The sequence below is a fragment of the Mesoplodon mirus genome (genome assembly GCF_964341445.2).
Source record: "Mesoplodon mirus genome assembly, chromosome: 19".
In the NCBI taxonomy this organism is placed as follows: Eukaryota; Metazoa; Chordata; class Mammalia; order Artiodactyla; family Ziphiidae; genus Mesoplodon; species Mesoplodon mirus.
Window position 1 is genome coordinate 26,339,358 of NC_138995.1, and position 445,858 is coordinate 26,785,215.

A 445,858-nucleotide genomic window follows, 5' to 3' on the forward strand; every position below is an offset into this window, starting at 1 on the left:
ATTTTTTTAAGGGAGGTCCTCTAGGGACCAAGGGATGCTACCTTTGAAATAACTAATAATCTCGGCCAGCGCAGGAAGGCTTCTAAGCATATTCTGTGATTATGCATTGCTATTTGACAGGCAAAAGTTAAATTTCAAGAATAATGATTTTCACTTTAAGATAGACTACCTTATTCAGGTTGGCAAAGGGGTGGAAAACAGGTTAAAACAGATTTAACCAAAAGTCAAATGATATGTTGGATGCGGTAAATAATCTGAACATAAATCAGAACACCATACTCCAAACTATTTTTGCAGGAACTACTTAGCGATACCAAGTGGCATTTAAGGTATAGTAAGGCAGCAAGCTACAAAATTAGCAAATATGCATGCAAAAATCCCCTTTTTAAATAATTAGACTTAGTAAGGGTTAGTAAAATAGAAATAATATTAAGAGGTTATCTCTGGGTTTAGAATTATGAGTGACTTTCATTTCCTGCTTTGTGCTCGTTTTGTTTCTCATCAAAAGTTCTATAATGAATATGTATATCTTTGTAATTAGATAGTATAATAAGTGCTACTTTAAAAAAAAACTACCCCTAGAAAAAGTTTACTAAACCTCATAACTACTGACATTGGGGACTGGATAATTCCTTATGGTGAGGGACAGCCTGTGCACTGTGTTTAGCAGCATTTCTGTCCTCTGCTCAGTACAGGTCAATAGAACACTGTCCCACCCACACCTCAACACACACACACAAACACACACACACACACACGTTTGTGACATCCAGAAATGATGCCAAAATTCACCACATGCTCAGTGAGTGGGGCAAAGTGACCCCCAGTTGAGAATCAGTACCTTAAAGTACCCATATATGAATGAAATTGAAAAGTCCTTAAAGGTTGACCCTAAACTATAATAAAGAACAGTTACTAATGATTATATATTTCTGATCTCTCAATTAAAGATAAAGACATTACATTCCGTCTCCTTGATGATTCTGAAAATAAGGCAGTCCTCAATAGGCAGAAACCAGCCTTTGTGGATCTAATTTTCTTCTTCATATGAGTTCACTGTTATACTCCAGAAAGCCCAAATGATGTTGTAAGGTCTTCTGTTGCACACCAAAGATATTCCCACAGAGCAGTGGGGCATGAGGATGTGGGGTTAGAGGCCACAAGTGCATGAACAACTATGCTCTCCTCCTTGGGTATTTATTTAATTACCTATAAAACACAGTTCCTGCATCACAAGGAGATAAGGTTACTTGTCCAAGATTCCACAGCTAGATCTGAATTCTGGTTCTTATCCAAACTATTTAACCACAGAAGGCTGTCTCCTCCACTGCCATCTCCTCATATGAAAAATATGAACATTAATGATGTACTGCCCACCACACATGGGTACTATGAGTTGTACACAAGCATATGCATGGAACCCTTCCTGGCACACTTCAACGCACTAAAGACATATCAGGAAGTACTATGAACGACAGTATTATTTTTACTCTATGATAGAGGCATTTCTGTCTCTAAAGTTAGGAAAATATGCAGAACTTCAATTTGATTGCATATACAGAATTAGGAAATTGGATGTGAAAACAATTTTTAGTGAGGGCCAGTCATTGTTCTGGATAAATCCACATGTTTTGTTTCAAGAAATGTGCAGGTCAAATGTCCAAAATGAACAAACTTTCCTTAGTGGTACTTTGTGCAAATAAATGGGAATGTGGGAAAATGTACAACAGGGACCTGGAAATTGAAAGATGCACAAATCACACTAGTTAACAGATGGTGTAGTGGTGATGGGAGGCTGAGGTTTCTAAACTAAACACCATTATAAGACACTTCCATCATTACCTCGTTTCTGCTCTAGAAATCTAATAACATAATGTGTTCGGCCCATCAAGTTAGTGTTATTATAATAAGGAACCATCAGATCCAATTAAACTATAGTTATAATATCACCTTGCATTTTAAGACTTTAAATCAGTGCTTTATGCCCTTATGGTACTTCTTTATTCTTAAAACAATTCTGTGAAGTACTCAGGGCAATTCAGTTGCCAGCATTTCAGTGCTTATTCGTGATAGACATACATCAATCAGGGGCATACATCTGACATTTACGTCCTTCTGTGCTATACTTCCCTCTCCAATTGCCGTTGGCTGGGCAAGGACACTCAAACACAGGTCTGTAATACCCCAGGGCTTACTACTTACTTAAAGTGATGTTACAAATCTCCCAGCCCAGTAAGTTGCATTCACTTGGCTGCATGTCACTAACAATCTCTCTGGCATTACCTTCACAGACCATGAGGAGATTTTAAGCAAGCTTTCCAGACCTTGATAAATGGAGCAGAATGGTCCTGGGGTGTGGCTCAGTGAAAGGTCATAAAAGGTGTGACAGTAGAAAGCTAGTACTAGATCTGGCTCTGGACCTCTTTTATTTCCTCCAGCAGATAATCCTCACTGTCACCTCCAGGCTTTCACATGTGCTATTCACTCTGTCTGGAGCCCCAAGCAACCCCCACCTCTGCACGCCTTACCTCTACCCACCGTCACCTGAATGACATCGCACATCATCAGGGTTCTACCTTCGAGGCTTTACTGCACATTCCCCAGCTCAGCTCCCAGGCCTGGGTTGGGTGTCCTATCTCTGTATGCTAGTCTCCTCTTTTCAATATATTAACCCTCTAGTGTAACTGCTGGTAATTTCATTTTCCAGAACAAACTGAAGGAATGAGAACTGTCTTGTTCTCCAATATTTTGCACAGTGTCTGTGCAAAGTGATAGACTTTGAATATAGATATTCAAATGACTCCAACACACATCTTAGTCCACTTCATTATCTGGCTTTCTGTATTCATTAGATCTTGCTGTTTAAAATAACGCCCCCAAAATCTAGCGGTTTAAAACAACTATTCACTTAGTTCAGGCTTCTGTGGATCTACTGGTGATCACTCTGGTCTGGGCTGGCTCCATTAATCCCTCCTGGAATCCCTAATAGGTGAGCAGTTGTCTCAGGTTAGCCTGGGATTCTTCCCTAGGTAGTTAGGTACAGGGTTCCCAAGAGCAGCGGAGGAAGGAAGACCTTGACGTACAAGTTCTCACCTGGTCTCTGTTTGCAGCAGAGACATCCCGTTGCCCACAGAGGGTCACATGACCCAGAAAATCCCAGTAGGATTACCCAAGGGTGTGGCAACAGCGGGATGTGGACAAATCAGGTGCCAGCACTGCAGCCTCACTACATGTTTGTTTCTCAATAAATCCTGTAACTGATTGTTACAGATACCCCCATGTCTGCTAACATGAGAACCGTTTTTACTTTATCAAGTGATAAATACAACTATGACTGTGCTCATTAATACAAAGATTTACTCTTGAGAGAAGGAGTGGTGGAGAAGAGGGGAGGAAATAAGATTGTGAGGCTGCTTGCTAAATATATCATGCATCTCCTACTAAGCCATTCTCCAGGAGCAGAGAGAACTCACTTTGCAAGATTTTAAAATAGAGTTGTTTGAGCTATCAAAGAGAAAATATTATGCTACTTGAAATATGTTGATTCACTCATTCCCTTTTACTCGCCTCAGCCTCTTTCCTTAACCCCTGATTACATAAGCTTGTGACAATAAAGTGAGCACTTCCAGCAGCGGCTTCTCAGTCACAAATTCCAAAAACAACTTGTTTGGTAAAGCTGATTAAAAATAAAAGTGTGTTATTTTAACTGGCTTCCTCCCTTTCTCCACACATCCTAAATCCCTTTCATTATCCAGCTTTCCTTTCCCAAGAAGTTACAGGGGGCATTTACAGCCTTAAGTCTCTTAAGCTAACTTCAACTGACCATGTTAGCCTACATTCACAAGCTTATTTCAGAGAAGCCCCTGAAACAGAGAAGGACGTGTTTACTAGAATGTGGCTCCCTGGGGATGAGCCAGGCACATCTGTAATTCTAAGGAGAGTGTAATGAGGAAAAACTGGTGGCATCCTGAATGGTTCACAGCTGTTCTGGAAGCTGATAAATAAGATGCTCAACAGGAGATCCCTAATTGGAGCCAGTTTTTCTTAAGTGGATACACAATATGGTGCAAGACTGGAGAGTTGGAACGCTGATAGTCTTGTTCATGTGTAACTTACTTTGTCTTGTAAACAGTTCCAATTTCAAACAGTATTGCCTTCTTTGTTCAAAAAGGGAAAAAATGTTCACTTTATCAATTTTTTTTCACACTAGTTAGAGGCAAGCTAGCATTACTTTTTCTGGTGTTTTTCTCTACAAAAACTCCCCTAGTTTGTAGCCTGTTTCTTCCTTTCCTTCTTTCTCTTTTTCCTTCTTCCTCTTTCTTCCATCCCTCCCTCCCTTCTTGCCTTCTTTCCTTTTCTTTCTTTCTCCCCCTTGTGTTTTTTTTTCTACTTTCTTCCCTCCTTCTTTCCTTCTTTCAGTCCTTCCTATCTTTGGGGGTACCAGTTCTTCTGTGCTGGGATCAAAAGCATTTAATTCACTTTTCATTTTCAGACTCTGGCCACCCAACCCTAATGCTGGGATTTACTTGCTTGAAGATTGTGGCCTTATGGCCTTCTTAAAACAATATCTGTAATATTTTAATTTTCATCTAAGAAATGGCCAAATAGCTTCTAGAAGAAGGTAAGAGATTTCCTATGCAGGGAGAAACTTTAATGGACTCCTCCTGAAATTGTGTTATCACGAAAGCCACTGGAAGTAGCTTTCCTTTTCTGGGTGATATGCCTCCTTTGCAGTTGAGTAAGAGATGACATTGCCCTCATGAAAATTGCCCTCAGGGTCTACTACCCACCCTGGACCTTGACATTAGCACCATCCTCCAGCAGAGAGCTGTTAGCAAACTGGTTTACAGACTATACATTTAAAATAATAAATAAGCAATGGACCTAGAGATTATCATACAGAGTGAAGTTAAGTCAGAAAGAGAAAAACAAATATTGAATAATATCACTTATATGTGGAACCTAGAGAAATGGTACAGATGAACTTATTTGCAAAGCAGAAATAGACTCACAGATTTAGAGAACAAACTTATGGTTACCAAGGCGGGAAGGGGTGGGGAGTAGGAAGAATTGGGAGATTGGGATTGACCTATATACACTACTATGTATAAAGTAGATAACTAGGACTTCCCTGGTGGCGCAGTGGTTAAGAATCCGCCTGCCAATGCAGGGGACATGGGTTCGAGCCCTGGTCCGGGAAGATCCCACACGCTGCAGAGAAACTAAGCCCACGCATCACAACTACTGTGCCTGTGCTCTAGAGTCCCCAAGCCACAACTACTGAGCCTGTGTGCCACAACTACTGAAGCCCTCACGCCTAGAGAAGCCCACGAGAAGCCACCACAATGAGAAGCCTGCACACTGCAACATAGACCCAACGCAGCCATAAATAACTAACTAACTAAATAAATAAATAAATTTATTTTAATTAAATAGATAACCAATGAGAACCTACTGTATAGCACAGGGAATTCTACTCAATGCTCTGTGGTGACCTAAATGGGAAGGAAATCTAAATAAGAGGGGACGTATGTATATGTATAACTGATGCACTTTGCTGCACAGCAGAAACTAACACAACACTGTAAAGCAACTATAAAAACTCATAAAATAAATAAATGAACAATATATTACACTATGTAGAACTCACTATGCTCTTGCCTCCTGATGTTTAAGGAGTACGGGAAAAGGGGACAAAAAATCCAGAACCTTTCTAACAGAATACATGCTTTCCTTCCACAAATGGAGACTTTTACTCGTTCCCAGTTTCATAAAGTAAGAAATCCCTCCCAGAATACGATGTTTTGCTTTTAGAAATATTAACTGCCACAGCAATACTTTTTGTTTTTCATTATGGGATGGTATCCATCCATTCTATCCAGAGCATTTCAACCCCTCATTCCTGCTAATGAGACACAGACTAAATCCCAGCATTGAAACTCCATGTGATAAGCATAATGATCATATTTTCACACCTTAATGGCCCTCCAGTGCTCCATGATTTGGGTGGGAGTGGGGATTCCATTCTTCTACACATTTAGTGGTTTTTAGAATGTGGAGGCAGAATTAGAGTCTCCAAGAGCAGGTATAACTCTTGAACATAAATGAGGATTCCTGAGAGGTAAGAGTAGCATCCTTCTGACACTGATTCCTTTTTCCCAAGTTCCCATGTGAAATAGTGTATGGAAAGGTAGAGTAAAGTAAGACTATCTTTAAAGCAGCAAGAGAGTCTACAGTGTCCATCCACTCACCAATCATCAAAGCATCATTTGTGGTCCAGGTACCACTAAATGCTAAAGATACAGAGATGAAGAAGATACTGCCTTGCCCTCAAAAGTTCCACAGTCCTGCGAACTACAGCCTGGAAACTAAGGTCAGAGGAGAAAAGAAAATGCCATCAAGTGCAGTTAGATCATCTTAACAGTCCTGCTAAGAGTAGCTCCTTCTGATTTGGGAGATAAGTTCTTTTATGGACAGTCATAAAGTTTAAGCAGGAAGTGCCTGTACCCCTGTTATCATACTTCATCCCCTGGGAACCACGAGACATTTACTTAGATTAATCCATCTTAAATATTTATCCAAACTGATGAGAACTTCTCTCCCACCTGGCTCAGCTCCATGGGAACATATTTATACCCTTATAAGGTCTTGACAGAAGGAAAGACAGAGAGTTCTGGATCCTGATGACTTTGGCATACTATTTTAGAAAAGATCACATTTCCAAGGATCATCGTGGACTGAAGGACATCAAGCTCTAACACTGGCTTAGCTAGAGCCAGTCACCAACCTGCGGATACATGGAGGTTCAGACAGGTCTAGAAAAATGTTTCTGATAAAATAAAGTTGTAGTCATGACAGGCAAGGGATGAAAGAAAAGCCAGAGAGGGAGGGGTGGAGGGGTGGAGGGGTGGTGGGGTGGAGGGGTTCCTCTCCTGTATCAGTCATTAGCCACAAACATAATATTTCCCTCTTCTCTGAAGGCTACAGAATATAGAAAGAGATTTTCCTTGACACATTCTTCCCAACTAAAATATATATATATATTATAGTTGGATTTAGAGGAGCTAGTGCTCTTTGGCAGATTACTTTCAATAAAAACATTGCTTCATCTCTAAAATGAGAAAAAAAATACTAGACTGCTTATCCCAACAATGAGTGAGGCTCAAATAAAATTGTCATCCTAATACATACTTGGTGGCTACATATCAGGTAAACAATTTCTTTTAATACCATCAAGAGATCTATGATAGACACATTATTATTATTCTCATCATAGATGAGGAATCTGAAGCTAGTAGAGAATAACATGCATAAAGTTAACAGCTAATAAGTGGCAATACAGATATTAGAATGCTACGCTTTATAAAGTTGCAGGAATCGGCTACATGAGGGCCACATTCTGCCTTTAATAAAACAATAAAGCAAATGTTGGCTCTACTTTCATTTTAACATCCTGTGATGAGTTAAAATTAAAACATGAACACAAGGGCATTTATTATTAACTGCACATTCATTCATTTTTCATTTAGGTAGACATCATCAAAAGCCAAGTGGTGACTTCCTCGTGCACTCATTTTTTATACTGTGTTTATAACTCCTTTAATAATGCAAATATTTATTATGGGCATCCCTGGAGAATCAAAGGTGCTTGACGAAGGGACTTCTAAATATCACGATCCACTGCCGAGTAAAAACACCAGGATACTTCTACTGTTTAAAGGGTCAGAGTCACAGAGTCTGTCAAAAGGGTCACTCAGCACAAAAACAAGGCAGAAGGTTATCCAGTTTCTGGAATAAAGTAGCAGCAGGTATAATCTTCACCAACAGAGAGAGAGGAGGCATGAGGAGAATTTCTCCAGGGTAAGCAAAACTACATCACAGGCCAGAAATGGCACCAAAGACAATTATTACACAGCGGACATGAACACTATAAAAATTCAGCATTTCAAGTATTATTTTCCATACAAACAAAGTAATTCAATTTTAATAAACATTTGAGGGTTTCCTATATATAAAGCATCCTACTAGGTCCTGGGGACTTTTAAAATGATTAAATAAATATAGTCTTCTGCAAAAATCTTAGTCTAGTAATAGAAGCAAGCAAAGTTCAGTTCATCGAAGGACTTGTGTACTCTGCTAAGGATTTGGGACTTTATCCTGGAAGAAATGTTAGTTAAGCACCCAAAAGGCCATTTTTTTAAAGCATGTAATTATCTGGTACAAAATGAAAACCAGAATGGAGTGTGCCAGACTAGACATATGGAATCCCCTTAGGAGATTGTTGCAATGGCCTGACCAAAACCTCATGAGGACTGCACTGCAGCAGTAGCCACAGGGATGCAAAAAAACACAATGGATTTGAGATACTTTTGAGGTTAAACACGGCTAGAATTCATGGTTGATTGATGTGAGATATAAAACAGAAAAACACATTTAGAATGCCTGTAAGCTTTCTGTTTCAGGTGCCTGGGAAGATGATGTAGAAAAAAGACGGAGGTAAAGAATGGAGAAGAAATAGCAAATGGCTGGTTATTGGGAAAGATGTTGAACTCCACATTGGACTTGACTTCGATGTGTCTTGGGACATCCAAAAAAAAGATATTCTGCAGATATTTTAGTATAACATGTTATCTGTGAATATTTGGATATAACAAGTTATAACTTGTTCCAAAAATCCATTCCTTTAATATTTTTTCTAATTAATTGTTCTAACTTTCATGAGCCTTATTAGCAAGAGGCCCACATCCTATCTCTTGAGCCTACTCTATTTTTTGAATCCTCTAAGAAATTTGAGAACTTAGGCCAAAGGAGATCAGTTACAGTCACACGTGCAGAGTAAAGGATATGGTTAGTTCACTACAGTTTGTTTCTCATAGCTGCATGATTTCCCTTAGTCCCCCTTGACCTGAGAGATATTTTCCCACTGCCATAAAAGAGGTCTCTGAACAAGCCTGCAAGATGATTCCTTTTCCCCAAAGCTAAGCTTGTCAAAGGCTAATGCAGGTTGGGACTTCAAAAAAATAAAGAACTTCGATGTGCTCTGACATTCTCTACTTATTTCTCTCCAAGCCCAGTGGCACCAGGGTGAGTCATTCCCAAAGAAATGATCACATTAGATTCACAATGAGTCAAAACTGCCCTCCTCCAGGACCTCCAGGTGCATGAGCTGTTCCAGGTGATCCAGTCTACATATCCCGTGTTCTCCTGATGTTTCTCTTTTTCCTTGACAATTATGTTGGTTGGGGCTATCCTTATTAACAGAAAAAAAAAACAGCTCACTGTCAAGTTCAGAGAAGAGAGGGTAGCCTTTCAACTGCTTATCTCCCAAAAGTCAGTAAGACTGTTTCACAGCTTTGTATATCTAGGGTGACAGACAGTAACAACCATGATTAATTCAGAAAAATTCCCGATTCAACTGTAATGCCACGACAAGGACTCCTTATATTATTATTTTTATCATGAAGAGAGAGTAGACCTACCCCTAACAGGAAAACAGTATACATTACACCATTGACATAGATCAGATGCTATCTCCCCTCTGAACAGAGGAGAGTTCTGTACAACTAGCTATTTGTTTATTCTCCTACTATTTCTGCCAATGGACTTGCTGGCTAAAGAAGAGTGTAGTTTCCCAGGTATGAGCCTGAAGAGAACATTCACCCCTGCTGCTCCCTTGTAGCCCAGCCCCCTCATCATACAATACATATACTGAATAACTAGAGGAACAAAGACTCTCTTTTAGTGAGCAGCTCTCTTGCTCCGGGCACTGTCCTCAATAGTCTCGAGTTGATGATAAAAGGCTTCCGAGAGATGTTTGTGCTTAAGTAGTAGAAGCTGGCTAGATTAAGAAGGGGGCACACTCTTTATGAAAACTACCTGAATCTTAACAATTAAGGCAGCTCCATTCTTCTTTATATATATATAAATATATTTATTTTAATTTATTTATTTTTTGGCTGCATTGGGTCTTCGCTGCTGCACGCGGGCTTTCTCTACTTGCGGCGAGCGGGGGCTACTCTTCATTGTGGTGCACGGACTTCTCATTGTGGTGGCTTCTCTTGCTGTGGAGCATGGGCTCTAGGCACATGGGTTTCAGTAGTTGTGGCACGCAGGCTCAGTAGTTGTGCGGCTCACAGGCTCTAGAGCACAGGCTCAGTAGTTGTGGCGCATGGGCTTAGTTGCTCTGTGGCATGTGGGATCTTCTCGGACCAGACAGGCAGATTCTTAACCACTGCGCCACCAGGGAAGCCCAAGGCAGCTCCATTCTATCTTTCACGAAAATATCTTCATGGTATAGTAATTCTTCACAGAAAAGGGGAAAATGGGCTTGTTAAATGTACAATGTGTCTTGAAGGGATATTTCTTAGTGAGGCTTTTGGATTCTCAAACTACAGAGAAAAACACTGCAAAATAAAATTTCTAGAAGGGGTTTAGCATACAATATTAATATTTGACATTAATATTTGACATTTAAAGACTAAGACCCTTTCTTTCAGTAAATACTCCATAAATCTCCCCGGCAAATCATCTCCATTTCCTGGACCTTCTTAATTGACGCTTAGCTCTTCTATAAAGCTGTGTTTATGACTGTGGATCATCTGAGAGCATGGGTCTTCCATTCAAGTAATGTATTCTGTGCTGACTCTAATCTATCTTTAACAAAGCAACAGATTCCTATTTAAAACTATTCAGCTAAATACTCCAGAGATCAAATATAATTTCCTTCAGTTGCTCTCACACTGTCACAATTCTAATTATGACACTGTTGGGAATATTCGCTTTCTTAAAAAATGTAAAATGCAGCATAAAAATTTATGAAGAAAATTATTGCAGGCATAACTGTTCAAGGGTGCAGTGGTCTCTTTGTAACTCAGTTTCCTCAACCAGTGCCCTTTTACACTTCATTTTATGGTCAATGTGATGCTTCATTGAAAAAAGAATATTAAAAATAATTTATTAAGATTAATTGCTTCTTCAGAAGGCATGATTTTATCTTTCTCATTTTACAAGAATCCTGTTTTAATTTGCTTCCTATGCCATCCTTAGCATGAATTTAAGGATTTAATGGAGTACAGATTGAAGGCTGATATTGATTAAATGATTAATTTTATATTTGAAGGATTGGTTTGTTTGATTTAGGAGAAAATTTCAATGGCCAATTATCCCTGGACTCTATTTAGTACAAAGTGCTGGCCAAATAGCAATTCTCATTCATCTCTTACCACTGCGAATTGGAAAAGACATCTTTGTGATGACTCTTGATATATTAAAGGTTAAAATTAGATAGAAATACTGTTGCCCATTCCACAAAAACAGATGCTTTCATAACAAAGCTAATTCTTTAAAGTATTAATACCTTCAAATATAGCTCTCTGAGTATGCATAACCATTTTGACCACGTATTCAGTCAACCCTACTTATTGACCATGCCATGTCTTATCTGTTGTCTGCTACTTTCGGAGAACAGTTAGTGTGCTCTGTAATTGACATGCTTTGAGGTCTTTTGTGCATCCAAGTGGCTATATTCAAACACATAGCAACATTAGAACAGGCTTCAGTGCTTGAAATAAAATTTAATGAGATTTTATTTCAGGTCTAACTAAAAATGATTAACAAAATTATCAGAAACAAGGTTAACACAATGAAGGTAGAGTGAATAGTCTGGGCACACAAAGTCATAAGGTTTGTTTGTTTTATTTTGCCTTGACAAGAGCTAAAAGCGTGTGAATAATTTGAGGTCATTTCTAAAGTGACCTATATTCAGAAACAGTAAGGAATATATATACATATATATATATATACACACACATACACACATATATATACATATATATATGTATATATAGATAACTGAATCAGTTTTCTGTACACCTGAAACACTATAAATCAACTATACTTCAATTTTTTAAACAATGGAGACAAAAAAAGAAAGAAAGAAACAGTAAGGGAACCTAATCTAGAAGGATTTAAACAGATGGCCCCTAAATCCCAGGGAGAGCAATGGATGTGTCTAAGGTTATGTAGAAAACAAGTGATAAAACTGGCCCAGAACTCAGATAAACAAAATTTCAATTTAAAGTCCTTCCCAACTCTAGAATTCCATGCCTTCCTTTTATTGAAGAGTGAGTGTTATCACAGGGAAAATAGTTCAGTAAGGAAGGTAAATTAGTTGTGCACATTAGTAGGAATTATTTAATACACATTTGTGATTCAATAGACATGTAGAGAGAGAGAGAGAAGACACAGAGAGAGAGAAACTTTTATATGCCAGGCAATGAGTCATTGCCTTTGAAGAAGCTTACAGTCTATTAGGAGATAAAACAAGAACATATGAATTACAATGCTGTGTCCAAAGTGCTCTGATGGGGAAATTTAGGGTGATACAAGAGCACATGGACGTCTCAACAGACAGCATGATCACAAATAGATCTTAAGAGGAACTTATATCTAAACTCAAACTGGAAGGATGAGTTGGAGTTAACCAGAAAGGGTAAAAGGAGGGAAGAGTGTTTCACACACATGCAAAAGTCAGGGAACAACCATGGATAATGCATCTTTGATAAAGTATGGTACTGTGGATGAATCAGAGAGTGAAGGAAAGACAGGCAAGAGATAAGATCAGAAAAGAAAGAAAGCATTAGATTATGAGACCAGCAAACCATATTCAATAGCTTGGACATTATTCTGAAAGTAAGGGTGGGCCATTCAAAGATTAGAGTACAGCAGGGCATTACCATATTTCATTTTCTGAAGAATTTCCTTGCTGAAATGCGAAGAGTGCATTAGAGGAAACTAGAGGTTGAAGGCAAGTCTTAAAAGATACAAAGATGAATCTGAAGGCTGGTAAAGACATACAGGCATTCTTCTGATGGTGGTCTAGAAGAATCATGTCACTGTGGATATTCAAAAAAGGATTTGAAAATATATAGGAAATAGGATGGACAGAACTCAACAATGTTTGTGGTAAGATGTTAAGAATGAAGTCCAAGATGGTGGAGTAGAAGGACATGCTCTCACTCCCTCTTGTGAGAACACCAGATCACAACTAGCTGCTGGACAATCATCGACAGGAAGACACTGGAACTCACCAAAAAGATACCCAACATCCAAAGACAAAGGAGAAGCCACAATGAGATGGCAGGAGGGGTGCAATCACAGCAAAATCAAATCCCATAACTGCTGGGTGGGTGACTCACAGACTAGAGAACACTTATACCACAGAAGTCCACCCACCAGAGTGAAGGTTCTGAACCCCACGTCAGGCTTCCCAACCTGGGGGTCTGGCAACGGGAGGAGGAATTCCTAGAGAATCAGACTTTGAAGCCCAGTGGAAATTGATTGCACAACTTCAACAGGACTGGGGGAAACAGAGACTCCACTCTCAGAGGGCACACACAAAGTAGTGTGTGTATCAGGACCCAGGGTAAGGAGCAGTGACCCCAGCGTAGACTGAACCAGACCTACCTGCTAGTGTTCGAGGGTCTCCTGCAGAGGTGGGCGGGGTGGGGGGAGCTGTGGCTCACCATGGGGACAAGAACACTGGCAGCAGAAGTTCTAGGAAGTACTCCTGGGCGTGAGCCCTCCCAGAGTCTGTCATTAGCCCCACCAAAGAGCCCAGGTAGGCTCCAATGTTGGGTTGCCACAGGCCAACAACCAACAGAGAGGGAACCCAGCTCCACCCATCAACAGTCAAGCAGATTAAAGTTTTACTGAGCTCTGCCCACCAGAGCAACAGTCAGCGCTACCCACCACCAGTCCCTCCCACCAGGAAACTTCCACAAGCCTCTTCGATAGCCTCATCCACCAGAGGGCAGACAGAAGAAGCAAGAAGAACTACAATACTGCAGCCTGTGGAAAAAAAACCACATTCACAGAAAGGTAGACAAGATGAAAAGGCAGAGGGCTATGTACCAGATGAAGGAACAAGATAAAATCCCAGAAAAACAACTAAATGAAGTGGAGATAATCAACCTTCCAGAAAAGCAATTCAGAATAATGATAGTGAAGATGATCCAGGACCTTGGAAAAAGAATGGAGGCAAAGATCGAGAGGATGCAAGAAATGATTAACAAAGACCTAGAAGAATTAAAGAACAAACAAACAGAGATGAACAATACAATAACTGAAATGAAAACTACACTAGAGGGAATCAACAGCAGAATAACTGAGGCAGAAGAACAGATAAGTGACCTGGAAGACAGAATGGTGGAATTCACTGCCACAGAACAGAATGAAGAAAAAAGAATGAAAAGAAATGAAGACAGCCTAACAGACCTCTGGGACAACATTAAACGCAACAACATTCACATTATAGGGGTCCCAGAAGGAGAAGAGAGAGAGAGAAAGGACCAGAGAAAATACTTGAAGACATTATAGTCGAAAACTTCCCTAACATGGGAAAGGAAATAGCCACCCAAGTCCAGGAAGCACAGCGAGTCCCATACCGGATAAACCCAAGGAGAAACACGCCGAGACACACAGTAATCAAATTGGCAAAAATTGAAGACAAAGAAAAATTACTGAAAGCAGCAAAGTGAAAAACAAAATATAACATACAAGGGAACTCCAGTAAGGTTAACAGCTGATTTCTCAGCAGAAACACTACAAGCCAGAAGGGAGTGGCATGATATACTTAAAGTGATGAAAGGGAAGAAGCTACAACCAATATTACTCTACCCAGCAAGGATCTCATTCACATTCGATGGAGAAATCAAAAGCTTTACAGACAAGCAAAAGCTAAGAGAGTTCAGCCCCACCAAACCAGCTGTACAACAAATGCTAAAGGAACTTCTCTAAGTGGGAAACACAAGAGAAGAAAAGGACCTACAAAAACAAACCCAAAACAATTAAGAAAATGGTCATAGGAACATACATATTGATAATTACCTTAAACGTGAATGGATTAAATGCTCCAACCAGAAGACACAGGTTAGCTGAATGGATACAAAAACAAGACCCATATATATGCTGTCTACAAGAGACCCACTTCAGACCTAGGGTCACACAGAGACTGAAAGTGAGGGGATGGAAAAAGATATTCTTTTTTTTTTTTTTTTTTTTTTTTTTTGCTGTACGCGGGCCTCTCACTGTTGTGGCCTCTCCCCTTGCGGAGCACAGGCTCCGGACGCACAGGCTCAGCGGCCATGGCTCACGGGCCCAGCCGCTCCGCGGCATATGGGATCCTCCCAGACCGGGGCACGAACCCGTATCCCCTGCATCGGCAGGCGGACTCTCAACCACTGCGCCACCAGGGAGGCCCAAAAGATATTCTATGTAAATGGAAATCAAAAGAAAGCTGGAGTAGCTATACTCATATCAGATAAAACAGACTGTAAAATAAAGAATGTTACAAGAGACAAGGAAGGACACTACATAATGATCAAGGGATCAATCCAAGATGAAGATATAACAATTAAAAATATATATGCACCCAACATAGGAGCATCTCAATACATAAGGCAAATGCTAACAGCTCTAAAAGAGGAAATCGACAGTAGCACAGTAATAGTGGGGGACTTTAACATCCCACTTACACCAATGGACAGATCATCCAAACAAAATAAATAAGGAAACACAGCTTTAAATGACACAATAGACCAGATAGATTTAATTGATACTTACAGGACATTCCATCCAAAAACAGCAGATTACACTTTCTTCTCAAGTGCGTACAGAACATTCTCCAGGATAGATCACATCTTGGGTCACAAATCAAGCCTCAGTAAATTTAAGAAAACTGAAATCATATCAAGCATCTTTTCTGACCACAAAGCTATGAGATTAAAAATGAATTACAGGGGAAAAATGTAAAAAACACAAACACAAACAAAAAACACTAAACAATACGTTACTAAACAACCAAGAGATCACTGAAGAAATCAAAGAGGAAATCAAAAAATACCTAGATACAAATGAAAATGAAAACACAATGATCCAATCCTATGGGATGCAGCAAAAGCAGTCCTAAGATGGAAGTTTATAGCTACACAAGCCTAACTCAAGAAACAAGAAAAATCTCAGGTAAACAATCTAACCTTACACCTAAAGGAACTAGAGAAAGAAGAACAAAGAACACCCAAAGTTAGCAGAAGGAAAGATATCATAAAGATCAGAGCAGAAGTAAATGAAATAGAAACAAAGAAAACAATGGCAAAGATCAATAAAACTAAAAGCTGGTTCTTTAAGAAGATAAACCAAATTGATAAACCATTAGCCAGACTCATCAAGAAAAAGAGGGAGAGGACTCAAAGCAATAAAATTAGAAATGAAAAAGGAGAAGTTACAACAGACACCGCAGAAATACAAAGCATCCTAAGAGACTACTACAAGCAAGTCTATGCCAATAAAATGGACAACCTGGAAGAAATGGACAAATTCTTAGAAAGGTATAACCTTCCAAGACCGAACCAGGAAGAAACAGAAAATATGAACAGACCAATCACAAGTAATGAAATTGAAACTGTGATTAAAAATCTTCCAACAAACAGAAGTCCAGGACCAGATGGCTTCACAGATGAATTCTATCAAACAGTTAGAGAAGAGCTAACACCTATCCTTCTCAAACTCTTCCAAAAAATTGCAGAGGAAGGAATACTCCCAAACTCATTCTATGAGGCCACCATCACCCTGATACCAAAACCCGACAAAGATAAGGCAAAAAAAGAAAATTACAGACCAATATCACTGATGAATATAAATGCAAAAATCCTCAACAAAATACTAGCAAACAGAATCCAACAACACATTAAAAGGATCATACACCGTGATCAAGTGGGATTTATCCCAGGGATGCAAGGATTCTTCAATATACACAAATCAATCAATGTGATACACCATATTAACAAACTGAAGAAGAAAAACCATATGATCATCTCAGTAGATGCAAAAAAAGCTTTTGACAAAGTTCAACAACCATTTATGATAAAACTCTCCAGAAAGTGGGCATAGAGGAAACCTACCTCAACATAATAAAGGCCATATATGACAAACCCACAGCAAACATCACTCTCAATGGTGAAAAACTGAAAGCATTTCCTCTAAGATCAGGAACAAGACAAGGATGTCCACTCTCACCTCTATTATTCAACATAGTTTTGGAAGTCCTAGCCACAGCAATCAGAGAAGAAAAAGAAATAAAAGGAATACAAATTGGAAAAGAAGAAGTAAAACTGTCACTGTTTGCAGATGACATGATACTATACGTAGAGGATCCTAAAAATGCCACCAGAAAACTACTAGAGCTAATCAATGAATTAGTAAAGCTGCAGGATACAAAATTAATGCACAGAAGTCTCTTGCATTCCTATACACTAATAATGAAAAATCCGAAAGAGAAAGTATGGAAACACTCCCATTTACCATTGCAACAAAAAGAAAAAAATACCTAGGAATAAACTTACCTAGAGAGACAAAAGACCTGTATGCAGAAAACTATAAGACACTGATGAAAGAAATTAAAGATGATACCAATAGATGGAGAGATATACCATGTTCTTGGATTGGAAGAATCAATATTGTGAAAATGACTGTACTACCCAAAGCAATCTACAGATTCAATGCAATTCCTATCAAATTACCAATGGCAATTTTTATGGAACTAGAACAAATCATCTTAAAATTTGTATGGAGACACAAAAGACCCCGATAGCCAAAGCAGTCTTGAGGGAAGAAAATGGAGTTGGAGGAATCAGACTCCCTGACTTTAGACTATACTACAAAGCTACAGTAATCAAGACATTATGGTACTGGCACAAAAACAGAAACATACATCAATGGAACAAGAGAGAAAGCCCAAAGATAAACCCACGTACCTATGGTCAACTAATCTATGACGAAGGAGGCAAAGATATAAAACGGAGAAAAGACAGTGTCTTCAATAAGTGGTTCTGGGAAAACTGAATAGCTACATGTGAAAGAATGAAATTACAACACTCCCTAACACCATACACAAAAATAAACTCAAAATGGATTCGAGACCTAAATGTAAGACCGGACACCTTAAAACTCTTAGAGGAGGGCTTCCCTGGTGGCACAGTGGTTGAGAGTCTGCCTGCCGATGCAGGGGACACAGGTTCGTGCCCTGGTCCGGGAAGATCCCACATGCCACGGAGTGGCTGGGCCTGTGAGCCATGGCCGCTGAGCCTGCACATCTGGAGCCTGTGCTCCGCAATGGGAGAGGCCACAACAGTGAGAGGACTGTTTACCGCAAAAAAAAAAAAAAAAAAAAAAAAAAAAAAACCTCTTAGAGGCACACATAGGAAGAACACTCTTTGACATAGATCACAGCAAATTCTTTTTTGATCCACCTCCTAGAGTAATGGAAATAAAAACAAAAATAAACAAATGGGACCTAATGAAACTTCAAAGCTTTTGCACAGCAAAGGAAACCATAAACAAGATGAAAAGACAACCCTCAGAATGGGAGAAAATATTTGCAAACGAATCAATGGATAAAGGATTAATCTCCAAAATATATAAACAGCTCATGCAGCTCAATATTAAAGAAACAAACAACCTAATCCAAAAATGGGCAGAAGACCTAAATAGACATTTCTCCAAAGAAGACATACAGATGGCCAAGAAGCACATGAAAAGCTGCTCAACATCACTAATTATTAGAGAAATGCAAATCAGAACTACCATGTGGTATCACCTCACACCAGTTAGAATGGGCATCTTCAGAAAATCTACAAACAACAAATGCTGGAGAGGGTGTGGAGAAAACGGAACCCTCTTGCACTGTTGGTGGGAATGTAAACTGATATAGCCACTATGGAGAACAGTATGGAGGTTCCTTAAAAAACTAGAAATAGAGTTACCATATGATCCAGCAATCCCACTACTGGGCATATACCCAGAGAAAACCATAATTCAAAAAGACGCATGCACCCCAATGTTCATTGCAGCAGTATTTACAATAGCCAAGTCATGGAAGCAACCTAAATGCCCATCGACAGATGAATGGATAAAGAAGATGTGGTACATATATACAATGGAATATTACTCAGCCATAAAAAGGAACGAAATTGAGTCATTTTTTGAGACGTGGATGGACCTAGAGACGGTCATACAGAGTGAAGTAAGTCAGAAAGAGAAAAATAAATATCGTATATTAACACATGTATGTGGAACCTAGAATAATGGTACAGATGAACCAGGTTGCAGGGCAGAAGTTGAGACACAGATGTAGAGAACAAACGTATGGACACCAAGGGGGGAAGACCATGGTGGGGTGGGGATGGTGGGGTACTGATTTGGGCAATAGGGATTGACATGTATACACTGATGTGTATAAAATTGATGACTAATAACCTGCAGTATAAACAAACAAACAAAACAACTAATACTAAACTTTCTTTGGGTTATTAGTATGGAAATATATTAATATAAATGTTTCTGACATTACATGCAATTTCTAAAAATCTTGTATGTTCTGGTATGTTATAAGTCATAATTCTAGTTATTACTTTAAAATGTATATCTCAGAAATAACTAAATTTCCTTGTCAATTGCATTATTATGAACTTTCATCAAACCTTTAACCTTGGTCATTTTTAAGTCTTTTGTCATTTACAGACAGTTCTGGGTGTACTCTGATGCTTTTGCAAAAATGTTCCTATAAAAGGGTTTCATCTTCAAGGAATTCATGGAAAAGACTCTGACAAGTACAAGTTTCTGGTAACTGACTATACTGCTGAACTGAATGAATAAGCATTTTCAGAACTCTAATGGAAAACTGATGAATTCATAAAAGTGCTAACAAAAGATCACGATGAAAATAAATTAATTACATGGGACTGAGTGAACTGATGAGGATGATTATAATTTTTGTGACTTTCTGTTTGAATAAAAAAAATAAATAATTCCACAAGGACTCAGAGGCAAAAAATATACAAATCAATTTTCACTACAAAATAAAGGAGCTGTTACAGTGGAGGATTACTGGACTGAATGTCAATATTATGACACAGTATGAGTGTGTTTCGTGTTTGGTAATTGCAATCATTGTTGCTTTTGTTGCGGTCATCCAAAAAAAAAAAAAAAGAGAGAGAATGGACTTAAGGACACAGGGAGGGGGAAGCATAATCTGGGATGAAGTGAGAGAGTAGCATGGACATATATACACTACCAAATGTGAAACAGATAGCTAGTTGGAAGCAGCCGCATTGCACAGGGCGATCAGTTTGGTGCTCTGCGACCACCTAGAAGGGAGGGATTGGGAGGGTGGAATGGAGACGCAAGAGGGAGGGGATATGGGGGTATATGTATACGTATAGCTGATTCACTTTTATACTCCAATAAAGATGTTAAAAAATGACAAAAAAAAAGAATTAAGTCCAAGTTTGTTGACTGTGCAAATGGAAGATGACCAGACCATCCACTGCATCCAGCATGGCTGAAAGAAGAGCTATTTTCTAGGACAATTAATGTGCTCAGTAATTGACATGTTTTGTTTGCGGTCCTTTGTGCATCCAGGTAGCTCCATATCCAGTGGGCAGCTGGAGGTACACATACAAAACTCATTACAGAGATCTGAGCAGGAAATAATGACTCAGAAATGACCAAAATCAGCGGTCTAGAAAAATCAGAGAGTCTGCAGATTGGGATGAGAAGATAGCTAACAGAAAAGATTCTCTAGACATCAAATCTAAAGATAAATATTCCAGCTCAATTTGCTCATTGGTCTAATTACTGATGCTAAGTCTTGAAAAAAACATCTCTTTTGTGGGGGAAAGGGGTTAAAAACGATGCAGAATGCTGGGATCTAATTTGACGCCCAGATTTAATGTATGTGACAGCTTATAGAAGTTAAATGGCCCTCTTGAGGCTCTGTTGCCTTCTCTATAAAAGAGAATAATAACCCATAATTCAGAAAATGGTTGTGAAGATTAAGTTTTGTTACAACTGGTACAGTTGGAATCACTTCACATAGTATTGATACCTGGAGCATAATAGGAGTTAAATAAATGTTAGTTACCATTCTTTCATTAGCTTATTCAGATGCACCAAATAAATTAGTAAAACATACATAATGGGCAGAACAACCAGAAAGTTATTTATTTTTGTATAAAGAAATAATTTTTAAAATTAGATTCAGTCTTATTTGTTGAATCAGTTTCCCCATATATGAAGAATATTTGCTTTTTACTCTAGCTCCTAAAGAGAAATTGTCTATTTATATTCAGGGTTGACTTGGGTTTCATGAGCCATAATAGAGTCAGTTTTTTTGCAGTTCATTGACTTGGCCATTGGTAAGCCAAATCACCCAGTAAAGTACCATGGTCTGGTATTTAAATTGCACAGATATAGCTCAACTAAAAAAAATGAAATAAAATTGCATTCTGGATTATATAATTGGATTTGGCATTTTACATTTTGATTGTTTTGCTATAGGTTTGAGATTGGTATTGCCAACAAATGAACATAACTGCCATTCAATTTAAAATGCTGAAAATGAAAATATGTTATTTTGTGTGGTCCAGCTTATGCACAGTAAATTCAGGATACTAATTACAAGGCTTTAACAGTAAGAATAACTTGGTTACTAATTCACTGCTTCTCAGTGACCCAAGTCCTGGATTAGAGGAAGCCATTTCCAAAAAGATACTAGTCAGTGATTCTCTAATCTTTCTGTTGATAAAACTACTGGAAATTCTGATGATCTGCAGAACATCATAAATTATAAAATGTTAAACTTAAAAATAATTTAAAACATTATTCTTATTTAATCAGATACTATCCTATATTAGTGGGAGGTGGTACCATGTGGTTAAGGTCACAAGTTCTAAATCAGACTGCATTTTACAAATGGGGAAACTGAAACACAGATAAAATAAGCTCCTTGCCCAAGGTTACACAGTTATGAAATGGCAAAGCCAAAATTCAAGCTCAGTCAATACTAATAGCTACTGTGTCAAAAATTATTTGTAAGATTTAATCATTTAAGTCATGGAAAATGTCTAGCACAGTGCCTGGCTACTGATATATATTGACCATTTACTGACATAGACAAGACATTGTACATACCAATATTTTAACAAATAAAAGAGAAAAATACAAGTGAGGAAATTTCATTCACTGTATTAATTGTCCTGAAATTTTGGAAATGTTTTCTTTTGTTTAATGGCAGAATGGCACTGCTGCTATATTTCATATGTGTTACCAGTGTAGGAAGTTTATGCTGTTTGATGGAGAGAGTGAGTTATAGAGAGAAACTGCCTGAAATCTAATCATAGAACTGACATTTAATAGCTGTGTGACCTTGACAAGTCATATAACCTCTCTGGGCTTCAGTCGTAAAATGGAGATAATTATAATACTAACCTGGAGAGGATTAAATGAGCTAATAGTGTGTACAATAGTTTCTGGAATGAATAGAGACTCAATTAATGCCACCTACTGCTATTATTACTATTTCCAGAGAAGTCCTCACACAGTGAAGAATCACTGTAAATTCAAAGAAACATTTTTCAATACCAATATATAATACATTTACATATAAAATCAGAAAACTAATTTTCTACTGTGAATAAATCACAGAATTTAAAACTCAGGCTATTTTTATATTTTTCAAATTAGAATTTAAAAGAATACACTAACTCTTTTGTGAGGGCAATAATGATAGAGAAAAAAATTCTAAAAGGTGCAAATTATATTATAAAGAAAAAAAATAGAATTGCAAGTACATTCTAACCTGAAAAGACACACACACACACACACACACACACACACACACAAACATTTCTGCATTTTATGTCTCCCTCTCAGGAACTCTTTTCTCCTAATTTTTCATATGTCTGCTTTTCCTCATCCTTCAAGGCTTGCTTGAAAATCACTTTCTCAGAGAGAACATCCCTGACCCCACGTTTAGAGAAAACTTCCCTCTTTAATTCATAATCAAGCTTCCATCCTGTATATTTCCTCCACAACAATATTGTAATAACAATATGTAATTATTTTATTTGTTTTTTCTTATCTCCCTACTAGAATAAAAACTCAAGAGTGAGATTTCTCTACACTGTGTAACTGCTCATTCATTAGCTGCCTAATCTGCTATTTGGTACATACTGGCACTTAAAAAATATTTGTTGACTAAATTAATAAAGGGCATATTATTTTTATATTCCACTGGCATTTGATGCTTTGTCTACAGAAAGATCCAATAATAATTTGGCCCTGAATTCATCAAATACAAACTTTGGATATGTCTGCTTAGCCCCCAGTGGACTTCTTGGCTTGCAGGAAACTCAGGAACTGGGAGGAATGGGATGGGCAGGGACCCACAAGGATAGAGAGAAAAGCCCCCTGCCTTGAGAGAGGTAGTGTGGCCACACAAGGGAGTTCAAATTCTACAGGCACTGGGATAATTAGAGCCTCTATTCGCTCCTGCCTGACCCTGAAATAGACTCTTAAGTGGTCTCTTTGTCTCAACTTCCTCCACATGACTACAGAGAGGTCTTTCTGGAAGAGAAATCTTACCAAGTTTGCTTGGTTAGTGCTCTGCAGAGCCTCCACAAAGCTTTCTGAATAAAGAACAAGCCTTGTGGAAGAAACATCAGGATGAACCTTCTTTGTCAGGTTGCAAATTCTCCAAACATTTCTTTCACAGCTTCTCCAGGGACTCAGAATCAATATGACAGATGCACTGGGTGGAAGGTTTGCAATTCCAAGAACTTCCCTCTCTCTCTCATTTATCCGTGGTTTTGCACTTCTCATTCTTCTGCCTGGAATATTCACCTTTATCTTTCAAAACTTGTTTGAATACTTCAGGTTCCGAACGGAATACTGCACACAGACATCTGTCCTTATGTGTGGCTGCAGATACACTTCCTCTCTTTTCTTCACAGCCATCCTTTGGATATATATCAATTGGATGAAACACACACACATACACAAGGCCCAGACATGTTTATTAAGAACAAGCACTAGGCCTCTGAAAAAAAGAGTCAAAAAATTCATATTCAGAAGTAGAAATATGGTCCTGCCACAACATAATCTGTACTGCTTTCCTGGTTATCAGTTGAGATAGTATTTTACATTACTATGTAGAGGGCTAATTTCCTTTTTTTAAATGTTAGCTTTCCGATTACACCCTGAGGCCCCTCGGGAATTTTCACTGGAGTCATCTATCCCTTGATGGTCACTCCCTAGTTACAATACACAAAAAATGTTAGAAGCTTCAAAATTAGAATGGTTATTGTCATCATTAATTTTGTTGTTTCTTAAATGGGTCCAAATTTTTGGATAGGACAGTCTTCTGTAGTTTCTGCAGATGAAAAAAGCCAGGACAAAGACTTTGCTATGTATTCATATTTCAATATTCAGTTATTGAGGAACCACATATAAGTCACTGTATTGTATATGAACCAGGAAACTGGAGAGGGAGATGGAGGAGGTAGAAGAAATGACCACATGGCAACACATGCGATGTTGTATATGTGCCTGTGAATATTCATAAACTATGTACATGAACTCTGTTAATGCAAAAACTGGACAAAAATTACATATACATATATATAGTTTTATACATATTTATACAGTTTATTCTTGCTATTTGCTGTTTTTTTAGGTTCCTGCGAGCCTCCTGTCACAACGTTTTCATCAACTGATTAATACATAACTTGTTGGATGTGCATTTCTGTTTAAAGATACCTTATTTAATATACATTGTTGATCGATTAACATTGAACACACAGCCAACAGCTCTATAACTCGAGCCTGAATAAAGCATATCTAACACATGTATTTTCTCTGAAAGGCAGATCCCAAACTTCTTGCCTTTGGGAACACTAGACAGCACTTCAGCACTAACCTTGGGGCGATCTTACACAGTGAAATCACCAACAAAAGGCACAAAAATGTGGAAAATGTGGCACTAAACAGACCACAGAAAGGACTTGTTTACAGTAGGAAAGCTGAAACAAGAAGGCAGAGTTGTTGCCTTGTCCAGCCTCAGCTGGGAATGTGCACACTGGGTGACTCAAGGTTCTGTTGCTACTTAGAGCATGTGTATGTCCACAAATGACAGATAAAGCACCTCAAGTGTTGATCTGGGGGTTACAAATATATTTTAATGAGTAAATGAATTCACAAATATGGAATTGTGAATAATGAGAATCGACATATTTGTATGTGTTAATATATAGATCTTCTACATGAATGAAATCTATAGGGTCAATGTTCATCTTGTATACTATTTGCTCGACATATAAGAGGAGCTAATAAGTATTGAAATCAAAAATAGAAATAAACATGTCTTTTCCAGGTAATCTGTTTATTCATGGTCCTTGAAATGGTGGCTAGAGCCTTTTTTTTCAAAGAGATCAGGTTTCTATTACTCTTTTTTTTTAAATGTATAACACCGTTGCTTTTTTTAATGATAAAGATATATATTATCATTAGTAAAATATAGAAAAAAAATTCAAGAAATACAAAGTACAAATCACCAGCCTTCCTATAATGAGATAAAGATCATTAAATATGATGCATTTCTTCTCAGTGTTTTTTTTAATGCAATGAATATATAGGTGTGTAAACACCTTTTAAAATAAAATTGGAATTATACTGTTTTCCAGCCTGCTTTTATTTTTTTAAATTAATGCTATATCAACATCTCCCTCATCACTGTATTTCAGCTTTATATTCCTTCCCGATCTTCCTTTTCAGAAGGATACACCCATCTGAGATTGCTAAATGCACCGTAGGCTCAGTAAGCTGCTGCCTTTGCTGAATAAATGCAGATGATGGCCTCTACTGGGGAGACTTAGAAGAAAAAATATAGAAACTGTAGTGCTTGACTTTTTTCTTTAATTTTTGTATTCCTTGAGAGATTCTCATTTAGCTAAAAAAGGAATCATTTCCAAAGGTGCAAGGAAGCTTACCCTAAAATAGATTACCTATATCATAATTGACCTTTGCATAAATGCACGCATTTCATAGCACTTCAGCGCAATCAAATTTCCTAGGCAGACATATTCACAAAATTTAAACACCAGAGTTAAAGTTTTAAAATGTACATTTTAGTAACTCTCCAAAAGCCAAAATTTTCAATCTCTCATAACATTATTGTTTTCCAATACAATGAGAGTTAATGATGGACTTTCTGTCTTATGAATTACAAAAGGTACTTTGTGCTGGAAGTAAGGAGCAATTCCCATTCTTTTGTTCTCTTAGGTGTTGCATGATTATCTTACAACAGGCAATTACTAAGCAAACTTAATCAACTGTAAAAATATATAAAACTATCATAGCAAAATTCTCAGGCTCAATTGATACTTAAAATTCCCAATTTTTCTTTTCTAATATTTTATTCTTTCCCCTAACAAGAAGAAACCACATAGTTGCAAAACCAAAGAAAACTGAGGTAATTATGAACAATTAAATGAATTGAGTCCATTTCTTTCTTTTTTTTTTTTTTTTTTTTTTGCTATATGCGGGCCTCTCACTGTTGTGGCCTCTCCCGTTGCGGAGCACAGGCTCCGGACGCGCAGGCTCAGCAGCCATGGCTCACGGGCCCAGCCGCTCCGCGGCATGTGGGATCTTCCTGGACCGGGGCACAAACCCGTGTCCCCTGCATCGGCAGACGGACTCTCAACCACTGCGCCACCAGGGAAGCCCGAGTCCATTTCTTAAGATACCATAACACATACATAATTTGTTTATTATGTGAAAGGAATTAACTAACTCAAAAGAAAGTGTTATACAGGGAAAAATTTATGTCATACACTGACATATTCTAGATTCTTTGAATGCCTTTTAAATCACCATGTTGTCATTAGGTAATTGTTGAAATTAAGCTAATTTTAGGCTGTTATTCCCAAAATATATCCAAAAAGTTAATCATTACAAGTTATTTAAATATCAAAATGAATTAAATTAACATGGGAGTCATTTCTATTAACTATATATTAAAATAAATGTTACTGAATATTTCTGGTCTCCCTCCAAAAGTGAAAAACAATACTGTTAATGCATTTAAAAGTATTTAAAATCTTGTTGTAAGTGGCATAGCCCCAGACTTTAGCGCAACAGAACTGGGTTCAAAACCAAACTGGAAACTTCCAATTCAACAAACACTGATTTTCTTTGTTTCTAGAAGCCTTCTTGATTCTCTCAAGACACACTTTCATCATCATTGGCTCTTATAAAAGTTTTTTTACCCACTCAGTGCAAGTATTTGCTCCTTGTCCTGGGGCATTCCTGAATAAAGGATGGTTTTAATCCACAATCTTTCCAAAAAAATCTACAAATCAAACTGACACTAATGGATCCTAAGTCATTATCAGCGTGCTATATACCAAGTGTTGTCTTCACTCCCAGAAGAACAGGAGGCAAAGTGTACCACAAATCATAATATTTAATATTCATTGGGTTTTTATCGAATTTGGAACTTCTCCCTAAGCAGTTTATACACATTGTCTCACTCCATGCTCAAAAAATCCATACAAGATAATTATCAGTAGTGTGCCTCTTTGGGACAGTAACTTAAAACTGCAAACCTTAGTTTTTTCATATATAAAATGGGAGCTAACTAGCAAGTTAGCTGATTAGGTAGTACTAAGTGAGAGAGAGACAGGATTCAAATCCAGGATAGTAGGTTCTACTCCCAAGCTTGAACTCAACCTACCTTAGTCTTTTAACACTTTCAAGTCCTTGGGTTTTGGCAAGTAAGCAACCTGCCAGTTTTCAAATTTATCAAGACATAATGTTAGTGGCTTTACAGGGATACTGACAGGATTAAATTCCATGCAGTGTGTGGATCACAAATCAGTTCATGTGGTACATCTTTGGAGCTTCACAAATGTTAATCCCTTTACATAAAGACTTAGGCTATGAGTATCAAGACTGTAGTTAGCAAACTAACTAGGACATGTGGCATAACAAGTATGTGTGCTCCACATGGTAAAAACACAACCAAATATTTCAGTTCAATAGCACCTTTGCACACTAGGTTATATGTATGTTCAACACAGCTACTGGACAACTATAAAAGGGTTGAAGTGACTGGAAATGGTTGTACGTCACAGAGCATCATGTTGACAGTAGGCAAAAATTGCATCACAGTTGAACAGGCAAGGAAGACTTTAAGGCTATTATAATAAGAGAGAGAAACCAAAGCTCAACTGGAGCTCAACTCCACTGAAACAGAGTGGGAGGATTTTTAAGTGCTAGGTGAGAGGGAGAACCTGGGCCATCTGCGTTTGATAACTGGCTTTACCCAAAAGAAAAGTAGAGATTCTCATCTTTGTGACAGGGAGTAGTTTTACAACTTGGAGTAAGGCATCCACTGAAGTTAGGCTCCCACCCGCTACAGAACTGTCAGATAGGGATGTTATATCCCTTGATGCTTATATTTCAAAGAGATGGTTCGCTGGTCCTTGAGAAAGACATTCTCGGGTTGTAAAACTGGCAAGAGGCTTTTAAAAAGATGTACATGTAGCTCAAAGAGGCAGAGAAAGAACTCAATTACAAGTTTTCCAAAGTAAATGCTCTAAGAAAAGGGAGGTCAGGGCCTAGAGTTAGGAAGAAGACTGTCTAAAGTTCAGTCAAACTAACTATTCTGGCCATCTCGATCAGGATAACACCAGCGAAGGTGGGACGGGTGATGGGCAGCAGCTCCACCTTCTCCCCATAACCCGCAACTTCATGGCACTGCATTTCATGTACCATCTTTTCTACGCTTGTTTCCATATCAGATACTTCTAACAAACAGAGAGAGAATCTAACAAGCAATTTCAGATGAGGAGAAAAATAAACAATCTGAAGAGCCTGATTTACTTACACGGTTACTGAGGCTCCTAAATCAGTTAATTACACAGCAAATTGGCATCAAATTTAGGTTTAGAACATACACTTTCGTGCTTGTTATTCAATACCACAATGACATCCATGAAAATATTCCAAAAAGGCATCAAGAGATAAATGAAGTATGTATCAAACAAGCAATAGAAATAGTTAAGCAAAAGTTTTTTTATGTTTTTCTAAAAAAATCTATACTAAGCGCCTCTCCCACCAGCATGTTAATTTATGGCAATATTTAGTTTGGTGTGTAAGCTTCATCTTATTATATTTCAGTTAAGGAAGAACCTCCTCATTTTCTGAATTGTGTTGACTAGAAGTCTCCTATGGAGTCAGTCTTGACAGTTGGTTTATTAGTTAATTAGTGTCATTTTATACCTTACATTCTAAATTCCAGGCACCCAAAAGAGCTCACCCTAAGATTCTCTTCTCCATCAGGTATCTGCATAATTAGTCTCATTTCAAATACCTATTATTCAAGGCACAATAGAACAGAACAATTAATTTGGACCACATGCAATTATGCTGAAAGGTCAGGTGCTACCCATAATAAAACTCTGTTCAAAAGTGTGTTTGGGGAGAGCATTAACATGGTTATCCAGGAGACTTTAAGAGGCAGAAAATCTCCAAATGCAATTAAATGGGCTGTAAAGTAATCACTTGCAATTTTTCATTTTTAAAGCAGGAGACTTTTTGAATGTTGTGTAAAATGAATACTTCTAAGACCAATCAAACTTGGGAGAATTTACATCAAGAGGTGACAAATTCATACCCTAAAGGAGAAAGCACATTTGGCCTGCAACTTCCTGTGTGAGTTTCAAGTTATAAAGAGCTTTCATGGAGCAGTTATTAAAAATCCCTCAAATATAGTTAATAATGAAAGTGCTGGCTTTATCCATCTTGGGTAATTTGAACTACATAGCCATAAAAGCTACAGTTAGAAGTATGGATGTGTGAGTTATAAAGTATCCCCAGTACCCAAATGTCCATGAATTTATAATTCTGTGTTCTTCAACAATATTATGTTTCCCTGTTAAATATAAATTTCTGAAGTATATTTCACTCCAGAGGACATGGCAAAGATACCTCTGTCACTATTAAAGATATATGTATATTTTACAGCTCTAAGCGGGTCTATAAAAAGATTTTGCTGATAAAAGAGAAAAATGGTGGAGGGACAAAAAGGCAGAAAAAGTACAGTAAGAGTTGAAAACAAAATGCTTTTCTCCACACCAACCAATTATAACATACATCTAGACATAAACAACATTTTGGTTTAAGAATAAATAAGAAGAGGGCTTCCCTGGTGGTGCAGTGGTTGAGAGTCCACCTGCCGATGCAGGGGACGCGGGTTCGTGCCCTGGCCTGGGAAGATCCCACATGCCGCGGAGCGGCTGGGCCCGTGAGCCATGGCCGCTGGGCCTGCGCATCCGGAGCCTGTGCTCCACAACGGGAGAGGCCACAACAGTGAGAGGCCCGTGTACCGCAAAAAAAAAAAAAAGAAGAAATAAGAAGAAATATTTACAACATGAGTGATGGGAGTATTGTTATTTATTTCTTAGCCACAAAAAGACAGTACATCTGGAATTTTATAGCTTTACACTTCAAGAATTGCAAATGCATTAAACATGTATGTATTACGGAATGTATTAGTGGTTGTCTGAGATAAAAGCATGATTAAGGCATAGTCATTACGTCAGTGATTTTCCTTTAGAATGGAAATATTGAGAGTGCATCTGCACCCCTTATAAAGATTTGCACTCTGAAATTAGACAGATCTCAATTTCAATGTTGGTCCAATTTTTTACTAGTTCAATGACTTTGGGCAAGTTCCTTAAGCTCTGTGTGCCTCGATTTTCACAGCTGTAAAATGATAATTTAAATAATACTACCAGGTACTTTCAATTGCTAGTGACAGGATAGTTAGCTCAAACGTGCTGAAGCAAAAGGAACATTTATTTGCTCATATAACCAAAACGCAGAGGGAAGAGTAGAATTGTCCTTGAGAAAGACTAGAACCTAGGACTCAAAATCCTATAAATTTTAGAATTCGGAAGTCCATCCCTTTATTCATAATTACTACATTCTCATCAGGACAATTTGTCTCTTTCTGTTTCTCAACCCTGGTGGTGTTTTTAGAGCTCCTGTTCCACTAAAATAAAGGAATGAACCTGTTTTTTAAAAACAAAATTTGATACCAATGTTAATGTTTATTTAGAAGAGGTCCATGTAAATAACCTGAAAGTTACTCTTCATTAGGCTCATGGTAAATCCGTCTCATACTAAATCATAAGCTCTTTAAGAGCAGAGAATTTTGCTTTTTAACCTATGTAACTCATTTTTTATTTTCTAAGTAAAGTCTAAATAAATGCCTGCAGAGAGAGAGAGAGAGAGAGAGAGTGTGTGTGTGTGTGTGTGTGCGTGCGTGTGTGTGTGTGTGTGTGTGTGTGTGAAGCATCCTGGCCATATCAGTCCCCGGATGAAAACATCTCAGTCATTCTATTTCACAGATTACAAAATCTAATCTCATTAGCACAGCATTCAACGTCTTTTTCAACCTGCCCTAAAGTCTACCTTTTCACCCCTACACCCGCTTCACTCACTGTTCACTTCAGTTGCATCTAATTAACTGACATTTTCAAGGAAGCTAGACCCTTCTCCACCTCCAAACTTATTCTGAGCAGCTCCTTCTCCTTCATGTGATTTCTCCCATTTCTGCATTTCAAAAGTCCTCCCCATCCTCTGGGACCCAGCTCAAATACCATCTCCATCATAAAGTGTTCTCTCTGATCTGCCTATTCATAAGTTATTTGAACAGACATACTTAGTACCTACATTATCCCAAGTGTTTGAGATAAAATGATGAATAAGATACACTTCTTCCTTTGAGGAACTCACAGTTTAATGGGACAGATTTTTCTATTACAATGGGATAGGATCAGATGGAGCTATCTATGGAGTACAAAGGAGCCAACCCAATCAGGACTAGGGAAAGCAAGTCTTGGAAAGGTTTCCTGAAGGCTGTGCTGCCCAGTGTGCAACAGCGGATTTCCTTTTACTACGTTCCCATTAAATTCCATAAAAGAAACCCAGTGAGCGTCTGCAGTGCTGCTAGATGTCCATATGTTTTGCTTTTTAATTAAAATATTAGTAATAACTAATAATAATAACAATAAAAACAAACATGTCAGTTTTGCCAGTCACTGTACAATTGCCTTCTATAGATTAGCTTATTTAATCTTCACAGCTGCATCTCTATGAAGAAATACTAAAGCCATCACTGTAATTTTACCTTACATGTTGGTAGGTACGCTGGTCTTAGAGAAAACAGTCAAGAAGAGACAGTGACTGACTCAGGGAAGGTCACATGAACCGATCTAGACCAATCAGATTTCATCCCTGATGTTTCTGTGGAATTCACAAGCCTCCAAGGCTTTTCTTAGGCTATTTCATCTGCCTGGAAGACCATCTCTGCTTCATCCACTTGGTAAACTCCTGCCCATTTTTCAAAATTTCACTCATGATTTATTCTCAGAGCTTCCCACACACTGTTCATGTCTTCCTTTTTTGACCACTGGTGTTTCTTAAACCCATCTCCACTATGGCACTTCCCATAATGTGTTAGTTGCACAAATACTGTACACTAAAATGTGGTCTACTTGAAGGTAGGGCCCATGGCTTATTTATCTTTTTATGGCCAGTGTTAATTCCAGTGCCTAGCATATATTTATTAAATGAACAAATGAATGGACAGATGAATAAATAAATGACATTTATAAGGTTGGGTTGGATACAATTCCCTATAACATTTATCAGCAATAACTAGGTTCCCAGCTGAATGTTGTCTCCTATTAATTTGACAGGATGCCTTGGGTTATTTTTCTCATTTATTTCCCACATGTTGACTTCTGTGGACTACCCAACACTCATCATTTTTCTATTTGTCTATGTTACATTGTAAAATATCACAATTGTTACACATGATTATATATAAAGTAAATAAACAAGGATCTACTGTATAGCACAGGGAATTATACTCAATATCTTGTAATAACCTATAATGGAAAAGAATCTGAAAAAAATATGCATCACTTCACTGTATACATGAAACTAACGCAACATTGTAAATTAACTATACTTCAATTTTAAAAAGATTAAAAAAATAGAGATATCAAAGTTTGTAATACAAAAAAAAATCACAATCATTGGTATATTCCTGCTGAGGTTTGTCATTAATTCCACCCAATCTGTGAAATAGCTGCATTGAGAAAAGAATAGTGGTCTCATCCTGAGTCACTCCACTAACTTCCTCAGGAAAATATTAGAGACTTTTGGTGCCACTATCTCATCTAACAACAAACTTAGGAGATAAGATGTCAGAATCATGGGCTTTTATCTGTGTCTCATGGTTAGTCCTCCTGAGTGTGGAGGAGAACATTTGGATTATTCTGAATGAAAGACAGTGAAGTAGATGTCTCTGACACTTGAATCCACCGTATCGGAGTCTCTTAGCAATGATAATCCTGTCACAGCTGTTAGAATTTATTCCTTTATCCATGTGACATTTTAACAGGAGACAAACCCAAGTTATTATAAACAGATAAAAACCATTCAATCCAAAACGGCTCGTATTAGCAACTTCATCAAGCTGACAAGCCTTGTTTCTGAAAACCTGTAAATGTTATTCTTGTGCGTTTGATTTTTTTTTCCCTCTACAAAGCCAAACCTGATTCAGGCTTTTGTCCTATGAAACTGCCAGCTTAAAATGTTTATTTAATTACATCCTAGGATGAGAGAGATGGAAATATACATTTAACTAGCTAAGTGACGGAGAAAAAGATTGAGTGACTGTTATTTGCTTGATTTTAGTGTTCTCTCAGTACCAGTGGCCTTAGGATCAAACAGGAGAGGGAGCCATGGAAATTGAGGAATAAATTGAATGGATATTTGGAAAAGGCATTTTAGTGGGAGGAGAATAAGAGATTTCAAGTAAATTACTAGTTTATATATATATTTCCCAGATGACTCTGAATTCTTTATTTGAACTGACATGGGTTGGATAAATATATTGCTATCCTCCTTGCCTGGTACAAAGAAGAAATAGACAGAAAAGGTGTGAAATTTAAACAGTATATGAAGAATAAATGCACGCTAGAGGAAAGCCTGCAGTTCCTAGGTCTACACTGTTGAAGCATCTATAGATACATATTTCCAGCCCTATATTACACTTCCACTGTATTCTTAGTTCTCCTCCCCTGGTGGGTAAGTGCTCAGCTAATGGAACAAAGATGCTTGTTGAATGAATTACAAGGAAAAATTTTTCTCCCCTTTGGATAGGCAGACCAGTTTTCAAACCAAAAGCAGAGCAATAAAAACTACTGTAAAAACAGTACAATAAAATGACATGGCCGGACATCACTAAAAGGAAGAAATGCCCAGTTCGTGGGGAGTTGTCATGGTAGGCATTTATTCCTGGGTACGATTTAGGCTTCCCAGGCAAAATGTGCTTACACTGAAATATAGTCACTTGAGATTTTCTGACTACACTGAGCAGAAGAATGAGTTGAAGTTAAGGCCAATGAGAAAGGTGGTACCAGGTCAGGCAATCATCAATCTGCTTGTTTCCAGGTTGTCCTTTGGAAACAATGGTATCCACCATTCCCTGGCTTAGGACTTTAGTCATATTATGTTTTATGCCAAATCATGGACAGAAAGCAGCTGACTACCAATCTCTCCAAGGAACTATGTAGTGCCCCTGGGCTACCAGAGGCCCTGCAAAGCCAGGTTGGTTCAAAGAGAGTGGTGTCCAGATTAGTTGTGTCAACATTTGATTAAACATGATTTTAAGGGTAAACTGAATACATAAAACATGTAAAGTGAAGACACGGATCTGGTTGATTTTTGAGTTAAAGAGACTAACAATCCATACCTTTACTCCTTCCTTCCTCCCTGAGGGAAGCCATGCAAACATTAGGCATATTTAAACTCCCTAAATTATATCAGCTGTGAAAATTCTACTGTACAAAGGGTCCATATTTATAATGAAGACTAATATAATGAGAGGACAACTGGACTGATAAGAAAGACCAGCGTTGAAGTTCTGGCTCTAACATGAACCCGACAGTACACAGGAACCACTGTAAGAATCCTAGATAAATATATGTAAGACAGCCATGCTCACCTTTATTTTCAGTTTTTCTCTTTCCCACCATAAAATTTACTCTCATTTTCTCAAATGTTGAGTGACTTAGCCAAGATCACAAAACCAGCAAGTGATCCAAACAAGACAACACCCTGATCTTGCCCATGGAAGCCAGATACTCATCACAGAATATCCACCTATATCACAAAATTCATAAATGCTTATTCAACACTTATCTTGGAAGAGAAGAAGACCTTGATTTGGAAGCTTTATTTCATAAAAGAAAGAAAAAGGAAAGAAGGCAGGGAGGGAGGGAGGGAGGAGAAAGAAAAAAGAAAAGAAAAGAAAAGAAAAGAAAGAAAGAAGGAAAGAAAGAAAGAGGAAGGAAGGGAGGGAGGGAGGGAATTAAAAGGGGAGGCAGCCATCAGGGGCTTGAGAAGCTTGTCACATAGTCCAGGTTGACGTGTACACATATAGCAGAGATTGGAGAGGGTCTAATCTACACACATCCCTGGCAAATGGAATCTGGCTGCACAAACAAAGGAGATGCAATAAAGCCCAGTAGAAAGTATAAGGCAGACCAGACTTAAATATGGCCTAATGTTTGAATGTACTCCTGAGCCCACCCACAAATCCACTGCCAGAGAATAAAAGCTTTGCTAGTTCAAATGTTTGAGCACAACCTCTGGCCAATTTTTGACGGCTCACCAAGCTATGCAGACATAGGGGCACCCCCTAGGAATCAAACAAAAATAAAGGCAAGAAAAATAAAAAACTAATCAGAGGCATCAGCGGTCACACATTATAGGAAAGACTTCACAGATTTCATTTAGGCAAGTTACTAAGCAAAGAGCAACAATTCTCAAAGGGAAAAAAGAACGCAGAGTTGTTACAATATATTATCTAAAATGATCAGTATTCAGCAAAAGATTATGAAACATGAAAAGAAATATGTGTGACTCATAAAAAAAAATAAAGCAGTCAATAGAAATTGTCAGTAAGTGTTCTCAGATATTGGATTTAGCAAAGATGTCAGAGAAGTTGTTAAATATGTTCAAACTACATGAAACCATGTTTAAATAATTAAAGGAAAGTATGACAATAACTCAGTAATTAAAGAATCTCAATAAAAAGAGTTAAAATCAGTTAAAAATTGAAATTCTGGAGTTGAAAACTCAATAACATTAACCTACAGATCCAAGAAGTTCAGTGATAAGATAAACATAAAAAGATCCTTACCCAGACATATCATAATCACACAGAGAAAATCTTGAAAGCATTAAAAGAAAATGACTCATCACAGAGCAAAATTTATAGATCTAAATACATATGTAAGAAGAGAATAAAGTTGTCAAATCTTTTAAGGAACTACAAAAACAGAAGCAAATTAAACCCAAAGCAAGTAGAAGAAAGAAAATAATAGATCACAGTAGAAATCAATAAAATAAAATGCAGAAAAACAATAGAGAAAATGAATGAAACCAAAAACTATTTTTTAAAAGATCACTTGACTCAGAAAGAGAAAGACAAACACCGTATGCTAACACATATATATGGAATTTAAGAAAAAAAAATGTCATGAAGAACCTAGGGGTAAAACAGGAATAAAGACACAGACCTACTGAGAATGGACTTGAGGATATGGGAGGGGGAAGGGTAAGCTGTGACAAAGCGAAAGAGAGGCATGGACATATATACACTACCAAACGTAAGGTAGATAAGATAGTGGGAAGCAGCCGCAGAGCACAGGGAGATCAGCTCGGTGCTTTGTGACCACCTGGAGGGGTGGGATAGGGAGGGTGGGAGGGAGGGAGACGCAAGAGGGAAGGGATGTGGGAACAGATGTATATGTATGACTGATTCACTTTGTTATAAAGCAGAAACTAATAAAAAATAAAAAATAAAAATAAAATTAAAAAAAGGAAAAAAAAAGATCACTTGACTTACACAAACTGACCAAGAAAATAAGGGAGAAGACTCAAGTTACCAAATTAGGAATGAATGGAAGAATATCATTAATGAGCCTATAGAAATTAAAAGGTTATAAGGAAATATTATCAACAACTTTATTTCAACAACTTAGACAACTCAGACAAAATAAACAAATTCCTAGAAAGCTTCAAATTACCAAAACTGACTCAAGAAAAAATATACAATTTGAATAAGACAATAATGTATAAATAAATTGAATTAATCATTTAAAAACCTTCCCACAAAGCACAGAAAGTTTCACTGGCAAATTCTATCAAATATTTAAAGATAATAACACAAATTCTTTCAACAAATAGAAAAGACTCATTCATTGGAACTAGTGTTAGCTTTCATTAAAGCCAAACAAATACATCAAAAGAAAATCAGTATTCTTTATGAATGTAAACACAAAAATCCTTAATAGTCCCAAACGGAATTCAACAACATATAAAAACGATGATATACTATGACTGAGACTTACCCCAGAAATATAAGGTTGATTTGATATCCAAATTTTACTTAATGTGTTATACCATATTAATAGAATAATGGACAAAAGTCACATGGTCACCTCAATAGATGCAGGAAAGACATTTGACAAGATTTCTGGGGAATGTTACCTATGAGTTTCTGAGATGATATTGGGGATAGAGGATATCACATCGAATGGCAGACTGACAAACTGGACCTAAAAGGGGTGAAGAGGAAAATATCCTTATATACGGTGACAATGTGCAGTTTTGAAAGGCAGAGGTGAGGTCTACCTCAGAATGGGAGACAGCTGGCTGGGTTACTACCATTCCTGGACGGCACAGTGATGGGAGATGCGGATCCATTAAGCCTAGTCGTGGAAGTCCTTCCTCATTTCACAAGTCTTCACAGCTCCCTACTCACAATTCCATCCCAGAACTGGTCTCAGGTGAGGCTAAGCCAGAATCCCAGACTCTCAAGTATTGGTATTATCCTTTTCTCCCCATTTCTACTTCTGTGACTGCTACACATTTATTTTATTTTTGTCCAGCTTTACTGAGGTATAATGGACAAATAAAAGTGGTACACATTTAGGGTGAACAAGGTGATGACTTACTACACGTGTATGTAATGAGAAATGATGACCACAGTCAAGTTGATTAAGACATCCAACACCTCACATAGTTACCATTCCTTTTTGTTGCTGTTTGTTTGTTTTGTTAACTGCTACCACCAAGTGTAGACTGCAAACAGTCTCTTCTGACTCCTTTTCTTTAGTAAGCATACACTGAAGAATGTATTAGTACCAATTCAAGTTTTCTCATTTACAAAGTATTTAAAATACATACTGTAGATAGCCTCATCCACCTGAGGGCAGAAAGCAGAAGCAAGAAGAACTACACTCCTGCAGCCTGGGGAACAAAAACCACATTCACAGAAAGATAGAAAAGATGAAAAGGCAGAGGGCTATGTACCAGATGAAGGAACAAGATAAAACCCCAGAAAAAAAACTAAATGAAAGGGAGATAGGCAACCTTCCAGAAAAAGAATTCAGAATAATAATAGTGAAGATGATCCAGGACCTTGGAAAAAGAATGGAGGCAAAGATCGAGAGGATGCAAGAAATGATTAACAAAGACCTAGAAGAATTAAAGAACAAACAAACAGAGATGAACATTACAATAACTGAAATGAAAACTACACTAGAAGGAATCAATAGCAGAATAATGGAGGCAGAAGAACAGATAAGCGACCTGGAAGACAGAATGGTGGAATTCACTGCTGTGGAAAAGAATAAAGAAAGAAGAATGAAGAGAAATAAAAACAGCCTAACAAACCTCTGGGACAACTTTAAACGCAACAACATTCGCATTATAGGGGTCCCAGAACGAGAAGAGAGAGAGAAAGGACCCAAGAAAATATTTCAAGAGATTACACACACAAACTTCCCTAACATGGGAAAGGAGATAGCCACCAAAGTCCAGGAAGTGCAGCAAGGCCCATACAAATTAAACCCAAGGAGAAACATGCCGAGACACGTAGTAATCAAATTGGCGAAAATTAAAGACAAAGAAAAATTATTGAAAGCAGCAAGAGAAAAATGACAAATAACATACAAAGGAACTCCCATAAGGTTAACAGCTGATTTCTCAGCAGAAACTCTACAAGCCAGAAGGGAGTGTCATGATATACTTAAAGTGATGAAAGGGAAGAAGCTACAACCAATATTACTCTACCCGGCAAGGATCTCATTCACATTCGAATGAGAAATCAAAAGCTTTACAGACAAGCAAAAGCTAAGAGAATTCAGCACCACCAAACCAGCTCTACAACAAATGCTAAAGGAACTTCTCTAAGTGGGAAACACAAGAGAAGAAAAGGACCTACAAAAACAAACCCAAAACAATTAAGAAAATGGTCATAGGAATGTACATATTGATAATTACCTTAAACGTGAATGGATTAAATGCTCCAACCAAAAGACAAAGGCTCACTGAATGGATACAAAAACAAGACCCATATATATGCTGTCTACAAGAGACCCACTTCAGACCTAGGGACAGACTGAAAGTGAGGGGATGGAAAAAGATATTCCATGCAAATGTAAATCAAAAGAAAGCTGGAGTAGCTATACTCGTATCAGATAAAAAAGACTTTAAAATAAAGAATGTTACAAGAGACAAGGAAGGACACTACATAATGATCAAGGGATCAATCCCAGAAGAAGATATAATAATTATAAATATATACACACCCAACATACACCTCAATACATAAGGTAACTGCTAACAGCTATAAAAGAGGAAATTGACAGTAACAAAATAATAGTGGGTGAATTTAACACCTCACTTACACCAATGGACAGATCATCCAATATGAAAATAAATAAGGAAAGAGAAGCTTTAAATGACAAAATAGACCAGAGAGATTTAACTGATATTTATAGGACATTCCATCCAAAAACAGCAGATTACACTTTCTTCTCAAGTGTGCATGGAACATTCTCCAGGATAGATCACCATCTTGCGTCACAAATCAAGCCACAATATTTTTAAGAAAATTGAAATCATATCAAGCATCTTTTCTGACGACAACACTATGAGATTAGAAATGAATTACAGGGAAAAAAAAAACATAAAAATCACATGGAGGCTAAACAATACGTTACTAAATAACCAAAAGATCACTTAAGAAATCAAAGAGAGGCTCCCCTGGTGGCGCAGTGGTTGAGAGTCCGCCTGCCGATGCAGGGGACATGGGTTCGTGCCCCAGTCTGGGAGGATCCCACATGCCGTGGAGCGGCTGGACGCTGAGCCTGCGCGTCCGGAGCCTGTGCTCCACAGCGGGAGAGGCCACAACAGTGAGAGGCCCGCGTACAGCAAAAAAAAAAAAGAAATCAAAGAGGAAATCAAAAAATACCTGGAGACAAATGACAATGAAAACACGACGATCCAAACCTATGGGATGCAGCAAAAGTAGTTCTAAGAGGGAAGTTTATAACTATACAAGCCTACCGCAAGAAACAAGACAAATCTCAAATAATTAATCTAACCTTATATACCTAAAGGCACTAGAGAAAGAAGAACAAACAAAACCCAAAGTCAGCAGAGGAAAGAAATCATAAAGAACAGAGCAGAAATAAATGAAATAGAAACAAAGAAAACAATGGCAAAGATCAATAAAACTAAAAGCTGGTTCTCTAAGAAGATAAACAAAATTGATAAGCCATTAGCCACACTCATCAAGAAAAAGAGGGAGAGGACTCAAAGCAATAAAATTAGAAATGAAAAAGGAGAAGTTACAACAGAGATCGCAGAAATACAAAGCATCCTAAGAGACTACTACAAGCAAGTCTATGCCAATAAAATGGACAACCTGGAAGAAATGGACAAATTCTTAGAAAGGTATAACCTTCCAAGACTGAACCAGGAAGAAACAGAAAATATGAACAGACCAATCACAAGTAATGAAATTGAAACTGATTAAAAATCTTCCAACAAACAAAAGTTCAGGACCAGATGGCTTCACAGATGAATTCTATCAAACATTTGGAGAACAGCTAACACCCATCATTCTCAAACTCTTCCAAAAAATTGCAGAGGAAGGAATACTCCCAAACTCATTCTATGAGGCCACCATCACCCTGATACCAAAACCCGACAAAGATACTGCAAAAAAAGAAAATTACAGACCAGTAACACTGATGAATATAAATGCAAAAATCCTCAACAAAAGACTAGCAAACAGAATCCAACAACACATTAAAAGGATCATACACCATGATCAAGTGGGATTTAACCCAGGGATGCAAGGATTCTTCAATATACACAAATCAATCAATGTGATACACCATATTAACAAACTGAAGAAGAAAAACCATATGATCATCTCAGTAGATGCAAAAAAAGCTTTTGACAAAGTTCAACAACCATTTATGATAAAACTCTCCAGAAAGTGGGCATAGAGGAAACCTACCTCAACATAATAAAGGCCATATATGACAAACCCACAGCAAACATCACTCTCAATGGTGAAAAACTGAAAGCATTTCCTCTAAGATCAGGAACAAGACAAGGATGTCCACTCTCACCTCTATTATTCAACATAGTTTTGGAAGTCCTAGCCACAGCAATCAGAGAAGAAAAAGAAATAAAAGGAATACAAATTGGAAAAGAAGAAGTAAAACTGTCACTGTTTGCAGATGACATGACACTGTACATAGAGAATCCTAAAAATGCCACCAGAAAACTACTAGAGCTAATCAATGAATTTAGTAAAGCTGCAGGATACAAAATTAATACACAGAAATCTCTTGCATTCCTATACACTAATGATGAAAAATCTGAAAGTGAAATTAAGGAAACACTCCCATTTATCACTGCAAGAACAACAAAAAAAATACCTAGGAACAAACCTACCTAAAGAGACAAAAGACCTGTATGCAGAAAACTGTAAGACACTGATGAAAGAAATTAAAGATGATACCAATAGATGGAGAGATATACCATGTTCTTGGATTGGAAGAATCAATATTGTGAAAATGACTCTACTACCCAAAGCAATCTACAGATTCAATGCAATCCCTATCAAATTACCAATGGCATTTTTTATGGAACTAGAACAAAAAGTCTTAAAATTTGTATGGAGACAGAAAAGACCGTGAATAGCCAAAGCAGTCTTGAGAGAAAAAAATGGAGTGGGAGGAATCAGACTCCCTGACTTCAGACTATACTACAAAGCTACAGTAATCAAGACAATATGGTACTGGCAAAAAAACAGAAACATAGATCTATGGAACAAGACAGGAAGCCCAGAGGTAAACCCACGCACCTATGATCAACTAATCTACGACAAAGGAGGCAAGGATATACAATGGAGAACAGACAGTCTCTTCAATAAGTGTTGCTGGAAAAACTGGACAGCTACATGTAAAAGAATGAAATTAGAACACTACCTAACACCATACACAAAAATAAACTCAAAATGGATTCAAGAGCTAAATGTAAGACCGGACACTATAAAACTCTTAGTGGAAAACATAGGAAGAACACTCTTTGACATAAATCACTTCAAGTTCTTTTTTGATTCACCTCCTACAGTAATGGAAATACAAACAAAAATAAACAAATGGGACCTAATGAATCCTCAAAGTTTTTGCACAGCAAAGGAAACCATAAACAAGACAAAAAGACAACCCTCAAAATGGGAGAAAATATTTGCAAATGAATCAACAGACAAAGGGTTAATCTCCAAGATATACAAACAGTTCATGCAGCTCAATATTAGAAAAACAAACAACCCAATCCAAAAATGGGCAGAAGACCTAAATGGACATTTCTTCAAAGAAGACATACAGATGGCCAAGAAGCACATGAAAAGCTGCTCAACATCACTAATTATCAGAGAAATGCAAATCAAAACTACAATGAGGTATCACCTCACACCAGTTAGAATGGACATCATCAGAAAATCTACAAACAACAAATGCTGGAGAGGGTGTGGAGAAAAGGGAACCCTTTTGCACTGTTGGTGGGAATGTAATTTGATACAGCCACTATGGAGAACAGTATGGAGGTTCCTTAAATAACTAAAAATACAATTATCATATGATCCAGCAATCCCACTACTGGGCATATATATACCCAGAGAAAACCATAATTCAAAAAGACGCATGCACCCCAATGTTCATTGCGGCACTATTTACAATAGCCAGGTCATGGGAGCAACCTAAATGCCCATCGACAGACGAATGGATAAAGAAGTTGTGGTACATATATACAATGGAATATTACCCAACCATAAAAAGGAACGAAATTAGGTCATTTGTAAAGACGTGGATGGACCTAGAGGCTGTCATAGAGTGAAGTAAGTCAGAAAGAAAAAAACAAATATCGTGTATTTACGCATCTATGTGGAACCTAGAAAAATGGTACAGATGAACCAGTTTGCAGGGCAGAAATTGAGACACAGATGTAGAGAACGAACCTATGGACACCAAGGGGGGAAAGCGGCAGGGGCGTCGGGGTGGTGGTGTGACGAATTGGGAAATTGGGATTGACATGTATACACTGATGTGTATAAAACTGATGACTAATGAGGACCTGCTGTGTAAATAAATAAATAAATAAAATCACCAAGAACTTTTTCACTGTCACACCCACAGGCATACATTTCTTTCGCTGGATAACTTTCGCTGGATCTCATATTAGCCTTCATTTCCTAAAGGAATGAGTTGTCCCTCCCACTTCTCACCAAGTCTGGGTCAGATACCACTCCTGTGTGCTCCTGCAACACCCCGAGCCCCCATGTCAGATCCCTAATTCACTGAAATGTATCTTAGGCTCCTGTTGGAAAGTCCATATATTCGTGTTGTATCCCCTGTACTGAGCCCAGTGACTGGCATGGGACAAGTATTCAACTAATGTTTATTGAATGCATGAATGAATTTACTGTATTAATCTTTGAATGTATTACGCTTCCATTTAAATATGCATACATTTATATTTAAATAAATAAATAAAGTACATACTGATGTATGATGCTATGAATTTGACTTATTACCTGTTGTGTGACCTTAAACCCTCTAAGCCTCAGTCTCCATATCTATGAGATGATGTTTATAATAATAGTACCTGCCTGAAAGATCTGTTGGGAAGATTAATTGGAATAATGTATATAAATGCAAAACACGTAATGTGACACTAGTAAGAGTTAAATTAATTTTAGTTATTTTGTTATTAGGTATCATATTAGTCCCTGAATGTTAAAACATTATACATGGTCTTTACGTGCCTTTATATTCTGTTCTGAACCTTTTTTTTCATATCCATCTCTTACTATATATCTACATTCATCCTGAACCCCAGCCTAATTGAACTACTCAATCTTGCTTGGATAGTGTGTAACACAACTGTATGGAAAATACTATGGCATCAATAAAGTTAAACAGTTTCTTACATGTTACTTTGCATTGAGCAAAATGTAATTATTAAAGTGATTTAAAGATACCATGAATTTTTGACAGTTGTCTCCTCAGGGGTCTAGCTTGATGTGATATTAAAATATATTTCATTATATCTAGTGGAAATTCAAGAGGAATGCTCTTTGCAATTCAAAAGGGACAAAAATCTCAGAATAAAAATTCATTTTCAATCCCTGCAGAGTTCATTATGAACAACAGAGTGCTAGAAATTAAAACATTTTAATGAGGTTCTATAATGGAATGACATTTATGTTTAGATAGATTCTCTAGTCTCTCTCCCTCTTTCTCTTTTATCCTTCCAAATTCTATGCTTAGGGAAAAAGTGAACTGCTGATGTGATTTAATTGGTTAATTATGAATAGATTCCCCAGCAAAGTGGAGAGTTAAAGCAATTATCTAGATTATTAAAGTTTAGAAAGCTCTCCCCTCCAATATCTTGATATTCCAGTCAAAGTGGGTTGCGATTTTACATTAATTGAGACCAAACTGTTTCTAGTTGTGGGAAGGTGCATGCCTGGAGAATAAAATTGCAGTATTTTGGCCAGAATTAATTGAATCAGAAGAGGAAATTAAGGCAACTTAGAAAGTTGCTTAAATTTTCAGTATTTTTCATCCCTCCTCATATACTGTACTTTAAACCTAACTATTACTGAAAAAAATACTTTTGTCTAATCATCCATAGAAGTAGTTTAAGGCCATGTGCCAAGACAGCTTATGGTATTTGTTTTGAAATGTTAAAAAAACAAGGTTTTGAAATTTTGTAAGACCTCACTATATATTTAATAGAACTATTATCATCAAACATATACTAGTAAAAAAAAAAAAAAAGCTTCAATATTGACCATACTTCATCCCCAGTGTCTTGGCATAAACGTACAATGGTCAACTTTGGACACAAAATCTTTCTATGCCATATTCCACCTCTGAATTATTTATCTTCATGCAACTGGTGAAATTTAAGCATAAATCTAATCCAATGAATAAGATATAAGTACTTTTATTTCCCTGTCCTACTTTTATTACATATCGTTTGTAGTATTTTTAAACAGAAAAAATAAACTTCAGTAATCAGATTGATTATGATCACTAGAATTTGAAATAATCTACACAAACTCTTTATCCTGGTTAGTTTAAGTCCCCCAAATTATGGTTTAATTAAAGCTAAACTTAGTTTAAAGAAAAAAAAAGAGATTATACACATGCCTGGTAGTTATGATTTGCCAGTTTGTACCTCATGTAACCAAATTTTATTACACACACACACACACACACACACATTCTATTATTGGTCAGTATTCTTAATTGTTGTGAAAAGTTCAGGGACAGATTTTAGGTCAGACTTTTGAATCATAGTCTCACCTAGAATTGTCTTTCTCACTTACCGGCTCTTGACTCTACATTCTACTGTACTAGTTTCACATTCAGACAGGCTGCTACATAATGGTGGGTTCTGGAAACTCTAGGTTTACAAAATTTTATTTCAGTAACCCCTGAGTAAAAACAGTTGCCTAATTTAAATAGCACCAACAGGAGTTCCAATATTAAATCCTGCTGACCTGATTTAGTTTCCAATTTCCAATACAATCTACCACATACTTAGTTAAAGAGTAGGCAAAGCTTCATTCCCCAAGGAGATTTCCAACAGGAAAACAACAGATTTCCACTACAATCATTTACTCTCATAGTTTCAAGCTCCAACTGAACTTTCTATGCAGAGTATCTCTCTATCCCAAGAGACCTAACATTAAGGTCATCTATGTGAAATATTAGTCAGAATGTTGGGCAAACCTTCCAGACTGGATAGGGTGATGTGCAGTAGCATTAAAACATGGGGGGAAAAGATGCACTTTTGAAGTCATTTTCAAGCAAAATGGGGAAGACCCAAAGTGGATAATCGGACAGCAAAACTTAAAAGATGGGCTGAGGGCCTCCCTGGTGGCGCAGTGGTTGAGAGTCCGCCTGCCGATGCAGGGGATACGGGTTCGTGCCCCGGTCTGGGAGGATCCCATATGCCGCGGAGCGGCTGGGCCCGTGAGCCATGGCCGCTGGGCCTGCGCATCGGAGCCTGTGCTCCGCAACGGGAGAGGCCACAACAGTGAGAGGCCCGCATACCGCAAAAAGAAAAAAAAAAAAAAAAAAAAGATGGGCTGAGACAGGGAAAAGATGGGTTGAGACGGCAGAGGTAGACCCGCATGGCTTGATTTAGCAATGGGGGAACAATAAGTGAAAAATGCAAGGTGAAAACAGGAAGAATGGCACATTCAGGACTAAACTCCAAAATTCTGTTAAGTTTTGAAGACTCTTGGCCCATTTTAACACTTCTTTAGGGTAAACTAAACACTATAAAAGCACCATGTTTTCCAGATTCTCTAAAACATTTTCCTTGAACCCAGTGACTACTCTTCTTCTCCATGTATTTGATCTCTAACTAGTTGATCTAACTGATTGGTATCCAAGATCTAATTGGTTTAATGGATCTATGTATCTAATTGATTCAGCTCTGTTTATCACATGCAGTAGAACCTTTTTCATAAATCAGCTGCACCATTGCAAATAAGGCTGCTTCAAGACTCTAATTTTTTCTGTTTTTCTATTTTTTTTAATCCTTGTACCAATACCACACTGTCTTGTTTATTATAGCTAGAAAATTTTTTATCAAAAATGGCACACAGATTAATTTAAGCATTGGTCCAATTCGTTATTCCCACAAAGGGAAATTGCTTATAATTAAAGAACTAAACAGCAGCAGGCATACCATCCATGTATTGCCAAACAAGACACTTATGCCTAACAGCAAAGCTTTTAGGAGGGCAGAAATTTGATTGTGACAGCTCTGCACTTAGAAGTCATAACAATGTGACCACCAAGCTCTAGGGTTACCATGCTAATTTGGTGATGAAAGAAAGCACTCTTAAGGAGAAAAATAGTCTTTCTGTTCTTGCAACTGATTGCTGATGGTGTATACATCAGAAAATAATTAAGACTGGCCAACTTGAAAAGGAAAATTAAAAACAAACAAATTCTTTTCTCAATGGGACCAATAATTAAAGAACCACACAGTTTGCTCTGCTACCTGCATTATCCATATTTCATGGTCAAAACTTCTGAGGGCTTTTAGCACTTTCAGCTGTTTTCCAACTGATCTGATACTTCTAAGGAGTTATATATTTCTGAGATGAATTTTTTATTTGTTTTTGATTGCCAACAGACTGTAAACAATAATACTTTAAAACACCTCAGTCAATTGGAATAGTTCTTTTCAGTGCTTCTCAAACTTTAAAGTGCATATGATTCACCAGAGGATTGTGTCACAATTCAGATTCTGATTCAGTAGGTCCGGAATGGGACCTAAGGTTATGCATTACCTACAAGCTGCTCTGATGTTAATGACTTTCTACACCTTTTGTTTCTAACTCATAATAAGGACTCTCTGAATATCTTTTTAACTGAGTGAATGAATTAAAAATTAAATTCATGTAGCTATATAATGTATTTTTACAAACAGGAGGTGGAATATACAGATAATTCAAGTCTTTCCTTTCTCCACAAACTATTATTTAGAAGAAACTTGGAAGGTCATTTTATTTAGACAGAGTAGAAAGTAAGCAAATACAAACAAAATAGTTACAGAATAAGACAGCACAATGCCAGGGCACATAGTATTGTTCACCTGTGTTGTACTTATTGTTCTTGATTTTATTTAGTCTACAGGCAAAATCTACCCATATTGTCTGTATTTCTAAACTGTCCAAAGTCTTTCTACTATTGCTACATTTTTATTTCTCTTGGACCCTAGTTTTTTAAATTGTTGCATTACCATTTCCTTCCACTGTTCAATAGATAACACTCTATCTTTGAGCAGATGCTTCAAAGGATGGCTCTCTAGTTCGCTTAGAAAGACATACTAAGTCTTTTTTCCAGTTTTATTAGGAAATAAGTGACATTCATCATTGTATATGTTTAAGGTGTACAGCATGATGATTTAAATTACATATATTTTGAAACGATGCCCACAACAGGTTCAGCTAACATCTACCTTCTCATATGGATACAATAAAAAGAAGAAAAGAAAAACTAAAAAATATTTTCTCCTTGTGATGAGAACTCTCAGGGTTTACTCTCTTAACAACTTTCCTGTATAGCACACATCAGTGTTAACTATAGTCATCATGTGGGACAGGACATCCCTAGTACTGGTTTATCTTATAACTGGAAGTCTGTACTTTTTAAACACCTTCCTCTAATTCCTCCCTCCCCTCTGCCTCTTGTAACCACAAGTCTGATATCTTTTTGTATCTTTTCTTTTTGATATCGTTTTTTTTTTAGATTCTATACATAAGTGAGATCATATAGTATTTGTCTTTCTCTGCCTGACATTTCAATTAGCATAATGTCTTCAAGGTCCATTCATGTCATCGCAATTGGTAGAATTTCCTCATTTTTTATGGCTGAATAATATTCCATTGTATACTATACCACAACTTCTTTATTCATTTATCCATCAATGGATACTCTTAGTATATCCCAAATATCACCTGGTTTATAGTCAAATAAACCACTGTTCATCTGAAATTCAGGTTTAACTGGGTGTCTTGTATTTTTATTTGCTAAATCTGGGAAATTCTGAAAGAATGCATCCCTAGCTAATTGTGATGTCTGCTTAACTGTGTGCTGTTTTGATCATTTGTGCAGATCATTCACAGCAATAGAGCATACAAGGGATATCACAAGGTGTGATAGTAAAGTCTATGCTTATCAAGACCAGAAGTCCTCTGACATTTTTTGCAGTCTTCGAAAAGGTCCAGATGGTACAATAAAGAGCTTCAGCAGGATGGAGAAGAAGCCTGGTCTGATAGTCCCACAACAGATGGCCTGCTTACTGCACCAAACTTCCAGGTTGCTGATGCCAGAAAGAACTGGGTTTGATTTCTGTAGCCACAGTTAAAAGCCATGGACCAGTTACTTGATCCCAGTGTTTTACATTGTTTAAGTAGGTTACAAACAGAGACTGTGGAAAGAGACTGGGTACGTTCAAACCCTGACTCTGCCGCTTAATACGTCTAAACCCATAGGCAAATAGTTTGCTTTTTCTGTACCTCAGTTTCCACATCTGTAAAATTATGATAATAATAGTAACAAATAATTTTAGGGGCGATGCAGATTGAAAGCAGTCATGCATGTCAAGTTAGGATGTTGTACCTGGCATGTAAAAGGGAAGGACACTCATTGTGCTTGTTCACAATTAATTGAAGCTGACATGCATCAACTGATGGCAATTTAAGACTCCTGTAGAAAACATCGGCTTTTCTCCATGCTGTTCCCTCCACCACCATGTTACACCCTACCTAACCCACTTCTGACTGATTTCTATTTGTACGGCATGACCTGGTTCAGGTAGGCCTCCTGCAGGAAGCCTTCCTTGATACCTGCGCTTTTGCTACTAGCCCGACAGCCATATGGTTTGGGCATGATAATGTTATCATGCCTCCATCCATAGTTGCAAGCTCCTTGAAGATAGAGATTGTTTTATCAGCTCTCTAATTTCAATGCCTAGGAAATTTCGTGGAATGTCATCATATAATAACAAATGTTTGGTGAATGAATGACACTGACTGTCCCATATATAGGGGTAATTTTAAGTCATAAATAATGATACTAAAGATATTAACAATAACAACTACATCAACTTACATATGCCAGATACTGTACTCAGAGCCTCACATTTAATTCCCGTAAACTAACCCGTGGGACTGCCATTATTATTATCCCATTTTCCAGGTGAAAAAAATGACGCGTTGAAAGGGTAAGTGATTTTTCCAAATTCTCCTAGCTAGAACAATGAAGACCTAATATTAGAATAAACTGAAAAGTCACTACATCCAGGCCTCAAGTGAATAAATTTCCATTTATTGGAATCTCAGCTCTAACAAGCAAGGGAAAGACCAAAAGGAAACCTGGTTGATAAAAGACACTGGATTCCAAACAAACAGAACAAGTCTTTCTTGCTAGAAGTGGAGAATACCACCAATGCCTGTACTGAGGCTACCTGGATTCCAGGTTTGGGGGACTCCAACAGATGGCCTTTCTATTTGCCTTCATATAATCAGGAACCAAGGAAGGGTGGGTTTGCTGAATCCTGCTATCTTCTTACTCTCCTTCAAACACCTACATGTATTTTTTATTTCATCTCTGAGTATATTTGGGCTTCTCTATGTATCTATCAATTTTCAAAAGAAACACTTCCTCGTAAGTAATGCTTACCTATTTAAAAAGGTATTCTTTCTTCTTTCACCTTGAATCTTAGTTTTGTTTCCTTCAAACTCCTTGTGAAGTTCCAAACTCTAAGAAGAAAGCAATATTCCATCTTGCAGCCTCACAGGCACTGTATTATAGATAAATCAATCTGTGCTTATGGGTAGCCTCTCTACTTTTGCCTGCAACTGACAATATTTTACAAAAATTAAATCCCAGTCCTTCCTCCAGTTTTTCCAAATTATTGGTGAAGTGACCTTCAGCCCACTTGAATGATACTACACCATCTCCAAACAAAGACCCATGTGTACACTAAGGGGAACACACACACAGATAAAAACACACACTTCTCTCTTAATCCCCCATCACTGTTTGCCGTGGTAAGAATCATGGCATCTCAAGGTATCTAGTGTTATATATCCCCAAAGTTCCATGGTATGGATTCTAGCACCTGATTTTCTTGCAAGAAAAGCACAGCTTAGGTATAGAATATTATAGGTCTTTTTTTTTTAAGTCAACTGCTGAATTCCCCAATTCCATAGGGAAATAGACCTAGTTAATAGTCAAAAGGAACAAAAGGTGATTCAACAATATTTTTGCCTTTCTATACCTGCCAGAACATTTCCTAATCTCTTTTTTCTTTTTCTTTTTCTGTTTTTTTAGTCACCAACTTTGGTTTATAAATAAATACCATATATTCATTGCTGCTAACTTTATATGATTACAGTGAATACAGTATTCATAATTTAAACTTTCAGGGTTTTGAATGCTTCTCATCTCCAAAGTGTTATTTATTTTTTCCTTAAGACATGCCTCTGCTTGCTCTGATCTGGTGCTGAAACAACTAAATATAGGAGTAGGGAAAGCAGGCAGTGCTTCATTACTATGCTATAGAGCAGGGCTTCTCAATCTCGGCACTGTTGACATTTTGTACTGGATAATTATTTGTTGCGGGGACTGTCTTGTGTATGTAGGATGTTTAGCAGCATCCTTGGCGTCTCTCCACTAAACACCAATAGCATTCCCCCTAGTTGTAACATCCAAAAACTCTCCAGATATTAACAAGTGCCCCCCGAGCCCACCCCGGAGGAGCAAAAATTGCACCTGGTTAAGAATCACTGCTGTGGAGGGAAAAAATTGGGAACCAATGTCTGATGAGCATAAGCATGTACCAAGTACTTTATCTATATTTTATAGTCCTACTCTTCCCAACAACACTCTAAGATAAGCCTAATGTCCCTGCTTTACAGATGGAGAAACTGATATTCCAAGTAATGCAATAATATGCCTACAGGCTCACCATTCAAAACCAACAGAGATGACTGAGTCTGACTAAATCCTCTCCTCTCTGCTACCTAAAAAATTTGCCTACCATCTCCAGAGAGCCACCCACCATCTCAGTGATTCTAAATCCATTTCTCCTGCCAAGATACACCTGGCAAGAAAAACTCCCATCATCACCAGTAAATTTTGCTGTACCTCTACACCTTTCTCCCTTAGTCAAAAGGATGTCTCAGAGTTGCAGTGTTAGAGCACATTTAAAACTCACTATAATAACATCAGCTTCAAATATATAATGTAAATTAATCCTTAACTAAATTTTAATAACCTTTAGTTCAAACAGCGTCTGTGCCCCATCTTAATCTTCTTTTCGAGAATTCTTGGTGATGAAGGATTCATACTTGATACTAAACCAAATGGAAATCAATGTAGGAACTTTATCAATGAAAGGTTTCCTAGAACATTCTATTAAAGGGTGTTTTGAAAATCTGAGGCAGTGGCTTCCTACCTTCTACATCACACAAACTGAAGACTTTGTCAGTCTAAGCAACTGACAAAATATGTTCAACAGAACTCTAGATTGACCCATGAGATATCAATCAATGTTAATTTTTTTTAAATCTCAGATAAGCGTTTTTGGGTAATTATTGAAAACAGCAATAGTAAACATAGTTTATCTTTTTGCGTTATATGTGCATTGAAGAGGAATATATACTGTACTATGTGTCCCAAACTGATTTGACCACAGATTTCCCTTTGCCCATACTCTGAAGGAATTAGTGCTTTGAAGAATACATTTTGCGAAAGATTGTATTGTATTTTCTCTTCTAAAGAGTTTATATTTTGTTCTGAATGCAATCCTCTAGAGCTCTCTGTCCCTAATTTTTCTAGATATTTTATGGCAATTTTATGCACTTATTCTGTTTTATCAAATATTTTAAATAACAGAATATAAGTCACTTTTGGCTTAGCCATAATCTGTGAAACCTTTGAAAAATCAGACATAAAGCATAGTGTATCCTTTTCAGACAAACAGGGTACATAATGTTCAAACTACAGTACCAAGGAAGAAAGCTTACTGTCATCTTTCCCATTTTCAGTTGACAGTTTCTCCAGCAGAAACCCCACCTCCACATACCTACAAGATGTAGGGAGATATAGTACCAGTCAAAACTCATCTTGGCCAGAGCAGATAAGCTATCGTGAAAAGATATGGAGATTAATTCTGTAAACACATTCAAATGGTTTAATACCCATCTCCACTTACATTTTACCTTCACTGACACAAATGAATGATAAGGGCTTATGAAAGCATGAACATAGAATTTACACCTCAACACAGGCATTTCTATTCAAAAAGGGTGCAAGAGGGAAGGGATATGGGAACAGATGTATATGTATAACTGATTCACTTTGTTATAAAGCAGAAACTAACCATTGTGAAGCAATTATACTCCAATAAAGTTGTTAAAAAAAAAAAGGGTACTAAGAGGATAACCACATTTTAGCTGCCCAACCAGTCAGTATTAATCAGCATGAATAAGAGCCACATCAAGTCAACAAATCTTAAGCCCCTATGAATACAGAGCTTCATATTTCGAGAGGTATGTACTTTGTGGTGAGCCCTGAGTCACTCACCTAGGCCTATGGATTCCTCCTCCCTGGTTGAGGCAGGGTACAGAAGGTGATAAATATCATTACTCAGTTCCAGAGAAAGACTTTTCTAATATAACAATAATAGAAACTCAGTTTTGTTTGCCTAGATCTCTATGTCTTTGTTACTGCATCTTACAACTATGGCTGGCTGGATGTTCACTCAATTTGGAAGGGTTTGTCTGCTTAGAATATGAACTATGTGGTATGGCAGGGGATTATTTATTTAGTAAGAATGAATTATGTACTTGAGTAAATTATTACTTGAGACAGTAATAGCATTATGACTAGTACACCCTCAATGTTACTACTATGGAAAGCAATAATGAGTATCAAATGATTTTTTTTTGGTCAGGTGCATTATACTGTGTTTATCACATACACTTAGTCTTTAATCCCCTTATGGTTATGATGATTTAATATGCTAATCCTACTATTTATATGATGAAACTGAAGCATAGAGCAGGTAAGTACTGCCCAAAGTTATATAGTCATTAAGTGTCTGAGATACAGCATAACTTTAGAGCCTGTTTCCTGAATCACAACTTGATCCCAATAATAAGCAGTTAGACATTGTTCATGAATTTAGTGGCCAGAGTAGAATGGCTTCATATTTCTAATGAGCAATTTGTAAAAAGAAATAAAAGAAAATTTAAAAGTCCATTTACAAGAAGAGTAAAACCCTAACACTAGAAAGAGGGAGAGAAGTGATTTGATTAGTAAAACCTTAGCTGATTTTGAAATAAAGATTAAGGATGGGAGGGATTACAGTGAGCACATTAGAAATGGTAGTGTCAGTTCTAGACCTTGCCTGCCTCTATGTGTGTATCTTGGAAGTCACTTCTATACTCTGGCTGCCTACTAGTGATAATAATAATAACAATAATAATAGTAATAATAAATTACTTGTTCAAGAAATATGCCCCTAATTGCTTTCCACAATGTTTTTGGACCTATACTCCTGGAGAAAGAATATGGAAAATATGTCATCATTCAGGAGTGATTTGTAGTGCAATCCCCAAATTCAACTTGCCAAAAACAACACAGAAATCTCTATTTCCATTGCAATTTTAAATTAATCGTAACTTTGGTAAGTCAAGCCTTAATTCAATTCTTCATCTATTCAGGATTCTCTTTCCTGTAACTTCAGATCCACTTTCCATTGTTGTTCCTTCTCATTAGTGATTAAGCCAGTCTCCTTCTCTCATCTATCAGCCTTCTTCCTTGATTCTGATTCTTCCTTTACCATCGCATATTTTCTCTCCTCTCTCACTTGTCCAAACTTCCCAGAAGAATTGTCTACACTCACTGTCCACATGTCCTAAGCCTTCTTGCATCCCTCAAACCTCCATTATCATGTATTTCATTGTTCTAATGAAGCACTTTTTCCAAAGGTCACCAATGGCTTTCTAACTGAAATGCCCAACAGAGTTTTTACTATTCTCACCCTTCTCATCCTTCTTATATTGGGAGACTATTTTTCCTTTCTGTTTTTCACAGTCTCTTCTGTTCCACCATCTCCAAATCACTGAAGTCCTAAGAATATACACACTGAACAGAGCCTCTGGTGAGGGCCTCTGAAATCTATATCCCAGCTCAGACTTCTACCAACTTGCCATGCTTACTCTGCTTGAGTATTTGCTACAGATATGCAAACGGACATTTGCAAAACCTCCCATTTTTTTTCTACACTTTCCTTTAATTTTTGTCAGCTCCATCCCTCTTGTGAATGAAACCAGAAATCCAGTAGTTCCCTGTTGTTGCCTGGCTATTACATTCCCATACTTCAGCTAATAAGTCTTGATTTTATTTCCATCATATTTCTCAAAGCTTTGTCTTCTTTACCATCTTAATTTCCATTGCCTTAGTTCAGGTTAGTCATCATTTTTCCCCTAAACCACAAATTGTTCTGTCTCCAGGCAAGCTCCTCTTTTTCCTCATCAGGGTTTCTAAAACCATCTGTAAGTCTGGAGAAGCAGAGGGAGCTAGAAGCTACTGGGTTTCCATGACACAAGTGTTTGAGAAGGTGATGAAATCTGTGGAAAGGTTTCAAGCATAACAGTCATATGATCACAGTTATCTTTTATTCTCACCACTCTGTGCCTCACACTTCACACTCCGGCAACAGAAAATGCACAGTGATGTTTTCCAACTTCATGGCTGTGCTGGTTATTTTATTTTGGTCCCTCCAGTTTCATTCTTCACCCTTCTCTTGCTTCAGAAGAACTGGGTTCCAGTACCCTTTGGCTTTTTGCTGGACTTCTTCCCATTGGGAATTCCAGATCATCAGAGAGCTGGAGGAGAGGGAAGTCAGGGTATTTATTTCCTTGGCTACTTCCCAACCAGGCCACGGTTTGGCAATGGCTGTGTTTCTCTAATGAAGGGCAATATTTCTCTTTGGAGCCTTGCTCGGTTTAGGTAACTGCTCCTTCCTCTTGTCCTTTCAAACATAAGAGTGGTAACAGCTTCCAGCTTTACTTGACCTGAGTATGCTTCATCATTCCTTATTGATTTTCCTTAACCCTGTATTTAGATTCATAAATAATTCCTTCATTAAAATCTCTTTGATCACCCCTACTGAGTGTGTTGCCTGCTGAGACCCTGACCTTTACAGTGCCTTTATATGGCCTTCTAATATCCACCCTCTGACACTCATCTTAACCTGAGAAATCGCAAAGGTTATCTGGAAGGAAAAATCTTTGAAATAACATGCCAAGTGTCTTCTGATATCTCTATAGTTGTGCTTATCACTTATTACTTTAAGATCTATTTCCTCTACCGGAAGGTGAAATTGTTTAAGTCAAAGTTACAAACAGGTGATACTTCTTTTGTATACTCTGTTTCTAACTCACTGTCTCATGCATAGCAAATTCTGGTTGAATAAATAAATGAGTTATTGACAAATGTTTGGATCAGATTCCCAGGTTGTAATGACCTCAACTGATATTGTCCTCCTGTCATATAATACCTCCTGCTGTTTTATCTCAGGCCTCATTAATTGGACATCTCTGGGAAATTCTCAGTGATAATGGGCACTCATCTTTAAACTGAAACTATTGCTGGACTATTAAGTGGATATTAATCATTTATATATTGGTATGAATTAATTTAATAAAAATTGCTCTGTTAGACTTTAACTTGTATCTGCTCTAATGTTAGAATTAAAAAATCAGTTGGGGCTAGGAAATAATTATTTGGTAAAGCCCATGGAGTATTTAAGTGATGGTCCAACAGTCAACAATGAACCCATATTTCTGAGCACTGGAATAGAAGATCACAGGAAATTGAGCAAGGGGACTAAACTTTGGGAGCTCTGACAGATAATTTAATTTTCATCTACTACAAAATATTTCATATTTGATTTAGGAAAATCAGACCACTTACCTTTTTCTCCTCCTCAACTTGTACTTTTTTTTGTTTTTTGCCTTTATGCCTTTTTGCTTTATTTGTTAGTAGTTAATAAAGTGTGAGGTCTTTGTTCCTCCTATTATAAAGACCGTTTCAAAAACCCAACCCATTTATAAATTGAACTGCTTATAGTTTTACTTGTTAGAGGAGGACAGACAGGAACTACAATATCCTTCTGTCCACTTCCCCAGTGAGGTTTCATATTTTAACCTAAATGTGCCTTTTAGCTTCGTGTAGTATGTGATCCTTCTTTTGGCCTGGGTAGTGAGATGTTGGATATTAAACCAACTCAGTTTAATAAACATTAATCGAGTACATTACACGGTAAGTAACGTGGATACAAAGAGGGAGCTCCACTTGGTGATCTTCTTTTGATATCTAATGCCTAGATACTTTTTTTTTTTTTTTTTTTTTTGCTGCGTTGGGTCTTCATTGCTGTGTGCGGGCTTTCTCTGGTTGCGGCGAGCAGGGGCTACTCTTTTTTTTTTTTTTTTGCGGTACGCGGGCCTCTCACTGCTGTGGCCTCTCCCGTCACGGAGCACAGGCTCTGGACGCGCAGGCCCAGCGGCCACGGCTCACGGGCCCAGCCGCTCCGCGGCACGTGGGATCCTCCCGGACCGAGGCACGAACCCGTGTCCCCTGCATCGGCAGGTGGACTCCCAACCACTGCGCCACCAGGGAAGCCCAAGTGGCTACTCTTCATTGCAGCGCGTGGGCTTCTCACTGCAGTGTCTTCTCTTGTTGCGGAGCATGGGCTCTAGGGCTTCAATAGTTGTGGGCTTCAATAGTTGTGGTGCACAGGCTCCAGTAGTTGTGGCGCACGGGCTCAGTAGTTGTGGCTCATGGGCTCTAGAGCTCAGGCTCAGTAGCTGTGGCGCACAGGCTTAGTTGCTCTGCAGCATGTGGGATCTTCCCGGACCAGGGCTTGAACCCGTGCCCCCTGCACTGGCAGATGGATTCTTAACCACTGCACCACCAGGGAAGCCCCATACTTAATAAAGGTTCAGTGTGTTTTATTGACTTCACCAGAGGAAAAAGTAAAGTAGAAAGGAAAATGTCTAAAGTATCTAGAATCATCTAAGATCTTCAGGAGAGGCGGCCCCCATTGTTAGAGAAACAAATGTCCTTGGGATCCCAGGCTGCCCTCATTAAAAGTAGACAGGAAATTTTATGGAGATTTGGGGGATGCACACCAGGGTTGGATAATTTCCCAGCCTTATGTAACCACATTGTACTCTATAAGCCATTTTGTGGAACTTCTATGAAATCCTTCTATTTCGTCTTGGCATAGCATGTGTGTATTTTACAAAATGGATTTTTTTTTTCATGTAGGATTTGGAATTCATGGCTAGACTACGATAAAGAATATAATGATTCAAGTCAGCTGGACTCTGTGTTATTGTGATATTTGGGTTTGGTCACAGAAAGCTTTGAGCATCTGCATCAATTCGAAGTCTTTCTTTTATGGAGGGAGGTGGTGGGTAGAAGGAATGGGCAGATTATTGCCTACCAGACAATAAAGGCGAAAGAGCCATGCCTTCTAATAGAATCACCAAAACAGCTTTTAGAAAAGATAGTATATTTTTCCCCTGTTGTGCAGACTTTTGAACTTGCTGAGGAGCCCAACTGTTTAGCCTGTGTGGAGGCTGAAATATCAGCAGCTTCGAATGACAATGAAGTCACAATTGGGAAGGGCGTTAAAATAGGAACCACTTGAAGCAAGTGGCAAAAGGAAAGCAATCAGCGTTGTTATTTTTTGCTTCTCCTGGAGAGATAGCAAGGCCATGCATGAAGACAGTGGCAAAAATTTGCCTTTGAAAAATCTCACTATAATTATCTGTCTAATGGCATAGCGTAACTCCCATTCAAGGAAAGGGCAACATCACCTCTGGGTGTCAGGTCCTACATTTCATGATGCCTATTAATCATTATAATGGCTGTAATACCACTGTGCCTCTGTCTTGTGCTTTGGCTTTTACACTGCATTTTTAGACATTACATCATGGAGAAGCAGTGTGACAGAGTGGAAGAAGCATGCGACAGTGTATGGCAGACATTGATTTCAATTCCAACTCTGCTGTGCAAGCCTAGGTAACCCTAAGCAAATTGCCTAACGTCCCTATGGCTCCTTGGCTGGAAAGTGAGGATGACGATGATACTGATTGATCTTAAGGGTCATTGTGAAGGTTATAGATAATGTCTGTAAGGTACTCATAATATATTAAATGCTAAATAAAGAATAACATTATTATTACTAGTATTGTCAGATCCTCAGAGATAACTCTAAACTTAGGGAATATATAAAATATTCAAAAATAAATGAAAAGAACCTGGTTTCTATAGGGTAGCAGTACTTGTCTCAGATAACACAAATGGTTAGTAAAAGTATCAGAATTCTGATATAGAACTTTCATGTCCTAGTTCTGAGTCCTTAGAAAATCAGTATCTTAAATGCCCTTTTCCATTAGGAGAATATTGACAGTAAGAGTAGTTGTTACAAGAGAATGAGAACACAGATAGTTCTTCATCCACCTTTCATTTCTGAATATGTATTTTTTTATGTTATTAGGGTAAACAACCATACCACATATCCCAAAACAGGTCCAATTTCCATGTATTAGTATACCATTTAACCCAACAATGATGTTAGACAAATAAGCTACTGTATCTGTATAAACCATACCAACAAGCACGCACACATACACACACACACTAATTCAGGGAAGCGGGAGTACATTGCGTTTAAGCCCTTTGATTCATCAGGGAGAAATTGTATTTGTTTAGAAAAAATGATCTATAACAAATTACACCCTTTGCTCACCACAGAGTGCTGGGCCAAATTAAGCCATATAGTGTATCTTAGAAATACATGCTATCTTGAGAAGGCAAGTGCCATATGTTGCATTTTCCCTCAGTTAAATAACATTTTTTGGTCTCTAATGATATCAGTAAATTGAATAACTGAAATTGCAAACATAGGCAACAGGGTGGAGTGAGGGGTTGGGAGGAAGCTACTGAGGATCTTGTTAAATTATTGATTTACAAAGTCCATGGATATCAAATCATTATTTTGTTACCTGATGGATCTGCAGGTCTTGCACAACTAAAGATCTTTTAAGCAGCAGGACTGATGCTTTAAGTTGGGAAACAGTACATCAATAAAGGTCATTGAAAAATGGGCAGAAGACCTAAATAGACATTTCTCCAAAGAAGATATACAGATTGCCAACAAACACATGAAAGAATGCTCAACATCATTAATCATTAGAGAAATGCAAATCAAAACTACAATGAGGTATCACCTCACACCAGTCAGAATGGCCATCATGAAAAAATCTAGAAACAATAAATGCTGGAGAGAGTATGGAGAAAAGGGAACACTCTTGCACTGTTGGTGGGAATGTAAATTGATACAGCCACTATGGAGAACAGTATGGAGGTTCCTTAAAAAACTACAAATAGAACTACCATACGACCCAGCAATCCCACTACTGGGCATATACCCTGAGCAAACCATAATTCAAAACGAGTCATGTACCAATATGTTCACTGCAGCTATATTTACATTATCCAGGACATGGAAGCAACGTAAGTGTCCATCAACAGATAAATGGATAAAGAAGATGTGGCACATATATACAATGGGATATTACTCAGCCATAAAAAGAAATGAAACTGAGTTATTTGTAGTGAGGTGGATGGACCTAGAGTCTGTCATACAGAGTGAAGTAAGTCAGAAAGAGAAAAACAAATACCGTATGCTAACACATATATATGGAATCTAAGAAAAAAAAAAAAGTCATGAAGAACCTGGGGTAAGACGTGAATAAAGACACAGACCTACTAGAGAATGGACTTGAGGATGTGGGGGTGGGGGGGAGGGTAAGCTGTGACAACGTGAGAGAGTGGCATGGACATATATACACTGCCAAACATGAAATAGATAGCTAGTGGGAAGCAGCCGCATAGCACAGGGAGATCAGCTCAGTGGTTTGTGACCAACTAGAGGGGTGGGATAGGGAGGGTGGGAGGGAGGGAGACGCAAGAGGGAAGAGATATGGGAACATATGTATATGTATAACTGATTCACTTTGTTATAAAGCGGAAACTAACACACCATTGTAAAGCAATTATACTCCAATAAAGATGTTTAAAAATTTTTTTAATAAAATAAAATAAAATAATAAATAAATAAAGGTCAGTGTGACAATATGATTTATTCAAATACAATGCAAATGCAAGCAGTCAGTTTTTACATTCCAGAATGGCAGGTATTTTTCATTTGTATTTAGGTTCCTCACAGAAACCTTGTTTGAAATGTTTCATTATTTATCGTTGTTTTTTTTTTTTTTTTTTTTTTTTGCTGTACGCGGGCCTCTCACTGTTGTGGCCTCTCCCGTTGTGGAGCACAGGCTCCGGACGCGCAGGCCCAGCGGCCATGGCTCACGGGCCCAGCCGCTCCGCGGCATATGGGATCCTCCCAGACCGGGGCACGAACCTGTATCCCCTGCATCGGCAGGCGGACTCTCAACCACTGCGCCACCAGGGAGGCCCTATCGTTGTTTTTAGAGATGAAAGGAACCAATTTATTTACCTCTCATGATCATTTCTAACTGTAGGGACCTACAGCAAAAATCAATTGGTTAGTAAAATAGTTAATTGACTAAGTGCTTGTTGTGATGGGCCGAAAGCACAGACAGTGCACAACCAAAGTATGGGCGCTTAATTAAAATGGGGCTGGTTGTCCTTAATGAAATTCTGCTGTGTAGATAGGAATTAACGCTGGAAAGACATCTGCATGTATTATTATATTGCAGAGTGGAAGCAAATTAAAGTAGACCAATTAGGCCTTTGTCTTAATGTTCTCCACATATGGGCACTTGTGGTAGCATAGCAGTTACAAGAAATTCTAAAAATCATTGTTTCTTAAAATGTGAGAACTGGGCTTCCCTGGTGGCGCAGTGGTTGAGAGTCCACCTGCCGATGCAGGGGACACGGGTTCATGCCCCGGTCCGGGAAGATCCCACATGCCACGGAGAGGCTGGGCCCGTGAGCCATGGCCACTGGGCCTGCGCGTCCGGAGCCTGTGCTCCGCAATGGGAGAGGCCACAACAGTGAGAGGCCCGTGTACCGCAAAAAAAAAAAAAAAACAACAACAACAAAAAAAAATGTGAGAACTGATTAGTTATACATTTTACATTCTAATATGGTATATGAAATATAAACTGGGACAAATTAGCTAACATTCTAATTTTTAAATGATTTTATAAATGATGTTTTTGTTACAGATAGATGGAGATGAGGTGTTAGACCTGGTGTGGCAAAACTTGTGTGTATGAAAGATTTTGCAAATTTACTGTTTTCAATAAAATAGGAGAACATCCGCAAATGACAACCATCCTTGCCTCTTTCTTCATACATTATCAGCCATATTATGGCAATATGAGTGATTTTTCCCTACAAATGGAAAAAATCTGATTTATTGGAGGAAACAGGAATTCTTTCTGGGTTTTTTTTTTTACCATGTCTGTAACTTTTAAATTTTTAAAATCAGTTTTGTTATGGTAAAATTTACATATGATAAGTTTCACCAATTATGGTGTTCAACACCAGTTTTTTTAGCAGCATTTTTGAGGTATAATTGACATACAATTAGCTCTGCACATATTTAAAACGTACATTTGGATAAGTACACATCTCTGAAGCCATTACCACAATCAAGATAAATATATCAATCACAAACAAAAATTTCTTATCCGTTTTGTAATCACATCTCCGAGCCCTCACCCCACCCCACCACATTCTCAGTCCACCACCAATATACTTCCTATCACTGTAGATGGGTTTGTACAGGCATACCTTGGAGGAATTGCAGGTTCAGTTCCACATCACTGCAGTAATGCGAGTATCTCAATAAAGCAAGTCACATGAATTTTGGGGGTTTCCCAGTGCATATAAAGGTTATGTTTACACTACACTGTAGTCTATTAAGTGTGCAATAGCATTATATCTAAAAAAAATGTACATACCTTAATTTAAAAATTGCCCCAAAATGCTAACTATTATCTGACAACGGAGGGTTGCCACAAATCTTCAATTTATAAAAAATGCACTACCTGCAAAACACAATAAAGCAAAGCACAATAAAACAAGGTATGTTTATATTTTTAGAATTTGAAGTGATTGAAATCATATGGTATGTAGTCTTTGTTTGGCTTCTTTCACAACATAATTATTTTTAGATTCACCCATGTTGTTGCATGCATCATTAGTTCATTTCTTTTCATTGCTGCATAGTTTCTCATTTTATGGACCACATTTTTCATCCATTCACCTGAATGGGATTTTGGTCTGTTTTGTTTTTAAGACTTTGACTACTACAGGTGAAACTGCTATGAACATTTGAGAGTAAGTCTTTATATGGATACATGCTTTCATTTCTCTTGAGTAAATATCTAGGAACGAAATGTCTGAGTCATGTGGAAGGTGCATGTTTAATAATTTTAAAAGCTGTCAAACTGTTTTCCAATGTGGTTGTACCACTTTAACTTTACATTCCCACTACTGTCTATAAGAAATCCAGTTGCCCACCTTCTTCCCAATATTTGTGCAGTAGCATCTCATTGTGATTGTTGTTCCCTAATAATTAATATTGAGCATGTTTTCATGTAATTATTTGATATATGTATACTTCCTTTGGTGAAGAACCTGTTCAATTTTTCTCATTTTTATTGGGTTGTTTGTTTTGATATTACTGGGTTTTTGAGAGTTTTTATATATTCTGGATACAAGTGCTTTTTTCAGATATGAGATTTTCTAGTACTTTCCCTCTGTCTGGATTACCTTTTCATTCTCTTAATAATAGTATCTTTCAAACCAAAAGTTTTTAATTTTAATAAAGTCTAAATTATCATTTTTAAAAATTTTTATGGATCGTAATTTTGGTATTGCATCCAGTAAATCTTTTCCTGACCCAAGGTCACAAGATTTCCTATCTTTTTTTTTCTAGAAGTTCTATAGTTTTCAAGTTTTCACTTAAATCTATGATCCATTTGTTAAACTTTTGTATTTGGTGCAATGTGTATGGACCGTTGTCAAAAATAAATTGACCATATGTGTAAGGGTCTATTTCTGGACTCTATTCTACTCAGTTGATCTATTTGTCTATTATAATGGCAGTGCCATGCTGTCTTCATTATTGTATCTTTATAATAAATGTTAAACCCAGGAAGCAAAAAGTCTCCCAACATCATTTTTCTTCAAAATTCCTTCAAAGAATTTTCAACATTTTCATTTAAATTTTAGAATATGTATATCAATTTCTACCAAAAAAAGACTTCTGGGATTTTTATTAAGATTGCAATGAAGGTAGATCAGTTTGGGAAAATTGTCATCATAACTATATTGCGTTTCCAGTCCATTTATTTAGTTCATTTTTAGTTTATCTCAGCAATGTTTTTTGTAGTTTTCAGTGTACAGATCTTTAATATCTCTTGTCAGACTTACTCTAAGTATTTAATATTTCTGAAACTATTTTAAGTGGTTTTGGTTTTTTATCTCAATTTCTGATTCATTGCTAATACATAAAAATACAACTGATTTTTGTACATTGATCCTCTATCCTGCATCTTTGTTAAATTCAATTGTTAGTACTGTAGGTTTTTTACATTTTCCATTCCATTTTCTACATAGATTACAACATCTTCTACAACAAAAGACAGTTTCACCTCTTCTTTTCCAATATGGATGGCTTTCCAAATTTCTTGCCTTGTTGCACTGGCTAGATCCTCCAAATATATAACGTTGAATGCAAGTGGTGAGAGCAAATATTCTTGCTTTGTTCCTGATTAAAGGGGAAAGTATTCAATCTTTCACCATTAAGTATTATAGAACTGCAGGGTTTTGGTAGAGGCCCTTTATCAAGTTAAGGATGTTCCAATTGATTTCAAGTTTACTTAGAGTTTTTAACAGGAATGGATGTTGGCTTACTTCAAATATTATTTGCATGTATTGAGATGATCATGTTCTTTTCTTTTTTCATTTGTTAAAAAGGTAACTTACATTGATTTTTAAATATTAATGTAAGCATGTACTCCTGGAATAAACTCCACTTTGGTCATAATGTATTATACTTTTATACACTGTTGGATTCAATTTGCTAAATTTTTAAGAATTTTTAATTCTATATTCATGAAGTAGATTGCTTTGTAGCTTTCTTTTCTTACAATGGATTTTTCTGGGTTTGTTATGAGGGTAATGCTGACCTCATAGAATGTGTTGGAACATTTTCCTTCTTCAAATTTCCGGAAGAGCTTGTGTAGAATCATTATTAATTCTTCCTCCCTAGTGAAGCCATCTGGGCCTTGAAGTGATCTTTGTAAAAAAATTTCTTCTACAAATTCAATTTCTTTTACAGATATAGGCTTATTCATGTTATTTATTTCTTCTTGAATTAACTTTGGTAGGTTGTGTCTTTTAAGGGATTTACTCATTTCATTTACATTGTCAAATTTATAGTCATAAAGGTGGTCATAATACTCCCTTATTATCCCTTCAACATTTGTAGTAATATCTGTAGTGATACTATTCTCTTATTCTCGCCTTTGGTGACTTTGCTTGCCTTGTTCTCAAGAAATCCACTTCCACCCTTACTTTCATTTCTATATATATAATTTTTCTTTTAAGATTCTTCCCTGGGCTTCCCTGGTGGCACAGTGGTTGAGAGTCCACCTGCCGATGCAGGGGACACGGGTTCGTGCCCCAGTCCGGGAAGATCCCACATGCCGCGGAGCGGCTGGGCCCGTGAGCCATGGCCACTGAGCCTGCATGTCCAGAGCCTGTGCTCCACAAAGGGAGAGGCCACAGCAGTGAGAGGCCCACGTACTGCAAAAAAAAAAAAAAAAAAAAAAAAAAGATTCTTCCCTTTATCACTGGTTTTAAGCAACTTGATTATCATGTGCGTTGGTATAATACTCTTCATGTTTCTTGTGTTTGGGGTTCATTGAGCTTCTTGGTATTATGGCTTTAGAATTTGTATATATTATGTATTATATATTTAGAACTTATATACATTTGGAGTCCCAGAAAGTGAGGAGGTATAGAAAATTATTTGAAGAAACAGTGGGAACAGTTTTCTTTCTAGTTTGATAGAAATTCTAAATATAGAATTTTTTGTATAGATATGTATATACATACACACACACACACACACACACACGTATATCTCCTTGAAATTTTCCCAGAGCTTACTGAGGCATTGTTTCTTTTTTTAGCCTTTTCTTCTATGTTTCATTTTACATAGTTTGCATTACTATATCTTTGAATACACTAATATTTTCTTTCACAATTTCTAACCTGCTATTGCTTCCATCCATTTATTTCAGACAGTAATTTTTATCTGTTTTATTTCAATTTTTGTATCTTCCACATCTTTACTAATATGCTCAACCTTTCCTCTAGTTCCTTGAACATTTGGAATTCAGTTATGCTGTTTTAATGTCTTTGTCTGCCACTAATTATGGGTAGATTTTTTTTTGCATGCCTGGTAAATTTTAATTGGATGCCAAACATTGTGAATTTTACCTTGTTTGTGCTGAATAGTTTTTGTATTCCTATAAACATATTAAAGCTTTGTTCTGATACGTAGATAAATTACTTGGAAACAGTCTCATACTTTTGGGTCTTGCTCCACTACATATATTATTATGTTAGTAAAAAGAGTTGAATAAGAGTGTCTATCAAGTTGGAAAACTTGGCAAGTCTTATGTGCTCTAGAGGGGGAAGATAAACCATACAAAGTTTCAAGGCTTTGCCACCTGAGTAAAGTGTTAGGAACCCAGTGGTCAGGAGCATTCTGGGATATCCCCTCCAAAGGATTAAATGTTACACCTGGTACCTTACTCCATAAAAAAGAAACACAACACCTAGTGGACTTCTTTGGGTTCTAGAGACAACATGTTCATTATTTGGGACTACTCTTATCCATATACCAAGTGTTGCAAAAGGCTGTCATCTTTGAATAGGGACCAGAGCATGAAAGGACTGTGCAGGAAGCTGAGGATGCAGTGCAAAAAGCTCTGCCCCTTGGGATATTTAAGCCAGGAGAATATATGGTTTTAGAGGCACTGGTGAAAAAGATGCTGTGGGGGTTTATGACAAGCCCCAAAGTGAAAAATCACAATGAAGACCCCTAAGTTTCTGGAGTAGGGCCATGCCAACTGAAGAAAAGAATTGCATAACTTTTTGAAGGAAAAAACTCTGGCATGCTTCTAGGCCCTGGTAGAGATTAAAAAATGCTTGATGATGGTGTAACATTGTCTGTACAGTCAGAATGTCCATCATGAGCTAGGTTCTGTCAGACCCACAAAGTATTAAGATAAGACAGGCTAAGCAAAAATACATTGTGATATTGAAATGATACATTCAGGACTGAGTACAAACTAAACCAGAGCGCATAAACAAGCTACCCATCTGTCAACCCAGATCTAGGATCTACCAGAGCTCAAGTTCCTGACCAATAGCCATATGGGGGTTTCCATTAAGACGAGTTGCATCTTATAATGAACAAAGTTTAAAAGAGATAAAATTAGAGAATTGTCAATGGCAATCAAATTATAGAAAGTTTTAAAAAGATGTATAAGTGTGATTTTGATTATTTGAAAAGAGGATTCTATGAAAATAACTGAATCAATGCTCACAATAAGTTAATTTAAGCTTTTTGACAAAGATTTCAGTGGAAAGGGAAAGGTTCTAACATTCCAGATTCATGATGAAGCACCAATTATGTGCCAGAACCTATGCTAGGCATCTGGTATCTCCTATCTCACTGAATCCATAAAACTAATCCTAAGAGACAACTATCATTACCACTCATTTGAAGATAAGTTGATTTTCAAAAAATAAGCAACCCATCTATTGGGTGGGCCAAAAAGAGCCTTCAGTATTTAAATAAAAATAAAAGACACATTTTTCATTTTCACCAAGAATTTTATTGAACAATGTATTCACCCTTTTGTTCCACTACCTTCTGCCATTTTTCAGGCAATTTCATAATTCCATCTTTCCAAAACTTTTTATCTTTTTGAGCAAAGAATTGTTCCAGGTGCCTTTTACAGTCTTCCAGGGAATTGAAATTTTTTCCATTAAGAGAATTTTGTAAAGACTGAAATAAATGGAAATCTGAAGGTGCAATGTCTGGTGGATATGGCGGAACTTCCTTGCCAAACTGTAACAGTTTTTGCCTGGTCATCAAAGAAACATGCGGTCTTGTGTTATCCTGATGGACTACTGTACAATTTCTGTTGACTAATTCCAGACGCTCTTCAAGGAATGCTGCTTTCAGCTGGTCTAATTGGGAGTAGTACCTGTTGGAATTAATCGTTTGGTTTTCCAGAAGGAGTTCATAATAGAGGACTCCCTTCCAATCCCACCATATACACAACATCACTTTCTTTGCATGAAGACCGGACTTTGGTGTGGTTGCTGGTGGTCCATTTCACTTGCCCCATGATCTCTTCTATTCCACATTGTTGTACAGTATCCACTTTTCATAGCCTGTCACAATTTGTTTTAAAAATGGAATGTTTTCTTTACGTTTCAGTAGAGAATCACATGTAGAAACACAGTCAAGCAGGTTTCTTTCGCTTAACTTATGTGGAACCCAAACATCAAAGCAATGAACATAACCAAGCTGGTGTAAATGATTTTCAACACTTGATTTGGATATTTTGAGTATGTCAGATATCTCCCGTGTAGTATAATGTTCATGGTTCTCAATTATTGTTTCGATTTGATCGTTATCAACTTCAACTGGTCTACCTGACCATGGGGCATCGTCCAGCAAGAAATCTCCAGCACGAAACTCTGCAAACCACTTTTGACATGTTTGATCAGTCACTGCACCTTCTCCATACACTGCACAAATCTTTTTGTGCATTCCAGATGCGGTTTTACCTTTCTTGAAATAATAAAGTATAATAAGCCAAAATGTTGCTTTTTTCCTTCCATCTTCAAAAATGGCTACACAAAATTCACCAATTTTGATGTCTTTTTTTAAAAATGCACACTGATATGACAGCTGTCACATACAATCTAACAAAACTGTTTCAAATGAAGTTAAAGACAACTAAGTGCTACTAGAGCCATCTTACAGAAAAAAACGAATGAACCTTTTGGCCAACCCAATAAATATACAGAGAACATTGTTAAATTAGGAGGAAAACTCTGACTTCAAAATAAAATTTTCCTGTACACCATTCAAGCTAGCAGTGCAAGAATAGTTAACATATAGTATCATATGTAGAGAATGCTCTACAACAGCAAGTAGAGAATTTGTTGCCAGGATTCAGAGACCAGGATTTCCTAAGGAATTTCCCCTAAGACTGAGTCTCCAACTCACTAGTAACCATTGACTCAGGCACTGAACCTGATACCAACAGAAAAGAACCCTTCAGTCATCAAACAATAGGGCCAGCCATCCTTAGACTCCTGATCACACACAGCCAAGATTGTGACTGCATTGTGGTTCTTAAGAATTCTGCCAGGTGAAAGCATGTCTAATGCATGTGTCTTCTGGTATCTCATTACAATATAGCTCTCTGCCAATCTTTTGTGGTCTAGTCTCAGTTTGCAGGCCCTACCTCTGCCTCGGGAGAAACTGGATGAGAATCAGCAAGTTCACTGGGAGGAAGAAAGTTTATAGTAGCAGAAGATAAACAAAACAGATGAGGAAAAGGGGAGGGGAAAGGTTTTCTGCATGTATTATACATATAGTATTCTCTTTACTAGTTGAATTCTGTTCACTTAATAAATTATATATATAATAATATAAATTACACACACATACATACACACATACACATGCAAGTACAAAGTTTAATTGGGAATGAGATATTTCATTGCATTCTAAGGCTTTCCCATTGTTATCCCAGCCTGCATTCTTCTCCTCCAATCATCCTAATAACTACTATAGATTAATCTTCAATAGATTATTAATTATCTTAGGATAAATTCTTTATTTGTGTATTTCCCATAGAACGTAGAGCTCTGTCATGTGTGATTTGTTTAATGCATGTTTTTAGAACAAAATTAAAGGTTCTAGAAAATGAAGTCATCATATCTACATTATTGTGGAATTTGAAAGTTGAGAACTTCCTTATAGACTTTTTAGTACAAATTTTCATACTTTATGATGGTGGAGAATTGGGACTTAATTGATTTGCACAAGATCACAGAACCAGGTATCAGCAAAACCAATTCTGTTAGCAAATATTAAGCAAGTACCTACTACGTAATAAGGCCTGGGATTATAATGAAGGTCTTCCATTACCTAATTTAGTACTCTTTCCAAAATACCTAGGAACTAGTTTTCATTTACTCTTAATATAAGCTCCAAAGGAGGGGTTTTGTTCTGTTCACTTCTGTATATCACCAGCAAATTGAGCAGTGCCTGGCATTTGAATATTTAATGAGTATTTGAAGAATAAGTTGATGAACCATCAATTTTCAGACTACGTAAATATCTTTTGATGATCTACAAGTTACTGAAGAATCTTATCAGTTCATATCTGGAAATGTCAGTGATTACCATACAATTCAAAGATTGTAGAATTCTGATCAAGTGTGTTTCTCTTTCTCATAAAAAGTGCCATATGTACGGGAAGAAGAGTTTCAGCTATGTGTGCTTTGTGATTGCATTCAATATAAGCAAGAGTTTATTCTTTCTTTTTCAAAAAATGTTCATGTTTGGGTTGAATTTTTTGTTTCCTTCCCTTTTTTGGGCATAGTGTAAACACAGCTAGAATCTATAATTGGCCATGCTATCGCTGAGCCCTTATTTACCCAATGGAACATCAGCTTTATGAAAGTAGGTTTGCTTTCCATGTTCACAGTAGTGTGTTGAGTTTTCTAAAATGAGGCTCTTGCAAGCCATTATCGATGAGAAATAGTAAAAGGCTAATGGGGACCAGGTTTGTATTGCTTCTTTTTAAGGCTTTTTACAAAGGTATACTTGGGAATGCTGTTTTTCAAAATCCTGTCCTGACAAGTTAAGTACTAGCAGTTCTTTGTTGAAAGATCTTTCATCTTTTTTTTTTCTTTCCTTTTCTATTTAGAAAAGTTTCCTTCCTCTGAGATAGCCTCCTTTGGTATGTAATATGCCTATTAGATGGCAGGCAGAAATTCACATATTCACTCTCCACCACCCTCCTTTATTCTGAACACAGGAAAATTGTTAGCTATACATACTGCTTGAGTCTGAAGACATGCCACATTCTTCATGTTTCAGTAATTTGATTCATCATTCACAAACATTTCCTGAGTACCTAACATATGCAAAGGGACGACATAGGAGGCTGCAGAGAGGAATCAACCCTTAAAATCCTGGTATATGTACAGTAGAAATGATTTTTACTGCCTGCCTTCTATATTCCAAACACTGAGTGAACCTCTGACATTATATAATTTAATATTTTTTAAAAAACATAAAGTAGGCACGAAGATTGTTATTCTTAAAAAGAGATAAGTGAGCCTTGATAAGATTAAATAGCTTTCCAGGGAATTCCCTGGCGTTTCAGTGGTTATGATTCCGTGCTTCCACTGCAGGGGGCATGGGTTCAATCCCCGGTCAGGGAACAAAGATCCTGCAAGCTGGGCAACACAGCCAAAAAAAAAAAAAAAAGCTTTCCAAAGGTCACACACAGATAGAAGACAGTATACTCTGATTTCAAACTGGTCTTCTTGCCCATAATCTTCATGCTCTTCCTACTCTAAAAAACTTTAAACTCTTTAAAACTTCACAAATCAAATTTAGGAAATAAATCAAATGTACAACTAAAATAAAATATAAAATTAAATTATTAAAATAATTAATTTTAATTTATAAATTATACATTTATGAATTATTATGATGAAAATTGTTTAATTGATCCTAATAATTAAAACCCCATGGCTTTGGGGGCTTATAAAGCTACTTATAAAGGTTAGACTAGGCAAGATTTTGGACACACTGATGAGAAAGAGAACACTGCCTGGGAATTACATCCAAGCAACCTTCAGGCCCCAGTCTTTGGTAAAGTGAAGAAGTATATTCTACTAGAGGTTTTCAAACTGGGCACCTCAGAGCACTCCTTTCTACAGAGGGGTCTCAGGGGCCCAGAAGGAAACCAACTGATATAATACTCTGAGCCCTCCCATTCTCGTCCATCCACCCCCAGAACACACCTCCAAATGGAACAGCTGCACTTTTATCAGTCTAATGTATTGGATTTCCATTCAAGATTATCTTTAAAGAAAATATTCAACTTCTAACAAATAGCCACTTGAGTCTAAGTTTTAGCATCTAAGGCCTCTTCAGATTCTGTGATTCTAAGGCCAAGATAAGTAGTAAAATATGTCTAGAGCAGCAATGACAAATTCATATTTCATCAGGGGCCAGGCAGGACCAATAAACTTGGAGGAGAAAAAAAAAAAAAAACCTGGTTAGAGATCATACAGGTAATGCTATTCTGCAGAAACCTGAAAGTGTATGCCCTACTTTAAAATTTTTGAACTTTTAAGGTTTTTTTTTTTTGTCTTTAACACTGTGCTGACAAACAAGTCTATATTTCTAACATGTGACTCCCAGTCTAGAAATCTCTAGAATGAGAAACTCTGTCCGAGAAGAACTCTGAATTATAGAAACTGTGAAGGGGAGGGTTATGTTCATGTCGACCACCTAGGTTTGAATGAGCACCATTATTATTTCATTCAAGAAGAATCTAATGATGACTTAAAATGCAACTGTGGTGTGTGAAACTTGTACCCAGATGTCCACATTGCAGAAAGCTGAGAAAATGGATCAAAAACAAACAAAAGCAAAACTATGACCATTCATTTGCCCTCAATTTCCTCATATATAAAATAGACTCTAAGTATGCCAAGCTGTTCCACTACGACTGTCCGGCTTATGGGATCTCTCTCCTCAGTTGTGATCCTGGGTGGGTTATTTTCAAATAATAGGTCATAGACTTTCCACACTGTCTTTTGCTAAGGATGAAGAGTGTGCATGTGACACACACACACACACACACACACACACACACACACACACACACACAGGCATGAGGTGGATATGGTAAGACTTAATCCCTGCTGTTCATTGTTCACTGCATCAAAAGGGAGCCTGCCAGCCACTTCTCTGTGAATGCACTAGTCTCAGAGCAGGGTCAAGAAGAGCCTTCTTCCTCTGGCTCCCAGCATTAGCTGTCTTATGTTTGACACTTCGTGCTGAGAGGCCTTACTTGGCTGGAAGCTCTGTACTAACTCAGCTCAGTCTGATGAGCCACTTGGAAGAACCAAGCTGAAGCTGTCTTGAAACTGCAAAAAGAGCCAGAGGGTCAGTGTAGTCAGTTTGTAAAGAATCAACCTGGTTAATGAAGGGGCCAGGAAAATCTAACTCACTAATGTAAGGCTGTCTTTTGATCCTGCAGGAGAAAGGAATTAATGCTTTTATTTTACAGTAAATGTGCTTAGTAACACTGAATCTAATCCTCTGTTCCATTTTATTCCACCTTGGAATAGAAGTTTGCACAGAGCTCCAAAGGATGGGTAGGGTTATCCCGAGATAATAAAGCAGAATAGTCTCAGAGGGATAGGGAAACTGTGAGCAAAGTTCTGAGGAGAGTCAAAAGTATGTTTGGGAAGTGTTTAGGTGGGAAGGGTCAGAAAATGCATCACTTACCATTGCTTACTCCGACAGCATAATGAGACTCACAACACAGAGTTATTGTTGAGAAAATTAGATACAGCAAGGAAAGGGTTCACAGTGTTCTTGGTTCATACTAAGTGCTTAGTAAATATTGGTTATAATTTCTTGCAATATTATTATTATTTGAAAGAAAAGCTTTAACAACACACTAACAATATTAAGCTTTTATAAAGCTTATGAGGTAAGAGTGCTTTATATATACTAATTTATTTACTCTACATACAACCATGCAAGATAGATGCTATTACTATGTCAGATGAGGAAACCAAGGTAGAGAGAGGTGAAACAATATACCCAAGATTACTCAACGGGTAAGCAGGTAGTCAGAATTCAAACCAAGGCAATATGCTACTGAATCCATGTTTTGATCACCATGCCTTACTGTTTCTTCACATCTTTTTTTTTATTATTAGTTTCTGCCTTATAACAAAGTGAATCAGTCATACATATACATCTGTTCCCCCATCCCTTCCCTCTTGCGTCTCCCTCCCTCCCACCCTCCCTATCCCACCCCTCCAGGCGGTCACAAAGCACCAAGCTGATCTCCCTGTGCTATGCGGCTGCCTCCCACTATCTATCTACCTTACGTTTGGTACTGTATATATGTCCATGCCTCTCTTTTGCTTTGTCACAGCTTACCCTTCCCCCTCCCCATATCCTCAAGTCCATTCTCAAGTAGGTGTGTCTTTATTCCTGTTTTACCCCTAGGTTCTTCATGACATTTTTTTTCTTAAATTCCATATATATGTGTTAGCATATGGTATTTGTCTTTCTCTTTCTGACTTACTTCACTCTGTATGACAGACTCTAGTCTATCCACCTCATTACAAATAGCTCAGTTTCGTTTCTTTTTATGGCTGAGTAATATTCCATTGTATATATGTGCCACATCTTCTTTATCCATTCATCCAATGATGGACACTTAGGTTGTTTCCATCTCCGGGCTATTGTGAATAGAGCTGCAATAAACATTTTGGTACATGTCTCTTTTTGAATTATGGTTTTCTCAGGGTATATGCCTAGTAGTGGGATTGCTGGGTCATATGGTAGCTCTATTTTTAGTTTTTTAAGGAACCTCCATACTGTTCTCCATAGTGGCTGTACCAATTCACATTCCCACCAGCAGTGCAAGAGTGTTCCCTTTTCTCCACACCCTCTCCAGCATTTATTGTTTCTAGATTTCTTGATGATCTTCACATCTTGAATGGCCAGGAATGTCATGTTAGGAATATTCATTTCATTCTTTCATTTTTTAATTTAATTTTATTTATTTTTTATACAGCAGGCTCTTATTAGTTACCTATTTTATACATATTAGTGTATATATGTCAATCCCAATCTCCCAATTCATACCACCACCACCCCACGCCTGCTTTCCCCCCCTTGGTGTCCATACATTTGTTCTCTACATCTGTGTCTCTATTTCTGCCTTGCAAACTACTTCATCTGCACCATTTTTCTACATTCCACATATATGTGTTAATACACAATATTTGTTTTTCTCTTTCTGACTTACTTCACTCTTTATGACAGTCTCTAGGTCAATCCATGTCTCTACAAATTATCCAATTTTGTTCCTTTATATAGCTGAGTAATATTCCATTGAATATATGTACCACATCTTCTTTATCCATTCATCTGTCGATGGGCATTTAGGTTGCTTCCATGACCTGGCTATTGAAAACAGTGCTGCAATGAACATTGGGGTGCATGTGTCTTTTTGAATTATGGTTTTCTCTGGGTATATGCCCAGTAATGGGATTGCTGGATCATATGGTAACTCTATTTTTAGTTTTTTAAGGAACCTCCATACTGTTCTCCATAGTGGCTGAATCAATTTACATTCCCACCAACGGTGCAAGAGGGATTCCTTTTCTCCACATCCTCTCCAGCATTTGTTGTTTATAGATTTTCTGCTGATGCCCATTCTAACTGGTGTAACATGATACCTCACTCTAGTTTTGATTTGCATTTCTCTAATAACTAGTGATGTTGAGCAGCTTTTCATGTGCTTCTTGGCCATCTGTATGTCTTCTATGGAAAAATGTCTGTTTAGGTCTTCTGCCCATTTTTGGATTGGCTTTTTTTTCTAATATTGAGCTGCTTATGTATTTTGGAGATTAATCCTTTGTCCGTTGATTCGTTTGCAAATATTTTCTCCCATTCTGAGGGTTGTCTTTTTGTCTTGTTTATGCTTTCCTTTGCTGTGAAAAAGCTTTTAAGTTTCATTAGGTCCCATTTGTTAATTTTTGTATTTCCATTACTCTGAGAGGTGGATCAAAAAAGATCTTGCTGTGATTTATGTCAAAGAGTGTTCTTCCTATGTTTTCCTCTACTGGTTTTAGTGTCCAGTCTTACATTTAGGTCTCTAATCTATTTTGAGTTTATTTTTCTGTATGGTGTTAGGGAGTGTTCTAATTTCATTCTTTTACATGTAGCTGTCCAGTTTTCCCAGCACCACTTATTGAAGAGACTGTCTTTATTCCATTGTATATCCTTGCCTTCTTTGTCCTGGATTAGCTGACCATAGGTGTGTGGGTTTATCTCTAGGCTTTCTATCTTGTTCCATTGATCTATATTTCTGTTTTTGTGCCAGTACCATACTGTCTTGATTACTGCAGCACTATAGGATAGTCTGAAGTCAGGGAGCCTGATTCCTCCAGCTCCATTTTTCTTACTCAAGACTGCTTTGGCTATTTAGGGTCTTTCGTGTTTCCATACAAATTGTGAAATTTTTTGTTCTAGTTCTTTGAAAAATGCCATTGGTAGTTTGATAGTGATTGCACTGAATCTGTAGATTGCTTTGGGTAGTATAGTCATTTTCACAATACTGACTCTTTCAATCCAAGAACATGGTATATCTCTCCATCTGTTTATGCCATCTTTGATTTCTTTCACCAGTGTCTTAGAGTTTTCTGAGTACAAGTCTTTTACCTACTTAGGTAGGTTTATTCCTAGGTATTTTATTCTTTTTGTTGCAATGGTAAATGGGAGTGTTTTCTTAATTTCACTTTCAGATTTTTCATCATTAGCGTATAGGAATGCAAGAGATTTCTGTGCATTAATTTTGTATCCTGCAACTTTACAAAATTCATCAATTAGCTCTAATAGTTTTCTGGTGGCATCTTTAGGATTCTCTGTGTATAGTATCATGCCATCTGCCAACAGTGAGTTTTACTTCTTCTTTTGCAATTTGTATTCCTTTTATTTTTTTTTCTTCTCTGATTGTCATGGCTAGCACTTCCAAAACTATGCTGAATTAACAGTGGTGAGAGTGGACATCCTTGTCATGTTCCTGATCTTATAGGAAATGCTTTCAGTTTTTCACCATTGAGAATGATGTTTGCTATGGGTTTGTCGTATATCGCCTTTATTAGTTGAGGAAGGTACCCTTTATGCCCACTTTCTGGAGAGTTTTTATCATAAATCGGTGTTGAATTTTTTCAAAAGCTTTTTCTGCATCTATTGAGATGATCATATGGTTTTTATTCTTCAACTTGTTAATGTGGTGTATCACATTGATTGATTTGCGTATATTGAAGAATCCTTGCATCCCTGAGATAAATCCCACTTGATCACATACTTCTAATGTGTTGTTGGATTCTGTTTGCTAGTCTTTTGTTGAGGATTTTTGCATCTATATTCATCAGTGATATTGGTCTGTAATTTTCTTTTTTTGTAGTATCTTTGTCTGGTTTTGGTATCAGGGTGATGGTGGCCTCATAGAATGAGTTTGGGAGTGTTTCTTCCTCTGCAATTTTTTAGAAGAGTTTGAGAAGGATGGGTGTTAGCTCTTCTCTAAATGTTTGACAGAATTCACCTGTGAAGCCATCTGGTTCTGGACTTTTTGTTTGTTGGAAGATTTTTAATCACAGTTTCAATTTCATTACTTGTGATTGGTCTGTTCATATTTTCTATTTCTTCCTGGTTCAGTCTTGAAAGGTTATTCCTTTCTAAGAATTTGTCCTTTTCTTCCAGGTTGTTTATTTTATTGGCATAGAATTGCTTGTAGTAATCTCTTATGATGTTTAGTATTTCTGCAGTGTCCGTTGTAACATCTCCTTTTTCATTTCTAATTTTGTTGATTTGAGTCCTCTCCCTCTTTTTCTTGATGAGTCTGGCTAATCGTTTATCAATTTTGTTTATCTTCTCAAAGAATCAGCTTTTAGTTTTATTGATCTTTGCTATTGTTTTCTTTATTTCTATTTCATTTATTTCTGCTCTGATCTTTATGATCTCTTTCCTTCTACTAACTTTGGGTTTGGTTTGCTCTTCTTCCTCTAGTTCCTTTAGGTGTAAGGGTAGGTAGTTTATTCAAGATTTTTCTTGTTTCTTGAGGTAGGACTGTATTGCTATAAACTTCCTTCTTAGAACTGCTTTTGCCGCATCCGATAGGTTTTGGATCGTCATGTTTTTGTTGTCATTTGTCTCTAGGTATTTTTTGATTACTTCAGTGATCTCTCGATTATTTAGTAACATATTGTTTAGCCTCCATACATTTGTGTTTTTTAAGTTTTTTCCCCTGTAATTGATTTCTAATCTCATAGCGTTGTGGTCGGAAATGATGTTTGATGTGATTTCAATTTTCTTATATTTACCAAGGCTTGATTGGTGACCCAAGATGTCATCTATCCTGGAGAATGTTCCAATTGCGCCTAAGAAGAAAGTGCATTCTGCTATTTTCGGATGGAATGTCCCATAAATATCAATTAAATCAATCTGGTCTATTTTATCATTTAAACCTTGTGTTTCCTTATTAACTTTGTCTGGATGATCTGTCCGTTGGTGTAAGTGAGGTGTTAAAGTCCCCCACTATTATTGTTACTGTTGGTTTCCTCTTTTATAGCTGTTAGCATTTGCCTTATGTATTGTGGTGCTCCTATGTTGGGTGCATATATATTTATAGTTGTTATATCTTCTTGGACTGATCCCTTGATCATTATGAAGTGTCCTTCCTTGTCTCATTACATTCTTTATTTTAAAGTCTATTTTATCTGATATGAGTAGTGCTACTCCAGCTTTCTTTTTATTTCCATTTGCATGGAGTATCTTTTTCCATCCCCTCACTTTCAGTCTGTATGTGACCCTAGGTCTGAAGTGGGTCTCTTGTAGACAGCATATATATGGGTCTTGTTTTTGTATCTGTTCAGCAAGCCTGTGTCTTTTGGTTGGAGCATTTAATCCATTCACATTTAAGGTAATTATTTATATGTATGTTCCTATTACCATTTTCTTAAATGTTTTGGTTTGTTTTTTGTAGGTCCTTTTCTTCTCTTGTGTTTCCCACTTAGAGAAGTTCCTTTAGCATTTGTTGTAGAGCTGATTTGGTGGTGCTGAATTCTCTTAGCTTTTGCTTGTCTGTAAAGTTTTTGATTTCTCCGTCGAATCTGAATGAGATCCTTGCCAGGTAGAGTAATCTTGGTTGTAGGTTCTTCCCTTTCATCACTTTAAGTATATCATGCCACTCCCTTCTGGCTTGTAAAGTTTCTGCTGAGAAATCAGCTGTTAACCTTATTGGAGTTCCCTTGTATGTTATGTCATTTTTCCCTTGTTGCTTTAATAATTTTTGTCTTTAATTTTTGTCAATTTGATTACTATGTTTCTCAGCATGTTTCTCCATGGGTTTATCATCCTGGGACTCTCTGTGCTTCCTGGACTTGGGTGGCTATTTCCTTTCCCATGTTAGGGAAGTTTTCGACTATAATCTCTTCAAATATTTTCTCGGGTTTTTTCTCTCTCTCTTCTCCTTCTGGGACCCCTATAATGTGAATGTTGGTCTATTTAATGTTTTCCCAGAGGTCTGTTAGGCTGTCTTCATTTCTTTTCATTCTTCTTTCTTTATTCTGTTCTATGGCAGTGAATTCCACCATTCTGTCTTCCAGGTCACTTATCCATTATTCTGCCTTCTAGTGTAGTTTTCATTTCACTTATTGTACTGTTCATCTCTGTTTGTTTGTTCTTTAATTCTTCTAGGTCTTTGTTAAACATTTCTTGCATCTTCTCAATGTTTGCCTCCATTCTTTTTCCAAGGTCCTGGATCATCTTCACTCTCATTATTCTGAACTCTTTTTCTGGAAGGCTGCCTATCTCTGCTTCATTTAATTGTTTTTCTGGGATTTTATCTTGTTCCTTCATCTTGTACATAGTCCTCTGCCTTTTCATTTTGTCTATCTTTCTGTGTATGTGGTTTTCGTTCCACAGGCTGCAGAATTGTAGTTCTTCTTGCTTCTGCTGTCTGCCCTCCGGTGGATGAGGCTATCTAAGAGGCATGTGCAAGCTTCCTGATGGGAGGAACTGGTGGTGGGTAGAGCTGGGTGTTGCTCTGGTGGGCAGAGCTCAGTAAAACTATAATGTGCTTGTCTGCTGACGGGTGGGGCTGAGTTCCCTCCCTGTTGGTTGTTTGGCCTGAGGCGACCCAGCACTGGAGCCTACAGTCTCTTTGTTGGGGCTAATGGCGGACTCCGGGAGTGCTCATGCCAAGGAGTACTTCCCAGAACTTCTGCTGCCAGTGTCCTTGTCCTCGCAGTGAGCCACAGCCATCCCTCTACCTCTGCAGGAGACCCCCCAACACTAGCAGGTAGGTCTGGTTCTGTCTCCTATGGAGTCAATGCTCCTTCCCCCTGGGTCCTGATGTGCACACTACTTTGTGTGTGCCCTCCAAGAGTGGAGTCTCAGTTTCCCCCAGTGCTGTCCAGGTTCGGTAATCAAATCCTGCTAGCTTTCAAAGTCTGATTCTCTAGGAATTCCTCCTCCCGTTGCCAGACCCCCAGGTTGGGAAGCCTGACATGGAGCTCAGAACCTTCACCCCAGTGGGTGGACTTCTGTGGTATAACTGTTCTCCAGTTTGTGAGTCAACCACCCAGCAGTTATGGGATTTGATGTTATTGTGATTATGCCTCCCCTACCATCTCATTGCAGCTTCTCCTTTGTCTTTGGATATGGGGTATCTTTTTTGGTAAGTTCCAGTGTCTTCCTGTCGATGATTGTTCTGCAGTTAGTTGTGATTCCAGTGCTCTCGCAAGAGGGTATGAGTGCACATCCTTCTACTCTGCCATCTTCTCATTCTTTCTTCAAGGAGAAGCTCTTTATGGTTTTTGAGGGAACTGAAATAGCCAAACCATGCCAAAGGAGGAATCACTAGAGAGAGAGAGACTACAGATATCAGAATCTCTTAGGAGATTGTTGAAAGGCAAGAGAAGGCACTGATCGAAGGCAGTGATGAGATGGAAGCAGAAAGAAGGAAACATAACAGAACGAATGCAACTGACGTGAGGTGTGAGAGACACAGGAGAATCTCAGAGAGCTCTGAAGCTTGAGTTGGGCAAAGAAAAGGAGTGTCTCCCCAAAATATATGTCCAAGTCCTAACTCTGTGAATATGATCTTATTTGGAAAAAGGGCTTTTGAAGTGGTAATTAAGAATCTTGAGATAAGATCATCCTGGATATAGGATCCAGATCCAAAATCCCATACTGGATCTAGTAACCAATGTCCATATGAGAGAAAGGAGAGGGAGATTTGAGACAAAGAGACACAAGGGGAAAGGCCAGGTTAAGATTCATAAGAAGATGGAGGTAGAGAATGGTTTCATGTAGCCCCAAGTCAAGGAATGCCTCTAGCCACCAGAAACTGGATGAGGCAAGGAAGGAACCTCCCCTAGAGCCTCCAGAGGGAGCTCAGCCCTGCTGATACTTTGATTACAGAGGTCTGGACTTACAACTCCAGGAGAATAAAATTCTGTTGTTTTAAGCCACCAAGTTTGTGTGATTTGTTACTAGGAGACTAATACAACACACAATTTGCAAAGGACTTGCATCCAAAGTACATGTTCTTTTAGCTGTATCATTAAGAGACAAACAACCAATGGAAACATTGGCAAAATACTTGAAAAAGAAATCCACAGGGTGGGAGGGAGATACAAGAGGGAGGCAATATGGGGATATATGTATAAGTATAGCTGATTCACTTTGTTATAAAGCAGAAACTAACATACCATTGCAAAGCAATTATACTCCAATAAAGATGTTAAAAAAAAAAAGAAATCCACATAACATGGTACACAGGTGACCAGTAGATACATGAAAAGATGCTCAACTTCTTTTGTCATCAGGAAAATTAAAATTAAAATCAAATAGGATGAAACTATACTATACCAGACTGGCACAAATTTAAAAAAAGGCAGGCAACACTAATGCTGAATATATACTCTATCACTCAGCAATTCCACTCTCCTAAGCGTTTTACATCAGTTCTCAGTCTATTCTCGCAGTAATCCTATGAGGTATATATAACCATTTTATAGGCGAGGATAAAGGGGGTTCAGAGAAGGTAAAACAATTTTCCCCAAGTCTTTCCATCTTGCCGTAATGTCTCTGTATTATGCACAAGGTTATTTATTGAAGAACACGAGACATTTGGGTACAGATCTGTAGAAAACAAAAAGCCCCAGAGTAAGAAGAGGTAAAGCAAGAAAAATGCAGCGTATGAAGCGAGAATAAAAAGTATAAATTCTTTTTACTGGAGAAAATCTCTAGAATCACATTGTCCCCTACCCCCACTCCTTCACAAAACAAACATCATCAACCACATGGCCAACTAGCAGAGAGCTAGGTTAAGTTCCAGATCTTCTGGTTTCCAGCTCCATATATTTGCTTTTGCCCTATACAATCTTTCAATCCCAGTTCTTCCAACATACAAACCTTGATTAGTACCTAGTCAGATAGAATTATCATAGAAGTTTCTCCATGTCAGGATGGACAAAGCAAGCAAACTTACAGAAAACTAGTGTAGTATTCTAATTCCATAAGCCACTCTAAAGATCAAATTTGATAGACTATATTTGGAGGTGATTGCTTGTTAACCAGTAGTTGTTATGAGTATATTAAAACAATTCAATCCGACCAAAGGGCCTTATTCTTCCTTACTCTGGATGCCTCTATCTGTTGCACATGTTTTCTCGTAACAAGTTATATCTCTGGATCTCAGAGTGCTTTTAAAACATCACACTTCCACTCCGAGGCATTTTCACTGCATTTCTGTGGACTATTTAAATCCGAGGCATTTTCATTGCATTTCTGTGGACTATTTAAATCTCTTCTATGTTTGTCGTAAATTGAGGTGATCCAACAGTTCCAACTAGAAGGATAAAGTTTAGCCCAGTGGGGGAGGTATTAAACCTCCTTGCAAGTCAGCAAAAGCAAAAGTGACAGCCTGGTAGCAATTTAAAATTACTCTGAGGCCACAACTGCCAATTAAAATAGACTTTCATGGTAACAGATGAACATCTGCTATCTTCCATTTGTAAAGAAAAATTAAAAAGAGTTTACATTTCTTAGTAATGAAAAACTTAGATATAAGCTTGCAATGTTTTTAGTTTGGGCTCTGCTAAAATTACATATTCTTTCATTATGCCTTCCAACAGTATGATGTTGCCTTTTTTGTTTTTTTTTTTTTAATAGTCACAAAATGTTCATAACAAAACAAACTAAGCAAAAGTCAGAATCCATGATTCATTCACAGTCATTCTAAAAGCTGCACATGATCCTCCTCTCATCTCCTGCAAAAATAGATTTGGAGGAGATTATCCTAAAGATGCTATTTTGATGAAGTGTATGCGATCTGAATTCTGCAAAAGCGTTCCTGGAAAAGGACGCTCAGATCTCAGTTGGAGAGAGGAAGGAAGGGATGGTGGGAGGAAGGAACAGATACACACACATACCCCCAACACACAATCTAGACTCCTAGTAATTAAAGCTTGATTCTTACTCTACTTTTTACTGAGAACCCCCCAAATAAAATCAAGTTTTTGAACATGTGGATTCCTTAATAAGCTGTGCTTGATTAGAGGAAACCCCACAAAGTATTATCTTACCTTTTAAGATACGGATTCCAGGATAACTAATAATCCATTTAGAGAGGTACGTCTTACATTCAAATGTTACATCTTTTGAGAAATCTGCTCTTACTACTCAATTCATCCATTACATCTTCCTGCAATACATGCCTCCAATATAGTAATTAGCATTGAATCATATTTATTGTCATGTCTTTTTTTTTTTTTTTGCGACGCCACGCAGCTTGTGGAATCTTAGTTCCCTGACTGGGGGTCGAACCCAGGCCTCCTGCAGTGGAAACTCAGCGTCCTAACTACTGGATCACCAGGGAATTCCCTATTGTCATGTCTTACTGTCATGTGTTCCTAAATAAACTTTGACATATTTCTTTCTACTTCTTATCCAAGACCCAAACCTAACACAGAAATGACATTAAATAAACTTTGATGAGTAAATGCTATCATAAGAATCCAGTAAAAAAAATTATCCTCAAGTGAACCTCAATCATTTCTGCTATGAATTACTAGTCAACCTCTTTAATTTCACATGCAAACCTCAAGTTCCCCTCATGCTCAAAAACTATTTTCTATTTTTCCATTTTTTAACAATGTGTGACCTAGATAAGTTCATTGGTATTAACAGGAAGCATCTTCCACACTTATCTGTCACATACGGACATGCACAACGTGCTCCTCTAGAAAAGCTCAACTTTACCCACCTTAGTTACAGAGCATCCATTTCCCCCACATCTTTTGCTCACCATCTGGTAAAAAACCGTTTCTGATGTCATTTCCTTCTCAGACACGCAATACATCTGTCTTTGTTTACTCAGTAAATTCAACCTTTCTTCACACTGCTTCTCAAGCTGGTATCAAGATGAGGAGACATGGGCTATGAACCAAAAGAAGGAGAAGCACCAAAGAGAAAAGCAAAACACTTGTGTGATGTGTGACTCCTTGTGACTTGCACTGTGTGTCCAGTCTATGAGGTAAATTATATCACCCCTACCTCTGCATATGGTAATATTAAAATGTAGAGAGAGGGCTTCCCTGGTGGCGCAGTGGTTCAGAGTCCGACTGCCGATGCAGGGGACACAGGTTTGTGCCCCGGTCCGGGAAGATCCCACATGCCGCGGAGTGGCTGGGCCCATGAACCATGGCCGCTGAGCCTGCGCGTCCAGAGCCTGTGCTCCGCAACGGGAGAGGCCACAACAGTGAGAGGCCCGCGTAATGCAAAAAAAAAAAAAAAAAAAAAAAAAAAATGTAGAGAGAGTAGGTGATTTTTCTACACATGAAAGTCTCAAAGATCTGTCTTTTAGTTCAGAGAAAGTAAGTATGAAAACTTATTTTCCTCTATTAGACCTTAAACTCCTTGAATACAGGGGTTATGTCTTTTTCTTTAATGATCTCATTTATTTTTAAAAAAAATTTTAGTGGAGTATAGCTGATTTACAATGTTGTGTTAGTTTCTGCTGTACCATCTCGGTATAGAATCACATCAGTTAGTCCATTCATGATCGTTAAATGAATGGCAAAATGTGCCCAGCATAGGACTTTCCTAGGCTGTCCCACCTAAAAACTTTACCCTCCCATCACCTCCTTCAAGGAAAATGAAGAATTATGATGCCTAAAGTAATGGTCATATATTATCGATTTCTCCATTTTCAGGCAAAAAAATAAAATAAAATAAAAAGCTGAAGACCAGAGAATTTAAGCAACTTACCTAGTATCACACAGTTAGTGAATCACAAAGACAAGATTCAAACACCAGTTCTATCTAAATTCCATAATGCACGCTCTAACCATTATGTATTTTTCCGTTTATTTTCTGAACTACTCATGCAAGACACTTATATTGCCTAAAATTGCACACCAAGACACAGGTGGAGTCTAACCGTAGAGATATACCTTATTAATCAATGTAAAAGCACACATAGTTAAAAGTTGACTCATTATACCCTACTTATTGGTGGGTATCCAACAGAACACTGGAGAAAAATTAGTCTAATCTCTTTGTTTTACACAGATGGAAATAAGGTTCCTGAGCAAGCAAGTGATTTCCTCAAGTGTCTCCAGCAAGTGATGCCAAGAAAAAAGTAGATCCTAGTGTCTGTTCACAAATCTAGTCCTCATGCTGCCACACTACTCTGCCTCTCTTAATTAACTGCTGCTTCTATGATGATCAGAATGGCCTTGATTTAATAATTCAACAAAGCTTTTATAGCAGCTTATGTGCCAGGCATTGGGATTGCTTTTAGGGGAAGCTGTGATAAGACACGTTCCCATTTCATATTGAACAAGCCCCTTGAAATGGAAAAGAGGACAGTCTTTGTGAGTTACACAACACACACACACACACACAAACACACACACACAATTCTCACTCCTTGATATTTAATGGAAACTTCCATTATCTTTATGTTGCTTGCCCATGCCCATTGCTTTCCTCTTTATTCTCTCTGGCCAGAGTGATTAGTTTATGAAGCTGAGCTAATCCTGTTAGTGCCGGGATGACTTTTCTCACACTTGTGTGTCTCATAGCTCTTAGAAAGCCAGAAGGAGTTACTGGACATTGAATTCACCTTGCCAGAAAAATGACAAACGGGGGGAGGGAGGGAAAGGGAGCGTGGATGCCCACCTGACCTGTTCTTTAACCTTTCCCTCTGGAAGCCATTCTTCCCTCTGTGGGTGTCGGTGCAGGCCAGAGGCATGGATAACTCTGCCCTTGAGATACAAAGAGAGCAAAGATGATGTCAGCTGTTTCTTCCTGAGCAAACATTCCAGTAATTCCACGCCAGACAGCTTGCAAAATTGCCTTTGTAGGACTGCTGAGGTCTCCTTTCCCGTCAAGTTCACTTTGTATTTATTCAGCAAAGATGCACCTACCACAGAGTGCACCAGGAGACATGGTGTCAGAGTCGCAGCGAGCCCACTTCATGGATGATTAGCATTCTCTGACCCGGTCACCATTTTCAGTCACTTGCACCTGTAGACTTCTGGCTGCAGCAATTACTTCTATCCTTTGAAACCTTTTCCTCCTCAACAACGTCAGAATAAGTTTGTTAAAGCACTCTGCTTTAAGTGGTGCCTTGCTTGGAGCAGCACTCTGATACCAAATCTATATCAAAATACACATATTCTGGGGCTTCACTGGTGGCGCAGTGGTTGAGAGTCCGCCTGCCGATGCAGGGGACACGGGTTTGTGCCCTGGTCTGGGAAGATCCCACATGCCGCGGAGCGGCTGGGCCCGTGAGCCATGGCCGCTGAGCCTGCGCGTCCGGAGCCTGTGCTCCACAACGGGAGAGGCCACAACAGTGAGAGGCCCGCGTACCGCAAAAAGATAAAATAAAATAATACACATATTCTGAACACACACCCCAGAAATTTTAATTCTGTAAATCCCATACATCTCCCCCATTAAGAATCACTGAATGAGATGAGTGGCCATGTGTCTATTTGATTCTTAATCTAAAGCAGAGTTCCTAAAATTAATTCATTTGATTTTCACTGAGCACCTACCATGTCCTAGGCATTGTACTAGACTCAAGGCTCCTAAAAGTGTGAGCTTCAGACTGGCAGTAACAGCAGTACCTAAGACTTGCTAGAAATGCAAATTCTTGGGCACCACCCCAGACCTACTGAACTAGAATCTCCCATGGCAGGGATCCAGAATTCTGGATCTCTGGGTGAATCATATAGGGTTTGAGAAGCCTATAGTTAGTGGTAAACTGTATGTAGCTAAAATGTCAGTGGGAAGGCTATGTGGCCCGAGATTAAAATAGAATTGTTGGAACCTGGAGTCCATGGCTTGGGTGAATTAGTTTGCAGGGGCTGCCATAACAAAATACCTCAGACTGGGCGGCTTAAACAACCCAGAAATTTGTCTCACAGTTCTGGAGGCTGGGAGTCCAAGATCAGGGTGTCAGCAGGGTTGATTCCTTCTGAGGACTGTGAGAGAAGGATCTATTCCAGGCCCCTCTCCTTGACATATAGATGACTATCTTCTCCCTGTGTTTCTTTAAATCATCTTCCCTCTATGTATATCACTATACAAATTTCCCCTTTCCATAAGAACACTGGTCATATTGTATTAGGATCCATCCACCCCAATGACCTCATTTTTACTTGATTACCTCTGTAAAGACCCTATCTCCAGGGCTTCCCTGGTGGTGCAGTGGTTAAGAATCCACCTGCCAGTGCAGGATACACGGGTTGGAGCCCTGGTCCGGGAAGATCCCACATACTGCAGAGCAACTAAGCCCATGAGCCACAGCTGCTGAGCCTGCGCTCTAGAGCCCATAAGACACAACTACTGAGCCTGCGTGCTGCAACTACTGAAGCCCACGCACCTAGAGCCCATGCTCCGCAATAAGAGAAGCCACCGCAATGGGAAGCCCGCGCACTGCAACGAAGTGTAGACCCCGCTCGCCACAACTAGAGAAAGCCTGTGCACAGCAACGAAGACCCAACACAGCCATAAATAAATAAATAAATAAATAATTTTAAAAACACCCTATCTCCAAATACAGTCACATTCTAAAATACTGGAGGTATAGGACTTCAACGTATTAATTTGGGGGTGGGGGAGCACAATTCGACACATAAACACTGAGGAATTTCCTAAGTCTAAGTATGATTTTACAAATATGAAACATTGGGCTAACACTATGGCTTTTGCTATCATACTCACACTGGCATCACCCTGGGTATGATGCTAATTGCTTTCTTTGGTTCCCATGTGAACTCTAACAATGCCAAGTTTTCCATGAATTTTGGTAGATTTTATTGTATCTTCAAGGTGAGTGTCACAGGGAGAGGAGTGTTGCTTATGGTTTAGCATCTGCCCCTTACTCTCCTCTCTCCCTCTTCCATTCTCTACCTACTTTTTTAAGCACAAACTTTTTGCCAGCAGCTGTGCTAACTATCAGTGATTCAAAGATGGAAGGGACACCGCCATGATCCCTCTCATGTACATTAAAAGGCTGTTCTTTCATATTATCACCCCTGATTTATGATAACGTGGTTAAAATGGGTGGCCATGCAACACGTGCTTCTGAGTTACTTTAAAATTCTTGATGCAGACATTGTTCATTATGCCACTCATTTCAAAAATCACATTCTTCCTGATGCAAATGGTTTGTGAGCTTCTGACTTCCAGATGCTCAAATGTGAATGGTCACGAATTTCTTTCTAAGTGGCTGAAATATAAATCACATATTCCATCACAGCTCTATTAATCTTTATCGTTAGGGTGCTTACTTTCTGCCTCCTTCAATGGATGTTAATCTTTTATTACTAGTTCAATAGATGCCTTGTCAAGGTTAATATCAATGAAAACCTCCTCAACTTTTTGGGGGCAGGGACTGTGGTCTAAATAAATCCCACAGGGTATATAAAACACTTATTCATGTAATAATCAAGCAGCATCCCCTAGCAACCATAATACCTTAAAGTGCCCCAACAGAACTCTTGCTGTCACCCCTTCAAACCTCCCTCCTCCTTGCCTTTCCCAGGAAATGGCACCACCATCCTCCAGGCATTAGCACCAACTTCTCACCTTTTCTTCACTTTCCACATCCAATCCATCAGCAAATGCGTCTGATATTACCTCAAAAATAGGTCCTAAACTGCGTCACTTCTCTCCGCCTCCATTTTTACGTAGTCCTGGCCACCACATTTGTTGAGTGGATGCCTGAAACAGCCTCCTGGCTGTTCCATTGCACCTCTCAATCCCAATCTTTCCGTTAACTCACTACTGCCAAAGTTATCTTTTAAAAACCTAAAACATACCAATACTTCTCTAGTTAAAACCCTTCAACTCTGTACTCTGATTTACAAAACCATGCACAGCATTTCTCTTTCTGACTTTAACTCATACAGCACTCATTAGGCCCGAAATGGTGCTAAATACCCAGCAAGGAACATCTTTTTAAATCATCACTGCAATGCTTCAATAGAGTAGCTGTTGGAGAGAATACTAGAGATGAGGATTTAAGAAGGTGAAAGAACTTGCCCAAGTGCACAGCGCCAGCAATTTCTGCAACTGAGATTAATACCCAGTGTTTAACAACAACTAGTTAGTACATGCTATGTGCCAGACACTGGGCTAAGTCCTTTATACATATTTACTCATTTAATACTTATATCAGCTCTGTGAGTCAAGTATTATTACCACCTTCATTTTATAGATAAGGTGACTGAGACTCAAAGAGGTTTAATAACCAGTTTATGGTCGTATCAGTACCAGCCAATTAACAGCAGCATTGGGATTTGAACCCAGGCAGGCAGCTCCTAGTTTCATGCTGTTAATACTAGGTGCATTGCTACTACCACTTAAATTCTCTACACTTCAGCTTCCTCATCTTTAAAATGCAATTAGGCTACCTACCTTGCAAGGTTGTTTAAGGATTAAAACGACAATGCATACTTGAAATTAGGAAAAAAAAAAAGTTCCATTTAATCACTACAGTAAGAAGGAGATGACCCAGGGCTTAAGTTTGTGAGATAAAATAAGAAATATAAGCTTCCATACTTGACAGTAGATTAAGGAAGGGTAAAAGAAATAGAAATATCATCTAGGTGGTGTGCTGACTTGGGAGATTGGGATTGACATGTATACACTGATGTGTATAAAACTGATGACTAATGAGAACCTGCTGTATAAAAAAATAAATTAAATAAAATTCAAAAATTAAAGAAAAAAACCTAATACTAAACTTTCTTTGGGTTATTTGTATGGAAATATGTTAATATAAATGTTTCAGACATTACATGAAATTCCTAAAAATCTTATATGTTCTGGTATAATGTTATACATCATAATTCTAGTTATTACTTTAAAATGTATATCTCAGAAATAACTAAATTTCCTTGTCAATTGCATTATTATGAACTTTCATCAAATCTTTAACCGTGGTCATTTTTAAGTCTTTTGTCATTTACAGACAGTTCTGGGTGTACTCTGATGCTTTTGCAAAAATGTTCCTATAAAAGGGTTTCATCCTCAAGGAATTCATGGAAAAGACTCTGACAAGTACAGGTTTCTGGTAACTGACTATACTGCTGAACTGAATGAATAAGCATTTTCAGAACTCTAATGGAAAACTGATGAATTCAAAAAAGTGCTAACAAAAGATCAAGATGAAAAAAAATTAATTACACGGGACTGAGTGAACGGATGAGGATGATTATAATTTTTGTGACTTTCTGTTTGAATAAAAAAAAAAGAGGGAGGGGATATGGGGACATATGTATGCATATGGCTGATTCACTTTGGTGTACCACAGAAACTAACACAACATTGTGAAGCAATTATACTCCAATAAAGATCTATTTTTTTAAAAAAAAGGAGAAAAATCTTTCAGGCAAAGAAGATGATATTTAATGGAATGAAACACAACAAAAAAGGAATAAGAAAATAAAACCAACACCAACAAACAAACAAACAAACAAAAAACCAACACCAACTGCTGCTGCCACCAGGATTCCAGAACACAGATAATAGAACAGCTTTTGCCTTATCCTTGTAGTGGGGTTAAAATAATCAGCCTGAAGGATTCAGGGGGGATTCTGGATCAATTTCCCAAGATTACATGGAGCAAGAGGAAAACAGGGTGGTTTTGTGATGGCAACAATGTTTTCTGGGAGCCTATAGGCTCTGGTCTTTTTCACCCTCTTATCCATTCCATCACCTCCACCAAGTGACTGAACATCACATATGGCAGACAGCCTACTAGGGTGGCCCCCATGACCTCTGCCTCCTTGTGTTCATGCCCTTTAGTGATCCCCTGACCTTGAGTATCTGCTGGCCTAGTAATTTACTTCTAGCTTTATAGAATATGGCAAAGTGACAGGATGTGCATGATTATGGATGTATACTTGATTACATAAGATTATAATACCCATATTTTAAGGCAACTCTCTCTTTTGCTATAAAGAAGTAAGAGGTCATGTTGGGAGGCCCATGTGTCAAAGGAGTTAAGCGCAGCTTCTAGGAGCTGAAGGTCGCCTCCGCCAATAGCCAACAAGAAGACTTCAGGCCTACAACCACAAGGAACTGAGTGTTACCAACAACCATGTGAGTTTAGAAGCAGATTCTTCCCCCAATCAAACCTCAGGTGAGACCACAGCCCTGGCCAACATCTTGATTATAGCCTTGTGAGACCCACAAGTAGAAGACAAGCTTAGGCATCCCTGACTCCTGACCCACAAAAACTGTGTGATAATAAACGTGTGCTGTTTTAAGCTGCTAAATCTGTGGTAACATTGTTATAGGTAACTAATGTATCACATTTGCTTCCATTTCTCCATCTGAATCAAGGGGAGAGATCATATAAAGCTCATTCTCACCAGTGATGAGAGAGCAAAAATCTATAGCAGCAGTGGGCCACCAGGTCTATATGATGATGCCTAAATTGAAATGGGCCTTATTCCAAAAATTGGTGCTATATTTTGTGTTTCTTTCTTCATTGATTTTTCCTTTTTGTTTGCAGTGAGAGAGAACGACATACCTTTGACATATAATAGAACTCCATGAGCAGATGATCTTCCTGGGACATTTCCCTGACTTCCTAATTGATTTACCAGGTTCCAGGCCCTGACTTCATTAAGCCACTCTCTCAGTTCTTGACCTTCCAAAAAGGCCATTCCAACCACATCACATTCCTTTTCCAAAACCTCCACTTCCTGGAGAATCAAAGCCAAAATCTTTAGCAAGGCCCCAAGGCCAGGTTTGTTGAGTGAATAAAGAAATGAGTAGTCAGAATGGCCATCATCAAGAAATCTAGAAACAATAAATGCTGGAGAGGGTGTGGAGAAAAGGGAACACTCTTGCACTGCTGGTGGGAATGTGAATTGGTACAGCCACTATGGAGAACAGTATGGAGGTTCCTTAAAAAACTACAAATAGAACTACCATATGACCCAGCAATCCCACTACTAGGCATATACCCTGAGAAAACCATAATTCAAAAAGAGACATGTACCAAAATGTTCATTGCAGCTCTATTCACAATAGCCTGGAGCTGGAAACAACCTAAGTGTCCATCATTGGATGAATGGATAAAGAAGATGTGGCACATATATACAATGGAATATTACTCAGCCATAAAAAGAAACGAAACTGAGCTATTTGTAATGAGGTGGATAGACCTAGAGTCTGTCATACAGAGTGAAGTAAGTCAGAAAGAGAAAGACAAATACCATATGCTAACACACATATATGGAATTAAAAAAAAAATGTCATGAAGAACCTAGGGGTAAAACGGGAATAAAGACACAGACCTACTTGAGAATGGACTTGAGGATATGGGGAGGGGGAAGGGTAAGCTGTGACAAAGCGAAAGAGAGGCATGGACATATATACACTACCAAACGTAAGGTAGATAGATAGTGGGAAGCAGCCGCAGAGCACAGGGAGATCAGCTCGGTGCTCTGTGACCGCCTGGAGGGGTGGGATGGGGAGGGTGGGAGGGAGGGAGATGCATGAGGGAAGGGATGTGGGAACAGACGTATATGTATGACTGATTCACTTTGTTATAAAGCAGAAACTAATTTAAAAAAATAAATGAGTAAAGGCATGTGGTAGAACACTTAAAAAAAAAAAGAAATATCATCTAGAAGATACACACAGATTCATGAAAATGTATTTTTCATATGAAAGGCCCTGGGGATAAGGGTGGTCAAACTAAAGATATAGATGGTCTAAAGTCCAATTTCTTAAATACACTAAGCCCATAGCAATTTGGTTGAAGTGAGATCATAATTCCACAATGTTCATTTTCTCCTCTTCTGTGTCCTCTCCCACTCCACTAAATACCCAGCCTTCCTGAGGCAAACCTAGCGGCCAGAAGAGTGGTGTGACCCCTGGAGGAAGCCACTTGGCCTCTGAATCTGACATGGTGCAAAGTCCATGTCCTGCTGTCTTTCACAGTTTTATTTGAAGATGATTCAGAGCGTGGCTCCCGTTGTTCCTGGTACAGGCAGGCGACACAAGTGCAGCAATTTGACTTGCACGAAAAATTAATTTTTCTAAGTTGGCAACGACCATGACCAGTTGGGAAGCTCCCTTCCTTAGCTGTATTCCATGAACTACAATACAAAGAGGAAAAGACAGAACTATCTTTGCAATCTCTCTGTATATCCCCTAAAAGTTATTGCAGCAGGCGTTAGTAGCAAAAATGAATGAATCATCCATATTGAAGGTTTTGTAGTTGCCAGTGCAGTCCCTCTCTTGGTCTCCTCCTGCCACTCTGCCTGAGCTATTCAGACCACCGGTCTTCTGATTCTCTAACTCCCCAACCTCCATTCTAGCTCAGGGACTTGAACATGTGGTCTTCTGCCTGGAACAAACACTATTGGTGCAACTTGTTATGAGTTAAATTGTGCCCACCCCCCCCCCAAAAAGTATGGTGAAGTCCAAACATCAGTATCTCAGAATATGACCTTATTTGGAAATAGGATCTTTACAGAGACAATCAAGCGAAAATCAGGTCATTCAGTGGGCCCTAATCCAATATGACTAATGTCCTTATAAAAAAAGGAAATTTGGACACAGAGACAGACACACACAGAAAGAATGATGTGAAGAGACAGAGAGAAGACTGTGCTTTACAAGCCAAGGAATGCCTGAGGAAGCTAGGAAGCCTGAAACAAATCCTTCCCCAATGCCTTCAGAGGCCCAACATCTTGATTTTAGACTTCTGGAATTCAGGATTGTGAAACAATAAGTTTCTATTGTTCTAAGCCACCCAGTTTGTGGTACTTTGTTACAGCAGTCCTAGCTGATGAACATACTGACCTCTGTATAGCTGTCTTCTTTTTATTCTTCAGGCTCAGCTTGGCATCCTCCAACATCCTAACTAAAGTACCTCTTTGACATAGACACACTACTATATACAAAATAGATAACTAATAAGGACCTACTGTATAGCACAGGGAACTCTACTCAGTACTCTGCAATGGCCTATATGGGAAAAGGATCTAAAAAAAGAGTGAATATAAGTATATGTACAACTGATTTACTTTGCTATACAGCAGGAGCTACCACAACATTGTAAATCAACTATACTCCAATAAAATTTTTTAAAATAAATAAACAGTAATCTCCCCCCCACCAAAAAGTACCTCTCAAGAGGATGTAATGTACAGCATGGTGGCTATAGTTAATAATACTGTATTGCATATTTGTAAGTTGCTAAGAGAGTAGATCTTCAAAGTCCTCATCACGAGAAAAAAAATTTTTTTTAGCTATGTATGATGATTGATATTAACTAGATCATTTTGCACTATACAGTTGACCCTTCAACAACTTGGAGGTTAGAGGCACCAAACCCCCCTCACAGTAAAAAATCCACATATAACTTTACAGTTGGTCGTCTGTATCCTCAGTTCCATACCCATGGATTCAACCAACCTCAGATCATGCAATACTGTATTTACTGAAAAAAATCTGATTATAAATTAACCCATGCAGTTCAAACCCATGTTGTTCAAAGGTCAACTGTACACAAATATTGAATCATTATATTGTACACCTGAAACCAACATATTATGTCACTTGTACCTCGGTTTTTAAAAATTTCAGAATATTCTGATTGAAGAGCCCCACTGAGTGTCAAGAATGGTGAATAAGGAATGACCCATTAAAAAAATACAGGTAGGCAAAAAACAAAAATAAAAAAGGAAGAAAGAAAAGAAAATTTAGGAATCTATCACCCAAAGACAACCACAATCTTCTGGTCTTCTTTTCAATGATATACATTTTTGTCTACAAAAATAGGATCATGATTTTTGTGTCTTTATCACATACACTAGAACTATGCTAAATTCACTTATCTAAAGTTTCTTTTGTAAATATTGGGTTGGCCAAAAAGTGCCTTTGGTTTTTAAGTAAAAATAAAAGACACATTTTTCTTTGTCACCAAGAACTTTACTGAACAATGTATCCACCCTTGTGTTCCACTGTTTTCTGCCATTTTCCAGGCAACTTCATAATTCTATCTTCCCAAAACTTTTTATCTTTTTGAGCAAAGAACCGTTCCAGTTGCCTTTTACAGTCTTCCAGGGAATAGAAATTTTTTCCTTAAGAGAATTTTGTAAAGACCAAAATAAGTGGAAATCCAATGTCTGGCGAATAGGGAGGATGAATCAGAAGTTCCCAGCCAAGCTGTAACAGTTTTTGCCTGGTCATCAAAGAAACATGAGGTCTTGTGTTATCCTGGTGGAAGATTATGCGTTTTCTGTTGACTAATTCCAGACGCTTTTCATCGAGTGCTGCTTTCAGATGGTCTAATTGGCAGCAGTTCTTGTTGGAATTAATCGTTTGGTTTTCCAGAAGGAGCTCATAATAGAGGACTCCCTTCCAATCCTACCATATACACAACATCACCTTCTTTGGATGAAGACCGGCCTTTGGTGTGGTTGGTGATGGTTCATTTCCCTTGCCCCACGATCTCTTCTGTTCCACATTATTGTACAGTACACACTTTTCATAGCACGCCACAATTTATTTTAAAACTGGAATGTTTTCATTACTTTTAAGTAGAGAATCGTATGCAGAAATACGGTCAAGAAGGTTTTTGTCGCTTAACTTATATGGAACCCAAACATCAAAGCAATTCACATAGCCAAGCTGGTGCAAATGATTTTCAATGCTTGATTTGGATATTTTGAGTATGTCAGCTATCTCCTTCGTGGTATAACGTTGATTGTTCTCAATTAATGTCTCGATTTGATCGCTATCAACTTCAACTGGTCTACCCAACCATGGAGTGTCGTCCAGCAAGAAATCTCCAGCACGAAACTTCACAAATGGCTTTTGACATGTTCGACCAGAGAAGGCACCTTCTCCATACGTGGCACAAATCTTGCTTTGCGTTTCAGTTGCATTTTTACCTTTCTTGAAATAATAAAGCATAATATGCCAAAATGTTGCTTTTTTTCTTCCATCTTCAATATTAAAATGGCTACACAAAAATTCACCAATTTTGATAAGTCTTTTTTAAAATGCACACTGATATGACAGCTGTCACATACAATCTAACAAAATTGTTTTGAATGAAGTTAAAGAAAACTAAGTGCTACTAGAACCATCTTACGGAAAAAACCGAATGAACCTTTTGGCCAACCCAGTACCATGGGCTTTTCTACATAAGCAATCACATCAATTGCTAATACAGTTTTACTGTTTCGCAAGAGGAAGGAAGGAACAGAGGAAAGGAGGGAGGGCCTCTGAATATTCTTATGTCTGCACCTTTTTCTTCCTTCAAAGTAGTAAGCACAATCAGTACCTATTCAAGCTCTCTCACTTGTCTCACTTGCTCTCGGCCTCTCTCATATTGTGTGTGTGTGTGTGTGTGTGTGTGTGTGTGCGCGCACGCACGCACGTGCGCATAATGTAACTTTCATCAGAGAAGGAACCATGGCTTTCCTATTCATGTTTATATTCTAAGCATCTGGCATGGCTTCTGGCACATAATAGCTGCTCAAGAAATAAACATATCTAATGACTCAAGAAGGACCTAAAAACAAAAACTGAATGATTTTAAAAACAACAGCAGCAAATGAATAAGTGTAAATATTACCTTCTGTGACATGTCCTGGAAATTTGGTGAGTTTGTCCCACCAGAACGCAATTTAAAAATGTGGCCCCAATGAAAATCTGCCCCAAACCCTTGATGAGATCCTTCTCTTTCTCTTGTTATCAAGCATCTCAGAACTTTTTGACTCATGTTACATTTTACCAGACCAGTGAGTTTGTAGGGAGCCATTCAATATTCATTTGGAGCCTCTGGGAAGTCTTGCTGAGGCAGGCTCTGTAGGTTTCTTCCTTACTAGGTGGGAAAAAATTGATCAAACAAGAGAGTGCTTCACGAGATGTCAGGGAGAGTGAAGGGAATAGGAGAAAAGCTTGGTTGTTATTTACCAGCTCCTGCTGGCACCTTCATGCCTAGAAAATCAGCATTAGGGAATGGAGACTTTAAAAAAGCTGCCTCTCATTGCCCACAGCTCAAAGGTCAGAAATGAATAAATGCTAACACTGCACAGAAAATTACCTCTGAAAAGTTCCTCTCTCCTTAGATCTATATCCAACATGCAAATGTAGCAATGTCTTATTTTTTCTTCTTAACCCCTGAGGGATGTAGATGTCTCACTTTCATACCAACAATGATGATAATTTTTTAAATTAAACCAGGAAACATTTATTGAACATATACTATGAGTCAGCACCAGTTAAGGTACTGACAATAGACCACTGAACAAAACATCCAAAGTCCCTGCTGTCATGGAAATGACATTCTAATGGGTGAGATGAATAATAAACAAACAAAAAATATATGTCAGATGGTGAGTCATCATGCAATTTTAATTTTCCAGACCTCTTCTCTTTTGAATGTAAAAAGGGGCACTTTTTATAATTATTCTGGAACAACAGGTGTAAAGTAAGACTGTCCTAAGCAAAAGTAGGCATCTGGTCACCCTAGGAATGAAGAAAAATAAAACCAGTATGCTCACAGAATATGGTGACACATAAGCAAGAATCAGGAGACCTGGATTCTTGATCTGAATTGTTTTCCCATGTTACCTTTGGCTAGTCCCCTCAATTTCTATGAGCCATTTTCCTCTAATCATTAACTAGTTATCAGCAATCTGCCACCTGTATCACCTGGGGAATTCAAGGAGTTCTGTCGTCAAAGTATACTGACTCTCTAGGGGAATGATACATGGTCTAGAAACTCGAGTTCCACTCGTTGGGGCTCAGAGCAGTCTGCCCCCAAATATGCAAAAGTAGCATACTGATCATTCTGAATTAGTTACTTAAGAAATGGCCAATGCAGGAGGGATAGTTTGTCCCTCCCCTCTGTCTCCCTGAAAGCAGGAAATAAATCTCCTATGTGAAAGCTACCCTCCCTGCATCTGGAGGAAGAAGGACACCCTTATCGCCAGAAAGAGGGAATTCAGGCCAAGAAGCCTATATAAACAAACCCTGTTACTTCTTTAATTTACTATCCCAAGCCCAAACTCTTTTTAGATTCTTCACTGGTTAAACACCCAAGCTTACATTTCTTTGTCCTGTCAACCCCTCACAAATTTATCGTTTCTTTGGCTAACAAGTATAAAGGCTGCCAGCTTTGGCCACTGTTTGGCCCCTCAGGATGATGCTTTTTCATTTATTGGGAGGTGGTAATGTATTCCACGTATGAAATTCTTACCATTTGTGTTTGGCCTCCTTTGCGATTCTATGGGTTGTGAGGGGCAGCACTTTAAAATGAACTTGCTGGGTGTTCTATCCGTGAGAACCGGGAGGCGGCAAACCTGGTCTGAGTACTTTTCAGACACATGCCACCTACCTGCCAGAGCGAGGTCAAGGAGGACTTGCTGTAAGTCCTTCAGACTCATCTGTAGGGGGTTCAAAATGCTGGCCAAGAAGCTAGACGAGATGAGTTTTGTTCTTTGTTTTTTGACCATTTTCCTCCCAATATCATTCTGTCTTTTTTCTTTTTAACTTTTTTATTTTATATTGGAGTATAGCCGATTAACAGTGTTGTGACAGTTTCAGGTGCACAGCAAAGCGACTCAGCCATACATATACATGTACTATTCTCCCCCAGACTCCCCTCCCATCCAGGCTGCCACATAATATTGAGCAGAGTTCCCTGTGCTATATAGTAGGTCACTGTTGGTTATCCTTTTAAATACAGCAGTGTGTACATGTCAATCCCCAACTCCCTAACTATCCCTCCCCTCCCTGGTCACCAGAAGATCATTCTCTCAGTCTGTGAGTCTGTTTCTGTTTTGTAAATATGTTCATTTGTATCATTTCTTTTTAGATTCCACATATAAGCGAGATCATACAATATTTCTCTTTCTCTGTCTGACTTACCTCACTCAGTATGACAATCTCTAGGTCTATCCATGTTGCTGCAAATGGCATTATTTCATTCTTTTTTATGGCTGAGTAACATTCCATTGTATATATGTACCACATTTTCTTTATCCATTCTTCTGTTGATAGACATTTAGGTTGCTTCCATGTCTTGGCTATTGTAAACAGTGCTGCAATGAACACTGGGGTGCATGTATCCTTTTGGATCATGTTTTTCTCCAGATATATGCCAAGGAGTGGGATTGCAGGGTCATACGGTAGCTCTATTTTTAGTTTTATAAGGAACCTCCATACTGTTCTCCACAATGGCTGTACCAGTTTACATTCCCACCCACGGTGCAAGAGGGTTCCCTTCTCTCCATACGAGATGAGGTTTTTTAAATTAGAAAAATGGCTCTGGAGGTTACTGGAAATCACTCTGAAGAAGGAAGGGCATCACTACTGCAGGGGTGGGAGTGGACTCAAAGTGGAAAGAGCATGGAGATTGTTGTGTGTTGGGCTTGGGTGGGCTTGTTTTGATTTGACAGTGGTGTGGCCTGGACAGGGGAGAAAGCTTCCTCCCTGGTGATGGATGAGACAGAACCAGCCTCAGCTTGGATAATCCCACAGGAAGTTCGTCTGTGGGATGCGATGCTGAGCCACAGAAGACCAGCATCTGGGTTATAAGTCTGGATACAGACTAAAAATGACTAAGGAGCTGGATGAGGTCGGGGCAGGATGAGATGGGCAGCTGAATTCCTGGCACTTAGGTTAACTTGCTACAGGCTGAAAGCAGCTTAAGGCAAAAGCTGTTACCTACACTATAGTCTTCAAAATTCACCCGAAGAGTTCTGAACCTGGGGCTTAAAGCCACTTGAGATCCATTTTTGAGGAAAGGGAAACAACAAAATTGCATTTAAATTTTTCCCAGTGGAAAAAAATGGCATCTGCTCAAAACAAAATAACCAGCAATCACACATTTTCTTTTTAGTATGAAAATATTATTAGCATAATTGGTTTCTGCAGCGCTGCCATTGGGGACAACTGGGCAGGGGAAGTTGTGTGCCTTATCCCAGCTTCAGCTTGTTATTTCATGGCAATATAAAGAATGACAATTTTCACCGAAATGGGTCAAGATAAATGGTCCCCTCTCTGCCTAGGGCTTTCTGAAAGGGAGTCCCTGTTGCTACCCAGATTTCTGGATACTTGGTCTCCAAGAGATCACATTTTTGAGGCTGAGGTTTTTTAGGGTTATTATCAAGGGACCAAGGACCAAAAGCCAACCTGGGAGTAGGTGTCCAACAATGGTAAGTATTTTCATCTTGAACTCCAGTTCTGGATCTCACCATTTAAAAGGCACACGACCGAAACAAGACAAAACCAGAGGAAAGTCACAGGTAAGGTTATAGAAACAAAGGTAGAAGGAGAATGTAAAACCATGGAACACCATGGTGACTAAAGGACCAAGAGATATTTATCCTGGAAAGTAAAATGCATTATGATCTGTGGGTTTCTGGAGGAAAGAAGTAAAGCCAGTGAGTATGATATTAGATTGAACAGGACTTTGGCTCAACTTGTAGAACTTTCTAAATTCTAAAAAGATCTTATATTGAGATGCCCTCTCTTAGAAGCAGTTGAGATGCCTGGGTAAGAACAGGCCACTCCCTGGCCTATTCTAGGGTGGAGACTTGTAGAGGAGTTGGACTGGGCAGTCTAAAGCCCCTTCAACCCTGAGAGTGAGTGACTTTATAAAACTTGCCCCAAGTTCCAGCCTGTCTCACTTAACCAGTTTGCTTCAGAGATAACATTTGGAACTTCTAATTTGTAGAATCCCAAAGATGTCTACCTGTACTGGTGAAGGAAATTCAAGGGCTGGGCACCTCTGTTCTTTTTACGTTAAGATTCCCTTGCCCCAAAGGCTCATCATTTGGCATAAAGAAGTAGTAGCTGCTCTGTCAAATTTTTCTTTGTTTCTCCTCTAATGTACTAATTGTCTAGTCAGCCTATAAGGCTCCAGGCAATTTAGAGTCATCCTTTCTCTGACTTCTTATCATCTGCAGGGTAAAGCCCAAAGTTGGTCCATGAAATCTTCCATGGTCTGGCATCTGCCTCTCTCTTCAGGCTCATTTGCTTTTCTCTCCCCCCTCTCAACATACTCCTATTACAACTCTGTCAAGAGCTTCTGAGCACTTCTGAAGAAGTCCCTCCCCTGAGATTCTTGTACAATACACAGATTTGTATAATAAACATGTTTCCATAATTATACTTATCACACCATACTCTGAATACCCTATTCCACTGTGTGCTCCTTGGGAGAAGGGCTTGAAGTATTCACATCTAAATGTCCCATTACCTAATATATCACTATGTACAGAGTAGACCTTCAATAAATACTTTAAATGAATCATATATAACCACAGTAGCATGAAATTGAATATATAGCTTTTAAAGCCAGAGACAACAGCCTTTTTTATTGATTCTAGTAAAATACACAGAGTAGTTTTTTTTAAATACTGTTGGCAATTCAGTAAAAGGATACATTGTCTCTGGCATAAATTCTTTATTCTTCTCAAATTATATTAAATGCACTTAACTGGAACAATACTGTTCATTTGACAATATCAATATTTTTGGTCACATATTTTGTCTTCCAGCTTTTCTTCTCTCCTCTCTGTAATTTTTGCTCTTTCTTCCATCCTTCATTTTCAACCTATTGCCCACCTCTGGTAACTAAGCTAAGATGCTCTTCATCTCCCCTTGAAGTCTTCCTTTCTCTTCTTTTTTTTTTTTTTTTTTTTTTTGTGGTACGCAGGTCTCTCACTGTTGTGGCCTCTCCCGTTGCAGAGCACAGGCTCCGGACGTGCAGGCTCAGCAGCCATGGCTCACGGGCCCAGCCGCTCCGCGGCATGTGGGATCTTCCCGGACCAGGACACGAACCCGTGTGCCCTGCATCGGCAGGCGGACTCTCAACCACTGCGCCACCAGGGAAGCCCTTCCCTTTCTCTTCTTCTAAAACATTTTTCATTACATATTAGATGCCAGAAGTAGTAAGTTTTGTACTGAAGACACAGAAATTAAGGGAACATGTTTTTCATTTAATGACCTCATAATCTAGTGGAGAGAACAGAGAAGAGAAACAAAACTAAAGTATGGTAAGTGTGGGAATAGGGAGTGGTAAGGATAGAGAGTTATAGGAAAACAGAGATGAGCCACCCACCTTAATGGGGATAGCTTGGAATGCTTTCCAAAGGAGGTGATGCTCCATTCCATTTTAATATCCTACCATAAATTGACTTGCCCAAACCCCATAACTGGAATCAACATATTCTATAAGTGGAAAAGTCAACTTCTATGTCCAGAATGAAAAAATTCCCAGGCTTCCCTGGTGGCGCAGTGGTTGAGAGTCTGCCTGCCGATGCAGAGGGCACGGGTTCGTGCCCCGGTCTGGGAGGATCCCACATGCCATGGAGCGGCTAGGCCCGTGAGCCATGGCCACTGAGCCTGTGCATCCGGAGCCTGTGCTCCACAACGGAAGAGGTCACAACAGCGAGAGGCCCGCGTACCGCAAAAAAAAAAAATTCCCAAAACACTGGTTATGGGAGTCATAAGCATCATCTATTCCTGTAGAAGCCTATAATAGCTGTGTCTCTTCATTCTAGTCACCTTCACCATGGGTACTAATTGCTGAAGGGCTATATTGATCTTCTAGTAATTCACATCAGCTGTTAGGAATGGCTAGAGAATGAGTAAGAGTAGATATGAACACAGACTGGTTTCCATAACTTAAATATTCAATAATGGAAAAAAAACTGACTAAAGAGCAATGTATCCATAAGATGAAATATTTGAAATTCAATAAAAATAATGGCATAGATCTACATTTATTGACTAGGAAACATGCCCACGACATGATTTTGAGTGGAAAGGCAGTTTACAGCACAGCATAGACAGTACTGCTTCACTTAGGTGAAATATACACAATCAGTGATGTGCATAAGAAGACACAGAAAGGTATCTGAGCAGGATATTAATCAAAATGCACCATTTTTTTGCATGCCCTAGATGGAAAATTTGTGTTGAATTTATCTTTCTTCTTTGTATGATTGTGGGTTTATTTGATTTTTTTAAATTAGTATGTCAATGGAAGAGCAGCAGTAACATTTAAGAGCAGCGCTCCAGAATCTGTTAAATTCAAGTTCTTTCATCTACTGACTTAAAGACCAGAGGCAAGTAGCCAATCCTGTTTCTGCTTCAATTCTTCATCTGTGAAATAGCAGTAACAGTACCTAACTCAAATAGGTGGTCTGAGGATTGAAAAATAGGCACAGTATGCTTAGAATGGTCCCTAGAACGTAAATGTTTAATGAATTTTAATAATTGGTACAAAGATTATTTAACAAAAGCAATAAAAATATAATTTAAATTATATGACTTACTCCTTTACCCTCTTCAAATCTTGAGTCAAGTTTCACCTCCTAGAGCATTTCGCTGACCAACCTAAAATTGCAAACAACTGTCCCACCCTCACCAGCGTAAGCTCTCTCTCTCCCCTCTTTTTTTTTCCTCCATAATGCCTTTCCCTACTTTATTTTTCTCCTTACCACTCACCAAAATCTAACACAGTATGTTATTTGTTTTTTAATTTATTTATTCATTTATTCATTCATTCTGTTTACTGTTGGTCTCTGCCCAATAGAATCTCAGAAGCACAAAAAGAAAGATTCTTGTCTATTTTATTTATTGATGTATCCTCAGCACCTTCAGCAATGTTGACACATGGTACACACTCAATAAATATCTGCTGAATGAATGAATGCTAATAAAGAGTTTGCAATTATCTGATAAATGCTATATATTGTACATATCCATTCAACTTGTCCTTTTAGTAGAAAGTGCCTTGGCCGAAAATACTCACTTAATGAAACCACATCAGTCTATTTGAACTAGAGATGGAGCTTGATCCAAGGAGGCGGGGGGGTGGGGTGGGGGATGAATAGCTAGGGTTCGACACACAAGTGGTCTCTCTCTTTCTTACTCTGTGAGGGCAATGGTAAATAACTATGCCAACCAGACTGGCTTCTTCTGAAGCTTTTTCTAGAGACCATCACGAGGATGAGCCAGGTGATGGAGGCAAAAGAGAAGATTCACAGAAGAAGGAGAGAGGGCATAGAACAACGTCCAGAGGGAGAGAGAAAAACTGACTAGTGCCTCCTCGACCTCTAACAGCTCTCAGTTCCAAATCCAAGTCAGAGCTGCCATTCAAGAATGCACAGGCTCCTCTGTTGTTTTCTGTTGGTTGGCTTGTTTCCTTTAAGTGAACTGAATTCATTTCTCATTCTTAGAATCCAAAGAACTAAGTTAACAACTGAAAACTGGTTAACTAGAATAAGTAGTATACAATATTGTACTAATCACAGTTATTGTTATTATTACTACTTTTAATATGCTTGAAAAGAAAAGACTAGAAGAAAATGATCCATCATGTCATGGCACAAATGGTTTCTTCTGAATAGCAAACTAGGTTATGATTATTTTTCTTTTGTAATATATTTTAATATTTATCTTCCAAATTTGCCATGATGAGTATGCTAAGAGTAAACATTTTAGGCACTTAAATACCACTATGTAGTAAGTACTCAATACTTATTGTTTGTTCATTTATTTATCAAAAACTCAAATGAAGCTCCTACCATTTACCACCTGTCTCTACAGAACAGTAAGTAAGATGATGTCATTAGTAAGTTTCAAGAGTTATTTAGAATCATTGGCCAGAATATCCTTAAAAATTAATATTATATTTTAAAACTACTGTGAATTCTAATAATACTATCTTATGTGAAAATTAATTGCTTTTGAGAAGGACAAGGTACAGAAAAGCCTTTTTCAGCTCTACCCTCAGGAATGATGGTCAGATTTTGATGTTTTTACCTGTAGAAGAAGATGAAGTTCTAAGTGTTAATTCCACTATCATTAATATTATGATTCTAATTATTCTCATTATACATTTTTATAGCACCTTTCATCTTACAATCTTGCAGTAACTAACTGCTTTGTCTAGGAACTGAATAACTCTGCACTGAGTCTGATGAAAAATAAATTAGATTGTCATAATGGGGTTCACATACCTGCCGATGAAGTGGAATGAAACTAACGTGGTTGGTTTCACCTTCTTTTAAATTTGATATAATCTGAGCTGAACAGAGACTGACTGCAAAGTCCTGAAATCATCTCCCCCAGAATGTGAAGAGTGACAGTATCTGATCCAGCGGTTCCAGCGAGTGCATTCAATTTTGAAAGGCCAGTTACATAAAGGAATATAGGCACAACTCTCCAGATATCTACTGCCCAATTAAAAATGTCATTTTCTGTTTTTCTAAGTGAGGACTGGGAAACTTGTCTTGGCATTACCAGCCTCTGCTTGGAGCTTATACTTTTCACAGATGGTGACTGCTCCAATTCCACAGCTTTGGAAAAATGTGGGGAGAGGTCATGGAAGATGATGGGGAGAATAAGGATAATAATACAGAACGGCAAAGGCTGCTTTGTCAGGCTCCCCCGCACCTTGGGAACACCTGGCCCCACCATGACCGTGCCCTGGCTAACTTCAGATACTCAGACTCCACCTTTACTTTCACCTATGTTGGTGGCCCCAAAAGATGGGCATGTCTAAAACATTGTGAGGAGGACCTTCAAGATGGTGGAGGAGTAAGACGTGGAGATCACCTTCCTCCCCACACATACCTCAAAAATACATCTACATGTGGAACAACTCCTACAGAACACCTACTGAATGCTGAAAGAAGACCTCAGACTTCCCAAAATCCGTGTGGTTGACAGGGTCTTGGTGCTCCAGCCGGGTGTCAGGCCTGAGCCTCTGAGATGGGAGAGCTGAGTTTAGGACACTGGACCACCAGAGACCTCCCAGCTCCACATGCTAGCGATCCGCAAGAGCTCTCCCAGAGATCTCCATCTCAACACCAACACCCAGCTCCACTCAACGACCAGCAAGCTACAGTGCTGGACACCCTATGCCAAACAACTAGCAAGACAGGAACACAACCCCACCCATTAGCAGAGAGGCTGCCTAAAATCATAATAAGTTCACAGACACCCCAAAACACACCACCGGACGTGGTCCTGACCACCAAAAAGACAAATTACAACCTCATCCACCAGAACACAGGCACCAATCCCCGCCACCAGGAAACCTACACAACCCACTGTACCAACCTAACCCGCGGGGTGGAGACAACAAAAACAACTACAAACCTGCAGCCTGCGAAAAAGAGATCCCAAACACAGTAAGTTAAACAAAATGAGAAGACAGAGAAATACGCAGCAGATGAAGGAGCAAAGTAAAAACCCACCAGACCAAACAAATGAGGAGGAAATAGGCAGTCTACCTGAAAGAGAATTCAGAGTGATGATAGTAAAGATGATCCAACATCTTGGAAATAGAATGGAGAAATTAAAAGAAACGTCTAACAAGGACCTAGAAGAACTAAAGAGCAAACAATGATGACCACCACAATAAATGAAATTAAAAATTCTCTAAAGAAATCAATAGCAGAATAACTGAGGCAGAAAAATGGATAACTGACCGGGAAGATAAAATAGTGGAAATAACTACCGCAGAGCAGAATAAAGAAAAAAGAATGAAAAGAATTGAGGACAGTCTCAGAGACATCTGGGACAACATTAAACGCACCAACATTCAAATTATAGGGGTCCCAGAGGAAGAAGAGAAAAAGAAAGGGACTGAGAAAATATTTGAAGAGATTATAGTTGAAAACTTCCCTAATATGGGAAAGGAAATAGTTAATCAAGTCCAGGAAGCACAGAGGGTCCCATACAGGATAAATCCAAGGAGAAATACGCCAAGACACATATTAATCAAACTGTCAAAAATTAAATACAAAGAAAACATATTAAAAGCAGCAAGGGAAAAACAACAAATAACACACAAGGGAATCCCCATAAGGTTAACAGCTGATCTTTCAGCAGAAACTCTGCAAGCCAGAAGGGAGTGTCAGGACATATCTAAAGTGATGAAGGAGAAAAACCTGCAACCAAGATTGCTCTACCCAGCAAGGATCTCATTCAGATTTGATGGAGAAATTAAAACATTTACAGACAAGCAAAAGCTGAGAGAGTTCAGCACCACCAAACCAGCTTTACAACAAATGCTAAAGGAACTTCTCTACACAAGAAACACAACAGAAGGAAAAGACCTACAATAACAAACCCAAAACAATTAAGAAAATGGGAATAGGAACATACATATCGATAATTACCTTAAATGTAAATGGACTAAATGCTCCCACCAAAAGACACAGATTGGCTGAATGGATACAAAAACAAGACCCATATATATGCTGTCTACAAGAAACCCACTTCACACGTAGAGACACATACAGACTGAAAGTAAGGGGATGGAAAAAGATATTCCATGCAAATGGAAACCAAAAGAAAGCTGGAGTAGCAATTCTCATATCAGACATAAGAGACTATAAAATAAAGGCTATTAGAAGAGACAAAGAAGGACACCACATAATGATCAAGGGATCGATCCATGAAGAAGATATAACAATTGTAAATATTTATGCACCCAACATAGGAGCACCTCAATACATAAGGCAAATACTAACAGCCATAAAAGGGGAAATCGACAGTAACACATTCATAGTAGGGGACTTCAACACCCCACTTTCACCAATGGACAGATCATCCAAAATGAAAATAAATAAGGAAACACAAGCTTTAAATGATACATTAAACAAGATGGACTTAATTGATATTTATAGGACATTCCATCCAAAAACAACAGAATACACATTTTTCTCAAGTGCTCATGGAACATTCTCCAGGATAGATCATATCTTGGGTCACAAATCAAGCCTTGGTAAATTTAAGAAAATTGAAATCGTATCAAGTATCTTTTCCGACCACAACGCTATGAGACTAGATATCAATTACAGAGAAAGATCTGTAAAAAATACAAACACATGGAGGCTAAACAATACACTACTTAATAATGAAGTGATCACTGAAGAAATCAAAGAGGAAATCAAAAAATACCTAGAAACAAATGACAATGGAGACAAGACGACGCAAAACCTATGGGATGCAGCAAAAGCAGTTCTAAGAGGGAAGTTTATAGCAATACAATCCCACCTTAAGAAACAGGAAACATCTCGAATAAACAACCTAACCTTGCAACTAAAATAATTAGAGAAAGAAGAACAAAAACACCCCAAAGTTAGCAGAAGGAAAGAAATCATAAAAATCAGATCAGAAATAAATGAAAAAGAAGAAAAGGAAATGATAGCAAAGATCAATAAAACTAAAAGCTGGTTCTTTGAGAAGATAAATAAAATTGACAAACCATTAGCCAGACTCATCAAGAAAAAAAGGGAGAAGACTCAGATCAATAGAATTAGAAATGAAAAAGGAGAATTAACAACTGACACTGCAGAAATACAAAAGATCAAGAAAGATTACTACAAGCAACTCTATGCCAATAAAATGGACAACCTGGAAGAAATGGACAAGTTCTTCGAAATACACAATCTGCCAAGACTGAATCAGGAAGAAATAGAAAATATGAACAGACCAATCACAAGCACTGAAATTGAAACTGTGATAAAAATCTTCCAACAAACAAAAGCCCAGGACCAGATGGCTTCACAGGCAAATTCTATCAAACATTTAGAGAAGAGCTAACACCTATCCTTCTCAAACTCTTCCAAAATATAGCAGAGTGGGGAACGCTCCCAAACTCATTCTATAAGGCCACCATCACCTTGATACCAAAACCAGACAAGGATGTCACAAAGAAAGAACACTACAGGCCAAGATCACTGATGAACATAGATGTAAAAATCCTTAACAAAATACTAGCAAACAGAATTCAACAGCACATTAAAAGGATCATACACCATGGTCAAATGGGGTTTATTCCAGGAACGCAAGGATTCTTCAATATACACAAATCAATCAACGTGATACACTATATTAACAAATTGAAGGAGAAAAACCATATGATCATCTCAATACATGCAGAGAAAGCTTTCGACAAAATTCAACACCCATTTATGATAAAAACCCTCCAGAAAGTAGGCATAGAGGGAACTTTCCTCAACATAATAAAGGCCATATATGACAAACCCACAGCCTACATCGGCCTCAATGGTGAAAAACTGAAAACATTTCCTCTAAGATTAGGAACAACACAAGGTTGCACACTCTCACCACGATTATTCAAAAGAGTTTTGTAAGTTTTAGCCACAGCAATCAGAGAAGAAAAGGAAATAAAAGGAATCCAAATCGGAAAAGAAGAAGTAAAGCTGTCACTGTTTGCAGATGACATGATACTATACATAGGTAATCCTAAAGATGCTACCAGAAAACTACTAGAGCTAATCAATGAATTTCGTAAAGTAGCAGGATACAAAATTAATGCACAGAAATCTCTGGCATTCTTATATACTAATGATGAAAAATCTGAAAATGAAATCAAGAAAACACTCCCATTTACCACTGCGACAAAAAGAATAAAATAGCTAGGAATAAACCTACCTAAGGAGACAAAAGACCTGTATGCAGAAAATTATAAGACACTGATGAAAGAAATTAAAGATGATACAAATAGATGGAGAGATATACCATGCTCCTGGATTGGAAGAATCAATATTGTGAAAATGACTCTAGTACCCAAAGCAATCTACAGATTCAATGCAATCCCTATCAAACTACCACTGGCATTTTTCACAGAACTAGAACAAAAATTTTCACAATTTGTATGGAAACACAAAAGACCCCTAATAGCCAAAGCAATCTTGAGAATGAAAAATGGAGCTGGAGGAATCAGGCTCCCTGACTTCAGACTATACTACAAATCTACAGTAATCAAGAGAGTATGGTACTGGCACAAAAACAGAAAGATAGATCAATGGAGCAGGATAGAAAGCCCAGAGGTAAACCCACGCACATATGGTCACCTTACCTTTGATAAAGGAGGCAGGAATGTACAGTGGAGAAAGGACAGCCTCTTCAATAAGTGGTGCTGGGAAAACTGGACAGGGACATGTAAAAGTATGAGATTAGATCACTCCCTAACACCATACACAAAAATAATCTCCAAATGGATTAAAGACCTAAATGTAAGGCCAGAAACTATCAAACTCTTAGATGAAAACATAGGCAGAACACTCTATGACATAAATCACAGCAAGATCCTTTTGGACCCACCTCCTAGAGAAATGGAAATAAAGACAAAAATAAACACATGGGACCTAATGAAACTTAAAAGCTTTTGCACAGCAAAGGAAACCATAAACAAGACCAAAAGACAACCCTCAGAATGGGAGAAAATATTTGCAAATGAAGCAACTGACAAAGGATTAATCTCCAAAATTTACAAGCAATGTTACTGCTCAATGTTATAAGCTCAATGTTATTGCTCAATGTTATTGAGCTCATGCAGCTCAATAACAAAAAAACAAACAACCCAATCCAAAAATGGGCAGAAGACCTAAACAGACATTTCTCCACAGAAGATATACAGACTGCCAACAAACACATGAAAGAATGCTCAACATCATTAATCATTAGAGAAATGCAAATCAAAACTACAATGAGAGATCATCTCACACCAGTCAGAATGGCCATCATCAAAAAATCTAGAAACAATAAATGCTGGAGAGGGTGTGGAAAAAAGGGAACACTCTTGCACTGCTGGTGGGAATGTGAATTGGTACAGCCACTATGGAGAACAGTATGGAGGTTCCTTAAAAAACTACAAATAGAACTACCATACGACCCAGCAATCCCACTACTGGGCATATACCCTGAGAAAACCATAATTCAAAAAGAGACATGTACCAAAATGTTCATTGCAGCTCTACTTACAATAGTCAGGACATGGAAACAACCTAAGTGTCCATCATCGGATGAATGGATAAAGAAGATGTGGCACATATATACAATGGAATATTACTCAGCCATAAAAAGAAACGAAATTGAGCTATTTGTAATGAGGTGGATGGACCTAGAGTCTGTCATACAGAGTGAAGTAAGTCAGAAAGAGAAAGACAAATACCATATGCTAACACATATATATGGAATTTAAGAAAAAAATGTCATGAAGAACCTAGGGGTAAGACAGGAATAAAGACACAGACCTACTAGAGAATGGACTTGAGGATATGGGGAGGGGGAAGGGTAAGCTGTGACAAAGCGAAAGAGAGGCATGGACATATATACACTACCAAACGTAAGGTAGATAGCTAGTGCGAAGCAGCCGCATAGCACAGGGAGATCAGCTTGGTGCTTTGTGACTGCCTGGAGGGGTGGGATAGGGAGGGTGGGAGGGAGACGCAAGAGGGAGGGGATATGGGAACATATGTATATGTATAACTGATTCACTTTGTTATAAAGCAGAAACTAACACACCATTGTTAAGCAATTATACTCCAATAAAGATGAAAAAAAAAAGAATAGTAATGAGTTCCTAATGTAGAGTATATAAGAAAATTATCTCAATGAAAAAAATCAAGACAAGGGAATAGTATTAATCTACAGTGGTTTATTCTGGCCTGCAGATGAAAACATTATCTGAAATCCCAATGATCCACCCTCTTGCTATACCAATCAGTAGTTCAGACAGCAGCCTACCTCAAAGCTTACCAGTCATTTGAATTCTAGCCAATAGTCTACTTTTTCACCCCCTCTTTTCTTGAGAGCTATTGGAGGAACAATTCCACTTCATGCCTGTTCTGATCTATGAGACCACAGCCAGGGGCCATTTTTGGTGACACGGTTTTTCTATTCTATAATAAGACTCTAACAAAGAAACCATTGGAGTGTCCAATGTCAGAAACTTTGACATCAATTTTCATGTAACTATCACACACCAGCCACTGAGCCTACTTTTGGCTCTTTCAAGAAGGTTGGATGCTGAACCATCAATAACTGACAACAGTGACAAGAAGATAGAGCTATCTGATGATAACCTGATGGAACCTGTCACAAGAAAGAGCTCATCTTTGCTGAACACATGCCGTGCTTCTCCTGTAAAATATGCCTTGAGTGAAAAGTTATCATGTGCACGTGTTTAATTGATGGAGAGACCATGTATTCAAATTTTATCTGGACAAACCTAGAAAAAGGAATAGACATTGTCTGTGCTTGTACGGCAATGGGTGTTGGAGGGTGAATATCTCCAATATCAAACAGACTGAATTCTTTGGAGCCAGACAAAAGTAAGTTGAGGAGGCATTTAGAGACTTGCCAAAAAAAAATATTCAGAACAGCTTTATATATAATAGCTAAGAAGCAGAGGCAACCCAAATGTTCATCTACAGGAGAATGGCATATTCACACGTGTATATACACTGTATGAATTACTGACTGATTCATACATTGATTTACATTGTATGAATGGTATATTCACACCATTTGATATATTGTTGTTTATTAATACAATGGAACACTATTTTGCAATTTTAAAAAGTAGCAAACTATTGATACATCAGCAATGCAGATGAATCTCAAAATTTCATTCTGAGAAAAAAGGAGACAAAGGAGAACATACTCTATGATTCTATTTATATGGAACTCTAAGAACAGGCAAAATGAATGCAATAAATTATTGAATAGTGAACCTACTTGGGACACAAATAGCTGTACCCTTAACTCTACACATAATGAAAACTGAAGCTGCTGAAACAGATTGGCAAGGTTACAAGAATAATTAGCAACAAAACTGAGATATGAATTCCCAGACATAGGCTGTCTCCTCTTGGCTCTTATTTATTCAGTCAGCACATGTTTATAGAGCCTACTCTTTGTTCCAGGTGCTGTGCTAGGCATGAAAATCAAATGATAAAAGTAAACTTGTCCTATGCCCTAACTGACAATAAAGCATAGAGGGCAAGTATATATTTATTGCAAACCAAATGTACTGGATTCACAGTGTGTAGAATAAAACTTCTTAATAAGGTATAGGGAGGGTACTCATCTCACACCTTTAAGAGCTCACTTTAACGCTACTCAGGAATATACTTAGCAAAAACTTCAGTCCTTGGGTCATAATTTTTTTAAAGAAGGGTACAGAGGCTGAAGGTCTGTCCTTAAATGCAGCCATGTGAAAGGAGGCTGCTGTTTTCTGCCACATTTCCAAATCCCTCCTCCATTCCACAAAGTAAAGTCTCCCCTACTGTGGGAAATCTAAGAATTCATTTCTTCTCTCTTTATGAAAGCTATAGTTGTCATTAGCTTGTTATTCCAAGCTATGGTTGTTTTTGCAACTACTTATTTCCCGCACAATGTCATGAACTCCTTGAAGGCAGAGTATTATTTCATTCATCTCAGTATCGACTGAACATACATCCCCAAGTGCCTATTGCCTGAACACTACCCTCTGCCTGGTAATCTGGACCCTTTCCATCATCCACTGCTATATTCTTACTTGAGCACATATGGAACTGTCTAATATATAGGTTCTATAGCCCTATATATCGTATGTTCTGAAGGAATAATGGCCCCAATGAAGGCTTAGACCTAACATAAGACATGTGTACATTGATCTTGAATTAGACCAGAGTCCCCAAACTTCAGATTTTCTCCATGACCTCAGAATCACCCATTCTAGTTCGTCATCATCCCTACCTCATCGACCTAGATATCAGGTCAAACCTCAGGCTCTTGAAAGAGGGAGATAATGTGGGAAGAATAAAACTTTATCTGATTCAGCACTTTGCCCTTGGCCTCCTGGAACCAGTCACCTGAATAAACAGGGAAGCAAATATCCCTCAGGGCTAAATTTGAAAGTTCTCATGTGAAGTTACAAAATACAGGAGTAAAAATGGAAGATCATTCTTGGAAGCTGTATCTTGGAAGATAATTATCTCAGAAGGTAATGCTCATATAAGATACCAAGTATTGCATACACTGTGACAAAATAGCCACTGAAAAAATAAACTCAAACTGACTATTTGCTGTCAGAAAGACAAAGAAAAGCCTGAAATTTTATCCTTTGTTTTTCTGTTCAACAATGTTGAATGTGTAAACAATAGTTCAGACAGAAATGATGCATGTGTCGATCCAGCATCACCAACTCAATGTGATGGAAAAGAGTATCTACCAAGTTGCTAGTGGCCCAATCACTGATTGGAGACCCTCCTCCCATCACTCTTCTACCATTATTTAACCAAAAAGTTACATTGGCACCTCAGGCATGATAAAATAAAGACGGTTTTAATATTTTCCTGCTATTGTTCTTTGTTTTTTGTTTGTACTTTTTTCAAAAGCATAACATAGTGTTGAGAACATATTTGAATTTCAGCCTAACAGTTGAAACAAACTTTTAAACCCAGATATATTATTACTCTTTTGCCATGAGCATGTGTTCAGCTTAAGAATATTTATTCAGGAACCAAGAAATAGCTCTAGGCTCTGCTTTTTTTTTCAAGTTCAGTCACTTTGTAACTGAACTTTTTTTCAAGTTCAGTTACAAAGAACCTTCATTATGAAAATTTAATCGAGCCACGTGGTTTTGTGTCAATATGCACTGTGAAATATTTTGCTTCTACCAGTTGGAAAGATATTATCCTCAGTTAGGTTTATAAAAATCCTACAACTTTAATTCTTCTCTACCATTCTGAAATATCTCTGGTTTCTGGCAAATTGAGTCAGTAAGTAGAATTTATTTTTTTCCTTGTAATTGTTTTATTTTCCTAAAAAATATGTGCAACATGGGAAATGAAGCAGGACTGGAATAAATGGCTGCCAAATCAACAAACCTTAAGTAAATTTTATGCCTGGTACTGCCATTGGCATTCAATATCACTAGATATTTTACCTTGAATAATCACTGATGGACATTGATTTTGCCTTTGTTCTTCACAACACAGCAAAATTAATGTGAAAGTCAGACTCAAATGAGTCCCAATGGTGTCCTCCGATCTCTGCTGAGAAGCACATTTCAAATACAGAAGAAATGGCAACCAGCTGAGAGCCAGTGTACCTTGTATTGTAACAATTAATGGATATGAATAGGCCTCACAGGAGAGCTCAGGTTACCTTTATATCAACTTTGGAGGTGAGAGCCTGAAACAGTTCATTGAGGTTAATATGTAGTGGATTTATGATTTGATTAATCCCCACCAATTAAAACAATGATGTTTCTCTTTTTTCACATTATATTTTTGTAATTATTCTTTTGGGTATGTGGATGTTAACAGTGAAATGTCAACAAGGGTGCAATAATTGCAGAGGAGTTTAAAGTCAGGGAAAAACATGTTTTCCTGAATGTATTTTTTTTTTTTAAAGAGAAAGATAGAATGTAATGCAGTGTTTAATGGGAAAGTATCAATAGCAGTAGGTCTTTACCCTTGATTGAAGAAGGTATGTTGGTGATGTGTCATACTGACACTGCCTAAAACTCTACCCTACCAATTATTTGGTTCAGAGTAATTCAGATCATGTGATAGAAGACTTAAGGAAACATGAGCGACCATTCTAGGTGAGCTTTGGACTACTAAAGATGGTGATTCTTTATAGATAGGGAATGTTTCTTCTTTGTTTTTACATCTCCCAGCACCTACTAACTCAGCTCACTGGGCACAGGAGGTGGGTAGGTGTTTAGTAAAATCTGAAGTGTAACAAATTAAAGCCTTACTAGACATTACCTCTGTGTAAGGAGAGTAACAATACCTAACCTTCAGATGTAGTTGGTGCCCCACTCCTAAGCCCTTGGATCTCACTTCTCAGCTTCTTACTTACCAATGGCGTTTTACGGCAAACACATGCAACTCTCTGCCTAAAGATTTTTCTCATCACACAAACATTCTTAGTCCACACAAGCAACCCATCAGTGCTATGTATTTAATATCACTAGAAACAGCTCTAGATGAATGACAGCAGGATTTGGCGGAAAATAACTTAGTATTCTCAGATCTTGTGGGGGACAGCTTTGAGGGATACTCAGCAATGTCACCCAGAGTTTCTTGGTGAGATTAATCCCAGGGCTCACAGCAGTAATGATCTGACTTATGCACCCTATATTTTCTCCCTTCTCTTCCATGTCTCACTTTTGCACTTCCCTACTGGTGCCTACTGGAATCACCTTCCAGGTGCTTTGTCTTGTCTTAGGTCTGCTTCTAGGGTAACCCAAATTAAGACACATTGTTTGGCAACATTCCTCAGGATGCTAAAAAAAAAAAAAAAAAAAAATGGTACATGGCATTCTTTGCCACACCATGTTTTAAAATGCAATGCAAATAAGCAGCTGTGATGCTCATTCCCAGTATCTACAGCCTAACACCTTTTCATTACAGCAACATGTTTCAAGCATGTATGTTAACTGCACATCTCCTGTAGGTGTTTGTATTGTATTTATAGCACCTGCTCTGTGACTAACCCAGTGATCACAAAATCAAAAATGTTCTACACCGTTAATCAGACTGCTTCATGGACAGGGAAAAAAAACCAAATCCAATCATTTATTTTCAATGTTTTACTTGTCCAGTCTTATCCCATGAGCTGTCTGTGCAGCATACACTGAAGAGATTTGGCAATTTATTTGGTATAATTTAATCAAAATTGATGGCAAATCAAATAATGCAAGGCATCAAGTTACGTGGAGACCAAATTTCTTCTGTGTTGATGCTACAAATGCCAAATTATCACTTTAATCTCTCCTGAATCTTTACCTCTCTTAGTTGAACCAGTTGCAATCTCATTGGAATTTTGTTTTACCATTTTCACATTCAACAAAGTTTTGATCAGTTGAATTGATTCTCTCATCCTCAGTCCATCTCAGTGCTTTTGAAATATGTTACGTCAAGTATTAAGACGATATTACCTCTATTTTTAAAATAGATGTTCCCATTAATAACCACTGACGTAAAGGATCCTTGAAGCTACATACTGCTAGCTAAACTTATTACCAATTGTGTGACCTTGAACAAAATCCTTGATCCCCCTAGGTCATTTATTATCTATATGATGAGAATAACAATACCTAATTTTCAGGAGCTTTATGAAAATTATCAAAAATATATTTAATGTTGCTAGCACATTGCAAGTGCTCAGAGTTGTAATTTTTGTTTTGGTATTGCTCAATCTTCCCAGGCTAATTTCTAGTCCAATTGTATTAATTGCCTCTGAAATTGATTATGCTTCTTTGGAAAGCTTTGCATTCCATGTTTCTCTCAATTCACATAGGACCAGTTTTAGCCAAGGCATTCATATGCTTACAATTTCCATCAAGTCAACAACTAAAACTTTGCATGGACAACTCATGAGGTAGAATGGAGGTGCCTGTTTCTCTAAGTGAAATGGTTTCCATGGAAAGGAAATATAATTTTAAGATAAACTTAACAATTTAATTAAGTGTAATGTATCACTAATCTAGGAAGAAAAGTGAATCTGAAATTATTACTTTGGAGTTTATGTTTTAGAATTTAGCCTACTAAATTGTCAGCTATAAAAATTGTTATTATACTAATGCAAAGATTAAATGAGATAACGTAATTAAACCACCTAGCACAATAGCTGGCAGAAAAGGCATTCAGATAAGTATGACAACTTCTTAAGAAAAATATGAAATTACATTACCATTCTTTCTATATCATGGTACAAGATAATTTGGATTGACATATACTATTTTATCCTGATATTATACATCACAGACATTAAATATGTAACCTATTCTTATTCATTTAAGACCTAGAGACATCATTCATAAGGAAACAGAATTTTAAATGCCTTCTTCACTTTTTTGCCCATAAACTGCATTTCCTTTCTGTCTTGAAACTAAACAGCTGGAAAATATTCCCAACCAACCTCTCATTCTCAGTGATTTAAATTTAAGATTTTTGTTTTAGGGAGAATAAAATAAAATATCTTATCAGGGTAGGATATATCGCATGGCACACAGCCCAATTTGTAGAAATGATCCAGGTTCATTCTTTCCAGAAAGCATCCCTAAACTTTCCATTTGGGATTTGAATTCCCAGAAGGCATGTAATGCAACATAGATAAGAGATCTCTTCTATCCTATATTAAATGTCCAAAAGATCATGACATTTTAGATCTATGCCACAACAATGCAATTTGTACACATACACACAAACGAACAAACAGGCACAAGATTACAGCTGGCACTTTTATTTAAGACACCTTTCATTTCATTTTAATTTTCAAACTTTCTACCAAGCAACTCATTGGTTAGTTAGTGATATGTGCAAAGAACCTTTCTTTCTTTCTCTTTTTATTTTTTTGGGGGAGTAGAACATATTCATCTTTATTTTGATCCTTTCAGACATGCTTTCACTACTTGTAAAACTTAACAAAAAATTGGGCACAGTGTGATGGCATCTCTAAATTCTAATTTCTATAAACATACATCAGCTACAAAGGGACCAACTCAGTCAGAACTATAGGTTAAAACTTTAGCTCCCCCCTTCCCACTTTATTCAGATGAATCCTGCCAGTTTTATAAAGTGAGGTCCTAAAATTCAGTTACTTGATAAGCTGTGGAAAAAGTTTCAGTATGTTGATAGCTCAATGGGAAAAGTTTCCTGAATATCTCCATATGTGCATGGTTTCTTTAAAAACTGACACACACTGTTATTTTACAAAAACACAGTTTTCTTTTATTCAGGTCTCCTCCCCTTTTTTTTTTAAAGTTTTAGGCGTTTTTTGTTTGTTTGTTTTGTTGTTGTTATTTATTTATTCATTTATTTAGGCTGTACTGGGTCTTAGTTGCAGCACACAGGATCTTCGTTGCGTCATGCAGACTTCTTAGTTGTGGCATGCAGGGTTCCTAGCTGTGGCATGCAAACTCTTAGCTGCTGCATGCATGTGGGATCTAGTTCCCTGACCAGAGATCGAACCCAGGCCCCCTGCATTGGGAGTGCGGAGTCTTACCCACTGGACCACCAAGGAAGTCACAGGCCTCCTCCCTTTAGAGTCATTACAGCTTGACAGTGATGAGTATTCTAATAATATAATACAATAAACAGTGATCCCTTCCTGCTACCCACTGTTGATAATAGTAAAGAATCTTTATATGAAGAACCTTCTATTTTCAGTTAGGCATGTCTATTAGACAAATAAATGTGAAGGTTTGGGTCCTCCCTACCTTCAAATTAGCAGGCATGTTAACTAAATTTGGATGGTAAGCCATTTAATAATTCATAATAAATTAAATATGACATAAAAGACCATTGCAAATTAGTACTGTTTTGCCTTCCTCTTAATAATAACTGAAGAAGAGAGTTGGCCCTGTGTGTTGCTAATTGAGGTGGAAATGGGAATGGGGAGCTCATTTCTGAAAGCACAATCCCTGGGCTTGGTCAGCTTGAATTTCAACACTCAAAATGAATCCAGCAATCATGATCCCAAACCATAAATGCTCCATCTTGGACCCAGGATGGGAGTCAGGACTCCTTTCCCATTTCAATAATAACCTATTGCCTGGCACATATCAATAGGTACCAAAGCCAAGTTCTTTGCAAGAAAATGAATATTAGGTCTTACTGCTTGAATAATAATTAAATTTGGATGGTTAACTACACTAGATATGACAGTCTCTTAGGGAATGTTCCATTAGAGAATTGAAGTATTTGGATATATTACAGTCACCGTAATATACTCAAGTCAATGGATTTGAAGGCCTTTTCAGTATGAAAATGCAGATATAATCTCAGAATTATCTTTGCAGAGACATGCATTTATAGACATGTCAAAAGGTCTAAAATATCTGCAGATAAACTAGATTTGGGGATGCCAAATAACTATATAAGATGTCAAACTTATAAGAGTAAAATGTTTAGCAAACATGTACCTATCTATCTGATTCTCATTAAATTCCCTACGAGTTATCACAAGTTTTAGGGATGAGGGAATTAAGGCTCCAAGTGTGTCAGTAACTTAATAAAAGTCACATGATACAGCAGATGGCATTTTCCAAAGACAGTCACACCAATACCTCCACATGCTCTTCTACAATGCAGCCTTGAGGTGAAGTCTATACCCTCTCTCCATTTTTCTGGGAAATCTCGTATCCACTCTAACCAACATAGTATGGCAGAAGTGATGCTATGTGACTTCCAAGGCTAGGTTACAAAAGACCATGCAGCTCCTGCCTCATTCTCTTTGGATGAAATCTAGGTACCACATAAGAATTCCAACTACCCTGAGACTACCACATTGAACTGGTCACATGTAGGTGCCATAGCTTTAGCTGAGCTTCCGGGCAACAGCCAGCATCACTTGCCAGTCATGTAAGTGTGCCTTTTTGGACATCCAGCCCAGTTGAGCCTTCAGATGACTGGAACTCCAGCCACCATCTAACTGCAACTGCATGAGAGACCTCAAGTGAGAACTTCCCAGCCAGGCCCTACTTAAATTTCTAACCCACAAAAACATGAGCAAAATAAAATAGTTTATTTTAAAGCACTAAGGTTTTTGGGCAATAATAACTGAGAAGCACAGCTAGTAAATCATAAGCTAGGATTTGGAGCTCGTTGCATCTGATCCAGGGGTATTATTTTTCCCAATTATATATTCCCTGGGGTATATAATTCTCATTATTTTTCACATTCTGGATGTGGGATTTCAGTGGAGAGAACATACAGCTTTGAAATCACCTTTCCTTTAGTGAACTGAGTGGTCAGATAGGTAGGTCCAATGAATACTAACGTGCAGCAAAGGTAAAAGAAAATACGAGGTAGAATGCTGAGACACGACATTTACTAAACCGTTAAGCTGAACCAAAAGTATAAAAGCGAGCTTTAAGGCACTGGAATCTAACTCAGTTCTTACGATTTAATGGTTAGTTAAGAGAGAAAAGTGTACCAGAATAAAGGTCCTTACATTCTCCCCACTCCCTCAAAATATCGTCTGCTACATCTTCCAGAAATCAAATGTGGCAAGTAATTGAAAAATAGACAGCTATTTAGATGTTAGCTTCAACACAGCTCACAGATGGGAGGGGACGGTTAATGGATGCAGAATTCTAGTGGAGGCAAGCATCCTTCATAAAGGTGAAGCAGAGTAATTGAATTTGTTCTTGTCAGTCATCATCACACAAGATACATTGAGTATCCACAGTGTACACAGAATCCTGAGGTAGAAAAAGAAAAAAGTAACAGAACATAATTTCTATCCCCAGAGACCTCTGGCAAGCTCTCTAGGGATAAGACAAGCATATGTGAAGTGATGACACAATTTACTCACTTTTTGCTTAAAAACATGTACTTTCCCCAAAGGACCAAAGGACATCATGAAAACAAGGAGAGAAGAATTCTGATATGAGAGACATAATCCAACATTTGAAGGGCCAAAGAAGACACTGTATTTACACAAAACTGTAAGATAAATTCTTTCTTTTTCTCACTTGCAAATAAAAAGGCACGATTAAACAGGTTAGGTGACTTGCTCAAAGTCACCCGACAGAGTTGAGGTTTTTTTGCAGCCTATCAATTTAGAATCACACTTTCTATTCATTGTGCAATGAAGGTGAAGATGGACAAAGAAGAATAGTGGACACTGAGCACTGGGCTCAGGACTGCTCTTGAAATGCAGAATTAAAAAGAATTAATAACAAACAAACAAACAAGAGGAGTGCATCAGCGTTCATCCACCTCCGTGTTCCCTGCATCCCTTGATTTTCTGTATCCTTTACTTTTTTTTCCTGCCCTTGAGTTAAGCTAGAATTCCTGCTTACCCTGCTAATACCTGAGAGTATCTTTAGACATGCTACCTTTTTGGCCTCTAATGTGCCTCCAAGCCACATATGTATAACCAAGTTAAGTGCATTTTTAAAAACTTCTTTTATGAATTTGTCTTAGTTCCTTGATAAGAGCTAAGCCTGAACAGTCTACTTCATATTCACATTCATCTATGCTTCACAACTGTTCCCTACGCCCCACCTCCTCATTAGAAGTACTCATTTGATTGTTAAGAAATCTACACAATCATACTGAGTTTAAAGAGAAAACTGTGCCTGCACCTGAACTTGTCAGGGATGGTTTTTGTGACTAAGCAGGGCTTGAGCGTGACATTAAAAATGGTGGAGTGAAAAATATGCAATAAATATGGAGAGGCTAGTGTAAGGGAAAGTACCTAGGTGTGGGCTGGTGGAGGAAGATAATTAAGTCATATAACATGTTATATTTGTTTCTAGTAATTTTTTTTAAATGATGGAATGATAGATCAGCAGGAAAGGTGGGAAAAATATAATTTCAGAGGGGGGTTGAGGATACAAATATCACAACGTTTGATCATTTTGTCTTTCAGTAAAGTGCTGTTTTTCCTAAAATTTAAAATAAAAGATGAACGTATCAGGTACCTATTTTGACACAAGCATTCTGCTGTGTACTTGTATGTTATTCACATTGATAATTAATAGGGTTTGCATAGAAATCCTAATTAAAAGATGGAGACTCCACTGTGGGCTTAATTTCATGGCAGGTTTAATCCTATCTTTGCAGCTTGGAGGCTTTTCCCAACACAAGACAGATGATGTAAACCCAGCAGAGAAGTCTTGAAAAGACAGTTGTGTATTGAAGATATTCTCTCAGATGCAAATTGATATCTGGGGCAGTTACCTTAATGGCCCCCTCCACTCCCACGGAGCACTTAGTGCTTTCTGGAAAGGTTTTCTTCCCTTTTAAAAATAACATTATTGGATCTTTATTTTAACTATCTTTCAGAGGCATGGAAGAAAGGTCCTAGATGTTTGTGACTTTTAACTTATTTTTTAAGGGAAATACTCTCTAGCTGTGTTGATTGTAAGGTGTCTTTTTTTTTTTGCTTTTCAATTCTCCATTCTAGTTTACCCTTTGGTATCAAATTGATGGTCAACATTACTTAAGCAAAAATCTGTCCTATTTTCCCACAATTGCCTTTTCAGCAAATTTCACTACCTGAAAGTCATTTATATAGAAAAACAGCATAAAAGCATGGCTCTGGAACCAAACTGCCTGAGTTAACTTCTCAGCTGTGTCACTTATTTCATCTCAATAGCTCTATGGACACAGTGCGTAGTCTCTGTGCTTCAGTTTCCTAACTTACAAAAATAGTGATAATTAAAATCTCTCATAGGGTCATTCAAATGATTAAATAGGGTAATATTTATAAAGTGCTTTGGGAAATTCCTGGCACAGAATAAGTTCTTTACACATGTTAGCGATTTTAAGTATTAGGATATAAGATCCAAGAGGGCAGGAATTTTTATCTGTATTGTTCACTATTGCATCTTCAGTAACTAAATAGTACCTACCACATAACAGATGTTCAATACATAATCGCTGAATAAGTATATCATTTCATTTGCCTATTTTCTTTCTTTTTTTTTTTTTTGCGGTATGTGGGCTTCTCACTGTTGTGGCCTCTTCTGTTGCGGAGCACAGGCTCCGGACGCGCAGGCTCAGCGGCCATGGCTCACGGGCCCAGCCGCTCCGCGGCATGTGGGATCTTCCCAGACTGGGGCACGAACCCATGTCCTCTGCATTGGCAGGCAGACTCTCAACCACTGCGCCACCAGGGAAGCCCCATTTGCCTATTTTCATAATAGCAAGGGAGACTCTTCTAGGATTCTGTTATTCCAGAAAAATATAAATAAAAATTTAACTGAAGAGAAAATAAATTCTGCCGCTGATTGAAAAACTAGACTCAGACTTAATCTTACCAGTGAAGTGGCTCTAATAGCCCAGAGAATTTCAGGGTGAGTTGCAGTAATATATGCAGTTGTAGTAAATATTTATTAAGCATTTACTATAAACTAGGTACTTGATATGCAATACCTTATTGAATGTTAGCATGTCCTTATGGGGTGAGTGGATTTTTTTAGTATTTTTTTAATTAATTTATTTTATTTTATTTTTGGCTGTGTTGGGTTTCGGCAGGTGGGATCTTCGTTGCAGCATGAGGGATCTTTCGTTGTGGCGCGCAACCTCCTCTCTAGTTGTGGTGCGCGGGCTCCAAAGTGCGTGGGCTCTGTAGTTTGTGGCACAAGGGCTCTCTAATTGAGGCCCGCAGGCTTAGTAGCTGTAGCCTGCAGGCTTAGCTGCCCCACGGCATGTGGGATCTTAGTTCCCTGACCAGGAATCGAACCAGCGTCCCCTGCATTGGAAGGTGGACTCTTAACCACTGGACCACCAGGGAAGTCCCAAGTAAGTTGATTTTTATCCTGATTTTACAGATGAGGATTTTGAAGCTCATAAAGGCTAACTAACTTGCCCAAGGTTACAAAGCTAACAAGTGGTAGAGTCTGGTATGGAACCCAAAGATTTCAGACTTCAGACAACAAGTTTTTAACTACTTCACTATGTTCTATTATATTTATTCAACAAGCAATGCATGGGGAGTCTAAAATATCTCAGGCTCTATTTTGAGTACTCTGCAGAGGAAAATGTGGTGGAGGAACAGTTCCAAGGTAAAAAGGGCAGAGTTGCAACGGGACAATTAAAGGAGAACGTGAGCACTTTAGTAACTAATATAAAGGGATGTCTATTCTAAACAGAATGATGAATATTGAGATATTTCCACAAAAGCTGGATTATAAAGCCAGTGACTGGAGAGAAAGGAAGAAAGCAGTCAGTTATAGGTCTGAGAACAAACAGAAAGGTGACCCTGAATGAATCTTGTGACCTGCCTCTGGCTTTTTCCTTTTCCCTCTGACTTGGTATCTATGAAAGGATGACAGGAACCCATATGATGCTAGACCTCCCTCTACACAGAGCATACTCTCTATTCATGACTCCTAACCCTGCCCCTACTGTAGTCCCTTACTGTGATACATCATTGCAGTGTATTTAAAAGTTCCTATCTCTCCCTAAATATCACCACTTCGTGGGCAAGGAACATGTCTTTATTAACTGTAGTATATCACCTTCTCACCTTCCTCAGTCGTGTGGCACAGCTGACACAGTACACATACAAAACACAACTGAATGAAACAAAACTTCCTTATTACAAGTTCAGAGAACTCTAGAAAGTAGAGCCATCAACCCAAGAAGATGTGGGATACGGTTTGGGATTGAGACAGCACCCTAGCAAAGAAAAGCAATCATGAAAGCCCTCAACCTTTGGAAAAGCTTATGTGGGTGCTGCAAAACCAGACAGATGGATCAAGGCAAGTTATACCTATGGCAGCTGAGGTAAGAAAATGCTTGTGGCTTTTGAGGACATTTTCCCTGGGGTGATTCAGCACTCCTTATATGAGCATTTACATAGTGTACTCCTATTAGAGTTTAGGCCTGGCAACATGAACTCTGACACATTTCAGAGGTATGCAACCACTGATTCCCTTTTCACATTGTCTTCCAGGAAGCTCAAACTATAATTATCCATCTCAGCCTCAGCTGCAATAAATATGTTTAAATTGAATTTCTATTATAATTTTCTTTTCTTCTCCACTGTCCATCTTAGCTACTTATCTCTTCACTCTCAATTACCCTATGGAGAAAAAAATGTATTTGTAGTTTGCTTAAGATTAGCATATCCCTCTATTTTATTAAAAATATAATAAATATTGTTCTTGGATGGGCACAAGTGCTATGAAAGAAATAAGAAAATTCCTTAAGTATATCCAAGACTACATCAAAATTAATGCCATTAGCTCTTGATCTATGTTGAAAAGCTTGACTCTTTCAACCCTACTAAAACACAAAACTACATGCTACAACAGAGATGAACCTTGAAAACATTATGGTAAGTAAAAGAAACCAGACACAAAAGGCCACATATTATATGACTCCATTTACATGAATAGTCCAGAAGAGGCAAATTCATAGAGACAGAAAGCAAATAGGTGGTTTCAAGGGGCTGTGGCAGAGGGGGAAATGGGGAATGGGTACGGGGTTTCTTTCTTGGTTGAGGAAAATGTTCTGGGATTAAGTGGTGATGATGGTTGAACAACATTTTAAATGTGCTAAGAGCCAATAAACTGTACACTTTAAAATGGTTAATATGGTGAATTTTATGTTATGTGAATTTTACCTCAATTTTTAAAAAACATAAAAATACTAATAACAGGATCTTTGGCCCACAGAAGGTCTTTTTAACTTTAATTCCAAAGCCTCTGGATATTCATCTGAAATCAAACCACTCTGAAAGTTGCCAACATTTACTCTTATAGAGATCAAGAAATGGAAGTAGAGAAAACTGAACAGTTTGCTTCTAAAATAAGAGGTCAACCTCTTCCGATAAAACAATTACAATAAAGAAAAAAAACCTGGGCTACTTTTTCCCAAATTGCTTCCAGCAGAACTGCTGGACACGTGGCATGTCTTCATTTTCAAAATAAAATCTTGAAAAATACTTTAAGGAGACTAATTTTAGATGGCACAATATTGTTTTAAATTTCTGATTAATTATTAAGGCCCAGAAAACAGCCAATATTTATTTACAGCAAATAAACCAAGGAAAGGAATTCATTACTTAACATACTTTTTTAAAAAATTATCATTATTTACTCACTGCAAATAGTTGGTCTTCCCACTACTACTAAATAAATCGAGTTCTTGCCAAGTTTTTCTAACTCTGCCTCCATCCATCCATCCACAGTGTTTCGATCCTTTACAGGACTCTGCAATGTCCTCCCCTTACACTGAGTACCCAAGTGCTCCTTCCCTGGCAAAGAAAAGGTGAAGCTCATAGAGAAAAGAGAGACAAGGTAAGGGATAGGAAATGCGTTGGAGATTATGAGGCTAAGAGTTTAGAGCTTGTTGGCTAAAGAAAACCAGTTGTGCAGCATTGTTAGTCATTGTTGATACACAGGCTGCCATTCCAGAGTGAGGTCAAGGTGTAGGTTAAGGTGATAAGCTTGGGTTCCGGCACCCTGGGTTTGAATCCAATTTTTTAGGAGTATGGTCAAGTTTTTATCTACGTCTCAGTTGACTCATATGTAAAATGGGATTAGTATTATCTATTTCCCAAAATTATCATGATAATTAATTAAGATTATGTTAGCAAATCACTTCCACAGAGTTCAAACTAAACCTTGGGCATGACCAAGAAAGCGAACACCACTTTGCTACTATCAACATTACAGACCTTACTAATCTATGAACATGGTCTAAGGACATATTAGACTGTTTGGCTTTTATATTAATATTTATTATATTGAGCATTCAACAAGCATTCCAATGGCTTTTTTTTTTTTTTTTTTTTTGCAGTATGCGGGCCTCTCACTGCTGTGGCCTCTCCCATTGCAGAGCACAGGCTCCGGACGCGCAGGCTCAGCGGCCGTGGCCCACGGGCCCAGCAGCTCCGCGGCATGTGGGATCTTCCCGGACCGGGGCACGAACCCGCGTCCCCTGCATCGGCAGGCGGACTCCCAACCACCGCGCCACCAGGGAAGCCCGCAATGGCTTTTTTGACCATTTAAAAATGTTATCTCCCCCCATCTTAATCATTCACTTTTTACTTACTTAAAGGACTTTTACGTTTATCCCCTCTCCCTCTTGTATAGCATCATTCCTTCTCCCTTTTTGTGACATTCCAATATCCTACCCTTTGTCTTTAAGCAGACTGATTTCAGCTACTTGGTTGTTGCACTGCAATTCCAAATGATATTAATGAGCCAAATATTAGTCAACTGAATAACTGAAGAGGACAGTCCTTCCACTTCCATTTGCCTGTTAGTAAAGACTAATAAGTTGATTCACAGTCCATGGCTCAGGGATGAACCTGAAGAGTCTGTTCCCAGCAGGCAGGGCATATGCCTTCTGTGTAAAAGCTCTTTGTTCTATAACTTCAAGCACAGTATTGTGCTAAAACAGCGAGTAATGTAATAAAAATGGGACAATTCAGCTTCTCCTCTGTGCACTGGGGCATGTGAATAGGAAAAATAAAGAAAAAAAATCTAATTTTTTCATCACTGAAATGGAGGCATTGCCCAAAAAACAGCTGGGGTAGAGGAAAGGTCTGGAAGATGATCTTTCCATTTCTCCTTTGCTAAAGAGAAACCCCAGTTATTCTCTGGCTTGCCTTCTGATGTCTTGCCAGTACCATCATATTCTCTGAAATGAAGCAAAGAGATACTGACAGCTGTGCCCAGCATGGAAACCGCCAAAATGCAGAAAACTTTATAGCCTATCACGTGGCATCAAGCCAAAGGAAGATATCAATAAGATCCCAAAACAGCTCACACGTATCAGAGTATTTAAGAGAAACAGAGGGCAGGGCCTTTGGAAGCACCATGGCCTCTATGATATATTTCTTTTCTCCAAAACATGAGAATGACAGGATTTCCATGAATGTGCTAGGTAAATGGACCCAGTAAAAAAGCGTATCACTATGCATGGTATCAGATGAAGTTCCGGGGAAAAAAGAAAATAATACTTTTTAGGTAATCGCAATGCCATGCTACTCCACATATGTCATTCAAATGATCTTCATGCTAACCTTCTGAATTAGGGAGAACTTTTTAGTTGATAGGAACCAATTTCAAACTAGCTTACACAGTAAAGAGAATTTATTAGCTGGTCTGGATTCATGAATATTAGATACCCTAGTGGACACTCCTGTCAAATTTACATGATTTTCTCCTTAGATGGAATTTCTCCTCTTAGATGGTGAAGTTGATTAAAAGAGAAGGAAAGTATTGAGCTTTCTCCATCATCAATTCCTTTCAGTCAATGTTTGAAAGTAAACAATCACCATTTCTCCCATGTGCTCTCAAGATTTCCTATCTGCACACTGCTAACCATGTATCAAAGATCCTTGCTGAAAGGGAAGGAGGCAAGAACAATGGAGGAGAAACAAGGAGAAATGACGGAAAGGTTATAGAAGAAAGAGGAGACTATCGATGGATGAGAAAATAAATGAACGTTCTAGCGTGCTCCACTTTCCCTCTAAACATAACAATAGATTAGGATTTCATTACTCTAACGATATGTTCATCTGTACTGTTTAATATGGTAGCCACCAGCTACATGTGCTTACTTCAATTTAAATTAATTAAAATTAAGCAAAATTTAAAATTCAGTTCCTCAGTTACACAAACCACGTTTCAAGTGCACAACAGTCACATGTGGCTAATGGCTACCATAATAGGCAGCATGAATACAGACTATTTCCACCATCACAGAAGGTTCTATTGAATAGCACTTATATTTTTAAGCCTTAATTTGGCAAGCAAAATAATGAGAAACACAATGCATACCGGAAGAAATACAGAATTCAGAAGTGAAAAGCAAAAGGAGAAAATAAATTTCTGATGGGAAAGGGTAGTGAATATTGCATCTACAGGGTCTTAAGGACAAAACAGTCAGAAAACCAGTTGAGAGGAAACATATCAGCCTTTAATGGATAAATCTTTCTATACTAGAAAGAAGTAAGAGGTAAGGTTAGAGCTGGAAAGTGAGAAAATGTGATCTGTAATATGGGACCCAGGGGACATATAGAGTCAAAGTTTAATCTCAAACTTGGGGATCAGAGATATGCCACTCAAGGTGAGGGATTTTCATCTGCCTAAAAAATGTATTTTTTTTTAATGGAACTGAAATAAAATATACTATAAATTGGCTAATCAATCAGGTTGCTCTATTATCTTCATTTCTTAAGGCAAACACTAGAGATTGCAAATTTTATTATGAACTAAGTGCTGAATAATACATTTTCTCTTAACTGTCTTAATTTCAGTAGGCAGATAATTCACAGATACAAATAGCCATGATCTTAAAGTGGAAATGATAAAATATTTTTTATACCCTAGATTTAGCATGAAATGTGACACCAGATGTCACTAAGTGTACATAATCTGAAATTCTTGTAAATCTAAACCTGTGTGATATGAAGCAAAATTTTTTCTCCAACCTTTCAGATAGATTAGTACATTGACCATGGTATCAGAAAGTCCTATGATTCTTGATATACCAACTAAAAATGAGGATGAAAGTCAATATTTTCACTTTTTTTGTGACTATGGACTGACTTATAAAAGAAAGTAGTGGATTTTTAACTTAAAAAATAAAAATATGTTTCCAATGTCCTTGACAGACATCTTTAAATGTGTTTAAAATAAATACAATTATTATTTCTATGATAATATACTCATTACAGAGAAAGATAAAATATAGAAGAAAGGTAGAATTAGGATTAAACATTCAAACATATTTGTACAACTTAAATACAATCCCTAGAGACATTTTGATGTTTTGGGGTTTTCGGGGGTTTTTTGTTTGTTTGGTTTTTGTTTTTTGCTATTTGTAGCTGAAACAAATGTGTTTTTATCATACATTTAGATTTAGGATTATTTTTTAAAGCTGTCAATATAAATTGTTTATATCATTTTATGTAATATAATTTACCTAGCCATTCTCCTTATATTGTTTTTAACTTTGGGATCATCATAAATACAAAGGCAACAAATATTTTAGGAGACCGACATTACACAGAGCGTTGAGGTTTTAGTGATTTTGTCTTCAAGCACTAATGTTAGATCCCCTGGGTTGAAGACCTGACTCTACCGTTTCCTACCTGTGAGATCTGAGAAAGCAGCTAAAACACTCCACGCCTCAGTTTCCACATTTGTAAGACTGAATTCATTCTGTTTTAAGAATTAAAAAGAGATGACAGCGCCAGGCATAAAAAAATAGCCCATTCTCTTGATAAATAATAGTATTGCCATAATGGATTTCCAGAACTGAAATTACTGGATCAAAGCTATAAAAGGCTTTAAGTCTATAATGAAATCTTGCCAAGTACACTTTTTTAAAGGTTGTGTCAATGGTTATGCCAGCAGTCATTTTTGAGCATGCCCATTCACTATTCAGTCACCAGCACTGTTCCTAACTGATTTCTAATTTTAAGCAAGTAATTGTACAAACAACAGCCTTTTCCAGCCAAAACAGAAAATAAAGTTCTACCAAAAAGAAAAAAGTCAAAGTTAGCATCTTGCTCTAAAACACCTGGAAGGAAATAATCAGGGCATCTATTTTTTAATATTTAGCACTCCTTTCTCAGAGGCCTTTATTTTTAATGACATTCTCAGTGGGGAAAACAGTGTCCTGCCAGCAAATGGAATATTGCTATTTATAAGTAAAAGTAACAGTATTCAGGGGACTTAGAAGGGATGAATGGAAATGATAAACATCAAATGATAATAAGAGCTTCATCTTTCTCCTGTGTTACAGCTAAATAAAGCTTTACAGTAGATCCCAGTTGAGGAAATCTGCTGGCAGGTTTTGACTACCCAGAATTTCTATCACATTTCCCAAGGTTAAATACGTTGCCTTGAGGCAGCTGCTCAAAATGATAAAGGGGACACTGTAGGACAGTGGTGCTCTTTGTAATGTTAATAACCCTTGATTCTGATGTCTGATGCAACTCTGGGGAAATCTGCCAGTTCCAGACGTTTTAAAATCTAACTCAGTTAAGTGCACATTACTGCCAAAAAAAAAAGTTTTTTTTTTTAATTTGGCAGGAGCAGGAAGATAATTTGAGTATTCCACATATTTACTTTAAGTACCTTATTTACATCACTGAATTGTATTTCCACAGGACAACATGTTGTGATATAAAATTAACGTGTTTTTTTCCTACAAAAGCAGATGGTATTATATTTCAGAATTCACATATATTTATCCGCTTACTGGATTCATTTTTATGGTATAAGCTAACCAGGGTAGTGATCTTTTAACATACTTTTTACTTACTTATTTATTTATTTATTTATTCAAGATTTATGCCCCATCTGGCTTCATAGGGGCATGAGACTGTCTGCAGATGAATGCATAGGTAAAGTGAGACCTAAACCCATCATAAGTTTAATCAAAAAGAGCAGAAGGAATGAGCACATTCAGAACCAGAATTAATGCAGGTACTGCTTTGGGTAAAAATCGAGTCCTCCATATTTCCTAATTGCTAATTTTCTAAAATGTATATATGTATATATACATATAGAATCCACATAATAAATCTCCACCCATCCCCCTGGTTTTAAATAGGAAGGATAATATAATCCATCTAAAGAAGAAATGAATGTGATGGAGATGTGGGGTGTCATAGGAGCCAAGAAGAAGGGAGGCAAAGAAAAGGAGAAAGATACCACAAGGGAAGGCTCTAAAGGAATGTGCCTTTCATGGGTATGACCTGCACTGTGGCTGGTTTAAGGAAGGCGATAATGAATACACTGAAGTCGCTCTCATGGAACAAGTTTTGGCAAATAGTAACTATTTAGCAAATGTTGAAAGCAAATGAAAGTGGGTACTTTCACATGTTATCGTCTTTACTTAACACGATGATTGACTTGAACTTCCTTTTGAAGACACTAAGTTAACCAAGTAATAATATACTTAACCACCATTTTACAGAAGGCATTTTCACATTATTCAATTCACTGTCACATTAACTCAATAAATGCTGAAGACGAAAGGAACATTATAATTTGTATTCTGATGGTCCAACTTTTAGGATAGAGTTTGGAAAAAACGGGAGCAACTGATAAAGAAATAACAATATTGACTTTCTCAAATATCAACTCCCTTATAAACAGAATATTTTTTTCCTTAAGACAATACTGCCACATACCAGGGCTCATTCATTCACTTATTAATTAATGGAAAGTATTTCTCTATTCTGTGTACATGCTTAGTCATGACTGTCATCTAGCTGTCACCTCATCACTTGTGCATATGGCAGTGTTAACTTTTTATTTGTAAACTACAGTGATTATAGCCATTTGTTATGTTTCCAGTAGTCAAATAAAATGACATCAAAAGATTTCAAGCATAAATCGCTACTGAAGCAGAAAGAAAGATGTTAGAACTAGAATAACCTGTGATCCAGCAAGAGCAAAATTACAGGTCACATTTTAAAAGTAAGTCAGAGCTAGTAGATAACGTGAAGTTAATCTGGTTGCGTTCACCCCTCTTCCAGAGGTCATTGGAACAGGAGAGTGACTTGCTGAAGGTCAGGAAACAATAAAAGAGAAATGCTGGATTTACAACTGAGTTAGGCATCCCATCTGCCCATAATCCTGACCTTTGGGTTCTGCCTTTCCCCAACTCTAGGATTCTTTGGGAGCTAAAACGAGACACACTACTGCTAGACACAGAGATGTGCAGCTAGATCAGTCTCCCCTTCTGGAGTATGACTCTTTATTGAGGGCTCAGAGACACAAATAGTTGCCTCTGAGGCATCTCACTGTGATACTTTAAAGTGATGTGTCATAAATTTCTGCTGATGTGCCAAGAATTCTTCAGGCTGGTCTCCTTCCTGAGATGAAAATTGTAGCATTGTCGCACCTTCTTTTCTATAAATTCCCTCTGGGCTTCGGATAGCCAGAGTTACATCTGGCAAAACAAACAAAAAAAACCCTGTGATATAAGGTCTAGATTTACTGGGCAAGTCCACTCTATCTAGTATTTTGAATGAATCTAAGGACTTCTTTCTTAGCTTCAACAGTAGACTCTGGGAAAGGAACTTGTTGTGCACAAGTGGCTTATTTTGGAAGTGATCATGGGAAGCAGGCATCAGGACTAGAAAGAATGAAATAAAGGAGAAAGGAAAACAAAGAAAAAAAATGCATTATCCAGTTGGTTCTGATGATACCACTGGACCCTTTGGAGAGTGTGTAGAATTATTCCCTGTAGGAATGAAAGGAAAAGCTATCCATTGACTCCTGTTCCACTCTTATTTTGGGTCATCTATGGGCATTTAGTACTTTTCCACAATTCCACGTCTGCCCCACAGTCTCCTACAGGTATCCTCTGCTATGGAAAGGCACTGGGAGAAAATAATAGCTAAGAACTAAAGAACTAAATAATAAAGGGAATTAATTAACTAGGATAGAGATATACAGAAAAATATTTTGGACTTATACATTGCCTAACTTAACACTCAGGTATATATCATTTCAATTTACTGACGAAATAACTCACATCTGGAAAGTTTAAAGGATTTTCTCTTGACCACAAGGTCAAGAGGTGATGAAGTAATGATTTTATTATTAAGTTGGGAAAGTCAATGATGAGTTTCCTCATTGACTCATGAAAAATATTTTTAAAGCTTAAACACACATTCTCCACGTTTCCCACCTAGTGGTCTTATTGATATTTATATGTAGTATTATTTTTTTTTCCCCAGAGTCTTTAGGCAAGCATTCTTGTTTTATTTAACATAGCTTTTCTCATTCTATTAGCTGGGGCGGGGGGGGGGGGGGGAAGGGGCAAATAATAATAATAATAATAATTAACTGAGCTTTTATTAGATCTAGACAGTGTTCTAATCTAAGCTATTTACATGCATTGACTGACATCATTTTTTATTTTAATTTTCACTGCAACTCTATGTCATAGCTCCATTATAACATTTATTTTATATATTAGAAAAATGAGGCACAGAGGAGTTAAGTGATCTGCCCAAGATTACCCAAGAAGTCTCATTTTAAAGTAGTGACTTAATCTCTGCCCTGTCCTGCCTCATATTATGCATGTGTCTGTACCATTCAAAGCAGTCCAGTCATGAGAAGTTCACTCAGAGATTGAGGGAAACCTAGGCTGTTTTCTGTCTGAGTTCATTTCCAAAACTATTTAATTCTTACCTCTGCATGATTACACAATAAATTAATACTGGAAACAGAAATCAGCACTATTTTTGAGCTCTTGTTATTTGCTAAATGTTTTAATACAATACCTTGTTTCATCTTCTCAGCAGTCTTGGCAGGTAGGACTTAGGAGATAAAGTCTAGGGCTCAGAGACATTCAGTAACCTACCAAAGATCACACAGTTGCAGTGATAGACATAAGTAAATTAGAATTCTGGCTGAGAGTTCAAAGCCCATGCTTTTCACACAATTCAGTCACGTCCTCTGTAGTCTAAATATGTACGGATATTTGTGGGAAGGATGGCTTTATTCAAACATCAAATGTGGAACTGCATTCTGCAAAGTACAATGGTTTACTTTTTTTTTTTTTTGTCTTTCCAATCTTATCTAGCAGTACTAATAGGACCTTTTTTTTACAGTGACAGCTTTTTTTTTTTTTTCTGCGATACGTGGGTCTCTCACTGTTGTGGCCTCTCCCGTTGCGGAGCACAGGCTCAGGACATGCAGGCTCAGCGGCCATGGCTCACGGGCCCAGCCGCTCCGCAGCATGTGGGATCTTCTCAGATCGGGGCACGAACCCGTGTCCCCTGCATCAGCAGGCGGACTCTCAACCACTGTGCCACCAGGGAAGCCCACAGTGACAGCTTTTGAACAAATGCTAACTATATATCAAATCATTATGTTGTACACTTAAAACTAATACAATGTTGTATGTCAATTATATCTCAATTTTTAAAGCTACCTGTATAAATATGTGCAATGGTATTTATATAATTTTATTCAATTTTTAATTAATTTAAATACCACCACCACTCCCTCACAAGGTGTTTCCATTTGTTTCCTGGCCAATCTACGTATCAAGAAGATCTTCCTAGTGTTCCCACTGAAGGCTGAGGAAGGCAATATCCAAGGACAGAAGGAAAGTTTCCAGGAGAGACAGACAGAAATTAAATTGATATTGGTAAGAGCAGGAGTCAAGTGGAATAGGGAAAAAGGGTGGGAGAGGTTAACAAGAACAAAAGTATAGGAAGGAGTCTGTGGAACTGCACATGAAAAATTGGAATATCAATACTACTTATATCATAGGTTCACTGTGAAAATTAAATAAGCCACACAGCACTTACATCAACACATGCTCTATAAATTTTAAAGTTCTTTAACCTCTGTCACATCACCACCATCAGTACTGTCATCATCATCATCATCATCATCACCATCACCTTTACCATAATTAGGCCCCTGCCTACCTTCCAAAACCTCACTTTCCATGGCCCCAGAATTTTCCATAGTCTTATAATGTGACATTTCTACTATGAGCAAAAATTGGTGGAAATATCATAAACTCTGCAGACCTTAGTAAAGTTACATAGATTCTAATGATGAAATTATTATTTCTTAACAGATTTATTAAAAGGGGAAATCTGCAAAGTACTTGTACTGGCTGACAGAGTAAATGTGCAATAAATTGTTGCTCAAGGTAACATAATGATACAAGATGGTATGGAGTCTCTCAAGTGGGGTTCCAGCTGAAAACATGTGGCACTTTGAAATTAGGATAATTTGAGGAGAGTTTAATAAATACGCTATTTTAAAAGGTGAGAAAAAGGATATAGAACCCATGGAAGATATTACAATACCTTAGAGTTAAAATACAGTGGGTAAAAAGGGTCAGTTTTGCTCAAAATGGACAAGGTTGTGTGCTGAGAGCCATTCTAGGCAGCTGAGAACTTTCAGTTAATAGAGAGAACAAGCCTACAGCGAGCCACAGTGAGGATCTGGGGGATTAAACCCCCCAAGCTCACTCTCCACCCTCCCTCTTTCCATGTATATAGTCTATACAGGTCAGCCTCTCATGGCACAAGACAAGAAGGAAAAAAGTAGAAAGTGGATCTGGAGAGGCAAGCAGAATATGTTCCACTGAGGGTATATTTAAGTATATATATATATATATATATATATATATATATATATATATATATTAAGCCTCTGTATATATGTATGGAAACATATAAATACACATATGTTCACTAGTGAATTAGGCATAAAGTTTTATTCTGTTTCATCAAATGTGACAACAGGTTTCCTTTAGCTTAACAGTCAAATAATGAGTTCATATATTTATTTTTCTTATTGTTAATACCTTGACGGCAAGGACTGAATTCCTTTTTGTATCTCAGTCCTCAATGCCATTTGATACGTACTAGTTAGGTATAGTTACCATGAATGTTTATTGTATTGAATTGAGTTAAATGTTTGTTGAAGGCCACCCTTTCATTAAATAAGGAATCTCACTTACATAGGATTTTGACTTTACATCTGAAAATAATTTTGTAGGAAAGGTTAAGCGTTTTAGCCAAGGTCACAGAGCTGATGAGCCATAATATTGGGTAAGAGCCAGGGTCCCAATTTTTGATCCTGTCCTTTTCTAATATGCCATTCTCGACATACAAATTCTCTTTACACATGCACTTGACAACTCCATCCATTCAGGACCCTGGACAGTGCTTGGCACGTGGGAAACAGAACCATTTTTGTTCATTTGCTTTGCCTTTCACAGTCGTGTTCCCTGATCCTAGAACAGTACTAGGAATATGGCAGGTGTTCTATAACGGTTTATTGAAGAAGTAAAAGAATGAGAAGAAGAAGAAGGAAGAAGGTTGTTCCAAGCAAACAGTATGTTATTTCTTCCTATTTATGAGTCTTTCCCCTTAGATACATTTTTGGGGCACCCTGCACATATATGCTGATTAAGTTCATTGCATTAGCAACTATGTATTCGGGCAACATTAATTGTTAGGGATATTCTTCATCAGCTGATTTCTTGGCCATGGAAAACCAAAGGAGATCACAAGCAGAATTTTCTGTAAAGAGACCAGTCATTTTTCTATGTTCTCTTTCACAGCATTAAAATACTATTCCCTATTTAAATACCAAAAAAAGTATTTCATGTAAGAGCTCATTCTGGGCTCAATCTCCCAATCTATGGGTGGAATGACTGAATCTGGTTTTTCTCTCAATGAAAAATTATTAATGGGAGAGCTTTAGAAATCATTTCCTTGTGAAATATAAATCTGTCTCTTTGAATAAAGCATTCTGACAGGCAGCCTAGAAAGTACTAATACAAGGTAACAGTCTATCTATACTTCTGAACTTTATTTGACTGCGAGGAAAACAGTAAAAGTTCTATTATGGCACATCAGAAAAGCCTGGCTCTACCCAGGCCTATGTATTTCTTTTACAAAAATACTCGTAAATCATTTAAAATCATTGACCATATCTTACACCTCTCTTTCAGCCACAGTTCAGATGGAAGCTGTTATACTCTAAATGACTTTGCTTCTCAGATGTAAAACAGAATTTATGTTTACTCTTCCTCAGACACCCACACTTTCCTTCTGCAAGATAAACCTTATAACTGCTTAAAATCATCTCTTTTCTTTATGTGATTACTGAAAGAATGGCAGATTTACAGGCATAAGACCATCTGTACGAAGAAAAGAAGATGATTTTTTTTCTTAATAGAAAACATGGCATGTTTTATTATCACTTTTATAATCTTGCTTATCTGCACACAAGAATCCTCCATGTTTGACCTATAGGTATCTCCTCTATGAAGCCAATGAAACACACCCACCTTTATGTTAAACCAAGGCTTCTCAGCCTCCCAGCACTACTGACATTTGAGTGATGAATAATTTGATAATTCTTTGTTGGGGAGTGGGGAGGGGGGATGGCCTGTGCAATGTAGGATGTTTAGCAGCATCCCTGGCTTTTACCCACTAGATGTCAGTAGCACACCCCACCCCCCCACGACGTGACAATAGAAACGCCAAATGCCATATTGCAAAATCACCCCCAGGTTGAGAACCACTGTGAACACATTCCACACCTGCTTAGTAAACTACAGGAAAAAAGTTAGAGTTAAGGTACACCTACTAAGGACCCGAGAGAATTCATACATCCATTCGCACACCCGTTCATTCATGCATCAACTCTTTCTTTCCTTCAGTCACTTTTTCCTGACCATTTGGAGGTTCAGCAAATCTTGCCCTATAGTAAATAACATTCTCATGTAGACCTGGTTCTAGTTATTTAAAGGGTGTAATTATGCACTAAGTCCTAGAAAGGAAAGTCTAGGAAGGAATGAAAAATTGAATAAATCTGACTCTTGACTTGGAACTCACGAATTACGGAAAAAGGAGTCACAGCACTTATAGTCACCAAGATTTTATTTTGCGAATTGCAGTTAGAAGAAGACATAATGCAACACTGAGATTTAGAGTGCTGATACCTCATAAGATATCTTATACTTCAAATGCCAACTCTCCAAAAAAAAACCACTACATTTTATTAAACATAAGAGACAGACGAGCATATTTTTTGAGACATTTGGAGTAAATCATTTAGTGAATATACAAAAAAACCTGGATTAGAGGGTTTTTTTCATTTGCTTGATACTTTATAATTTCAAGTTTTTCTACACGTGTGCATTTCTTTTATTATTAGAAAAAATCAGTAAGCTTTATAAAGTTCATTAAAAATTCTGGCTCCTGTACATTTGAAGTTAGGCCCAGTGCAGTGAACACTTTACAGTAATTTTCAGCCTCAGATAGGATTATTTATGGGCAACCACAGAGTACCCCTAGAGAGCGGGGAAATAAAGTTGACATGTGGCATATTCCAAATTGCTTCTGAACACACAAAACAGCAGCAGGTCTTTGAAGATCAGGCCTGCAGTCTCTGCCCAGGGAACAATGGCCCATGTAACAAAGTCATCTCTCTCTCCAGTCTTCCTAACTCTTGCCCAAGTGATTTCTGCTGCAGCACCTAAAGCCTCTAACCCTCCACACCCAGGCCTCTAGAAGGTCACATCTGCATTGGCTAGAAGGTCAATCCAGGTGGTACTGCCCATGGATACTGTATGTTATTGCTCGTTGGCTGATACTGTATGTTATTGCTCATTGGCTTAATTACAGATTCTTCCCTTGCCAGCCTTTCCTTCCGGATCACCTTCTGCTGTGTGCTGCTTGGACATTTAGCTAGAAATAGCAGGAAAGGAAGTAGAAAGCAGAGGATCGAGCTATGGATCTGTGAGGAAGACAGTCTACAGGTCCATGCAAGTTGCTTGCAGGATACAAATGAGGGGAATAAAAGTCTCTCAGAGAAAAATTACTTCCTTGAGAACACAAATAAAATCTCTGCTGAGGCTGTGAGGAGAAATGGCTTGGATACCATGTTGACCTGGGGTCCAGTCCCAGCTCTGTCTGCATTAGCTGTGCCACCTCAGGGGATCCCGCTAAGTGCTCTAAATCCAGTTTTTCCCTTCTGAAAAATGGACTTTATAATACCTATCACAATCTGCAAACTAAATGATAACTACTATAGACAATATTTAGGGTACTTAAGTCATCCATTTATTCATTCAAACAATTAACTGAGTGCATAATTTGTGACAGAAACTCTGCTACACGTTGAATAAAACATGGTCAACAAAAGTAGATACAGTGCTTCCCCTCAGGGAAGCATCCAGTCTAATTAGAAATCTGTATACTTAAGAAATAAACACATAAGTATATGATTAATCGTGCTACTTACAACAAAGCAGAAGTTTGTGGAGGCCATTTGAGGGTTGGGAAGGCTGTGCTGAGGATCATCAACTTGAATCTGGAAGACAGAAAATTTACCAGGTGAAGGAAAGAAAAGCATTCCATATGGACTGAACAACACAAAAAAGTATGTTATGTTATTATGGAACATAGGAGGCCCAAAAAGCCATGTTCTTTGTGTATTCAGTACATAGCACAGTGCCTAGCATATAGAGGTCAATAAGTATTTGTTGAATGAATAAATGAAATTTCTAAGAAGTATTCTGTGAGTGTTGATTCAGTTACTTGCTAAAGGTACATTCTTTGGCAAATGAATTACTTGTCTAAGCCTTAGTTTCCTTATTTGTCGGCTACTATTATTTGTAATACTGACATCTCTAGATTATGTTTAGGATTACATGAAAAAGTGGACATGAAAGGACTTAAGAGCTGCACAAACATTAGTTAAGTCTCTCATAAATAGGAGTTTTCCTCCATAAATATCACTAAGATGACAAGTTCCCTGAGCACAGGAGCCAAATTTATTTAGTTCACCCCTACATTCATAGCATCCATTGAAGTACCTGGACTAAAGCACTCACTCAATAAACACCTGATGATGAAATACCCATTGATACTGATTATGCTTTTATTTTTCAGTGTGTATACAGCTATGTGTGCACATATATCTCTTTGATTTAGGTTCCTGTGTTGTTTCTGTCTAAGGCATCAAGACACAAGCATATTAAACCAAATATGATTACACAGTCTCCCTCTTGTGCTCCCTGCACTATTCACCAAATCTATGCCTATTAACCAGCCTGAAAAGGTCCTGAAATATTTCTAAGCAGAGCTGGTGCCTTTACTAATTGAGCCTTTCCCTTTATTCTCTAACTCAATTTGCTTCTAAAAAACAGGAGTGGGGCACAAGAAGGAGTGGTAAATTTATTTTATAATTTATTGGAAGACTAATATGGCCACCTCAAAGTGTGAAAAGCAATAGAGCACAGAAGTGTTGAGAGGCACCATTTGCCATAGACCTCGAGCATCCCAGCACATATTTGCCGGGTATGCCAAGAATGCAAGATCTTGAGCTTTCTTTACCTGGACCATTTCTCAGGACTCTATTAGCAGAAAGCAACCTTGAGGAGGAATGAGATAATGTCTCTACGCCCTCCAGTCCCCTAGCAGAAACTACTTCCACTTACTATGACACTGGTGAATCCTATAATCCAGAGTTTCTCTCCTGTAATGCACACCCTTAGACTTGGTGAAGGGAGAAGGTGGGGGAACCAAAACAAATGATCGTAAAGCTCTGGTTTCTGCTTTTGTTGTGAGGAAAAACATTCTGTTCTCTGAACCAAGAGTCTCATGTCTTCAGTCAGTCCGTTATACTGAAGCAGACTAACTTGTTAGCCTTTAAGTAGAGTAAAATCACAACCTTTTCACTGTTCTGGACATTTGGTAATAATTTTGGCGTTAGAATCTAGGTCTATTTTTCCATTTAACATTTTTTGAGCTTCGGTTTTTGTCTTTTGAATGCTAAGATCATACCCACAACCACAAGTGCTGAGCCAGAATTACATTTTTTCATTTGCAATCAAATAAGTCTAAATACTGCATTGTGCTAACAACAAAACAATACAAAAGTAAACAACCACAAGCTTCCTGGTCGCAGGAGAGTCAGAAATGGAATACTTCTGGGTGCTGTCTCAGACATGGGAATTCCCAGGCCATCATCGCTAGGGTTATTTTGAATGATATAACTCCAATTACCTTCTATCTTTAAGTTCAAGATTCTAATTCCTAGGGCTTCCTGGTGGCACAGTGGTTAAGAATCCGCCTGCCAATGCAGGGGACACAGGTTCGAGCCCTGGTCCGGGAAGATCCCACATGCTGTGGAGCAACTAAGCCCGTGTGCCACAACTACTGAGCCTGTGCTCTAGAGCCCACAAGCCACAACTACTGAGCCTGTGTACCACAACTACTAAAGCCCACACACCTAGAGCCCATGCTCCACAACAAAAAGTAGCCCACGCTTGCTGCAACTAGAGAAAGCCCGCACGCAGCAACGAAGACCCAACCCAGCGAAAAATAAATAAATAAAATCAATTAAAAAAAAAGATTCTAATTCCTAGGACAGGAATATTGATTAGTTGAGCTTGGGTCATGTCTTTTCCCTTTGACCAAGGTAATGTGATAGGGAGAGAAGAGGGACAGGCATTTTACTTTATTTTTTTAACATCTTTATTGGAGTACAATTGCTTTACAATGGTGTGTTAGTTCTGCTTTATAACAAAGTGAATCAGTTATACATATACATATGTTCCCATAGCTCTTCCCTCTTGCATCTCCCTCCCTCCCACACAACCTATCCCACCCCTCTAGGTGGTCACAAAGCACAGAGCTGATCTCCCTGTGCTATGCGGCTGCTTCGCACTAAGCTAGCTATTTTACGTTTTGTAGTGTATATATGTCCATGCCACAATCTCACTTTGTCACACCTTACCCTTCCCGTTCCCCATATCCTCAAGTCATTCTCTAGTAGGTGTCTTTGTTCCCATCTTGCCCATAGGTTCTTCAGGATGATTTTTTTTTTTTTTAGATTTCATATATATGGGTTAGCATACGGTATTTTTCTCTCTGACTTATTTCACTCTGTATGACAGACTCTAGGTCCATCCACCTCACTACAAATAACTCAATTTCATTTCTTTTTATGGCTGAGTAATATTCCATTGTATATCTGTGCCACATCTTGTTATCCATTCATCTGTTGATGGACACTTCGGTTGCTTCCATGTCCTGGCTATTGTAAATAGAGCTGCAATGAATATTTTGGTACATGATTCTTTTTGAATTATGGTTACCTCAGGGTATATGCCCATTAGTGGGATTGCTGGATCATATGGTAGCTCTATTTTTAGTTTTTTAAGGAACCTCCATACTGTTCTCCATAGTGGCTGTATCAATTTACCTTCCCAACAACAGTGCAAGAGGGTTCCCTTTTCTCCACACCCTCTCCAGCATTTACTGTTTGTAGATTTTTTGATGATGGCCATTCTGACTGGTGTGAGATGCTAGCTCATGGTAGTTTAGATTTGCTTTTCTCTAATGATTAACCATGCTGAGCATTCTTTCATGTGTTTGTTGGCAATGTGTATATCTTTGGAGAAATGTCTATTTATGTCTTCTGCCCATTTTTGGATTGGGTTGTTTGTTTTTTTGATACTGAGCTGCTTGTAAATTTTGGAGATTAATCCTTTGGAGCTGATTGCTCCAGCTCCGTTTTTCTTTCTCAAGATTGCTTTGGCTATTCGGGGTCTTTTGTGTTTCCATACAAATTGTGAAACTTTTTGTTCTAGTTCTGTGAAAAATGTCATTGGTAGTTTGATAGGGATTGCATTGAATCTGTAGATTGCTTTGGGTAGTAGAGTCATTTTCACAATATTGATGCTTCCAATCCAAGAACATGGTATATCTCTCCATCTATTTGTATCATCTTTAATTCCTTTCATCAGTGTCTTATAATTTTCTGCATACAGGTCTTTTGTCTCCTTAAGAAGGTTTATTCCTAGATATTTTATTCTTTGTGTTGCAACGGTAAATGGGAGTGTTTTCTTAATTTCACTTTCAGATTTTTCATCATTAGTGTATAGGAATGCTAGAGATTTCTGTGCATTAATTTTGTATCCTGCTACTTTACCAAATTAATTGATTAGCTCTAGTAGTTTTCTGGTAGCATCTTTACGATTCTCTATGTATAGTATCATGTCACCTGCAAACAGTGACAGCTTTACTTCTTCTTTTCCGATTTGGATTCCTTTTATTTCTTTTTTTTCTCTGATTGCTGTGGCTAAAACTTCCAAAACTATGTTGAATAAGAGTGGTGAGAGTGGGCAACCTTGTCTTCTTCCTGATCTTACTGGAAATGGTTTCAGTTTTTCACCATTGAGGATGATGTTGGCTGTGGGTTTGTCATACATGGCCTTTATTATGTTGAGGAAAGTTGCCTCTATTCTTACTTTCTGGAGGGTTTTAATCATAAATCGGTGTTGAATTTTGTCGAAAGCATTCACTGCATCTATTGAGATGATCATATGGTTTTTCTCCTTCAATTTGTTAATATGGTGTATCACGTTGATTGATTTGCATATATTGAAGGATAAACGACACTCGATCATGGTGTATGATTCTTTTAATGTGCTGTTGGATTCTGTTTGCTAGTATTTTGTTGAGGATTTTTGCATCTATGTTGATCAGTGATATTGGCCTGTAGTTTTCTTTGTGACATCTTTGTCTTGTTTTGGTATCATGGTGATGGTGGCCTCCCAGAATGAGCTTGGGAGTGTTCCTCCCTCTGCTATATTTTGGAAGAATTTGAGAAGAATCGGTGTTAGCTCTTCTCCAAATGTTTAATAGAATTCGCCTGTGAAGCCATCTGGTCCTGGGCTTTTGTTTGTTGGAAGACTTTTAATCACAGTTTCAATTTCAGTGCTTGTGATTGGTCTGTTCATATTTTCTATTTCTTCCTGATTCAGTCTTGGCAGGTTGTGCATTTCTAAGAATTTGTCCATTTCTTCCAGGTTGTCCATTTTATTGGCATAGAGTTGCTTGTAGTAATCTTTCATGATCCTTTGTATTTCTGCAGTGTCAGTTGTTACTTCTCCTTTTTCATTTCTAATTCTATTGATTTGAGTCTTCTCCCTTTTTTCTTGATGAGTCTGGCTAATGGTTTATCAATTTTGTTTATCTTCTCAAAGAACCAGCTTTTAGTTTTATTGATCTTTGCTATCATTCCTTCATTTCTTTTTCATTAATTTCTGATCTTTATGATTTCTTTCCTTCTGCTAACTTTGGGGTTTTTTTGTTCTTCTTTCTTTAATTGCTTTAGGTGTAAGGTTAGGTTGTTTATCGGAGTAGTTTCTTGTTTCTTAAGGTAGGATTGTGTTGCTATCAACTTCCCTCTTACAACTGCTTTTGCTGCATCCCATAGGTTGTGGGTCGTTGTGTTTTCATTGTCACTTGTTTCCAGGTATTTTTCGATTTCCTCTTTGATTTCTTCAGTGATCTCTTGGTTATTAAGAAGTGTATTGTTTAGCCTCCATGTGTTTGTATTTTTTACAGTTTTATCCTGTAATTGATATCTAGTCTACTAGCATTGTGGTCAGAAAAGATACTTGATACAATTTCAATTTTCTTAAATTTACCAAGGCTTGATTTGTGACCCAAGATATGATCTATCCTGGAGAATGTTCCATGAGCACTTGAGAAAAAAGTGTACTCTGTTGTTTTTGGATGGAATGTACTATAAATATCAAGTCCATCTTCTTTAATGTATCATTTTAAGCTTGCGTTTCCTTATTTATTTTCATTTTGGATGATCTGTCCACTGGTGAAAGTGGGGTGTTAAAGTCCCCTACTATGACTGTGTTACTGTCGATTTCCCCTTTTATGGCTGTTAGTATTTGCCTTATGTATTGAGTTGCTCCTATGCAGGTGCATAAATATTTACAATTGTTATATCTTCTTCTTGGACCGATCCATTGATCATTTTTTTTATTAGTTTCTGCTTTATAACTAAGTGAATCAGTCATACATATACATCTGTTCCCACATCCCTTCCCTCATGCATCTCCCTCCCTCCCACCATCCCCATCCCACCCCTCCAGGCAGTCACAAAGCACCGAGCTGATCTCCCTGTGCTCTGCGGCTGCTTCCCACTATCTATCTACCTTACGTTTGGTAGTGTATATATGTCCATGCCTCTCTTTTGCTTTGTCACAGCTTACCCTTCCCCCTCCCCATATCCTCAAGTCCATTCTCAAGTAGGTCTGTGTCTTTATTCCTGTTTTACCCCTAGGTTCTTCATGACATTTTTTTTAAATTCCATATATATGTTAGCATACAGTATTTGTCTTTCTCTTTCTGACTTACTTCACTCTGTATGACAGACTCTAGGTCTATCCACCTCATTACAAATAGCTAAGTTTCTTTCTTTTTATGGCTGAGTAATATTCCATTGTATATATGTGCCACATCTTCTTTATCCATTTATCCGATGATGGACACTTAGGTTGTTTCCATCTCCAGGCTATTGAGAATAGAGCTGCAATGAACATTTTGGTACATGTCCCTTTTTGAATTATGGTTTTCTCAGGGTATATGCCTAGTAGTGGGATTGCTGGGTCATATGGTAGTTCTATTTTTAGTTTTTTAAGGAACCTCCATACTGTTCTCCATAGTGGCTGTACCAATTCACATTCCCACCAGCAGTGCAAGAGTGTTCCCTTTTCTCCACACCCTCTCCAGCATTTATTGTTTCTAGATTTTTTGATGATGGCCATTCTGACTAGTGTGAGATGATATCTCATTGTAGTTTTGATTTGCATTTCTCTAATGATTAATGATGTTGAGCATTCTTTCATGTGTTTGTTGGCAGTCTGTATATCTTCTGTGGAGAAATGCCTATTTATGTCTTCTGCCCATTTTTGGATTGGGTTGTTTTTTTTTTTGCTATTGAGCTGCATGAGCTGCTTATAAATTGTGGAGATTAATCCTTTATCAGTTGCTTCATTTGCAAATATTTTCTCCCATTCTGAGGGTTGTCTTTTGGTCTTGTTTATGGTTTCCTTTGCTGTGCAAAACCTTTGAAGTTTCATTAGGTCCCATTTGTTTACCTTTGTTTTTATTTCCATTTCTCTGGGAGGTGGGTCCAAAAGGATCTTGCTGTGATTTGTGTCATAGAGTGTTCTGCCTATGTTTTCCTCTAAGAGTTTGATAGTTTTTGGCCTTACATTTAGGTCTTTAATCCATTTTGAGCTTATTTTTGTGTATGGTGTTAGGGAATGATCTAATCTCATACTTTTACATGTCCCTGTCCAGTTTTCCCAGCACCACTTATTGAAGAGGCTGTCCTTTCTCCACTGTACATTCCTGCCTCCTTTAACAAAGATAAGTTGACCATATGTGCATGGGTTTATCTCTGGGCTTTCTATCCTGTTCCACTGATCTATCCTTCTGTTTTTGTGCCAGTACCACACTATCTTGATTACTGTAGCTTTGTAGTATAGTCTGAAGTCAGGGAGCCTGATTCCTCCAGCTCCATTTTTCATTCTCAAGATTGCTTTGGATATTCGGGGTCTTTTGTTTTTCCAAACAAATTTTGAAATTTTTTGTTCTAGTTCTGTGAAAAATGCCAGTGGTAGTTTGATAGGGATTGCATTGAATCTGTAGATTGCTTTGGGTAGTAGAGTCATTTTCACAATATTGATTCTTCCAATCCAGGAGCATGGTATATCTCTCCATCTATTTGTATCATCTTTAATTTCTTTCATCAGTGTCTTATAATTTTCTGCATAGAGGTCTTTTGTCTCCTTAGGTAGGTTTATTCCTAGATATTTTATTCTTTTTGTTGAAATGGTAAATGGGAATGTTTTCTTGATTTCACTTTCAGATTTTTCATCATTAGTGTACAGGAATGCCAGAGATTTCTGTGCATTAATTTTGTATCCTGCTACTTTACCAAATTCATTAATTAGCTCTAGTAGTTTTCTGGTAGCATCTTTAGGATTCTCTATGTATAGTATCATGTCATCTGCAAACAGTGACAGCTTTACTTCTTCTTTTCCGATTTGGATTCCTTTTATTTCCTTTTCTTCTCTGATTGCTGTGGCTAAAACTTCCAAAACTAAGTTGAATAAGAGTGGTGAGAGTGGGCAGCCTTGTCTTGTTCCTGATCTTAGTGGAAATGGTTTCAGTTTTTCACCATTGAGGACAATGTTGGCTGTGGGTTTGTCATATATGGCCTTTATTATGTTGAGGAAAGTTCCCTCTTTGCCTACTTTCTGCAGGGTTTTTATCATAAATGGGTGTTGAATTTTGTCGAAAGCTTTCTCTGCATCTATTGAGATGATCATATGGTTTTTCTCCTTCAATTTGTTAATATGGTGTATCACATTGATTGATTTGCGTATATTGAAGAATCCTTGCATTCCTGGAATAAACCCCACTTGATCATGGTGTATGATCCTTTTAATGTGCTGTTGGATTCTGTTTGCTAGTATTTTGTTGAGGATTTTTGCATCTATGTTCATCAGTGATATTGGCCTGTAGTTTTCTTTCTTTGTGACATCCTTGTCTGGTTTTGGTATCAAGGTGATGGTGGCCTCGTAGAATGAGTTTAGAAGTGCTCCTCCCTCTGCTCTATTTTGGAAGAGTTTGAGAAGGATAGGTGTTAGCTCTTCTCTAAATGTTTGATAGAATTAGCCTGTGAAGCCATCTGGTCCTGGGCTTTTGTTTGTTGGAAGATTTTTTATCACAGTTTCAATTTCAGTGCTTGTGATTGGTCTGTTCATATTTTCTATTTCTTCCTGATTCAGTCTTGGCAGGTTGTGCATTTCTAAGAATTTGTCCATTTCTTCCAGGTTGTCCATTTTATTGGCATAGAGTTGCTTGTAGTAATCTCTCATGATCTTTTGTATTTCTGCAGTGTCAGTTGTTACTTCTCCTTTTTCATTTCTAATTCTATTGATTTGAGTCTTCTCCCTTTTTTTCTTGATGAGTCTGGATAATGGTTTGTCAATTTTGTTTATCTTCTCAAAGAACCAGCTTTTAGTTTTATTGATCTTTGCTATCGTTTCCTTCATTTCTTTTTCATTTATTTCTGACCTGATCTTTATGATTTCTTTCCTTCTGCTAACTTTGGGTTTTTTTGTTCTTCTTTCTCTAATTGCTTTAGGTGCAGGGTCAGGTTGTTTACTCGAGATGTTTCCTGTTTCTTAAGGTGGGATTGTATTGCTATAAACTTCCCCCTTAGAACTGCTTTTGCTGCACCCCATAGGTTTTGGGTCGTCGTGTCTCCACTGTCATTTGTTTCTAGGTATTTTTTTATTCTCTTTGATTTCTTCAGTGATCACTTCATTATTGAGTAGTGTATTGTTTAGCTTCCATGTGTTTGTATTTTTTACAGATCTTTTCCTGTAATTGATGTCTAATCTCATAGCATTGTGGTCGGAAAAGATACTTGATACGATTTCAATTTTCTTAAATTTACCAAGGCTTGATTTGTGACCCAAGATATGATCTATCCTGGAGAATGTTCCATGAGCACTTGAGAAAAATGTGTATTCTGTTCTTTTTGGATGGAATGTCCTATAAATATCAATTAAGTCCATCTTGTTTAATGTATCATTTAAAGCTTGTGTTTCCTTATTTATTTTCATTTTGGATGATCTGTCCATTGGTGAAAGTGGGGTGTTGAAGTCCCCTCCTATGAGTGTGTTACTGTCAATTTCCCATTTTATGGCTGTTAGTATTTGCCTTATGTATTGAGGTGCTCCTATGTTGGGTGCATAAATATTTACAATTGTTATATCTTCTTCTTGGATCGATCCCTTGATCATTATGTAGTGTCCTTCTTTGTCTCTTCTAATAGCCTTTATTTTAAAGTCGATTTTGTCTGATATAAGAATTGCTACTCCAGCTTTCTTTTGGTTTCTATTTGCATGGAATATCTTTTTCCATCCCCTTACTTTCAATCTGTATGTGTCTCTAGGTCTGAAGTGGGTCTCTTGTAGACAGCATATATATGGGTCTTGTTTTTGTATCCATTCAGCCAATCTGTGTCTTTTGGTGGGAGCATTTAGTCCATTTACATTTAAGGTAATTATCGATATGTATGTTCCTATTCCCATTTTCTTAATTGTTTTGGGTTTGTTATTGTAGGTCTTTTCCTTCTGTTGTGTTTCTTGTGTAGAGAAGTTCCTTTAGCATTTGTTGTAAAGCTGGTTTGGTGGTGCTGAACTCTCTCAGCTTTTGCTTGTCTGTAAAGTTTTTAATTTCTCCATCAAATCTGAATAAGATCCTTGCTGGGTAGAGTAATCTTGGTTGCAGGTTTTTCTCCTTCATCACTTTAATTATGTCCTGCCACTCCCTTCTGGCTTGTAGAGTTTCTGCTGAGAAATCAGCTGTTAACCTGATGGGGATTCCCTTTGTGTGTTATTTGTTGTTTTTGCCTTGCTGCTTTTAATATGATTTCTTTGTGTTTAATTTTTGACAGTTTGATTAATATGTGTCTTGGCATATTTCTACTTGGATTTATTCTGTATGGGACTCTCTGTGCCTCCTGGACTTGATTAACTATTTCCTTTCCCATATTAGGGAAGTTTTCAACTATAATCTCTTCAAATATTTTCTCAGTCCCTTTCTTTTTCTCTTCTTCTTCTGGAACCCCTATAATTCGAATGTTGGTGCGTTTAATGTTGTCCCAGAGGTCTCTGAGACTGTCCTCTGTTCTTTTCATTCTTTTTTCTTTAGTTTGCTCTGCAGCAGTTATTTCCACTATTTTATCTTCCACCTCACTTATCCGTTCTTCTGCCTCAGTTATTCTGCTGTTGATCCCATCTAGAGTATTTTTTATTTCATTCATTGTGTTTTTAATCGATGCTTGATTCATCTTTAGTTCTTCTAGGTGCTTGTTAACTGTTTCTTGCATTTTGTCTATTCTATTTCCAAGATTTTGGATCATGGAAATAGAATCTTGGATCATCTTTACTATCATCATTCTGAATTCTTTTTCAGGTAGACTGCCTATTGCCTCTTCATTTGTTAGGTCTGGTAGGTTTTTATCTTGCTCCTTCACCTGCTGTGTGTTTTTCTGTCTTCTCATTTTGCTTAACTTACTGTGCTTGTTGTTTCCTTTTAGCAGGCTGCAGGTTCAGAGTTTCCGTTGTTTTTGCTGTCTGTCCCCAGTGGCTAAGGTTGGTTCAGTGGGTTGTGTAAGCTTCCTGGTGGAGGGTACTAGTGCCTGTGTTCTGTCGGATGAGGCTGGATCTTGTCCTTCTGGTGGGCAGGTCCATGTCTGGTGGTGTGTTTTGGGGTGTCTGTGGCCTTATTATTATTTTAGGCAGCCTGTCTGCTAATGGGTGGGGTTGTGTTCCTGTCTTGATAGTTTTTTGGCATAGGGTGTCCAGCACTGTAGCTTGCTGGTCGTTGAGTGAAGCTGGGTCTTGGCATTGAGATGGAGATCTCTGGGGGATTTTCACCATTTGATATTACGTGGAGCTGGGAGGTCTCTTGTGGACCATTGTCCTGAACGTTGCTCTCCCACCTCAGAAGCACAGCCCTGACACCTGGCTGGAGTACCAAGAGCCTTTCATCCACACGGTTCAGAATAAAAGGGAGAAAAAAAAAGAAAGAAGGCAAGAAAGAAGATAAAATAAAATAAAAATGAAGTAAAATAAAATAATTTATTAAAATAAAAAATATTAAGAAAAAAAATTTTTAAGTAATTAAAAAAATAGACAGAACCCTAGGACAAATGGTAGAAGCAAAGCTATACAGACAAAATCACACACAGAAGCGTACACATACACACTCACAAAAAGAGAGAAAGGGAAAAAAATATATATATCTTTGCTCCCAAAGTCCACCTCCTCAATTTGGCATGATTTGTTGTCTATTCAGGTATTCCACAGATGCAGGGTACATCAAGTTGATTGTGGAGATTTAATCCGCTGCTTCTGAGGCTGCCGGGAGAGATTTCCTTTTCTCTTCTTTGTTCGCACGGCTCCTGGGGTTCAGCTTTGGATTTGGCCCCGCCTGTGCGTGTAGGTCGCCTGAGGGTGTCTGTTCTTCACTCAGACAGGACAGGGTTAAAGGAGCAGCTGATCCAGGGGCTCTGGCTCACTCAGACCGAGGGGAGGGAGGGGTGCGGATGCAGGCCGAGCATGTGGTGGTAGAGGCCGCCGTGACGTTGCACCAGCCTGAGGCGCGCCGTGCATTCTCCCTGGGAAGTTTTCCCTGGATAATGGGACCCTGGCAGTGGCGGGCTGCACAGGCTCCCAGGAGGGGAGGTGTGGATGGTGACCTGTGCTTGCACACAGGCTTCTTGGTGGCTGCAGTAACAGCCTTAGTGTCTCATGCCTGTCTCTGGGGTCTGCGCTGATAGCTGCCGCTTGCACCCGTCTCTGGAGCTCCTTTAAGCGGCGCTGTTAATCCCCTCTCCTCGCACACCAGGAATCAAAGAGGCAAGAAAAAGTCTCTTGCCTCTTCGGCAGCTCCATACGTTTCCCCGGACTCCCTCCCCGCTAGCCGTGGTGCACTGACCCCTTCAGGCTGTGTTCATGCAGCCAACCCCAGTCCTCTCCCTGGGATCCGACCGAAGCCCGAGCCTCAGCTCCAAGCCCCCCGCCCGCCCCGGCGGGTGAGCAGACAAGCCTCTTGGGCTGGTGAGAGCTGGTCGGCACCGATCCTCTGTGCAGGAATCTCTCCGCTTTGCCCTCCACACCCCTGTGGCTGTGCTCTCCTCCGTGGCTCCAAAGCTTTCCCCCTCCACCACCGACAGTCTCTGCCCACGAAGGGGCTTCCTAGTGTGTGGAAACCTTTCCTCCTTCACAGCTCCCTCTCACTGGGTGCAGGTCCCGTCCCTATTCTTCTGTCTTTGTCTTTTTCTTTTTCTTTTGCCCTACCCAGGTACGTGGGGAGTTTCTTGCCTTTTGGGAGGTCTGAGGTCTTCTGCCAGCGTTCAGTAGGTGTTCTATAGGAGTTGTTCCACATGTAGATGTGTTTCTGATGTTATTTGTGGGGAGAAAGGTGATCTCCGCATCTTACTCTTCTGCCACTTGAAGCTCCTCCCGGCATTTTAAATATGGACTGGTTGGAGTAGCAAATGCCCAAAGAAAAAGCAGAAACCACAGATGTTCTTTAAATATCACTCTTGGCATATGTAAATACTCAGTACATATGAGGTGTTACTATCTTGTTCTTTAATGTTGTTGTTATTGCCATGATGGTTAATAATAATAAAAATCTTTTTACAAAGCTGTCAGTTACTGACAATATAAGCTCATTAACAAATATCTTCCACTGTTAGAAAAACCAAATATATCAGGGAGAAATGTCATAGATGTAAATTTAAGAGCTACCAGATTTTTTTCAATGTTAAGTTTACATTAGTCTAGCAACCAGTGGGTGTGAAGGCCTGGACTGACAATTTGTCTTCAATTTGATAAGAAAATGAAGAATGTAACCCCTTGATTAGGAGTACAGACTCTATAGCTGCTTTGAATCTCAGCCTACCCACTTCCTTATTATTTGATTCTGGGAAATTAGATTAATCTCTCTACATTTTAATTCTCTCATATTGAATTCATTGCGTTAACTGAAGTAGACAATACACTTAAAGCATTCACAGAGTCCCTGACACTTAGTACATGCTCAGTAAATGTTAACTATGACTATTATTCAGTGAGTGGCAAAAGTTCATGACTTCACTCTTTTACCTGCCTGCCCATAGCATATAAATGATAGATCTGCAAAACCAGTCATGGCCTCTATTGGACTTTTTTTTTTTTTTTTTTTTGTGGTATGCAGGCCTCTCACTGCTGTGGCCTCTCCTGTCGCGGAGCACAGGCTCCGGACACGCAGGCCCAGTGGCCACGACCCACGGGCCCAGCCGCTCTGCGACAGGCAGGATCCTCCCGGACCAGGGCACAAACCCACATCCCCCGCATCGGCAGGCGGACTCCCAACCACTGCGCCATCAGGGAAGCCCCTGGACATTTTTTTTTTTTTTGCAGTATGCGGGCCTCTCACTATTGTGGCCTCTCCCGTTGCAGAGCACAGGCTCCGAATGCGCAGGCTCAGCGGCCATGGCTCACGGGCCCAGCCGCTCCGCGGCATGTGGGATCCTCCCGGACCGGGGCACGAACCCGCGTCCCCTGCATTGGCAGGCGGACTCCCAACCACTGCGCCACCAGGGAAGCCCGTGGACATTTTTATAAACAAAAATAGCAAAACAATTATGAAAACTCTGCATGCTGAGGATAGAGACTTAATCTGGCAAATATTTTTCCGAGGGAAAAAAAGAAATGATTCACTAAGATTTTAAATTTGCTTGTATAGAAAAAAAAGTGCACTTAAAAAGAGATTTATTTAGCAATAAAATTCTCCTCTTTTATTGTGATTTCAGTGTGCAATTTAACCACACTTTTTGATCTCATGTGTGTGTACATTGTAATCATTCAACTGTCTTAATTTAGCTATTTGTCTCCTTTGTCTTATAAATTGCTTTATTTTTGCACTGAAACAAGCTTTTTAAAATTATCACAAATATTTGTTTTACATAACCACTGTTGAGGAAAAAAGAAAAGCTTGTTGGGACTTCCCTCATGGCGCAGTGGTTAGGAGTCAGCCTGCCAATGCAGGGGACATGGGTTCAAGCCCTCATCTGGGAAGATCCCACATGCCATGGAGCAACTAAGCCTGTGCACCACAACTACTGAGCCTGTGCTCTACAACCTACAAGCCACAACTACTGAGCCCACGTGCTACAACTACTGAAACCCACGTGCCTTCAGCCCGTGCTCCGCAACGAGAAGCCCCAGCTCAATGCAACTAGAGAGAGTCCACGCACAGCAATGAAGACCCAACGTAGCCAAAAATAAAATAAATAAATAAATATATAAACAAATTTATTAAAGAAAGAAAGAAAAAGCTTGTTCATTTCCATGTAATTCTAAAGGGTACAGAAAATGATACCTTCTTACTCCCTGCATTGTCAGGCTATAGTTACGTAAATGGGATCTGTGACCAAGTATTTACTGCACTTGCATTCACTGAACACTGCAGCTGAGCAGGACCCAGGAAAAATAAAACGTGTAAATTTACTGATCTATAGCATCTCTTCCTTGTTTAATCTATGGCTTTTTAAAGATGCAGAAGAGGGCCTCCCTGGTGGCACAGTGGTTGAGAGTCCGCCTGCCGATGCAGGGGATACGGGTTCGTGCCCCGGTCTGGGGGGATCCCATATGCCGCGGAGCGGCTGGGCCCGTGAGCCATGGCCGCTGGGCCTGCGCGTCCGGAGCCTGTGCTCCGCAACGGGAGAGGCCACAACAGTGAGAGGCCCGCATACCACAAAAAGAAAAAAAAAAAAAAAAAAAGATGCAGAAGAATCTAACTAGGGGTTTACCAAAATGTTAGTTCCACAATAGCTACTGACCTCAGTGGCTGGGCATGACTTCTAAAGAAAAGGGAAAAAAATCATCATTTTCACATCTCTCACTAGTGGGTTTTTGCTTTGGAAGTCCCCATTCTTATGGAGGTGAATCCAGACAAACCTAGGCCCAAGCTCTGTTTTTGCCATTTACTCCCTATGTAACTTCATATTTCAGTTAACTTTGCTGAGCCCTGGTTCGTAGGAATCCTAGTCTTTATTTTATTGGGTCTGTGGAAAAATCAGAATAATATTTCTGAGTTTGTATTTGTGGTCCCAATTATATTAGAATGGTCCTCCCTTGCAGAGGTGACTTTATTCTTCACAATGACCTTGGTTTGCATATTCCTCAACCTTGATAATCCTGACCAAAGAATTAGATTCCCAGAACAAATTCCTGTTCTGCTTTTCTTTCTGCCTCTTTACTCTTTTGTCCCCATCGGCATCTCTTCTTCTTCCCACTATTCCATGCATGGAGAGCCCCATAACATAACTGAGTCCCTGGCCCCATGTTCCCTTATACCTTCATTCCTAGAAACAACTTTAAAAAATTCTTATTCCGCTAATAATTGGCATCAACTAGAAACGGCAGGCATCCTAATTCTTGCAACAATTCTACAAGCTGCTTCTAATATTTGCCTCTTTTACACATTTGTTTTATTCCTAGCCTTCAAAAGAAAACTTAAAACCAGGTTTGCCTGACCCGAATGATCATACTCTTTCAGATATACATGCTATTTCTTTATTTACACCTTGGCTCTAGACTTGACCACCTGAGTCCTTGGCTTATATATACAGCTAATTAGGTCTGAGTGTTTTTAACTGGAGGGTAATCAATCTCCCATTGGCATACTCCTCTATGCCCATCCCAGTTTCTGTCCATTAGAATTACCACTATCCTCATAATTTCCTCAATGGCTGGGATCTTATAGTACCTACAAAATATGTGAATAGGTATAGATGGGGCAGTATGTGGCACATGATCCATTCTCAATAAGTTGTTGTTCTTGTTATTACTAATATAATAGTACTACTTTGAAAATGCTCTAAAAGCTTAAGATCTAGAAAATGAGTAGATACATAGGGAGTAACAATTCAGTCAGTTAAGTGCTCTGACAGATATTTGTATAAGATGCTCTATGATCACAGCAGAGAGTGTCTAAGTGTACAATGCCTGCACTTTTTAATATTTAGTCACTAAACACACACACAGACACACAAGCACACACACTGACTATATGTGCACCCCATATTTTGGAGAAGGAAAGTATATTGGTAAGATTCCTCTGAACTATCCCCCATGGAATGAAATTCTTAGTGAACGCCACTCTGAAGTGAGACTTTCTATCTTCAGTTACCAGATTGTCTCCTGAAGTAACTGAAACTCATGAGCCTTGAATATAAAGCTGCTCAGTGCCATTGATCATAATAGAGCAATGCGAGCTGAGGTGACAATACTGTTTTTGAAATGGGAGGGTTAGCTTAGCCAATATAAAATATATAAACATATATTTATTTAAATACATATTTTTTAAAGGATTTGTGCCTGAGTGGTGCAGCTCCTAAATCTCTAATTACATTTAATATAGAAAGGAAGCCTAGTCATTGCTTCCTGGTCCTTCCAACAAGAGTCAGGATAACATCCAGGGAACTTCATGAAGCAAAAGCCCAATGACCTTCTCTCTCTTTGGAGAATCCTAAAGCAACAGAGCCTGAACTCGGTCCATGCTGCTACTGACAGGATAGTTCCTTGCTAGCCATTACCTGAAGGGACGAGAAAGTAACCATTAAACTCCTACATCTCTTAACTTATTGAGATCTGAAGAGGAAAAGGACAGGAGATGGCATTAAAGCTTACCTCCACTTATTTCTACTTTTGCCTCTGTGAAAATTAGAAAATTAATCCTTACTTGGACTAAGTCAGAGGAGGAAGTTAGATGGGTAGAAAGGGAACCACATGCTTCTTAATAACCTCACTGTCATTAATGCACCCTGAGGAAGGCACCAGTGCCCAGCAGTCATGTGAGAAGCAGGGGAGATAGTTGTTTTATTCAGAGGCACAGTGATTGAGTAGGGTGGTGTTCCAAAGAAAGACAAATGGAGGAACTCTTGAAACAGAATTGCTCGTGTTTAAATCCTGTATCATATTTGCCATCTGTGTGACTTTGGGCAAATGATTCTAACCCTCTGAATTCCAGTCGTCTCAATTTGTATAATGGGGACAAAACTTACGTTAAAAACCCGTTGATAGAATTTAAAATGATGCAGGTAAATGGTGTAGCATATAATAAATATCCAAACAATTATGGTTTCCTTCTTTGTTTTGCCTACCAATTCTATTTCCTCCAATACCACATTTAAGAGCAGTACATCAACTGATATAAAAGTCAAATCATTAAGAAAATTTCAATTACTTTCTGATTAAAAAGAGGAAAGAAGTTGGGAAAATCTTTTTGAAATTTGTGTTGAAAAATATTCTGAGGTCAAGTTAGGACCTAAGTGGGTAGAGTGTTCTGATTGGTTAACAATATCTACATAGACAGAGGAGGTGACGGTAGTTACTTGCATACCATATAGTTATGATCTCTCAGCTAACATGTCTTAGAGATATTTGCAGCATTGGAATCACAAAGTCCTAAATATCCAACTACAAAGAAACTAAATTATGACTGACTTTTGTCTTTTATTAAATTTTATTGGGAGTATAAAGAGGAATGACATGGTCCTTGTCCTCCATTAACCAGGTAAATAAGGATAGAAAAGATATTTTACAGAAATAAATGACATTTACAATCAAATAAATAAATAAATAAAGGACCTAGGGATAAATTTAACCAAGAAGGTAAAAGATCTGTACACTGGAAACTATAAGACACTGATGAAAGAAACTGAAGACACAAATAAGTAGAAAGATATCCCATGCTCGTGGACTGGAAGAATTAATATTGTTAAAATGTCCATACTACCCAAAGCAATCTACAGATGCAATGAAATCCCTAACAAATTCTTAATGGCATTTTTCACAGAAATAGAGCTAACATTCCTAAAATTTGTATGGAACCATAAAAGACTCCAAATAGCCAAAGCAACCTTGAGAAAGAAGAACAAAGCTGGGGTTATCATGCTTTGTGATTTCAAACTATATTACAGAGCAATAGTAATCAAAACAGTATGGTATTGGCATAAAAACAGACACATAGATCAACAGAACAGAAGAGAGAGCCCAGAAATAAACCATGCACATATGGTCAGTTAATCTACAACAAAGGAGCCAAGAATATACAATGGGGAAAGGATAGTCTCTACAATAAACAGTGTTGAGAAAACTAGATAGCCACATACAAAAGAATGAAACTGGACTACTATCTTACACCATATAGGGAAATCAACTCAAAATGAATTAGACTTGAACATAAGACCTGAAACCATAAAACTACTAGAAGAAAACATATGGGTAAGCTCCTTGACACTGGTCTTAGCAATGATTTTGATTTGACATTAAAAGCAAAGGCAACAAAAGCAAAAATAAACAAGTGAGACTACAACAAACTAAAAAGCTTCTGCACAGCAAAGGAAATTAACAACAAAATGAAAAAGCAACCTATGAAATGGGATAAAAAAATTGCAAACCACATATCTGATAAGCAGTTAATATCCAAAATATACCTGGAACCCATACAACTCAATAGCAAGAAAAAACAAATAACCTAATTTAAAAATGGGCAAAGGACCTGAATAGACATTTTTCCAAGGAAGACATGAAAATGACCAACAGCTACAAAAAGGTGCTCAACATCACTAGTATCAGGGAAATGCAAATCAAAGCCACAAATGGTATCACCTCATACCTGTTAGGATGGTTATCATCAAAAACACAAGAGAGAAATCATGGTGAGAAGGCAGAGAAAAGGGAACGCTTGTACACTGTTGATGGAAATGTAAACTGGTATAGCCACTGCGGAAAACAGTATAGAGGTTCCTCAAATTAAACATAAAACTGCCACATGATCCAGCAATCTCACTCCCGGACATATATCCAAAGGAAACAAAATTACTATCTTGAAGAGAGAGTTGTACTCCAATGTTCATTGCAGCATTACTCACAATAGCCAAGGTATGGAAACAACATAAGTTTGTCAGCAGATCAGTGGATACAGAAAATGTGATTGATACACACACACACACACACACAGAGGAATACTCTTCAGCCTTGAAAAAGAAGGGAATCCTGCCATTTGTATGAACCTGAAGGTCATTATGCCAAGTGAAATAACCCACAACAGAAAAATGAACAATGTGTGGTATCACTTATGTGTAGAACCTGGAAAAAAAAATGTTGAACTCATAGAAACAGAGAGTAGAATGGTGGTTGCCAGGAGATGGGGAATAGGAGAAAGAGGGAAAGGTGGTAAAAGGGTACAAACTTTCAGTTATAAAATGAATAAGATCTGAGGAGCTAATGTATAACATTGTGATTAGAGTTGATAATACAGTATTGTGTAACTGAAATTTGCTGAGAGCGGAACTTAAGTGTTCTCAGCAAAAGAAAAAAGAAAAGTGAATAAATATGTGAGCTGATAGATGTGTTAATTAATGTGATGGTAGGGATTCTTTTACAATATATACGTATATCAAATTATCACATTGTACACTTTATAAATTGTAATACAATTTGTCAATAAAGCTGGAAAAACATATGAGGAGTATTCATACGCGTCTTATCAAAAGGTGGAAGTCTATGTCCCCTACTGTGAATCTGGATGGGGTTGCGCTTTCCAACATCAATTTTCTAAAACCAATGAGGTGTCCTACAATTCAAATAAATTCTGATACTAACTACCCAGATATAGTACAGACCCCATAGGCTAAAAGCCTCAGTGCTATGAGACGGCCCCTACTTTGGGCCCCAGCTACAGGTGCTAGAGACTACTATACTTATGACCAATAGGCTTGGCTACAAATTCAGGGGTTCCCCTGATCCCTTACAGTTTCAGTAATTTGCTAGAACAACTCACAAAACTCAAGGAAGTGCTACATTTAAATTACCATTTTATTATAAAGGATATAGATGAACAGCCAGTTGAACAGGTACATGGGGCAAATGTCCCAAGCACTGGAGCTTCTGGTCCCATGAAATCAGAGTATGCCACCCTCCCAGTACATCAATATGCTCACCAACCAAGAAGCTCTCTAGTCCCTCTACCCTCTAAGAGGGACTAGAGAGGTCAGGGGATGGGACCGAAATTTCCAACCCTCTCATCACATGGTTGGTTTTGCGGTCAATCAGCCCCCATGCTAAAGCTATCTAGAGGCCCCACTATGAATTACCTCACTGCATAAATTCAGATATGGTTGAAGAGGGGTCATTATGAATAACAAAAGACTCTCTAATCCCTCAGAAAATTCCAAGGATTCTTGAAACTCTGTGCCAGGAACCAGGGACAGACCAGATATATTCTTTATTATACCAGACCTCGCATCACGATTGCTTTCACAAAGAGAGAACTGTTAAAGTGATTCCGTGTGATGCACAAAGCTGAGTCATAAAAGGCCATGCAGCTTCCACCTTGTTCAGTGGACCGTTCATACTCAGAGTCCTGAACCATACTCTAAAAAACCTAACTCCACGAGGCCTCCATGCCATAAACCAATCAAACCACATGTAGGCACTCTGATTTGAGTCATTCTAACAGATATGAGTCTTTAGAAGTTTCTAGCCACCAGCCTTCTTGTCAACTTAGCCAGTGAGTCTTCCCAACTGAATCCCCAGAACGTGGATCAGAGAAAAGCAATCCCTGTTGGGTCCTATCTGAATTCCTGACCCATAGAATCTGTAAGCATAATAAGAGGGCCATTTTAAGCTGTTAAATTATAGGGTACCTTGTTACACAGCAATAGTAACTGGAACAAGTCATAACAAGTGAGGCTGGAGAAGTAGAATGGGGCCAGGTCGTGCCATGTGAAGAGCGTTGGGCTGTATTCCATAGACAATCAGTTCTTAAGAGTGGGGAGGAATGCATGAGAGTTGGACTTACTTTTTAGATAATTCATTCTGGCTGCAGTGAGAAGGTTAAATTTAAGACAGGCAAGACCGGAGTCAGGGAGATGGTAAGAGACTATTGAAAGATGAGGAGGACATTTACTAGGACAGTAATGATACAAATAGAGAAGGGAGGATAGCCTTGACAAAAAAACAAAACCAGAACAAAACGAAAGTTAGAAGGTAAAAGCAGCAGAATTTGGCAGAAAATCCAATACAGAATTCAGGAAGAGGAGGGAGAAGGAAGAATTAATGGTGACCCACATGTTTCTGGATTGAATGGCTAGGAAGCTGATAGGGCTATCAATTGAGATTTAATACTAAAGAGGTTAACTTCAGTTGACGAAAAGATAATATCCACCAAGTTTTGAATGTGTTAAATTGAAATTTCTTTGGAACACTGGATGGATATACCCAGCAAAATGCTCAAAAGCCTAAAGCTTGGGAAGGAAGTTAGGACAGATGGTAGTAGATTTGAGAATCAACAGTCTCTACAGTTAGACCAATGAAAACAGATTAGACCATTTAGGGAAATTATTCAAAATAAGTAAAATGGAGAATCAAAGATAAATCTCTATAGGTCCAGTATCTAAGAGTCTTACAGGGTAGGAATGACCAAGGAAACAAAGAAAAAAGGAAAGTAAGGCCAGAGAGGAAAGCAGGAGTGACACTGGCTCCAAGGAGTAAAGAGTTTCAGAAAGCCTTTATTGCTCTCTGTCATTAAGTGGAGCGGAGAGTGCCGCTAACCCCATGCCAAGACCTTTGCAAGACACTGAGAATATAAATCTGAATACATCATCACTCTAGCCTTCACAGAGACAGAGACAGGTACACAAATATGTGACAGGAGAGTGGGAACAGTGCAAAATAGAACCGTTATTCAGTACAGAATTACCTCAAGGAAGGAGAAACTGAGTTAGCGAAAATAAAATCTTCAGAGGATATAATACATCAGGTTTTTGTCTTCTAAAATGGTGTGCAAGCCACTTGAATTCAAGAATCAGAACTTGTTTCATACTCAAGCCTTGAGGACCGCTACATGGAGTTCAGTAAGTGAGTACACACGATGGACCTGAAATTCTGTTAACTTCTGGGAAAGTCACACATTCTGAAATAGATAATTTGCATTAAAGTGTAAAAAAAAAAAATCCCACCCAGAGAAGGAAGAGGGTTGCCATTCACACAAGACCCCAAGGGAAGCCAGACCCTTTTTCCTGTCTGGCATCAGTACAACTAATCTGTAAACTGCCTTTCTGCACCCTGGACCTCCCTGCTGGTATTCTGACCCTGTGCCATTATGTGGGGTGGAGAGCACCTGAAGGAAGCATTTATTACTGCCTTGAATTGAAATCTAGAAGGCAGAATTGTTTGGGAGCTAAAAGCAATTTATTCCTAAGCTTTCATGTTTATAAAGTTGAGATGATTTCCATGTCCAGTCCCTCCTCCCCCCAAGCTTTCCATCTGCAAGTTTCAGGGCAAGTGAGTTAGGCTTTGGGGCTGGTTCAACTCCAGATGGTTTCAAACTTTTGCACAGGCCTACGGATTTACACAACCTCAAGTTTTATCTTTAAAGAAACAGCTAGCCATGTATTTTTGGATGTAGAAGAATTTCTTCCATAGTCAAATGCACAAATCCATGTAAGTACCACACATACACCTGGTAATTTTAGTATGAAACCTGTCCCTTCAAAGTGCTAGCGTGTGTGTGCATGCATGCATGTGAGTGTGTGTGTGAAAGAGAGACAGAGAGAGAGAGAAGAGGGAGAAAAAAGAGGGAACCATGATTTCACCCAGGGACTATTTTACCTTCCAGGAAACACTTGACAACATGTGGAGATATTTCTGGTTGTCACAACTGAGGCGGGGCAGGGGGTGCTACTGGGATCATAGCCCAGGGATGCTGCTAAACACCCTACAAGGCACAGGGCAGCCCTTCAGGACAAGGAATTTTCCAGCCCAAAATGTCAATAGTGCCACTGTTGAGAAATCTTCAGAGAAAAAGACAGGAAGAAGAGGAATCAAGTAGTTATTCTAATGTTTTTTCTGCACAAATCAAACCTAGTCACAGAACCATCACATCTTCGGGTTGGGAGGATATTCTAGTCATCACGTAGTCTCATGTACCATGAAATACCGCAGCAGGATGGCAAGACTGGTTTGTGTATTATAATTCTATTAGACAGACTTGTTGGATTAAAGAGAAAACATGGAACACAATTCCATAATAAGGCTACAAAAACATTGCCCTGTGCTGTGACTAAAAAGAGATAACCCCTCAAGCTAGCAACAGAAGGAAGCTGACTGCATGAGGAGACAACAAGAGAGAAAATATGTTTAATGTTCCAATTGCAAAGAGGCGCCAGCTAGATACGGCGTTGAGATGGTCTTGTAGATTTAGGAACCAGAAGGGAAAATGGTCTTTGACCTCGAGGAGTTGCTGGGAAACAGATGCCTGAAGAGCCCAGGGAAGAATTTTTGACCCAACAACAGGCTTCTTGCATGTGTCAAATGGTATTTCTTTGTGTGTGAAAATTTGCTGTTTCTTGTTAAAATATGAGAAAATGTCCAAATTCTCGTGCAGCCTCCCTGAGGCTTCAGCTCATCTGGTTGGCCACACTCCCAGCTGGAATTTCTGATACCCAAATTCTTTCACTCCATGTTACTTAAGGATCCGCTGTTCTAAGAAATAGCGTGGGGTTTTCCCCTTGTCTCATGGCTCGCTGGGCAGCACACGTCTTTGTAGAGATTTCAGGAAGTTAGAGGTATATTCACAGTGAAAAAACATGAGCTTGAGGAACAGACAAGCTTGAGTTTGAATCCTGGTTAGATTCCTATCCGAGCCTGTGACGTTGGTAACATATTAACTTCTCCAAATCTCAATTTATAAATAAGTCAATGAGGAAACATGATTGTTGTGAGAATTAGGTGTGACAACATATTTAATTCTGCCAGGACACTGCCTAGTTTATGGTGGGTATGCAGCATTCAGATGGCTATTATTGAGACAGGTATTATTTCTGAAACACAAGATTTAAAAATACTTTTCTACCTATATTATTTTGTGTTTCTGCTTATAATCTAGCTGAGACAAATACAAAGTTGAACGATGTTCCTTGTACTTCTCACTAATCATGCTGGTGACAAAGCGACAAAGGTACAGGCCACACAGGATGGAAATAAAGGTACTAGAAATTGAGAGAGAGACAGCTTTTCCTTTCGAAATAAATTTGAGTCTGCACATATCTGTCCATATTTTTCCTGAACTTCTTCACAATGAAGAAATACAGTAGAATGTCTAATTAGAGTAGATGGGGAGAGGTGATTCATATGAATGCATGGCCTCTTAAAAGAAGACATTTTCGGGTCTCCCTGGTGGCGCAGTGGTTGAGAGTCCGCCTGCCGATGCAGGGGATACGGGTTCGTGCCCCGGTCTGGGAGGATCCCATATGCCGCGGAGCGGCTGGGCCCGTGAGCCATGGCCGCTGGGCCTGCGCATCCGGAGCCTGTGCTCCGCAACGGGAGAGGCCACAACAGTGAGAGGCCCGCATACCGCAAAAAAAAAAAAAAAAAAAAGAAGACATTTTCTTATACTCAAGTACTTTTAATACCTAAAGAGATATAGTGTTTATCATTTTTCCCTTCATGTGCACACTTCCCACAATCTTCTAGAGGGCAGTGGAATGGAATGGATATACCACTCTGAAATACAGTACATGAAATTTCATGCAGTCAGAGATTTCAACTTTGAAAAATCATTCTAGACGTTAGGTCCACTTGATAATGCTAATCATTTCAAAAATGAAGGCACTAAAAAATGAAACATCGCTTTGTTTTAATCCAAGGATCCAGTGCTTCCATACGACCTCTAAGTTCTGAAGTTCTACCAGCTCCTACCCTCAAGTGTCTTTCAGAGCCAATGCGCTAAAGGAAACACCACAGCAGGCCAAGACAGATGCTAGAAACAGTATGCTTGGGTGTGAGTCCTGTCACCAGCACCTACCAGCTATGTGAATTTGGCAAAGTAATTTCACTCTTGTGAGGCTCTGTTTTCTCATTTGTAATATAGGAATATTCTCATCTACCCTGAAGGTTTGCTTGAGGGCATTAAGTAAGATAATGCATATAAAGCATGTGAGATAGCCCCTGATGATAGCATTAGCTTTGCTACTACAGACTCCCATTTCATCTTTCCTCAGAAAAGTTGCACAGTGTATCTGTGGTGTCCTATCAACTCCATCTGATGGCTTGCTGCTTACTGTTTCTGACCATTCTCTAAATTGAAGCTTTTCTGGCACACTTCCAAGCCACTAAGAGAAATACTACTTTATTTGGACAGATTCCCAGGTATGACCACTATCCTACTGGACTTCAAAATGGAAACACCCTAGCCAATGTCTCACCAACTGTGATAAGCCTTCTGCTATGATTATTGCAATTATCTCTAACCTCTCAGAGCCTTTTGGATCCTTCACCCCAGTATCCCTGTATTTTTCAGGGTTCTCCAGAGAAAAAGAACAAATAGAGATTTATTTTAAGGAATTGGCTCACATGATTATGGAGTCTAGCAAGTCCAAAATCTGCAGGGTAGGCCAGTAGGCTGGAGACTCAGGGAAGAGCCCAATGTTTCAGTTCAAGCCCAAAGGCTGTCTGCTAGCAGAATTCCCTTTTACTCAGGGGAGGTCAGTCTTTTGTTCTATTCACACCTTCAATTATTGGATGGGGCCCACCCACATTTAGGAGGGCAATCTGCTTTACTTAAAGTTCACCAATGTAAATGTTAATCTCATCTAAAAACACCCTCACAGAAATCCAGAATAATGTTTGACCAAATATCTGAATACCATGGCCCAGCCAAGTAAAACAAAATTAACCATCACAATCCTCTCTTAGGGCTGTTGTCCAGACAGGTTATATTATCTGAATGCCCTCAACCCCAACATAAGTTTTCATTTGTTGCTGGTCCCCTCTGTACAGGTTTTGGCACACAGCTTTCTGTGCTGTGATACCAATCCCTAACTGTCAAGCAGCATAATGTCCCTAGTCATTTCAAGAACAATCAGGGCTTCCCTGGTGGCGCAGTGGTTGAGAGTCCGCCTGCCGATGCAGGGGACGCGGGTTCGTGCCCCGGTCTGGGAGGATCCCACATGCCGCAGAGTGGCTGGGCCCATGAGCCATGGCTGCTGAGCCTGCGCGTCCGGAGCCTGTGCTCCACAACGGGAGAGGCCACAACAGTGAGAGGTCCGCGTACCGCAAAAAAAAGAACAATCAGATCATCAAAGTCATAAATCTATCATATTTTAGGCCAGCCCATAGTACCCAGCATTGCACTCTTCAGACAGTAATATGTACCACAAATATTTGTTAAGAACATACCAAATTCTAGGCTTTTATCAGTCTTAAATATGGGGAAAAAAAGAAGCCCCCCATTCACACAAAACGTATTTGTTGACTTCATTATTTTGGAGGACACCTAGTCAGAAATGACTCCTTTCATTGAATTTATCACAAGCTGAAATCATCAAGGCACTGTGACAGAGTCTGAAGATGGAGGGCAATTTAGATGCAATAGCCTGGGAAGGTCTGAGGATGACATTTGAGCTGAAACTGAAGGATCAGAAATGAAAAGAGCTGTGAAAAACTCCAGGTAAGGGAACAATAAGAAAAAGATTTTGAGATGCAAAGAGCAGTGTGATTGGAGTACACAATTCAGAGGACAGTTTGGCGGCAAAAGGTCTAGATCATATAGGATGTGGTAGGTCATGGTAGTGCTTACGTTACATTAAAAATGCCACAAGACACGAGTGCATTTTAAATGAGGATGTGGGACAAACCAATTTACATTTTAAAACATATTCCTTGGACTTTTATGAAGAAAACAGAATGAGAAAGTGGCCTACAATATCTGCCCCTGAATTATCTATCAACTGTCTATAACATTGGACCTACTCATTTATATTTATTCCAGTTGGCACAGTTGGGAGATTTAGTTAAATGCTTCCATCATCTTACTTGCCTTGATGGTTTAATTTCTGCCTAATCCCATTAGTCCTACAATAGAGGCTTAGTCACAGTTTGGAGTAATCCCTGAAGCTTGAACAGTCTTGGTTTGCACCATAATCCATCCTTACCATTCATTCAAGGAAACAGGAGCTTGTATACTTTATTATAGTTAGGGATAGGTTTTAAAAGAGATATAGAAAATGAAGACATTATAGTTCTTCAGAATCTCTATATTAGCATTTATGCACACACTTAAAATATTTATGGAACGTGTACTATGTTTCAGGCACTGTGTTGGCCACTAGGGTTATAGTAATTGATAAGACAGGCTATTCCTATGTGAAAGAGAATAAATGACTGAATAAATGCATCTCAAAGTGTTAAGGTCAAAGGTCATATTAATTAACAAAATTTTCCTCTAAAACAAGAAAGTGTCTTCATCTGGAAATGGGAACAATAAGATTATTTTAAGGATAAAAAATTTTAAATTGTCACATTGACTAGCACATAGCAGATACATTTTAAAAAGCCACATTTATAGAGCTCTGGATATCAGAAAGTGAAGTGCTTAGAATTATAGCACTACTCTGATTTCCTGTCCTATAATCAAGGCTTCTTTGAGCTGCAGATGCCAACGGATTTTAGGAATGGATTTATATATGATCTGCTAGGAATGAGCAATTTCTTAGCAGATTACCTAGACCACACCAGTTGGGTGCATCCTTCAATTATATTGTATATATTGTTGTATATTAATACACATTTTATCTATCAAAGGGGCCAAGCTATCCTAAAGCTTGGCTTTAGGAACAAAATTAGTTTTAAAAAGCTAATTTTTTTAATGTACAAATAGAGACAGCAATCTGAATCTGATTGGTAGCAGAACAGCATTTAGGGACTCACAGACAGTGGGTATCACTTTCTTCCAGACAAGATAGAAGTGAGGTATTGTATTATAAGTTTAGTAGTAACAATTGCATCATCTGTGTCTTGAAAACAAATATGAACTTTATGAATAATAATCTATTCTCCTGGACTGGAGATAATCTAATAATAATAACAAATTCCATTCATTGAACATCATAATGACAATAGTTATAATGGCATTTATTGACACTTATGTATCTGTCTTAAACACTTTGTATCTCACTTAATCTCCTAGCAGCCTAATAAAATTGTCTGTTGCCTCCATTTACACTTAGTAAAGCTGGGGCTTGGAAAGGTTACGCAAGTCACCAGTGGAACTGATAATCAAACCAAGGCATTCATCAAACCGGAGCCATGCTCATGATGCACCAATACTGCACCAATATAGGGTAGTGGTCTCGTGTAGGTATGCCTACCTGGCCAGAGGTGCTGCTTCAGACCTCCTTTCTGGATGAACAAAGTAAGATTGTTCAGGAACTATCTATCATGCTGGAAATGAGCAGCTTTCAGATGCCAGTGGCAATGACACTGAAAGTACACTGGAGCCTTTTGTAACAAGTAACACAGGCTTTTGCCAAAGATGTAGTTGTAACACACTGGCTGAGAAAGCCACACTCTGTGAAATCTGCAATTCTGCACACTTTGCAGAATTGTACTATATTACTTCTGAGCACACTGAATTTTAGAGCATTCTCTAGAAGAGAAAAAAAAAAAGCAAACTCAGTAAATCCCAGTATTTTTACTGCCTTTTCCAAGTTTGACATCTTTCAAAGTAACTGTAAGAAGCACACACAATCTCTGCCAACCGCATGATTTAGCAGCTACAAAATCTCTCTGAATCAAACCCATTTTGAAATAAAAAGGAACCTGCTTGAGAATTTCATTGCACTGTTGGATACCTACTCAAAGATCAATCACCTCTCTTCATTCTGTATTCCTGGTATATTTTTAAGCTTAATCTTTTTTGCAGCTTACCCATTTAGTTAAGGGTAGAATTTTAAAAGACTAAAGATTGAGAGAGGAGGAGGAGGACATGAAATCTGAACAAAGAGTTTCTTTATCTTCTGCACAACAGAATTGAAAAGGATGGTCTATTTTCTTTTCATCTTTTTCCCCAATGGTGCAGTACCTAGATTCTCAAAACTTGAGTGTCCTTTCCCCCAAGGAAAATAGTATCTCTCTGCAGGCTGTCTAGTATGATAAAACAGCTGTGTTTCCTACTCCACAGGGGATTTCTTCAGATGAAAGTCTTTTTTTTTTTGCTGAATATGATGGGGTGAGCAGAAGGCTAAACACATTGCTTATGGTAGGCCTCCAATGACAATTGAAAAAAGGTGTTCATAAAATGTAGTATAAAAGGAATTAATTTAACTATCTTGAGACTGAAATATACATTGTAAAATAAAATACTGGCTATAAGGAATATAAAGGTGTGAATAGCACCAAGCCTCTAAGGAATAAAAATAAAATTGTTTGAATTTGGGTCTCTATAAAGGTTTAGTGTCTATGGAAAATAAAATTCTTGGCTCTCACTTTGAGCCTCACTAATGCAAACATTTCAGTTATGACATATGCACGGACACTTCAGTTATACTGTATGTTTAAAAGTGAAAGCAACAAAGGAAGATACTTTTCCTCACAATAAGAATTTTTATTTAAAGGACTAATAATATTGATCTATAGAACTACTAAGAAAATACTAAGAAAAGTCAGATATGAGCTAAATTCCCATTAAGGGGCAAAACCTTATGTTGGAAATACCTCATAGCCTTTATCTTCTTCTCTCTGAAACAAGTCCCCAAAAGAATCACACCTAGAAACCATTCATAGACTCTAATTGTCTACTAGACAGTATTTTTCTGGTTTGGACAACCAATAGCATTTTATTAATAGCCCAAATTCATTTCAACAGTAGTCAACTTCAATGTGTATCCATTCATGTGGAATTGGTATGGCGCTCCCATCATGAGGAACAGATTTGCAATTGTGTCAGTATAAGGAGCCCACAAGCCACAACTAAGGAGCCAGCCTGCCGCAACTGAGACGTGGTGTGACCAAATAAATAAATATTTTTTAATAAAGATAAGCTTTTTGAAAGGGTGTATGTTTACTCTGCATAAAGCCATGAAGTTGCTAAATTGTGATTAATGTCTTAGATGCAAAACACACATAGTATCTGCAACTTCCTTATAAAATCCACTGTAGGCTAGATTCTGTGTGTGTGTGTGTGTGTGTGTGTGTGTGTGTGTGTGTTGGAGAGTCTGGACTACAGGAAAATTTAGAAATAAAAATAATAATTTGCCACTGAAACATAAATTAGAATGTGGGTTATTAGTAGAGTGATCATATAAATTATTATCTAAAATGGACAATCATGAGAGTTAAAGGGGGCACAATTAATAATTGCACTGAGACAAAAGGCATAAACTAGGATATATAATGACACTATATATTAGCAAAATATTCTCTTCCTAATCAGAACATAAGAAAACAGCAGCATGATTGGGGGGAGGGAGGGTGTGCTTTGGAAGCAGCCAGGCTTAGATTTGAATCTAAACTCTGACTTACATTAGTTATATGCATTTGTTTCCATATCTCTCCATTTCCTCATCTGTAAGATAGCAGGATGTATATCTAACTTTGATGTAGTGTTTACAATGCACCAGAAAATATGCTAAGGTGTAATATTGAATGGCTTCATTTAAATCTCTTAACAACTACTCACATTGTTACTCTTTTCCCTATTCTACACGTGAAGCAATGAATTCAGTGAGGTTAAATGACTTGCTTGTGCTCATTCAGCAAGTGGTAGAGCTGAAATATGAACCCTGGCAGTTGGTCTTCAGTGTTCATACTCTTAAGCCTTGTAATATCCTGAAGGTGTCAATACCAATTTTTCAGAGTTTTTGTTAAGACTAAATGAGATACTGGATGCCAGACAACAAGCACAATGCCCAAAACATAGCAGAAAATAAAAACAGAGTTACTAAAATGCTTTTTGTGATAACCCATCCAGGACTACTTTGGAGGTGACATTTATTTATAATGCGGCCCTTTGGTAATTCTATAGCTAAAGCTCTCACTTGACTAGAAAACTCTACTAACCTGATTGATACTGAGTAATTGTCTATAAATCACAAGGTGAGACTGAAGTAATAGTCATTTTAAACTCCTGGTAATCTGGGATTATAGCCATTACTGAAATGTTTTACTCAAGTCACTCAATAATTTTTGTACAAGTATTTCTTCTCAAGAAGTAAGAAGAATCAATCAGGTTGAAAATGCCTTGTCAAAAAGCATTTGACAAAAGTCAACATCCATTCATGGTAAATAACCCTCAACAAACTAGGAATAGAAGAAAACTTTCTTTAAGCTAATAAAGGGCATTTAGGAAAAAACCCAGGTCAGCTAACATCATACATCATGGTGAAGGCTGAATACTTTTCTGCAGAGTGGACAAGACAAGGATATCCACCCTCCCCACTTCTATTCCACAATTATACTGAAGGTCCTAGCCAGTAGATAGGTAGATAAGTAGATAGATAGATAAAAAGATAAATGTATAAATATAAATAATAGTATATATATTGAAAAAGAAGAAATAAAACTATCCCTATTTTCAAATTATAAGATTGTCATCATAGAAAACCCAAGGAAGTCTACCCAAAAAAACCAATAGAACTAATAAGTGAATTTAGCAAAGTTGCAAAACTCAAGATCAACATAGGGACTTCCCTGGTGGCGCAGTGGTTAAGAATCCGCCTGACAATGCAGGGGACATGGGTTCAAGCTCTGGTCCAGGAAGATCCCACATGCCGTGGAGCAACTCAGCCTGTGCACTACAACTACTGACCCTGTGCTCTAGAGCCCGCGAGCCATAACTACTGAGCGCACGTGCTGCAACTCCTGAAGCTCATGCACCTAGAGCCCATGCTCCACAACGAGAGAAGCCACTGAAATGAGAAGCCTGCACACCACAATGAAGAATAGCCCACACTCACAGCAACTAGAGAAAGCCCGCGTGCAGCAACGAAGACCCAATGCAGCCAAAAATAAATGTTAATTAAATTTTTTAAAAAGATCAACATAAAAATCAACTATATTTCTTCATATAGTAATGAAAAATTGTACACAGATTTTTAAAGTGTCGCCTTCTCTCCCTTAGTATGTGTAAATCTAGAAAGAGTATCATTCCCACTTAACAATAAGGAAAAGCCGGATAATCAACAAAACTATAACTTCTGTCAAATCTTTTGGAGAGCTGTGGTCACAGCAACCAAGTAGCCTAAGGAAAGACAGACATCTCCAAGGAGAGATGAAAACACATCACTGCTTTACCTAAGACATAGCACTTGACAAAGACAAAGCCACCATAGAAGCAGGTAAAAATATTTCCGTTAAAATTTTTAACAAACTGCCGAAGGATAGAACCCCTAGGAGCTACAGACACAATGAGTGTCTGTAGTCCATTTCTAGATTCTTCCCCATAGAACCTAATTGGTGCTTGTTATGGTTTGAAAATTTATATGCTGAAGTCATAATCCCCGGTAACTCAGAATGTGGCCTTATTTGGAGACAGGGTCTTTATAGAGATAATCAAGCTAAAACGAGGTCATTCCGGTGGGCACTAATCCAATATGACCCGTGTTTTCATAAAAAGGGGAAATCTGGACAGAGATACACATAGAGGGAAGACGATGCAAAGAGACATGAGAAGAAGGTGGCCACCTACAAGTCAGGTAAAGGCATGTAACAGATCCTTCCCTCACAGACCTTAGAAGGAACCAAACCTGCCAACACCTTGATGATAGATTTCTAGACTTCTAGCCCACAAGACAATAAATTTCTGCTATTTAAGTGACCCAGTTTGAGGTCCTTTGTTGTGGCAAGCCTAACAAACTAATGCCATGCTCATGAGAAAAATGGAAGTAGAGTGGGAAACCAGAGATAGCTTCCCTGATTGGTGCTGGCCTGGCAGAAAGGAGCAGCAATTCACTGCAGGAAAGGCACAAAGCCCCATACGAATCCTTCTCTCCTATCTCCCCTAAAGAACAAAAGTCATAAGCAGGAAACCCTGTGGCCCACACAGCACAGGTGAAGACCCACTGAAGCAACTGGAGGGAAACAAAAATTAATAATAATCCTCTGCCTCAAGAAGGGGCAAGACTCCATCCTGGACCTACCATTAGAAATACCCTAATGCTACCCACTAGGTAAGGGCAGAATCACTGAAAAATCCTCATCTTGAAGACCAAGAAACAATGGGTGTGCCTAAGACTGAGGCTACAATGAAACAGAATCCCCCCCACCCCGACACATACCACCAGGTAGCAACGAGCAAGTCACACATAACAGCAGTCTAATTCAGGGGAAAGGTACAAAACTTAGGGAAAAGCTCTTACTCTTGACATTCACGCTGATAAGAGAAGTCTAAATCTAGAGTAGAACAAAAGAACTGAGAGAAGCCCTCCAATACCCAACCCCAACCTAAGCAGAAAGTAATCAAAGGAATTTGAAGCCAGTGATTTACTGAGAGGAACCACTGTAATAACAAAACACAAACCCAGCACACCTCTTGGGTAAATTAATTGAACTCCACACACTAATAGTCTAGCAGAAAAAGAGCTATGTCTCTTTCCTGGCATACACCTTAGTCTGTACTGTTCTACAGAGAATATCTCCCATTCAGCCAAAAGTGATGAGACTTAAGATTAGAAAGAAAAAAACAAAACAACAAAAAACCATTGTCAAGAGACAAAATAATCAATGGAATTAGACTCATGATAGTTCAAAATATCAGACAAAGAATTTAAAATTCCTTAAGAAAGTCCTTAAGACAAGGAATGAAAAGTAACTTGCTATAACTCCAGTGGTAAAGGTGAAAAATATAAATTAACAAATGGAGAATTTCAACAGAAAGATGAAAACTGCAAGAAAGAATCAAATGGGATGTTAGGGGAAAATGGTAAAAGAAATTAATAATGCTTTTGGTGGGTTCATCAGTACTCTAGGCAACTGAGGAAAGAATCAGTGAATTTGAAGTTAGGTCACAGAAATTATCCAAACTGAAATGCAGAGAAAGAGTCAAAAAAAAAAAAAAAAAAAAGAACAGAGTATGCAAGAGCTTCAAGACAATAACAAAAGGTCCAATACACATGTAATTGGACTCCTCAATGGAAAAGAGAAAGAACAGGGCAGAAGAAACATTTGAAAAGATAATGGCAAATATTTTCCAAAAATAATGGAAGATGTAAAATCAAAGATCCAAGAAGTTCCAAGAACACCAAACAGGATCTTTCAAGTAAATAAATGAAACATCACATTCAAACTGCTGGAAACCAAATATAAGGAGAAAATCTTGAAGGCAGTCAGAGGAAAAAGACTTATTACATTAAAAGGAACGAAGATATTAATTATAGAAGAACTTCTCATCAGAAGCCATATAAGCCAGAAGGGAACAAAGTGACATTTTTAAGGTGCTGAAAGAAAAAGAAAATCCTCAACTCAGGACTCTGTACTAAGGGGACAATATCCTTTAAGAGTGAAGGAAAATAAAACAGCAATGAGATACCACTGCACGTATATTAGAATGACTAAAATCCAAAACACTGACAACACCAAATACTAGCGAGGATGTGGAGCAACAGAAACTCCAACTCATTGCTGTTATGAAGGCAAAACAGTACAGCCTATTGGAAGGTAGTGTGGCAGTTTCTTACAAAGCTAATCATAGTCTTACCATATGATATAGCAATCATGCTCCTTGGTATTTACCCAAAGGAGTTGAAAAGTTACATCCACATATAAACTTGGATACAAGTTTACCATAGCTTTATTCATAATTCCAAAAAGTTGGCAGTAACCAAGATGTCTTTCAATAGTTTAATGAATAAACAAACTGTGGTAAACACAGTATGCATTCGATACCTAAATGTAAACCCTAAACCTATAAAATTTCTAAAATAAAAATAGGAGAAAGTATTTGTGACTTGGGCTAGGCAAATATTCTTAGCTACAACACCAAAATCACAATCCATTAAAAAAAATTAATGAATTGTTAAATAGGATAAATCAAAATTATAAACTTCTCTGTAAAAGACAAAATTAACAGAATGAAAAGACAAACCACATTCTGAGATAAAATATTTGCAGAAAACACATCTGACAAAGGACTTGCATCCAGAATATATGTCCAGAATATTTAAAAAAATCTCAAAACTCAAGAAAGCAAACAACACAATTTTTTTAATTGCAGAAGATTTGAACACACACTTCACCAAACAAGATATAAAAATGGCAAATAAGTACATGTAAGATGCCCAACATTATTAGCCATTATGAAAATGCAAATTAAAAATATAGTCACCTCATACTTGTTAGAATGGCTATTATCAAAAAGACAAGAAATAACAAGTGTTGGAAAGGATGTGGAGAAAAGGTAATCTGGTGCACTGCTAGTGGGAATGTAAATTGGTGCAGCCTCTATGGAAAATAGTATGAAGGCTTTTCAAAAAATTAAAAATAGAACTACCATAGGATTCAGCAATTCCACTTCTAGGTATTTATCTGAAGGAAATGAGAACGCTCACTCAAAGGGATATCTGCCCCTTCATGTTCACTGCAACATTATTTACAAAAGCCAAGACATGAAAACAACCTAAGTGTCCGTTGATGGATGAATGGACAAAGAAGATGTGAGATAGATAGACAGATATAGATATATTATTCAGCCATAAAAAAGGAAATTTTGCCAACTGCAACATGCACAGACCTTGAGAGCATATGCTAAGTGAAATAAGTCAGACAGAAAGACAAATTCCATATGATCTCACTTTTATGTGGAATCTAAAAAGAAAAAAAATGAACTCATAATACAGAGAACAAATTGGTGGTTGCCAGAAGCAGGAGACGTGGAGTGTGAGAAATGGGTGACGGTGGTCAAAAGGTACAAACGTCCAGTTAAAGAATAAATAAGTCCTAGGGATGTCATGTACAGTATGGTAACTATAGTTAATAATACTGTATTGTATATTTGAAAGTTGCTAAGAGAGTAGATCTTAAAAGTTCTCATCACAAGAAAAAACAAATTTGTTACAACATGCGGTGATGAATGTTAACAAGACTTATTGTGATCATTTCACATTATTACATACCAGCAGTCCCCAACCTTTTTGGCACCAGGAACCGGTATCATAGAAGACAATTCTTCCACTGACTGGGAGGAGGATGGTTTCAGGATGATTCAAGCGCATTACATTTCTTGCATACTTTATTTCTATTATTATTACATTGTAATATATAATGAAATAATTATACAAAGCAATTGATTTATTATGGTCTCTGTGCAGTCAAACCTCTCTGCTAATGATAATCTGTATTTGCAGCCGCTCGCCAGTGCTAGCTAGCATCACTGTCTCAGCGCCACCTCAGATCATCAGGCATCAGATTCTCATAAGGAGCATGCAACCTAGATCCCTCACATGTGCAGTTCACAGTAGGGTTTGCGCTCCTATGAGAATCTAATGCTGCCGCTGATCTGACAGGAGGCGGAGTTCATGCAGTTATGCAAGTGATAGGGAGCGGCTGTAAACACAGATGAAGCTTTGCTCTCTCGCCCGCTGCTCACCTCCTGCTGTGAAGACCGGTTCCCAAAAAGGGGCTGGGGACCCCTGTTATATATAATACACTGAGCCATTATGTTGTAACCTGAAACTAATATAACATTATATGTCAATTATATCTCAATTTTAAAAAATTAAAAAACAAAACCAAAAAAAAACCATAATGAGATATAGTACCAAGTGCTGGCAAATATGTACTTGGAATTCTCTTACATCAATGATGGGAATGCAAAATATTACAGCCCCTTAGAGAAGTTTGGCAGTCTAATAAATTAAACATACACATACAATATTACCATGTAGTCCTACTCCTATGTATTTACTCATGAGGAACGAAAACTGGTTTACAAAAAAGAACTGAACATAAATTTTTAGTGTTTTTTATTCATAATCGCCTACCCTGGAAATAAATGAAATATCCACTGGTGAATGGATAAACCAACTGTGGTACATCTATACAATGAAATGCTGCTTAGCAATAAAATGAACTGAACTACTGATACACACAACATCGTAGATAAATCTTATACGTATTTTGCTAAGTGAAAGATACAAAGGCCATGAGGGAAATTTGAGGGGTGACAAAGCTATCACATATCTTCATTGTGATGGCAGCTACATGACTGTGCATTCTTCCAAAACTCAGAACTCTTAACTTTTACTCCTAAATTTTCTCTACTTAGCATTAAATTACTTATTTTCTCTCAAATTCTTTAGAAAAAGAGAAGCATCTGCATCCTCTACTCATACTTTTATAGAACAGTAATTAAACATCTGAGAATGATGGATACGATTTGAAATACTGTGCAAATAGAGAATTATTAGAAAATAATTTGTTGGTTCATTCTCTCTAATATTTATTTTTAAAAATACCCACAGAAGAGGGGGGAACTTCAAGATGGCGGAGGAGTAAGATGTGGAGATCACCTTCCTCCCCACAAATACGTCAAAAATACATCTACACAGGGAACAACTCCTACAGAACACCTACTGAACGCTGGCAGAAGACCTCAGACCTCCCAAAAGGCAAGAAACTCCCCAAGTACCTGGGTAGGACAAAAGAAAAAAGAAAAAACAGAGACAAAAGAATAGGGATGGGACCTGCACCTCTGGGAGGGAGCTGTGAAAGAAGAAAAGTTTCCACACACTAGGAAGCCCCTTCACTGGTGGAGACAGGGGTGGGCAGCGGGGAAGCCTCGGAGCCACAGAGGAGAGCACAGCAACAGGGGTGCAGAGGGCAAAGCAGAGATTCCCGCACAGGGTATCAGTGCCGACCAGCACTCACCAGCCTGAGAGGTGTGTCTGCTCACCTGCCATGGTGGGTGGGGGCTGGGAGCTGAGGCTCGGGATTTGGAGGTCATATCCCAGGGAGAGGACTGGGGTTGGCTGCATGAACACAGCCTGAAGGGGGCTAGTGCACCACAGCCAGCCAGGAGGGAGTCCGGGAAAAAGTCTGGAACTGCCTGAGAGGCAAGACACCACTGTTTCCGGGTGCGCGAGGAGAGAGGATTCCTTCCCCGTCTGCCCAGAGAGGCAGAGCACCGCGTAAACGAGCTCCAGAGACGGGCGCGAGCCTCAGCTAATACCACGGACACCAGAGATGAGCAGGAAATGCTAACGGTGCTGCTGCAGCCACCAAGGATCCTGTGTGCAAGCAGAGGTCACTATCCACATGGCCCCCACGCACACTGGGAGCCTGTGCACCCCAGCCACTGCCAGGTTCCCGTGACCCACAGACAACTTTCCCGGGAGAACACATGGCACACCTCAGGCTGTTGCAACATCAAGCCGGCCTCTGCCACCGCAGGCTCGCCCCACATTCCAATTATAACTAACATACCCCTCCCTCCCCACCCCTAGCATGAGTGAGCCAGAGCCCCCTAATCAGCCGTTGCTTTAACCCTGTCCTGTCTGGGCGGGAACAGAAGCCTGAGGGAGACCTACACACACAGGCGGGGCCAAATCCAAAGCTGAACCCCAGGAGCTGTGCAAACAAAGAAGAGAAAGAGAAATTTCTCCATGCAACCTCCGGAGCAGCAGATTAAATCCCCACAATCAACTTGAAGTACCCTGCATCTGTGGCATACCTGAATAGACAGCTAATCAAGCCAAAATTGAGGTGGTGGACTTTCAGAGCAATGGCAGACTTAGGCCTTGCTGTCTGCAACTGACTTATTTCAGATTTTTATGTGTATCTTAGTATACTTATTAGCACTTCTTATTATTGGTGGATTTGTTTATTTGTTTGGTTGCTCTTTAACTTTTTAACTTTTATTTTAATAATTTTATTGTTTTATTTTAATTATTATTTTTTTTCTTTCTTTTTTTCTCACTTTTCTTCTGAGCCATGTGGCTGACAGGGTCTTGCTGCCTAAAATCATATTAAATTCACAGGAACCCCAAAACACACCACCAGATGCGGCCCTGCCCACCAGAAAGACAAGATCCAACACCACTCACCAGAACACAGGACCCATCCCCTCCACCAGGAAGCCTATAGAGCCCACTGAACCAACCTTACCCACTGGGGGCAGACGCCAAAAACAATGGGAACTACGAACCTGCAGCCTGTGAAAAGGAGACCCGAAACACAGTAAGTTAAGCAAAATGAGAAGACAGAGAAAAATGCAGCAGATAAAGCAGCAAGGTAAAAAAGCACTAAACCAAACAAATGAAGAGGAAATAGGCGGTCTACATGAAAAAGAATTCAGAGTAATGATAGTAAACATGATCCAAAATCTTGGAAACAGAATGGAGAAAATACAAGAAACATTTAACAAGAACCTAAGAGAACTAAAGAGCAAACAAACAAAGATGAACACAATAAATGAAATTAAAAATTCTCTAAAGGAATCAATAGCAGAAGAACTGAAGCAGAAGAACGCGTAAGTGACCTGGAAGATAAAATGGTGGAAATAACTACCACAGAGCAGAATAAAGAAAAAAGAATGAAAAGAACTGAGGAAAATCTCAGAGACCTCTGGGACAACATTAAACGCACCAACATTCAAATTATAGGGGTCCAGAAGAATAAGAGAAAAAGAAAGGGACTGAGAAAATATTTGAAGAGATTATAGTTGAAAACTTCCCTAACATGGGAAAGGAAATAGTCAACCAAGACCAGAAAGCACAAAGTGTCCCATACAGGATAAATCCAAGGAGAAACACGCCAAGACACATATTAATCAAACTATCAAAAATTAAATACAAAGAAAAAATATTAAAAGCAGCAAGGGAAAAGCAACAAATAACATACAAGGGAATCCCCATAACATTAACAGCTGATCTTTCAGGAGAAACTCTGCAAGCCAAAAGGGAGTGGCAGCACATATTTAAAGTGATGAAAGGGAAAAACCTACAACCAAGATTACTCTACCCAGCAAGGATCTCATTCAGATTTGACAGAGAAATTAAAACCTTTACATACAAGCAAAAGTTAAGAGAATTCAGTACCACCAAACCAGCTTTACAACAAATTCTAAAGGAACTCCTCTAGGCAGGAAACACAAGAGAAAGAAAAGACCTACAAAAAAACAAACACAAAACAATTAAGAAAATGGTAATGGCAACATACGTATGGATAACTACCTTAAATGTAAATGGATTAAATGCTCCAACCAAAACACACAGACTGGCTAAACGGATATAAAACAAGCCCCTTACCTATGTTGTCTACAAGAGAGACACACTGCAGATGTAGGGACACATACAGACTGAAAGTGAGGGGATGGAAAAAGATATTCCATGCACATGGAAATCAAAAGAAACCTGGAGTAGCAATTCTTATATCAGACAAAATAGACTTTAAAACAAAGACTATTACAAGAGACAAAGAAAGACACTACATACAAGAAGAAGTTATAACAACTGTAAATATTTATGCATTAAACATAGGAGCACCTCAATACATAAGGCAAATTCTAATAGCCATAAAAGGCGAAATCGACAGTAACACAATCATAGTAGGGGACTTTAACACCCCACTTACACCAATGGACAGATCATCCAAAATGAAAATAAATAAGAAAACACAAGCTTTAAATGACACATTAAACAAGATGGTCTTAATTGATATTTATAGGACATTCCAACCAAAAACAACAGAATACACTCTTCTCAAGTGCTCATGGAACATTCTCCAGGATAGATCATATCTTGGGTCACAAATCAAGCCTTGGTAAAATTAAGAAAGTTGAAATTGTATCAAGAATCATTTCCAACCACAATGCTAGAAGACTATATATTACAGGAAATAAACTGTAAAAAATACAAACATATGGAGGCTAGACAATACACTATTAAATAACCAAGAGATCACTGAAGAAATCAAAGAGGAAATCAAAAAAGTACCTAGAAACAAATGAAAATGAAAACACAATGACCCAAAACCTATGTGATGCAGCAAAAGCAGTTCTAAGAGGGAAGTTTATAGCAACACAATCCTACCTCAGGAAACAAGAAAAATCTCAAATAAAAAACCTAAACTTACACCTAAAGCAATCAGAGAAAGAAAAACCAAAAAACCCCAAAGTTAGCAGAAGGAAAGAAATCATAAAAATCAGATGAGAGGGCCTCCCTGGTGGCGCAGTGGTTGGGAGTCCGCCTGCCGATGCAGGGGATGCGGGTTCGTGCCCCGGTCTGGGAGGATCCCATGTGCCGCGGAGCGGCTGGGCCCGTGAGCCATGGCCGCTGGGCCTGCGCATCCGGAGCCTGTGCTCCGCAGCGGGGGAGGCCACAACAGTGAGAGGCCCGCATACCGCAAAAACAAAAAAAAAAAAAAAAAAAAATCAGATGAGAAATAAATGAAAAATAAATTAAGGAAATGATAGCAAATGTCAATAAAAAGAAAAGCTGGTTCTTTGAGAAGATAAACAAAATTGATAAACCATCAGCCAGACTCATCAAGAAAAAAGGGACAAGACTCAAATCAACAGAATTAGAAATGAAAAAGGAGAACAACCGACACTGCAGAAATACCAAGGATCATGAGAGATTACTACAAGCAACAATATGCCAATAAAATACACAACCAAGAAGAAACGGACAAACTCTTAGAGAAGCACAACCTTCTGAGAATGAACCAAGAAGAAATCGAAAATATAAACGGACCAATCACAAACACTGAATTGAGACTGTGATTAAAAATCTTCCAACAAGCAAAAGCCCAGGACCAGATGGCTTCACAGGCGAATTCTATCAAACATTTAGAGAAAAGCTAACACCTACACTTCTCAAACTCTTCCAAAATATAGCAGAGGGAGGAACACTCCCAAACTCACTCTACAAAGCCACCATCACCCTGATAGCAAAACCATACAAAGATGTCACAAAAAAAACTACAAGCCAATATCACTAATCAACATACATGTAAAAATCCTCAACAAAATACTAGCAAACAGAATCCAACAGCACATTAAAGGGATCATACACCATGATCAAGTGGGGTTTATCCCAGGAATGCAAGGATTCTTCAATATATGCAAATCAATCAATGTGATACACCAGATTAAAAAACTGAAGGATAGAAACCATATGATAATTTCAGTAGGTGCAGAAAAAACTTTTCAACACAATTCAACACCCATTTATGATAAAAATCCTCCAGAAAGTAGGCATAGAGTGAACTTACCTCAACATAATAAAGGCCATATATGACAAACCCACAGCCAACATTGTTCTCAATGGTGAAAAAGTGAAACCATTTCCATTAAAATCAGGAACAAGACAAGGTTGCCCACTATCAACACTATTATTCCACACAGTTTTGGAAGTTTTAGCCACAGCAATCAGAGATGAAAAAGAAATAAAAGGAATCTAAATCTGAAAAGAAGAAGTAAAACTGTCACTGTTTGCAGATGACATGGTACTATACATAAAGAATCCTAAAGATGCTACCAGAAAACTACTAGAGCTAATCAATGAATCTGGTAAAGTAGCAGGATACAAAATTAATGCACAGGAATCTCTTGCATTCCTATACACTAATGTTGAAAAATCGGAAAGAGAAATTAAGGAAACACTCCAATTTACCATTGCAACACAAAGAATAAAATACCTAGGAATAAACCTACATAAGGAGGCAAAAGACCTATATGCAGAAAACTATAAGACACTGATAAAAGAAATTAAAGATGATACAAACAGATGAGAGATATACCATGTTCTTAGATTGGAAGAATCAATATTGTGAAAATGACTATACTACCCAAAGCAATCTACAGATTCAATGCAATCCCTATCAAACTACCAATGGCATTTTTCACAGAACTAGAGCAAAAAATTTCACAATTTGTATGGAAACACAAAAGACCCCGAATAGCCAAAGCAATCTTGAGAAAGCAAAATGGAGCTGGAGGAATCTGGCTCCCGGTCTTCAGACTACATTACAAAGCTTCAGTAATCAAGACAGTATGGTACTGGCACAAAAACAGATATATAGATCAATGGAAAAGGTAAGAGAGACCAGAGATAAACCCACACATATATGGTCACCTTATCTTTGATAAAGGAAGCAAGAATATACAATGGAGAAAAGACAGCCACTTCAATAAGTGGTGCTAGGAAAACTCGACAGCTACATATAGAAAGAAATTAGAACACTTTCTAACACCATACACAAAAATAAACTCAAAATGGATTAAAGACCTAAATGTAAGGCCAGACACTATCAAACTCTTAGAAGAAAACATAGGCAGAACACACTATGACATAAATCACAGCAAGATCCTTTTCGACCCACCTCCTAGAGAAATGGAAATAAAAACAAAAATAAACAAATGGGACCTAATGAAACTTAAAAACTTTTGGACAGCAAAGGAAACCATAAACAAGATGAAAAGACAACCCTCAGAATGGGAGAAAATATTTGCAAATGAAGCAACTGACCAAGGATTAATATCCAAAATTTACAAGAAGCTCATGCAGCTCAATATCAAAAAAACAAACAACCCAATCCAAAAATGGGCAGAAGACATAAATTGACATTTTTCCAAAGGAGATGTACAGACTGCAAAAAAACACTTCAATGAAAGCTCAACATCATTAATCATTAGAGAAATGCAAATCAAAACTACAATGAGGTATCATCTCACACCGGTCAGAATGGCCATCATCAAAAAATCTACAAACAATGAATGCTGGAGAGGGTGTGGAGAAAAGGGAACCCTCTTGCACTGTTGGTGGGAATGTAAATTGATACAGCCACTACGCAGAACAGTATGGAGGTTCCTTAAAAAACTACAAATAGAACTACCATACGACCCAGCAATCCCACTACTGGGCATATACCCTGAGAAAACCATAATTCAAAAAGTGTCATGTACCACAATGTTCACTGCAGCTCTATTTACAATAGCCAGGACATGGAAGCAACCTAAGTGTCCATCATTGGATGAATGGATAAAGATGTGGCACATATATACAATGGAATATTACTCAGCCATAAAAAGAAATAAAATTGAGTTATTTGTAGTGAGGTGGATGGACCTAGAGTCTGTCATACAGAGTGAAGTAAGTCAGAGAGAGAAAAACAAATGCCATATGCTAACACATATATATGGAATCTAAAAAAAAAAAATGGTCATGAAGAACCTATAGGCAAGATGGGAATAAAGACATAGACCTACTAGAGAATGGACTTGAGGAAATGGGGAGGGGGAAGGGTAAGCTGTGACAAAGTGAGATTGTGGCATGGACATATATACACTACCAAACGTAAAACAGATAGCTAGTGGGAAGCAGCTGCATAGCACAGGGAAATCAGCTCTGTGCTTTGGGACCACCTAGAGGGGTGGGATAGGGAGGGTGGGAGGGAGGGAGATGCAAGACATAAGAGATATGGGAACATATGTAAATGTATAACTGATTCACTTTGTTATAAAGCAGAAACTAACACACCACTGTAAATCAATTATACTCCAATAAAGATGTTTAAAAAAAGTATATGTAAAATAAATAAATAAAAATTAAAAAATAAAAAAACTACAATGAGGGCCTCCCTGGTGGCGCAGTGGTTGAGAGTCCGCCTGCCGATGCAGGGGATGCGGGTTCGTGCCCCGGTCTGGGAGGATCCCATATGCCGCGGAGCGGCTGGGCCCGTGGGCCACGGCCGCTGGGCCTGCGCGTCCAGAGCCTGTGCTCCGCAGCGGGAGAGGCCACAGCAGTGAGAGGCCCGCATACCGCAAAAAGAAAAAAAACAAAAAAAAAAAAACAAAAAAAAAAACAAAAAAAAAAAACTACAATGAGGTATGACTTCACACCACTCAGAATGGCCATCATCAAAAAATCTACAAACAATAAATGCTGGAGAGGGTGTAGAGAAAAGGGAACCCTCTTGCACTGTTGGTGGGAATGTAAATTGATATAGCCACTGTGGAGAACAGTATGGAGGTTCCTTAAAAAACTAAAAATAGAACTACCATATGAGCCAGCAAATCCACTATTGGGCATATACCCTGAGAAAACCATAATTCAAAAAGAGTCATGTACCACAATGTTCATTGCAGCTCTATTTACAATAGCCAGGACATGGAAGCAACCTAAGTGTCCATCATCGGATGAATGGATAAAGAAGATGTGGCACATACATACAATGGAATATTACTCAGCCATAAAAAGAAATGAAATTGAGTTATTTGTAGTGAGGTGGATGGACCTAGAGTCTGTCATACAGAGATAAGTCAGAAAGAGAAAAACAAATACAATATGCTAACAAATATATATGGAATCTAAAAAAAAAAATGGTACTGATGAACCTAGGGGCAGGACTCGAATAAAGACACAGACGTGGAGAATGGACCTGAGAACACAGGGAGGGGGAAGGGTAAGCTGGGACGAAGTGAGAGAGTTGCATGGACATATATACACTACCAAATATAAAATAGACAGCTAGTGTGAAGCAGCTACATCGCACATGGAGATCAGCTTGGTGCTTTGTGACCACCTAGAGGGGTGGGATAGGGAGGGTGGGAGGGAGACACAAGAGGGAGGGGATATGGGGATATATGTATAAGTATACCTGACTCACCTTGTTATACTGCAGAAACTAACACAACATTGTAAAATAAAGATGTTAAAAAAAAAAACCCGTAGAAGATAACATATTAAAATGATTAACACAGCAATCATGTGACCAAGGAGCCAATCAGTTTATTAAAGTTCATTCATTCTACTAGCTCATCTCAGGAAGAAGTTGACTAAATTGAGCATAAAGAATTTTGTATCCAATTTGAGACATATATATATTTTTTCATATGTTTATGGAAGATTTAATAACTTGGAAAATGTACCAAAATAACACTTAGGAAGATATTTTAACAAAACTCCCCAATCAGACTTTTTAAACCTTATGACTATGATTTAGGATGCTAGTAGTAGGTAAAATTATTTTCCATTACCCATTTAGAATACTTGATTACTAATTTACATAGGCAAGGCATCAGAGCATAATGAATGTATGTCACCTTTGAGAGAGAGCCTTTTCAGAACTGAAAGTGAGTACCCTGTTGCCTTCAGCCCAAGAATGCTAATGATTCAAATACATTTCTGTCCTATCAGATGAAAGCACCACAAAGCACTTACATGCAGGGAAGTTGGATGCTGGTTAATACAAAACATGTGGGGAGATGAAGCAATCTTTTATTATTTGTTTATAAATAAAGTGCCATCTTTACCCTTCAACTCTGAATGATTTATTACAAGAGGATTAAGACTGTGTGTTGATGCCTAAGAGGAACTTCTTTGATTTATGACGATTTCACACAAAATCACAACTGTCTCATTTAAAGTCATTCTAAGTTGCAGCCCATGTTTGAATACAGAAAAATAATTTAAAAGTTTACCATGAACAATTCAAGATTGCCATCAAAGTTTGGATTCACAGTGAGCTTCTTCCTGTATGTTTCTCTCCTGACAGCTAGTATGCTTGTTCTTACGTAGTATAGTCTCACACTACAAAGCACGGGTGGTAGTTTAGCCCATGGATATGCTTGACTTCTAATACTACTCACCATGCTTAGTGGACTGTTGTTGCCAGATCCAGTCCTTTTTCTAAGATGCCTTATCAATCTCCAGCAAACCAAAAAAAGTGACATTTTAATGAAAAATTCATTATTTTCAAATCTAAATATTTCTTCTATATACGAGTGACCAATAGATTAAAATAAACATTTGAATGCTTCAGTTATATTAGATTCTGCTAAGAATATATATCTCTACTTTAATGAATAGATGATAATGTGGACTATTAACCAACTAAGATAGCCTTAAAAAGTAGTTCCAGACCTACCTCATCTAAAGTATGTGATCTTGAGATGTAATGCAGGCAAAATGCCTGGAAAGAAGTGCCAGCTATTTAGAGCTGCAAAACACTGATAGATCACTTAGGCTTTGTCAACTAGTGGATTTTTCTTAATGTCTTTGTAGCTTGAGTAGTAGGTGCATTTTCTTGCTTCCTGTAGTTTCATGGTTTAATCTGTCTCTGCTTTCCCTTTCTCTTTTATAAAGCCTTTTTTAAAAGACTCAGATTACCTCATTTTTGCTCTACAAACCAAGGGGTTTTCACACATCACCACTAAGTATTTTAAGGGCGTGGGCCAGGGTAGCAGGCGGTATTCTCCGGAAATCTGTATGGTGACAACATCTCATATCTCAAGAGAGAGAGAGTTAGAGCTACTTTTCCCATCTGACCTTCCCAATCTGAAGGTTTTATTTTTCCTATGTTCCAGGTATTTGTATTGCTCAGGGAGGCAAGTTTTCCTTTTCAGAACATCAAACTGAACATTTTTATTCTAGGACTGTTAATTTGTAATGGTAAAGAACTGTAGAAAAAAATTATTTTTGAGAAAGTAGAGTCTGAGTTTTTGTATTTGATTTAGCAGACCCATAGATGTTTTTATGTTAACTCTGACTTTGTATTAATTTAACAAACATTTTCTCGTTCCTCCCATGAGCTCAGCCCTTGCTTGATCTCAACCTTTTTACCTCTGAAAGGTAGTTTTTAGTTTAGAATGTATTGATCATATATTACAAGCTCATGTGAATTGGTGACCATTAAAAAGCATATTCCTTATTTAAATCAAGACAATTTCCCACATTTGAAACTTTAAGGGATTTTTTTTGTTTAGTTGTTTTTGGTTTTTTCATTGTTGCTTTTGTTTTTTTTGTGTGTGTGTATTTTTGCAAGTAGGATATATGAGCCAGATAATTATCATTCCTCTTGAGGTTCTGTGGGCCTACAAATGTGAAACTTGGTACCCCTCTTATATTATACCTCAGTGGGGGTTTCTACTAGGCTGACACTAGCCCAGAGAAGAGCAGTGAAATTTTGAGAGCCTCTAAACTTTTGGGCAGTTTTTAAGAGCTTTGCACATTTCATTCTGTAATTTCAGAAGAGCAGAAAAGAGAAAGAAGCTGCTATGCAGAACACATTCTCTCCTGCCAAGGGAGATGGAGAAATCGAGATAGCATTGCTTCTTTGCTCTGATCACATACTGATGGGTACAAGTCACCTGTTTCAGGCTACTGAACTGTATTTTCTCCACAACACCACTGAGTGCTTCATAGTCCAGGCTGGCCTCATATTACTAATGGGTCCTCAAATCTGTAAGAGGCCACATGTCTGCATGGCATGATGTCTCAGCTGGAATTTAACTTCTATTACTATCTTATTTTGTGACCTTTGGCAAGTCTCTTAACCTTTCTGAGAATCTCTTAACATTTTTCCAGTTCCAGGCTTTGCAAGGTATGGATAACAATAGACACAGTGCTTGCCTTTCAGAGGTGGCATGAGGATTAATTAACTCATGTTTGTTAAGAGCTATATAAATGCTAAGTATTATGATTATTCTTTACTCATGTTAGCATTACAAAATGTCAGTGTGTTGAGTGGCAGAAGATGCGGTTATAGGACCCTGGTGCAGAATGACTCTTTTATAAGTTTCCCCTCTCTCATGAAATTACTAGAACTATGTTTAGTTATCCTGATTAATGGCTTCATTACTACCAGGAGATAGCAATTAGCTCATTTGAATTAATACACACAACTATAACTCACAGTTTTATATGGACCAGAAGACTCAGAGAGGGACCTCACAGGATAATCTGTAAAGTATTGAACTATAGCAGGGCGTGATTGTTCCTTGGGATCTACATTTGACTGCTTGGAGTTAAACATGCTCTGTACCGGACCAAGGCAACATCAGATCCGCAGAGAGAATTGGGTTGTTCCACTAACTGATTCCTCCTGTTCAAGTAGTGAGCCTGGGTGGTGGCTCTAGATCCATTAATCACTCATATGTTATGCTCTTTTTTTTTAGACATGCAGTGTGGAACAGTGGGCAGACAAATTTAAACAAATAAATATATAAATAAATTTACAAAGGCAATGGGCCTTTTAGCTAGTAATTTCATAAGAATGCATAGCAATATTTGACTCTGATGGGTCTTCCATTCCTTCCACCACTGCATATATTTTAGTCTTTACTAACTGGGTACTCGGAAGTGTGAACAGACCTAGCATCTGGATGGCATACATATTTTCAAAGCAGTGAAGTCTTAGTTTAAAGGAAAATATTTTATCGCTTATATTTAGATATAAGAAATGATTTTTTTAATGGCTATCCCAGGGCCTGCATGCAGCCTCTAGTATTAATATACTTCCTTAAAAGTATATATTACATTATTGGCATTCCAGGACAAATGATCCCCAACCCTGATACATTGCTGGAAGTCACTGATATTTTTCTTTAATTTACTTGCATTTGGTAGTTGAGAGTCAAGGATACCAACCTCTCATTCCTTTTTGACAAGTAAATAGTGCTCTCAACACCACCAAAAAAGATCAGGATAGCAATTTGCATAGAGGGTCATATGGAGAAGAAGGTTAGGAAACATGCTTAATCTGAGCTGGGTTTTCTCATACTGGGTCAGTTCCCTATCACACTGGAGAACTAAGGCAGATCATTAGACATGTACACTTCAAATTTTCCCAGGGAAATTATCTATATGACCACTTAGAGCTAGATAATAGATGAAAACAAATTTCTGCAGAAACCATAGTATATTCTGATGCTGCTTTGTATTCCGTAACACTCTTACCCTGACACCAAAATCATATTACTAACTTACCCTGACGTGTATGAAACACCAGAGATGAACAATAACCATTGGTGAGCAAACAGAGATAAGGAATGCTCTAATAGATGCATATTAATAAGAATCCAGTGTGAGCCTGGTAAGGAAAATGAATCTTACCTGCTCTGAAAGGTAATAGCACTACCCAAGATATCACATAACTATTTAGAAGTCAAAGACTTACTCTCAGTTTGGATAAATGTTTCTCTCACATGTACACTTAAATGTCTTCTTTTTTTTCTTTTCAACATCTTTATTGGAGTATAACTGCTCTACAATGGTGCATCAGCTTCTGCTGTATAACAAAGTAAATCAGCCATACGTATACCCATATCCCCATATCCCCTCCCTCTTGCATCTCCCTCCCACCCTCCCTATCCCACCCTCTTTTTTCCCCCAGAAAAATGAATGGTATTTGTCTTTTTCTTTTCTCCCTACAGACTGCCAGATTATTATAAAAGAGCATTTTATATAGGTGAGTATGGTACAGCAATTGAAACACAATTGTATCATCATTTCAAGCTCAGTAGGCACAAAATACATCTCTTACTTGGCAATTCCCAGACTGTTGTCAGGAAATAGACACAAATCAACTGAAAAGCTTATATTTATTCATACCCAAGACAGGTTTTCTTGTCAATAACTATGTATGGATTTTTCCCTACTGATTTAAACAAAAGGAAGATGCAGAACGTTTTGGTTGTTTATTCTTATCTTCATTTGTATCTCTATAAAAGTTGAGTTAGTATTATACGGTGCCAATATATTGTGAGCAGAGTAACACTCTCAGTACAGCTATGACCTTTTCCCCTGTAATTAGTTCCAACTGAAATTAGATTCAGTAAAAGCATGGCTCCAATTAGAGTTAAATCAAAACAAAACTCAGGGCTTGATTTCATATAGCAAAAGCATGGAGGAAAAAAAGGGGTGAAAGAAGAGGGGATATTCTTCAAATATAGTTCAGCAGATCAAACCATATGTAAGTCCTTTGAACTCTGGAGAAAATGTACATTTATTTCCATATAGGACTATGTTAATATTTTCCATGAATCATAGGAATTTTTCAGTCTCACCTTGGTTGACCAGTTTTCCAAAACTCTGCATGCAAAAAGCAAATCAAAAATTTTCAAAGTTCTGATCTAGGAAAAGAGCTATTTTCTCTAGGAGAAGAAGAAAAGAGAAATCTTCAAGCTTCCTTTGGGGATAACCTTGTAAAACAGAAAGCCAAGATTATGAGAGTTATTGGAAAACATTTACTACTTGTCTCACCCTGAATAACTCTACATAGCTTCCTGACATGCAAGTCTGTAATGCAGTAGAATTTCTTTCTAAGTTCAGTTTCCTTATCTGTAAAACAAATGTACAAGTAAGTGAGCAAATAAACAAAAAGGATGGTAAAGCTAATTCCTGATTCATGAGGCATACTATAAATGTGAGTTACATTTCTTCCCTTTCTCTTATCAAACTTGTGTTAAGGCACAAAGCAGGAAAGTCCATAACCTAACCAGAACATAGGCTTCATGAAATACAGTAGTGGGAAAATTGGGCTTCAAAAAATGAGGTTTGGGGGCTTCCCTGGTGGCGCGGTGGTTGGAAGTCCGCCTGCCGATGCATGGGATGTGGGTTCGTGCCCCAGTCTGGGAAGATCCCACATGCTGCGGAGCGGCTGGGCCCGTGAGCCATGGCCGCTGAGCCTGCACGTCCGGAGCCTGTGCTCCGCAACGGGAGAAGCCACAGCAGTGAGAGGCCTGCGTACCGCAAAAAAACACACACACACACACACAAAAAAAAAAAAAAAAAATGAGGTTTGGGAGCTTCAAAGTCCAAGTTAAGAAGCTGTGGCAAACATAAGGATGTGCCTCATAGACCTAAAGGAACAGACAGTTACTTCTGGTATGAATTTGTCTTTCATTCACAGAGAGCCTATTCCAGCACTGCTATCTGGGGATTTATGGAATTTCTAGTCCACAAGCATGAAATTCCATATCGCATAGCATCCAAAGATGGGACCCGCTTACAGCAAAAGAGGTGTAGGAGTGGACCCAAGACTATGGGAGTTACTAGTCATATCACATACTACACCATCCAAAAGTAGTCAGTTAGCTTCACAGAACACTAGAACAGCTTCTAAAGGCACAAATAAAGCGCCAGCTTGGAAGAAACACTCTAAAAGGATGGGTGTCATCCTTCAAGATATAGTAAACTTACTAAGTTAGAGATCACTATATGATACTGTCTCCCCAGGAGAAGGAATATATGGGTTTGGGAGTGAAAGAGTAGAAGTCTTACCCTTTCTCCCAATGACTCTCTCTCCCAATGACCCACAGGGGGACCTTGTGCTTTCTGCCCCTTTAATTCTGGGCAATGCAAGGTTGGAGATATTTGTCCCAAGAGGGGGCAAACTCTTATAAGCAAACATCATCAGGTTCATTCTACTGAACTACAAAATACAGACTCCTCCAGGGCCATCTGGACTCCTTGTGTCCAGAGGCCAGTAGATGAAAAGAGGAGTCACCATACTGGCAGGAGTAGTTTACCCTCATCAGCAGGAGGAGATAGGGCTTGGGAGAAATATATGTTGAACCTAGGTAATCCACTGGGTGTCTCCAGGTACTCTCTTGCCTCAGAATAACTGTGAATGCACATATTTAACAACCCTAAACTGGGAAGGGTATGATTATCAAGTGTTCAGATCATTCAAGAATGAAGGTTTGGGACTTCCCTGGTGGCGCAGTGGTTAAGAATCTGCCTGCCAATCCAGGGGACACGGGTTCAAGCCCTGATCCAGGAAGATCCCACATGCCGCGGAGCAACTAAGCCCGTGTGCCACAACTACTGAGCCTATGCTCTAGAGCCCGTGAGCCACAACTACTGAGCCCGTGTGCCACAACTACTGAAGCCTACACACCTAGAGCCCATGCTCCACAAGAGAAGCCACTGCAATGAGAAGCCCGTGCACCACAACCAAGAGTAGCCCCCACTCGCCACAACTAAAGAAAAGCCCATGCGCGGCAACAAAGACCCAACGCAGCCAAAAATAAATAAATTTTTTTTAAAAAGAATGAAGGTTTGGTCACAGCACCAGGTAAGCCACACAGACTTGCCAAAGTGATAGCTGAGAGTAAAGAGAATTTAAGAATGGATAATAAAGGAGGAGAAAGTGAGTATCAGTGGCAGCCCCAAAATCAACTGCAGTGATGGGAGTTACAGTTCATCTCAGTGACCTCCTTCTTTTTGAAATTCCCCTCAAGAAGAAAGGCTGCAGAAACCATGGAAGAGTTGTTTCCCAAACCTGCGTGGAAAAGTAGTTATGTGTGGCACGAGGGTAGAGAATGTTCCAAGCAGATCTCCTATAACAAGTCTCAGAAAGGGTGAGAATCTCCAAGGACCTCGGGTTTAGAGGTCATTAAAACTTCCGTCTAGAAATCTGCCATTGCCTTGGCTCAGAGCCCACTTTCTGGTTTCTATTTTTCACATTTTAAATTATCAGACAAAGAATATGACTGATCCAGCTTGGACTGGATGTCTAACTCTGGTCCTGTCATCTCTTCCCAATGCGGGAGGGTTATCTAGCAGAAAGTGGCCGTCAGAGTCTCAGCCCTAGAGAAGGCGCCCACTGAACAGACACCCATCTGCTAAGAAAATCAAAAGCACTAGTTTAAATTGATATGATAAATACACCCTCTAAAATTCCTCTGATGCAAAAGAACCCACTTTTTTCAGAAGCAGCTTTTCCATCTGGAGACAGTTCTAAATATTTCTCCCTGTTCCTGGGTATTTTTGTAACTGCATGAGGTCACTGCCTCTTAAGGTAATGTTACTGAACCCAGGTCTGGCTGCTTGCCACTCAAAAGCCAATTTTCGAGAGACAAGTGTTGGTAGGAAAGGAAAAGATGCTTTATTTTGAAGGCCAGCAACCGGGGAGCGGGGGAGTGGGGGAGGGCGGATGCCTGTCCAAAGGCCAACTACCACCGCGCCCCCAGCCCGGACAATCAGCGGGCAAGAGCTTTTATAGACAGAGGGAGGGGGCTAGCAGAAACAACACAGTCAGCTCTGTCAGTCATCTTGAAATTGGTCATCGGTGGTCTGACCAGCATCATCTTGATTGTTTTAGGTACAGTTAATCTTCAGTTCCAGGGTTGGTTTGTTTCCATTTCTTTGAGGCCAATTCTTGAAACTGTGGCAGCTTATGTTATGGCTACAGCCTGGCCATCATGTAGTCAACTTCTCCCACCTGGTGGGGGTTTCAGTGTCTATAAGACAGCTCACAGGATATGGCCCAGAATATTATCTATAGCCCTTAAAGAAGAACTAAAGGTCCTTGACTATGCTTAATGACTAAACTATTATTATTTGGTCTCCTTTACTGTTTTCCTCTGTTTCTGCATTTTCTCACTTCTCTGATTAAACTTATTCTTTGGCTAAATTTTTTCCACAGACAAAAGGCAGGCTGAGGAGACGGCGGGGGTGGGGGGGACAAGGACCATAGGGTCCTGCTCCATTTCAGTAACACTGATGATATCTGCTGTCTCTCAGAATTTCAATAAGTGACCAGGAATCTGTTATCTTTTGAGCCTCTGGAAATTTCATCATTTGATGTGATTTCAACCACTTTTTTCTGTCACTTTTCACTCCATGCCCCATGCACCACTACAGATGAGGAAAACAGCTTAAAGATACGTGTTATTCTCCTGTTTGGGCTACTCACTTGCAAGTGTTGCGAGGCCAATGGTTATTTCGGACAGAGCAAATCTCCACTTAAGCCAATGAGGGGCGACATAGGAGAGAAGTTCAGACTTGTCATTTTTTTATGCCTGCATTTCCATTTTGTTTCCTAAACTTCAATCTCTCCAGAAGGCAGTGTTTATTAGGATTCTGCATCTAAAAGAAATTTCGATGCTCAAAGCTTTTTATCTTCTGTTCCACAAATGAAATCCATCGTCCCATAGTACAAAACATCACTTAGTGTGAATCCCTTTGGAGGGACATTATAGTAATATTTAAGCTTTATCATAATGGAGCTCCATCTGAAGATGTCCAACACAGAGACATCCTTCTTTTCTCTGGCCACCTGAGAGAGTGTGCTCTAAGAAAATTCTTGGAATTGTGCCACAAACATTGACAGGAGCAAAAAGAGCCTAACTATTGGCTGAGAAAAAAACCTGAAAAGTAGGCTAAAAGAAAGGAATGCTTATAGAACCCCTCTGAAGGCCAGACACTGGGCATCCAAGGGCATTAACTTATTTAACATTTACAAGGAGCCTGAGAGATGGGCTTTATCCTTTTTGTCTTCAGGTGGGGAACTGAGGCTCAGAAAGGGTAAGCAACTTGCCAATATGGTCACACAGTTTATACACTGAAGAGATGGGACTCAAAAACAGATCATTCCAACATCCAAGCATATATTTTCAAAAACACAGCAGGGCCCATTCTCTGGTCTCACCTGAACACTACTATTCCTCCTCCCTTGAAGGGAATATAAGAAGTTTTAAGAAGCAAATTTGGCATGACTTCACATTGAGTGGGCAGTTGCTGTGCCTCATAGCAATGTCTGTAGGGGAAATAAACACCAAAAAAAAAAAAAAAAGAAAAGAATAGATAATTATAGTTTAAAAGCTAACCAGGGCCTCCCTGGTGGCGCAGTGGTTGAGAGTCCGCCTGCCGATGCAGGGGATACGGGTTCGTGCCCCGGTCTGGGAGGATCCCATATGCCGCGGAGCGGCTGGGCCCGTGAGCCATGGCCGCTGAGCCTGTGCGTCCGGAGCCTGTGCTCCGCAACGGGAGAGGCCACAACAGTGAGAGGCCCACGTACAGAAAAAAAAAAAAAAAAAAAAAAAAAAAAAAAAAAAAGCTAACCAAATGAGTAGAAAATGTTAGTGGCAATCAAGATTATCTAACATCCTACCCTTATCCCTACCCCCATGTGTGCTGAAATAGAGAAAATTATATGTCCATATGGCAAGCAGAACTAGAGTTTATTGAACAGTATTATGTACTTCGTGTTGTAGATGCTCTATCTTGTTGAATCCTAACAATCCCCTCATTCAGAGAATACAGTTCTCATTTTACAGATGAATAAACTGAAGCCCAAAGAGAGTTTAACACTTACAATTGTTAAATTCTACCTTTGTTAACTGTAAAACTGTTAAATTCTACAATTGTTAAATTGTACCTACAAGCTACAGAAAACCTAACAGTGACTTGGGCAAGTAAAGCCTTGTTTCTCATGAAATAGGAAGTGTGGGGTGGACAGCAAAGGCTAGTACACAGAGTCGACATTGCCATCAGGGACTCGGGCTCCTTCTGCCTGCCTGTACACCATCCCCAAGCATGTGGCTTTTATCCTTATTCTTTCAACATGGCTGCTGGACCTCTGGGCATTATAAATACATTCCAGGTAGGAAGATGAAGGAATATGGAAGAGCAAAAGGTGAAGAGAGGGCTTCCCTGGTGGCGCAGTGGTTGAGAGTCCGCCTGCCGATGCAGGGGACGCAGGTTCGTGCCCCAGTCCGGGAGGGTCCCGCATGCCATGGAGCGGCTGGGCCCGTGAGCCATGGCCGCTGAGCCTGTGCGTCCGGAGCCTGTGCGTCCGGAGCCTGTGCTCCGCAACGGGAGAGGCCACAACAGCGAGAGGCCCGCATACCACAAAAAAAAAAAAAAGGTGAAGAGAAAAGAACCACACCAGCCAAACCTGTCCCTTTTTATCAAAAGGACAACAGAGTTTCTTAAAGCCATACCCAAAGCTTAATCTTCTTGCTCAGAACTCCATTACTTAACCACCTATACCTGAAAGAGAAGCCAGTGAATTGAGTATTTAGAATATTCTAAACTCCAGTGTAGTCCTGACTAAAATCAGAGTTAGTCATGAGTTAGTTAATATTTGTAAAGTGCTTAGAATAAAATCTGACACATAGTTAAGTGCTATGTGCTTAATACATGAAGAAATGAAGGAATTAAGTAATGAAAGAATAAATGGGACTGGATATCGGGTAGGCAAGCAGAATTATTTAACATAGAGATAAATGACTTGCCTAAATTGCCCAGCTAGCAAATGGTAGTGATGTAATTTCCATTCTGAGTTCTTCTGATTTCAAAGGATCTTTTTACTATTTTTCTTTTCTTATTATTACATAACACCCTCCCCCCCAATCACACACACAGTTTTTAAACTCCTATGTGACTATGTCTGTGAACATCATATGATTTTCCTGAGGGCTGCTTAAAATATTAGGATTCCAAGTGAAGAATCCAGTTATAAGAAAACAGGCATGCCAGTCTAACCAACTTCATTCTCTGGTGGGCTCCTTAGCCTTTGATATGCCAGGCTGGAAAAAGATCACAAATAGCACTGGCATTTACAGAAGCCCAAACCTGGCTTAACTGTAATTGTGCACTAAACCTAGAGCCACTGATAAACTGAAAATAAAAGACACACATGACTCCCCAATAAATACTGACAAATGAGCACTTGATTGTAATGTGGGGACTGCCTTTTGTCAGCTAGTTTTCTAGCCCTTCTGGTTTTTAGCCCTTAGGATAGTGAATGATCTTAGTGTGCTATGTCACCTATTGGTAGTACATCCATATATCAACACAGTTGGTAACCTCCTTTGTTTGACCTTCAACATCCTTAAATGTCAAATATCACCCTCTGTATACAGACTACCAGGTCAACTCGAGTTTATCCTAGGTGCGAGAAGAGAGAATCAAAGATCAGACCTTATAAAAATTCATTACTGATGAATATTGAAATATTACTGGAAAATTAATCAATATTAAACATCAAGAGATTAATCCTGGCTCATTCTATGGGAGATGGAACCAACCACTACAGAACACCTATTAAAAGTGCTGAATGGGAATGTTTAAATATATATGTATATGAATGTGAAAATGACTAACTTTTCAAAGGTCAATCAAGGATAGAAAGCAAATGGAGAACTGAGTTCAATGGCACAGAAGATTGTCCGTGGCTGTTCTCAGCAGTCCTGTCACACCCACAGAGTTCATATTGACTCTCCCTGAAGTACCTCTTTACTAATCAAAGAAAGGGAGTTTGGCCTTTTGCTTTAGCTGAGATCCACTGTGAATTCAGTGGATATCCACTGACTAGGTCGAGACCTTAAGAACCAAATCAAATAATGAAATCCCATTGCTTCCCAAAAAGAAATTACTGTTTTCTTTTCATGTGGATTATGACTTGTTTAAACCCCAATGACTGTTCAGTTTCTGCTCACAGAAGACAAATATTTGCTAATTAAGGGTAAGAGGAGGTAGAACCAGAAGGTCAGTCTGCTTATTCCTTGCCAGAAATCATACAAGAAGGCTTACATCTTCTGAATTGTTTTACAAAACGTTTAGAAACTCTTGTCTTGTCTTCCATATATACTGACACCGTTACTATTCTTTAAAACATGCCTTCCTTTGTGAAATTATTATTGTGAGTCCCAGAATAAGAACAAAGGATGATTTCTGTCCTAGACACGCTTGAACTATTTCAGTCTGAATCTTGGATAATCTCCAGTTCATGTTCTGGAATTAGATTCCCTGAGTTTGAATGTGGGTTCTACTACTCACTCCCAGTATGGTCTTAAACAAGGTATTTCATCTTGTAAGTCAGTTTCCTCTTCTAAAACATGATGATCTTGATAGTATGTATACCACAGACTTGTGGTTAGATTTAAAAGGGATCATACATGTGAAGTGTTTAACCTAACTCCTAATAAATATCCAGTATGCAAGACTAGTTATAACTTAAAGCAAAACAAAGTATACTCTTCTAGGTAGAAGGCATTGAATCTTCTTATGATGGATTTACAGTGGACTCATACATAATATTTTTCCCAGTCACCCTGTCCTCTCAGGAAATTAATAAACTACCTAACAATATGAATACATTTCAAAAATTCCAAATGGATCTTAACGCAACGCCAATTCTCCGGCACTCAATGGCTCACCATCTGATTAATGGATTTATTCCTTTCCTTTTCTTCTGGAATGGAGTGATATAGTAGAAGGAATACAGACCTATCATCAGAGTGGTAAGCATTATCTATCCCAAGATAAGAAGTATGATCTTTAGGGAATGTCAGAGCCCCCTGCTTATAAGCCTCGGTACATAAATGGATATGTATCAGGGTGCATCTCATTTGCTTTAGTAAAACCTCCCTTTGAGAGACATTAACTGAAATATTTAGGGATCACAGCTGAGTCTGCAATTTGAAAGGAAGCCAAATATTGAAAAAGGTCTCTCTTCCATTGTGCTATTTACTGTTAGTAGAAATATTCCAGCTGTGGCTCAGAAGGCTAAAACAATACTTCAAAGATGTCATGCATTTACTATCCCCCTGTCCCATGGGAACCAGAGAAATGAGTCAGGATGTAAAGTGGTTCTCCTGTAGAGAGAGAACCACCACCATTTTGGTGCTGCAACAGTGGGATGGAGGAAAAGAGATATTCTGGCCTCACGCAATAAACCCAGAGTACGAAAGGTCTCTAAAACTACAGTAACGGGCTGGTCCAAAGTCCAAATTACTGTGCCAATAGGCCAACATCTGTGACCTTTCTAGATATCACTGTGTCAAATGCATCAATAAACTCTGATGAATAATTTTACTTCTAGAATTCTCTTCTAATAAAATGATCAGCGTTGACATACCTCTCACTCTCAAATCTCTATTCTACCTCCGTTCAAATTTCTTTTAAACTTTACATAAGAAACTGTCTATTCTTCAGGAATACCTCACAGCTTTTAAACCAAGACTCCTCCACAGGCTGGCTTCTTCTATGTTGCCTCTCCAAGCACATGGCACCACAGTTACTCCAATGAACGCCGCCATCTGTGACTGCTTCTTCTCCCTTAGATGCTTAATAAAATCAAGTCTCTTCCATATTTATTTTTGAAAAATCTTTTTCTCCATCCTAATTCCCACTCTCCTACTACCTTAGGCCCAACTATCATTATCTATACTTTGCATCATAGGAATAGTTTCTTAACTAGCCTCCTTGTCTACTTTGTTCTACCAATGCAATCTCCACAAAGCCACCAGTCATCTTTCACAATGCATTTCTAATTATGTTGCTCCCTTGATTAAAACATTTTAAATACTTTCACTGCCTTCAGGATAAGGAACAAACTCCTTACATTTTTGGAAAAGTCCTTTCATGATCTAGCCCCAACCTATCTTCTCAAGAAATCAATCTTCCAGATGTACTAAATTACTTGTAGTTTTTCCAACTTGTCATGCTTTTTCTTGCCCATAGGTCTTTGTACGTGCTGTTCACTGCATTTAGAAAAGTGACTCTTCCCCAATATTTTCATTTATCTCATTAACTCTTATTCACCCTTCAGGTTTGAGTCTAGTTAACTTCCTTAAAGTTTTCTGACTTCCAATTATATCCAGTACTTATCATATGCCCTCAGCACTTTTCACAGAATAATGTAATCGCCTTTTTTTAAATCCCTCTCTAGACCTCTTAAGATTCTTAAATTCAGCAATTGTGTTATGGCCTTGCACATAGTAAGTCCTCAATAAAGAATTTTTAATGAACACCAAGATATTTGTCAAGGTTTGCTTACAAAAACAGAAAATTGATAACTAAGCCTAACTATGCAAATGAGTAAACAAATTTTGGTGCATCTATAAAAGGTAGAAAATAGCATTTTTCCTTCTCAAAGTAACAAATGTTTTTGAAATTTTTTCATAGATGGGAGCATAGAATTGATGGAATATTGAGTGAAAATCACAGATAAAATTTGAATTAACAATAAGATATATGATAGGTAGATAACAAAGATAGGTAGGTAGGTAGAGAAATAGATGATAGAAAGAAAGAAGGAGGAAGGAAGAAAGGGAAGGAAGGAAGGAAGGAAGGAAGGAAGGAAGGAAGGAAGGAAGAAAGAAAGAAAGAAAGAAAGAAAGAAAGAAAGAAAGAAAGAAAGAAAAAGAAAATTATACAAATATGACAATAGCTTTTATATTTGGCTTATGGGTAATATGTGTTTGCTTATTATGCCTGGAAGTGTATTTCTGATTTCCTGTGATGAGTCAAGTAAAAACACAATAGAAAAGCAAAAGAGCCACAGTGAATATTGACTTCATCTTGGCCAGTATCTATAACCAAAGCAGTCACATTTGCAGATGTGGAACATCACAGCTGGACTCTCAGGACAGAGCTAATATTGAAAGTTAGATGGGTGGCAATATTGGGGTCAGACACTAGTATCAAAGGCAGGAATGAAAACCGGGGAGCCAAGAGCAAGTCCAGAAAGCAGGGCTCAATGGCCAGGGACCAGCTGAAATTTCCTAGAATAGCTCCTAGTATCATGAATTGCACCAATAACAATCTAGTCCATAGATCTGGGTGGGCCAGCAATGCCAAAGGGACGGGACTAACAGATCAAGTTCTGGAAGCGGAGAAAAATCTGAGCTGCTAATTAGGAGCTAAAGTAGACTTATATAGATTAGATATGCATGGTTAGGATTAGGGTAATCATAATTTGGGGGCATGAAAGCAGGCATAAGATATCTAGACTTATTTCAATAAAACTTATACTGAACCCCACTAGCTAGTGGAAATTAATTCCCCCACATAAACCTATCTTCCTCAAAATGTGCACAAGGCCTAGAGAGGGGATAGAGTAGTAAATGAAAGCAATGATTTTATGTTTAAGAAGAAGGGTGGGGAAGTCAGAGGCAGAAGAAAAAGCAATTTTATGACTATTCTCAGATAAAGGAAATGCTCCAGCATTCTTTAGTAGTTTTCAAAATGGAACTAAATAATAAATGTTCTCTTTGAAAAGAACAATTACCTAATTAATTTAAAGAGTGTTTTCTTATGAGGATTGCAATTAAAAATAGAGGGCAAGAGAAACTTGCTTTAGCCATTTGCCATCACCCCAGGGTTTGTTGATCAACTTTATGCTCCATTTATGTCTCTATAAATCATACCATGGAATTAAAAGTGTGTGGCTGACATGAATATTGCCCATTTTGCAAATGAAAAACAAGGAGTAAGAAAAACTTTATGCAGAAGCATGAGTCTATCATACAAAAATTCTTTACAATTATTATCTCTGCTTCCCCACAGAAGTGAGATTACTCTCTTGGTGGATGTCATAGAATTGAGGCTTTGAAATGGAGGTGCCAAGCTGTAAATTACATTTCTGAATCAATTATGCCTCTATCAGAAAGGCTATAAATAACATGCAGAATTACCAGATGTGTAATTTTTGTTACACTTGAACATTTGGCACATTTAGAATGTCTAAGTGAGGGACTTGGGTTAATCTGTGAATTTCACGGATTCATCTGACAAGACAGCAGAAAAATGTGGGTGAGAATTATGATGACCTTGCTTCAAGGAGACTTATCACAACAAGGTCAACTCAGGAATTTGCCTGCATTTGTTTTAAAAGGGACCTGGGTGGGAAATGGTCATTAAAAAGCCCCTTGGTGTTTCCATTGGCTGAATTCTCAGAAGAGTTGAACAAAGGACACATTTGGTTTCAGATGGGTTACTTGAGCAAAACATAATTCAGTGATGAGCCTTTTTTTTGACAGCCTTACATTGATTTTATTTTGTCACCTTCTTCAGACGTCTAAGAGAGAAACTGTTGAACAGTTTATAATAACCAGTCTCAGCATCCAAAGTTTAAACATCAAACAGTGGGTACGGACAGGCCTGGAGTTTATCAACCAGCCTCAGGCAGTGGTCTTCCCAGGAATATCACTTATTCCTGGGTCTGGTACATCATAGCATTTTTCCCTTGTGGCAAGTTCAGGTTTTATTCCTTTTATTGTTACGTGAGCACTGAGTTATTAAATTTGGAAGCTGTCAGTAATAGGACTAAAGAGAAAAATATGCCTCTCTATTTATGAGAATATAGCCCCCACCTTTCCCTGGGAATTTCTGGGGATAGGTAGGATCTATTCTTTGTTACAGCACTAGAGGAAATCTGGTTCCCTCGGCAGAGTTAGGTAAATATTGTGCAATCAGATAAATTTTTACTGATCATGCTAGAGTTGACTACCACTCTTAAAGCTGGCACATGGAATTAGGTTGTTTTTTTTCCTTCGCACAGCATTATAGAACAAACAGGAGTTTGGAATCATCTGGAGCCCAACAGATGAAATATATATCTAAGATCACAGTGTCTAAAACACAACACTGAGATTCCAGCCCAGCTCAGTTTGCTTATCTATAAAATGGATATAATGGTATCTACTTTCCAGCATGATTTTTAAGGTTAAATTGGATAATGCTTGCAAAATATTTAGCATAGTTCTCTACTTATAACTGGTACTAGAGGAAGTGATTCTCAGTATCATTTAGAGTCTTTAATTCAACATGATTCCCCCACGATTCTTACCTTCTACCTACAACCACCTGTCCCCAGAAAGGAGTGTAGCATCGCAGTTCAGAGCTTAAACTCAGTTAGTCTGGGTTTGAATCCCAGGTTCAGATATGTACTCATCAGCTTCATGAGCTCCAGCAAATTATATAACTTTTCTCTGCCTCTGTTTTCTCATCTGTTAAATGGGGATAGTAATAGTAAGCACTCCATAGAGATGATACTTTCCTTACCTAACTAGTGTTTGTTTTCAGGTGTAACTGAAATAAAAGAGGAAAAGCACTCAGAACACTGACACAATAAATGCTGCTTCTACTATGAATACATTTTAATATATAAATCCATTCTCCCTCCTCTATTTTGTTGGCTTCAAACTTCCATTGACATGTAAACTCCACAATATATGAGAAGCATGTTAACTTCTTGTTAAAGTGGTCATCATCAACTCTTGAGTAATAGGATAAAAAGTGGACTGGTGATTGGATCTTCGAAGAATATTGGCAGATGTCAAAGCCAATGCACTTATCAGAAGAAAAATCAGGCTCAGCGATCATAATGGGATACACCCAAACCAAATAAGTTAAGAATATGAAGGCTAGTAGCAAATCCTTCACAAAACCAAGCAAGAGAAATGAGGAGACAAAGAGGGTCCACAGTCATGCACATGTGTGTGATTTCCTGGAGGGATGTTCTTGAAGGCACTGGATCTCACCCTTGAAAAAGGCCTCTTATATTCTGATTTCCAATTAGTAGAAAATTAGCAGCCGTGCATTTTTAGGAAGCTACTAATAAATAAATGCTTGTGATGACTTGACAGCATTGTTTTTAGTTTTGATGGAGAGAAGCATTAGAACACAATAGTACAAAATCACCCATGGTTTTGGCCTTGCAATTTCCAAAAGGATAAACCATCTGAATCATTTCTTTTTAACACTAAGGGTGAAGTTGTCACATTAGAACTTGACAATGCACTCGCCATCATAACTGATCCATGAAGATATGTTAAATTGAGAGTCAAGGTTTCAACCAAATCCCAAAGATCCTGCAGTATTCCCATGAACATTTTGCATATGGTTACCCTCAGAATGAAGGATATTTTTTCCCATTTAGAATAACAATAGAGAGTAGGATCAAATAGGATCAAATTTCTGATTAAGGTATAGTTGTCACATCACATCACACTATACCAATCATTTACACATTAAGCATTCTTATTTGTTTAAAACACAGTGTTTTTCTCCCATCTGAATGACAGCTTTTAGGCAACAGAAGGAGAAACATTAACATCTTAGTGTTTACTCTTTAAAGCATATAGTTATCAAAATCAAGTCATAAAAGGAAAATTGATGGGGTCAAATCTTCTCTTATGCCAACAGTGAAGTGTGAGTAAATAAAAAGGAAAGTTGCAGGATTCTACAGATAAAATATATAATACAAGTTCAGCACAACTCACGCTAATTTGAAGCAAGAGTAGGACAGTACGGAAAAAACTAAATATATTTATAATTTAATGCTCGGTCAAATGTGGATCAATTGACTATGAAGACAAAAAGAATTACTCTCACAACTTGAATATTTTTTAAAGATATGGCTTGTGCAGCATGAGTAATACATACTAGTCTATAATTTCTGATTTAGTGTTTTGTTTTTTCTTTTAATTTTTATTATTTATTTATTTATTTTTGGCTGTGTTGGTTCTTCATTTCTGTGCAAGGGCTTTCTCTAGTTGCGGCGAGCGGGGGCCACTCTTCATCTTCGTCCCGGTGCTCGGGCCTCTCACTATCGTGGTCTCTCTTGTTGCGGAGCACGGGCTCCAGACGCGCAGGCTCAGCAATTGTGGCTCACGGGCCTAGGTGCTCCGCAGCATGTGGGATCTTCCCAGACCAGGGCTTGAACCCATGTCCCCTGCATTGGCAGGCAGATTCTCAACCACTGCACCACCAGGGAAGCCCTCTGATTTAGTTTTTACTTTTATTTCTTTCACTGGTTAAATAGTCCTAAATTGATAACCCCAAAATGAAAGAATTAATCCTTCACCATTCAAAAACTTTATTTAAAAGATAGAGTTTTGGTAGTATGTGAGCATTTTTTCGATGAATGAAAAAAAACTCCACTGTTGCTAAAAATCTTGACTAGTTGAGAAAATTTTATTAAAAACAGCTTTTGATAATTGACTTTATTCTCAACACAGTTTCATGGGAGATGGTATATAAAGACAGGAAGATAATAGATTTGAAAATAGGAGCCAGTGACTGAAACATAGCATTTAACCTGGATCTAGCTTTGATGAGGAACGGAAGTGAGGCAGCTGATGTTCTAATTCAGGCAGTGTTCTGGGAGAGTTGGTTCCCATGGGTTTTTACATGAAAAGATGTATGTAATTGACAACAATGGCATTCTCATGTGAAAAACAATATCAACGTTGTATATTCTCATTTACCTATTTTAGTATCTTATTTACAATATTATATCCAATTTTTTCCCCTCTAAAATATAGCTAGATCACAAAACTAATCCAAATCCTGGCTAGCTAATTTACTCTGGTAGGCCCCTATTATATAACTCAAATTTATATATTTATTTGTTTATTTATTTATTTATTTATTGGCCGTGACACACGGCTTGCAGGATCTTAGTTCCCAGACCAGGGATCAAACCTGGTGAAAGCACTGAGTCCTAACCACTGAACTGCCAGAGAATTCCCTATAACTCAAATTTAAAGAATTATAATTAGGCTAGTAGCAGGCTAGGATTTTTTATAATAATCAATTTTATAAGGCACTTGCACAAATGCCACACAGTGGGCTGTTTAATATGAACTTGTTCACCTATCACATGTTTGAAACAAAATCCTGGTGAGCTGTGTCAGCGTCTAAATGAAGCTCTGGGATCCTCTTGGTCCCATTCTCCTTCCCTACATTTGTAAGGATGCTGATATGGATTGGCCAAACTCCAGGATAGTGTAACATGTCACAGATTGAGAGATTGAGAATTTCAAAGAAGTGAAAAGATCAAGCGTACGCATTGAATACTGCCTCTTCACAGATGTGGCTAACGGAAATGGGCCTAAGAAGTATTGAGAGCCACCCCGGGCATGCAGCCAGAGCCACCACACCATGCTAGCTTCACGTTTGAACCGTTCTCCTTCTTTCCTCAGGTGGCCATGCTCATACCTGAATGATACGAGCCAAAGTATGTGTTTTTGCTGCAGTAGGGCATAGAGATATAACTTGTCTAGGTAAAAGGAGTCCTCCAAGAAGAGTTAAAATTTGTGGTTCGAGCCAAACTTCCAACTGGTAGTAACATATTTCTACAACTTACTTGTACCAAAACTCACAAGGAAGGAAAAATCTCTAGAAGCTATATTTCTAGAGGTTTCTACTTCTCTATGAGTATATGTCAAGACAATTTCCTATCTCCATGAAGAAAACTTCTAGAGCATTTTCCTGTAATTCCTTTTCTGAATGAAGGGAACAGGCTTGAGTTGCATTCTTTACCTTCTGCACATTTTACTTATCTCACATCCTGATAGATGATATAAGGGACTTTAAGCAAGGTTCCTGTCATTATGGTCATGACAGGATTATTTAAACAATTGAGAGAACACACTTATACAATCATAACTCACAGACTTTCTCATCCTTTGTTCATGTGGCTAAATTAGCCACACAAATCAGTTTTCAAAGCATTCAGAGACACCTACTCAGAATTCACAGGTTCTATGCAAAATGTTGGTATTACTAAGAAAAACACCAAAGATCTCCTACTGAAACAATTTGGGCAAATAATAGAATGCCAACTTATGAAAATAATTTAGACAGAAAATAGATTCAAGTAAATAAACATCTAACAACTTAAGCAGTGACCAACTGATAATTTTACTCAGTAGCTGGTAGAAAATTCTGGATTTGTGAAGGGTTCATTATCCCTTGACAAGCAACTGTTCTTCATAGTTTCATAGAACTATTCAAAAAGATAAACTGTGCACATTATCATCTTCAGGGCACAAGGAAGTTCTCTTTTTCACCACAATAAAGGAAATTAATACTTCCTTTATTCATTTTAATTTTTTCTTTGTTGTAATTTTTTGACAAAGTTCAGTCGGATAACTTTTTTTAAGCCAGAGACCTGAGTTCAATTCCACATGAGCTACTTAAATGTTTGACCCTGAGCAAATTGCTTAATTTCTCAAATTTCCCCATCTGCACAGTGGGAATGATTACAAATGCTACTTACAAATAAGTCTGTTGAGAGAACTAAATGAGCTAATACCTATTAAAGATGCTCAGCAAGTGGTGAGTGTCTCCTGCACTTCAGGCCTTGTGCAAGGCATGGAAAAGCTAAAAAGGTATTTAGGGAATGTCACTACCTTTAAATAACTGAGTTTAGTTAAGAGACTGTACTTAATTAATTTTTATTATTTTCAAATAATATTATTGGGACCACAATGTGAAGATTGAATTAGGATGCTATTCAACCATGTCTGCCCCTTTTGTCATCAGGTTCTTTTTTGCCCCAGTCCATACTCAAGACAGAGACCACTATTCTCAACTGACAAATCCATGCTATCCTTGGCAATGTTCACCCATCCTAATATACACTCGCTTGAGTATGTGTTCTTTCTTAGTTAGGAAACAGGGAACTAAAGGAACTAACTAAACAGTAACATTCGTGAGAATAAAAATGATATTTTGTTAATTATTTTATTGTCAAAATATAGCAGGTATTTCAATAAATTTTGGTTGCATGAATGAATATCTGCTTTGTTCCCAATCCTCTACCAGAAGAAGGTGACCATGTGCTTTCTTAGTCAATCCTACAAACCACCCTGATAGTGAAATATAAACACCATTTTGCATGGAGAAAACTGAGGTTTAGGATGTTTACTGATTTGCCAACATCTCATATACACTAATAGACTGAGTTGATATTTATTTCAGATCTGTATAACTTCAAAGTTCCTGCACTATCAACTGTAGCATCCTCTCTTCCTACATGAGGCTGGGTTAATCAAAAGATTTAAAAAAATATTGATAATGCATTAGTAAAAGCCTTTATGACCTCCTGCCCAGAGAATAATGATAATGGACTAAGAATCCCCAATTAAGAGATGAAGTAATTATAATAATAACGTCCATAATCATCATCATCAAGACTTTCAACTTTTGTACAGTTCCTTAAAGTTTACAAGTAGTTTACACATTTGATTTAGAAATGTCAAGTGACTTGTCCAGTGTCACATGATTATAAATGATAGGGCCAAATTTCTTTGTGATTCTGAAGCCCATCCATGAAATAATTCCTTATCCCCTAAAAAGTGGTAGCAATGTTGAAGACGCAGATACCTTGGCTGGACATTGCTTGCGAGTTTTCTTACAAACTGAAGGAAGGCCTTTCTCTGAATTGCCCTCCTCTGTTCCATTCCATTCAAACAGCCCAGTAATATGAGTGAGCAAGACAGCAACTCTTGTGTTGGCACTGAAGGCTGAAAATAAGTAAGTCTGGAAACAGCAGTGAATACTGGTAAGGACTTCCTTGACATCTGATTACACAAAATGCTTCCCCAGCACGTGCATTCTATAATAGTCTCTCCTTCGTACAAACATTTCAAATTAACCATAAATATTAATTCTGGAAAATGTTTAGAAAACATATCTAGTCTTTTCTAACCAATTTGCAGATGAAGAATCTGAAATGCAGGAGCTGACTTTCCCAAGGAAAAATCAAGATTAAGTCAAGATTAATGGGAAAGTCAAGATTAAAAACAAAGTTGCTTTCCTTCCTCCCTCCTTGCCTCCCTTCTACAATAATTAATTACCTGTCAAATCAATGTAGGATTCAAAGAATACAAATTATTTTCCTCTCTCTCTCGCTCTCTCTCTCTCTCTCTCTCTCTCTCTCCCTCTGTGTGTGTGTGTGTATGTGTGTGTGTGTTCCAAACAGGGTCCTTGCTACTGAAGATACAGAGTTGATCCTCTAGGAATTCACTGTCTATTACTGGAGAAACAAAATTGTAAATAAATAATCACCAAAAAAAGCAGTTATAAGTGTCATGATAGTGATATTTTTAAGACAGAATATTCCTCCTTTGAGCCAAACCAGCTTGTTGGTGCCTTCTGTTTCTTAGTCTACAGCTTGTTTCTTCCCCACAGATTGATTCTTATCGCCTTGTCAATTGCAAACCTCCTAGGAGACCAGAGTGGATGACATTGTAACCTAAAGCAGACTTTAGGGACCAGCCACTGTAGCTGCAACTATGACACTTGCCTTCCGTTAACCCTGCCTGAGTACTAAAGATGGAACATTTTGGTTTACAATTCCCTAAACACCTCTTGAGTTCAGCATGCCTCAAGTAGGACCACATGTCAGAATTACACTTTTCCTAGCTTCAATGCCTTATACGCTGCTTAGTTGCAGGGCATTCAGGTTTCAAACCTGTTTTTAAAAGGCACTATTTCAAATATTCAGGAAATTCTATTTGATTGTTTTTTTAACTCAATGGAAGAGATTAACAGAAATGGTTTTCCACTTAAGAAGAAGCTAGTGTAGAAGCTGGACTCTAGTTAGTATAATTGGTGAGTACTCAACTGTTGTTTGGAAGAAGGCTTATCCGCCCACATCATCCAACGTTCACATGTGCTACTGGTGTCCATTTTTGCATTTAGTAAATGGTTTAGGCAAAGGGATTATCTGTAAGTTTAACCAACATGTTCTTCCCTCCTCAAAATAACAAATCCATAATACTGAAAAGTATATACAGATAAATTTCAGAAAGAGCAGGTATACACCAGGTTAGGCTAGTTCTTAGCCAATATTTTTACAGAAGCAATGGACATAGTAGCACAATAACGATCAATCACAAAACTCATTAAATATACACAAAACATAATATATATCCACCTGAGCCAGTCTTCACATCTGACTGCTGTGCACACTTGGACAAATTACTTCCATGAGGAGTAAGAGTCCATCAGGTTTCCATTATTGACATTTTTAAATCACACACTAGCTCTGGTTTCCTAAATACTCAACATACTAAAGGCTCATGCCACATCTAATAACAGTCGCTTAGACTCAGGAGTAAAATTTTCTGGTTTAAATCATAAAAACTTTTCATGTCTGAGAGAAAGACAAACAAAAAGTATATTGCCGGTATTTCTAATTCTAATCTTTCTTTGCCATGTACTAGTCTTTTTATCATATTCTTGAGTGAAACCAAGTTATTGTTGAAGCGGGTGAACATTTTAGAAGAGTTGTGTTAGGTAATATGCAAAAAAAATCCTCAATAAATATTTCTTCTGAATCATTTAATCATTTATACAGAACATATTTTTCCTAATTACTACTTTGTCCCATTCACCATGCAACTTCTGAGAATGCCACGGTGTGTAAGACTTGTCCTCTTTTTGGAGTCACTGGAGCCTCTTTTTTGCAGACACACAAGCAAATAATTAAATGTCATTGCCAGAATAATAGTATGGATGCAAACAACGTAACCTGACATCACAGAAGAAAAAATAAAGAGCTGATGTAAGGGAAGTCAAGAAAACATAATAGAAGAGGTGACATTTGAGGACTGAATAGGAGAGTATTTTAGGTGCATGTGTCAGGGAGAACAGGAAGAGGCAGATGCAAAGTGGGGAGAGAATCCTAGTGGGTTTAATGATCCACCAGCTGCCCAATTTTAAGTGAAAAGGAGAGCAGGAGTGAAGGGGACAGAGCTAAAGTATTCCTGTTCCTGCATACTGGCACCTATTTCATATATACAGTTATTGGCCAGGTAAAAAAAAAAATCCTTAAAAATTAAACTGTTACTACTTATGGTAAAGATGACTTCTTCCAAACTGAAAAAGATTTCCTGCTTTTCCTTCTCCTGCTCTCCGTAATACCTCATCCTTCTCCTTGCAGCCCCTCCCTCCCAACAGAAGCCCTCAAGTCCCTTCTACAGTACTTGTTAGGCAGAAGGCTGAGTGATGAAAAGGTATTCAAACAGCGTAACAGACGCTAACTATTCCAAGCATATCTACTGACTGAAGAGATCTGCATTATGAACTAAGTCAGTGCAAAAAGACAATGGTAAATAGCAGCAAAAACAAAGAAATTATCATTTAAGTAAAGAAAAGGCATTAACAGCACCACCATGTATCCATTTCTCCTCAGTTGAAATTTACCCTAGAGGAACTAATACAAACTAATATGAAAATATTACTTTTATTGTGTACAAGAAATCCAGTGGAATGGAATGCTAATTCTGTATCTCCGACAGTCAAGCAGAAAAACAAGATATGCATTCAGCTGCAATACATCCAGTTTCTGCTGTACACACACTGTAAAATTCTGGAGATATAAAGATAAGATAGTCGTTGCTTTCAAGGATGTAACAGTTCTTCAAAGGACACAAATAAGAAATTGCAGTGCAAACTGGTGAAGTGGACAAAGGATGGGTACACAAAATGTCATGGGAGGATAGAAAAGGGAAGGAATCAACTTACTGTATTTGGCTGATATTACGTGGGGGAGGGAAGAGAATTAAACAGGAAAACTTAAGAGGTTACATTCAAGCCAGAATATTAATAAAAGGAAGTGCTGATGGGGGCTACAGATGACCTGGGAGATGAAGTGGCCTTTCAGGAGGAGGGAATGATGTACGATGCCTCAAGAATATGAAACAACATGACCAGAGCAATTATTTCTGTATAGTAAAGGAAAAGAAGTATCAGTGAGGCCTGATGGAAAGAAGTTAAATTATAGGGGAGTAGTGATGGGAGTTTAAGCTGAAAAAATTGCATGGAGCCAGTCTGTAAAGAGCCTGCTTGCCACACTAAGAAAGTTACATCATATCAGACGCTTTAAATGATCAGATTTGCTTTTCAAGAAGAAAACTAGGGACAAGGTGAGACAAGGGATTTTAGTTAGAAAGACCTAGGAAAAAGTTATTTTAATAATTTGAGGTGGGAGATGCTGTAACCCAAATCAGGATTTATACTGACTGGGGTAACTTTTATAATTTAGTCATAAAAAAACTGAAGAATACTTAATGATGATAAAGTGCTAAGCCTTCCTCCTAGCCTGAAGCACTTTTATTTTTAAGTAAAAGCAGTAAGGAGCTCCACAGGGATTTTGCTTTCAGAAATCCCAAAAATCCCCATATATTCTCAAGACCTTGAATACTGCCTGGCAAATATCAGGTGTTTAATACTATCTGGAGAATGAATGAATGAATGAAATAAAATTTTACTTTGCATCTGACTTAGATCAGTTTCCCTAGGAACTAGACTTTGAGGCAGAGATTGGAGTGCAAGGTGTTTGGGAAAGCAGTCTCAGGAACAACACTTGTAAGAGGATGAGAGAAGCAAGACTGCGTCAGATAAACCACAAAGAAGCCTCAGCCAACCCTAGAGGAAGCTCTGCATGGCTCCTCAGAGCTATCCTGTTCTTCTTGACCGCTACATCAACTAGTCATCGGATAAGGACCACTCCCTTGGCTAAGGGAAATTCCCAGAGAGGGATTCAGCTCTGAACTCTTGTTAGCAGCCAACCTTCCCATCATCTAGAGAAATGAATGCCTCATTCTAAAGGCAGGGGGTGGGTCTGTGCTGTACTGCAGCTTCTACTACCTCCCAATATATAAAGGAGACAACAAATGATTGGCTCATATTGATGGCAGGAAGGGGACACAAGAAATCAAAATCCCAATTCTTCTAGTTTAGGTCCCAGGGCAATACAGGGTGTTTGTAAAGCACCTGGGCTATAATCCAGTACTAACCACATTCTATTTGCACACTTTCCCTGCTCTCTCTAGGAATCAGTTTCCTAGTGTAGAAACTGAACATAATAGTAATGCTTGTCTCACAACAATTCCTGAGGATTAAGTAAGATAATATATTTCATGGTGCATGGCACATAGTAAACATTCACTAAATGATTAAATGTTAGTATTGTTTTGGAACCCTTGGATTACAAGAGTGATTTCCTCCCATATTTTTCCCAGTTAGTCTCCAATAAGTTATTTTGGGGAATTAAATTTTCCAAGTCTTAATTATCTGAAGTTCAAAACTCCTTGAGGTCAGGGATTTTCTTCTATACAGTCAAATCCCAAAGTCTTCCACAGAGTGAACATGAAATAAATATAAACTAATGGTTACAGAGAAAGGGTTAATTCCCCTGATGAGCAGGACTCTCCTCTGCAATCATGTCACAGGAGTGAGAAGACATCGGAGCACTTCTCAGACCTGTGAGTTTAAAGAAGTTGCTTAATCTCTCAGAACTTAACTTTTTTCACCAATAGTAGGCCTTTCCTCACCAATAGTAGGCCTTTCCTCACCAATAGTAGGCCTTTCCTCAAAAGGTTGAAGAGTACATGAAAGAACACCCAAAATAAAGGGCCACCTGACCTGTCAAGGGGCACTGGCTATTTAAGGGGTTCAGATTCCAAATGATAGCTTCCTTTTTTTATTCTTGGTCTCTGTTTAGTTTCCAAGAGACCGAGACACAGTTGGAGAAGTTAATTATTTTCATTGAGCTGTATGGGATTATACCCCCAGAGATTCAAAACATCATGAAATATCTTTACCTTATTATAAAGAGGAGGATTTTTTATAAGCTATGAATAAAAGTACATAAATATTTATGGAAATAATCTATACAAAATTCAAGATAGAAGAACCTCTGGGAAGGTTACGGAGGGGAGGAAAATACAATTTAGGAAAGTTTTTGTTTGGGTTTTTTTTTTTTTTAACTGAAATAATTGTGGCAAAAGTTAAATTTGGTAAAGCTGGGTTGTGGGTATAGGAATGTCAAATATATTATTTTTATTTTGTCTATATTTGAAATATTTCATAACTATAAAAACATAAATACGAAAAGTCTGTTGGTTTAGAAACCTGAATGGCTAACAGCTGGCAAATAACGGCAGAATTAAGGAAGATTTTTTTAATTCAACAAAAAAGGATACAAAACTCGTGTACAATATATGAAAATAGCTGTACTGTGTTGTATTATCTGTAGTTGGACTAATGTGCCAGATTATTTATTGGTTTTGCCATGTCAACTTCCTTGGACCCTAACTTTGCACACTGCTATATATTATACTAATATTAGTGCAGCCTTGAGAGCAGGGGTTATAGCATCAGACAACCTACATTCAAAACCTCGTTCTGGGACTTCCCTGGTGGCGCAGTGGTTAAGAATCCACCTGCCAATGCAGGGGACATGGGTTCGAGCCCTGGTCCGGGAAGATCCCACGTCTCGGAGCAATTAAGCCTGTGTGCAACAACTACTGAAGCCCGCGTGCCTAGAGCCCATGCTCCGCAACAAGAAAAGCCACTGCAATGAGAAGCCCACACACTGCAACAAGAGTAGCCCCCACTCACCGCAACTAGAGAAAGTCCATGTGCAGCAATGAAGACCCAATGCAGCCAAAAATAACTAAATGTATTTAAAGCAAAACTTGTTCTACCACTTTACTAGCTATGCAATGAATTAAGATTCTTAAACCTCCATTGCTTAATTTGCAAAGTGTGCATTAATTGCAACATCTAACATAAGATTTTGTGATGACTGAATAACATACTACATGTAAAGTACTTAGGGTAGTACCTGACATGTGATAACTCTTATCAGTATAAGCAGCCATCATTTTTGAACACTGCATTAGTTTGTTAGGGCTGCCATAACGAAGTACCACAGATTGGGTAGTTTAAACAACAGAAATGTATCTTCTCACAGTTCTGGAGGCTAGAAGGCCAAGATCAGGGTGTCAGCAGGTTTGGTACCTCCTGAGGCCTCTCTCCTTGGCATGTAGGTGGCACCTTCTCACCGTGCCCTCACATGATCCCTTCTTTGCGTGTGTGCCTCCCTGCTGTCCCTTCCTCTTCTTAAAAGGACGCCAATCATATCAGATTAGGGCCTCATCGTAATGGCCTCATTTTAATTAATCACCTCTTTAAAGACCTTCTCTCCAACTACAGGTACATTCTGAGGTACTGAGGGTTGGGACTTCAACATATGAATTTGGGGCAAGGGGACAAAATTCACCTCATAACAACCACTTACTATTTATTATCTATTATGTGTCAGGCACAATGCCAGAAACCACTTTCTTCTGAACTAGACCCAAACATGTTCTTAGCTTTACTTCTTTTTTTTTCCATTTTTATGTAAGTTTTATTTTTTAAAATCTTTTCAGGAGTCTAACCCTTATATAAAACAAGGTGCATACAAATAATGCACAGGTAGAATCCTTTAGGTTTGACCCCAAAAGAATGTTGATCACTTTTCTGCACAGGTTGAGTGTGGAACGCGAAAAACATTTTATACAAGATTTGGGAAGCAAAAATGAAGCATCAGCCGTGTTCTTTTTACACTCAGAAGGCTGATGCTAAACACCAGAAGTCACGGCAGCTCACACATGCTGCTATTTATCTGCTGGCTCAAGCTGGTAGGTTGGTGAAGCAACTAAGTCAATAACTCTTCCAGCTCATCTTGTCCAATAGATCTCATCTTTATCTGACTCTTGGGTCAGGTGTGTGTTTAGCTTTCTGATGAAAGGCACCATGTTTTCTGATAGGTCACCCCCAGTGTTGGAGTTGGAGGCTTGGATTTCAGTCCATCCTCATGGGTTTCTGCTTGTACTTGCAGATTCCTGTTTGTTCTTGATCATTCCCCTTACCCGTTTCTCATTCATCTTTCCTTCCCAACTTCTTGCCCTGCCTCAGGCCCCAGAACCAGAAACATGAGCAACAGCACCATACAAAGTGTTTAGCCTTAGCTTTACTTCTTTTCACTCTTTTTTTTTTTTTTTTTTTTTTTTTTTTTTTTTGCTGTATGCGGGCCTCTCACTGCTGCGGCCCCTCCTGCCACGGAGCACAGGCTCCGGACGTGCAGGCTCAGCGGCCATGGCCCACGGGCCATGGGCTCAGCCGATCCGCGGCATGTGGGATCTTCCCAGACCGGGGCACGAACCCGCGTCCCCTGCATTGGCAGGCGGACTCCCAACCACTGCGCCACCAGGGAAGCCCTCTTTTTACTCTTTAAGTCAGCTCTTTTAGCAGTTTACCTACCCTTATTTTTTTTCCAAAATAGAAACAGGGTTTTTTCCTAATTATTTAATATACATAATGTATGCTCATTGTAAAATACTCAGACAATACAAAAATGTGAAAAGATAAAAGGGAACCAACCCATAACCCCACTACAAAGAAATAACCACTGTTTCCAATTTTGTATATGGACTGACATTGTTTTCTTTTTCTATTTACACATATACAAATTTGTTATTTTCCAACACGGGGATTATACTCTGTCTATCCCCAATTTTTCCCTTAAAATATTTTAGACATTTTTTTCAGGTCAAGAGGCATAAATCTATATCACAACTACATAATATTTCTATATAATATTTCATAATACTATATAATATTTTATGGTGACTGTTTTCCAACATTAACTTACTGCCAAATTTTTTTGCTGTTATAAAAGAAAAGTTCAGTGAGCATCCTTGTTAAAGCATCTGTGCCCTGATCATTTCTTTCATGTACCTTCTTAGATGAACAACTTTCAAAAATCTTAGATTTGTTGATACATACTTCCTGATTTCCCTCCAGAAAGATGTTCCAATTATACTCCTTCTAAGTGCTAACAGGTTAATATAATTGCCAGGAAACCTGCTGATTTTGCATCAACCCTCTCCTACCCCCCGCTTCCCCCAACTACAACCATTGCTTTGAGAAGCCCTGTAGTATTAATCAAACCAATATAACATGGCTCTTTCCCCTCAGAGTGAAAAGGCTTAAACAGATGATACAATTTGCAAGTAACACATGGAAACATATATCCAAGTGCTAAATTACATGTAGTACAGATGCTAAGCACCCTGGGAGGCTCAACTTATTTTCTTCTGCTTTTAGTCCCCAAACAGGGTTGAACTGAAACCGATCCATGAGTTGTAATGTGTTCACTGTAATGTACTAAAGGAATACTTAATCTGGCTCAACTTTAGAGAAACTGATGCAAAAATAGCCCCAATCAACCATCCTCTACCTTCACTTGGTACCATGATTACCTTAACCACTAAACACCAGCCACATTGGTTTTCATTATGTTTCTCTAATATCAAGTTCATTCCTGACCAAAAGGCTTTCCACTTGCTCTCACTCAAATGCTCCTCCCCTGGGTCATCCGCCAATGGTTTCTTCTCACTATTCAGCTGTCAGTGTCATTCATCTCACTCATGACGTCTTCAGAAAGGCCAATATATCATTCTTTCTTTTTTCATAGTATATACCATGGGCAAGAATTACCTTGCTTATTTTGTACTCGTTTCATATTGGCCTTTACATACTAGAATGTAAGGTCAGTGGAGGTAATCTTGGCTGTTTCATCCATCACTGAATAGAATCCTATACTTCTTATCTAACATATACCGTATTTCTTAGACTTTGAGTTGGGTTTTTTTTTTCACATTTTAACATCAAGGGGTATGTTACACTTAGTGTCATTGAGACTGCAATCAGATATAATTGGCATTGCCTGGACATGCTCAAACTTGGTCATATCTGCTCATGTTGTTATTTCTTCACTGGAGTTTGTATACTGTTGAAACTACATGTGTGAAGTTTAACTGCCATGTAAAATATCTTGGAAAATTATGTTATAATTTAGCACTGAATTGAATACACAGAAAGTCACAGAAACACAGTGCCAGAAACAGAGTATATGTTTGATGTTAGTGAAACAAATAATCATAGCAAGAGATGTAATCATATTTTCATATTTTCCTTCCAAACAAAAAGAAATGCATTATTGGGCCTACGAAATGAAGATTTATCCAAGAAGATTAAGCTGTGTTACATTTTGTAACTAAGACACATTCAAAAATGGTGTCCATGCCAAGCGAAAGATTTAAAACTCATGAACATTTACACACCTAATAATAGAGCTTCAAAATACATGAAGCAAAAATAAATGTTAAAACTTCAAGTAAAAGTAGAAAAATCCATAACTACAATCAGTTATAATTAATAGAACAAGTAGACAGAATATTAGTAAAGATATATATGTCTTGAAAACCACAAATTTGACTTAATTGACATTTATAGAACATTCCTCCCAGTAACAGCAGAATACACAGTCTTTTCAAGTGCACATGGAATATTTCAAAGACAGAGCATAATCTGGGCCATAAGTTAAGTCTCAGTAAATGTAAAGTAATTCAGGACATACAAAATATAGTCTCTGCACATAATGAAGTTAAAATAGAAATCAACAGAAATATCTCTAGAAAATCCCAAAATATTTGGAAATGAAATAACAGCCTTACAAATAACCCATGAATCAAAGAAAAAATTAACAGAAAAATTAGAAAGTTTTTTAATTGAATAAACATAAAAGTACAGCATAATGGTCTTCCCTGGTGGCGTAGTGGTTGAGAGTCCGCCTGCTGATGCAGGGGACACGGGTTCGTGCCCCGGTCCGGGAGGATCCCACATGCCGCGGAGCGGCTGGGCCCGTGAGCCATGGCCGCTGAGCCTGCGCATCCGGAGCCTGTGCTCCGCAACGGGAGAGGCCACAACAGTGAGAGGCCCGCGTACCGCAAAAAAAAAAAAAAAAAAAAGTACAGCATATTAAAATTTTAAGGATGCTTTCAAAGCAGCAGTGGGGATGAAATTTATAGCACTGAACACCTACTTTTTTTTAAAAGGAGGAGGAGGAAGAGAACAAGAAGGAGGATGGGAAGAAAGGTCTCAAATCAATGACCTTAGCATCCATCTTGAGAAATGAGAAAAAGATCAAATTAAACCCAAAGTTAGCAAAAGAGACAAAATTATTAAGATTAAAGTGGAAGTCAGTGGGGCTTCCCTGGTGGTGCAGTGGTTGAGAATCTGCCTTAAATGCAGGGGACACGGTTTCAAGCCCTGGTCTGGGAAGATCCCACATGCCACGGAGAGCCACAACTACTGAGCCTGCGCGTCTGGAGCCTGTGCTCCATAACAAGAGAGGCCGCGATAGTGAAGAGGCCCGTGCACCATGATGAAGAGTGGCCCCCACTTGCCGCAACTAGAGAAAGCCCTCGCACAGAAACAAAGACCCAACACAGCCAAAAATAAATATAAAAATAAATAAATAAATAAAAGATTACTATTAAAAAAAAAAGTGTAAGTCAGTGAAATAGCAAAACAAGAGAGAAAATCAACAAAACCAAAACTGGGCTGTTTGGGAAACCCAAAAATACTGATAAACCTCTACCAAGATTTTTCACAAAAAGAGAGAGAGAACAAATTACCTATATCAGGAATGAGAGAAGTAAAATCACTACAGATTCAAAAGATTATGAAATATTATGAATAATTTTATATCAATAAATTAACAACTTAGACAAAATGGAAAAATTTCTTGAAAGACACAAAATACCACTCACTTGAGAAGAAATAACCTGAGTAGTCCATATCTATTAAATAAATTGTATCTGCAGTTAAAAGCTTTTCCACACACACACACACACACACACACACAAAAAAGAAAAAAAAAATGCCAGGCCTAGATAGCTTCACTGGTGAAATCTGCCAAATATTTAACTAAGAAATAATACCAATTTTACACAACTCTTGCAGAAATTTGAAAATGAGGGAATAGTTCCTAAACCATTACACAAGGCTAGCATTATCCTAATACAAAAATAAAAGATATTACAAGAAAACTATATGCCAATAACTCCCATGATCATGAATACAAAAATTCTAAGCAAAATTTTAGCAAAATAATTCCAACGTTTACAAGGATAATACATCATGACCAACCTGAGTTTAATCCCAAAAAGACACAGTTGGCTCAACATTCAAAAATCAATGTAATTCACCTTATTAACACACTAAAAAAAAAACCTATATGATTGTCTCAGTAGATACAGAAAATACATTTGACAAAATCCAGCATTAATTCCTGATTTAAAAAAAAAAAACTCTCAGCAAACTACAAACAGAAGAGAACTTTCTCAATGCAATAAAAGCAGTCCACCTAAAATGTACAGCTACCATCAAAAATAATGGTAAGAGGGCTTCTCTGGTGGCATAGGGGTTAAGAATCCGCCTGCCGATTCAGGGGACATGGGTTCGAGCCCTGGTCCAGGAAGATCCCACATGCCACGGAGAGCCACAACTACTGAGCCTACACTCTAGAGCCCACGAGCCACAATTACTGAGCCCACGTGCCACAGCTACTGAAGCCTGCATGCCTAGACCCATGCTCTGCAACAAGAGAAGCCACGACAATGAGAAGCCCGTGCACCACAACTCACTGCAACTAGAGAAAGCCCACGTGCAGCAAAGAAGACCCAGCGCAGCCTAAAATAAATAAATTTTTTAAAAACAAATTTTTAAAATAATAATAATAATGGTAAGAGACTGAATATCTTCCCCCTAAGAACAGGAACAAGACAAGGATGTCCATTCTCATCAGTTCTGGTCACCACTGTACTAGAGACTCTGGTCAGGGCAATAAGGCAAGGAAAACAAATAAAGGGTATCCAGTTTGGAACAAAAGAAGTAAAACAGTCTTTATTCATAGAAGACATGGTTGTCTATGTAAAAAAACATAGATGTCATGATGGAATGTGCAATAAAGCAACTAGAACTGGTAAGCGGATTTAGAAAGGTTGCAGGATACAATATCAACATACAAAAATTAATTATATTTCAACTTACCAGCAGCAAACTATTGAAAATTGAAATTTTTTAATATATCATTTTCAATACATCAAAAATATTAAATTATTAGGGACAAATTGGATAAAGTATGTGCAAGATGTGAACACAGAAAACTACAAAACACTGTTGAGAGAAACTGAAGACCTAAGTAAATGAAGTGATAAACCATGATTATGAGTCAGAAGACTCAAAATCATTAAAATATCAATTCTCCCCAAACCAATCACATAAAATCACAATCAAAATCCAAACAGACCCTTTTTTGTAGAAATTGACAATCTGATTCTAACACTTATATGGAAATACAAAGGACCAAGGATATCCAAAACAACTTTTAAAAAGAAGGAAAAAGTTGGAGGATTAGCGTTATTATTACAAAAGCTATGGCAATCAAGAGTGAGCTATTGCCAAAAAAAATTAACAAACAGATCAACCTAACAGAATAACGAATTCAGAAATCAGATTCAAACATATATAAACAACTGGTTTTCAACAAAGGCACAAAGACAATTCAGCAGAGAAAGAATAAACTTTTAAACAGATGGTGGTGCAACAATTGGATATCCATATGCAAAAGCAGAAAAAACTTATCTGATATATCCTCATATCACATAGAAAAATTAACTCCAAGTGGGTCACAGACCCATTGTAAAAATTGAAAATTATAAATTTCTAGAATAAATCATGGCAGAAAACTTTCGTAATTTGAATTAGGGGGAAATTTCTAAGACATGACATCAAAATAATGGTCCATAAAAAAAATGATATATTGGACTTCGTACTAGTCAGCATTCTCCAGAGAAACAGAGCCAATAAGATGTATAGAGAGAGAGAGAGAGAAGAAAGTTATTGTAAGGAATTGGCTCATGCAATTATGGAGGCTAAGAAGTCTCAAGATCTGCAGTCAGCAAGCTGGAGACACAGGATGTGTACTTCTAGTCTAAGTCCAAAGGCCTGAGAACCAAGAGAGCTGATGGTGTAAGTTCTAGTCCGAAAGCCAACAGGCTTGAGAGTAAAGAAGAGACAACGTTTCTGTTTGAGTCCAACACCAGAAAAGACTGAAGTCTCAGCTCAAAGCAGTCAGGCAGGAGTTTCCTCTTATTAGAGCAGGAGATGGGCTTTTTTGTTCTATTCAGGCTTTCAATTGATCGCATGAGGACCATCCAAATTAGGGAGGGCAATCTGCTTTACTTAGTCTACTGATTCAAATGTTAATCTCATCTAAAAATATCCTCACACAGGACCTCCCTGGCGGTACAGTGGTTAAGACTCTGTGCTTCCACTGAAATGGGCACAGTTCGATCCCTGGTTGGGAAACTAAGATCCTGCATGCTATGCAGTGCGGCCACAAAGAAAAAAAGAAAAAATCTTCACAGACACACCCCTAATAATGTGGGTCCAAATATTTGGGCACCCCATGGTCTAGTAAAGATGACCCAAATTAACTATCACAGACATCATCAAAATTTTAAACTACTCCTCCTTGAAAGACGCTCTTAAGACAATGAAAAGACAAGCAAGACTGAGAGAAAACATTTGCAAAGCATGTACCTGGTAAGGGATTCTTATTCAGAATATATTAAGAACTCTCAAAATTCAACAATAAGAAACCAAACAACCCAGTTTTTAAAAATGAGCAAAAGATTTGAACATACGGTTCAGCAGAGAAGATGTATGAATGGCAAATAAGTATATTAAACCATTCAACAACATTAGTTATTAGGAAAATGCAAATTAAAACCACTACAAATCTATTTAAATGGTTAAATTTTTTTTTAAATGACCATACCAAGTATTGGCAAAGATGTGGAGGACTGGAACTTTCAAACATTGCTAATGGGAAAGTAAAATGGTAGAACTGCTTTCGAAAATGTTGGGCATTTTCTTTAAAAAGTTAAACCTACCATATGATCTAACCATTCCTCTCCTAGTTATTTTTTTAATAAATTTATTTATTTTATTTATTTTTGGCTGCACTGGGTCTTTGTTGCTGCACGCAGGCTTTCTCTAGTTGCGGTGTGTGGTTTTCTCATTGTGGTGGCTTCTCTTGTGGAGCACGGGCTCTAGGCATGTGGGCTTCAGTAGTTGTGGCTCGCGGGCTCTAGAGTGCAGGCTCAGAAGTTGTGGTGCACAGGTTTAGTTGCTCCGCGGCATGTGGGATCTTCCCGGACCAGGGCTCAAACCCGTGTCCCCTGCGTTGGCAGGCTGATTCTTAACCACTGCACCACCAGGGGAGCCCCTCTCTTAGTTATTTACCTCAGAGAAAGAAAGCATATGTCCATACAATGACTTGTGCACAAATATTCATAACAGATATATATCTGTTATTCATAACAGATATATTTGTAATGTCAAAACTTGGAAACAACCCAAAGGTCCATCAATGGGTAAATGAATGAATAAATTGGTATATCATACAAAGGAATACTACTCAGAAATAGAAAGAAATGAATTATTAATAAACACTACAAATATCAATGAATCTCAAAATAACTAAGTTGAATGAAAGAAGCCATATCAAAAATAGAAATTATTATGTACTACAATGAATGTAAAATTATAGAAAATATTAAGATAATCCATATTGATAGAAAGCAGATCAGTGGTTGCCTAAGACATGGCTGGAGTTAAGGGGAGATGTGTGCAAGCTTGGGAGATCGGGATTACAAAGGGGCATGAGGAAACTTTTGGGGGAAAATGGATGTGATCATGATCTTCACTGTGCTGATGATTTCCTGGGTGTAGCATATATTAAAACTTATACACCTTAGGTATGTGTAGTTTATTATATTTATTTATAATTCAATAAAGCTACTACCAAAAAAAGCCTGCATCCCTAACATAACAATTTTTAAAAGAGAGCAAATAAGAACAGGAAAGAAAGTATAGGTTAGTTCCCCATATTATACATAAAAATAATTTTTAATGAGGAAAAATAAAGCTTACCTATAAAGATGCAAATAATATCTTATACAAAATACCCCCACTATATCATTGTCTTATGATACAAATTTCTCTATTTAAAATTAAAGATCCTGTTCATAGGTTAGCAAAAGAGAGTTTCTAATTTCTGATTTTGTAAATAAAAATATTTTTTAAATTATAAAATTAAAATCACATTAAATATATATTTTATAAAAAGTAAAGAATAAGAAATTATATATGAAGCTACCTAAATATGTTTATCAGTGAACTTTTTCAAATAATTAACACATAGTCATGTCAATTTTATGTAAAATATATAAATTTTAAAAGGAGAAAAATAATAATATATAAATTCATATCCCCAAAGCAACTATTCTTTGTTTAAAAACAAAACCAGAAAGATATCAAAATGTATTTAAACAGATGATTAAAATCATAAGCACTATATAGTTTTGTGTTATGATTTTTTCTTAATATTGAATCAAAGTCATGGGGATGTAATGTACAGCATGGTTATTATAGTTAACACTATATCAAATATTTGAAGAAAGAAAGTAGACCTTAAAATTTCTCATCACAAGAAAAACATTTGTAATTATGTGTGGTGATGGATGCTAACTAGACTTCCTATGGTGATCATTTCACAATATATACAAATATCAAATAATTATGTTGAACACCTAAAACTAATATAATGTTAAATTTCAATCTCAATTTTTTTAAAAAACTGAGTCAAGTATTTTCTCAATCACAATATAAACTCTACAATAAATCAGTTTAATTTTGGATGGTTTTAGTAAATCCCAGGTGTGTGGCTATTGTTCTTTAATCTCTTTAAAGCTTTGACTGCTCTTTATATAATAATATAAGATACAGGCATGATCTTAATTCCACATTCTGTAAGCCCCTCACCATTCAGTAAGACTAGAGAAAGTTTCCAGTATTTTCTCTGCAATTTGAAGTCTTTTGGGGTTTAAATAGTTGTAGGAGGGCTTCCCTGGTGGCGCAGTGGTTGAGAGTCTGCCTGCCGATGCAGGGGACGCGGGTTCATGCCCCAGGTCTGGGAAGGTCCCCAGTGCCGCGGAGCGGCTAAGCTCGTGAGCCATGGCCGCTGAGCCTGCGCCTCCGGAGCCTGTGCTCCGCAACGGGAGAGGCCACAACAGGGAGAGGCCCGCGTACCGAAAAAACAAAACAAAACAAATAAATAGTTGTAGGTCAGCTCAGCAACTTGTCTATAAAACACAAAATAGAATATGTCCAAATGCTGTATTTTTCAGGACTATTAAGTTCCAATGTTATTAAACTCAAACTTGAACTAGCCCTGTAGGGTGAAGTGCAAAAAACACACTCATAAATTCTCTGTGAATTCAGTAGCATTCTCTTGGACAGTCTGCATACTTCTTGAATATTCTCAACAGGCTTGTTCCTGCTTTGGATTTTTCCAATATATGTATACTTACTTATAAATTTTATGTATATACAAGTCTACTCATATAATATACATTTTAAATACCAGAAAAAAAAGATATTTTTAAAACATGAAATAAGGATGAAATCGGCCATGTTTTTAAAAATAATTATTTTAGGGCTTCCCTGGTGGTGCAGTGGTTGAGAGTCTGCCTGCCGATGCAGGGGACACAGGTTCTTGCCCCGGTCTGGGAAGATCCCATATGCCGCGGAGCGGCTAGGCCCGTGAGCCATGGCCGCTGAGCCTGCGCATCCAGAGCCTGTGCTCCGCAACGGGAGAGGCCACAACAGTGAGAGGCCCACGTACCACAAAAAAAATAATAATAATAATAATTATTATTATTATTATTATTTTATGTATTATTGGAACAAGTAACCTTGTTATTGTCACTAAAAATGTATCACTATGATTCAAAGGTCTGGCTCTTAGTTGAACTTATTTCAACACTGGGTTTTAGTCACCAGTATAACTAAACAAGCTACCTCTCACAACACAGAGAATTCTAAAAGGGGGAGGAAATGCATCATCAGCTTGCTAAATAAGTCATGATGTCCATTTACTAATCACTTCATGTCTCAGATGTATCATTTTTAAATACCTTGCTAAGGGGATGATTTCATACAAGCTTTAGTCAATATCTCAAGGCAAAATAAATAGAATGTGGTATATTAATAATCGTACCTGTTAATCATAATCCAAGTAGTTTCCTAGAAAAAAAAAATTTTTTTCAGTTTACTTCTTCTTTGACTTGATTAGCTTATTGTTTTTGACCTCACTGTGTACTCCAAAAGGCTTGTACTGGAGGTGCAAGGAATGTGGCTCTATCATTTTCTAGTGTTTGCTTTTTTCTTGCATTATTGATATAACTTAAAATTCATGATTTCTTTGCAGTAATCACTTTAAACAGCTTTACTGAGGTATAATTGACATACGGTAAATTGCACATATTTAAAAGTGTACAATTTGATTAGTTTTAACATATGTATACACTCGGGAAACCATCATCACACTGTCTTGATTATGCAACTTTATATTAAGTCTTGAAATCAAGGTAGGATAAGTCCTGCAACTTTATTCTTTCTCAAAAAAGTTTTGGCTATGCTAAGTCCTTTGCATTTCCATGTGAATTTTAGAATCAGTTTGTCTATTCTGACACACAAAGACTGCTGGGGGTTTTGGCTGGGACTGCATTGGACCTATTAGATAAATTGGGGATAATTTACATCTTAATTTTGAGTCTTCTTTACCAGATTTCTGTCTATTCTCCTATCAAGTATTAAGAGAGATGTATTCAAATCTATAACTAAGGGACTTCCCTGGTGGTACAGTGGTTAAGAATCCGCCTGCCAATGCAGGGGACACGGGTTCAATCCCTGGTCCAGGAAGGTCCCACATGCCATGGAGCAACTAAGCCCGTGTGCCACAACTACTGAGGCCCACGCACCTAGATCCTGTGCTCTGCAACAAGAGAAGCCACTTCAATGAGAAGCCTGTGCACCACAAGGAACAGCAGCCCCCGCTCGCCACAACTAGAGAAAGCCCATGTGCAGCAATGAAGACCCAAACCAGCAAAAAATAAATAAATTTATTTTTTAAAAATCTATAACTAAAATTGTGGATCTATTAGTTGCAATTCTATCAGTTTGTAGTGACATGTATTCTGAAAGTATGTTATTAGGTGCATAAACATTTAGAATTATTATGTCCTCTTGATAAACTGACCCCTTTTATCATTATGAAATCATCTTTTACTCTGGTAAAGTTTTTTATCTGAAATTTACTTTGTCTGATATTAAAATAGTCACTCCAGATTTCTTTTAATCAATGCTAGCATGGTATATGTTTCCATTCTTTTACTTTTAACCTACTTGTTACTTGAGATAGAGTATTTACATCTAATGCTATTATTCATATGATTCGGTTTCAGTCTTACTATTTGTTTTCTATTAGTCCTATCTTTTATGTTCCTTTTTTTCTGCCTTCTTTTGTAAAAATTATTTTTATTAATCTATTTTATTCCCTTTATTGTTTTATTAGCCATAATTTTATTTCGTTATTTTAGTGGGGTTTTTTTTATTGCTTTGAGGTTTATGGTATTCATCTTTATCAGCTTACCTGCAAGTGATATTATACTCTCTGTACAGTATAATATTCTTACAATAGTATACTTTCATTTCTTCACTTCCCCTTTTACACGTATATTATAAACCCATACACAGTCCAACTCATTCCTTCCCCAGGGAGAAGCTGGGATGTGGGGTTTTTTACCTGCTTGCTCTGTGTGGAGCCTGAGGGAGGGGCTATGGTGACTGCTTGCTGCTACTTCAAACCACCATTTTTGTTCCCACTGGCCCCCAGGGCACCTAGAATATGCCAGGTCCCATGAGTGCTCCAAGAGCACAGGTGAGATAGAAGCCAGTACCTTGGGCAGCCCCCCCAAAAAGCTGGAGTGCTGGACACATCGTCCAACTCTTTCCCTCTCCACGAAGAAGTGGGCGCTAGGGGTTTCCTTCTGATTGTATGGTGCTGTGCCAGGGGTAGGGATTATGGTTAGAGGATTCTCAGCTTTTCCTACTGGCTTCAAAGTGGCTGGATTTGCACTCACCCAGGGTGCAGGAGCCTCTCGATTTGTTTCTGGATTTCTCATAAGGGGGTTTGTCCATTTACTGTTGTTGAATCAATGTGTTCATGGGGGAAAGGAGGGTCCAGGGATTCCAATTCCACCATCTTGCTGACGTCACCCCTCCTTTTCTCTTAAATGATAATGTGAATCTTTGGGTGATGGTCAAAAAATGTACAGAAAACATTATGAACTGAGTTAAATGCTATGAAGCAATACAGTGAACCACTTAGAGCATTTAACCAAGGAAACTGTTGACTGTATGAGAAGGAAACACTTTCTTGAGAAAGTTAATAGATAAGTAGTGGAAAACTTCTCCAAGTAAAAGAAGTGTTCCTTTATAGCAGGGGTCCCCAAGCCTCGCGGTACTGGTCCGCAGCCTGTTAGGAACCGGGTCACACAACAGGAGGTGAGCAGTGGGCGAGTGAGTGAAGCTTCATCTGCTGCTTGCTCCCCATCGCTCACATGGCCTCCTGAACCATCCCCCCCTCCCCCGGACGTGCAGGCTCAGCGGCCATGGCTCATGGGCCCAGCCGCTCCGTGGCATATGGGATATTCCCAGACTGGGGCACGAACCCGTGTCCCCTCCATTGGCAGGGGGACTCTCAACCACTGCGCCACCAGGGAAGCCCTAAGATATGTGTTTTGAAGAGACTCTTTTTTTTTCAATTCCTTCCAGAAAATCAAAAAGAAAGGGAAGAAGCAGTATGAAAATCTAGTTGTCTTTGACCTAGATTAGTATGTTGGAAAGATTCTCAAACAAATATGGGAAGGGAGAAGAAAGAATTTACCAAGTATCAGTCCACAGAATACATAGGGTTGGGAGGCCGTCACCATGGAAGGGTAAGGGAGAAAATCGACATGAGGAAGTATTGTATGCAGTTAAAACTGCCCTAGAGTGTAGGGTACAACAGACTTGAATTCAATTCCTGACTTGGCCACTTACTAGTCAAGAAATTCTAGACAATTATCCCCATTCTACAGATTAAGAAGCTTAAACTCAAAGAGGCTAATCGTACCTACCTCATACAGTTGTAGTATGACATGTAAACCTCTCAGTATAATGCTAGCCCCATAATAAGTGCACAAAAAAAATGTTAACTCTTAGGTGTGGTGGTATTGTAAAACTAAACTGACTTAAAAAGATTAAGTGATATATGCTCTAGGTCACACAGCTGGTAGCTATAAAATTGTTTTTTAAAAAATTACCTTTTCAATTCACATAGATTATTCGGCATAAGAATTATACTGATAGCCTTGCAAAAAATGCCAATTTCCCACTCTGATACCAAGTTTAAAAACTGTCATTAAAAAAATGTTATTTTATTCAACAAGATTTTAAATGATTGTGTTCTATTTCTGGATTTCCTAGCAAAAAAGATTTATTTCATACACAAATGTTAACTTCTGTGGTATTATATGACTGTAAAAGTCTAGATCAAAGGTTATGCTAAGAAACAGAATGTAGACTACAATATTATAAAGTCAAAATATTCTGTTATAATGTGTTTTATTATCTATTGTTATTTTGCTGTCATTCTTTGACTTGAGTTGGTAAGGGCTGTATTGTTATTCAAAAAATACATATTTGCAAAGTTAAATAGGAAACATGGAGATTACACATACATAACATCCTTAATATATCACTTATATATGGAATCTAAAAATAAAATGATACAAATGAACTTATTTACAAAACAGAAACAGGCTCACAGACCTCGAAAACAAACTTATGGTTACCAAAGGGGATAGTGGAGGGTAGGGGGAGATAAATGAGTTTGGGATTAACAAATAACAAATTAACACTACTATTATATAAAATAGATAATCAACAAGGACCCACTGTATAGCACAGGGAACTCAATATCCTGTAATAACCTATACGGGAAAAGAATCTGAAAAAGAATGGATATATGTATATGTATAGCTGAGTCACTTTGCTGTACACCTGAAACTAACACAACATTGTAAATCAACTATAGTCCAATATAAAATAAAAATTCACACACAAAAATAAACTCAAAATGGATTAGAGACCTAAATGTAAGACCAGACACTATAAAACTCTTAGAGGAAAACATAGGAAGAACACTCTGACATAAATTACAGCAAGATCTTTTTTGATCCACCTCTTAGAGTAATGGAAATAAAAACAAAAATAAACAAATGGGACCTAATGAAACTTCAAAGCTTTTGCACAGCAAAGGAAACCATAAACAAGAAGAAAAGACAACCCTGAGAATGGGGGAAAATATTTGCAAACCAATCAACAGACAAAGGATTAATCTCCAAAATATATAAACAGTTCATGCAGCTCAATATTAAAAAAACAAACAACCTAATCCAAAAATGGGCAGAAGACCTAAACAGACATTTCTCCAAAGAAGACATACAGATGGCCACGAAGCACATGAAAAGCTGCTCAATATCACTAATTATTAGAGAAATGCAAATCAAAACTACAATGAGGTATCACCCCACACCAGTTAGAATGGGCATCATCAAAAAATCTACAAACAACAAATGCTGGAGAGGGTGTTCAGAAAAGGGAACCCTCTTGCACTGTTGGTGGGAATGTAAATTGATACAGCCACTATGGAGAACAGTATGGAGGTTCCTTAAAAAACTAAAAATAGAACTACCATACGACCCAGCAATCCCACTACTGGGCATATACCCAGAGAAAACCATAATTCAAAGACACATGCACCCCAACGTTCACTGCAGCACTATTTACAATAGCCAGGTCATGGAAGCAACCTAAATGCCCATCAACAGACGAATAGATAAAGAAGATGTGGTACATATATACAATGGAATATTACTCAGCCATAAAAAGAAACGAAATTGAGTTATTTGTAGTGAGGTGGATGGACCTAGAGTCTGTCATACAGAGTGAAGTAAGCCAGAAAGAGAAAAACAAGTATTGTATTTTAATGCATATATGTGGAACCTAGAAAAATGGTACAGACGAACTGGCCTGCAGGGCAGAAATTGAGACACAGATGTAGAGAACAAATGTATGGATACCAAGTGGGGAAAGCGTTGGGGGGGGGGGTGATGAATTGGGCGATTGGGATTGACATGTATACACTGATGTGTATAAAGTGGATGACTAATAAGAATCCGCTGTATAAAAAAATAAATAGATATATTTAATTAAAATTAAATTTTAAAATACCCTTAAAAAGCATATGCATGTTTAATTGACCTACTAAGTGCACATTACAATTTTTCCTACTAACATGCTGCCCATCATCGAATAGACCTTCAATGGAAGATTTGGGGGAATAGCAGTTTCAGGCGGCGATGCTCCCAAATTTCAATCTATCTCATCTCTATACAGTATGTCAATTTCCTTGGAGATATTCCAGAAGTTGAATACTATGAAAAAATGTTTAGAATTAAAATGATTGTCATCTCTGATTAAAATCCCAGTAGATGTGCCTTTTAGGGAGAAAATTTTTTTGAGTACAGTTATAATTGGACATGTTTTAAGTTTCTTAATAATTTACATTTCCTATGCTTGAACCAATGTAATGACAAAACTGAATGACAGCTAAACAGCTCCCTTTTATTTTCCCTTTTATTTGAGTGTAAGGATCAAATTCCATGAGGATGAACAGGGCCCACATAGTACCCTGTGTTTCTACTTCAACTCATTTTGCTGCCTCTTTAGACAAATCACATAAAGCCAAAAATTCACCCTGTTTGTAATCAACAGCTCAGTCTCTAATACCATCAGTTTTCTCTGCAAATGTTGCCTGGGTACTTGAAAAATCATCTTAAAATATATTTCTTCAAGTGGCAAGCATAATTGGTGTAACATAAATTAGTCCGACTAATATTCAGACTGATGATGCTTATTTTGATCTCGTTCAGGCAGTCATCACACTCTTATGTGTAACACGGATATGGAAAAAGAGCTGATTAGTGGTAATGGGAGATCTAACTTTCGAAGTTCAATGCTGACCCTGACCCTTGCATTTTTCTTTTAGTTCGAAAAAGTGAGTTCAGCTCTTTGAGTCAAGGTTAAGTAAATGAGGTTATTATTTGGACCAGGTGTGGTCTAGGGAAGTTTTCAGTTATGTTTTATGAATCCCTGACCAAGGTCATGTTGATAATAAGAGCTATGTCCCTACAATGGGGGTAATATAGGCTTATGCAAAGGTGAACCTATCCTTAAAGGTTTTTGGAAGCGGAGTATGGGAGATACAAGTATATTAAAATGGATATATCTCAAGGTGGTTTTTGAATTGCACAGGTAATTTTTTTTTCTTTTAATGTTCTTTATTGCCTCAGAATTAAACATGCTCCTCAATTGTTCTATGCAAAGCCCTTCTCTTGTTTTACTTTATTTTTGTTTTTATTTTCCCTTTTATCTTCAGTGCCCATTTTCTTTCTTCTCCCTACCCACAGTCTTGGCTATATATGTAACTTTGTAAAACATATGTTATTTGATGTGTCTTTGTGTTTTCGGCTTATGCAAAGGATGCTTAATTTCCTTAATTTATCATTTAAAACTATGTATTTAAAATCTATCTCCAAGTTTTACTATGAATGAATGCATGCATCCCATTCATTGATTGTGATATTTTACTTATTTTACCAGAAATAGACATAGAGGTTACCTCAGATTTTTCACTGTCACAAATCCTCTGAAACCCAATTAAAATCTAAAAAAGATCAACAGAAAAACCATGTTAGCAGGACTTGGAGAAGGGACAGTATGCCAATGTTGGGCATATACCCTTTATAGACCTCTGTGACATTTTCAATGGGGCAGATTCCTAGTCCATAGATCATGTCCTTCTTAATTTCATTACTAACTTCCAAACTGCTCTCCAAAATTACTTTATCATCTTTTAGTATCTCTGCCAGCAATGCAAGAAGATTTGTGTTTGTCCACATCTTCATCAAAGTTTGGTATTTTCTGACTTTTCTTTTTTTTTCAACAATAATAAGTGAAACTATAATAGGTGAAATGGTATCTCATTGTTTAATTTGCCTTTTGTCCCATTATCATAAGCTTGTGTATCTTTTCTTATACTTGCTTATCATTATAATAGGATAAGCTAGGCCATGCTGAAACATCAGTGGCAAAATTCAACAAACTTCTACCTTTTATGTTGGGCAAGGCTCCAGGGCAACTCTCCTTGTGGTTGCTATAGGCAGCTCCCATCTCATGACTCACTACCTCAGCTGACAGTCTCCAATGCTGCCACTGAGCTGGAGAGAGGATACAGGAGGCATCCCAGATCTTTCCCACCTTAGCCCAGAGGTGGCTTTGTCACTCAGAGACTGTTGGCCAGAACAAGTTATATAACTCCAAGGATGCCTAGGAAATATAGAGAACTGGATGTACTGTCTGCCACAGTGATTTAACTTTCCAACAAGTCTGTGTGCTTTGGGTTGTTACAATACCTTTTATGCCTTTATAATAAAGAAAAAAAAACATGTAAGCAATGATCAAGAAATCAATTTTGTATGTCACTGCCAGATGTAATCATGTCAGTCCTCTGTTCACAAGCTTTAAATGGAGCCCCACTGCCTAAGAGGCTAAATAAACTTCTTGGCCTAGGTTTTTCTCCAGTAATAGCAGATCAAATTTAGGATGACCATTCAATCCCATAAATGTTTGATCAGTTTTTATTCAATCTTTGTGTAAATTGGAAGATAGTGATGGTCCCTTAAGAACTGGTATAGAACTGAATGAAATTTAATAAGGTGCTTGACAGTTATGTGACTGTGATTTGTAGAGCTTTCATTTTATAACCTTGAGCAATACTGACCTCAGAGAAGACTAGACAGAATGAGGGACAAAACGAATGAATACGTTATTCATCTTTCTTCTAATATTGCTACTTGCTAACTGCCCCAATAAAGTCTAAATTAATTTCTGAATAAAAATTTCACCAATTTTCTTTTGAGAAAGTTGATTCATTGCCAATACATTTCACCTACAATATGCAAGAACAGATGATGGGTAAATGGATTTTACAATGAGCACGCTGACAGATACTATGAAGGTATAGAAATGAACAAAAAATAAGTGTCATTGGGTGATTCTCAAAGGGCAGCCTAGGGGGTTTGGGAGGTCCCTTTAACATACCTGGGTTTACTTTGAACCCCAAGAGATCTCCTTGATTCTCTCAAGCAGAAAAAACACATTTTGAAACTATGTTCTTCAATTATTTCAGTAGGGCAAATAGCTCTTAGGGTGAGCTGAAGTATCTGGAAGCTTGCAAGCCTGTTTTTAAAAAATTTACCTCTGCTAGATTTTGTGAAATGTCATTTCAATTATTTTTGCACAATAGCATTGGAGAAACAACATTTTCTCTGATTAGCCTGACACGCGGTAATTCGGCTAGAGTTTAACTTTATCTTTGACTAGAACAAATTGTCTCTCTGCCCTTGTTTATACAAAATGCTGTTATTTTTTCTCCTTTCATTTGTATAATCTGTGGCTTGGTTTCATCTTAAACGCTTATAATTGGTACACTGAGGCAGGCTTTCACGGCATCAAATTCATAGCTAAGAAAGCAAAATGATGTGCAGAGGAGAGGTGGGGGAAGATTCAGCACAAAAGTAAGACTTTTTAACCAAAAGCCAAGGATAATTTTTTTTAATCCTCTGACAGAACAATGAAGCAGCAAGGAGTTTCCAACTTAAAAAAAAAAAAAAAAAAAAAAAAAAAACAGGTAAAAGGAAAACTGAAGAAAAGCATTTCCAATGCAACTTGGTTTCAATTCTACTTTACATTGAAGGCTGTTTCCTTACTCTCAAATTTACATCTATAAGTTTAGATCAGGAAGACTCTAATAATTTGGTCTCGTCCTAACAAGAAAAGTTCACATAGGAAGTTATAAGGCCTCTTTAAAGAGTGTTGGCACATTAAATGATGTTCAGAAATGGCAATTAGCCTTGAGAACATGTAAACACATACACTATTGTGAATATGTGTAGCATATTCCCTAAATTATGCTACATTTAGTTGGACGATTCTGGAGTAGATCACAGAATCAGACAAAACCTAGAGTTTAAACGTTGTCTCAGAGGCTACTTCAACCCACAAAGCTTATTTATTTTCTCTCTCCAACACACTTTATTTTGATTCTGTTGACTTAAATTTTATTCAATGTCAATTTGGCCTTTGTATTTAATATCCAGACAAATTATTTTCATATGAGGGCTCAGCACTGAACATAGAAAATAAACAGAAAAGGAAACTTATTGAGCACCTAAAACTGGCCACTCTTTTAAGCCTTTTATGTGTATTAACTCTCACAATTATCACAATCTTCACAATTATCAAAATTTATACCTATTTAATTGAATCATTTTATATTTATATTTTTTGCTTTTACATACTATTTTTTATAAAATTACTAATGTTCCTCATAGAAATTGTGGAAAGATGTTCAGAGGAAACTACAAATCATTCATAATCTACAGTCTAGGTATTATCACTATTAAGCTTCTATTCATTTTCCACATGGAAGTCTTAGTTTTTAATGTAATTGGAATAACACAGGTTACAGTTTCTTGTCCTTCAATTTTTACTGAAATTATATCATCAACATTTTCCTATGTCATTATAAACTCTCCAACCATGACTTTGAAGGGCCCATTGTGTTTCATCATTGAATGCACCATAATTAGTCTAACCTCTTTGATATTGTGGGGATTGGGGGGGTAATTTGCTTAGAATCTTACTTTCTATGAAACCAGGTTGCATCTACAATAGTAATACCATGAACTTCTGTGGCCACAGCCGCCCTCTGAGGTTACTGCTGTAACATATTTGAAATCTAAAGGTCAGCACAAAAAGTATGTTAGCAGGAGATGAAGAGCTAGGGATAGTCTGGAGAGAGATTTAAGAGTCAGCAGGATGTACTGTGCTCTGCTCTCTAATTGACTCTATTATTTCAGCCAGAACTTAGAAGGGTTAGGGGTTCAAGATATTTAGGCATTTCCATTGGGCTCCAGATCTTCCTGAAGCCTAGGCAAACTGTGCACACCTCAGTAAACTCCTAATATAAATTCTTCTTTTCTGGTTGTTTTTTTTTTTTTAGTTAGTTTTTTAGTTAGATTGTTTTACAACTTGCAACCAAAAGAGGTCTAATACATATTTACTAATGAGTAAACATATTTAGTATCTATAACAAAAGTGGTAACAGTCCCACTCTCTTCTGAGCAGACCACACTGGGATTAAAATAAGTTAGCTCATTTAAAATAAATATTGAAAAAGTAGGGTCCCTCCACCCCAACAAGACAAGAGACAAGCACATAATAGTTTCCAACCCAGTTCCTACAAGCAATGGTAAAAATAAATGGTATAGTTAGCATAGTGAGAATTATCCATAAATGTTGAAATATTGTCTTATAAGAGGAGAGAAATTTGCTCTGTGTGGGTGCATGGCTTAGAATTTAAACCAATGAAATATAATTTTGTTTAACAGAAGGAAGAACATTCCAAAAGAGTGGAATAAAAATGGACTGGCCTGCCTCAGGAAATACTGAGTTCTCTGTAACTGGAATACGTAGGTATATACTTAATAATCATTTGATAGATATGTTAAGAAGAGAAATCAAAATATTGGCTTCTTAAAACTGCTCGGGCTTCCTTGGTGGCACAGTGGTTAAGAATCCGCTGCCAATGCAGGGGACACGGGTTCAAGCCCTGGTCCAGGAAGATCCCACATGCCACAGAGCTACTAAGCCCGTACACCACAACTACTGAGCCTGTGTTCTAGAGCCCGCAAGCCACAACTACTGAGCCCGTGTGCCACAACTACTGAACCCCACATGCCTAGAGCCCGTGCTCCGCAACAAGAGAAGCCACCGCAATGAGAAGCCCGTGCACCGCAACGAAGAGTAGCACCCCCCCGCCGCAACTAGAGAAAGCCCGTGCACAGCAACAAAGACCCAACGCAGCCAAAAATAAAATTAATTAATTAATTTTTTTAAAAAAACTGCTCTAGGGACTTCCCTGGTGGTCCAGTGGGCTAAGACTCCATGCTCCCAATACAGGGGGTCTGGGTTCGATCCCTGGTCAGGGAGCTAGATCCCACATACCACAACTAAGAATTCGCATGCTGCAACTAAAGATTCCTCATGCCGCAACTAAAAAGATCCTGCATGCCACAGCTAAAGATATCGCGTGCCGCAACTAAGACTTGGCACAGCCAAATGAATGAATGAATAAATAAATAAGTAAATAATTTTTTAACTGCTCTATTATTGACATTCCAATTGACATACAAATTTGATGTCTGTTTTCTTTCCTTATTATACTATAGGTTATTATAACAAGAAGTTACCTTCTTAAAGCTTAAAATTGTTTTTTGTTTTTTACTTTTTTTCAGACTGACTTTTCTTTGAGGGTCCAGGACAAAAGCTTGGTAGGAATGTTACCTACTGATGTGCCACCAAGATTATTTTTCCAAGAAAGTATGAGAAAGTGTCACTGAGTGAACACAAACTACAGTTTAGAGGGAAGGACGTCAGTATCCAGGGAAACAGTGTCAAGTCTGAGGGTGAGAAAAAGCAAGAAATGTGAGAACAAGTAACACGATCAGGAAACTTTGAGAAAAAGTCAGAAAGCAGTGAAGGGAATGGGACAAAGTAAGTGGGTCAGAAATAGCCATAGTGAACAATGAGCAAGTGTTACCTTCCATGGTGCTTTAAGCCAGGCATGGGTCTTAATGGAAGAGTGACGGCCTCGAAAAAGAGGCAACGTGTTTATGGAGACCCTAGGTTGGTTGTATTTTCATCTCAAGCATTTACATAAAATAAAACTTTAAGAAATTTGATTCATTAATAAAGACAGAATATGTGACAGAAGTTCAAAATGCTCAGGAGAAAAACAACTGAATTTCTTAAAATTTCAATGTAAGTGCAAATTTATAGAAATAAAAACCTGGATGAGAAAAAAACAATCACACTGCAGCATTTGTCTTTTGTAGTATTTAACTCTTGAGCTCTCAATAAGAGAATCTCTTGCTAGAAGACATTTCATGCTTCTTTCAGTCAAATTGAACCCATACAACAGTCATGGGTTCATGACACGGAGGCAAAGAGCATGAGCTTTGCAAATATACAGGCATGAGGTCAAAATCCAGCTTTGCTTTTACTACATTACCTTGTGGAAAATGGCATGACTTCTCTTGTGTTTCAACTTTCCCATTCGTAAATTCAGAGTTGTTCTGAGGGTTAAATGAGAAAATATATTTGATGTGTCTAGCATAGCTCTTGGAAAATTGTAAGTGTACATTATAAGTGTAGCTATAGTTATGAGTTCTTTAAAGGTCTGATGCATGAATCTGTTCATTAATTAAAAGTTTACTGGCTCTCAAAGTTTTGCCTCATCTATTCAACCATCACCATTAGGGGCTTCCCTGGTGGCGCAGTGGTTGAGAATCTGCCTGCTAATGCAGGGGACACAGGTTCGAGCCCTGGTCTGGGAGGATCCCACCTGCCACAGAGCAACTAGGCCCGTGAGCCACAACTACTGAGCCTGCGCGTCTGGAGCCTGTGCTCTGCAACAAGAAAGGCCGCGATAGTGAGAGGCCCGCGCACCACTATGAAGAGTGGCCCCCACTTGCCGCCAACTAGAGAAAGCCCTCACACAGAAACGAAGACCCAACACAGCAAAAATAAAAAAAAAATAAAATAAAATGTTTCCCTTATCAAGAAAAACTATGGGACGTTTAAAAAAAAAAAAAAAAACCATCACCATTACAGAGGCTACAGATTTTCACAAAATTCAAGCAAAAGGTGAACTCAATGATGGCATCCAAATGAGAAGCAACATCCCAAGTTAGAATTTGGAGCTGTGATGAACTTTTAATTCTGCCTTCTGAGGAGTAAAACCAAAATGGTCTTTGTTGTAAACAGATCTCTGTGTTGCAATGTTGCAGTGTGAAGTGAGTGATGGTGTTGTCCTAGGGTTCATTGGTATAAACCAAGAGCCCAACAGAATTTGGGTTTCTCTGGACCAGCTGAGTTTCCTCTAAACCTATTACCTACAACTGAGTTAAAGAGCAGCCAAAATTTTTTAATTCAGATAATTTATTTTGATAAAATGTCTTCTAAATTCAGCTTCCCAGGGTTAAGACAGTCACTTTACCTAATTTACAACTCTGTTAGCTTGACAGCATACCAAAGATAGAGCAAGACTTGGCAGGTGACCAGGGAAATTGTGCACGTGCTGGGTCAATTTTCAAAAAATGTTTTCAAATTTCAGTGAATCCATGTTGTACTTCCTGGCATATAATGATTGCAATGGACTCATAAACAGGAAATTTGGGAGCGGAGAAAGATGGAAAATGTAGGATTTGAGAGAAAATTCTTAACCTTCCACAGAAGGGTGGGATGAAAGAGTAGGAGATGTAAAAGAGGCACTTCAGCCAGAGAAAGAAGTGCACCGCCAAAATCCGAGACCCTCAACCACCCATATAATCTATAAATTACTAGAATGACAGTGGTGTAAATAACTTGTTTAAATATCTAGTTCAAGTTCTATATGACAGATAAGCAAAAGGAAATCCCAAGAAGTAAAATGGCTCACTGCTTTCCAAAGTATATATCTTCTTGCAGTACCAGAGACAGAACTATAGTTTCCTCAATTTTATGCTATTTCCATGTTACATTTTAAAAGTGATATTACATCATGAAGACCATACCTTAGAAATGCACCTTCAGAAAAAAATAAAGCATAGACAGAGACGTAGTAGAAAGTAGAGTCTACTGGTTAAAGCGTTAATACCAGCAACAAACCAACCTAGATCTGATTTTTTTTGAACATTGCTAGTTGTATGGTCTTGAGTAGTTTGCTTACTTTTTCTGAATGCTGCTTTGGTTTTATTTTTCTCGTTATTTCTAAAAGATTTGTATATTAGTTGGTTGGACGGTAATGAGATACAAATACACCCATCTCATCCAGTTTTTGTTGTTATACTATTAAATTATATAACAAATGTAAGGTACTTAGCATAATCCCTGGCACATATGGGGTATTTTGTAAAAGGAAGGTCTTACTGTGATGGTCAGAGTTTTGAATATAATCTTCCTAATCAGACCATTAGAGCTAACAGATCCACTTTACTCTGAGATAAACACTGAAAACTTTAACAATACAAGAAGGTAAAAATCTGATTATATTCATCGATTAACTATAAAGGGCATCACATACATCAATACAATATATTCATTTTCATACACAGATGAGGTGCTGAAGCTGACTGAATCAAATGTTAGGTGAAGACTTGGTTTTATTTCTTTTAAAGTACATAAAAGCAAAGGTTTGAGAAACCAACTGAGGAAACATGCAGGAAAGTGATGGAGCAGAACATGACCCATCCAGGTCGACCTGTCAGAAGAGATCTTAGTCATGCTTGCCGATGACCATGGAGAAAACTGAAGGTCAGGGATCTTTTGGCCTCCTTCTGGGTATCCATAGCTAAACTACTTGTTTTTAATGTCAAATAAGACAATAGGGGGACTTCCCTGGTGGTCCAGTGGGTAAGAAGACTCCATGCTCCCAATGCAGAGGGCCTCGGTTCATCCCCTGGTCGGGGAACTAGATCTCGCATGCATGCCACAACTAAGAAGCCCACATGCTGCAACTAAAAGATCCCGCATGTTGCAATGAAGATCTCATGTGCCACAACTGAGACCCAGTGCAGCCAAAATAAATAAATAAATAGATAGATAGATACATAAATAAATACAATAGGAGTTAAATATTCAAGTAAAAAGAGCCTCTGTCAATTAACACACTCTTGGAGGAGTGTTATTAAGTCTGACGATTGCAATTTTTGCCCATCTAGACCCTAAATCTGAATCAAGTGTTTGCCGGGGAAACACAGGCTTTTGTTATTATTGTTGACGATTTTTTTCTTTCAGTACAAACTTTGAAGAACAAAAGGAAGTGGGAAAAAAATGTTCCTTTTTTTTTTTTTTTTGAGTTACATTCCTGCTCCTCATTTGGAGAATGATCCTGAAGGAACTATGTCAATGTGTTCTCCAGAGCTAAGCCATGGAATTATCATGAGCAAAACTAAATTATAAAAGCCTGTATACTGGGACTTCACTAGTGGCACAGTGGTTAAGAATCCACCTGCCAATACAGGGGACACGGGTTCAAGCCCTGGTCCAGAAAGATCCCACATGCCTTGGAACAACTAAGCCTGTGCACCACAACTACTGAGCCTGTGCTCTAGAGCCCATGAGCCACAACTACTGAGCCCACGTGCCACAACTACTGAAATCCGCGCACCTAGAGCCCGTGCTCCGCAATAAGGTAAACCACTGCAATGAGAAGCCCACATGCCACAACAAAGAGTAGCCCCCACTCACCACAACTAGAGGAAGCCCACGTGCAGCAACAAAGACCCAATGCAGCCAAAAATAAATAAATAAATATATTTTTAAAAGAAAAAAAAAAGCCTATATACTGAAGAGAGGTTTAGAGCAATCACTTCTGATGGATGTGGAATTTTCTCTTTTTACTATTTGGAGATGATAGGTAAAAGGGAGGAAAAAGTATATACAACCTTTGTTTCCTTAATATTCTACACTTTCAGAAGTCAAGATGGAAACAGAGGCAGGGGCAACAAATCTGCCAATGGCTCTGTTTTAGATGACATTACATAGTGGCTTCTGAATTCCCTCACCTCTTTGTCTGTCCCAGCCACCAAAGCCAAAGATCCATTCTCTGAACCTCCCATCTGTGTCTCTCTAGCTTAACCCCTCATAATATTCATTTTAAAAGCGACTGACAGAAAAAAAACAAACAAAAATTAAAAACCTCACCTCTTATTTAAAGTGGGGTTCTTAAGAAATCTTTTAAATAAAAAATAAAGTGGGGTTCTTGCTTGTACATTGTTGGTTGGGAATGTAAATTGGTGCAGCCACTATGGAAAACAGTACGGAGGTTCCTCAGAAGACTAAACGTAGAGCTACCATACGATCCAGCAATTCCACACCTGGGTATATATCTGGAAAAAATGAAAACACTAATTCAAAAAGACACATGTACCCCAATGTTCAAAGCAGCACTATTTATAATAGCCAAGACATGGATGTGTGTGCACGCATGCGCGCGCACACACACACACACACACACACACACAGAGGAATATTACTCAGCCATAAAAAAGAATGAAATTATGCCATTTGCAGCAATGTGGATGGACCTAAAGAATATTATGCTTAGTGAAATAAGCCAGACAGAGAAAGACAAATACGGTATGACATCACTTATATGTGGAATCTAAAAAATAATACAAATGAATGTATATGCAAAATAGAAACAGACTCACAGATATAGAAAACAAACTTGTGGTTACCAAAAGGGAGAGGGAAGGGGGGAAGGACAAATTAGGGGTATGGGATTAACAGATACAAGCTACTATATATAAAACAGATAAGCAACAAGGATATACTATACAGCACAGGGAATTATACCCATTATCTTGTAATAGCCTATAATGGAGTATAATCTGCAAAAATACTAAATCACTATGCTGTACATCTGCAACTAACATAATACTATAAATCAACTATACTTCAATTAAATAAATAAATTTGGCGACTTTTAATTAATTAATTAAGGTGGGTTTCTTGGAATTAATTGGCAGCTTGCTAGAAATACAGATTCTTGGGCTCCACTCAGAATCTGCATTTTAACAAGATCCCCAGGTGATCCAATGCACATGAAAGATGAATAGCCCTATTCTAGATATTTCCATCATCCAGAGGAACACAGCAAAGTCTTCTGCCTGTTCGTCTATTATGTCCAAACAGAGCACTGGCAGCCCAAATTGCAAAATGATTATGTGTTAATCGTGCAGGCATTAGACAAGCCCAGCAAGCATCCTGATTCAAATGCATCCAAAATGACTCTGCTCATCAGTAAGAGCACAATTTGTGAATTTACACCTGGCTTGTGGAAACCATGACTATTAATCATTTGCACATCTCTCCTATGTGGAGAGCCCTGCAAATGAGAGGCTGTACATTCACGATGATCATGGTCTGATGGTCTGTTAACATCCATATTCTGAATTCTGAACTGACCTTACAATAGCAGGCCTATTTTTCCCAGAGTCAAGCTTGTGCCAGCAACCATCATTCTTACTCACCAACACTAGTACCTCACCTCTCGAAACATCTCTCTTATGTGATACAGGACATGTCTAGGATTTGCTCATAAGTTTCAACCATGCATGTGTTGTAGGTATCTATGAAAAGGCACTCTGGATAAAATTCCAGTGCTTATAGAAAAGGTATTACTCATACATTCCTACATTTGTTTCTTTTTTTCAATATTTACTTATTTATTTTGGCTTCACTGGGTCTTAGTTGCAGCACGCAGGATCTTCATTGCAGCACGGGGATCTTTAGTTGCGGCATGCGGACTCTTAGATGCAGCATGCGGGTTTCTTAGTCGCAGCATGCATGCAGGATCTATTTTCCCAACCGGGGATCAAACCCTGGCCCCCTGCATTGGGAGCACAGAGTCTTACTCACTGTACCACCAGGGAAGTTCCCCTACATTCGTTTCTTGAAGAGTAAATGTTTCTTTTTCTCTCTTTTCTCTTTCCAGCTTACTTTGAATGATAAATATTTCTTGAATGGTTTTTATATGCCATGTTGGTGACAAAACACATACAGGCTTACAATTAACTTCAGGGAGAACAGGATAAACTAACAGACATTATGATGCTCAATTATATGCACTAACTAGGGAAAACTTAGGGTAATGTAAGTACAATAAAAGATTCCCTAATAAAATCCTGAGAGATCAGAGCATGTTCCCGAGAGAAGAAGACATTTAGGTCAATGTGGAAAAACAGCAACTATATGATGAACACAGAGAGGAAAGAAAAGAATGTACCAGATTGGGGCATGGGAGGCAGAATGTACAAAGGCCTAGAAGGAAGAGGGAACATTAAACAACTGGGGGAAATCCCTGGCGGTCCACTGGTTAAGACTTCATATTTTAACTGCCAAGGGTGCAGGTTCAAACCCTGGTCAGGGAACTAAGATCCTGCAAGCCACATGGCACAGCCAAATAATAATAATAACAACTGGGAAGCTAAATGGAGTAATCCACTATGTCTACAGTATAGGAAGGGGTCACAGACACGGGGCACAAAGGATGAAGCCAGAGGAGTAAGCAGGAGACACATCGTGAAGAACCTCCCAAGCCATATTAATGAGTTTGGATGATATTGAATGCAGTGGGAGTTGGAGCCTCAGACTAACTTCTTGGGTTTCTTTGGTTGCTGTTTGGGGAATAGATTGGAGAAGGGTAGGACTAGAGGCAGGGAGACTAGATAAGAGATACACAGGTTCAGAGGTAAGGAGGGGCTCCTGACATCTGTCTGCAGAGCTCTACAGAAGGCTCAAGAGATAAGATCAGTAATAAGGAAATGAAGCAGAGATTCTGAAGCCCAGAGGGATCTGACTAGTGCATCCCATGAAGAGATTAGGCAAAGTCAGAATGAAAAGGGTGAAAGACCAACAGTGAAGATGGTGAAGAAAACGGAGAAGTTGGTGAAACAAGGCAACAGGCACTAGCTGTCCTTTCAGGGCAATATGCACTTCTACAGGCCACAGAAACCTTCAAAGAGGACAAAGAGGGATGAAGACGGAGCCTATTCAATTTTTTAAAATACCACCTGTCATCATTAACAAAGGGTAATTTGAAGCATTTAGTAAAGTATACACACATACACACACACTGCACTTTGGATGTAATACTAAAGCTGATGAAAATATGTTAATCTACTATGGATTAGTCTGTCATGGAACACACAGGCAAATACAAAGTATTGAAGAGCCAAGACTGAGGAAAGTTTCAGTTCCAAATATCCAAATATTTGAACCTTGCATCTTAATGGGAGAGTGGAAAAAATAAAATCCAAGCAAATTCAGCATGTGGATGGACACATGTGATTTATTAAGGTGCGCCTGATTTTCCACAATAGAAGTTGTCTGTGAACTGAATTTAGGGCTATTGCCCAAATATTAAATACATCTTATTGGCATAAAAAACTTTGCTCATTTATTAACCCTCTGGTAGTATGAATTCCCTCCAATCACACCCTCCCATGCAGACTGGTCAGACCAACATATGTTGTGTGTGTATGTGAGCACGCACACGCCCTGTTCTGTCTTTATAGAGCAGAGAATATCTGCCTTGGAACAGTTCTTGTGATTGCAGGGAGGTAAGTAGTAACTTCCAAATCCAACATTCTATAACTCTAAACTAGTCACTACCTCCTTTGGTAACATAATAAAACAAAAATTTTTGTTCTATTGCCTTAAAATACTATGAAATATTTCAGTAAGGTTTGAGAGTTAAATCTCATCCATTTTGGCTTAGTACCACATAGACAAAAACCATACATTAGGTGTTTAACTGAGGAAACCACCGTGAATTTGGATAATATTTTAAAGTTTCCTTAGGTGCCTTATCTTTCCAAACCTACAGTAAGAACCAAATGTCACATCTGTACTGGGTTGAATAGGATGCCCCCAAAATTCATGCCCATCCAGAACCTCAGAATGTGACCTTATTTGGAAATAGGGACTTCACTTTGTCAAGTTAAAGTGAGGTCATACTGTAGTAGGGTAACCCCTAACCCAATGATGATGTCCTTACAAGAAGAAGGAAATTTGGACACAAACATAGAGAAAGGAGAATGCCATGTGAAGACATGCAGAACACCATGTGACAACGGGGACAGAGAAGGAATGATAGGTCTATAAACCAAGGAATGACAAGGTTGCCAGCAACCCCCAGGAGCTAGGAAGAGACAAGGAAGGAAGCACCCCTAAACCCTTCAGAGAGAGCAATGTCCCTATTAACACCTTGACTTCAAACTTCTAGCCTCCAAAACTAGAATAAGACATAAATTTTTGAGACAATAAATTTCTGTTGTTTTAACCACCCAGTTTGTGGTAATTTGTTACAGAAGCCCTAGGAAACTAACACAGTCTTTTTACTATTGCACTGGCTCCATCAAATAACAATTCTCTAGAGATTTCCTGAAGTACCCACTGTCCCGACTTTGAGAACTAACCTTTCAGAGTCCACTGAGTGGAAAATAAGGTGGAGAGAAGAACCTCAGTCACGTAAGTCCATCCAAATAAAACTTTGGCTCAATGTGCATTTTATTACTCCCTCCACACGCAAACAAAATAATTGCGGCTCTTAATTGGAATCTCTGAAAAGTGATCCAAAAAGAGTGCCTCATCCTAAAACCTGAAAAAGTGAGGTTGAAAATGTCACAGAAAGTCCCCATCACAAGAGATTTGTATTAATTTTCTACTGCCGCAAAACAAATTACCACAAATGTAGTAGCTTAAAACAACACCTATTTATTATATAATGGTTCTGTAAATCAGAAACCTGATGGGCTCAGCTGTGCTTAAAGTCTTGGAAGACTGGAATCAAGGTGTCAGCAGGGCTGTGTTCCTTTCTGGGGACTCTAGGGGAGACTTGGGTCTAGGTTCATTCAGTTATTGGCTGAATTTAGTTCCATACAGTTTTCTTGTTTTCTTGGTGGCAGTCAGTGGGGGACCACCCTTAGTTTCCAGAGGCCTTTCTCTAGTCCTTGCACATAGCCCCCTACATGTTAGAACCAGCAGTGGTAAGACAAATCCTTCTCACACTGCCCGTCTCTTCTGTCTCCTATCCATCTGCAGCATCTCTCTGACTGGCTCTTCTGCCTTCCTCTTCTGCTGGCTTTTATGGGCTCATGTGATTACACTGGACCCACCCTGACACCCCCATGATAATCTCCCTATTTTAAAGTCAGCTGATTAGTAATCTTAACTGCACCTGCAAAAAATCCTTCACAGTAGTACCTAGATTCATGTTTGATTAATAACCAGAGGACAGGAATCTTAGGAGACACCTTTTGAATTCTGCCTACCACAACATTATAAAATAACTCAGACAGCATGAACAGATTCTGGCATGATGAAAGCTGTGCTGTCTATCTTGTGGTTGGTCAGGTGAATTTGAATGCCCTTGGGAATCCTGGGTTCCAGCAGCATTAATGCCAATCACACCACAGTCAGCCCCAGAATTCCCTGTTAAACACTCCAGGGCCCTATCTCAGTCCTTCTGACACACTGGCGCTTCACATAATCTAACTACCAGCTACAAAAATGCAATAAACTAAGAAAATAACCAAACAAAAAAGGGCGGGAGTAATTTTCTGCAAACCTAATATGATATAGTTAGGCAACATGCTCTCATTCCTGGATCACAAGGGCCTAGGGTTCTGCTCTGGGCCGAGGGTTCTGCTTTTCTTTCTGATACACCAGGAACTCACCACCCAGGTGCTGAGAGAAGAAAACCCGATATGTGTGCTCAGGTTGTTATTACTTAACTGCAATTATGCTTTCAAGAGAGTGTTGCTTTAAGGACCGCCCATTTAATTTCTTAGACTTTGAAAACCTTCAGGTACAGTAACTGCCTGACGTAGAACACCTAGGAGGCGAACTGAAATAAAAAGCCTTTTACTGAGTGGCAAAAAGAAAGTATTAAATGCTTGATTAGAAGCTCTATGTCGCTAATAGTGAATGCAAAAAAAAAAAAAAAAAAAGCCAGGTGAATGCTCCTCTCTTACATCCCATCTTCACAACCTGACTTTCTCTTCTCTGTCATTGTGGAACGTGCAAATTCCCATTCTACATTGGATACCCCAAACTGGCTTTGAAATTTTGTTTTCCTTACTGAAAACAAGGCAATTCATTCAACTGGTCTGTTGAGTATTTTTCTCATTGAAATCCCTTCCTTAAAAGATTGCTTTATAATGCTCCAGCTTCATTAATGTAAAGACTTTGAACCTGACATACCTGAGTTCTGCCACTTTCTACCATTATGACCTTATGTAAGTCATGGGAACCTTCTGAGCCTCAGATTTCTCAACGATGATATGGGAATAAAAACATGCATTTCTTGGATAGTTCAGAGAATTAAAACACAGGAAATTATCTGGTACCTAGATGATGCTCAAATGTTAAATTTCTCTTCCCTGTTCTCCTGTCTCCTTGTTTATGCTCTAATTAATCTCTGGCTTGTGCTTGCAGGAGTACTGCAAATAGACCATAAGTCCTCTAAAAGCAAGAACTATACCAATGGGATTCCATGAAGAGATTCTTTGATTGGCATGCAGGAGGTTTAAGCCCAGGAGTGCAAAAGCGACCTTGATTAAGCCAATTGCCCTCTCTGTGTTACAATTTCCGCAGGTATAAAAGGCTATTTAACCACATGGATTGCCCAGCTCTAAAATGTCATGTTAACACCTATTTTTTTACCTCTTTAAAGACCCTCCTGAGCAGGCAGCGGGCATTCAATTAATGCTTGCTGACTGATGCCGAATGAAAGTACTCAATATGTTAGGCTTAGTGGCCATAGATAGTGGGTAGTAATGGGAATAGATCCAAGGCAAATCACTCTTAATTTTAACCAAATATTTCTAAGAGAATTTCAAAACAAAACAAAAGTTCGCTGTGGGAGTCAGAAGATAATAAATTGTAGCTAATGCGCAATTTTCTCGTAAACTGGGTTTGGATACAGCCCTGTATCTCCAGCTTCTTTTTGCTCCCAGTGATGTCATTGATCATTTCTCACTTCAGAGTTGAATTGCTATTCACCACAGAGAATTACACATAGGAAGAAAGGATGAAGAATTCCTAAAGGTTATGAAATCTTATACAAAGTTCTTATAGATTGTGATCTCACATGAACTTCTGAGATAGTAAGGAGGAGACCTCATGTATTTTCTTGGGAGTTATTTTTTATTGAATTTTAATTTACGTAAAATTAAATGCTCATTTTTTAAGTGTATATTTTGATGTGTTTTGACAATGTATACACTTTCGTAACTACCATTCCAATCAAGATATAGAATATTTCCCATCACCCCAAAGTTCTCAGTGCACCTCTCCAGTCAACCCTCCCAAGGCAACTACTGCTCAAATTTCTATTACATTAGCTTAGTTTTGTCAGTTCCAGAAATTCATTTACAGACTATACAGACTATACAATATGCAACTTTTGTGTCTGGTTTCTTTTGCTCAACATAATGTTTTGAGATATATCCATGTTGTTGTATACATCAGGAGTTCATTCCTTTTTATTACTGATTAATATCTTATTGTATGAAAATATCACCATTTGTATGTCCATTCAGCTGTTGGTAGACATTTGAGTTGTTTCAAGTTTTAGGCTCTTATGAATAAAGCTGTGAGGAAAATTCTTGCCCATTTTGGACATATTTTGTATTTCTCATTGGTGAATGACCAGAACTAAAATTGCTGGGTCACAGGGTGGATATATGTCCCAACGCACTTTTGTTCTTTTATTCCTGAGAATGAAGTTCACAAAACATTTTTCCTTCTTCTGGCCTCCATCCCATTACAAGAAAATTCATATTAATCTCCAAAAATAAGTAATACGTATTTAGTGCTCACTATGTGCTAGGACCAGGGATAAGCTTTCTGCATGCATTACCTCATTTAATCTTTAAAAAACCCTTTAAATGATCATCATTTACAAGGCCCTAGGAGGTTAATACGGCTGTTGATCTTATGTAAGAGTTGGGAGCCAACAGAAAGTAAGTCCAGGACCAGCATTCTCTCCCATTTTACTATATTACCACTTTCTTTCACAAAGCATTTTCTTCTCAGCAAGAACAACTATGGAGGGTTTTGGAGATCAAGATGGTGGAGCAGGAGGATACTGGGCTCACCTCCCCTCGTGAACACACCTAAACTAAAACTACCCACAGAGAGATTCTAACTGAAATGGACCTGGGAACTGGCAAAACAGCTCTTCTACAACCAAGGCTGTAAAGAAAGATTCACACAGATTCTGCTAGGAAGCAAGGAGAAAGAAACTGGTTGGGAAACAGAGAAGCGCAGGAGGATATCACAGGATAGGAGCCCTTCCTTCCCTGGGGAGCGAGGGGTTTGAGCCACATATTAGGCACCCCAGCCTTGGAGTCTGACACCAGGAAGATGACACCCCTTATCTGGTTTGAAAACCAGTGGGGCTTACCAACGGGCTGTAAGATACCAAGACTTGCTCCTGAAGAGCACACGCACTGACTTAGTCACAGTGTGGTGGCAGCAGACTGAAAACTGCCTGCGGCTCTGGCCAGCTTGCCAGAGCCACCCCAGGACACATCCCAGGCTCCTGCCGCAGCCCCTCTTGCTCCAGCACTGCTCCCCACTAAGGTGGAGATTTCCGTTGCCACCAAGAGTGTGCAAAATTGGAGGAAACAAAGGCAGCCCGAACCCCAGCCCTGACTCTGACCAGGACAGAGACAAGCATTGCCAGCTCACATGTCCCTGCACACAACCTGAAGCTAGCTCCAGGGCAGAGACCACCTTTGCTGGAGAACCTGTCCCTATACACACTTGGGAAGGCATATGGCCAGCTCAGTGATGTGGCACCAACCCCTCCAGCCCTGACCCAGCCTCTAACCAAGGCACACACACTGGGGAAAAAGTGAAACCAGCACAGAAGTGCAGCTCCAAGCCCTCAGGCTCTGCCACATACCCAGAAGAAACCCAACTCCCTCAAGGCTCCTGCTCCAGCCCCTCAGCCCCCAACCCCACCCCAATAAGGGTGGTGGCAGCCACTGAACAGAGGAGAAGCCCCAGCTTGCACCTGGCTCTGGCTGCAGCCCCTCCATCTCCAGCCCTATCTCCTACCAAGACAGTAGCTGCAGCACTCCCTGGGGGAAGACACAGTCCATGCTCACTTCAGATCCAGCTCTCCCACCAAAGCCACTGGGTACACACAGACTACATAGGGACACTAGTTCACTGTTGGTGGGATGTAAGCTGGTACAACCACTATGGAAAACAGTATGAAGGTTCCTCAAAATATTAAAAACAGAACTATATATTATCCAGAATTCCACTCCTGGGTAGATATCCAAAGAAAACAAAAATACTAATTTGAAAAGATATATGCACCCCAATGTTCATAGTAGCATTATTTACAATAGCCCAGATATGGAAACAATCTAAGTGTCCATCAACAGATGAATGGATAAAGAAGATGTGGTATAAAAGGGGAAACATGGGGGGAGGGATAAACTAGGAGCTCGGGATTAACATACACACACTACCATATATAAAACAGATAACCAACAGGGACCTACTATATAGCACAGGGAACTCTACTCAATATTCTCTAATAACCTATATGGGAAATGAATCTGAAAAAGAATGAATATATGTATAACTAAATGACTATGGTGTATACCTGAAACTAACACAACATTGTAAATCAACTATACTCCAATAACATTTTTTTTAAAAGAAGGTGTGGTATATATATAATGGAATGTTGGAATATAATGGAATATTACTCAGCCATAAAAAAATGAAATTTTGCCATTTGCAGTAACATAGATGGACCTAGAGGATATTATGCTTAGTGAAGTCAGAGAAATACAGATACTATATATTATCACTTCTATGTGGAATCTAAAAAATAAAACAAACGAATAAAACAAAAGAAAAACAGACTCATAGATACAGAGAACAAATCAGTGGTTACCAATGGGGAGAAGAGTGGGGACGGGGCAAGATAGGGAAAAGGAATTAAGAGGTACAAACTACTAGGTATAAAATAAATAAGATAGAAGGATGTAATGTACAGAACAGGGAATATAACCAATATTTTTATAATAACTTTAAATGGAGTATAATTTATCAAAATATTGAATCACTGTACTATACTCCTGAAACTAATATAACATTGTAAATCAACTATACTTTAATTAAAAAAAAATACCAATTCTTTGAGGCAAAACAATGAGTGCCTTCTCAACAAGTGGGAATGTTTCATCTCCCAGAGCCTCCAAACTGAAAGGCACCAAGGTCCACAAGAAGTTGACCCACAAAGAGCCATTTACTCCCCCAGATATTACGGTTACCAAGTGAGAGAGTATTGATAGCTCAGTGGGATACCCAAATCCTCTAACAAGAGTAAAATTTACAATGAAATACTCTGGTTCTAAATCAAGAGCATCATCTCTGTGGGACAGATTAGTACTAATACCCAATCTTTAGAGTGTAACAGAATCACCTGGAAAACTTGCTAAACTACATGTATGTAGTAGGTCTGGGGTGGAGCCTGAGGTCTTGCATTTTTAATAAGCTCCCAAGTGATGCTGATGTTGCTGGTCCTCAGACCTTTGTGTAGCACTGGGCCAGACTATCCACATCACTGTAATAAACCTCTTGTGAGAAACTGAGTTTTAGTTAGAGAAAATGACTAAGAAGGTTATCCAGCCAATTAACAGTAGGCCTGGAGCTGCAAGGTAATCTTTGAAGTCTTGACTCTACATCACTGGTATATAGAATTAGAGTTTCAAGGACCAGTTAAATTGCAAAGTTAAATGAGAATGATCTAGACTTGCGTCTGCATTTTGAGATAAATAGGTAGATGATGATGATGATGATGAATAAGATAGATAGGTAGTGATGAAATAAAATTCATATTTTATAGCAAAACAAGACAAATTTAAACATAAAATTTTTCTCTGCCTGTTTGGGTCTCCTCCCTCCCCTTTACTGTGTATTGTGAATCTGCATTAACCAGAACTCCTTAGAAGATAACATTCCTTCTTAATCTTGTAAGGAATCAGGATGACCCACTACTTGCCTTGTACATGAAGATCTGGATTGTGTAAAGTATCAATATGTCATCTGACATATAACCCTTTGTCTCAAAAACTTATATAACTGTGCTTTGACCTCTAATGGGTGGAACAGTCCTCAGAGCTTTCTGAAAGACTGTCTCCCGGGTTATAATCCTCAGGTTGGCTCAAATAAAATTTTCCATATCTTTCTTAGATCAACCACTGATTAATTTTTTTCACTGACAGTAGATAGATGATAGAAGATAGATAGATGGATAGATACATATAGAATGATATAATCTCAGAATGTGTGCCTTTTAAATAAAGCAAAAATCATTTTCAGAAAAAGTCACTACCCTGCTCTAATTTTTATGCTTTTACCACAAAAGAGGGAAACCTCTAAGGGGATTCAGTGTTCTATGGGACCATACATCAATATTCCTTTCTGAAATGCTTTTTCAGTGGCCACATAGGCCCAGCTCTACATGGACCCTTAATCTGATTTCCAGATTGAATATTTAATTTCTTTACCAAAGCAAAAGTTGGCAATTGCTTGATTAACTTAACCTCATTCTTCTTTGTCATTAGAACAAATCTAAACGTCTCAGCTGACAACACCACTTTAGAAACACCCTGATTCTGATAAATGCCTTCCTTAAATGCCTTAAAAGTATTATTAGCATAGATGCTTGTTTGATTCTGAACTCCTGCTCTCCTGAGAGCCATGGGGTGGGAACTGAATTCAGATTGGGAGGGGATTGCCATGCCCTCAGGCAGAGTTTTAGATTAGTATGCAGAATCTGTATACGTGACTCTGTGAATTTTTTAAGTCTTTTTTTTCCCCCTACTTTTCCATTTTCAGGTTCCAAAAGGGGAGCTCAATTATTCACTGTTAAAAAAAAATGGCCATTGATTATCTTGAAAATCCAGGCCAAGTAAAGGTAAAGATACTGATGCTCAGCTGCTTAAGTAGTCAGTTTTTGTTAATAGATATAATTATTTTTCACACCTTACTAAAGAACATGAAGAGCAGTAAAGAAACAGTATTATTGGTGATTTTTAATCAGGTTTCTATAAGACCCAGTCAGAAAGTAATTATTCAAACAAATGAAGGAAGACAGCATAATCCATAACTGTACTAAATATCTATTAAAGGAATAACATCTCATTTTAAGATAAAGTACATAAGTGATATACAATACAAGTAAAGCATCTTTGTTATGCACTTTACCACTTCATAAAAAGCAAATTACAAGTAATTCTATTTAATGATTATATGTTATGTACAAAATAATGCACCATTACTATTTCTAATATCTTTATCATTACAAAGATATTAGAAATGTCTTTAATCATTACAAATTATTATTGTTAACATTAGTAATATTATTATTATTAACTGTAACTATAGCTCATTTTATAAAGCACCTTTTTCTGTGCAAAGCGTTTTGCAGCATTACTGAAGTTAGTCCACAAAACACTAGAGTTAGATATTCTTCATTTCTTATTGAAGAAACTGAAACCAAGCAGGACCCTGTGGGGCTCCTGGGCATGGAAGCCTTTCTGTCCCCCATTTCTTGTTTGTAGGGAAAAGACTCCAGCCTCCATGAAACTTCTCTGAGTCCCAAAGGGCAGATTCGAACAGTTGCTAATCAGGGAAGGGAGGGGATGCAGAGACAAGGGAGGAGCAGTCAAGAAACAATAGTGCAACTTTGGGGCAGGGTCCTGGTTCCTCCTCAAGGGATACACATAACGTTACCTTTGAGCTCTTTACAAAACTAAACCCCCCCAAAAATGGAGGATGTTAGCATTCTTCATTCCAGATTAAAGGATCCAGAGAAGCTCTTCAAGAGACAACCTGAGGCCAAATTAAAGGAACCACAGAAACTCATCAGGCCACCTGAGGCCAGATTAAAGGAGTGCAGGCCCTACACACACCTTGATCCTTATCAGCAACCCCACCCTTGAACTACTGTTATAAAACTCTTCATCAAATCCCCCTGGGTTGGGACACACAGTTTTGAGAGGCACGATCCCACTGTGTCCCCCTTTGCCTGGCAAAGCAATAAAGCTATTCTTTTCTGCTTCACCAAAAACTCTGAGATATGATTTGGCACTGGTACACAGAGGCTGAGTTTTCGGCATCAAAACTGAGGCTGAGAGAGTTTAAAGGCCTAAGCGTCAATCAGCTAGTAACTAGAAGACCTGCCTAGGAAATCAATTTGTGTCTGCCTGTCTCCAAAGCCCATGATTCTGGTCCCTCCCACACTACCACCAGCTGTGAGGGTCAAAGATAACACACTCGATATAATAGGGTTCAGTGCTCAATACAATGACAGAGGTGTTTCTCTACGTGTGCTAGCCCAAAATGGCATTTGAGAGCAGAACAATTTTGCATTCAGTGTCCTCTACCATCAGTTTCTTATTTTCCTTTTTCATTTACTAAAAGTAGTATGTTCCTACTTCTATATCCTAATTCCTGTTTCTCTTATTTTACTGCAAGAGAAAAGTATACTTTTGCTTTGTCTAGGGTAACTTATTTACTACTAAAATACCATTCAACCTCTTGTTCTCTCAAGAGTCTATCAAAATAGATTTTGTCCACAATAGCCAGAGCTAATACAATTATCCCAGGACTAGGAATGAGATGCACTAAAGGAAAGAAACTCATGACCTCCACCTTATGCAAACATCCTTCTTAACCACTCCTAAAGTTAGTCCCTATTCCTTCACCTCTTCCCTTCCATAAGAAATGTTTCTGATTATTTCATCAATACAGGTCACTCTGGTACAATGGAAAGAAGACAGCCTCTGGAATCAGACAGACCTGTGTTACAATGCTGGTTCTATGTTTTAATACTTGTGACTACACCATTAACTTCTCTGACCTCAAATTTCATGTCTGTAAACTGCTATGAAGAGATGTTTTGAGGATTTAAGGGGCAATTATAGGTAAGAACCTGGTACGTCAGAAACTTTTGGTGGTGAGCAAAATATAAAATATAATGTTGTACACATGAAGCTTATATAATGTTATATAATGTTATATAATGTTATAAACCAAATAATTATGATGTGTTCATTTTCCCCCTCCATCTTCTGGAGATGTAATGGAATAAAAGGCACACGCAAAGAACAGTAGGGGAGGGAGATCTCGATGCAAATCAGTATAAAAATTATGCTAAATAGGCCAGTAACTCATGTGCCTCTGTTTCTTTCCTTTATTCAGAAAGTATTTATTGGTTGTCGACTATACTCCAGGCACAAAGGATGACAGTAATCCAAACATTTACAGAAGAGAGTTCCCGGAAGTGGGGGCAGAGATAGGTACGAGGGCCCAGAGAGAGAAATATCTGATAAATTCAAACATCAGGAAGCAAATTAACACAACTGCAATATGGTGAACCTGGGGAGTGGTAAGAAATGGCACTGAAACCAGGCAAATCCTAGGCTATGGGAAATCTAATACAGTCCTTTCTCTCACACTCAACTGGTCATCTTCTTAAATTAACACGACTTAACTTTTTACAGAACTACATGATATGAATCTTGCTTTACTTACAGACGATCCTGCCTCTATTGGCTACTTGTTACAGAGGTTTTTTGCTTTTTTTTTTTCCCCTACTGTTGCTACAGAGATTCTGACTTAAGTGCGTATCATAAACAAAATGTATGACTAAAGCATTTTAGACTTTTCAGATGACCAAATCTGGCAGGGTTGCAGAACAGTTAAAAGCATAGCTTTCAGAATAGCAGCAGCCAAGTTTAGATCCCCAGCTGAGGCATGTACTGGCTCTGGGGCAGACAGCAAGTGCCTTCACTTCTCTAACCCTGTCTCCCCTTCTATAATGGAAGCAGATGGTTCTAAGAATTAAATTCTGCTCCAGTGCACCTAGCACAGCACCTAACACATAAGGGCCAAGCACAAGACACTGATATTATTAATATGTAGTATCACATTTCAAAATAAACATATCACTTGACTCTTTCTCTCCAAAACCAGAAGGTAAAGAATAGTCTCTCTTATTAAGTTTAGTTTGTAACTGCCAACATGTTTACCTGTGCCTTCTCTAAATTAGGTAAAATAATGACTTAATCAAATTTAATGAATGAAGAGTTTCTGTTTTCATAAAGACTCATCTTACAGTAACAGGCATGCTTCTAAAGAAAGTCATGCAGAAGATGGCGGAGGAGTAAGACGTGGAGATCACCTTCCTCCCCACAAATACGTCAAAAATACATCTACATGTGGAACAACTCCTACAGAGCATCTACTGAACACTGGCAGAAGACCTCAGACCTCCCAAAAGGCAAGAAACTCCTCACGTACCTGGGTAGGGCAAAAGAAAAAAGAAAAAACAGAGACAAAAGAATAGGGATGCGACCTGCACCTCGGGGAGGGAGCTGTGAAGGAGGAAAAGTTTCCACACTAAGAAGCCCCTTCACTGGTGGAGACAGGGGGTGGGCGGGGGGGAGCTTTGGAGCCATGGAGGAGAGCACAGCAACAGGGTGCAGAGGGCAAAACAGAGATTCCCACACAGAGGATCGGTGCCAACCAGCACTCACCAGCCAGAGAGGCTTGTCTACTCACCTGCTGGGGCGGGTGGGAGCTGGGAGCTGAGGCTCGGGATTTGGAGTTGCTATGAGACTAGGTATCAATTACAGGGAAAAAACTGTAAAAAATACAAACACATGGAGGCTAAACAATACACTACTAAATAACCAAGAGATCACTGAAGGAATCAAAGAAGAAATCAAAAAATACCTAGAAACAAATGACAATGAAAACACGATGACCCAAAACCTATGGGATGCAGCAAAAGCAGTTCTAAGAGGGAAGTCTATAGCAATACAATCCTACCTCAAGAAATAAGAAACATCTCAAATAAACAACCTAACCTTACACCTAAAGCATTCAGAAAAAGAAGAACAAAAAAACCCCAGAGTTAGCAGAAGGAAAGAAATCATAAAGATCAGATCAGAAATAAATGAAAAAGAAATGAAGGAAACAACAGCAAAGACCAATAAAACTAAAAGCTGGTTCTTTGAGAAGATAAACAAAATTGATAAACCATTAGCCAGACTCATCAAGAAAAAAAAGGGAGAAGACTCAAATCAACAGAATTAGATGAAAAAGGAGAAGTAAAAACTGACACTGCAGAAATACAAAGAAGCATGAGAGATTACTACAAGCAACTATATGCCAATAAAATGGACAACTTGGAAGAGATGGATAAATTCTTAGAAAAGCACAACCTTCCAAGACTGAACCAGGAAAAAACAGAAAATAAGAACAGACCAATCACAAGCACTGAAATTGAAACTGTGATTAAAAGTCTTCCAACAAACAAAAGCCCAGGACCAGATGGATTCACAGGAGAATTCTATCAAACATTTAGAGAGGAGCTAACAACAAACAACCCAATCAAAAAATGGGCAAAAGACCTAAACAGCCATTTCTCTAAAGAAGACAAACAGATGGCCAAGAAGCACATGAAAAGCTGCTCAGGGCTTCCCCGGTGGCGCAGTGGTTGAGAGTCCGCCTGCCGATGCAGGGGACACGGGTTCGTGCCCTGGTCCAGGAAGATCCCACATGCCACGGAGCAGCTGGGCCCATGAGCCATGGCCGCTGAGCCTGCACGTCCGGAGCCTGTGCTCCGCAACGGGAGAGGCCACAACAGTGAGAGGCCCGCATACAGCAAAAAAAAAAAAAAAAAAAAAAAAAAAAAGCTGCTCAACATCACTAATTATTAGAGAAATGCAAATCAAAACTACAGTGAGATATCACCTCACATGAGTTAGAATGGGCATCATCAGAAAATCTACAAACAACAAATGCTGGAGAGGGTGTAGAGAAAAAGGAACCCTCTTGCACTGTTGGTAGGAAAGTAAATTGATACAGCCACTATGGAGAACAGTATGGAGGTTCCTTAAAAAACTAAAAATAGAACTACCATACGACCCAGCAATCCCACTACTGGGCATATACCCTGAGAAAACCATAATTCAAAAAGAGTCATGTACCACAATGTTGACTGCAGCTCTATTTACAATAGCCAGGACATGGAAGCAACCTAAGTGTCCATCGACAGATGAATGGGTAAAGAAGATGTGGCACATACATACAATGGAATATTACTCAGCCATAAAAAGAAACGAAATTGAGTTATTTGTAGCGAAGTGGATGGACCTAGAGACGGTCATACAGAGTGAAGTCAGTCAGAAAGAGAAAAACAAATACCATATGCTAACATATATATATGGTATCTAAAAAAAAAAAAAATGGTACTGATGAACCTAGGGGCAGGACAGGAATAAAGACACAGACGTAGAGAATGGACTTGAGGACACGGGGAGGGGGAAGGGTAAGCTTGGACAAAGTGAGAGAGTGGCATAGACATATATATGCTACCAAATGTAAAACAGAAAGCTAGTGGGAAGCAGCCACATAGCACACGGAGATCAACTCTGTGCTTTGTGTCCACCTAGAGGGTTGGGATAGGGAGGGTGGGAGGGACACACAAGAGGGAGGAGATATGGGGATGTATGTATATGTATAGCTGATTCACTTTGTTATACAGCAGAAACTAACACACCATTGTAAAGAAATTATACTCCAATAAAGATGTTAAAAAAAAAAAAGTCATGCAGTTATCTTTCAGCAGAACAGCCTTGGGCTGGAATAGCTCTTGTCCGTTCATTTACTCATTCCTTCATTTACACATTCATTATCATGTGCAGGACCCTATATCATGTACTGGGCATAATATGGAAAGGTATAAGTCACACTTCTTATCCTCACAGTCTTACAGGTTTAAAAAACAGTAAACAAACACTTCTATTAAGTTGGTTATGATACAAAAAAGCACAAAATGCCAAAAGAAGCATTTTAGAAGTGAAGATGGAGGTCATGACTTACATCACAGTAGGCTTTGGGAAAACCTCCCTGAAGGAAATCACACGTGCACCAACCTTTTAAGGGTAATTATGAATTTATAAGATAATGAAAGGAGAAAGTGTATTCTAGGTGGCCCTGGTTGGAGACCTATTTAGCGGATGAGTGGTGATCAAAGGGGTTCTTAGGGTTGTACTCAGAAGGCTTAGCATGAGTATAGCACTTACAGGCGGCATGCGAGGGGCAGTTGAGAACAGAGAACTAAGGTTTCCCATGGTGGTGGTAGTCTTCTCATCTGCTGGGCTCAGATGTGGGTCCAGCAACTGAAGAGCTTCATGTGCTACCCATATGAAGACCAATCAATCAGCAAACTTCTGGAGAATCCAGCAATGCGGGATCATTCTAGCTCCCACCATGCTTAATTCTCTCCTTTTTTATTTTGGAGGGTCCAGAATATAAGGCTGTCTCCTCTCCACTCAGTCCAAATATGAAGCAGAACCAAATTACCGGGAAGCCCCATTCCCTGGTTTTCTTTCTCCTTTTCATGCTGGGTTCCCTTGGAGGGACATTGTGAAGTCTCAGTGTAGATCACTCATCCTCTCTTCTTAAATATAACTCATGAAACTGTGCCTCCTGATAAACTCAGGAGTATCAAGTTCAGCCAAGAGGTCTATGCCCTCAAGGTACACGTGCTCCATGTGGTTATGACTACACCCTGAAAGAGGCAACTGCTTCAGAGTCTCTGTTCTCATTGAGGGGGATCCTGCAACATTTCTCTTAGATTCTCAGATTATATTGTGTGTCTGGTAGGCTGTCTTGTCCCTCAGGCATTCAGGAAAACAAAACAAGAAGCACCTCAAATTGCACAGTTGCCCCTTCTAGCTTTAAAATTCAAGGAATCAAGATGGACCTCATTTCCCTAATCTTTACAAATTCACAGAAGCCCTCTCTCCTGAAGACTTGTATAAGGCTGGTCTCTTAGTCATAAACCTAAGCATATGGCTTGCTAATATTAAAAAGAGGAGGAGGGCTTCCCTGGTGGCGCAGTGGTCGGGAGTCCGCCTGCCGATGCAGGGGGTGCGGGTTTGCGCCCCGGTCGGAGAGGATCCCACGTGCCGTGGAGCGGCTGGGCCCGTGGGCCATGGCCGCTGGGCCTGCACGTCCGGAGCCTGTGCTCCGCAACGGGAGAGGCCCCAACGGTGAGAGGCCCGTGTACCGCAAAAAAAAAAAAAAAAAAAAAGAGGAGGAAAATAAAGTTATAACTAGCATTAGAAAGAAGACTAGCTTTGTTATTTCTTGGTTTATACCCGCATCTCACATCAACATGATGTGTCCTAGCCTACAGAACATACATACAATAGTTCGTCTTCAGGCAGTACTTTTAGAGAACTTCTAAAAAAACAAGACAAGCCATCTGTTTCAAATGGGTTTCTTTCAAAGGAAACCCTAAATCATATTCTTAATTAACCCACATGACTCTATCATCCATTAATGTACCTAACTGAATTTTCCCAGAATGCAGGTTAATTTTAGAAAAGAAAATAAAGTTATACAAAATTAGTTGATGTCTCACTCTGCTGAGCATTTCTGATTACAGTATTTCTGATTCTTTTTCTAAGTTCTTTATATTAACTACCTGAACTAGCTCATCAAATAATGTGGTAGGAAGAATAATGGCTCCTCAAAGATGCCCACATCCTAATCTCTGAAACCTGCGAACGTAAAAGAACTTTGTAGACATAATTAAGGATCTTGAGGTGAGAATATCATCCTAGATTATCTAGGTGGGCCCAATATAATCACAAGGACTTAAACCAAGCAGGACCCTGTGGGGCTCCTGGGCACGGAAGCCTTTCTGTCCCCCATTACTGGACTCCAGCCTCCATGACCTTCCCTGAGTTCCAAAGGGCAGATTCAAACAGTTGCTAATCCAGGAAGGGAAGGGATGCAAAGACAAGGGATGGGCAGCCAGGAAACAATAGTGCAGCCTTGGGGCACGGTCCTGGCTCCACCTCAAGGGATACAGGTAACAATGTCTTTAAGTTCTTTATGATATCAGCATTCTTCATACCAGAGAAAGATCACCTGAGGCTACATTAAAGGAACCAGAGAAGCTCATCAAGATTATCAAGACCGGATTAGAGGACTGGAGGCCCTGCACACACCCTAATCTTATCAGCAACCCCACCCTTGAACCGTTGCTATAAAACCCCTCATCAAATCCTCCTGGGTTGGGACACATAGTTTTTTGGGGCTGGAGCCCACTGTGTCCCCATTTGCCTGGCAAAGCAATAAAGCTATTCTTTTCTACTTTTCTACTTCACCCAATGTCTCCAAGATTTGAGTCAGCACCAGTGCACAGAGGCCAAACTTTCAGCATCAGGATCATTATAAGACTGAGGCAGGAGGGAGGGGGAAAAGAGGAGTTGTTATTCAATGGGTATAGAGTTTCAGTGTCCCAGGATGAAGAAGTTCTAGAGTTCTGTTGCAAAACAAATGTACATACAGTTAACACTACTGTACACTTAAAAATAGTTAAGATGGTAAATTTTATGTTGTGTGTTTTTTACATAATAAAAAAAAAGGGAGTAGGAAGACAGGAGTGTTAAGAGAAGGCAATGTGACAACAGAGGCAGAGGTTGGAGTGATGTGGGGTTAGAAGCCAGGGAATACGGGCAGCCTAAGTTACAAAGGGCAAGGAATGGATTCTCTCCTAGAGCCTCCAAAAGAAACACAGCCCTGACTATATCTTAATTTTAGCCTTGAAGACTCATTTTGGACTTCTGACCTCCAGAATATAAGACGATAAATTTGTATTGTTTTAAGCTGGTAAGTTTGTAGTAATTTGTTGAGGCAGCAATAGGAAACTAACACAGACAATAATTCCTTCCATTTGCCCATTGGTTGACACCACTTTTATATATATTACACAATTTACTTTTATGATTTCCATTTTTCAGATAAGGAAACTGAGCTGTACAGCACTGAATAGATGTGTCCAAGAACAAATTATGAGTTAAAGCTATAACGCAAATCTGATTCCTTGTCCTTTCTCTTCAGTGTAGTGGCTGTCTGTGATAACAGGTCCCATTTGCATCAATTTTTGTACCGATACTTCTTTTTATTGTCATGTAACTCTCTCAAGCTATAAAATGGTAGTAAGAGACATCTTCGCTCCTCTTTGTATACCTGTCATGATTTATAGGCTTTAAGGATATGCCCTCATACCCCTTGTTACAGACTGTTCATAGGTTGAAGACCTAACTCCCATTATGATGATTTTAAAAGGTAGGGCCTTTGAGAGATAATTAGATTTAGATGAAGTCATGAGGATGGGGCCCTCATGATGGGATTTGTGTCCTTATAAAAAGACGAAGTGACACCAGAGCTCAGCCTTCTTTAACTGGCAACAATCTCCCCAGAGGATGGAGAGGTTCTTCACTGCATGCCTTTATCCTAAGCAGACAAAGGTCAACTGACTGACCACCACACAACTAACTCTGGGTCAACACCTTAAATGACACTTTCCAGACAGAACAAACACACGATTGGGTTTTTTTCCATACTTCATTTCATCTACTTTTCACAACCATCTGGTGAGGCAGGTACTCCAGGAACGCTGGATTGATTGATCAAGTAATCAATTGATTTTTACTATTTTCACTAATTTAAGACAAACTGCTTTTTGAGAACATCAGATCCTTAGCTGCCTTCATATATCTATGGCTTATCCATCAGCATTAGCCACTTTTGTAAGTTTGAGGCCTTACCTGCTTCAGCCTTTATAGTTAAGAGTTGGAGGAATGGAAGGTATGCCTTGCAATTAGATTTTTACATCAGAATGGGTTTGATTTTTGACATCAATGAACAAATTCATTTGTCTATCCCTGCACTGCAGGACTAGAAATCCATCATAATTATCTGCCAGCTGCTGGTTCACCCCACTCATGGTTTCTTATTCAAAAATGTTTCCTAACCTCCAGAAAGTCCTCACTGAATTTGTAGTTTGCAGATATCTAAAAGGCTTATATTTTTAATGAATTCCTAATGTACTCGCTCATGCAAACAAGGAAATTATAACCATGGAACATTACATTTCAGACATTAATCATAATTGCTTAATAATACCAAACAAGGAGATTTTATTGCAAACTGAGACTTCTTATTTAACTTCAGAATCAGAATAATTGTCACATTCGCACATATTCTAAATGATACCACACATTCCAAATGCCTACATTAAACAGTTTAGTCAGAAAGAAGTATTTTGTCAGTTAATTTAATTGCATGGCAAAATCGTTTCACCTATTTCTCTAAAAACAGATATTTTAATAAGAGAACTACAAGGAGGTTATTAAAATCTCACTTTCTCAATTGCTATTAAAAGGTCTCCCTGAAAGTTGCCAGACAATTACACATTCGGGGGGTTTCTATAGTTCCTCAATGTATTTGTTATATATCATTAGCTACCAGTGAAGCCCTTCACTAATAGCAATACCCTTCAACAATAACCCCAGAGAATTTAACACTGATTGATGGCAGGTCACCTGGAACTGGTTGGCAGAATTTCCAATTTTCTTTTGGGAAATTGCTTATTTCTCCAAGTCTATTCCCATTTTTACAAGTGGACAGCGAGCTGAGATTATACATTATTATATGTCTAAATATAAAATTGTGATGGATGGTGTCACACATTTAAAAGAGTAAAGCGTTTAATTTAAGATTTAAAAAGTTTAAAGAAGTTTAAAATGTATTTTTAATCTTCCTCAGAAATTCATGGGCTGATCCAAATTGGGGGAAATACTAAGAGATTGCCTAAGGATTGTCATTTATATGGAGCAGTATTATCATAAAATTACCCTTTTAGACTCTCAGAGCAGTAGCGCCATAACTTTCTTGTAAATACTATATCTAAAGATCTCAAGCTTATCAAAAGACTGAAGGGATAAATAGGTTCTTTTTGTAACAGTAGTAACGTTAAATTTGCCAGAGAAAAGAGGAAAGTAAGCAACCAAAACTCAAAAGCCACATTAAAAACAGAAGACAAAGCTTGCTATTTACATTAAACTATCGTTTAAAAACATACACTAGGGGTCGATTTTAAAAGTGTGTATTTAGGATGCTAAAATATCATATATTGCAGTAATATTACTGTATACCTTTGCACACAGAAACTCTACCAAATTCTTGAATTAAGCATTACGTCACTGGCTGCCTATATAAAGATATTAGAGGAAACAGGTAACAATCCAATGACAACTTTGAAATTTAGTCAATATGGGTCACTCCGGAGAGACAAACTAGCAAAACCCCCAAAATCTGCAATGCTCAACACAAGTGCTTAATCTATTTGAGGATTAAAAATGCCTTTATTACTTTAGATTTTTCGTACACACACGCACAAAAAAAAAAACTTGTTAAAAAATAGAAACAGAGGGCCTCCCTGGTGGCGCAGTGGTTGAGAGTCCGCCTGCCGATGCAGGGGATACGGGTTCGTGCCCCGGTCTGGGAGGATCCCACATGCCGCGGAGCGGCTGGGCCCGTGAGCCATGGCCGCTGGGCCTGCGCGTCCGGAGCCTGTGCTCCGCAACGGGAAAGGCCACAACAGTGAGAGGCCCGCGTACAGCAAAAAAAAAAAAAAAAAAAAATAGAAACAGAAAGAACAAAGTTTAAAAATGCATAGAAAATTCAAAGAAGAACAAATTAAACTGATTTCTCTCCACTCAGAAATAATTAACATTAACATTTTATTTCTTTTTTCATACGCACATAAAAACACACAAAGATGCTACGTATATATAGAGAGAGAGAAAGAGAGAGAATAATACTGGACAGTGAAAAGCCTGCTTTGCAAACTATACCTTTTCTTACACTCTATTATGAACATTTTACCACATTAAAAAATATATATCCATATATTTATTTCTAAAAATGCCATTTTAAAGGCTGCATAGAGTTTCATTATATGGCTACCTAATGCACTGGTGAATAACCTACTGATGGACATTTAGCTTGTTTTGTTTATGTTATTTATTTCTTAAAGGATTATTTATGGAATATGTGTTCATTGCTCATATCTACCTTGTCCCAGATTGGGAACACAAAGTCTCTGTTCTCACAGAGCTTACATTTCTGGGACTGAGGGATAAAGACAGACAAGAAAAACAATGCACACAAATAAATATAACAGCTGGTGATTAAGTCCTACAATAAAACTATAATATTCATAATAAAGCAGGTTAAGAAGACAAAGAGTGACAAGAAGTAGTAGATGGTCTCTATGATAGGAAGACCTTAGAACAGGGATCTGAATAACGGTATGGCATCGGCCCAGTGGAAATCTGGGCAACAAGCCTTCCAGATTCAGTAAAACAAGAGGTAGAAAAGGGAGTATGCTTGGCATGTTGATATAATAAAAAGGAGAAAAGCATTAAAAAAAAAAAAAAAAAAAAAAGGGCTTCCCTGGTGGCGCAGTGGTTGGGAGTCCGCCTGCCAATGCAGGGGATGCAGGTTCGTGCCCCGGTCCAGGAAGATCCCACGTGCCGCGGAGTGGATGGGCCCGTGAGCCATGGCCGCTGAGCCTGCGCATCCGGAGCCCGTGCTCCACAATGGGAGAGGCCACAACGGTGAGAGGCCCGCGTACCGCCAAAAAAAAAAAAAAACTTTTGTGTCTGAATCTTTACACACATATCTTCAGAAAATATTCCCAGGAGTATATTTGTAAGGTCAAAAATATGTTCATCTTGGGCTTCCCTGGTGGCGCAGTGGTTGAGAGTCCGCCTGCCGATGCAGGGGACACGGGTTCGTGCCCCGGTCCCGGAAGATCCCACATGCCGCGGAGCGGCTGGGCCCGCGAGCCATGGCCGCGGAGCCTGTGTGTCCGGAGCCTGTGCTCCGCAACGGGAGAGGCCACGGCAGTGAGAGGCCCGCGTACAGAAAAAAAAAAAAAAAAAAAAAAAAAAAAAAAAAATATGTTCATCTTTTAATCAGAATTTTCTCAATATCTTATGAAAGGAAATTTTTTTTATTGAAATAGTTCTTTTAAAAACCCTCTATATCTCATTACTTAGTGAAGTATTAAGAATCTCTAAGAATTAGTACACTCCCAAGAATCTGCTATGTACGTTTCTGTCATTTATACATACAACCAGCCTATCATTTGACATTATTTAACAGTTGTTGGTGATAAATGTCAGCATGCCGTGATCTACATGACAGCTATTTTGCATATGTTCCCTACCAGACTAGACGCTCACTGCACCACTGTATATGACAGCACTGCACATTCCAGAGATTCTGTAACTGCATGCCTGATGTTGTATAACATTTCCGTGTTTTATACTCAATTCACTCCTTAAGTGGTGAGAATGGTGACCATGTAGCATTTGCCTTTGTCTCCCCAGCATCCAGCATAAATGCCTACCATGAGGGAGATGCTCTATAGGTACCATAGATGAATGAATCAACAAAAACATCCTCCTCTGTAATGACCTATATGAGAAAAGAATCTAAAAGAGTGGATATATGCACCTGTGTAACTGATTCACTTTGCTGTATACCTGAAACTAACACAACATTGTAAATCAACTATACTCCAATAAAAAAAACCACTTCTGTGATATTATAAGTGAGATAAGGACTAGCTAATAGCCAAAGAATAATTAATTTTAAATAATCAATAAGTTGTCAAAATGTATCAACAACCGTCTACCCCAGGAGACTCTCTGTGATTTCTAGTGGCTCATTGGTCCCTTAAAAGACTGCACATTTGACCCTTGAACAACAGGGGCCTGGGGCACCAACCCTCTTCACACAGTCAAAAATCCCTTATAATTTATAGTTGGCCATCAGTATACGTGGTACCTCTGTATCTCAGGTTCTGCATCTGCAGATTCAACCAGCCAGGGACTGTTTAGTACTATAGTATTTACTATTGAAAAACATCCATGGATAAGTGGACCCACGCAGTTCAAACTCAGGCTGTTCAAGGATCAACTGTATAGTGTCTTAAAAGTCTCTTATCTTAAAATCATTTTAATCCTATGTGCTAATCCCACAGGTCTAAGCATGCCTGATAGACCAGGAAACATAAAATACCTCCCAGCAATTACAAATCATTTGTGTACATACTGTTGAATGCTAATATAGGCCAGGCACTGAATTAGGAGCTAGAGATGATATACTGACATGGTTCATGTGGATGGGAGGAGACACCGGAGCACACAGTTCCAGGAATGTGATACTCCTCCCTCTAGCTTTAGAGAGACGGTTTTGCTGTTGTTGTCTGTTTTGCATCTGGTTGGTGGGTAAAAGACCAAAGTTAAATTTACTGTCTCACATAAACACTAAACTGGCCAAGTGAACAGGAGGGCCTGGTCTAACTCCTGCCAACCTTTTCCATTTTCTCTGACACGCCTCACCCTTCACTCACTGACTTATTAAAACTAAGATAAGCCAAGCCCTTTCCAGTCTCAGGACCTTGAAATGGTTATCTTCTGTGTTCATGCTCTGAGCAATCCACTCCTGCCTTTTCAATGTGACTGGTCCCTGGTCCTTAAGGCTCCACCATCAAAGTCCCCTTCTCAGAGACACTGACCACCTTACATCAAATGTCACCCCTCCCCCGTACTTGGTTATTTATCCTTCACATAACCTACTTCATTTCCTTCATAATTCTTACAACTAGTGTGATGATTTTGTCACCGGCAAAGCCCATTAACAATTTCCGGGAGATAAAAATAGAAGTTGGGTAATAAAATAAAGTCCAACTAGTTTTTTTCCTTTGTGCTCACAGGGTGCCCCATGCAGAGGCCTAGCATCCGACACTTCAGACCAGAGTTCCCTGTGCAAAATGGCTATGCCCATCACCTCAGCTCAGCAGAAGTGCTGTGACGACACCTCAATTCAACACGGCAACAGTGGGCCACATGCAGAGATGCACTGCAATCTGGAGCCACGAGCAGCACAGCTGCAGCCCACCCGTAAGAACTCCACCGCCTCCCCGCTGAAGAGAACCCTGTAAGGCAGCCCTGCCACCAATGGCCTGCCCAGAAGAGTGTGTACTCAAAAGCACAAGCTTGCACCTCTCCCTTCTTTGATCAAAAAATAAAGCTTTCCTTTGCTTCTGAACCAAACTTAGTCTTAGTATTGGCTCCAATAACACCGGGCAGGAGAAAGGGTCAGTAACAAATGTAGGCGACCCAGGTGGGATGCACTGTGGCCTTTCCCCCTGCACCTATCCACTAGGCTCTGGGCTCACCCTAGCTCCAGTGGGAGGACAGCTGAGGCTTTGAGAGGTTCACGTGAGGATGACTGACTCTGGTCTTTGAGTTCACTCTGACGGGATAGAACAGCAGGAAGCCTAAGGCCAAACTCAGAGCAACTCTGCCCAGCAGCCTGATACCCAGTTGTGGTGTACACACAGGGTAGCCCCTAGAGTACTCTGGACGGCGCCCCCTTGAGGGGATCACACTGGGGCATCGTTGGTGATCAGAGACTGAAATTCACGTATGTCTGCCTGCTGCCTCTGGCTGGCCTTCCTGAGGTACCAGGTGCCCAGGGACAGTGGGGATGAGAGGAAGCCCAGGCAGTCTTGCCTGTGGCCTCACCAGTAGTGCTGTCCCCTTAACCCCAGTACAAGGCAGTAGCGGCCGCACCAGGACTTTTTGCCGTCCTTGCCAACCTCAGGGGTCAACAGTATCATCCTCCCTAGTCATTTTCAGTTTGGTAAAGGAAAGTGGCCAAGAGGCGAGACTAGGAAGATGTCCAGGTATTGAGGACAGTCTGACAAAACACAACAAGGTCGCGCAACCTGAGTTCAGGAAAAGGCACTGCAGACGCCCAAGTGAGAAAGGGTCCCAAGGTAGGTACACAACCGGTGACTTGATCTCTCTTCCAGTCAGTGCTGGTTTCTCTGAAGTGGACTAGGGAGCACTGCGAGCCACTCGCAAGACCAGGAACCCCGTTACTGGCAAGCTCTGGAGCTGCTGGCAAGAACAAGAAGCACCCACCACTCGACCTCTTCTCCCTCGGCTGGCAAGGCGGAACTTGAGTGATTCTTTATCAACCACGGTTCCACAGGCTCGCCTCCTGGTACCAGCAGAAAATCCCAGTTGCCCCAGCAATCTGATGAATAACCTACAGGGATCCCTCAGACCTTTAACTCTCACCCAGTGGGAAGTCTGAAAACTCCTCCTTTTCAGCCAAAAGGAGGAAAGAGAAGACCCCCACCTCAAGGAGCTATGCCACCCCCTAAGGGACCAAGTTGGTCAGAAACTAATGTGGCTGAGCTGCTCTGGCCCGCAGGTTGTCCTGTCTAACCTCCTGTGGGATATCCTGACTGAGGAAGGACTATCTCAAGCATGGGCCGTTACAAATTCAAGGGGGACCCCCAGTTATATCAGAGTCCATGCCATTTGGATGTCCCCTATTTGGGCCCTTTTAGGAATCCATTAACAGTTTGGTGCTGGTTCCAAATTTCCCAAACCAGAAATCTTATTTGGGTCAAATCTCCTGACAATTCTGTGCCAACAAATCACTTTAACTGCCCTCTCAGTAGTTGGAAACAAATTCAAGTCAGAACATCTAAGGTACGGGGAACCAAATATCTACCATACCGAAGGATAGCCCAGTAGGGTGCCTCCTGCAGAACTGGCAGTTTTTCAGGTATGACCTCCTGACCCAAAAATATTTAAGCTTCCTATATAATACAGCCTGGCCCCAATACCAGCTGGGAGATGGGGAAAGTTGTCCCATCCATGGGTCTCTAAGTTACACTATTTTACAATTGGACCTGCTATGCCAGAGACAAAAGAAATGGGGTGAAACTCCCTATGTCCAGTTTTTTTATGGCCTTGTATCAGAACAAAGGCCTTCAAAAGGCATGTGGGCTCTCCTCCCCTGGTAAGTCCTTGACCCTCCCCTGAGGACCTCCTTGATCTCTTCCCTAACCCTCCTCCTACTGCTCCCTCCCTGCCCTCTTCCTTCATATGTCCCAACTGGGGCCACAGGCCTGAAGGGCCCCCTCCATGCCAGCCCCCTCCCTCCAGAACCCAGTCCAGCAACTACACAATGCGGGACGAATTACCAGCCAGGGGCCAACACCCCACCAGGAAAAGTACTCCCTTTGAGGCAGGTCCTTGCTGGAGAAGGAGGGCTCTCATCCCATCCAGGTACACATCCCATTTACCACTTTGGATCTGTGTACCTGGAAAAGTCACAGTAAAGGGTTGAAAGAAGATCCAGAGGGGTTCCTGAATCTGATTAGGGGAACGTTTCAGACCCATGACGCCACCTAGGCTGACATTCAGAGCCTCCTCAATGTACTCTTAATTGGGGAAGAAAAGGCCACAGTCTTTTCAAAAGCCTGAGAGGAAGCAGACATAGAGAAACCATGCAGGTCATGCTGTTTTCAGATCAGGGAAGCAAGTGGTCCCAGATAATGAACCCAACTGGGACCACTGTGACCATGGAGAAGTGGGTGGAACACAGAGACTGACCCGTTATAAAACTATGATCCTAAAGGGAATCCAGGCAGCAGGAAAGAAACAAATTGGAATAAGGGAAATCAACCAGGAGCCAATGGAAAACCCTTCAGCATTCCTAGACTGCCTCAGGGAATGTCTCTGAATCTATATGACCACTGACTGAGTCACTGGAAAGGAATGCAATCCTGAGGTCATATTTCATTTCCCAAAGTGACCCTGACCTTAGGCTTAAACTTCAGAAATTAGAAATAGAACCAGATATTCCGACCTCTCACCTGGTCAAGGTTGCCTACTGGGTGTTTAATAACAGTGATACAGAGGAGAAAAAGTCAGAGGATAAAAAGGCACGGAGGCAAGGCCACCCACTGGCTGTTGCCCTCCAATGTCAACCGGGCAGCATGGGAATTTGGACTCACTGCCCACGGAGACTCTTAACTCCAGTGAGTGACCCCCAACCCCCACCGAGGAATAGCAAACCGAGGAAACAAGGACCCAATCAGTGTGCCATATGTAAACAAGAGGGACACTGGAAGAAAGAATGCCCTCGCTGCCCCAGAAGGGGGGAGGAAATGGCAGATCCCAGCCACCACCCTCAAAGGCAGATGGTCCGAGCCAATGAAGAATGATGGGGTCAGGGGGCTCCTAAGCTGGCACTTCAATTGAGCCCCCCGAGGAGTCCCAGCTGACAGTGGACATAGGGGAAAAGCCTGTCGAATTCTTAATCAACACTGGTGCCACTTACTCAGTTCTGAACACCAGATCAGGCAAACTCAGTCATAAGAGTTGTAAAATTATGGGGGTATCAGGGAAGGCCCAAGAAAAGGCATTCATAGAGCCATTAGAATGTAAACTGGATGAATACACACTCACCTATCCCTTCCTATATGTTCTTGAATGTGCTATACCCCTGCTAGAAAGAGATATCTTACATAGATTGGGGGATACTATCCACCTAATGGGAGACAAACTAGAGACTGGCGTCCCCTAGACAGGGGGCACAAGATGGTAATGTTAACAGCTGAGGACAAACCTCCCCACACAGAGCAAGTCGACCTCCATGGAGTAAATCCCAAGGTATGAGCCTAGGGATGGGTGGGACAAGCTGTAGGAGCCAGTCCCATGATAGTTCATCAAAAACCAGGACACACATGGCCCAACAGAAAACAGTACCCTCTTCATCAGGAGGCCTTCTGGGCATTGCCCCTGTTATACAGGGCCTAATTGACCAGGACCTAATTAGACCATGCTAATAAGCCTGTAATACCACCCATTCTCCCTGTAAAGAAACCCAATGGGGAATATCAGATGGTGCAGGACCTCAGGGCAGTCAATGAAGCCCCCAAGGATATACATCCAGTCTCCCCCGCAACCCTTACACCCTGCTGGCCACTCTATTTTCCCCAAGTCCTGGTACTCTGTATTCGATTTAAAAGATGACTTCTTCTGTATTCCATTAGCCCCAGACTCACAAGAAAGTTTTGCTTTTCAGTGGCAGGACCCAAACACGTAAAAAAAACAATACTGCTGGACAGTCCTGCCCCAAAGGTTCAAAAATTCCCCCACCATCTTTGGAGAAACTTTAGCTAAAGATCTGAAAGATCGACATGTGGAGGAGGGAACCTTCCTCCACTATGTAGACAACATTCTGATCGCCAGCCTGATTAAGGAAGGCTCTGAACCATCCTGAGCCACCTAGCCAATAAAGGATATGAGGTGTCCAAGAAAAAGGCTCAAATAGCACAAACTAGGGTGACCCACTCAGGCTTCATTCTCACAGAAGGTCAGAGAAGCCTACCCCAGGAAAGGAAAGAAGTCATTTGCAGCCTCACCTCCTCCTAAAACTAGAAGACAACTTAAGGGTTTCCCGGGGATGGCCAGGTTTTGCCACATCTGGATCCCTAACTATGGTCCATTAGCTAGGCCTCTATATGAAAAGTTCAAAGGAAAGGATGATGATCGTTTTGAATAGAATTCAGAATGCAAAGGGGCCTTTCAAGAATTGAAAAAGCAATTACTTCAGGACCCTAGCACCCCCCCCACCCCCGGATTTAGTTAAACCCTCTGACCTTTACATTCATGAGAGAAGGAGGATCTCCCTGGGGTATTAGGTCAAAACCTGGGACCCTTACTCGGGTGGTTGCTTATTTCTCTAAACAATTAGGTCGAGCCACAAAGGGATGGCCTCCTTGCCTTCGGGCTGAGGAAGCTACTGCAGCCCTGATAAAGGAGGCTGAAAAGTTAATGTTTGGTCAGCCACTCACTATATGGACTCCACAGCAGATTCACGTTTTAGTAAGTTCTAAGGGAACAGAATGGCTATCCCCTGGAAGGTCGACCCAAGTTCAGACTATGCTTTGAGACAATCCAGTGGCTATCATAATAACCTGTCACGCACTAAATCCTGCCACCCTGATACCCACAGAAATGGGGTCCCTGGAGCATGACTGTATAGAAACCACAGACGCCATCTATTCCAGTTGCCCCAAGCTAGGAAGTGAGCCTCTTCCAAATGCCAAACAGGAATGGTTCACAAACAGGAGCAGTTTTAGGAGACGGGGAAAAGTCTGGCAGGATACACTGTAACCTCCTGGACCCAAGTCACAGAAGCAAGAAGCCTACCCTCCAGGGACTTCTGTCCAAAAGGCAGAGCTGATAACTCTCACCCGAGCCGTAGAGCTCAGGACTGGGAGGATCTTCAATGTGTACACAGATTCCCAGTATGCATATGTCATCCTCCATGCAAATGGGGCTATTTGGAAGGAAAGAGGTATGCTTACCGTGGAGAACAAACAGCTGGAACGTGGCTTAAGCATACTGAAGCTCTTAGACGTAGTACAGCTTCCCAGAGGTCTCTCTGAGTGAGCTGGAGCGTGGCCGCGCTGCTCGCTCCAGAGGGCCACACCATGGCCGAGGAGGAGCTTGAGGCGCTAAGGAAGCACAGGCGGGCCGAGCTGCAGGCGAAGCACGGGGACCCTGGCGATGTAGCACAACAGGAAGCAAAGCAAAGGGAAGCAGAAATGAGAAACAGTATCTTAGCCCAAGTTCTGGATCAGTCAGCCCGGGCCCGATTAAGTAACTTAGCACTTGTAAAGCCTAAGAAAACTAAAGCAGTAGAGAATTACCTTATACAGATGGCACGGTATGGACAACTAAGTGGGAAGGTATCAAAACAAGGTTTAATAGAAATCCTCGAAAAAGTAAGCCAACAAACAGAAAAGAAAACAACAGTTAAATTCAACAGAAGAAAAGTAATGGACTCTGATGAACATGACGATCACTGAATTTAAGACGTCTAGAGACTGGGACTTAATGGAGCAATTCTAGGACAGCTAACACTTGGCAGAAGTTAAGATCTTGATGGGATGTTTACTTTGTTTATTGTCTATATGCCTTTTAAAAATAAACTTGTTATGCAAAATAAAAAATAAAATAAAAAGTAGTACAGCTTCCAAAAAAGCTGGTAGTAACTCATCGTAGGGGTCGCCAAAACGGGGATGCCGAGGAAAACAAGGCAGATGCGACTGCCAAAAGGGTGGCCAGAGAACTAGTAACTTGGCAACTACCCCTCATACCTCGAAGGCCAGATCCATCCAATTATTCCCCAAACTGCATAAAGGAAGAATTAGACAAAGTGCAAACACGGGGCTTCATTAGAGATCTAGGAGGCCACGGGTGGCTAGTTAATGAACACGAGCCATACTTCTTTCCCCAACTGCAGACTGTTAAGCCATCAGGGAGGCTCATCAAAAAACTCACTATGGGAGGGAAGCCCTATATAATTGGTTAGTTGAGGTCACGGTAACTCCTGGCATGAAAAGTATAATGAGTCAGATAGTTGAGACATGCTGCTCTTGCTAATGTGTCGGCATGTACCTTGACTTGACTGGTGTCCTTGTCACCCATGCCATGCGGCCCAGGCCCTGGGTGCAGAAACTGCTTTTAACTATAGAAGCTAGTTGTGTTCTATCCACAGGATGCCACAAAGGCCCACAACAAAACCAGACCAAACTGGCTAGATCCAAGATAGCAGGCAAAGTAAACTAAAGGTCACCGCTTTTCTTCCCCTCATTTATCTGTTTCCATACCAACTCCTGAGAGCTGAACACTTGCCCAGATTCATTTCTGTGTTTGTTTCAAAAGTACCTGGTGTTTGGCAGAGATGTTTTGCAGCTGTACTTTGAAAAGTATATGTTTTGAGAGATATACAGCGGTCAACCGCCCCAAACCGGCTCTGAATTGACCACAGGGACGCACCTGCGCAGATGAAATCTGGAAGTGTCTGAAAGTTACCTTTACTTCATTACCACACTAAGAGCTCCACCCAAAGGGGCATTTTTACTCTGCTAGACACAGTTTGTGCATGTGCAAGAGGGCCCTGCGTGTGCAAGAGGGCCTGAGGGACTGCGCATACCCTGGCTGTTCCTGGAAATCTCTGTCCTTTTCCCCAGTTTCTGATGACGCACTTGCCTCTCACCCCTTAAAAGTCCCCCACTTTCCTCCTCTCAGGAAGAAGGTGCCTTTAGAGCATGAGCTACCCTTCTCCATCCCCTGGCCATTGAATAAAAGCCGGTCTTGCTTGCGCCAAACTCAATTTCAATATTGGCAGCACGAACCTGAGGGGGAAAGAACACCCTGACCGAGCCGGGGGCGCTTCGGTTCAGCTAGGACCCCAAGAGGGGGGCCTCACGTCTAATTCGGTAACATCCTCTGTCTCCAAAAGGTTATAAACTGTCTCACTCAGGGATACGAACAGTTAGGGCCAAAGCCTGGTGACATACATAAAGGGAGCTGGGGAGTTCATACCCCGGGTTATGACGACGCCCGAAATCACTAGGCAGTAGTTACAGGAAATGAACCTGCGCCCTTCAGCGCCCCTCGAGAATGAAGAGCAGGAAAAAAGCCAGAAGAGGGATTTGCCACAGGTAAAGCCCATTAACAATTCCCAGGAAATAAAAATAGAAGCTGGGTAATAGTGTCTTACCTTTTCTTTTCCTTTGTGCTTATTCTAGTTTCACCTGCCCATAGGCTGCCACACGCAGAGGCCCTGTACCCAGCCCTTTGGACCAGAGTTCCTAGAGCCACACAGCTGGGCCCGACACCTCAGTTCCACAGCCCCGTGCAGAGGCGCGGCGCACAGCATTGCGATTCAAGATGGAGGCGGCGGGCCCGTGTGCGGAGACGCTGTGCGTGACCCCGTGACCTGGAGCGTGAGCAACTCGCCTGCGCCAGACCCGCGAGAACTCGGCGCCCCTCCCCGCTAGGAGAACACTAGCAGCCCTGCCCACGGCCCAAGGGGAGAGTGCGAGCTCGCACCTCTCCATTTTTTGATCGAAGAATAAAACTTTCTTTTGCTTCTGAACCGAACTCAGCATATCATTCTATTTGGCTCCAACGACACTGGGCTGGAGGACCCTGCTGGGGCCGAATCGAAAGGGTTGTTAACATTTTTGTTGATCAGTTTCTTGTTTACTTGTTGTCAGGTTCCCCCACTAGAATGTGAGCTCCAGTTACCACGTCGCTCCTGCTCAATTCAGTGCCCCAAACCGCACCTGCCCGATACGGACACTCAGGAAATGTGAGAATAAAGATAATACTAAAGGAATGAGAGAATGCATGAGCAGACTTTGATTACAGACATCACACGACAGACTAGTCTCCAAGGGTGACCTACAGCATGTAACTCGAACTACATTCCATAGAAAGAAGCATGCCCTGGGAATTCCCTGCCGGTCCAGTGGTTAGGACTCCACACTTTCACTACCGAGGGCCGGTCGGGGAACTAAGATCCCGTAAGTCGAGCAGTGGCAAAAAAAAAAAAAAAAAAAAAGCATGCCCTGAAGAAGTTCTTAATCCCTGATCTAGAGTCATCACATATTTGAGCACACACTCAGCCTACTAAAATGAATGAAACAGAATATGTGATGATATGCTTTTAATCTTTTATACAAAGTTAAATATAGGATAATATACACAACCATTTTCTTCCTTTCGAAACATCACAATTCATCATTCTAATCAGGGCAGGTATGCACCAAGCCTTGCTGGCAATGTGTTTCCAATTTCTTTATCCACCTCTCCTTTGCTGTACCGACATCCACTTGCTAACTACACAGTCCTCAGTATCATATTTAGGAGTTTAATTCTGGTAAGAAGTGGATGTTCCCTTTTTCTTTGGCAATTATGGCCAAGTTGCTGGTGCTCTGAGTAACTATTAGCATTGTAATTAGTCACGTAGATGTCTATTTTATTCAACGTATTCATTATCATTTGAAATTATTTATTTTGTCTCTCCAATAACATGTCAGCTGCATGACAACAGAAATCTTGTCATAATTGTTCTCCTTCTATCCCTCTCCCCCCACATCCTCAGTGCATAAAACACTACTAAACTCAACACTGGCACTTAATAAATTTTTGCATGAAAGTACAAATGATTAAGCAAATGAATGAACCAATGAACTGTGTCTCACTGTTAGCTATGGCTTTCATGTGTAAGATGTCTTTCTATTCTTGTCTGTTTCATCAGCTTTAGCTGTACTGAGTTACCCATGTAAACACAGGCAGAATATAGAAACCTAGCTTCAGTCAATGGTCATTATTTCTAGAATAAATCCAAACTGAATGATGTTAATTTTGTGTCCCATGTTCCTCATATGCAAACTCAGTGAAGCAGATGCTGTCATTGCTCTGACACCATCTGCTGCTCCTTATATACCAAGGACTGCTTCTCTTCCTGATGATGTCTTGGAATATGATAATATGACAGTGCCTAGGAATTAATGCCTCAGAAGCAATCCTCAACTAATGAAGGGTAGGAGCTGGCGGATAAAATCTAACGTTTCCCTGTCCTTCAGTGGAACAATGCTGAGGCATATTCTATACAGCATTTCCAGTGGCTTTTGGAGCCCTGGTTGCCCATGGCAGATAGCACTAATTAACAGAACTTATTTGGTTTTCCTCCTTTCCTTGACTGACTTCTCCACTCTCTCATAGAAGACAGAGCACCTGATATCATTGCCCTGGGAATGAATCCAAATCCTTGTCCCCAGGTCTCCTTTTGGGATGATACGAGGTGAGACATTGGAGACTAATTTAAGTATCTATCACATACAGTTGTTGAAAGGGTTCACTGAGTTAATACAAGTGATTAGAAAAGTGCCTGGGATGTAGTCTATGGTTCATAAATGTTATTTATGAGTTGTTATCTAGTATTATTTGTCTCCTCTGACCTACTTCCCCTTAATTTTGCCAATATTGGTTCTCTATTTGGGTCCACACCTTTCCTCTTCATAGTTGTCTCAATCCCCAATCAATCTCTGAAATTTCTAGATGAAGTTCATCTACCTCCTTTTGAACCACTTTTCTTTATTGCTCTATGCATTTATTAACTAATATTAATGCAGCAGAGGGGACAAAAGCTCACAAACACTACACACATTCCACAAGACGCACTGCAAAAACAAAGTAACTAAGAAGGATCAATAGTACCCTAGGGTCTTGGTGGCCACATTCATGGTGGAGGTGGACCTCTTATTCCTGGTGGAGGGGGTCTCATTCCTGGAGGGGGCATGCCTATTGGAGTCCCTCAAGTAGGGGAAGCCTAATTGGTGGGCCCATGGGTGGTCCCATACCAGGTGCAGGAGCCATAATTCCTGGAGGTAGGGTTGCTCAACCAACAGGTGTGGGGCAGTCCCCTGTCCTGGTGGATACTGAGCTGGGGCTCCAGCCGTGCTGGCAGTAGCAGCACCTGCAGCAGCTGCTACAGTGCCTCTTCCCTGCGGGGTCATTACCTGTTGGGATGCCTCCCCCCACCACAACCCCTCAGACAGGGCCTGCTCATCTAGCAGGAGCCTGGGGGATTGGAACAGCAGGTGGAACACCTCTGCCAGCTGCTCTGCCAACCGCAGGGCCTCCTCCAGCTCCAGCAAGTGATATCCAAGCAATGCCAATATCTTTGGGGGGTGGTCCCTCCACAGTCATGGAAACCAAGTTCTCCTGGCGCAGCAACACCAGACGCAAAGCCCACTTTTCTTCACGCTCTGGCTGCTTCGAATTCTTTGGCTTGATCTTCCTGAACTCATCACAACAGAGCATCAAGTTCATATGCTTGTCAAAAGCCTTAAAGGTGCCAGTGAAGATCCAATCATCTTGCAGGACACATCTCATCCTATAGTCAATGTGCTGCAGCATCTTGCTTCTCTTTCCCACAGTCATGATTGCTGCTCCACCAAATCCAATGTCCACAGGAAAGTTTCGGGATCCTTAAGACCTAAGGGAAGGCTACAGATTAAGGTATGCCGAAGGTTCTCCACCAAACAATGCAAGCTGGGGCAGAAGCTTCAAACAGTAGATAGAGCCTGTTTTTACTTTGCTTGTTTGTTTTCTCTTGAAATCAGCTACCTGGGTGTTCCAATACTGCTTTAACCTCCTCTTGGTATCTCAGCTAAGAATGCCTGTCTCAGTTCTGCATGGAAATCCACCACAGGGACTTGCTGCTGCTGCTGAGATCGCCTCGGGTACAGGTGACACTCCTGGTTGCTCAGTGAGGCTATCCTTCTATGTTTGACTTGGACTTCTACCTCTGGTACGTGCTGTTCCACAGTCTACCTCAGGTGTAAATGGTCCCTGGCCGGCTCCATCACACCGCTGGCCTCAGAACACAACAGAACAGGTCAGGCATCTCCAGTGGCCGTCCCACTCTACGCTGCTCCTGCCACGGCAGCACCATCCAATCACTCCGGCTCAGGGTGCACAGGTGTGGCCACCCCTCTGAACCCACTTTTTTTTTTTTTTTTTGCGGTATGCGGGCCTCTCACTGTTGTGGCCTCTCCCGTTGCGGAGCACAGGCTCCGGACGCGCAGGCTCAGCGGCCATGGCTCACGGGCCCAGCCGCTCCGCGGCATGTGGGATCCCCCAGACCGGGGCACGAACCCGTGTCCCCTGCATCGGCAGGCAGACTCTCAACCACTGCGCCACCAGGGAAGCCCCCTGAACCCACTTTTGATAGCTGCCTTTCAACTTGCCTTTCTCTAGGCCATCCCCAACAGCTTCAGAGGTAGGAATGTGAAACTTGACAGATCTGATTTAAAAGACTTACATCACTGCTGAGAAACAGCTGAGGAGACTCAGGTTTTCCTGTTTGGCCATTTTCCCCCTGGAGAAATATACTGTTAAAGCAACCGCTAGGTGAGCATTTAAGAACAATTATAGTAGATCCAACTGACCAAGTATGTTGCTGGAAAGCTCATTGTCCTTTCTTACCAGTGTCAGTTCTCTGAATTTCTTGAGTTAATTTTCAGCTAAGATTTATTCTAGAACAATTCCAGAATGTCTGACTTTACAAAGCAGCTGTGTCAATTCCCTTAATGTGTTATGAGCTATGACTTTGCTATATAAAAACCCTTAGAATACAGTCAAGTAGTCACCTTTTTCATATTCATTTTTATCCTTTCTCCCAATGACTAAAGGCTATGAAACACTGTGAATATGCAATAAATACATCTTAATAGATTGGTATTAAAATTATAAAACAGTAAATTCTCTTTTGCATGTGGATATCTCTGCAACAACCCGATAATCTCTATTTAAACTAGCTGCCCCAAGAACCCTCCTACACTGTTGGTGGGAATGTATGTTGGTGTAGCTACTATTGAAAACAGTTGGAGGTTCCTCAGAAAACTAAAAGCAGAACTACCATATGATCCAGCAATCCCACTCCTGAGCATATACCCGGACAAAACTATAATTCAAAAAGATACACGCATCCCTATGTTTATAGCAGCACTATTCCCAATAGGCAAAACATAGAAACAACCTACGTGTCCATCGACAGACGAATGGATAAAGAAGATGTGGTATATATATATATATATATATATATATATATATACAATGGAATAAGACTCAGCCATAAAAAATAAGGAAATAATGCTATTTGCAGCAACATGGATGCAACTAGAAATTATCATGCTAAGTGAAGAAAGTCAGAAAGAGAAAGACAAATAACATGTGATATTACTTATATGTGGAATGTAAAATATGGCAAAAATGAACCTATCTACAAAATATAAACAGACTCACAGTAAAAGAGAACACACCTGTGGTTGCCAAGGGGGTGGCGGGAGAGAGAGAGGGATGGACTGGGAGTTTGGGGTTAGTAGATGCAAACTATTACATTCAGAATGGATAAACAACAAGGTCCTACTGTAGAGCACAGGAAACTATATCTAATCTCCTGGGATAAAGAATAATGGAAAAGAATATTAAAAAGAATGTATATATGTGTATAACTGAGTCACTTCACTGTACAGCAGAAATTAGCACAACATGGTATATCAACTATACTTAAAAAATTAAAAATATTCTATCAAACATTTAGAGAAGAGCTAACACCTATCCTTATCAAACTTCCAAAATATAGCAGAGGGAGGAACACTCCCAAACTCATTCTACGAGGCCACCATCACCCTGATACCAAAACCAGACAAAGATGTCACAAAAAAAGAAAACTACAGGCCAATATCACTGATGAACATAGATGCAAAAATCCTCAACAAACGACTAGCAAACAGAATCCAACAGCACATTAAAAGGACCATACACCATGGTCAAGTGGGGTTTATCCCAGGAATGCAAGGATTCTTCAATATATGCAAACCAATCAATGTGATAAACCATATTAAAAAATTGAAGGAGAAAAACCATATGATCATCTCAATAGATGCAGAAAAAGCTTTCGACAAAATTCAACACCCATTTATGACAAACACCCTCCAGAAAGTAGGCATAGAGGGAACTTACGTCAACATAATAAAGGCCATATATGACAAACCCACAGCCAACATCATTCTCAATGGTGAAAAACTGAAAACATTTCCTCTAAGATTAGGAACAACACAAGGTTGCACACTCTCACCACGATTATTCAAAAGAGTTTTGGAAGTCCTAGCCACTGCAATCAGAGAAGAAAAAGAAATAAAAGGAATCCAAATTGGAAAAGAAGTAAAACTGTCACTGTTGGCAGATGACATGATACTATACATAGGTAATCCTAAAGATGCTACCAGAAAACTACTAGACCTAATCAATGAATTCGGTAAAGTAGCAGGATACAAAATTAATGCACAGAAATCTCTGGCATTCCTATACATTAATGATGAAAAATTGGAAAGAGAAATTAAGGAAACACTCCCATTTACCACTGCAACAAAGAGAATAAAATACCTAAGAATAAACCTCCTAAGGAGGCAAAAGACCTATATGCAGAAAACTATAAGACACTGATGACAGAAATTAAAGATGATACAAACAAATGGAGAGATATACCATGTTCTTGGATTGGAAGAATCAGCATTGTGAAAATGACTATATTACCCAAAGCAATCTACAGATTCAATGCAACCCCTATCAAACTACCAATGGCATTTTTCACAGAACTAGAACAAAAAAATTCACAATTTGTATGGAAACACAAAAGACCCCGAATAGCCAAAGCAATCTTGAGAAAGAAAAACAGAGCCGGAGGAATCAGGCTCCCTGACTTCAGACTATACTACAAAGCTACAGTAATCAAGATAGTATGGTACTGGCACAAAAACAGACATATAGATCAATGGAACAGGATAGAAAGCTCAGAGATAAACCCACACACATATGGTCACCTTATTTTTGATAAAGGAGGCAAGAATACACAATGGAGAAAAGACAGCCTCTTCAATAAGTGGTGCTAGGAAAACTGGACAGCTACATGTACAAGAATGAAATTACAACACTCCCTAACACCATACACAAAAATAAACTCAAAATGGATTAAAGACCTAAATGTAAGGTCAGACACTATAAACCTCTTAGAAGAAAACATAGGCAGAACACACTATGACATAAATCACAGCAAGATCCTTTCTCACCCACCTCCTAGAAAAATGGAAATAAAAACAAAAATAAACAAATGGGACCTAATGAAACTTAAAAGCTTTTGCACAGCAAAGGAAACCATAAACAAGACAAAAAGACAACCCTCAGAATGGGAGAACATATTTGCAAAAGAAGCAACAGACAGAGGATTAATCTTCAAAATACATAAGCAGGGGCTTCCCTGGTGGCGCAGTGGTTGAGAGTCCGCCTGCCGATGCGGGGGACACGGGTTTGTGCCCCGGTCTGGGAAGATCCCACATGCTGCGGAGTGGCTGGGCCCGTGAGCCATGGCCGCTGAGACTGCGCGTCTGGAGCCTGTGCTCCACAATGGGAGAGGCCACAACAGTGAGAGGCCCGCATACCGCAAAAAAAAAATAAAATAAAATAGAAGCAGCTCATGCAGCTCAATATCAAAAAAACAAACAACCCAATCCAAAAATGGGCAGAAAACCTAAATAGACATTTTGATCTAGACTGCTGAGAAGGATTTTCAAGTTGAAAAGAAAGTGTAAGGGAAAAGTGCATTATAAACTGGCAATAACATATGTACAAAGGCAGATGGGTTTGAGAGACTGGGACCAGTTTGGTCCCCAAACGTATTAAATGTCATGCAAAATTCTTTTTTATGTTTGTATCAATGCATATAATTCAAATTTCATTCATGAAAGTATAAAATGGAATGGAGATAGAGTCCATCCCCCAGATTAGTTGCCTTTTGTAATCAAGCCCAACCCAGACCCAGGCATACAAAGCTTAACTTTGTTATTAGACCACCGTGATTTAGCCAGTCATCTGGGATTGTGACAGGGGCAGAAGGTAGATGCCCCACAGTCAATCTGATATGGAGTGTTTAAAAAACCTATGAACCATGTCTCCATTAATTTGATCATGTCATAGAACCATTGTAACTGTAAGTAAGGGTCTCTCTGTATGGGGCACCATGGTAGACATTCCTTTAAGAGAGTCCTCATCATCCTTGCATGATTAAAATCAAAGTCACAGAAAACTGATACAGACAGATTCAAGAACATCTGAATATAAAGTTCCATCCAATTACATTTATTTATTTTACTTATTTTTGGCTGGGTCAGGTCTTCGTTGCGGTACGCAGGAACTCTGTTGAGGCATGCAGGATTTTCATTGTGGTGCACCGGCTTCTCTCTAGTTGTGGTGTGCGGGTTTTCTCTTCTCTAGTTGTGGCGCGCAGGCTCCAGGGTGCATGGGCTCTGTAATTTATGGCACGTGGGCTCTAGTTGAAGTGCATGAGCTCAGTAGTTGTGGCACAGGGCTCAGCTGTCCGGCAGCATGTGGGATCTTAGTTCCCTAACCAGGGATCAACCCCATGTCCCCTGCATTGCAAGGCGGATTCTTTACCACTGGTCCACCATCAAATTGTAAACCCACACAAATGTATATGTCATATATATATATATATGACAGGTATATATATAAATATATGGGGATATATATATATACACACATATATACACTTTAAAAATATTATTGAGATTTTATATATATATATATAAAACTACTTAGGATACATATATCCTAAAGAAAGAATGCATAATGTAGAATAGCGGATAAGTAGGTGTCATTGGCAGGTATGTATATTAATAGAGTGGATCAGTGGATCTTTGGGGAAAAGTCACTACTTCTTGCATTTATCAGGAAAGTTCACTCAAGGATGTTTTGGGAAAGTTCAATTTTTAAAGATGATCTACACTTTGCACATAAAGAGCTAACCATTAAGGTAGTAAATCATACATCACAGTTAACGTTACCTAGATGGCAGAAAAAGGCATTATTCATATGTAAAAAGTAAAAAATTTACTACCAAAGTAATGTTATCAGGTGTCTCATTATTTTTACCCATGGAAAGAAAGTGTGATACACAAATCTTTCATTAATATTTGGGTGCATATAAGCTAACCTTTTTTCTCTATCCCCAGAGCCAACATTTGTGTAATTATTTAATATATATACAATTTTTTTATCAAAAGCATTGGTGCACATCAGTGAGAACTTTCAACCACCTTGAAAATGACTTTTAGAATATTTCATTAGCAGACTGTCTTTCAGAGCCTGAGATGACATTCATGTTTCTTCATACTAGTCTTTCATCCATAAAACCCTTTGTTCTGCTGAACAGTTTTCAGACAATGTGGGCAATCAAAAAAAAAAAAAAAAAGGAAAGAAAGAAAAGAAAAAGAAAGAAAAGAAAGCATCCATTCCACCATTTGATTAGTCTTATTCAAATCCCATCTATTAATAATCTTCTTAAATCTTTCTAAGAATTTTATTTCCCTTCTTTCAGTATCATATTATTTCAAAAATAAGCAAAAAAAAACCTCCCCAAGCTTAAGGAAATGGGAGCTTGATATTTCATAGGAGTGAGGCACAATTCATGGTTATATTTTATCCATTTTTATCACTTTCAATAAAGTATATGGGAAAATAACAGCTGTGTTCATTTCGAAGATTTATTTTTAATTACAGAAGATTGAATTTTCAGCACTCAAACAATTGGGGAAATAAACACTCAATTACTTAAGTAGCATTATATACACCAAAAAAATAATATGTTCAAAATGAAATAATCCAAATAGTCAAGTAGATATTTTTCAGTATTTTAATAACAATCAAATGTTAAGTGATTATTTTGAGGAGCAATGTATTTATAACACAGCCTATAAAGTGGGTGTGTTTTGGAACCACAAAGACTCAGGACTAAGAACAACATGGAAATCCACTGTGTCTAGTCTCCACAAGGCAAGAATCACGTTGACTCTCTCAACCCTTCCAATATTTATATGCAAAATGTGTATCATTTCAGCTGATCTACTTTGGAAGCTTAAAAATGGAGCTATTCCTAAACAAGTAAAATTTTAATGTATCTTGGCATGTGAAAGTACATGACCTGTGAAATATGTACATTTCAGAAGCAGAAAATTCTGCTTTTCCTGCACAAATATGCCTACTAATCCTACTATGGTAATTTAAACAACCACTTGGAGAGTTTAGTCTTAAGGGTTAAAAACAAACCACTAAAATCTGAGAAACACCAAGTTCAACTTGATTTACTATCTTTTATATATTACGCTTCTGCCTGTCGTATAAAGGCCCCAGGGGCCAGACTGAAATTTGCCAGATTCCTTTTCATAATAGAGATTTTAATTTCACCTTTTGTTCTAGAACTTAGAATTTCCAAGTTTCATTATGTTTTAATATTTTGTTGTTCAGGCTAGTTTGCTTTTATCATACTTTGTGATATTATGGTTTGTGAACGAAATAAAAAGTAGAATTGGGTTTCAAATTGTGTAACTTAGAACAGAGAAATGGAAATTGTCAAAAAATTAAAGGGTTAGAAGAAGCAAGATTCTTTCTATACTTTTCTTTCCAAAAATATTACTGAGAATTTTTAAATATGTCAAAATACCTCTTTAACAAGAGAACCATATCTAAAATAGTCATAGAGTACTTAAAGCAACTTTCTACCTCCTTCAGCCAATTAGACAGGAAATATTTCTCAGTCGGTCTTAGAACTCAGACACTGTAATATCAGGTTGGAAATGGAACCAGTTAAGATGGGAGAAAAACTACTTTCTAGAAAAGCCTTCCAAAGAAGCTTCACAGAGAGAGAGTTTCGCAATACACTTAAATTCACATGAGAGATGTTCCAGCATTTGTGCAAAGCTGATATGACTTGTCAAATAAGAATCAAACTTTCTCTGGATAGGAGGAGTTAAAACTCTTTTAAGGAAAACTACTTATGGGAGGAACAGAAGGAGTGATGAAAGTGAGATGTATAGCATATAATGAAGAGGGATGGGGCTCTACTGAAGAGCCAAACAGCTTTTTTAGCTATTCTAAATGTAACTGATTGTGTTCATGCATCAGATTATGCCTTCGGGATGTTTTTAGGGTTTTGGACATTTTGTATTCAATAATTTTCACTGAGCACCTGCTATGTTTCAAACACTTCACTAGGCACTGAGGTTTATACAGATGATGCCTACACTTAAAATTTTGCAACTTTACAATAGTGAGAAAGCAATACACATACAGTAGAAACCATACTTGGAGTTTTGAATTTTGACCTCTTCCCAGGCTAGCAGTATGCAGTACAATACTCTCCTGATGCTGGGCAGTGGCAGAGAGCCGCAGCTCCCTACTTTGTCAGCCACGTGATCACGGGGGTAGACAACCGGTAACACTTACAACCATCATGTACCCAGACAATCATTCTGTTTTTCACTTGCAGAACAGTATTCAATAAATTATACAAGCTATCCAACACTTTATTGTAAGATAGGATTTGTGTTAGAAAATTTTGCCCAATTTCGGACTAATGTAAGTGTTCTAAGCACGTTTAAGGTAGGTTAGGCTAAGCTATGATGTTTGGTAGGTTAGGTGTATTAAATGCATTTGTGGCTTAACGATGGGTTTATTGGGACATAACCCCACTGTAAGTCAAGGAAGATCTGTAATGACATTTAAAGCAGAATCTCCAGTGGGGGAGACAGCATGTTACAGAGCTCATGTGCATATACAAGTTTCAATGAACATGCAGTAAGCAGGACATACATACATCTCCTTACAGATTGGTCCTAAGATGTTTCTTTTATTGATCTGGCCTTTATTGTTCTCACAGTTTTGGAAAATTACAGGGAGATCTTGCAAGGTACTGTTTTGAGTCTGTGACTTTATATATGAATAAGGGTCTGCCATCTTAACTCACATCTGCCAACCGTTACCCAAAATTTATTTCCAGTCATTCCCTAAATGCTCTCCCTCAACAGTAACTCCTCCTCTTCACTTCTGTTCCATCTGTGATTTACTCTCCACAATCTACCTTCTGCCCCAGTACAGCCCTGACCTCAGTAAGGGGTCAAAACCTCTTATGATGAATTCCAATAGATATTTCTCAGTCTGTGCTGTGTATATTTCGTTTGCCCCTCTTAGATCCACTCCCATCTCTCCTCCAACCTGCTCTACCCCAGAGGCTGACCTATATGGACTATGTTCATTGACTGCCTTGCTTCTGATTGGGGTTGGCTGATGGAGAGCACAGGCAAGAGCAGCAAGGGGAGGAGTCAAGAGAGGGTCAGGGTAACTACCCTCCAGCACGTCCCTGCAAAGCCCCTCCATCACAACTTAGAGCTCCTTCAGCAGCAGTCTCCCACAAAGCTCTCTCATGCTAGGTTCCCATGGTCGCTCCCTCCTCCTGCCCCGTTAGGTTGAGAAGCAGTCATGGCATCACCCTTTACCAGCACTGCTGAAAGGCACTGTCGCTTGGAGTTTCCCTGCATCTTTCCCACACCTTGGTAAATGATCTCTTATTAAGCTCTCCTAAATTACCCAAGTTGAGAGTGCAATCTGTTTCCTGCTGGCAATCTGACAAACTACAATCCTTATCTTACTTTCCTGCTCTCCAACATTTGATGCCAATGTCCACTCTCTTCTTATCTCTGACTCTACCTGCTTAGTCTCCTTAAAGAGTCTGTCTTAGTGTGGTCAAGAAAAAGTGACAACATTAATCTTCAACAGCCCTCCCCCATTAACATACACTCTGAGTAAAAACAATGTGCTTTGATGGAAACACAGCTCCAAGACAAGTTCCCTTACTGTCACTGAGACACACACACACACAATCCAAATTAGTTTTGTGAAATAAAATTCATGTTTATGGCAAGACATGAAAAATTCAAACATCAAAATTCTCTGCCCTTTGGCCTTCCCTCTCTTCCCACTGTGTATTGTGTATCCACATTATGCATCGACCAGACCTCCTCCATCAGCAGGAATACCTGCTCAACCATAAAGAGCAACATCCGCCTAGCATCAACAAGATGACTCTTTAAAAGATAACATTCCGGGGGCTTCCCTGGTGGCGCAGTGGTTGAGAGTCCGCCTGCCGATGCAGGGGACACGGGTTCGTGCCCCAGTCTGGGAAGATCCCACATGTCGTGGAGCGGCAGGGCCCGTGAGCCATGGCCGCTGAGCCTGTGCGTCCGGAGCCTGTGCTCCGCAACGAGAGAGGCCACAACAGTGAGAGGCCCCCGTACCGCAAAAAAAAAAAAAAAAAAAAAAGATAACATTCCTTCTTCATCTTGTGAGGGGTCACACGACCCACCACGATGATGCATAGATCTGGATTATGTAAACTGTCAATAATACATTATTTGATGTACAGCCCTCTGTCTCAAAAAAGAAGCATATAACTGTGCCTTGATTTCTAACCAATGGAACAGTTCTCAGAGCTTTCTGAGATGCTTTTCCTCGGGTTACAATCCTCAAATTTGGCTCTAATAATATTGATTTTTTTCGTCGGCAGTTTTATGCCCCTAGGCACCTACAAAAACTAAATTCTGATTCACTCTGACTTCTCTTCCTCTGTTTATCCCTTAAATACTGTTACTTTCTAGATTTACCTTTGACCTTTTCCATGCTTTTCTCTTTTTATTATATAGACTCTTTCTGTGAAGCTTCAAGACTATGGCTTCAATTTCCACACATGTGCTGAACACTTCCAAATTCTTAGCATAATACCAGTCCTCTCCACTCACCTCTAGTCCCAGATATCCTTCTGAGTACTGGGCAACTCACTTTAGCAGTCCTCAAAGAACCCCAAACTCAACAAATTCAAAATTGAATCATCAAGTACCCTCCAAAACTTACTGCTTCTCCGGTTCCTTATCCCAGGGAATGGCATGGGTCTGTGCTCAGAATCCCAAGACAGAAATCTATGAGCTGTCCTTCATACCTCTTACTCCATTATCCTTCACCCATTACATCAGCCAGACACGACCATTGGTTCTATCCTCTCAAATACATCTCAAATCTACCCCCTCTTCTTTCCTCAGTCTCACCGCCTCCTAATTATACTGCCAGAATCAAACATTACCCTTCTATAATCCATTTTCCTTATCACTTCTTTCTGATGTTTCTAAAGCCAATCTTATCCTGTCACTCTCCCTTTTTATTCTTCAATGACTATATATTACATTCAGGATAATACACTCAAATTTTCCAAAAAGATAAGTAAGACCCCTGCCTACATTTCTAGGCTCAGAAAGCACATACATCCCATAAAATCTAGTCGTTTTCAATTATTGTTTTATGATCATGTATACCTGTATGTGTACAGGTCTGTTTTCAGACTCTCTATTCTGTTCCAATGTTCTTTTTGTCTATCTTTATGCCAATAACTCACTGTCTTGATTATTATAGCTTTATAATAAGTCTTGATGCCACAACACACACAAAGATACACATACACACACACACACACACACATACAACCCAGTCTGTTCAATACTATTACTACATGTATGTTATAAATGGGGAAACAAAGAGTTCAGGAAAATTGCTCTTTAACATTCAGCTTTTAAATGCTGAAGACATATTTCAAACCTGGATGGTTTGATTCAAATTTATATCCACACCTGTATAGCACAACACATTATAAGAATAACCACAAACTATAAAAATTTTAATCATTATACAAGAGATAATAAATTTATATATTTTTCAAACTTTGGCTGTGTGATGATTAATTTTGCGTCAACTTGAATAGGCTAATGGATGCCCAGATAGCTAACAAAACATTAGTTCTGAGTGTGCCTGTGAGGGTGTTTCTGGAAGACACTAGCATTTGAATTGGTGAACTGAGTAAAGAAAGATGAACCTTACCAATGGAAATAATCCAATCTGTTGAATAGCTAAATAGAACAAAAGGGTAGAGGAAAGGTGAAATTGCTCTCTCTCTCTGTCTCTCTCTCTCTCTCTCCTTGAACTAAGACATCTATTGGCTGGCTTAGGCATCTACAGTCCTGGTTCTTGGGCTTTCAGACTCAGATCAGAACTTATACCATCAGCCCTGAACTCCAAACCAGAGATCAGGCCCTTGAACTCAGACTGAATTACACCAGCTTTTCTTGTTCTCATGCTTGAAGATCATGGAACTGCTCAGCCTCCAGAACCACATGAGCCGATTTATATATTAATAGATATATCTATATCTATAGATAGATAGATAGATGATAGATAGATAGATAGATCTTATTGGTTCTGTTTCTCTGAAGAATCCTAACTAATACAGGCTGTGACCTACAATAGAAATATAGTTTATATCACCATCACCATGCAGCACAACACAAACACGCACACGCATCAAGTACATAACTAAAACCAAAATCTAATGGAAATATATTTACTGTTATTATAGGTGTTGATTTTTTTCTATTTTATTATTAATGCTTATGTAACTCAAATTAATTTTATGATTAATAGATTTGACTTTCAATTAGAAAAACAAAATTATGCAATGTTAATTGAATCCATTTATTCTAAGACCTCCTTCTGAGATTGCAGTCTTTCCCCCGGCTTTTGTTTTGATTTTATTTGATTGAAATTTTACAGTAATCAAGTAGATCCAAAGACTAATTATAAGTTAGTTATATTTTTCCCAAACCTTGAAGTTTTATTTATTATTGTAGTATTTGCTATTATTATTTACTTAATTTTTCAGCTTTGTGAATTTTATCACAAATTGGTATCTGATATATAATGTGGATTGACTGGAAATGTTCACTTTTTTAAGGACAGACCTCAATCATCCAGCACTTTCATAAGACAGAAGTTCTGGTATGACATTCCACCAATTTACTGAAATCTCCTCAAAAAGAGATTATGTTGAAAATTATTATGAGAAGTTTACCTAATCTTAAGCACAAATAAATAAAACTTAGTCATATTCTTTTCTTTTTATTAAAGGGAATTTTTTATTCGAGCCAAACTGAGGACTAAAACACAGGAAACAGATTCTCAGAAGCTCTGAGAACTGCTCCATTGATCAGGAGTTAGAGATGCAGTTTTATATATATATATATATTTTTTTTTTTTTTTTTAATAAACTTATTTATTTATTTATTTTTGGCTGCGTTGGGTCTTCATTGCTGTGTGCGGGCTTCCTCTGGCTGCGGCAAGCAGGGGCTACTCTTTGTTGTGGTGCGCGGTCTTCTCATTGTGGTGGCTTCTCTTGTTGCAGAGCACGGGCTCTAGGTGCGCAGGCTTCAGTAGTTGTGGCACACGGACTCAGTAGTTGTGGCTTGCGGGCTCTAGAGGGCAGGCTCAGTAGTTGTGGCTCAGGGGCTTAGTTGCTCTGAGGCATGTGGGATCTTCCCAGACCAGGGCTCAAACCCGTGTCCCCTGCATTGGCAGGCGAATTCTTAACCACTGTGCCACCAGCGAAGTCCCAGTCTCATTGTTTTCTTATTTCAATATAATAATTTTACATTTTATTGTTTCTGATTATGCAGTATATCATTATTATTTTTATAAAGTGATTTTTAACTACCATCAATATTTGACATCATTGACAGTTATGATGGCTATTTAATCATCAACAAAGCAAAGTATTATTTAACTTTAATAAATGAAAATATATGAGTGTAGTCAATTAGCTTTGCATAAAAAAGAAACGCATTTTTGATTTTTATTGATAAACTATTTTCTATGTAATAGTTTTCCACTTAATGGGCTATTTGAAGGAAGATTGATATCAATTAATATGTCTATTAAGCACCACCATTTGCAAAAGTGATCCCTAATTATCTTGCTGTAGGCTATTTTGATAAACGTGAATGAAGTATCGGCATTTTTTTTATACAGCTAATATATAGCAAGAACTAAATTGGGCATTCCTTGCTTATGTAATTTTCATCTAATTATAGAGCCATCAGTTATATCTCTCAAATGCTCAATAATTCTCTCTTCACAATCAACTCATGTTTAATTAAAAAGCAGTGATGAACTTGCTAACTGTGCATTAACTACTCACTCGTGATGTAAAATTAATAGCAGGTCTAAATTATTTTAAGTGATTTAAGGATTTCCAAAATACTTCCCCAACTTCAAAGGTACTTGATTCAAACAAACAGGAAATAAAAACTTCATTAACTAAACATTTCCCTGTTAAATAATAATGTTTGTATTTCCATTTAATATTTTAATTTTAATATATACAATATATTAACACTAAATTTTCAAAACAAGAAATACAAATTACCAGTGGTTATATAACATTTATTCACTGCTGTTTATATACAGTAAAATGTAATTTAAAATAAAAAGGAGGAGGGAAGCCTATTTTGCTCCGAGTTTCTGCCAGAAATATACCCCTCTGTGGATGGGGTTTACCATTCTCTGTGTCTCTGCCCTGCTTCTCAGGTCATAGCCCATTGGGCTTGGAAATCCAGTTGACCTATGAAGCAGTGTGGAGCAAAAGCATGACCCAGGAGGAACATTCATGATGCTCTGACCCAATGATATTATTTATCTGGAAGTTTAAATATGAGAAATAGAGAGTATATATAGTTGATAATAAGAGCAGAAAGCAGTAAGAAATATTATGTAAGAAACCAAAATGGAAGAGTGCTGAAGTTTAGTAAAAATTCTCTTACTTAAGATCAACTCTCTTGGCAAATTTAGAGTATACAATACAGCATTATTAACTATAGTCACAATGCTGTACATTAGATCTCCAGAACTTATTCATCTTATAACTTATATACCCTTTGACCAATGTCTACCCATTTCCCCCACGCTCAGCCCCTGGTATCTACCATTCTACTCTCTGCTTCTAAGAGTTTGTTTTTAGATTCCACATGTAAGTGAGATCATATACTATTTTTCTTTCTGTATCTGGCTTATTTCACTTAGCATAATGTCCTCCAGGTTCACCCATGTTCTCACAAACGGCAGGATTTCATCCTTGTTTGTGGCTTAATAATATTCCAGTGTGTATGTGTATATTTATGTATGTGTGTGTGTAATTTTTTTATTCACACTTCTATTGAAGTACACAGGTTGTTTCCATGTCTCAAATGCTATAAATAATGCTTCAGTAAACATGAGGGTGTAGATATCTCTTCAAGATAATGATTTTATTTCTCTGGATAAAAACCCAGAAGTGGGATTGCTGGATCATATGGTAGTTTTATTTTTAATTTTTTGAAGAACCTCTATACTATTTTTCATAATAGCTGTATCAATTTACATTCTCACCAACAGTATACAAGGGTTTCCTTTTCTCCACATCTTACCAACACTCATTATCTTCTGTCTTCTTAATAATAGGTATCTAACAAGTGTGAGGTGATATCTTATTGTGGTTTTGATTTGAATTTCCCTGATGATTAGTGATGGTGAGCATCTTTTCATATACCTACTTGCCATTTGTATGTCTTTTTTTAACCTTTATTGAAGTATAATTGCTTTACAATGGTGTGCCAGTTTCTGCTTTGTATGTCTTCTTTTTAATATATATCTATCCAGGTCCTTAGCCCATTTTTCAATTGAGTTATTTGTTTTTCTGCTGTTAAGCTGTTTGAGTTCCTCTCTCTTAGTCTTTTCTACTATCTATGTCATTACTATATATAAAAGCTGAGTTTTTAAAAAATTTAGATAAAATAAAAAGTTAAAATAAATATTTTTTAATTAATTAATTTATTTATTTACTTTTGGCTGTGTTGGGTCTTCATTTCTGTGCGAGGGCTTTCTCCAGTTGCGGCAAGCAGGGTCCACTCTTCATTGCGGTGCGCAGGCCTCTCACTATCGCGGCCTCTCATTGCGGAGCACAGGCTCTAGACGTGCAGGCTCAGTAGTTATGGCTCACGGGCCCAGTTGCTCCGCAGCATGTGGGATCCTCCCAGACCAGGGCTCAAACCCGTGTCCCCTGCATCGGCAGGCAGACTCTCAACCACTGCGCCACCAGGGAAGCCTCTAAAATATTTTTTAAAAATCTCTTACCAAGGGCAGAAGGTGACCAGATCTGATAGCTAGAGTTTATTTCATCTTGAAAAACCTTCCTCTATCACATTCAGCATCAGACTCCTTGGTGCTTGGCTTTTCTATGATCTTATGAGGCCCGATTAACACAAGCTTCCTCACAAAATCCTCATTACATGAAGCACATAAGTGAAATCTGTTCCTTCCAACCAAATGACATTGACACAATGAGATTCCCCCTTTTGTCCAGGACATTAATAAATATTTATATAATTATACATAATCCCCAAGCATGATGATATACAGTATACATAACAATTCATACACTCTCAGTGAGAATGAAAATTATTCCACTTTCCTGCACAAAAATTTTACTTGTAGGAATTCATCCAAAAATTGTAACGAAGAGTGGGTATAAAGTTTTAATGAAGAAATATTTCAGAGGTTTGTATATAAAATGCCAATAATAAGAGACTGTTCAAATAAACTGTAGTGTGATAGAATTCTATAGATTCAGTAAGAGTGGTATTATAAAAGGATGTTATTAGCCTAGAAATATGAAAATGAAGTAATAAATCACAATAAAAAATTGTCATCCAATAGTGTGGTTTCTTTTGTTCAAAATAAAATGCATATCTTAAATATCTGGTATACAAATATATAATCTAGATAAGTACTTTGGCCAACATGTAGAAAGTGTCATTTCTTAGTGGTGAAATTGTGAGTGATTTCATTTTCTCATATTTGCATGTCTGAATTTTCTAAATTTCTTCTCTAAACATGTTTAACTTGTATACTCAAGACAAATTAAAATTTAGAAATATGAAAGCAGTGACTGTCCCTAGGTGTTTAGGATTATGCTTTTCCCTTACTTCTTTACAACGAGCAAGTATTACTTCATTATTGAAAAATAAAGTATAATTTAAAAAAAATAGATATAATGTAAAATGAGAGAATGTTTGATTCCACACAAGACTTTATCAGGATTGTGATACCCTATTGATAGATCCTACATGAACAATTCTGTTGTTAAAACACACCACTGTAGAAACAATTTTTCCAAAAAATACAGTACAATATAAGTTGTTCAGTGGCAAGGATTTCCAATGACAAATTGATCTTTACAACCTTTGTAATACACAAAGGTAATCTTCCTCTTCAGATATAAAAAGCAAATTCCAAGGTATTTACTGTAAATCCACCATTGCTAGGATTGCCACCAGGAATTGCCATTTGCCACCCTCACTGAATAAACCATTCTCTGTAGCCAGAAGTTTGGTAGTAACTCAAATACTGTCAATATATCTAATTCTATTGTTGCTAACATCATCAAGAGAGAACATATTTTCTATATGGCAATATGGAATGTGAAAGTTTAACATTTAAGCAAGAAAAATATTTGTTTTGGATGGCTACAGGAATACTTTCAGTGTCATAGGACCAATCAAGGATTTCTAATAGATATACTTTCTAGAACTGCCAGTCCCTTACCATAGGGTTTTACTTATTTATTTTTCTTTATACAGGAGTCAAAATAATCCCAGCATTATGTCTATGCTAAATACATTTAATTTTTCTCTATAAAATCTCACGAATTTGTCCTCCTGCACGTCTGTTCTTTTCCAGATTCCATGTTTCATGGACCCCATTCCTCCCCAGGCCATTTTGACCTCTATGTTTGACCAATTCTCAGTGAGAGGATATTTCTCAATAGACTGATGTCATGGATTTGACTCTTCAAAGTCAGTTAGTACTGCTGTATTTTGAGGCCAACAGACTTATGTTCTAATCATGGCCATCCATCTCACAAATGGTGATAGTGACAAAGGACTAAAAAAACCAGTATTGAACCAAAACTAGCTTTTCCCAACTTACTGAAAAACAAACAGTAGCACAGCACCTTGAACATAGCAGTCACTCACTTATTCAACAAACACTGAGACCTAGCATGTGCCAAGCATGCTTAGAAGTTCTAGAAATACACAATTGAATACAACAATGTCATTGCCTTCATGTAGCTCACATTTTCAGATTGGCTTTAAATGTCGTAAAAGCTCCAATGTTCAGAATCCTTAATTCATGCCCCAAGGCAATCATTTTCTAACTGCTCATTTGATTCTTAGTGAATTTTTTAAATACCTCAGGGGCATCCAAAAGAGATCAAATAAGGGTCCGCATACCCTTTCTTCTCCATTTTCTAGCATTCAGTTCTCTAAGAAACTATCTAATTCAAGCAGGGGGACTTTGTTTGGTGTCCAACATATTATGGTTCTGCATAAGACTTCATTTGCCCGTTAGGTTCCATAAGAGGGAAAAAGCACAGGACATGCACAGGGGAAAAGAAAAGATCCCAATGACAAAGATTTAGTAATGAACCTCCAAAGAAGCAGCTGTCACAAAGACCACAGAGTATCACTGCTTTCCGAATTGCAGGGCTTCTTAGAGGATATAGCCCTGTGCCTGCACAGACTCTAAGAACTTCTAGACAGAGGTGTGGCCAAGATGGAGCAGGAGGACCCTGAGCTCACCTCCTCCCATGGGCACACCAGAATTACAACTATTTACAGATTACTATAGATGAGAGTGACCTGAAGACTAGAGGAAAAGATTTTTTGCAACTAAAGATACAAGGAAGGAACCACAATGAGACAGGTAGGAGGGGTGGTGACACAGTATAGTCGAGACCCACACCCCCTGGTAGGCATCCCACAAACAGGAGTATAATCACAACTACAGAGGTTCTCCCCAAGAAGCGAGAGTTCTGGGACCCATATCAGGCTCCCGAGCCCAGAGGTCCTGCACTGGGAAGATAAGCCCCCAGAATGCTGGCTTTGAAGGCCAGTGGGGTTTGCATATGGGAGAGCCAGAGGGCTGCAGGAAACATAGACTCTGCTCTTAAAAGGTGCGTGCAAAATCTCACATGCTACAAGATCCCACACAGAGACAGTAATTTGAATGTAGCCTGAGACAGACTCACTTGCGGATCTTGGAGAGCCTCCCAGAGAGGCAGGAGGCAACTGGGACTTCCCCTAATGACAGAGACACTGGCGGCAGCCATTATGGGGAGCTTGATCTACCGCGAGGACACAAGTGCTTGTAAGTGCAATTTTGGAGTCCTCTCCCTAGCCTATTAGCACCAGGGGCTTAACGGCCCACGAGCCAGTTGGCACCAGTTCTGGAACCCCCCAGGCCAAGCAGCCAACCATGTGGGGACATAGTCCCACTCACCAGCAGGCCAACACCAGCATCAGGACCCGCTGGGACCCTCTGGGACTTGACCTTGCCTCCAACCAGCCAGCAGGGGCTGCATGAGGCAAGAACTGGCAGCCAACCAGGCCAGAGGCCAGTCCCACCTACCAACACACCCACAGTAGTCAGCCCCACCACAACAGAAGGGTTCACATGGCCCACACAGGGGGTACCCCTAGACCATACAGCTCTAGTGATCAGAGGGAAGTGTGCTGCTGGGCCCCATAGGACACCTCCTACAAAGGCCACTTCTCCAAGATCATGAAACAGGACTGACCTACCTAATACCTTGAAATAAAATCAGAGAATAAGGCAAAATGAGGCAACAGAGAAATATGTTCCAAACATGTTCCAACCAAAGGAAGAAGACCCCAGAAAAACTAAGTGAAGTGGAGATAAGCAATCTATCCAATAAAGAGTTCAAGGTATATGAAAAGATGCACAACATCACTAATCATCAGGGAAATGCAAATCAAAACCATGATGAGATATCACCTCACACCTGTCAGAATGGCTATCATCAAAAAGAACTCAAATAACAAATGTTGGCAAGGATGTGGAGAAAAGGGAACCCTCTTACACCATTGGTGCAGCTACTGTGGAAAACAGTATGGAGGTTTCTCAAAAAACTAAAAACAGAACTACCATATGACCCAGCAATTCTATTCCTGGGTATATATCTGAAAAACACAAAAGTGCTAACTTGAAAAGTTACAAGCACCCCAATGTTCATTATTTACAATTGCCAAGGTATGGAAGCAACCTAAGTATCCATCAACAGGTGACTGGATAAAGAAGATGTGGTATAGGGCTTCCCTGGTGGCACAGTGGTTGGGAATCCACCTGCCAATGCAGGGGACACAGGTTCTAGCCCTGGTCCACGAAGATCCCACATGCCGCGGAGCAACTAAGTCTGCGCGTCACAACTACTGAAGCACGCACGCCTAGAGCCATGCTCTGCAACAAGAGAAGCCACTGCAGTGAGAAGCCTACGCGCCGCAATGAAGAGTAGCTCCGGCTTGCTGCAACTAGAGAAAGCCCATGTGTGGCAACAAAGACACAAAGCAACCAAAAATAAATAAAAATAAAATAAATAAATTTACTTTTTAAAATGTGGTACACACACAGACACACACACACACAATGGAATACTACTTGGCCATAAAAAAAGAATGAAATTATGCCATTTGCAGCAACATGGATGGACTCAGAGAGCATTATGCTAAGTGAAATAAGTCAGACAGAGAAAGACAAATACTGCATGATATCACTTATAGGTGGAATCTAAAAAATATTTTTAAAAAACTAGTGAATATAACAAAAAAGAAGCAGACTCACAGATATAGAGAACCAGTGGGGAGAGGGAAGGTCACCAGTGGGGAGAGGGAGGCAGGGAGGGGCAATACAAGGGTATGGGATTAAGAGGTACAAACTATTAGGTATAAAAAAAGCTACAAGGATATACTGTACAGCATGGGGAATATAGCCAAAATTTTATAATAACTATAAATAGAGTATAATCTTTAAAAATTGTGAATCACTATGTTGTACACCTGTAACATATATAATATTGTAAAGCAACTATAGTTCAATTAAAATTTTTTTAATTAAAGAAAATTTTTAAAGAGCTCAAAGTAATGATCATAAAGAAGCTCAACAAACTCGGGAGAAGAATGGATGAACACAGTGAGAAGTTTAACAAAGAGTTAGAGGCTATAAAGAAGAACCAAACAGAGCTGAAGAATACAATACTGAAATAAAAAATACACAAGAAGGAATTAACAGTAAATTAGATGATACAGAGAACAGTAGATTAGATGATCAGTGAACTGAAAGAGTTGTAGAAATCATCCAAGCTGAACAGAAAAAAATTTTCTTAATAATGATAGCTTAAGAGACATCTGAAACAACATCAAGCATACTAAAATTGACATTATAGGCATCCCAGAAGGAGATGAGAGAGAGAAAATAGCAGAGAACTTATTTGAAGAGATAAAAGTTGAAAACTCCCCTAACCTGGGAAAGGAAACAGACATCCAGGGCCATGAGGCACAGAGAGTCCCAAACAAGATGAACCCAAAGAGATCCACCCCAAGATACATTGTAATTAAAATGGCAAAAAATTAAAGATAAAAAGAGAATCTTAAAAGCAGCAAGGGAAAAGCAACTGGTTATGTATAAGGGAACTCCCATAAGACCATCAGCTGACTTTTCAGCAGAAACTTTGCAAACCAGAGAGAGTAGCATGATATATTCAAAGTGATGAAAAAACCTACAATCAAGAATACTCTACTGGGCAAGGCTATCATTCAGATTTGAAGGAGAGATAAACAGTTTTAAAGACAAGCAAAAGCTAAGAGAGTTCAGTACCATTAAACTGGTTTTACAAGAAATGTTAAAGGGATTTCTCTAAGTGTAAAAGACCACAGAGAGAAATATGAAAATTATGAAACAAAAAATCTCATTGGTAAAGACAAATATATGGTATATGTAGTAGATCAACCACTTATAAAGCTAGTAGAAAGGTTAAAAAACAAATGTAGTAAAATCATCTATATCCACAACAAGTAGCTAAGGGATACACAAAACGAAATGTTGTAAAATATGAAGTCAAAAGCATTAAATGGGGTAGAGGGGAGTAAAAATGAACAATGCCCACTCTCACCACTTTTATTCAACATAGTATTGGAAGTCTTAGTCATAGCAATCAGACAAGAAAAATAGATAAAGGTAATGCAAATTAGAAAGGAAGAAAAAAAACTGCCATTGTTGCAGATGACATGATAGTATACATAGAAAATCCTAAAGATACCACCAAAAAAAAACCTATTAGAACTAAAAATGAATTCAGTAAAGTTGCAGAATACAAAATTAACATACAGAAATCTGTTATGTATCTAGACACTAATAATGAACTATCAGAAAGAGAAATTAAGAAAATAATCCCATATACAATTGCATCAAAAAGAATACAACATATAGGAATAAATCTAACCAAGGAAGTAAAAGACCTGTACTCAGAAAACTCTGATTCTGTGCTTGACACTTATGCAGGAGATACCTGAAACGCATCTTTCCACTCCCTGCTACCTCAGACAGTTCTGATTTTTGAGACACTCATTAAGATTTTCAAAAGGTCCCAAAGAACCAGCCATCCTGTATCCTTGGCCAAGTTGGTTTCACATCCTTCTATTAATGGTCCTTCTTTCCCTGATCCACCACCCCAATCTTTCACACTTGCTCCCTAGAATCACATCCCCAAACTAACAGCCTGCAAATAAGCCTTGGATTTTGGCTCTGATTTAGGGGAAGGATAGCTTCTCTGTTGTTTTAGAAGGCAGCTTATAAGGAGTAATGTCAGCAAGATGGCAGACTAGAAGATCTTAATGTTTGTCCCGCCCACAAAAACAATTATGAAACAACTATGTACCAATGAAAATAGCTCTGGGAGAGCTCCAGAGTGCTATGAAGAAGCTGCAACAAGTAGAGGATGGCATAGGAAAAAGTATAGAAAGCATTTTACCTATGTCACCTCATTCCCTAGGCCAGCGTAACTCTTCCTCCTATGGAAGAAAAAGAGGGCAAGAGATCCCAGCAGCCTTCACCACTGAGGATCCAAGCAGCCCTGACCACTTCGGTGGTCACTTGCAGACTTGCCACTGAGGAACCCAGTCTTTGCTGATGCTGACATCAGCTGAGAGCTGCCTGGAGTCTACCCTGCTGCATTCTTCCCCCACCACCTGCCAGAGCCAGAGCCACCACTACACTTCCCCAAAGAAAGAGCTACAACACTCCACCTAGCTGGTATCCTTGTACCCACCCATAGGTGAAGGGCTTTCCCCACCAAAGCCAGTCCATTAAGTTAAGAAGAGGTCATTGTGCCTTCAGATACACAGACATCAACACAAGGCTACAAGGAACATAAAAAATCAAGGAAACATGATGTTATCAAAGGAACATGATAGTTTTCCAGTATCCGACCCAAAGACATGGAGATCTATGAATTGCTGGAAAGGATTCAAAATAATTATTTAAATAACCACCATTCTAATCTCTGTTTCTACAAGTCCAGCTTTTTTAGATTCCACATATAAGTCATATCATTCAGTATTTGCCTTTCCCTGTCTGACTTATTTCACTTGGCACTAAGTTCTCAAGTTCCATCCATGTTATTGCTAATGGCAGGATGTCCTTCTTTCTCATTGTTGAATGATACCCATAAATACATATATATGGGTATAGGTATATATATATATATATATATTTCTTATGGCTGAATAATACCTATATATATATGGTATTATTATATATATATGGATATATATATATATACACACACACACATATATACATACACACACACCACATCTTTACCCATTCATGCCACTCAATAGCAAAAGAATAAACAATCCAATTTAAAAATGGTCATAGGAACTGAACAGACATTTTTCCAAAGAAGACATACAAATGGCCAACACACACATGAAAAGGTATTCCACATCACTAATCATCAGGGGAATTAAATCAAAACCACAATGAGGTATCACCTCACACCTGTTGGAATGCCTATTATTAAAAAAAAAAAAAAAAGTAAGTGCCGGTAAGGATATGTAGACAAGGAAACCCATGTACATGGTGGATAAAAATGTAAATTAGTAGAGCCATTATGGCAAACAGTATGGAAGTTCCTCAAAAAGTTAAAAACAGAACTAATATGAGGTCTAGCAATTCTACTTCTGGGTATTTATCCAAGGTATTGAAATCAGGATATTAAAAAGATAACTGCACCCTCATGTTCATTGCAGCATTTTTCACAATAACCAAGAAATGGCAACAACCTAAGTGTCTATTAGTGGATGAATGGATAAAGAAAATGTGGTATATACATACAATGGAATATTATTCAACCTTAAAAGAGAGGGAAATCTGTCATTTGTGACAACATGGCTCAACCTGGAGGACATTATGCTAAGTGAAATAAACTAGATTCAGAATGACAATATTATATAATTTCACTTATATGTGGAATCTAAAAAAGTCAAACTCAGCAGCAGAGAATGGAATGATGGTTACCAGGGACTCTGGGTGGAAAAATCGGGAAATGTTGGTCAAAGGGTACAAACTTTCAGTTACAAGATGAGTAAGTTCTGGACACGTGATGTATACTTGAAGCTTACTAAAATGGTAGATCTTCAGTGTTCTTACCACACACACAAAAAAGAAGATGGTAACTATGTGAGGGGATGGATATAATTAGCTTGATTTTGATGATTCCTTCACAGTGTATGCATATATCAATTTTTCAAATTTTGCACTGTAAATATATACAAATTTTAATTGTCAATTATACCTCAGTAAAGCTGGGGGGAATAAAAAGAAGGCAGCTTGAGGTAGACAGAAGAACATAAGCCACACCACGTAGAAATGGATTTCAACCTTAGTTTATAATTGGTTATCTGCCTGACTTCAGACAAGGTTCATAATTGAAGCATCTTTTAAAAAGTGTGAAGAGTAAATAAGGTTTTATTATTGTTAGCCTCCAGATTCCCAGACTCCCCTTTCCAACTCACAGCCATTTTTAGCAGGTTGTAGACTCCCTAGAGATAATAAAGTAGAAATTCAATGAAGTAGAAATTGAAGCATACAAATATTTTTCTGTAAATGATGTTTCCTCCTTTTTCCCAGAAGTTGACTTGTTTGCTTTGGAGGCTTTTTCACCTTTAGAATTAGATATCCTTACCTAATATGCCTTGCAGGCAATGTTAGTTCTAAGCAGTTACTATTATAAGAACATTTCAGATTCTGCAGTGCAGGTCCCTTTAATTTTTCAACAAAATATCTGGACTTGGCCATAACTCTTTCAAGAAGATGAGTAAAGTAAGAAGTGAAAAGAGAAAATGATTTGAGAGGATAGCAGGAATGTAGGACCATGACCAAGGGTCAGCAGGAAAATATAATAGAAGGGTTGTGGAGAGTCACTGAGGTCCCAGCTGAGACTAGTTTGCAGGTGAATTCTGGTGAATTCAATCAGCTAAAGTCTAAGAACGTGCCTTCTCTGATCCTACCAAAGCATCCTTCACTGCTTCCTATTCTTATCCTGATCATAAATGGCACTTATCACACTAAAATTTGTATATTTCCTTGTCTATACCATTCATTAGAGAACTCTACAAAATGTAGGGACCTTGTGCCCAGTAAAAAATGGGTGGGGCAATATCTTGCATATCCTTTAGGAAGTCCATTTAATTTAGATTAAGGATCTCTGCATTTGACTCTGAGCATCTTGAAAGAAGTGCTCAAATGTTAAACTCTATCTCCAATGCACAATTCCTGGTACACAGGATCTATTTTAAAGTATTAAGAGAATTAATGAAGAAATTTTTTCAACTTGGGAAAAGAGTTGAATAAATCATATAAGGCCTAAGGTTTTGTCAGAGCAGGAATTATGGATAAACAAAGGGATGAGAAAGTATTGAGATGAAACTGTTTAGGTTATGTGAAAAGGTAGATAAATGATGTAAAGGCAAAAATGATGGTCTGAGACTATAAGCATGTTCAGTATACAAGGAAGAACATGGGAAAAACTGGGAAATATTGTGGTCAGAGAAAACAAACTCTGACAATGAAGATATTTCAAATTATTGTCACATAACTGTGAGCAAGAGAAATAAACTCTTTGTGTAATGAGTAGATTAGCCTTTGTATACAAATAGAAATGTATACTGAAAAAAACTCCTACAGACTCTTGGTATGTAATGAGTAGATCTTATTTAACCTATTAAGAAAAGACTTCTAAACAATAATAGGAAACAAAAGTAAGACTTTACCAGCCTATGAGGATTTATCAAGTTATCCCCACAGAGGTTCTATCTTAATTATTTTCTGCAGCTGCCACCAGGAAAATAATTGTGTGATGGATTTTGTCCCTATGAAATAATTGTTTAGCTCTTCAAAACATAGAAAACCAAGAAAATCCAGAATTATTAAATTATTAAATCCATCCTCTAATTATTCATTAGACAAGCATTGTTTACCAACATATCCCAGAGACTAGTATGTAGAAGTTGCTCCATGAATCAAACACTTAAAAACTGAGTACTGTGCTAATGGTAAGTTTACAAAGATGAACAAGGCACCATCCAAAGCATTGAAGATCTCACAATTTAGAAGAAAGAGTTGTAAATGTGAACAAATAGGTATAATGCATTTTAAAGCTGGATATGTAGCTAGGGGTATATAACTCTACCTTTTAAAAAATTATTTTATTTATTATGATTATGTAAATTCAGATTAACTTGGGCAAAGGTGGAGAGATACTGGTAAGAATCATAAGAGTTTATAAACAATATCATAACCAAGGTTAGACCAAGTTTTAAAGGTAATTTTTACACCTATGTACAGTTTAAAAACTGACAGTCTTACCCATCACAGCTTAACTCTGGCTTTTCCTAATGGGGCTAAATAGGCGACCCAGACTTCATTTCTGAGCAAGACTGTGATGTGTCTTGGTCAGCACTGCAAATGCTAGTCAAGCTTTCATATCAACAGTCCTTCTCCCCCAGCAGCTGAGGACGACTGAGGATAAAAAGCCTTTTAACAACTTGCGCGGAATCATTTAATAAAAGAAAATCAGTAAAAGCAATTAGAGAATAAAAGTAAAATAAACTGGGCTTCCCTGGTGGCGCAGTGGTTGAGAGTCCGCCTGCCGATGCAGGGGACACGGGTTCGTGCCCCAGTCCGGGAGGATCCTGTGTGCCGCGGAGCGGCTGGGCCCGTGAGCCATGGCCACTGAGCCTGCACGTCCGGAGCCTGTGCTCTGCAGCGGGAGGGGCCACAGCAATGAGAGGCCCGCATACCGCAAAAAAAAAAAAAAAAAGTAAAATAAATTTATGACCTTGGCTTTCCAACTTTTATCCGCACACTTCTTGTTTGAACCATGTCCTTTGGGTTTCTCTGCACAAAGGGGACTGCTTCTCTCCTCTGTATGCCTAGGATGCCTGCCTTTCCCTCCACTCCCAGCCCCAGGAGGATGTTGACTTGTGATCAACAGAGAGAATAGATTATGGAGAAATAGGCTATTTTTCCACATCCCATGTTTCCCCATGACTGCCTTTTTTCTGGTCTGGAAGAAAAGTTTCCATGACAACCAAGTCACTAACATTCACTCCCCACCAGCTGACTTGCTTGCCTCCCAAATGATCAGCTGGATATTGTGTTAAAATTATTTTACAGAGGGTGGCTAATCTGCAGGGATTATTTGTCTGTTTATTTTTGAGAAACTGGCTCCTTGGTGAAACTTCTTCAATGGGCCTAACTTCTATTTCTTGTCCTTTAAAAGCATAATCTCAACTAAACAGAACAAGCTTAAGCCAACATTAGACAGTCACCTCACAGGAAATAAAATATGAATGTGAAGCTTCCTTCCCCATGAAGGGCATGTAAGTGCTTTGAGGGCAAAACTAAGTTTTATTTTTCTTTCCCTCTTCATGTGCCTAACACATGGTCTGGCAGGCGGTATACATAAAATAAATGTTGAATATCTCATCATCCGAACTTCTCCAAACAGAGTATTTATGTTTAGGTTGATGGGTTGAGGCAGAATCGACTTCCTAGTAATGTAATAATCCCCTTATTTTTAAAAACGTCTGTCAATGAAAAAGGTAAGAAACACAGTAGAGGGTTAGTACACCAACTGTTAAGCCTGTGCCTATAGAAAGACTAGAATGAAATATACTAAAATATTTTAAATTGTTATGTTTAGTAGATGGACATATGGGAGCATTTCTTCTGATTTTTCTCAATTTATTTTTTTCTTTTTTGTTAACTAAATGTATTTTTCTTTTGAGTATTATCTTGGTCCTTTGAGGGGGTAATAACAAGATACTATAAACTAGGCAGTTTATAAACAACAAACTTTTATTTCTCAAGGTGAGGGCTTTCTTCATGGTTCATAGCTGGCACCTTCTCATTTTGTCCTCACATGGCGGAAGGGGTGACGGATCTCTGTGGGGTCTCTTTTATAAAAACATTAATCCCATTCAAGAGGGCTCCATCTTCATGACCTAAGGCCCCACCTGGTAACACCATCATATCAGGGATTAGGAAAATCACCATGTGACTTTGCGAGAAACACAAACATTCAGATCACAGCAAGTATTTATTACGTTCGAGGCACCGTACTATCCCCCAAATCAGAAAGATTAACAAAATCGCTCTCATATTCAGAGCCATGAAGAGAAGAGGTGAACTAGGTAGAGAACAACTTGCTAGAAGGATTATCTACCCTGACATGCATGTTAACTGGTGTTATGACTATATGCTGTGGTGTGATGAAAATGAGATAGGGGCCTTCATTCAGATAGGGATCTTGTGAAGAAGGGTGATCAAACCTTTTTCTCCTTCTCTGAAGACAAATCTGATCTTAGTTAACCTACTTGCTCTTTCTCCTGAAAGTTTGATACAGGTGGACTCTCATTTGTATTACCAGGCGACATTATTTATGGTAAAGATGGCCCATGATAGATAAACCTGGCCTGGAAAAGCATGAATAAACCAAAAATACCTGGTGGAAGCACAGCTTTATGATTCCTTGAATACAGAGACTCACAAGTGGGCATATCCTTTCTGGGGAGCTGAAAGCTATACCTAAGCCTATTACAGGAGATACTGGTCTCTATGGGGCATGAGGCTTCTTTGCCAAGGCAGCTATTGTACCTGTTGAATGTGAATCTTGTTCTCTCACACCTAAACTCTCATGGTGGAGGGAGAGAAGGGGAGAAGAAGGAGAGGAATCGTCAAAGACTGGATTGCTATGTAGATTGCTATGAGGGTTATTCCGTCTGAAAGAAATGCCTAGCACAGCCCACGTGGGATGCTGTCTATGTTTCTGGACCAATATCCATCTGATTAAACCAGTGCCAGGTGTTACATGCTCAGGTCTTGTGAGTTTGAGTGTCTAGTTAAGAACATTCCCTACTAGGAGTTACAGAGAGTATGAAGAAAACAACCAATTTTATAAGTTGAGACCATTTTCTCAATAATTTCATCTCCAGAAGTAACATAAGCATGAGCTCCCTGAGGCAGTATTACTGTAGCTTCCACAAGAACATTTTTTATTTCTTGAGCTAGTATGCTGAGTATGGGTATGGGTTTGTTGATTGACACCCATGGTGGACACTGCCACTCAAATTCTCCTTCAGAAGTGAAAGATAAATTTCCCAACACTGGACCTGCTGTTGACAGGCAGCCCTCAGCTATCAACCCCCCTTGCAGACTGATTGCCATAGTGGAAGACAGCCCCTTCACCCAATTACTGAACAACACAGATGTATAAAGATCTGGTCCCCTCACCTCAATTTGAGACCACTCTGAAGGACTGTCCCAGCTTTAGAGCTTCCCATAGGACAGTTGAAGCTTCCATGAGGCTGTTTCAAGGCTAAACTTCTCCTTCTACCCAATCCCCATCCCAAGAGGGCTCCCTGATAAACCTCCTGCACATTAATTTCTATCTGTGACAACAGCTAATTAAACATATTTACAAGGCATCTATCATGTTTTGGGTACCAGAATCAACACTGGTAAATACAATATGGTCTTTGCTCACAGGAAGCTTACAGTTTAGGGGGCAGAAATGCCTCCATTAAAATGCAGTATAATAAGAGCTATGATGGGTAAACATTAGGAGGGCCATGAGTTATTCCAAACTGAATCTTTGGACAGTTAAGAAGGGATTTATGGAGGAAGAGATATCTGTACTGGCTTCTGGAGGACAAGTAGGAACTAATTAGTCCAGGAAAAAACAAAAGAAAGGCAGAACGGTAGACCATGTAGAACCACGTAGAAAGAATAGTATGTTCAAAAAGATGAATGATAATGAAAGCATGATGACACTGTAGAGAATGCAATTTTTTTCACCTACTTATGGAATCGGAGGTAGGGGAGAGGCAATATCCCATGCAAAGACTATGAAAATGACTTATTATATACAGACATTGAAATTTACGTTAAAGAAATGGAGAGGCATGGAAGATCTGTGCACATTTGTATTTTATAAATATCTCTGTGCCTGCAACAAGGAAAGTGGACTTGGGGGAGGGGAACAAAAGCTAGGAGGACCAGTAAAGAGGCTGCTCTAGTATTCTTGGCAGGAGAGGATGTTAGCCTGAACCAAAGTTGGGATAGAATGAATGAAAAAAGAAGAAAACAGAGACATTTTGGAGGTAGAATTGATAAGACTTGGAGATTCATTGAACAGGAGGTTAACAGAAAGGAAGGGATCAAAGGAAACCTCAAATTTCTGACTTGAGCAAATGGGCAGAGGAAGCGAAATATGACAATCAGAGCAGGATTCGTTAGTGATTTCTAGATAAGTTGAATCTGACCTGTTTGTAGGATATTCAAAGGGTTATATAAAGCTAGGAGCTCAATGTGGGGCTAAGGTTGTGTGTGTGTGTGTGTCTGTGTGTATATGAGTAACACAGAAACAGAGTAGCTCACGTCCCTTACTGGCCCAGCCATGTCTAGTACTTGTAACAGTCTTTTGGGTCTCAATGGTACAACATCACTCAGCAGTTATGAGATAGTGTGGTGTATAGGAGAGAACAAAGCTTTCAAGTCAGGCACACCTCAGCTTTTATCTCAAATCTACTACTTACTTGCTAAAAAGACTTGGGCAAGTTTTTATATTTGAGCCTCACTCCCCATCACCATCAAAAATGGGACTGCTGGGCCTCCCTGGTGGCGCAGTGGTTGAGAGTCCGCCTGCCGATGCAGGGGATACGGGTTCGTGCCCCGGTCTGGGGGGATCCCATGTGCCGCGGAGCGGCTGGGCCCGTGGGCCGTGGCCGCTGGGCCTGCGCGTCCGGGGCCTGTGCTCCGCAACGGGAGAGGCCGCAACAGTGAGAGGCCCGCATACCGCAAAAAGAAAAAAAAAAAAAAAAAAAAAAATGGGACTGCTAATCACACTTTACAGGGCTGTCACAAGGCTTAAATGAAATTATATATGTAAAAGCACTTGGCACACAGTAGGCCTTCAGTAATTCTTTAGTTTCTCAACTCAAATAGTTTCTAGTGGTCTTTGCATTCTCTCTCTCCTTCTCCTTCTTTTTTCTTTTTTTTCCAGTACCTCCTGACTCATACCACTTTAAACTCATACTGTTAATATAAAGTATTATTTCAATTACCTGATAAAGATAAAAATTCTGCCCCATGCCCCCATCTTCCTTTTGTATGCCTTGGCCCTGCATGTGTTTGTAATCCTCTCCTGGCCTTGTCTACATCTAATTTACTTCCTTTCAGTTGAATGTTATCACAAGTCATGAACTGTTCTCATTTCATGTTTACTGCAAACAGATAAGCATTATCTCCAATAGGCCGGCTTTGTTTTATCTTAGGCAGATCACATTCTGCAACTTTTTAATTATTTCATTTTATTTCTCTACATTAGGTTGTTTCTCTTCTGCATTGATACGTGGATAGAGATGAAAACAAATTTGTAATTTAATACGCCTTTTCAAACATATTACCACTGGAAACAAGCTCAGGCCCTTAAAATTTGTTTTGATTGTAAAGTTCAATGACCATATCAAAATTCTTTGGCTGGTGAAGACAAAGACTTTCAGATTCCCCCTTACAGGGAGCTGAGTTAATTTCAGCAAGGGATCTCAGTCAAGTGAACCAAGGCTTGGTTGGTTCCAGAACACAGGGCTCCTTCAATTGAGGGGTTACCTAGGGCAGCAGCCACAGCATGTGGGATCAAAGGGTAGGTGTCAGGCCAAATCCAGGAAAGAAAACAATGGCCAGAGAAGAGAAAGCAGTTGCCTTATTCATGGAAATGCATTAGAATGAGAAAAGAAAGGGAACCAATACTCTGGAATTTGGTAAACATAAAAACAAATGGAGAGGGTTTAGGCCATAAACTGTGAGCAAGGGGCAGGAGTATTTAAAGTACCCTCTTCAGGGATGATGGTCAAGTATCTGATCCCACTCCTGGGCATATATCTGGAGAAAAACATAATTCAAAAACATACATGCACCCCTATATTCATAGCAACACTATTTACAATAACCAAGACATGGAAGCAACCTAAGTGTCCACTGACAGATGAATGGCTAAAGACGATGTGGTACATATATACAATGGAATATTACTCAGCCATAAAAAGGATGAAATAATGCCATTTGCAGCAACATGGATGGACCTGGAGATTACCATACTAAGTGAAGTCAGACAGAGAAAGACAAAAATCATATGATATCACTTATATGTGGAATCTAAAACATGACACAAATGAACTTATCTATGAAACAGAAACAGACTCAAAGACTTCAAAAACAAACTTATGGATGAACATAGATGCAAAAATCCTCAACAAAATACTAGCAAACAGAATCCAACAGCACATTAAAAGGATCATACACCATGATCAAGTGAGGTTTATCCCAGGAATGCAAGGATTCTTCAATATATGCAAATCAATGTGATACACCAAATTAACAAATTTAAGGATAAAACCATATGATAATCTCAATAGATGCAGAAAAACTTTCAAAAAAATTCAACACCCATTTATGATTAAAAACTCTCCAGAAACTGGGCATAGAGGGAACGTACCTCAACATAATAAAGGCCATAAATGAAAACCCACAGCCAACGTCATTCTCAGTAGTGAAAAACTGAAAGTATTTCGTCTAAGATCAAAAACAAGACAAGGTTGCCCACTCTCACCACTATTATTCAACATAGTTTTGGGAGTATTAGCCATGGCAAACAGAGAGGAAAAAGAAATAAAAGGAATCCAAATCAGAAAAGAAGAAGTAAAACTGTTGCTGTTTGCAAGATGACATGACACTATACATAGAAAATCCTAAAGATGTTACCAGAAAACTACTAAAGCTAATCAATGAATTTGGTAAAGTTGCAGGATACAAAATTAATGCACAGAAATCTCTGGCATTTCTATACACTAACAACAAAAAATCAGAAAGAGAAATTAAGGAAACACTCCCATTTACCACTGCAACATAAAGAATAAAACACCTAAGAATAAACCTACCAAAGGAGGCAAAAGACCTGTACTCAGAAAACTATAAGACACTGATGAAAGAAATCAAAGACAATACAAACAGGTGGTGAGATATATCATGTTCTTGGATTGGAAGAATCAGCATTGTGAAAATGACTCTATTCCCCAAAGCAATCTACAGATTCAATGCAAGCCCTAACAAACTACCAATGGCATTTTTCACAGAGCTAGAACAAAGAATTTTACAAATTGTATGGAAATACAAAAGACCCCAAATAGCCAAAGCAATCCTGAGAAAGAAAAACAGAGCTGGAGGAATCAGGCTCCCTGACTTCAGACTATACTACAAAGCTACAGTAATCAAGACAGTGTGGTAATGGCACAAAAACAGAAATATAGATCAACGGAACAGTATAGAAAGCCCAGACATAAACCCATGCATATATGGTCACCTTATCTTTTTTTTTTCTTTTTTTTTTTTTTGCGGTATGCGGGTCTCTCACTGTTGTGGCCTCTCCCATTGCGGAGCACAGGCTCCGGACGCGCAGGCTCAGCAGCCATGGCTCACGGGCCTAGCCGCTCTGCGGCATGTGGCATCATCCCGGACCAGGGCACAAACCCGTGTCCCCTGCATCAGCAGGCGGACTCTCAACCACTGTGCCACCAGGGAAGCCCTGGTCACCTTATCTTTGATAAAGGAGGCAAGAATATACAATGGAGAAAAGACAGCCACTTCAATAAGTGGTGCTCGGAAAACTGGACAACTATATGTAAAAGAATGAAATAAGAACACTCCCTAACACCATACACAAAAATAAACTCAAAGTGGATTAAAGACCTAAATGTAAGGCCAGACACTATAAAACTCTTAGAGGAAAACATAGGCAGAACACCCTATGACATAAATCACAGCAAGATCCTTTTTGACCCACCTCCTAGAGAAATGGAAATAAAAACAAAAATAAACAAATGGGACCTAATGAAACTTAAAAGCTTTCGCACAGCAAAGGAAACCATAAACGAGACAAAAAGACAACCCTCAGAATGGCAGAAAATATCTGCAAACAAAGCAACTGACAAAGGATTAATCTCCAAAATATACAAAAAGCTCATGCAGCTCAATATCAAAAAAACAAACCACCCAATCCAAAAATGGGCAGAAGACCTAAATAGACATTTCTCCAAAGAAGATATACAGATGGCCAAAAAACACATGAAAAGTTGCTTAACGTCACTATCATTAGAAAAATGCAAATCAAAACCACAATGAGGTATCACCTCACACCAGTCAGAATGGCCATCATCAAAAAATCTACAAATAATAAATGCTGGAGAGGGTGTGGAGAAAAGGGAATCCTCCTGCACTGTTAGGTGGGAATGTAAATTGATACAGCCACTATGGAGAACAGTATGGAGATTCCTTAAAAAACTAAAAACAGAACTACCGTATGACCCAGCAATCCCACTACTGGGCATATACCCTGAGAAAACCATAATTCAAAAAGAGTCATGTACCACAATGTTCATTGCAGCACTGTTTACAATAGCCAGGACATGGAAGCAACCTAAGTGTCCATCAACAGATGAATGGATAAAGAAGATGTGGCACGTATATACAATGGAATATTATTCAGCCATAAAAAGAAACGAAATTGAGTTATTTGTAGTGAGGTGGATGGACCCAGAGTCTGTCATACAGAGTGAAGTTAGAAAGAGAAAAACAAATATCGTCTGCTAACGCATATATATGGGATCTAGAAAAATAATACTGATGAACCTAGTGGTAGGGCAGGAATAAAGATGCAGATGTTGAGAACGGAGTTGAGGACACAGGGCGGGAAGGGGATGCTGGGACACAGTGAGAGAATAGCATGGACATATATACACTTCCAAATGCAAAACAGATAGTTAATGGGAAGCTGTTGCATAGCACAGAGAGATCAGCTCGGTGCTTTGTGACAACGTAGAGGGGTGGGATAGGGAGGGTGGGAGGGAGGCTCAAGAGGGAGGAGATATGGGGATATATGTATGCATATAGCTGATTCACTTTGTTGTACAGTAGGAACTAATACAACATTGTAAAGCAATTACACTCCAATAAAGATGTTAAAAAAAAAAAAAAGACTTGGGGTAATTGGTGAGGAACAAGGATTCGAGAAGGAATCTGAAAGGAGAGGCAGAAATACTAAAAATAAAGTTTGTTGACCTGTACAAAGAAAAAAAAAGGTATTAAAAAAAAAACTTATGGTTACCAAAGGGGAAATGCTGGGGGGAGGGATAAATTAAGAGGTTGGGATTAACATATACACACCACTACATATAAAATAGATAATCAACAAGGACCTACTGTATAGCACAGAGAACTCTACTCAATATTCTGTAATAGCTTATATTGGGCAAAGAATCTGAAAAAGAATAGATATATGTATACGTGTAACTGAACTACTTTGCTGTACACCTGAAACTAAGACAACATTGTAAATCAACTACATCCCAATATAAAATAAAAATTAAATTTAAAATAAATAAATATATAAAGTACCCTCTTCGGGGATGATGGTAAAATATCTGAAAATAATATTTCAACACAAACTGTGGTAGATAAGGGCAGCTCCTTTTCTTCTCATCCTGAGCGTGACTTTTTGATTCTGTTGACCTGAAATAAACAGACTGCCTGATACTTCTCCAAGGATGAGTTTATTTGTGTCAGCAGAGAATTGCAATTCGGGGTCTGCAATCATGGGAGCCTCATGCAAGTCCCCCCACAGCAAGAGGAGAACATTTTTATAGAGGGGAAAAGGAAGTTGGGGGGCTTGTAGTAAACAGAGTCCATGGCTTTTCATTAGCTGAGTCCTTGCCGGCAAAGAAAAGGAGTTGTTCTCCTTCCTACTGGGCTTGGCTCACCTCTCAGGGTGAGCGCTCCCCCTACTCGTCTCCTAACTCTAATTGAGGTTTCTGTTTATTAATTTTTTACGATTCCCGTCCAAGAAAATTATACAAACGCCTATAAAAGATTGCCCCAATAGATAGCCTGCATTTTTTCCTTACCTGCCTCACACTTCCCTTTACCCTCTCATCTCCTCAACTCTCCATTTATGTTTCCACATCCCGCATAATAGGTACCTAAACCATTCAGTTTCTCCTTTCTCTGGCTTGATCACTCTACCTGACTACAAATTTCATCTATTCCTCTCCTCGGTTATATATCCCATACATCTCTCTGCCGATTAAGAGATCTAAAAGGAAATATAAACACAGATCGTCCTCCTCCACCATGTAAATCAGCTCTGAACAGTGGAACTGGAAAGAAAGGGAACCTGCATTTTCTGAGCACCATCTAAGTGCCTGGCACTTAAATACTTGACAGGACTTATCCCGCTGAATCCTCACTATGTTCCAATTTTACAGCTGGGGAAACTGAAGTTCCTTAAAGTAACAAAGCTGGTAGATGGAAGAGCTGGGATTTAGACACTGGTCATTCTGATTCCAAACTCCATTTTTAACAGATCCTAATTTACAAATTGTGCTTTGGTGGTGCAATAGGAATCATCTCTCTACAATGTCCTCCATCACCTAGCTATTTCTCCCCTTGCTCAATGTCATTCTGGTCCACCATAGGCATAAAGTGCACTAGAGAATCACACTAGAAAGCAAATAGCTCCCAACCACTTTATTCACAACTCTGGGTCTCTGGTATGCTTTGCTTTTCTTGTGCATACATTGAAAGATAATGTATTTTGTGATGTTAATACTGGAGTGGCATTTAGAGACCCAAAACCTGACACTCGGCTTCAAAATCTTATCATGAGATAAATATCCTTCTTGTGTGCCAAAAGGAAAAAAATCAAAATGAAAATGCAATACATTTAATAATCATCCAAATGAACAGGAATGAAAGGAGCTGTGTGGCTGGTTTGTTGCCAAGTCACCTCTGCCCTGTCTGACACTGATCCACCACTTTATCTTCAGCTGTTTACTCAGTCCAAGGGCCTCACTTCCTGTTTGATATGCATCCCACGAGCTGCCAGGGCCAGACATCCTGAAATAAATTACCAAATGGACTCCAGGCAAATTTCTTGTTCTCGTTATGAATTTTGAGAAGTATAAAGAACCTCCTGTGGACCACAGTGTAGTCCCTTTAGGTATACTGAGAAAAGGTCAGCTTTCCTCTTCCGGAAGATATATCTCCCAGAGCCCAACAGCAAACAGCAGTAGTGAGGTCTTCTGTGTTTATAATCCCTTTTGCAAAAACCTGGTTCAGAGAAAAGACCATGGGCTTTGGAGTCAGAAAGTTATGGGTTCAAGTCTGAGCTCTGCCACCTACTCTATCTGCCACCTTATAATATAATATATGCAACCTTAGTATGTATATATCACACATAATATAATGACATGCGTCCACCATTAGAGTATCATACAGAATAGTTTCACTGCCCTAAAAATCCTCTGTGCTCTGCCTGTTCACCCCTCTCCCCTCACCCAATCCTGTCAATATGTGATCTTTTTACTGTCTCCATTGTTTTGCTTTTTCCATAATGTCATATAGTCGAACCATATAGTTTGTAGCCTTTTCAGATTGCCTTCTTTCACTTAGTAATACGCACTTAAGGTTCCTCCATATCTTTTCATGGCTTGATATCCTATTTGTTTTTAGCACTGAATCCACGGTTCACAACGGTGAACACTTTTTAAACAGAAAAGCCCAACTGAGATTTACTGCATCAGAGTTTTTACACATATTTTAACCAGGTCCTCAAGGTGATTCTGATGCACACCTGGGCTAGATAATGGTCAATATTTTCTCCTGAATTTAAAAAGCATATGCATTATATCCAGACAAAACTGTAATTCGAAAAGATACATGCACCCCTATGTTCATAGCAGAACTATTTACAATAGCCAAGACACGGAGACAACCTAAATGTACATCAACAGATGAATGGATAAAGAAGATACACATACACACACACACACACACACACACACATAATGGAATATTACTCTGCCATAAAGAAGAATGAAATAATGCCATTTGCAGCTACATGGATGGACATAGAGATTATCATACCAAGTGAAGTTAAGCCAGAAAGAGACAAATTCCATATGACATCACTTATATGTGGAATCTCAAATATGACACAAATGAACTTATCTACGAAAGAGAAACAGACTCACAGACATAGAGAGAACAGACTTGTGGTTGCCAAGAGGGAGGGGGCCGGGGGAGGGTTGGATTGGGAGTTTGGGACTAGCAAAAGTGGGAGGGAGACATATATATAGAATGCATAAACAGCAAGGTCCTATTGTATAGCACAAGGAACTGTATTCAACATCCTGTAATAAACCATAATGGGAAAAAAATAAATAAAAAGCATATGCATTCATGTTCCCTAGATTTAAGGTGATTCTTTTCCTTTGAGGGAAAAATGTTTATTTCCTCCAAGATGGACGAGTCTATGCTCCATTCCAGCATCCTGCCTCAGTCACTGAGTCTTAGTACGGGGAGAATACAGGAGAATCTAGGTAGGGTGGATTCTCCCCTAATAAAGTAAGTTTTGCCTTCAGTTCTTGATCAGTTAGGAGGGAGAAAGAAGAAAAGGGTAATTTGTCAAGAAAAAATGGTAGAAAACAGTAAAAGTGCTAAAATTCCTGACATCCTAATTTTTGCCACATGGTAGGCACTCTAGAGACATGGTCTCTTTAACTTTATTTCTATAGGGGTAATATTTACCTATTTAAAGATAAGGAAACCAAGAGCATAAACTTTAACATTTGCAGATGAGAGGATTCAATCTAATGTCTGCCTGTCTTCTTGTACTATTTATTATTTTACCCACTCCAATACAGATTGTAAGATTTTTGAGGAAAAGGACCACATGTGTCCATTTAACCCAAGTGCTTGACAGACACAAGGTAGACAATAAGTATTTATGAAACATGTCTTAAATGAATAATTGTTCTCAGGAGTGTGCTGCCTCCTTTTGCTAGATTAACTCCAGTAGAAAGTGGAGGAAGATTAGTTAATATTCCTGATATTTTTATGCAATTCACTTTTTGACATTTTCTGATAGCACAGGCCTCAGACAGAGATATCTCTTAAAGCTGTAGATGATTCAGGAAAGCCTGTTAAACCTCAGGTTCATGATCACAGTAGGCAATGGTGGTTCAATTCCTAAGCTCAACTTGACACACCTTTTGATCAAGCAGAGCCAGGCTAATGGTGCCTATGATTTATCACCCTTCCAGAAGAACCACAGATCCCATTCTACTGTGCCTTGAACACATTTATAGCTTTAGACTAAGCATCAATTCCCTCAATGTTAAAAAAAAAAAAAACAGTCAACAATGAATAAAAAAGTGGGTTTGCTTCTAAGTACATAAAATGTGTTTCTTTATAAATGCTCTCCAAGGGCTCCTAATGGCATATAGCTCATATTGTAGTCATAGAATGAGCTGTATTTGCCCCTGGGCCTTCTCAGGCTAGTAACACATGAGACATTTGTGATGTGCATTCATTCTCTCACACCCGTCACTGCCTTCTATTTCCAAAGAGCTAGTAGCTCCGTGCTAATGAGGTCAAGGTCCCAGGTTCGATTCTTCATGGGCACAGGTGATTATCCCTCTCATGTTTCGACATATAAATATCACTGAACCTTGCCAGCGTGGACTATTTTTTCTTCACGGACAAATTCTTATAGAGAAAAGAGGGTCATTTCAACCTCTGGGTCTCAATGTTCTACTCAATAAAATGAGAAGAATAATAATAGATCCTTATTACGTATCTTGTAATGTCCAAAGTATCTAAGAAAACAATGCATATAAATGTACTTAATAAGCATTATAGAAATAAAGGAAAGGGGAAGGAAAGAAGGAGGAAGGGAGAAAGAGAGGGAGGGAGGGAAAAAGGAAAAGCTTTGGTAAGATGGTATTAATAGAGTATCACAGTGGCCTTTCATTATTTAGTCTTACCCAATGTCTTTCTGCCATTTTTTTAATAATAGCAGCCCAATATTTTTCTCAAGGAGCTATCTTTTTTCCACTTTGTGTTTATGTGGCTTGACACATCCCCTAGGTCTAGAGGTGGAACCATATCACAGATCTCATCAATTCATTTAGTTCCATTCTTTGGACACAGTGATTATTTCAGAATTGAAATAGGTCCACATCAATCCAAAGCCAATTTCAGGACTTTTCCAAAGCAACTGGACAAGGGGCTTTCTCCACAGACTTGGAAAGTGAAAAAGTAAGTCAGCACTGTCTTGGAACCATCCTGACTTGAGAGCCTGCCTGAAAATGAAAACAAAGTGGAACTGCAGAATCTAGAGATGTAGAGAACTCACTCCTGATGATATTGTTTGAGCACCTGGATCTAGCTATACCTGAAGCTATATTTAAAATTGTCAGCCTACAAATTTCCCTTTTTATTCAAAGCCAGTTTAGAGCTGAGTTTCTATCACTGAGACTAAAAGAATCCTGATTAACATGATTACAGAAAGCAGGAAAGAAGTTCAAATACGTCAGCTCTGCCACTGCATGTCTTTCAGCCTGTGCATGGAAAAAGAAAGAACTAAAGTTACACACAGAACTCATTTAAATCTTGACTCTACTACTAGTGTTCTAACTAGTGTTAAGCAAATTACTTGATCTTGCCGAGCCTTGTCTTTGCATATGTAAAATGGAGAGACAGCTAACTACCATGTGGAGTTACATAGAGAATTAACTAAATGAAATATCTTAAGAGTGTAGCACATTGTATGCACTCCATACACTACTTCCTACATTCCTGATTATCTCCTAGAAATCCAGAGATGAGAGGGAATTGGACAAGTTCTCACTGACTGTGCCCTTGAGGCTATCAGCTCACATACCGAGTTCCAGGTTCAGTTTTTCATTGACTTGAGTTGCACTGCAGTGTGACTAACCAGATCACTATTTCCAACCCACAGCAGTTATTGTTTAGTTCCCCATAAAACCCAGAATCCTTTCATCAGCGTGCTTTTTAAATGGGGTGAGGGTAGGTTTCTGCAGCAGAGACAATATCTCTGGCAGTTGGAAGCACAGTAAGATGGAAAAAAGAAATCCTGTGTCTAGTCTCATTCTCTGGAGAGCTTTATAGAGGCACACATCTGTTAATGAAGGCATAGATTTAGTCTTTTTTTTTTTAGAATTTAGTCCGAAAACAAACAAGGAAATCCCAAACAATTCAGGAGGCATAAAGTGGGCAGGAAGGAAGGAAGGAAGGAAGGGAGGGAGGGAGGGAAGTGAGGAACCTACTCATATTAAAATAGAAACCAAACTCAAAAATGATAGCTTCTAATTTCTGTGCTTTGCCTGAGGTCAAATCCACGGCTCTCCTTCTCCATCAGTGCCTTCCTAGACCAAGCCATCATCTTTGTCCTCTTGACCTTGGAGCTGGTGTCTGGCAACCTGAAAATCTATGTCCCAAAGAGCATCCAGGATGGTCTTAACAAAAACAAAAAAATAATAATACATCAGATCATCCCCTACTTAAAATGACCTAGTGCCTCTGGAATATATGTTGGCAGTTTCTTAAAAAACTAAATAGGCAACTACTATATGACCCAGCAATCACGCTCTTAGGCATTTATCCAAGAGAAATGAGAACTAATGTTCACACCTGTATGCAAGTCCTCATAGCAGCTTTATTCATAACAGCCAAAAGCCAGAACCAACTCAGTGGGTGATAGTTAAATAAACTGTGGTATATCCAAAACATGTCATATTACTCAGCAATGAGAAGAAACAACCTACTGATACATGCATATTGACACAGATTGATGCTGAAAAAAAGTCAATCCCAAAAGGTGATATACTGTAAATTTCATATGTATAACATTTTTGAAATGACACGATTATAGAAATGGAGAACAGATTAGTGAGTGCCAGGGGTTAGGGCTGGGGATGGAGGTGGGAGGGACATGGATGTGACCATAAAAGGGCAGCACAAAGGCTCCTTGTGGTGATGGAACTGTTCTGTATCTTGACTGGGGAGATGGATGCATGACTCTACACAGGTGATAAAACTGAATGGAACTATGCAGTGTATGATAAAACACACAAAGGAGTACAAATAAAACTGGGGCGATCTCAATAAAATCAGTGGATTATATCAATGTCAATATACTGGTTGTGATATTGCATTACAATGTTGCAAGATGTTAACCTTGGGGGAAACTGAGTATAGTGCACTCAGGATCTCTGGTATCCTTTCTTACCACTACGTGTGAATTTACAACTATCTCAAAGTAAAAGGTTCGATTTTTTTTAAAAATCACTCGATGCTTTCCCATCCTATTAAGAATAACATTGCAGGGCCTCCCTGGTGGTGCAGTGGTTGAGAGTCCGCCTGCCGATGCAGGGGATACGGGTTCGTGCCCCGGTCTGGGAGGATCCCATATGCCGCGGAGCGGCTGGGCCCGTGAGCCATGGCCGCTGGGCCTGCGCGTCCGGAGCCTGTGCTCCGCAACGGGGGAGGCCACAACAGTGAGAGGCCCGCATACCGCAAAAAGAAAAAAAAAAAAAAAAAAAAAAAAAAAAGAATAACATTGCAGATCAGTAGTGGGAATGGGGACCTGACCCCAGAGAGCCCTGAGCAGCCCCATCACCATCCTGGCCTAGTTACTATCACACCTTAGGAGGAGCCTCAGCTGCCACAGTGGGTCCCAGTCACCATCACTGCAACAGTGAGCGGCCCCTGGCTGCCTTCAGGGATGAGATCATTGCACCCAAGGGCTTGCGAATAGTCAAATGGTTCAACATAAGAAACGGATGTGTTGGGACTTCCCTGGCGGTCCAGTTGTTAAGTTGCACTGCAGGGGGCAGGGGTTCGATCCCTGGTCAGGGAACTAAGATCCCACATGCCGTGTGGCACAGCCAAAAAATTTAAAAAAATAAAAGAAAGAAAGAAACATATGTGGTTTCATCAACAGACTGCCATAAGAATAACCCCGAAAGTACCTTTGCAGTGTAGGAGATGGAGAAAGGGTGGAGTTTGACATTGTTGCAAAGAAAAGAGAAGGCGGAGGCAGCATGTGTTACAGGCCCTGGTGATGGTCAATATTGCTGCAGATTGTAAGTGTGATAGATACGCTCCACGTTGCAGGGTCCTCCATGCCGTTAGCAGCAAAAATACCAAAATAGTGAGGGTAGGAGAAGAATGTGGGATGGGAGAGCGCTACCAGGACCCACCACTGCACATGTGGAGACCCTTCGGGAGTGAACCACAGTATTCCAACCCTCCTGTGCACAGAGCAGGGATGGAGGGTGCTGACAACCAGGATGCAGAGCAAGGTAGACCCATGAGACAGAATATGTATCAGGTTAGAGACCACGATTCCGCAGGGGCCCTCCTAGCCAGACAGCCTAGAGAGGAAGGCAATGAAGAAGATAAGGAAAATCTAGGAGAGGAGACCTAGAGGTCAATAGCCACCTCAACATGGGTACCGCCGCAACTTCAACTACTGACGCAGACACCCAGAAAACCCTCAACCACAAGGTGGCAAAGAGACAGATGCAGTCCATCCACCTGCTGAGAATTCATCAACTCCCACGACTGAGCAGGGTGGTGCCGAGTAAATGCCTGGCTTACCATCTCTGCAGTCATGGGTTTAGCCATCCAACAAGAAGAAATGAACATGAAATTCATGCAATAAGAAATGAACAGGGCTTCCCTGGTGGCGCAGTGGTTGAGAGTCCGCCTGCCGATGCAGGGGACACGGGTTCGTGCCCCGATCCCGGAAGATCCCACATGCCGCGGAGCGGCTGGGCCCGCGAGCCATGGCCGCGGAGCCTGTGCTCCGCAACGGGAGAGGCCACAGCAGTGAGAGGCCCGCGTACAGCAAAAAAAAAAAAAAAAAAAAAGAAATGAACAAAAGATCGGAGCTGAAGACCTTAAGTACTTGCTTTTTGCCTGTTGACCAGATGACTAGAACTATCTGCATTGTTTAGGCTGCATGGGGTTTTTATAATTTTTACCTAAAGATATCTCTTTTTGGTCATGACAAACGTGTTTTATTTTTAAAGCTTGGTTATTCTCCATACACCTTTAAAGGTTTTTAAGTTGTTTCATATCTGGTCAAGTTGAGATTTTTAAGAACCTCATTTTTAATTCGCAATGAAAGTTTACAACTTGATTTTTTCAAAGAAAGTCAACAAACTGCAAACACATGTTAACGGAGGTCTTAAGTTTTTTCTTTTAATTATTTTTTAATATTTATTTATTTTGGCTACGCCAGGTCTCAGTTGCGGTAGGCGGGATCTTCATTGCGGCATGCAGGATCTTTAGTTGCAGCATGCACATGGGATCTAGTTCCCTGACCAGGGATCGAACCCGGGCCCCCTGCATTGGGAGCATGGAGTATTACCCACTGGACCACCAGGGAAGTGCCAAAGGTAAGTTTTAAAAGGTTTTTTGAATTTAAGTTAAAAAAAAAAAAGAATAACATTGTATTACCTGTCCTGGCTTACAGAGCCCTATCCAACCTGGCCCCTTCTGCTCTCTACCATCTCCTCTATTGCCATGTTCCCACTCGGCTTCTGAAAGGATCCACAAGGCCTTAACATTGTGTCCTTTTATTGAAATGTTCTACCTCTAATCTCTGCAGGATTAGTTCCCAACCTGATACCTTCTCAGGGAGGCTGAGACTTTTCCTGACTACACATTCAAAAGCACCCAGCCACCCTGTTACATCACCCTATTTTAATTATCACTGTGGTATTTATTATTTTTTTGTTTATTTTTTCATGTTGTTTATATTTGTTTCCTTCCACTAGAAAGTAGGCTCCTTAAGGGCAAGGATTCTGTTTGTTATTCTTTGCTGTATTTCTGTCATTGGAAACAGTGTCAGACACATAGTAAGTGCTCATAGTAAGTGTTCATTAAGTAGATATACTCACGTGTAAATGACAAGTTGTAGAAAGAGGTCTTGCTTAATACATAGTCATTCCTCTTGTCATTCAAGGCCCCCATCTATCTCCAAAGAATTCAAAGTCTCCACCCAAATATTACATCTTAGTGTTTTAATGAAAGGCTCAAAATTAGTAGGATAGCCCAGACCTGAAGAAGCCAAGAATTCAGAGAACAGACACATTCCAGAGATGAATGGAAGAAGCAGGAAGAACCCAGGTACAGGTGGTAATAGAAAGGGGGACAAAAGGGAAAATCCAGGTAAACTTAGCAAGCATACACTGACCTCCCTAGGTGCCAGGTACTATGCTATACACTGTAGAGATGAGAGATGATATAGTTCTAGTCTGAAGCATCCAGGTGGTCCCTAATGACTCTACCCGAGAAGCCCAGCAAGAAGGGGCATCATTTGAGTGACCTGACAGATGGGGTGGACAACCTGAGCAGAGTGGTCAGAGCCAAGAGAATTCCATCTTAGAGATGACAATCTCTGGGCAAATAATGTAGTCAGAGACCAATCCAGTGGCCCCATTTCCCTTCAACTGGAACAGGTCCATTTCTACCTGTATCACTTACTGGGCTTCTCTGATCAACACATGATCCCATAGTCAAAAAGTGTTTGCAGCCACTGTGTATAAGGCAGACCCAGATCTTGGGCTAGTTTAACAGCAAAAGAGTTTCAATATATTCCATCATTTCAAGACAATATTTGCTTTCAACCTTTTCCACTTCTGTCTTTAAGAAATAGATAAATAGAAGCAATGCACTGACATTCTCATTTTCAAGTCCCCAGTGGGTTTCATTGTCACAGTCAGCTGGGGTTATCAAGTTCCTTCCTTAAAAATTGCTGGCCAGGCTAGACCTGAAATAGGCTATCGTATGCTTCACACATCCCACTCCAGTTGGAACAGAGCTATCTTATTCTTGAAATCGGTATTGATTTCTCTCTCAGCAACAGTATTTAACTCTTGTGCTTTCAGTCTAGGGGGCCCTGGAAGCTTCAGGTATTTTTCCTGGAAGAAAGTAGCATCCCTCTTTTCCTTGGACTGGGGATCTTTGTTTCCCTGGTTTCTTAGATCTGCAACAGGAAGCACCCTTCATGAGTTGAAAGGCCATACTACAAAAAAGCAGTATGTCACGTGTTTACCAAGCTTTCACACTCTCACCTGCCATCATGCCTTAGTCTTTACCAAGATTGGCTGTTCTGATTCACTAATTTAACAGATAAAATTCAGGGGGGGATGGTAACCTCTAAGATATATACAGGTCCCAAAGTTAACATAGGACATTTCCAGTCCATTCTCTGATATGCTCCTCCCAGAAGCCCTGTGATAGAGAAAAGGCAGGGATTTTCATGTCCATTTTACAGATGAGAAAACTGATTCAGTTTCCTAGTTTTGTGGGCTCTAGCCAGCCTATTGTGCTTCTTCTCACAAAAACCAGTTATCTGTTCTTCCCCTGACATGAAGAGTAATTTGAACCAAACTGAGCAAAATGACTGTTTCCTTTAATCAGAGCCAACTTTAACCCATATTTAGTAAAATTTAGGTGGAGCAAGGCCCTGGTCTTGGCATAAATTGCAGGTAGTCCCAACAGTTTGTTATTCCATCCCAAAGATTCTATCAACATTGGGGAAAATCTATCTGTTTCTCCTGATACAGAAATTACAAAAACAGTTTGCTCATAAATAATATCATATGGTAAAAAAGAATAATAATGATAAATTATTTATTTAAGATTTCTTACCCTGTATTTCCACACACTTTATGTTACTAACTCTTACAACACTGTGAAGTAAATATTGGTGGCTTACTTTACAAAAGAATAGATGAAGAAATTGAAGAGCACAAAATTAGTTAAATCACACGAGATGGCACACCAAATAAAGGATACTTCTGAATGCAAGCAGTTTAACTGGTATCTAAAATCTGTTCTCTTACCACTCACATATAACGCTTCTCAGGCAGAGAGGTTGAGAAGGAAGTACTTGTTTGTGTCCAGAAAGGAGACTATCCAATTCTCCCTTTTTTCCACAAATATGTGTTGAGCATCTGTTATATGCCAGATATTAGTCTACTCACTGGGGCCAAAGCAGTGAAAAAACAAAGTTTCCACCCTCCTGAAGCTGACATCCTAAATGCAAACACTCTTGGCTTACGAACGATTATTATTCCTTGCCATGTACTCTCCCCACAAAAAGAAAATAAGATCTCCTTATACACAGGTCACAAAATGAGAAATTATACCTCTAGTCATAGTTAAATGTGAAGGCAGTGGTTCTTGGTCTTTTTATTCCAAGGTGCTAGTTAAATACCAGCATCACCACTCCATTCACGACTATGACATAGACAAAGAAGCTGGGTTTTCTATACAATTCCCTGCATGTTAGCTGTATCTTAATTGTTTTTTCTTTTCTCAAGGAAGTACAGCAGAATGCAAGAAAGTACTCTGTTATTGTAGGATAACTATGAATCTATAGATAATTATTTGCAAACTTCAGTACTTAATTATGAATGGTAACAAATTACTTGTGACCCACCTCACAAGCGAGGTAGATATTCAGATACTATATTCTGGGCCAAGTTATCACCAGGATTCCTGTCCTGGAGAAATCAGTAACTTATTAAATCATCATAAACCATATGTATTTCATCATGGGTCTATACAGCCTGCGTGTTAGCTGTGGGTATGAAAATGCATGTAGCTTTCAGGACTTTTTTTTTTAATTCCTCAGCTTAGCACACAATACCAATCAGGTGAGAGGTCAGAAATGGCCTTTCAAATAGGCAGGGAGACGAGGGAATCAGGAGGCATGGAAAACCCTCTTCCAACCTTACAGATATGACTTCAACCAGCCTCATATATGGTTCATATCAGAAAGGGGCACGATAGCAGTTACTAAGATTCACCAAGGCTCCATCTTTTTATTGTCTCCAGGATGTGGGAATCAAACATCTGGGGCGAGGTAAGAAAAGTGGTGTTTTTATTGGATTTACAAGATATTTCCTCAGCTGCACAGCCTTAGAACCCACCTAAATGAGTCAGGCTCCCTGCAGGAAACAGAATTAATCCTACATCATTCAGATGAAGTTTTTTTGTTTTGTTTTTTGCGGTACGCAGGCCTCTCACTGTTGTGGCCTCTCTGGTTGCGGAGCACAGGCTCCGGACGCGCAGGCTCAGCGGCCATGGCTCACGGGCCCAGCCGCTCTGCGGCATGTGGGATCTTCCCGGACCGGGGCACGAACCCGTGTCCCCTGCATCGGCAGGCAGACTCCCAACCACTGCGCCACCAGGGAAGCCCCAGATGAAGATATTTTAACTTAGGGACTGTTTACAGGAGTACAGGCATAATTTAGGGAATTATGATGGGCAAAGAGGATGGGGCAGTAAGAAATAATGTGAAGACATTAGTATCCCTAAAGCCAATGCTAGGATGCTCCAGGAATCCAATGAGAGCTGGAGCCATGGAGGAGAGGTCTCCAGAGGAACTGGAGGGATGCAGTTCTTGCCTAAGACAGGGAACCAAAGCAGGAAGAGAGTTGGAAGAGATATACCTCGACCTATCTCTCCTCCACATTTCCGTATACTGCCATTGCATCCCAATGGTCAAATCCAACAATTAGCAAGCCAGGGAGTCTGGGTAATGCAATCTGCAAGGGTCAACTTTGCAGAGCACAGAACAGAGCAGAAAAGGGAAAAGAATAGAATTGGGGTTACAAATGAATAAAAGGGGTAAAGTTTACCCATCCTTCTAGCCTCGTCTCAAGCTAACCCCTCCCTTATTTCTGTATCCCTCCCCTGACCTACTGGCCCCTCTCTCTCTCCCCTCCACTGACCTATTGGCCTTCTCAGCAGCTGCTCTTTTCTCCTCAGAGCTTCTGCACATACTGCTCCTTCTTTCTCAGACTCCTTCTCCCAGTCCCTCTTCATATGCATAGCTTTTCCTCCTCCTTGGAGGCCCCTTAGACACCATTTCTCAGGGAGACTTCAGGAGACCCAACATTTCAGAGTCCTAATCTATAAAGGGTGCAGAAACATCACTCGAAATGAAATGAGATGAAGTCAAACTGAATCTACCGAAGTCCTCTCTAGTGCATCATGTGGAACTGTTGGTGAGGGTGAAATCCATAGGGGCTGATCAACTAAAACCCGCAGTAGCTAAACTTCCTTGTAGGAGGGTGGGCTTGGTTAACAGCAGGGCTTCTATTATGCTGAACCTAGGGCCAGTGCTGAATCACTCAAGACACGAAAGGAGAGTCTCAGCACTGCCACCACTGTTTCGCTAGTCAGCCTCTCCTGCAAGTACCTGTTGAACAAATGCTCTCACAATTATCCATCTGGGGGCAGGGGGTGCTCTACATTAACAGACTGCTCAAACTTCTAAACCCAGCAGGGGACCAGGGATACTTGTTATGTGCTGCTTTAATGTCCTTTACTCCTCCAATGTTAAAATATGTCACACATGTAATAATGTAATTAGCATGCATCTTCCCTAGCCCCATACTGTAAGATTCAGCCTTGTTCATCCTCCGTCAAGACTGTATAGTTCTTAGCTCACTGTTGGGAACCTCCAAGGTAGATCTTCAAAAATTATACTGAATAACTAATAAGAACCTGCTGTATAAAAAAATAAATTAAATTAAATTAAAAAAATTATACTGAATAAAGAAAAGAATGAGTCCAGGATTTAGATAGATAGATAGATAGACAGAGGATATAGATAAAGATATAGATATAGATACACACACACATATATATGGATGCTAGATCAGAAAATATAGTTAGATTGCATTTTCATCCTGTGCCAATGAGACACCGTTTGCAATTGTGAGTTTGATTCTAGGTGTCTTCATTTTAAGGGGACCTTCACTAATCAGAATACTCCTACGAAAAGTGGGAGGACTTTTAAAGTCCTGGAAGTCATCTAATAACCTTTGTGGTAGATTTCTAGCTCACTCTAAATCTACTTCTTAAATTCCTCTTCTTTCGTTTTTTTTTTTTGTTTGTTTGTTTGTTTGTTTGTTTGCAGTACATGGGCCTCTCACTGTTGTGGTCTCTCCCGTTACGGAGCACAGGCTCCGGACGCGGAGGCTCAGCGGCCATGGCTCACGGGCCCAGCCGCTCCGCGGCATGTGGGATCCTCCCAGACCGGGGCACGAACCCGTGTCCCCTGCATCGGCAGGCGGACTCTCAACCACTGCGCCACGAGGGAAGCCCTCCTCTTCTTTTCTAAATACTGTCAAATGCATTTGCACATAAAGGGAGTTTTGCTTTTAACTGTGATAGGTAGCTTACTTATTTGTATGTGTACAACATGCCTACCACTTTTATCCCCATCATAAGATTTTTTTTTACATCTTTATTGGAGTATAATTGCTTTACAATGGTGTGTTAGTTTCTGCTTTATAACAAAGTGAATCAGTTATACATATACATATGTTCCCACATCTCTTCCCTCGTGTCTCCCTCCCTCCCACCCTCCCTATCCCACCTCTCTAGGTGGTCACAAAGCACCGAGCTGATCTCCCTGTGCTATGCAGCTGCTTCCCACTAGCTATCTATTTTACGTTTGGTAGTGTATATATGTCCATTGTGAATGTCTGAATGAACTGGCAGGGGAGAATGAAAGATAATGAAATTTACGGTTTAAAACCAAAAGCTCGCATTTTTACAAGTCTCTTTAACGAAGTTCTGCAACCAAAGTAATGCATATGCTCAGCACAAATGTTTAGCTACAAACCAATGTACTCTATTAAACCCTCATCTTCAATAAATAAAATAAGCCCCAAAAAAGTAAAAATAAGGGGACAAGATAATACCTAGAATTTCATGTCTTTCTAAAGAAAAGGCCACTTCCCAAACTAAATTCTAAGAAAGAAAAATATTTTTATTTCAGAGGCATTTCCTACTTTTATGCTGGCAATATACATTCCAACAGCAAGTCTGCTTCTAAAAAAAATGAGTTTGTATTAATGCATCTTAAAAGCATGAAGCTACAGCTCAGATTAGGTGACTAGCTGCAAACAAGAATGCAGATGGAAACACTGTTTTATGCGCTGTAAACATGCTGTACTCTGAGACATAAAGGTACTGGGAATGTCACCCTGAAGAGTGTCCGTGCATGTCTTTTCTTCTTCCATTTTGGACTGCAGTTAAAGTCCATGCTAATATCCTTTCCTGTTTCCCAGAAAAGAAATTAAAAGTCAGAAACAATTTAAATTACTTGAATCCTCTCCCATGAGAGGAATTTGTATACCTCAGAAATGAATGTGGCTCTTTGATGGGGAATGCTTATTTGCTGTTGACAGCTTTTTAGTGAAAAAGATAGAAATCAGATTGAATTTCGACAGTGAGAAATTGAGAGCTTGTTCTGCCAGCAGGAGGCTGAGGCCTCTAATTTTACCTCTGCAAAACAAAGATGAACCAAGAATATAATCTACCTACTTTTCAAAAACAAAACATAAAAATTCTTCATGTAGCCTGCTTCAAAGTAAGAAAAATTGCACATAGGGCCAGCTCTGTTCTATCCATCTTGGTATTAATATAATAGCTGGACTGTATTCAAAAGCAGATAGAATAGATTCCAAGTTCCATTATACTCTCTTTTCTGAACTTTTCATTTGAACAATGAAGTCCACAGTAACCCCATCAAACTTCCTTAAACCAGAAGTCTGACAATCCCTGAATATCAAAATATGTGTAGCACACAAAGTTAAATTCTATTCTACATGCAAAATATCAATTGTCAAAGGTACACTTTTGCAATAGTGGTGATATACAGATAGGCTTCATTAGACTCTAGTAAGCTCCTAATTATATATAATAAATCCAAACAGGCAATACTTGCTTTGTAATGGAAATAAAATTTGGCTTTGGTGTGTCTGTCAGATTCTTTGAAGACATTCAGTTTTCTAACATTTACATCTGAGACAAAGGTAATGTTTATAAATTTCACATCCCAAAAGTCTGAGGGGGAGAAACATCATAACAATTTTCCAAGTTAGTATATTATGGTTGTGGAAGAGATTTTTGCTAATAGAGATGTTTAACAGCAAGGATATTTCTGATACCATGACGTTATGTGTATTATCTCAGGAAAAAAACAAGGCAGATGTTATCATAGACTCAAAGCAGGGTTTTATCAGGCAATATACACCAGGCTCTCCTTTGTCCCCTCAAAGAACAGAGAATAATGATAATAATAACAACAACAACTACTACTATTACTACCAAGTTGCCAGACAGAAAAGCATATGATGTCTCAGGGGACAAAATTAATCAAATACAAAAGTAAATATAATGAAAGGAAGTAGCACAGTATGTTAAAATCCAAAGCAGTTATAAGGATACAAGGAGGAAAGGACTACATAACTATAGAAAAATGTAAATGTGATATTTGATAAAGACATAAAAATAGTATTACAGATATATACAGAATATTTCTGTTTTAGCAGGCCTCAATCAACCATGTGTTTTCAACAATTTTAAAAGAAATTAATCCCCTGCATATTTAAGCATTAACACCACATGCCAATCTAGCTAAAGAAAATAAATGAAGTCTAATTGAGCTTATTAGTTCAAAATAATTAATTTTACTAAATTACTAAATTTTTATTGAAAGTAATATCAGGATACAAAATAAAAAAAGATCTGCGGGCTCACTCAGTTTAATTTGAGAATTCTACAGCAGAGAAAGTGAGCCCACTGAAAAGAACCAACTGATTTCTATATTTCTGGAACTTGGTTAGTTATCCTAAAAAACTCTGCTAAAAGCAATCAGAAATACTAGCAAAAAATATAGTAGGCATCCTTTTAAAGTGTGTTGGTTGGCCAGAAAGAAAATGATCCTGGATGGAAACATGAGAATAAAAGATGAAATTAAGAGCAAAGAAAGGTGTTAAAAAAAAGTGGATGAATATAAATAAATATTTATTACATAAAACAGTAGTAATACATTATGGTATTTAATATACGTAGAAGAGTGCAGGATAATAACAGCACAGGCATGAGGTAAATCAATAGAAATAAAGTGTTCTACAGCCCTGGAATTTTTATTGAAGTAGTAAAAGTACTAAATTATATTACACTGGAATAAATTAAGGATGAATGTCTTAATACTTAGAGGAACCACAAAAGGAATAGTAAAATAACAATTTAATAAGTGATGGAAATGGAATAATAACTTTTTAATGATTAATCAATAAAAGGCAAGAAATGTGAGAGAAAAAAGAATATGACCAGTGTGATAAATAGAGAATAAATTGTAGGCCAGTTAATATAAGAGTAAATGTAAATGGATTTGAAACTCTGCACATGTACCCATGCACACATACACACATCCAACAACAGAGCAATGTACCTATCAAAACTTGAATGCAGCTAAAGCTACTCTTAAATACATGTGTTAGAAAAGAGAAATGACTAAGAATCCATTTCAAAGAGAAAGTCTTTAAAAATAAAGAATAGAAAATAATAAAACCACAGGAAAACAGGGGGAAAGATGTAACAAAAACAAGAGCAGAAAATAATATAGAAGACAAACATCAAATAATAAGTCCACAAATACAAAAACTGTTTCTTTGAAAATATAATAAAATTAACAGCTTCCTAACAAAAATGATTCATAAAAACAGAAAAAGAATGCACAAACCATCAATTTCAGTTAAGAACAAAGGGACATCTCTACAGATTCTACGGATGTTAACAAGATAATAAGATGTGATTATCAACATCTTTGCACTAATAAATTTAAAAATTAGATGAAATGAACATTTTTCTAGATAAATACAACTTAAACTAAAAGGAATACAGGAAAAAATAAGGATTCTGAATAGTTTTATACTCAAATTTAAAGAAATTAAATCCGTTATTAAATTTTCCCACAAATAAAATTTCAAATCAGATTACTTGCCTAGTATATTCTTCTAAATATTTAAGAAAGAAAGAACCCCAACAGTATATAACCTCTTCCACAGAACAGAAGAAAAAATGGAGAAAAACCCCAACTCATTTTATAATGCCAGAATAAGCTAACATCAAAATCTGATGAGACAGACCTATTTTTTAATAAATACAGACACACATTCCTGAACAGAATAAAACTCACCAATATATAGGAAAATATATTACAACTAATTTGTGCTTCTTCTAAACAAGATTGGTTTAGCATTGAAAATTCAATGTAATGCACCAATTAAGAAAATAAAATGATGGGGAAAATCTACCATTATATTTACAGATGCAATAAAGGCATTTAATAAACTTCAAACTCTTTCATGATTTCAAAACGAAACTCTCAGCAAATTAGAAACAGCAGGGAACTTAATCTGATAAATCACATCTTTTAAAAAGTCATACTTCCTACATTTTCATGTAAAAAACTTCAAGGTGAAATATTAAAAGATTTCACCAAGATCAGGAATGATAAAACAATGTCATTGCTTACCAATTTGATTCAACATTTAATGATGAAAAAGTGCCTAGTCAAGGCTTTAGGATTAAAAATATATATATATAAATTTTGAAAAGAAAAACTAAAAGAGTGATTATTTACAAACTATTTATTTATTTATTTATTTATTTATTTATTTATTTTTGCAGTGTGTGGGCCTGTCACTGTTGTGGCCTCTCCTGTTGCGGAGCACAGGCTCCGGACGCGCAGGCTCAGCGGCCATGGCTCACAGGCCCAGCCGCTCTGCGGCATGTGGGATCTTCCCGGACCGGGGCACGAACCCGTGTCCCCTGCATCGGCAGGCGGACTCTCAACCACTGCGCCACCAGGGAAGCCCTACAAACTATTTAATACATGGTTGTGTACATAGAAAATTCAATACTCTATGGACAATATATTAGATATAATAAGTGAATTTAGCAAGAATTCCTAACGACAAGGTTGATATACAAAGACCAGTTGTATTAATAAACACCAGAAACAAAAACAAAATCATTTTCAAAAAAAAAAATTATCAAAATATCATCCAAAAAAATCTATTACCCAGAAATATATCTAAGAACAATGTGCAAGACTTTTGTACTGAAAATTAAAAACTATTATTGAGAAAAAAAAAATTTAAGAACAAAAAGATGGAACAAAAGAAAAAATGGATAAAAAGATGGAAAGAAAAGTCATGTTTAAAGATGCAAAACTCAATGATTTAAAGTCATCAGTTTTCCCTAAATTGATCTGTAGATCTTATGCAATTCCAATAAAAATTTCAAGGACGTTTGTGCGTGCAAATTGATGTCAATACTAACATTTTATAGGAATGCAAAGAATAGTCTAAACTTTGTTTTGAAGATCAAAGCTGTGCACTTACACTACTAGACATCAAAACTTAATTATGAAATTATAACAATTTAGACTGTTGGATATTGGTACAAGGAAAGACTAAAAGACCAATGAAAAAAAAATTTTTTTAAGTCCAGAAGTGAAATTGCAATAAAATGAGAAAAAGATAGCCTTTATAATAATTGATGCTGGGCCAACTGAAAATGCAAATTGAAAAATTGGCCTCCTACCTCACAACATACATAAAAATCAATTTTATATGAACTGTAGATCTAAAAGTGAATAATAAAACAGTATGCTCCTAGAAAAAAAAATAAGAAAATATCTTCATGACCTTGGAGTAAGTAAAAATATTGCAAATGGGATGCAAAATTGCTAATTGTAAAAGTAATTTCTGCATATCATATCAGTTTGGACCCAAAGTGCCACACCAAATGGCTTCTATAATGCTTGCCAACAGAGATTTAAAAAGCAACCCAGAAGTCTGGAGGCATTAACTCCCAATAAGACAAATATTAACCAATGAGAGACAGAAAATGGAAGAGAAGAAGGAACCAGAAGACAGATTCTCTTATCCTTTATCCCTCCAAGGTACCATTCCAAGGAAAAGCTTCTCTGTCCCAAAGCATCCTGTGATCTTAAGTACTGGATCTACTGAGCAATCAGCTATGTCTGTTGTGACTTATTATAAAGCAGTAGCCACTTTTCTTTGAATACCTCTCATCTCTCCTCGACTCATTTTCTTTTTCCCTATCCTTTTAACTACCAAGTGAATGCGTGCTGTTTGCATCAGAATTAATCCTTGCCTTGGGCTCTGTTTTGATGCAGACCTGTGACAAATGCACTGATGGATGGATAAATGAATAAAACAAATATTTATTATTATACCAAGTATGTCAATATAATATGAGAAGCACTATTATAAAAGTCACATGTAGCCCCCTACATCTAAGCCCAGAAATCATAACTGTAAAATTTTTTACAAATGTATATTTTTGATCCCTTTTTAAAAAATCTTCTTCAGCTTTATTGAGATATAACTGACATATAACATTATGTAAGTTTAAGGTGTACATTGTGATGATTTGATATATGTATATATTGTGAAATGATTAACACAACACAGTTAGTTAACACATCCATCACCTTTCATAGTTACTTTTTTTTTTGGTGAGAACATTTAAGATCTACTCTCTTAGCAATTTTCAAGTATACTAAACAATATTGTTAACTATAGTCACCATGCTGTACATTAGATCTCTAGAACTTAACCCTCTTATAGCTGGAAATTTGCACCCTTTGACCACCTTCACCTATTTCCCCCACCTCCCCACTCCCCACCCCAGATTCTAGAGGCTGGGAAATCCAAGATCAAGGCACCATCGGATTTGGTGTGTGGTGAGGACCTGCTTCCTGGTTCATAGACAGCTGTCATCTCACTGTGTCCTCAAATGGTAGAAGGGGCAAGGGAGTTCTCTGAGATGTATAAGGACACTAATCCCATTTATGAGGGTTCTTCTCTCATGATCTAATCACCTCCCAAAGGCCCCACCTCCAAATTCCATTACACTGGGAATTAGGTTTCAATATATGAATTTGGGAGAGACACAAACATTCAGTCTTCGGCAGGGTTGATGTTAAAAGAACTATTCCTGTGTAGATTACAGGGTCTCCAAAATAGAAGACGGCAAAACCCAGTGAAGCCTTCAACAATATCTGTATCTAAAGAAAGGAGAGATCCTTAAAATAGCTTTTTTTTTTTTCCTGGCACCACTTATCAGCTTGTTTACAAAGATCATTTGGGGACTGGCCCAACTCTGGGAAAATAAACCAGGCTAAAGGTGGCTTTACTGATACTACATCATGAAAAAGAAAAGGTGGCAGAAGTCAACCAACTATGCTTCTAGGAGAAGCTTACAAGTATGTTTGCTTCTTCCCTTGGAAACAAAGCTCAGGAAGAATGTCAGGAAGAAGACCACGCTAGAGAGAGACTGCATGTAACTGGGAGGGAGCAGCTAAAATTGAGTAAGGCTATAACAGTGAGAACAGAAATAAATTTATTTTCTTGTTACCTGCAACTTCTATTTTTCTGCAGAAGTGAACAGAGAAAACCATCCGATGGAAGAAATCAAATAATGCACTCTTCCCACTGTAACCTTATGAGTAGTAATATATAGGAGCATCCCTTTTAGAAACAATTCTTGATTTTAATTTAATCAATTACATTCAGGTTTCGGATTCATATTTGATTTAGATTAGCTCCTGTGCTGAATTTGCCATTTAAAAATCATAAATAGACATATATATATAGATATATGATTTGTCTATTTTTATATGCTTTAGGAATGAAAGGATTCAGTGATCTTGATCATTTCTTGAAGCAATAATATAGAGTTGGGAGAGCAAAGGCATTTGAATTCTGAGTCTTTTCTTAAAAGACAAGAATAAACAAAATAAGATATTTTTGAAAAACACATTGTCTGGCTTTTCCTCACTTTTCAATTCTCTATTTGCTTACCACAGGGCTTGAAGCATTTTTGGGAGTGGTAGGATTAAACAAAAGGCAAGCATGTTTCTCCACAAACTTCCCCATGTTCTCTCACCTCAACTTTTAATTAAAATATTGTCAGCTGGGGATAAGGGAAGCAAAATACAAAAGCAATTATGTACAGAAAACCAAAAAAAAAAAGCATATTTCACCACAGCATAAGCTATCAGCACTTTCTTAGCTATCTGACCATCTGAATTTAAAATCCCATGCTGAGCTCCAGTGAGATGCCGGCATCCGACTCTGTGGAGACGGGGAGTCAACATCAAAGCAGGAAAATGGAGCAGATGCCCTTGTGAATGAACCCAAGGTCAGAGCTAAGGACAGGGTGCCAGTCTGTCTCTGGTAAATCCACACAAGCCTGAGCCTCATCATGAGGGGCACCAATGGCTAGTCGCAGTCCCTTTCAAGGGACACACCACAGACATGAGTACCTAGGAAAGTAGAAGCCCTGGTTTTCTACAAATGAGAAGGAAGAGAAATCAACTGTGATCAGTGAGTCCATTGATCGTAATTCCCACCATGTTGTTTGGATGCCATGATTCAAGCAAAATTTTAAAAGATAATGAAGAGTTCACATGGAGCAAGAGTCAGGCTTGCATCCCCATCGCCTCCTCTCACTGACACCCCCTGAGGCTCTCCAGAGAACACTAAGGCTCTCCAGAACACTCTGAAAATCACTGATTTGGGACAGAACTGTTGCCAGTGTTTAACTCTCTCTCCAACATGCCTGAGGGATTTAACTTTCTGTCAGTCCTGCCCCTACTCTGCAAATGGGTGGCCAGATTTCAACTGGCTGAAGATTTCCACCTACTTTCAATCAACGAAACTAAAGGTATCTACTTCAGTTGGCTTTGATTCCCTAGTTTGGTTGACTTTGTAATGTTACATCAGAAAAACATAGGTTTTTGGGGTTTTTTTTTCTTTTTTTGGCTGTGCCAAGCGGCTTGCAGGATCTTAGCTCCCGACCTGGGCCCTGGCAGTGAAAGCACCAAGTCCTAACCACTGGACCGCCAGGGAACTCCTGGAAAACATAGGTTCTTAAAGGCTGTTACAAAAAGGAATGTTGATGCGTATTTTTAAACATCTACTATGTGAGAAGTGCTTTAAACAAATGGCTCATTTCATAATCTGGATGAGATGCATATTATGTCCATCGTTCACATGAGAAAACTGACCTGGATCATGCTGCTTAACTTCCCCAAGCCTCAAACAGTTAATGAAGAATGAAACCTGGATTTGAAATCATACACACACACACACACACACACACACACACACACACTTTTACCTCCCCTACAAATGACAACTCACCAGGGCCCTAGGGAACAAGAGTATCCCTCTTCAGATCTTTTTAAGCAAGCCAACTCATCTACTACAGTTCATCTCAAAGAGAGGTGATGAATTTGAGCTGATGATTGGATGTAAACTTTGGTTTAAAGAGGACTTGATTCCTGTATTGGGGTTCTTAGTGGCAAGCAAAACTGACTCTTGTAAGTTTAATCATAAAATTCATGCATTCATCTCCACTGTTGACTATGTCTGTGTCTTTGGCAACTTACTCAACTCCTTCGACATTCAGCTTTCTCTTCTATAAAATGGGAATCACAGAGATTCCCAGATAGAGTGGGTGTGAGCTCAGAATTTGATAACCGATATAAAACACCAAAACAGCGTCCAATAATTGTGAGTTCCTTTCCCTGTCCCCACTGTCAGCGGACAAAGGAAGTCTGACCCTGAAGAAGGAGGGGGGAGTTAGCAATGATGTGAGATTGCTTTAGAAAGCTGGTACTTATAGCAGAAGCAGAAAGCATCTCTACGGAGAAGATGCAGGTCAAGGGCCACATCCACAGACAGCTCCAAATGTAGAGTAACAAGCATCTCCAGTACTTCCAACATTTTTATTCCATCATATTAAATGGTAAGTGACACCAGCAGACGTAGAAGCCATTTTATTGGCAATTTGCACGAAATGCCCTGAGCAGACACAATAGCAGACTCCAAGGTGAGGTGATGCAAAGTGATGCCAAAGCAAGTACAGCCCACTTCTCTGAGCTGCAGTCTGGATTCTGAGCCCACCGCTATGTAAATGGACATGGCTGAGGGAGGAAGGGGAGGACAAGGCATTGCAGAATAATTCAAATAAGTGTCCGGATGCAACCAGAAAAGTCTGGAAAATGTTGCTAGATGTAAAGGAGAGACATCTGAAATATTCGTGCTGGAGAATTTCCAGAGGTAGGTTGGCCCATAAGGATTTTATGATTCTAGGCAATTGTATATTCTAGACGATGAACAGCTATAAGGATAACTAGAGAATCTGTGGAAGGAATCTTGAAGGATAACTTAATACAACCTGCTCGGAGTTGAGGAAGATGGTGGAAGAGTAAGATGCAGAGATCACCTTCCTCCCCACAGATACATCAGAAATACATCTACACGTGGAACTGCTCCTATAGAACACCCACTGAACACTGGCACAGGACCTCAGACCTCCCAAAAGGCAAGAAACTCCCCACATACCTGGGTAGGGCAAAAGAAAAAAAAAACAGAGACAAAAGAATAGGGATGGGACCTGCACCAGTGGGAGGGAGCTGTGAAGGAGGAAAGGTTTCCACACACTAGAAGCCCCTTCGCGGGCGGAGACTGTGGGTGGCGGAGTGGGGAGGCTTTGGAGCCACGGAGGAGAGCACAGCAACAGGGGTGTGGAGGCCAAAGCGGAGAGATTCCCGCACAGAGGATCGGTGCTGACCAGCACTCACTAGCCCGAGAGGCTTGTCTGCTCGCCCGCTGGGGCGGGCGGGGCTGGGAGCTGAGGATCGGGCTTCGGTCGGAGCGCAGGGAGAGGACTGGGGTTGGCGGCGTGAACACAGCCTGAAGGGGCTAATGCGCCACAGCTAGCCGGGAGGGAGTCCGGGAAAAAGTCTGGACCTGCCGGAGAGGAAACAGACTTTTTCTTCCCTCTTTGTTTCCTGGTGCGAGAGGAGAGGGGATTAAGAGCGCTGCTTAAAGGGGCTCCAGAGACGGGCGCGAGCCGCGGCTGATAGCGCGGACCCCAGAGACGGTCGTGGGACGCTGGGGCTGCTGCTGCCGCCGCCAAGAGGCCTGTGTGCGAGCGCAGGTCACTGTCCACGCCTCCCCTCCCAGGAGCCTGTGCAGCCCGCCACTGCCGGGGTCCGGGGATCCAGGGACAACTTTCCCGGGAGAACGCACGGCGCGCCTCAGGCCGGTGCAACGTCACGCCGGCCTCTGCCGCTGCAGGCTCGCCCCGCACTCCGTACCCCTCCCTCACCCCCGGCCTGAGTGAGCCAGAGCCCCCGAATCAGCTGCTCCTTTAACCCCGTCCTGTCTGAGCGAAGAACGGACACCCTCAGGTGACCTACACGCAGAGGCGGGGCCAAATCCAAAGCTGAACCCCGGGAGCTGTGCCAACAAAGAAGAGAAAGGGAAATCTCTCCCAGCAGCCTCAGAAGCAGCGGATTAAAGCTCCACTATCAACTTGATGTACCCTGCATCTGTGGAATACCTGAATAGACAACGAATCATCGCAAATTGAGGAGGTGGACTTTGGGAGCAAGACAGATTATTTTTTCCCCTTTTCCTCTTTTTGTGAGTGTGTATGTGTATGCTTCTGTGTGAGATTTTGTCTGTAAAGCTTTGCTTTCACCATTTGTCCTAGGGTTCTGTCCGTCCGTCTTTTTGGTCTTTTTTTCACTTAAAAACTTTTTTTCTTAATAATTATTTTTTATTTTAATAACTTTATTTTATTTTATCCTCTTTCTTTCTTTCTTTCTTTCTTTCTTTCTTTCTTTCTTTCTTTCTACTTCTTCTCCCTTTTATTCTGAGCCGTGTGGATGACAGGCTCTTGGTGCTCCAGCCAGGCATCAGGGCTGTGCCTCTGAGGTGGGAGAGCCAACTTCAGGATACTGGTCCACAAGAGACCTCCCAGCTCCACGTAATATCAAATGGGAAAAAATCTCCCAGAGATCTCCATCTCAACACCAACACCCAGCTCCACTCAACGACCAGCAATCTACAGTGCTGGACATCCTATGCCAAACAACTAGCAAGACAGGAACACAAGCCCACCCATTAGCAGAGAGGCTGCCTAAAATCATGATAAGGCCACAGACACCCCAAAACACACCACCAGACATGGACCTGCCCACGAGAAAGACAAGATCCAACCTCATCCACCAGAACACAGGCACTAGTCCCCTCCACCAGGAAGCCTACACAACCCACTGAACCAACTTTAGCCACTGGGGACAGACACCAAAAACAACGGGAACTACGAACCTGCAGCCTGCGAAAAGGAGACCGCAAACAAGTAAGATAAGCAAAATGAGAAGACAGAAAAACACACAGCAGATGAAGGAGCAAGATAAAAACCCACCAGACCAAACAAATGAAGAGGAAATGGGCAGTCTACCTGAAAAAGAATTCAGAATAATGATAGTAAAGATGACCCAAAATGTTGGAAATAGAATAGAGAAAATGCAAGAAACATTTAACAAGGACCTAGAAGAACTAAAGAGGAAACAAGCAATGAGGAACAACACAATAAATGAAATTAAAAATACTCTAGAAGGGATCAATAGCAGAATAACTGAGGCAGAAGAACGGATATGTGACCTAGAAGATAAAATAGTGGACTAACTACTACAGAGCAGAATAAAGAAAAAAGAATGAAAAGAACTGAGGACAGTCTCAGAGACCTCTGGGACAATATTAAATGCACCAACATTCGAATTATAGGGGTCCCAGAAGAAGAAGAGAAAAAGAAAGGGACTGAGAAAATATTTGAAGAGATTATAGTTGAAAACTTCCCTAATATGGGAAAGGAAATAGTTAATCAAGTCCAGGAAGCACAGAGAGTCCCATACAGGATAAATCCAAGGAGAAACACACCAAGACACATACTAATCAAACTGTCAAAATTTAAATACAAAGAAAACATATTAAAAAAAGCAGCAAGGGAAAAACAACAAATAACACACAAGGGAACCCCCATAAGGCTAACAGCTGATCTTTCAGCAGAAACTCTGCAAGCCAGAAGGGAGTGGCAGGACATATTTAAAGTGATGAAGGAGAAAAACCTACAACCAAGATTACTCTACACAGCAAGGATCTCATTCAGATTTGATGGAGAAATTAAAACCTTTACAGACAAGCAAAAGCTGAGAGAGTTCAGCTTTACAACAAATGCTAAAGGAACTTCTCTAGGCAAGAAACACAAGAGAAGGGAAAGACCTACAATAACAAACCCAAAACAATTAAGAAATTGGGAATGGGAATAGGAACATACATATCGATAATTATCTTAAATGTAAACGCATTAAATGCTCCAACCAAAAGACATAGACTGGCTGAATGGATACAAAAACAAGACCCATATATATGCTGTCTACAAGAGACCCACTTCAGACCTAGGGACACATACAGACTGAAAGTGAGGGGATGGAAAAAGATATTCCATGCAAATGGAAATCAAAAGAAAGCTGGAGCAGAAATTCTCATATCAGACAAAATAGACTTCAAAATAAACACTATTACAAGAGACAAAGAAGGACACTACATAATGATCAAGGAATCGATCCAAGAAGAAGATATAACAATTGCAAATATTTATGCACCCAACATAGGAGCACCTCAATACATAAGGCAAATACTAACAGCCATAAAAGGGGAAGTCGACAGTAACACAATCACAGTAGAGGACTTTAACACCCCACTTTCACCAATGGACAGAGCTGGTTCTTTGAGAAGATAAACAAAATTCATAAACCGTTAGCCAGACTCATCAAGAAAAAAAGGGAGAAGGCTCAAATCAATCGAACTGGGAATGAAAAAGGAGAAGTAACAACTGACACTGCAGAAATACAAAGGATCATGAGAGATTACTACAAGCAACTCTATGCCAATAAAATGGACAACCTGGAAGAAATGGACAAATTCTTAGAAATGCACAACCTGCTGAGACTCAATCAGGAATAGAAAATATGAACAGACCAATCACAAGCACTGAAATTGAAACGGTGATTAAAAATCTTCCAACAAACAAAAGCCCAGGACCAGATGGCTTCACAGGCGAATTCTATCAAACATTTAGAGAAGTGCTAACACCTACCCTTCTCAAACTCTTCCAAAATACAGCAGAGGGAGGAACACTCTCAAACTCATTCTACGAGGCCACCATCACCCTGACACCAAAACCAGACAAAGATGTCACAAAGAGAGAAAACTACAGGCCAATATCACTGATGAACATAGATGCAAAAATCCTCAACAAAATACTAGCAAACAGAATCCAACAGCACATTAAAACTATCATACACCATGATCAAGTGGGGTTTATTCCAGGAATGCAAGGATTCTTCAATATATGCAAATCAATCAACGTGATACACCATATTAACAAATTGAAGGAGAAAAACCATATGATCATCTCAATAGGTGCAGAGAAAGCTTTCGACAAAATTCAACACCCATTTATGATAAAAACCCTGCAGAAAGTAGGCACAGAGGGAACTTTCCTCAACATAATAAAGGCCATACATGACAAACCCACAGCCAACATCATCCTCAATGGTGAAAAACTGAAACCATTTCCACTAAGATCAGGAACAAGACAAGGTTGCCCACTCTCAGCACTATTATTCAACATAGTTTTGGAAGTTTTAGCCACAGCAATCAAAGAAGAAAAAGAAATAAAAGGAATCCAAATCAGAAAAGAAGTAAAGCTGTCACTGTTTGCAGATGACATTATACTATACATAGAGAATCCTAAAGATGCCAGAAAACTACTAGAGCTAATCAATGAATTTGGTAAAGTAGCAGGATACAAAATTAATGCACAGAAATCTCTGGCATTCTTATACACTAATGATGAAAAATCTGAAAGTGAAATTAAGAAAACACTCCCATTTACCACTGCAACAAAAAGAATAAAATATCTAGGAATAAACCTACCTAAGGAGACAAAAGACCTGTATGCAGAAAATTATAAGACACTGATGAAAGAAATTAAAGATGACACAAATAGATGGAGAGATATATCATGTTCTTGGATTGGAAGCATCAACATTGTGAAAATGACTCTACTACCCAAAGCAATCTACAGATTCAATGCAATCCCTATCAAACTACCACTGGCAGTTTTCACAGAACTAGAACAAAAAATTTCACAATTTGTATGGAAACACAAGAGACCCCAAATACCCAAAGCAATCTTTATATTTCTTTTTTTCTTGCAGTATTTTTTTGTACATCTTTATTGGAGTATAACTGCTTTACAATGGTGTGTAGTTTCTGCCATATAACAAGTGAATCAGTTATACATATACATATGTTCCCATATCTCTTCCCTCTTGAGTCTCCCTCCCTCCCACCCTCCCTATCCCACCCCTCTAGGTGGTCACAAAGCACTGAGTTGATCTCCCTGTGCTATGCAGTTGCTTCCCACTAGCTATCTATTTTATGTTTGGTAGTGTATATATGTCCATGCCACTCTCTCACTTTGTCACAGTTTACTCTTCCCCCTCCCCATGTCCTCAAGTTCATTCTCTAGTAGGTCTGTGTCTTTATTCCTGTCTTACCCCTAGGTTCTTCATGACATTTTTTTTTCTTAGATTCCATATATATGTGTTAGCATATGGTATTTGTCTTTCTCTTTCTGACATACTTCACTCTGTATGACAGAGTCTAGGTCCATCCACCTCACTACAAATATCTCAGTTTCGTTTCTTTTTATGGCTGAGTAATATTCAAAGCAACCTTGAGAACGAAAAATGCAGCTGGAGGAATCAGGGTCCCTGACTTCAGAGTATACTACAAAGCTACAGTAATCAAGACAGTATGGTACTGGCACAAAAACAGAAAGATAGATCAATGGAACACGATAGAAAGCCCAGATATAAACCCACGCACATATGGTCACCTTATCTTTGATAAAGGAAGCAAGAATATACAATGGAGAAAAGACAGCCTCTTCAATAAGTGGTGCTGGGAAAACTGGACAGCTACATGTAAAAGTATGAAATTAGAACACTCCCTAACATCATACACAAAAATAAACTCAAAATGGATTAAAGACCTAAATGTAAGGCCAGACACTATCAAACTCTTAGAGGAAAAAATAGGCAGAACGCTCTATGACATAAATCACAGCAAGATCCTTTTTGACCCATCTCCTAGAGAAATGGAAATAAAAACAAAAATAAACAAATGGGACCTAATGAAACTTCAAAGCTTTTGCACAGCAAAGGAAACCATAAACAAGACCAAAAGACAACCCTCAGAATGGGAAAAAATATTTGCAAATGAAGCAACTGACAAAGGATTAATCTCCAAAATTTACAAGCAGCTCATGCAGCTCAATAACAAAAAAACAAACTACCCAATCCAAAAATGGGCAGAAGACCTAAATAGACATTTCTCCACAGAAGATATACAGATTGCCAACAAACACATGAAGGAATGCTCAGCATCATTGATCGTTAGGGAAATGCAGATCAAGGCTATAATGAGATGTCATCTCACGCCGGTCAGAATGGCCATCATCAAAAAATCTAGAAACAATAAATGCTGGAGAGGGTGTGGAGGAAGGGGAACACTCTTGCACTGTTGGTGGGAATGTGGATTGATGCAGCCACTGTGGAGAACAGTGTGGAGGTTCCTTAAAAAACTCATTTTTTGGGGGGGTCTCTATACTGTTTTACATGGTGGCTGCACCATTTTGCATTCCCACCAACAGTGCAAAAGGGTTCTATTTTCTCCATATCCTCACCAACACTTGTTATTTATGGTCTTTTTGATGGTGGTCATCCTGACAGGTGTGAGGTGATGCCTCGTTGTGGTTTTGATTTGCATTTCCCTGATGATTGGTAATGTTGAGTACCTTTTTCACATATTTATTGGTATATATTTTATTTTTATTTATTTACTTTTTTTTGCGGTATGTGGGCCTCTCACTGTTGTGGCCTCTCCCATTGTGGAGCACAGGCTCCGGACGTGCAGGCTCAACGGCCATGGCTCATGGGCCCAGTTGCTCCGCAGCATGTGGGATCTTCCCGGACTGGGGCACGAACCCGTGTCCCCTGAATTGGCAGGCGGACTCTCAACCACTGCGCCACCAGGGAAGCCCTATTGGTATATAGTTTATTTTTAACTCATTCTTTTTTATGTCTGTGTTTTAAAAAATGTATCCCAGGGACTTCCCTGGGGGTCCAATGGTTAAGAATCCTCCTTCCAATGCAGGGAACACAGGTTCAATCCCTGGTTGGGGAACTAAGATCCCACATGCCGCAGGGCAACTAAGCCCAGGCGCCGCAACTACTGAGCCTGCACACCTCATCTAAGATCCTGTGTGCTGTAACTAAGACCTGACGCAGCCAAAAACAAAAAACAAAAAACAAAAATACAGTATTCCATAGCACAGTTTGACATGTTTTAAGTTGAACCACATTAAACTGCTGATATTTGAAAAAAAAGTAATAATAATACAACCTGCTCTTCCAGTGCCCAGTCCTCTCCACCACACATTGGCCAAGTGTTAATGCAGTTTCTAACTGAGCATCTCCAGTTGCCCATTCAGCATTCCAACCATCACATGGTAAAGTGCTTCCTAAGGTCAGACTGCAATCTTCTTCATGGTGATCAGAACCCATTGTTTCTAGACCATACTTCCAGGGCAACATAAATGAAGACTCACTCTCCACAGGGAAACCCTCCAAGATCCTGGTTCCTCATCCCTGAAAATGTACTGGTTTGTCAACATTCTGCCTAAAGGACCCCAGAAATGCTTACTTTCAGATAACAAGAGACAGCTGGTGTCACTACAAATGACTCTTGTCTCTGCTGCTATAATTATGAAATCCTACACTATTCTTCACTGTTGGATAACTCCCTCAGTATTAAAGACAAAAGAGCAGGAAGGGAGGAGGGAAAAGGAAGGGAAGGAAGGAAGAGGAGGAAAGAGGAGGCAGAAGAGGAAGTGGGAGCAGAGGGAAAGAGGATGAAGACAAGGAGAAAAAGCTTTTGTTAATAATAAATCCCATAAAATGGTGTTCTGAATACACAGATGAGGAAAGAAAGATGCCCTCAACTCTTTACCCAACCCCTTTCAGTTTCTGAAATGGGAGGCACTCCTACACTATATACAATAGGGAACTTATTCTATACAGGAAGTTTGAAATCTGAGTAGCCTCTAAGTTTAAATTCCCCCCCTCCACGTCCTTCACATGAAAGCGTCAAAAAGCCTTCAGAAAGACTTCAGGGTGGGAGGGAGGGAGACACAAGAGGGAAGGGATATGGGAACAGATGTATATGTATAACTGATTCACTTTGTTATAAAGCAGAAACTAACACACCATTGTGAAGCAATTATACTCCAATAAAGTTGTAAAAATAAATAAATAAATAAATAAATAAATAAATAAATAAATAAATAAAGATGAGGAAACCGAGGGAAAAAAAAAAGACTTCAACAAGTGTTCATTTAGTTTGCTAAGAAATTGTGCCTTTCACATATAGTTAAACAATATTTTTTTTAAAGAATACACATGTATTTTAAATTACATGAAGTTTGATTTTAGTGTTGGGTCTATTCTATACAGAGATTCTGTAAAGATTTCCAGGATGGTTTAATGCTTCAAGAACCAGCATCATGATTCCCATGGAGAAGCACAGCAATGCTGGGAATTCTGAGTTCCTCCTTGACAGCAGTTCTATCTTTTCTAAGAGCTTCTTCACTTCAAGGACTGCCACATGGAAAACATCCACAGGAAAGCTAGAAAAGACGAGGTCACAGGAAAGCAGGTTCTATAGAAATATCCCTAACATAAATAATTCTCTGTCAGTGGACTGCTGAAATTATGGAGACTGAAGCATAAAAACCAAAGAGAATATAAAAGACTAAATCTCTTAAATCACTAAACACTGGCCACTGATAGCTCAACAATTCATATATAAGTATATATAGTGTGGTCAATAGGATAAGGAGATTAAAATTATTGAGATCCTACTCTGTGCGTATCATTGTGTCAAAAATTTTACACATATAATTTTGTCAGCAAATTTATATATGTGCCCTCATTTCTAGTCATTTATTTCACCTCTTTAAGCCTTATTTTACTTACTTTACCAATAGAATTGGAGTAAACATTTTGCCTGGATTATTACACTGGATTGTTACAAAAATCAAATGAATGAGTGAATGTAAAAAGTGTTTTGGAAACTTAAATACAAGGGATCGTGATGATGACAGCTACATTCGATGACTCAGCCCCCATCTGAGCTCTCCAAACATTTAGGGCAATGTTCTGTTCTTTGCTTTGCTGCTCCTCTGAGAGTCTCAAGCTGGAAGCATACTTTTAAATGTAGCTCTGTTGGTTCCAAGACACAGATCTACTGTATAAAAGATAAATGGAAGCTTATTCCTAAAAGTATACTGGAAGCTGCCAAGGGAGAAGACTTATCAAAAAGAGGACATCAAGATGTCACTCACTCTTCCCATCTGCACCTGTGATTGACAAAAATGTTTTCTTTAACACAACTTGAAATTTGAAAGGAAAATGACAAAATGAGATCCCTTCTCTTTATCATTTACATTATGCTGTAGAGGTACAAATTTGATCTAAGACATTTTGATTTATGCCAGTTGATGGAGTGTGCCCAGTGATGGAAACAGTCACCTTTATTCCTAGGAGATACATCTAAGATATGTGCATGTATTGATATATATAGACATACATATATATGCATGTGTATAGACATATATATATAGACACATACACATATATGTATGTATATTAGACCAGGTAACTCCCTTGCTCAAAAGCACCCAAATATTTCCCATCATATTAAGATCCAAAACCTTCACCAAGGTCTGCAAAAGGGCCCTTGATCATCTCTCCTGCTGTGATTTCTATAGCTTTCTTTCAAACTGCCCCTTCTTCCTTGCTTCCTTTGTTACTTGTGCACACTAAGAATATACCTGTCTTGGGTGCTTTCCTTTATGTTCCTTTGATGTGAAATGTTGTTCTCCCCTGTGTTGCATGGTTCAGTCCCAGACTTCATTCATGTCTCTCCTTCAGATGTGTTATCCCACATCCTATTGAAAATAACACCGTTGGTTACTCTTCCTCCTCACTCTGCCTTATTTTCCTTCATCTCCCTTATCACCACCTGAAAATACATCATATATTGGTTTTCTCTGTTTATTGTCCATCTCCTCCATCAGAATGCAATGTATACAACGCAGAGACTTTACCAGGCATTATTCTAGGCACTGAATACAGTAAACAAAGTAGAGAGGCAATAGGTATTTTGAACAAAAGAGACACAGCAGCATTACAGATTGAAAAAGTTTGCATGCACATCCTCATGTCTTTCTCTGACCCCCAATCTCAGGTTACTTCAGTGCAGGCTCTCAGAAAACCATATTCCTTTCTTTCAAATAACTTGGTCTATATGTACTTATGAACTTATTAGTAGATGAATGCCTGTCTCCCCACTAGGGCTATAAGCTCCATGAGAACAAAGATCACATCTCTTTTTTATTTATGTTTGTTTCCAAGCTCCTTACAGTGTGTCACATACAACAAATATTTGCTGATTGAACGAACGTGTGTAGTGATCAGTATCTGACCCAGTTATGGCCAATAGCTGATCAATTGCCCTCCACTATTTAACAAGGCAAAAAGCTTCCTCATGAAACAATTCCTGTTACTTAAAACAGTCATTTATTTCTGCCATATACCTTCGCTTGGAATTCAGGTGGCCTGGAAGCATGATATGGAAAAGAGTAGGGATTGGTATTTAGACAGACCTGGATTTGAAACCTGATTCCCTTACCTGATAATCTCATCTAATAATTTATATATAACGCTCAGAATTATCAAATATAAAATTGAAATACCTATACCTTTTTTTTTTTTTGTGGTACGCGGGCCTCTCACTGTTGTGGCCTCTCCCGTTGCGGAGCACAGGCTCCGGACGTGCAGGCTCAGCGGCCATGGCTCACGGGCCCAGCCGCTCCGCGGCATGTAGGATCTTCCCGGTCCGGGGCACGAACCCGTGTCCCCTGCATCGGCAGGCGGACTCTCAACCACTGCGCCACCAGGGAAGCCCCTTATACCTATTTTTTAACACTATGAAATCAAAATAAATTCATGTTTGTATAAGCTGAACATAAACTATGGCCTCTGTGGTCCAGCGTCTGTGCCATCTAGCCATAAAACTAAACTCGGGAATTACAAAGGGAATCCATTCTTTACATGCATCTCCTAAAAAATATATTTAAAGAGATCAAATTCCTAATTTACAGTCACCTCTCAAAATTCCCACCACCAATCTTCTATTCTCAGGGATTTTGTGCCCACTCCAGCCCCTCTTCATGGGACTTTCCCAAACTCACCAGTCCCTGTAATTCTCCTCTTTCTCCTTTTCTTTCATCTCTTTATTATTCCACTTTACTTAGGCTTTTTATTGTGCTCTCCCATTTTCCCTCTCAAGTCTCCTTCGTTCTCCCTCTCTCAATCTATTTCTCACATTTGCCATTGGCGATCCAACTGCCAAAAACAAAATAAAACAAGCAAAAAGCTCATTCTGTTTGCAGGAATTGGGGGGGAAGTAACACAAAAAAATATAATAAATCTTATCCCTCAAGCTAAGAAGCAGAGAAAGAAGGTAACAGATTACTCAGCTAATAAACATTGGAGCTAAGGTTAAAACTCAGGTTTGATTCCGAGGGCACAATGGACCTTACAGGGAGGTTCTGAAACCCCAAATCTGCCTAAAACTCAGGGTAATTTGAGACCACATGCCAATCGATGAAGCAGGAGGGAGGAAGTTTAAGCTGCTTAGTTCTTTTTTGCCCCTTTTTGGAGGGATCTAAGTAAAGGCGGCATTCATGAGCAGCATTCACAGACATATTTATATTTACTCCTTTCAACTGGTGGCCTCCAGAAAGAGAGCTCGGTGACAGGGTTTGATTTAGCTGCAATCAGCTTGTTGCCATGTTAGCTCTGTTTAAAAAGGGCAAGCTACATCTATCTGCTCCAGCTCGTTGCGTGTTGGGCCAATTTGGTGAGGTTTATCATCTGTCTCTAATAGCAGTAGGCCCCAGAAATGGCACAGAGCAATTTTCTGCTTTCATTTCCGCTGCACTTGAGAAAAATCTGGGGGCAATTTTTTAGTCTGAGGCAATATTTCTTAATGTTTTTATCTCTTAGAATTGCTACTTAATTCTCTCCTTGACTCACTTTCAAAGTTTAAGGCCGAGTCGACCACTCGGTAACTCAAGTTACAACCAAGTGGAATAAAAGTGGGGTCAGGCGGCTGAGCAAGGCGCCCAGGGTGAAGGAACTGGGAAACAGAGTCGGCTCAATCACAGGGCAATTTCTGGCTGAAAAACACAACATCCTCTCCATCCTTTTACCTGGTGCAGATTTGTCCACAGAATCATTTCCTTGACTAGTATGGGTTCAGTGCCTCTGTTAGCAGAGGTTATTGAGAAGATGTGACGGCAAGTGGACCCGCAAGCTGGACCTGGGCTCCTCACCCCTCCCCTGCCCTTGGAATGTGTCCTCCACTGGCCTTCCACGTGCTGGAAGCTGCGCTAGGACACAGCTTGAGATAGTAATGTATTGTTGAGACCAGCTGGACTGTATACATGACTGAACCCCGTTAAGGCCTCTTTATAAAGTTTAAGATTCTGTCAGGCAGGTACAGAGATCTACTTGCCTTGCACCGCCCAAAACAAGCCTCGTATGTAAGTTCCCTTGCTTATTAAACCTGCCACCAATCTAAAGTGATTTGCCTCTTTCTTCCATCTCTCCCTCCCCTCCAAGGATGGGGGCCAGTTTCAGATTACAGCCAGGAAGCTCCTAAGTCTGCAAACTAATAATTGGCAAGCTGGCCAAAAAACTGAAGAAACAGGCTTTGGGACAAAGGCATATGCGGGGGAAATCCCAAGTTAACTGTTGGCCCAGTATGGCCAATAAAAAAGCCAGATGGCTCAGTCCATCATGAGAGTGGGCCACTGACAGTTCAACAAGGTACTGTCCCCCATCCATGTGGCTGTGCCCATCACTGTCACCATCTTAGATACCTTGGCCTTGGCCTTAGGAGTGTACCATGCTGTGCTGGGCTTAGCAAATGCTTTTTTCAGCAAACCCCTGGCTGCTGAGTCACAGACCAATTTGTCTTCATGTGAGAAGTACAAGAACGGACCTTTCGAGTGCTTCCCCAAGGTTACCTGCACAGCCCCCTTTACGTCATGGGATTGTAACTTGAGAACTGCTCCTGTTCTCCTTCCTCAACTCAATAAAATGAACACATTACACTGATGATACAATGTTAAAACACGAACACTTGCCTCTACTGTACGACACTGTAGGCTTTTCTGGAACAACTGTGAGGGAGAGGATGGGCAGTGAACCCACAGAAAATTCCAGGCCCAAGCACTGCAGTGAAGTTTTGGGGAATCGTTTGGTCAGATTAAGACATGTGTTGTCCCAGAACCTGTAACCGATAAGATGAAAGCCTATCCAATCCCTGGGAACATGAAAGATATACAAGTCTTTGTGGAGATTTTGAGGTCTTGGAGGACTTTTACTCCCCACCTGGCACGGTGCCTCCCTCCCTTATACTACCTGGTAAAGAAAGAGCACATAATGGCCTGGGAATCAGAGCAGCAAGCCACCTTTGAGAGGCAAAAATACTAGTAAAGCAGATTAAAGTTGTGGGCATCTCTGAAGCAGGGATACCATTTGAGTTAGATGTGTCTGTGACTCTGGAAGGTATGCACTGGGCACTATGGCAGAGAAAACAAAAAGGAGAGAGTACCCCTAGGGTTTTGGTCCCAGCTCTGGAAGGGGGCAGGAACCTGATACACCCCCATAGAACAACAGCTCCTACAGGGTACACAGCACTCCTCCAGGTAGAGCCTTTCATGAAGGAGCAGCATGTCATGGTAAGAACTTCCCTTCCTATCCATCGACCCACCTCTGCCATGGCTCAAAACCCCACTGTGATTAAGTGACGTGCTCTCTGCAGCAGAGGAGCACCCTGTCCACCAGCCCACTGCCTCTAAAAATGCTGGTGCTGTTAGGCATGTAGAATACGTCGTCCTCCAGATGCTTCCACTCCTGCTCCTATGACAGCCCCTGCAGCCTGCAAAGAGACAATGGGGGAAATTCCCATTGATGCCTGGCATATACATGGATCTAGCCGAGGCACCTGTCCACGTGGACTTCAGTCACTATTCGGCCCAATAATGACACCATCTAGATGGAAACAGCAACAAAGAGCAGCAGCCAATGTGCTGAGCTCATAGTGGTTTGGCTGATGATCACATATAAGCCCTGGCTGTTAATCCTTTGCACTGACAGTTGGGCTGTTCTAAAGGATGAACCAACCCTGTGGCTTGGACAGTGGGAGGCTGGGGGTTGGATGGTCATGAATAAGCCCTTATGGGTCAGGATTCATGGAAAGACATTTGGGCTCATCTGCAAGAGCCTGAGCAGTCCTCACTGTCTTTCACATCCCAGCTCATAAGGCGCTGACACCTCCTGGAAGTCAGGAAGCTGATGCCCTAGCCCAGATATGAGCCCTAGCAACTGACCCTTCAGAAGATACAGCAGAAGAAGTGCATAGAAAGGAGGCCACCACAGTGCCTCAATGGAATGATGTATTACCAAGGATGCCAGATTGCCCTTGAATACAGTGACTTGATTAATGCAGTAACAGCATGTGCATTCTCAGTAATTGCCAAAGGAGTCTGGGGCCATCCACTGGAGTTCCCAACAGGTGAGGGATTGGCAAATTGATTATATTGGCCCCCTCCCTGCAAGTGAGGGTTCTAAATATGCTTTCGTTTATGTGGACACTGCCTCTGGCCTAACCCAACCTTTCCCCATGCAAACCAGGCTGCCACCATTAGGGAAACTGAGTACCACGTATGGACATCCTCATTGAATAGACAGTGATTGGGATCACATTTCAAAGGTGCAAGACTGGGCAAAGAACATGATATTGAATGTAGGTTCCATCTCCCCTCTGACCCACAAGCAGCAAGCTTGGTAGAAAGGAAAAATGGAATATTAAAACAGCACATTAAATTACTAACAGGCAAAACCACCTTGGCCGGGTGAGTTAAAGTACTGTCCCAGGCTTTAGTACATTTGAATGACCAACCAGTAGGGCCTAGTGCCCCATAGGCCAGACTGGGGACCCCTACCAAGGCGCCCAATATCATAAAAGTACAGAAATCACAGGAAACAGCCATTGCCCCAACTTTCACCACGGATCAATGAGCTATGCTGCTGAGAACACCAAGCCCTTTGACATCTGGGAAAGGAGTTCCCTGCTGGAATTTGCAATGGGACATCCCACAAAACCAATGAGTTACTTCACACCCAGTGGGATCCCACTGTCCTGCTGCAAGATAAGCCTGCTGCAATACACTCTACCTGGAATGGAATGTATGCCATTTAAAGAAGAGAGAAAGTACAGGACCTGGTCTGGAATACCCTGCCCCCAGTCCACCTCTTCCTACCTGACAGTGCTGCCTCCCCCCTCCCTCCCAGGCCAGCCAACGTGTATGGTTTGCACAACCAGGTCAAGTTCCTAAAGCTGCAGCCACATCAACATCTAAGGATTAGACCACAAGTGTAATTCTTACAGAAGGGAAGACCTCCCCATACAAGTTCCTACTAAATAATGTCTTTTTTGACCTTAGACTTCTGCTTCTCCTATGGTGTCCGGTCACAGGATGGACCTTTCCTTTCTATGGTGGGCCTGCAAAGACTGCCCATCAAAGAAATCAATCCAATTGTTGGGTAAGTGGGCAGCTTCCCCTCTCTAGCTCATCAGGATTGGCATGGTAGGGACCACTGCTCCAGGAAGGGGACTGCAAAGCCCTGAAGCAGTACATGAAGGAAGGACAAGCTACAACTAGGACTCTTAATTCAGCTGATTCAAAAACCTGGCCTGTGGCACACATCATCAGTAACATGGGGCATGGTATTCTTTTTCTGCCAAACAAACTACAACAGGCAGTCCATCAGACTACTGAGCAGAAAGGTCCCAGAAATACCACCATTAGAGCTATGGGTGGCTATGTTCAGATTTGGAATGGATTTATGGGTTTACCACAGGATATGGACATTTGAACACCCAGGCAGCCCTACGTTAGAAACAGAGAAATCACTCTAAAGAGAACCAACTCAATTGTACCAAGAATATGGGATGGGTATCACTGGAGCTGTGTAGTCATTCCGCCATATTAAAGGATAGTGACTGATAGTGACTGATCACACCTCCCAGGTATTTACCGGGTAACCCTGAGTGGGACTCCATGTCACGCAGCACACATCTTTGGCCGTGGCTTCCACCTGGGTGGTTGGGCTGCTGCACCCAGGGTTTTCCCCGGGCACAGGAGAAAATCTACCCCCAGTAAAAATTGCCAACTTCCCTCTCCTCAAGGCCAGAGGGGCACATTTTGTTTTTCACTGGTATGATCACTTGGCTTCCCTCTTTATTCCCTGCGTTGACCTGGAGGGTGTTACAGCACACACAGAAGCCCTTACTAAATTCACTCAGGAAGCCTTAAACGATAGCCAACAACGCCTGTCCTTACTGAACACTGAAATGTCTCTAACGAGAAATGCTGTCCTCCAAAAGAGGATGGCCTTAGACATCATTACTGCCTCCCAAGGGGGCACCTATGCAATTATCCAAACAGAATATTGTGTGCTCATACCTGATGAGTCTGCTAATGTATATACCACATTAAATCACATAAAAACACAAATAAATGCCCTGAGTGACCTAACCTTTAGCCTAGGGAACTTAACAAATCAGTGACTTGGATCATGGGGCTCTTGGTTAAAAAAAAAATCGTCACTGATTTTGGGAAGCCTTGTCTTAATCAGTGTTTTCTCTTACATGTGCCTATATTGTTGCTACATCTGCCTCCAATGGAGCCAGACAGCTGCCAAACAAGCCACCTCCATGCTAATGAAACCTCTTGCTGGTCAGGGCACATTGCAGACGAGGGGGACACATGAGATTATAAGAGCCCATAATGAGGGGTAAAGTGTTGGAGGGGGTCATTGAGAGGACGTGACTGCCAGTTGACCCACAAGCTGGACCCAGGCAATCAGAGGCTCTTACCCCCTCCCCTGTCCTTGGATTGAGAGCTCTGCTTGTCTTCCCCACACTGGAAGCTGCCCAAGGATACAGCCTTGAGATAGTAAGGTGAGGTGGGATTGAGACCCCCTGTATGGTATATGTAACTGAGCCCCATTAAGGCTCTATGTAAACTTTAAGATTTTAGCAGGCAGGTGCAAAGATCTGCTTGACTGCAGCTGCCTAAGACAATCCGTATGTAGGTTCCCTTTCTTAATAAACCTGCCACCTACCAACCTGGAGTGGCCTGCCTCTTTCTTTGGTCTCTCCCTGCCCTTCGTCTAGGGACACCCAAATAACTCCCAAGATTGCAAACTAAGAGCCTCTGATTTTGTCTTTGTCAAAACTGTTAACATCTTTTTAAAGTTAGAAGCTTATATACTAAAAGAATAGCAACGAATCTGTTCAAAGTCTCAACAGTTAGAGATAACACCTAATAACTTTTCATGGCTTGCAGTCTCACATTCAGACACATTCTTATTGACAAAGTGGCACATACTATTTAACTTGCTACCATCAAGTGATACAACGTAATCATCTTTCAAAGCCAGTTAATTTTCTTTCTACTGCCTATTTTTTAACAGTTCCACAAATCTGGTAGTTTATTTAGCGAACCATCTGTGGTTGTTCATGTATTTTATTTACAAATCACTCACTCAGACATGATACTCCAGTCAATAGCTTAATATTGAGATACGATTGAATGACAGAGAAGTTTTGTCCATGTTCTCATGATGGTGGAGATCTAATGTTTATCCTTTGCTTGGCAGCCAAAACTGACTTGGAACCCCACTTGAAGTTCCAAACCGAATCAACCGTTCCCTTATCATTCAGCCCTCATGCAAACCTGGATGTCCTGACTTGACTTCACAGAACCATGTGGCTGCCGCCTTCCTAAAGGCTGTCAGTGAAGGGGTTCCAGGCACAATATGGAGATATGTGCCTTGGTAACAAGGGGCTGCTGAATAAGTTCTCTTCGGAAGAAAGTCCATTTTCTCAATTGACCCTTCTCTCTAACACTGCAAATGTTGGGGTGATATGTTAAGGAGACAAGCAGAGACATTTAGCATGAGGATAAAGAGGGGGAGTGGGGGTAAAAAAAAATGAAGGTAAGGGAAAGAAGGGTAGCTAGCTAGTTCCACATCTCTCTCTTCTCAAAATAGGTCCGAGGTCCTTTTAAAGAATCCTAAGGTTCCATGATTGCAACAGCTCTTAGAAACCACTGAATTCAAACTCTTCTTGGCATTGATAAGAAAACTGTGAACTAACAAGAAATTACAGGCATACCTTGTTTTATTGTGCTTTGCAGAGATTATGTTTTTTACAAATTGAAGGTTTGTGGCAACCCTGCTTCTAGCAATTCTATTGGCGCCATTTTTCCAACATCATTTGCTCACTTCATGTCTCTGTGTCACATTTTGGTAATCCTCACAATACTTCAAACTTTTTCATTATTATTATATTTGTTACAGTGATCTGTGATCAGTGATCTTTGATGTCACTATTACAAAAAGATGTCACTATTCACTGAAGGTTCAGATGATGGTTAGCGTTTTTTAACCATAAAGTATTTTTTAACTAAGGTATGTACGTTGTGGTTTTTTTTAAGATATAATGCTATTGCACACTTCATGGACTACAGTATAGTGTAAACACAGCTTTTATCTGCACTGGGAAACCAAAAAATTCATGGGACTCATTTTACTGTGATATTTGCTTTATTGCAGTTGTCTGGAACCAAACCCACAATCTCTCCGAGGCCTGCCTGTACATGAATTTTAGACCCAGCTTCCCGTCGTGCTCTTTTCTCTCTGTCTTGCTACCTTTGATCAAAAATTTAAACTAACATTTATAAAGAGCTTATTAACACTGAGCAAAAACACTTTGCATATATTATTCTATTTAATACCAAAACATCTGTTTTAGGCAGCCATCAGCACCATCTGAGGAAGGCCATGTACCGTCCCTAAAGTCTCCCAGAACTGGCTGGTGAGGGAGCTGGATCTGAATGCAATCACACTGTTTCTCAAATACTTCCTCACACATGGTGATTTAAGCTCAACCTTCTCTTGACCGTGCTGAGAGCAGAACCACAGATATGCCTACTCCAACATGAGAAATAATATTATGCTTTTCTGGGAGATATATTTTAAAAACAAGCCCAAAGAGAGCTTTCCAGAAGCTAAAAGAAAAGGTATTTTGGGACTTCCCTGGTGGCGCAGTGGTTAAGAATCCGCCTGCCAATGCAGGGAACACGGGTTCAAGCCCTGGTCCGGGAAGATCCCACATGCCACGGAGCAACTAAGCCCGTGCACCACAACTACTGAGCCTGCACTCTAGAGCCCGCGATCCACAACTACTGAGCCTGTGTGCCACAACTACTGAAGCCCGCGTGCCTAGAGCCGGTGCTCCGCAACAAGAAAAGCCACCGCAATGAGAAGCCTGCGCACTGCAACGAAGAGTAGCCCCCACTCACTCCAACTAGAGAAGGCTCGCGTGCAGCAAGGAAGACCCAACCAGCCAAAAATAAAAATAAATAAATAATTTTTTTTTAAAGAAAGAAAAGAAAATGTATTTTCAGCAAAATAGAAAATCTCCTGTGTATAGTATAAGTAGTTTGGTGTATAAACACAAAATTTTGGCAGCATAAACATGGCTCATTATGTATTCACAAGTTAATTTATTTCACTCAATGACAGACAGGAATTTAAAAAAAAACAGAAAAATCACCGATAGGAATTTATCAAGAAAAGTATGGATCTATTACACTTTGACTGGAAACGATCTATTTATAGCACATAAATGTGTCACCTCTTCTTGGTTATTTTATATTCCCATCTAGGAACTCTGAAAAAAGAGGGCAGAAAATAGTGATTGCAAATAGTCTGATTATCTTGACAAATGCAATGCAGCCTCTTAGGCATGACACTCCTGCAAGCCTATTCAGCAATCCCATGAAATCTGGAACATTGCTTGGTTCCACTACCTACAGGGAAATACAATTTGCGTCAGGAGTTACCTCCGGCTGATGCAGCTGACAAATGTTATCTAATCAAGTCTGTAAGCGTCTTAGACAGGTGCGTCTCTCCTCCAACCTAGGAAACACCCTGAATAATTCATTATCTAATATGTTACTCTAAGACAACATACCTGAGGGCGAAAAAATCTCACATGTGGCGCTCCTTATGTGGAAAAAGCAAGGGCTTTAGAATTCTTAAATTCTCATAGGAAACATCACAAAAAATTTTTTTATGTTAAAAGAAAAATGGTATCAGGAAAATGCGGGCCTTGCTACTCCATTACCGACTTCCTAGCTGATTTCCACATCCATACCTTGGCTCTACCCAGCTTCTAAATAATCCTTTCCATTGGTTAAACCCATTGCTAAATCAGCATCCTCTCTCTACACTCAATTTCACCACAGACGTGAACACATTTGCTTTGCAGCGCCTGTGGATGGTGCCACAGATACTTCCCCTGCCCAGTCGGGAGGAGAGTCCAGGCAGGCTCACAGCTCTTTTTCTGGTTCAGCCTCTTTGTTCCCACCCGCACCCTCACTTCCCACTGTCAAGACTAGAAGCTGGTTTGCTTTCGTTTCGACCCTTCAGATCTCAGACCAGGTGGGCATGCTCCCATCTCCTTAGACCCAACACTAAGCTGACTCCTTTTATCAGTGATTATCAAATGTTAATGCACACCCGGAGAGCTTGTTGAAATACAGATTACAGGGCCCCACCAAAGGGTTTCTGATTTAGTAGATCCGGAGAGGATCAGAAAATATACATTTTAAAGCGAGTTCCCAAGTGATGCTGATACTACAGGGGATCACGTTTTTAAGAACTTCCGAGTTACATTAATGTTTCCCACACTGGCCTGTTTTATTTTTTTAATAAATTTATTTATTTTATTTACTTATTTTTGGCTGTGTTGGGTCCTCATTCCTGCACACGGGCTTTCTCTAGTTGCAGTGAGCAGGGGCTACTCTTCATTGTGGTGCGCGGGCTTCTCATTGCGGTGGCTTCTCTTGTTGCGGAGCACGGGCTCTACAGCACACGGGCTTAAGTAGCTGTGGCTCGCGGACTCTAGAGCGCAGGCTCAGTAGTTGTGGTGCACGGGCTTAGCATGTGGGATCTTCCCGGACCAGGGCTCGAACCCGTGTTCCCTGCATTGGCAGGCGGATTCTTTACCACTGCACCACCAGGGAAGCCCTGGCCTGTTCTTAAGAATTACCTGGCAGTGCCTGAGGAGGAATGCACAATATTTATTGATCAGCCACCACATGCCAAGTGCTGTTACAGGCCATATAGACAGAGCAGTGACCAAGACAGACCAACACATCCATGCCTCATAGGACTTGGCAAAGTCCTAGAAATACAGTACATGTTCGATAAATGCTTATCACAACTGTTTTCCAAACTGGAGATAATAATGGTTACCTGGCCAACATGAAATGATAGAATGGATATATTTCAAAGGAATATTCAAACTAATAATTATAGTTGTAGTTATGGTTATGATTGATATATTAATGACCAATAGTATAAATTTGAAGATCCATTAATTTCATTTTTCCTTTTCTGCCCATACCCCAAAGGATGATATAGCCATGGGATCACAGAACACAAGAACTGAGGAGGATCTTAGAGATCTTGAATAGAACCCCCTCACGGTACAGATGAGAACACCATAGCCCTCTGAAGTGAGATTCCCTTCTATAAGACTTGTTGATTCTTACAGGTCAGACATGGAGTGGTTTTCAACAGTGAATACTCCACAGTGCTTGGTCAGTGCCTATAGAGTGTAGGTTCTGAATAAATGTTTGTTGACTACGAGAATAAATGAAAAATGTATAAATAAAGGTTAATGGTAATCTTTGCTCAAGGAGTACACATGGAACATTAGGTGGCCAAATAGGCAGCTTTTCAATTTGGTGTTTTAAAATATGACAAAAAGCCTATAAATATCTCATCTCTGAAATAGTACCATACGTAAGCATGGTATAGTATTGAATAAATTTTATAACAATTAAGTCTCTTTTCAATGTAAATTAATAAATTTCCTTTTCACATTATTTTTAGCTATCTAGGTCCTTAGGCTTTACTTAATGATGATGCACTTGATTAAATAAAATGAAAGAAAAATGAAAGTTCTTTCACACATTAAAATGAATAATGAATTAAGACTTAATCCAAAAGCAATTTAACTTTAAACATTCACATGAAATTAAATGAGCCATTGAATTTGCTATATAAGCAAGCATTAATCTTATCAGGCTATGAAAACTAGAAAGTTATACAGTGACCCATTAATTTCAGAGCCTAATACAAGGTCTGTTTAATGCCTGCACTCCATTAAGAAGTCTTATTCCACAATATAAGTGCTTTCTCATAAAAGTTTAAACCCCAATTCATTTTTTTACTGCTCCAATCATGTGATAATCAACTCTCGACAAGATTATGGCTGCAAATCTAAATATGGTATGTAATGTTGTCGTGTGAAACAAATTTTATCATGGCCAGACTCCATCAAAAAAGAGAACATTTATATCACTGGAGGAATGTGAGCATAATATAGCCCAGGCCCCCTCCATCCAAGGGTGTTTGAAGTAGTTTATAATTCACACAGTACGTGGATAGATGTCCCTGTTACATGAAAGCAAAATTCTTTCATAGAGTTACACAAGCCAAAGCAGTGGAATGTACACACAAATCTTATTCTATAAGCAGATACAGTTCAATGTTGAAATCAAAGAGCATATATTTATTTTTACACATTTAAAATATTTCCCCATATAAAAAATTGAATCATTATTCTATAAGAAGTTTTTATATCCCAACTTTAGGTTCCATGTGCAGTAAGCCCATTTTACACTTTAAACCATAGTTGAATAAAGGGTAAAGAAAAAAGAAAGAATGAGCAACAGTGTTGTATTTATTACCTTACATAATATTTGGCTAAATGACAAATCTATGATGCCATTCTACATGGCATTTCATTCATCAATGTTGGAAGATATGGGGGGAAAGGACAACAGGTAAAAAAAGTGAAATATATGTTTTTCACTGGCAGGCAGGGTCACCATCAATTTCATTATATGCCATATGACAAACATCAATTATTTTGTAATAATAAAGAGGGAACCAAGGGAGCAGAATGTGCGAATATGATCACAGTGGTGTGGACTCATGTGTATTAATTATTTCATTGCATTGGGATTAGATTAAGAAATTATATGGTTTACATATTTTAAACTCTCATTAATAAATATTAGTTCTTATTACTTAGAGACTGGCTATAATTCACCAGCAGCCTGATATTTGAAATCTACAGCAGTAAATTTAAATAATGAAGTCTATTATTAATGAAGAAGGGTTTTGTGGTGTAAGAGAGTAAATTGTTGCAGAATTTTTTTTAACCAAACAAGCATGGTTTACAGTATAAACCTATTCATCCTTGGGCTGCTATTCAAAGTCTATATGATCTGTCTCCTAAATACAGAATATGGGGTGGGGGAGGGAGTTTTCTGGGTCATTCATTTGTAGCCATTCATATCACTTGGGATTTAACAGTTTAACCCCATCTCTGCATTTAATCACCCCCCCCCCATCTAGTGCAAAACTGGCTGCCAAGACCATATGGACACTTAAAACCTGCTCCCACCAACTCAGAGGCTTAGGCCAGTCCAAGTGCTGCCCCTCCCAGCCCAGCACAGCAGTCCTCAGGGGAAGCTTGAAGGAGGCTCAGCAAAGGTATGATTTATTTCTTTGTACTCACCACAAAACTTAAAGCTACTTTCACATATTGTAAGTATCCATAGGCAATTGACGATGAGTACCTTAACATTTTGAGTTCTCCTAAAAAGAGAAAGGAAGGTACAAAACTTTCCAGTTTGAAAATGGATAAATGTGAATTTGGAGTTTTAAAAAATTTAAATAAAAGGAAGAGTTGAGCATCAATTACATTTCTAAATGGGAGACCCAGGCAAGTTATCACTGTTGTAAATATTTCCTAATTTGAGAACGGAACCCCCTTCATATTTTGGAGAAGCCCCTCTTTTTTCAAGTCTTAGTGGAATTCAGGGCTTCCCAATATCCTTCCAATAAGTTATCATTTTTTCATAAGTTAGAGTTGTTTTCCATCATCTGCAACCAAGAACTCTGAGTAGCATATTACGTCTTTAATATTCCAATTACCCATTTCTAAAATTGTGGATACCCCCTCACACCATATACAAAAATAGACTTAAAATGGATTAAAGACCTAAATGTAAGACCTGAAACCATAAGACCCCTAGAGGAGAACATAGGCGGGACAGGCTTTGACTTAAATCATGACAATATTTTTTTGGATCTGTCTCCCAAGGCAAAAGAAACAAAAGAAGAAATAAGCAAACGGGACATAATTAAACTTAAAAGCTTTTGCACAGCAAAGGAAACCATCAACAAAATGAAAAGACAACCCTCAGAATGGGAGAAAATATTTGCAAATGAAGCAAATGACAAAGGATGAATCTCCAAAATATACAAGCAGCTCATGCAGCTCAATATCAAAAAACCAAACAACCCAATCCAAAAATGGGCAGAAGACCTAAATAAATATTTTTCCAAAGAAGATATACAGATGGCCAAAAAACACATGAAAGGATGCTCAACATCACTAATTATTAGACAAATGCAAATCAAAACTACAATGAGTTATCACCTCACACCAGTCAGAATGGTCATCATCAAAAAATCTACAAACAATAAGTGCTGGAGAGGGTGGGGAGAAAAGGGAACCCTCTTGCGCTGTTGGTGGGAATGTAAATTGACACAGCCACTATGGAGAACAGTATGGAGGTTCCTTTAAAAGCTAAAAATAGAATTACAATACGACCCAGCAATCCCACTACTGGGCATATACCCTGAGAAAACCACAATTCAAAAAGAGTCATATACCACAATGTTCATTGAAGCTCCATTTACAATAGCCAGGACATGGAAGCAATCTAAGTGTCCATCGACAGATGAATGGATAAAGAAGATGTGGCACATATATACAATGGAATATTACTCAGCCATAAAAAGGAATGAAATTGTGCCATTCACAGAGACGTGGATGGATGTAGAGTCTGTCATACAGAGTGAAGTAAGTCAGAAAGAGAAAAACAAATATTGTATCATATCACTTATATGTAGAATCTAGAAAAATGATACAGATGAACTTATTTGCAAAGCAGAAATAGAGACACAGACATAGAGAACAAATGTATGGATACCAAGGGGGGAAGAGGGGGTGGGATGAATTGGGAGACTGGGATTGACATATATACACTACTATGTATAAAACAGATAACTAATGAGAACCTACTGCATAGCACAGGGAACTCTACTCAATGTTCTGTGGTGACTTAAATGGGAAGGAAATCCAAAAAAGTGTGCATAAATGTATACATATAGCTGATTCACTTTGCCATACAGCAGAAACTAACACAACATTGTAAAACAACTATCCTCCAATAAAAATTAATTTTAAAAAATAAACTGTTGGGGGCTTCCCTGGTGGCGCAGTGGTTGAGAATCTGCCTGCTAATGCAGGGGAAACGGGTTCGAGCCCTGGTCTGGGAGAATCCCACATGCCACGGAGCTACTAGGCCCGTGAGCCACGACTACTGAGCCTGCGTGTCTGGAGCCTGTGCTCCGCAACGAGGGAGGCCGCAACAGTGAGAGGCCCGCGCACCGTGATGAAGAGTGGCCCCCGCTTGCCACGACTAGAGAAAGCCCTCGCACAGAGACGAAGACGCAACACAGAAAAAATAAATAAATTAATTAATAAAAACTCCTACCCCCAACGTCTTCTAAAAAAAAATAAATAAATAAATAAACTGTTATTTTGAAGATCAAGTGAGATTATATATGTAAAAATAACTAAACATTGCCTAGCATATTATAAACATTCAAAAATATTTTTCTTCTTTCCTCTCAAGAGAAAAAGAATAATCCAGTTTCAAACTTTATGAAAACTATCAGCCATCCAAAAACACAGAATGTCTAGTTTAATATATTTTGCAAGTAGAATCAAAGCTATATCAAAAAACAGAAGTAATGTGTGTTGATAAGAATATGGAAACATAGTCACACCTCCTGGTTTATGTTCTCTTATTAACTGTAGGAGTTTCTTAACCTCTTTGATCCTCAGTTCCTTCATTTGTAAAATAGGGATAATTACATCTCCCTCTCAGAGTTACAATTAGGATTTAAATACACAGTATATGTGGACATGATTTGTGAGCTCTTACATACTATTCAGAGACTATTTATCATTATCATCATCAACTTAATATCTGCTCTAAGAACCACCGTATGCACACACACACACAGACACACACACACATCAATTTTACTTAACCACTATAAATATACCAGGCAGAAGAAAAATACAAGCATAACTATATGGCTATTGATTTTTCTCCTGACAGAACTCCCAGCAACAAGCGATGCTGCCAAAAATGTACTGGTACCCTGTTTAAGACTGATAAGCCAGTGTTACTAGAACTCCAGCAGAAACCAGGAATTAAACCAACAGAGCCATGTTAATTTCAAGCTTCGTTAGAACTTGGGCAAGCTGCTTATGGAGACCACCTGTAAAGAGGATACACCTAGCCAAGCACTCATTCACCATGAACCACGCTCTGTGTGTTTACCACAGCAAGGCACAGCCCCATTATCCTACGGACATCTTGCTTGGAGCAATTCAGATTTTCTATTGCATTGGTCTTGAAAATCTTATCACAAATTAAGATAATCAACTGAAGATACCATATTTGCCAGACTGTATCAGCCAAAACTTTAAAATAATAAACTAATGATTGATGATAGATATTGATCTATCAATCAATAGACCAATCATACCTGATAGAACTTATTTTTTTAAAGAATTGGCTTTTTATTATTTTTTATTTTATTTGTTTATTTTTGGCTGTGCTGGGTCTTCATTGCTGCATGCGGGCAAAAGCATGAGGAAAATTTAGATATTTTTCATTAGTCTTTCTTAAAGGCATCATAAATTATGTATTTTTTAGTAAAGTTATTAAAATCACTTTTTTGCAAGTCCTTTTTTTTTTTTTCTTTGCAGTATATGGGCCTCTCACTGCTGTGGTCTCCCCCATTGCGGAGCACAGGCTCCAGACGCCACGGCTCACGGACCCAGCCGCTCCGCAGCACGCCAGATCCTCCCGGCCCTGGGCACGAACCCACGTCCGCTGCATCGGCAGGCAGACTCCCAACCGCTGAGCCACCAGGGAAGCCCTGCAAGTCCTTCTTAAACTCTTAGGTTAAAGGTACTCTGCATATAGATCATCATTTTAGAAGGCTGTGTTAATCTAAGATTAAACATTCAAGGATGCTCTCAGGAAAGACACCTATGTGAGAGCTGTAAAGGCTGGGAAAACCATCAGACCAGGAAGCAATCTGATCTCAAATAAAAGAGTGAGGCAGGGGAGGTTGGGTCAAGGCATCCTGGCCTGTGATGCAGTCATAGGAAGTTTTCACAAGACCAATAGGGAGTCTTCAAGCCAAAGTCACCATTAGAAGAGTCCCATGTCTCCTTGGAATGAGCCCACCTTACTATCCCTGCCACACTCATTCATTGGCTGTGAACAGCTGGTGGGAAACATCCTCTGAACACACAAGCTGCTATGGATTTCAAAGGTCAATTACACTTAGAAATTTGCAAGACAATCTCATGGCTGTCACAAGGGATGAAATACATGGTTCCAATTGAAAAATATTTATATATGGCATATATATCCTTTTTATTTTTTATTGATATGATGATTAACGTGGAAAACAATTCCATAGTAGTTAATAAATACAGCGGGGGGGAGGGGATATCTTCATTTGCTCCATATTTTCAGCTGTATTTGATGAGACCTGTTCTTTGAAATAATGGTTTGGTGGTTTAGTGAAACTCTCCCCATCTCTCCCCCAGCTTCATAAGGACAAAGCGCTGCTAAAGTATTTTGTCAACATCTGGGACACAAATTGGTCTGTGTTTATCAATAGACAGAATAACTATTGCATTAAGTATTAACTCACATGGGGGGACTTCCCTGGTGGTCCAGTGGTTAAGAATCTGCCTTCCAATGCAAGGGACGCAGGTTCGATCCCTGGTCAGGGAACTAAGATCCCACATGCCAAGAGCAACTAAGCCCATGCTCCACAACTGAGCCCATGAGCTCTAGAGCCCACGCACCACAACTAGAGAGAAGCCCATGAGCTGTGACTACAGAACCCCACATGCCGCGTCTAAGACCCAGTGCAGCCAAAATAAATAACTTTTTTTAAAAGTATTAACTCCTATGGGTGAGGCCCACTCTCATTTTTCATTTCCTTGCTCAGTGTGGCTGGGTTGGTAAAGAGCCTGAAACCTGAGGGTTCCCTCATCATTAATTCATTATTGCAGCAATCCATAGAGTAATAAGGTCCTATAGTCTAGATTTGGGATTCAGGGAAACTGGCAGTCTCATTTAAACCTTAAGCCTAAAGACATATGCTCCAAACCTGCTTTCCCAAATGCTGCTCTGAGGAGTACTGAACCCTGGTCCAACTAACAGTGCACTTCGTTTCCATTTTATATTACTCATTGTGTTCACTTCTTCTGCAGGAATCTCAAAAAAAAAAAATGAGAGAGAGAGATTCTTGTGTCTTATAATGTAATTCCAATTTAGTACAACCAAAATACAACTTAATATGACCCAAAGTTTCATTTCTAAATAATATACTAAGAGTGACATCAGCAAGATAGCAGACTAAGAGATCCCAGCCCTCATCCCCACACAAAAACAGTGATAAAGTCAACTATCCATGGACGAGGACAGCTCTGGGAGAACTCTGGAGTGCCATTAGGGGGCTGCAGTGACCCAGAGGAGCATAAGGACTGGGAATGACGGTATATAAAGGAGCAAGAAACATTCTGCCTGCATTGCCCACCATCTTTGCTAGCACGTCACCATGAGGAATCCTGTCGGCCACCAGTTCCTCCCATGGGGAAGAAGAACAGCAGGGTATCTCAGTAGCCTTTGCCACTGTTGATCGCAGCAGCCCTAGCTACTACCACAGAGCACTCCCAGTCTTCACACAGACCCTAGGTGCTGGACCTGCCTGGAGCCAGAGGCACTGTGCCCCCTGGAACTGGAGCTGCCAAGAGCCACCTTTCCCCACTTGGAGTCAGAAGTGCTACTCCCCCCATTCCAGTCTCAATGAGGCCACAGCCCCCATACCTGGGAACTGACACCCACCATGAAGCATGTGCCCATGCACTGGTCCTGACACCCACTAGTGCCACCACACATGCACCCATATGCCTGCTGGACCAGGCACCTATCCCAGCTGCAAAGGTGCACCCATGGGACCAAGTGCCTGCTACAGCTGTGTGTGCATCCACACACCCACCAGCCCCAACCCGCATGCTCCCTTGAGACTGCACCATTGCATACCCCCAGAACTGGCATCCTCGTGCATCCCCCAACATGGATCCAGACATAGAGTCATCAATCATCTCACCCAGCTGACATCCTTGCACCCACCAATGAGAGGAGGTCTTTCCCTGCCTGGGCTAGTCCTTAATGTTTAGAAGAGATGACTACTTCTTTAAATGTGAAGACAACAGTGCAAGACTACAAGGAACGTGAAAATCCAAGGAAACATGACACCACCAAAGAAACACAATAACTCGTCATAACCAACCCCAAAGAAATAGAGATCTGCATATTGCCAAAGAGTTCAACATAATTTTTTCAAAGATCAGTGAGCTACAAGAAAACACAGGTAAACAATTCAATGACATCAGGAAAATAATACTTGAACAAAACAAGTTCAACAAAGAGATAGGTATCATAAAAAAGTATTAAACAGAAATTGTGGAGCTAAGAAACACATGTCTGAAATGAAAAAACAAGCAGAGAGCTTCAAAGCAGACTTAACCAAAACAAAGAGAGAACTCTAAGGTAGGTCACTGGAAATTATGGATTTTAAAATCCATTCAGACACTCTAAGCCTTTGGATTGGGGACTTTAATGCATTCACATTCAAAGAAATTATAGATAGATGATGACTTACTATTGCCATTTCGTTAATAGTTTTCTGTCTGTTTTGCTGTTGTTTTGTTCCCCTCTTCCTTTCTTGCTGTCTTCCTTTGTTATTTGATGATTTTTTGTAATGATTTCTTTGATTCCTTTCTTTTTATCTTTTGAATATCTCTGGTAGGTTTTTTCTTTGTGGTTACCGCAAGGCTTACACAAAATATATTATAGGTATAATCATCTATTTTAAGTTGATAACAATTTGACTTTAATTGCATTCAAAAACTCTGCACTTTGGGCTTCCCTGGTGGCGCAGTGGTTGAGAGTCCGCCTGCCAATGCAGGGGACACGGGTTTGGGCCCTGGTCCGGGAAGATCCCACATGCCACGGAGCGGCTGGGCCCGTGAGCCATGGCCGCTGAGCCTGCGCGTCCGGAGCCTGTGCTTCACAACGGGAGAGGCCACAACAGTGAGAGGCCCGAGTACTGCAAAAAAAAAACCCCAAAAAACAAAAAAAACAACTCTGCACTTTAACCACTTCCCCTTTACACTGTGGGTCTTTTTAGTCAGAGTTTACTTTTTTTATGTTCTATATCCATTAATAAACTTTTGTGATTATAATTATTCTTAATATTTTTGCCTTTTAACTTTTATATTAAAGTTAAAAGTAATTTATACACTGCCATTACAGTATTACAGTATCTGTATCTGACTATATATTTAACTTTACCCATGTATATATAAACATGTATATGTATATATATAAAATGTAATATTATTCAGCTTTTAAAAAGAAGAAAATTCTGCCATTTTCAACAACGTGGATGAACCTGGAAGATATTATGCTAAGTGAAATAAGCCAAAGATCGAAATAAAACTACTGCATGATTTCACTTATATGTGAAATCTAAAAAAATCTAATTCATACAAAGCAGAGAGTAGAAGGGTGGTTGCTAGAGGCTAAGGGATCAGGGTAATGGGGAAAGGTTGGTCAAAGAGTATAAAATACCAGTTATATAGAATGAATAAATCTAGAGATGAATGTAGAGTATGGTGACTATAGTTAATAATACTGCATAATATACTTGAAATTTGCTGAGGGTAGATTTTAAGTACTCTCGTCTCAAAATAAATAACTATGTGAGGTGATAGATCTGTTTCACAATGTATATGTATATCAGAACAACACATTGTACACTTTAAATATATATAATTTTTATTAAAAATTAACTAATTAATAAGAGTGAAGAGCTATTTCTAGAGTAAATAATTATAGGGAGATTAAAGCCTTAAATGGACATAATAGAAAAAAAGATTAAAAATTAATAAACTAAGCATTTGAATAAAGATGTGAATTTTAAAAAAACAGCAGAATAAACACAGGCGAAATGAATAGAGGGAAATAAGAGCAGAAATTAACAAAATAAAAAATAAAGAAATTATAGAGAATAAGAACCCCACTATGACTTAATTGGCTTCCTTAAAAGACAATGTATTCAAGAAAAGAATCTGCACACAAAATTTTTAATAAATGTATAGCTTCCTTAGGAAAAATAATAACATACAAATTCAAAATGAGAATTATTAATACAACATAAGCATCCCATATTTAATATCTATTTATTTGAGACCCAGGTCAGAAGTTCTAGTGTAATGTGGGAATTCCTAGCATTTTGAGGCATGCGTTATTTGAGAATTAACTGTATACTCATTTTTGATATCTTCTTTTTTAGGAATTATGGCTTTAAATATCTATGTCTAATCAGTTGAACTTTCAAAACCAATCAGAGTAAAAGGCTGATGTTTAAATATGCTTATCCTGAGGCAGGTGTTCTCATTGACATACTATACCCTGATTCACAATTACAAGGTCAATATAAAATTGCAGGTCTCGAGATATGGGAGAATTTAAGAGTGGCAACGTACATGATAAAGTGAAATACAATATTCACATATTAAAGCTTAGCATTACCAAAATAGGCCTTTCTTCACAAGATACCCCCAATTCTAGTTTTGAACTGAGGACTCATGAATTTTTGTAAGTGACTATATACATAAACACATTACATATACATATTATATAATTTATTCATGGAAATGTCCTAGAAAGTAGTCATTTCAATGGCTAAATTATCTTTCATGATAAGGCTCTAAATGCCTACCAATATCTGTGGTCTTTGATGTGTCAACTAAACTAGACCCATAAATCTAAGTGAAGCCATATGTCTGAGTTCTGGTGAATGGAATACGTGTTAAAGTGATATATGCCACTTCCAGGCCTAGACTCCTAAAATAAGTAAGTCCTAGTAAAGATTTAACAACCAGCTACTGAGGAGGGTGAGAGGGGAGTCTTGGTTTGCAGCATTTGCCAATTTCCATGGTATAAATACTCCTACATGTCTAATTTCAAGGTACCAACATAACGTGAAGTTGGGGGAAAAAATGTATTATTATGTTGTATTTCTATAATACAGATACAGTAGATGTAAATAACCTCAAGAGAATTTTATAAATGTGGTAGTATAATTAGGAAATGGTGTTTTATTTTTAATATAATTTAGTTAATTGAAGTGTATATAATTTAATTGTTCATAAGGGTCATATTTTAAAGACAACTCACAAAATTCCTACAACTTTAGCAATTGCTTCTCACAACCCAGTATAAGCCAACTCCAGCACACCACTGCTAAAATCTGCCATGTGATATCCAGACTCTCATTTCCTTGTTCCCTACCAAAATGCCTAGGATTCAGTTAAAGTTTGGCTGTCCACAGAACCACTTCAGGGAGCTTGAGTCCCTGACTGAATGGAGCAGAGATTCCTGTCTCTCCTGATCCTGCTGATGCACACTGGATTGAGAGTAAGAAATTAAACCCTTAGAGTGTTAAACTCCTTGATTGTGGGGTTATGTGTCGCAGCAGCTGGTTATTGACTATCCTGACTAAGACACCATTAGAAAAACAAATGAAGTCTGTCATTCATTGATTCCCATGTTTGGTGAATCGCCAAACTCACCTGAAAATGTTTTATAAAATACAGATTCCTAAGCCCTTAGAGATGATCAGGTGTAAGGTCCAAGACTTTTAGGGAAAGTCTTCCTCATGATTAGCCAGGTTTGGGGACCACTGATCCAGTTCATCCCATTTCTCCCCAGTTGCTTTAGTAAACTAAGGCTTGTCTACAGTTTTGCAGAAGGAAAACATTATCTAAGATATATAGGGTCATAATTGGAATTATTTCAAATTTGAAATAGGCTTGTTTCAAATTTGAAATTTGGTCGAAGTTTTCTCTTTCATCATTTGGGGGGGGCGGTATGGCACACTGCACAGTTTGCGGAATCATAGTTCCCCGACCAGGGGTTGAACCTGGGCTACTGGCAGTGAAAGTGCCAAATCCTAACCACTGGACTGCCAAGGAATTCTCATGTTTCATCTTTAAAATGTATTAAAATTCTATATTTTGTTTCATAATAAATATGCTTGTTTGGATATTACAAAAATGTTTCAGATTATTTACCAGTTAGGTTTCTTGACTCCCTTCCCTTTCTCACTCTCCAAAAACAGTGAATTGATGCTTTAGTAGACATGCCTGGTAGTGTCATGTACTCCAGTGCTACATTTGAGAAACTTACCAGTATTTCTGTGGACTAATCTCTTTGGAGGTGCCCCCAATAATCAGTTGACCACATTCTGCTTGAATACCTCCAGAGATGGGAAGCTCATTACTACTCAGGACAAGCAGCCCTTTCCATTATTGAATATCTCTGAATGTTTAAGAGCCCTTCTTCACAATGAGCTAGGACCTAAACCTGCTATTTCAAGACTTTAGGTTTGTTCCTTTTGCCCCTCCCCACCTAAAAAGTCTACATGTATATAAAATTCCCACCCATATGATAGTCTTTTAATCCTTTAGGACAGCTATCATGTTATACTACCCCTGATTTTTCTACTCCACAAGCCTGATAGAGTTAAGATTATAGAGAAACAAAAACAGGGAGCCAAGGGCCAATTTAAAATTTTAAAAGGCTTACAGGAAACATCGAGATTTAGTTTTGTAGTAAAAGCAAGAGTTTGACAGGCGAGGTGGGAAGTGGGTGCCAGAGGAGGAAACTGAGCAAAATCTAGGAAAGAGTCTGATCTGTTCAAGATAACCAGAAATTGAGTAGACATGTAGTAGAGGATGATGAGAAAAGAAGTTGGAAAGATAAGAAGGTCAATTTCTTTGCTGCAAGAGCAGCATCATGATCATCTGGGAAATGTTAGAAATAAAAAGTAACAGTAAAATTAGAAGTGACAGAAGGTAGAAGGTGAAAGGTGGAATGCAGACTCAAAGACAAAGGGAATGGAATGGGTGCTGTTACTCATCACACACAAAGGAGAGCCGAATACTGACTAGAGGTGATGGACTATGAAACAGGGAAATACTGATGATAGTAAAACTAAAAATAATATCAAACTATCAAACACTGGAAGGAAAAAAGGGTGGGGTAAAGAGGTGGTACTGATGAACAAAATTTTCATATATCATAAAAGGGAGAAAAAAGATAATGCCTTAAGTTGATAAATAAAGGAAAGGAGTTATAAGTGTATAACTTAAAGTTATGGAGTAACCACCAGGGGGTCTAAAATCAAAAAGGCATCTTCCAGGCTGTGGGACTGGAGGTAAAGGAGATTTAAAAAATCCCAGGCCCCACCCCAGATTTACTGAATCATAATATGCATTTTAACAAGATTTCATGTAATTAGCATGCACATTATAATGTGAGAAGCACAGACATAACAATCTGAGAGACTTGGCAAATGCTTTAGCACTCAGGAAAGAGAGAAAGAAAAATTGTTATTACAAACGCAAACAAAATCCACAAGTAATGATCATGGGAAAAATCATAATATTGTTTTCATCTTTTGTTACATATGAAATATATGCTATAATATTTTCAGTACTTACAGTCTCTAAAGGTTTTAGCCTAGCTCTTTTGTCTAAGACTTTGAACTTTACCTTGCAGGGAATGGGGGATCATTGAGCAAGAGAATGGCATGGTTAAATCTGAGTAACCCTAACCGTCCCTCAGGTACATGTATAGAATGTCTGAGTGGAAAGAATGGTGCTTCCACATGATAATTTCATGTAGTTTTGTCTGATCTCCAGTTGCTTGGAAATACAGGATGGTATATAAATGCTCCTTCACGCTTCTGTTACCAAAAACGTATTCCTTCTTTAAACAAACTAAACCATATCCTCTTGTATTATGAAGGCAGTCTCCTTTCCTATGGTCCTAAAGACTTTTTTGTCCCTCTGACTATATCCAGGGTTACAATGTTGATCCTCATTTCAAATTCAAATAGGTCATTTTTCTAGTGCAAAGAAGTCACTGAATCTGTTGGTCTTTGGACCAGCATGATCCACTTTAATTATGAGAAAGCCATTGACTAGTTAGATGAGGACTCTGGGTCTGAAGAGCATGTTTTTTTTCTCTATGGTGTCCCAGACCCCAGACTACTAGAAATACTGCAGACCTACTTACTTCAGAATAACTGCAGATTCATGCCCATTTCTACTGATTAAGGGATAGAGATGAGAGAGGGAAAGAGGTCAGAAGAGACACGATGATGGATCTGTTTCTACTCACGCTTGCCCCGTGTGTCTGTGGGGATCACCCTTTCCCATCCTCATGCCCTGTGGTCTACGAGGCGCTCCCCCTACCTGTCATTCCAGTGGAGGACAGGTGAGGTTGGCCCTGCCAAACAAAGCACAGCATCAACCCCACCAGTGATAGGTTCAGGGTGGGCACGCACCAAGCCTAACCAATGTGAACCACATCTAGGACTTTTGTCAAATTCATCAAGGGAAAAAAGTCTTCCTACTTTACACTGGAATTTCTAAACTCCAATCATGTATCCATAGAGCTGAGCTGCTACTGACCATCTTTGCTCTACTGTGCCCAGAGTCCACCTGAAAATGAATTACCACAGAAGAAAGCAGAACTTAATGATGGGAAAAAAAAAAAAAAACCAGATTGCTGATGACATTATGCAGTTCTGCTTACTTCTGTCATGAATGAAAGCCATCCTAGACTTGAACATCACTGTTTATGAGCCAACAAGTTCCCTTTTAGCTTAAGCAAGATAGAATTTGATGTATGACAACTGCCTTTTAAAAAAATATCTTTACTAATGTAAGGAGATAAAAAGGGAAAAGGCTATCTGGACAAAAGACATGGATTGAGTCTGAAGCTGCCCCTTCCCGGTGTCACAGAGGCAACAACACACACACACTGTTGGGCAGAGCACAAAACCAAAATAGGCAACATGTGGGCTGATTAAAGGTTGGCATCTAGAGCCAGACTGCCTGGGTTTGTAGCCCGGCTCATTAGTAAGTTGAGTGATGCTGGGCAAGTCATTTAACCTTGCTTGTCACTGTTTCCTCATCTATAACTTGAAGTGAAATGACAGAACCTACTTAAATAGGGTTGATAAATGAATTACGTGAGGTTATAACATGAAGCACTTAAAAGAGTGACTGGCACTGAAAAAACATATTTTTGATGGCTATTATTTTTTTTAATCTTTCCTTCCTTCTTTCTTTCCTTCCTTCCTTCCTCCCTCCCTCTCTTCTTCCCTCCCTTCCTTTTCTTCCTCCTTTTCTGAGTCCATTATTTCCTCTTCTAAGTCAGAGAGTGCACAGTGTTTAGGAAGCAAGATGGACGCACCTCAGTCTGGTGAGGAAGACCTTGTGCCCATTATGAGTTTGGGTTTATGTGCCACACATGCAAAGATTAGGGTAAAGGAACAGAGAACTCACAGAGAAGGGATTCCTCCCCCATCACTGGGATGGTCAGGGAAGGTTTGTGGAAAGGGATCTCTAGGGGTACACACTGCAGTCACTGAAGGGCACAGTGGTGATGCTGTGGGGAAAGGCCTCCTTAGAGAGATTTATAGCAACATCCCACATTGATTCCCTCCTAAGGCATGAAGCATTCAGTGTGGGCCAAGTACAAATGTGTAAGTAGTGTGAGCAGAACAGATGATCAAATTAACAGGGCATATTATTCCTGATAAAATATTTACACTGGGTTGGACTTTAAAAAAAGATCTCTGATTGCTGCCAACGCTCTAATTCTCCTTGAGAATTATGAAAGTTGGGGTTTATGAGTCAATACAAAGGCTAAAGTGGGATCCTGGTGGTTCTATTCTTAGGGTGTGAAAATATCAATTCAAAAGGCAGAGTTAGGGCCGTGATTTGCATGAAACAATAAGATCTTGGGGGTGTTTCAATCCGAGAAGGGGAGTCATCTAACTTGCCTCCAAGTAGTTGTGGGGTATCTCCCCAAAGCCTCGCCTCTGGCAATAGACACCCTGACAGGGAGGGTGTTGTCAATTTCTATACAGCTAAACCATGGAGGCCAAATGCTTTTACTTATGAGAACTATTCTGAGCTATAACTCTATAGCTTTTGAGCAATGCAGCTGAAAGATACAAAACTAACAGATAAAAAGGTGGGTGCAGGCACACATATATATTCACACACATAGCGCCACATGTCTATCACAACTAAATACATATGGCAGAGACTTACCCACCCAATGCACACAATGCATACCTCAGGAATACTGACACTCACAATATTACATTCATACACACACACCCTCCACACATTCATACCAAACACACGTGCCACTTGCATACCCCTCTCCTATACTCACACATCCAAAACATGGCCACCACATGTGCCAGACCAGGTAAGTCAGATCAGTTGTACATATCAGCCCCACACCCCAAACATTCATCCAAAATATGCATCATACAAACACACACACACACACACACACACAGAAATACACTCCAAATTTAATAGACTGCATTTTTTTCTTCAAGAGATGCAGAGCTTCATTTTTGATGAAAAACAAGAGAGAGAGAGAGAAAGAGGAAATAGTTTTAATTCAAAAATCATCAAGAAGGCCCAGGCTTTCAAGATGCAACAGTTTTTGCACAACCAGGCTAAAGGTGCCCCAGGAGATGTTCAACACATTTAATTCACTCTACACTCAGGGATGAAAATAGAAAGAGTCTGATGAAGCAGCCTCCATTGAGCTCTTCAAAGGCAGGGCCTCCATATGTGGAGCTGGTGTGATAGTAACAGTGAGAAAGCTATCTTGTGTCTTGCCTTGGCTCTATCTTTATGACTTTTCTAGGAATCTACAGCCTTGGAGCAGAGTCTACAGGGCTCAGACCCCTAAGATGAAGTAAGGCCTAGTAAGAGGTGAAAGCATTCAACTCTTTCCCCAATAGTGACAGAAGCAATACTCTAGGATAAACGTCACAACAATTTAAAGTGAATCTCCTGCCATGGCTGTCAGGGCAGTTTGTTGTAAGAAAGGAAGAGTAGGAGGGAGTCCAATGAATGAGTAACGACCATGCAGTAACCCTGGACTGAGTGTCCTAGCTACGTTATCTCATTTACTCTTCACAGCCTTGAAAGTTCCCTCATATGGACCCATTCTACATATTCTATATAATAGATTGAGCTGCTTGTCCAACTGCACACAGTTTGGGGCTGGTTTTGAACTCAGGTCTCTCTGCCCCTTGTGACTGAGCTCCATCTCCATTTATCTAACTGGTCTGTTAGTACCATAACTGGTAACATGTTCATACACAGAGAGAATCAGGGTGAGGTCAGTGGACATTGCCATGAACATCAGGAAAAGAAAAACCTTAATACCTCTTTATTCATGTTAGACCAAAAGCATAATTAATACCTATTAATTTTTAAGTTGTGAATAGGTCACTGCATTGGCATTTGAATGTGTTATTTTTGCCAGGGGAATCAGCTGGTATGGAAACAGCTACTTCTATGAACAAGTGCATAAATATCACTCTCAAAGAAAAAGTATAAAGCATCGACCTTCCACACAACACTACACCCATCCCTCTCATTTGTCCCCCTTGAGACAAATGTGTCTCATTTGCCTTTAACCCCTAGTGCCAGGCACTCAGTAGGTACATGGTATATGTCTGATGAGTAAATGACAGAAGGAATGAGTAAAATGTACAGTTTTACATAAAACAATGGAAACTTATACAGCCCCAAAACCTGGCAGCAAGATCATTTGCATGGAATGGCACATACTGAGTTTGGTAATGAACTCACAATATGAAGACAGAAAAGGCAAGGCTGATATTCCTAACTCATCATGCCAAGGCTTTGGTCCTTCGAAAGCAGAGCATCCTCTCTGATGAGCATGACCATAGATTTCTTTCCAGGAGTCCTGTTTCTGATGTCTGAGGACGATCTGTTGTCCTTTTTTTTTTTTTTTTTTTGCAGTACGCAGGCCTCTCACTGTTGTGGCCTCTCCTGTTGCACAGCACAGGCTCCGGACGCGCAGGCTCAGCAGCCATGGCACACGGGCCCAGCTGCTCCGTGGCATGTGGGATCTTCCCGGGCCAGGGCACGAACCCACGTCCCCTGCATTGGCAGGCAGACTCTCAACCATTGCGCCACCAGGGAAGCCCTGCTGTCCTTTTTGATTCTGTAATCCTACCAGTGTTTATAAGTACAGGTACCAAAATAGTTAAGAGCACAAAACTAGATCCTGCCTGAGGTTTGATTTTCTAAGGGGGAAAGTTTTTAAATTTTGGAAAATTACAGAAAATTTTCTGATATGCCGATCCTCTAACCTGCTGTTGTTGAAAGAAAGAATAAATGAATGAATGAATCTAAAGTAGAAGGAAAAGTAGGAAAGGAGTAAGATGAGAAGAAGAGGGAAAGGAAGGAAAGAATAAACAATGAAATGCAGGGATACACATTAGTTGTTATTAAAAGCCAAGCACTCTACTTAACCCATTTCATGCATTATCACATTTGATCTGAAAAACTGCTACTATTATTATCCCCATTTTTTAATATGGGCAAACTCAGACTCAGACAAATTAAATTACTCATGCAAGGCTCACAAAGCTTAATAGGCTATGGAACTAGTTAGAATAGCACTAAAATTCTTGACCTAATACCCATTATCTCTTTAAGACAATAGAAAGAAACCTAAAGTTTTATTTGTTTGGATTTGATTTTGTTTAAAGCAAGGGAAGAATTGGGTTTTAGGGATATCAATCTGCAAGCTTTCAGAGGATAGACTGAGAAACAACAACATACATCCGTGAGAGACCAGACTGGCTGCTACAGGAATCCAGGCAAGGAGCACGGAGTCTTGATAGCAAAAATAATAAAAATTTTCCCAGTTGAAGAAATACCAAATGCATAGTTAAAATTAGTGTAGAGTAGGACTTCCCTGGTAGTGCAGTGGTTGAGAATCCACCTGCCAGTGCAGGGGACACAGGTCCAGGAAGATCCCACATGCCGCGGAGCAACTAAGCCCGAGTGTCACAACTACTGAGCCTACGCTCTAGAGCCTGCGAGCCACAACTATTGAGCCCACACACCACAACTACTGAAGCCCAAGTGCCTAGAGCCTGTGCTCCGCAACAAGAGAAGCCACCACAATGAGTAGCCCACGCACCGCAACGAAGAGTAGACCCCGCTCGCTGCAACTAGACAAAGCCCGTGCACGGCAACGAAGACCCAACACAGCCAAAAAAAAAAAAAAAAAAAATCAGTGTGGAGTAGTTCGAAATAAGGGTGGAGAAAAACGGTTTACATGTAGTGAAAATTCCTAGGATGAGGAGGAATTTCTGGGTGTCTCTATATGTTCATTAATTCGCTGAGTCCCTACAATGTTGATAGGTATAAAGGGGGGAAATAACCAGCAAAACCAGACCCCATTTTTTTTTGTTTGTTTGTTTGTTTTGCGGTATGCGGGCCTCTCATGGTTGTGGCCTCTCCCGTTGCGGAGCACAGGCTCCGGACGCGCAGGCTCAGCAGCCATGGCTCACGGGCCTAGCCACTCCGCGGCATGTGGGATCTTCCCGCACCAGGGCACGAACCCGTGTCCCCTGCATCGGCAGACGGACTCTCAACCACTGCGCCACCAGGGAAGCCCCAGACCCCATTTTTATGCATCACGGAGGCTAGGTGGGAGACTAACAAAATAATTTCAACTGATAGAAGTTCTGACACAACACGATTGTGGTACATGCAAGGTGCTCCAAATGGAAGGAAGAGGGACCCCAGCTCTGAGGAAGGAGAGCAGAGGACCCAAGAATGCTTTGCACAGGAAGAGATGCCTTACTGCGTTTTGAAAACCCAACAGAAGTCACCGAGGTGAGGCAATAAAACTGGGGAGAAAGACAGGAGCTAAAAAAGTTTAGATGTCAATAGACATGCAAAGAAGTAGAAGCTGATTTCCACATTCTGACCCTACTTCCCACCCCTATTGCTTGTCTGCAGTCAGGACCGGGCATCAGCACAGTCCACCCATAAGCCTGTACCTGGTGATGAGCAATTGCTCTCTGCTTACAGAGAACTTACTGAAGCCATTTGGGGCTGTGGCCTGTTATGGCAACTGCCTCCCTGTGGCCTCCAGGTAGGCTGAGTTCCTTTTGACCTGAAAGAATATAATACAATAGGAGAATGACTTAAACAAAAGTTAGAGCCAGCAATGTCCCACTTTGCCACTTGAGCAAATGTTCCATGTGTCATTTTTATTAATGCTATCAGGAAGAAACGGATTTCACTGGCCATGAGTGGGGAGCTTAAGTGTCTTTTTCTGGAGGTGCTGCTAGCGCTGTGGGAAATTACATTTGCACCCTGGGCTTCCTGCATTGATGGGATGTATTTATTTCCTCCTGGAACACAAGTAAATAACTCTGGAGGGAAACCAAGAAGTTCAGGCTTCCAGGACCACCCTTGTTTATTCCCTAGATGTACAGAGAATCCATCGGTTGGAAATTGGCCAGCTGTGAGAGGTACACGTGATTTAAATACTGATAGTTTAAGCGGTCTTGGCCCACGACGGTTATCACATAATGCACACAGTTGTCAGGAATGCCATGTGGTGTAACACAAGAGGATGCTGCAACCCGGAGCTATGCAATCTGGCAGCGCTGGAGATAAGCGTCTACTGTCTCTCGAAGTTAACAAATATATTTCTGTGTGTGTGTGTGTGTGTGTGTCTATTCAGGTTTAAATGATTTAGTTGATAAAGATAGTTTTCATTGAATTACTCTGGGCTCACATATCCTGCCTCCCCTGCTTTCTCAAGATGAATCCAATCTTAAAAGATACAACTGTTTTATGCACCATTTATGTGGAAAATCTGACCTGTAGGCCATCCGTGCCAGTTAATTAATTTTCCTTTGCTCACCAGGCAGCTGTCACAGAGGCAGAGCTGTCTCGTTTTTTGCCTAAAATAGTGTAGGGAAGGGTTCTTCAAATTAGAATGCAAGACGTCACTCAGAGCTAGCCCCTAAGGGGAAAAAACCGAGAGGTTGGAAAGTACTCTCAGCCTCCTGTCTCCCTTCCTTCCCATTTGCTTACATGCCCACTTTCTCTCACAGTCCTTAGATTAAAAATTTCATATAATAACGTCTCCTCCACCCACCTATCAAAAAGGGCTACTTTCCATTTACACATTCATGCGTTCTGTCAGTCTGTCAATCAGACAGGCATCTGTTCATCTGTCCATTCTGTCATTTATTCATTCATCCATTCAGCCATTAAACTCTCATTTTTCTACTTCTCTATGCAAAGGACCATTCTGAGCTGCTGCTTCTTGCCCACGTAGTACCTGTGTATACTTTATTCACAGCGTTTCCAGAAACAGACAGTTTAGACACAGTGCCGTGTCTGTCTTCCAAGCTCTTTCCCTTCCCTCCCTGAGCCCTTGCTCTTGCCTCTGCCTGGAACACTCCTTCCCTCATTCCTCTGATCTGTCTCCTCCTTTCCTTTAGGTCTCAGCTTAAATGCCACCTCCTCAGAAGTCTAAAATACCCTCTCATTATACTCCCTCTCAATACCCTGATTTCTTTATTTCTTCACAGTACTTATCACTATATGTAATTATTTTTTGTATGTCTTTGCTTTTTTTATCTTTATTCCCACTTGGCTGCTAGCTCCACAAAAGCAGGCACCGAGGTGGCTTTCACTTTTGAATGCCTAGAACCTACAGTACATTGCACAAAATTGTTAGTAAATATGGTTAGTGATCAAAGGATGAACATTTTTATCTTTGCATCTCCAGCTAATAATTCAAGATTCTGCATGTAATAGGTGCTTGGTAAATGCTGGCTGCTCAGAAATGAATGGATTCTACCAAATACAGACTGTGAATTGAAAATGTCTGGAGATGAGTCCATTTCTATTTTCCATTTTCTTTGACACTAATGTCTCTGTCTCCCCCGTCTCTCTCTCTCTCTGTCTCTCTCTCTAGCTCTGTCTCTGTGTCTCTCTCTCTAATTTTGTTGTCTGAGATCCTTTGGAGCCATCTGAGGTTCTAAGTGCTATCCTGAAGCCATCCTGGGCAAGATGGATAATGCTGTCTCAGCAAAGTATAAACCATGAAAACACAACCAGCTGAACTCTTAACACTTTTCATGATGGCTTCACATTTACATTAAAAATGTGGGTGAGAATGGACAAAATGTATAATTTTAAGCTGGAAGTCACTCACCCGCTTACTTTTTTTTTTTTATTCTATTTAGTTATTTTTGGCTTCACTGGGTCTTCGCTGCTGCGTGCAGGCTTTCTCTAGTTGCGGCGAGTGGGGGCTTCTCTCCGTTGCCGTGCGCAGGCTTCTCATCGCGGTGGCTTCTCTTGTTGTGGAGCACGGGCTCCAGGCGCCCAGGCTTCAGCAGTTGTGGCACACGGGCTCTAGAGTGCAGGCTCAGTAGTTGTGGCGCACGGGCTTAGTTGCTCTATGGCATGTGGGATCTTCCCAGACCAGGGCTCAAACCTGTGTCCCCTGCATTGGCAGGCGGATTCTTAACCACTGCGCCACCAGGGAAGCCCCCACCCGCTTACTTTTGAAATATTGCTTCAATTGGGCTGAGAAGGAAAGTTTGACAGAAAAAGAATTATGCAAAGTGTGAGTGGAGAACTTGCCCTGAAAGCTTAACTCTCCAATGTACACACCATGGAACATTTAGCAGTCCCCCTTCTTCATTGCCCATTAAAATAACCTGTGGTTCTTGAGTAATGGACCTAAACTAGGCTCCAAAAATGCAGAAAGTGTTGCTCATCTTCTGAGGGAGAATATTAAACAGAACTGAACAAAGAGGATGACAGAAGCCTCGGGAGCCATTGGGAGTAATGGGCAATGCCTTTCTGCTCCATTCCGAAACTCCCCATGTTGTTTGAGCTCAGGAGAGAGGAACCAACAGAGCACCTAATTGTTAACACATTTCCCTCATAAAAATAAATGATATCTATAGAGATCTAACATACAGTATATTTAATATAGACAATAACTTGTGCTATAAGTATGTAATGTGATAAATACTTTTCCAACAGCAAAATATTGTGTATTACAATATACAAATGTATCAAAGTAACACACTGTATACCTTAAATTTGCACAATGTTATATGTCAATTTTATCCAATGGAAAAAAGAGAAAAAAAATAAGATTACATCACAATAGGCAAAAACTGAAAGCCACCTAAATGTCCATCACCTGGCATATGGATAGGCAAAACATGGTCTGTTTATACAGTGGAATAATACTCAGTAATAAAAAGGAACGAACTACCGACACATGCTTCAGCATGAATGAATCTCAAAAATGTTATGCGAAGTGAAAGAAGCCATACACTGGAGACCAAATATTGTGTAATTCCATTTATATGACATCTCCAGAAATGGCAAATTTACAGAGACAGAAGGTAAATTAGTGGTTGTAGGGGCTGGAAGTATGAATGGGGATTAATTATAAATGGGTATGAAGGGACTTCCCTGGTGGCGCAGTGGTTAAGAATCCACCTGCCAATGCAGGGGACGTGGGTTCAATGCCTGGTCCAGGAAGATCCCACATGCTGCGGAGCTACTGAGCCTGCGCTCTAGAGCCCGTGAGCCACAACTACTGAGCCCTCGTGCCACAACTACTGAAGCCCACGTGCATAGAGCCCGTGCTCCGCAACAAGAGAAGCCACTGCAATGAGAAGCACACGCACTGCGACAGAGCAGCCCCCGCTCGCCGCAACTAGAGAAAGCCCAAGCGCAGCAACAAAGACCCAATGCAGCCAAAAATAAATAAATAAAAATTAAAAATTAATTATATAAATAAATAATAAATGGGTATGAAGAATCTTGTTGGGGGAGTAAAAATGTTCTAAAACTGATTTAAGGTGATAGCAATGGCAAGTTACTGAAAAATCACTGAATTGCACTCTTGAAGTGGGTGAATTTTATGATACATAAAATATGCCTCAATAAAGTTGTTTTTAAAATTTAAGATTATATTTTATGCAATAGCACTGCATGCTTAGCTTAAATTACTGCTCCTTTGATAATAAAACACAATTAATTATTACCTACATTTTTTTACATATTTTTAAAGTTAAACTTGTCTCTGAAAAATAAAATTGAGCAAGTTTTTTCCAGAATATTAATTCTAAAAAAAATAATTGCCTAATGTAAATGCTGAAAAACACTGTTTCTGAACCAAAGTTTTTTCTGGGAGATTTTAAATAATGAAGTGTAGAGCTTTTTTCCTTCAAAATGAAATATTTTGTCCTTTAGTTTGGTTCATTTCACTTGATTTCAGAGATTCTAATTTCCTCTGGGCTAATGGGAGTGGTCAGGTTTTTGTACATCTTCTCAAAGGGAATTAAATTTGCAATTATTCCTAGCACACCACAGACTTTTGCAAACCCGTGTTTCGTGCAGTCTTCAGATCCCTGTTGCAATTAGCATATTTTCAAGGTGAAGTGCAGATGTCAAATTAATGTGGAAGGCATCAGGATTGCTGAAGGGCCCAGGTCAATTGGTATTGGTCTAATTGGAGGACATGAGTCTTTCCTATTAAAAGGGTCCAGGGACTGACATCAGAAACAGGCAAGGTCCTTCATATGTGAGCAAGGGCGGGGGAAGAAGAAGAAACTGGAAACACAAAAGAGGACTTGCTTTTACAGAGAAAGTTAGGATTCAGAAAAGAGAGTGAAATCACAAGGAGAATTTTATTATTACTTCTATTTAGTTACTGTTACTTGGGGGGGTTGTTTTTTGTTTTGTTTTGTTTTGGCCACACTTTGGCATATGGGATCTTAGTTCCCTGACCAGGGATCGAACCCGCACCCCCTGCAGTGGAAGCTCAGAGTCTTAACCACTGGACCGCCAGGGAAGTCCCCAATTACTGTTACGTGCCAGGCATTTTACATGCATTATTTACATTACACCAGGTAAGTCTGACAAAAACTCCCTTGGTAAATTATTGTTCTTATTCTGCAGAAGAGAAAAGTGAAGCCCAGAAAGATGCAATCATTTGCAGTAAATGATTTTTGAGCACTTACTATATGTCAAGAACATTTTTAATGTTTTTCTTGTTATCAAATTTACCTCTCACAATAACCCATAAGGTAGATATTATTACCTGCATGTTATGGATGAGGGAATTGAGGCAAAGGGAATTTAAGAAACATGCCCCGGGTCCCACAGTTAGTGAACTTCACAGGCACTGACTCCAAAACTGGTCCAGCTGCAGGTAAAGCATCAAACTTCTCAAGAGCTTGTGAAAGGCTATGGACTCTCAGACCCCCAACCTTGCTGTTCTCCAAATACAGATCTTTCCTTCAGACCTGTTTATTTTTTTCCCAAGTTGGGCTGCATGGAGCCATTGAGTGAAGAGGAAAGGAGAGAATTATACAGTCTTGAGTTTTTAAAGAGCATCTCTGTTTACTGTTGTATCCATTAGGGGTTTTATGAGATGTCATTTGAATAGAAGAAGCTCTGAAATTATCAAGAAACAACAATTTTAAAGCCAATATAACAATTACATCTTCTTGAGGGTGATTTCCTTTCACTTCAAGACAGAAATAAAAGGAAATGTACTCAGGGCATTAGATCTGGGATTAAGTCCTGAGTCTGACCCATACCAGTTGCGTATGATTTGATATATCCATCTCTTCAATCTTCAGTTTCTTCATCAGTCAAAAGGGAATGATAGTTGTTTATCTTGCCAATGTTACAAGGAGGTTACGAGGGTAAAGTGAGATAATCTATAACAAAGTGCTCTGTATCCTATAAAATAGTCCTGAAACAGTAAGAACACATACAAGTGATTCATGGAATCAGTTCTTTGGCATTGTGCCAGGTAAGCTCCTTTACATGGATTATCTTCCATAAATCCCACAATTGTTCTAAGCAATAGGTACCACATTATCCGTATTTAATAGATAAGAAAGCTAAGGCTTACAGAGGTTAAGCAATTCACCCTGGTGTTGGAACCAGGAAAGTGACAGCACTTCTAGAATCTAGAATCAGAAACAGCTTTAGATTCACTTTTTTAATCACTGTTTTTTAAAGATGCATATTAATGTCACCTTTTTTCAGTATTTCGAAGTGAAACTGATCATTCCTACTTCTGTTCTCTGTGACATATTTGCACTCCTTTTATAGAATCTAATCACAGTCTTTCTTGCATTCAGAATGATGTGGGTTTTGCCTAACCCTCATCAAGCAAAATGCCTAGAAGGCAGGACTGCATCTGTGCCCTCCAAAACTCCTAGCATCTAGAACAGTGAGTGCCCCATAAGAAGGCATTCCCTTCTCCATAACTTCCCTACAGGTAGAATTTAACCTCTTCACACTGAAATCCACACTGGGCTCCTTGTCACTCCATGGCAAGTTCTGCCTGGATTCTCTGGACTTGTGCCATTACAAAAAACTTTACATATAGTTAAAATGGGAAAATAATCACAATAACTACAATAACAACAGTGGCTAATACTTATGGAGCACTTGCTGGGTCTGAGCCTGTGCAGAGTCCCTTATATGTGTCACCTCATTTAAACTTTACAACAAGCCTGGTCTCAACCACCCCCTTCTGCATTGTACAGACAAGGAAACTGAGACTTACAGGCCAGAGAGCTAAGAATGTGATAGAGTCCATTTAGAACTAAGGGTTGCTGACCCTACAGCCTTAACACTTTACCCACAGACTTCACTGCGGTCCTTTTCTGGAATTCTCCTTGCAAAATTCTCTTCATTCTTTTTTTTTTTTGCTCCGGACGCACAGGCTCAGCGGCCATGGCCCACGGGCCCAGCCGCTCCGCAGCACATGGGATCCTCCCAGACCGGGGCACGAACCCGTATCCCCTGCATCGGCAGGCAGACTCTCAACCACTGCGCCACCAGGGAGGCCCTCTCTTCATTCTTTTAGACACACTTAATATGCCGGCTCCTTGCTGAAACCTCCCCCTTCTCTCAGCTGTTCCCATCCATTCTCAACCTCCTACCATTCATTCTATCCCTATACATACTTTCATTTTTAGTCATTGTCTTTTCTGTCCACTTGATTGTAATATCCCGTTTCATGACTGCATTTCTCACAGCACACAGCCTCTAGACATACAGTGTCTAGCATAGCGTAGACATTAGTATTAAGTTCTGAATTCTCCATGCGCCATTCATTCATTCATTTATAATTCAGTAGATTTGCTATATAAGAGGCCAGCTATACTATCTTTTCCCTAGCTCCCAGAGCAATGTCTCTTGGTTATGTCAAACAGAGCTGTCTTAATTATTTGACTCATCTTTCAACTGTTGGTTATTGAAAAACCTGTGGAGGGAAAGTCTCCACAGGATTTCTGACATATTTTGACAAAGTGAAGGACAGGGCCTGAGTCCATGCCAGGGCCCTAGAATAAGGTGACTGTAACCAATTTTATACAACTGTGTTTTCATCAGATCATGGAAGTGGTTGGGATTTTAAAAGACTGAACAATTTCCCAAATTTGTCTGCTCAACATTTACTTTCTAATCTTAGAGACACATTCCAAAAGCAGACTCTGTAAGGAGAAAGAGGTAGGGGGCAGGAGAAATATAGCCACCGGGGATCACTGCTGGGCACCTTCCATCTACCAACCCTATTCTTGGTGTTCAGCTTATGTTATTACCACATACGCATCTCACAAAAACTCTAGGAAACACCTGTTAAAATTTCCCTGAGTCTTGTGATTCTATAAGCCATCTCTTCCCATTAGAACAGTGCTTTTCAATATTTTAAAGTGTATGGATACATTTAGGGGAAAAAGCATACTCAATAAATGTATGTATGAGGGATCTGCATTTTGTGTTAGTCATTCAACATATTTTTGAGATGTTACCAGTTACTGAACACTGTACACCTGAACATTGTTGTAGGTAAAAGGAATAAAACAAGGAACAAAATAGACAAGACCCCTGATATTATGAAACCTATATTATAGGGCTTCCCTGGTGGCACAGTGGTTGAGAGTCCACCTGCTGATGCAGGGGACGCGGGTTCGTGCCCCGGTCCGGGAAGATCCCACATGCCGCGGAGCGGCTGGGCCAGTGAGACATGGCCACTGAGCCTGCGCGTCCGGAGCCTGTGCTCCACAACGGGAGAGGCCACAACAGTGAGAGGACCGCGTACCGCAAAAAAAAAAAAAAAAAAAAAAAAAAAAAACCTATATTATAAAAGGAAGATAAAATCCCTTGTTTGGTGATAGGGTTGGGGTTGGAAGCTGAAAATAGACCAAGATTTTCAACAATGAGCAAGAGGTTTTTTTTCTATAGAATTAATATTTCCATATCAATTATAATATCCTGGAATATGTCCTCTCTATATAATACAGACCATTTAAATATAGTGGGTAATATATATACACATATATAGTTCTCTCTACATATGTATGTGTACATATATATTACATATATACTGTGTGTGTGTGTGTATATATATATATATAGAGAGAGAGAGAGAGAGAGAGAAAGCGCTTTGATAACTTTTTGTCAATGTTATGGACTGAATATTTATTTGTGTCCCCCACCAAAATTCATCTATTGAAGCCCTAACTCCCAATGTGATGGTATTTGAAGGCGGGACCTTTGGGAGGTAATTAGGTTTAGATGAAATCATGAGGATGGGGCTCCCATTATGGGATTAATGTCCTTATAAGAGGAGGAAAAGGGACAAAGGTCTCCTTTCCTCTCTCTCCACCATGTGAGGACATAGCAAGAAGGCAGCCATCTGCAAACCTGGAAGACAGCCCTCGTCAAGAATCAAATCTGCTGGCATCTTGATCTTGGACTTTCCAACCTGAAACTTTTGTTGTTTAAGCCACCCAGTACTATGATATTTTGGTAGTATACCATTATGGTATATGGTATTTGTTATAGCAGCTCAAGCTGACTAAGACAGTCAGGGAAATGCAGAATTAATTTAAAAAAAAATTAAAAAGATGTATCCAGTAACACATTTTTATAACTTTTTATTTTGAGGTAATTTCAAATGTATGGAAAAGACATAAGTATAGTAAAAAGAAGTTCTGTGTACTTTCACAAAGATTCACCAGTGGTTAATATACAATCCCCAACTGGAATTGTGAAAATGTATATTTTATATATATATATATATATATATATATATAAATTAAATATTGCAATATATAATGCAATGCAGTGTGTGTGTGTGTGTGTGTGTGTGTGCAATGCTTGATACTGATGATCCTGGACTGTGTGTGTGTACACACTATAAAGGGCATTATTGAGACTACTGGTGAAGTTTTGAATAAGATTTGTAAATTAGTTAATAGTATAAATTAGAAAATAAGATTTATCGTTGTACTGTGGTTATATAAGAAAATGTCCTTGTGCTTAGAAAATACATACTGACTTATTAAAGGGGAATCTTGCCTGCAACCTATTTGCAATGAGTTCAATAACACTTTAACTGATGTCAATTTATATTTCCAGCCTACACTGCTTCCCTGATACCCAGACTCATATTTTCAATTGCCCACCCAACACTCAGCTTGAACATCTCATTAACCTCAAACTCAACATGCTCAAAACCAAGCTCCTCCTCTTACTGACCTTCTTCCCTCCCCAAACATTCTCCCCTAGTCTTCCCCTTCTTAGAAAATGGGACCTCCATCCTCCCTGTCGTTCAGTAGTTGAAGTAATACTTAATCCGCTTTTGTGTTCACATTCCGCATTTCTACCTTCAAAACATAACCAGAAACTGTCCCCATATGACTAGCTCCTCCACCACAAGTACCTTTCTCTCTTCAGGGATTTCCGCAGTAACTCCGGAAATATTCTCCCTGCTTCCACACTCCACCCAGAATTCCCACACAGAAGCCAGAGAGATCGGAGCAGAATACAAGTCAGCTCATGTTACTCTTCTATTCAAAACCTTCCAATGGTTTTCTACCCTACTCAGACTAAAAGTCAAACATTAAAGTGAGCTACATGACTCTGCGTGATCTGGCCTCAATTTACTTTTCTGATGTCATCTTCTGTAACTCCCCCGCCCTTTTCACTTCATTCCAGGCACAGTGACATCCTTGTGAGGTCTCTCCCCAGTTGCCCCATGGCTGATTCCCTCCCTTCCTGCAGGTCTCTGCTCAAAAGTTACCCTCTCAGAGGAGTGAGCCCTATCCCTGTACCTTTCAGTACAAAAGAGCAAACCCCACTTGCCATCACTTCCTGTCCTCACTCTGTTTTATTTTTCCCTGTAGAATGTTTCACCAACTATCATGCTAAAGCTTTACTTATTAAACAATTTATTGTCAGTCTCACTCCATCAGAATATAAACTTCATGAGGGCTTGGGCTTTGTCGTATGGTCTTTGTTCATATAAGTGCTCAGTAAGTTGCTGAATGGTTCAAGGAACATTAGAGTCACAGTAACATCTACGTATATTTTGGGAAGAAGAAACACAGACATGTAGAAGATTCATTCAGTCTGCAGACACTTTTCTGTGTCATTAATGAATTCTGGGGCCTCTAGTATTACCTCTAAAGCTAATAAAAAGAAAGATGTATCAGAGAAAGCTTTGCACTAAGATTGATGAGACCTCATTTCTAGTCTTGGCTCTGGACTTGAAAAACACATTTAACCTTAGTTTCACCATAAGTAAAACCAGAGATCTGGGACTTTCTAGGATCCTTTCCGGCTCGGGCTGTGTGATTCTGGGTGCTACCCACTGCTTTTGAAATCCTCAAAGAAGCACATGTGGCTTATTGACATAAGAACAGATTTGCAAGTTTAAAAGCTTCATATATAAGCATTAAGAAATTCACTTTGGGTTCTCAAAAGGTGGTATTTGAAAACCTGCTGCTTTTACTAATTATGGTTATTCAGACTTTTCATTATTATTATACAGAATAATAATTGTCATCACTTACTAAGTGCAAACATTTTAGGAACTTAGTTAAAAGGGGAAAAATGTGTAATTACAGGGTGAGGATATCTGCATAAATTGATGGATTTCAGGCGTATATTAAGGTAGCAATGCATTATAAAGCCAGGAAGGTTTTCTCTTGATTTGCACGTATTCTTTATTTACTTTTAATATAGTTAATTTTTTTGATAGCACAATCTTTTCTCCTTTGCTCAGCCTCCTGGCTGCCCATCTCAGCCACTGGAAGACTTATTTGGAGCTAACTTATCTTGACATAATCGTGCAATTGTGGAGGATGGCTGACCTGTGTCTAAATTCTGGTTCGGCCATTCATTTATTTGTGTCCTAAAATAAGCTTCCCACTTTCTCTTAACTTTAAGGGTTTTCCTTTTTTTTAATGGAAATAACAAAAGCCAACCTGGAAAAAGAAAAGCCAATCTGTTAAGGGAACTTTTGTAAGACAATAAAATAAATTTGTAAAGCACTTGGCATACACATACACTTGCTAGCTTCCTTCTTCTTCTCCCTTTTCCATCTCTGTGGCCTCAGAGAAACAACTCCCATGGAGAGAACATGGAAATGTTCCATGAGAAAAGTTCTCCACTCTTGCAAAGGAGAAATGACTTCCGAATCCCTTTTACATCCTGACCCTCTTTTAAAAAACCCAAATGCCCCATTTTCCATGCTAATACTTCTCCACAAAAATTTGCTTAATTATAAACCCAGCAAAAAGAACATTTTTTTCAGAGCACAAACTTGTTAAAATGTGTGTGTCTGCATGTATCCATCCATTTCTATTCTCTTCAAAACAAAAGCAACAAGCTAGTACCCAATGGGCTGGAAAATGGCCCACATATGTGTTTCCTTTACTCTGCAGTACTTTAATTTTAATTTTTTTTCCATTTACATTCTTATTCTTAAAATATTATTACATATGAAATTCTGAATTTCTGCTTTATTCTGAAACATCAAAAGATCTGATAAACGCAGATTAAGCCCTTGCATATATGACCAAATGATTTTTGACAAGGATGCCAAGACCATTCAATGTGTAAAGGACAGTCTTTTCAACAAATGGTGTTGGGAAAACTAGATACCATATGCAAAAGAATGAATTTGACCCTAACCTTACACCATATACAAAATTAACTCGAGGGATTTCCCAGGTGGCACAGTAGTTAAGAATCCACCTGCCAATGCAGGGGACACGGGTTCGAGCCCTGGTCCAGGAAGATCCCACATGCTGCAGAGCAACTAAGCCCGTGTGCCACAACTACTGAGCCGGCATGCCACAACGACTGAAGCCCACACCTAGAGCCCGTGCTCTGCAACAGGAGAAACCACCATAATGAGAAGCCCGCGCACCACAACAAAGAGTAGCCCCCACTCAGCACAACTGGAGAAAGACCGTGTGCAGCAACAAAGACCCAACACAGCCAAAAATAAATTAATTAATTTTAAAAAATTAACTCAAAATAGATCAAAGACTTAAACTTAAGAGTTAAAACTTTAGGGCTTCCCCGGTGGCGCAGTGGTTGACAGTCCGCCTGCCAATGCAGGGGACACGGGTTCGTGCCCCGATCCCGGAAGATCCCACATGCCGCGGCGCGGCTGGGCCTGCGAGCCATGGCCGCGGAGCCTGTGCGTCCGGAGCCTGTGCTCCGCAACGGGAGAGGCCACAGCAGTGAGAGGCCCGCGTACAGCAAAAAAAAAAAAAAGAGTTAAAACTTTAACACTCTTAGAAGAAAACAGGGGGAAAGCTTCTTGACATGGAGTTTGACAATGATTTCTTGGACATGATGCCAAAAGCACAGGAAACAAAGTAAAAATAGTTAAACTGGACTACCTCAAAATTATGAACTTCTGTGCATCAAAGGACACAAACAACAGAGTGAAAATGCATCCAATGGAATGGGAGAAATCATGTATCTGAAAAGGAGTTAACATCCAGACTATATAAAGAAATTCCACAACTCAACAAAAAATAACCCAAATAAAAAAACAGGCAAAGGACTTAAGTAGACATTTTTCCAAGGAAGACACAGCCAATAAGCACATGAAAAGATGCTCAACATCATTAATCACTAGGGAAATGCAAATCAAAACCACAATGGAATATCACCTTACACCCATTAGTATGACTACTACCAAAAAAAAAGAGAAAATAACAAGTTCTGGCCAGGATTTGGGGAAATTGGAACCCTTGTGCACTATTGGTGGGAATGTAAAATGGCGCAGCCACTATGGAAAACAATCTGCTCGTTCCTCAGAAAATATTAAAAATAGAATTGCCATATGATCAAGCAATTCCACTTCTGGGTACATACCCAAAATAATTAAAAACAGAGTCTCAAAGAGATGGGTGTACATCCGTATTCATAGCAGCATTATTCATAATAGCCAAAAGGTAGAAGCAACCCAAGTGTCCATTGACAGATGAATGGATAAACAAAATGTGATATATACATACAATGGAACATTATTCAGCCTTATAAAGGAAGGAAATTCTGACACATGGTACAACATATACTTTGAGAACAATATGCTTATTGAAATAAGCTGGTCACAAAACTACAAATACTGTATAATTCCACTTACATGAAGTACCAAGAGCACTCAAATTCACAGGGACAGGAAATAGAAGGGTGATTGCTAGGACTTGAAAGAAGGAGAAATGGGAGTTGTTTAATGGGTATAGAGTTTCAGTTTTGCAAGATGAAAAGAGTTCTGGCTATTAGTTGCACAATAATGTGAATGTACTTAATCTACTAAACTGTACACTTAAAAATGGTTAAGATGGTAACTTTTATGTATGTGTAGTTTATCAAAATTTTTCTTTAATTTTCTTAAATCAAAAAAGAAAATCCGGGCTTCCCTCGTGGTGCAGTGGTTGAGAGTCCGCCTGCCGATGCAGGGGACACGGGTTCGTGCCCCGGTCCGGGAAGATCCCACATGCCGCGGAGCAGCTGGGCCCGTGAGCCATGGCCGCTGAGCCTGCGCGTCTGGAGCCTGTGCTCCGCAACGGGAGAGGCCACAACAGTGAGAGGCCCACGTATCGCAAAAAAAAAAAAAAAAAAAAAAAAAATCCACTCCTTGACACTGTTCCTGGATTCTCAATTAGGAGAGGGGTTTTCCTTTTATAATGGATTGACAATGGTTTGTTTGTGACAGGCTGGTTGTTCAAACTGGACAGTAGCAGGCATTTTTAAAGCAACTATACTCAGGTAGTTTCAAGTTCCCTGAAATTATAGGTCACTAGTACTCATTACAGATGTTTAAAGAAGTTCATCAGTCCCTGGAAAAATCAGCAGACAGCTTAGCTTGGGAAAATTGTTTGACTTGTACATGTAAAAATGGGTGTTTGGGGGACTTCCCTGGTGGCACAGAGGTTAAAAATCCACCTGCCAATGCAGGGGACACTGGTCCGGGAAGATCCCACATGCCATGGAGCAACTAAGCCCGTGCGCTACAACTACTAAGCCTGTGCTCTAGAGCCCACGTGCTGCAACTACTGAAGCCCGCATGCCTAGAGCCCGTGTTCCACAACAAGAGAAGCCACTGCAACGAGAAGCCCACGCACCGCAACAAAGAGTAGCCCCCGCTCGCCACAACTAGAGAAAGCCCGCGTGCAGCAATGAGGACCCAACACAGCCAAAAAGCAAAACAAAAAAAGGGTGTTTGGGAAGTAACCTGGTATAATCACAGCTGAAAGATGTTGAGCAGTAGCTGTCACATTCTTTGGTGTTTGCAAAAACTTCCGGAGAACTGCATGCATTATGTCCTTTGTGAATGCTTTATATACATCTCCAAAATAAACGTTCCCTTTCATAAGTGGGGTATCCAATCTCCAAAGTAATTTATGTGCATAAAACTGTTTTAAGACAACAAAAACAGATATAAAATTTCCATTTTCCTGATTCAATTTTGCAATGAAGAATTATTTAGTGGGTGGGAAATTAGGCAAGTCTTTTCCTTTGGCACTAATGACACAGCAGGAATATATAAATAGGGTAGCAGGCAGCGGAATCCCCCACATGCTCAAAAGGTGCCAGGGAAACCATCTACGCTTAACAAGGCCCTTTGCCTGATTTTCCCTGGCTTTTTTCCCTTATTAGAATGTCACCATGTTAATCTGTCTTCACTATAGAGGCCGCCTCTTTTATCCCTCTCTCCAGCTCAGGCGTTCCATCAAAGCTAATATCAAATCATCACACTGTACACCTTACCTATGTACAGTCTTTACTCATCAATTCTACTTCAATAAAGCTGTGGAGTGGGCAGTTAATAATCCAGAGTGTCGCTGAGTAAAACTATTCCATAGCAGGCTTTTCTTTAATTGTAAATGCTGAAGCTTTCAACTTCATAATTAAGTAAAAGCTGATTGTAATTAATGCCTTCTTCTAAGGAAAACTAAGAAAACACACACTTGATCAATCTAACGGAAACATAATCTGGGTCCAAAAATTGAGTCAGAACAAGCACCAATTGGAAACAAAGCCTTCACTATGCAACACATTTTCTGGGAAGCTCTCAGAATATTTTTTTTTAGAAAATCTGCTTTCCTCAACTGAGAGGAAAAATGCTCATATACACAAAATGCTGAATATAATCTCAAAGTGATATGGACTCCCATTCATGATCTATGGATCTCCTTGAATTCTAGATTAAGGAAGTCTGCTGCTCCACTTTCTGCAGATCGAACAATTTGCAAGTAGAGTCACATATATCATCAAAGAGGGCTTTTTTTTAATGTGTTAAACTGTATTTTAATGTGCTAAATTATAGGGCAACCAGCACATCCCCTTCCCCAAAGGTGTTCTTTAAAACAAAACTCTTAAAATGTTTTATCCTGATATACATACCTGACTAACATTACATTCACATGGAATACAGGTTGGGGGTGTACAGGGTGAAGTCATCTAAATATGAGCACTTTACCAAATCCCTCTATTTCCTAACTGCAAATTATGTGAGCTGTGTGTGTGTGTTTGTGGATTTTAATTTACTTCTTTGGCTAGTGACTTTGAGTTAATTATTGGAAGATAATAAAGCCTAAATAAAACTCTAACCAAGTTACTAGATGACTTGATTCCATGTTGCCAAACTGTGCTAAGTTACTACAATAGCATACAATGCGAGAGACACTTTCTCTTTCCCTTTCTTGAACCTTGAACTGGGTGTTGAAAACTTACCCTGTGTTTGAGCAGTTGAACTTTCCGTGTAACGCTTGCAAACATTCCCTCTTTCCTTTCTGCATTCTCCGCTAGACTATACTTTTTTTTTTTCTTTTTTTTTGTGGTACACGGGCCTCTCACTGTTGTGGCCTCTCCCATTGCACAGCACAGGCTCCGGATGCGCAGGCTCAGCGGCCATGGCTCATGGGCCCAGCCGCTCCGCGGCATGTGGGATCTTCCCGGACCGGGGCACGAACCTGTGTCCCCTGCATCGGCAGGCGGACTCTCAACCACTGTGCCACCAGGGAAGCCCTAGACTATACATTTTATGAGGGCTCCGTCGTGCCTACCTTGCAGACAGTGCTTGACACAAAGCAAGTGTTCAATTTTAATGATGCGTTTGGATGTCACAGTACAGCAGTTACTGTTTAGTCTCCTGCTGAACACCACGTGCGTGATGTCAGTAGGTTAGAAACTGGTTTCCTCAGAGCCGTGGGGTTCAGGCAGAGGTGGAAAAGGAAACAGAATTGCTAAGAAGTCAGCCATGTAGTAGGTGGGTTCCATCCCCACTCCCCCTCCCCGCTCCAATCAGATCATCTCTGCTTTAATCTGGGCTTTTACAGAAATATTGTCAGAATGAAGAATTTCAGCCTCGAGCAAACAAACAGAAGTTTAAGAAGTCCTAGAACACTTCAGACTCCATAGCTGAATTTTGGTGACATTAAATTCAATATTTCCTAACACTTTTTTCTTTTCTATGGATTGACCAATAAGTTGACAACTGAAAAGTGTAACTATTTTGTATTCAGTTCCTTCAGATTCAAGAAATATATCCCCCAGCCGAATGTAAATCGATGAAGTTAGAACACACCCTCACACCACACACAAAAATAAACTCAAAATGGCTTAGAGGGGAGAGCAGGGGTGATGGGTGGCCGACGGGGATGAATTGGGAGATTGGGATTGACATATACACACACTAATATGTATAAAATAGATAACTAATAAGAACCTGCTGTATAAAAAATAGATAAAATAAAATTCAAAAAAAATAAACTAAATAAACTCAAAATGGCTTAGAGACCTAAACATAAGACATGGCACCATAAAACTCCTAGAAGAGAACTTAGGCAAAACATTCTCTGACATAAATCGTACCAATGTTTTCTTAGGTCAGTCTCCCAAGACAATAGAAATTTAAAAAATAAACAAATGGGACCTAGTCAAACTTGCTAGCTTTTGCACAGCAAAGGAAACCATAAACAGAATGAAAAGACAACCTGTGAAATGGGAGAAAATATTTGTAAATGATGCAACTGACAAGGGATTAATCTCCAAAATATACAAACAGCTCATACAACTCAACAACAACAAAAAACAAACAACCCAATCAAAAAATGGGCAGAAGATTTAAATAGACATTTCTCCAAAGAAGACATACAGAAGGCCAACAGGCACATGAAAAGATGCTCAACATCGTTAATTATTAGAGAAATGTAAATCAAAACTACAATGAGGTACCACCTCATACCAGTCAGAATGGCCATCATTAAAAAGTCTACAAATAACAAATGCTGGAGAAGGTGTGGAGCAAAGGGAACCCTCCTATACTGTTGGTGGGAATGTAAGTTGGTGCAGCTGCTGTGGAAAACAGTATGGAAGTTCCTCAGAAAACTAAAAATAGAATTGCCATATGATCTAGCAATCCCACTCCTGGACATATATCCAGACAAAACTATAACTCAAAAAGATGTATGCACCCCTCTGTCCATAGCAGCACTATTCACAATAGCCAAGACATGGAAACAACCTAAATGTCTGTCGACAGATGAATGGATAAAGATGTGGTACATATATACAATGGTCATATAGTACATATATACTACTCAGCCATAAAAAAGAATGAAATAATGCCATTTGCAGCAACATGGATGGACCTAGAGATTATCATACTAAGTGAAGTAAGTCAGAAAGAGAAAGACAAATACCATATGATATCACTTATGTGTGGAACCTAAAATATGACACAAATGAACTCATCTACGAAACAGAAACAGATTCACAGACGTAGAGAACAGACTTGTGGTTGCCAAGGGGGAGGGGAGGTGGGGGAGAGATGGATTGAGAGTTTGGGGTTAGCAGATACAAACTATTACATATAGAATGGATAGCAACAAAGTCCTAATAGTTCCCTATAGCACAGGGAACTATATCCAATATCCTATGATAAACCATAATGGAAAGGAATTTTAAAAAAAGAATGTATGTATGTACATATGTATATGTATATGTATAACTGAATCACTTTGCTGACAGCAGAAATTAACACAACATTGTAAAATAACTATACTTCAATTAAAAAAAAGAAAGAAATATGTTCTCATGTTCTTTCAAAGGAGATAAAATTTTCAGATGTGCCAGAAGTTTCAAACGAACATTATATTTTTCATGGAAATTCATTTTATATTATTAAAATGTATTAGGATGTGACTCTACTTCTCCCTGGGTATGTCTGAATGAACTCAGCATATGTTAGGAGCCTATTTATGGTGTAGGAATAACATGTGTAATAAAGTATGGTAGAACAGTCAGAAACTTTTAAGAGTAACAACAGAGTTATCATTTTGCACTTGGGAATGCCAAAATTTATGTAACAAAAGTACAGCATCCTTTTTGTAATTTTATAAGATGTGTTTTGTTATTAATCGATTTATCAGCAATAAGATTATAAGTAGATCACATCATCAGAAAATCCACAAACAACAAATGCTGGAGAGGGTGTGGAGAAAAGGGAACCCTCTTGCACTATTGGTGGGAATGTAAACTGGTAGCCACTGTGGAGAACAGTATGGAGGGGAGGTTACTTAAAAAACTAAAAATAGAACTACCTTATGACCTAGCAATCCCACTACTGGGCAAATACCCAGAGAAAACCATAATTCAAAAAGACACATGCACCCCAATGTTCACTGTAGCACTATTTACAATAGCCAGGTCATGGAAGCAACCTAAATGTCCATCATCGGATGAATGGATAAAGAAGATGTGGCACATATATACAATGGAATATTACTCAGCCATAAAAAGAAATGAAACTGAGCTATTTGTAATGAGGTGGATAGACCTAGAGTCTGTCATACAGAGTGAAGTAAGTCAGAAAGAGAAAGACAAATACCGTATGCTAACACATATATACGGAATTTAAAAAAAAAAATGTCATGAAGAACCTAGGAGTAAAACGGGAATAAAGACACAGACCTACTTGAGAATGGACTTGAGGATATGGGGAGGGGGAAGGGTAAGCTGTGACAAAGCGAAAGAGAGGCATGGACATATATACACTACCAAACGTAAGGTAGATAGATAGTGGGAAGCAGCCGCAGAGCACAGGGAGATCAGCTTGGTGTTTTGTGACCGCCTGGAGGGGTGGGATGGGGAGGGTGGGAGGGAGGGAGATGCATGAGGGAAGGGATGTGGGAACAGATGTATATGTATGACTGATTCACTTTGTTATAAAGCAGAAACTAATAAAAAAAAATTAAAAAATTAAAAAATTAAAAAATTAAAAAAGATTAAAAAAAATTAAAAAAAAAGAAACTACCATACTACTCTGATTGCTGACTATAACTTTAACTAGTGTCCGGGCTTTGGCTTTCACTCTGGGATGGGAGGCTTTAGGGTTTTGGACAAAGGAGTGTCACGACTTGACCTAAGTCCTCAGTGCAGCGATCAGAACAGTCTGTAGGAGAGCAAGTGTGTGAGATGACGTGGCTTGGACCAGGGAGGTGGAGGTAGATGTGATGAGGTGTGGCTACGTTATGAATATATTTTGAAAGTAGAGCCCACAGTATTCTCTGGGATTTGTGGGATGTGAGAGCAGGCAGTCTAGAATTTGGAGAGAGTACCCCAGGTGATTCTGAGAGAGGACCACGCTTTGCACAACAATGATGCAATGACATATTTTTTTACTTTTTCATTTCTCATTAGAAACTGACAAATTTCTTGGCACGTTGATGGTCTTAGTAACTTTTTTTAATGGAAACACATTCAATGAGGACATTTTCAGAAAAAAACTTATAAGCAAAATCATGCCAGGTCTTAATACTAATCCACATGTTTCCTTGTCAGTAACAAGGTGTATATTTTAAAAATATTTATTAAATAAACAAATCCTCATACTCTTTTTTTTTGGCTATGTTGGGTCTTCATTGCGGTGCACAGGCTTCTCATTGAGGTGGCTTCTCTTGTTGCAGAGCATGGGCTCTAGGTGCACGGGCTCAGTAGTTGTGGCTCTTGGGCTCTAGAGCACAAGCTCAGTAGTTGTGGTGCACAGGCTTAGTTGCTCCGTGGCATGTGGGATCTTCCCGGACCAGGCATCGAACCCGTGACCCCTGCATTGGCAGGCGGATTCTTAACTACTGTGCCACCAGGGAGGTCCAAACCCTCAAACTCTATTTTCACAATCTGAGCCAGCCTTCTCTAATGTAGGTAAACCCACAGCCACAGAGTAGAGAATATTTTTGGAAAGAGTCTGATGTCTCCAAACTGTGTGAATGAGACTCAGGAAATCTGAAAGCTTGGTTTTTATTAGCACCAAACTTCCCATTGATAAAGGGGTTTATAGAACATTGAAGCAAAGGCTTCCCTCTTTCTTGAGGAATTATCAGAAGGTATGTCCCTACATTAATAATCTCTCCACTATTCTTCTTTTTCTCTTTAGTCTGTGCCCATGGCATGTATGATGTCAGCAGCCACAAGCTATTCTGAATGATGAGAACTGGTTTTCAGTAACCTACAATGCAACTGTTTGTTTGTCTCTCTTCCTATGGAGATCTAGAGGCATTTATTAAACACACACACACACACACACACACACACATCACTATGACACTGACTTAGTTTACTAAAAATAATAAAGTATTTTACAAAATTAGTTTCAACTCAAAATGAGTTAAAGCAATTAGGAAAAATAATAGTATCACCAATACTCCAACTCAAATATTCAGTTTCCAAGAGTTCTTTAACCCGTCCTACCCCTCATCAGCACCTGTTGTAAATACCAGGTCACAGTACATTTGGATGTCTTACTTGGAAAACTAATAAGTCCTCACCAAAGTCTTGGTCTTAAAGAAGCAAGAGAGAATAGGAATAAATAGTCACCTCCAAATCAGTCGTCCTTTGACTTCAGAAAATCCCATGGTCTTAGAAGCTTCAAAGTCAGAATCAGTTCCATTCACCACTCTTAAAAAGACTGATCTCTGAGAGAGAAAAATTGAGGGTTATTTGGTTATTGAATTTTCTCATTCACTCAAATATATACATAAAGTATCTGTTTTGTATCAGGCACTGTTCTATATACTGCAGTAGTGAGGGAACAGAGAAAGAAAAAAGAAAAGAATCAAGTCCCTGCCCTCACAAAGTTTACATTCCACATTGATTCCAAGTAACTTCAATCAAATATCATGCTAAATTTTTCAAGAGTTTCCTTTTGGTTTTCCATAGTCTCTCCCAAGTAACTGAATATCTACTTTTCTGGGAAAAAAAAAAAAAAAGCTATGCTTTCTTCCACTTGGCCAGCACAGATAGTTCAAGATCATAGAAAGAGACATAGTGCTTATTTATAACTATAAATGCAAACACATAAATGTAGATATCAAATATATATACAAAATGTTGATATACATACACATACAAGGTAAGAGTCTAATGGAGCAATTAAAAGTTGGGATTTGAAGTTCAAAAACACATGTTCCAGTCTTGATGCTATCACTTAACTAAGCCATTATATCTCAGGTAAGTTTACTATCTCTTTTTTTTTTTTTTTTTTTTTTTTTTTGCGGTATGCGGGCCTCTCACTGTTGTGGCCTCTCCCGTTGCGGAGCACAGGCTCCGGATGCGCAGGCCCAGCGGCCATGGCTCACGGGCTCAGCCGCTCCGCGGCATATGGGATCCTCCCAGACCGGGGCACGAACCCGTATCCCCTGCATCGGCAGGCGGACTCTCAACCACTGCGCCACCAGGGAGGCCCCAAGTTTACTATCTCTTTAAATCTCAGTTCCTCACCTGTAAAGCTGGAATAATAATACATACATACATAATTGGACTAATGCGATGATTAAATATGAGAATGTATACTAAAGCACGTATTCCAGTGGCTGGCACCAAGTTCATATCTAATACTCATTATCACTGTATTTCTATTACTTCCATGTATCATAGATGGAAATTAAGAATCCTGTCAGCAAAATCTCAATCATGTTTTCTGATTGTTAAAAAACTATCATTCATAGTCACTGGGGCATTTCTTCCCTAAGTTTCTGCAGAAACTCGGTTTCTAAAATTTGATATCAAAAACTGGCAGAAATTCAACTGAATGTCCCACTGCAGGCCTCCAAAACACATCTACATCCGAATCTGTTTCACTTGATTTCCCAAAGTAGGTCACTGGCATATGACACCCTTTACTGTTGTATAAAGAAAAGCATCAAAACTGCCATTGCTTTTGCATAAATGTATTTTTTTCTTCTCTTCTCTTTTAGCATTTTTTTCTTCTCTTTCTTTAGATCTAGCCTTAACAGAATCTATTTAGGAAGATTTTTCTTTTTCCAAAAGCATGATAAGGCAAGTGAAAACATCGCTACTAGATGACCCTGAACATAATTTCAACTTTTTATATTATTCTGGACCATCCTTTGCAAGGATGGTCCCATCCCTCCCTAAGGAGAATCCTAAAAAGGAAGTGGAAGTGGATTTGCCAGTGTAAAATGGCATCTAGTTAGCAGCCCACATATTAATATCTCAAAATATGCCATTGTAATACCTACAAAGACTCAGTAAGACATCAGAACTCAAAGGAAGCCTGGAAAATGAGACAGACAACCAAGCCATTACCAGAATCTGTTTTTGTCTTTATGATATCATGGAGTTATTTTTTCAGGAACTTAGATAGTGCTATTCACCCTAAACGATGGTAGCTCCAAATGTCTTGAATGTAGTGTTTCTATTGTTTATGATGCTTCACAATGGACCACTTCTCAGTTCTCTGGTTATTAGCTCTAGTTTCACTTCCTGCCTTACCTTTCACCAGCCCACACTGTTCTATATTACATTCCACTTTCAGCTAGAAAAAAAATGTCTAAGGGAAAACAGATAAATACTCCTGTTAAATACCAAAGTTTATTAAGTAAAAACAAAAATGCTCATGGCTGCATTTTTTTCCCAGTTTAAAATTCATGGACTTTGTGACATATTGCCCCTAATGGAATAGAGTCATCTCTTACTATTCCAAATTCTTGGAACTCTTTGCTAAGTCTGCTTACTGGGAAAATATGTTGTCATTTTATTACATTTAAAAAAATGTAGAGTTTTGGCAACATTGACTGGATCATGAATAGAAATACTCCATTTCTATTTTGCATATGATAGAACTCACTCCGGTTGGATCATTTAACTACGGGAAAAATTTCAAATTGTGGACTAGACACATGTGCATCAGAAACTTATGGGCTAGGGTGGTCATTAACAATTCAGGTTCCAAGTTCCCACCCACAGATGTTCTAATCCTGTAGGTCTGGGGTCAAACCTGACATCTTGAAATCGGAGAACATTTCTCCAGTGATTAAAGGATTTGGTGAAAAGCCCACTTTTCCATATGTACAAACTCAACTTTACCTACATCTTTCTACACTTAGCCTGTACATACACTTTTCTAAATACACTTTCCTTTTACCTAAAATAAGTTGGAAAGAACTGGGTTAGATTTTTCAAAGAAAGCCAATTATTGCTCTGCAAAGTGAAGGTAGTGTCAGTTTCATTGTAGCAGGTGTTTTATAAGCTGATAAAGTCTAGGAAGATATGCATATGATCAATCCTTTGAAGGTGGTTTCAAGAGAAATAGGGGGCTTACAAGATTTTTCACTTTCAAGATAGAATATAGATGAAATCCCCTAGGACATCATCCTATTAATGTAATTACACAGATACAGGCATTGAAAGAAGTATCAGGTTGATTAAAAATGACAGTGAGAGAGCTGGCAAGTGCAAGTAGAGATTTCCAAGCTGACAAAATCAGAACCAAACAGCATACATTTAGGTTAGAATAAATCTTGCTGAAGGATGCAACCCTCCCTAAAGAGAATCCTAAAAAGGAAGTGGGAGTGGATTTGTCAGTGTAAAATGGCATCTAGTTAGCAGTCCACATATTAATATCTCAAAATATGCCATTGTAATACCTACAAAGACTAGTAAGACATCAGAACTCAAAGGAAACCTGGAAAATGAGACAGACAACCAAGCCATTAGCAGAATCTGTAAGAAATCCCAACAATAACAAGCCAAGAGAGCTGAAATGAGACACCCTACAAATGATCTCATAGCAAACACACCACCCGGAAGATAACTGGAAGAGGTTTGGAATCTCTATTTATTATTTATCTCTGATTCAGTGACTCAGGAACCATGCTCAGTTATAAAATGAGGCAGCTGTCCCTATCCTGGGAGACTCGCTTTCCTCTGTTTACGCCTTAGTCCCTTCCAAGTGCCTCCCACTCAAAATATATTGGAGGATTTTAAACCTAAGAAAAGCAACAAGGCTAAAAAGATGATACAATACGTTTAAGATGGTGTAAAAGACTCAAATAGAAATGTTAAGTAAGGTATAAATCAGAAAGAACCTTTAAAAGTAATGTGTACAAGAGGCTGTAGTCTTTCAGAATTTTTCGTGAATCCATATGTTCAGGTATGGGGCAATGTGAGCAGAAGTCTGTCTGAATTCAACGAAGCTGCAGTAGATGAATGGCTATGGGCAATGGAAATCAGCCAAGAGCTATGAACATTAGCCTTCCCTCCTGCCCTCACTCTGTGATAAAAACAAATAGGAAAACCTAGCAGACAGACTTTTTCAGTTGGCATTAGTGGTCGGTGTTCTGAGTAGATTGTCCTATAATGTAGAATGGACTGAATCATGTTTAAGAACAGTATTTTTAAATCAACTTTATTGAGGTATAATTTGCTTTAAACAAAATGTACCCGCACAACCCCAGAGACGGGCATGAGACGCTAAGGCTGCTGCTGACGCCACCAAGAAGCCTGTGTGCGAGCACAGGTCACTATCCACACCTCCCCTCCCGGGAGCCTGTGCAGTCCGCCACTGCGAGGGTCCCGTGATCCAGGGACAACTTCCCCAGGATAACGCACGGCACACCTCAGGCTGGTGCAACATCGCGAAGGCCTCTGCTGACGCAGGCTTGCCCCGCACTCCATACCCCTGCCTCCCCCCAGCCTGAGTGAGTCAGAGCCACCCAATCAGCTGCTCTTTTAACCCAGTCCTGTCTGAGCAAACAACAGATGCCCTCAGGCAACCTACACGCAGAGGCGGGGCCAAATCCAAAGCTGAACCCCGGGAGCTGTGCGAACAAAGAGGAAGGGAAACTCTCCCAGCAGCCTCAGAAGCAGCGGATTAAACCTCCACAATCAACTTGATGTACCCTGCATCTGTGGAATACCTGAATAGACAATGAATCATCCCAAACTGAGGAGGTGGACTTTGGGAGCAAGGATATATATATACATTTTGCCTTGTTCTGTTTTTGTGAGGGTGTATGTGTATGCTTCTGTGTGTGACTTTGGCTGTATAGCTTTGCTTTTACCATTTATCCTAGAGTTCGGTCTGTCCATTTTTTTTTTTTTTTACTTAAAAAAAATTTTTTTAAGAATTATTTTTTATTTTAATAACTATTTTATTTTATTGTATTGTATTTTATTTTCTTTCTTTCTTTTTCTCCATTTTATTTTGAGCCGTGTGGATGACAGGCTCTTGGTGCTCCAGCCTGGCATCAGGGCTGTGCCTCTGAGGTGGCAGAGCCAAGTTCAGGACATTGGTCCACAAGAAACCTCCCAGCTCCACGTAATATCAAACGGCGAAAATCTCCCAGAGATCTCCATCTCAACACCAACACCCAGCTTCACTCAACAACCAGCAAGCTACAGTGCTGGACACCCTATGCCAAACAACTAGCAAGACAGGAACACAAACCCACACATAAGCAGAGAGGCTGCCTAAAATCATAATAAGGCCACAGACCCCAAAACACACCACCAGACGTGAAGCTCCCACCAGAAAGACAAGATCCAGCCTCATCCACCAGAACACAAGCACTAGTCCCCTCCACCAGGAAGCCTACACAACCCACTGAACCAACCTTAGCCACTGGGGGCAGACACAAAAAACAACAGGAACTACGAACCTGAAGCCTGCAAAAAGGAGACCCAAACACAGTAAGTTAAACAAAATGAGAAGACAGGGAAACACACAGCAGATGAAGGAGCAAGGTAAAAACCCACCAGACCAAACAAATGAAGAGGAAATAGGCAGTCTGCCTGAAAAAGAATTCAGAATAATGATAGTAAACATCATCCAAAATCATGGAAATAGAATGGAGAAAATACAAGAAACACTAAACAAGGACCTAGAAGAACTAAAGAGCAAACAAACAGTGATGAACAACAGAATAAATGAAATTTGAAATTCTCTAGAAGGGATCAACAGCAGAATAATTGAGGCAGAAGAATGGATAACTGACCTGGAAGATAAAATAGAGGAAATAACTACTGCAGAGCAGAATAAAGAAAAAAGAATGAAAAGAATTGAGGACAGGCTCAGAGACCGCTGGGACAACATTAAATGCACCAACATTTGAATTATAGGGGTTCCAGAAGAAGAAGAGAAAAAGAAAGGGACTGAGAAAATATTTGAAGAGATTATAGTTGAAAACTTCCCTAATATGGGAAAGGAAATAGCAAACAAGTCCAGGAAGCACAGGGAGTCCCATACTGGATAAATCCAAGGAGAAACATGCCAAGACACATATTAATCAAACTATCAAAAATTAAATACAAAGAAAAAATATTAAAAGCAGCAAGGGAAAAACAACAAATAACATACAAGGGAATCCCCATAAAGTTAACAGCTGATCTTTCAGTAGAAACTCTGTGAGCCAGAAGGGAGTGGCAGGACATATTTAAAGTGATGAAGGAGAAAAACCTACAACCAAGATTACTCTACACAGCAAGGATCTCATTCAGATTTGATGGAGAAATTAAAACCTTTACACACAAGCAAAAGCTGAGAGAGTTCAGCACCACCAAAGCAGCTTTACAACAAATGCTAAAGGAACTTCTCTAGGCAAGAAACACAAGAGAAGGAAAAGACCAACAATAACAAACCCAAAACAATTAAGAAAATGGGAATAGGAACATACATATCAATAATTACCTTAAATATAAATGGATTAAATGCTCTAACCAAAAGACTGGCTGAACAGATACAAAAACAAGACCCGTATATATGCTGTCTACAAGAGACCCACTTCTGACCTAGGGACACATACAGACGGAAAGTGAGGGGATGGGAAACGATATTCCATGCAAATGGAAATCAAAAGAAAGCTGGAGTAGCAATTCTCATATCAGACAAAATAGACTTTAAAATAAAGACTATTACAAGACACAAAGAAGGACACCACATAATGATCAAGGGATCGATCCAAGAAGAAGATATAACAATTGTAAATATTTATGCACCCAACATAGGAGCACCTCAATACATAAGGCAAATACTAACAGCCATAAAATGGGGAATTGACAGTAACACACTCATAGGAGGGGACTTTAACACCCCACTTTCAACAATGGACAGATCATCCAAAATGAAAATAAATAAGGAAACACAAGCTTTAAATGATACATTAAACAAGATGGACTTAACTGATATTTATAGGACATTCCATCCAAAAGCAACAGAATACACATTTTTCTCAAGTGCTCATGGAACATTCTCCAGGATAGATCATATCTTGGGTCACAAATCAAGCCTTGGTAAATTTAAGAAAATTGAAATTGTATCAAGTATCTTTTCCTACCACAACGCTATGAGACTAGATATCAATTACAGGAAAAGATCTGTAAAAAATACAAACACATGGAGGCTAAACAATACACTACTTAATAATGAAGTGATCACTGAAGAAATCAAAGAGGAAATAAAAAAATACCTAGAAACAAATGACAAAACACAACGATCCAAAACCTATGGGATGCCGCAAAAGCAGTTCTATGAGGAAAGTTTATAGCAATACAATCCCACCTTAAGAAACAAGAAACATCTCAAATAAACAACCTAACCTTGCACCTAAAGCAATTAGAGAAAGAAGAACAAAAAAACCCCAAAGTTAGCAGGAGGAAAGAAATCATAAAGATGAGATCAGAAACAAATGAAAAAGAAATGAAGCAAATGATAGCAAAGATCAATAAAACTAAAAGCTGGTTCTTTGAGAAGATAAACAAAATTGATAAACGATTAGCCACACTCACTCATCAAGAAAAAAAGGGAGAAGACTCAAATCAATAGAATTAGAAATGAAAAAGGAGAAGTAACAACTGACACTGCAGAAATACAAAGGATCATGAGAGATTGCTACAAGCAACTCTATGCCAATAAAATGGACAACCTGGAAGAAATGGACAAATTTTTAGAAATGCACAACCTTCCGAGACTGATCAGGAAGAAATAGAAAATATGAACAGACCTATCAGCAGCACTGAAATTGAAACTGTGATTAAAAATCTTCCAACAAACAAAAGCCCAGGACCAGATGGCTTCACAGGCGAATTCTATGAAACGTTTAGAAAAGAGCTAACACCTATCCTTCTCAAACTCTTCCAAAATATAGCAGAGGGAGGAACACTCTCAAACTCATTCTACGAGGCCACCATCACCCTGATACCAAAACCAGACAAAGATGTCACAAAAAAAGAAAACTACAGGCCAATATCACTGATGAACACAGATGCGAAAATCCTCAACAGTATACTGGCAAACAGAATCCAACAGCCCATTAAAAGGATCATACACCGTGATCAACTGGGGTTTATCCCAGGAATGCAAGCATTCTTCAATATACGCAAATCAATCAATGTGATACACCATATTAACAAATTGAAGGAGAAAATCCACATGATCATCTCAATAGATAGAGAAAGCTTTTGACAAAATTCAACACCCATTTATGATAAAAACCCTGCAGAAAGTAGGCACAGAGGGAACTTACGTCAACATAATAAAGGCCATATATGACAAACCCACAGCCAACACTGTTTTCAATGGTGAAAAACTGAAACCATTTCCACTAAGATCAGGAACAAGACAAGGTTGCCCACTCTCAACACTCTTATTCAACATAGTTTTGGAAGTTTTAGCCACAGCAATCAGAGAAGAGAAAGAAATAAAAGGAATCCAAATCAGAAATGAAGAAGTAAAGCTGTCACTGTTTGCAGATGACATGATACTATACATAGAGAATCCTATAGATGCTACCAGAAAACTACTAGAGCTAATCAATGAATTTCGTAAAGTAGCAGGATACAAAATTAATGCACAGAAATGTCTGGCATTCTTATACACTAATGATGAAAAATCTGAAAGTGAAATTAAGAAAACACTCCCATTACCACCGCAACAAAAAGAATAAAATATCTAGGAATAAACCTAAGAAGACAAAAGACCTGTATGCAGAAAATTATAAGACACTGATGAAAGAAATTAAAGATGATACAAATAGATGGAGAGATATATCATGTTCTTGGATTGGAAGAATCAACATTGTGAAAATGACTCTACTACCCAAAGCAATGTACAGATTCAATGCAATCCCTATCAAACTACCACTGGCATTTTTCACAGAACTAGAACAAAAAATTTCACAATTTGTATGGAAACACAAACGACCCCGAATAGCCAAAGCAATCTTGAGAAAGGAAAGCGGAGCTGGAGGAATCAGGCTCCCTGACTTCAGACTATACTACAAAGCTACAGCAATCAAGACAGTATGGTACTGGCACAAAAACAGAAATAAGATCAATGGACCAGAAAAGAAAGCCCAGAGATAAACCCACACACATATGGTCACCTTATCTTTGATAAAGGAGGCAAGAATATACAATTGAGAAAAGACAGCCTATTCAATAAGTGGTGCTGGGAAAACTGGACAGTTACATGTAAAAGAATGAAATTAGAACACTCCCTAACACCATACATGAAAATAAACTCAAAATGGATTAAAGACCTAAATGTAATGCCAGACACTATAAAACTCTTAGAGGAAAACATAGGCAGAACACTGTATGACATAAATCACAGCAAGATCCTTTTTGACCCATCTCCTAGAGAAATGGAAATAAAAACAAAAATAAACAGATGGGACCTAATGAAACTTTAAAGCTTTCGCACAGCAAAGGAAACCATAAACAAGATGAAAAGACAACCCTCAGAATGGGAAGAAATATTTGCAAATGAAGCAACAATCTCCAAAATTTACAAGCAGCTCATGCATCTCAATATCAAAAAAACAAACAATGCAATCCAAAAATGGGCAGAAGACCTAAATAGACATTTCTCCAAAGAAGATATACAGATTGCCAACAAACACATGAGAGGATGCTCAACATCACTAATCATTAGAGAAATGCAAATCAAAACTACAATGAGGTATCACCTCACACCAGTCAGAATGGCCATCATCAAAAATCTACAAACAATAAGTGCTGGAGAGGGTATGGAGAAAAGGGAACCCTCTTGCACTGTTGGTAGGAATGTAAATTGATACGGCCACTGTGGAGAACAGTATGGAGGTTCCTCAAAAAACTAAAAATAGTACTACCATACGACCCAGCAATCCCACTACTGGGCATATACCCTGAGAAAACCATAATTCAAAAAGAGTAATGTACCACAATGTTCATTGCAGCACTATTCACAATAACCAGGACATGGAACCAACCTAAATGTCCATCGACAGATGAATGGATAAAGAAGATGTGGCACATATATACAATGGAATATTACTCAGCCATAAAAAGAAACGAAATTGGGTCATTTGTAGAGATGTGGATGGACCTAGAGACTGTCATACAGAGTGAAGTAAGTCAGAAAGAGAAAAACAAATACTGTATGCTAACACATGTATATGGAATGTAAAAAACAACAACAAAAAAATGGTCATGAAGAACCTAAGGGCAAGATGGGAATAAAGACGCAGACTTACTAGAGAATGAACTTGAGGATACAGGGAGGGGTAAGGGTAAGATGGGACAAAGTGGAGTGGCATGGACATATATACACTACCAAATGTAAAATAGATAGCTAGTGGGAAGCAGCCACATAGAACAGGGAGATCAGCTTGGTGCTTTGTGACCACGTAGAGGGGTGGGAGAGGGAGGGTGGGAGAGAGGGAGATGCAAGAGGGAAGAGATATGGGAACCTATGTATATGTATAACTGATTCACTTTGTTATAAAGCAGAAACTAACACACCATTGTAAAGCAGTTATACTCCAATAAAGATGTTTAAAAAATTAATTAAAAAATAAATGCAAAGATAAAGGGGCCAGTGGAGAATGCTTCATTCTCCTCTCTCTAAAAATGTTGTTGACTTATGATATGAAGTCAGGCACACTTGACTGAAGAAAAAAAGATCAAATTCATAATCATTTCTTAATGATATCACAAAAAAGTAAGCACAAAAAGCATGGAAATTCTTGCTGATATCATTCAAAAATAATGAAATAGTTGGGCATTAAAATAATTTTAAAAGAAAAAAATGTACCCACACTTAATGTGTTTTGATAAATGTACACTCCCACATAGCTACCACTTCAATCAAGTTATAACCATTTCCATGACCCAGAAATTTCCCACATGACCCAGTATAGTCAATCCTCTCCTCCATCTCAGAGAATCACTGATTCTGACTTCTATGACTACAGATTAGTTTTACCTGTTCTGAACCTTAAAATATGTACTCTTTTGTCACGGCTTCTTTCGCTTAGTTAATTATTTTAACATTCACCTATGTTGTTAAACATATCAGTGGTTCATTCTTCTTTATTGCTGAGTAGTATTCTATTGTAAGAATGTACCTTTATTATTTCTCTATTCATCTGTTGATGGACATTTGAGTTATTTCCAGAGTTTGGTTATTATGAATAAAACGTCTGTGATCTTTTGTGTGTAAGTCTCTTGTGAGCATATGTTTTCATTTTTCTTGGGTAAAAGTACCCAGGAATAGAATTGCTGGTTCATATGGTTGATATGTATTTAGCTGGATAAGAAACTGCCAATTTCAGTGGAGCACACACCAGTCAGTGTACACTCAAGAAACAGACACAAAGGAGTGACCAAGATGGCAGAGTAGGAAGACCCTGAGCTTACCTCCTCCCATGGGCACACCCAAAGTGCAACTATTTATAGAGCAACTATCAAGGAGAACAACCTGGAGGCTAGCAGAAAAGGTTTTCCACAACTAAAGATATAAAGAAGGAACCACAATAAGATAGGTAGGAGGGGCGGAGAGACAGTATCGTCAAGACCCACAGGTGACCAACAAACTAGAAAATAGTCACAACTGCAGAGGTTCTCCCCAAGGTACGAGGAGTACAAGCCCCACAGACAGGCTCCCCAGCCCAGGGCTCCTGCACTAGAAAGGTGAACCTCCAGAACATCTGGCTTTGAAGGCTAGTGGGACTTGCATATAGGACAGCCAAAGGCCTGTAGGAAACAGAGACTCCACTCTTAAAGGGTGTACAGAAAATCTCACATGATCCAAGAACCAGTGCAGAGGCAGTAATTTGAAAGAAGCTTGGGACAGACCCACTTGCTGATCTTGGAGAGCCTCCCAGGTACGCAGGAGGCAACTAGGACTCCCCCTGTGGACAGAGAAGCTGATGTCAGCCTTTTGGGGGAGCTCATTCTACCATGAGGACACCAGTGCTGACAAGTGTCATTTTGGAGCCCTCCCTCTAGCCTATTAGCACCAGGCAGCTTACCCACCCACCAGTCAGTCCACATCAGTCCTAAGAACCCCCCAGGCCAAGCAGCCAGACACACAGGGACCTGGCCCTGCCCAGCAGCAACTAGTTACATACAACAGAACCCCCATAAGACCATCAGCTGACTTTTCAGCAGAAACTCCAAAGGCCAGAGGGAGTGTCACTATATATTTAAAGTGATAAAAGGAAAAAACCTACCACCAAAAATATTCTACCCAGCAAGGCTTTCATTCAGATTTGAAGGAGAGATAAAGAGTTTTACAGACAAGTAAAAGCTAAAAGAGTTCAGCAGCACAAACCAGCTTTACAAGAAATGTTAAAGGGACTTCTCTAAGCAGAAAAGCCCACAACTAGAAGTACGAAAATTACAAAAGGAAAAATCTCATCGGTAAAGGCAAATATACAGGAAAGGTAGGAGATTGACTACTCGTAAAGCTAGTAAGAAGGTTAAAAGACAAAAATAGTAAAATCTCTACAGTAGTATTTAAGGGATATACAAAACAAAAAGATGTAAAATACGGTGTCAAAAACATTAAACATGGGGAGTGGGAAGTGAAAATACAGCACTGTTAGAATCCATTCAAACTTATGACATCCTCGGGCTTCCCTGGTGGCGCAGTGGTTAAGAATCTGTCTGCCAATGCAGGGGACACAGGTTCGATCCCTGGTCCGGGAAGATCCCACATGCCACGGAGCAACTAAGCCCGTGTGCCCCAACTACTGAGCCTGTGCTCTAGAGACCGTGAGCCAAGCCCATGCGTGCCTAGAGCCCATGCTCCACAACAAGAGAAGCCACAACAATGAGAAGCCCGTGCACTGCAACAAAGACCCAATGCAGCTAAAAAATAAATTCATTAATTTTAAAAAAACTCATGAGATTCTCAACTTAAAATAATCATATAGGGCCTCCCTGGTGGCGCAGTGGTTGAGAGTCCGCCTGCCGATGCAGGGGATGCGGGTTCGTGCCCCGGTCTGGGAGGATCCCATATGCCGCGGAGCGGCTGGGCCCGTGAGCCATGGCCGCTGGGCCTGCGCGTCCGGAGCCTGTGCTCCGCAACGGGAGAGGCCACAGCAGTGAGAGGCCCGCATACCGCAAAAAGGAAAAAAAAAAAATAATAATAATAATAATAATCATATATACACATATACATATATATATTGCTATATACAAACCTCATGGTAACCACAACTAAAAATCTGTGATACACACAAAAAAAGGAAAAGGGGTCCAAACAGAACACTAAAGATAGTCATAAAGTCACAAAGGAACAGAGCAAAACTGGAAGAAAGGAACAAAAAAGAACTATAAAAACAACACCAAAACAATGAACAAAATGGCAATAAGCACATACCTATCAATAACTTCTTTAAATTTAAAGAGACTAAGTGCTCCAATCAAAAGACACAGAGTGGCTGAATGGATTAAAAAACAAGACCCACTGCGTACAAGAGACTCATTTCAGATCTAAAGACACACACAGTGATGGCATGGAAAAACAGTAGCCAAGACATGTAAGCAATTCAAGTGTCCATGGATAGATGAATTGATAAAGAAGATATGAGATAGGTGGATAGATGATAGACAGATAGACAGAATGGAATATTACTCAGCTATAAAAAAGAGAGAAATCTTACCATATATGACAACATGGATGGACCTAGAGGGTATTGTGCTAAGTGAAATAAGTCAGACAGAGAAAGACAAACACAGTATGATTTCACTTATATGTGGAATCTGAAAACAAAACAAATGAACAATACAGCAAAACAGAAACAGACTCACAGATACAGAGAACAAACTGGTGGTTACCAGAGGGGCAAGGGGGGAGGGATGAGTCAAATAGGTGAGGGAGATTAAGAGATACAAACTTTTTGTTACAAAATAAATGAGTCACGGGGATGAAATGTACAGCCTGGGGAATACAGCCAATAATATTGTAATAACTTTATATGGTGACAGATGGTAATTATACTTATCCCAGTGATCACTTTGTAATGTATAAAAATTTCAAATCACTATGTTGCACACCTGGAACTAACATAGTGTTGTAAGTCAATGAAAAGAAAAAAGAAAACTGCCAAACTCATTTCCAAAGTGACTGTACCATTTTACACTCACATCAACAACACGTGAGAGTTCCAGCTACTTCAAGTCCTTGCCATCACTGAATCTTGTCATTCTTTTTTGTTTTAGCCATTAAGAGCAGTCTTTTGATGAGCTAAAAACCAAAGGATATATCTGTTTGTTATTTAAGCTTGGTTTGATTTTTGTCCACGCAGCAACCCTTACTTTGAAGAATTGCTGCCTCCCAAATCCATGTATTTAGGACCCATCGCATGTGCCTCATTAAGATTCTTCCCACCTTGTCTATGTTCTAGACCCTTGGCTACTTTGTTCCACCTCAGTTGCTACCAGGGTCTTAACTCCATGCAGGGCACACGGTCCCACTGCCTCACGTTCTGGCTCCTCTTGATGTTTCTGAGCTCAGAGGTAGCATATGTCCCCCAGGGCATGGAGGACAGCTGAAGGGACTGGGTGATCCAATCTAGAAGTGTAAAGGAGCTGTCTCCCTCTGGGATAAACTTTGATCAGTGGGCGATCAGAGATGGGATGGAGCTGGCAGGCACATTTCCTGTGTCTTTACTGCGTAAGGCTGGGGCCCAGTTGCTTCATGCAGTGTCCAGCCATCCAATCCACGTAGCTTAGTGGATGCACCTACTGAGCAGCCAACTGTGACCCATCATGAAATAGTGGCCACACAGTAATGCATCACTTTGCATTTGTTCCCCATCCTTTCCTGCCTCACTTCCTTTTTCTCTCTCTGTCTTGGGATTTGAACTTCCAATAAATTATTGTCATTTAAATCTTGCCTCAGGTTCTGTTTTTAGGTAACTTAGTTTCTCCATAAGTTCCTCTTCTTGAGCTATCTTGACCCTCATCCTTCTTAACGTCCTTTTCTTCAAACTTTTATTGATTTTATGAGTCATCCAGTGTCTCTCTAATAAATTCCATTTTGGTCAGAGTCAATTTCTGTAGCTTAAGGCCACAGAATCTTAATCAGTTTATGAGACAAGGGTATAATTTTGTAGCATGTTAGAATATATCTTTATAATATTTTATCCTATGAAAGAGGAAAATGGGGATCATAGAAGTTAATATAGTTAATCATCTGCTGCAGCGGAAATGCATAGACTATCACTTGGCCTATAGTATGTACTAAGTAAATATTTGCTGGATCTGAATCAGAAACCTGGTGAGTACTGCATTTTCCACCAAATTTGAATTCAAAGCCTGTGAGCTCCCTACTATATCACATTTTATCTCAATTCCAGTTAAAGATTTCAACAGGAATCGTTCCCTCTCAGACATATTGTAAAGGATTCTCTATGATTATCTGCCTGCTGATATAATTCTTCATCCAAATAGTTGTCTAGTCTGGATTGCTCCATCCTCTGAAATAGAATTCTTTATTCTGTCTGATTTAAAGAGTAGTACACCTGAGAAACCTTGAAGAAAAAGAACAAAGCCAGAGAATTTATACTACCATTTATGAAGGCTTAGTGTAAAGCTCTAGCAACTAGGACAGTGTGGTTTTAGCACAAGGATAGAAAAAATAACCAATGGAACAGAATGAGTACAAAAACAAACTCTATGATTACATGAGATACAATGGGGAATTCTTTTTTATCTGGTTCTAGGTTAATTAGATATCCATGTGGAAAAACTACATTTTGTTAGCTACTTCAAATAAACCTGAAAATAAAATCTAGATGAACTTCAGTCATGAATATAAAAGGCTAAAATAATAAAGATTTTAGAGGAAAATACAGAACATCTTAATGACCTTAAATGTAGGCAAATATTTTTTAACAAGACACAAAAAGTACTAACCATAAATTTTTTAAATGATAAATTGGACTATAATAAAATTAACAATATCTTTCCACCAAAATATACTATTAACAGAGCGAAGGGTAACCCTCTGATGAGAAAGGATACTTGCCATACATACATCCAACAAATGATGCTAACAATGAGAAAAACCCAATAAAAAGACAAATTCTTGAACAGATACTTCAAAAAAGAAGATATCCAAATGAACAATAAACACATGAAAAGATCATAAACTTCATTGACCATAATGGGAAATCAAATTAAAATCACAAAACAACATACTACATATATACACTAGAATGCCTAAAATTAAAATGATAGAAAATACCAAGTATTAACTAGAATTTGGAGCAACTTAGAACCTCTGGTAGAAGTGTAAATTGCTACCATCACTTTGGAAAAATATTTGGAAGTATCTTTTAATGCTGAACTTATCCACTTTATATAACTCAGGAATTCCACTCCAGGGTGTATACCCAATTGAAATGCTCATATATAGTCATCAAAAGATATGCATCAGAATGCTCACTGATATTCATATTATCCAAACCCCTATCAATTGTAGGATGAACAAATCAATAATATATTCACTCAATGAAATCTCAGCAGCTATCAGTATAAATAATGTTCAAAATAGCAATATGCATTGATCACACAAGCATGATGTTAAGTGAAAGAAACCAGGTACAAAAGAGTACATGTTATGTGATTCAATTGACATAAAATACAAAATCAGTGGGGGAGGGAAGGACTGGGAGTTTGGGATTAGCAGATGTAAGCTAGTATATTTAGGATGGATAAACAACAAGTTCTTACTGTGTAGCATAGGGAACTATATTCAATATCCTATGATAAACCATAATGGAAAAGAATAGTAATAAAAGAATGTCTATATGTGTATAACTGAGTCACTGTGCTGTACAGCAGACACTGGTACAACACTGTAAATCAACTATACTTCAATAAAAGAAATACAAAAACAGGTAAAGTGAATGTATGCTGTTAGGTGTCAAGGAGATTGAGGAGGGCATACTGTCTGGGAGGGAATAACGAGGGGGCTTGTGGAGTACTTTCATATTCTGCTGTTTAATCAGGGTGCTGGTTACACGAGCATATTCAGTTTGTGAAAATTCTTTGATCTGGACATTTATGTCATGTGCACTTGTCTTTATTTACATTTTACTTCAACCAAAAGTGTTTAAGTGTAGTAGATCTGTAGCAACATTTAATGGAAGATAATGTCTTCGCAGCCTGGTCCCTGAAACAAGGCATGACTTGCATCCAATCGTAAGAATTAAAAATGACTATAATTGGCTAAAGTTCTGTCATTAAAAAAAAAGTTACATTTTTCATTGCAGCAATTTAGCAGTTTGTGTATTTTTTATTACATTAAATTCAGTATATGATTCCATGAGTATCACTCTGTGTTATGAATTATCTCCATGAAGTAGTAGATGAAATCTTTTTTTTTAACATCTTTGTTCATGAGGATAATTGCATTTTTCTACAGAATTTTAAACTGTTAAAAAAATTTCCCTCACTATGTATCTCCTTAGCACAATATTTGGCATGAGATGTGCACTCATCCTATGTTTGGCGCATTTAATGATTGTAAAATTCACTTGATTTGTTCAAAGATATTGCAAATGAGTTTTAAAACAGGAATTTTTAATGTGAGGTCCACAGACCACCAATAGTTCCAAACTTGGATGGGAAAAATGACATCTCAATTTGTCTTAGCCTCTAAGTGAATTTTAACATTTCCTTCAGTTGTCTCTGTCACTAGTAGAAATCACAGATACTGTCATTTAGTATTACAACTGTTATTGTGACATATTTTCTATGCTTATCATTACATCATTATACTGAAATTACAATAGTTAATAGAACCACCACAAGAACTGACTATTCAGGAGGGGGGCCGAAAAAGAAAAAGAGAACCGAAATATATAATACAATATTCTACAGTGCCATGGCATAAAGTGAATGTAAACTTCAAAATTACTCAGAGAATTTGACCATTTCGTTTTGACATCTCATTTCACCCTAAACAGAAAGGAGGGATTGTCTTCCCTAATGTCGCTAACACACCCCAATACACAATACACTCCCTAAATTCCAGCCACATTAAACCTAGAAACAAAAGTTCCTCTTCCATTCTTCTGTTCACAATTGCACACAGTTTCCTGATGCAGACTGGCCCACTGCAAAGTTTCTCACTGAGCTTCTTATTCTTATCCAGCTAAAACCATACTGCCAGATATTGTGTTTGCCCATCTTCACCCTTCCGCATCTATGTTCTTTCCCAAAAGGGTCACCTACATGCACGACACCTATCAGTGGTCAGGCCCTATGACTTCTGGTTATATTCAGCCAATGGAGAGTGTTGGCAGGAGGTCCAAGGGGGAAGGAGACTGACCATTTCTTCTCTCTCCTCTCATTAAGCTTAGGAGTGGTTCGCACCCACTATGCCTTGTAGTTTCTTTATTCCCTGGCCACACCTTGTGAATGGTCCTTTATTTAACTGATCTCAAATTATCCTGCTTTGGGTGTGCCATATACTTCCTGCTGGTGTCTGGACTGATGGATTCTGTCATTAAATAAATTAAGGTTTTCCATCTTTCCATCCCAAAGGCAGTCATAGGCCTCTGACTCTGTTATTAACACTTTTTTTCATTCTTTTGTTGTATTTTTTTACATGTCTGTGTTCTCCATTAGCTTCTTAAATGCCAGAGTAATAATTGTGTAGTATCTGAACTCCCAGTACCTGGCAAAGGCCTCAAATATAAAAGGTGTTTAATAAAAGTTTATTGAATAAATGTATAAACAAATGGTAGAAATTATAAGGGTAAATCTCAACATAAATAAATGCTTTTATCAATTATGCTGGCCTTTATCATCTCATCATTGCTGCCAGTAAATATTTTAAGCTTTAAACTTGGTTTAGGAATTAGAAAAGAATTTTACAGACCATTCTATGTAACAATGCATTTTCATAACAGTTTTACAATATAACATATATTACTGAAAAAAAATCCAATTGTATTCTTGTATCAAATGCCATTTAGTTTTCATCATTGTAATTTCCTCCCTAAGAATTTCAGAGTGCATAGGGTGCTGGATAACATAAGGAACTATTTCATTCTTACGTGAAATTAAATATTTTAATAGATTGCCAAAAGCAAATCCCTATTTATGTTTTCTTATTATTTTTCTCTTCAAAATATTTATTACAGGTTTTAAATGACAGATTTCATTCTCAGAAAATGATTATATCAATTTAATTAATTGTCACCTCAGGGTCGATTCTTTCATATCTAAGAAGTTTGGAACAGAAAAGATTCCAAAAACAGAAAACCGTTGCAGCTAGGCACCTGGAAGATGAGACTCAATTCAGCTAACTGAGAAGTAAACTCTTAAATATATAATTCCATAAATATGTTCATATTTCCTTTATCTAATTTTAGAACTTTCACTTAGAAATCATATATTAAAGAAACAGTTGAAACCCCCTTTGTAGCCAGCCCTGATTTATTCCCCTCTTTATTCTCCCAAGTTGTATAGCTTTCTCAGACATGTTTTTTCATTTTTAATACATATCTACCTATCCATAAACAACAGATAGTATTATTTTGTGTGCAGCTTTTTTTAAATCACATAAACTGTATCATTCCATGGATGTTGTTCTGTTCCTTAGATTTTTACTCAAATTGTGCTTCTGAGATTTATCTAGATTGATACTGATAAATCTGGATAAAGTTTTTTTTTTTTTTTTTGGCTTCTAAAAAGAAGGGGCAGACACTGCCAGTTGCCTACCCAATACCATGCCTCACCTTTTTTCTTTCTAAGAGAAACATACTTTTTTTTCAATGTAGTCATGTGCCTGAAAAATGAGGCAATATTTTCCAGGCTTCTTGCAGCTAAATTTCTAGCTAATGCCATTGAGCAAAGTCTGCTTGGGATTGCTCTGGAAAATCTGATGCCTCAGCTGCCTTCTCCTCCTTGTTTCTTTCTTTTTACTTTTCTCCTACCTAGGATGAGGATGTGATTCATGTTGGCAATGCAGCCATTTTGTAACCACAGAAAAAGAGCTACATGCTAGGTATGGCAGAGTAAGATGTATAGAAGCTTGGACTCTTTTTTTTTTAATTTAATTTTTATTTTATATTGGGGTATGGTTGATTTACAATGCTGTGTTAGTTTCAGGTGTACAGCAAAGTGGTTCAATTATTCATATACATATATCCATTCTTTATCAGATTCTTTTCCCATACAGGTTATTACAGAGTACTGAGTAGAGTTCCCTGTGCCATACAGTAGGTCCTTGTTGATTATTTTATATATAGTAGTGTGTATGTTAACCCCAAATTCCTAATTTATCCCTCCCCCGCCCCCACCCTTCCCCTTTGGTAACCATAACTTTGTTTTCGAAGTCTGTGAATCTGTTTCTGTTTGTAAATAAGTTCATTGTATCATCTTTTTAGATTCCACATACAAATGATATTATATATTTGTCTTTCTCTGTCTGATTTACTTCACTTAGTATGATGATCTCTAGGTATTGGCACAAAAACAGAAATATAGATCAATAGAACAGGGTACAAAGCCAAGAAATAAACCCCAGCACCTATGGTCAATTAATCTATGACAAAGGAGGCAAGAACATAAAATGGAGAAAAGACAGTCTCTTCAATAAGTTGTGTTGGGGAAACTGGACAGCTACATGTGAAAGAATGAAATTAGAACACTCTCTAACACCATACACAAAAATAAACTCAAAATGGATTAAAGACCTAAATGTAAGACCAGATACTATAAAACTCTTAGAGGAAAACACAGGCAGAACACTCCTTGACATAAATCAGAGCAATATCTTTTTGGATCCACCTCCTAGGGTAATGAAAATAAAAACAAAAAAAACAAATGGGCTCTAATTAAACTTAAAAGCCTTTGCATAGCAAAGGAAACCATAACAAAAGGAAAAGACAACCCACAGAATGGGAGAAAATATTTGCAAATGAAGCAATGGACAAGAGATTAATCTCCAAAATATACAAACAGCTCATGCAGTTCAATATCAAAAAACAAACAAACAACTCAGTCAAAAACTAGGCAGAGGATCTAAATAGACATTCTCCAAAGAAGATGTACAGATAGCCAAAAAGCACATGAAAAGATGCTCAAAGTCGCTAATTATTAGAGAAATGCTAATCAAAACTACAATGAGGTATCACCTTACACTGGTCAGAAGGGCCCTCATCAGAAAGTCTACAAACAATAAATGCTGGAGAGGGTGTGGAGAAAAGGGAACCCTCCTACACTCTTGGTGGAAATGTAAATTGGTACAACCACTATGAAAGACAGTATGGAGGTTCCTTAAAAAACTAAAAATAGAACTACTATATGATACAGCAATCCCACTCCTAGGCATATATCTAGACAAAACCATAATTTGAAAAGATACATGCACCTCAGTGTTCATTGCAGCACTATTTATAATATCCAGGAGATGGAAGCAACATAAATGTCCACTGACAGAGGAATGGATAAAGGAAATGTGGTACATATATACAATGGAATATTACTCAGCCATAAAAAGAATGAAATAATGCCATTTGCAGCAACATGGATGGACCTAGAGATTATCATACTAAGTAGAAGCTTGTACTCTTGATGGCCTTGTGGAGCTACCTACCATAGCAGCTACAAGTAGTCCTACCTCTGGACTTCATATTAAGTGGGAAAAGTAAAATCCCTTTTTGGTTAAAGTACAGTAGTTGGTTCTCTACCACGTGCAGCCTTATTAACTCCTAACTAATAGAATCCCAGTAATGAATATGCTATAGATATATACATCCATTTATCCATTCCAATAAGTTATTTACTTCTACTTCTTTACAGTTATAACCAGTATTGCAGTGAACATCCTTGTATAATGAACTTCTCTTTATATATATCTGAGATTCCCTAGAAGTACTGAAAGTTCATATAGCTGATTCACTTTGTTATACAGCAGAAACTAACACAACATTGTAAAGCAATTACACTCCAATAAATATGTTAAAAAAAAAAGAAAGTTCATAAGGTCATACTGATATTCAACTTTGGAGAACAGTTTAAAACACCTAGAAAAGTGATGGTTCTTTACATTCCCATAAACAGTGTCTGCATTTTTTATTCCATACATCTTTGCTAATTTGATAATGAGTCCCGGCTGATGAAATTTTTGTTAAGTCTGGTGGGTATGAAATAGTATCTCATTTTTTAAATTTTAAATTCATTAACTCCTAATGAGGTTGATCACTTTTTCATATTAGACTTTCTTATTTTTTTCTTATTGGACTTTTGACTACTCTTAAATTAATTTATGGAACACAATTATATGAATACCTGAGTAGGTCCAGAAGAATCTTCAAATGAAGGAAAAAATTTCAATTCAATAATGGCTACTTTTTTGTTGAGTATTTATTACATTTCATCAATTCTACTCCTCATGAAAATTCTGAAAGATAGTAAGATAGGAATTACTATTCGTAGGTTTTTGTTATTTTTATAAATTTTATTACACTGTGACATTATTCCAAGGTTTGTATAGACATGGAGGAGTTATTATTTGTCCAAAATCATACAATAGGAAGCAGCAGAGCAGAGATTTGAACTTGACTGCTGACTCCAAAGCCTGTATATTTTTTATTACACAATGCTGAGCATAAGACTTTTTTCAGCATAAACTGTGTGCAGGAAAGTTATTAGCTGCTGTAGAGAAGGAGACAAATAAAATTTAAGTAATCTTCTAAACTATAAAGACAAAAACATATATATTCATACTTGTTTTCAAACATGGAGCTGAAAAATAGACATATTTAAGAAACAGTTTCTGGTCAAGGAAAATATGAGATAAAGAGAAATTTTTTAAAAGATTGAATATCACCAGAGAAATGTTCCACAATTGCTACTTGGACACAACTTTAATTTTAGTAGGTTAAGTGAATGCAAGTGATCCATCTTAGTTTTAGAGAAGCAGGTGCTACTTTAGCTCATGAAATTTCTCCTTGCAGAATTAATTGAAATTGGCTTAGCTATGAGTACTCTCAGTTGACTTGGGAACTGGCTCAAGTCATGAAGAAGAAATAATCATACTGAGTACCTAGTTTGCTACTGGGGTGGCACAGGGGTTGATGGATTGAGTTTCATTTAACATCTTCATTAATGACCTGAAGGAGGGAGCAAATAACTTGTTAATGAAATTCACAAATGGTAATATATGAGGAGGCATTGCAAACACTGATAAAGACTGCTAAATTATCAAAAGAAACCCAAAGAGGTTAGATATATAAACACAAATGAACAACCTAAAACGTACCATGGAAATTTAAGAGTTGAGAACAGGAATGGAGGTGGGGGAGAGTTGATAGAGGAAATGTTACTAATTTTTATGATGCCATCAACTAAAAGCCTTCTAAAGCATTATTTCTAAAAGAAACCCAGGAGTTAAAGTAAAAAGTCATCCACTGATGGACACTTCGCTGTTTCCATATCTTGGCTATTGTAAATAATGCTGCAACGAACACGGGAGTGCAGATGCCCCTTTGAGATCCTGTTTTCATTTCCTTTGGATATATGCCCAGAAGTGGGATTGCTGGATCATATGGTAGTTCTTAATTTTTTTTAGGAACTTCCATACTGTTTTCCATCCTGGCTGCACAAGTTTACATTCCCACCAGCTGTGCACAAGGATTCTCTTTTCTCCACATCCTCACCAACACTTGTTACCTCTTGTCTTCTTGATCTCAGTGAGGTGACATCTCATTGTGGGTTTTTTGTTTTCTGTGTTTTTTTGTGGTACGCGGGCCTCTCACTGTTGTGGCCTCTCCCGTTGCGGAGCACGGGCTCCGGACGCACAGGCTCAGCAGCCATGGCTCACGGGCCTAGCCGCTCCGCGGCATGTGGGATCTTCCCGGACCGGGGCACAAACCCGTGTCCCCTGCATCGGCAGGCAGACTCTCAACCACTGCGCCACCAGGGAAGCCCCTCATTGTGGTTTTGATTTGCATTTCCCTGACAATTAGTGATGTTGAATATCTTTTTTATGTACCTGTTGGCCATTCATACGACTTTTTTGTAAAAATGTCTATTCAGTTCCTCTTCCCACTTTTTAATTGGATTGCTTATATATATATTTGCTATTGAGTTGTACAAATGGATAAAAAAGATGTCGTATACATATATATACGATGCAATATTATTCAGCCATGAGAAAGGACATCCTGCCATTTGCAACAACATGGTTGGAGCTTGGGCACATAATGCTAAATGAAATAAGCCAGACAAAGAGAAATACCTTATGATATCACTTATATGTGGAATCTAAAAAAGCTGAATTCATTGAGACAGAGACTAGAATGGCAGTTACCAGGGACTGGAGAAAAAGGGGAGTTATTAGTCAAGATTACAAACTTCCAGCTATAAGATAAATAAGTTCTGGGGATCTAATGTAGAGCATAGTGATTAAAGTTAATAATACTGCATTACATACTTGAAAGTTGCTAAGAGAGTAAATCTTAAATGTTCTCACCACAAGAAATGGTAATTATGTGATATGATGGAGGTGTTAGCTAACACAACAGAGGTAATCATTTTGAAATATATATGTGTATCAAAAACACAACAGAGGTAATCATTTTGAAATATATATGTGTATCAAATCAACATTGTACACCTTAAACTTACACAACGTGATATCTCAATTATATATCTCAATAAAGCTGAATTAAAAATAAAGTGAAAAGTCAATTAGATCTTAGCTTATAATGTGAAAAGGCTGCCAAAAAGAACTCTGGCTTACTGCTGTATGGTAGAGCAGAAAGAACCTTGGATTTGGATTCAGTAAGACAGATCTGAAATTCAAACCCAGGTCTTCCATCTCAATTTTTCATTTATAAAATGAGAATGATGATAACCACCTCACAGAACTGCTGCCTGATTAAAATGAGGGAATATGCAAAAAAGCAACAAGCTCAATGCCTGGCATGACCGATAGTCCAGCAAACAGGATATAAAGCAGTCTTTGATACATTCCTTGAAATGAGTTGCTGGACTCAGACCTGAGCACTTTAACTCCCAAAATATGGAATTATCCTGGAGAAAGTGCCAAGAAGAGTAAGAGGAAAGGAAGGAGCAAAACCAAGAGAGAGACAGAAGAATTTAATCCAATTCACTAGTTCCAGAAACACAGCTGAGGCGTGCAAGGCTGAAAATGGAGAGTGAATATTTAATATGAACAAGGAGATGCAAGTAAGAGTAATGGGATGAGATTAAGAAAAAGAAAGCTTAAGCTTTAGATCAGGAAAAAAAATTTTCCTTGATACTTCTGTCAGATAGTAGCAGAATATTCATACAAGGAGAATAGTAAGTGAACCATTTCTTGAAGTACTTTAAATTAACTGTATAATAGTTCAAAAAGTTTATCAAGGGACTGGGAGTTTGGGGTTGGTAGATGCAAAGTATTACATTTAGAATGGATAAACAACAAGGTCCTAGTGTATAGCACAGGGAACTGTATCCAATCTCCTGGGATAAGCCATAATGGAAAAGAATATTAAAAAGGAACGTTAGATGCAAGAGGGAGGAGATATGGGGATATACATATATGTAAAGCTGATTCATTTTGTTATAAAGCAGAAACTAACAAAAAAAAACAAACAAACAAAAGGAATGTTAAAAAATGCTTAACAAGGGAAAAACACCTCCTAAATTCTTTTGAACTCTAATGCCTTTGATAATAATTCTCACACCACCATGATTCAAAATTATCCAAGAGATTCTAAAACAGTAGTAGAATAATTGACCCTTTTCTTCAAATTCTCAGCAAAAATCCCTAATAAGTCACTGAACAGAATGTTTACAGATTTAAAGTTCCTTTCCTCCTAGAAATTATCCTTAAACACTTTGGTATACTGCTGTATATATGATGATATCTGATTTTTCACACCATTATTTCACAACTGATTTATCCAGATTTCACAATGTTCTGCAAAATAAATTGTTCTATTCAGATGCTCTAACTTCTGGACAAGTGTGAAGTTCTCCTTTGCACTGGAAAAATCTTATTACTTGAGTCTAAGGCAGGCTTTGGTCTGGTGCAGGTTAGATAACCAGCAGATACTCAAGGAAGAGCCAGGAGAAAAACCATGTAAGGGGGAAGGCAGACATCTGATTAATACATCAAGATACCATCAAAAAAACCCCACTAATTCTAAAAGATACATGCACCCCTATGTTCAGTGCACCATTATTTACAATAGCCAAGATATAGAAGCAACCTAAGTGTCCAACAATAGATGACTAAAGATGATATGTGTGTGTGTGTGTAATGGAATATTACTCAGCCATAAAAAATAATGAAATCTTGCCAATTGCTACAAGGTGGTTAGACCTAGAGGGTATTATGCTAAGTGAAATAACTCAGACAGAGAAAGATAAATACTGTATGATTTCACTTACATGTAGAATCAAAAAAACAAAACAAATGAATAAACAAAACTAAACAGAGCCATAGATACAGAGAACAATCTGTTGGTCACCAGAGGGGAGGAGGGTGTGACATTGGGTGAAATAGGTGAAGGGGATTAAGAAATACAACCTTCCAAACTAACACAACATTGTAAAGCAACTACACTGCAATAAAAATTAATTTTAAAAAAAGGAAGTACAACTTTCCAATTATAAAATAAATAAGTCATGAGAAAATAATGTACAGCATAGGGAACAGTCAATAATATTGCAATAACTATTTATGGTAACAGATGGTTAGTAGACATCATGGTGATCAATTCAAACTGTATATAAATATTGAATCACTATGTTGTATGCCTGAAACAAATATAATATTGTATGTCCCACACAAATGAACATATCTATGAAACAGAGTCACAGACATAGAGAACAGACTTGTGGTTGCCAAGAGAGGTGTGAGAGGGTCAGGGATGGATTGGGAGTTTGGGATTAGCAGATGCAAACTATTACACATAGGATGGATGAACAACAAGGTCCTACTGTATAGCACAGGGAACTATATCCAATATCCTGTGATAAACCATAATGGAAAAGAATATTAAAAAAAGAATGTAGCGCTTCCCTGGTGGCGCAGTGGTTGAGAGTCCACCTGCCGATGCAGGGGATGTGGGTTTGTGCCCCGGTCCGGGAAGATCCCACATGCCGCGGAGCGGCTGGGCCCATGAGCCATGGCCGCTGGGCCTGTACGTCCGGAGCCTGTGCTCTGCAGCGGGAGAGGCCACAACAGTGAGAGGCCCGTGTACAGCAAAAAAAAAAAAAAAAAAAACAAACTAGGCAGGGGCCAAACTGTAAGGAGCTTTGAAGGCTCGGGAAAGGTATGGGAAAGCATGAAGGTGTTGAGAAGGGGAGTAACAGCATCCGATGTGCATTTCTAAACGCTCACTCTGGGTGCTCTTTGAAAAATGGATTTTGTTGTGTGCAGGGTGGAGGTAAAAACACAAGAGTGGAAATAAGGAAGACATTTTACTGGACCAGGGAAAGATGATAATGGTGACAGGAGGGATAGAAACAAGCCTATAGACTCAGAAGACATTTGGAAGGTAGAGCCAATAGATTTTACTGACATATTAGATGAGAGGAATGCCCGTTAGTCGAGGGAACAGGCTGCTGAGACATTCGGAAGGAGGGGTGTATAAGTTAGCTGCCTATGTTGTCAAGTAATACAAGCAACACACGTATGTTTGGTGTGTTCAGAAGAGTGGATGATGGTGACATGAGATATGTTTTGTTCCTTTACTAAGTCTCTTTAAGTATCTCCTATCCATTAATTCCTGAATCATTTTCAGATGATGTATATGGGCTTTGGTAAATTCCAGAATCTGTGTATCAGTTTGGGGAACTCATATTTTTTCCATGCATTCTTTTTTTTTTTTGTGGTACGCGGGCCTCTCACTGCTGTGGCCTCTCCCATTCCGGAGCACAGGCCCCGGACGCGCAGGCTCAGCTGCCATGGCTCACGGGCCTAGCCGCTCCGCGGCATGTGGGATCCTCCTGGACCGGGACACGAACCCGTGTCCCCTGCATCGGTAGGCGGACTCTCAACCACTGCGCCACCAGGGAAGCCCTCCATGCATTCTTAATTGACCTCTTTCATGTTTCAAATTTTGCCTGTCCTTCCCCACAATCATCTCACACCCAACACAAGTCTACAATATTATGGAGGGTCCTCTATACCCTTTCCAAACCATGAAGATTTTAGAGCTCTTCATCATGAGTCCTTATTTTTGGGAGTTTATGTTTGGTTAATGGAATAATGGGACTGTGTTCTATTCTAGACACTCATTCATCATCCCTTTCTCTTTCTGAGAGACTTTCTTCTTTCTTGAGGATTGCCCTCTATATTTTCAGCATGACGGCCCCATGCTCTGGAACAAGCGGAATATAGTTCTCTCATGTTTGTTTCCTGGTGTTGCCCAGAATTTCCTAATCAATCTAAGCTGACTAGAACACCCCAGACAATCTTGATACTCCCACTTCCCTCACTCCCTCTGTTTAAGAAATCGCAACGTCATACTGACTCTACCTCGGACCTGGCTGTGCATCTGTCCCTCTTCCTCACTTTCACCATCACAACTTTAATTTGAGCCCTCATCACCTCTCCCTTCCATGACAGCAATAGACTATTTGGTCCTCCTCTCTCCATAGAGCTGGTAGTGCTCTTTCTTAAACACAGATCTGTTGATTTCCTATTAACTTTGAGCAGGTTTTCAGACTGTGTTTTTTTTGTTGTTGTTTTTTTGTGGTACGTGGGCCTCTCACTGTTGTGGCCTCTCCCGTTGCAGAGCACAGGCTCCAGACGCGCAGGCTCAGCGGCCGTGGCTCATGGGCCTAGCCGCTCCACGGCATGTGGGATCTTCCCGGACTGGGGCACGAACCCATGTCCCCTGCATTGGCAGGTAGACTCCCAACTACTGCACCACCAGGGAAGTCCTCAGACTGTGCTTTTTGAAATCCTAGGGAGTTTGTAGATGTGTAGCTGCCTTTGAAAAAGAGGCAACTGGTGGAGTAGGAAAAGTAGGCAGGACTCCAGGCCATCTCCCTGGCTTCCACTGAAGGTGAACCTCTTTTTCTTTGTTACACATTTGTCTTTTGAATAAGAATTTTTCAATAAAGAGTTTCAATGAAAGAAAAAAAAGAGAGGCTGAAAAACACTGACCTAGTCTAGTCCTAACTCCTTAATATACATTCAAGCTTCTGCAAAACTAATCTCCCATTCCAACCTCTTTCAGTCACTTCCCCAATAATACACACTACAGGCCAGCCATACTGTACTGCCCACACTTCCTATAACAGGTCATGCCCTAAAATATGTGCACACAGACAAGCACTTGCCACAGAGAAAAGAACAAAGGAAACAGCTAAACCCAGTAGAGAAAAATCTGCCCTCACTCTCCTCTTACCCTCCTAGGTCCTCATTGGCTTAATCCAACAGGAAGCTAGAAAATAAGCAAACTGATTAATGAAGTCCAGAGGATTACTCCATAGAGTTGGGAAAGGGTAAAAAGTAAGTCTGGAGATTCAAACGAAAAATATCAAAGATCCACAAGCTGGTAGGTGTCCCTACAGGACATCTGAATATCTGCGATATTGCTTTCATGTAATCTGCATGAATCCTGCTGGGACACATTTTATTTCTTTGTCATTGGAAATAGGATAAAAGGTGATGGTGATGATGATGATGATGACAGGAGATATGAAGAAGGTGAAGAAAGAAAGAATACAACAAATACTACTAAAGATTAAAAAAAAAAACCTGTGCATTTAACAGTTATTTGTTGAACACCTGCTAAGTGTTAGGCTGCTGAGCAAACTGCTGACAATAAGGAGAGAAGACATGGTTTCTGTCCTTAGGAGCTTCCTGTTTATTGGGGAAATCAGATCTGTGAATCAGTGTTCACAGAGCAGCATTAGCAACTACATGGATAAATACATATAATTCAACCAGCTTCTATGTTATTTTATTAATAGTAATAGTAATTATTATTATTAAGCTTTACTATATATAAGGAAATTTGTTAAACTACTTAAATCAGATCTACTTCATATGATCATGAGAAGATTAAAATTAATCACCTACAGGACTTCCCTGGTAGTCCAGTGGTAAAGACTCCACGCTCCCACGGCAGGGGGTGTGGGTTCAATCCCTGGCTGGGAACGTGGGGCAGCCAAATAAATAAATAAATAAAATTAATCATCTACTATTATCTTCACTTTACAGATGAGCAAGTTGACACTTAGGAAGTTTAAGTCACTTACTCAGAGTCTCCTGGCTAGTAAGAGGTAGAGCTGTGATTAAAACCCAAGCACTCTGATCTCAGAGACACACACCCCTCGTAACTTCAGGGGTTGAGACCACAACAGTTTTCCTTTGAAAACTGCACTCTGTATGCTTTCAAGATCCAAGGGAGTTTTCCTTATCTATCAATCTACCATGTCCCCTGTTATCTCTCTCAATATCTATGACTCAATTTTCTAATTGCATCAAATACTGCATTAGCTCAGTATTACACTAATTAGTACCATTTTGTTTACTAGATGATGACAGGGTGAAAGGGAGTTTCCTTTCCTTGATGCCCATTATTAAGATGATTATTCCCCAGGGGGTGATGTGGAAAAAGGAACGAGGTACACTGCAGTATGTGTGGACACCTGTGGCCTTTAGCAAGGAGGATGGCCCTACCCCAAATTATTCCATCTGGCAGAGCTGTTACCTGCTGTAGTTCACACATGAATGGCAGCGATTTGCATGCAAATGGAGGACTGCATGCTTTCTTGGAGCTAAGAGCTGTATTTCAACATTTCACAGGGGAATTAGTCAGTGGACAGGACGCTGCGACTTTGTGGATGTGCCAGCTAAAACCCTTCTAAATACCAAGCTCTGTGTTTCACAGAAAGATTGTTTATTGAACCAGTTCATGGAAGCTCCAAAGACTCTTCTGCTGAAATACTGCCAGCTCCAAGCTCTGATTTTGACACTGATGTTGTCAGTTGAGATTAAGCTTTGGTCTTAATGAATGCTGGCAGATATCTTCTGAGGTATGATCACCCGTATTCCTGTGGCTAAGTAGCAAAGCTCTGGACAGGCGTGAAACTAAGGTCTTGAAAGTAACTAGGTGCCTTTTTTTCTAGCTCCCCTTCATTCATTCCCCATTTCTTAAAAGATAAAGGTCAAGTTCCTTGACCACTTATCATGAATTTACATGATCTGAGCCATATCGATCTTTTTGCCCCCCTGCTGTCCCACTCCTTTATACTCCAGCAATCCTAATGTACTTCTCTTGCCCCTACACATGCAATCTTTTAAAAAAGCTTTCCTTCCTTTGCACATTCTGTTCCCACTATCTGGAATGACCACCTTCACTACTGCTGGATGGTAAACTTCAAAACGCTGGATGATGATCCCCCAAAACCCCATCCAGATTATTCTGAGAGATCTTCCCTTGCTTGTTCCAAATAAAGGTAATTTTTCTATCTCCAAAACCTCATCGATATTTTTACTCTTATTGCATGAAACAAGATTTACCCACACAAAAAAATAATAGTCTTACTACTTGACACTAAGCATCTATAACTTGTTCATCCTTATATACCCAGATCTCAGCACAGTGTCTGGCATATAGTAAGCTCTTCATCCTTATTTGTCTAATTTAACTGAACTCTTTTACTCAGGTATTTGGTTATAGGAGGCTCCTAGGAGTTTAAAAGAAACCACAACGTAAATTAGGAGTTTGGGATTAACATATAGACACTACTATATATAAAATAGGTAATCAATAAGGACCTACTGTACAGCACAGAGAAGTCTACTCAATATTCTGTAATAACTTACATGGGAAAAGAATCTGAAAAAAGAATGGATATATGTATAACTGAATCACTTTGCTGTATACCTGAAACTAGCACAACACTATAAATCAACTATACTCTAATATAAAATAAAAATTAAATTTAAATAAAATAAAATAAACCACAAGCAAAAGAAAAAAAGAAATGCATTATAAAGGATGGAAAAAAAAATTCCTTGATCTCCCTAACCAGAAAAACACTTTCAACATTATGGGTCTATGCATATTTACAGCTATATCTATATATATCTATATCTGTATCTAAAATATTCATACATAAAACAGAAATAGAGCTTTGAGTATTAGGTTTTTTTCTTCTTTTTTTAAAGAAATTTACACTGAATAGTGGGAATAAGTTATCCTTTGTAGATGAAGATGACACAGTGGAGAAATCAATACTCCCTCCTGATGGAACAAGACAGTAAGGCTTGCTGGAATCCATTTAGTGCAATCAGCTGGTCTATTATCTCCCGATTATGGAGGTGGAGAAGTGGGATATTTAATCAGGACATATTTTAGAAAGTTGTAGCATATTTGCGTATTTCCCTAAGGCCTGTAATGAAGAGCTCTTAATATTTCATTTTCATTACCAGAAGAGTTACAATAAAAACTCTCCCTGTGGTCTGAGTCCCAGAATAAAGAATTTCAGCGTCTCTAGGTCATTCAAGCAATGACCCCACAGTCAAACTAAATAGAGAACTACTCAAGATCAGGGCTCTGGGTCCACTTCCCAAGCCATTTCCACTCTCTGTCTTGGTATGCACTCTCCGTCCCTAACTCAAAGAAGGACATCTTCTATTTAGAATCTGTTTTGAAGGTCATGGAAAATAATCATTCCTATTAGCAGGATAAAGTGGACACCTCCCGCTGAATACCAAATTCCTCCAGAGGTTCAGAGCAAGAGCCACACTCTCTCTGCCATGTGAAATCTGGCAGCTCCTGGGGGCAGGGTTGGTGCACAAATGAGTAAACTGAGGTATATTCATGGGAAGATCAAGACGAGACTGGAGTATGCCATCTTTAGGATCTTTTCAAGCCAAAAAATTATCTGATTAAATTAGTGCCAAGCAATAATATCCCCTGAACCAGAGATGTAATCATGGAGCCAGAGAATATGTTTATCAAGCAGCAAAATGTTAATTCTGACTCAGTTACTACTTTGGCTGCCAAATCCGCATAGTTTTTGACAAGCTAGATTTACATTGAGATGTAGATTGTAACCAAGTGTGCTCTGTTCCTAAACAGATCAAGACCACATAGCTGAGAACTGTGATAACTGCAGAATGCATAGACAAATGATTACTCTCTGGACAAAGACACAAATTTGGCCTTCTTTCCCATATTTCTCAATGTGCTGTTCTCGTATTCCAGGTCTAGGGCTAATCATGCCAAGAGAAGAAGCTTCAATTTATAGCAAAGAATGGGTGGGTGCAACTCCCAGGGATGTCTGAGTCTAACCAGACAGTGCTGCCTGCTTCCCGTATCCAGGTGGTCTGTGGTGGTGTGTCTGATAAGAACAAGGGACAAGAGGCAGATGGCATGATCACTGCAATGGAAAATGAGAACTGAAGAACAACCATGTCCCAGGAGCCCTTGACATTGGGGCCCTGGATAGCTAAATTTCAGCCATTCCTAAACACTGGTGGGAAGAAACAGATTCAATTCATTAGGTGTTTTCAATCTGCTTTTTTATATGTATACATATACTGTGAAAAGAGTATCAGTTTGTGTTTGGAAGGACTGGTATGTTTATTCATACTTAGTTATCTATTAGGGGCGTGAGGAGTACAATAGAAAGAGGTATGGAAGGGCAAATTATTTGAAAAGGCAAACTGGTATAACAGGAGAAAGCAAAGGCTTGCTTAGTTTCTAAAAGACAACAGTGTTTTAAAGGTCAGCTAGGAGGCATGTCTATGTGCGTGTATGTGTCGAAACCATATTTACTAGAAAAGCACATTGGCTCATTCACCAAAAAGAGCACAGTCTAGCATGTGGCATATCTTTCTCAGAGTCCAGGGAATGGGGACTTTAGAAGCTGGACAGAGGGGAACAGAGATAAGTGCCTGTGCTCACATGCATGGATATCCGAAGTCTATTCTCATTTCTCATTCTCTTTCTCTCTCCATCTACCTATTTTTACCCATTTCCTGAAAGCATTGTGACTTCAACATATTGCTGTCCCTTGTGTGCTAACATGAAAATCCTGATCTCTCCTTGCCTCAAGTCCATACTGCCAAGTTCCCGATTCAAAGATGTCCCACATGGATAAGCATGAGGACACGGGACAAACCAAATGCCCTTTTAAAATACTGAATGCTTTTTATAAAATAACTTTGACTTGAATACAGCCTACAGATTATAGTATTGTTTCAATATTAATTTCCTGATTTTGATCACCATACTGTAAAAAATACACCCTAAAGTATTTAGGGTTAAAGAGATAGCATAGTTGTGACTATTTTCAAATGTTACAGAAGGAAAAATAACATATATAGAAAGAATAATAAAGCAAATATGACAAAATGTTAACATTTGGGATACCTGGGTGAAAGATACCAGAAATTCTTTGTATTTTTCTTAAAACATTTCTGTAATTTTGAAATTATTTCAAAGTAAAAAATTTAAATGGGGGCTATTCTATATGAAAAGAAATTTATCATTTTAACTTGTTCTCATAGTGAAGACTCTCTTCACTCAATAGTGCCATTGGGGAAGAGGACTGAAAAGTAAAAACTATACCCCAACACAACTCAAACCAAACATATTGTTGTGTAAACCACACAACCAAGACTGCATTCTAGAAATCTGGTCAAAATTTTCCACATTTCTAATGAAGTTCTCATCTTGTCATTCACCCATTCATTCACCAAATATTTATTGAGAGCCTTTATATGAAATGATCAAAGATGCTGATCTCATGAGCCTGCAGAAGAGAGACACACAGAGTCATGTCTGACACTGTGTGCCACGTGGTAAAACCACAGAAAGGGGCAACCCTCACCCAGTCTTCAGGGGGACCAGAGAAACCTTCCTAAAAAGAGGCTGTTTAATATCAAACTCATAAGAAAAGAGGAGTTGGCTAGATGAGGGAGGTGTGGGAGAGCAGTAATATCCCAGGATATGCAAAGACACTGGCACAGAGCACTGGGAGTGGAGGGCAGAGAAGGCTATAGGTTACAAAACAATTAAAACTAAAGAATCAAACAGGAGCCTTATACTGAAATCAAGCAGGACCCTGCAGGGCCTTCCTGGGGACAGACCTCAGTGTCCCCTGTTTCTTGTTTGTAGAAAAGCTTTAGCCTCCTAGGCCTTCCCCAAGTTCCAAAGAGCAAATTTACTCAGAGAAGTGAGAAAATGCTAAAACAAAGGAAAACAGTCATTCAAGACAAAATAATAATCTAGCCATTAAAAAAAGGTCAAGGAACTTTAGTTCCTCCTGAAGGGCTACAGATAATATTCCAAGCTATATCCTTGAATTGTTTTGCAGATACTGTAAAACCCCCACCAGGTGGAAGACAATAACTGTATGATGCCCACCAGCACGCTGATCCCAGACCAGCTGGAACCAGAAGGTTGATGACTGAGATCCTCAAAACCTTACCCTGTCACCTCACCATCAGCCAATCAGAGAATTGTGTACAAGCTGATCACACACCCTGTGACCTTCTCCCTCACACTGTCTTTAGAAACTCCTCCCTGAAAGCTACTGGGGAGTTTGGATCTTTCAAGCATAAGCTGCCCATTCTCCCTGCTTGGTGCCCTGCCATAAATGCTGTATTTCCTTCACCACAATCTGGTGTCGGTAGATTGGCTCTGCTGCAACACTGGATGAGCAGACCCAAGTTCGGTTCAGTAACAATATGAGTTGCTTGTGATTTTGGATTTTATCCTGAAGACTACAGGATTTTTAAGCAAAGGAGTGACATGAGAAATGTTTTTGCTTTTTTTTTTTTTTTTTTTTTTTTTTTTGCTGTACGCGGGCCTCTCACTGTTGTGGCCTCTCCCGTTGCGGAGCACAGGCTCCGGACGCACAGGCTCAGCGGCCATGGCTCACGGGCCCAGCCGCTCCGCGGCATATGGGATCCTCCCAGACCGGGGCACGAACCCATATCCCCTGCATCGGCAGGCGGACTCTCAACCACTGCGCCACCAGGGAGGCCCTGTTTTTGCTTTTTTGAATTTTAATTCCGGTTACTGGCAAAACCACTGATTTAAAGAGAGCAGGAATAGAGCCTGTGAGACCATTTGGCTGGAAGTGAGATAATGAACACTAAGGCAACATCAGGAATGTATGGACCAATGAAATTAAAGCCTCATACACCATGTCTGTCTTCTGAAACCCAACCCTTTAAGTCAAATGGAAACATCCCCGTGCCCCATATCAGATGGATGATAAAGGCCAGGTGCTCACACCCTAATCTTGCTTGTGACAATCACTATGGGCTCACCTTCCATTACGGCTTTTCTGATCTTGCTCTAAATTCTGTGACTGATTCTGAGAGTTAATCCCATAGCCCTTCACAAATCCATCCTGAATGGATGAAATGGGTGAAGGGGGTTAAAAGGTACAAACTTCCAGTTATAAAATAAATAAGACACGGGGATGTAATGCACAGCATGGTGACTATAGTTAATAATACTGTACTGCATATTTGAAAGCTGTTAAGAGAGTAGATCTTTAACATTCTCATCACAAGAAAAAAATATTTGTAACTATGTATAGTGAGGGATGTTAACTAGACTTGTGATGATCATTTTGCAATGTATACAAATATTGAACCATAAGGTTATACACCTAAAACTAATATGTCAATTATACCTCATCTTTTGAAAGTCAGTAAAATGTGACCAACACACTGAAGCCAAAACTATATTGCTTAAAGCCATAAAACTAAATCTAAATCAGATTATCAAAATATGCTGTTCAATGACAACTATTACTTAAGTGGGCTTCACAAAAGAATCCAAAAATATTTCCTATGGCCATTTCCACTTATATGTTACAAATGCTGAAATAACCTCCTGTCAACCTTTGTCTTTGTCAGGTGAACTCTTAGTTATACTTCAAGACCCAAATCAAAAAGTACTTATTTGGTAACATTTTTCTGAATGCTCCCAGGAAAGGTGAGTCAATCACTCCTATGTTCTTATGGTACTTTGTGCTTACTTCTTAACCACATGGGTTCAAACTCAGCTTTTCCACTGATTTTGGGATAATGTTGATCATAGTGCTTTCTACCTAAAAACAGAGAGGAAAATAGAATTTACCTTCCAGAGTTGTTATACGAAATAATCACTAATGAATGTTTGCTTGGGTCCCCAGAATATGAAAATAACAGCTACCAGTCATGGAGGGTTTACTCTGATTTCATTTATTACTTTCCTCCATTAAATTAGGAGCTCCTCAGGAATTCCCTGGCAGTACAGTGGTCAGAACTCCACGCTTTCACTGCCAAGAGCCCCCTTTCGATCCCTGGTCAGGGAACTGAAATCCCACATGCTGCGTGGTACAGCCAAGAATAAAATAAAATAAATCAGGAGTTCCTCTAGTAAAAGAGACTATCTTAACCACCTATGAATCCCCACTGTCTAGCAAGTGGTTTGGCACAGAGAGGGAGCACCTTCCATAGTTGTTGAATGCATGAATGAGTGAGTGGGTATAAACAGGATATCTGATGATCAGCGTCCACTGCCACAGATAAATTATAGCCTGGTTCTTGGCAGATTCCAGTGATAAAGTGTTCAGGCTGGTTCACAGAGCCACAGGTTCAGCCCCAGCTTGGCGAGCCTGCTGAGTCGTTTCTGCACATTGACTGTATCTCAGACTGCTCTTCATCCTGATCACTGGCTTAATCACCTCTGCTGGCTTCTTTCCTGCTTCTTGGGGAGTGAAAAGTTTCTGCTGCTAAAAGAACGACTGCCTGTGATCCCATCCTTTCCATTTGGGCAGTCTCCTATTATTGTCGATTCTCCCCTTGCTCTAACAAGTGGCTCCTGCTTCATCACAAAGCATTCTGTGCTTACATCTCCCTTTATCCCTGTGTGGAGTGGAACAGAGCAGAGAGAGTTCCTCCCTGCCCACATTGTGCTGACACTGAAAGAGACACAATCATCAGGCAGGAAGGAAAGACGGCTTTTGAATCAGAACAAATGCATCCCAGCTCAATTCTATGCTTCATTTAATTAGGAATCAATTGGCTCTGGCCACCACGACGGAGTTCCCCTTTTCATAAGAAACCAGAACTAACTCTCCCTCTCCTCTCCCCCACTTCATTTATATGAGAAGTGGAGAGAGATGGGGAAGAATTGAGTGGAGTTTGAAACTAAAAAATAGCATCCAGGGCTTCCCTGGTGGCGCAGTGGTTGAGAGTCCGCCTGCCGATGCAGGGGACATGGGTTCGTGCCCCGGTCCGGGAGGATCCCACATGCCGCGGAGCGGCTGGGCCCGTGAGCCATGGCCGCTGAGCCTGCGCGTCTGGAGCCTGTGCTCCGCAACGGGAGAGGCCACAACAGTGAGAGACCCGCATACAGCAAAAAAAAAAAAAGCATCCTGCAGGAGAATCAGAGTGAGCAAAAATAAATATAAACAAAGCTGATATGATAAGGAAATTAATTCCAACCCCCAAAATGTATTGAGCACCTAATATGTGCTAGGAAGTGTGCTAAAATCTGGCAAGGCACCTTTGAAAAAAGACAGATTCCTGCATTCAAGAATTGTGGGGAAGTAACTTCATATGATGATTATTTGGAGTAATTGATGTTATTTAGCTTGGGAAGGGAAAGAATCAGAGGTGGCATAAGTCTTGTCTTAAAATATATGATAGGATGTAGAATGGCTTCCTCCAAGCTCCTTCCAATTGTCGACAAAACTCTGCACTATCTAGCACCTGCTGGCCACCTGCAACATCATTGTAAATGTAAATTTCATAGGGTGGTGCATGAAACCACCTAAAATCACGGCATTCCAGAGAAGTAATAATGATAAAGTGCTTAAGTTCTTCTACCAGTCATCCTGTTCCTTCTCCTGCAAGCCAAAGATAAAACCATGTGCTTGTAGTTCCCAGCCATAAATAAATGTTAAAAACTCACCCCTACAAATTACCACGACCTTTATGGATAACATATAAGAATCCAGGAAAAGAAGAGTAGGATACACAACTTGATGGAATCAGAATTTGAAGTTGCTAATCTTTCATACACCCTCAGGAAGTGTGACTTCAGTTGTCATATCAGGGCTTTGCAGCCACAAAGTGTCCTTGTCAAGATCTGCAACCTTTTACTTCATCCCTTTAAATTCATACATGCCATTTGTCACATCCAATGGCTCAGAAACCAATTCCAAGTTAGCACAGTCCATTACTTGGATGTTTGTAGATGGACTTTCTTTGTCTTCTTCCTTCTGAATTAACAAACCAATTTCAAAGGTTTTGCTTTGCTTGGGACCCAGATGGCTGTGAACATACATTTATTAGTCATCACTCTTAGAGTTGCAAATTATGGAAGAGTCAAGTCAAACTGGCTTAAGCAAAACAGGCAAATTACTAAATCATACAACTAAAACGGCTAGTAGTAGAGTTCATTTTAGAGATTTCTCTCTCTCTCTCTCTCCCTCCCCCGCTTCCCTTTCCTCTGGCCTCTCCCCTCCCCACTCTACCTCTATCTCTCTATCTCTCTTTCCTTTCCCCATGCCTTGGCTCTGCTTTCCTCTGTGTATGTTTCATGCTCAAACAGGATCTCTTTGTGTGGCCTCTGGCAGCTCTGGTCTTTCATCTTTGTAACTATAAGACCAGCAAAAAGAAGAACAATTTCCTCCAATCTCCTCAGTAAACATCCAAATATCAGCTCTGACTGGATAGACTAGGGTATGTCTCCTTCCCTGAAGAAAGCCCCGAGGCTCCAGGATGAAACATTGGTGGGGCTGGTTGCTCGCCCATCCCTGCAGCTGAGGCTGGGTCAGCTAATGGTCTGAGAGAGGAGAAGGTGTATTTCCCAAAGGAGTCTCCAGAAGCTGTTATTAGTACAGAACTAATGAATGCTGAGAAGGGAGAAAGAAAAAGGCAGAAATGTCCCCTTAGTTCCCACATTTGAACATCGAGCCCATAGCTTTCAATAGTTTCAGATGGAGCAAAAAACAAAAGCCTCTGAACCAAATTCTAGGTGTCTAAGGCTTGGCTTGTTTCCTTTTAGCTCATTGCCCTCTTATGTCTCCTGGAGGGAAGAACTGATAGAAAGTGAGGGTGAGAGAACAGATAACCAGGAGAAGGACGTTTGTTCTCAACCTTTTTTGAGAGCAATGAAGTCAGATGTTAATAGAGCCGAAGACTAACAGATCCAGATTATGTATTGACAGGAGGGTGGGGCTGTGCTACTGGGAGGCTCTCACTTTGTTTTCCTGTAGGACATCACACGAATGCCAAGATGGACTATTTGCACAAAAACCATACTATGTATCTGAGTCGTAAGTGCTATAAAAAAAGATTATAATTAGGATTTGAAGTTCAGATTCCAGCTTAACTTTGGATAGGAGAAAGAAACCATCACTCACCTATTTGAGCCTGAATTCTACCTCTTATCACCTCACCGATCAATTACAAAGGTCATGGGTGTGGAGAAATATTTTTACTATATTTTAATAGCAGGAACAAAATGGGAATGCATTGTAGAGTGGATTTCTTTGGTTGTTCTGTTTACTCTGCTTTTTCTTTTCATTCGCCCCTTCCCAATGCCCCCCCATCTCAGGGTCACTTCACTGCACACTGTTTCATCCATGGCTCTGTTATGTGCATCTTCATGAGGTACAGTTATGGAAACAGTAAGTTTTATCTTCCCACAGAACCAACTGGAGTTTCTAATAACAATAATATAAGTACTATTAACCTCATCATTAACACCAATGACCACAGAACAAAAATTTAGTATGACATAATAGCCATATTGATGAGCAATACAATGTGTCATGTTCTCTGTAAGCACTTTACCTATATTATCACAATTAAGTCTTGCAACAAAACTATGAGGTCAGCACTTTTTTTATCCCCACTTTTAAAATGAAGAAAACTGATACTCAAGAGACCAACGCTTCAACTAATAGACAAAGCTGGTGAGTGTCTTTCATTCATTTCTTCTGCCTGCCCTGCTGTCTCAAGCCTTTGCAACTGGATTGCTCTTGATTCCTAACACTGTCTCAGGAAAGAGCATATGTTTTCAGGGCACAATCTTCACAACCATAAGTGATGACCTATTCCTTCCTGGCTAACTTCGACTCTTGCTCTTAGAACAAAAGGCACCGCCTCAGAGCTGACTCCCAGACATCACCACTTTCAATGCCTGCCCCCCGACCCTTTGTACTGCATGATTGTATGGTCATTGATTACCAGCACTGTCCTTCTAGACTTAGAGTTCTGTTTAGTTTTTACCCAGAGCTGTGTCCTTAGTTTTTAGCTCAGTTTTAGTTGTCTATAATATATAGCTAAATAGATGTGTGACTGTAATCACTACCCAGGCAGGTAACACGCAGTTTGGGACCAGTGGACTCTAAGCATTTTCTCAGGACTTCCTCCATCCCCCAATGCCATTTTCTTTTTTCTTTTTTTTTTTTTTTGGCGGTACGCGGGCCTCTCACTATTGTAGCCTCTCCCATTGCGGAGCACAGGCTCCAGACGCACAGGCTCAGTGGCCATGGCTCACGGGCCCAGACGCTCTGCAGCATGTGGAACCTTCCCAGACCAGGGCACGAACCCATGTCCCCTGCATTGGCAGGCGGACTCTCAACCACTGAGCCACCAGGGAAGCCCCCCAATGCCATTTTCTAATGCCTCCTTTTGCTAAACCTCATCTCCCTGATTTGAAAACTATGACTCTATCCCAGATGTTATTTACTTAACTAACCTTAGGAGTAAGGAAAATAACAGAAGTTTTAAAAGTCGACCAATTACAGCGAATAGGGATATGTGAAGACTCCAATAAATAGTAGCCATGCATATCCTATCTAATAAGGACAGTTGTTGCCCTAAGGATTGAGAGCCCAAGAGTCACTAGAAGTTTCAAATATTCAGAAATACTGATTTTTAGTTTTATATGTAAAAATCTCTCACTGTTTTAATATCATGTGTAAGGTATATGGCCTTTCACAAGTTATCTAACCTCTCCGTGCCTCAGTTTCCTCATCTGTGAAGTAAGGACAATATTGGAACCTAACTAATAGGGTTGCTATAAAAAGTAAATTACATGGTATTTCTGAACAGCTTAGAGCAGTTCTTGGCACATAGTAAATGTTCACATATATAAATATATATATGAATATGTGATTATATATAATGTTCAATTTCATGTTGAATATATAATTGAATATTGAATATAATACTAAATATTAAATACGTAATTGAATGACAACAATAATACATTTTTAAAGAAAAACACTGGAAGCCAAGCAAAACACACCTACAGGGCACTTGTGGCCTACAGGTTATCAGATTGGGAGCCTGCTTATACTATCACTGAAAACCTCATTTTGGACTGCCTCTGGATATGGCATACCTCCTGACTCTTTTATCCTACATAGTTTGAAAAATAGCCCTTTCTCTGCCCACACAGTCCCTAATTTTCTAAAATCAGCCCACCCCTGAGTCCCAAGACTACCCAAGAAGGGACAAGTTTTTAATATCTGCCTCTCCCCACCACAGGCCCCCATGGAAGTGTGGTTGAAAAACCTCCCCCTAAAAGCAAACCCTTTAGGAAGCTCCTGCTTCCTAGGCCTCAGAGGGGTCTCTATCAGCTGCAGCCCACTTTTCAATCAATCTTATCTGTAATGTTTGCAGATTGCACCGGCCACCCCCCACCCCCACAAGCCAGCTGTGTTATCAGCAATCAGCAGCATGGGGAGGACAGAGCAGAGGCACAGCAGAGAACAAGGCTAAAAATAACCATTTTCAGATTAAAATCCTGAATTGCAGAGGGAAGGGGGGAGGAGAAGCAAGAGCCGGTAGGACAGGTTTTATTTATTTACACCAATGAATCAAAGATAAAAGGAGGAAAAAGGTATTTCAAGGAGTTGGGAGTATGGCAGAATTGTTTTCATCTCCAGTAATGTTGTCAAAACATGAATGATGATGCAAAGTAAATGCCTGTCAGACAAACCCAAAGGAAGCTTATTTACACATTTAGGATGAGCAGGGTTGTAAATGATGGTTTAATTGGGAAAATCTGCCTAGTCATTTGAACAAGCAGACCTAAAAACAGACATAACATAGTGCTGGGTGGAAAATACATTTAAGGAAATTTCTTTTCCATTGCTTTACTCTAATACATTTCCCCCATTCCTCTGCCTCTCTCTATTCCATTTTCATTTCCATTAGAAAAAACATTTCTCAGCATTTCCCAGGCTGCCCTTAACCTTTCTGACTCACTCACCTGGGGCCTGTGGGAGGCAAAGCATTCTCTCAATGACTGGAGACAGCTCTGGGCAGTACCCAACACACGTACGCTGACTTCTGGAGCTGGGATGGTGGCTTCCTAAAAACAAACAGTGCAAGGGCTAATGGATTAGGGAAGGTGTGTAGAATGTTCAACTTGATGTCCAGCAAATAAAAGGCATTCAATAAATATGTTTCCTTACCTGCCACTCAGTAGGGAACTGGCATTTATTGACTGGGAAGAACTACACCAATACAGTAACAATGATTATTTCTAGATGGGAGGTTATGGTTGATGCAGTTTCCTTCTTCTTTATATTTTTTATTGAGGTTTTTTTTAAATTTTCTGAAATGAGAAATAAAATGATTTTTAAATCCAAAATTCTGGAGGTCATTATATTAAATGTGTCATTCTAGTCTTATACCCACCTATTCCCATCCCATGATCTGATCTTCTAGTAAAATTAATTCATTAATAAGCTTTAAAACTAAGGTTTTAGTTCTTTTTTATGGTTTTTTCAAAATGTGCCAGAAATTGGCATTTTGCCAATTTTTTAGGAGGAGAGGTTGGCACAAATACCAACCTTAAACTGAATATCACTTGACATGACTGTAATCTCTCAAAACACAGCAAAAAATCATACATAAATATATAAATAATGAGTAAAGCATATACAATTTATTTCATCATTTTGGCCATTATTCTTAGGTAAGACTTCTTGTCAGATGTAGCAGATACTTATAATGAACCATTTCCCTCCCTCAGTCCACCTAATTTCAGCACTTGTATGGTAGACAGTTCCATGCATCTTTGCCGATATCCCATGGTGCCTCTCTGTACTGTTTTCTCTAAAGCTGGAGAAGATGGGCTTAGCCACATGCAGGTGCAACCCAAAAATGTGGGCGAGTCTACCCCCAATGCAGT

The 445,858-nt window shown here is 39.0% G+C and overlaps 1 protein-coding gene, 1 long non-coding RNA gene and 2 pseudogenes across 6 annotated transcripts; 1 reads left to right on the forward strand and 3 right to left on the reverse strand.

Moving 5' to 3' along the window:
- Positions 1 to 140,554: 140,554 nt before the first annotated feature.
- Positions 140,555 to 445,359, reverse strand: LOC309795236. 3 transcript variants are annotated; one of them, XR_014292229.1, is made up of 4 exons: positions 445,137 to 445,359; positions 444,932 to 445,033; positions 401,988 to 402,085; positions 140,555 to 140,629 (listed from the first exon to the last, which is right to left on the reverse strand). It is a non-coding gene; the product is annotated as an uncharacterized lncRNA (long non-coding RNA). The 3 variants fall into 3 exon arrangements; XR_014292230.1 differs by having other exon boundaries at positions 444,932 to 445,055; XR_014292231.1 differs by lacking the exon at positions 140,555 to 140,629 and adding an exon at positions 225,447 to 225,477 and having other exon boundaries at positions 444,932 to 445,055.
- Positions 274,275 to 274,744, forward strand: LOC309795367 (programmed cell death protein 5-like). The gene has a single exon (XM_082607644.1). The coding sequence runs from the start codon at positions 274,311 to 274,313 to the stop codon at positions 274,686 to 274,688; it is 378 nt and encodes a 125-aa protein (XP_082463770.1). The 5' UTR covers positions 274,275 to 274,310; the 3' UTR covers positions 274,689 to 274,744.
- Positions 278,918 to 279,621, reverse strand: LOC309794942 (small nuclear ribonucleoprotein-associated protein B-like; annotated as a pseudogene). The gene has a single exon. The product of its transcript is annotated as a small nuclear ribonucleoprotein-associated protein B-like (transcript).
- Positions 279,828 to 280,046, reverse strand: LOC309794943 (SNRPN upstream reading frame protein-like; annotated as a pseudogene). Its single transcript has one exon. The product of its transcript is annotated as an SNRPN upstream reading frame protein-like (transcript).
- Positions 445,360 to 445,858: the final 499 nt, after the last annotated feature.

What these genes read in the sequence shown, in the direction of transcription:
- LOC309795367 (XM_082607644.1), top strand. Translation starts at nt 274,311, where the DNA reads ATGGCCGAGGAGGAGCTTGAGGCGCTAAGGAAGCACAGGCGGGCCGAG.